Source organism: Marmota monax, unplaced genomic scaffold, assembly GCF_021218885.2.
Source record: "Marmota monax isolate L192 unplaced genomic scaffold, Marmota_monax_Labrador192_F-V1.1 WCK01_AAM20220418_F8-fsc00007, whole genome shotgun sequence".
In the NCBI taxonomy this organism is placed as follows: Eukaryota; Metazoa; Chordata; class Mammalia; order Rodentia; family Sciuridae; genus Marmota; species Marmota monax.
The window spans coordinates 15,832,211-16,408,926 of record NW_026692781.1 but is presented as its reverse complement, the minus strand read 5'-3'; the positions used below and the strand labels follow the sequence as shown (position 1 = coordinate 16,408,926).

General features: G+C 35.9%; 1 protein-coding gene and 1 long non-coding RNA gene across 6 annotated transcripts; one reads left to right on the top strand and one right to left on the bottom strand.

The window, feature by feature from the left end:
• The first annotated feature begins 203,796 nt into the window (after positions 1-203,796).
• Pde1a (phosphodiesterase 1A) lies at positions 203,797-569,989 on the top strand. Of its 5 annotated transcripts, none has more exons than XM_058580302.1 (16): positions 203,797-203,993; positions 204,706-204,816; positions 459,198-459,311; positions 482,085-482,267; positions 487,518-487,584; positions 490,973-491,089; positions 491,950-492,090; positions 500,490-500,590; positions 509,047-509,172; positions 512,335-512,436; positions 512,542-512,662; positions 524,266-524,347; positions 526,360-526,480; positions 526,895-527,079; positions 565,412-565,528; positions 567,430-569,989. In XM_058580302.1, exons 2-15 carry the CDS (start codon positions 204,716-204,718, stop codon positions 565,483-565,485), a joined length of 1,635 nt encoding a protein of 544 aa, XP_058436285.1. In that variant the 5' UTR covers positions 203,797-203,993; positions 204,706-204,715; the 3' UTR covers positions 565,486-565,528; positions 567,430-569,989. The 5 variants fall into 5 exon arrangements, with proteins under 5 accessions (XP_058436285.1, XP_046303351.1, XP_058436284.1 ...); XM_046447395.2 differs by lacking the exon at positions 203,797-203,993 and adding an exon at positions 204,307-204,478; XM_058580301.1 differs by lacking the exon at positions 203,797-203,993 and adding an exon at positions 204,308-204,432.
• On the bottom strand, positions 470,394-475,081 carry LOC124094543 (uncharacterized). The gene is made up of 2 exons (XR_006852270.2): positions 474,873-475,081; positions 470,394-470,629 (listed from the first exon to the last, which is right to left on the bottom strand). It is a non-coding gene; the product is annotated as an uncharacterized LOC124094543 (long non-coding RNA).
• Positions 569,990-576,716: the final 6,727 nt, after the last annotated feature.

Genomic DNA, 576,716 nt, shown 5'->3' with positions numbered 1-576,716 from the left:
AGAATAACTATATAGTTTATGAGTTTTGGCATGAATGTACAGAAATTAGCACTCTCAGACATTGCTGGTGGGAATGTAAAATGATTTAGTTGCTTTGAAAGTCAGCCTAGTAGTTCTTCAAAATGTTAAAAAGAGTTACCATTTGATCCCATAATTTCATTCTTCAATGCAGTCCAAATACAATGAAATATTATTTGGCCATATGAAAGAATGAAGCTCATATGATTATCTCAATAGATGGAGAAAAAGCATTTGACAAAACACAGCACTAAAAAAATTAGGTATAGTAGGAATGTACCTCAATATCGTAAAAACTATATATGCTAACCCAAAGGCCAACATCATTCTAAATGGAGAAAGATTAAAAGCATTCCCTCTAAAAACAGGAACAAGACAAGGATGCCCTCTTTCACCATTTTTACTCAACATTGTCCTTGAAACTCTAGTTGGAAGGCTGGGGTTGTGGATCAGTGGTAGAGCAATCGCCTCGCACGTGCGAGACCTTGGGTTCGATACTCAGAACCACATAAAAATAAATGAGTGAAATAAAGGTATTGTGTCCAACTACAACTAAAAAAAATAATTTTAAAAAAGAGAAACTCTAGTTGGAGATAGAAGAAATAAATTAAAGGGATAGGAATAGGAAAAGAAGAACACAAACTATTCCTGTTTTCTGGTGACATGCTTTTATATTTAGAAGACCTGAAAACTTTCCACAAGAAACTTCTAAAACTCATAAATAAATTCAGCAAAGTAGCAGGACATAAAATTAACACCCATAATCAAATGCATTTCTATGCATCAGTGATGAATCTACTAAAAGAGAAATTATAAAAACTACCACATTCACAATAGCCTCAAAAAAATATACTTGGGAATCAATCTAACAAAAGAGGTGAAAGACCTCTACAATGAAAATTGCAGAACACTAAAGAAAGAAATTGTAGAAGATAGAAAGATCTCCCATGCTCTTGGATAGGCAGAATTAATATTATCAAAATGACCATACTATGCAAAGCATTATGAAGATTTAATGTTATTCCTATTAAAATCCCAATGACAATCATTGTAGAAATAGAAAAAGCAGTCATGAAATTCATTTGGAAAATTAAGAGACCCAGAATAGCCAAAGCAATCCTTAGCAAGAAAAGTGAAACAAGAGGTATCATAATACCAGACCTTCAATTCTACTAAAGAGCTATAGGAATAAAAACAGCATGGTTTTGGCACCAAAACAGACACATAGGTCAATAGTACAAAATAGAAGACACAGAGACAAACCCTCATAAATACAGTTATCTCATACTAGATAAAGGTGCCAAAAACATATGTTGGGGAAAAGATAGCCTCTTCAACAAATGGTGCTGGGAAAACTGGAAATACATGTATAGCAAAATGAAATTAAACCCCTATCTCTCACCCTGCACAAAACTCAACTCAAAGTGGATAAAGTACTTAGGCATTAGAAAAGAGACCTCGTAACTAATAGAAGAAAAAGTAGGTCCAAATTTACATCATATCAGCTTAGGAATTGACTTCTTTAACAAGACTTTTAAAGCACAAGAAGTAAAATCAAGAATTAATGAATGCAATGGAATCAAACTACAAAGCTTCTTCACAGCAAAGGAAACAATCAAGAACATAAAGAGAGAGCTACAGAATGAGACAGCATTAATCTCCAGAATATATGAAGAACTCAAAAAACTTAACACACACACACACACACACACACACAAATCAATAAATGGGCAAAGAAACTGAACAGACACTTCACAGAAGACATACCATTGGACAACAAATATATGAAAAAATATTCAACATCTCTAGCAATTAGAGAAATGCAAATTAAAACTACACTGAAATTTCATCTCTCTCTAGTCAGAATGGCATTATCAAGAATACAAGTAAAATAAATGGTGGCGAGGATGTGGGGAAAAAGATACATTCATACATTGCTGGTAGGACTGCAAATTGGTGCAACCACTTTGGAAAGCAGTATGGAGGTTCCTCAGAAAACTTGGAATGGAACCACCATTTGATCCAGTTATCCCACTCCTCCACATATATAACCAAAGGACATAAAATCAGCATACTATAGTGATACAGCCACACCAATGTTCATAGCAGCACCATTCATGATAGTTAAACTATGGAACAAGCCCAGGTGCCCTTCAACAGATGGAAGGATAAAGAAAATGTGGTCTATATACACAGTGGAATATTTTTCAGCCATAAAGAGAAATGAAATTATGGCATTTGCCAGCAAATGGATGGAACTGGAGAATATCATGCTAAGTGAAATAAGCCAATCCAAAAAAACTAAAGGCCAAGTGTTCTTTCTAATATGTGGATGGATGCTAACTCACAATAAGGGGAGGGAGTAGGAAAGAACAGAAGTATTTTGGATTAGAAAAAGGGGAATGAAGGGAAGGGATAAGGAATGGGAATAGGAAAGATAGTAGAATTAATCAGACATTACTATCCTATGTGCATATGTGTTTATACAACCAATGTAATTCTACATCATGTACAACCAGAAGAATGAGAATTTATACTCCATATATGTATAATATGTCAAAATATGTTCTACTATCATGTGTAATTAATTAGAACAACAACAACAACAATGACAACAACAACAAAAAAACAGAATGAAGCTTTCATGCCTGCTACCACACAGATGAAGTGAAAGTGAAAGAAGCCAGACACAAAAGGCCAAAACACAAGAAAACTTTGCTGGGCCATAGTCCAAAATCAGGTGAAGTGAATTAATGGAATAACATCGCACAAGTTTTATTTCCCCATAGGAAAGGAACTTTGAAAGAGAGCTAAAGCAGGAGTCTTAGATAGGATTGGTAGATAAATACACAGAGATTTACTTTTGATGATATAATATACATATGGAGGCTTGATATAGCACACAAATTCTTTTGTGGGAATGGAAACTGAGGCCTTTTATTTTTTACATTTATCTTTGAAAACCAAAAGGGGAAGAATTTACAGTGAGAGAGGAGATGGATACTCCAAGATGTCAAGGTTTTGACTTCCCTGGCAACCACAGGCTAGGAGAAGGAAAGCCAGTGCCCTTCCTGAAAAATATGTCTCTGACAAACATCAAATACTAGAGCTAGCCCCTGAACTCTTGGAAGCTGTGTCAGGTGCTGTTACATCATTCCACTTAGAGAGTATGGTGGGGTGTGCAACTCTGGGTAGCATGAACTGGGTCTTGAGATTTATATTCTTGTGGATATATAATTGATTGATGGCCACCTCCAAACTGAAATTCAAACTATTTGTGTGAGTGAAAAACCTCATATCTGTGGTCTTTGGGATTCTACATGTCTCTAGTAGAAATACCATAGGAATCTTAGCTGCTGCATGGGATCTATCTGGTCACTGGGAACCTCTGTAGTTACCTTAAATGGTCTTTTTATTGGAAAATTTCAAATGTATTTCATTTGTTTAAAAAAGCACTGGTTTAACCCAATATGTCCCTATTGTTTCCACCTATCCTATCCTCTCCTCCTCCTCCTCCTCCTCCTCCTCCTCCTCCCCCCCCCCCTCCTCCTCCTCCTCCTCTTCCTCCTTCTACCAGGGATTGAACTCAGGGGTATTTGATCACTGAGCCACATCCTCAGCCCAATTTTGTATTTTATTTAGAGATAGGGTCTCACTGAGTTGCTTAGCTTCTCGCTTTTGCTGAGGCTGGCTTTGAACTTGCAATCCTCCTGTTTAAGCCTCTCAAGCAGCTGGGATTACAGGAGTGCACTACTACACCTGGCCTCGCTTCTTTAATGGAAATGTATTTGTAATTTAAATTAATTTTAACTGACACATAAAGATATAAACATTGTACATATTTATGTGGTACCATGTGATGTTTCAATACATATATACATTGTTGAAATCTATCCACCACACTGTTTGCCCTCTTTTCTTGTATTCTGTTCAAGGTGAGTCAAATGTGCAGGCATCTGTTTTTCTTCAGATTTCAGCATAGTTGTTACCCTAAGATATCTGATCTTTGATCGATTCAAGAAAATATTTACTTTCATAGAGTATCCAGATTTTTCTTATTGTTAGTTTAAGAGGGGGAGTTGCTTTCAGTTTTTTTTTTTTTTTAACATTCTGAAGACAGACGATGTATAATATGAAATAATTATTTTGTTAATGATAATAATTGAAAGGATATCAACTATTTCTAAATTCACATTTATACTTAGATATTTTATGTAATTTTCTTATAATGGATTTTAAAGGGTTATTTTGGATTTTAAAAATATACAAATGGAAATAAATGCCTATTTAATACATTATTTTTCTTCAATATTCCATTTATAATTAGTGCTTCATATCCATGGGTTCTGCATCCTCAGATTCAATCTACCACAGATCAAAAAATTTGAAAAAATTGCCTCTGTTCTGAACATGTAGAGACATTTTTCTTGCCCTTATTCCCTACACAATAGAACATTTATATACATTTATGTTGTATTAGACATTATATATAATATAGGCATGATTTTACATATATGGGAGAATTAGCATAGGTTATATTCAAATACTATGTCATTTTATATAAGGGACTTGAGCATACATGGATTTTGGTATCCTCAGGGGTCCTGGAACCAATTCCCTATAGATGCTGAAGGGCAACTGTATGTGGCCTAAATTATCATCTAGGACTTTCAGGAGGTTGTTCAGTATTACAGATAATGATAGTTCTTACTTTTTTGTTGATTTCAATGATAATTAATTTAGCATGTTACTCCTAACTTCATCGAAAAAGAGGCCACCAGATATCACATACCTCTTGATAGAAGAATACAAGTCCAGCTACAGCGTATTATTGCCCAAACTATAAAAGCCAAATTTCATCAACCTCAGATGTAACCATCAATTTACAGTAAACATAAAGGACCGAGGACAATATTAAACTGTAGCCCTGACAAACAATTAACAAATTACAAATAATGGTCATCCCTTTAGGATGATATGCTTTTCTCAATAAAAAATATTTTATGAGGAGGAGGAGATAAAAGTAGTAACCTATTGATTAAAAAGTTTTAAGAATGGGAAGTTATACTTCATGTATAAACTTTACTGTTATGGATATCTAAGAAGAACAAATTTTTAAAAAAGAGTTTAAAAGGCATGTCAACCAATTTTAATCTGTGTGCTTATTGGGACAAAGTGATCTATTTTAAAATGATGACATTTATGAAGAAAATGGAAATTTGAACATTGGATATTTGATATTATTAAGAAATTCTTACCAACTCTTTTCATTGTGATAATAGAATTATGATTATGTTAAGAAGATTTCTTTTTATAGATAAGGAATATAAATATTTATGATGAAATCATATGGCATTTGCGATTTGACAATGTGTGGTGGAGAGCATTGGGTAGAAATTCAGTGAATAAAAGTTACCAAAATGGATAGTTGAAGTTGCACAATAGATACGTAGGAGTTCACTACACTCCTCACTATTTTGTTTATATTTGAAATTTGAAACAAAGTTTTGTAGGCTTTGAGGAAATTGCTCTAAGCCCCAAAATTCTGTCAAAAAATTAGGACAATTAAAATGGAAATGGATTTATAAAAAAGACGAACCAATTAGGCAATCTCTGAATAGGTAAAATACAATCACAGATAATAAAACATAAATTACTTGAAATGACCCAAGAGAAGAGACATGTTTATACATATTTCTATATAAAAAGTATCAGACATTATTCTGGGTACCCATAAAGATCACCAGGTCCAGATTAATTTACCTGGATTCAATCTAACTTTCAAAGAACATGCAATTTCTCTATTATTACTGTTACAGACAAATTAAGGGAGTAGAGGAGGTTGCAAAATGACATAATTAATTTTTCAAAAATAACCTTAATATTGAATACTAGTAAAGATAGTTCAAAAATATATTTATGAATATAGATACAAATAGTATGCATAAAGTATTAGAGTTAGCAATGTATTAAGAGAATAAATAAACTATAAACAAGTAGTGTTGGGGCTGGGGATGTGGCTCAAGCGGTAGCGCGCTTGCCTGGCATGCGTGCGGCCCCGGGTTCCATCCCCAGCACTACATACAAACAGGGATGTTGTGTCCGCCGATAACTAAAAAATGAATATTAAAAAAAATTAAAAGAAAACAAGTAGTATTTGGGCTTTTGGTTTACAGGTTTGAAAGACTAACATTTGAAAATCCATTAAAATAAATCATTACCTTAGTAGATTAAAGAAGAAAAATCATGTAATTATGTTAATAGATATTTCTCCAATTTTGGTATTGTTAGGGGAAATTATATTGGGAAGTTTTGTGGGGGTTATCAGTTAACTCATACATTTACCTATTGCAGAGAGAGGACAGAAAGATAGAAAATATTTTTTCAGTCTCCCTGGAAAAGCAGATTGCTAAGGTCATTCAAATCAAATTCAAAATTGGTTCAAATCAAGCTCATTTATGTGATACAGAATCATTATATGATGATTAAGATTGCTATAATGACTAATGAAATAAATTTTGTTTTATTAAAATGCAAATTATCTTTGTAGAAATTATGCATTCAGCTTCTTTTGTCAATTACCAGAGGAAACTTTGTTGGGGGTGTGGAAAGGAGAGAAAGTTCATTGAATACATAACATGGGGAGAAAGGTAAGTCATCAATGAGACCTAAGGACTCCAGGAGATAAATTTCGCTGATCTAACATTTTGGTTTATGGTGAGCCTTGAATGTCTGCTCTAATCATAGATTAGAAGGGCAGATCAAAAATAAAAGCAGACAGGAGAGGAGTTTAGCATTCAGGAGAGACTTCCATGGTCTCAGCATTTGATAGAAATTTTATAATGGTACTAGGATTGTCCACATTTTATAGATGAAGAAACTGAATTCTTAGAGACATTAAATCATTTGCTTGAAGTGATTCAACTATTACAATACTATGTTAAATTTTAATTCCAAGTTCGTATGACTCCAAGATCAAGGTTTTTTCCACTTAAATAATTAAAGGAAAGAATAATCAGCTATACCTTATTTTTCAATAATGAGAATATGAGATAAGTATTATATCATCATGTTATACATAGTATACAAATATTTCATTGACTGATTTGTTAAAACTTCAGTGAGATTCAAAAGCAGAAAATGACCTTTTTTTATTAAAAACAAGGAAGAAAAGTAACCAGTGGGAATTATTTTATTTCTCTAGTATATATCCGTTTAATGAAGCATTAAAACCAGGCAAGTCATCTGTCTCCCATTTGATACTCAGGGTTTTAGGTATTTACTGTCTGCTAATGTATGTATATCTGTTGGAATAACTTTTAGTCTCAGCTAGCAGTTACTAGCAGCTCGGAAGTGCCTGAAATATCCACCTTCCTTCAGGCCTGACAGGAGCGCCTGCAGGATGGGGTGAAACCACATCCTCAGCACTTGTGGTTAGCATTGCCAAACTGCCCAGCCAGGAAATTGAGAGTCAGGGGCTTCAGGGCATGAAACCCCTGACTCAGTAAGGCCTAAAGACCCTTCCAGATTGCTTTCTGCCACGATAGCAATATTTAGAGTTTCCTCACAGTGCGGTTACATTAGGCAGAAGATGATTGGCTTATGGATATTGTCTTGCTTATGTATGATTGACAGGCACACCCCACTCAAACCCTGTAACAGTTGTGTGCATTCCAAAAATAAACTGAGATACTGGACGACGACCTGAGGTGGGTCTCCAGCCAGTTCTCTCACCAGCTCCTGGAGTCTGTGTGTTGATTCCACGTCTCTACCCCCCACGACAAGGTAGCCGAGTGACCATCGATCATGAATGGGCTAGGAACACATTCATATATCCTTCTTCTCTCTTGCGGGGGGGGGGGGGTCATGTACGAGGGCTGGGATTGTGGCTCAGTGGTAGAGCACTTGCCTAGCACGCATGCATGAGGTACTGGGTTCCATCTTCAGCACCACATAAAAAATAACTAAATAAAGTTATTGTGTCCATCTACAACTTAAAATATTTTTTAAAAGTATAAATAATACAGATATATCCTCTCTAATATCACATTTAAGAAAGCACAATTTTTACACTTATGCATTCAATTAAGTACTACATCTTTTACATCCTTTAAAAAAATTGTGCTAGACACTTTTTCAGGAATATCTTTCTTTAAAGTGGCTACTCATGCAAGATTTGCAGGTTAGATTTTCAGTCTTCAGTTTACAGCAGGGCAAAAAAAAAAAAAAAAGAAAAGAAAAGAAAAGAAAAAAACTAGTATTTTCTTTCCTTCTTTCTTTTTTTTTGGTGAGAACTGATTAACTAAAATATCTATTTTGTAGCTTATTTTTCCTCATATATTTAATTAGCAATATTGGCCAGGAAATGCTTTACAAATACACACTTACACACACACACACACACACACTATATTCAAATACATTTCATTAGTATTTTTGGAGTCAGTTTTGATGTATTAGTATTTTTGGAGCGAGTAGTTTTGATGTGTCATTTATATTCATAATTATTTTTGAGTGTGGACATTGAATCCAGGGCCTTCTAAGTACTAAATATGTACCTGGTCACTGAGCTACATCTCCAACCCCAATATTTATAATTTTTAAAGAAACTGTAGCAATGTGGTCTGATGATCCATTTTGCACCCACAGCCTTACCAACAGATGGTGTAGTCATACTTCTTGATCTTCAGGACTTTACCTAAAAAGTATTTAAGTTCTTTTCCAGTGAAGAATTATAAGCTTTTATCCTTGTTTGCTAATTTTTCATTGACTTTTAATTTTTGTCACAATTTAAAAATATTTGATATAGTCTAATTTGACAATCTTTTATTGCTTCTTGTTGAGTCAGGGTTAGGAAACCTTCTCCACTTTTAGGATATAGAGAAATTCTTCTAGTCTTGTACTGGTCTTCTTCCAGTACTTGAACAGTTCCAGACTTTTACATTTAAATAGGTGATCCATTTGAAGTTTATCTCTGTGGATCTAATGTTATCATTTTCCATATTTAGGAAGTACAATCACTCCTGCTGACATTTTCCAGAGGGACTGAAAAAGATTTCTTTCTTTCTTTCTTTCTTTTCTTTCTCTTTCTTTCCCTTCCTTCCTTCCTTTCTTTCTTTCTTTCTTTCTTTCTTTCTTTCAGAAAGGGGGTACTAGGGATTGAACTCAGGGGCACTCAACCACTGAGCCACACCCCCAGCCCTATTTTGTATTTTATTTAGAGACAGGGTCTCACTGAGTTGCTTAGCATATCGCTGTTGCTGAGGCCGGCTTTGAACTCATGATCCTCCTGTCGCAGCCTCCCAAGCCTCTGGGATTACAAGTGTGTGCCATTGAACCTGGCTGGGTTTGAAAAAGATTTTCTATCTTCCTTTCCTCCCTTTCACATAGGTTGTTCCAATGAAATTGATGTATTAGGGTACAGTTTGAACAAATTTGAGAGAAACACTTGATGGATACAGAAAACTGTACCTACACAGGACTGAGTGACACTGTGTAGGAATACACAACACATACACACACACATACACACAAACACACCCACTTCAAACATCACCTTGCCACCTCAATTCACCACCTCTAATCCTATAAGTTTGTGTTTCCTATTACTCGCACATTTGTAAACTTTCCTGTGTTGAAAAACAACCACTCATTCAACATTGCAAACATGTCTAAGCATCCTGGTTCGAAAATGCGAAGCAGTGTATGTATGTGGAAGAAAAACTAAATATTGCTGGGTGTAGTGGCACACATCGGTAATCCCAGAGACTTGGGAGGCTGACGCAGGAGGATCTGAAATTCAAAGCCAGCCTAAGCAATTTATTGAGACCCTGTCTCAAAACAAAAAATAAGAAACGGGCTGGGGCTGTGGTTCAGTTAAGTACTCCTGGGCTCATTTCCTGGTACTAGAAAAAGGAAAAAAGAAAAAAAAGAAAAACTAAATATAGGGTAAAACCTTGAAATAATAAAAGTTTGGAAAGAAGTGGGAAAGTATGTGTTATCTTTCAAGTAAAGGGCATTGCAGTAGTTCACATTATGGATAAAGACTCTAACAACTGCATTGAGAACAACATATTTTTATGATCATAAATTATAATCTATACACAAAGGCCTTAAACAAACCTTGTCAAATCCCGAAGAGGCAGCTTTCTGTTTATTTATAATTTATGTTTAATGATTTTTAAATGTCACTATAGTTTGGTTTTTTTGAACACCCCTCCAAAAAAATAAATTCTAGCAGAGAAACACATGTTAACTGAAGAAGTGGGCTGTATATTGTATCTACTTGCAGTTTTGATAAAACAGAGATGCATACTTTGAAGGAGCTACGTATTAAAGGCAGACAAATGGTTCCAAGGATGTATGACCATGAAACGTCTCAGACTATAACAATCCTCCTTTTACATACTTCACAGTTAAGTTACAAGCTGCAACGTTTCCACCTTGCACCTCTGTAAGCAAGCTTCAGGTCTTTTCAAGGTTATGTGCTTCTATAAAAATAGTATTTGTGTATTTTTTAACCATTTACCATATACATATAAAACTATGCTACAGTTTTTATAAGTTTCCTATCTATTCCCCTCCTCCATATAGGGAATTGAGCTCTTGTTTACCACTAAGCTACATCGTTAGTCCTTTTTCATTTTGAGACAGATTTTCCCTAAGTTGTTGAGTGTGGTTTCAAATTTGTGATTATCCAGCCTCAGCCTCTTGGGTCTCTGAGATTACAAATGTGAATGCACATCTGGCAGTTTCCTAACTTATTAAAAACGTGTCAGTATGAAGTTTTTGAATGCTGAACACTAGCCCCATTTTCTCCATGAGCCCTGTAGTTTTTATTGTGTGATTTTTGCATAATGGAGTGAATTTTGGCAATGTTTATTTGCTGTTATAGCAGAACTGACACTTCACATTTTCCCTTGACTTGAAATGCTGTTTTTATTTTAAGCTAAATTTCCATGTGTACTCTTTCTATTTCTGGACATTTAATTTTGTTTCATGGTGTGGCTACTCATGTGCCAAAGCCCATGTTATTTTGATTTTGAGGCCTGATAATGGTTTAATATCTTGAGGCCTGGGCTCTTCCTTCTCCTTGCATTTACTGCCTTCTTAACCACAGTTGCTGCATTTTAAGGTTTCCTCTTCTGAATTTGCTCACTAATTTTTCCATATGGTCTTCAGAGTCAATTTCATTAGTTCTAGGAAAAATGATGCTGATGGAAAGGAATCACATTAAAGTCAGAACTTAACAGACAGAACTGACATTTTTATAATATGGAGTCTTCCTCTTCACAAAATGCCTTCAGAAAAGTCCTTCCATTTGCTCAAGTCTACAAGAGTGCTTTTCTGAAGAGTTTTAATTATTTTAGAAGTATTTATAGTTCTTATTAGGTATATTTCTAACATTTTATACAATTTTTTTTGTTGCTATGATATGCCATTATATAATTTAACTGGTTTTTGTTCTAAAATTGTAATTTCTAAATACTAATTTTATATTCTTCTACCTTACTAAAAATTTTGTGGTTGTTTTTCCATTGATTTTCTTATGATGTCCAGGGATACATTATATCATATAATATGATTTTTATGTTATTAATAAGAGAAAGCAATTAAGGCATTTTATAGTTCGTGTGTCTTAAATGCCTTTTTCTTTCTTTCTTTCTTTTTTTTTTTTTTTGTACCAGGGACTTAACCATCTCAGTCTAGAAGGTAGATATTGGTAGATGCTTAACCACTGAGCCATATCCCCAGCTGCATTTTTAATTTTGAGACAGGTCCCATTAAGTTGCCTAAGGCCTTGCTAGGTTACTGAAGCTGGCTTTAATTTATGATCCTACTGCTTCAGCCTCTGGAACCACTGGGATTACAGGCATGCACCACCATGCCTGGACTTTCCTTTTTTTTAAATGGTGCTACAGTTAATACTCCCATGCAATGTGAAATGGTAGTGAAGACAATGATTTCTTTATCTTGTTTTTGCTTTTACAATGAAAACTTCTGATATTCTCCCTGGATTTTGTGCTGAGATATATTAAGGAAGTTTGTATTATTATTTTACTGAGTGTTTTCTCATTAGAAAGAATTCCTGGGTCTTATTAAGCACCGTTTAATAAAATGAGATGCCAAGTATGTACAGAAATGACCTTCTTGACCTATTTGTGAATAGTGGTGAAAATGTTTCTTTGGGTACAAATCCACCACTGAATTTGTTTCCTGCTTCAGTATGATCAGAAATCTTAATTCTGAAAAGATTAAGGACAAATTTGTGTGGAGATCTGGGGTGGGGGAAGATTATATGTTAATGATTGAAACTTTGGGATTAATACAAGTGATTACATTCAGAATGTGTGTCAGTTTTTATTTTGCCTGTAGGCATCCCCAGATTTCATTTGGATAGGGATGATATTGGTTTATTACTTGCCAATTCTACATACATAGCTATAGATTATTATTAACTTAGGGTAAGAGTATCAAACTAAAGAAATAAGAATTTTTAAAAAATATTATTTATTTATTTATTTTTTTAGTTGGATACAATATCTTTATTTTATTTACTTATTTTTATGTGGTGCTGAGGATCGAACCCTGGGTCTCGCACATGCTAGGTGAGTGCTCTGCCACTTAGCCAAACCCCAGCCCAAGAAATAATAATTTAATGGGAATAATTGTGGAAAATTTTTTTTGGAAATTCAGACTCTGTTATGTTTGTCTGTGGTACTTAGTGGAAGGCACTGTGAGCACTTTGCTATACTTGTATAAAGAAAGAGGTGAGTTTTAGGGCAAGTTCAAAAGCAATACAACTTCAGTTGTGTTGCATTGTGATTAAGTGCATAGTGTGGGATAGTATTTTAGTATATAGGTTTTGGTAACAAACTTTTTAAGTTTGATTTCTACATATTCCATTTAATTAAATAATGTGATCATGATCAAATTCTATACACTTTCTGTGCCTTAGCTTTATCATCCATAAAAACAGATGACAATGCCTACCTAATAGATGACTATTAGGATTAAGTTGATTTATACATGAAAGAGCTTAAAATATTGTATACAACATAGTAAGTACTCTGTGAAGATAGGAGTTTTATTAAATGGCAAGTCATTCCTAGTATTATGGTTAGATACTCCTATTTATGATCTTTATAGGATGGCCAACCTAGAAAATACAGGTGATTTATTTTATTTAAGTGAGGAATTAGAATATTTTTATTACAGTTAAGATTTCCTATTATAGTATCTTTGGCTCTTATTATATCAGAACATATGTCCTAGGAATTGGGTTGAATAAGCAACATATTTTAAGACAATTCTATTTAAAGAAATCTGTGAAAGTCATGTATAAAATAGAATATATACAGCAAAATTCAAGTTAAATCTTATATAGAATATTATATTGAAATGCTGTCCCATTGTGTTATTAAGATAAAATAGATAATTCCTAAAGACCAAAAAATACATTATAAGTGACACATTATCTGAAAAAACATTCTTATGATTTTTTATTGCTTAATTTTTCTTTGTACGTTATTGTCTTAATATGGATACATTGAACTAGAAGGCGTATGCTGGTAAAAATAAGTGTGGTCATATTTCTTACCTGCTTGTTTCATGACCTTCTTAAAGAAGTAAAAATTTATATTAGATGACCTTTCATATTCTTTCCAATTTGAAAATCTAATCAATTTATCATGAAGGAAATCTTAATCTATTTTAAAAATAAATGATGAGGAAATTGAATGAAAATTATTGATTTTTTCAAGATGAGTTATATAAGTAAACAATTTGATCATTATAAAATATTATCTTTATAACTAGAGAAGTGTTCTAGTGGATATTAAGTTTAGTTTTATTACTTAGAAACTGCATGCCTTCTGTCTGTTCTATGCTTTGAAAAACTACTATAAAATTACTTTATGGAAAAGACTACTTTCATTGCAATAACATATTTAGTAGCAACTGGTGTAACTCTCATTTTTAGAAAAATGTAGATGATCTATTGTAACCTGTTAGGAATCAGTGTAGCAACTTCAGTGTTTTAGTTCTTTCTATAAGGAATTTTGAAGTGTTTGAAGTTTTTGCCCTATTTGCAGGTTAACAAGTTATTCAAATGATGTCATCACAATATATGAAACTCAAGATCAGAGGTGAAGGACAATTTACTGAAATAGCAGTAGTTGGGGTACAAGCATTTTTGTTTGGTTCCCTCAGCCTCTAGTCCCATAGTATGATGTGACCGGGTCTAGGTACATACTGTGTACATAGTAGACTATGTTACAGAAGAAAAACTCTGAATTAAGGAGAATGGAATCATTTATAATGGATGATAAGTACACATGCCTTTTGCTCTAAAGAAATTTTTTTAACCAAGGTTGTACTATTATTATTCAAAAGACAGTCTAGAATAGATGTAGTCATTGCCTATGCTAGTAAGAGGCACAGTAATATGAGAAAACCATGAAAAATTATCTTCCAACACTCATATGATATAATTTTTAGTAACTCACATGTTGAAGTGAGGACATGTCAAAACTTGAAATTTCAAGTTTAGACTAACACAGTTACAAAGTCTTCAATTTGGGATAATCTGAATTACAGAAGTTACCATATTGAGCTGGATCATGATATTATTGACAATGGCAGATGGCTAATTTATAACGGTATATCTTTACTAGCATTTGGTAGCAGTTACATTGTGAAAATATTATGTAAGTTGTTTTGATTTTTTTCCTGTCTGATTGACATTCTTTTTCACATGAGGTAAAATACTCTGCTGTTTTCTAGAAGTCAATCCTGAATTGATGTGAGTAGCAAAACAAGTCCGCAAGACTGTGGAAAAAAACTGGATGTTCAAACAAGATAAGAATGATAGCTTAGAGTAGGGATTCCCAGCCTGGACATAGCAAGAAGTGATGGGCTTATCACAAATTAGGAAGAAGATCAAGTCTTGCCACGTGAGGCTAACTGAAGTGGAAATGTTACAGGAGAACATTGGTGGCCATCCCAAAGCAGCTTGTTATGAACATTGCTTAGTTTAACAACCAGATTTTTTTCCCGAGAATTCAGAAGTAACCAAAATAATCTTATTAAAGTCTTGTTGATCTTCTCCAGGGCAGGGGCACATACATACTAATCTTTTCAATGACTTCCATCATGTTGGCTTACTCAAACAAAAGTAAAATCCATTTCTCTCAGACAAACTGTTGTTTTTAACTTGATCTTCTCTTTCTTTTATAAATTCTATTTTTATTATTGATTATTGACAACCACTGAATGACTGACTTTTGTGAGTAACATTTTGTGTGAATACTGTTTGAGTTATTTGTTGACAGTACAAATTCACAGTATCTCTTGCACTTCTGTATTACTATATTCATGTTGTTTTGTTAAATAAAATGTAAGCTTATATAAAATTAATACACTTATAATAGTTTGAAATGTATATTTTCTCCATCAATAGCTAATAATGGGGATAATGACCTCACAATGATCATTAATCAATCAGCCAGCAGTTATGAAATATCTACAATTTTCTTAATGTAGTTTCTGAAGACAACTAGTTAGGGATCCAAGAAAAATGCAAAATGTGTAAGTAATTGGTAAGCTTGCTATTAGCCTTGGCAAATGATTAGTGGGGACAATAAATGTTATAGCAATTTATTTATTTACTTTTAAAATTCTAATTTGTTTTCATGACATCAGAGTGCATTACAATTCATATTACACATATAGAGCACACTTTTTCATATCTCTGGTTGTATACAAAGTATATTCACACCAGTTGTGTCTTCATACATGTACTTGAGGTAATAATATCCATCTCATTCCACCATCATTTTTACTCCCATGCCCCCTCCCTTCTTCTCCCATCCCTTTGCCCTATCTAGAGTTTGTCTAAACCGCCCATGCTTCCCCTCCCAACACCATTATGAATCAGCTTCCTTCCTTATATCAGAGAAAACATTCGGCATTTGCTTTTTTGGGATTGGCTCACTTCACTTAGCATTTATTCTCTAACTCAATCCATTTACCTGCAAATGCCATGATTTTATTCTCTTATTGCTGAGTAATATTCCACTGTGTATATATACCTCATTTTCTTTATCCATTCATCTACTAAAGGGCATCTAGGTTGGTTCCACAATTTAGCGATTGTGAATTGTGCTGCTATAAACATTGATGTGGCTGGTCCCTATAGTATGCTATTTTAAATTCCTTTGGGTATAGACCTAGGAGTGGGATATCTGGGTTAAATGGTGCCAAAAATGTACATTCCCAGTTTTCCAAGGAATCTCCATACTGCTTTCCATATTGGTTGCACCAATTTGCAGTCCTACCAGCAATGTATGAGTGAAGCTTTTCCCCCACATCCTTACCAACACTTATTGTTTGTGTTCTTAGTAGCTGCCATTCTGACTGGAATGAGATGAAATTTTAGAGTAGTTTGGATTTGCATTTCTCTAATTGCTAGATGTTGAACATTTTTTTTTCATATGTTTGTTGATTGATTGTATATCATGTTCTGAGAAGTGTTTGTTCAGTTCCTTGGCCCATTTATTGATTGGGCTATTTCATTTTTTTTGGTGTTTAGATTTTTGGGTTCTTTATATATCCTAGAGATTTTTGTTCTATCTGATGTTCGCATGGTAAAAATTGCTCCCATTCTGTTTCTTTTGCTGAGAAGAAGCTTTGTAATTTGAATCCATTCCATTTATTGATTATTGTTTTTTTTTAAATTTTTTATTGTTGGTTGTTCAAACCATTACAAATTTCTTGACATATCATATTCCACACTTTGATTCAAGTGGGTTATGAACTCCCACCTTCACCCCATACACAGATTGCAGAATCACATCAGTTACACATCCATTGATTTACATATTGCCATTGTCTGTTGTGCTCCGCTGCCTTTCCCATCCTCCACCATCCCCCCTCCCCTCCTCTCCCCTCCCCTCCCCTCCTCTCTCTCTACCCCCTCCACTGTATAACCCTGAGGGTCTCCTTCCATTTCCATGCAATTTCCCTTCTCTCTCCCCTTCCCTCCCACCTCTCATCCCTGTTAAATGTTAATCTTCTTCTCATGCTCTTCGTCCCTACTCTGTTCTTAGTTTCTCTCCTTATATCAAAGAAGACATTTGGCATTTGTTTTTTAGGGATTGGCTAGCTTCACTTAGCACAATCTGCTCTAATGCCATCCATTTCCCTGCAAATTCTATGATTTTGTCATTTTTTAATGCAGAGTAATACTCCATTGTGTATAAATGCCACATTTTTTTTTTATCCATTCGTCTATTGAAGGGCATCTAGGTTGGTTCCACAGTCTTGCTATTGTGAATTGTGCTGCTATGAACATTGATGTGGCAGTATCCCTGTAGCATGCTCTTTTTAGGTCTTTAGGGAATAGACCGAGAAGGGGAATAGCTGGGTCAAATGGTGGCTCCATTCCTAGCTTTCCAAGAAATCTCCATACTGCTTTCCAAATTGGCTGCACCAATTTGCAGTCCCACCAGCAATGTACAAGTGTACCTTTTCCCCACATCCTCGCCAGCACTTGTTGTTGTTTGACTTCATAATGGCTGCCAATCTTACTGGAGTGAGATGGTATCTTAGGGTGGTTTTGATTTGCATTTCTCTGACTGCTAGAGATGGTGAGCATTTTTTCATATACTTGTTGATTGACTGTATGTCCTCCTCTGAGAAGTGTCTGTTCAGGTCCTTGGCCCATTTGTTGATTGGGTTGTTTGTTCTCTTATTGTCTAATTTTTTGAGTTCTTTGTATACTCTGGATATTAGGGCTCTATCTGAAGTGTGAGGAGTAAAGATTTGTTCCTAGGGTTTAGGCTCCCTATTTACCTCTCTTATTGTTTCTTTTGCTGAGAAAAAACTTTTTAGTTTGAGTAAGTCCCATTTGTTGATTCTACTTATTAACTTTTGTGCTATGGGTGTCCTATTGAGGAATTTGGAGCCCGACCCCACCGACTGTAGATCGTAGCCAACTTTTTCTTCTATCAGACGGCGTGTCTCTGATTTGATATCAAGCTCCTTGATCCATTTTGAATTAACTTTTGTGCATGGCGAGAGAAAGGGATTCAGTTTCATTTTGTTGCATATGGATTCCCAGTTTTCCCAGGACCATTTGTTGAAGATGCTATCCTTCCTCCATTGCATGCTTTTAGCCCCTTTATCAAATATAAGATAGTTGTAGTTTTGTGGATTGGTTTCTGTGTCCTCTATTCTGTACCATTGGTCCACCCGCCTATTTTGGTACCAGTACCATGCTGTTTTTGTTACTATTTCTCTGTAGTATAGTTTGAAGTCTGGTATCGCTATACCGCCTGATTCACACTTCCTGCTTAGCATTGTTTTTGCTATTCTGGGTCTTTTATTTTTCCATATGAGTTTCATGATTGCTTTCTCTATTTCTACAAGAAATGCCGTTGGGATTTTGATTGGCATTGCATTAAACCTATAGAGAACTTCTGGTAATATCGCCATTTTGATGATGTTAGTTCTGCCTATCCATGAACAGGGTATATTTTTCCATCTTCTAAGATCTTCTTCTATTTCTCTCTTTAGGGTTCTGTAGTTTTCATTGTATAAGTCTTTCACCTCTTTTGTTAGGTTGATTCCCAAGTATTTTATTTTTTTTGAAGATATTGTGAATGGAGTGGTTGTCCTCATTTCCATTTCAGAGGGTTTGTCGCTGATATACAGAAATGCCTTTGATTTATGCGTGTTGATTTTATATCCTGCCACTTTGCTGAATTCATTTATTAGCTCTAATAGTTTCTTTGTAGAGCCTTTTGGGTCTGCTAGGTATAGAATCATGTCACCTGCAAATAGTGATAATTTAAGTTCTTCTTTTCCTATTTTTATGCCTTTAATTTCTTTCGTCTGTCTAATTGCTCTGGCCAGTGTTTCGAGAACTATGTTGAACAGAAGTGGAGAGAGAGGGCATCCCTGTCTTGTTCCAGATTTTAGAGGGAATGCCTTCAGTTTTTCTCCATTCAGAATGATGCTAGCCTGAGGCTTAGCATAGATTGCTTTTACAATATTGAGGTATGTTCCTGTTATCCCTAGTTTTTGTAGAATTTTGAACATTAAGGGATGCTGTACTTTGTCGAATGCTTTTTCCGCATCTATCGAGATGATCATATGGTTCTTATTTTTAAGTCTATTGATGTGGTGAATAACATTTATTGATTTCCGTATATTGAACCAGCCTTGCATCCCAGGGATGAATCCTACTTGATCATGGTGCACAATTTTTTTGATATGTTTTTGTATCCGATTCGCCAGAATTTTATTGAGGATTTTTGCATCTAGGTTCATTAGAGATATTGGTCTGTAGTTTTCTTTCTTTGAAGTGTCTTTGTCTGGTTTAGGTATCAGGGTGATGTTGGCCTCATAGAATGAATTTGGAAGTTCTCCCTCTTTTTCTATTTCCTGAAGTAGCTTGAAAAGTATTGGTATTAGTTCTTCTTTAAAGGTTTTGTAAAACTCTGTTGTATACCCATCCGGTCCTGGGCTTTTCTTAGTTGGTAGTCTTTTGATGGTTTCTTCTATTTCCTCAATTGATATTGGTCTGTTTAGGTTGTCTATATCCTCCTGACTCAATCTGGGCAGATCATATGACTTAAGAAATTTATCTATGCCTTCACTATCTTCTAATTTATTGGAGGATAAGGATTCAAAATAGTTTTTGATTTTCTTCTGTATTTCTGAAGTGTCTGTTGTGATATTGCCTTTTTCATCCTGTATGCTAGTAATTTGAGTTCTCTCTCTTCTTCTCTTCGCTAGCATGGCTAAGGGTCTGTCGATTTTGTTTATTTTTTCAAAGAACCAACTTTTAGTTTTGTCAATTTTTTCAATTGTTTCTTTTGTTTTGATTTCATTAATTTCAGCTCTGATTTTAATTATTTCTTGCCTTCTACTTCTTTTGCTGTTGTTTTGCTCTTCTTTTTCTAGGATTTTGAGATGAAGTATGAGATCATTTATTTGTTGGTTTTTACTTTTTTTTAAGGAATGAACTCCAAGCAATGAATTTTCCTCTTAGAACTGCTTTCAATGTGTCCCATAGATTCCCATATGTTGTGTCTGTGTTTTCATTTATCTCTAAGAATTTTTTAATTTCCTCCTTGATGTCTTCTACAACCCATTGATCATTCAGTAACCTATTGTTCATTCTCCAAGTGATGTATGCTTTTTCCTTCCTTCTTTTATCGTTGATTTTCAGTTTCATTCCATTATGATCAGATAAGATGCATGGTATTATCTCTACTCCTTTATATTGTCTAAGAGTTGCCCTGTGACATAATATATGATCTATTTTTGAGAAGGATCCATGTGCTGCTGAGAAAAAAGTGTAACTGCTTGATGTTGGGTGGTATATTCTATATATGTCAATTAAGTCTAGGTTATTAATTGTGTTATTGAGTTCTATAGTTTCCTTATTCAACTTTTGTTTGGAAGATCTGTCCAGTGGTGAGAGAGGTGTGTTGAAGTCTCCCATGATTATTGTATGGTGGTCTATTAGACTCTTGAACTTGAGCAGAGTTTGTTTGATGAACATAGCTGCACCATTGTTTGGGGCATAAATATTTATGATTGTTATGTCTTGTTGGTGTATGGTTCCCTTAAGCAGTATGTAGTGTCCCTCTTTATCCCTTTTGATTAACTTTGGCTCGAAATCTATTTTATTTGATATGAGTATGGACACTCCTGCTTGTTTCCGAAGTCCATATGAGTGATATGATTTTTCCCAACCTTTCACCTTCAGCCTATGTATGTCTTTTCCTATCAAATGCGTCTCCTGTAGGCAGCATATTGTTGGGTCTTGTTTTGTGATCCATTCTACTAGCCTGTGTCTCTTAATTGGTGAGTTTAAGCCATTAACATTTAGGGTTATTATTGAGTTGTTATTATTGGTTGTTCTTCCAGCCATATTTGTTTATTTCTGTTACTAAACATGGTTTGTTTTCCTCTTTGATTATTTTCCCCCCCTTTACTGTCCTACCTCCCACTGTTGGTTTTCATTATTATTTTCCATTTCCTCTTCCTGTAATGTTTTGGCGAGGATGTTTTGAAGAGATGGTTTTCTAGCTGCGAACTCTTTAAACTTTTGTTTATCGTGGAAGGTTTTAATTTCATCTTCCATCCTGAAGCTTAATTTCGCTGGATACACAATTCTTGGTTGGAACCCATTTTCTTTCAGTGTTTGAAATATGTTATTCCAGGATCTTCTAGCTTTCAGAGTCTGTGTTGAAAGATCAGCTGTTATCCTGATTGGCTTACCCCTAAATATAATCTGCTTCCTTTCTCTTGTAGCTTTTAAAATTCTCTCCTTATTCTGTATGTTGGGCATCTTCATTATAATGTGTCTAGGTGTGGATCTCTTATGATTTTGCACATTCGGCGTCCTGTAGGCTTCTAGGATTTGGGATTCTGTCTCATTCTTCAAGTCTGGGAAGTTTTCTCGTATTATTTCATTGAATAGACTGCTCATTCCTTTGGTTTGGAGCTCTGTACCTTCCTGTATCCCAATGACTCTTAAGTTTGGTCTCTTAATGTTATCCCATATTTCTTGGATGTTCTGCTCATGGTTTCTTAACAGTCTTGCTGAGCTGTCTATGTTCTTTTCCAGTTGAAATACTTTATCTTCATTGTCTGATGTTCTATCTTCTAAGTGTTCTACTCTGCTGGTAGTATTCTCCATTGAGTTTTTAAGTTGGTTTATTGCTTCCTGCATTTCTAGGATTTCTGTTTGTTTGTTTATTATAACCTCTATCTCCCTGTATAGTTGATCCTTTGCTTCCTGGATTTGTTTGCGTAATTCATGGTCGAAGTGATCTTTCATTGTCTGATTTTGCTGTTTAATGTCTTTCTTGATACTCCAGATCATCTGAAGCATGTATATCCTGAATTCTTCATCTGACATTCCATCTGCTGCAGCTGTTACCTCTTCTAAAGTTGCGTTGACCTGCATTGCTTGTGGTCCTTTCTTTCCTTGTCTTTTCATACTGCTTGCGTTTCTTTCCTGCAGGCGCGGGCGGCGGCTCTGCTCTCTCCTTATTCCAATTGGGGTGTCGTGACTACCACGCCGGCAGGTCACTGGGCCTGTTCTGGGTGCTGGTGGCGGCTCTCTTCTGCCCCTACTCCAATTGGGGTGACGAGTGTACCACGCCGGCAGGCCACCGGGCCTGATCCGCCGGTCGGTTGCAGGTTTGCCTACCCTGCAGGCACGGGCGGCGGCTCTGCTCTGCCCCTACTCCAAATGGGGTGACGTGTCTGTCGTACCGGCAGGCCACTGGGCCTGTCCCGCTGGTCGGTCGCAGGTCTGCCCACCTTTCGGGCATGGGTGGTCGCTCTGCTCTGCCCCTACTCCATTTGGGGTGTCGTGACTACCCTGCCGGCAGGTCGCTGGGCCTGTTCCTGGCACGGGCAGCGACTCTGCTCTGCCCCTACTCCAATTAGGGTGATGTGTGTACCACGCCGGCAGGCTCCTGGGCCTGATCCGCCGGTCTGTCGCAGGTCTGCCTACCTTGCAGGCGCGGGCGGCGGCTCTGTCCTGCCCCTCCTACCACGCCTGCGGACTGCTGGGCCTGAACTGCAGGTTGGTCACAGGTCTGCTCACCCTGCGGGCATGGTTGGCGGTTCCTCTCCGCCCCCACTCCAATTGGGGTCACGTGACCACCACACCGGCAGGACCTGATCCGGGCGTGGGCGAAGGATCTGCTCTGCCCCTACTCCAGTTGGGGTGACGTGTGTACCACGCTGGCAGGCCGCTGGGCCTGACCCACCAGTCTGTCACAGGTCTGCTTACCTTGCCAGCGCGGGCGGCGGCTCTGCCCTGCCCCTCCTACCACGCCCGTGTACCACTGGGTCGCGGGTCTGCCCACCTTGCGGGCGCGGGTGGCGGCTCCGCTCCGCCCCCTCTCCAGTTGGGGTCACACGATCACCACGCTGGCGAGCCACTGGGCCTGCTCCGGGCACTGGCGGCAGCCTGGCTCCTCCCCTCTGGCTCGACGACAAATTGAGAGAGACTCGGGTGTCTATGCCTCACCCCCCCTACCAGGAGACCAACTGTTTCTGTCGCCGCTGGTATTGATGAAGTTCTCTCCTCCGCCGCTTTCTGATGACATCAGATCTCTGCCATGTTGGTATCCTATGCGAATGGCAGCATTTCGTTCCCCTTGCCGGGCAACCAAAGCAACGGGTGAGTCCTGACCGGCCCTCAGCAGGACCCGGACCAAGAAGCAGTTTCCGCGGGCTCCTAGCCCTGGGCCAGGGCAGTTCCGGGAGCCGGAACTCGGCCGCTCCGTGCTTGGTGTATGCTCCGATAAGAGCAGGCTCCAAGAAGCAGCCCCCGCGGGCTCAGTTCCAGGAGCCGGAACTGGGTCGCTCCGTGCTCGGTGTATGCTCTGATAAGAGCAGGCTGCAAGAAGCAGTTTCCGCTGGCTCCTTAGCCCAGGGCCAGGGCAGTTCCGAGGGCCGGAACTCGGCTGCTCCGTGCTCGGTGTATGCTCTGATAAGAGCAGGCTCCAAGAAGCAGCCTCTGCAGGCTCCCCAGCCCTGGGCTAGGGCAATTCCGGGAGCCGGAACTCGGCCGCCCCGCGCTCGGTGCTCGCTCCGATAAGAGCAGGCTCTAAGAAGCACCCAGGCACTGAGCCCGAGCAATCTGTCTGCAAGCCGCAGGCGAATGGCAGCCTGAAATTACCTGTTCTATGGCTGAATGAGCTGCGGTCAGTCGAAAACAGGGATGGTGACGTCAGCTCTCCAACATGGTGGCCGCTGGCCTCCTCTGTGGTCTGACTGGTGTGGAGAACCGAGATGGACCGCTTCCTTCTCCCGTCTTGAACCCAGAATTCAGCCCTGAGTACGATGCTTGCACGGCTGGCAGAAACTGCAGCGCTGTATCCCTGCGTCGCTATCTCCTCATTTCCCAGAGCGCGCTGCAGACTCTAGCCGCGGGGCGATTTGCTGAATAAGCAGTGTTACCCTCTGTGCGACAAACCTCTCGCGTTTGAGTCCCCGTAGCCGATCCTCGTGCGATGGAAATCCTTCCTCCAGGTTCCGGAGCACCCCACTATTGCTGGAAATTCCTAACAAGATAGCCTTTAGCCGTCCTGACTTGTCGTACTCCCACACAGTGACGCAGCACACGGGGGCAATGCACTCCCCTCGCCGCCATCTTCCCAATCGAATTATTATTGGTTTTAATACTTGTGCTATATGAGTCTTATTAAGGAAGTCGGGGCCTAATCAGACTTGATGGAGATTTGGGCCTACTTTTTCTTCCATTAGACACAATGTCTCAGGTTTAATTCCTAGGTCCTTGATCCACTTTGAGTTGAGTTTTGTGCATGGTGAGAGATAGGGGTTTAATTTCATTTCATTGCATATGGATTTCCAGTTTTCCTACCACCATTTGTTGAAGAGGCTATCTTTTCTTCAGTGTACATTTTTGGCACTAATATAAGATAACTATCTAATATAACTGTAATTATGTGGGTTAGTGTCTATGTCCTCTATTCTGTACCATTGGTCTACAAGTTTATTTTGTGCCAATATCACACTGTTTTTGTTACTATTGCTCTGTAGTATAGTTTAAGGTCTGATATAGTGATGCCACCTGCTTGACTCTTCTTGCTAAGGTTGCTTTACTATTCTGGGTCTCTTATTTTTTTCCAGATGAATTTCATAACTGCTTTATCTACTGCTATGAGGAATACCATTGGGATTTTGATTTGAATTGCATTAAATTTGTATAGTGCTTTTGTAGTATGGTAATTTTGACAGTATTAATTCTGCCTATCCAAGAAGAAGGGAGATCTTTTCATCTTCTAAGGTCTTCTTTAATTTCTTTCTTTAGTGTTCTGTAGTTTTCATTGTAGAGGTCTTTATCTCTTTCATTATGTTGATTCCCAATTATTTTATTTTATTTTTTTGAGGCTATTGTAAATGGGGTAGTTTTTCTCATTTCTCTTTCAGAAGATTTGTCACTGATATACAGAAATGCCTTTTATTTATGGGTGTTGATTTTGTATCCTGCTACCTTGTTGAATTAATTTACTAGTTCTACAAGTTTTCTGGTAGAATTTTTGGGTCTTCTAGGTATAGAATTATATCATTGACAAATAGTGCTAGTTTGAGTTCTTCTTTTCTTATTCATGTCCCTTTAATTTCTTTTGTCTCTCTAATTGCTCAGGACAGTGTTTCAAGAACTATGTTAAATAGAAGTGGTGAAAGAGGGCATCCCTGTCTTGTTCCAGTTTTTAGAGGGAATGCTTTAAATTTTTCTCCATTTAGAATGATGTAGGCCTGTGGCTTAGCATATTTAGCTTTTATGATGTTGAGATTTGTTCCTGTTATCCCTAGTTTTTCTAGTGTTTTGAACATGAAGGGGTGCTGTATTTTGTTGAATGCTTTCTCTGTGTCTATTGAGATGATCATATGATTCTTATTTTAAGTCTATTGATGTGATGAATTACATTTATTGATTTCTGTATGTTGAACCAACCTTGCATCCCTGGGATAAACCCCACTTGATCATGGTGCTCTATCTTTTTAATATATTTTTTTTTAAATTCAATTTGTTGGAATTTTATTGAAAATTTTTGCATTGGAGATATTAGTCTGAAGATTTCTGTCTTTAGTGTGTATTTGCCTGGTTTTGGAATCAGGTTTATATTGCCTCATAGAATGAGTTTGGACGTGCTCCCAATTTTTCTGTTTCATAAAATAATTTTAAGAGTATAAATATTAGTTCTTCTTTTATAGGTCTTGTAGGACTCAGCTGTGTGTCCATCTGGCATCTTGGTTGGTAGGCTTCTGATGGCATCTTTTATTTTATTGCTTGAAATTGATCTGTTTAAATTGTGTATATCATCCTGATTTAATTTGGGCTAATCGTATGACTCTCGAAATTTGTCAATGCCTTCAATATTCTCTATTTTATTGGAGTACAAGCTTTCAAAATAATTTCTAATTATCTTTTATATTTCTGTAGTGTATGTTTTGATATTTCCTTTTTCATCATGCATGTTAGTAATTTGAGTTTTCTCTCTCCTTCTCTTTGTTAGTATGGCTAAGAGTTTGTCAATTTTATTTATTTTTTGAAGAACCAACTTTTTATTTTGTCAATTTTTAAATTGTTTCTTTTGTTTCAATTTCATTGATTTCAGCTCTGATTTTAATTATTTCCTGTCTTCTATTGCTTTTGGTGTTGATTTGTTCTTCTTTTCTAGGGCTTTTAGATGTAATATAATTCATTTATTTGTTGACTTTTTCTTCTTTTAAGGAATAATCTCCATGCAATGAACTTTCCTCTTAGTAGTGCCTTCATAATGTCCCTGAGATCTGATAGAATGCAGAATAGTGTCTCTACATTTTTTGTATTTGTTTAGAGTTGCTTTGTGTCCTAATATATGGTCTATTTTAGAGAAGAATCCATGTGCTGCTGAGAAGAAAATATATTCACTCATTGAAGGATGAAACATTCTATATATGTCAGTTAATTCTAACTTATTGATTGTATTATTGAGTTCTATAGTTCTTTTTTAGCTGGTTTGGAAGATCTATCCAGTGGTGAAAGGAATATGTTAAAGTCACCCAGAATTATTGTATTGTGGTCAATTTGACTCTTGAACTTGAGAAGAGTTTGTTTGATAAACATAGAGGCTCCATTGTTTGAGGTATATATATTTATAATTATTATGTCTTGTTGGTGTATGGTTCCCTTGAGCAGTATTAAATGTCCTCCTTTGTCCTTTTTGATTAACTTTAGCTTAAAGACTATTTTATCTTATACGAGGATGGAAACCCCTGCTTGCTTCTGCAGTCATATAAGTGGTATAATTTTTCCCAACCTTTCACCTTCAGTCTGTGGATGTCTTTTCCTATGAGATGAGTCTCTTGGAGGCAGTATATTGTTGGGTCTTATTTTTTTTATCCAATCAGATAGCTTATGTCTTTTGATTGGTGAGTTTAGGCCATTAACATTCAGGGTTATTATTGAGACATGATTTGTATTCTCAGCCATTTTTGTTTATTTTTAGTATTTAACTTGACTTGGTTTCTCCTTTGATTAGTTTTTCCTTTAGTGTAATACCTCCCTCTTCTGATTTTCATTATTGTTTTTCATTTTACCAAGAATGTTCTGTAGTGCAGGTTTTGTAGCTGAAAATTCTTTTAACTTTTGTTTATCATGGAAAATTTTTATTTTATTCTCAAATCTAAAGCTTAATTTTGCTGGATACAAGATTCTTGGTTGGCATCCCATTTTCTTTTTAAAGCTTGGTATATGTTGTTCTAGGATCTTCTAGCTTTCAGGATCTGTGTTGAAAAATCTGCAAATAACCTCATTGGTTTTCCCCTATATGTAATCTGATTTCTTTCTCTTGTGGCTTCTAATATTCTCTCCTTATTCTGTATGTTAGGCATTTCCATTATAATGTGCCTTGGTGTGGATCTGTTGTGATTTTGTACATTTGGTGCCCTGTAAGCCTCTTGAATTTGGTTTTCCAATTTGTTCTTCATGTTTGAAAAATGTTCTGATATTATTTCATTGAATAGATTGTTCATTCCTTTGGTTTGGACCTCTATGCCTTCCTCTATCCTAATAACTCTTAAATTTGTTCTTTTTATTTCTTTCCATTTTCACTGTGTGGTCTACATTATTTTCAAGATTATATATTTTGTCTTCATTGTTTTCCAAGTGGTGTAATCTGTTGGTGATGCTTTAAATTGAGCTTTTAAATTGGTTTATTGTTTCTTTCATTTCAAGGATTTCTGGTTTTTTTTTTTTAGAACCTCTATCTCCTATTGAAGTAATCCTTTGCTTCCTGTATTTGTTTATGTAGCTCTTTGTCAAAATGATCTTTTGCTGCCTGTATTTGCTCCCTGATATCATCCTTTAATTCACAGAACATTTTAATTATGTACATCCTGAACTCCTTCTCTGTAATTTCATCTGCTCTGCTGGTTATAGATTCTAATAATGTGGTTTCTTGATTTGTTTGGGGCACTTTCTTCCCTTGTCTTTTCATGTTGTTTGTTTGTTTTTCCTTCTAGCACTGTGGATCTGAGGTGTTACTTTTTTTACCCTATAAGCTTATGGTGCCCCTGTAGGGTTCCAATACCTCTCCTTTGAGGAGTAGGGCAATGTTAACAGACCCCGATATAAACAATATACCGTCTAAAAACAAATAGTTGCTAATAGAAGTTTACAGTTTGGCCACAATTACAGAAATGGTGAATTTAATTATTATCTATAATATAATCAGTAGGTTTGTAAAAGCTTCTGATGGTGGACAAAGAACTGGGGGTAAGGTGTAGGAAGATATGCTGAGGAGGTAGGAGGTGAGGATATAGAGTTATTATGACTTAGGAAGCGTGAAAGAGAAATCTGAAGAAGAAGGTTATTAGCAGGAGAATAGAAAGTAATTTTGGGTGGACAAGTAAGTGAGAGGATAGTAGAGTACATGAAACAAACACATATATTTTTAAGAAAAATAAAAAAATATTAAAATAGTAAAAATTGGGGGGAAAAGAAATATACAAAAAAAAAAAAGAAAAAAGAATTTACAACACAACTGTAATATACTATTCACTTGTCTCAGTCCTCAATATCCTAATCCATGTAAAGTACTTGCTTTCACATATGTTGTGGATGTGAGGGTGGAGAATAGACAGGGAGAAGAAAGAAAAAAAGAAAAAAAATCTTGAAGGAAAAATGAGGGTTGTTTTTGTTGGAGATGAGTATCTTTCCTGCTTCCCCTCTCATCCAATAGGTGGGATTGTCTGTTGTTAACCGGTATCTCTGCCCTCAGGATGGTGAAGGTAACCAGGGAGGGAGGGTTAGTCCTGGGTGGAGGGCATCTGGAAGTAGGATGTGACACCTGTTGTCCCGAAGGGAGACTGCACCCAGGAATCTCTTTTTTTTCCTGTGATGTGAGCATTTGGTATTATCTCTTATTTTGCCTGAAAACCTCCCAGTTCCTGGACTCTGTTAGTCTCTAAACTGTATCACATGCACCCTCTCCCATACTGCTTCCTAATGAGGGACTTTTCTCTCCAGGGCTCTTGTGTATGGTGTTTTGGGCATGCTTCGCACCTGCCCTGCTGAAAGCTGTTTTTTTTTTTTTTTTTTTTTTTTTTTTTTTTAATTGGGCAGTCACTGTGCCAGGGTAGTGGCTGCTGGGGAGAGGGGGAGTTAGAAATTGGGTACCTGGCTGGCTGGAGTTCCAAACTGGGAGTTGCTCCCAGTAAAGATGGTGATGAAGGTGACCCAATGAGTTCAGAGACTGGGTCTGTGGTGTGCAGTGTGTGGCTGTGGCTGTGTTCAGAGCCTGTGTGAAGTTCCCTGGTGCAGGCAGGTTACAGTGCATGGGGGACTATCTCCATTGCTGCAGAGTCCCAAGATTGAGGTGACCAGGGGAGCCCCACATTGGTTGATGGGGGCCCACACAGAAATGGCAGCTGGAGATCCTGCATATGGGTAGCTGCCAGGTGTCTTTCATGGGAGCTGTGTCTTCAATTTCTGCTTGGGTGGATGGCTGAAAGTCTTGAGCTGGTGCTGATGCAAATGGTTCCACTTGGCTACCCAGTAGTACTACATGGGCGAGTAGTTGGGAGACCTACTCTGATGCTGAGGCCCGGAACCCTGCATGGGCACAGAGGCCATGATTCCTGTGCAGAAGCAGGAATATCGTTTGCAGAGAAGCAGTATTCTCACTTCTTGAGTCCCAGGTCACAAAGCGACACAGAATGCTGCCTCCCTCTGGCCCTCCATCTTGGATCTCCCATGTTACAGCAATTTATAGGAGAAATTTAGTAGGCAGAGGTTGTGTGGTGTATGTCACTAAATACAAAGAGAATTCTAGAATGCCACAACAACCAGATCAAATGATGGTAGTAAGGAAGACTGCAAAAATGTAGCTACTTGAAAAAAGGGGTCTGCACAGTTTGAATGCTGGCTAATAGACTAGCAGCATATCCATCTCCTGGGGACTTGTTAGAATCTCAGGTTTCACCACAAATCTACTGAATTAAAACCTGCCTTTCAACAAGATTACTCAGGTGGTTCATATGAACACTAAAAATTGAGAAACAGGGATTGCTAAGTTTGTTTCCAAGTGCTGATTATCAAACCAAGACCATTTTAGCTAAATAAGAATGCCTGGAGAGTTTGCTAAAAATAGAAATTCTCAGCACCCTTCATCAGAGGTTTTAATTCATTAGGTTTCAAGCCCAGGAATATTAGCAGGTTACCCACTTCATTCTCCCCAGGGATTGTGATGCAACATTGCCCTAGGCTTAGGACAATGTATCCCAAATTTGATTTCATCTAGTTCTAGATCAGTGATGCTCAACTTTGGCTGCACATTACAATCCTTAGCGAAATTCTAAAATATGTTGACAGCTGGGCCCCACCTGGAGAGATTCTGGTTTATCTGCACTTATTGTAGAACTCAGGAATCTGTTTTTAAAGCTTTCTAGTTGACTTTAATGGGTGACCAGGATTGAGAAACACTATTTCTTTAAATATTGTTAAAATAGTTCAGCTGAGAAAAATTGAAAAAGACTTTGTGTGTGTAACATGCATGTGTGTGTGTATGTATGTATATTACATATAGAAATATGTTATATATATTACATAGAAGAGTTAAATGTAAGATGGATCTTATAGGATGATTAATTTTATTGTGGTGGAGGAGGTGGATTAAAAGAGACAGGAATGTGGAAACCTTCTGTGATAATGTAGTTGAGAACTGTGGAAACAGAATTTAAAATATAAAGGATTTAAAATACAAAGAATTAAAGGAAGAAAATATGACTGTGGGGGTAGTTCATGCAAAATCCTTGACCAAAGTCAAAAGAGAAACAACATGCTTACTAGGAAAAAATGTAGTCTGGTTATGGTTGTTGTTTTAAGGAAAGTGTTTTCATTGCTGTTTCCAAAAAGGACTGACAAGAGCAATGTAGAGGAGGAAATCTTCATCTGCCACTCATAGTTTCAGAGGTCTCAGTCCATAGATGGCCAACTCCATTTCTGTGGACCTGAGATAAAGCTGAACATTATGGCAGAAGGACATGGTGGAGGAAAGCAGTTCAGGAGATGGCAACAGGGAAGCAGAGAGAACTTCACTCATCAAGGACAAAATAAAACTCAAAGGCATGCCCCTGTGGCCTGATTTCTCCATCCATATCCTGTATACCTACAGTTACCACCCAGTTAATCCATCAGCGGAGTAAGCTATTTATTAGGTTAAGGCCAATCATTTCACCTCTGAAAATTCTTGCATTGTCTCACACATGATTTTTTTGGGGACACCTCATTTCTAACCATAATAGTAAGATCCACACACCAGGTGAAGTCAGCGAAGATATTAAAGATAGAAAACAATTTTTTTTTTGTACAGTAAAATTATAGACCCAAAATTCAAGAACTTCTATTTGGTGATATTTGTCAAAAGGTGGTATGGCTTAAAATAAAACCCAAGACCAGTTTTAGAAAAAAAAGGGCCAAGACAAGCAATATCCTTCTGTTTTGAGAAACAATCTTTTTTTTTTTTTTTGGAGTCCCGTGTGAATAGAGGGTCTGGAGAGGGAGGAAGATCAGGATGCTTAATCTTAATCATTAACCTTTAGTAAAGGTTATTTAGTCTCTTTAGTCTAGAGTGCCTCTTTGGGGGGAAATTATCAATTAATTAAAAGTTCAAACTTTCTGAAAGTCTGACTTTCTCTTCATCAAAGACTTCTACTTTCCTTTGTTCATTTCCAGAGGGTCCAGTTTTGTGTATGTGCCTTACATTTCTCATAGTGCTTCCTTATTCAGCTGGACTTTGCTCTTTTCTGTCTCATACCAGGTCACCACTGAAGCTAAGTCAATTGGTCTGATCTAGACCTGCTGAGGTATGTTTATACTACCTTGACTTTTGACTGATGGGTAAGTCCCTGGCTCCTCCATTTCGTCTCCAGTTATGATGTGCCTGCTACTATCTCCTGTGTTGCCTCAAGGCCTCTAGTTGTTCAGCATTCTTTCAGCACCACTGCAGTCCCCAGATCTCTTGACACTCAGTAACCACAAGTCATTTGTAACAAATAAGGGGTTAACTCCTGTCACTCTTATTTACTGTTATGGTTTGGTTGTGAGGTGCCCCCCAAAAGTTCACATGGGAGACAATGTAAGAAGGTTCAGAGGAGAAATGATTGGGTTGTGAAAGTCTTAACCCAATCAGTGAATTAATCCCCTTTAGGAATTAACAGCAGTAACTGAAGGCTGGTAGGGTGTGGCTGGAGGAGGTGGGCATTGGGGCATGACTTTGGGTATATGTTTTGTATCTGGCAAGTGGAGTCTTTCTCTCTCTGCTTTCTGATCATCATGTGAGCCACTTCCCTCTGCTACATTCTTCTGCCATGATGTTCAGCCTCACCTTGAGCCCAGAGGAATGAAGTCAGCTGTCTATACATTGAGACCTCTGAAACTGTGAGCGCCCAAATAAACTTTTTCTGCACAATAATGTGTTGGTCAGGTCTTTTCACTGCTGTGACTACATCCCCAACTCTTTTCCCTCAGCAGAGTCTAAATTTTACTTTCTCTCTGGTGGGATTTGCTTTGTCTTCTTTATACTATGGCTTCTCATAAAACCCTATTTTGGACACCCAGGCTTTAATTTTTATATGGAAGAAAGATATTTTTTATAAAACTCTTAGTTGGATTATAATATGTAGTCTTTAATAATTAAATATGCAGATTATAATATGCAGTCTTTAATAGTTAAATATTGATATTGTTATCTCTTTTCCAGATATAGCATTTCTAATCCTCCCTATGACAGAATATCCTCAATTCTCTTCCTAATGTATATGAAAAAATTTTAAAATTTGGAGATCCAAAGTCTTGGAGCAGGAATGTCAGGTTAGGTTTGTTATGGAGTCTCTGTGTTGTCAGCCCACAACTCTATTTTCTGAGAAGACCTAAAGGACACTCCTGTAGAAACTACTGATTAAATACTTCAGTGAGGGGGCACACTCACATCCTTGAATGTACTGCAGTGTGTCTGCTCTGTAAGCCATATAGTGATGAGTTCCCTGATCTTAGTAGGGATAATGGAACCTTGGAAGATTTGAGGTCAAGTGGCAACACTTAACTGCCAAAATAAGGTGATACGAAATTTTTGCTATAAAGGGTAGCAGGTTCTGACTATCATAAAGGTAATCAGAATATTTTGACCTGCAGTAATTTATCACTGAGTAAATGACCATGTTCTTACCAAGACTAAAAGGAGAAATATAGGCATTAAATTTTATTCTGCTATTTATGGATTTCCAGTTTTTTCAGCACAATTTGTTGAAGAGGCTATCTTTTCTCTAATGAATGTTTATGGTGACTTTACCTAGTATGAGATAACTGAATTTATGTGGGTTTGTCTCTGTGTGTCAATTCTTTTTAATTGGTCTTCATGCCTGTTTTGGTGCCAATACAATGCTCGTTTTGTCACTATACCTCTGTAGTATACTTAAGGTCTTGTATTGAGATGCCTCCAGATTAACTTTTCTCACTGAGAATTGCTTTGGCTATTATGGGTTTCTTATTTTTCCAAATGAATTTCATGACTGCATTTTCTATTTCTATGAATAATGCCATTGGATTTTAATAGGATTTGCATTAAATCTGTATAACACTTTTGGTAATATGGTCATTTTGACAATATTAATTCTGCCTATCCAAGAACTTGGGAGATCTTTCTATCTTCTAAAGTGTTCTTCAATTTCTTTCTTTTGTGATCTGTGGTTTTCACTGTAGAGATCTTTCACCTCTTTTGTTAGATTGATTTCCAAATGTTTTATTTTATTTTATTTTTTTTGAAGCTATTGGGAACGGGATATTTTCCCCTTATTTCTTCTGCTATGCATTCATCAATCAGTAGAGTATTATTTAATTTCTATGTTAGAGTATCTTCTATTTTTTATTTTATCATTTATTTCTAATTTCATTTCATTATGATCTGATAGAAATCAAGGTATTATCTCTATTTTTTTTTTTTTTTTGTTTGCCAAGAGTTGCTTTGTGGCCTAAGATACAGATTGTTTTAGAAAATGATCTGTGCCCTGCTGAGAAGAAAGTATATTCAGTCATTGATGGTTGTAATAATCTATGTATGTCTGTTAAGTCCAAATTATTAATTGTACTTTTTAGTTCTATAACTTTTTTTATTTAGTTTTTGTATGTAAGATTTATACAGCGATTAGAGGGGCATGTTAGAGTCACCCAGCATGACTGTGTTGTGGTCTATTAGATTCTTGAAATTGAGAAAGGTTTGTTTGATGCACATAGATTTGCCATTGTTTGGGGTATAAATATTTATGATTGTTATTTCTTGTATAATTAATTCCTTTAAGCAATATGAAATTACCTTCTTTGTCTCTTCTGATTAACTTTGGTTTGACATCCACTTTATCTGATATGAGGATGGAAACCCCTGCTTGTCTATGAGATCCATGTGTATGATATGGTTTTTTCTATTCTTTCATCTCCAGATTGTGGATGTCTTTGCCTATGAGGTGAGTCTCCTGGAGACAACATATTGTTAGGTCTTGTTTTTTTAACCCAATCCACCAGTCTGTGTCTTCTGATTGATTTGGGTTTAGGTCATTTACACTCAAAATCTTCTTCTTCTTGTTCTTTTTCTTCTTCTTCTTCTTATTTTTTTTTAATGTTAAAACTAATTTATTCACTTCTTTTTTTTATTGGTTGTTCAAAACATTACAAAGCTCATGACATATCATCTTTCATGCATTTGATTCAAGTGGGTTATGAACTCCCATTTTTACCCCAAATACAAGTTGCAGAATCACATCGGTTACACATCCACATTTTTACATAATGCCATATTAGTGACTGTTGTATTCTGCTACCTTTCCTATCCCCTACTATCCCCCCTCCCCTTCCCTCTCATCTTCCCTCTCTACCCCATCTGCTGTTATTCAATTCTCTCCCTTGTTTTTTTTCCCCTTTCCCCTTACAAACTCTTATATGTAATTTTGTGTAACAATGAGGATCTCCTTCCATTTCCATACAGTTTCCCTTCTCTCTCCCTTTCTCTCCCCCTACTCGTCTCTGTTTAATGTTAATCTTTTCCTCATGCTCTTCCTCCCTGTTCTGTTCTTACTTGATCTCTTTATATCTAAGAAGACATTTGGCATTTGATTTTTAAGGATTGGCTAGCTTCACTTAGCATAATCTGCTCTAATGCCATCCATTTCCCTGCAAATTCCATGATTTTGTCGTTTTTTTAGTGCTGCGTAATAAACAATAAGAGAGGTAAATAGGGAACCTACATCCTGGGAACAAATTTTTACTCCTCACACTTCAGATAGAGCCCTAATATCCAGAATATACAAAGAACTCAAAAAATTAAACAATAAGATAACAAATAACCCTATCAACAAATGGGCCAAGGACCTGAACAGACACTTCTCAGAGGAAGACATACAATCAATCAATAAGTACATGAAAAAATGCTCACCATCTCTAGCAGTCAGAGAAATGCAAATCAAAACCACCCTAAGATACCATTTCACTCCAGTAAGATTGGCAGCCATTATGAAGTCAAACAACAACAAGTGCTGGCGAGGATGTGGGGAAAAGGGTACACTTGTACATTGCTGGTGGGACTGCAAATTGGTGCGGCCAATATGGAAAGCAGTATGGAGATTCCTGGGAAAGCTGGGAATGGAACCACCATTTGACCCAGCTATCGCCCTTCTTGGTCTATTCCCTGAGGACCTTAAAAGAGCATACTATAGGGATACTGCCACATCAATGATCATAGCAGCACAATTCACAATAGCTAGACTCTGGAATCAACCTAGATGCCCTTCAATAGATGAATGGATAAAAAAAATGTGACATTTATACACAATGGAGTATTATGCAACACCAAAATCTTATTATTGAGAAATGATTTTTATGTCCTGTCATTTTGATTTATTTCTGATTTTTAATTTGGTTACTTTCTCCTTTGATTGACTATTCTTCCAGTATACTTCCTCCCTGTGCTGGTTTTCACTTTTATTTTTCATTTCTTCTTTATGAAATATTTTATTGAGAATGTTTTATATTGTAGGCTTTCTTACTGTGAATTCTTTTAACTTTTGTTTATCATGAGTGGGTTTTCTTATCAATTCTGAAGCTTAGTTTTCCTGAGTGTAGTATTCTTGGCTGGCATCCATTGTCTTTCAAAGCTTGGTATATATTATTCCAATAACTCCTAGCTTTGAGGGTCTGGGTGGAGAAATCAGCTGAGAACTGATTTCTCTAAACCAATGTGACCTGTAATTTTTCTCTAGCAGCCTTTAAAAGTCTATTCTTATTCTTTAGGCTGGTCATTTTCATAATAATGTGCTTTCATATAGGTTTGTTGTAATTTTGTATATTTGTAGTCTTGTAAGCCTCCTGTATTTGATTTTCCATTTCGTACTTAGGGTTTGGGAAATTTTATGATATTATTTAATTAAGCAGATTCTGAATTCCTTTGGTTTGTATCTTCAAGCCTTCATCTATCCCAATAAATCTTAAATTTGGCTTTTCATGTTATTTCTTGGAAGTTCTGTTTGTGGTCTCTTAACAACTTTTCTCCATGGTAAACTTTATTTTTAAGATTATATATTTTATTTTCATTGCCGGAAACTCTGTCTTCCAAGTGGTCTAATCTGGTGGTGATGCTTTTCATTGAATTTTTAATTTGGTTTATTGATACCTTCCTTTCAAGGAATTCTGCTTGATTTCTTTTTTTTTCAGAATCTCTAGCTCTTTAGTGAAGTGATATTTCACTTCCTGTATTTTATCTTTAATATTACTCCTCACATTGTCTTTTATGTCACAGATTAGTTTATGTATGAGCTTTCTAAACTCCTTCTCTGACATATCTTCCACTGTGGTGTTGATAGAATCTCTTGTTGAAGTATCTTGGTTTGTTTAGGTGTTTTTTTCCCCCTTTGGTTTTTCACATTGTTTGTGTGTCTACCCATCAAATAGTATGAATCTGAAACAGTAGATTTTCTATCCTGTAGACTTATAATGTCCCTGAAGGTTTCCAGTACCTCGCAGTTTAGAGGTAGGCAAAGATAACAATAACTAATGCAAAAAAATATACAGCATTAAACCAAATAGTTCCTACTTTGACCTCTACAATGTTAATTGTCAAAATAAACAGAAATGATGTGATCAGTTATTGCCTACACTAAAGATAGCAAGTTTGCAAAATGGTTTAACAATCTGAAGGGTGAACAGGAAAAGAGCAAAAGAGATGTAGGATATAATGATTATGAGGGAGAAGAAGAGAAAGTAGAAGTAAAAAATTAAAGGAAGGGTGAAAGAAAGAACATTAACAGTTTGGCTGTTAGCAGAAGGAAAGAGAATCAAGGGAAACAGATAAGTGAGATAAAAATATATATAAGAAAATTTAAAAAAATGAATGCAAGAACAAAACTGAAATATACTGATCAAACATCCTAGCCCTCAAGGCTGAGCCATGAAAATTATCTGCCTTCAAAAAATGATAGAAATGAGAAAGAAGACAAATATGTATATGTGTAAGTGTCCATGAACCATTGAGCTCACAATTAAACATAGAAAAGAAAAAAAGATAAGTTCTTCATGAAAAGTTAAAGAAATGTTTCTGTTGGAGTTCAAAAAGTTCCCTGGCTTCCTTTCTCAGCAATGTTAATTGGGGTGGACTAGAGTGCGATGTCTGCTCCACCTTCAGGGTGGAATCACTAAAGTCTGATAGGAGGTCCTATTGGTAGAGCTCCTGGAGGTGGGGTTTAGGCCTAGGTAGGCTCTAGGTACTTTGTTGAATGGCAATTGATCTGAAGATATTAAATCAGGGCACCTCCAGGACCCAGTAGTTGTTGGTCCACTCTGAGGAATACACTCCAAGAATTTCTGCTGGGATACACTTTTTCAATGGAGGTGCCAATTCTTTGTCCCTTCTGTTATCTGCAGGCCTCATGTTTTTGTTCTTCTGATTCAGTCTCCAGACTCAGTCACTCCATTACTGCTCTGACCCTGTCAAATTCCAGGCTGGACACATTCTCCCCATCTGGTCCTATGAGATGCCAGACTCAAGGGTCTTAGGAAGTTGGGTATGTTTCTAAGACCTCTATTCTCTTCTATAAACCCCTCCTCATGTCTGATTTTCTCCTGGTGACTTAGGCATGCTCTATGTTGTACAATGCGGGTTTGCCAGACCTGTATTTCAAGCTCAGCTCAGGTTTGCCAGGAATCTCACAGCTGCTGGCCCCCACAGCATGGCTGCAAAATCACTCTTTCTTCTGTCCTCCATGGCAGCTGGGAGAGTTGCAGCTTCTTTCTTGCACAAGGATATTGTGCAGCATACCTTTCAGCTTAGTCAGGCAATGTTTGATCTCTTATCTCTCCATACCCACACAAGTCACAGGCCTCCTAAAAATGTGGATTCCTTTAATTCCCTTATCCCTCCACTTATCTCATGGGAGAACTACTCCAGATGGCGCTGGTGGTGATGGCAGTGGGGGATTTCTTTCTTATTTTATTATATCCAATATCCCAAGTCTCCAACTATTTTTGAATGTCTAGTATTAATTCCCAGTGAAGTTTCTTCTTTTTTTCCCCACCCACCTTATTGAGAAGCTGCCTATCTGATTTCTTGATTTCACACCATGGGGCAGCCAGGAAAGTGACTTTCTCGCTTTTGCCATCTTGACTCTTCTTCTTACATGTATATTAATTCCTAAACAATACAGTGGTGTTTTAAAACTTCACATAAATGTTAGTAGACTTCTTCTATTCTTTTTCCACTGTGAGGTTTTTAATATTAATACCTGTGGTTTGATGTTACTTATTTCATAGCCATGTGGCTTTCCAAAGTACAAATAAGCCATAGTTTACATATCTTGTCATTGATGGACATTTAGATTGTATCCAAAATCTTTGCTTCTATAAGAAGTGCTTGTATCTGACTCCTGGGGCATATTTGCAAAAATTTCTGTAGTAGAATTGCTGAGTTAGAAAATCTGTGCTTCTTCAACTTTTTCAGATATTGCCCAATTGCTCTTTCACCAACACAATTACTTGATGTCTTTGTTGAGTTTCCAAATTATTATAATTATTTTTTGAGGTGGAATTCTTGCTATGTTGTTGCTCAGGCTGGGCTTGAACTGTGATCCTCTAGCTTCAACTTCCCAAGTATCTGGGATTGCAGGTGCATGTCCCTGCACCTGCTAATTTCTAAATTTTTATTCATATTCATGTGATGGATATGAAAAAATGTAGCTTTCATTAGTGTTTCCCTCATTACTAGTGAAATCAAGTACTTTTCTCAAATTTTTATTCATTTTCCTGTTGAGCTGTTTATCTTATTAATCTTTCCTTGTATATTTTCAATAATGATCCTTTGCCATTGAAGAGCGCTGAGGATAAGTTTTCTCTGACTGTATTTGGTCTTTTCACTCTTTCAAATGAGGAACTTTAATGCTTAAAAGTTTTAAATTCCAATGAGTTATCTTCTTTATTGTTTATTTTATTTCATGGAGATCTTGTTTGATTGAAAGTTTTATATTTTCTTCAGGTTACCTATATTTTCTAACAAGTTTCAAAATTTTGCTTTTAGTATGCATGCTTTTAATTATTTTGGAATAGATTTTTTTTTCCATATGGATAACCAACATTGTTTTACATACTTTAACCCCAAACATTTCCTTTCTGTGAAATATTATACTTTCCAAAACATGCACATTCCCTGGTTTTCTATTCTATTCTGTTTTATCTACTTCTGAAGTCATTTCCACTATTTAATAAGCCTTGGTATTGGGCCAGTAAGCATCCCCCACCCCACTTAATTTTTTTGTATATATTTTTTTCAAAATGTTTCTGGTTATTTGTGGACTTTTGATTTTTCATATAAAATTTAGAATCAGTTTGTTAAACTCAAAAAATATTCTTTAGATTTTGGGCTGGAATTGCATCAATTTTATAGACAAATTGGGCAAAAAGTGATTTTTGTGTATATGTTTAGTACTTTTTAGTGTATTTTCATAAAGTTTTATAATGTTTCACTAATCCTTTGATAACTTTATTTTTAGGTACCTTATATTTTTTGTTTCCTATTAGTACAAAGAGAATCTCTTAAAGTCCTTGTTCTCTTGCTAGTTGTCTTGGGCAGCACTCTAAGCAATCAGAGACTATCTCTCTCTATAGACAGTTTGCAACATGGCTATTTCCCTCTCTCTCCTAAGCTAACCAGAGAAAACTCTTGCTTTCACCTGATGAGGTCAGGACCACTCATGACTAAAAGTTAATGACTAAAAGTTAACTGGGACCTTGAAAACTCTGAAAAATTATTTTTGCCATGTAATGTACAACCACTGGAGTAAAATATCATATTCACAGGCTGTCACCACAAACAAATGGAATGAATTTATACAAGTTGAGGGTCAACAGGGGCTCAATTTAGTATTTTGGCTACCCAACTACTGTCTATATGTAGAGTATTGATTTTCTTCCTTTCTCGAAGAAGCATTTTCTTTCTTGTATAATAGCATCTTTGTGTGTGTGTGTGTGTGTGTGTGTGTGTGTTTGTGTGACAGATTGAACTCAGGGTCTCATGCATACAAGGTATGCTGTCTACCACTGAACCAATCATTAGTCCTCACAGCATCAATTTTTGAAGGCATTACTTAATCTATTTCTTTTCCAAATATATGAATGCACCTTAAGATGCTATCTGCTTTAAACTGATAGATTGTATTCAGTGCCATTTCTTAGATAAGCGTGGGGGCAGTCTTTTTCATATACTCTTTGAAAGTTGAGAAATTTATGGATTTTAATCCAGAAACCTCTGGGTTTCGGCTATATTCAGAGATGCATGGACACACACACACACACACACACACACACATCCCAGACCTGTGACATATTTGGTAATTTACCTCAAAGATTTGTTACAGTCTTGTTAGAGTAGGTCCTGGTATAACATTCTTTCCCAGTTTTATGAGGGCATTTGAGATCCTAAAGTGACAAGAAAAAACCAGACAAACTTTGATGGTGTTTTGTTTTACCTTTGGGAGATGTTTTCCTTATTGGGAATACCAACACTTCAGTACCTTTTACAGTTCAGAAGGTGTCATACCACATGCATACATCATGAACTTACCAGTGAAGCCATAGGTGAGGAAAGCACATTGAGATTGGTGACCCTCCAAATTATAGCAATTGAATTACACAGAACTGGGATTTAATGCAGGACTTTTGACTTCAAGTATAGAGCTCTTTATCTGCCTCACTACCACACAAGTGGAGTTTATATATACATTTCATACTTGCATTAAAATAATAGAGTTTGAAGCATTGGAAGAGCACAATCTTATTTTGTTCAACTCTGAGGTGGTTCCAAAGGATGAATCTGTCCTTCTTCCATAGATTTATGTTCAATTTTCTTGAATCAACTTTATTTTATGCTATTTCCTATCATTTATAATTTGGCATGTGTTTCTTGTCTGCCTCATGTTTTCCTTTCATTTTTATGAGACTGTGTGTCTTCTTACTTATAAGAACAAATGGCAAGCAACATGTCACTTAGAAGATTTATTCAAGAACTTCATTTTATTCCAACTTACACTATTTCTTAATCACATTTCATCGTCTTGAGGCAAATTTTTTAACAAAACAATGACAATAATGTCCAGAATGGAAATATTTATGAGATTTGGAGATTTATGAAGACATTCTTCTATGTAAGCAGCTTTCTTTAAGTAGATGGACCACAAAAAACAAGTAGCCATACCTTCACAAATATAATGAGGGATAGTAAAACAGTTGACTTTCAACATTCAGTTATTTTGAGTAGGACACATAGTAGATTCAAACAGGTCCAAAGAATGTTAGGTAAGAAGTGAGTTTTTCTCATCCTAAATTCTAGTCAGTATCAGAAGTTTGGTGGCTTATAGTGAGAATTTGGTGAAGTTTAATTTCTTTCCAAAATGGGAAAGTGATATTTTAGCATTTGAAGGTATAAACAAATTTAAGAATGAGTTGGAAATAGCAGTAAAACACATTCATATGCAGAAAATTTCTGGGTGTTCCATTTCAAGAGTCATATCCTTGGACTGACATAATGTTGATTGAGAGAAAATATCACTGTACACATTTGCTGTATTAAGTAAAAGATGGCACCCAATCATCACAAATCAAACTGCTTCTATACAGTTCTGGTTAAGCTTGTTTACAGGGTATCACTTCTCCAGTTACCTTTACTTGGGCTAGTCTCTCAGTTATAGTATGGAAGACACTTATGTCATTAAATAAACAGGAGGTATTGTGGGTTCAATTGTGTCCCCTGCAAAAGATATGGTGAAGTCCAAACCTCTGGAATTTGTGAATGTGATCTTACTTGGAAACAACATCATTGAGGAAATAATCAAATTAAGATGAGGTTGTATTGGATGGGGTAGTGACTAATCTAGTCTAGTGACCAATATCCTTATTATAAACCATGTAAAGACACAGATGCACACAGTGAGAATGCCAGGGGATGGCAGAAACAGAGAGTGGAATCATGCAGGTGCGAGGCAAGGGATGACAAAGATGGCCAGCAACCAGCAGAATTTGGGACAGAAAGATGGGGTAGATTCTCCTTTAGAGCCTCTGGAAGGAACCAACTTTTCTGACACCTTGACTTTGGACCTCTAGTCTCAAAAAATGTGAGACAAAAACTGCTGTTGTTTAAAGCCACACAGATTGTGGTAGTTGGTTATGGCAGCCCCCAAACTAATGCAGGAGGAAAGGCAGAATGAAAACCTTTTTTATTACTGAGGAGCTACTTATTGGCTAGGCACTATGCCATACACACAGGATCTCATTATTGTTCTCACAATAGCATTGCAAGGAAGATTTTGATACCCCTTTTATAGATGCAAAAAGTCATGCTCAGAAAGTCCTAGATAACTATTCCAAAATCACACTTTAGATGGTCTCTATCTAATAGAGAGGGTATCACACCACATTATTACTGATGATCTCCCTTTTATAGAGGAGCTGCTAAATTGAGAAATGGTTTTAGCTATGTGGGGCTAATGTGATTGGTTTCAGCAGGATGAGAAACAAAAATTACATTTCATACCAATGCCTGAAATTTCATTATTTCTATCATTAATATTTATTTTCACAATGTAAATATTCCTAGAACAAATAACATTATATGCTGAAATCACAAATATGTGAGAGTTTTTTCCCCCTGATGTCATAGAGGCTCTGCAGCTTAAGAACATTTGACATAGTGATGGAAATGAGAGTGGAGAGTGAAAAGAGATGGAAAGGAGGAAGAGTAGCAGTGTAAGACACATCCTTCATGCTTCATAATTTTGTTGGGGTCTGGAAAATACATCTTACACGTTCTTGGTCCTTAATCACTTTTATTGATTGAGCTGACACTGTCTTCACTCAAGGTTTATATTTATAATAGTGTTAAATATGAGGACTAAGTTGAAATATTTGGTAGATATAGAACAACATAATGCATGTTTGACACATTATCTGGCTCAAGCAACTGTTTGATATTCTGAATATGGTTACAAAATTTTAATATTTTTTAAGCTTCACAGAATATATTTTCATCATAAAGAACATAGAAAACACAGATAAAAGAAGAAAATGACAACTGATCTTAATCATTCTATCTAATTTGGTATTTTTTTTAGAATATATTGTATAAAAACTTCAAACATCAAATGGGACACTATATTTTTTCTAATATACATTTTTCTATATTGAAAAAAAATATTAAATAAGATGAAATTTTTAATTTAGGAGAGATGAAGAAATATACATTTGGTATGCTTAATACAGTTTAAAGGTTATTCAAATTTGTGCTAATAAGCTTTTCAAATTTTAGGTGCCATTAGGCAGACTAAGAAAAAGAACATTTAAAAGATTCATTTGCATTTTTTTTGCAGAGCTTGCCAAGTGCACAGAGAAGAATCTGATTTACTGTATTTGTTGTCAATTTGTCTGATATAGCTGCATCCAGTAAGAATAAGTAATGATTTTCTTGTGCTTTTCCCAGTTCAATCCCATTAAAATAATTTAAAAGTGAAATTATAGAATGCACATTAGAGGTAAACCACAAGGTGGCTGTTTAATAAAAGTAAGAAACAGTCAAACTGGTTAGATGTTCAGAGATTTTTATTATAATAAAGATTGTTTTCATTACTGTCATTTCTAGTTCTGTACATCATGTATTCAGTTCTTTTAGAAGAATCAATATGTTGATGATAAGGGAATAATGATAACTCCTGGGGTAACATGGTATTACCTTACCTGTGGTAGATTGAATTTGCAACAGTTAGAAGATGAAATACTGGATTGCTCTAGTAACTGACTGATGTGAGGGAAATATGGCTGTTGAAGGAGAACCACAGGCTCAGATTATCCAAACATCAACTGAGGACACTGAGAACCAGATGCTTTCATAGTATTTAAAGTCATCTTATCTCCTGTGGCCAGAGAATGGAACTGGAATTTAATTATGAGGATGGTTAAGGTGCAAAGAAGAGCTGTGAGCACCAACTTGCTTACTCCTAAAATTATAGTGGAAACTATAGAACTGGAAGGAAGACATAAGTTGTACCAGGGAATTTTGCAGCCTTTATTTGCATGTTAACAGAAGTGACTCCCATCAATGAGCTAAAGAAGAGAAGTTTTCTTTGTCTGAAAAGAAAGGCCTTAACATTGGAGAATTAATGATGCACTCCTTTTTTCTTTCAGTGCTTGGAGGCTAAATATGAATCATATCTGAGTGCATGTAAGGGATAAAGCCTGGAGGCAATAGTTTACTTTCCAAAGAATTATAAGCTCTTGGTAAAAAGTACACACAGGAGCTGGGGGGAATATGTGTGGGCAGAGATATTGAGGGCATTGGCCTGAGGCTTGGTGCAAGAATGTAAGGCTGGTAAGTAGAAAGCTATTGACATGGGTTCATAGTTCCATGACACAAGATTTAATGTTCTAGTGAGGACACCTGGATCCCATTGCAATGGCATACTTGCATAGCTCTTTGAAGCTTGGTGGAGAAGCCAGACTTCTTTGATAGAGCATTGAAGATTGGAATTAGAAGCTCTGTGAGTTGGGCATGTTAGAATGAATTTTTTTATGTAAAATTGAAAAACTCCTGCCTGTTCCCTGGGAGAGCCCCAATGACAATTCATCCATTTAAAAAAAAATGGGACTGCACTTTTGAGGAATCTTGGAAAAATTCTGTTAAGGGCTGTTCTCAATAGTCTTCAGCTGACAACTTGAGATTGCCATCTGTGGTTACCTAGAGAAAATGGAAATAATAGGATTTAAAATTTCTGAGGCCGAATAGTGGCACCTTAGAAATAACTAGAGCATTAAGACCAGAGTGGCAACAAGGAGGCCTTGACTGACTGGGATCTGTGGAAAGCTCATCATGGTGCTCACAGGAGAAGAGAGATGGAAAGACCATCAGGGTGTAGCTTGTTAACAAATAAAAAAAGAGTGAGTTATTAACCTAAGATTGATGTCAGATAGGACAAAAGACCATGGAAACTAAATTCCAGATCTGATCTAGTTCATAAATCCAGAGCCCAGTGATTGAAAGAAAGGCTGGTTTCACTTGAGGAGGGACCCACAGAGTGTCCTTCATGTATATACCATAAATATTTCTTCAATCCTCCCTCAAAAGGACTTAAAACCAGGTATCAGACTATGTGTTGGATAAAGATATTTTAAGGGGTCTTAGTAAATGACATATAGGTGGCACTCAAAATTGGGAACCAGAAATATTATCATAAGCCCTGGTTATAGTGAAACTTTGGAAGAGCACATGCTAAAGGGAGTCCTAAGCTAAATATGTCTTACAGTAATTCTAACTTTCCATACCAAGAAAAAAAATCCAAAATGAAATTGCAACCTAGGAAAAATTACAGGGGTTAATGCAGGGTTGTTTCCAACACATATCCTTTCAATTCACCTTTTTGACCCATGGAAAAAACATATGGATTTTGGTACATGATGGTGGATTACCATGAACTTAAACAGTAGGTGGGCCAACTGCAGCCAAACCAGGTATTTTGTCTCTACTAAAATTCATCAATATAGCCTCTGATACTTGGTATTAATCTAACAAATACAACATTTTCAATCCGTATCAATCAAGAGTTATAAAATAGATTCACTTTTATGTTAAATGAATAGCAGTATATATTCACTGTCTTGCTCTAGGGCATTATTAACTCTCCTGTTTTATAAAATTTCAGCCTTCAGGGGCTTTAATCATCTTAATATTTTACAGATCATTATACTGGTTCACTATATGATGCTATTGTGCTAACTAGATCTGATGTGCAGAGAGTAGAAAGCACTCTAATTCCCTCAGTAAGATTCGTATGTAACAAATGGTGGAAGAAAAACACTATGAAGTTTCAGTGAGTTGCTTTATTGTTGACATTTTTAAGGGGTTTAATCACCTTGGATATTTCAAGACATTTTCTTCAGAGGAAAGGATAAGCTATTGCACTTTTTACCCACTACAACTAAGAATTTGTACTCACTACACAGTGCTTACTGGGCCACTTTTGATTTATGAGCTATATATTGCATTTAAAATCACTGCTTAGACCCATTTATGGAGTGACTTGATGGATGCCAGTATCAAATTTTCAGGCTATGGTATAAGCTGCCCTATCTCTCAGGTAGATCCAATCATGCAGCGGGTGGGTAAGGACTTTGGATATCTGTGATCTCAATCCTTATTCCTAGGATTTGGAATAAGGTCATGTCTTTCATAGGAAATACTTAAGAGCAGCAGTTACTGATGCACCAATGAGTGACAATACAGACCAGTTGCCCACCACAATCTAGGAGTTGTTAGATTGCTAAATTGTAAAGTTTTAATGAGCACAAAGACAACTGAACTTGAAACTGAATTGAAAGAGTTCAAGAGCACACACTAAATTATGTCAAGATTTTGTTTCATCTACTTATATTGCACTAACATCTCTCTCTCACTTCACACTTATGAGACTACTTCACAGATTGATCGGCTTCATATGAGAGACCAAATGTGAATTGTGCTCTCAATATAGCCCTACCTAGAAGTGGGAAGCAGGGAATATTCCCCATGAGCAGGGTGTGAGCATTAGGCATGTTGTTTACTTTGTATGAAAGAGAAATGGGCTAATATAAGGATATGCCTCCCAGGAGGGTGGTAGATGACTTGGCTTTGTCAGGCAACTGAAATGGACAACATTAGAAGATTGAGGACCAGAAGATCTGATAAAAAGTCATGGGCTATACTTATGAAAGTGTGTGGCTCTGACGCAGCCAATAGGAGGAATGGATAATCTGGTGGATGTTACCTTCTATCTTAAGTCATTCAGAGCTTGCACAACAGATAAATAGATAAATAGATTAGCAGAGGTAGTAGAGATGGAGACTGTACAAAGGCTCAATAGCATGAATTTCCATTTACCATGGCTGATCTATCTACTGCTGCTGCTAAATACTGGACCTATCAGAAACAAAGATGACTTAGATAAATTTCTTACATGTTATTGTTTTGGGATAGATATGAAGTGTCCTCCCCCCAAAAAGATGCTATTGTGCTAACTAGATCTGATGTGCAGAGAGTAGAAATCACTCTAGTTCCCTCAGTAAGATTCGTATGTATCAAATGGTGGAAGAAAAACACTATGAAGTTTCAGTGAGCTACTTTATTGTTGACATTTTTAAGGGGTTTAATCACCTTGGATATTTCAAGACATTTTCTTCACAGGAAAGGATAAGCTATCCAAAGCTCACCAGTGTGTTAGTCCCTTGATAGGGATTAACTAAGTGGTGACTAAAGGCTGGAAGGGTGTGGCTGATAGAGGTGGGTCATTGGGGGTATGCCTATGGGGTTAATATTTTCTCCTGGTTAAGCAGAGATCCCCCCATCTAACTTTGTTTCTTTCTCTGCCCCTGCTTCCTGGTGCCATGTTCCCAGTTGCTTTCCTCTGCCACACCCTTCTGCCATGGTGTTCTGCCTCACTTCTGACCCAGAGCAGTATATCAACCATCTATGGACTGAGAACTCTGAAACCACGAGTCCCAAAATAAACTCTTACTCATCTAAAATTGTTCCTGTCTTTTGGTCACAGCAGTGAAAAAGCTGACTAAAACAGTTATCTATCAAGGAGATCAATAAGTCACTTGGTGGCAAGCTGATTACATCAATCCCTCCTTTCATCCAGAAGACAGCAGTGATTTTGCCTTACTTGAATTGATATATCCTCCAGATATGAGTTTCCATGAGTTCATCAGTTTCAACATCATCACTTATGCACTTACAGAATGCATGATTTACAAAAGAGATACCATATGACATCTTCTGAGATCAAGGAATTCATTTCATAAAGCCTGTGTGAATGAATGTGGGGTAAGATGTCCACATCACCTGGAACCAACTTGATGATGATTAAGGTTATGAAGTGGCTTAGCCATTGCCCTTCAAGATTGACTCAAATCACCAATGATATACAATGAGATGTCCTCCATGACTAAAATACACAGATCCAGGAACCAATATATGGAAACGGAACTGGTCCATCTCACTGTCACTCTCTGAGGTTCATCTGTGGAATTCACATTTTCCCTTTTTGTCAAGTTAGCTCTACTGTATTGGGGGATATTTTTACTCAGCATTACATAAACTTTGAATCCAAAGTTGCAACTACTTCAAAAGTCAAGATTACTTCTATGTTATTATGGGCTCCTCATGCCAGCAGAGCAGCAACCAAAGAAAGGAATTACTATATTGTAAAGGTGATGAGCCTGATGATTATGAAGATCAACACTGTAAAACTTAGGAGTTGCTCTAGTCTTATCATATCTGGTGAAAGTGATGAAGAAGCAATTAGAGGGACTGTAGCATAGTAAGAGCTGAAAGTCTGAGACACTTCATTAGGCATGCAACCTGGAAATCTGGATCAGCTGAGGAGGGATTGAGCAATGCAGCACAGATAGAAAAGAAAGCAAGAGCAGGAGGGAATGAGGTGGGGGGGGGAGGGGGGAGGGGGGAGGAGAGGAGGGGAGGAGGGAGGGGAAAGTGAGAGGATAAATATGCATTATGGTTTGGGTATCAGATGAGGCATCTGTGGCTTGTGTCTCTAACCCTTGTGTGGTAAGCATTTTGAAGAGGCCATCACCTGGGACACTCAGCAATAGTTTTTATTTAATATAGGGCACAAGTGGATCTAAGTGATATGGGAGGTGGACTGTATCAAGATGAATTTGGTGCTGTCCTCACATCCTCTCAGCCATACCTTCATGGCTGTGGCTGGATGGGGGACAGTTCCAGGTATGTTTTGATTCATTTTGCACTGATTTCTTGCCTCAAATCTGTGTTGTATGCCTATGATTTCAGGCCTAGGGCTCCTCTGATGCTGTGGACAGAGGAGGTGTTAACACAAGTATGGATACAGGTTTTAGGGAGTAGATCTGGGGAGGTAAATTTAAGTGTTTCTAGATTGCAGAGGTGTTGAAGACATGAGAAAGAGATTGCCCTTGGAGAATTTTGAATAAAATTAGATCACAAGGAAGACTCCCAAAGAATATGTAAGACACTTATATTTGAGGAACAAGTGCTAGGAGTAAACCCTGGCAAAGAATTGTCAAGAGCAGTCTTGAGTATGCTTAGTGCTTTTGTTGAAGGAGGTCTCTCTTTGTAACCCTCTTGATTTTACAAGGAAAATTCAAAAAATCTTAAATACATAGTAGTTTGTAACTAATAAATTTGTAAATGTTCACATTTAATATAATAATCATGTAATACTCAGTTATCAATATTATTCCCATTTTAGAGATAAGAAAGTTGGATCCCTGACTTTATTGATAATGAGTACATAGATGGATTTTTTTCACTGTTTGTAAATTAAATTTATTTTTTTTAACATTTTTTGAGAGAGAGAGAGAGAGAGAGAGAGAGAGAGAGAGAGAGAGAGAATTTAATTTATTTTTTAGTTTTCAGTGGACACAACATCTTTGTTTGTATGTGGTGCTGAGGATCGAACCCGGGCCGCACGCATGCCAGGCGAGCGCGCTACCGCTTGAGCCACATCCCCAGCCCAATTAAATTTATTTTTAACTGTGCATAAAAACATAAAAATTATACATATTAATGCATAGCATAGATGAATATTAAAAACATGTCTCTTGTTAAACTGCAGAAAGTAGCTGTTCTTTTTAGTTCCTGATTGCAAGTTTACAGCTTCAGGCTTCATATTTATTTATAAGTCTATTCCTATTATGATGTTCATTACAGCCTGCTGTTGATATGTGTGTCTAAAACAGTACAAAGACTTTTCTAGCTATGCCTTAAATCAGTGTATATTGATTCATCTAGTTGAAGAAGCATTCACTAGTTATCTTTTTGAGTCATCTAAGTGTTGTAGAGAAGCTTTGAATATTAGATTAACATGTTGTTCCCCCTTTTTGGAACTTACAGACTGAAATGAATGTGTAAAACAAATATATGTGTGTATATGATGAAAGTGTCGTATTGATATTGGATTTACTTCAAACAAATTTGTAGGACACAGAAAGTAGAATAAAAATTAACATTTTAAATAAAAATATTTTCTTTGTTGTTCTGACCATATAGATAAGTAACAAAGATGTTTCTCTTGGGGAAAATTATACTAAGTTTTGTAGATATATACATTTTTTTTTGTAATGGCAATAGTCAAATTTGCCACATTTCTAAATTTCAGTGAGCCTAGCCAGAAATGTTCAAAATGAGATTTTGTAGTTTGTCATTAACAATACAAATAAGACTCTAGAGGGCACCCTACTCCCATTGTGTTTTGAGAGTTGGAGGAATTCTTGAATGCAGATAGTTTAAATTCTTTTTTCTGTAATAGTTTTAAGAAGGTTAGAATTCTTATGCTAAGATATAAATAGCAGTGTTTACCAGCAGGAATTTTGTGTTCTATGTTAAATGCATCAGGTGGGATGGTTTAAGTTCTTTAATACCTAGGATACAATTAAATTTTCAAGAGTATACCCTACTTTTACACAGTTGAAATTACAGTGTATATTGGTATAACTGGTTTTCCTAGCTTAGTAACATTTTCTTAATTACCTTGATCATTAATACTAATACTGCTATTACTATTGATCCTAAGTCAGCACTTTGGGATTTTTTGGGGGGAGGGAGCAGTTATCATTTTCAAAATGCTTTTGTTCAAGTAGGCAGGCTCTTCCCCATTTCAGTTCATCTTAAATCCACATGGGCTGCCTCATGAAGTTCCTAGGTAATAGTAGGTGCAAATTGAATGTTCCTTAAGGCTGAATCTGAAGTTCAAAAAATTTAATATTAATGAACATATTACATTTATATCTGTGCCCTCTTTCCTAGGCCATTCAGAGGCTAGGTAGAGGTAACAACTAGGTCAAGTAGGATTTAATTTAGCCCACAGACCAGTTCTGCCTGTTAGGCTTTATAAATCTGAAATTGACTACATTTCAGCTATTGTGTTCTAAATTCCAAACAATGCTCTCATTTCTCCATTGTCTCATACCTAGCTGTTTTATACATTCCCACATCTGCCTGATACTAGAGTTATGTGTATTTAAAAACCTCTGGATAGAACTAGGATCTTCTGTAGGCAGCAGATGTCACTCTTTTATATCATTTTATGATTGGCGAAGTACTTTCTCTTTAGTTTGGTTTACTGGGCCCCTGTCTAAAACCCTGTCAGCTTCTTACATCTCTTCACTCTTTATAGCTTGGATTTTATTCCTGTGTGTGGGTTCAACTTTCCCAGACCTGACCAAAGGGAATAAAGCTCTGAGGAATAGCTCATTACTGCTTTCCCTGTTCTAACTTTGTGTTCAGTGTAATGACTTGTGTTGCACAAAGCTCTCATTATGTGCCCCATCACCAGGAAGTAGATACCAACTATCTTTTTTTCTGAATCTCATCTTGGTAACTCTTAGTTACCCAAATCCTCAAGTAAGGTGAAACCTGTTTCACTCTTTCTAAACATGGAGTCCTGCTGAACTCCAGAACCAGTAGAGGGGGCTATGGTACCTGTTGGCACTTAACATTTTAAAATTCTTCCATTCCATATACTCATTGCAGTGTTTCTCTTCCCATCTATAAAGACACACCTATTGGACTCTTGCCACCAACCCGGGGAATCAAACTCTTTACCTAGTAAATAATATCTTATAATCCCCTAGTACTTAAAAACACATTATTTCATTTACTTCTATTGGCTCTGATATTAACCATCTATAAATTGGATATCATCACTTCTTTTACATAGATGATATAAATGTGACTGAAAAAGTCATATTGTTGATATCAGAGTGCTTTTTTGTTTAAAGCAACTACAATTCATAAGAGGCTTTAACTGCCTTGTTTGGACTTCTTGCTATTTCTGCATCTGCTTAAGCTCTTGCCCCACATTGTGTGGCCCCAATGTTTTTGTTCTGTCCATCTGAATCAGAGCTCCTATTTTGACTCCAACAAATGGGCTACCTTATTAGGAATGAGGCTCACTAATCCCAGAGCTCAGAATGTCAGGAGACATACATAGAGGCGTCTTCTTGGCTAGTAACTTACCACTCTTTTAAAACAATGCATCCCTAATTTATCTGACCAGAATTCCCAGGCCTCTTGTTTTATGCACAGATTGCCAGATTACCAGGTTTCTTTCCTGGACACACTCGTTTTTTTTAATTTTTTTTTTTTTTAATTCTTAGGTCTGAGCAAGGCCTGACAATTTTAAAATAAGGGCTCTAAACAGTTCTACCTTCCAGCAAACTCAGAAATCAACTTCTTAGAGCAGAGTCTTTCAGAAGGATGAGAAATTAACCTGGTCATGCTCACTTGCTTTTCTGTACCATTTTTCTGAGTTAAATGCATTTGGACAGTATTGTAGTTTGGAGCTGGGATGTATCCTAAATGTATGTGTATTGAAGGCTTGGTCCCTAGCTAGTAGAACTATTAGGAGGTGATAAAACATCAAAGGATGTGCCCTTGAATGGTATGTGTTGTCCCCAGCAACCCCTCCAACCAACCCTACTTCCTGGCCACCTTGAGAGGAACAGCTCTGTTTTGCCATGTACTCCCTGCCATGATATTCTGCCTCACCAGAGGTTCAGAGTCAACAGAATAAAATGATCATGGACTGAAACTTCATGAAAGAGTGAAACAAAATAAATCTTTCCTACTGTAAGTTGTTTTTCTCAGGTATTTTGTCATAGAGATAGAAAACTAACAGAGGCATCTTTGTACTTTTTCACCTCCTCTGCCTAGCTCCTTCCTTCAGTAACAATTCCCTATATAATTTGGGTTTGGAAAGCCAATTGATCTACAGAAATTCCTTATTCTAAATTGAATTGGAATAATTAAAATTAAAATTTTTTTCCCACCTAAGATGATTTAAGTTTTAACATAGCATAGTATGTTTAAAAGCCACCCAGTAATGAAAGAGTTTTGGAATCAGATTCTTTTCCAATCTTATAAGGAGATGACATGTCTTTCCCTAAGTGATCTGATTTCATCCCCTGCAGAAGCTACCAAACTATAACTCCTGAGATAAATTCCATGAGGCCCTTGGTATATTGTAAACACAAAGCAGACATATAAATATCACATAGGAAAAAGTTAACAATTGCATAATGGTTATTTGTGTCAAGAAATAAGATGTTCTGAAAGGCCCACCATGCTCTATTAGAAATAGACTAGAAATAGATTCTGATCTTAAGTGTTGCGAATCCCCCTTAAGGATTCTGTTTTGTCATGTGCCCTTGTCTGTGCGAGCATCATCCTAACAGAGCCATGGGAAGGCAAGGCTACATCCTCAGAGAAGAGGCCTCATGGAGTAGAATCATTCTAGCAGATTTGCCATGGCTGAAGGGCTGGCCCTCAGCTAGATAGGCTTAAAATCCTAATTCAGTCAGTTCCAGGGATGGATTAAACTTAAAAACTGCCAACGCTCTGAAAACTATTGTATAAAATCAGAGTGTCAATCTTTTAATCTAACAGTAATCTATGATAAAAACTAGAATCCTCCTAGCAGCTTGACCAGAATCTGTTTTTTCCTGCATGTTGATCTTCTTAGGAACCAATTTTGTTGCCAGAAAGACTGATGGCTAAATTTTCTGTTTTATCTTGACACAATCTGTGTAGGCACTGCCAATTTTTAAAAGAATCTATTATAATTTTTAACTTATCAATTTTCTTTCTGCTTAAGGCACATTTTTTCAGCTATATTTTGAACTTTAATGAGCTATGCTTATTTTTCATGGACTTGGGAATTATTTCCAAGGGAATAATTTTCCATGATAAATCTAACACATATTCTTATCAACTTCACTACATTAAAGAATGACTGAAAGTTTCTTTTTCATTATATTATTTATTTCATTTTTCTTATGTTTCTGCAGAGACTATCAGAAGTTATTTTTGACCAAAATATATTTTATTTTCCAAATCTGGAAGATATGAATCACTAATTCAGCATATTTAGAAAAAGAAAATTTACTTTAGGCAAGTTTTGCAGATGACATTTAACATGAATAATAATTTGCCTTGTTATAGAGAAAAAATATTTAAAACATGAATTTCTTTTAATTATGGAATAAGAAGCTGACATAACCTATGTTTTACCCTTTCATGTTGACAATTTTGATTAGGTTATACTTGAATTTGGCATATTCAATTTGTTTTTTTTTTTTACTAAGAGTTGAACACTTAAATATGGTAATCTGAAAAAAAATTAACTTTTCATTTACTTGAGATCTCAGATTTTATCTATTTTTTCTGAGCATAATGAGTTTTTTTGAGCATAAATATTGTTCCACTATTATTTGACTATCTGACAAGCTCTTTATTAATATTCAAGATAGCACAACAGCTGGCTTCAATTTGACAGGAAAAAAGATAAATGTACCCTGGCCTCCAACATTTTTGATGTGTTTTGAATAAGAAATGCCAACCTGCTTGCATGCTTTTATACAGATGAAGAAAACATTAAAAGAAATCAATTACCAGTGATGATTTTATGATAAGTGATAATTTTTATTTTTAAAAAATCTCAAAGAAATAATATTTCACCAGGCAACAATGCGTATTTACAGTAAAACAAAAATCTACAACAGAAAGCAGTTATAAAAAGATGAAGTCATAGGCGTGCTTGAAGAAGCAGGAATGACTTGTGTTATTTAAAATGACTATACTTTTCCAAATTGAGATAATTTAATACTATTATTTCTCTTTCAAATATGTGTACCTAGAATCCACGTATGTTCAGATATTTTGGTGAGTTTCATTGGTCTTGCAGCAATTTTAAGTAGATTGGGAAGGAGAACCATGTGCCAGCAACTCTGACCTCTTGTACTGCCTCCTTGTCACAGTTAATCATCACCACCATCCTTTGATCGGGTTGTATCCTTCCCACTCAGAGACATGAAAATGAGTCTCAGAGAGATTAAATCATTGCTGAAGGTCACAGCCTTAGTAATTCCAGCAAAATTGATGTTAGAACCTCACTGGTTTAGTAATTCATTCCACACCATGCAATATACTTGGTAAACCATAAATCATGCACTTGGAAGAATTTTAATTATTACCTTATAATAGAGTTCTGATAGAATCTTTTACTGTCATTCCTTACACCAATTAATTTTAGTAGAGTTTGAGCAAAACACAATTCACAAATCAGGCAAGTATTATCTAAAAGTCTGCTTACAATATAATCCCAGAACCAGAACAGATTCTAAAAATTCCAATCAACAATGTGATCTGACAGCATTTATGGGCTACATCCAATAAAATACATATAATACCACTAAATAAAGAAAGGATTTTAAAAATGGGCTTAAACTATCTGTATATTCTTTGTTAGAAAGATAAATACAACTTCGTTGTTTACTGCTTAATTAGTTAATTGTCTACAGTGCCTCCTTGATGCAACCAAAACTCCATTATTTTTAATTTTTTGGTATCAGGGATTGAACCCAAGGGCTTTTAATGACTGAGCCACATACCCAGACTTTTTAAATTTTTATTTTGAGGCAGGGTGTTGCTAGGTTGCTTGAAGCCTTCTTAAATTGCTGAGGCTGGCTTTGAACCTGCGATCCTCCTGCCTCAGCCTTCCAAGTCGCTGGCATTACAAGTGTGCACAACTGCACCCAGTTCAAAACTCAGTTATTTTGATTAAACTCTGTATTGCTTTGATTTGTTGGTACCAGTGCTGGTGAGTCTAATTCTATGGCTTCCCACAAAATTTTATTTAGCAATTCTTCCCTTTGGCTCAAGCTCCTAAGTGAGAGTATAAGTTAAACTTAGGACATCAGCACTACTCTTAGTCATTATCATCCTGGATTTTGTCTTAGTACATCATCGATAGTTTACAATATACTCATAATCATACATTTCTTAAAGTTGTCATTCCAGCCAAAGAGGGACCGTTTAGCATTCAACAGATGGCTGCAAAAAGACAGTTAAGACTTCAAGAACACAATGCAGCAGTGAGATGACTGTTAGGGCTATTAGGAGATAATATTCAGAGTTTGGAGTATGCTTCTTAGCCACAGTCCACATACACCAAGCAAATTGAAACTGAATGATCAAACGAATGAGCCAGATGCAGAATCTGTGTTAGCCAAGTAGCCTATTTGTTAATTTTCTTTTAATGTGAGTCTCTGCAATACCCATTAAATTTATACACATTTAACAAAAAGTGTTAGTAACTGCACAGATTCCTCTCTGTTCAGTTAGTAAGTAATTTAATATTCTATACTGGGTTAAATGAAAATAGACTGAGGACAAGTATTATCTAAAAGTCTGCTTACAATATAATCCCAGCAAGAGAAAGAGATGGGCATACACAAGAATAAATGAGGGGTGAGCATCTTATGATGGGGAGGCTTGATCTTATGTCTTGGGGAAAGCTGCTCACATCTAAGATGCCATACTTCAGAGGAAACTTTTCCATAGTCAGTCTTTCTTTAAAGTCTCTAACAGGTATATAGCTCTAGGAGTAGAGAGGGGCAATTAATGTATAAGACATAAGTAGACTCAAGGTTTGAAATCCTGACACTTTACTGTAGTGTGAATGGTGAGAAGAACTTAGAACAGTTATCATTCTGACATTTATCCATAATTTGTATTATCCTGTTCACTTCATGAGGAGTAGAGTATAGAGCCTTTAGCATTGAAAGCTGTAAAGACTTGGGAAAGACCAGACAGCCAGACCATCTATGAGCCCAAGCTTAATATTGAATTTTTTTTCAAATATCAGTTTTGTTTCTCCAACTGAGCCATATAACATTGTCCATTAAACAGACTACCATAGGCTATTTGATTTGGATCAAACTTAGTAAGTTCATTCAGGTTGTACATCAATAATCTCAGCTCTGGTTTATTCAGCACGAAAAAATCTGCATTTCTCTAATATTCAATAAATTCCTGTTCTGCCTGATGTTGTATTATCAATTTTATGAATAATAGTCTCTCCATTAGAGTTCTAGGAATTTTAGATTATATGATCCACAAAATTATCAAAAACCTGTACTTGACAGAGTCCTTTCCATAAGACTCTTTAAAAATGAAACACTTCAGGCCAGAGTAAACAATTAACCATCTATGACAAGACTTAAAATGGCCATGATTAAAGATCTGATGAGAGTTTGTTACAATTATAATACAACTGAAAAGGAAATTCAGTTATTTCCATTGCACATAACATTTTAAGATAACTATATGACTGGCAACATTATGTCAGATATGTGAATTTCAATTTTTGAAACAAAAGGATAACTCATCTATATAAACACAACTATGTAAACACAACCCAAAGATCCAGTAAGACCTACTATTCAACAATGATGTCATGTAATAAAGAAGTTTAATCAGTTTATGTCTCTTTTGGACATTCCAGGGGCCCTCATGGAATGTCCCAAAGTAAGTTTGAAGTCAAAAGACCCAATCTAGACCTTGAGTTTTCCTATCTGTCAAAGGTTCAAAACTCTTGACAAAATAAGATTACAAATCAGTGCAAAATAATCTTCAAAAGCAAATACAAAAGTCATATAGCAATAGGAAAGACCCAAGCTTTTCAACAGAGAAGATTCGGTTTTCTTGAGTAAAAGATTTAATAAAGCTGTTTTTCATTAATGGCAGATTAATTCTCCTATAGGAATTTGGTTAACATAGAAAACAAATTCTTATTTTTCATAGTTATAATTTTATATTAATGCTCAATTCCTAGAAAAACTTTCAATTTCTTCCTAATTCTAGACAGCTTGATGATATAATATTTTTTTACAAGATTAACCTCTACACATTTTCTAAAACCTTATATCCCTTCAGTTATTTGTCCTGTACTTTTATCATTTTGGAATGAATATTCTCGTTTAGGCCAAAAATGTACTTTTTTTTTTCTTAAAAATTCACATCTTTCATATCTAATAACTTTACCCACTGAAAATGTGTCTTAATTTCCTTCCAAGTGATCAGGAGTAGACACTCAGAAATGAAGACTTTTTCCACAGATATAGATGTCCTCCTGTAAAAATAAGTCTCAGAATAACTAAGAATAACGGAATCCATGATTCCCTGTTGTCTCATTACCTTTCCTTCCTACAGAAAGCAGGATACTTTTTGTCTAATGGAGTTAGAACCCCAAGACTTGTGTACAGAACCCAGTCCTATTTCTTTCCCAACTTCCCCAAACAGTCTGGACCAAAAAGTTAGCTCAAACAGACTCATAAACTCATTGTTCAAAACAGAAACCCACGGAGCTTTAGAGTCTGAGCATGAACTTGCCCTGTTCCCCAGATGCTACAAGGTGGCGGGGTGGGGTGTGGATTGTGGCTCAGCGGTAGTGTGTTCGCCTAGCACATGCGAGGACCTGGGTTTGATCCTCAGCACCACACAAAAATAAATAAGTAAAATAAAGGTACTGTGTCCAACTACAACTAAAATTAAATAAATATTTTTTTTAAAACCCCAAACAAAACCATGACCCCAATCAGCTCCCTGATACCTATGTCTGGTTACCTGATACTCCAGGTGTTGTTGGAGTTCTGTTTTGGATCCTGCTGCCTCCACCAAAATTGTTAAAAGGAAAAATCCTTAGACCATTTGAATTTAGTAGATAGAGTTTGAGCAAAACAAGACATGATTCATGAACCGGACAGCTTCCAGATTCAGAGCAGGTTGTAAGAACTCCAAAGAACAATATGATCTGATAGCACTGACAGAAAAACAGACATGAGGTGGAGAAAACAATTTAATTGACTATAGCTTAATCAACTAGTCAGCTTAACCACTTAGTTGTTTACAGCTTAGTTAATTGTGTGTAGGTCTCTTGCAAACAACTAAAGGCTTAGTTTGTGTTCAAATTTGATATTGATCTGATCTGTTGGGACCAGTGCAGGTGCTCAGTTTAAATCTATGGTCTCTCACGACATTTTTTTTTTTTTTTAAATAGGAGCATAGCATAGCATTTGACTTCAAATCTATTAAATGTTTGGACTTCATTTTTGATCCATTAATTCTAGAAACTATTACCTCAAACTCCATGTGTTATATCTAATAACATTTGAGTTTCATAATAAATGTTTTTTATATGTATACACACACAGGGCTTTATTCCTTCGACCTTGAAATATCAGAAATAAAATCCCACATTTGAGGGGCTGAGGCTGTGTTAGAATGCTCTCCTAGAGTGTGTGAGGCACTGGGTTTGATTCTCAGCACCACATATAAATAAATAAAATAAAAAGTCTATCAATAACTAAGATATATATTTTAAAAAATCCCACATTTGAGTCTGATTTTTGGTGGTTGGTGGGTACTCAGGTGTTAAACTCATTACAGTGTGTGTGTGTGTGTGTACATAATTACTGATTAGAGAAGGTATTTTTGACTTATGAATTAAATGACCATCAGGCTTCTGAGGAGTATCAATTTGCTTGAGGCAAACTATAGCTTCTGAGGGGTTGGATAAAGGGGGAAAATTATAACAGATCAGTCGTCAGCATTTATCATCTGTCATAATCTAAACAGAACTTTTGTTTATAAGTCGATGAGAGTTAGCTGAATTCCCAGCCTGATTTAATAGGCAATCAACATAAGCAGCTTAAGTATATTGCAAATAAGTTACAAAACCCATATCTTGTTTTCTCATACTTTTCCAGTTGTGCCAAAGCCAGTGTCCTCATGTCAACTTTTATTTAATCTTACACAGAGTCTCTCATTCCTTTTCTTGTTATGTTCTCTTGAATGGTAGCCATTGCTTCTAGACTACCGTTTTCATTTTCTCTCTGTGAGAAGGAAGAATATTAATGGTTCTGGTATAAGAGCTCTCTCTTTCTTTATTCCTCTTTTCTGAATTTACATGTGTATTAGTTAGCTTTTCATTCTTGTGCACAAAATGCTTGACAAAGATAAGCTAGAGGAGAAAAACATTATTTTGGCTCATGGTTTTGGAAGTTTAGTCCCTGGCTGACTTCTAGGCAGAAATATCATGGTGGAAGGGCATGACAAGGAAAGTTCCTCAGCTCATGGCAGCAGGGGAGTGAGTGGAGAGAGAGAGAGAGAGGAAGAGAGAGAGAGAGAGAGAGAGAGAGAGAGAGAGAGAGAGAGAGAGAGACACATGTGTCAGGGACAGATACAGTATCCAAGGCCATGCTTCCAGTGTCCTACTTGTAGCCATGCCTATTGTTTATATCCTTTCATTCATTTATATTCATTCATTAATCCACCAATGAAGTCAGAGCATCTCATGATCCATTGTTGTCACCTCTGAATATTGCTGCATTGCCTAACATATGGGCTTTTGGGGGACATTCTAGATCCAAACCATAATAACATGCCTTTAATTACTTCTTGAAAACAAACAAACAAAAGCATACCTCACTGAAAAAAAATAGTATTTTGTTGTACAGTAAAACTATTGGAAATAAAGTTATGCTCTATCTGAGAGTTTAGGGAGGAAACTGAGATGAGAAGGCAAGATTAGACAAGATAAGGTGAGACTGAGAGTAGTACCCAAGTCCAGGGATGAGATGAGTCAGATCCAGAGAGAACCTGGAAGTTGAATTCAGGGAGAAAAGCACAAGACCTTGGCAGAAGGACTGGCTGAATACTTATTTGTATTATTTTGAGTAATTTATTACCCTCTCTGATCTGCAGTTTATAATCTCTCTAAAAAAATTATACCCATATCAACTAGGGATTGAAAGTAAATGAACATGCTTGGTCAATTGTAAGGAGGATCACAAAGTGTCATTGAGATGTAGCTGGAGGCATAGTGGCAAAGAGCTAGGAATTGAGGAGAAGTGGGGATCCTAAGGTCTAATGCCTGGTCGTAGTTGGTCTTGGTTGTAAAGCAAAGGTCAGGACTGTGTGACATGTAGGACTGCTGGTGAAAGGCACATTCTCTAAATGAAGGATTTGGCCTGAGAGAAATGCAGGCATGAGGCCCTCTCATAGCTTTCTGATCTTCCATGTTTGGGTGGGTGCCTTTGTTTGATAATTTAAGAAGGCCAATTTGTGTTGCTTGTCCTCTGCTTATAAAAGTGGAAGGCATTTCTTGTGCCAATTAAAGGGAGAAAATGGGAGTCACTGGGGAATCCAAAATACCACTGGAAGACCCAACTCCCAGGATACTACCTAAAATAACTCAGGGTTCTAAAGTATGATTATCATAAGTCTTCTAAGAAGCCCTTTTAAGAACTTCAAAAATCTCATTCACTAGGCAAGGTATTTTAGCATTAGATGTAAATGAAAAGAAAGACATTGATAAATTTCTGTAGCATCTCTCTTTAGGAGTGCCACCTCTTCCCCTTTATCATAACAATCAGCTAGGTCTGGCTGAGTATTTATGATCCTGATCCTCCATAGTGTGCTCCAGGTCTCAGCAGCACTGTATCCTGGAAACATCAGTGACTATACAGGGGTAGGATAGTGACTCACTGGCTATTCAGTCTCCATCAAGGCTTGTTACTTCTATAGTCCATATGGCATTTGGAATCGTTGCAACCATTTTTATGCCACACTGGTGAATCCTGTCTGATTCAAAGGAAAGAAGAGGCAGGCAGAACCAAAGTCAAAGAAGAGAACACAGTCCTGAAAATATTGTTTAAATTACTGGATTCAGCAAGAAATGCTCTTGCCAGCTGCCTGTGCTGATGAGATGAGCTAGATTCAAAAGAGCTGGCTGCAACATTAAAATAAGAAATCGGCATGGCATTTGCAGGTAAATGGATAAAGTTAGAGAAGATAATACTAAGTGAAGTTAGCCAATCCCCAAAAACCAAATGCAAAATGTTTTCTTTGATATAAGGAGGCTGATTCATAGTGGGATAGGGAGGAATAGACGAAAACTCTAGATAGGGCAGAGGGGTGGGAGGGCAAAGGAGGGGCCATGGGGTAATTAATGATGGTGGAATGTGATGATCATTATTATCCAAAGTACATGTATGAAGACACAAATTGGTGTGAGTATACTATGTATACAACCAGATATATGAAGAACTGAGTTCTATATATGTAATAAGAATTGTAATGCTTTCCACTGTTGTATATAAATTAAAAAGAAAGAAAGAAAGAAAGAAAGAAAGAAAGAAAGAAAGAAAGAAAGAAAGAAAGAAAGAAAGAAAATGGAGAACAAACCACACAACACATGGGCCTGAGTTTCTCAGGTCGAGGGTGGGACTCTTTTGCGACCTCAAGGGTCCTCTTCCATGCTGGAAGGCAAGAGAATGAGTGCACCTGGCACCCCTCTATTTATTAGGGAAAATAAATTTGATAGAATATTATACCCAAATAAGGCAGGGGATAGTACTTCAAAAGGGGGGTTGCCCAACCTCACTGGGTAACGCTTAAGCCCAAAGCTGAGGCGCTTCCTTGTAGAGCAGAGGTAAGGGCCACTTGTTTTGCACAGTGAGGCGCATGATGCCAGTCCAATACCCTCTTTACTCAAAGCTGGAGGTGGAGGTGCTTAGCTCATGCATACGCAGGGTGCCCCGAAAAAGTGCCCTTTTGATTTCTTCGATTTTCCTGTCATTTGATTCTGAATGTGCTTAGTCTCACACAGAATGCACCATGTTCAGCTTCAAATATTTCATGTTATGTTCCATACTTTATAATTTAGTGAAGCAAAAAAAATATTTTTGACTAAAATTAATTTAATTTGTAGGATCCCATACCAAGTGTAGGTTCTGCTGAGGTGTTTGATATTGTTTTTAGAAATAACAGGTAGATCTGCCTCATAAAGCCGATTATGAAAACTTTTCTCATACAGATCTCTGTCTTTGTCTGAGTGGATTAAATGCAATTGTTTAAGAAAAGAAATAGTTCCTATAGCAACTTGAAATAATAGATCTCAGATGACCTTAGGAGGTATGTCATAGTAAATTAGAAAAGGGTGCAGTTATTCTTTCTTAGATATATTTGTTGACAATTAAAGATTGCTTAAAATGTCAACTGTGAAGACATATGTTGTCTCACTTACCTTGAATAGCAGCTTTACTTAAGTGCTAAAATTTACAAATGATCATCATGTCTAAGAACAGTAATAATAAAATTGTTACAGAAACGGCAAAATTGCTTTGTTACCTCAGAAAAACTTTGCAACCTTCTTTTGTCATTATTCAAGGTTGTAAAACTAACACATTATATGAAGATGTGAAAGAAGGCTAATGATTTTCTGAGAACATAGTATTATATTAAATTGCTGATTATAACTTTATCTAATCTTGTTTATCATAATGGTTCATTTTTAAAATATGAGATGAATAAAAGCCCAATGAATTTATCTGAGTTAGTGATTGCTCTGAGTTAAAAAATTTCAATTTATATCTGCTTTCTTGAGGAAAATATTGAGGTGCCCCAAATTTTAAAAAATATCTAAAACTCACTTTTATAGTAGTTATAGAATGTGGGCTGGGCATGGTGGTGCATGCCTATCATCCCAGTGACTGACTAACTAGGGAGGCTAAAGCAGAAGGATTATGAGTTCAAAGCCAGCCTCAGCAACTTAGTGATGCCCTAAGCAATTCACTGAGACTCTCTTTCTAAATAAAATATAAAATAGAGCTGGAGATGTGGCTCAGGAGTTAAAAGTCCCTGGGTTCAATCCCTGGTACCAAAGAAAAAAAAGGGGAGAGGACAGGGAATAGCTTAACTATAATGATAGACTGAAAAGGTCTTGAATATGTGTTTTATATTATATTATTTCATTTTGATTAGGCAATACTAAAATAAAACTAAAAATACAGTGGAAATCCAATCCCATCCATTTACTCCATATACCCAACACACATCCTGCATTATTCCTCCCAACCTTCCTCTCATACAGGCAGCCACCTTTTTATTTTATTTTTAAAGGGAGCTATCTGCTTCTAAAGTTTCTTTTTTACATAATCAAGGGAATTACAGAAAGCAAAATATTAATTTCTCTCATTTGATATTTGAAAACTTACTATATATTCTACTTTCTTTGCTTTGCATGTTTTGTAAATGTTCTGATAATTTAAAAGTTTTCTGTTTTTGCCCCTGGTTGTTGCCTTTATAAGTATAATTGCATATTGTGTCCTTAGTTCTACAGTATTAATTCTACTAAGAGAATGACAGGATTAACATGTTTCATGTTTCTCCAGGCATGCTCTTTTTCATGTATCAGCTGATGATTTAATAAGATAATTTTTCTTGTTTTTACTCTAATATTGTTAAATTTTTTGTGTTTATATTAATTGTTCAGCTTCAAATAATATTTTCAAATGTCCAGATGTCATAGACAATCCAATCAGCATATTATTCATTTTCTACCTTTTTCTTTATACCTTTTTTTAAAATAGATTGTACTGTTGCTACATCTTCAGAGGATTCTGATCATTCACCCTTGTCCCCACTTTTATTTAGAGTTGCTTCTACAAGTAAATATATTTCAGTCCTTGTTTCTGTCTCTTTGCTGACCTTGTCTGGGTGAAGCTTGTACTTCTGTCTTTTCATCGAAAAAACCTATGAGGCCAACCTTCCCTGAGTTCATTTGTTTTCAAAATTGGTTGTACAAAACCTTCCCACTTGAATGAAGCCTTGGCAGAACTTAAACTTCTTAGCTTATGCTAAGATAGACCTTATAAATACTGCTCTGTTGTCTTCTAGTATTATGAGACATTGTGGATATTCATCAATCCAAATCTGATGTTTCTTCCCCCTGAGGAGATATTTAAATTTGTTGTTGAACTTTATAAGTAATTATCTCTCCACTCCTCCTCTTTTTCCCCCCTCTTCTCCTTCTCCTTATTTTCCTTTTTAAAATGCCCTAAAGCTAGATTAGACCATATAGTTGAGCTTTCTGCTTCAATTTTTCCTGCTTATATAAAATATTCTATGAATTATATCTTTAAATACTTGTTTTATTCCAAGTTTATTCTCTCAAGCCTCTAGTTATATGTATGATTTATCTCCTTTGTATTTCTTCTATATATCATATCTTCTTTCTAGTTCTTTAAAAATTTTATTTTCATGTTATTTACTCTTTTGGAGCTGAAAAGTCTCTTATTATATTGTTCATAGAATTGATTCTTAATTTTCAATTTTGTTTTCATTTCTATGATGGACTTGTTTTTATTTTCACTTTCTTTCCTGAGTTCTTCTGAATCATGATTTCTCTTCTGTTCTGTTACTTGCATTGCTTAAGTTTTCTCATCGGGTTTCTGGTTCATATTCACAGATGAGATTGCTTTATTACATCCTTAAAATTCATGGCAAAATGTTTTATCTGTTTGTGATGTATGTCCCTCTTTTGGCAATTTTTTTCTGCTATCTTCTACTATTTCTCATACTGTTTTTTTTTTTTTTTTTTTTTTTTTTGTTGTTGTTTGTTTGTTTTTTTATCAGTGCCATGTCATATCCCTCAAAGTGATGAGTTAGATTTTCCTGCCTCTACTGTTGGACAGAGGTGTCTTCCGGGTGTTTTTGCTGGCATTTTCTGTGCTCTCCCCAGAGGAGTTCTGGGGATCTTTGTTACTTGACTTCATGGAGTGGCTTCTGTTTATTTGGTGCCTACCTTGCTCTCTCCTGATTGGAACTCGTTGTGTATGGAGAGGTGAGAGTTCTGTTGTCTCAGTGTGATCCTATAACCACTGGAGGAAGCATCAGCCTGGCTTGCCATTCCCTTCTGTCCACACTGCTCCTGCTGTCCTCCCACCTGTGTAACTTGGTCATTCTTTATGAATTTTAGCTGCGTTTCATAAATTTCTTTTTGTGAATTATATCTGATCCTTTTCTTGAGGAGGATGCTGAAAATAGTTTCTAGGGTTTCCTTTGTGTAACCTTCAAGGAGAAAGGAGAAAAAAAAATTTTTCCTATGCCTGATTTTTAATTTTAACATCAAATTTCAATTTGATCTATTTTCAGATTTACAGAAAAACTTTTAAAAGCCCTTTTGTATCCTCATCCTGCTTTCTCTAATTTCAGTATCTTGCATACCCATGATATAATTATCAGAATAGGAAATTAATATTAGTGTAATATTATCATAGCATCATATAAACCAAACTCCATTAGAAATTCATTGATTTCTGCATTAATGTTCCTTTTTTCTTTCAGAATTCGCTGCAGGATTTCATGTCGCATTTAGTTTTTATTTCTCCATAGTTTCCTCCATTCTGTGATAGTTTGTTGGTCTTTTCTTGTCTTTCTGACCTTGACATTCAGAATAGTATTGATTAGTTATTTTGCATAAAGTTTATCAGTTCATTTTTTCCCAATATTTACTCATGGCTGGCGTGAGGTTATATATTTTTGACAAAAAAATTCAGATTCCAATACAAAGGTCCTAACCTTTATATTTAGCATTTTTATAAATTAGCCACTCTGACATCTCATATGAGCAGGATTATGTTCTTTTCCTTCTGAAAAATTATCCCAAAGTAGAAGATAAAATTTAAAAAAATTCCCTGATTCCATTTTTGTTGGATATAGAATAGAGTTACTTCAGCAGACAGAAAATTATATTAAAGCTACAAACCTCAGCTGAAGTTGAACAGTAGCTTTATGGAAGAAGTGAGTAAAAATAAGAAAAAGTTCTCTCACTGAGAAAATTGAAAGAATTCAGTGACATCAGATCTCATAAAACATCAACCAAAATTCATTTCTTAAGTTAAAGACAATTTGAAATTTTAAGAAAATTTCATATATAAAAATGGGTGGGAAGGGAGGGCAGAGAGAGGGACAGTGGAGATCTCTAAAACTAAGTGATAAAGAAATGATTACAGGAAAACTACCCCATTTACAATAGCCTCAAAAAAAATAAAATAAAATACTTGGGAATTAACTTAATGAAAAAAGTGAAAAACTTCTACAATGAAAATTACAGAAAGCTAAAAAAAAATTTTAAAAAGACCTTAGAAGATGGAATGATCTCCCTTGTTCTTGGATAGGCAGAAGTAATATTGTCAAAATGACCATATTACCAAAAGCACTATACAGATTTAATGCAATTCCAATCAAAATCCCAATGCTATTCTTCATAGCACTAGAAAAAGCAGTCATGAAATTTATCTGGACACAGCCACATCAATGTTTATAGCAGCACAATTCACAATAGCTAAATTGTGGAACCAACCTAGATGCCCTTCAGTTTCTTTATATATGTTCACAGTTTATATATATATATATATATATATATATATATATATACACACACACACACACACACACACACACACTCATACATACATACACACACACACACACACACACCACATACTGGAATACTATTCAGCATTAAAAGAGAATAAAATCACGGTATTTTCAAGTAAATGGATGGAGTTGGAGAATAATATGCTAAGTGAAGTTAGCCAATCCCAAAAAACAAAATGCTGAATGTTTTCTCTGATATGAAGATTCTGATTCATAATGGGGATGGTGGGCGAGAAGCATGGGAGAAATGGAAGAACTTTGGAAAGGGCAAAGGGGTGGGAGCAGAAGGGAGGGGGCATGGGGGTAGAAAAGACTGTGGAATGAGGTGGATGTCCATTACCCCAAGTACATGTATGAAGACACAAATGGTGTGACTCTACTTTGTGAACAACCAGAGATATGAACGTTTGTGCTCTATATGTGTACCATGGATTGAAATTCATTCTGCAATCATATATAACATAAATTAAAATAAATTAAAAAAGTGAAGAGAAAAAGAAATGATTTAATGAAAGTTTAAAAAACAAATGATGTAGGCATAAACTGAGTTAGTGGTAGAAACTCTCCTAAACCCTGTTTGGTTCAGTTCATCAGAAAGGCCCACAATAGATAAGCCAGACAGAATATATTTGAAGGAAGTAGAGAAGAATAGTGCCTTCAGGTCTTGAAATCCAGAGATCCTGAGTAACTACCCTGGCTCTTCAATCCTCCCTTCATAGGAACTTTGCAAAAATTGCTAATTAAGCAAAATTCAACCCCTTCAATGATAAGAAATTGAAAACAAACTGGCACTACATTAATGTAAAAGACTATGAGATTAAAAGGAGAAAAAAAACCACTAAAACTTATTGGCACACAAACTACTTTGTAGAAAAAGATTAACGCAGAGCAGATGAAAACTGAAATGAAACATTTGGCCATGAATTTTAAATCAAAAGCTTAATAAGGCAATCACTTCTTTAAAGGAAAACCAAAAAGTAGAAATAAAAGAAGTAAGGAAGAAGATGGCAAGCTAAAATGAGTTGTTAAAATTACAATTGGAAAAGCTTAGGAGAAAGTGGATATAAAAACCAAAACCATCACAGAGATGAAAATAAAATGAAAACAAAAGAGAATAGGCACAGAAACTGTAGGTGGGGCAGAGAAAATAGAAATAAGAATCATGAGATAAAAGATCAGAAAAGGAAGGTGAAAATAAAAGATAGGCAAATAAAATGTGATATGCATAATTGGAGGTCTCGGGGTAACTCAAGACACCATTCTTGAAGCAAAAGATTTGAACTGATGAAATGAAAAGAAACAGCATGATCCAGGGAAATCTAAACCAGAATGAGCCATAGTGAAATATTTCCTCATGAAAATATGGGGCTTCATGGATAAAGAATAAATCTTCTGGGTATCTAGACCAAATGGTCAAGGAATACATAAAGAATAAATCTTCTGGGTATCTAGACCAAATGGTCAAGGAATACATAAGGAAGTAATATGTAAGTCAGGTTGATATCAGTTTTCAAGTAAATTCAACTTAAGACAACAAGAGAACAATTCACACAAGGTCCTCAAATTATGTATGACCAAATAATTTTCTAAACAGTCAAACAGTTCTTTAGGAATAAAGGCTAAAATGAACTGTTTTGAATTTGAAAGAATCTAGGGAATATTTTCCTGTTTTTTTCCTTTTAAAGTAACTTTTGAGAACAAACAAAAACCTTATTTGAAGATGATATGATTGTACATTAAAAAAGAATCCCAAAATAAGTAGTTAAAAACTTATTCCAAATAAGAATATTCAGGAAAGTAATTGGACACAGAATATATGGAAATTGATAATATTTAAACATACAGGCAACAACTATAAAAAATTGGAACAATTAACTCCGTAAAATATGTAGAAATAAAGAAATCAAGAAATACCTAGGGCTGGGTATGGTAGTATACACCCGCAATTCCAGTGGCTCAGTAAGCTGAGGCAGGAGGATTGTGGGTTCAAAGCCAGCTTTAGCAAAAGCGAGGCACTAAGCAACTTAGTGAGACCCTGTATCTAAGTAAAATAACAAAATAGGGCTGGAGATGTGGCTCAGTGGTCAAGTGCCCCTGAGTTCAATCCCTGGTACCCCTTCCCCCCCAAAAAAATACATAGAACTCATATGTAGAAAATTTCAGAAGACTCCTGAAGGACACAAAATATTTGAATTAATGAGAAGATAAAACCAGATTTTTATAGATTCAAAGCCATAAAGCAACCAGTTCTAAATAAGGTGACATAAATTTAAAGTGATCCAATAAGAATATCAAATGTTTTCAAACTAGAAAAATTAATTATAGATTTTATGTAGAAAAAAATAAATGAACAAAGATATTGAGAAAATCTCAGGGAAAAATGAGAAATGCTGACAGGAACTTATTTTAATCATTTTTTTCCACCAATGTAATCAAAATAACTGACAAGAACACTTTTAGAGTAGAAAAAGTTTATTTGCCATTCAGTTTCAGAGGTATCAGACAGCAGACAGCCAACTCCATTGCTCTGGGTCAGAGGTGAGGCAGAACACCATGGCGGATGGGCATGGAGGAGGAAAGCAGCTCAGGACATGGCAACCAAGGAAGTGGAGAGCTATATTCATCAGGGACAAAATATAAACCCAATGACATGGCCTCCTCCAGTCCCACCTGCCTACAATTATCACTCAGTTAATTCATATCAGTGGATCAATAAACTGATTAGGTTAAAGCTTTTATAATCCAATCATTTCACCTCTAAACTTTCTTGCATTGTCTTACACTTGAGCTTTTGGGGACACTTCGTATCTAAACCATAGCACTCGGGCCCACAAAAGCTCTGTTTTCAAAAGTTCCTATAGTCTGAATAGTTCCAGCATTTCCCAAAAGTCCAAGTCCAAAATCTTCAAGACTCGAGGCAAATTCTTACTTCTTTTTGCCTGTAAAGATAACAAGTTACATATATCTACTATATGAAGGCACATAAACCTTTCTGTTCCACAAGGGAGAAATAGGGCTATAGAAAGAAGGGATAGGACCAAAGCAAGACCAAAATTCAGCTGGGCAAACATCCGTAGCTCCATGTTCAGCATCTGGGGCACATGGCATGGATATGTTCTCTCCAAAGGCTTTGTGCAGCTCTATTCCTATGGCCTTTCTGGGTACAGCTCAGATGGCCTCTCTCAAGGCTTGCTTCTGCTGGATTCCTGTGGCTTTCCTCAGTAGGTGTCCCATGTTACTGACATTCCTTAATCTCAGTGGTCTCCAGTGCAGCTTTGGCTTCCTTCTCACATATTCAAACATTGCCCTCTCAGAGGTGGCCAACAGGAACTCTGCACTTTGCCTAGACTCCCATGCTTTCCTTTGAAATCTTGTTGGAAGCCTCCACGTCCCCCTAATTCCAGCATCTTGTACTCATGAAGAACCATCAGAATCTGGTTGGTTGCCAAGGTCTGCCACCATCTCCAGCAGTGGCTAAATCTCTGGGGACCATGGCTGCACCAGCCTCTGAGGACCTGGGAGGCTGAGCAAGGTGAAACTTCCTGGGTCCCCCTGAGTGCCTCTATAGTCTCTTCCCCAAAGAACTTTTACTTTTACATCCTTGAGTCTAAGATAGACACGGTCTTACCAATTCTTAAGATGCACTCATGCCATCTTTCCTATTATTTCTGGGTAAATTTTCTTTAGTGTAAAGTCTTTAATAACCACAACTTCCTTAGCTCCAGTTGTATTCACTCACACTTTCCTAACCAGACTGAAAATTTTCAGTTTTTTTCTGCTTGCCTTCTACTCCTGATTATCACAGTGAACTTTGCTAAAAGCTGCTAGAAATACTCATACCACCACCTGAATAGTTCACTGCCTTGAAATTTCTTTTGCCAGATTAATTAGTCCATCACCTTTACATTCAGCCTCACAAAAAGTCTCAGGACATGGACAAAATGTAGACAACTTCTTTGCCAAAACATTATGTTCATGTTATATGAATAGCCTCTAGTCCAACTCCAATAGAGTCCTCGTTCTCCTTTCAAACTCATGAGCCAAGTCTTTACTGTTCACAGTTTTACTACATTCTGGTCTTCTGAGCTCCCACCAGAATTGCCCATTAAGCTTTGCTTACAACATTCTAAAGCTTTTTCAACTTTCATCTCTAAACTTTTCAAAATTCCTCTTTGTACAAACCAGCTCCAAAGTCTTCTGAACCATATGATCAGGTTAATCACAACAATGACCCCACTTATCTGTACCAATTTCTATTTAGTCAGCTTGTTTGCTACTGTGACTGAAAGACCTGACCAAAACAATTTAGAGGAGGAAGTTTACTTGGTACTCATGGTTTCAGAGGCCTTAGACCATAGTTGGCTGACTCTATTGCTCTGGCCAGAGGTGAGGCAGAACATCATGGAAGATGGGCATGGAGAAGGAAAGCAGCTCAGAACATGGCAACCAGGAAGCAGAGACTTTTCTCACCAGGGAGCGAATGTCTCAATATTTATTTCTCAATATTTTAACAAACAAGTGGTAAGTGAATAAATAAATGACTGAAAGTAAATGACACAAAATCTAGCATTTTACAAATTTAAAATTATCCAGTATGAAGTCATCCAGTATTTTACACTTAAAACAAGAGGGTAAAAATAAATTATCAACAAATGGTCCTGGGATGATGGATAGCTCTCTAGAAAAATAAAACTGAGCCCACAATATACATTGTATGTCATGACAAATTCCAAATGCATCAAGGATTTGCATGTAATAATAATAAAGCCATTAAAATTATAGATGAAAATTCATTTTTTAGTGGAGAAGGTTTTTCTAAGTATGAACCAGAAGGCATAATAAAAAAGATCAGTGATTAATGAATTAAGAAATACTAAGATAATTTTTTTATGGAAAAATCTCCACATGGTAAGTTAAATAAAAATCGCAAATTTTGGCAAAAATTTAAACCCGTACCATAGGCAAAAAGTTAATTTCACCATTATACAGAAAGGTCATATAACATACATGAGCTCTGATATAGATATTTGTCAGTTGTTCCTGGGAAGAGGACAGTTGGAACTGGGCAGGTAGAGACAGGCCTGAAAGGACTTTGGAACCTTGTAATTTGGACTGTGTAAAATATCTATTACATACTCAATGAATTTAATTAAAAACAACACTGAGGACTGGGATATAGGTCAATACTAGCACTTACCTATTGTGTGTTTTAGTCAGCTTTTTTTGCTGCTGTGACTAAAGGATCTGATCAGAACAACTGTAAGGAGGAAAAGTTTATTTGAGGGCTCACAGTTTCAGAGGTCATAGTTCAGAGAAGACCAGCTCCGTTCCTTTTGCTTGAGGTGAGGTTGAACATCATGGCAGAAGAGGGTGGCGGAGGGAAGCCATTCACATCATCAAGAAGCAGAGAAAGAGAGTTCACTCTCCAGATACAAATATGTACCCCAAAGCCATGCCTCAATTCTCACCTCCTCCAACCACCCGCTACCCTTTCAGCTACCCATCAGGGATTAATTCACTGATTAGGTTAAGATTCTCACAACCCAATCATTTCTCCTCTGAATCTTTTTGCATTGTCTTACATGTGAGCTTCTGGGGACACCTCACATCCAAACCATAACAGTATGTGAGGCCCCGTGTTCAGTCCCCAACACTGCAAACACAAAGTAAAACAAACAGAAAAACAAACAACCAACAACATCAACAACAACAAAAATTTCTTAAAGAAAAAATAGAGGAACTTAGTATGAACTGAATTAAAAAACCATCTTTAAAAAATCACAATGTAGCTATGTATCCAATTCCTTCCCATGATCAGATATGAGAACAGGTTTTTATTAGGACATTCAATTGACTTGTTGTTCTGCAATTTTGAAACAGATTATACTATTGAGATCCTATAAATCGTAAGGTATTTCATATAATAATTGCAACTGCAGATTATTTTCCCAGGGAATGACATTTTATCCTATCTTTTATTTCGCACCTGTTTTCAATATTTCTGGAACAGGTTCCAATCGTTACACTGAATGTAGTAATTAAGGTTTGACTAAAGATGAATCATCATCCATATATGCTGTGTGAATTTTGATCACTCTAATATCTGCTACTGCTGTTAAAACAATTCATTTGCATTTCATCAAGTATTCTTGTAGACTTTCTTCCTTTAGTCTTTACATTAGAAAGTTGTTTTTCTCTCAGAGTACCACAAAGTGCTACTTACGCGTGAGATGACAGTTTTGCATTTCAAGGCAAGAGTTACATTATTCAGTGAATAATAGTGACACCTGCAATCCTTACTGTCTCAGAAAATGTTAATAGAACCAGCTTCACACTACAAAAATGACAGTTTAAAACCTTTTTCAACAAGTAAGACTCTCCCTGCTATTGCTTGACTTATTTCAAAAACTTGTGCTCTTTTTTCTGCCTTGTTTCTGAAGTTATTTTCATTCTCTCTAATATTTAGTATCTTAATATAATAAACATTTTGAAGATTGTGATAGTATATTTTCCCCTTTTGATTTCTTCTGCAGAGAAATATACATGAGAAGGCTCTCCATATTTTCTGATTTTTCCTGAGTCTGACTCAAGCCCTATTGAGTTATGTTGGTGTATGAGGTCACATTGTACTTAGTAAAGGCTCTTTCAGCCTGTCTCAATTTATCCAACTTGCATTTCCCCAGCAAGACATCTCAATGTTGAGTGAGCTGAGTGTGGTTGGCTAAGGATTGCTTTCTTATGCATTCTACTCCTCCTAGCACATTTACATACTTTGTCTCCACACTTTTTCTTTTGATGGTTTTTGAATTAGAATAGTGTAATTTTAACTGACTATTCCATAAGCTGACATGATTTAAAAGAAAGTGGTGGTGTTTCTATAACTAAACCTTACTCTTTGAAAAGACTCAAAAGAACAGGTTACTTAAAAATCCCGTCAGATTGAGTCTTATTAATAAGACAACAGTAAAATATCACACAATATAAAAGTATCTCTTGTTCAGATTGTTCTGAAGAATATCTCTGTGATATCTCCAACATTAAAAAATGGAAACTAGAATCACTGGGTTACATAATGGGTGTGGTTCACACAAGACTGCATTCAAAACTACTAAGCAGAGCCCCAGTGGTGGACTCATTATCAGAGAGGTTTTGGCTCTGCATAAAAAATCAGACAGTAAATTTACATTTTTGTATTTCAAATCCAGACAAGATGCTTAAAGTAGGTATGCAACACTTTTTAAATGACTGACTTTTTCACAACAACTGCTTTTGATTAATTGACCAGTGAACCATTGCTGATGTGTCAGATAGAATTTCTACAGAACATAAATTTGAATGTCTGGCCTTTCAATCAATCCATTTGAATAAAATTTTTGTGAGGTTTGTCCTTGGAAGAATATAATGTTCTCTTAGGATATAGGCAAATAGAAATATTTGAGAGAAATTTCTGAAATAGGTGCAGGGAAAAGGGAAACAAATGTGAGTGTTGCATGTCCAGAAGTTACATTCTGATTCTTGCTGCAAGAAATTTATGATGTGGGTCACAGTGAATACCTCTCTTCTTTTCCCCATGACTTCCATGAATAAGATACAAGTATTCCATGCCTATATTCAGGATATTCCAAAGGTAAATAATCGGATAGAACACTAGCCATTTCTATTTCAGAGTGGATGAGTTTTCAGGCTAAGTGTAAATGACTGAGACTGATGGGAGTCTTAGAGAATAATGTGGGTAGGGAACAGGAAGAAAAGCACAAAGAGCAAGCTTGGAAGAATGAGACAGGGTATACCTTCTTAATCTCGTATTGGATGAGAAAAATCTATTTAACTACACAGTCAAATATATTTTTGATTTTCAAAATTACCCATGCACTCTTTTTTATATTGAATGTTCTCCCCATTTATGCTGACCTGCTGTCCCCTGACATTTCAGTCTTAACTACATTTGAGTAAACTCTATTTTTATGCATCTTATTTTATTTCATTTACATTGGAATAAAATGAAGCAAACATGAAATTTATCTTTATTTGTAATGTTATAGGATTTGAAAATAAATCTCTATACCTAAATGGATACAGTATAATACGAACAATATCAAATTATAAGGTTTGAGTTTACCATGAAGTTATAAAGTTATTTTTCTATTTTTAAGGCTGAAGATTCCCTGCAAAACTCTTTTTCAAGGCTAGAATCCATAGGTAACTTAAAATTGTATTTTCAATGGTGGCACAGTTAATGAAAGTGTATATATTTTTTGGCTGTAAATCTGATGAAATACTTGATTGAAATAAAAATCAATCCCCCCCCATATTATTATGCATTCTAAAGTCTTTCTTCCTTTTCTACACATCTGTTCAACATTCTCTCATTCTTGATATACATCAGTCTGAAAAAGAATAAAAATTGTTTAAAATTGGCATGAAAATGGCAAGAAGAAAACAATCATATAATGTAGTATCAGCTTTTCTGATTTCACTTATTTGATAAGTAATGCTCTCATTAAATGGGAATTTCTAAAGCAAATGGTGACTGTTTTCATTTTAGCTGGACTCTGAGTTCCTGTTATGTTTTTGAGAATAGCAAAATATTATATAATTTGACAATTCACCAACGTTATACTGGAAAGAAATCAGAATTCCATGTGAAAATCTTGCTAGAGAAAAAAAGAAAAAAGTGAACTGTCATAAAATATTTTCTTTGCCTCTTTAGACAATTAGCTTTTAAAAATGCCTTTATGAGTATATTATAGTTATAAACAATAGTGGGATAAGTGCGTGAAACTTAACTTGCTCCCTTTCAGTCCCCAGTGCCACCTTTCCCTGCCCCTTCTTCTCTTTACCTTCCTCTACTCTACTGGTCTTCCTACCATTTATTAATTTTTTGAATGGATACTTTATAGATATATGTAAAGGTGGAAATCACTGTGGTATATTCATGTATGTACCTAGCATAATTTTTGTCAGACTCACTTCATAGTTACTCCTTTTTCTTTTTCCCTTTCTTCCTTTCCCCTAATTTTCTTCCTCTACTCCATTGATCTTTCCTCTCTTTTTATGACATTTACTCCCCTCACCACATTTTCCCCTTTGGTCTAGCTTTCACATTTGACAGTCAACATTTGACACTCAACTTTCTGGGTCTGGCTTATCTCACTTAGTGGGATGTCCGCCAGTCCCATCCACTTACCAGCAAATGCCATAATTTTATTTTTTTTTATAGTGGAGTAAAATTCCATTGTATATGCACATTGTATTTTCTTAATCCATTCATATGTTGATAGGTACTTGGGCTGGTTCCATAACTTGATTATTGTGAATTGTGTTATTATAAACATTGGTGTGCCTGTGTCATTATAGTATGCTGCTTTTAGTTGTTTTGGATGTTCAATATTTTTTATATATTTGTCATTTGTATTTTTTTTTGGTATATTTGTCATTTGTATTTCTTCTTTTCAGAAATGTTGTTATTGTTTTTTGGTGTTAAATCTTTTTAGTTCTTTTTTTAAAGTGTGGATACTAATCCCCTATTGGAGGAGTAGCTGGCAAAGATTTTCTCCCATTCTGCAGGCCCTCTCTTCACATTCTTAATTATATTCTTTGCTGTGCAGAAACTTTTTAATTTGATGGCATCCTACTTATTGATTCTTGGTCTTATTTCTTGAGCTTTAGGGGTTAGTGTACCTGTACTAATGTGTTGGAGTGTTGACCCTAAGTTTTCTTCTACCAGCCACAAAGTATCTGGTCTAATTCCTAGATCTTAGATTCACTTTTAAAAATACTTTTTAAAATTTCTTTTAATGAGTTGTACATGACAGTAGAATGTACTTTGATACATCATATATAATGGAGTGTAATTTCTCATTCTTCTGGTTGTACTTGATGTAGAATCACACTGGTCATATAGTTACATATGTATATAGGGTAATAATGTCTGATTCATTCTACTATATTCCTCACTCCCATAATCCCTCCCCCTCTCTTCATCCCCCTCGACCTAATCTAAAGTAACTCCATTCTTCCATAGTGCCACCGCCCCCAATTGTGAATTAGCACCCGCATATCAGAGAAAACATTAAGCCTTTGGTTGTTTGGGATTGGCTTATTTCACTTAGCATGATATTCTCCAGCTCCATTTACTGGCAAATGCCATAGGATTTTTTAATTTTTTTGACCTTTGTGCAGGGTGAGAGATAGGGATTATTTCTTTCTTTCACATGTAGATATTGTTTTAGTCAGTTTTTTTTTAAATCACTGAGACATAAAGACCTGACAAGAACAATAAGAGGAGAAAAATTTCATTTGAGGGCTCACAGTTTCAGAGGTCTCAGTCCATACCTGGCCAACTCCATTGCTGTAGGCCCAAGGTGAGGCAGAACATCGTGGCACAGGGTGAATGGAGGAAAGTGGCTTAGAACATGGCAGCAGGAAACAGCTTCAGTCTCTAGGGACAAAATATATATCTCAAAGGCACACCCCCAATGACCCACATCCTCTAGCCACACCCCACATGCCCAGTTACCACTCACTTAATCAAAGGGTTAATGTACTGATTAGGTTAAGGTTCCTGCAACTTAATCATTCCACTTCTAAGCCTTGAGCTTTTGAGGACACCTCATATCTAAACCACAACAGATATACAGTTTTTCCAGCACCATTTGTGTATAAGGTTATCTTTTATTCAACATATATTTTTGGGCACTTTTGTCCAGTATCACATGACTAAGACTATGTGGGTTTTTCTGCATCTTCTTTCTATTCCATTGGTCTTTGTGTCTGTTTTGGTGCCAATAACAGGCTGTTTTGTTACTCTAGCTCTGTATTATAATTTGAGATCAGGTATTATGATGCTTTTAGCATCACTCTTGTTCAGTATTTCTTTTGAGTATTCTGAATTTTTTTATTTTCCAAATAAATTTTAGGACTATCCTTTCTAGTCTGTGAAGAATGCCATTGATATTTTGATAGAGATTGTATTGAATCTGTATAATGCTTTTGGTAGTATGACCATTTTATAATATTATTTCTGTCTATCTGAGAACACAGGAGGTCTTTCCATCTAAGTTCATCTCCAATTTCTTTCTTTAGTGTTCCATAGTTTTCTTCACAGAGATATTTAACCTCATTGGTTACATTCATTCTAGGGATTTATTTTTTTTTGGGGGGGTTATTGTAAATGGGATAGTTTTTCTGATTTTTTTTAACAGATTCACTATTGAAGTATAGGAAAACTACTGATTTATGAATGTTGATCTTGTATTCTACTACTTAGCTGAATTTGTTTATCACCTCTAGAAGTCTTCTGGTGGAGATTTTTTGGTCCATCATGTCATCAGCAAACAGAGATAGTTTGAGCTCCTCCTTTCCTATTTGTGTCCCTTTAATTTCCTTCTCTTGTATGATTGCCCTGGATAGATTTTCAAAAACTACATTGAATAAGATGATGAGAGTGGCATCCTTGTCTTGTTCCTGATTTTAGAGGAAATATTCAGGGTTTATTTTTTGTGCGGGGGGTGGTTACCAGAGATGGAATCTAGGGGTGATCCACAACTGAACTGTATCCCCGGCCCTATTTTATTTAGAGACAGGGTCTCACTGAGTTGTTAGCACCTAACTTTTGCTGAGGCTGGCTTTGAACTCAGCCTCCCAAGCCACTGGGATTACAAGTGTTTGCCACTGCTCCCAGCTTCTTTCAGTTTTTCTCCATTCAGGATGATGTTGGCTTTGCGTTTGTCAGAGATAACCTTTATAATGTTGAGGCAAGTTCCTTTTATTCTTATTTTCTACAGCATTTTTAACGTGCATGGATACTGGCTTTTGTCAAAGACCTATTATACATCTATGAAAGTTATAACATGATTCTCATCCTTAATTCTATTTATATAGTAAACTTCATTTATTGATTTGAGTATGTTGAATTAATCTTGTGTCCCTGGGATGGAACCCACTTGATTATGGTGCACTATCTTTTTGATATGTTTTGGAATGTAGTTTGCTAATATTAAGGATTTTCACATCTATATTCTCAGAGACATTATTCTCTCTATATTTTTTCCTGGATGTGTCTTTTTCTGGTTTTGGTATCAGGGTTATATTGGCTTCTTAGAGTGTATTTGGGAGTGTTCCCACTCTATTTATGGAACAATTTGAAGAAGACTTGTATAAATTCTTCTTTAAAGATCTGGTGGAACTCAGCTAAGAATCCATCTGGTCCTGGACTTTGTTGGTAGGCTTTTAATTGCTGCTTCAACTTCATTGCAGTGCAATTTCATTTCATTGATATTGACCTGCTTATTCCTGGTTCAATATGGACAGAGCATATGTGTCTAGAAATTTTTCAATGTCTTATACATTTTCCAATTTGCTGGGATACAATTTTTCAAAATAGTTTCTAATTATCTGAATTTCAAGAGCTCCTTTTCTATCTCTAATTTTATTGATTGGGTCTTCTTTCTCTTTCTGTTGGTTAGTTTGGCTTAGGGTTTGTCAACATTATTTATCTTATCCAAGAAAAATCTGTTTTTTACATTGATCTTTGTATTATATTTTTATTCTCAATTTCATTAATTTCATCTTTAATTACAATTATTATTTTCTGTATTCTAATAATTTTGGAATTAGTTTGTGCTTCTTTTCTAGGACATTGAGGCATAGCATTAAATTGTTTATTTGGATTTTTTCTTTTTTTTTAATGTAGACACTCAATGGTATACACTTTCCTCTTAGTACTTCATACTGTCCCAGGGAATTTTATATGTTGCATCTATGTTCTCATTTGAATTTCTTGACTTTTTTTTTCTCTTATTTCTTCTGTTTCATTCCTCTTTTAGAAGAGTATTGTTCAATCTTTATGTGTTTTTATGGTTGCTATAATTTATCTTGTTGCTGATTTCTAATTTTATTCCATTATGATCTAATATGATGCACAGAATTATATTAATTTTTTTATTTGCTGAGACTTACATTGTGACATAGAATATGTTCTACTTAAAAAAAAGTTCTATGAAATTGAATTCAGCTGTTTTCAGGTAAAATACTTTGTACATGTCTCTCAGGTCCATTTGATTTCAAGTGTTATTTAGGATGGAAATATCTTTATTGATTTTATGTCTGAATGACTTATATGTTGGTCAAAAGGTATGTTAAAATCACTCAGTATTAATGTATTGGGGTCTACTTATGACTTAAGGTCAGAAGTATTTTATTTTGGAGCTGATGCCATTTTTATTACTGTGGCTCTGTAGTATAGTTTAAGGTCTAGTTTTATTGTGATGCCTCCTGATTTGCTCTTCTTGCTAAGGATTTCTTTGACTATTCTGGGTCTCTTATTTCTCCAAATCAATTTCATGATTACGTTTTCTAGTGCTATAAAGAATGTCATTGGATTTTTTATAGGAATTGCATTAAATCTGTATAATGCTTTTGATAGTATGGCCATTTTGACAACATTAATTCTCCCTATCCAAGAGCATGGGAGATCTTTCCATCTTTCTTTGATTTAAGGGTGTTAGTTTTATATCCTGCTACTTTTCTGAATTTGTTTATTAGTTCTAGAAGTTGTCTTTTAGAATTTTCCCACATGAATAGTTATCTCATACTAGACAACAGCACCAAAAACTTTCATTGGAGAAAAGATAGCCTCTTCTACAAATGGTGCAAAGAAAACTGGAAATCCACATGTAGAAAAATGAAATTAAATACCTACTTCTTACCCTGCATGAAAATCAGCTTAAAGTAGATCAAAGACTTAAGAACTGGAACAGAGACCCTGTGCCTAATTGAAGGAAAAGTAGGCCCAAATCTTCACCATGTTGGCTTAGGAGCTGACTTCCTTAACAAGATTCCTAAAGCACAAGAAGCAAAATCAAGAATCAATAAATGCAATGGATTAAAACTAAAAAGCTTCTTCTTATCAAAGGAAATAATCAATAATGTGAAGAGAGAGCCTATGGAACACACCACATGCACCTTAGAGCATTAATCTCCAGGATATCTAAAGAACTCAAAAACAAAACAAAACAAAAAAAAAACCTCAACACCAAAAAAACAAACAGTCCAATCAATAAATTGGCAAAGGAACCAAACAGACATGTCAGGGAAGAAGAAATATGATTGATCAATAAATATATGAAAAAAATGTTCAATATCTCTAGCAATTAGAGAATTGCAAAATCAAAACTACTCTAAGATTTCATTTCACTCCAGTCAGAATGGCAATGATCAAGAATACAAGTAACAATAAATGTTGGTGAGGATGTGGGGAAAAGGGAACAATCATACATTGCTGGTGGGACTGCACATTGGTGCAACCATTATGGAAAACAGTATGGAGATTCCTCAGAAAATTTGGAATAGATCTACCATTTGACCTAGCTATCCCACTCCTCCGTCTATACCCAAAGGACTTAAAATCAGCATACTATAGTGATGCAGGCACAACAATGTTTATAGCAGCTCAATTCACAATAACCAAACTGTGGAACCAACCTATATGCCCTTCAACATATAAATGGATAAAGAAAATGTGGTATATAAACACAATGAAATATTATTCAGCCTTAAAGAAGAATGAAATGATGGCATTTGTAGGTAAATGGATGGAGCTAGAGAATATAAGTAAAATAAGCCAATTCCCCCCAAACAAAGGCCAAATGTTTTCTCTGATATGTGGATGCTAATTCATAACAAGTGGGTTGGGGCTAGGGAAGAATAGAGGTACTTTGGGTTAGACAGAGGGGAGTGAAGGGAGGGGAGGGATTTGGGTTATGAAGGATAGCAGAATGAATTGGACTGTATTACCCAATGTGTATATATGTTTGCATGACTGGTGTGATTCTACATTGCATATAACTACAAGAATGAGAAGTTGTACTCTATTTATGTATGATGTGTCAAAATGCATTCTACTGTCATGTGTAACTAATTAGAACAAATTTAAAAAAGAAGGATTTTTTTAAAAGTAATTTGTAATTAGATGTACTGATATTTGGGGCATAAATATTTACTATTGTTATATTTTCTTGTTGGACTGTTTCCATTACTAGGACATAGTGGCCTTCTTTGTCTCTTCTGATTCATTTTTACTTGATATCTTTGTCAGATATGAGAATAGCTATTCCTGCCCATTTCCAGCTTAATTTGCATGAAATATATATATTTTTTTATCTTTTTACTTTGAGCCTGTGGGTGTCTGCCTATGAGTCTGTTGCAAATTTCGTATAGTTGGATCTTGTTTATTTATTTTAATTTTTAATTTTTTAAACCCCTTCTGCCAATCTATGTTTTTAAATTGTGGAGTTGAGACCATTTACATTCAGTATTATTATGGATAGATGTTTTTATTTCTTGCCATTATGGTTTACTTGCTATATTTAATTCAGTAATAATTTTCATTTTGTTAGTTGTGCTTCTAGAGAACCTCATCCATTTGGAAGATTTGTTGTTTGTTTTTTAGTTTTTCTGTGTGTAGCAGATCTTTAAGTATTTTTTGAAATGTTGCTTTAATGGTCATGAATTGTCTTGGTTTATCCTTATCATGCAAAGTTTTTATTCCTCATGAATTCTGAAAAAAAAATGGCTTTGTTGGGTATAACAATCTTACCTCGCAATTGTTTTCTTTTAGAGCTTGGATATTTCATTTCCAGCCTTCTTTGATTTTTAAAGTCTGAGATGAGGAGTCAGAAAGTGAGCCTTATTGGTTTACCTCTTATTGGTTTTCCTTTCCAACTTTTTATATTCTTTCCTTATTTTCTGTGTTAGACATTTTGATTACGATATGTCTTTGAGAGTTTCTTTTTTCATATTGTCTATTTGGGGATTCTATATGCTTCCTGTATATGAATTTCCATTTCATTTCTAAGGTTAGGAGAAGTTTTTCTGCTATTATTTTATTTGGAAGTTTCATATTGCCTTTAGTCTTTCTACGTCCTTTTCTATGCCCTATCAGGTTTGGTCTCTTATTGTTGTCCAGAATTTTTGTATATTTTGATGGTGGCCTTTTTTTTTCTTTATTGTATACTGTAGTAGTTAAGTTCATATATCCTGTCTTCAAGGCATAGAGTTCTGTCTTTGAGGCCTGAAGTTTTATTTTCTGAGTAATCTAATCTGTTTGTGATACTTTCAGATGAAATTTAAATTTGATTCATTGTTTCTTTCATTTCCAGGAGTTTTGATTGGTTTCTTTTCAGTGTCTCCATTTCTTTATTGAAATGGTCTTTTACCTCCTGTATTTGTAGTTTTAATTTATCCCTTAGACCTTTTAGATCATTGAACATTTTTATAATCTTTCTGTGGAATTTTATCCCCTTTGATATCTGTTGTTTACTTTATTGTAGGGTTTTCAGTTTTTTTGGGGGGAGACTTGCTTGCCTGTTTTCTCATATTTTCAGAGATCTTGGATTTGCATATCAGTTGAGATGTATTCTTATTCCTCTTTGCTGTTTGTGTCCTTTGGTGCATAGTTATCTTTTTTTGTTGCCCCACTCCTCTGCAGTAGGCTGGTGGCACATCTCTAACTTATTATTTTTTTGTTTTATGTTCAAGCTTCTGACTTTGTGTCTCTATAATTATTTTACTCTTCAATATTGAATTTCAGCGAATTCCTTCAATTACCCACCTTGCTGGCAAGCAATATTCCTGCTGCTTGAATATTAAGATCAACAGTTGGAAAATGCACCCATTCTCTAAATTGTCATTTTTTATCTTGGATTAACTTTTACCTAAGATATCTTCTGTTAAAGTGAGTCCCAAAATTCATAGTACTGCACATGTGCAAGTGTTCTGCAACAGTAGTCACCTGTGACAATTAAATTTGTCAAATTGGCCAGTTCCATGATGCCTAGATAGCTGGCTAAGCTTTATTTTAGGGATTCATATGAAGATATGCATTTGAATTGATTAATTGAGTAAAGTAGATGGGCTTCTTCACTGTGGGCTGGCATCATACTATCCTTTAAGGGCCTGAATAGAACAAAAATGTAGATAGAGAAAGGTTGGATTTACCCTCCTACCCGATGCTTGAGCTGGAACACTGATCTTCTATAACTTTTAGTGCTCCTGGTTTTCTACCTTTCAGATTTGGACTGGAATCTATTACATTGGTTCTATAGCTGTCAAGTCTTCAACTACACCACCAGCTTTTCTGTGTCATCAACTTGTAGAGAATAGATTGTGGGACTTTTTAACTACCATGATTTTGTAAGTCAATACTTTATCTCCACCTTTATCTCTATCCTGTCTGTATTGGTTCTGTTTCTATGTAGAACTCTAAGACAGGACCTGAAGTCTTATTAATAAATATTAATTAGAAATCAGGAGAAGGAGGGGAAAGAAGAAAAGATGTGCTCAGTTCACAGTGTCCATGTTCTAGTGAGTCTCTGTATTGTCTATAATCCCAAGGAAGAAATTGGTGCTGGACTCATCCCTATGTAGAAAACTATCAATCTGCATTGAAAAATATAATGTGAGATATGAATAAAAGATTGGAATAAATTTTTGGCTAAAAAAGAATTAGTAATATTAAAATATGAATCTTCTAAATGATAATATAAAATAAATTCATTTTTAATAATTTCCAATAAGATATTTTTTGATCTGATGAAGTTTAAAAAAAATTTTTTTATGAAGGAATAACTGCCTGAGATAAGGCAAGGCATATTTAAAATAGAGAAGTAGTATCTGCTTTACCAGATAAGAACATGCTGTAATTTACTGTATTTGAATCAATATGGCATTGGTATCAGAACAGATGAGTGGAAAGGAATCCAGAATCTGAAGTACAACCAGCTTTGGCTCCAGGCCACAATAACTGGAAGTTTGGTGAGAAATACAAAGAAGTCAGGTTTAACAACCCTTATCCCTTGATGCATGGATAAAAATTTAACATACAGCTAAGACAGTATTCTAAATCATTGGCAAAATAGTGTTTTTTACAACATATGGTGTTAACCCAATTGGCTGTCCATCAGGAAGTAAATAAAATTGTATCAGTGCCTTATACTATATAGACAAATTTTGGAGGGAAAAATTTAAGTGTAATAATAAACACCTACAAGAAAATCTGGAATACCACATGTATAAATGAGGCAGAAACTAGAATCCTTATTATTTTTTGAAGTGAATAGATAAAACAAGAGATTTTGAAAAGGATTTGTATGCAGAACACAGAAGGATAATATCTACAATTCACAGACAGTTCTTCACAAAATAACAAGAAGATAATCCAATAGAAAAATGAGCAAAGGATAAAACAGGCAAATTTTAGAATCACTAATCCCAAAAGGAGCAAACTCCTTATAGGCAGGCAAATGCAAATTAAACTAACATTTGTAAAACTTTTAGACTGGTGAAAACTGAAAAGAAGGAAAACACCATTTTCTGCTGAGGCATGGATAGGCAAGGGGAGTTTGAAGATGTAACAACAAAAATGTAAATTATTATTGCATCTCTTTTGGAAAGTAATCTGGTAATGTCTAGTAGAAGAAACTAAAATACACTAAGCTCTGATTTAGCAGTCCCACTCTGAGAAATCCAACTAGTAAAAATAATAGCACCAATGAAGATGGTATACATAATCTTGGTTGTTACATTATTCACAGTGGCAAGAGCTAGAAAAAAAGTGAGTATCTATCATAGCACATTTATAATTTTGTAGACATTAAAAAAGACTGTATTAGAACCATACAAAGGAATTGGAGGAATTTCCATGAAGTGGTTGTTGAGTGATAAAAACAGGATATGTTGTATAATATGTTGTTATTTATATTATATATTATATAATACAATATATAATATGTATAACATATATAAAATATACAATACAATATATACATATTATATATTGTTTTATAATATATATATATATATATATATATATATATATATATATATATATATATATATATTCCCAGTTTTAAAATATAAGATTCTTTATAAGACATATCAGGGCACATACAGGATTGCCTGGAGCCCTTAGTTTGGGCAATGAATTAGCAGATAAATCTACACATGACATACATATTTTCTCCACAATAGAAGAAGCTATAAATTTTCATAAAAGGTTCCATGTCAATGCTAATACTTTACAAAAGCGTTTTAAAATAACTAAGGAACAAGCCAGACATATAATAAAACAATGTCAAAATTGTGTGACATTTTTACCACAAGTTAATCTTGGAGTCAATCCTAGAGGATTGATACCTAACTATATTTGGCAGATGGACGTCACACACTTGCCAGAATATGGAAAATTAAAATATTTGCATGTTACATTTGATACTTCTTCTGGATTTTTGATGGGCTCCCTTCATGCCGGAGAAAAAAACTAAAGATATTATAGCTCATTGCTTACAAAATTTTGCCGCTGTGGGCGTTCCAAAAGAGTTAAAAACAGATAATGGTCCTGGTTATATTTCTACCTCTTTTAAACAATTTTGCTCATCATTTGGCATTACTCATATAACAGGAATTCCATACAATCCACAGGGACAAGGCATAGTTGAAAGAGCTCATCAAACTTTTAAAATGTACTTATTAAAGCAAAAAGAGGGAATTGGAAAGGGGTATATATCCCCCAAAGATAAACTTAAAATAACCCTTTTTACTCTAAACTTTTAAAATTTGGATTCATCAGGGCTTAGTGCTGAGGAAAGACATATGTATCCAAAAAATGTACATAAGCCTAAGGTACTTTGGAAGGATATTCTAACAGGACAATGGAAAGGTCCTGACCCAGTGATTGTCTGGAGTCGGGTTTCTGTTTGTGTGTTTCCACAGGGAGAACAACAGACAATTTGGATTCCAGAGAGACTAACCAAAACAATTTCTACAGACCAAAAAGAAGATGATTTGACTCAAATCCATAACACCTGATATCCAGAACTCCAGCTTGGCTATTCTTACATCTGTGACAGCGATTAACCAGGATGCTTTTTTCAATATCTATTTTATTATTGCCTTTTCCCACATCATAAAGTTCTATTTCATTTTTGAGCTCATACAGACCTAGGTTAATGTTTTTCTGATCAGTTTTATTTTTTGACTGTGGAGTTTTTAAACATTGCAATGGAGATTTCACCTATGTAAAGCTACAAGGCCTTTACTATTGTCTTATGTGTTGTATGTTATGTGTGCACACTTCTGTTTTGTGTTGTATGTCTGTATGTGCATATGTCCATATATCATATATGAGGAGCACTCACGAATAAATGGATCCGAATTTTTTTTATTATTCACGTGATTTTAATGGTTTAATTTAAATTGGGTAAACAGCTGTTGAGGATTGTTTTAATATGTGAACAAATAAGGAGGTTAACAGATCTGTTTGTTTACTTTCATCTTTCCTTTTCATTATATTTAATAATTCTGTTCAGGATAATGTAAATTGTTCAGAAAATTGTTTTCTTAGTATCTGTTGGAATGTTACATAATTTTTTTTAGCATCATTGTCAGAATTCCTATCTTCATCCCAGTGCCGGTGAAGACAAAGATAAAACCAAACTACAGCTTCTTCGATAGTTATCACAACAAACTGTATAAACTGATGCGTCAATGAATAATAACTCAACAAGTAATGCTCATTCAAGGAGTCGATTTATTTTGGGAGGAAATGGACATATTGATAGATTCCTCTGCTTTGAACTGCTTGCAGAACTTGCCTGGACTATATATCACTTGTATGCATTGTGATGTATCTGTTGATGCAGCGGATTATGGTAGTGCTGGCGTATCTTTGCTGATGTGTCACCAGTGATGCAATTTTTCCTAAGGAGCCGTCAATTGGCTTGGTGTCCTGGCATTTCTGTATCCTCCTCCCTTCTACTAGTGATGGTCTAAATTTGGGGGCCAACAAAGGTGAGGCAAAGAACCTCACACCCCCCCACACACTGGTGCATAGGCCTATCCACAAGTATGGATATATGCTGGACCGGTAGTCAGTGACGGGTATGATCCAATTGCAGTGGTATCAACCTAAGACATGAGGCTGACGCCTAGAGGTCAGTTCATCCGATGACCGGTAAGAACCATATGTTGAATTGGACAACCTAACAGGCATGGTCCCTAAGCCACATTGCTTGTTGCTTAATTAAACAGAAGGGGGGAGATGCTAAGAGCCATAGCCAAGTAGTATGATGCATGGCATTTTTGTTTGAAAGGTGATGCCAGCAAGCCATTGAGATGATATGATTATGTTAAGATCTGCATTCATATGGATATTAGACCCTGCTGTCCACCTAGGCCTGCTACGGGACTCCTGGAGAGTTCCCATTGGTTGGGGAAGTGCAGTAGGAGGGAATTCCGGAGGAGGGACTTCCTGTTGGGGTCCAGGAGAATGCTGCGTGGGTCGGTCGGCAATCTGGCCGGGAGCGTATGGGGCATTGGCAGCAGTTTCAAAAATAAAGTTTGTTCCTGCTTGAGTGGCTCGTGATTTGTGCCCAGCCAGACTGGGGCAATATGTACATTCAATATTTTCTTCATCCATTAATGTGTTCATAGATACTTTGGTTGTTTCTACTTCTTGGCTACTGCAAATAATGCTTTGGTGAATATGGGTATACAAATATTTCTTTGATATCATGATTTCAATGTTTTTGTTATGCCTCACATCCATTTACTTCCTAAAATGTAAATAAGGAGTACTAATAATCAGATTAGGCCAAACAAACAAAAGTCATTTTAAGAGCAAACTTCTCTGAAGTCACTTCTAGGACACTAGAATTCTACTTCCAGGTCAGCAAAATCAAACTCTCTCTCTCTATATATATTTCCTTTCCTTTTCTTCTTTTTCTTTTCAGCATTCATTCATTCTTGCTTTCTTTTTTTTTTGAGAAAGAAATATTATTAGACTTGAAAATAGTATAACAAAAATTTTGAATTAATTTTTAGCTTTTAGCTGCAGATGTCTGGAAAAAAAATTTAGCTAAGCACAGCAAATAGACATAATATCGCATATGAACAATATTTCCCCTTAGATTAAATGAATGCTACTCAAACACAAAATGCTATCTCAAATGTGCTGAAGAAAACTCAATAATTTGGTTGAAAAAGATTGTTTTAAAAATGGAAATATTTGGTTCCATTAGTCTTTGCTTAAAGGCAAACTATATATTAGAAAACACTTCCCTTATATCTACAGCTTGTTTTAAAATTTTTACATAACTATATAGCATGATTCAGAATGAATGTGATTATCTTTTCTTTTCATTCCAGTATAAGGATTAATATCAAAACTCTAATGTTAGTTTAAAATATTCAACAGGTGTTTTGTTTGAAATAATAATTAGAAATTTCATAAGCAACGGCTTACGCTTCTGCTTTAGAAGTACTGCCTTTTAGAAATTATGGGTAACAATTTTTATGTATCCTTAAGTTTTTTTTAAAATCGGGTATTCTTTGCTTAATGGAATATTGTGTAGGTTTTAAAAATTTCTCTAATCTTCCTCTGAAATTGAATTTGATGCGTGCTGTGCTCATTTTCATCAGTAAAGAACTTTATCTATAACTCTGAGAATCTCTTTACAGTTTTTAAAGTGAACTGAAGGTACAGCTATCTGGTGTTGAAATTTGCTTTGTGTTTTGGAAACCCATGGGACCAATCAGACATGGCTCGGTATTGGAGAGAGTCTGATTTTCAGTCACCTTCCATGGCTCCCATGTGCTGATGCTCTATAAGTGTCAAAGGCGGTGAGGAACAGCAGGTGAGCAGGCAGTCCCTGTCACCTCTTTGTGCTTTTCCAATATCATCTTCAGAGGCGACTTTTCTTTCTCTTTCTCTTTGTTTTTGATCTTAGGCATTTCTTAAATTTTACACTTGTAAATCTTTCTAATTCCTTGTCTTCTCTTTTGTTTTTTGTACCCATAGACAATCTTGGATGCCAGTGCTAGGTGCATGTTGTTGAACCTGAGGAAGGATGGCTTTATGGGTAAACATGAGCCTATAGGTTTCTTTTCATTTGAACTAGAAATATATGTGGCTTGGCCTTTTAGCCCTGTGCTTTTCACAAGTACACACTGGCTTTAGGAAATCACCATACTGACAAGTTAAAAGCAATGTAACCTGAATTCACATTTTCATGTGTTTCTGTTACCAAGTCTGTTCTCACATGAAAGCTGTACGAACATTAGACTCTTTCAGCATGTGTGAGATGACTCATTATCTATCCATATCCTGGCTGAAGTTATTTCCATGAGCTTACATAAATTGGGGATACTTGTATCCTACTCCCCCAAACAGATCTCTTTTTGGTGGCAGAATTCACGTATGTAAGCAAGTGTTCCAAACTTAATCTCACATGTCATAAATTCAGAGAAGGCAACAAATGTTGGGAGGAAGTAATCAAAAAGAGTCAAGCTAACTACCTAATTTCTCAGTCTCTGTACCTGTGTCAAGTCTTAGCACCAGAACATTTTGTACAACTTCTGCTCTTGTTGTTGACGTTCTGTTTCTGGTCATGGTTTTCTTCCTATTTTGGAACTGCTTATATCTTGCTTCATCAGGCTTTCAGAGTTGCTCATTTCTGTGACAAATTTGACTTCTATCAAACTCAGCTCAGCCTTTTGTGACCTCAGCTTAGGTTAACACCTTTGCTTTCTGCTCATATATATATATGAGTGCACACACACACACACACACACACACATATATATGTGTATGTTTACATCATGGAAGATTGACTTGGTAAGAGCTCACTTCAGGTTATTTATCTTATTGATATGAAAAACTATCACTGTATAATTTTCCTTTTATGTTTAGTTGCTCTCTGACCTAATGTGACAGACCAGTAGTGCTTGATACTGGCTACATTTTTTTTTAAAGTTTCACCCCAGATAAAGTCAATGTCTACAGGTGGATCTAAGATACAGACAAAGTTTCTTTCCTGGTGTTTCTCATACATAGTTAGGGCTTAGAACCCCCATGGAGATTAGGGAAAAGTATCAAGACAATCACTTGATTTTTAATATTTGAAGTAGTGGTTCTGTCTCATACTAAATAGCCTCCTTCCTTTCTAATCTATTTTTTTTTTTTTAAACTAAAAGTAGCCAGGCATGGTGGCACATGCCTGTAATCCCAGCAGCTCAGTAAGCTGTGGCAGGAGGCTTGCAAGTTCAAAGTCAGCCTCAGCAACTTAGCAAGGCCCTAAGCAACTCAGCAAAACTCTCTCTAAATAAAATATTTTTAAAAAGGGTTAAGGATGTGGCTCATTGGTTAAGCACCCCTGGGTTTAATCTCCGGTACCAAAACAAAATGCCCCCCGGACCCCCTCCCCCACAAAAAAAACACTCTAAAAGTATTTAAAACATGCTTATACCTCAATTCCAGTCTAAAATGAATAACTTGTATATCTGGAAATGATTTAACCAACTTCTAACATTCTGTAGTTGATTAATGAAACCATTAGTTCGATTTTCAAATCTCATCCTAAAAGTCATAAAAATATGCAATTCTCTCTTGGGCTATTTTCATCAAGTGAATGTATTATAAATTAGCAAAGCCAAAGAATATGCATGAACTATAATTCACATCCTGTACATTTCAGAATAAATCAGAAACCTCATTTTTCTTCAGGATGTATTATTGTCATCCTCTTCTTGCCTACTATCATGAACTTAATTATATAGAACTTAAATAGTTTGAAATTTTTACAAATGTTTGAATAAACAGCCACAATCTAGCTGTATTCACACAAAAAATCCAAAATTTTAAATTTCTGTTGGAGACCAATAAGAATGTTAATGATCAAAGGGAGACAGAACAGTTATATATTATTTGTATAATGATGACCAAAACTAAAAAAAAAATGTTCTAGGTGGTTTAGAAATACTTGATGCCTACAGAATATGATAGGCTATAATTAAAAAAAAAACTTACCTGATATTTTTTCTATTTTGAAGAGTTAAAATGGTTTGGAGTTTCTGGCTTTTGTGTTTCCAAAGGCTCAGTCCTACAGAGGAGATTAGGTCATGTTTTGAAACAAAAATATTTGATAAAAAAAGTGATCCTTCTACTCTCAAAGCAAAGGGTGGGGGGGACTTTCAACTGGAAATAGCAAAATATTCTCCCAGGTTTGAAGGTGTTAGTGGTTTTGGAAAGACAGAGAGAGGGAGGAGCAGTTCTGCTTCTGAAATGTTACTCCAGAGAGAAGGAAAGCTCTGAGAGGTTTGCGGAACCTAAGATGGGAAGGGGTCTGCTGCCAACTTTTGGCTTAGGTCTTGGATATGGCAAAGCTTCAGAGAGGGGATGGCTGCTTGATGCAGAAGAGTCAATCTTGAGGCTGAAGGGGTACCGAGAACCTTGTAGAGATAATTCCTGGATCATTAAGAGTAATAAGCAGAAAGCAGACAGAACTGGGCCTTAAAGGGCCATGCAGACAGGAGTAAGAGTTCTGTCAGCAATGTCTCTTTGGGCTGATGATGGAGTGTTATGATGGGCAGCTTAATGAATATATACAGGACCATATGAATTAATGTGATTAATGTGACTGTATGAATTAGCTAAGATTAAGGTTTGCCGTCTCAGTGATAAGATGTTCAAAAAAGAAACTAAATTTCAGGAAAGTGAAGAAAAGTATATTTTTTTGTGTGTGACTTTGTGAAATTAAATCCATAATACTACATAAGACAATATACAATGGATAAGAAAAATATGAGGTTAATTATCATTCATGTTCTTCTAAGGGTATTATTAATCTTGTAGCTGAAAAAGCATCACTTTTATAGAATTCTAGCCTCCATTCCCTGTTTTAAGAGTTTGTAAAGTGCATTTTCACATTTCAAATCTTAAGTCTTACTACTATTTATTTAGTTCACCGGGACTTAATTTGGTTGGGGGATAACCAATAGGTGATAACTGCTTCTAATAGAAGGTGCCAACTTATATAATATTTTCAATGATTTAATGTGTGTATCTTGATAAATTTATAGATGCTATGATCTGTAAGTTGAAATTTTATATTTTCTATATTAAAACATTACATAAAAAATGCATCTCTATCACATTTAAAAGCAGTGAAAGCAAATTAAATAGCTAGTTGAGAAATTTTAAATTTTAAAAATCAAATAGTTAAATTTTATATTAATATAGAAATATGTTAATTGTCATGTTCCCAGAACCTCAAATAGACTCATTTAATTATAATTTATTAAATAAACATAAACTTTTTGGGTTGATATTAACTTCTTAATTTTATGAGACTACCCTTGGCTTAATTTCCACCATAAATCCCAGGAAATCTTATTTTGTGAAAGCTTAGTAATACGAAACTCTTCTAAATGCATGCATAATAACTCTAATGTATTAGAACATAATTTTGATAAAGGGATATATCTTTAATTACAAGTGATTTATAGTGGTGTAAAATCTTATGTTATCTTAGAATCTCAGTGTTTCACAAACAGTATTTCCCCATATGCAGACCTCTCTGCATAAGGAATGCTTTCATACAGATGCTGACTCTGAGTGGCCCTGCAGCATTTCCCTCTGCCACCTTGGCTTGCTCATGTGACTGCTCTTCCCGGTGAGGCATGAATGTCTTTTCACAGCTTGCTTTTTCCTCATCTTCTGAGGCATCCATAGCATTTCTGGACATTCTCCAATTTTTAAAAAATATTTAAAAATTTATAGATATGAATTGTACATATTTAAGGGGTACAATGTGAGAATTTGATATAGGCATACAACATGTAATGATCAAATTAGGTTAATTAGCATATCTATCACCCCAAATATTTATTATTTCTCTGTATTGGGTCCATTCAAAAGTCTCTGTTTTAAGCTCTTTGGGAATATATAATAAGTTGTAAACTATAGTCAATCTACTGTGTTATAGAACACTGAAACGTATTCCTCCTTTCTAATAATATTTTGGTACCTGCTATTTAACCTCTTCCTACCCTTGCTCCTTTCCTGTCCTTTATTGAACCATTATATTCTCTATTTCTTTGAGATGAACTTTTTTAGCTTCCACATATGATGTTCATACTTTTAAATTTCACACATCAGTAATATTTTCTTCTTTCTTTTTTCAATTATCATAGTGTTGTGAATTTTCTGTTTGGCTGAGTTAGTATATTAATAAAACAAACCAATTACTACTCTTTCTTATCACAATGAATAAATGGACATTTTTACTAAAGATAAATAAAGAAAACATAACCAAAAATATAGAATTAATTTGGCAATATAATACACCTGTTATAGTTCTTTTTTTTCCAGAGAAATCATTGATAATTTCTGACTAACACCGGACCAAGGAATGAAATTCTGGAGTCAGTGCTGTAGATTACGCTCCCTGGTTTTGGCCAGTTTCCATGATGCTCATAATTCTAATATGGTGTCACAATAGAGATTGTCTTCTTTGGGGTTTGTCTTCTATTGGTAGGATGTTCATTTATTTAACAAACATGAGCCAGACTGGTGCTGTGTGCCAGGGACATAGAGATAAAAGTCCCTGCCTTCTGAAACTCGCAATCCATAAACAGATAATTTTTCAGTTCAATCCTGTTGTCACTGGCTCAAGTTACTGGAAAATAACCATGTATATCAAAAACACATGAAAGAGAAAAGCAATGCATGCCATCTTTCACAGCAATAAAGCTGTTGTCAGAATGTGGAAAAACTGAAAATTCTTTCTTTCTGAAAGTCTCATTTATATCTACTCATTCTCTTGTAGGCAGAATCGTCCTTTTTACTGTATTGTTACTCTAGGTTCTTTGGCCTTCATTGATTTTGGATTATCATTGTATAGCCCACCTTGCTTGTTACTCTTTCACTACTTCTACCTTGACTTTGAACGAGTAACATTTTGCAGTCTTTCTTCTCCCTTTGCTTATGTTCTAATTCCTTCTCTTGGTTGCAATTATTTTTGGTTTTGCAGTATTTTCTTGCCAATAATAAAACTCAAACATAACACATGGCATAACAATGTCCACATCATTAGAACACCAAGCAGACAAGATAGCAGAAATGAGAATGAAAAAGAGATGAGCATGAAATATCACTGTTTCTTTGCTGCTGAAATTGGAGCATGGTCAAAGTCTTATCAAGAAAAACAAAAATAACAAGCTTTGCTGTGAGTGCTACACTATGACTCATGGGTGTCAGATATAGTATAAGGTCCTATGAGAACATGAAGGGCTAAGGTGAAATCTAGGAGGGGTGTCGAGGTTTCTAGAAGCAAGTGACACCTGTGACAAGTTATGTTGAATGAGAAGGAAAGATTTGATGATGAAGATGAGTAGACATTCCTAGAGGAGGGAAAAGCTGGTGCAGTCATGCACCATGAGAGAGGGTGCTGCTAGGACTCAGATGGAGAATTCCCCAAGGTGGTAGTTGTTAGGGTCTTCACAGAGGAGACCATCCAAGTTGGATGAACTAAATAGGCCACACGCAAAGTTCAGATGGTCCCTAAAATAATCACGTTTTCCACATGAGCTGCAAGTTCTGCGGTCCCCTAGAACACCCTTATGTTCGATAACTCATTAGAAAGACTCTCAGAACTCACCAAAACTGTTATGTTCATGATTGGTGTTTATGGCAGCAAAGGATATACATTAAAATAAGCTCAAACAAGAAGCTCATAGAGCAGGGTCCAGGACATGAGCTTCAGATATCACCAGTGGATTGGAGCACGAGCTGGAGAACAGCACAAACTTTTCCTAGAATCAAAGTGTGACAACATGCTCAGAGTATTGCCAGCTAAGGAGACTCACCCTGGCTTTGTCGTCTGGAGTATGTATGAGGCTTGATTGAACCCTCACCTGGCTGGCTGTAGTCTCCAGCCCCTCCAGGAGTCAAGCTGATATCATGTATGTGATGGTTAGGCAAACAGAACCACTGTTGTTAAGTGGAATATTCCAAGGGCATAGCAGTTAACTCTCAGGAACTGAGGAAAAAGGCCAAACCTCTCTTTAGGCAACATTAATCCTTCATTGCACACAACAAAATGCTTAAGTTCCAGCCGTATTTCCTTCAAAGGAAGTCCTGCACAAGACATCTCTTACTGAACCAGAAGTCAGCTCTTTGAGTGAAGAGGCGTCCGTTGAGAGCTCAGAGATCTCTACCTTGGCTGCACATTAAGTTCATATAGAGGAAGTGAACATTGCTGATGCTTGAAGCTCTGTGCCCTGTTCCCAGAGATTCTGATTTAATTTTTCCAGAATTGACATGTTTTTGATTTTTAAGCAATTTTGCACAGTGTTAAAAAATTGAATTAAAAAATTTTTTTCCCCATAATTGACATGCTTTCTTGTTGTTTCTAATTACGGTCAAGATTGGAGACCTCTATATGAGTAGGTGGGAGAACTGTGCATAGTGAAGATGCTGTCAGGAGCACAGAATCCTCTTTTGGGGAGTCTGATTAAGACAGAAAATTGCTCTGGCAATGTGTGTAGATAAATCTGCAGGTTTAGGAGAAGCACCATAGGCTCAGTCAAGATATTGGTTTTCTACTGGAATTGCTATGATAATCAGGCAGACATATTAGCTCTCATGAGACATGAGCACTGCCGACTTACTGTCATTTTTTTCCCCCTGTACTTATCTTTATTTTGACAGTGGACATCTACCTGCTGAGGTAAACTCTGTGCTGTGCAACCGGAATGATTTCACCTATTACTCTGGTCTCTGTCCCTCACCTTCTGAGACAGGTTTATTAATCCTTTGAAACTCAGCTACCTCAGTGGTAAAAAGGAGAGAATAGTAGATACTCTACAAATTGTTCTAGGATTAAAGAACTTTGGTATTCAACTTTTATCACAGGCTCCAAAAATGCCAGTAGTATGATTTTCAGTATCTCGATGAATTAGGTATTGGAACCTGGTTATAGACACTGTGCAAAATAGTTTAACACATAAAGTAACACAATTAATTTTTACAACAGTCCTATAAAATAAGTGTCATTATAATTTTCATTTGAAAACTCAGAAACTAAGACTTTAGAAGTTACACAATTTGCTTAATATTGTTCATTAATAATGCTACTAATAAAACTTATGTACTAGGATAATGAGATTTAATCCATTTAATAGAGAATTTGCTTATATATCATCTGATGACATATGGTCTTACATTGCCTCTGAGTTTTTCCAAGTGTTGTAATTTTATTTTCCCTTTAAGAATATAATTGCATCTCCTAATAAGGTATAAGTAACCTGCGCTTATATTTTGTTTGTCTCTCTTACTGCTGGTATAGCAGGACTGATCCTGTCATTTTAGAGGAAATTAAATTGATACCTGGGGAGGTCAAATGATTTGATGCTATTCACTGAAGTGGGATAGAGCTGCAACCTGCTGTTTTGTATTCAGAAGGCTTTCACTGGATCTTACTCCCACAGAAAACAGAATTTATGTGGCAATTTCACACATTCTCAAATCATCTGCCATAGCTATCTAGTTTTAGGATATAGTGAAAATGGCATGATTTTGAATTCATTTACAAACAAACTTTCAGGAAAATAGGGCATTCAAATTAGCCAAATATTCTGGTTAACATGGAGTTTCTACACATGCATCAGGGAAATTATTTATTTTAAAAGTTCCCTCAATTTTTTTAACTATACAGAATATATTGTACCTTAAGTTTGATAATTCATAAAATGTTTTGGTTTTTTGCTATGTTTTGGGATTATAATTATGAGCATCTTTTCAGGTGTGACTGAATAGATAAAATAGATTGTTTTAAATATTATGTAAGAAAGTAGCAATGTACATAAGATAGCAAAGAAAATGTTTCATATAATAATATTGCAAAAATGAAAACTTCAATTATTCAGGAAGAGGAAGAATTAAAATTTATATAATTTCTGAGGTCATTTTGTCAGACACTTTTATAAGTACTCTGATTCTCTTGCAACAGCTCTATGAAACAAGTAGTATATTTATTTTACAGAGAAATAAAATCCATCTCAAGTGGATAAAGCCAGAGATTCCCCAGCTTTCTCTGTTTATGGTGTCCTTAGTATCTTGTGATTTTTAAGACACCACTTGGCCTAAACACATACCTCAAAGTTTCCTTTTTAAGTTGCTATTTCCAAAACCTTCATAAGTGCTAATTCTCAACAACATAGCAATCAATTGAGGGTCAAATATACATTAGTCAAAAGCAAAATGAATATTTACCTCATTCTTAAATAAGCACAATTACCACTAGGATGAACACTCCTCTTGAACACTGCACAACTCTTAAACTTGTCATTGGAGTGAAGACTGATGCTCTTCATTTCTTATTTTCAAGTGATATTTGCTTATTGTCACATGAGTTTCTGAAAGCCCAGCTTTGCAAAGACATGCTATCATTGAAAAGAATGTATCATGATCTAATGTTGATATTATTTGCACTGTACTGAAAAAATCTGGAACATCATTATGTTATGATTGAAAAATTAAAATATCCCATGGTGCTTCTGGGAATATTTTGGTATATAGTTTGAGATGCTCAAGACCTAAGTAATTTCTAAAATTGACATAGTTGATATGTGTTGAAGTTAGAACCTGAACCCATAGTATGTTTATACATTCAGAATATCTTAGTAACCAATGAAGATGATGTTTTATTGACCAAGATTTTATTCATTAAAATCTTATTTTAAAACTAAGTATATTAAAATATTAATGACTTTATTTGAAATAATATATAGAAGAAATGATATAATTTTAAAAACACATGAATATATACAAACATATATGTGATTATCTCTGGCTAATGGATATGAATGTTTAAATCGTTTACACTTCATTTAAACCAGGATTATCCAATTTGCTACAAATTTTAAAAGTTGCATTCTCATGTGAAAATTTTGTAAGCACACAGTTGTACATTTTAAAATAGGTAATGGAACTGCAAAACTGAAAAATTTTGATGGTTTAAGGAGGAGAGTGATTCCTCTTTCCTCTCTTGATGGAGATACATGATTCATCTTGGGTGAAAATTTTATAAAATATTCCAGCTTGTGTCAATTTAACTTTTGTATAAATATTCAGATTGGTTCTGCTTTCTTTTTGTGCAATTTCATAAATATCTTGACAAGTAGGAACAGAAAATACACATGCCTACATTTTTGTTACTTTAATATTTTCAGGGTTATCAATGAAATGAAAAACAGCATATAGTGAAAGTCACATTTATTCTTGCCTTCTAAGAAAACTAATTTCTATACAAACTGCACTGAAAGATGTGAGACTTTTCTTTTTGTTTTTTCATTTTTTTTCCTATTTCCATATTTGGATGTGATATGATTGAAGAAACACAATGTTCTCTTCTCATGGTCTACGGTTCTCCAAACCTAAATAAATTTTTAATGATGCATTTGTGTAATGGGTACTTACATACTGGAAGAACAACTATGTTAGATTTATGAGAGTTCAGTATTAGAGCTTATTCTTTTTTGACTTGAATCTGTTTCTGAACATTAGACTATGGAAAGTTGTTCCAATTCATTAAGTGTTTTCTCTGAGACATTTTCCTATCTTGAATACCTGTAAAATGAAGAACTAAGTGATCTGATTAGCCTTTTAACACATAATTCATAAAGACTGAATTGTCAAATATTAACCATGTTCATTAGTCATATAGAATTCCTATAAATGAGGTTATTGACAAGTTAATTTGTTGATTCTTATAACTACTAAAATATTGTGCACATCCATGTTTGGTAAAATTAGTCCTGGGCTGGAGTTCTTTGTGATGCAAAGTATATTTGAGTTGATTCTTTGTCATGGCATTAGGAACATCTGGAGGAAAAGGCATTGTTGGTCCCATAGAGTTCAGGGTTGGGACAGAGATTATGTCACATGCAGCAGCTGGCCTCGCTTCTATTGTTTTGAGTAAAGTAGTGATTTCTCCAAACATCTTCATTAACTGATATTCAATTTTATTATTTAAAGTCAAACACCCATCTCAAATATTATAATTCTTTATTTGCTTCTCTTTGACTTTGCAATTCTTTGGCTTTCAAGTAGAACTGATTTTTTTTGTTGTTGTTTTTCTTCATTCCTTCCTCAATATGTATTTTCTGGCAATGTAAATTGTTAAATGTTAAAATGGTTACTAAGGAAAGCTGTAAAATCACCATCTTTGAAAATCTCTAACAGTAAGATAGATTTTCTGGAATTATTTTAGGCTATAGGTTATAGCAGAGGGATAAAATTGCAAAAACTTCTGAATCTTCTAACCTTAGCATTCTAAAATTTGCTGACATTTAAACAAAATGATGGTAAATTAAGATTTAAAAATACTGACTCTTGATACTGGTTGAGAATAGTAGATTGGTGAAAAACACAGTGAAAAGGGAATATTGGGCTTTGGGACTATTTTGTTCATAATCAGTCTATTTTTTGGAAGATACAAATTTTGAGGAAGGGAGATGTTTCTTCAAAATCAACTTTTTTCTATTGCTATTCAGTGTGTATCATCTATGAATGCTTATGCGTTTATAGCACCTCTAAATGGCAGCAAAAAGAACTGGCAGTGAGCCAAATCAGTCAAATGCACCATGCAGATTTGGGGGTTGGGAGAAACAGAGAGTCAGGAATACACAGGGGAGACCTGGCCCTGTGGGTATGGCTGTCTCCACAGCTAGTGCTTGAGTGCTGGATGGGCCCAGATGAGGATGAATAAGAGGGTCTGAGCCACAGAGATGACAAAGGTCATGAGGCCAGGGGCCCTGGTTACCTGGGCTTCTGCTTTTCATTTAGTGACTTTCCTTGGAGATCCTTTCAAAGAACTTTGAATTATCAGACAAATAGTCAAAAATGAAGAAATTCTTGATATCTTCTGCACTAAGCATTTTGCTTTCTTTACATTTTATGTACGCAATGCTTTGTAACCACTGTTACATAATTTATTCTTCTAATCTTTACAGCAATAATAATTTGTATTCTTAATTACTGGAGTTTATCTTTGCCTTCCTTTTTCTTGTTTTTAAGATACTTAATTTTACTATTTTTAAACTTATGTTTTTTGTCTTCCCTCTCTTTTATAGAAAAGCATTGTATAACTTTGTTATAATTTGGTTTCATCCAACACTAGTAAACTTTGAGCTGTTGGTTTTGTCTGACATTTAAAAATCTCCTTATTCTTTGTTTTTATTGGACTATCTGTTCCTCCACAAGCCTGGCAGGCTTTTGTTTTGCCCTTGATCTTCCTTCCTCCTGGAAGGCTTCTCCTCTGCTGTCGGCGTGATGCACGCACTCAACTCCTTCAGTGCTGTTTTCTTATTAATATTTTCCCTTCTTACTCTATTTTAAAATGTAAGACACCTCCACTCTGGAAACTTAGATAAAAAATTCTTATTGCCTTGTGGTTTTCATGGTATTTATCATTTGCTAGTATGTCATATGATGACTTATTTAGTTTATTTTCTGTCATCCTTTTCTATATTGTGACCTCCAAAGGGCAATAATTTTTGTCTGTTTTGTTCATCGCTGTATCCTCAGTACTTATAATTATTTGTTGAATGATAGAATGAATAAGAAACTGGGTTTGAGTTTTGATGGTATAAATAACTTCACAGCAATTTCTCTTTTCCAAGACAGTTTTTAAGCCACAACAGGGAAACAATAAAATCATTCTGCTGCTGCAGAGTTGTGGTAACAATCTAAAAAGATAAAACCCATTTTGATTATCACAGAGTTCTAAACAAGTATGTCATACAATGAAAACTAGCCTGGCTCACACCTTTGACCCTGCCTTTAAATAGGTGACTGCTTAGTGATGAAACTGATTGTAGGTGGTAATTTCTAGAAAATGATATTGATTGAAAGTAGCTATGTGGAATTGTGTTTCATACCTATCTTCCATAGAACTGTAATAAAGTCAAATGTCATTAAGTGATGGGCTGTTCCTAGGATGTCGTCACAATGTCCTGCATAGATTAGCCTATAGGGAGAGCCAGAGGAGACAGACCTGGAAAGGATCAAAAGCCTACAAGGGGTAGGGATGGAAGATATGCCATATTTGAGGTGGTAGACCTTCTAGTTATTTTTTATTTTATTTTATTTTGTGTTTAACTAGGGTTTTAATTCTAAATATAATTCCCATCACAAGTACAGTTAACATTTAATTTGAAGCTACTCCTTCCTCTCTTTTTGTTCTACCAATAAGATAGTGGCTCTGATTTTATGAAATACTCAGGGACTCAATTTGACAGTAGGGCTGGGGTGGAATCTAATAGGGAATAATAGAGAGTTATGAATGTGTCAGGCTGGTGGAAACAACCTTCAGTGTCTCGGTGGCTTAAAAGCAGGTTTATTTCTTGTTAACACTTCATCTTCATTGTCTCATATCACAAGTCTACCATCTGGAGACTGTTCCACATTGTTCTTTTTTCAGGACACTGGCTGAGGGACAATTCATCCCATTTCCACAGTTATGAAGGAATTTAAAGGATTAGGGAAACCATACTTCAACTTTAAAAAATATTTATTTATTTTTTAGTTGTAGGAAGACACAATACCTTTATTTTATTTTTTTTATGTGGTGCAAAGGATCGAATCCAGTATCCCATACATGCTAGGTGAGAGATCTACCTCTGAGCCACAACCCCAGCCCCCATACTTCAACTTTTCAAACCTCTCCTAGAATGACCCCGAACACTTGAAATCACATCTCATTTGGGAACAGTAAGTCACAGGGCCACAACAAGTGTGAGGGAGCAGGTAGTGCAGGAAGAGAGAAGCTCCATAAACCCTTGGTTGGCAGCCTGGTGGATGTCACAGATAGGTTGGGTTTGGGGTCACCTTCTGCACTGGAGAAGCTTCTTTCATCTGTAGGCTTGATAGGACCAGGGCAGAGCCCAGGCCAGAGATGGCTTGGAATTAATGGTTAAGGATGAATATTTTCAGTTTTAAATTGAGTGGTTTTAAAATCTTAGTGATCATGGTAAAAGTAGACTGCTGTATTCACTGCCACCCATCACTAAGAGACTAATTCGTTATAATCCAATCGCTATTCTCATTAACTTTTTTATTTTTAATAAACTGTATAGGCCACAGTTTAAGAAATATTAGAAAATCTCTTTGATTCATATTTCTATTCTCTTCATCGGAGTTGAAACACTTGTAGGGAAAATTGCCCACAGAGGACTTTTAATTCGGGTTGTTCCTAGAGGGGCATAATAATCTTCACAGCTGGAACTCAGGTGTTCTACATCTGGGTATGTAGATAAAATGCAATGGCAATAACTCCTAGGGGCCTAAAGTTATTTTCCCTAACAACCTATAGAGTTGGGTGATTGGTGAGAGTTCTGGATTTCAGGTTCTGATCATCTTTCTCTTTTTGTGAGAAGTACAATGAATGCTTTAAACTTCTTACAGCCCTCATATAAGTAATGCTATTGGAAGCTTCTCTCTCCTCTTTCTAATTAGAGGTAGCATATTTCTGAAAGTCAAAGAATGCTGTAGCTCAGATGAGTGTCCTCCAAAGGCCCATGTGTAAGGCCTGGTCCCCAGCTTGGTGCTGTTGGGAGGTGGTAGAACCTTCAAGATATGGGATCTAGTGTGAGGTTTTAGATGATTGGGGTCATGATTTCCAACTGGACGATGGGACCCCAGCATCCCCATTCCCACTCTTTACTTCCCAGCTATGAGGTGAACATATGTTTTCTGTACTTTCTTGCTATGAAGTGTTGCTTTGCCATAGACCCAAAGCAAAGGGGTCACTGAGCCATGAACAGAAACTGCCCAAACTAGGAGCCTAAATAAACCTTTCTTCCTTATAAATTGATCACTTCAGGTATTTGTTACTGTAACAGAAAATTGAGTAACATAAGAACTATTTTCTAGGTCTTTGTGATACAGACATACATTTTCGATAATGGATTCACCACACACCCCACCCTACTAAAACAGCTTTAACATACGATATTAATTGTATATGATCTAAATGTGATGTAAGAATATGTGCAGTTACACTCCTGTGGTTTGCATTATTATAGTTTTCTGCTTTAAGACTGTTTGCAAGCAGCAATATTAGATCGGAGGCATCTTCAATTACTTACTTGTATAAGGAGAGGGGGAGAAAAAACCTCTGTGAGAGTTCCTGACAAATACTAAGCACTTAGTAAATCTTCAAAGAATAAAAAAAGAGAAAATATCATGAAACACTTAAAAATCAATGCAATTTGTTTTCCAAAACTGTTGTGGGATAATGTCTGTCCCATAATCAGGAATTTTTACCAGGAGTAGTTATTTTATCATGCAACATGAATTTTCCTCATTAATTAGCAAGAAATGAAAAAAAAATATTATGCAGGAATAGCTTGCTTAGGAATGATATGGCAAATACTTATAATATGTTTTTTTTTTAAAACTTGATTTTTGAAAACCTATAATTTCTTTATTACTCAGCTTATTGTTGCTGAGACAAAATACCTGAGGTTGGGAGGAAACAAATTAGAGGACGAAAGATTTATTTTGGCTCATGGTTTCAATCCATGGTCAGCCAGATCTATTTTGGGGGGCCTGAAGTGAGCAGAACATCATGAGAAAGGTGTGGTGCAGGAATGCTGCTCACCTTATTGTGGCCAGGAAGCAGGGGAAGAGGGGAAGAAGGGACTAGGGATAAGACATACTTTTCCAGGGCATGCCCCTGTGTTCTATTTTCTCCAAGTAGGCCCTACCTCCTATAGTTTCCACCACCTCTCACTATGCCATTGAATTACTAATCTATCAATAGATTAACCCACTGATGAGGTCAGATTCCTCCTGATCCAATCACTTCCCAAGAGTCCTACCTCTAAACCTTGCTTCCTACATTTGGGACCAAGCCTTCAACCCAAGAGCCTTTGCAGAACATTTTAGATCCAAATCACAACAACTTCTCTCATTGGTTGTCTTTGATTATAAACTTTCTTGTGGTATTCTCTGTGTTCTTGGACTGAACAAATGATTACTTTTGTCATTTGAAATGATTACTTGTAGGAAATGCTTTTATTCTTTTTCTTAAAAATAATTCTGTCATCTGTGATAGTGATAATGATTGACAGCGTATTTAAAATAAAGATTATTCAGTTAGTATTATGAGCAATTTTCAAGAAATAACAATTTTCTCTTATAATGTCCTCAATCTGTATTACTAATTTAGTATTGACTTGAAAAGCAGATAACACTTTGAAATAATTCAATTGATAATGCAAGCACTGATATGTACAAGTGGAATGTTTAATGCAAAGACAACACAAATTAACCAAAATTGTTCCAAATAAAATGTAGGATAAAATTTTAATTACAATTTTCAATGATTATTTTCAATGATGAATATAAAATTCTTATTTTGTCATATTCCTACAAAGTTTTTCATAATTTTTAAGTGATTAATGTATAATTCTGTGCATGTGAACTTTAACAAAAGGGTAGAATAAAATTTTAAATAAAAATGGCATTTCTAGGAATAGTATATGATTTATTTGGTAAAATGTTTACTTTATGAATTTACTTTTAACTCAATAAAGTATTTGTACATTGAGATATTTCAGAGTGAAAGAGGAATCCTGACATTATTATATGAGTTTAAATGGCTGCAGTTTTAAAATTATTTATTAACATACTGGCTGATTATTGGTATAAGTTTTACATTTTTAGATAATGCTTCTTTTTGACCTGAGTTTTATCTTTAGGTATGAATTTAACTTAATATCATATCTTGTTGTGTGAACGAAACCTTCATTGTGAACCTTCAGGGAGTTAACTTTCTTTCTGACTGCTCTCGTGGTACATTTCACTCTAGTCCCTTACTTCACTCTGCAACTGTGAGTGAACTTCAACTCCTGGTTTCTTCCACCCTCTGATGGCAAGCACTGTGGTCATAGCTCATACCATTTTCTGAGTGCTTACCAGCAAATTAGTGATAAATTCCTAAACAACTGCTTACCTATGGGAAAGGCGAGAGAACTTCTGGAAGCAATAAAAGACATAATGTTCTCCACTTACAGTTATGCTCTTCATCATTCTATGGACTTTGTTTATCCTTAGTCCTGGACATGTTTTCTTTCGAATTGATGGGAAAGATGAACAGAGAGACAACCTAAGCATCCATTAGCTAATGAGGGGATAAAGAAAAGGTGGCACATGAAATACCATTAAACTGTAAAAAGAATGAAATCCTGTCATTTGTAACAACGTGGATGAAACTGGCACAGAAAGTACTGCATGATCTCACTCATGTATAGAATCTGAAAAAGCTATTGCATAGAAGTAGAGATAGAATGGTGGTTACCAAAGGCTGGAGAAAGAAGGGGAAGGGGCAGCAGGAAGGGGAAAGGTTGAATAATTAGTGTTAAGTTATGGTTGGGTGGGAGCAGGAAGTTCTGGTGTGCTATTGTACAGTAGAGAGACTATAGATAAATAGCAATGTATTGTACACTTCAAAAATTTGTGGCTCAGTGATAGAGTGCTCACCTAGCATGCAAGAGGCACTGGGTTAAATCCTCAGCACCACATAAAAATGAAATAAAGATATGTGTCCATCTACAACTAAAAAATTTTAAAAAAGCTAGAAAAAAAGGGTTTTGAAAGTTTTCATTATAAAGAAATGATAACTGTTTGAGGAAATATATGAGTTTAACCTGATTTAAACTTTACATAACATATACATACATTGAAACATCATATTATCCCATTTATATGTATAATTTTATGTTTTATGTATCAATTACAGATAAATTTAATTGAAAAAAGCTAAACTGAGGAAAGAATGTATACCAGCTGTCCATCATGCTCGCATGTATGTATTTTAGTACAGCCAAGTGCCAGTGTATTAGATGGTCCCTAAGTCTACTGGGTTAATTTTACATTTTATATTTAATATAATTGGCTAAAACTTTTGTTTCTTTCTTTTTGTTTGTTTGTTTGTTAGTACATGGGATTGAACCCAGGGGCACTTAACTACTGAGTAACACCCCCAGTCCTTTTTTAAATTTTGAGACAGGTTCTCACTAAGTTGCATCTTGCTTAGGGCTTTGTTAATTTTCGAGGCTGTCTTTGAACTCATGATCTGCCTATTCTATCCTCCTTAGTCACTAGGATTACAGTTGTGTACCACTGAGCCCAGCTTAATATAATTGGCTAAAACTTCTAACCTAGTGTCCCTTGTGATATATTCAGTGTCGGAAAAGAAAATACTCAAGGTGGGAGATGTAGGAAGAATTATCTAATCAAGTTGCAAATAATCTAGTAAACATTATTAGCATCTTAATTTATGTGAATATATGTGTGTGTATGTATGTATGTATGTATGTCTCACCCATGTCCCACCCAGGTGACAAAATCCCAGTTCCTCTGATGAGGCAGGCTGGCTGCAGAATAAAAGCTACAAGAAGAAAACGGTGAAAAAACCACAGTACACAGGAAGTAATTTTGAAATGCGAGGGCAGAACAGCTCTTTGATCTTAGGGATTGAGCTTCCACACTGGAAAGATAAAGAGATGGAGTCCATGCTTGCTTTATTTATATGGGGGAACATCAAAGGTTTTTCATGTAATGTTCTTTGCCAAATAAGGTATGAGGTGGGCTGTCCAGTTCCTAATAGGTTACACCCAATTCCAGAGCTACACAAGGTGTCCCACTAGTAAAGCAGGGTTAGAGATCTCACACCTTGGTGGTCTGATACACACAGGAAAGCTGGGATCTTTCCCAAGGGAAGACCTAAGACCCCCATGGCTCTGTATGGAGTAGAGACCCCTCAAGTAGCTTCACCTATGGTTTCCCACATGAATGTATGTATTTTTCTTAATTAGTCATCTTTTCTTATAGGGTATTCATTTCTTATACTACATTGCTGGGTTAATTTTTCTTTCTCTATTTCTTTTTCCACCCCGAGGCAGAAACTCAACTGTGCTCAACATCTACTTTTGTTTATTTACTTTATGCAAAGCACTTTAACTCTTTTAAACTCTTCTCCTATATTATTTAATCTCCCATAACCTAAATTTTGTGAACAAACTGTAGATGAGATTTATTTATGAATAAAGTACTGTTTCCATGATAGAAATTCAGCAGACTACTCAATATTTTTTTCTCAGCTATCTAAATATGAAGATTAAATGTTGTAAATTTCCATAAAATGGTAATAATATTTTTATGTATTTATTGTACAATAAGGCTTGGGGTTGACAAACCTCTTACAATAGTTTTGAGACCTCTTTACAAGTTTTCTGTTGTTGAAAAATTTGCAGTACATTTGGAAAAAAAAAATCTTCAAGAAAATGGTCATTTCAGAACAAACTGGTACACAGAGAGAATGATGAAAAGGTAACCATAAGCATTTTGAAACAGTTACTTTAAAAATTGACTATGAAATTTTATTTTTAAAACCTCAGAGAATTTTGCTACAGAGTTTTTATGTCTAATTACCATTAATAACCACTCTAAAACCTGCAAAAAATGTACTTAATGATAATTTTAATCCTGGAGTGAAGTAGAATTGTACACTTAGTCGGGTCTCCAAGGACTTCCCTGTCATGCTGAGGTAGCAACATAAAGATCTGGGTGCAGAACACTGATTTCACTTTGATATTACCAATAGAGGAAATGAAGTCTCAGGATCTGGTATGTGTGATTATTGAGTAATCTAATTAGATATCACATCTGGATTACTGACAGGCATAAGTGAATCTCTCTAACATCTTTCACACTGGACTCTTTGCTTCAGTAGAGTTGTGTGATAAAGTATGGGCCATCCAGTTAAAACTGAATTTCATAGACAATGGATAATCTTTTATTGTAAGTATGTCGTACTCATCTGAAATTCAAGTTTCATGGGGCATTCTGTATTTTTATTTGCTGTTCTTGGCAACCCTATCAGCTTAGAACAACATGAAGCTTAAAAGTCAGGACATACACATAGAAAGCAAAATCACAAGGAAACAAATTGTGATGGTTTTCAAACAGTATGCACGAATTCTTTGGCAGTCCTTAATTGAGAGGTGGGATATGTGCCCCTTCCCTTCAAACTAATTGGATTTAGTAACTTGCTTATAACCAATAGAATGTGGAGGAAATCCCTAAATATGACTACAAACCTAGACGGTGCAAGGCGATGCAGTTTCTACCTCACTTGTGCAGATCTTGCTTCTGGAGCATTGAGAAACACATTGAGACTAACTATCCTGAGGTCACCATGCTGTAAGCAAGCCCAGGACACATGGAGGGGCTCCATTAGGTGTTTCATTTGACAGCCCCAGCCAATGTCCCACTGAAGTAGCTACTTAAAGCCAGAATCAACCACCAGGTTTGTGAGTAAAGTGACCTCAGATGAATTCAGCCCTAGCCATCAAGTAACTACCAGGTGAAAACAAAGCACTGTGTAATGGAGACAAGCCATTCCTGTTGTGTCCTGGCAGAATCTGGGAGTGCTGCAAAGTGGCTGCTTCAAGCCACAAGTTTTGTGGTCACGTGTTATGCAGTAACAACAACTGTAAAACATTAAGTACACAGTGAATGATTAAAATTATTAGTACTAAAGGAGCTAAGAGGAGGAAGCAATCACCAAAGGCTCCAGTAAGGGGAGGGCTCCCCTGTTCTGCCTGCTTCCACACTTGAAGAAAAGGAAAAGGTGAAAGGAGAATTAATGGCAAAAAGTCTTGTTCCTTTTCCTTTAAAATTCTTTTTATAGAATAATTGCAATTTAAGGTAAATCAGCTTCCAAAGCACTAGGAAAAGATTAAGGGTTGAATGGAAGAAGGAATAAATTAAACTCCCATCGTAATTTCTGGGCTATGCCTCGGAGCATTTAAAGATGAAGCTATTAGGACTATGCATAGGACTTAATGGCCTTTAGGAAGACAGATAAACTGAGAAACAGATTGCAGTAATTTTGCATTTGTGACCCAGCAGGCAGACTTAGTCACTTAAATTTCATATTCCTTTGCAATTCTGAAACAAGGACATTCTAAAATGTTCTTTTAAAAGAACATAAAAATTTCATGGGAGAACAAAGCAATTTGGTGAAAAGAGTATTTTCTTTATGCTATAATGCCTTTGGAGAAGACTCCAAACTGCTGAATGACAGACAATAAAGGCAAAGAAAATACGTAGTGATTGTGGGAGGATTTTTGGTTTCTGTGCACTAAAGTATGCAGAAATTGTGAGAAATATATTGAGGGTTGAGTCGTTTTCCTTGAAGACTTTGCAATGTCATGAGATGTTTATAATATAAAGGATGTTGTGCATTATGTGCATTACTCAAAATAAAGATAAGATCTAGAGATTTCTATTTACATGTGAAAGAGTACAGCTTTTTTTTTAATTTTTTATTGTTGGTTATTCAAAACATTACATAGTTCTTGATATATCATATTTCACACTTTGATTCAAGTGGGTTATGAACTCCCATTTTTACCCCGTATACAGATTGCAGAATCACATCAGTTACACATCCATTGATTTACATATTGCCATACTAGTGTCTGTTGTGTTCTGCTGCCTTTCCTATCCTCTGCTATACCCCTCCCCTCCCCTCCCCTCTCCTCTTCTCTCTCTACCCCTCTACTGTCATTCATTTCTCCCCCTTGAATTATTTTTCCCTTTCCCCTCACTTCCTCTTGTATGTACTTTTGTATAACCCTGATGGTCTCCTTCCATTTCCATGCAATTTCCCTTCTCTCTCCCTTTCCCTCCCACCTCTCATCCCTATTTAATGTTAATCTTCTTCTCCTGCTCTTCGTCCCTACTCTGTTCTTAGTTACTCTCCTGATATCAAAGAAGACATTTGGCATTTGTTTTTTAGGGATTGGCTAGCTTCACTTAGCATAATCTGCTCTAATGCCATCCGTTTCCCTGCAAATTCTATGATTTTGCCATTTTTTTAATGCAGAGTAATACTCCATTGTGTATAAATGCCACATTTTTTTTTTATCCATTCGTCTATTGAAGGGCATCTAGGTTGGTTCCACAGTCTTGCTATTGTGAATTGTGCTGCTATGAACATCGATGTAGCAGTGTCCCTGTAGCATGCTCTTTTTAGGTCTTTAGGGAATAGACCCAGAAGGGAAATAGCTGGGTCAAATGGTGGCTCCATTCCCAGCTTCCCAAGAAATCTTCATACTGCTTTCCAAATTGGCTGCACCAATTTGCAGTCCCACCAGCAATGTACAAGTGTACCCTTTCCCCCACATCCTCGCCAGCACTTGTTGTTGTTTGACTTCATAATGGCTGCCAATCTTACTGGAGTGAGATGGTATCTTAGGGTGGTTTTGATTTGCATTTCTCTGACTGCTAGAGATGGTGAGCATTTTTTCCTGTACTTTTTGATTGACTGTATGTCCTCCTCTGAGAAGTGTCTGTTCAGGTCCTTGGCCCATTTGTTGATTGGGTTGTTTGTTCTCTTATTGTCTAATTTTTTGAGTTCTTTGTATACTCTGGATATTAGGGCTCTATCTGAAGTGTGAGGAGTAAAGATTTGTTCCCAGGATGTAGGCTCCCTATTTACCTCTCTTATTGTTTCTTTTGCTGAGAAAAAACTTTTTAGTTTGAGTAAGTCCCATTTGTTGATTCTAGTTATTAACTTTTGTGCTATGGGTGTCCTATTGAGGAATTTGGAGCCTGACCCCACCATATGTAGATCGTAGCCAACTTTTTCTTCTATCAGACGGCGCGTCTCTGATTTGATATCAAGCTCTTTGATCCATTTTGAGTTAACTTTTGTGCATGGCGAGAGAAAGGGATTCAGTTTCATTTTGTTGCATATGGATTTCCAGTTTTCCCAGCACCATTTGTGGAAAATGCTATCCTTCCTCCATTGCATGCTTTTAGCCCCTTTATCAAATATAAGATAGCTGTAGTTTTGTGGATTGGTTTCTGTGTCCTCTATTCTGTACCATTGGTCCACCCGCCTGTTTTGGTACCAGTACCATGCTGTTTTTGTTACTATTGCTCTGTAGTATAGTTTGAAGTCTGGTATCGCTATACCGCCTGATTCACACTTCCTGCTTAGCATTGTTTTTGCTATTCTGGGTCTTTTATTTTTCCATATGAATTTCATGATTGCTTTCTCTATTTCTACAAGAAATGCCATTGGGATTTTGATTGGCATTGCATTAAACCTATAGAGAACTTTTGGTAGTATCGCCATTTTGATGATGTTAGTTCTGCCTATCCATGAACAGTGTGTATTTTTCCATCTTCTAAGATCTTCTTCTATTTCTCTCTTTAGGGTTCTGTAGTTTTCATTGTATAAGTCTTTCACCTCTTTTGTTAGGTTGATTCCCAAGTATTTTATTTTTTTTTGAAGATATTGTGAATGGAGTGGTTGTCCTCATTTCCATTTCAGAGGGTTTGTGGCTGATATACAGGAATGCCTTTGATTTATGCGTGTTGATTTTATATCCTGCCACTTTGCTGAATTCATTTATTAGCTCTAGTAGTTTCTTTGTAGACCCTATTGGGTCTGCTAGGTATAGAATCATATCATCTGCAAATAGTGATAATTTAAGTTCTTCTTTTCCTATTTTGATGCCTTTAATTTCTTTTGTCTGTCTAATTGCTCTGGCCAGTGTTTCGAGAACTATGTTGAACAGAAGTGGAGAGAGAGGGCATCCCTGTCTTGTTCCACATTTTAGAGGGAATGCCTTCAGTTTTTCTCCATTCAGAATGATGCTAGCCTGAGGCTTAGCATAGATTGCTTTTACAATATTGAGATATGTTCCTGTTATCCCTAGTTTTTCTAGCGTTTTGAACATAAAGGGATGCTGTATTTTGTCGAATGCTTTTTCCGCATCTATCGAGATGATCATATGGTTCTTATTTTTAAGTCTATTGATGTGGTGAATAACATTTATTGATTTCCGTATATTGAACCAGCCTTGCATCCCAGGGATGAATCCTACTTGATCATGGTGCACAATTTTTTTGATATGTTTTTGTATCCGATTCGCCAGAATTTTATTGAGGATTTTTGCATCTAGGTTCATTAGAGATATTGGTCTGTAGTTTTCTTTCTTTGAAGTGTCTTTGTCTGGTTTAGGTATCAGGGTGATGTTGGCCTCCTCGTAGAATGAATTTGGAAGTTCTCCCTCTTTTTCTATTTCCTGAAGTAGCTTGAAAAGTATTGGTATTAGTTCCTCTTTAAAGGTTTTGTAAAACTCTGCTGTATATCCATCCGGTCCTGGGCTTTTCTTAGTTGGTAGTCTTTTGATGGTTTCTTCTATTTCCTCAATTGATATTGGTCTGTTTAGGTTGTCTATATCCTCCTGACTCAATCTGGGCAGATCATATGACTTAAGAAATTTATCTATGCCTTCACTATCTTCTAATTTATTGGAGTATAAGGATTCAAAATAATTTTTGATTGTCTTCTGTATTTCTGAGGTGTCTGTTGTGATATTGCCTTTTTCATCCCGTATGCTAGCAATTTGAGTTCTCTCTCTTCTTCTCTTCGCTAGCATGGCTAAGGGTCTGTCGATTTTGTTTATTTTTTCAAAGAACCAACTTTTAGTTTTGTCAATTTTTTCAATTGTTTCTTTTGTTTCGATTTCATTAATTTCAGCTCTGATTTTCATTATTTCTTGCCTTCTACTTCTTTTGCTGTTGTTTTGCTCTTCTTTTTCTAGGATTTTGAGATGAAGTATGAGATCATTTATTTGTTGGTTTTTTTTCTTTTTTTAAGGAATGAACTCCAAGCAATGAATTTTCCTCTTAGAACTGCTTTCAATGTGTCCCATAGATTCCGATATGTTGTGTCTGTGTTTTCATTCATCTCTAAGAATTTTTTAATTTCCTCCTTGATGTCTTCTATAACCCATTGATCATTCAGTAACCTATTGTTCATTCTCCAAGTGATATATGCTTTTTCCTTCCTTCTTTTATCATTGATTTTCAGTTTCATTCCATTATGATCAGATAAGATGCATGTTATTATCTCTACTCCTTTATATTGTCTAAGAGTTGCCCTGTGACATAATATATGATCAATTTTTGAGAAGGATCCATGTGCTGCTGAGAAAAAAGTGTAACTGCTTGATGTTGGGTGGTATATTCTATATATGTCAATTAAGTCTAGTTTATTAATTTTTTTATTGAGTTCTATAGTTTCCTTATTCAACTTTTGTTTGGAAGATCTGTCCAGTGGCGAGAGAGGTGTGTTGAAGTCTCCCATGATTATTGTATGGTGGTCTATCAGACTCTTGAACTTGAGAAGAGTTTGTTTGATGAACATAGCTGCACCATTGTTTGGGGCATATATATTTATGATTGTTATGTCTTGTTGGTGTATGGTTCCCTTAAGCAGTATGTAGTGTCCCTCTTTATCCCTTTTGATTAACTTTGGCTTGAAATCTATTTTATTTGATATGAGTATGGACACTCCTGCTTGTTTCCGAAGTCCATATGAGTGATATGATTTTTCCCAACCTTTCACCTTCAGCCTATGTATGTCTTTTCCTATCAAATGTGTCTCCTGTAGGCAGCATATTGTTGGGTCTTGTTTTGTGATCCATTCTACTAGCCTGTGTCTCTTGATTGGTGAGTTTAAGCCATTAACATTTAGGGTTATTATTGAGATATGGGTTGTTCTTCCAGCCATATTTGTTTATTTCTGTTACTAAACATGGTTTGTTTTCCTCTTTGATTATTTTTCCCCCCTTTACTGTCCTACCTCCCACTGTTGGTTTTCATTGTTATTTTCCATTTCCTCTTCCTGTAATGTTTTGCCAAGGATGTTTTGAAGAGATGGTTTTCTAGCTGCAAATTCTTTTAACTTTTGTTTATCGTGGAAGGTTTTAATTTCATCTTCCATCCTGAAGCTTAATTTTGCTGGAAACACAATTCTTGGTTGGAACCCATTTTCTTTCAGTGTTTGAAATATGTTATTCCAGGATCTTCTAGCTTTCAGAGTCTGTGTTGAAAGATCAGCTGTTATCCTGATTGGCTTACCCCTAAATGTGATCTGCTTCCTTTCTCTTGTAGCTTTTAAAATTCTCTCCTTATTCTGTATGTTGGGCATCTTCATTATAATGTGTCTAGGTGTGGGTCTCTTATGATTTTGCACATTCGGCGTCCTGTAGGCTTCTAGGATTTGGGATTCTGTCTCATTCTTCAAGTCTGGGAAGTTTTCTCGTATTATTTCATTGAATAGATTGCTCATTCCTTTGGTTTGAAACTCTGTCCCTTCCTGTATCCCAATGACTCTTAAATTTGGTCTCTTGATGTTATCCCATATTTCTTGGATGTTCTGCTCATGGTTTCTTAACAGTCTTGCTGAGCTGTCTATGTTCTTTTCAAGTTGAAATACTTTATCTTCATTGTCTGATGTTCTATCTTCTAAGTGTTCTACTCTGCTGGTAGTATTCTCAATTGAGTTTTTAAGTTGGTTTATTGCTTCCTGCATTTCTAGGATTTCTGTTTGTTTGTTTTTTATAACCTCTATCTCCCTGTATAGTTGATCTTTTGCTTCTTGGATTTGTTTATGTAATTCATTGTTGAAGTGATCTTTCATTGTCTAATTTTGCTGTCTGATGTCTTCCTTGAGACTCCAGATCATCTGAAGCATGTATATCCTGAATTCTTTATCTGACATTCCATCTGCTGCAGCTATTACTTCTTCTAACGTTGAGTTGACCTGCATTGCTTGTGGTCCTTTCTTTCCTTGTCTCTTCATACTGTTCGTGTTCCTTTCTACTTGGTGAAACTGTTGTGCTATTGAATTTTCCCCCTATATATTTATATTGGTCTTGTATAGTTGCAAAGTCTCCCTCGAAGGCGCGGGCGGCAGCTCTGCCCCTCCTCCAATTGGGGCAATGTGCCTACCACGCCGGCAGGCCGCTGGGCCTGCTCTGCCGGTCGGTAGCAGGTCCGCCTACCTTGTAGGCGCGGGCAGCGGCTCTGTCCCTCTGCGGGCCACTAGGCTTGTTCTGTCGGTGGTCGCAGTTCTGCCTACTTTGCAGGCGCAGGCAGCAGCACTGCCCCTCTGCAGGGCTCTGAGGCTGTTCTGCTGGTGCGTACAGGTCAGCCTACCTTGCAGGTGCGGGGGGGGGGGGGGGGGCGGCTCTACCCTTCCTCAGGCCACTGGGCCTGTTCTGTCTGTCGGTTGCAGGTCTGGCCTGTTCTGATGGTGGTCACAGTTCAGTCTACCTTGCAGGCGCGGGGGGAGGGGGCGGCTCTGCCTCTCAGCAGGCCGCTGCTACTCTTCTGCAGGTGGGTCGCAGGCCCGCCTACCTTGCAGAAGAGTACAGCTTTTATTTTAGGAGTGAGTTTGGGTAAAACGATGAGGTAGCTATTGCTGAAAATGCTTTCTCATTCTTCTCCCGGTATACTTCAGTCTCTTCGCTCTCATTTTTCTCACATTTCTCAGGGCTGTCTCAGGACCCTCAGGCTGTGTCCTGGCCTGTGGTCTCCTCCATTCCTCTGCTGCATTCCGCCAGCCCTGACTTCTCTGTTTCCTCTGATTTATACTTTGAACCTGTTGATAGCTCCTCCATAGGCACCATTCAAATGTACCTCTCCTGAGTGAGGCACAGAAACTACAGAGGTCTTCAAGGACAGGTAATACCTATCTTGCAATATTCCAAACTCTCCATAAATTAAAATGTCTTGAAAATCCCAATTTTGACTTCAAACTACATTTCTTATAACTGCTCTTAAATCTGAGGGGGACACCAAATTGTTTTTTAGATCATGTTTTAGAGCATGTTTTTTTTTTTTTTTTTTTTTTTTTTTTTTAAGATCATTCCTTGCATTAATCTTATTCCACATATCTCATTTTGTGTATATTTTTTGGAAAAACAAATCAGTTTTCTGATTATTCTGCATTTCATTGGAGACAGTGACACTTGCCTTACTCTTTGTTCTTGCTCCAAATTCTGGAATTTTTCTCCATCCACCCATGCATCCATCCATCCATCCATCTCTCCATCCATCCATCCATCCATCCATCTACTTTATTTTTCATGTAGATAGTTCACATTACAAGGTAACTTATAGTTACTTGTTCTCAACTTTGATGCCCTTTTTCTTTTTCAGTTTAGTCACCTGACACACAGAATACATATGTTAAAGAAATACAGTTATTTAACATCCAAACCAATTGTTAAAAATTACCACCAGTATTTGAGATAGAGATAGAAGTATACACTAATAGGTCACATTTCACTCCCCTTCCCCTGACCCCCGCCCCCCTCGCACCATGTAGTACTTTTAACTTTTGTAAATTCTCACTTGATAAGTCTTTAGTCTTCTGGGGAGGGGATGTCACAGTACCACAGAATCTGTCAGATGCATTCACTGCATGATGTCTACCCTGGTTTCCCTTTGTCAGCCCACGAGCTTCTAGCTGCCTTTGCCTGAGGGACAGCTTGTTCAGGCTCTACCTGCAGTTTCCTGCTGTGAAAACACCTCAGTCCTGCCAAGTGTTCCCTCTGTTTGACCTTTCACAGCTGCCAAATCCCAAGGTGCCAATGAAAGTACTCTCTGTTCCTCAGTTAGACTTTGTTTTGGAGACACCCCTCATGCCTGTCTTGTCTCAGATGTTCCCCCTCAAGAAACAGATTTTTTTTCTTTTTCTTTTTTTGGTTTTTGACTTCATTTGCTTGTTCTGTAGGTGTATGGGAATGTTTCTCAACCTCAAAGCACTCTTTGAAATCACCCCTTTACAAACGCTGATGCCCAGAGATTTTTGTTTTATCCATCTGGGGTGGGTCCCAGCATCACGTCATTGTAGAAGGGATTCGTGGAGGTTGACAAGGTGGGGTTGACAGGAGGCTGACATTGTTCTTGTCTCCCATCCTCCTTGCCTTTATTCCAGGTGTCTGTCAACATAATAGTCTTCCCCTTCATAAGATCAAAACAAAGGTATGAGAAGGTATGAGCAGGATAGGCAAATACGCAAATATTAACATTTTCTTCTTTGACTTATTAGATTTTCACATCCATAAACAGTTAATGTTACATATAATACTAATTCTGGATTTTAATAGATTTCTCAGTTTTCCAGAGTTAACCATTTATATTGGGCACAGAGAATCTTTTGAAGACTCATCAATTATCAGTTTCCGCTGAGTAAATTACAGAGATGGATTTAGTGATGGTAATGATGTTGAACCTTGAGGGCCTCTGGGAGGGGCTCTAGAAATGTGTTTATATAATCATATGTTTTTGGAAAATTTGTGCAAGAAAGCTGTTTTTTTTTCCTATGGAAAGTTTCCCCTCCCCAAATTGTAGGGGCTTTAGATGTCACCTCACTCACTGATTATGTGTGGAATCCATGAGGATGTTGTAAGGTGAGTTAGTAGCCTTCTTCCTCAAAGTGAAATAACTCTTATTTCCTTTGTCTTTATCTTCTATTTTCTTTTCTATTTTGAAATAAAAAGACTTAACACAGGGCTTATTATATAGTAATATGTGCTACTAATTTAATATTACTTAAAGAACTATAACTCTACCTGTTGATAAATAGTCATTGGCTCAAACCCCTGAATGCCCCCCACTACCATTGCACTCAATCTCTGCAGATCAGCCATACCTCCTGTTGTAGTCAGCTTTTTCACTGCTATGACTAAAAGACCTGACCAGAACAATTTTAGAGGAGAATAACTTTATTTGGGACCTCATAGTTTCAGAAGTCTCATTCCTCTGAATGAGAAGGCTGGCTCCATTCCTTGGGGCTCAAGTTAAGGTAGAACATCATGGCAGAAGAGTATGGTAAAGGAAAGTAGCTCACATGATGACCAGGAAGCACAGAAAGATATCTTCACCTGCTAGATACAAATATATACCCCAAAGACAAGTTCCCAATGCTCAGCTCCTCCAGCCACACCCTACCTGCCTTCAGTTACCACCCAGTTAATCCCATCAAGTAATTCATTCAGAGATTGAGTTAAGGCTGTCATAACCCAGTCACCTCCCTTGGGTCCAATAATTAACATCTTGTACATCAGGGAGAAATGCAGGCCTCTAGACCAGTGCTATGGCCACCAGAATCCATTCCGACAGGTCAATCCCTCTGCTAGATAAGTTATTAAACATCATGCCTACCTAAAACCAACTTTTCAAAAGTTCCCAGTTTTTGTGACTACACATTTAATAAAATGTCTTTATACCAGAAATGATCCTATAAAATAAACTAGCTTTCAAAAATTATTTTTGGGAATAATTTTGTGTTCACTTAATAGTTTATATATGACTAAGAAAAGTCATGTAATGTAGAAACCAGATCTTAGATAAGTCAAAAAGAATTTGAGTAATACCCTAATAGAGCTTTAGTTTGCATCTAGGATGGTTCTTAAAATATATTGAAAGAAAAAGCCAGCTGCTAACACAAAGAAGTACTACTCAATAGTCACTGTGTAGGAGTTGCTTGGGAGGACTAGAAAGGAGATAGTACTGATATACAGAAATTGCTTAAATCTTTAGTGACAAATACATTGTGAGGAGTGTCCAACTTAGACTCTGTCTAGAGATGATCTTCACATTAGATTTAGAGAGTTTATAAGCTCATGGCATTTTGGGCACAATTTGGCTATTCAGGAATGAATTAATCATTTGGGTCGGATTTAACTCCCATGAGTGCTGAAATAAGTGGAAAATGAATTTAGGACTGTCAATTAAAACATATAAGTTCACTTTAGAACAAAGACCATAGCATAACCTTTGGAAAGGGGGAAAAAAAAAGAACGACCTTTGAACAAAATAGCCTCCCCTTAATATTTTATCAAGCATTTCTATTTGTAAACTAAAAAGAATCTGGGCTAACACTATATTTATAGATCCAAAGATCCTTTGATCAGTTTAATTATTACAAACAGATAAGAATAAATAACAAAGGAAACAAGGGAAAGGGTTCTTCCGGATAGAAAAAAAAATGACTCCTGTGTATTTACAAGACAGTTGTATTTGAAGTTTTGCAAATGGCCTGAAATTTGATTACTCAGATTTGCAAATGCCACTATCCTATCTGAATGAACTATTTGCTTATGCACCCAACACTCAAAAAAACCTTTATAGGGTGGTGCTTACATTCTGGGGATTGTCTTCTACAACCAAGATGAATCCATGGGGAGGACACAGTCCCAGTTCCATAAGACACTGTTGGAGACAAGCAGGTAAACAGATAACATATAAGACATCTGCAGAGATGAATTATTCACTGTATATAATTATATATCTTTATAGTATAAGATGCTGCTTGGCAGAGGCTCCAAAAGAATTTTCAAAAGCAACACAGATTCTCTCCCACGAGTCTGACTCATCAGGAGGGATTATTCTGTCCTTATGTTAAGGGAGCTACATCATGCTATCTTGTAGTCTAAATTCCATGAGTACTTAATTTGTACAATAGTGGAGTGATCAAGCTTCCACTTAGTTTCTTCCAATCACCCATTTTTTTCTGGTCCAGCCATAATGCTTTTCTGCTCACATTCCTGCAATAAACAAGATTTGTTCTCTGATTCTTCAGGCATGAAAGAAAACTATAACTGGATTCAAGTGCAGACTTGTCCAGTTTAATCCCTAAGTTTGATCCCAAATTTTATCAGCAGGTGTTAGGTCAGCTCGTAGGAGCTGACCTATTTATGATTGTTTTGAGCTGACTCTACAAGTATAATAATGATTTTGACACTTCTGGGTAAATAACACTTCCATGTTTATAACAACACTTGTAGATATTGTTCTTCTATTTATTCAACTTGTAAAATCTGTGTATTTTTTTTTCTGAATCACATTTTAGTTTCTTAGAATTTTAACCATCAGCACTATAGTTATTACAGAATACATGTGTAACTCTGTGTGTATGTGTGTGTGTGTGCAGGCACACATTAATTTAGCTTACTTTAGATAAACACACACTGTCTTTATACACATCAGGAATACAATTGAAAAATCTGAAAATATAATTCATATATTAACAACTAGGAAGACATCTTTCTTGAACAGTGTGTAGATAATCTATTTTCTTTATTTCATTTCTTATTCTGCAAATTAAAATGAAATGGGACTTACAGGATTGTGCTTCACAGATCCTTCAAGATACTGATTTGCATTTGGTGTCTATCATCCAGCATCTGAGAGGTCTATCAACATCCTGTGTGACATGGAAATGCAGGAACAAACATCACACACCTGTAGCCTTTTTTTTTATTTGCCAGAAATTTTATGCAAGCACCTGCCTAAACAATGATTAAGAGTAAAGGAAAATAAGGTTAACTGGAAGCATAACATCAGTCTAGATTCTACATAGTACATAAGGCCCAGAAGCTTCCATTTTAAACATACTTCATGCCATATATCTCCATGAATTGTTCTAAGAGATATTATTTTTAAAAAGCATTTTTATTTCGGAACTATTTTTAAAGGAAGCATCTGAGTTAATCCCTTTCAGTGTATTTCTTAGCTAAAGAATATTTCTTTTTAACCTTTTTTCTGTTAATAAATATTTTCTTGATTTTGGTCACTACTCTGTTTCAATGAAGTAATGAAAATGGTTATGACTTTGAGTTTGTCAAATGATTCTTGAAAATAAATTGAATCACCAACATAGGAATAAATATCTAGCAAATAAAATTATGAATTCATTTTCAACTAAAAATTTTTCTCATTTAAAAATATAATGTTAGGGAATACAGTTAACTTGCCTTTGACTATTATAAATCATATAGTGGGTACATAGACTATTTGACATTAAGTGTGTGATGTTGACTTGAAATCTGAAATACCACTTCCATTTTGGACTCTGGTGTGCCATCATGCATGCCATTGCTGAAACCACCATTTGGGGAAGACGGAAGTGGCAATGGAAGAACAGTATTTGGCTCTTCCCAAATCCTCACATAAAAATAAACACAGTAACTGGATAGCAAAAATAAGAATATTATGGAAATATTTATAATAAAACTAGGAAGTATGATACTCTCTTGAATGTCAAAAGTAGAATTAGGATAAAACTACCAAGAACTACAGAATCTGCAGGGTATTTGTTGTATGTTGAGGAGAAAACATCAGGAAACAGTGGGGAGTCTGAGAACAAGAGAAACCCAAAATCACCAATAATGACACTGGGAACCATAGTGGGGATCATTTGGGAACAACAGCCAAAACGGAGGGGGTAAGTTGGTGGGGGTGAGGAGGGGATTGCCTGCTACAAAAGTGGTGAGTGCAGGGCTTTTAGGAAGGCCTGGAAAGACCAGAGAAGTCTAGGTCCTCTGAACTCCTGAAGATGACCAGCTAGTAGTTCCTTTCAAGACCTGATCCCATGCTGGAAACTGGAGTGACTAAAAAACTGACTGACCTAGGGTAACACAGAGAAACAAGACACAATATTTAGATAAGACCAGGGAAATGAAAAGAGACAGAAAATTTCAGCAAGTTATTATTTAATACTCTACAAAAACACACAAAATAGGGGGCCCTGAAATCTAAAAATTAAATTTCTAAAAAGTCATTAAAAATCAACTTTACATAAAATCTAACAAACTATTGAGGTTGATTCTTAAAAAAAAAAGAAGAAAACAAAACAACAACAAAAAGTAATTACAAAAATAAAAGACAGGGCTGGGGTTGTGTCTCAGTGGTAGAGTGCTTGCTTAGCATGTGTGAGGCACTGGGTTCAAGCCTCAGTACCACATAAAAATAAACAAATAAAGGCATTCTGTCCACCTACAACTACAAAAAAAAGGAAAAAAATTAAATAAGAGACAATACAAAAAGAACAACATCTTTATTGACAACAAAACCCATTCCAAAGACATATCTATTAAATAGGTAAAAGTTATGACTTACAACATCAAAACAATTTTATAAGCATTAAGAAAATAATATAGGTTATGAAAAATACTATAAATAAAAATTAGAAACTCTCTAAAAGAAAGTAACAAATGCAATAAATAACTAGAAATTATAAAAATTACCTTAGAAATGAAGACTTAACTAATAGTAACAGAAGACTGAATAGATGCAATAAATGATGCTTTCTAAGAAATATACATAGAAAGGGGTAAAATTTTAAAAGTCAAAACAAGTGAAGAAAATATAAAGATTTGAGAGAAAGTGAAGTAGTAAAGACAAAGTAAATCCAATATAGGAATAATAGCATGACTTTTAGATGAAAAAACAAAGCAAGGAAAGAAAATAAATGCCAAAACAGAAAATTTAAAAAGAGTTTTTGAAATTAAAAAATATATATTTGTCATTATATTTTGAAGGAGCATATCATGTACCTGAGAATATTGACCCAAATATCAAACCACTGCTGAGACATTCTCGTGAAATAATTGAAAGAAAAAATCCTTTATATCTGAACTAATTCAGCATTCAATGGAAATTTAGAAATTGTTCAACTCTTCTTTGATTGAACAAGCATGTGCATAATTAAACAGAAATACGTAAAAGCTTGAATGTGTTGGCCAAGATGGCTCAGACCTTAGTGCCTGCTACTTGTGAGGCTGAGACAGGAGGATGACAAGTTCTAGGCCAAACTGTGTGACTTAGTGAGACTTTGTCTCAAAATAAAAATTAAGAAGGGATGTACCTCAGTGTTAGAGTGCCCCTGGGTTCAATCCCAGTACAACACACACACACACACACACACACACACAATGTGAGTATAACAAACTTGTATATCTGAGACTGAATGCCTAAAAGGGTGGTTCATTGATCTATTGCTGCATGACAAACCATCCCAAAACTTAGTGACCCAAAACATCAACTACAGTCATTTTACTTATGACTCTGCCATTTTGGCAGCATTTGACAGCATTTGATAGCTCCTCTGTTCTAATATCAGCTGGGGTGGCTCAGAGGCAGGGGGATAGAACCACTGAAGACATGTCCATTTGCATGTCTGGCAGCTGATATGTCTGTTTGTCTGAACAATTACACATCATCTTTCTGTATGACTTGACTTCTTTCTATTTCAGATGGTTAAGAACAAATATACCTGGGTCTGTCTCTCCTTCCCATTTGCTTACATCCAATATAATCTCAAAGATCTCACCCCTTTTTCCAAGGTCATTCCTTTGCTTTCTTCCTGCCTTCTTTCATCTCCCTTTCATTATCGTGCTCTTGTAAAAGCATAATTTTTATAGTTAATTAAATTTCTTCATTTTTTTGAGCAGATATGATTTCTAGAGACAGAATGTTCCAAGCACAGCTCCTTTTAATTGTGTACATAGCTGCCATATTTTCAAAAATTTTCTCGAGTTATTTATCTGTGTCAACTAAAGAAAGTGGCATATTTCCTATGTGATAAGGTCCCCATAGTCATGGATTATATAAGTGACAAATTATAGCCTATTAGTATTTTGTATGTGTGTATTTATATGCATGTGGGTGTGCTTGTGTGTGTGTGTGTATGTGTGTGTGTATTTATATGTATGTATGATGTCTTCTAGCCTTTTGATAAGCTAAATAGACATAAGAGTATAGTATTTCATTTGAGGATAAAGCTACAATAGCTGTTTAGATGCCTCTGGGTATAAACCCCACTTAACTTTTTCTGAACTGTTCAACTTGGTAACCATCTGCCCTATTCACACCAGAAGTTGGCTTGATCTCCAAATGTTGGCTCAGATTTCATATGCTAGTCCTTGTTCACATAGCTCAAGGTTTTATGTGTTTTATTTTATTGGATATTTGGTCAATATTTAACCTTTCTTTTATCCTTCTGAGTTCAGGATCAATTGAGACAGACATGAGAACTGACAGGTAAAATCAAGGTATCTGTTTCATATAGGCGAAAAACTGGATCAGAGACTACGTACTACCATAATGGGCTTCCTAACACCTCACCCCTGATTCAACCATCTTGGAAGTAATATAGCTGGAAATAGTAGCTTAACACTATAGGTTTCCCCATGGGGTTGAGGGCAGCCTAGAGTAAGATATGGAAAATGACAAACCCCAAAAGAGTGTAGCCTGAGAAGAGGGTGTGAGGAAGAAGGCAACACATTGAATATTGATCCTTTCCCAATACATTCTTTCCCAGGGACAGGATAATTCTGAGAAAGGAAGCAAGCATCATCCATAATAAGACAATCCCTGGGAAGGAGATATCCATCCAACTGAGAATAGCAGTTTCTAAGAGGAAGCCAAAGTATATTAATCCTTCCCCAAATAAATACTTTCCCAGTGACAGTAAAATAGGAACCTAATGGGAAAGAGTTAAGCACTGAACGCTGACCCCACACCCTTCATTCTTCTCCAAGTAAAAATATTGCCCAGTAAAAACAAATTTCAAATTTTTACAAACTTGTTTCCTAAGTGCCCAAACTGACATGCTCTGTCAATAATTAAGACATCTCGCAGTGTAACATATATAAGCACAGACTCCCCATTTGGCCAGTGGCTCATTTTCCATCAGGAAAGTGGGTTCGCCAGAGGGATGACTCCACTGCTGAATAAAGACTGTGCTGATCTGTGAAGTTTATACACACCTTGGTCATTTTGTGCTAACACCTAGAATTTTCCCAGGAAGACCCCAAAGAAAAACCCAAAACATGGTATGTTGGGCAAACTTGTGGGTCAGTCATTCCTCTTCTTCTGATGAGTCAGAGAGACTCATCAGGGAAATGAGAGCAGAGGACTAAGGACCTCCTACCCTGCCCCCCCCCACCTGCTCCACCAACTTATACGTTCATGTTATTTATCTGTGCCAACTGAAGAAAATGGCATATTTCCTATGTGATAAGATTCCCATAGTCATGGGTGAGAAGTCAAATCTTGGAAGCGAAGTTTCTCCATCCCATTCTCCTCTCCTGTAAGTTACTGAATAAAAATAGATGTCAGAACTATGTGGGAGGGACTTTCCTATTCCACATGCCAGAGGTACCACAATTCTTCACTCCCTTGTTATAATCTCCTCTGAGCAGATTTCTTATAGATAATTCTCAGATTTTCATTCTCTCCAAAATATCTTCCCTTTGAAGATATAATGGTGGACAATCTTTGCCTTGGAGTACTCCCCGAGGCATTGCTCTCTCTATATTGTAAATAGTGAGTGGACATTAATGGCAGTAGTGTAAATATATTTAACTATTGGGCAGAATTTGTTCCTGTTTTTAAGAGTTTTTCAGCTGGATTTCCTTCTGGGTAGGCATTATCATGGTATTCATAGCCTCAGGGATAAGGCCTATGGGTCACCTTGATTTTTTTTTTTTTTGCCTTTGATTCCTCACTGGGTAGATTACAAGTTAAAGTACACTGTCCTGCGATGGAGAACAGTGTACATGGAAGAGATGTGTGCCTTGAAAATTGTATGAATTGCCCTCTTTTCCATCCTTTATTCAATTCTTGATTCCCTTTTTCTTTTTCTCCATGAGTCAGACATAAAACCTTTGCTACCCTGTCCAGGGGCATAATTGTATCTGAAACAACTCCATGCGGCTGTGATTATTTCATTGGATTCACTTGATTTGGTCTGTTCTATTTTCGCCTATATTTTGTACACAGGAAAAGCCCCCAGCCCTGGATGGGAGTAGCTGTCTTTCCTCAGTGTAATCATCATCATTGCTCAGCCCTAACATCTAACAAACACTTAAGTTGAAATAATCTAAATACACCTCTCAATTTTGACTTGTGAAAGCTGGAGATGGGAAAGTGGTTATCAGACCTCGTGGGTAAAGGCATCCTATATACAGGTATTCCTCTATTTGGATGTCACTACCTAAATATTTTTCCTATGTACCATGTACTGAAAACCTGCTGCAAATAGGCTTGTGCACCAGCAAAATTGTTTTAGTTGGGTAGGACTCAGGGAGAGAAAATGTACTTCTAGGTGTGCTACATCTCAGCTATTTCCCCAATAGGATTACAGTATGTGAGCTTATGCTGTTTAAAACATTTGCATTATTGCTATCAGCTTTATTTAGCCTTTTAGTGTGCCAGTTGCTTCTATGAGGTGCCTGGGGTCTAAACTAGAGAACAAGTGTTAATTTTATTTGAAGTTAGAAGTATGGTTAGTTAACATCTGAAATACTCTAATCAGGCTTACACCCACCACAAGCAGTTAGCATTTGAAAGAATCTAATCAGGAGTACACTCTTCAGAGGCACCTGCTAAGAGCATGCTTGTATCTTGCTCTCTGATTAGTACTAGTAGGTGTCCTAATTATAGCCTAAGCAGCGCTCGAAATGATTTTTCCTTGGTAAAATGAGTGTACAAGATGTATGGATTGGTAAGAAATGTTGTATAGTCACTACTGACTTACATAGAAAGAGATTATGTCCAGTGAGCCACGCTGCTGAGACCAGTGGTTCTCAACCAGGAATGATTTGCCTAGTCCTTACTACCTATCCCAGAATATTTGGCAATGTCTGGAGACATTTTTAGTTGTCATAATTTGAGGAAAAGGCTGCCACTGTGTTGATGCTAGAGGTGTTATTGAAAATTCTACAATGCACAGAACTCCCCTTCAGCAAAGCATTATCCAGTCCAAAATATCGATAGTGGTAGGGTTGAGTAATCCTAGCACAGACAATTGAGAGTAGTGCTTTAAGTCTAGACCTCTGGTCCCATGTGTAACCATTAACTGAGATTCTGTCACCTGTATGTTTGACTAGAAATGTAGCTGCCAGAATATTGCTGCAATTCCCTGAAGTGAGACTTTCATGGAAGGTGCTAGTTGGAGTTTCTAAAAGGTCAGAGATCTGGGACTTGACTTTTTTTGTGCTTGCTTGCTGTTATGTGTTTGAAGTGTTGCTGCTTTTAGTCTGATACAGATTGTATGTACTAGAAGCTGGAAGATCATTATGTTTTGAGAGCAAAGGTCTATGGTGCTTTCCTTCCTCTCATTATTAGAGACTGTTTATACTTGTCAAAGCAACCAAATGATTGTGAATGAACAGTTTTGCATAAGTTATCTTCCAAAAGACAAGGCATAGCTTTAACGTACTATCAAACTGGCCATTTAGTATCTTAAAGAGCTGTTGACATATTTAAATATCTGGGTAAAATTCAATAGCATTTTCTACATTCCAGGCACCATTATGGATCTTATGGACATGATGGTGAACAAAAAGACACAGTGGATTACCTTAGGAGTAAATCTGAGTTCCAATTGTGAATATAGCTGAGTACTTTTGCTAGTAAGCAAGTCATTTCCAATGCAAGTTAGTGAGAACAAATAAAATGGAGGATGGGAATCACCTTTTATCCTCAATTTTATACAAAAAATAAACTTTACTCTCAGAACTAGATTTTCTGTACATTTTATGAAAATCTTTGCATATAAAATATCTGAGCTGGTCTTTAAAAGTCAGAAAAAAAGTACAAATTCTGTAGTCATTACTGCATGAGACAGAAAATGATGGTTATTTGTTTATTTTAAATTATTGAACTAACCCCTCCTCACCCAGTTGCACACAGAATCAGTTTCTCCCTCCACTTGCTTTGGTTTCACTTGTACAAACCACTGTTTCAGTGTATTTCATCTTACCTCATGTTTATGCACATTTCTGCCTCCCCTGCTGTGCTGCAAGCTGTTCTAGGGTGGGAATGGCACATCTCCACTACTTAGTAAAGAACCTGGCAAACAGAGAGAGTGATGTATATGGAACAGATGAATGAATAACTGATATCATCACTTATTCATACAGGATACATATAGTTTATATTTATGGTTCTACATATTGTTTAATGTTCACAGGAAATGGGTAAGTTTGGGTTATAGTGTTTTGAAATGGTGAGAGCCAATAGTCAGTACCACAATCATGTCAAGAGGAATGATGGGGCATTTATTATCTTGGTAAGTCTACAATTCTAAGTCCTGTATAGTTAGTCTGAGAGTAGATGTGCTAAAGACTGGTGTGATGGACTCTCCTTCACCAGGCTCATGAGATGAGTGTATGGGATAAGAGTATTACCCTACCAGCACTCATGGCTATTGATTGACCAGTAGGCAGATTCATCTGGAATCAGAATCAGAGCAGTGAGATTTAGATAGAGTGCAATCTTCCTGGAAGGGAGAACATTTTTCATGGGATTGTGGTACTCTATGTGAAATGAGCTAAACTACTTTTGTTCCTCTGGAAGATGGAACAAAATATTAATCCTTAAATTTTCATTTTTGAAGATTTCATATCAGAACACCCCTGCTTTTCCATATTCTCCACCAATTTGTGATGGACACACTCTTTCTTTAAGAATGTTATTATACTCATTCAGATTAAATTTTGTCTTTTTCATCAGGGCATCTTTAGATCTCAGTGTATTACTCATTGACTGTGAGACTCAATGGAGGCTATTAAACAGTGACCACTATGAATTACAACATAACTATACCTATCTTTAGCCATCTCTCTCTTTTATTTGCTTCTCTTTCAAAATCAAGCCCAATTTTTCTACATTAAAAAAATCATAACAATACAAGTATGGCAAAAGATCATTGTAATTATGATTAATAATTATTATTAATAATCAATATACTATTATATATTATACTATTATAATAATTAATCATATTGTAATATAATATGCTATTATATAATATATTATATGATATTATTTATAATAATAAATTAATAATTGTTAATAATTAATACTTATAATTACTTAATTTTTGTTGAATACCTTTGAAAATTTAAATACTGTTAGGAAGAATTAAATACCAATGACCACATAGAAAGAATGAGATACTTTTAAACCCACATTTGTAAGGCCCCTGAAGTGATATTAAAATTTATTTCTGATGTGAAACCTTACAAAACAAAAGTAACAGTTTCAGGGGAGGGTTAGATTCTCTGGCACTTAGAAGTCCTTCTAAACATTTAGAATTAAAAATGTAAAAAAGACAATTTATGGGAACTTTAAGAACTATCTGACCTGTGAGAAAATATCAGTGAACAAGAATTTCTTTCCAGTGTGCTAAAGGTCACAGGTGGTGTCCCTGACTACTTCTGCAGAAGAAAAGATGAACCTTTACAGAAATGGAGAGAAAAGTTAATCTCTAGCTTTATTTTCTGCACAACCCTTTCTCCCGCTGTTTTATTCTGTAGTGAACAGATGATAAGGAGGAAATAAATTCAAACTTATTTACTTGCAAATGGACATATTCTACAAAGCTTTGCTTTGAGTGAGGATACTTCATAGCAAAGCAGTGCTACCAAATTTTCATCCTTCAAATTCCAATCTGATTCTATCAAAAACACATTCTGTTAAAACAGTCACTGCTTGGTAAAAAAAAAAAAAAAAATTCTTCCAATATGTCGAGCATTCATTTGACTTTCTTCTTTGTGACTCAGATACTGTTCAAAGTCACATCAAGTTGTTTTCTCTCTCTCTTGCCAAATATCTTCCTTAGTGTGTGATATATTAAACAAGCATCACCTGCATATATACTTTTTTTTCCCTCACACAAAGACCAAATCGAGTCCTTATGTAATGGATGTGTTAGATACTTAATTAAAATCAAACCCTTATGGCTCAGAAATCTCAATTGAATTCTAGACAAATCTGACAAGATATAACATCAAGGCTAGGAAAGGGTAAATCTAGGCTGTACAAAGCTGACAAGCCATCAATTTGCTTTTTTCTTAGTTTTATCTGTAAATGGCTGTCGCGACCCCTTGCCCGCAAGGAAGACGCAACTCGGGAATCTTCTTTCAACAGTTTATTCAGGCCCTTGATATTTCTTCTTCTTCCTCCCGGATGCCCCTCCCAGCCTTAATAAAGCATCCCAAGCCCCAATGCAAAGCTGCCGCGTGGAGCTTTCTCACAGGGTGGTGAAAAATCATGTGCCAACTTTCCCAGATAAGAAGTTGTTTGTCACAGACCACAGCGGAGCCAGCGTCATCTTGTAATGGCGACCATAGTCTGCAGAAACGGCAGAAGCGGCTCACCACAGTTCCCCCTTTTCTGTTTTCTTAAAACAATACAGGCGAGAGTAGAGGTCCTATCCCACTGTGCAGAAGTGGCTGCATAGTATGACTCAGTCCTAAGGAGGCGCCTTCCCCAGATCTGAAGCCATATCAGCCGACGCCTTTTTTCGTGGGGCGGGGCGTGAACGCGTCTAACCCGCATGCAATAGGACATGCTCTCCTTGAGGTCCACGTCAAGGATCACTCAAGTGCAGTGCCTTGCCTCGCATCCTGTATCGTGACGATGGTGGACGAAGGGGGATAGCTGAGGCTGAACTGTGGCTGTTTATAACGACAAACAAGTTGACAGCACCCTGAAAGAAAGGCACGAACTTCAAGGCGATAGAAAAGTACTAGTGTGGAAACCCATCTGCGTGCAATGGCAGTAAGACCGGCAGAGTGCAAGGGCTTTCCAACACTAAGAGAATAACAAGGAAAGTCATGTCGATCCCAGTGCAATGTTATAATAACTTGGGGTGTAACGACCATGACAAAGGTTTACTGCTTAAGATGCGCAAGCCAGACTTGAGGCGAGTTGCCATTTTCTAAAGCTGCAAGAGCTTGTATGATCATAGCCTTTTCTTGTGCATGGCGAGTTTTAAGGCGACAGAGAAGCCACAAACAAAGTACAACACCAACACCGAAGCAACACATTGCACCAAAAATGCCTACTCCTACCCATTCTTTGAAGAAGGAAAAGGCAGAAGATATCCAATCGGTGAATTGACCCAAAGTCACTGGTTCGACACGGGTACTGTTCAAAACGGCAATCTGAGTTAGTTGAGACTGGATCAAGTTTTCTGCTGCCATGGACCAATTTCCGGCCAAATATTCGCCAATGATGCGGGAGGCATTCCTAGAATCATTAAATCTGACAGAGGTTATGCATAAATGTGCACGTTGGTCAACACAACCCAAAAGCACCAAGTCGGCCAATTCTTCTACCTGAGCTTGAAGTAAATCTATTCTTTGGTTGGCAGCTAAAATCCCTGACAAAATATGTTGATTAATTGAATTTTGGGACTCAAGTATGGTGGAAGTTTGTTGAACAACTTGATTAATGGTGGCAGCAGTTTGTACTTGACTGGCCATGGCCACTCCGGCCATAACCGCTGCAGCAGCAGACACTGCCACAGCTGTCACTATAGCTGCCGTAATTCCAAAATCCCTGCGGACTCTAAGTAGCTCAACAATGGGGAATTTACCTGGGTCCGCAGTGACTGGGATTGGGACAAAGGTTGGAATTTTCATAACCACTGCTACAGTCCAAGAACCATTCCAACACTCAGATAAGAGACAGGTAACACTAGAACAATCCAGCATCCCCGACGAGGTGTCATTAGCCAAAAGGAGCAAGAACGGGGATTGGATGCAGACCATCGCAGGGGGCAATGTGGCATTATATAGCAAAGAGTTGAACGAAACAGATGTAAGTCTCTTACCTCGTTCACTCTCCCTAACAGTGCCAGAAACATTAGCCAGCCAGCTTTTGGCTCCCAGCAATTGAGCCAATGCAGAAATATCAGCTGAAGCCCCCTTCTCATTGGAAATCAGCCATTGAAACCAGGACCAACCTACTCCTGTAGAGGAGTTGGCACTATGGTTAAAGTTATAAACATACCTCTTAAGAGAGGGGGAAAAGGAGAAACCCTTAGCAACTTGAAGTTTCTCCCAAGAATGATCCTGACAAGGCGTAAATGTTGGGGGGAAACCAAGATTAGGGGTACAGTAAGGAGAGGCCTTGAAATGAGTGGCATTGTAAGTACTATTAGAAGAAGGAGGCACTGGGATTAGTACCTTGGAGATCATAGCCAAGGTAGTTATGTTTAAAGCAGAGCTATTTACAGGGGTCCCTGAACCTGATTGCTTCCCTGAAACTACTTGGCTCAGTACGGCATTAATAATACTCCCTGAGACCTGATTGGACCGCAATGGGTCCTCCCAGTTAGTCAAATTTTTGATCTTAAGGCTGATGCAATTAGCGTCTCCAAGGCTGAAACAAAAAACTCCTGTGAGATTAACCTGAGATTGATTAAAAATGCTCTCCATGTCCCCTCTAGGAGAGGCACAGGGAGCAGACATCTCACATGAGGTAGAGAAAAGAGTGGGGAGGACACTAGAACTACCATGAACCGGCATCGGCATTGGCCAAGCCCGTGCCACTGCCCACCACTGCATTGGTGTCGTCTGTGCCATCGGCACCAGCACCAGAACCAGAGCACATAGCAGAGTGAAGGTCCTCATCACAGGGTTGCTGTGGTATCTCTTGTTGTTGGTCGGTTGATGTCAAGACTCTTCTTGTCAGGCGTTCAGGGACCCACAACGGCTCCGTGCGATCCTGGGGAAAAACACATACAGATCCTTGTGCCCATGTCAGCACGGGGTCGGGGCCGTTCCATTGGCCCGTAAGAGCATCCTTCCACTTAACATAGCCAATCACAGAGGGCTGAGGGGACACATGTCTATCAGCCACAGAGCGACCATGAATATCCAAATTCAAAAAATTAATGGTAAAGAGAGCTAAGGACAGGCGTTCTTTAGGAGTGTGTTCAGCTCCTATTCCCCCTTTTTGTTTTTGTAAAGTTTCCTTTAAGGTGCGATGAGCACGCTCAACAATGCCTTGTCCTTGAGGATTGTAAGGCAGACCATGAGTAAGTTGCACTCCCATGGTAGAACAAAAGGATGTAAATTGTCTGCCAGTATAAGCAGGTCCATTATCAGTCTTAAGGGATGCAGGAGCACCCCATGCTGCCCATGCTTCTAGGCAATGAGTAATAACATTACGTGCCTTCTCTCCCGACAAAGCAGAGGCATGAATAACTCCAGAGCACGTATCAACAGAAACATGTACATACTTGAGGTTACCAAAGTCAGGTATGTGCGTCACATCCATTTGCCAGACAACCAATGGCTTCAATCCCCGTGGGTTCACTCCATAAGTAGGGGGATGAAGAAATGTGACACAATGGGGACATTGTAATACTATCTGACGAGCATCCGCTCTTGAAATGGAAAAACGCCTGCGCAGCGTTAAAGCATTAACATGGAAATTCTGGTGAAATAATTTAGCCCCCTCTAAGGAGGAAGCCAAGCATATCAACTGGCCTCTAGTGGCTGAGTCCGCACAGGCATTACCCTGTGATAACGGACCAGGAAGAGAGGTGTGAGCCCAGATGTGCATTGGATAAAAAGGAGCAGTGCGGCTACAGATAAGTTGTTGAAGCTGATTAAAGTAAGCAGATACATTATGGGCATTACTAATAGCTCCCACGGCCTCCAGGACTTTGAGTGCTTGTACCACATAAATGGAGTCCGAGATAAGATTAAAAGGAAAAGAACACTGTTTAAAAACCTCAATAACAATTTGCAGTTCAACCCATTGTGGATTACCAGGAGCAAATTGATGCTGAACAGGGGGAGAATCATTAATTACATAAGCTCCCATTCCAGACTTGGAACCATCAGTGAAAATATTAACAGCCCCCGGAATTGGATTGGGTTAAGTTACCTTAGGGAAAATGATGGGATGTTCTTTAACAAAATGGAGTAATGGATGGGAAGGGTAATGATTATCAATATCCCCTTGAAACGAGCAACATAGAATAGCCCAGTTGTCTAGAGTAGCACACAAAACATTAAGTTGAGCCTTAGTATAGGGTATAATAAGAGAAGAAGGTGATTGTCCGAAAAATTGAATGCTTTGGTGGATCCCTTTAAGTGCTAACGCTGCAACAGCATCAGGATAGTATTCTAAAGATTTTCCTGGGGATATATGTGGGTGGATCCATAGTAAAGGCCCATCTTGCCACAGTACTCCAGTAGGCTGCCGCATAGTGGCAAGCACACATAACTGGAAAGGTTTATCACTTTGGAGCCTGCATAGAGTAGCATGTTGTATAGCTTCTTCTACTGTTATAAGGGCCGCCCTAGCCTCTTTGGTGAGGCTACGAGGAGAAGCAAGATCTGGATCACCCTTAAGGGTAGCATACAAAGGCTGGAGCACACCATTAGGAATATGTAAATATCCCCTTATCCAATTAATATCTCCCAGCAGTTTTTGAAAATCATTCAGAGTTTGGAGATCCTGAGTTCTTATGGTGATTTTTTGTGGTTTCAATTTGTCATGCCCAATTATTGCTCCCAAATACTCAATAGAATTTCCCATTTGAAAGACCAATTGCTTGATAAGGGGCATGGCTCTATCAGGATCCCCAAAAATCTTTCCAGCGGCATCCACCATCCTTGCTACAAAATCTGAAAAGGGTTCTGTAGGGCCTTGTAGAATCTTGGTCAAATTACCAGACACCTCTCCTCTATTTGGAAGCGACTTCCATGCCCGAATGCAAATGTTGTTAATTTGATCATATGCCTCAAGAGGAAATCCTGTCTGTTGATTTGCAAATCTACCCTGTCCCAAGAGCATATCCTTGTCCCAATGGGGGTGTCCCGCCGCATGGTTTTGGGCGGCCTGCTCTATTGCGCCCTCTAGCACGAATGCTCTCCAGTCCAAATATTTACCCGGGGAAACACAAGCCCGAACAAGGCTAGCCCAATCAGAGGGAGTCATACAGTATCTAGACAGACTCTCCACCTGAGTCAGCGTGAAGGCGGCATCCACCCCATAAGTGCGTACAGACTCAGCCAGGGTCTTCACAATTTTAAAATCTAAGGGTTCATGGACTCTTCCCCTATTGTCATCCTGAAAAACTGGATAAGCAAGACCCATCTCAGCGTGAACAGCCCTCCATGTTTGGGCATGGAAAGCTCTCCCCGAAACGCCCCCACCATACGGCGGTGGATCCGGGGGATCGCTTTTCTTGAGCCCTTGTTTATCTTTGTTCCCTTCTCCTATAGCTAAACTCCCTAGCTGACGAGACAGCCTCCCGAGCTCTTCCTCCTCATCCTCCTCCTCCTCTGACCCACTTTCACATGGGGGTGTACGCAGCGTACTGAGATCTGGATACAACCGTTTCCTCCCCCGTCTCATGCTCCGCACACTCCCATCCTCCCGAGTCACTTCACTTTCTGCCGTCTCCGATTTTTCCTCATGCAATTGCTCTAAAACCTCCTGTCCTTTAGTAAGTGCTTCCTGACATCTGCCATCTGTAAGGCAACCACGGACCATTTTCCAAAGGGGTATCACCCCACCCTCTAATATGCCCTGCTCAGAAGCAAAGTCAAGATCTTTGCCTAATTTATCCCAACTAGGTACAGTAAGGCTGCCCGAAAATGCAAACCACGGTGCAGCGATATCTATCTTCTGTAAAAATCTCTGTAAAGTACTATGTTTCACTTCCAGACCCTTGGAACATAACAGGCCACCTAGGGCCAGGAGAAGCGGACTTGAAGATGCGGCACCCATGACACAACAACAAAGGAAGCACAAAAAACAAAAGCGAACTGACACAACAAAAAAAACACAGAAAATAAAAGCGAAAGTAGGAGCGAAAGCGCACAGTGCAGCTGCAATAAAATGTAAGGCTCTCTCTTTCATTACAGAGGAGCTGTCCTGCTTTGATCGCGGATCCCACTTACCTGGGACTAACCGGTGCACCACCCCTGACTGCTGAAAGTTCTGGTTCCCGGGTTTCGGCACCACTTGTCGCGACCCCTTGCCCGCAAGGAAGACGCAACTCGGGAATCTTCTTTCAACAGTTTATTCAGGCCCTTGATATTTCTTCTTCTTCCTCCCGGATGCCCCTCCCAGCCTTAATAAAGCATCCCAAGCCCCAATGCAAAGCTGCCGCGTGGAGCTTTCTCACAGGGTGGTGAAAAATCATGTGCCAACTTTCCCAGATAAGAAGTTGTTTGTCACAGACCACAGCGGAGCCAGTATCATCTTGTAATGGCGACCATAGTCTGCAGAAACGGCAGAAGCGGCTCGCCACAAATGGCAAGTTAACTTTTCTTATAATCTTAAGGGCTGCTTTGAGCATTAATTTAATTAGTGCACCAAAAACTTGGACTCTACTTGGTTATGGTCACACAAAATACCATTAGAATTTATACTTATCTAATATTGAAAAACACAGTGGAGTTTTAGTTTTTTGTGTCTTTACTTGCAGCAGTACTCCCTCATTCTTTTATGATGCAAGATTGATGGTATCCATCTTGTTCCTGTTAAAAGAGTGGATAAAGCTTACAAAGAAGGCTTCATTGGTAAAATTTTAGGCTGCCCAAGAACAAGTTCTAGAAGTACCCACGGACTGACATATCAGAAGGACATTTATCTAGAGATCAACGGTCAGGGCAAGAGAGCCTAGGTAGAGTCATTGTCCTGAGGAGCAAAATCATATTTCATTGCTATCCTTAGAATAAAGTCAAAACTCCCTGATGTGAAACGCAAGACACTGTGTGATTTGGTTCCTGCCTACACCTCTCATTGCCAAACAGTGCCTGACTTGATCTTTCATCTATATGCTTTTGCCCACTTTTCCGCCTTGCCTGGAACACTCTTCCATTTTTTATTTTTTCACGGAGATAATTTGCACTCATCTTTTGGGGGTGTGCAGTTAAGTGCCTCTTTCTTTGTAAAAAGCTTTGCCTTCTCCCCACCTCTAATCTGGGTTAGGTCTCCTTTTGTTTTGTTCTAGTAATGCTTTGTTCTCACCTCTGTGGATATATACTAAATTATATTTGGAAGATTACTTATTCATACTTATGATTAAATTTTAGGTTAGTAGAGATCAAGCATTATGTCTTTTTACTGCTGTGGTCAAGCACCTGATTCATAATATTCATCTAATAAACATTTATTGCATGGATCAATACATAAATTAGTAAATGTCAGTGTAAACCCATGATTTTCAACTGGTGATTGATCTTGCTTACCAGGAGACATTTGGCAATGTCTGGTGAAATCTTTGATGGATAAGATTTGGGGTGGGTGGTGTTACTGAATCTAGTGGGTAGAGGTATACCTCCTGTGATGCACAGTTCAGCTCCCACCCCCTTAACAAAGAGCTATCTGGTCTAAAATGTCAGTAGTGCCAGGATCGAGAAGCCCAGGTATAAATAATACCATGCTCAATGTAACATGTAAGAGGTAATAGAAAAGAGTAAAGCAGAAGAAAATAAAATAGGCGGTGAAAGTAAATAAATGTGAGGTTTGTTAGCATTTTAAGATGATGAACAAGAAAAGTGACTCAGAATGAAGGCGATGGAGGGCAAGTTGAGCCAATCTTCCTCTGTTCATGGTGGCATGTGAGGTGGGCTGTGTAGAATAGCTTAACAGTGGCAGATTTGGATGTGCCCTCTAGTTTTATTTGTTGCACTTTTCTTATCCCCACTAGTTAGTTACTGGCTTAGTTATTAGCTTTAACTGTCTCCTGTGCATGAAATATTTGTCACTAAATTTTGAAGTTTTTAAAAATAATACTCTATTAGATGTATACTGGAGAGGAAGACTGAAAATAATATCTCCATAATTTGCAGAAGGAAGCTGTGGAAGATAGAAACTGAAGTGCCTGTCATATGGAGAATAAGACATTCAACCTTTCTGATCTGTCTTTTCAGAAACAAGTATACATTATTTCATATCATCTGTATTATATCATTCTTTGATCATAGTTCACCCATCATCAAGCATGGTAAAATAGTGTTTGCTACGTATATGTCTGAAATGATCTAAATTTAATTAGCCTTCAAAATCATGTTCAGTAGAACGAAAGTGGGACCAATTAGTAAACAAGAAAATGTTTAACAAAGATAATAATTAACTGGCTTTGTAATTTATGGTCTATCATTCTGATTAATAATCAGACTTACTGTATCTATGGAAACGAAGAGAAAAAATTGCTCTGCCTGCAACAAATGTACAAAGATGAGAAATATTTTTCTTCTGTGAATAATCAGCACAGATGTTGACCTCCTTGTTAACCTTGTGTTATTATCTGAATTGCCAGGAGAAAAGCAGAGTCATGTGGGTGGAGAGCAGAAGATGGAAAATTAAGAAAACGTAATGAAGATGCCTGAAAGATGAATACTATCAATTAATTGGAAGTTTTGAATTGCTTTCTGAATTAGGAAATAAAAGTTTTCAAACCTTCATGGTTTCTAAGTCAAGCCTGTGATTCAACTCATGACTTTGGCCACTTTTTGTACAGTCTTATATGTGAATTTTGATGGAAAATCTGTAAGATTGAGAACATAACAAAACCTAATGAAACAGGGAAGCGATTTCCAAAGTGCTTTTCATAAAAATAATATGCTATTAATATTTAAATGAGATGTTCTATGACCCATGTTGATATTATCAGAATCTCTAGCTTGATGAGATTTTTCTGAAAGACATCATTTTTTTAGATGATTTTTTATCAGTATTAAAAACTGAATGGTTTTTGCCTGAGAGGTACAGCTGAAATGCAATGTCTACAACTCCATATCCACTTATCCCTCTACTGAAATTAAAACACTGCCAAATTCCTCTATCAAGTTTAAACATTTTAGAATCTTTTTTTGTACTTTTTCTTAAAATGAAGTTAAGAATCCTATTTGTTTACCTCAGATTTTTTTTTGTTTGATCTTAATTTGCCTGCTTTTGTTTTCTGTAGAAGCAGTTCAAAACCAACATTTTTCTCATATTGCTTTTTGCAAGCATACTGAGTCTACTTGTGCTGTGAGGGATTGGGCAAGAGTGTCCCCCCATGCTTAAGGACACTTGGAGGCACTTGCTCTCCTGGGGAAGAGAGGTTCCCCGATGATAGGCGAGGCCCAGCTGTAAGGCTGAATGGAGCTGGTAGGAGACACCATCACCTTAAGACACAGGAAGATAGAAACTTTCTCAAGTTTCTGACTCTGGCCTGGCACATTCTATAGATGCCATTTTAGATGGTGAGCAATGCACATTTGTCTTGGATACCCATGGCCAGAGAAAGTGGTGGAAACCACCATTTGCCTAATTTACACACATTATCTCACATGACTCATAAAACCCTGGCAAGTGTGCATTATTATCCATCTTCCCCGCAAAACTGAGCCTTTGGGTTAAGTAATTTGTTGAAAATCTCAGAGATAATCAGTGGTAGAGCTATACTTTGAACCAAAGTCTCCATAACACCAACACTGCTGTCTTCTCTCTTTGCAGCTTCTTCTGGCTCTTTGCAAGACCCTGTAGCTGCTTTTCTAATCAATAAAAGGAAGTATCATTGGCCAGCTTTCCAAGTTGGCTCACATAGTACTTCTGTTTTCTAATCAAGAAATCAGAGGTCGAAGGATTTAATCATATTCTAGAACTTCTTAATTGGAATCTTGATTTAATTCTGAAGTCTAAACTTTAAATAATTTCAGTTTCAAATTTTTGTATGCCAAAAAGTAATCACAATGATAAGCTTACCTCATGCAGGTGCTCTATGGAACACTGAAACAGGTAACTTTAAATCCTTGATATGAAGCATTGCATAACGAAGGCAAATGATTGTGAACACTGAAGGTGTTCCTTAACTTATGATAGGGCTAGATTCCAATAAGCCCATCTTAACTTGGAAACATTGTACATAAAAAATGTGTTTATCACTTTTAATCTACCAATCAACTTAGTTTTGCCTTCCTTAAATGTGTTTGGAATACATACATTACCTATAGTTGGGCAAAATCATCTAACATAAAGTCCATTTTATAATAAAATGTTGAAGATCTCACATAATTTATTAAATACAATATTGAAAGTGAAAACCAGAATGCTGGTGTGGGTATGCTTTCATATCATCATAATGGTGAAAAATCCTAAATCAAACCATCCTATGTTGGGAATTCTCTGATCTTTCCATGGGAATAATGTCAAAGAAGTCTTTATTCAAGACTACCTCAATAGGGGAGAGAGATTGAATTCCATGTCAACAAAAGAAAGGGTTGGAGAGTTTTCAAGAGCAGAGGATATGTGGTAGACGGAGAACGATGATAAGTCTCTTGTGTTTGCTGACTGGCCTTATCCTAAGGAAAAATGGACTTTCTGCTTCTGCATGACAGGAGGAGCAAGACCTCCAGGATGGGGGTGATTACATGTCAAAGGAATCATCCCTTGAGAAAGACATATCGCTCTTACATCTGCAGATGAAGAAAGGAAACCCAGATGTTTTCGATAAACAGTCAACCAGATCTCTGCAATATCTTTGTAATAATTCTAAGTAGTCAGTTAGCATACATTATTCTAGTAATTTCCTCAATTACTGAATTTTCTTTGACTATATAGAGATTTTCTGTTTTCCATCAATCCTTATTAAATGTCTAGGAGTTGAATCAAAAAAAGTCAGCTGGTGAAAGAACAATCTTCTTCATTTCAACAAAACCCAGAACTATTTTGCCCCTGGAAGATCACTAGGAAGAGTAGATGAAGGAAATAATGCTTCTTTGTTTTCCTGGTTTTGTCTTTGTCCTGGGGTTCTCTCATTCCAGTTACTTCTATCAAGCATCAAGCCATTCTCTTCAGCAATTTACATTTATATGTAAATTGGAAACTCTCTCACTGTTTTTTTTTTTTTTTTTTTTTTTTGCATTTCTGGGGATTGAACCCAGGGTCTCACACTTGCTAGGCAAGCACTTTACCACCTAGCTACATCCCCAGCCCTCTTTAGCAATTTTCCAAGGTCTGGTTCAAGTACAAGGTATAAGCCCGTCTTTTAGTTCTATTATCATGATTGCAATAAAATTTCAAGTATTAACCAAACACAAAAATCATCACAATAGGGATGCAAGCACAAAAATGACATGTGAAACATAAAAATAATCTGGGGTGACACTAGATTACTAGTTCTTTCTCAAGTCTCAGAAGCTTTGTCCATTAGCCTAGTGGTATTCTTCCTACAAATGGGTCTCTCCCTCTGATCTCATCTCATGCTCTAACTCCCCTGTCCTTTGATACCACCTTCATCCCATCTGGGCTCTTGTTCCCTAAATGTCTGAACTGCATACTTTTGTGCCTATCCCTTGGCCAGGAATGGCTCCCCACCTCTATTTTGTCCACATATACTTATCATTCTTGAGATCCCACTTCTTTATCACTTCTTACTGTTTTAGAATCCCACAGAATTAAATAATTTCCTTTTTCTGTGGTGCTTTTAATATTAATTAAACATTTCACTTGCGTGTTATTTAATGATCCTATGTCCATCTCCTTTATTAGACCTGAGTTTCTTGGAAGCAGAGACCATGACTTAGTGAGCATGTGAATCTAGCATAGTGACAAGCACATCACAGGTACTCAGTGGCTTTTTGTTAAATTACAGTGATCAATGTCTTTATGTCCTTTGGAGAGGACATCCAATTTTCATGCCAACTGAGATAACTTTGAAGATTCCTGCCTATTTCCTTGCTTTGTATTTTCAATTCTGTGGAAGCATCTATTTAAGTGGACATTCTGATCCTTCTCACATTTATATTTAAGACAAAGAAACCTATAAAGTGAAATCCCAAGGTTCAAGTTGTAGGTTAGAGTGGAGGGGGCAGTTAGATTATTTGATTTATTTTAGTATTAGACTAAACCTTTTAGAACCTTACTACATAATATTTCCTTACAGTCATTTTTATTTTTTTCCTGGACAAGTTGAAGATCTTGCTTTGGTATTGTATTTGTAAAATGCATATACTATTTTTCTTAGCATGGCAAATCAGGTAACAGAACTACCATCCTGCTTTCCTGGGTGGTACAAAAGGGGAGGTGACATGGGAAGTTCTGAGGGCTGGGTTTAGGAGATTTGGTTCAGGTTCTGTGTCAGTCTGCCTATCACTGTAGCCACTATTATTTCACCTGCTGTTATGGTTTAGATGTAGTGTTCCCCAAAAGCTCATGTGTGAGACAACGTAAGAAGATTTGGAGGAGAAATAATTGGGTTATAGCCTTCACCTAATCAGTGAATTAATCCCTGGTGGGATTAATTGAGAGGTAACTGAAGGCAGGTGGGGTGTGGCTGGAGGAGGCGCTTCATTGGGGCGTAGCTAAGGGGTACATGTTTTGTATCTGGAGAATGGAGGCGTTCTCTCTGTTTTCTGATCATCATGTGAGCTGCTTCCCTCGGCTACACTCTTATGCCATGATGTTCAGCCTCACCTTGAGCCCCAAGGAATGAAGTCAGCTTTCTAAGGACTAAGACCTCTGAAACCGTGAGCTCTCAAATAAACTTTCCTTTTTCTAAAATTGTTCTGGTTGGGTCACCTAGACAAGGCAGTGAGAAAGCCTCAGCCTCTGTTTCTCCAGTTGGCTCTTTCCAAATAAAGCCATCCAAAATTCTCCCACTACCTGCTTTTCTTCCTGGTGTCCTACACTGAGCTGGTTCCCATTTCTCAATCTGACATTTTTTTTTTTTTTATTTCTAGATGGCAGTGAAGATTGAAAGCTAACTAGTGTGAGATACAGGGAATTATAAGAGAGAAGTAACCAATTGATTTGATTCCTGATATGGTTGCAGGACTACCAGGCATTTCTTTGGGTAAAAAATAGGTTTTCTGGAGGTGTTCACACATAAGGGAATTCTTTGTACAAACGCTTTTTATGGAAGAAGGTGTTTGCTTAGCTGATGCTGTGCATCTTTTGAAATCTGAGCTGAGCCGTTTTTCATGTGGAATGGGTCCACAGCCTCTTTCCTTGGCAAGAATGAGCCTGCATGAGGCCGTCTGAGGCTATTATGCTCTTATCTAAGTTTACTCTTTAAAAATGAAACTTATGAGAACACTTAAATAATTTTAATTTTCCTTTATCAGGGATTTTTTTGGGGGAGAAGAGGATGGTTGTTACTGTTACTGTGAAGAAGTATTTTTAGGGACTAAAATTTACTTTGGTATAATTAAAACCAGCCAACAGGTACAGCTTTACATGATTTATTTTTCTCCAGCCATTTGTTTTATTGTCATCAGACAGACTCTTTTGTGAAAAAATTGTGACTGCATTTGTGGCCAATATGCTTTACTATCTTATTGGATATTATCTAATATTAAGCAATACTGAAAGCAGTAGGAAAGGTGAGAAACTTCAGATGGTATAAGTAAGATTGACAAGGCATAGAAGAGAGGCACATAAATTTTGCAACCGGGAGATCATTTTTTTGCAAGGCGTATCATTTATATGGAACAATAGAAAAACTGAAAATTTAAATATTCTCTGAATAAGTTCAGTGAGTAATCACCCTCCAAAAAGATGAGCAGTGAAGTGACGTTATAGAAGTCAAAGGCTTTTGTTGAGCAGGTGTCAAACAAAGAATGTTTACAAAGGATGTTAAAAAGGAAGAACACCTTTGTCAAATATCACTTGGTGCTTTGTAATATTCTCTTATTAAAAAACCTTACTGTACATTATTATTAAAAAACCTTACTGTACATTATTTTCTGGTAGCCAAAGTGGTAATAAGTACATTGAACAGAGGCTGGTAGAGAGCACATTCTTCCACATAGGCTAAAGTCCTTTCCAAGCTTCTTATGGACTGCTTTGTGCCCATCCTCGTGGTTTGTATATAGTTTGTCTTTCAAAGGTTCTTATGCTGGAAACTTAGTCCCCAGTGTAATGGTGTTAAGACCTTTAAAAGGTGGGGCCTAGTAGGAGGTGATTGGGTCATGACCACCCTTGTGAAAGGATTAGTGCTGGTCTCCAGGGTTGTATTAACTCTCCAAGGAGTGGATTAGCTCCCATGAGAGTGGGTTATTACAAAAGAGTAAGCCTCGCCCTTCCCCAGTCTCTTACTTCCCATCTTGCTATGTGTCTTGCTGTGTGGTTTGTGCTCATTGCCTCTTGCATGTGCTTGTGTTGTGATGTCATCGCCATGTTGCAATGCAGACAGGAGGCCCTCACCTGATGCTGGCTCCATGCTGGCTGGACTTTCCAGTGACCAGAATAATGTCAAATAGACCTCTTTACAAAGTACCCAGGCTCAGAAATTTTGTTACGGCAATATGAAACAGACTTGGACACACCCAAAATCAAATTGAATCCCTAACCCTCAGTACCTCAGAATGTGACTATATTTGGAAATGGGATGTCAAAAGAGATAATTAAATTAAAATGGAGTCATTAAGATAGGCCTTAATTCAACATTATGGTGTCCTTATTAAAAGGGAATTTGGACACAGACAGGCATAGAGAGAAGAGGATGCAAAACACAGAGAGAAGGCTGCTATCCTATTAAGCCCAGGAGAGAGGCCTCAGAAAATTACAGCACTATCAACACCTTGATCTCAGAGTTTCTAACCTTCAGAGCTGTGAGAAAACGAATTCCCATTGTTTAAGCTACCCACTCTAGCAGCCCTAGCAAACTAATAACTAACATTGAGACTGGAACTCAATAGTATTTGAATGGGGAATCTTGTTTACTTCAAGATAGGAAAAGGGGTTTCTTAATATTATTATATCATTTATAAGAAATAAAGATTTTATATCAAGTGTAAAATTGGAGGTTACTAAGCATTTTAAGTACATTGTAATTCACTACAGCTGGCATTTATTCAAAAATGAATATGTGTTATTATTTTCCTAGAATCATAAGGAACAAAACGAGTGGCTTAAAAGAACATAAATTTACTGCCTCACAGTTCTGGAGGCTGGAAGTTTAAAATGAAGACAGGAGAGACATTTTCCCTCTGAAACCTGCAGGGAAATCCTCCCTTGCCTCTTCCTATCGCCTGGTGGTTTGCTGGCAATCTAGCATTCCCTGGCTTGCAGTAGCTTCATAACTTCAAATTTTTGCCTGAGCTATCACAAGTCAGTTGCTCTGTAGCAAATGAGTGGCAGGAGGTTTTGAACCCACGCTGTCTGACTCTAGGGGTGGAGTCAGCTCCAGTCAGCAGCTTGACCTTCCTACATAGTTGGCCAACCAGTATATATTTTAAAAATCCATGATAGGATGTTTATTTCAGGATATATTAGGCTCACTATTTTCCTCTCATACTCAATCAAGGTAGAGTTAGGCATCTGTGAACTTGCAAAACTGTTTTCAGGCTACTTACTTCATTCAAAATGAAAGCCTTTTCCCCCTCTCTGTGTTTGGTAACTAAGGTTAGAAGAAGGAAAAGGCATTCCTTTTCCTTAAAATTTGACTGTAGGGATTGTATTTTTTTGAGGCCTGAAAAGAACTTGAAAATTTGTTTACTATATTAAAAAAAATTTCAAAGCAGTATATTTTTGTTGCAACCAGTTACAGCTTGAGATATGATGATATCCCTTTCAACTCTCCCTACAGTCCTGAGGCAATCATTAGCACCCTGCTATCTATCTTCCATGCTTCTTTCTGGGCTCACATTAGGCAAAAATATGAACATGTCTACAATTTGCTATTTTCATAGAAATATCATCCTTTGAAGTTCATAGATAAAGAACTAATTTACTTTTTAAATAGCAATGTAATTTTCTATTGTATAAATGCACATACTCAATCAGTCCCTACAGATGAGCATGTAGGTGTTCCCAGGCCCCTGTCCTCTTTGCTGTTAATTTATAAACTTATGAAACATGAATCTGTTGGTGGAAAAACATGTATATATTTTTAATCGATGTTACCAGAGTACATAACCCAAAGGTTAGCCAATTTAAGCCTTTATAATGTAGACCTTCCTTTTTGAAATCAGACAATCTTGCCATTTTGGTGTTAGAAGCTTTAGTATCTCTGCTGCCAAGTTTTAACAGTCTTCTATATCCAGAATAAAATTTGTAAGAAACTCATATGATAGGTTTAATAGATACACGAAGTGCAAATAGGACCTAAAACTTGCTTTCTGTTTCCTTTCAAAAGGTACAGAGGTGATTAGAAGAAAAGAGATCCAAGTTCTACTTTGTTGTGGGGGTTCTCTGATTTAGGTTGTCTCACGATGTGGGCTCCTACATCAAAGCCAGTGGTATAGAAAAATAGAAAAAGTTGAAGTTTTCTTTATGGTCTATGCAAAGGCACTTTCAATTATTAAATTGGAGCTAAATTAGTCCTTTCTATGGAGAAAGCTCTATCAACTCTCTTTAGCAATTCTGTAAGCGATTGAGTACAATACTAAAAAATATCTGCACAATGGACTTGCTGTCCCATGCAAGCATACATTTCCTATCATAATATTTGACCTATCCCGCTCTTCTTTTAGTTATTCCCCAGGGTGACAGTTTGCCAGAAGTCTTGTGTGACTGTTTATCTTTCTCAGTTTCTCAGTGCTTCACATGTCAAAGAAGATAATATATAAGACATTTGGCTGTCCAAGCCTTACCATCTGGAGGAAAGAGTTTCTCTTAATCAATTTTAATCAGACTCTATGTTTGTAGAACTGACAAATCTGCACATTCAGGATGGGACAGAAAGTTTATTCTAATTAATTATTCTTAATATGGTAACAATATAAATATTTAAATCAGTACAGCAGCAGAGTGTAGTAGAAATGTGTCAGATGGAACTGAATTGGGAACTCGGCTTCACCTCAGAGTGATTTGTGTAGACTTGGCCAAGTTAGTTACATCCTCTAAACTTTAGTTTTTTTTTAATGTAGAAAAATGGATTAAAATTCTATTCTTTCAGATATATGAAAAGTCTATCAGGAAGCAACAAGAGAAAAAATAGGCAAAATTAAAAACGGTTGTCCATCAAATGATGGAGGGAATCAATATAGGGTAAACTTCTTCCATGGCATGGGGGAGAATATTTACGAGTCATATTTGTGATATGGTTAGTATCCAGAATATATAAAGAACACCTCCAACTCAAGAACTAAAAAAGCAAAGAGGCAATTAGAAATAGGCAAAGAAATGGAATCAACATTTAGTCAGATAAGGTATTCAAATAGTTAATAGAGACATGAAAAGGTATTCATAATCACTGCATTAGAAAAATGTAAATTAAAGTCATAAAAACACTGACATCATACCTTATACCAAACAGACAAACCAGAAACTAACTAGTATTGAGTAGATTCAGAGAAATAAGATTTTTTTATCTCAAAAAAATTAAAATTAGAAGTACCATTTGATCCAACAATTCCACTTCTGGATATATACTCAAAAGTGTTGAAAGCAGGATCTTGAAGAGAATTTGCACATGCATGTTTCATAGCAATGTCAAAAGGTAGAAGCAACCCAAGTATCCGTTGATGGATAAATGGGTAGGGTAGGCAAAAACTGGCGTGTGCGCGCGCGCACATACACACACACAATATTATACAGCCTTAAAAAGAAAGAATTCTGACATATTTTACAACATGGATAATCTTGGGAACAGTTTGTCTAGAGTGATCAAATTCACAGAAACGTAGTAGAACACTAGTATTCAAGTTCTGGGAAAGAGAGAAATGGAGGCTTATTATTTAAAGGTTACAGAGTTTCAATTTTGTGTGATGAAAAGATTTCTGGAGTTGGATGATAGTGATGGTTGCCCTACAATATGACTGTATTTAGGTTCTAAATTGCATACCTAAAATTTGTTAACAAATTTTATGTTCTGTGTATTTTACGACAATTTTAAAAAGAGTGAATTAAGTAATGTATATGTAACACCTACTATGGTTTCTAATATATAATAGGTGTACTAGTCGTATTTCTGTTACTATAATAACAAAATACCTGAAATAATCAACTAATAAAGAAAGTAAGTTTGTTTTGTCTCATAGTTTTGGAGATTTAAAGTCCATGATCAGTTTCCCCCATTGCTTTGGGACTGTGATGAGACAGTACATTGTGTTGGAAGCATGTGGTGGGGCAAAACTACTCCCCTCATGATCAGGGAGCCAAAGAGAGTAAAAGAGAGTAGGATCTCAGAATCCTCTTCAAGAGCATGCTTCCAAGAACTCAAAACTGCTCACTGGGCCCCACCTCTTAAAATTTTCCACAATCTCCCAATATAGGACCAAGTCTTTAAAATATGGGCCTTTGGGAGACATTACAGATCCAAATTATAGTAATAGGTGATCAATAAATAGTTCTTGCCATCAATAGTAATAATGTTCAGTCTCAATGGGCTGTTCCCTTCCTTTGGCTTACTTTAATTTAGGAAAAAACCCTTTAATGATGAAAAAATTTAAACAACAGAAAGGGCAAAATAGTACAATGAACAACTGTATATATTAGTCAAGGTGCCACAGAATTAACATTGTGTGATATTTGATATATACTGAATGTATATATTAATATACATATAATATATATTTTATATATACATTTGTATATATATTTTAAAATATTTATTTTTTTAGTTATAGGTGGACACAATGTTTTTATGGGTGCTCAAGATTGAACCCAGTGCTTCATGCATGCTAGGTGAGCGCTCTACCTCTGAGTTACAACCCCAACCCCTGTATATGTTTTATTTATATATTATTAGAATTTTATAGACAATAAAATTTTTTTGCTGAATTACTTAAAGTAAATTACAGAAATCATCACATTGCCAAGGTATTTTAGCATGTATTTCTTAAGAACACAATTTTACATAATTACAATGCTACAGTAATAACTAAGAAATTAGTAAGTATTCTGTAATGTCATATTTTTCACATTAACATACATATATTTCCAGTTGTCCCCAAAATATCTTTAATAAGTAAATTTTTCAAAGCTGAATCTATTAAAAATTCCTGCATTGCATTTGGTCTTCACGTCTCATTAGATACTATTCAAGTTCAATCACAATCCCTGATGCTTGTTTTTCCTTATGACACTGGTTTTTGGAAGAGACCAAGAAAGCTGTTGTGAGAAGTGTCCCACATTGCATGGTTCCGCTTGTTCTTCTACGTCTTCTATTTCTGTAAATTGAGAAATTTGTTCTAAGTCCCTGATGAAATTCAGATGAGACAGTTTTGACAGGAATACTGCACCAGTGATGTCCTTTTATTAGCTCCCTACAGTCATATAAATGCAGATTGTCCTCTTATGAGTTTGCCAAGACAGATCCCTGGGTTATGTGAAGGTCAGTTATGTATTTACATTGTACAGGGTTTCATATAATTGCCAAACAATACGTAGGATAGTGCCAGATACAGCCTGTTCCTTGTCAGCTTTACCCAGAAGGTCTTTGCATTCTTTGGTCTTTGGTTAAACCATTATTTAATTTGATATTTTAAATGGCAATGAATAAAATTTCTTCCAAAAAGGCAAGACAAATGTTGAATTATTTCTCTTTAATAATCAATGTTCAGAGTAAGGATTGAATACAATTACATCCTTCAATAGTGGCAAATGAGATCTGTTTTTCGCTTTTAAAATACTGTAGGTTATATAAATGTTTAGCAATAGGTTTATGATAAGCTAAAATACTTCTTAGCAAGTTCAGGGCAGATATGGAGCTGCCTAGTAATTCTTCCAATTTTTTTTTCAAACTGGTTTGTAGTGATTATGATTTAAGGTAATGAACTCTGAACTAAGAAAAGTAGTAGATAGGCTGTCTTCCTTACCAGCTTTCCTTCAGAGTCACATAACAAAAGTCTTTTCTTAGTCTTACAGAAGAGAGATTATTATAGAACCTTTCCCTTGCTTTTCCTTAGTGAATGTTCTTTCTTCCCTTTGCTCCTACCTTAACTCTTCATGCAAAAGGGCTTACATGCAAGTAAGACATACTACTTAAGAAGCCATTCTACTGATTTCCATTCTTTTTTTTTTTTTTTTTTAACAGACTGATACTGAACAGTTGCTTGCTCAAGCCTGCGCCCTTTGTCAGCTCCCAGATCTATACAGAGAGAAAATCCACCATCTATGTCTTTGGGGAGCTGATGGCTCATTTTGGAACCATTTTCCTGAGGGAGCCAGCTGACACTTTAGATCTAAGAAAAACTGTGGACTGGACTGTCATGAGGTCATTATAAAGATAATTTTGCCTCATGGTTGGCCTTTCTTAGGAAGTGAAGATGAAAGATGGTCAATTTTGAAAAAGACCTTTACTGAATAATAAGACATTGCTGAGTGGTGGCTGTGTTATAGCTTTAGAATCCTGCAGGCATTGTGGGTCATGGTCCCCTCCCTAAAACGTTGTTGCTATAAACTTGGAGATGTGAATGTTACTTGGACTCTTGTGAACATTCTCAAAAATCGGGTTCACTGGCATTTAAAACATCTTCTATGGTCGACATTATTTTTGTTCATTAAATATACATTTTTTGTGGAATTTAATAGTTAGCATATATTTTGCTTGAACACAAAAGGAAAATACTATTGCATTTTGTCTTTAATCCCATAATAAACAGTTCTTGAATATTACCAAGATTTTTATTTCAACATGACATAGAGAAAAGAGAGGACTATTATAATTGGTGACATTTGCCTTCACACATCCATTCTCATGTTGGATAAAGAAACAGAAATAATAAGAGGCATATGAATCTCCAAAAGCTGTTTGTGGAAAAGCATTTAAGCCATTTTCTCAAAGTACTCTTTGTCCATTTGTGCCATCTCTTCTATCATTTGATTTGCAAAAAATGTTGAGAATATTTGCATTTCTCCTTTCTATTTTTTTTTTTCCTTTGGGTGATAGTTTAATGACCCAGATTTCAAAAGAAAGCACATGAAAAACATGATTCTAAAGTTTTGAATTACAAAGTCAAACTTTGAGTTTTTTTATCTCATGATTTTGCTTGTAATCAAAAAGCATTGAATAAATAAATAAATAAATTGTGGCTATCTATTAAAATAAAAACCCTGGTCAGCTTCTTCAGTTTCCATATATTGAGCATTAAATTGAATCATCAACTTTTTTTTTTTTAAATAGCAGTTTCTATAAGTCAGCTCTTGCTGCAATGATCCTGTGGGCATAATTATTTTATTGCCCAAATCACCTCAGTGAGAAAGGTACTCTTCTCTACATTCTCATTTCATAGATGAAGAAGAGATGGTTAAGTAACTTACCCATCGTTCTTTAGGCAGTAAGTAGCATCTCTGACCTGTGCCAATTTACCGCAAGAGATTTACATGCCAAATATACAGGCATATAAACCTTATGCTCCCAATCACCTACCTTAGCTGGAAGCATGTTATGAAAGTGTTCGTTATTAATGACCTTTTGAAGGCTATGCAATTGTTCCAATTATTTCAGGTTTTATTTTTACTCTATTTCAAATAATAAGAAAATTGTAATATTGAACACTGAGCCTCTGTAGAGTTCAACTATGAACTTTCTACATTTCTTCTCTGATACTGCCTCCATTGTGATATGAATGATTCTGTTATTGAGGTATTTTGTTTTGTTTGGGATGGTTTGTTTCCTTGCTTTTTCATATCCTTTGTGTGCCTATTCATTTATCAGTACGAATCTGAGGTAGCAGCAGTACTTCTACCCTATGAACTTATAGTATCCCTAAGGTTTCTAGTAATTCATGGTTTAGGGAGAGACAAATAATAACAACCACCAATGCAAACAATATATAGCATTAGAGTGAATATTCAGTTCCTATTATGACATCGACAATGTTAATTGGCATGATAAACCAAAATGGTAAACAGTTGCCAACAGTAAAAATAGTAAGTTTGCAAAAGGGCTTGCTATTTGTAAAGGTGAACAGGGAGAATGCAGAAGAGATGTAGGATGTGATAATTATGAGGAAGGAAGAAAGAAATTAGAAATAAAAAAATTAAAGAGTGAAGGAGAGAACAATAGAATTTGGCTATTACCAAAAGAAAAGCGGGAAGGAGAAGCAAGAGAAAGAGACAGTGAAAAATAATACAAAACCAAACAAAACAGACTAATTAAAAACCCTAGACCTCAAAAGGCTGTCATGAAAAATAACTACCTTCAAAAATGCTAGAAATGAGAAAAATTGAGACAAATATGTATATATTTGTTCATAGTTAAACTGATCTGCAAGTTAAAATACAAAGTAAGGAGTAAAATAAGAGAAAACCCAAGAAGTGAAAAATCACTTCAATAAGGAGAAATTCTGAATAATCATTTGGAAATTCTCAAAGTGAAGAAAGCAATAAACCAAATTAAAAGCTCAATGCAAAGCCTCACCAAGAGAGTAGGCGACATGGAAGATAGAGTATCAGGAAATGAAGATAAAATATATAATATTGAAAATAGCAATAATAGTGCTGTACATACACACAATACACACAAATGTTCATAAACCATTAAGCACACAAACAGAAAAAGAGGAGAAATAAGAGAGATAAAAAATGATTTTTATGAAAAATTAAGGAATTTTTTCAATTGCAGTGATCAAAAATTGTCAATGATAATATATATTTGTTGTCTGTTCCCAAGTGTCTTTATTTCCATTTTTTCTTGAGGTAAGTAAGTATTGTGTACAGGAGTAGTAGCCACAGGCTGTCAAGACCTTCCTCTTTTTGTATTGCTCATCAAATTGCTGGCTGGAGTTCAAAAATGGAGGGGAGGTTGGAAAGCGTTGTCTGCTCCACTTTCAGAGTGAGGTAGCTGTAGATTTCTATGAGAGTTTCTGGAAGCAGAGCTCCTGAAGCTAGGTAGTCCTGTGGCACTTTGTTGATAGCAATTGGTTTGAAGATGTTGAATCAGCACATCTTTAAAGCCTGGCAGCTGCCAAACCAGAAAGAGAGTCTGCATCCCAGAGTCTCCCCTGGGATCCACTCATGGGGCAGAGGAGTCAATCCTTCACCTCCTCCACTATCAGAAAGTCTCATCCTGCCTGGCCTCCTAGGCTCAGTCCCCAAGTGCACACTCACTCCCATCTGCCTGATTAAATTCCTGGCTCCAGCTGGTCCTGTGAGCCTTCAGCCTCAAAGGGTGGGAGGGACGGGGAATTTCTCCACTCTGAATGTCCCATATTCCCCTGGGTAAAACACTCTCCACACTTGAATTTCTCCTGGTTTTCTAATCACACTCTGAGTCATGGTGGACCTCTGTCCTATTTGGTTTTTGGACCCAGCACAAATATCACAGGTCAGGGTGCCAGGGTTTGGTTCCACAGCCACTGGCTCTAGTAGCATGGCGGGAAAAATGGTGTCTGCCTCAGCTCAATGTGGACAACTGGGAGACCTTCAGTGTCTTTCCCACATGAAGATATATTATAGCACACCCTTTTGGATCAGTCCAACAGTGTCCTTGATCTTTGATTTCTCTGCATTAAGACACGTCATGGTGCCATTTGAAATGCAGGATTTTTCAGTCCCTGTCTCCATTTGCCCCTGGTGGCTGTGCTCCTGCAGCCAGTGCTGGTGATGGTTTTTCTTCTTTTACTTTATTCAAACTTCTAAGTCCCTAAGCTGTTCTGAGAGTCCAATATTAAATCCCAGTATAATCTGTCTTTCACCCACCTCACTGAGAAGCTGTTTTTCTGCTTTCCTGGTCTTATGCCATGAAGCAGCTTGGAAAGTAACCTCCTCTATTCTGCCATCTACTATACCTGATAGTAAGTAAGTTTTTGATTGTGAAATGTAAGCATAAAGTGTTGTGTTCCACTGTCTGGGACTTCAAAAAGTCTCTTAAAAAAGAAGGCATTTGCTATTCTCTCCTTCTACCATCATGCTACTCCTAAAGCCAAGGGACAGTAGGAGCTCAAGTGGGCATCTATCTTAGACATCAAGGATAAGGGCCACGTATGAAGAATGGTGGTGCAGAGAGTAGGAAGCAGCCATGGCTGAATGCAATGCCTTCTGATCAAAATCCATTTATCTGGAGTATAGAATTTACATACTGCATAATGAAAACTTGAAGGTAGAACTAATAACTAATGTCAAGCAAAAAGAAAAAAAAATAACCAAAGTGGGGGGGCTTATTTTATTACCGTAGGAAATATGTCTGATGGTATCTGATTTTGAAAGCAAGTTTCTAAGCTGTTTTATTCAGTTAATCAAACTCGTATGAACTAATTTTTTAAGTCCAATTACATGTTTTAAACCAACTGAGCACAATTACATTTATGACAAATATGGAAATAAAAGCCTGGTTTGTGTTTACTGTTACTATAGGACACTTAATAAAAGGGCAGATTAATTTAAAACAATTTTGATTGTGTTCAAAATTTTAATATCAGCTAAATAAATAGAAACAATGAGTTCAATAAAGAATTTTTTTTAGTTTATAAACACTAGCCATTTTAACTTATTAAAAAATGTATTAAAAATAGAGTAAATGGGCTGGGGCTGTAGCTCAGTGGTAAAACACTTGCCTCACCTGTGTGAGGCACTGGGTTCGATCCCTATCACCACATAAAAATAAATAAAGATACTGTGTGTTCATCTAAAACTAAAAACATATTTAAAAAAACCCAGTAAACAATTAACAGTACTATTGAATCTTAAAATCCATCTAAATGAAACACTACCAACTTCAGCTAAATGAAAAGTTGTCAACAAAATTATGCAGTATTTATTAATTACATAAGAGATATTGAAAACATTATAAATTGTTGGATTTTATTTTTTACCAAGAATATAATGTCAAGATAAATGTTACTTTTTCAATTTCCAGTTTTGCAAATTGAGATTTGTAATTATCCTCTTAGAACACTCTACTTGGTCTTTGCATGCTCAAATTCTCTGCAAAATAGAAGATCACAGTATTTGCTTTAGAAATCCTATTAAGAAAATTTTATTTATTGCAAAATGCCAGGAACATGAGAAGATCCATAGTTTTGAAATCTCTCAATTTGGCAGTATTTCATGTCTAAATGACTAAAGGCTTTCTCTTTCATTGCTATTTGATCCTTAGTTTGGGAGCCAGGTATATCACATTCCCAGTTTCTTAATCAGGTACTACAAAAGTAAGGAATAATCCTACCATAAAATCATTTTCCTTTCTTGAAAATTACCTTAGAGCATCAGGTTACCATTTGGCAGAGAAATCAAGCACAAGTATGAATCGGCTGCTAAGAAAATGAGGTTTCTTAGTCATCCAATTGGAACCAATCCTTTTGTGACAATCAGGTAATATTTCCTAATTCTTGACTTCTCACATAATGTTGCAGCAAATTGTTATTAAATGGCACCAATGAGAATGATTCAAAATATCACCCAGCTAAATTTGGTTATAGCAAAAACGAATGTTTCTGCCTTTAAAAAAGAATGTTATAACTAATTACTAACGAATTAATTAACCAAGCCAAACTCATCCAAGCATTTAACATTTCAAATTATTCATTCTAAATTATGATTACATAAGATATAAAATTTATACAGTTATCATGGATTATTCTATGTTGCAAAGCAAGAATAAATGGTAAATTAAATCTAGGTGTTTACAAAAAGAAATAAAACAGCTTTTCTTTCCTTTCTTTTTCTTTTTTTCCAGTGCTGGGGATCAAACCCCAGGCCTTGAGTGTGCTAGGTAAATTCTCTACCACTTAGCCATATCTCCAGTCTAAGAAATAAAAAAAAAATTCAATTGAAGTTGTTATGCATAGTTGAGTTTACAAAAAATATTTGCACAGTAGTTTTGCTATTTAGAGAAGATGAAAAGTCAACCCACGACTCGTACATATTCTTAAGACTGTTGTGAAAGGAAGTTTACAAGACTTGGCAAATTCATTATATATCACTGTGATCAGTTTTTTAGTATTATAGAAGTTTCTACTAGGCTATAAACTTCATACCTTTAATGATATTATCAAGATGAATAGGTAATGATGATGCCTTGTCTAGTTCCATGTTAGGATTCATACCTTGAGGAAATAGAAAAAATATTCAAAGTTTAATATTCAAAATTTACTTCATACTTCTTTTTTCAGGTTAAAAAAATTCTATTTACTTTTTAGATTGTGTATCCACAATACCAAAGAAAAAAAATTGAAGGTTTACTTTTATCAACAGGAACTTCCCGAATATTTCCAAGTGTTCTGTCTCTAGAGAATTCACATGTAGAGAAGAAATAAACAATAAAACATTATAGGATAGATATTACTGGAGAAATATGATTTTCTTTTTCAATTTCTAGAAGATAAAAACTTTAAAGTGAAAAAAAATAGAAATGATGAAAAAGTAAGGGCAACTCAGAAAACTGGGAAAGTTTTAAATCCCTCAACCACATATGGAAATTTTCATGGGGGGTGGCTATAGCTTTAACTATTTTTTTTTAATTTTTTATTGTTGGCTGTTCAAAACATTACATAGTTCTTGATATATCATATTTCACAATTTGATTCAAGTGGGTTATGAGCTCCCATTTTTACCCCATATACAGATTGCAGAATCACATCAGTTACACATCCATTGATTTACATATTGCCATACTAGTGTCTGTTGTATTCTGCTGCCTTTCCTATCCTCTACTATCCCCCCTCCCCTCCCCTCCCCTCCCCTCCCCTCCCCTCCCCTCTTCTCTGCTCCCTCTACTGACATTCGTTTGTCCCCCTTATATTATTTTTCCCCTTCCCCTCACTTCCTCTGTATGTACTTTTGTATAACTCTGAGGGTCTCCTTCCATTTCCATGCATTTTCCCTTCTCTCTCCCTTTCCCTCCCACCTCTCATCCCTGTTTAATGTTAATCTTCTTCTCATGCTCTTCGACCCTACTCTGTTCTTAGTTACTCTCCTTATATCAAAGAAGACATTTGGCATTTGTTTTTTAGGGATTGGCTAGCTTCACTTAGCATAATCTGCTCTAATGCCATCCATTTCCCTGTAAATTCTATGATTTTGTCATTTTTTAATGCAGAGTAATACTCCATTGTGTATAAATGCCACATTTTTTTTATCCATTCATCCATTGAAGGGCATCTAGGTTGGTTCCACAGTCTAGCTATTGTGAATTGTGCTGCTATGAACATCGATGTAGCAGTGTCCCTGTAGCATGCTCTTTTTAGGTCTTTAGGGAATAGACCGAGAAGGGGAATAGCTGGGTCAAATGGTGGCTCCATTCCCAGCTTTCCAAGAAATCTCCATACTGCTTTCCAAATTGGCTGCACCAATTTGCAGTCCCACCAGCAATGTACAAGTGTACCCTTTTCCCCACATCCTCGCCAGCACTTGTTGTTGTTTGACTTCATAATGGCTGCCAATCTAACTGGAGTGAGATGGTATCTTAGGGTGGTTTTGATTTGCATTTCTCTGACTGCTAGAGATGGTGAGCATTTTTTCATGTACTTGTTGATTGATTGTATGTCCTCCTCTGAGAAGTGTCTGTTCAGGTCCTTGGCCCATTTGTTGATTGGGTTGTTTGTTCTCTTATTGTCTAATTTTTTGAGTTCTTTGTATACTCTGGATATTAGGGCTCTATCTGAAGTGTGAGGGGTAAAGATTTGTTCCCAGGATGTAGGCTCTCTATTTACCTCTCTTATTGTATCTTTTGCTGAGAAAAAACTTTTTAGTTTGAGTAAGTCCCATTTGTTGATTCTAGTTATTAACTTTTGTGCTATGGGTGTCCTATTGAGGAATTTGGAGCCCGACCCCACAGTATGTAGATCGTAGCCAACTTTTTCTTCTATCAGACGGCGTGTCTCTGATTTGATATCAAGCTCCTTGATCCATTTTGAATTAACTTTTGTGCATGGTGAGAGAAAGAGATTCAGTTTCATTTTGTTGCATATGGATTTCCAGTTTTCCCAGCACCATTTGTTGAAGATGCTATCCTTCCTCCATTGCATGCTTTTAGCCCCTTTATCAAATATAAGGTAGTTGTAGTTTTGTGGATTGGATTCTGTGTCCTCTATTCTGTACCATTGGTCCACCCGCCTGTTTTGGTACCAGTACCATGCTGTTTTTGTTACTATTGCTCTGTAGTATAGTTTGAAGTCTGGTATCGCTATACCGCCTGATTCACACTTCCTGCTTAGCATTGTTTTTGCTATTCTGGGTCTTTTGTTTTTCCATATGAATTTCATGATTGCTTTCTCTATTTCTACAAGAAATGCCATTGGGATTTTGATTGGCATTGCATTAAACCTATAGAGAACTTTTGGTAATATCGCCATTTTGATGATGTTAGTTCTGCCTATCCATGAACAGGGTATATTTTTCCATCTTCTAAGATCTTCTTCTATTTCTCTCTTTAGGGTTCTGTAGTTTTCATTGTATAAGTCTTTCACCTCTTTTGTTAGGTTGATTCCCAAGTATTTTATTTTTTTTGAAGATATTGTGAATGGAGTGGTTGTCCTCATTTCCATTTCAGAGGATTTGTCGCTGATATACAGGAATGCCTTTGATTTATGCGTGTTGATTTTATATCCTGCCACTTTGCTGAATTCATTTATTAGCTCTAATAGTTTCTTTGTAGAGCCTTTTGGGTCTGCTAGGTATAGAATCATGTCATCTGCAAATAGTGATAATTTAAGTTCTTCTTTTCCTATTTTGATGCCTTTAATTTCTTTCGTCTGTCTAATTGCTCTGGCCAGTGTTTCGAGAACTATGTTGAACAGAAGTGGTGAGAGAGGGCATCCCTGTCTTGTTCCAGATTTTAGAGGGAATGCCTTCAATTTTTCTCCATTCAGAATGATGCTAGCCTGAGGCTTAGCATAGATTGCTTTTACAATATTGAGGTATGTTCCTGTTATCCCTAGTTTTTCTAGAGTTTTGAACATAAAGGGATTCTGTACTTTGTCGAATGCTTTTTCCGCATCTATCGAGATGATCATATGGTTCTTATTTTTAAGTCTATTGATGTGGTGAATAACATTTATTGATTTCCGTATATTGAACCAGCCTTGCATCCCAGGGATGAATCCTACTTGATCATGGTGCACAATTTTTTTGATAAGTTTTTGTATCCGAGTGACCAGAATTTTATTGAGGATTTTTGCATCTAGGTTCATTAGAGATATTGGTCTGTAGTTTTCTTTCTTTGAAGTGTCTTTGTCTGGTTTAGGTATCAGGGTGATGTTGGCCTCGTAGAATGAATTTGGAAGTTCTCCCTCTTTTTCTATTTCCCGAAGTAGCTTGAAAAGTATTGGTATTAGTTCCTCTTTAAAGGTTTTGTAAAACTCTGCTGTATACCCATCCGGTCCTGGGCTTTTCTTAGTTGGTAGTCTTTTGATGGTTTCTTCTATTTCCTCAATTGATATTGGTCTGTTTAGGTTTTCTATATCCTCCTGACTCAATCTGGGCAGATCATATGACTTAAGAAATTTATCTATGCCTTCACTATCTTCTAATTTATTGGAGTATAAGGATTCAAAATAATTTTTGATTATCTTCTGTATTTCTGAAGTGTCTGTTGTGATATTGCCTCTTTCATCCCGTATGTTAGCAATTTGAGTTCTCTCTCTTCTTCTATTCGCTAGCATGGCTAAGGGTCTGTCGATTTTGTTTATTTTTTCAAAGAACCAACTTTTAGTTTTGTCAATTTTTTCAATTGTTTCTTTTGTTTCGATTTCATTAATTTCAGCTCTGATTTTCATTATTTCTTGCCTTCTACTTCTTTTGCTGTTGTTTTGCTCTTCTTTTTCTATGATTTTGAGATGAAGTATGAGATCATTTATTTGTTGGTTTTTTCTTTTTTTAAGGAATGAACTCCAAGCAATGAATTTTCCTCTTAGAACTGCTTTCAATGTGTCCCATAGATTCCGATATGTTGTGTCTGTGTTTTCATTAATCTCTAAGAATTTTTTAATTTCTTCCTTGATGTCCTCTATAACCCATTGATCATTCAGTAACCTATTGTTCATTCTCCAAGTGATGTATTCTTTTCCCTTCCTTCTTTTATCATTGATTTTCAGTTCCATTCCATTATGATCAGATAGGATGCATGGTATTATCTCTACTCCTTTATATTGTCTAAGAGTTTCCCTGTGACATAATATATGATCTATTTTTGAGAAGGATCCATGTGCTGCTGAGAAAAAAGTGTAACTGCTTGATGTTGGGTGGTATATTCTATATATGTCAATTAAGTCTAGGTTATTAATTGTGTTATTGAGTTCTATAGTTTCCTTATTCAACTTTTGTTTGGAAGATCTGTCCAGTGGTGATAGAGGTGTGTTGAAGTCTCCCATGATTATTGTATGGTGGTCTATTAGACTCTTGAACTTGAGAAGAGTTTGTTTGATGAACATAGCTGCACCATTGTTTGGGGCATATATATTTATGATTGTTATGTCTTGTTGGTGTATGGTTCCCTTGAGCAGTATGTAGTGTCCCTCTTTATCCCTTTTGATTAACTTTGGCTTGAAATCTATTTTATTTGATATGAGTATGGACACGCCTGCTTGTTTCCGAAGTCCATATGAGTGATATGATTTTTCCCAACCTTTCACCTTCAGCCTATGTATGTCTTTTCCTATCAAATGCGTCTCCTGTAGGCAGCATATTGTTGGGTCTTGTTTTGTGATCCATTCTGCTAGCCTGTGTCTCTTGATTGGTGAGTTTAAGCCATTAACATTTAGGGTTATTATTGAGATATGGGTTGTTCTTCCAGCCATATTTGTTTATTTCTGTTACTAAACATGGTTTGTTTTCCTCTTTGATTATTTTCCCCCCTTTAGTGTCCTACCTCCCACTGTTGGTTTTCATTGTTATTTTCCATTTCCTCTTCCTGTAATGTTTTGCCAAGGATGTTTTGAAGAGATGGTTTTCTAGCTGCAAATTCTTTTAACTTTTGTTTATCGTGGAAGGTTTTAATTTCATCTTCCATCCTGAAGCTTAATTTCGCTGGAAACACAATTCTTGGTTGGAACCCATTTTCTTTCAGTGTTTGAAATATGTTATTCCAGGATCTTCTAGCTTTCAGAGTCTGTGTTGAAAGATCAGCTGTTATCCTGATTGGCTTACCCCTAAATGTGATCTGCTTCCTTTCTCTTGTAGCTTTTAAAATTCTCTCCTTATTCTGTATGTTGGGCATCTTCATTATAATGTGTCTAGGTGTGGGTCTCTTATGATTTTGCACATTCGGCGTCCTGTAGGCTTCTAGGATTTGGGGTTCTGTCTCATTCTTCAAGTCTGGGAAGTTTTCTCGTATTATTTCATTGAATAGATTGCTCATTCCTTTGGTTTGAAACTCTGTCCCTTCCTGTATCCCAATGACTCTTAAATTTGGTCTCTTGATGTTATCCCATATTTCTTGGATGTTCTGCTCATGGTTTCTTAACAGTCTTGCTGAGCTGTCTATGTTCTTTTCAAGTTGAAATACTTTATCTTCATTGTCTGATGTTCTGTCTTCTAAGTGTTCTACTCTGCTGGTAGTATTCTCAATTGAGTTTTTAAGTTGGCTTATTGCTTCCTGCATTTCTAGGATTTCTGTTTGTTTGTTTTTTATAACCTCTATTTCCCTGTATAGTTGATCTTTTGCTTCTTGGATTTGTTTATGTAATTCATTGTTGAAGTGATCTTTCATTGTCTGATTTTGCTGTCTGATGTCTTCCTTGAGACTCCAGATCATCTGAAGCATGTATATCCTGAATTCTTTATCTGACATTCCATCTGCTGCAGCTATTACCTCTTCTAACGTTGAGTTGACCTGCAATGCTTGTGGTCCTTTCTTTCCTTGTCTCTTCATACTGTTCGCGTTCCTTTCTACTTGGTGAAACTGTTGTGCTATTGAATTTTCCCCCTATATATTTATATTGGTCTTGTATAGTTGCAAAGTCGCCCTCGCAGGCGCGGGCGGCGGCTCTGTCCCTCTGCGGGCCGCTAGGCTTGTTCTGTCGGTGGTCACAGTTCTGTCTACTTTGCAGGCACAGGCAGCGGCACTGCCCCTCTGCAGGCCTCTGGGGCTGTACTGCCAGTGGGTCGCAGGTGCGCCTACCTTGCAGGCGCGGGGTGGGGCGGCTCTACCCTTCCTCAGGCCACTGGGCCTGTTCTGTCTCTCGGTTGCAGGTCTGGCCTGTTCTGATGGTGGTCACAGTTCCGTCTACCTTGCAGGCGCTGGGGGGAGGGGGCGGCTCTGCCTCTCAGCAGGCCGCTGCTCCTCTTCTGCCGGTAGGTCACAGGCCTGCCTACCTTGCAGGAGTGATTGGAAGCTCTGTCCCGCCACGGGCCCCTGGGCCTTTTCTGTCTGTGGTCACAGTTCCACCTACCTGGCAGGCGCGGGGGGTGGGGGGCGGCTCTGCCCCTCAGCAGGCCACTGGGCCTGCTCTGTGCGTGGTCACAGTTCCCTCTACTTTGCCGGCGCAGGGGGAGGGGGCGGCTCAGCCTCTCAGCAGGACGCTGCTCCTCTTCTGCCGGTGGGTCACAGGCCCGCCTACCTTGCAGGAGTGATTGGAAGCTCTGTCCCACCGTGGGCCACTGGGCCTTTTCTGTCGGTGGTCACCTGGCAGGCGCGGGGGTTGGGGGGTGGCTCTGCCCCTCAGCAGGCCGCTGGGCCTGCTCTGTGCGTGGTCACAATTCCCTCTACCTTGCCGGTGCAGGGGGAGGGGGCGGCTCTGCCTCTCAGCCGGTCGCTGCTCCTCTTCTGCCGGTGGGTCGCAGGCCCGCCTGCCGGCTAACGGAGCCGAGTCCGGCAAGGGACAGCTGGGTTAAAAATACACAGGACACCAAGGTTCTTCATCCAGGAGGGAGCATGTGCGCGCTTTATTGCCAGATTTGTTCCCTTTATATATCTTTTTAACAGCTGCGGAAAATTACTCAAAAGTGAGGAGGGAAGAGTAATAACTGCGTCCTTGGGTTACCGTCACGTCACCGTCCCCTATCAGGAGGCTCGAACAGGTCAAGATGTTCCCGAGACACATATGTGCGAGGCAGATAAACAGGGAACCGCAAGCCCGCGTCATGGCCTTGTGAGCTGGCCACATTGACATGCATAACAAAGAACTGGGGGTTGAGTCCCCAGGGGCCAGGGCGGGCCTGCTATCAGCAAGTCCCCCTTTTTTGTTTTTTGCATGTCAATGGGAATCAAGTAGCCCCTGTCTTAGGTCGTCCACCGTCCCTGCACTGCTTACCCATCTCTGGGGAGGCCCCATTCCCCTGGCTTAGGTTGCAGTGCAAGCGTGGAAGTTGCCCGTCACTGGGTACTACAAGATCAGCTCTTGTCCTATGTAAACGGACACTTTTCAGTTAGGATGTCATGGCCAGCAGGACACAACTGCGGATCCCAGTCATCATCTTTGCCAGTGGGATAGCTATGACCAGGGAGCTTTCTGAACGTAAGGGTCTGGGATGACGGTACCAAGTCGGCAGGGTAATTAGGGACCTGGGCAAAAGCAGGCATACATAGGAGGGCTCGGGTATTGGCTCCTGTCCAGTTACATCTCATCTCCGGATGGGTCGTAAGTACACCTCGTGGGCGGAGTCATCCATCTCCAGGCGTTGGTAGTGAACCTGTATTGGCTTGGAGGTTAAAATGTTAATCTGGTCCTTAATGAATTGAGTTATCCTATTTGCAACACAAGGTCCCAAGGTTGCAATCAAAAGAACACCCAGTAAGGGCCCCAGGAGGGGAAGAAGTTAGGGCAGGAACCCATTCATCCCAGTCCAAAGAGGGTTCTCGAATAATTCTTTTCTCTAGGTCTTCTTGAAGCTCCTTGATTTTAGTGCGAACTATGCCTGATTTATTGGCATAGAAACAGCACCTTTCTCCTAAGGCTAAACAGATTCCCCCCTGATTGGCAGTCAGTAAGTCTAGGCCTCGCCTATTTTGGAGGACCACTTCTGCCAAAGAGTCAATTTGGTCTTGTAGGTCCCTAATAGTGCCAGATAGGGTCTGCACATCATCTATAAGCTGCTGAGATAGATGGCGATAAGAATGTATAGCCGTACCTAGTCCAGCTGTGCCTGTGCCCACAGCAGCGGTTATTCCAAGGCCAACAAGGAGTGGTAAGGCCTGAACAGCTCTCTTGTGTCTTCTAACTAGGGTGTCTAGGCTAGGAATGGGTAGGGGTTCATCTCCTGAAATAATCATGATATCAGGAAGCAGTAATGCCAGAACGCAACCGCCAGTCCAATTTGCTGGGAGCCTGGGAAAAGCTAAATTTCCACCACACATAAAAACTGTACCATTAGGGGGACAAATGGGCGGAGTAGGTGAAGAATAATTCTTTACTAATGAGCAGTTCCCAAAGGAAGAGACTCCAACATCAACATCATAGGTATTATTTTGCATCATGCCCAGAAGGCAAGACATAAAACCACCTAGAGGCTGCACCTTAAAGGGTAGCCCAGATTGACATGTGTTGTCATCATCAATGGTATAATTAATGGGGACTGCCAATGGCATGACTGCACCTGCCATCATGCAGAGCCAGCAATCACCAGCAAGGGTAGGATTGGAACTGTTAAGTAAAGAAAAGGTAGTTTCTAGGATATCTAATGTATTGGCATCTAAATCAGGAAGCTGGGATTTGGGCAATATCAAGGGGTGGTATGTAGGCTTAGGGATCTCCGGCTTTAAAAGCTTAATCACCTGAAGGTGTTTGATAGCATCAGTGGGTCCCCCTCCATCAGAGACTCCGATGGGGGCCTGCATGGGCCAGCAGGAGGGTTTACCCATGACGCCCTCACATCCTGCCTCCGTTAACCGAGTCGTGATGCCTTCTCCTCCCCGGTCACCAAGAAAAGGAATAAAATTATAAGTAGTCCCCCCTTCTCCACGGGTGTTAGTTAGGATGGCCTCAAAATACTGTTTTCCTTGATTATTAACACAAATTGAGGCTGATGTATAACAGGAGATGTGCATTGCCGGGGTGTAATGACAAGTGGCGGAACAGCTTCCAAGAGTCTCAGTCGAACTGGGGACATTAAGTCCGGGCTTATTGACACATACCCATTTTGGTTGCTCAAATCCTCCGATGTTTTGATTGAGTTCAGCCGCCATGTAGGCTACTTTAGTCCCACAATCAACGCTCTGGGTATAACCAGAGGGGGCCGAGTGCCGGGGCCCTCCCTTACACTCACAAGGGGCTCCAAAAAGATATTCATGAATATTCCCAGGTGGGGGGGTCAAGCCCTCCTTCAACAAACCTGTCCAGAAGGAATGCCACAAGTGGGGTCCAGCTCATGAGGTGTGTCTCGGCACTCATTTGAAGGGGTGGGAACAACAGCGGCAGGATCAGCCATCTTGGGAACTTCATTTTGTCTTGAATTTTCATTCACCGGTCTGGTGCAGCGCTCCGGGATCCAAATGGGTTTTTCCGTCCCTGGAGGGAAGACACATACAGCTCCTCTCACTCTAGCCAAGAGTGGAGCAGGGGGTTGCCACTTCCCTGTAGCCAGATCCTTCCATCTTATCTGTGCTTTTTGTATGGTGGGAGGGGAAAAGTGACGCTGCGCCGCTGTACGGCCTTCGGCGTCAGTGAGCAAAAAATTTAAAGTGAATAGAGTTATGCTTAGGAGTGCTTGTGGTCCCTGACTATTCTGGTATATCTCCCCCTCTTTTGTTTTTTGCAAATAGGTTTTAAGATGTTGATGGGCCCGTTCAACAATGGCCTGTCCTTGGGGGTTATATGGGATTCCTGTTTTGTGTATAATATCCCACTGTGAGCAAAATTTTTGGAAGGTTTGACTAATATAAGCTGGGCCATTATCTATTTTTATACATCGAGGGGTTCCCATAAAGGAAAAGGTTTTAACATAGTGCTGTATCACGTCCTTAGCCTTTTCTCCTGAATGTAAAGTAGCGGAGATAAAACCAGAGAACGTGTCTATACTGACATGCACAAAAGACAGTTTTCCAAAACTAGGAATATGAGTTACATCAGTTTGCCAGATGTCGTTTGGCTGAAGGCCCCTTGGGTTGACTCCCAGAGAAGGGGAATGGATAAAAGGTGCACAAGTAGGACATAGGGAGACAATTTTTAAAGCTTGATCCCGGGAACATCCTGAGCGGAAGCGCAAAGTTTGTGCGTTTAGGAGAAATTTATTATGAAGTTGTAGGGCCTTATCATACTCAGTTATTGTATATATAAAATTAGTGGCATGTGTGACAGCGTCTGCCATGGCGTTGCCCGCTGCCAGAGGACCTGGAAGTCCGGAATGACTTCTAATGTGACCTATGAAGAGGGGGTCTGCCCTAGCCCATATAAGAAGCTGCACTGTTTGTAGTTGATCCATGATAGTGGATTGTTTTCCAATATAAGGTGCCGTCTCAATCGCGGAGGCGAGCCTGGCGATATAGAGACTGTCTGTGAAAACATTAAGGGGCTCCGAGCTATAGGTCTGTAAGGCCAATATTAAGGCTGCAACCTCCGCTTTTTGGGCCGAACAATTGGCCACTTTCTTGCGGATGACTTGGGTCCCATCTGAAACGACAGCAAACCCATTTTTGGCCCCGTCAGTGAAGACGGTTTGTGCCCCTGGGAGAGGATCCTTTTTTAGGATCTTTGGGAAAATTATTGGACATGTCTTTAGACTTTCAAGGAGCCTGCTTTTAGGGTAGTGATTGTCAACCTGTCCCATGAAACTACAGAAGAAAAGACACCAGAGATCATGTTCCTGTCTTAATTTAGAAAGAATGTCTTGATTAGATGGTAATATGAGAACATCAAAGGTTTTCCCAAACAAGGCATCTCCTAGATATTTTGCTTTCCAAACTAATTGTATTACCAGATCATGGAAAGGTATCAAGACCCGGGAGGGGGATGCAGGTAAGTGAACCCAATAAATTGGACCAGTCTGCCAAAAGACTCCAGTCGGGGTGAGTTTTGATGGCAGAACAATGAATAACAAGGACTGGGAGTAGTCCACCTGCATCACCTGCATCTCTTGTAAGGCTGTCTCTATCAATCTAAGCGCCTTCAAGGCTTCTGGAGTAGGTTTTCGCGGGGAGGTGGGTGAGGGGTCTCCTCTCAAAAGGTCATACAGGGGTTTAAGTTCACCAGTAGGGACATGGAGGGAAGGCCGCAGCCATTGGATTTCCCCCAGAAATGTCTGCCATTGGTGCAGGGTTTTGAGCTGGTAAACCTGAAATTGAGGCCTCTGGGGAGTGATCCCTACCTTGTTAATAGTATATCCTAGGTAGTTATAAGGATATTGAATCTGCACCTTCTCTGGGGCTATAATCAGTCCGGCCCCCTTTAACAGGGACTGGAGGACTTCATAAGACCGGAAAAGTGCTTTCCTATCAGGGCCTGCCAACAATATATCATCCATATAATGGACGAGGTAAAAGTTTGGGAATTGTTGCCTAAAGGGTTGCAGAATTTTTGCTATAAAGTACTGACACATAGTAGGGCTATTGGCCATTCCTTGAGGTAAGACAGTCCATTCAAACCGCTGATAGGGTTCCCTAAAATTTATTGAAGGTAAAGAGAAAGCAAAACGTTTACAATCCTGGGGGGCCAGGGGAATAGAAAAGAAGCAATCTTTTAGGTCCAAAATAATAAGATGCCAATCTTTAGGGATAGCCGTGGGGAAGGGTAGTCCTGGCTGTAAAGTTCCCATGGGCTGCATGGTATTATTAATAGCCCGCAGATCTTGGAGAAGCCTCCATTTTCCAGACCCCTTTCTTATGACAAAAATAGGAGTGTTCCAGGGGGAAGTGGAAGGCACTATATGCCCCACCCTAAGCTGTTCCTGAACCAGAAGGGTCGCGGCCTGCAATTTGCCCTTAGTTAGGGGCCACTGTTCTATCCACACAGGGTCATCTGATAACCAAGTAATAGATAGAGGATGTGGCCGCATTTCAGTGGCCCCTAGGATAAATTTCCTAGCCCCCTCCGATCTCCTCCACTTCTGGTAATTTCTTCTGTAGGGTCCACAGGCGTTGCCCTTCCCTCATGTCTTTTCCCCAGTCCTTTTCCGGGAAGCCATCCCATATCTAACATCATGTCATTAACAAATTTATTACTCCCTTTTAGGGTCTGAGTGGTAAGGATAGCTCCCATTTGTTGAAGTAGGTCCCTTCCCCAAAGGTTTGTGGGGAGTCCAGCCACTACATAAGGCTGAAAATAACCACTGTGTCCTTCCTCATCTCTCCATTTTAGAAAGGAGGCACTTTTTTCTGGTCTCGTCTGCCCAATCCCCTGTAATACAGCTGAGGGATCTTGGAGAGGCCAAGCAGATGACCATTGTTTCTTAGAGATAACAGAGACATCAGCTCCTGAATCTAATATCCCCTTGAAGATTTTATCCTGTATTTTAATGGTTAACTGTGGTCGGGAGTCCAAGTGTGCTACCCAAAAGGTTTGAGGGGTGCTGGTGGAACCAAAACTGCCATTACCCCGGGCTGCCTGTAGGGCGTGGCTGGGTAGAGACGCCGCTGACAGCAGCAATAATTGTGCTATGCGTTCTCCGGGAGGAATAATAACTATCCCTTGGGTAGCCTCGGCAACAATTTTTAACTCCCCGTGGTAATCACCATCAACCACACCTGTAAGAATTCTGAGCCCTTTATGCAGAGTGCTGCCTCTTCCCAGTATCAGTCCCACAATTCCCTCCGGCAAAGGGCCAAAGACTCCAGTTGGCAGGGTCTGGGGACCCATCTGCGGAGTCAGTACTGCTCGGGAGGTGGAACTGAGGTCCAATCCTGCACTTCCCGGTGTTCCCCTGGGGAGTTCCCGGATAGAAAGGGGTTGGTCAGCGGGAGGCGGCGGAGACGCCCACTCCCCGCGGCACTGTTTCGTCCCTGCACTGCCCCGTACACTTTGGCTTCCGGGGCCCGGGGCGGGCCCCTGCTCCCGTTTCCCGACGGTATTGGGTTACCCTGGATGTCAAATTTTGACCTGCACTCACTACTCCAATGATTTCCTTTATGACATTGAGGACAAATTCCAAGCATCCCTCTGCCAGCACCCTCGCTCCTTTCCGGGCAGTTTCTCCTTATATGTCCCTCTTTCCCACACTTAAAACACCCCTTAGAGCGGGTTCCCCTGTTATCAGATTTTTGCATTCCAGTCTTAAGGGCAGCAGCCAAAACCTGACCAGTAATATGAGGCCCATCTATATCTTTGCATGCTCGAATCATGTCATCTATACTTTTGGCCCGGGAGGACTTAATAGCATTTTGGCAATAAGTGTTAGCATTTTCATATGCCAGTTGTCTAATAAGTGGCATAGCCTGTTCCAGATTAGGGAATATTTTTCCAGCCGCCTGCATTAGGTGGGCTATAAAGTCCGAATAAGGTTCAGAGGGCCCTTGAGAGATCTTGGAAATTTTTGCTTCAGTCTTAGAAACGGGCAGGGCTTTCCAGGCATGGACCGCAGCTGAGGCTATCTGAGCATAAACCCCCAGGATCATAATTAATTTGCTGATTTATGACAGCATATTGTCCTGAGCCTGTTAACATTTCGAGGTTACGCCGTGGGAAGCCGGCGTCCTGATTGACTCGGGCTAGCTCGTGACACCTCTCTTGATTTTCACTTTTCCACAACAAAACATCCCCTCCGGACAACACAGCCCTGCGAAGCTGTTGCCAAACTAAATCCCAATCATTGTTATTGAGAAAGCCTCCTGTCAGAAACCAAGGACAAGCCTGGGCTATAACTTCAAAGAATTCGGTTGCAGTCTTAGTTTTTATTCCTGTTCCTTGTGTATTTAACAGCTCTTTTAGTTCGTTGGCCAGACGAACCTTCGCTGTTGAGTTACCCATGGTACGTACCCTGTCTCTTTAAATTACCTTTAAACCAATCCTCCCCCTTCTACCTTTAGAAGGTGAGCCCCGTCCGCTTACCCCTACTTTCCGGATCTCGGTGGGAACCTCCAGATGCCGCGTCCGGCTAACGGAGCCGAGTCCGGCGAGGGACGGCTGGGTTAAAAATACACAGGACACCAAGGTTCTTCATCCAGGAGGGAGCATGTGCGCGCTTTATTGCCAGATTTGTTCCCTTTATATATCTTTTTAACAGCTGCGGAAAATTACTCAAAAGTGAGGAGGGAAGAGTAATAACTGCGTCCTTGGGTTACCGTCACGTCACCGTCCCCTATCAGGAGGCTCGAACAGGTCAAGATGTTCCCGAGACACATATGTGCGAGGCAGATAAACAGGGAACCGCAAGCCCGCGTCATGGCCTTGTGAGCTGGCCACATTGACATGCATAACAAAGAACTGGGGGTTGAGTCCCCAGGGGCCAGGGCGGGCCTGCTATCAGCACCCGCCTACCTTGCAGGAGTGATTGGAAGCTCTGTCCCGCCGTGGGCCACTGGGCCTTTTCTGACCGTGGTCACAGTTCCACCTACCTGGCAGGCGCGGGGGGTGGGGGGCGGCTCTGCCCCTCAGCAGGCCGCTGGGCCTGCTCTGTGCGTGGTCACAGTTCCCTCTACTTTGCCGGCGCAGGGGGAGGGGGCGGCTAAGCCTCTCAGCAGGCCGCTGCTCCTCTTCTGCCGGTGGGTCGCAGGCCCGCCTACCTTGCAGGAGTGATTGGAAGCTCTGTCCCACCGCGGGCCACTGGGCCTTTTCTGTCGGTGGTCACCTGGCAGGCGCGGGGGGGGGGGTGGCTCTGCCCCTTAGCAGGCCGCTGGGCCTGCTCTGTGCGTGGTCACAGTTCCCTCTACCTTGCCGGTGCAGGGGGAGGGGGCCTACTTCATACTTCTTGTATCAGCATCTATGTTTCCCCTAAGGGAGCATACATGTACAATAAGGAAATTAATTGATTTAAAATGGGAGAATTTTTTGAAATAAATTTTTAAAATTTAATGTCACAATTAATTATACAAGCATTTAATAACTTCATATATAGAATAAGGTAAAAGGCTACATATTTCAGAATTAATAAGACCAAGTTCTTGTCATCAAGATGCTTATATCTTGCAGAACTTAGGGACAAAATCCATACATAGAGAAATGGATGGGACAGTGTGCTCATGTTTAGTTCCCTTCTTTACAACAGGAGAAATTTAACAGAAGGTTTTGATAAAGATTTTTTTTTTTTTTTTAGAGAGAGAGAGAGAGAGAGAGAGAGAGAGAGAGAGAGAATTGTTTTAATATTTATTTTTCAGTTTTCGGTGGACACAACATCTTTATTTTATGTGCATGCCAGGCGAGTGCATTACTGCTTGAGCCACATCCCCAGCTCTTGATCAACATTTTTTAATGCTTCATTTTAAAAAATGTAGGAGTGGGAAATTAAGAAAAGTTTTTAGATGGGAGAGAATTAATAGCCCACTTGAAAACAAATCAATAAATTAAAAATATTAAGCAGAAGTTCTGAAACCTAAATCAACTGTCATAATCTTTTGCAGCTCACTCATATCACTCAGCTCTGAAGTGCCCTGAACTCACAATCCTACCTTTTTTGTATCATGCATTTCCATGGCTGACCCTACTCCCCATCATCTCCTCTTGTAAGTGATATTTGCAAATGAGAAACTATCACAGGTTGTTGCTGGGTAGGGTAGGGTCTGGGACACACTTTCTATGAAGAATGGACCAGAAGCTGAGAGGCATTTTGTCTGGAGAGACTAATAGAGAAATGTTAATTGTCTTCAAATCTTTGAAGGATTTTACAAGACACTCAAGTTGATTGTTTCATGTTTGTTTCAGAGAAAATAACTTGAACAATAAATCATGTTTTGAGTATAATAAATAATAAGTAGACAAATAAATAATTATATGTATATCACAGATCATCCCTATCACTTCTTCATCCATCCCTCTTTGCCACTAAGCTGTGATCTCAATGCTAATGTGTTTGCCACAGCTCTCTTTTGCATGTTATCATTCCATTGTTGGCCATCCTTTCCAGTTACAAACCATCCCTACACATATCTGTTTGCTAAAGACATATATTAGATCGTCCATTTTTAAAAACCTTTATATAGATTCACTCCACAGTACTCATTTGTATCTAGCTTTTGCTTAATGATACTTGTGATATTCACATTGTTTTGTGTAGTCATAGATTAATTCTAATTGCTATGTAGTGTCTTAGTGTGTGACTATCTAATATTTTATCTGTAGATCTATTGGTAGTTTGGTTAGTTTCTAATTTTGAGGCTATCTGAATAATGCTATATGATTAAAAAACCCTTTTGTTATTGTTTTTAAACACATGCAAGCATTTCTGCTGGAAATCTACCTAAGAGCGAATTTTGAAACTTTAGCAGATATTGTAATAGTTTTCTAAAGTTGTCCTTTTAGTTAGTACTTCTAAAAGCAATATCTGAGAATTCTGATTGCTCCATATCCTTGTTAACATTCATTATTGTCAATATTTGACATTTAAAAATGTTGGTATGTATATTTTAAAAATACATCTTATTGTGTATATTTAAGGTAAACAACATGCTGCTATGGGATACATATAGGTAGTAAAAAGATTACTATAGTGATACAAATTGACATATATATCATTTCCCAATATTTTACTTTTTGTGTGTGCCAAGGTAGTTAACTTCTGTTCATTTAACATGAATCCTAAATACAGTACTTTTATTGACTATATTTTTATGTTGTATTAATCCCTAGACTTATTTAGCTACATGTCTAATAATTTTGTAATTTTAGCTGTGTTAATGTCTGTTTTGCAGTCACAGTATTAAAACCAAAAGATTATTACTCCTCCTTTTTAAAAGTGCCCTCTCCTGCCTTCTAATTTCATCTAGAATAAAATCCAAATATCTTATCAAGATTTATAGTTTTTGCATGATCTAGTCACTGGCATCTCTGGTCCATTTCATATCACAGTCTCCCTGGGGTCTAGAATCAAAGTGAGGACAGTGAGCCTTAAAATAAGTTTTCTTTTCCCTCTGGATTTAGGCTTAGACTTAGACTTTGCTCTTAGCATGATTTATCAGAGAGAAAAATTTCTTCAATAGCTTTTTTAAGTCACTGAGGTTAAAGAAACATTGATATTGACTCAGCCCACTTTCTGATCTGCAGAAATGTGTTTTCCAGAGTTTGGAGGAAGAGTGTATTTTTCTTTGTGGAAGACTTCATGGTTTGATCACTAACAATTTGAATGATTCACATTATGATTTATTGAGAAATATAATGCATATTTATCATTTTTAGGTATTCTCTCTCCAGCATGATTTTTATAAATCATTCTTGTCATGCAGTATGAAAAAATGACTTTGGACTGTTTCACTTTTATTATTTTCTGTGTCAGATGATATAAAATTTTAATTGATTAATTGATTATGTAAATATAATTACATATTATGCTAGCATATTACCCCTTAATGTTATTATATATTATATAATATAATTGATAATATTTTAATTGATGACATTTGTTGAGAGGAAAAGACCTACATAATTTTTTACCTCTCACTTCTTAGAGCTGTCCTGCTTTTTTATTAATTTAAGGCAAGTATAGCTGTAGTATTATTTAGTCTGCTAGAAATGTAATAACTAATGATGTTGATGAAAGCTTCAAGTTTTTGTTGTTTTGTAATGTTTGATAGTTTGTATTAAGAACTGTCAAGGAATCAAATAGGGAAATAGAGTGGCAATTGATCTGAAAACCAAATAAGCATATTAAGCAGATACATTTGCAAAAATCTGTAAATCTGTTTGAAGTTTCAAATGTTAATAAAACTTAAATCATAACATAATAACATATATTAGATTTTACACAATTCAAACCTTTAGATTCATTTGATATATTTGCTTCATTAAATTAAAACAACAATTTTCAAATGATTTAATATTTATTTGAGACTCCTTTACAACTAGTGAGAGTGAATCAAGAAGACACCAATCTTGTATCCTTAAAATATACAAGGAAGAAAACCTTGCAGAATTATATCCACCAATGATCATCAACCCAACTGTTATAAAAAACAGGAAGAAATGTGTTAAGGGAAAAATGGGACACCCCAAACATCTTTTGTACTCACTAATCAAACCTCAAAACGACAAATTTTTAATGGTTTCAGAGAAGCTCTTTAAGTTTTTGGCCATTGTAATTAATACTTTCAACAGAAATCTTGTTTAAATAATTGTTATAGATGCCAACCATTTTCAGTAATTGACGGTGGAGGATTGCTAAGATTTGCCTTAGATGTGGATGTTAATATAAAAGTCTATTTTGGAAATATGTGCTAAAATGTTTTCTGAATTATAGTCTGTGCACAGAAAAGTTTAGTCACATTATTAGGTGGGTCAATTGAAGTAAAAATTCATGTACAGGAACTGTAGAAAAAAAACTCTAGAGATGACAGTGCTGAGAAATTATTATTCCCAAACAATAACACAAAAGTTTAGAAAATAAATGTCTAGAAGTTTTAATAATCTGAAACATATTTTAAATAAAGTTTTTCTTTTTCTTATTAACAAATGCTTTCTTCATGATGGTGATTTTTAGGTTTGGATAAACATTATTTCTAAACATGCAGCTGTTAGTAAAAATATGTATTCACTGCACACCACTGTTTGTCTATTCATGGGTGCTATGCACTTCCTGGGATCCTAGTATCTTAAGTACTAGGCCTATAATGTGAAATGTATTATGAAATATATTATTTTGCGAAGTAAAAAGATAAATGGAAAGGAGAAATGCTAAAAAACAGATGGCATAAAAATATTTTAAGTTGCATCTTGCCAATTACCCTGACCTCCTTGAGTCCGTGACAATCCACAATCATAAAAATCCATGATAATCCCAAATCCATGATAATCTAAAATTAGATAATATTTTAGAAGATTAAATTAGGATAATGCATTCATCACAAATGAAGGTTAATATAAATCTACTTATAGATGATCTTCATAATCTCAAATATTTCAAGTGCTGACTACATTGTCATGGATTTCAATTCCTGATGCAGCTCTTGAAGAGCATTAGGGTGGGCTTCTCCTTTTTTAATAGTTTGTACTTCCTTCATTATTATGCTGTCTTTAATCTGATTTTTAAGACATATGTGTTTTCTGAGAATATGTTTAGTTAACACTATAATAATTTACAAATCAATCCAACTTCTTACAAGTTAACCAGAGTCCCGGTTGCTTGAGGCTCGGCTCCTCTCACCACCTCAACAGCTAGATTGTCTCGCAGACCTCAGTCTCCCCTCTGTGTTCCCTGTGGTTATGATCTTGGGTGGGAATATTTTATCTATCTGAATAGATACTTCTTTTCTAAGGTTTCTCTTGCTCCATATTTATAGCAGGAAATAAATGAAATAAATCACAGAGTCAGCCCTCCATATCTGTAGGTTCTCTATCTGTGAATTTAGCCAACCATGGATTAAAAAAAAGTTTGGAAAAAAATATGTCTGTACTCAGTATGTACAGATTCAGATTTTTATCCATGTCATTATTTTCTAAACAACAGATTTGATTTAAAGTATATAGGAGGATGTGTGTAGGTTATATGCAAATACTATGCCATTTTATATAAGGGGCTTGAGCATCTGCAGACTTGGGTATCTGGGGGAGTCCTGGAACCAATCCTGCACAGAGACTGAGGGATGACTCTAGTCAGTTTGGATTTTCTTTTATTTAAAGGACTGACTGAATTTTATAGTTGGAAAGGATTTTAGAGCTTATTATATCAATCCCCTCATTTTTATTATTAGTTTTCTTTCAGTAAATTAGTATTTATTTTTCCCCATTTATCAATGCCTCTACATTCAAATTATTTACTTGAGACTAGAATGCCTATTCTAAAGGTATTAAGAACATTCTTTTTTAAAAATAATTTTTAACTGATACATAAAAACATAAAATTTTACATATTAGCAAGGTACCATATCAGGTTTTGTGCATATTTTTATAATCTCTAAATCAGGTTATACATATCTGTCTTCTCAAACATTTATCATTTTCTTTATGATGAAAAGCTTCAGAATCCTTTCTTATAGCTTTGGAAAAAATATAGAGCACACAGCTGTTATCAAGAGTCATTTTCCTTTATAGTGGCATATCAGAAGTCCTTATTCCTATATAATCGTAAATTTTCTAAGTAGGCATGTCTCAGAAGACACAAATGACCAATAGGAAAACTTAAAAAAAATGTTCCACATTATTAGTCATCAGGGAAGTACAAATCAAAACCATAATGTAACATGATTCCAGGAAAAATGGCCATGATAAAAGTGGTAAATAATAACAAGCGCTGGTGAGGGTTTGGAGATAAGGGAATGCTTCCACAGGGTTGGTGGAAATGTAAATTAAAACAGCCATCATAAGGAAGTATAAGCAAGTTACCTCCAAAATTAAAAATAGAACTGTCATATGATCCAAAAATTCACTACTGAGTACAGAGCCAAAGGAAATAAAATCAGTATGTCTAAGACTATTTTAAAGAATTAATATTAAAGAATACTATTAATATTCCTATTAATAAGAATATTATGAACATTAAGAATATATTAAAGAATGCTATTTTATAGAATGTTAAAATGATTCTTGATAATTAGTAACGACATTTTAAACACTTCCTGAGAATATATTTTGCAAAATTTCCTCAGTGCAAAGTATATGCATGTCAGTACATGTTCTTAGATGGTGAAGAAAGAGTTATTAATTTTTAAAATAGTTAATATTTTTTACTGCACTATTACATAAAAGAGTGTTAAAAGAAATAATTGAATAATTTGCATAACAAAAGAAGTTAATTTACATATATAAGAATTTACTAGTTATGACAGGTGGTACCACATGTATTAGAAGTAATTTATTTTAGTTTAGTTTTTGGAATCTTCATTCTATTACCTTCTATTTTCAAATGATGCTCTGAATATCTTAACAGAAATACTCACTGACAATGTGAATTGAATGATGGAATGAAATATGGAGAAATTTGCTGTGAATTTTAGAGAAACTTTGTAGAGCCATCTTTGGTTAAGATTCTGTTTATTGTCTATAGAGTGCTTTGTGTCAACTGAAAGCTCTGAAATCAGGAAATGATTACTGTGAGTGCTACTGAAATTAAATTTACCATTTGAGTCATTGCCCAGGAGTTAGGTTAGGTAACAGATTATATTTATTCTTATCTCTTCAGTTTACATGAGTGTTATGAACCAGATAGAATTAAGAAGGCTTTATAGATTTAATACTTCAAATATTTCTCTGCTCACTCTTTTGAAAGGATATCTTGAAATCCTGCCAGGATTTCTTTGAGATCATGCAAAACCTTTGTCAGGAGTCAAATAGTATCAAACAATTTTGAGGGATTACTATATGTTGGGTGTTTTGCTGAACGCTGTGCATGCATTTTCTCATGTATATAATTCTGTGGGTTAAATAACAATAGGATCTTCACATTATGGATGAAGATTTTGAAGCACCGAAAAAGAAGTTTATACCTTGCTGAAATTCACACAAGTGGAAGTGATGGAATAGGAATAAATCTGAGTCCTTTAATTACAGATCCCACGCTCTTCACCACCTCACCAGATACTTCATTCCTGGAGATGATCAAGCCTAGTCCAAAAGATGGCTTGGCACAGAGAGCCTAGAAAGCTTCCAACATCAGAAGGATGGTTACCCAAGAGAATTAAAACTTTCGAGCCCTGAGAATCTGTGATTCTATGTTTATATCAGTAAGAAGGGTATTTTTATGTACCTTTAGATTTCAGAAAGGGAATCGTGACTGGAATTTCATCAAAGATGGATTTAAAATTAGTTTTAATTTAAAACACTAAAAAGGAATATAAAATAGTTTAGAAAATTTGGTTCCAAAAACAAATGATCTCTTCAAATTGTGGGTTAAATTTAGTCAAAGAAAAATGGTGCAACTCCTTTGAGAAAGACCTTGCTTCAAGGTCTTTATCTCATTTAAAAATCACCAACCCTTCTGCACTGATCTTCCTGCCTAGAACTCTGTCCCTTGTCATCTGCTTTCTCTGATGAAGTGGAGTTATTTACTAAAACACGTGTATGGTCACATAAGCCACTTCCCTAAAACAGATGGTTTTTACCTTGGTGTTCAAGGCTAATATATTTTGGCCACAACTATCTACTCTCCTGCACTCTTTAGGTATTCCAGCCACAGGAGAATTATATTCCCTTAAGGTGTTGTACATCTTTTTGCTTCTGCTCTTCTCTATGTTTTTTTTTTTTTAATCTCTGAATGGTTTTATTTCTCTTTTCCAACTAGGAAATGCCTACCCATCCTTTTTGTTCCAGCTTAAATGAAACCTTTCATAGCAGGCTTCCCAACTGCTCCCAGGCAGAGTCAATATATATTTTTTCACTATAATTCCAGAGTTTCTTAAAGTATAATCTTATTTTCATGCACTCCTAACTATGAGTTCCTTGACAAGACAGCATTTTTTTAAGAAAGAAATATGTAAATGATTTTATATGCAATTGCCTAGGCCAGCTCCTAGTATGAAATAGCTGCTCAAAAACCCCTGTCAAATGATTAGGTGAACTCTATGTCAAAGAAGAATCAAAAGTTTAGGGTTTTCTTTTATTGACATGCCATTCTCTTTACAGTCTGTTTTTGTCCCTGTTTTTGAGAGCTCTGGAAAGGTATGCTGTTCGCTTGAAAGTTATTATGTGTAGGACAGTGAGGGGATACTCAGGCCTAATATAATTTTTTGGAGAAGTAATGGGAATACTTGGGTTTATTAAATGAAGCAGTAAAATGAATAGAAAAGTATTTTCATTATATCTTTATAGAAGTTTCAAATTGATTCCTTGTAGCAGTTGGCTGTACGTGACCCTCTGGAATCAAGATGTGGCCATATTCTGAATTAAGACCTCATTTTCCTATGACTTTTACTTCTTCATCCAGAATAATCTGTCTTTTCTAGTTGTAGAAGTGGACACTGAGCATGTGGCATAAACTCAGCCCTCCTTAAAGGGGTCAAGATCAAAACCATTCCCTGGGCTTAAGGCAACCAGTCCCAGGCTCTCTGCCTTCTTTAGCAATGGTCAAGAAAGAATTGCCAACACCCACTCCTTCCTGTCCTGTATGTTCATAGACTTGCTACCACTTCTGCCTTGACTCCAAGACTAATCGCTATATGCCACTTATCCCTGTTCCTGTCAGTCATCACAGAAAGCTACAGATTTCCTGGCTACCAGGTCTTCAACAAAATCCTGATATCCTTGACATTCCTCCCACTAGAATGCTCTGGTAAAATCTGGTCTCTCCCATGAGGGCACACTTTCTGTGCAGCCTTCTCAAGTGGTGATTGATTTTTATTCCTCAGGTCTACATAACTAGACCTGAAGGTGGAGGTAGGCATTCTCTTTGCTATGCACTGTGGATTTCAGATCATTCTTTTCCCCTTCCTCTTGAAAACTTCAAATTCCACATCAGATTGCCACTGATTCTCTTTTTTACTGTTATAATTAACTAACTCATGGGATACACTTAACCCTCATTTCCTTATGATTTTAATTCCTGGCTCACTCTTACTCTCCTCTATATCCAGTATTGGGAATGAGGATACCTCCATTAAATGTCACCTCAATTTTAAATCTTTTCTCCAAGGATCTCTCTTCTACCCTGCTTCAACCACCTACAGTCATGGTCAGAAGACCCTGTTTCCTCTCACTGTGCATTCTACCCAATGCAACTGTGTTATTTTTTTTGCCTTATAATAGATCATGCAATTTATAATTCATAATTTGCTATGTTTATTTTCAACCTTTTGTTTCCTTGATGTTAGAAAATTTTTTTTCTGATTGTAGGTGATATTGGCCTGATGTTCTTCAAATCTCTTTTTCCCCACCTTAGACACACAGAATGATTTCCAGCCTTCCTCGATGTGACGGGTTTATGGCTGGAGGAACATGAGTGGAAGCCATGTGTGCCAGTTTGAATGTATGGCCTACATATACTGTCTGTTTCCTCATCTACAGAGAAGATCCCACAGAGAACTCTCATGCTGTCTGTGGGATATTGCAGCCACAAGACAGGTTCTTGAATCACCTCCTGATGGCTGTCCACCAAGCCCATTCATTGATCTTTCACCTGACACAGAAATAGACCCCTATTGTGTTAAGCTGTGGACGTTATTGGGTTGTCTGCTACAGTAGTTAACATATCCTGAATAACACAATGATACCTTCCAAGCACTAAAAACTGTGACTGCAGCATGGTGCTTGTTCCTTTTTTTTCCCCTTCAATATAATGGAATTAAAGATCAGAAAATCACCAGTAAGTATCTTCTTCCCCAATGCTTTAGAGCTAGTAATAGTTTAGGCTAACAGAGGATCTGGCTTGGCTGGAATTGTCCTGGACTGTGGTAATCTGTGCCAATAAAGAAGGATTTGGAGCACATTTTCCCTGGAGAAAGAAGTCTTGCTCTAGGTATCCCAACAGATAGGAGGATTTGGTAAGTACTGTGTGAATTACCAGATTAAGTTTTCAAATTAATTATTTCATGGTCTTTAACACCTTTGTTTAGAGTTTAAGACATTTTTCCCCCATACTTAGTACACAAATTTAAAACTTGTTGTGAATCTCAAATTCACATTCATTATGCTAAGAGTTCTGTAGTAGGTTCAACAGAATTAAAATCCAGATTCTAATACTGATCTTATGATTATCTTAGATATCTAGGGTTAGGAATTTATTGCTCTCAGATAAAATGTTCCTTTTCTTTCTTCAAAGAGAGGTAAAAGAAAATGATAATATTGAATGAATGAATGCACAAATAAAGTTTTTCTAAGGAAAGATAAGATGTGAAGATAATAAATAAATTAAGAATAATCAGATTTGCACCTGATTTTATGTGTGTATTAACTTACTTTAACCAAATGTTACTATTGCACAGATGGAATTATATAATACAGATAGCGTGAACTATTTTTTTTAACTGTGTATTGAACAAACACACACAGATATGTCAAAAAACACTATATCATTGGAAGAATACTAATGACTCGGGGGAAGGAAAGAAAATAATATGTGCTAACAATAATATTGTTGTTCCTCTCCTCTATCTTATATATCTATTTACATTGGAACAGAGGTCCTAAGCTTTGCTTTTGCTTATAGTGAATGATTTGGAACAAAAACATAATCTACACTGAAAAAATGTGTTTGCTTTTTCTATATAAGTACACAATTTGATCACATTTGGAGACATTTTCCAGATATCTGCAAATTGTATTTGTATTTTCTAATTCATCTTTTTCTGCTGTATACTATAGCTTCTATGAAGAATACAGTACCATGTTGTTGATTATATTGTCACTAATTCCTGATTTATGTGTAATTTGTAACTTTAAATCTCCTGTGCTCTTTTAAAACTGTTTTGTGCTTTTCTACATCTTTAATAATACTTGTAGCTTGAAAGAGGCACAATCTAAATTAATAGACATGTAGTGCTGGTTTACAATTCAAAATAGCAGACTATTTATGAAAAGATCCAATAGAAACTGATTGTATTTGGTGTTTGTTATAATTTTTTCAAGATTTTCTTGAAAAGTTTATTCAAATATATTTCAAACATTTTTTGAAATATCTTCTCTATAAGAATAATTTTTATGGGAATCTGAAATATTGATGATTTAAGGATTCAAAACATAATACAAAGTATATTTGAGTATAGTTTATAAATATTAATTTCTCTTAGGATGCTCATATGCTAGGATACCATTACCTTCACAATATATTATAAACTGTTAAAATCTTAAATACATCTGTGCTTTCTGTTAGTCTTGTAGATACTGATTATAGGAAATACTTATTCAGTTATCCACACGGAACATTCTTTCGAAAGAGGTCTGCAAACATTTAGAGAACACACACTGGTCACTTTTTCCATTGTGGAATTGCTGTTTGACCTTAGGGTGACCTGTCTCAGAGAATGCAGAACCACAAGTAGAATCTGGCTCCAGTGGGGAAATTACCCTAGTGCTGAATGAATAGGGAAGCACTAAGAGCCTAACCTACCCAAGGAAGCTCAGTCACTTCCAGGCAGAAACTCACCCACCAAGGAAGATGGGCATCCACAATTTGGGAAGGTTCTCCAGTACCCTTATTTTTAAAAACAACAGCAACAAAACCAATAAAACAGTCTCTAAAAATCTGAGGGAAGCAGCATCTGCCTCCTTGGTGTGTGTGTTTTTGAATAAATTCCCAAGTGTCCTTTGACCTCAGCACAGTTTATTGAGAGCAGTTGGCAGGCACAGATTTGGGCTCACATCCCCTAATCTGCCTTCCAAATTCCTTCTTGCATTTTTCTTGTTCGGATCCTGTACATTTTGACTTGGCATTTCAGCATTTGTCACTGATCCTATTTTAAAAAACTTGCTGTTGTTTTGGCTCAGGTACTTTAAAAACAGAAATTGAAAAGCAAGGAGCTCTTCAGCACATTTTGAGAACGAGGGCATAATCAACCATTTCCTGTCAATAAGAGTCGAATCTGGAACACAGGCTTCCTCAGGCTCTGGTTTGGTCTCCTCTCCATTCTTTCTCTGTTGGTGTCTGAGCAAATGCTATATCCACTGATTTAAAATGAGAACAAAAGCAAATTCCCTTTCTAAATTTCAGTCCCTTGGGATAAATACAAGGTCATCACAGAAAACATTTATTTATTTATTTATTTTATTTTTAAAAAACCATTGTTATGGTTTAGATGTGAGTTGTCCCCCAGAAGCTCCTGGGTAAGACGATGAAAGACAATGCAAGACATTTAGAGAAAAAATGATTGAGTTATGAGAGCCTTAACCTAATCAATGTATTAATGCACTGATAGGGATTAATTTGGTTGTAACTCTAGGCAGGTAGAGTGTGGCTGGAGGAGGTGGGTCCCTGGTGGGGGCATGTCTTTGGGGTATACATTTTTTGTCTTATTGCATACTTTTATTTATTTTTTACAATTTATATATGACAGTAGAATATATTAAAATTCTTATTACATATATAGAGCACAATTTTTCATATCTCTGGTTGTATACAAAGTATATTCACACCAATTCGTGTCTTTATACCTGTACTTTGGATAATAATGATCATCACATTCCACCATCATTAAAAACCCCATGTCCCTTCCCTTTCCCTCCAACCCCTCTGCCCTATCTAGAGTTTGTCTATTCCTCCCATGCTCCCTCTCCCTATCCTACTATAAATCAGCCTCCTTATATCAAAGAAAATATTCGGCAATTTTTTTTTTTGGTATTCGCTAACTTCACTTAGCATTATCTTCTCTAACTCCATCCATTTACCTGCAAATGCCATGATTTTATTTTCTTTTATTGCTGAGTAATATTCCATTGTGTATATATGCTACATTTTTTTTAATCAATTTATTTATTGAAGGGCATTTAGGTTGGTTCCACAGTTTAGCTATTGTGAATTGAGTGTTACAAACATTGATATGACTGTGTCCCTGTAGTATACTGTTTTTAAGTCTTTTTGGTATAGACTGAGGTGAGGGCTGACTTGGTCAAATGGTTCCATTCCTAGTTTTCCAAGGATTATCCATATTGCTTTCCATATTGGCTGTACCAATTTTCAGTCCCACCAGCAGTGAATGAGTGTACCTTTTCCCCCACATCCTCACCAACATTTATTGTTGTTTGTCTTCATAATAGTTGCCATTCTGACTGGAGTGACATGAAATCTTAGAGTGGTTTTAATTTGCATTTCTTTGATTGCTAGTGATGATGAACATATTTTCATGTATTTGTTGATTGATTGTACATCATCTTCTAAGAAGTGTCTGTTTAGGTCCCTGGCCCATTTGTTGATTGGGTTATTTGTTTTTTTGGTGGTTAGCTTTTTGAGTTCTTTATATACCCTAGAGATTAGTGCTATATCTGATGTGTGAGGGGTAAAGATTTGCTCCCAAGATGTAGGCTCCTATTCACCTCATAGATTGCTTCTTTTGCTGAGAAGAAACTTTTTAGTTTGATTCCCATTTATTGAATCTTGATTGTAATTCTCGCACCACAGGAGTCTTATTAAGGAAGTTGGGGCCTAATCCCACATGATGGAGATTAGGGCCTATTTTTTCTTCTATTAGACATAGGGTCTCCGGTTGTATTCCTAAGTCCTTGATCCATTTTAAATTGAGTTGTGTGCATGGTGAGAGATAAGGGTTTGATTTCACTTTGTTGCATATGAATTCCCAGTTTTCCCAGCACCATTTGTGAAGAGGCTATCTTTTCTCCAATGCATGTTTTTGGCACCTTTGTCTATATAAGATAATTTTAGTTTTGTGAGCTAGTCTCTGTGTCCTCTATTCTATACAATTGGTCTACCAGTCTGTTTTGGTGCCAATACCATGCTGTTTTTACTACTATTGCTCTGTAGTATAGTTTGAGGTCTGGTATAGTGATGCCACCTACTTCCATCTTCCTGCTAAGGATTGCTTTAGCTATTCTGGGTCTCTTATTTTTCCAGATGAATTTCATGACTACCTTTTCTATTTCTATGAGAAATGTCATTGGAATTTTGATTGGAACTGCATTAAATCTGTATAGTGCTTTTGAAAGTATGGTCATTTTGATAATATTAAATCTGCCTATCCAAGAGCAAGGTCGATCTTTCTATCTTCTAAGGTCTTCTTTGATTTCTTTCTTTAGGGTTCTGTAGTTTTCATTGTATATATCTTTCACCCTTTTCATTAAGTTGATTTTCAAGTATCTTTTTTTTTTTTGAGGTTATTGTAAATGGAATAGTTTTCCTGATTTCCTTCTCAGAGGATTTGTCACTGATATACAGAAATGCCTTTGATTTATGAGTGTTAATTTTATATCTTGCTACTTTTCTGAATTTACTAGTTCTAGTTTTTTTACTAGTTCTAGTTAATTTACTGGTGGAACTTTTAGGGTCTTCTAGGTATAGAGCAATTAGACTGAGGAAAGAAATTAAAGGGATATACAAAGAAGACATTTATTTAAAGTTTGTGATAGGAATTAAATTGTATAGAAATCTGGTCCTAGGGAAAATTATAATGTTTGATTTTGGGAAAACAGTTCCCATTTCTGCACCTTTATCTCAGAACCCACTTCTCTTACTCTCAGAGACCACTACAATAAATAGCACTGTTTAATTTCCTTCCTCAAAATCTATTTGCTCTATCTACTCAGCTTTCAGAGAATTGGGAAGCAATTAGTTGCTCAACAAATTCATGTGAAAATGTTGAATAATAATTGAGAAATGTGTTAGCCTCTAATTCATTTTTTTAATTTGTTCTAACTAGTTATAAATGAGAGTAGAATGCATTTTTTACACATCATATATACATGGAGTATAATTCTCATTCTTCTGGTTGTACATGGTATAGCATTACACCAGTCCTGTAAATATGTTTGCACATAGGGTAATAATGTCTGACTCATTCTACTTTCTTTCTACCTCCATGCTTCCTCCCGTTCCTTCACTATAGCCTCTAACTTAAAAAGCTCCATTTAGGTCTCGGGATGTGGCTCAAGTGGTAGCGCGCTCACCTGGCATGCATGGGGCACTGGGTTCAATCCTCGGCACCACATAAAAATAAAATAAAGATGTTGTGTCCACCAAAAACTAAAAAATAAATATTAAAAAAATTCTCTCTCTCTCTCTCTCTCTTAAAAAAGCTCCATTTGATTCTCTTTTTCTAGTCACAGAAATTTCTGTTTCACAGGATTTTTGCTTATGGACACCTCCTATATAATATGAAAAGTATATCAAATGTCTGTTTAGAGGGTGTATTTTAATTAACACTTACTGAGTCCTGTTGGTTAACTGGACCAGATTAATAATAGCAATTTATAGGAAATAAAATTTGATTTTATTTGTGTAGTATTGAGGATTAAGCCAAGGGGTACTTTACCACTGAGCTACACCATAGCCCTTTTTATTTTTTATTTTGAGACAGGGACTTGCTAAATTGCTGAGGATCTTGCTAAATTGCTGAGGCTGGCTTTGAGCTTGTGATCCTCCTGTCTCAGTCTCCCTAATCCTTGGGATTACAGGAATGTGTCACCATCTTGCCTGGAGTCTTTTTATTGAGAAAACATCCTATTCTCATCATCAAAGACAGGGAGGCATAAAATGGAAGTTTAAATCATATCAACCTCAGCTTCTTATGATTTTTATTTTGTCGTCTAGTTTTGAGGGAAGGGGATTCATTTTAGGAGATGATAGTTTTGCTGGATAGATGTGGACAGCAAGAAACACATTGGGAAGGGCAGGCTGAACATTTAGGAAAGGAGTCCTATGATGAGATGGAAATCCAGCACTCAAAATACACAAATGCCTCTTTCTGTGTTTGCAGTGAAATTATTAACTAGCGCTGTCTCTAAAAGCTTTTTGTTAAATCCTGTTTTTAAATCTATTTACTCATAATAATCTCTAATTTACTTTTTGTATTTTAAATCGTAACAAAAAAACTTTATGATCATTTTGGAACCAGTATTTCATTAAAAGAGATATATTTTAAATAAGACTAATGAATAGATTATTGGATTGTTTGGTAGTTCAAGTTTTTCTTTTCTTTTATCGTTGCATTATAATTACATGTAATAGAGGGATTTGTTTTTATATATTTTTCAATGTACATAGCATAATTTGGTCAATTTCATTCGCCCTTAACTCCACTCTCCCTTTCCTACTCTTTCTCACTGGTCCCCTTCCTCTACTTTGTGGGTTTTCATTTTATTTTCATGAGGATCTCCCCACTTTTTCCCCTTTTTTCTCTGTAGCTTCCACATATGAGATAAAAACATTATTCTTGGCTTTCTGAGTCTGGTTTATTTTGCTTAACATAAAGCTCTCAAGTTTCAGCCATTTTTCTGCAAATAATTTAGTTATTCATGGCTAAACTCCATTGTGTATATATGCCACATTTTCTTTGTTTATTAATCTGTTGCTTATAGAACCAAATCTGGTTCAATAATTTGGCAATTGTGAATTGTGTTGCTATAAACATGAGTATGCATGTATCAGTATAATATGCTGACTTCAATTCTTCTGGGTAAATGCCGAGTGGCAGAGCTGGGTCATATGGCAGTTTCAAGCCTAGACCTTTCAGGAACCTCCATACTGATTTCATAGTGTTTGCACTAATTTAAAATCCAACCAACAATGTAAATGTACCCTTTTCCTCTACATCCTCATCAGAATTTATTATTATTTGTAATCTTGATGGCTGCTATACTAATTGGTGTGAGATGAAGTCTCAGTGTAGTTTTGATTTGCACATCTCTGTTGGCTAAGGATGTTGAACATTTTTTAAATAAATTTATTGGTCATTTTTTTTTTCTTTTTGAGGACTGCCTGTTTAGTTCATTTGCCCATGTATTGATTGGGTTGTTTTGTGGTGATAAGTTTTTTGATTTCTTTATATAATATTCTGGATATTAATCCTCTCAGAATAGTAGATGACAAAGAGTTTCTCCCAATCTCTCATTTCCTTTGCTGTGCAGAAGCTTTTAAATTTGATGCCATCCTGTTTATTAATTCTTAGTATTATCTCCTGAGCTTCAGGAGTCCTATTGAAGAAATTGTTGCTTGTGCCTATATGTTGGAGTGATGACCTTTTGTTTTCTTCTAGCAATTGCAAAGTTTCTGGTCTAATTTCTACATTGTTAATCCAGTTTGAGTTGATTTTATGCAGGAGTATAGATAGGGATCTAGACTCATTCTTCTATGTATTAATGTCAGTTTTCCCAGCACTATTTGTTAAAAAGACTATCTTCTCCAATGTATGTTTGATCCTATCAAGGATCAAAGACTGTGTTTCTGTAGATTTGTCTCTGTGTCTTCTCAATTATTATAAAAATAATAAATATTGCTCAAATAGTAAAACCGATAAAATGAAAGATGCCCATTTTATTACTTATTCCTTTTGATCTTCACCACACCTTTTACTGTATTTCCATTTCTTTTTTTTTTTTCATCACAGAAAAAGGAGAAAAAATTAAGAGAGAGAAGAACCAAAGAAAGGAGATGAGGTCAAGGGGAAGACAAGGGAATCATCAGAGAAACAAATGGGGAGAGAATCAAGAAGACACAGGCAGAAGAGCAAGGCTAGTATCTGCAATTTGGGGCTCAAATGTTGAAACAATACCATCTGTGCTGCATTTAAAAGGACATTTTTCCTTATTTAAGTTAGAGGAAGTAGAAAGGTTTGGGAGGCTGAGTGGAAAAGACTATAAAAACAAATCCTACCACACACTATCACTTTCCCTTTGACTGGTCTTGATTTCTTGCCACCAGATCAGGTGCCACAGATGTTTAGTCAATTGAGCTGGTGGTATGTCACCATGCCTGTGCTTTTATAATATTTTATATAAAATTTTTTTCCTTATGGCTTAAAGTCATCAGACTCAAGGGTCTAAGTTAGGACAGCAAGAGGGAGCATACATAGCAATCTTTCTCCAGAAGAGAAAATGCTTAAAATTTGACCAAAAACAGGGGAGAGAAACCAGACAGCTCTATTGTGCTTTAGTTATTTTTGTTTACTACTACCTGTCAGGGCTTGTGCTGCAGCAGCTCTGAGCAAGAGAAGCCATTCTACTTTAATTTCATGATTGTCTGTTCATCACCCAGCCCTGGTCTCCAATTGTGGTTAGGTAATTGTTTTGCCACCTCTTATCCCCATTTGTAACTTGAAACAGGTCACTGATTTTAATAAGGTTAGAGTTATTTTAATTTTATGCCTCTCATTATTAAGAGATATTTATTGAGGAACACAGAGACCATCGTTTAAGTAATTTGTACCAAAGACACCCAATATCATGACAGATTCAGGATATGGTGGGAGACTGGCAGGTGGGGAAGGAGAGACAGAGAGGAATAGTTGGCAGGACCTGTGTGTATCATCTTCTCAGTTTAGAAGCCCATATGGTGCTTCATAATGCTCTGCTCAATTGCCATATAGTTTTAGTCTACATCCCATTAAAAATAAACTCTATTAAGAAGAGTGTTTCAGTTAAATTATGAATCTCATAACTCACAACAATTTTGCAGGAGGAGTATCTCAAGTTTTATATAGACCGACCTTGAAAGATAAATTGGAACATCTATTTTTTAATGAAAAGTATTTCTAAAAACCGTTTCCACTATTTGGTTTGCCAAGGACATACAGATTATATGTCTTTGATTAAAATAACTTTAAAATGCCTTTTAATATTGTAAACAAAATAAGATTAACCAAAATATAACAAATAAACATCCCCAACACTCTATTGCTCATAATTGAGGTATGCCCTCTTCCTTTTGCAGCTTGATGTACAAAGGTCTAAGTCCTAATTTCAAATGTTAGGAATAAAGTACACAGAATAAATCAGTTCCTGACTTAAGAATTTTTTATTATGGATTTTCTGAAGAGAGATACCTACTATAATAAGTGGTAGTAGCCCACAACAATGGTCAGTGATCTATTAAGGTTTAATCTTAGAGTTAGCACAGTATTGTGCTCTATGGTTAACTATGCATACCAATCAGTAAGTTCTATTTAATTTTCAGGGAAATTTTGGTAAAACAAAATAGATATAATTAAAAGGAACTGGACTTTATTTTCTATACTTATTGATATGTTTGTATTTGAGCTATTTGCACTATCAACAGTTATATATGGTTCAGCTTTTATGATTTGAATGGTCCCCAACATTCACACTGGCTATATAAGAGGGCCACCCTCTCCTTTGATGGCTATCCTTCCCACCACCCACTGTTTCCTGGATTTGTAATTTAAGGGAAATAGAGCAGCTGCCTTGAGCAGACTCACTCAGAGCATAATCACAAAAACACAAATTCCTACAAAAGCCAAAGGAAAAAAGAGATACAAAAACAACATGCACCAAGGAGAACTCTCACAAATATACCACTCTCTGATTTCCTTTATCACTTCCCTGTGGGTTCTGGCTATTGGATCTGGAGACACATGCTTATTTTCATTAACATGACCCCCTCCCCCCACTAAAGATAAATATATGACTTTGGCAGAGAAGTCAAAACAAATGTGAAAACTGAGAAACATCCAAGTTATTATCTTGACAATTGGCTTTTATACACCAGTTGGACATCTTCAAGAACCCAAGATTTATCATCCCATTGACGTAAACCCATAATGTAGAAATTCTAAAGATATGCCATCAAACCAAGAGATTTCTATTCCCAAAATAGGTATTGTTATTTTATTGCCTGATACAATAGTACAATATGCTACAAATAATGAAATGAAATTCCCAAGAATCTTAAATATAAAAAAATATAATTCAAGATCTTCAAGTCTTGTAACATATCAGATGTTTACATGTAATACAATTTATTTATCAATTTAAAGAGCAGTATAATTTATGTAGAATGTTATGTATCTTCATGCATTTCCAGTAATTTGTTTTACCCAAATTTATTTGGAAAAATCTACTTGGAAGCAGTTCAAAAAATTTTGGCATTTTCTGTAATGCTAATTTGGGGCCAGGTGTCGTGGCGCATGCCTATAATCCCAGCAGCTTGGGAGGCAAGGCAGGAGGATTGAGAGTTCAAAGCCAGCCTCAGCAATTTAAGAAGGTGCTAAGCAACTCAGTGAGATCCTGTCTTTAATAAAATACAAAATAGGGCTGGGGATGTGGATCAGTGTTGAGTGCCCCCGAGTTCAATTTGTATCCCCCCAAAATAAAAAAAAAAGTAATTTGGCCTTAAAGCACATAAACAGATATATCTGTCAAATAAGTGGGCAAATGAATCTATTTTTTTTTGTTAAATTTAGCATAGTTTTAAAAATATTGCAGAGTATATAATATATTTTGGAATATTTAAAGTTGGATTTTTTACCTTAAATTATTTACTTTCCTGAAAATATGTATGTTTAGCTGTTATAAAATGATAAACTAATTTGAAAATGCAATACCTGATTTAAAAATAATCTAATAAAAATATATTTTAACAATATAATTATAATATATTAAAAACATAATTACATAAAATGATTAAACTAAGTTAGTGAAGGTATTTTCAGCAAACATTTCTAAATTCCAGACACAAAACTTCTAAATTGTTCTTAATTTTGGTGCTTTGGATTTGGAATTGGTAGGCTTATTAGTTGGAAAGGGAGTTAGTTATCCAGTTATAGCCTTGAGTCAGTCATTTCATGCTTAATTTATATAAAACTTCATTTATTATAATTAATCTGAGATTATTAAACTTAATTAATATTTTCCTTTCTAACATGTGCAGGTAATTAAGTCAGGACCATATTTGTCTGTAAGCATTCATGACTAAATAACACAACACATTCATATTTTCTTCTATGTTCAAACCATTATCAGTTAAATTAGTTTAAGTATGAACAATTATAGACCTAATGGCAAGACTGGAATGGTTTTAAAAATAATTTACATTTATAACAATTTTTCACAAACATTATTAAAGGTTGAGCCTCACAAGCACATTCTAAGGTTGGCACGCAACTTTTCTCATTACTTCAGCATCTTACCAATAGCTTCTGTTTGCTGAATATTTCCTTCAACCAAGAACCATGGCAACCAGGTTACAAGTATACCTCTCTGAATCATAATGGCCACTCAGTGTGGTAAATTCTGTGATCAGTATTAAATTTAAGCAGTTTCTCCAAAGTTATTGAGATAGTCAGTGGTGAGACTGGGAATAGAACCAATCTAATCTTCACCTTTTTGCATTTTTTATTTATGGGTGAAAAAACTGAAGCACAGATCCCTAGCGAGAAGTGGAGCCCAAATCTGAACTCAGTTACTCTGAATCCAAATCCAGCACTGATTCTATATAACTACCATAGTGTGCCAAATAATTTTAAAGTCTTCTGGCTCTAATTTTTCCATGTAAATCATGTGAGATTAGCAATGACTTTCAAGAGGTCTAGACTAGAAGTTATTAAATATATTTTGAACTATATATATCCTCTTAGACGTAAGTACATTTTATTAGCAGTAGTTTCCAATATTATAGTCAAGTAATCTCCTTCCTTCTCTTCTCTTTCCCTCGTTTCCTTCTTGCATTCCATCCTTCCTTCCTTCCTTACTCCTTCCTTCCTCTCTCCTTCTCTTTCTCCCTCACTCCCTCCTTTCCTTTCCCTGTCTTTTTTTCCTCCCTCCCTCCCTCCCTCCCTTCCTTCCTTCCTTCCTTCCATCTTCTCTCACTCAATGATAACTGCTGCAGTTATATTTGATGTTTTAGCTAATAGCCAAGGGGAAAGCAGTTGGATTTTCTTGTATGGAATAAAAATGAACATAGAGTTAGGTATTGAGTACTTGGTATTTCAGGGAAATTGGGGTGAGAGGGAGGTCCTGTGGAAATAAATTAACATCTTTAAAGTATTGCACATGTATTGTCATGTATTGTCAATTTAAATTTACAAGAACAAAGTAAATAAGTATATAATATTTATGCACATTGTATTTATTAAAACTTCTTAGATGGATGAAACTTCTTATACCAATCTTTGACAAGCTGTGTATATGTGAAAAAAAACCCTAAAACTTATGAGTCAAGAACACATAAAATTATTTCTAAATATGAAAAGTATGACTTTACTTAAATTGAAAAGAATCATTTTTATTTTAAAAATATAGAGTTTGATTAGCAGACACTATTTATTTTAAGAAGAATACATTGTGGCTAATTTAATAATTTGGCAAGATTGTGAAGTGGGAGAGATTAGTACCTTACAAAATGATCTCCCTTCTCTGTCTCCCTGTCTCCCTCTTTATGTGCCACATCGCTCATGCCCTCTTTGACTCACTGGCTTCTTTCAAAAATTAATTTGATGTCAATAATTTATGCCTTTGTGAAACTTTAGGTAAATTTCTTATTTTTCTAAGAGTTATTTGCATTTTAATATTTTTCGGTGATTCTCTAATAAACAACTTTCTCCTCAACAGAATTTTAGGCATTATCAAGCAAGAGGGGACATATTGAAGAAAGGGAAATGAAATCTTGAGCATAGCTGAGTGACCTTTTACTCCACATTTGCATAACATGAACCATGAGACCAACAAATCATTTGTAGGTATTTTTGCAAGTGCTTATGGGAAAGGGAGGGAGTAGGGGAATAGCAAGGATGGTGGAAGGAGACGGTCATCATTATAAAAAAATACATGTATAAAGATGTGAATTTGATGTCAACATACCTTATATACAAACAGAGATATGACAGATTGTGTTATAAAGGTGTATTAAGAATTGTAATGCAAAAAAGAGAGCTCATGTATAATGGCCTAATTTGGTGTGAACATACTTTATATGCAGAGTTATGAAAAATTGTGCTGTGAATGGATAATTATGAATGTAATGCATTCCACTATTGTCATGTATGTAATAAATAAATAAATTAAATTAAATCCTAAAAAAAAGAATACTTTCACTGTCACTGAATGACCATTGTTAAGAAGCTGTAGTTGGGATATTCATGATAAACTATATGATAGTTCGGCATGGTGTAGTCTACTGTAGTCTACCATGTGTTCAATGGTAACACAACTTTTTTTTTTCCCCTGGCCAAATGAATACTATTAGTATGAACCATGATGTATGTAACAAAAGAAATTATAGATTTTTCTAACAAACAAAGGTCAAATATTCTCACAGGTAACTTGTAAGTTAGGATGGGAATGTTATTTGCTTTTATTTTGTTGCTTTGAAAACGAGAAGAGTTAGATTCAAAAATGTTTCTTTTGGGGTTGAAATTCTCAGAACTTTGGTATGTGACTCCTGTACTGCCTGTGAAAGCTCACTGTTAAATCTGGGGACTCAAAATAAAACAAATGAAAGCCTGCTCTTTGGCCTGGAAGCTTGGTTGGAACACAAAGAAAATCTTGAAATTTCCAAGTATTTGTGATGGCACCAGAGCCTCCTTTGCTTCTGTGTGATTTATATTTTATAGAATTTAAGTTTGATTCAGATAACTTAGGGATTCACTCTAAATAAAACATACTATTTTTGTGAGACTTATCTGTATTTGGTGATCTTGCAAATGAGATCCTTTAAACATGGTTAGGATGCTCTAGCCATTGTTAATACTGTAGATTGATTTTGACATAATTCATGGTGTGAAATTGAGTTCCTGAAGGGTAGAGACATGAATGTTGGGTGTAGCCATAACTCCTTACTGTTATAGGCTCAACTCTTAGCTTATATGGTAATGTTTGATTATGTCGAATAAGTACTTTTGCCACTTACCACCTAGTGTTCCAAAATATGATATTGTTTATATTTGATTCAACTAGTTTTAACAAGTGCTGTTAATAGAGGAGCACTAGTCTTCAAATACTTAAAGAGAATAATTAGGTTTAAAATGTTTGTTCATGTTGTTGAAGCTGGTCTCTTCTCTAGGGTCTACTAAGATAAATTTGATAACTTTTGATATAAAAGCACAACACCTGGAAAAAGCCAAGGAACTGAAGACTTTTTAAAATATTTTTTGAAGTAGATAAAAACATAGGGTCCAATTTTTAAAAAAAGTAAAAATATCAGAGTAAAATAAAATTTCAAATTATCTGAATTAATAGTGCATGCTGATATCTTTTCATATATTATACCTTACTCCTTACAATGATTATGGAAGATAAGGTTGTTAATGCAGTTAATTAAAAAATGTTGGTGGAACACTATTATCCAAACACTGTTCTAGGTGCTGTGAATATATCAGCAAGCAAGACAAATGTAGTTCCTATTTTCTTGGAGCTCACACTTGAGAAGGAGTAACACATCACCATACCAACCACCAGCTATGTAAACACAGGGCAACGTGATTGGAAGGGCTACTTGATGTGGTCTGGTATTTCAGTTTGAATGGACAGACCAAGGATTCTGGTTACAGCATATATTTGAAGATAAAGGAGACAGGTGTTGTGAGAGAAAACAGTAGTTGCCATGGATGTTAAAACAATAGGGGGGAAAAAAAGACCAGTGTGGCTGGAGTAAAATCATTGAGAAGAATAGCAGGGGGAGAAGTTATCCAGAAAGATGTTTTTGAAGTATAAACTATTTCTTGGCTATTATGAATAATTCTGCCATAAAAATGTGTGTGTCTTTATGTAGACATATGTTTTTATTTTTCTTGGATAGATAACTATGAAGTTTTCCGTTTGCAAAACTGGTCTACTCAGGAAAATATTCCAACCATTAAGAACATCTGGAGCATTAAATTAATTTCTTATTTTTGTTTACCTTTTTATAACCATGGCTTTTTTGTTCAGATTAAAAAACAATTCTAATTAAATTACTTATCAATACAAATATAAGCATATTACCTGTATATTCATATCCCATTTAAGAAGTGAATGAAATACTTTCAAAACAGCTGAAGTACCTAATGTGCCTCGCCTCAATAGCTTCCTCTTCCTTTCCAGAGGTTATCCTTATATAGAGTTTGGTGTTGTCATTCCTTAAACTTTTACTAAGTACATATTCGTTTCTTATTTAGTAAATAAGAAATGAATATGTACTTATATAATAAATAATAAATAAACATTACTATAGTATCTAAATACTTAGCAGGGTTTCATTTTTGCTCAATGTTACTTTCTTGAGATTTATTCATGTGTATAATTTTCATTTTTAATGGTAGGTCATATATGTCATTGTCATATAATATCCTCTTTTATGACTATGTCAACATTTATTCATTTTTCAGGTAATGGGAAGTTAAGAAGGGTTTTGTTTCTCCCTTGTGGGAAAAAACACCACTATACGTATTCTGTGTTAAGTTTCATTTTTATATGCAGGAAAATATTTTGGAGTATGTGTATGTGTTTTTAGATTTTGGTAAATTGCTTACTAATGCTCACAACAAGAAGAAATAAAGTTACTTTTGCTCCACCTTTTTACCAGTTCTGTAATTTCTAGTTTTTTTTCCCTCAAAATTATTGGGTATGCAAGACTTTTGAAGAAGAACTAGTACCCAGTACTAATGCTCTTCAAATTCTCATATAAAATAGAAAGGTGAGGGACCCTTCCAAATTCATTCTACAAAGTTGGTATTACCTTGCTACCAAAACCTAATAAGTGTACAATGAAAAGAGAAAACCATAGGCCAGTGTCCTTGATGAACACAGAGACAAAAATCCCTAATGAAATACTTTCTAACCCCACTCAACATATCATTAAAACACTCAGGCACCTTTGGGAAAATGGAAAGCATTTTCTCTAAAACCAGGAACAAATCAAGGACATCAACTCCTACCACTCTTATTTCGTATAGTACTGGAAACTTCATTTAGAGCAATGAAACAAGAGAAATAAAAGGGACATAAATAAGAAAGAAGTAAAATTATCCTATTTGCAGGTAATATGATCCTATCCTTTGAAGACCCTAAAAATTCTAACAGAAGACTTTGAGATCTGATAAACCAATTCAATAAAATAGCAAGTTTCAAAATCATTATATAGAAAATTAGTAGATTTTCCATATATCAACAATGAGCTCAATTGAAAATGAAATCATGGAAGCAATCCCATTTATAAGAACCTCAAACAAACAAACAAAACTTAGGGTAAACCTAACCAAGGAAGCAAACAAACACCCCCCTACCCTCTGCAAAGAATATTACAAGCATGGAAGAAGACCCTAGAAGAAGGAAATATATTTCATGCTCATAGATTGATCAAAATAATATTGTCAAAATGGCCATATTACTGAAAGCAATCTACACATTCAACTCAATCCCACCAAAATATCAATGACATTCTTCACAGGACTAGAAAAAAAAATTCATATGGAAGAAGAAAAAAATCCCAAAGCATAGCAATATTAGTAAAAAGAACAATACTGGAAGCATCACAATTCCTTATTTCAAAATATACTACAGAGTCATTGTAACAAAAAAACAGCATGATATTGGCATATATATATACATGCCAGTGCAACAGTGCAAAGAATAGAGGACCCAGGTATACCACTTGGTATACCACTTGGTATACACCTGAAGAAATAAAAATCAGGATATGATAGAGATACCTTACACATGTCTATTATGGAATTATTCAAAATAGCCAAATCATGGAATCAGCTTAGACATCCATCAATGGATGAATGAATAAAGAAATTGTTGTATATATACACAAAGGAGTATCATTCAGCTATAAAGAACAAAATCATGTCACTTGCAGAAAAATGGGTGAAACTGACCAGATTCAAAAAGACACGTACAACTTTTTTTTTCTTGTGCGGAATTTAGGGGGAAGAAAAAGATGATATGAAAGTAGAAGGAGGACCATTAACAAAGGGAAGAAGAACAGGGGGATGAGGGATAACAGAAGGTAATAGGGAGGTGGGTGAAATTGAAGTACAATGTATGCATATACGAAAATGTCACAAGAAACACATTGTTTTGTACAGTTAATGTGCTAATAGTTATAATTTTTAAAAAAGAGAAGAAAAAAGTTATTTAGTATGGAAGGATATTTTTAGGTATCTGTAGTCACTTAAAAATTTCCCTGAATACTAGTAATCATGAACACCTTCTATTATGCATATTTTTCGTTTTTACTTTTGCCTTAGTGACTTTATTTTTCATATTTTATCTATGTTTTTGCTAAATTGCTTGTGTTTATGTTACATATTTCTAGGAGTTATTTTAAATATGAAACCTTTATAGATTATGTAATATGCATTGCAAATAATTTTCTGAATCCTATAATTGGTGATGTTAGCAACTCCCTGGAGTAAATGATAGACTTGTTTTACTATCTAGTGTAATAAAGATAACATTTCCCTCTGGAGCAAAGATCTGGCATGCTTGCAGCTCATTATACAGATCATGGTTTCCTAAGTTCAAGATTTCTCTCCTAAAGCACATAGCCCATTGTATGTTTGTTATTGACTGTCTTGTCTTGTGGGAATTGGGACTCAAAGACACTGTACAAAAATGTTGATACTTGACTGCTGCTTTGTTGCAAGTAGTAAGTATGGTTCTTTACCTCCCAAAGGTGCCTTCTACTAGTATTCAGGAAAATGCAGAAAGCTAATGGGATAGCTTATAAGAACAGAACAATCTCAGAACCTTCACAGGTCTTTATTACTTATTATATCTATTAATGAGACATTAATTTTATTGATTTTTTGAATCAATTTTTTTATTTCAGTGATTATCTTTAAAAGGATGTGTGTTTTGTTGTTACCAGGCAGAATGTAATATTAATGTCAATTAGTTCAATTCTATTCATAGTGTTGTTCAGATCTTTTATATCCTTACTAGTTTTATCTATACGTGTTCTATAAATTATAAAATGAATACCACCAAATATCTGACTGAACTGTGAATTTGTCTACTTTAGCTTGTAGTTGTATTATTTTTGCTTCATGTATCTTAAAGCTCTATTTTTATATGCATAAAATATTTATGATTTTTATATCCTCTTACTGAATCAAAATTTCTCATAATTAGAACATATTCTTTTTCCTTTGAATATTTTTTGCTTTATAATCTTACATTTTCTGATATTACTATCATGATTTCATTTAATTAGTGTTATTGTGGTATATTTTCCCCAACCCTTTGACTTTAAATCCACTTGTGTCTTTATATTGGATGTACATTTCTTATAGATAACCACGTAGTTGAGTCATGTTTGCTCATCTAAGCTGTCAATCTCTGTCTTTTAATTGATGTGTTTAGATAATTAACATTTAATATAACTACTAATATGTTATGGCATAAGACTATCATGTTAATTTGTGCTTTATATGTTTTCTTTCAGTATTTTGTTTCTTTGTTTTCTTTTTTCTACCTTCCCATGGGTTATTCGAACATTTTTTGAGAATTCCATTTTTAGTGTATATTCTTGAATAGTTTTTTAAGTAGTTGCTTTAGATATCATATTAACTATACATAACTTATCATGATCTGCTGATTTTTCATCATTTTCGTAGTTTGAGTGAAACACAGCAATCTTAGCCTTATTTATATCCCTTTACTCTCTCCTATTTACAATAGTCTTATATATTTCTTTATAGACACTTAGAACCATATTGGACAATATTATAATTTTTTGCTTCATTTTCAAACTCAAGAGGATAAGAAAAGCCATGATATTTATTCATATTTTTGCTTACTGTGCTTTTCCTGAGATTTCAATTTTCCATTATTGCTTACTTTCTGTTTGGAAAATTTCTTCTAGCATTCTTTTAAAGTAGATATTCTGGTGATAAATTCTTGTATTTTTTCTTTTTTATCTTAATTCACCTTTACTCTTTTTGTGGTGGTGGTAGTACTAGATAGAACTCAGGGCTTCCAGCTTGCTCTACCACTGAGACACACCAGCTTCACTCTTGAAGGGTATTTTCACTGAATATAGTTTCCTGGATTGACAGCCTGTCACTTGCCCCTGTCCTCTACCATTTCTGAAGAGAAATCCATTGTTGTTTTTGTTGGTTTCTCCACTGTAGGTAAAATTTTGTTTCTCTTTCATTGATTTTAAGATTGTCTTAAGCTTTCAGAATAGTGGCTACCATAGGTCATCTTTGTTGGCATTTCTTTGTTTACTCTGAGATGAATGTCTCTTGCCACATTTGGGAAGATTTCATTCAGTATTTCTTTGAGCTCTCTCTGCTTTCTATCTGGGTTCCCATTTCCTGCACTCCTGGTCTGGAAACTCTCTCAAAGATAGTAGGGGTAATTATACGGTTTACTTTATTTGTTTCTCATTATTAAAAAAAAAATTTTTAGATGTTGATGAACCTTTATTTTATTCATTTATTTATATGTGGTGCTGAGAATTGAACCCAGTGCCTCACACATGCTAAGCAAGCACTCTACCACTGAGCCACAACCCCAACCCATGTTTCCTATCTTTTAAGGATAATGTCCTTTGTTGTCTGATGTCAAATGGTTTAAAAACAATTAGTTCTGTCTGCTTTTTGGTTATTTCAGGTGATCACTGTTATCGTCCAGGGGCAGTAGTCTAGATTTATTCTTACTAAGAGTTTATAATGTGCTTTGCTTCTTGAAACTGAATTTTCTTCTTTTCCACAAATTCTGGAATATTCTTAATTATTGACAAAGATTAATTTCTCTGGAAATTTTTTCAACTATTTAAATAATATGCTTTTATCAATAACATAATATTTCTAGTCTGTTAAGATTCTTGATGGATTTACTTCACTTTTTCTTGGGCCATCTTTTTGATCCCTTGTGATTTCTTGTTCTAATTTGAACTGATTTCTTCTTAGTTCTTCACTGAAATTTTGTTTTTAATTTCTTCTGGTAGGCCATATTTCTTATTTTAATCACTAATTGCTTTTTCTATTATTAAGATATAATAACTCATGAAAGTATTTTAAGGGTATGTGAGTTGATACGCTTTCTAAATCTGATGCTTTTGAATATGTCCTCATTGATCTTTTTCATTCAGCGATGGTTTATAGGGAATGGAATTATAGGCTTAATATTCTTTATTTCACCATTCATTACATAATGCCATGTAAAGCCTGTACTAGTAAGGCCAGTGTAGCCTTACTCTGAGACCAATGAAGTTAGTATCATAAACACTTAGAACAATCTCACTTACACATAAGGATGCAATTCCTAAACAAACAACAGCAACAACAATAGCATTGCATAAAAAATGATTAAGGTTTATAACATGTTATCTGGGAAATGGTTCATTATCAAAAAATCTATTGAATAAATAATTACATTAAAATGTAAAGGAGAAAAATCATGAAATAATATCACTAATCATTAAAACAATTATAAAGCAACCTGTGCCAGATACTGTTTAATATTCATTATATACATTCACTTATTTACTACAACAACCTGTGAGGAAGATGAGGTTATTATGCTGATTTTATACATAAAGAAACAGACATAGAATAGTAACTTGCTTAATTATTAATAGCAAATTGCTCACCCAATTCTTTCAGTGAAAGAACTGGGATTCAAACACAGGTAGTGTGGTTCCATACTGTATGCTGTTCTCTGTATATCTCAGCATTGGTAGATATTAACATCATTCTACAGATTTTTGTCACCATTTCCAATTAATCATTAGGTAAACAGGAATGAAGGAACCCATTGTAACAGAATATAGAGTTAAAGCAAAGGGATGGAAAACAGCAGAAATAAGAGACATAATTAATTTTTACTATTTATTCAGGATGATTTTCTAAACTTTTCTTTCCTACTCCAGAATGCTTTATTTTGAGACATATATTTTTATTTCTGACAATCCATTCTTGTTTTGTTTATCTTTTTCATGTCAGATTCTTTTGGGGGGATTTAACTTTGTGAATGCAACATCTCACATTTTTTTTTAAAGTTGTACATGATTCCATGAGTTCTATTATTTTTTTTTCAATGTGATTTATTTTATATTTGTTATTATCACATTTTGTAGACATTAATTATAAACTAGAAAAGAAAAAATGCTTTGAATTCTCTACATTTACTGAAGTAACTTTTTGATATCCCGAGGCTGAAGATTGTCTTGGTAAAGGATTTAAATAATAAGCAGTTCTGTTTAGTATTTGTCAGATTTTTGTTTTATGAAACATTTAATGAAGTAATCAAGGCTTTTTTTTTATAGAAAGTGACTCAATTATTATACCCACAGGTCTTGAATATCAATATACAGTAGAAGTGACAGTAAAGAAAGTAAAAACAAAGGGTAAATGAGTTGTAATGGTGGGGTTAGATTTGCCGAACATACTTGAGTAGAGTGGGCCTCATTCTTTACCTTGTAATATTATTGGTAGGCCGGCCTGTGAAAGGGCTTGAAATTTCATGGCATATTTAGAAAATCATTTTGTGGGCTGAAAAGGATTATGGTTTCAAGGACTTTGGTATCTTAGCTATATGATAATATAGAAGGCTTGCTTTTTATGCAGATTTTTGGCTAATGATTTGTCTTAGAGAGTAGAATTCAGATGTTTGTTAACTGTCTCAATAAAGAAAAATCAGGTAAGAGCTTATTAAATGAATGAAGCTAGGATTATAAATGAAGGCACAGTGAAGGTAAAATTGGTAGTTTCAGAGCAAAGATGAAGTTATTTCTGACAATTCTGTTAAATGCTCATAGAAGTGAGGTTTTGCCTGTATAAAGCTGTCTACTAGCTAATGACATTAATTCGGATTGAGTTCTGGAAGCATCTTTTTTGAGAAAAGAAAACTGAAGGTCCCTTGCTTTACTCTCCTCTAATTTTTAAATGAGAAGGCATTTGCTATAATATTTTCAAAGGTATTCTGACTATTAGATGCCATTAATGTCATTTGAATGAACAAAAAATTTTATATTGGAAAACTCCCGATAATAAAATAATATCGCCTACTTTAATGGGCTGGTTTTATATCTGGAGAATGTCTCTGTTTCTCAGTTTCCTCAACTGTTAAATGTGAATATTACTTACCTTAGGCCATTTTTGTAAGAATTAAAAAGGTAATGCATGTTACCTTTTTAATTCTTACAAAATTACTCAGAACAGTATGTGTTATAGAAATACCCAATAAATAATGAATATAATTACGTATCTATGATCTTTGAACGCCTGTACCACAAATCTCAAGTTTACAAGCAAGTTTTCTTGCAGGGAGGAATAAAACTATATTCATTCTCCAACGAACAAGAGGTAGGAGATTTATGTACATTTTTCTCAGCAGCTTACAGATAGCAATAGCTATTGTGAAGCTCATACTCAAGGTCTGTGCTTGTTTCAAAGAAAGCTCGCCATGTGTTGGGAGCTTGGCAGACAACTCAGTTCTGATTCCTTTTATGTCCACTTGCTCTCATTTGTCTTCTAAAATTCACAAGCAGTACAGCATCAATTTCTCTCCTAATCCTCTGTCTTATACACACACACATGCAGGCACTCATATACATGCACATAAACACACCACTCCCTTTTCCTTTAACACACACTCACTCACACACACCCATACACATATCACTCTCTTTTCCTTTAACACACACACACACTAACACACACACATTCACACTCATTTCGTTTTATTTATTTTCTAATTCCCAAAGGATTCACAGAGCAGGCTGTGTGCAGCAGCCGTGTTTTCCCCTGGTTAAATTGGCAGTTACCTACTGTGTGGAGTTGCTAGGAGAAGGTGAATAGCGTGATTACAGCATCAGTTGATGTACATATTCTCTCAATAACAACCTGTGGAGCTCTGTGATCTGCTTTTGTATGGCTCTGTGTGCTATTTTTTCTTTGTTGTCCTTAATATTTGTTGCATTTATTGTTTGAGCATGATATATTTCTAACTGTCGGTTCCAGATCAATTAAAAGACAAAAACCTTGGCATTTAAGCAGGCACTTTTTTCTCAGGGTGGTGCTGCTGGTACTGGTTCCTACCATCTGTTTTCTTATTACATCCTGCCCTCCTTCCGCTGGTAGAGAGGAATTCAGCTTCTTCTGGAGTGCGAAAGTCATTCACGTTTCTTTCGTGCATAATAGAGCTCGTAAACTGTAGGAATTCTGATGTGCTTCAGTGCACAGAACAGGAACAGATGAGCTGCTTGTGGGGAGAGCTTGAGCACTAGTCGGTCAGTAGTACAGTAGCAGCTCACATGTGCGGATTGTTCCTGTGAGGTCAGAGCATCTGTTTATTCTGCTGTCTGCTTGAGGGGGGTGATGTGGTGAGCTGTGGATATGCCTGTCAAAGTCAATAGCAAATCTGGCAGAGGCTTCCCAAAGCTTTGTACCTCCGCACTTTCGTGATACCTAAGAGATGCTACTGTATAACTGCTTGAGATTTGTAGTGGACTGAGGAATGCTTGTTCTAGCTGCTGAAACTGACTGTAACTGTATTGCCCTAGGAGCATCATCATGGGATCTACTGCTACAGAAATTGAAGAATTGGAAAACACCACTTATAAGTATCTCATAGGAGAACAGACTGAAAAAATGTGGCAACGCCTGAAAGGAATGTGAGTAAGCTCTTCGCTTGTTTCTGTATTATTTCCCCCACAACAGATTTGACCATTAATATGACTAATTGTGGGTGCTATCTGCCTTTGTGAATGTAATAGTGATTCCTTTGGAAAGATTTTCTCTTGAATTCTAAACTCGGTGCATCTCAGCTAACAACTTGTTGAGAGCAGGATAGACTTTTGCACCTGCACTAAATTTTGTGTAAAGTAAGGTAACTCCCAGATAAGTCCTTTCACTGTCAAACTACATGGCTTCTTTTATGCTTTTTGCATGTGCTGTTTAAATATGTGGCTTAGGTTTGCAAACTAGTAACTAGGAAAGCTGCTTGCCAGGCACTTGCTAAAATAAAATTTCCTTCAGGTAAGTAGACAGAGAAATAAGACTGGTAATTAGGTTTTGAAAAAACAAGGTCAGGATTAATATGATAAAAATAATTTTACCCGTTGTGCTCATCCTTTATGCCTTAAATAATAATATTTCTATGAGAAAAAAATGTTTATATGGTCAAAATGTTAGCAGTATACCAAACTTATTAGAGTATTGGCTGTAAATTAACCTCTTTGCTTCTTCTGACAGTAAAGAATAGCCCACAGTATATAAAAGCCCTTAATAAAATGGGTTAAGAGTTTTACATTTATGTTAAATATGAAATGTAATGACCTGAGTCAAACTTTAATTGTAGTGCTATCATCTTGGTATTTACATCTTTAAGTTTTTTCAGTTGTGTATGCTAACTCCTGTTTAGTATTTTTGTACAGCATTATGTTTGTATGCTTTTTAAAAATAATGTCACAATTCAAAAATCAGATCTAATACTTGGATAAAAATGTGAAATATGAATATTTAAAGTCTACTGAAACAGCATAATATCTTTGCATATCCCAAAGGAAAATAGATTATTTTCTGTATTAACAGCTAAAGGAATACACACCATGTGAAGATGTCTGTCTTTAAAGATTTGTGTCTTTAATGCTATGTTTACATACTATTTTACAAAATGCATAAATTTGTTGTCACTATTTTCATATATACTTTTTGAAAAACAAAAATTATATCAAACTTTAGAAGAAAACATACTTTCCACTTTTCTCCATTTGAATATTGTTTCTAAATTTAAATAATGCTCTCTGTATTTTCTTGCTACTTCAAGTAATACATGGCATTACAATGCTTGAGTATAAGAGCACACTAATAATGCAAACAACAAAGAATAACTTTTAAAAAAGGAAGCCATCTTCACAGCATTTGAATGAACTAATCTGTTTGTAAGAACTACTGAAGATATAGATGATACAGTTTTTCAGTGTGGTGATTCTCTAGAGAAACAAGAAATCCCATTGAAGCAAATAACAGCTCACAAAATTAATTAGCATAGATGCAAATTAAACATTACCAGTCATCCGATGATTTGTGTTCTAACCTAATGAGTGGATGAACATCTGCACTGAAAAAGCTCTATCTCAGATTAGAACATGTTTTAGATTTTTTTTTTTTCATTATCAGGGCAGGATATTTTGTTTGTATTTGTTCTGCTTTTCTGTAGTTACCTGAAGGGTATGAAGCTGTATGGTGGTAAATTTATGTATAGCCTATAAGAAATTTAAAAAGCGATTTTGTTTTGACCTAACACTTTAGAGCAAAGTTATCTTTCACTTATCAATTGATCTCAAAGGTGAACCTGTCATTTTGTTTCAGAAGAGGCTGACAGAGTCATTCAACAGCAGCCCTTCTGGAATTGATAGTGGAGTACATCAACATATGCATAGGCTAATTTACTTTGGGGCTGTGTCTAGATAGAGCTAGTAAATGACCATTAACTTTTTTTTCTCCAGTCTTTATTATTGAACTAAGTGAAATGACTGCTTTTATATTAAAGAAGGGAGAAATTTGCATTCTGGTACTATTTAACTTGTACTTTGACTTAAGACATTTTCAGTATTTCAGGTTAGGTATGTCAAAACAAGAAGCTCTAAATCTAAAATCTGCATTACTAATGACTACCAAATTGTTTAATTATGGTCTTTTGTGTAATCTGCATTCAAAGCAGTGATGTGAGGGACTCCCTATTCCATTGCTGAAATGCCTTGCCTATTTAAAATGCAATATTGACTTAAACATAATTTTAGCTCATATAAATTGCTAGTCCTAAAATTCTACTTTTAAATATCAACAGTTAAAATCATATTACTCTTGAAAGCTATCAACAATTGTGCAATAATTTTTCTTATTTTTTCTAAAATAGACCCAATGATGGACTTTACACATTTGTTTGGAAAATGAGATTTTTAGTCTTTTACTACATCTTTGTTACATCTTTTACTACATCTATCTTTATAGATACATTCACTTATTTCAGCAAGAGTATTCTGTTTTTAACTGAGCTTACAATATGTGCATTTTGAGACTAAATAAAAATAGAAATGGAAATAAGATTTTTTTTTCAATTATACCTGAAGTATGGAAAACATGACTACTACAGGAAACTCTTTAGAGAAAATCTTTCACAAGGATTGTCATGTAACATTTTAGACTTTCTTTTGAGTCCATGAAAATAATTTTAAAATTTTGTGACATGTAGGAAACATTGTTAAACTAAATTAAATATCAATTCTTCTTTATCATTTAGTTGATTAAATTCCTTCTAAATCTCCTCATACAATATTTGAGCCATTATATAAAATGATGTTCCATTCCTTTGGGGAACAAAGGTGAAAGTTTCCTACTCTCATTCTGATAAAGACTTCTATGCTTTATTCTATTAATTTTCTTTTTATAGGTGCAACTTTTTTTTCTTTTGCTATCTTCAATCCATCTGCTACCACTAATTTGTCACTCAGTATGACAGTTTGGATTCTACACTATGACTCATCATCCATGATGGGGGAAATATTAGCAAATAACTATGACATCAGGTCCTTCACAAAGTATACTTTAAAAAATCATATACTTGACCATAAGTTATCTATGGTATAGGGACTGAAAAATGCTTCCTACATCTCATGCTATCTCAACATTGGATGAAATTTCTTATTCAGAGTTTCTTGGGACTCTGCAACCCTTTTTATATGCTAAGGAAAGTAAACTATTGCTTGTCTTTGCAAAGATTGTTAATTTACTAATTCCCATGTGGAAAGTCAGCTTGAAAATTTTATTCAATTTTTATGGTGGTGAGGGTTGAACTGAGGGCCTTGTGCTCTCTAAACCAGCATTCTACCACTGCACTACCTCCCCTACCCCTATTTGATGATTTTATATTCTTTTATTCATGTGTAGTGTTTTTTTTTTTTAATTTTATGAACGATGCCTTTTTGTGTCATGGTACTGTTTATTTTTTTCTTCTTTCAACATACAAAAGCTTAATAATTGTAGATTTAAAATTTGATCATATTTAATAACACTAGTACTGCTTTTTTTCCAGTCAGTATCACTGTTCTAGGAATTTAATCTGAGACAGTATTTCCAGAAAACTTGATCAAGTAGAAATTTCAGTGAAAATTACTTGAAGTTGTAGGAACAACTAAATCAAAGACATTCAACAGAAGATAGGAAACTTTGAGCTGCTCAAAAGCATAATCTCTATACAAAAATGTAACATTTACTACTTCATAGTACTTGTTGTCAGTTCCTTCAGTTTTTTTTTTAAAGAACTAGAACCTGTTGAAATTTAATTTAGGAATCAACTTACTATCTGATTTTTAATTTTACATGTGTAGATGCATACCACCTTGTCTCTCCTCTCCTGAAGAATGCCCAGATGTTAGCATCTGGAATTGTGAATTCCGCAGTTGAACAGCATTAAGTGGCCTTTCTTTTTCCTTATTCTCTCTTTGATTGGTGGTAAACATGATCATTAATAAAGAAGGATAAAATGTAGCAAAGCAGAAAGTTAAGGAGAAAGAAAGAACAGTATAATAGCTTTTCAATTTCAATATTGTTAAAGAGCACAGTATGCTGTAAAGTTCTCAGATGTAGTTACCTAGACCCTCATTACCAAGAATATGTAAGCACAAACACTTATTTAGAATAAAAATTGGCAAACATGTAAATGACACAAGGTAAAAGCACCGTATTCCCCAACGAACTAGAATCAAATTTTAGGATGAAGCAGCATTATAGATAATAAGCAAACTTTATACTTTTAATTCTTCTGCTTAAAATTCTTAAAGGCTTCTATTGCCCTAACTTCACAGTTTAGCATCCTTTACAAGATCTCTGTACCCGTTCAAGCTTTGGAGTCTCCTCATCTCCTCTCATGCCTTGCTTTTGTGGCCCCCTCCCAACCAGTATCCAGGTTTACCCATAGAAATGCTCTATGCCATCTTTGCTCATTTTATTTACATTTCTTTTCCTCTCTTAGTCAAGGTTACGCCTGCTCCCATGAGGCTTTTGAGTATGTTGTGTGTTGTTGTGACTTTAAGGTGTTTCTGCATTTAGTGGGCAGTAGGGGTAAGGCAGGACAAATGTCCTGGTAAAGGCTCAGGACATGCCTTTATCAGGAAGAGCTGTCCTACTTAAATGTCAACAAGGGACCCTATTAAGAAATGCTCAAAATTTTCTGCTTGAATTTCATATGCAAAGAAAATCTTCCCTGACTCCTCATTTCCTGTATTTGGCTCATAAAATAACCCAAACTTCTCTTTTTTAATAAAATCTACCTTTCCTACTGGACCACAGATTCTGAATGCAAGAGCCAACTTCCCCTCCCTGTGTTTGGTCTTAGATCTTCACCACTGAGCACAGTACTTGGCACATAGCTGATAATGTCACAAATATTTTAAGTCAATCGATCAATACTGCAAATCAATAAAATTTCTGAATCTTATATTGATGCTAACTAGAAAATTAGAAAGTGAACCAGGCTGCCAAATTGGGGCCTAAAGCTCCAATTGGAGAATTGGAGATAGATTCACAACTAGAATAGGGATGAAGAAGATGGAAGAGAGTAATGTTTGCTTATTATCTACCAGTTGTCATCACTATGAAGATATAAAATATTTGTATTCTTATTTAAACCTGTCAATTATCTTAAGACTAAGTATCCTAATTAAGTTACCCAGGTAGCAACTGATGAAACTTGGACTTGAATATAGATCTGTCTAGCTCTAAAGCTCTTACTCATCTTGCTTTCAAAACAAAAAGAGGGCTAGGGTTGTGGCTCTGTGGCAGAGCACTTGCCCTGCACATGTGAGGCACTGGGTTCGATCCTCAGCACCATGTAAAAATTAAAAAAATGAAATAAAGATATTGTGTTCATGTTTAGCTAAAAAAATATTTAAAAATCACAACAAAAAGAGATGACATTTTCAGAATGATTACCCAGAAAGATCACCAGAAAAGAATTTAGAATGGTACTTCTAAAATGGAGTTCATGGGCCCTGTAGAATACGTAGACTAGTTGGCACCCCAGGGATGCCTATATCCTAATGTCCAGGAAAAGAAGGATTATGGTAGGAGATGGGATTACAGTTGCTAATAAACTGACTTTAAAACAGGGAATTATTCTGGATTTCACGTCAACCCAATGTAATTACAAAGGTTCTTAAAGTGGAAGAGGCAGAAGAATGGTGCATGGTGAAAGGGATTTGACTTATCTTTGCTAACACTGAAGATGGGGAAAGTGGACTACTAGCCAAGGGACATGGGTAGCCTCTAGAAGTAACAAAAGGCAAGAAAGGAGAGTCTCCTTCCATGGTGTCCAGAAAGAATGCAGTCCTGCTGATCCTTGATTTTAGCTAAGCAAAACTTGCATCTGATTTCTGATCTACAGAATTGAAGGTAATTTGTGGTTTTCTTCAAGTCACTAAGTTGGTGGTAAATGTGTTATAGCAGCAATAAGAAACAAAAACGTACCTCTTCTGCCAGAGGATAGAAAGACCATTCCTGTCCTCCGGTATCACATACAAACACACACACAGACATGCACACACATTCAGATATGCACACCAATCCTCCAGGTGGAGAACACCGGAGATCACTCTATGACCCATATGATCTTTACCAGCATACCTCCATCTAACCGTGGCTTGAGTACCCAAACCATCAGTTTCCTTACCGAACTCTGACATTGAGGTTATATAGTGGATTTACTTCAAATGTTAGAGAAGAATGCTTATACTATCTTTCTTGGAAATTGTTGATAAATATCAATCTTAATTAAACTTTGAAATCAATCAGATATTTTCTAATGCCACCTGTATTTTTAGCCAATGACCATGGAGAAATTATTAATTTCTCTAAACTATACTCTCCTTATCTGTAAAATCCAATTATTTCATTCATTGTTCTCTTACACATTAATAAATATTCACTGATTCTGTACTCTCAGGTACCAGGTTATACACAGGAGCTTATTTGTTTTTTTCTTTTCCTTCTTTTTAGTGATATTGAGGATTGAATCCAGGGCCTAGCACATACTAGGCAAGTGCTCTATCACTGAGCTATATCACTGGCTCTTTTTATTTTGAGACAGGGTTTTGCAAAGTTTCCTGGTTGATCTTGAACTTGAGAGCTTCCTGCATCAGCCTCTTTTGTGCAGATGAAACCTGCATTGGAAGATAATGCTTTAGTGTGCAGCTAAATAAACTGGGACTCCTCGGAATTCACCTTACTGCACAAACTGTAGACTCTTCAGCAGGGGGCCATATCTTCCTCTTAAATCTACATCAGAGCCTAGAGCAGATGAGACCATACTTTCTACAAGCACAGAATCCCTTCCCTGCCCCTAGAGAAGAAAAACTTGCATAATCAGGCCCAATTCTTTCTCTACACTTCACCAGTCAAATGAGTTGCATGTACTCCAATGAAAGAATGTGAAAACAGCCGAGACAGGCCCAGAAGTCTTCTCCAGTGGAAGGTTCTCCCACTAGAAAGCAGTGGAATCTGTGATTCCATACATTGCCCAGATCAAAATAATAAAAATAAATAAAATAAAGTGTGTCAGAAATACACTGTAGTACCCGGTAGACAATAAGCCTGCAAGCTATGGTAATTATTAATATTCCCATAACTTTACCCATTCTTGGGGATATTCCAACCACACTACTTACTAGCTATATGACCTCCTAGTTGCTTGATTTTTCAATGCCTCACTTATGTTACCTATAAATGGAAATAATGACATTTTCTTTTTCACAGATATTTAGGGGATTAAACAAATTAATGTTTGTAAATTGGTTAACAGGGTGTTTAGAATCCAGTAAATTCTAGATGTTATTATTATTATTAATACTACATGCAGCAGCAGAATCCTGTAGTTTTCTCAGGTGCTTTTCTTATTACAGTCAGTGAGCAGCTGCTAGATGAGGAAAGGATGCTTTCTTAGGGAAGTAGCCTCACAGGGTTCCCAGGTCTCACTTCACCAAAACTGTTAAAACTGAGGAATTAATTTCTCTGGGGCAGGGTTTAAGGCTAGTGGAGGAGAATGGGCTGGCTTTGAGAATTTCCCTGGTAGAACTGTCTTGATGGCCTCTTTACTTCAACTTCCTGTGGCAGTCTCGGTATAGAGTTTGTGTATGACTTAGGACTAGACTGATTTCCTGAGTGACTCTGGCTTAAAAATCATTTCTTAAGTCTGTCGTTACCCAAATCTGAGTCTGATTTACAATGGAGTTGTCTTCTAGGTAATCGCTGTCCTGTGTCATATCCATCCTTCAGCCTATTTTACAAAATGACATATTACCATTATGTTTTTAGATTTTGAGCTTTATTTTATTTCAATCTGCTAACCAAATTTAAGTATTTGAGCAAGCGTCATTGCCATACAGTGAAGGATTGTGCTGTAGGCTTTTTGGATAGGAAAGAAGCTGTTCATTAATATCATTAAACAGATGGTAGTGCTACAGACTCTTGAGAACCACCTATTTCACATATCTGATCTGGGCATGAATTAAGTACAGTTAAAGAATAAAAATGATATAAAAATGGCATAACAATGATAATGGGTCATCAGAGGCAAAGCAATAAAACATTCTATTTTGGTTTCTCCTTTCATTTTTTTATTTTTATTTTTTAGTTGTTGATAGACCTTTACTTAGTTTATTTATATGCAGTGCTGAAAAACTAACCCAGTGCCTCACACATACCAGGCAAGAGTACTACCGCTAAGCCCCTGCCCCAACCCCTAAGCTATACTTTCCTGAAGATACTTAAAGATATATTTTATTTTATATTTTATAAAATGGTAAAAATATAAATTTTTACTAAATAGGATCCCCCAAATGCTCAAGGATGCATATAATTTTTGTTAGCTGAAATTTTGATATTAATAGTTTCTCAAACAAGTTTAAAATAGATCATGAAAAAATTAGCAAAATCTCTAAGCACCCGATTCTTTAGGAAAAGAAAACAGAGGTCAACCTTAACTAAACTCTGCATCAGCACAGTGATAAGGAGTTCTTGTGAAATAGGTCCTAGATAATTTAGAAGAAAATAAAAATAAACTTATTAGAAAAGAAACAATGTGCTGATTTTGGTCCACTCAAAATTGGACTTTCTAAGGGTTGGTTCCAAACTGTATTTGGAGTAAGATTTTAAAAAACTATACAACTTAGGTATTGATTTGTGATTTGTCTAGATCATTTAAAAAATCATCTGATGATTGAATCATGGTAATAATTATACCTCATACTTTATTTTGTGCCTACACTTTCTAGAAGATATTTCTTTTGGTTCATATGTATCAGAACAATTATCCCCAGTTTTCTGATGAGAAAACGGAACCTCCAAGACACTAAATGACTTGGCCAGTGTTTTACTGTTAGTAGGGAAAAGTCCAGATTCTTAGGCTCCTACTTAGTTGTTCCTCTTAACCTTGAGTTAGATAATTCTACTTAACACTCAAGATTCACTATAAAATCTGACATTTCAGGAGGTAAAGACTATTCTCTTGTTTTGATTTTTCCACAGCCCTGCCATCTGTTTGCCTAGCTCTGCATACTCAAAGCTGAATACCAGAGGGAGTTATCACTTGGCATATGCTTTAGATGTTAGACACTCTCCAGTTGTGTTTTGCTCCTTTTCTAGGACATGTACTACCATTACCTCTTCAATTTGTTTACCTGAACAAAGATCCTAGCTAGTGTTGGAAAGAGAGTTTGACTTTTCCTGAAACATTTTGTCCCTCTCAAAGCCTGGACCTTTGCAAAATCATTCCTATTTATCTGTCCTTTGGTACCCCAAATCATAGAGGCAGAAAACCCTGCCCAGTAGTAAAGTCTAAATGTCTATCCCTGAAAATTTTCTTTGCCTATACAAATAAAACCAGGAATTCTAGTGATTCAGATTAGGCATTTTATACTTGTTTATGCTACCATTTATGCTCTTACTATAAAAGATTTTAAGCATACAGGAAGGTTGTTCACTGAAGAAAAGTGAGCAGTGTTTACTCCTTCAGTTTTATTTCAGAAAAATCAACTTAGTGGACTTAATTCTATCATATTATTCCTGAAGAGAATATTGACCACATATGGAAAATGGCTAGTATATGGTTCAGGGCATGCCTTTCTAACTTTAGAACTTACAAAATTTCCAGTACCTCCTACTGGTTCCAGTATGAACAAGTGTCTGTATGTGTGGCCCTCTTTATACTTCATTCTTCAGCAGATCTCTTCTTTAATTTCTCTAGTTTTCCACAGATCAACCAGATAATCTATTACCATACTTGTGAGTGAAGTCAGACTGGACCACCCAATTCCCTCTAAATTGTGAGGAAATAATAGATGTTTATGGTTTTATGAGCCTCTAAGTTGTGGTGTAGATTATTATACAACAAAGTTAACTGATATATACCCATAATCTGCTCTTAGCCTCTAATTTTTTTATATAATTCTTCTTTAGTTTCAACAGTTTCCTCTACCTCTCACTCCTTCTTTTTTTATCATTTAAAATTTCTTTCTTTGATCTAATCAAATATGAATAAATATTTTAGAGATCATAAAAATAAAAATGGAGGCCCTTCTTTTTAGAAAGTCAGTCCAATTAAATTTTTCTTCATATTATTTTCATTAGTTAAAAATATCAATGACATGTCTTTACTTATAGTATTTCTTCCCAAACCTGTTTTTTCAGTGGCTTGTACATTGAAGTTGTATTGCTCATAGATTTTGATAAACGAAAATAATTTCCCATAATATTGAAGTGAAGTATAGAGTAAGGCAGGGAAGCTGCATAGTTGCATAAAGGAAGATGGTTCATATCCTGTTACCCTAGCAACAGGCACTAGAAAGACCAGGGCTCTTCACACATCCTGTTGCCCTGACAACAGGTCACACAGGGCATGGGAATGCCCAGTTCCCAGTCTTCTAAGCCTCTTCTCTGCAATCACAAAGAAAAAGGACAGAGTGGTGGTGTGCATCTTATTCCTCCCCACCTACATATTTCTTCCATTGTTCAAACCACTCCAGTACAAGTTTATTTTTCTAGATGTAGGAGAGGGTAAAAAAACAGTAACCTCAGGTTTTGTATTCAGGAACTCAGAAGCATTTATTGAGTTTCAATTGACCTAAAGAAGTAAATAGCAGGAAGAAAAGAGAGAAGGGATTTATAAAATTGTGGAAATCTGAGAAGTAGAACAGCAACAACTTCACAGCTCAGAGATGATTTAGGGTGTGTATCACTTTACCATATTGGTTAAGCTTGGTTAATTTTTAGAGAGTTAATTGGAAGGAGTCACATCTGTGAGAGTGCAGCTTATTTGGTCAGCTCTATTCTGTGAGCAGTCAATGCATAGCCAACCATCAGTAAATGATGTTATGCTATAAAATATTTTTTAAAAACTTAATCCAGGATTTTTTAAAAAAAATTTCCCATTTTTCAGTCATATCTAGCATTATTTTTCTTTATCATTCATTGTTTCTTATCATATAGATTTGATAAGAAAGCAATCTGATTACAAGTTTTCCTTGCCTCTCTTTGCTCGTTATGCAATTGGTTTGATTGTATAAAAGAATTAGAACTTTTTATTTTTGGTTTTAAATATTGCTTTGTCTTTCTAATTTGTGATTTACATAAAATAGCTGTCTGTTCAAAACTGAACAAATACCATTAATTTTGCTGTTACTAAATTTCCCAACTTTCCTGTGAATTAAAGTAAAATATGAGTTTATACCTCTGGTTTTAAAGTAGAGTAATAATTGTACATTCTCTACTAAACCAGAATTCTTTTTGGTGAAGACAAAAGTGTTGAGGAAGTCTTCTTTTTTAAAAAAAACAGGAAAAAGGGATTTGTGGTAAAAAGACCTTAATTACATATGAAAGAAGTATAGACTGGTGAAGGGGAAGTGTCTGGGAGAATACAATCACACTAAAACTGAATTTCCAAAAGACCAAGTAGAAAAGTTGGGATTTAGTCAGAGTATATCATTGAAATCAGATAAATACTCCTGATTATCTGAAACTAGACTAGGTGACCCTTTTAGGTTCTCTAACTGACTTTTATGTTTTATTGTTATTGTTCATTTAATTTTTCTGCCTCTGATAATCCTTCATCTGTCTTTTGAGGTAACGAGATGGAAGAAGTGGATTTCTTCTGCTCGTTGTATATTCAGTGCCTAGAACAGTATGTGGCTTAAAAATGGTTCAGTATTACAAAGGACAATAATACGGTAATGCCACCATTTTCCAATTGAGTAGGTGTGGCTGATAAATGTTACAATTGTTCAGCATCAACATTAGTTCAGGCTGGATGTCAAGCAAGTTTTATGGAGAATCTTTCAGCTGCTTCTGGAAAAATAAAGAGAATAAAGGATGGGAAAAACCTTTCAGTAGAGATCATTGGGAATATTATTGTATCACAGACCAAACAGCAATAATATAAAGGAAAACAAAACCACTTTGAATGGAACTTAAATAGTCTTAGAAGGATTGTTGTAAGAGATAAAAATAATGTAATCAAGGTGCCCACATTTTGTGTCTGGCACAGAATAAGCATCTACACACAGCAACTGTTATTGTGAACTACTTTTGTGATACAACTATGTACAAAACAATGTGTTTGCTTTTTCCTCATTCCTTTGCCAAATGTAAGATTGAGGTAAAGCTGCCCCTACCTACCTCTATAGTTGGCAGAAATGCAAAGGACATTCATACATTGACTAAGTGACAAAAATTCTTATTCCAAATTCTAACTTCCTGAGTTCTCTATCACTCATATCCCAGGAAAACTCAGATTGCTCTTCTGTGATGTATCTGAATAATTGGGATTATGTTAGGAATATCTTTCTGTGATTAGTGATTAAAAAAATCTGACCTCATGTGGCCTTGAAGCCTGGGGAATTCTTGGTGAGTGCAGACTGCTGTGTTTTCTGCCAAAGTCAATTGCCTGCTGAAGTTTCTAAACTGTGATGAGTCAGACAACAGGAGATGACTTGGAGACCATCAGGCTACATACTTCAGTATCAGTTTTCCAGCTGTAGTTCCCTGTCAACTACTAAGCTGAAGAGTGATTCTCTCCTTGCAAGTTTCTCATCAAAGAGAAACTTATAAAGCAAGGTAATCTGAAAATTTCCAAAGTAATTGAGCACTTTTAACAGTTCTTACATTTCATTTTTACCAGACATATAATATATTCAAGGTATATGACAAAGCTTGAACTAAAATTGCCATCTTCACACTGACATTTAAAATATTTTTGTTCTCTGACTTCATCCTGTCATACAAATCATATTTCAATTACAGATAAATATTTTCAAAGAGTATATAAAAAATGCTTCCCTCTAAAAGATTACCCAAATCTAAACCAAACTGGAATCATGGATGAAGAAGATCATATGTCATGTGTGCTTAATGATTGAGAATGTTTCAAAATGAAAGTTACAGCCAAAATAATAATAAGATTCAGTTTAAGGATGTAATTTCCCTCTATTTTATGCAAGGCAATGCATTTTAAAATTCATTACTGTAAATTGTTTGCTGAATAAAACATGATAAAATAGTGCTAAAATTATGTCTTTATTACTTTTCTTTTTGTATTTCTTTACTGATTTTTTTATTTTATTTTATTTTTTTATGGTACTGGGTATTGAACCCAGGGCAAGACAGGCAACAGATGTCTTAGGCATTTAAGAAATGGCTATTTTAGAAGAGTAGTCAGGGAAGAGTTTTCTGTGATAGCAACTTGTGAAGAGAGACCTTAGAGAAGTGAGAAGGGAGCTATACAAGGACTGACACATTGGTGTCTATGCAGAAGGAAGCAAGGACAGAAACCCTGAGCCAGGCTGCATTTTGATATGTTTGAGGAAAAACAATAAGGCCAGCGCGGCTGGAGCCCAGGCAAGAGAGAATGGTCTTAATAAGTAAAAGACAGGTAGTCAGATGGAAGGGGAAGAAGTGAATATATGTTTTAAAATAATGAATATGTAGATGTGTTTAAAGTTCACAGCACTGGATGAGAGCTCCAGGGAGTTAAAAGTGGTATGAGAAGAGAATCAAGGGCTAAGCTCTAAGACACTCCAACACTTACAGTAAAGCAAACTGAGGAATGGCCAGTTTGACATTGCATTCTGAAAGTCAAAAAGGAGAATCTTTCAAGAAATAAAAATGTCAAATATTGAATGTTGCTGAGAGGTCAGGTAACATGGACAGAGCATTGTCTATTGATTTTTACATTGTGGCTGTCTTTAGCAATCTTGAGGAGAGACTCTCAATGAAATGGTGAAAACAAAAAAATTCACCCAGGACTGTTGGAAGAGGATTGAACGTGAAATAGGAAGAATGTACAGCTGACTTTTGAAAGCATTTTTCTTTAAAGACAATGACACAAATTGGGTGATAACTAGGGGAGAATTGGGAGGTAAAGGAGTTTGTTAACTATGGAAAATAGTAGTAGAGATTTCTGTAGGGAATTCTGATTGCTGGGATTCTGCAGGAAGTGAAAACTCAATGGGGGAGAGAGAGTCAGAAGGAAAGAGAGAGACAGAAAGGATAGAGGTAAGACAGAATGTGAGCATTGGCTAACAGGTATGTGAGGAGTTGGTGATAAGGCCCTCTGATTTCTTTTATATTCTCAGTGAAAAGAAATTGGCTATTTGTAGACCTTGAACAGAAGGGAAGGGGAGTGGCATTTGAGGTGCAAACAGTCCCCTGAGAGATGAGTGTGACCAAGGAAAGGTGGTGAAATGGCAGGCAATGCAACTGTCATGTATTTAGGGTGACCTCAGTCTCCCTGTGTGCCTTCCTCTTGCTGCATTCAGTTCTGTCACTTCCATACAGCATTAGAGCAGATGTGGATGGGTTTATAGAGTCCTATTTTGTTAGAAAACACCAGGGCAATGAAGGAGGAGAGGGGAAAATAGGGTTTGAGGGTCTCTTTCAAGGCATTAAGCCTGGATCGTGTGTGAGATCCAAGTTGGGTATGGAGAGGAATGAGAACTTGGGGGGATGATGGACAGTAAAAGAATGGGTGAGGCCAATGGGTTGGAGGTGGAGAACGTGGGTGAACAGTTTCTGGAATGGGCCACTGTAATCACAGATCTTTTGTTCTTCTCAGAGGCCCATGATTACATAATATACACATATTATGTGTAGACAACCTTACACAAGAAATACAACTTGTGAAATGAATATATATAGGCAATTTCATTTTTTTCCCCTCTGTTGAAAACCTCTTGAGCTCCTTTGCATTTCGTTACTAGGTTTTCACTTCAAAACAGAAGAGGCTGTTGGAAGCATGGCCATTCCTGCAAAGAAAACAAAGCTGGCAGATCTAATTTTAGGATGCTTTTCCTTGACAACAGTCTTTTAAACATTGCCTATGCAACAATAAAAATTGGCTTCAGAAATTAATGAGACCTCATTTGGTCAAGAAAATTAAATCCTCTTTGACACTTGAACTTCTTGCAGTGTCTGTAAACACACAAGGCTCTCACCCACCTTTCTTTAATGACTAAAGTTTCACAGTTTGTAGTTTTGATGGTGGAGGATGGTAATTTTTAATTTATGGATCAGTAGCAACAGTGCACATAGGCAATGAAGGACCCTGTAAAATACCATTGGAACCAGAGATGTGAGGATTGCTTCACTACCCAAGAATTTCTGTTTCTCTCTTTATAGTCATAGTAGCTCCAACTGACCTAAACCAGACTTAAAGTTTCTTCCTGAGAGACAATTTGCTTTGTAAGCCTGCACATACTAAGCAAGCAATTATCTATCCTATTCTCTGATGATTTTATTACCAAGAGGAAAGTTTACCTTGGGCTGAAGTTTTTTTTTAACAAATTACTTGCACACACACATACATACATACACACACAAACACTCACATGAAATATTGAACTAAAACTATGTACCTTGGTGGAAATGCAACTGCCATTCAATAACTATACTTTTGTGTTGATGAACTTGAAGAAAGGTAAAAGTCATTGATTGTTTAAATTTTTTTTTAATCACAATGTCATTATATATGGAATTTAGTGGGCCATGATACCAAAGAATTGTAAGACTTCAATGTAAAGGTCACTTATGGATAGATTTTTGCATCTACTTTTGGTGTTTAGGAAACTGAATCTTCTATTTTATGAACTAGACTAATTTGGGGATAGCAATATATCAACTAAGTTGATATTTTAAAAATTAACCTTTTGGAATTTTTGCCGTTTTTCTTATTTGACATGGCAGGGTTGCTCTTAAAGTTTAGTTCCAGGTTGCTTACCTCCTATAGTAATTATTGTTATTTTTAATTGCAAAGAAATTTGTCTTTGTTTTTTATTTAACAACTTAGGGTTTATGTGGGAACCAGGAAAGCTGGAAATAACCTTAATCTGAATTCTCTCTCTTTTTTTTAATTCACACATTATCATTGCACATATTTATGGAGTGCAGTGTGGTAATTCAATATATGTATATGGTATATGATGATCAAATCAAGATAATATCATTTTCCTCACCTTAGACATCATTTGTGTGTGAGTGTGTTGGGAAGTTTTAATTCACTCTCTTATAGTTCTTTATAAAAATACAATTAAATAAACTATAGTCACCCTACTGTACAATAGAACATTAGAACTTATTCCTCCTGAGTAACTGTATTTTAGAAGTACCCATCATCTAACTCTCTATTCTTGCTTCCTTCTCCTCTCCTAGGCCTCTTGTGCCCACTGTTTACTCTCTACTTATAGGAAATACACTTGTTTAGCTTTTCATGTATGAGTGACAATATGTGGTATTTGTTTTTCTATGCCTGGCTTATTTTACTTAACAATGTTCTCTGGTTTTAATCCATGTGGCAGCAAACGACAGAATTTTATTCTTTTTTTTAATGTCCAAATAATACCCCATTGTATATATTCATTCATCTGTCCATGGACAACAATGTTGACTCCGTATCTTGGCTATTGTGAACAGTGCTACAATAAACATGTAAGTGCAGGCATCTCTTGGGTGTACCAGCGGCTTCCTGGGACTGAGGTGGTTGGGTATGGATACCCAAATGCTTCCTGCAGTCAAGTCACTGAAGGTGTCCAAAATAATTCTTAAAATTCTTGGATCCTTTATGGGAAGTCCCTTTTGGTAATACTGTTCATTTTATGGTTGGCAAATTAAATTTTTTTCCCATTCCCTAAAGTTCCTCTCTCCTGCTTTTCTTCCTGTTGAGGATTGGACTGAATGTTATCTGGGTCTGCATGACTCCTATTTACTCTGCTATGAAAGCTGTGCTTGAATGTTCCAAACTGCCAGTCACACACTTTTTCTAGGTCTTTAAAGAAATATAAATAAATTTTACTTCTTTGAAACCAATCCTTTACATTACGGAGCCTCTCTGCTTTCAAATTTTAATTCTCATTCTTATTAAAGAAATAAAATAGTACTGTAAGATAAAGACAAAGAATTTTCTTTCCCACTCTTTGGTGTTTCCCAGGTTCACTTACTGAGACATCAACTTTTATCTTTTGATTTTTCTTCCTAAATTTACACCCATATTTTAAAATGACAATTATATGTATGTGTCTCTTAGTTTATCTATTTTGAACATTTTTTTTTACTGAATTCAGGTATCTGTGGAAGAAAATTTAGCATTTTAGCCCAAGCTCTGGCCAACCCCCTCTTGTCTCAACTTCTCCTTATCATTTCAATACAGTTCTATTACCATTTTAGTGAATCAATATCTGATCCTTATAATATTATGATTTCATTTCTGAGCCAAGCTGTGATATGTGCATATGTTTTCTATAGAGTGCAGTTCCTTTTTTTTTTCTTGGAATTAATTTAATCGTTAGATTGTTGAATTAATTTAATCATTAGATTGTTAGTCATTTAATCGTTAGGTTGTTGGCCTCAATGACTAAAACCTATCACTCACTCCTTCCAAATTCTCCAGAAGAATTAAAAAATTCCCCTCAGTGTGTTTCCCACCCTTTCATACACATCATGTGCTCTTCCTATCCCACTTCTTTTTTTCGAAATATCATTTTTTGAGTTTTTTTTCCTCCCAGGTCCCTCCAGGACTCTCCAAAGCCTAAGGCGTGGCTGGGACAGCCCTTTGCTCTCCTGAAAAACCCCTTCAAAACCCTCATGAGTCTGGTCTGCTGTTTCCTGGACCCTGTTCTTTCTTGATTTACTCTTATTTAGTCAGAGGGTTTCTCCAATAGCTCCTGAGACAGGAACTTGGAAATTAAATTTTTAATGTAATTTTTACATGAAAAAAATATTTGTTTTATTTAGGTATCACTCATCTGACTTTAAAATAATAAGTTAAAAGTAATTTTCTTTTAGAACTTCATAGATAGTGATCCACTATCTTTTGCTTTCAGTATTGCTACCAAAAAGTCAGATACCATTGATTCTTATCTCTTTATAGGATGTTCTTCCAACTCCCATGATCCAAGAATTTTCATCATTTCTTTTTTTCTTTAATTTCATGATAACTTGGTGTGAAAACTTTTATACTGGGAAATTAGGTGGTTTTTTCAATCTGGAAGCATAGCTTTCCGGTTTGGAAAACTTCTATATGCTTTTAATTTGATAATTTTCTTTCTTCTGTTTTTTTTATTCTTTTTATGGGGGGGTGGGAGAGAAGAGTTTTTATGTTGCGCTTCCAGGATTAAATCCTGAAGTTTCTTGTATTTTTCTCCTATTGTTAATTTTTGTGTAAAGTTTTTTTTTTTCAAAAAACACCCCCCTCAAAAAAATACACCATACTTTTGTATGCATATAACAATTTTTATAGCCATGAAATTAATTTTGATTGTGTATCTTTTATATTAAAGGATTTCCCCTTGTAATCCCAGTGACTCAGGAGGCTGAGGCAGGAGGTTCATAAGATCAAGACCAGCCTGCGCAGCATAATAAGACCTCATCACAAAACAAACAAACAAACAAAAACCCAAAGATTTCCTCAGAGGTCTGATAATTCCTGATTGCCTTGTCACATTTAAGAGAGATATTAGAGACAGTGAAAAGGTGATTGATGTTCATTGTGAATTGATTATATTTGATGAAGCCCTTAGTAGGGCTTGACCAATCAATTGGGTAATCACCAATTGTATCCACAAGCCTTTCTCCATAGCTATTTATTTCTCATGTAGGAAAATAATCGAATCTCCTTAAGGATGCTTCAGTCCTGATACATTCATTATATAAATCAGTTAGGAAAGAAGTTGGGGTCCATACCATCTACTATGTAGTCTTTACTTATTTTTAAAATATAAAATTTATATCTCTCTTACCTCTGTGGTTTAGTTTCACCAAAAAATAAACATCCAGTTTTCCATAATGATGTGGGAGCAGTAGTAGTTGGTCCTAGAGAGGGAGATAGCGCTTACCTCCTCTTTCTATAGTCTTTCAGCCAGACTCTCCTTCCAGTTCCACTCTGACTTGCTGCCTTCTATAACACCTGGTGCTTCTAATTCCTGCATCTTTTAGGGGTTCTTTGGGGTGTGACCTTTGCTTCTAGCTGTTATCCTTAGCTAAGATTTCTACTCTTCCATCTACATTCCAAACTTCCAAAAATTGAATTGTTTCTTTTGAATCTTATTACCTTCTTTTCCTTGTAACCCACATATTACAGCATATTAAAAATGGGATTCTTTCCATTTTGGCTTTGGCTGAGGCACGGAAGTCCAAGACCAATGTAAAAGGTGCCCAAAAGCCAGATCCTACATGCTGAACTGCCCATACAGGAAAACTAAGTGAGTGGAAAATGGATTCTCTGGCATTATAGTCATCCCTTCTTTGGTCTCTGTGAATGGAATATTGAAAGGGAGGATTTCAGAACTTATTTGGAGAGAGAAAAAAGAGAGAAAGAGAGACAGGGTTAGTTGTCAGTGTTTTGGTACCTTCAACATCCTCAAAGAATAATGTAAAGATAAGAGACTATGAATGGAGGCACCTTTGTTTGTCAGCAAGGATAAAGAAGCCATGAGACTTGCCACCAAATCAGGGGCATGTGTTTTCTTGCAGACCAACCTGCACCAATTCAAAAAAGATTCTGCCTAAGATGACTGCCTATAGATGTAGGGCAACCCCACAGAGAGGACCACTTGATGAGGGAGGGAGTCCTTCGCGGCCATTGCCTGCCTATGGACACTGTAGTCAAAGGACTACAGAGGGAAGAGCTCCAAAAGTCCTGCAGGAAGGAAGGACCCCTACCAGAAAAGAAGTGAAGGTCTATCAGGACTCAACCCAGGAAACCAATTCTATCGTTTATAGAAAATGGTGTCATTTCCTTTAAAGAATTGGGGAGGAAAGAAATTCTAACCTGAAACATATCTGAGCTTGGAAATGGGGAGGATAAGTCTGCAAAATACTCAGTTTGAAAGAATATGGAGTTCTGATCATTACACTGAATGCTGGTCATTTTGACTTCTGAGATGGGTCTTCTTCTTTCTTTCTTTCTTCTTCTTTTTTTTTTTTTTTTGGGTACCAGGGATTAAATTCAGAGGCACTTAACCACTGAGCCACATCCTCAGCCCTTTTTATTTTGAGATAGGGCCTCACTAAGTTGCTAAGGCTAACTGAATTTGTGATCCTCCTCCTGCCTTAGCCTCCTGAGCCACTGGGATCATAGGCATGCACCACCATGCCCAGCTAGGCCTGCTTTTATGATTGAAAAAGAACGGAATATCTGTGGGAGTTGGATTTTATCCGCTGATAGAAACAATGAAATTCAGAGGTTAATGTGAAGGCACAATGGGGGAAAGAATAATAATAATAAAAAAAAACCTCCTGTGGCTCTAGAATATTTCTTAAACACTTACACATCTACTACACTTGCAATCTCTGGGATAGGGGATGATGGTTAGGCAAAAGAGGTGAGGGCCAGGTGGACAAAGTATGATCAAAAGTAACAAAAGAGGCAAAGCTTTCTATAGAAATAGTTTATATTCTGTTTGGTCTTTAAAATTTTCCTTTGTAGATTCCAAATAACTTTGTAAGACCCTTACTGTACATTTTGGTGAATGAACAAAATTAATACTTCTAATGCCTTTAGATGTGTAGGTGATGAAGGGTCATGTCAGCTTAGGAGAAAACCTAGTAAAAACCATTTGATTTTCTTCAAATGATAATACATGACTCTACTAATATTTTGTATGTTCCTTTAAAGCTTAATGCAACAGATTTTCTAAATGTACATTTTTCAAGGACTTAACCAAGTCACCAAATTAAGGAGCATTATCATTCTCTAAACTGTGAATGTGCCATAAACTGAAATTTATTCAAATAATATTATAAAATGTATTGCAAAAATCAGACCAGAAAGTCCCTTCATGGATTAAAAATTTGTGTCAGTAAAGGGGGAATTTTTGTTAAGTACATCAAGAAATTTTTTAGTTAGTTGGTCACATTTTTGTTGTGTTTAAATTTCAGTAAGTATTTTGTTGACTGGAACTCTTTTAGGCGGATGCTGCAATGTCCAGGAGGAGGTTATTGGAAAGTAGATGTTTTACACAAGGAGGATGTGGGAAAAGCCTACTGGTTCTCTGTGCTTTGGGGGTCCCCCTGTTAGAGCTTGTGGGCATTGCTCTGTTTGATATTCATTCTAACTGGGAAATTTCATATTTCCATACATAATTCAGTGTGTGAGTAACAGACCATGCCAAAGACATTTTGTCACAGAATTTCTTGGAGAATCAGACTTTAAAACATACTTCACTGATTCAAAAAAATTTGCATTGTTTTGAAAAATATCAATAAATAAAAGTTCATGGTTTGTAAAAGTACACGACTGAAGAATTGATTCTCCCCTAAATAAAATTCATTCCCAAGATATATTGACCTTGATCCATGTCAATATTAAGATCATATAGCCAAAAGTTCTAATTTAATAATAGTTCTATTACCCTAAACATTTATATAAATGAAGCAGTTTAACTCAGAACTTTATAAAGTTTGATAGAATCTTGCTATTATTATAAACTTTATGTGAGGGTTATATTTGGAAATCAAAAAGTTTAAACAAATCTTTGTCCATTTACTCATTCACAAACTCACTCATTGAATAAAATATACTAGATTTCTACATGTAGAGCTTGATACTTGCTTTTACTAGAGGAATAAAAAGATAAATCATTGTAGATTTGGGGGGAACTTTATAATTGCATATTGTTGCAAATAATTATGAGATATGTATGATCTAGTGTGGTGCAAGTAAACCTGAGGCTTTGTACAGTCAACCTTGGAAGTTTTCCTGTTGGACATGTGTAATGGGATTGGGAATGGACAACCATATTGGTATTGATAAGACAAATCACCGCTAGGCAATGAGCAGACTGGACACGAAAACAATCATCATAAGTGAGGCTGAGTACCAGGTCATGGTAATAATGGTAAAGATCAGAAAGCAGATCAGTTATTTCCAGAGAGGCATGGAGTTTAATGGGCTGAATACATGCTAGCTCTTAAGACAGTAGGGATGCTGTCTAACATTTGATTATCTGTGCAGAATGAGGTAAGTGGTAAGTTGTGTCCTCTGCAAGTGCACAGAAAAATGAACAACTTGTAGAAGTAGCATTCATCCTATTTCTTAAAGGATTTTTTAAAGTAGCAGTAAGAAAAATGGTATTCTAATCTTTTCTTCCTGCTCTTCCTCCCTGCTCTGAGGGAGACCCTCATTGTTATACAAAATTACATATAAGAGGTTGTGAGGGGAATGGGAAAATAAACAAGGAGAGATATGAATTACAGTGGACGGGGTAGAGAGAGAAGATGGGAGGGGAGGGAGGGGGTATGGTAGAGGATAGGAAAGGTAGCAGAATACAACAGTTACTAATAGGGCATTATGTAAAAATGTGGATGTGTAACCGATGTGATTCTGCAATCTGTATTTGGGGTAAAATTGGGAGTTCATAACCAACTTGAATCTAATGTATGAAATATGATATGTCAAGAGCTTTATAATGTTTTGAACAACCAATAAAAAAAAATTAAAAAAAAAAAGAAAAATGGTATTCTAGGAGAAACATGAGAATATGTAAGGTGGTGGGAAAATGTAAAGTAATTGGGAAAAATAGCATTCTTTTTCATTAAACCAGAGTATTGACTATTCTGGTGGCAATGGGAGATACAACATTAGAAAGGGAATGGCAATGACCAATATACATGCTAGAGCATAATGCCACATACCTTATGCATATTATTACATATGATAATAATAATAATCTTGGGTGTATGTGTGTGTGATGGTATACATTATTACCTTCATTTCAAAAACAAGGAAATTGAGGCTTATGTAAATAAAAAATCGTGACCATGATAAAGATTTGGGTCTACTATTTTTTTTTTACTTAGGCACAGAGTCTCTGGTCTAATGCCTAAGTCTTTGATCCACTTTGAGTTGATTTTTGTGCAGGCTGAGATATAGAGGTTTAGTTTCATTTTGCTACATATAGGTTTCCAGTTTTCTTAGCACCATTTGTTGAATAGCCTATCTTTTCTCCAATGTGTACTTTTGGCACTTTTGTCTAGTATGAGATAACTGTATTAATGTTAATTTTTCTCTATGTCTTCTATTTTATACCATTGGTCTACATGTCTAATTTGGTGCCAATACCAAGCTATTTTTGTTACTATTGCTTTGTAGTAAGGTGTGGTATTATGATGCCTCCTGCTTCACTCTTCTTGTTAAGGATTGCTTTGGCTATTCTGGGTCTCTTATTTTTTCAAATGAATTTCATGATTGATTTTTCTAGTAGCTCAATTCACAATAGCTAAACTATGGAACCAACCTAGATCCCTTCAACAGATGAATGGATAAAGAAAATGTGGTGTATACACACAATGGAGTATTACTCAGCCTTAAAGAAGAATGAAATTATGGCATTTGCAGGTAAGTGGATGGAGCTGGAAAATATCATGCTAAGCAAAATAAGCCAAACCCAAAAAACCAGAGGCTGAATATTTTCTCTGATAAGAGGCTGAATACATAATGGGGAAGGGGGTAGAGAAGAATGAAGGAAATTTGGATTGGGCAGAGAAAAGTGAGGGAAGGGGAGCAGATGTGGGGGTGGGAAGAATGGTGGAATGAGATGGACATTATTACCCTATATACAAGTATGACTATACTACCTGCTTGACTCTGCACCATGTACAGCCAGAGGAATGAGAATTTGTGCTCTATTTGTGTACAGTGTGTCAAAATGCATTATACTGTCATGTATAACTAACTAGAACACATTAAAAAATAAAATAAAATAAAATAAAATCTTGAGTAAGGGAATGTAGAATAGACTTGCTTCACAACCTGGACTCTTAACCATCACACTAGTTTGCCTCTTAAACATAGATGATCTTGGATGATGTATCTGACTTCATTCTGTAAGAAAGTTCTGTGTTAAAAAAAGTGTTGTACTAGTTTTAGTTAATTGAAATGGGATTAACTCCCCTGTTCACAATACATCCAAATCAAAGTTCATGGAATATGAGTTTTCTCATGTTTCTTTGTATTATTGTCCAGAAGTGATTGTAAATTTTGCATAATTTAAAATTTTTATTTAGCATTATATTGTTAAGATTTTCTTTGTTATCATACCCTTCTAAAAAAGTAAAACATTCTGGGGGCTGGGGTTGTGGCTCAGTGGTAGAGCACTTGCCTAGTATGTATGAGGCACTGGTATTGATTCTCAGCACCACATATAAGTAAATGAATAAAATAAAGGTCCATCAATGTCTACAAAATACTTTTTAAAAAGTAAAACATTCTGGCTCACAACTGGACATTCAGAAAATATAGGTAAAAAAGAAAAAAACATACTAGGCATAGTGGTGCATACCTGTAATCCCAGCAGCTCAGGAGATTGAGGCAGGAAGATAGCTAGTTCAAAGCCAGCCTCAGCAGCTTAGGGAGGCTGTAAGGAATTTAATGAGATATTATTTCAGTAATATCTTTTGACATCTGACAAATTAATAAAACCTGGAATTACATTGCCATTTTCTTTTCTCGTTAGTGAGCTTGACTTTATTTTTGTAGGTTTACTTGTGAGTGATTCTTATGTAAATATTGAGTTTACTGGTTATGGAATAATTTATTCAGTGCATGGTAAAACATTTATTTTATTTTATACTATCAGAAATTTTGATTGTATTCTATTTTTATTGTTGTAAATAGTAGTATAAAATATCCATATCCTCCTTGCCCTCTTTTGATTATTTAAACATATTAGGATTATTTAATTAAAAGGTAGGAATATTTTAGCATTTTTGATAACTGTGCCAGTTGATTTAGAAAATGAAGGACACAATATACACTGTCACCATTAGTCTATACAGCTACCAATTTTACTAGGATTTTAAAAAATGAATACATCTCAAAGTTTCATTTTAGAAGAAATCTTCACATATTTTTGCCTGGCTGGCTTCCTTAGGCTCTGGGGTCTTCATCTGCGCATTTGCCCAGCCTGATGCAGGCATGCGCGCGACCCACACATTGGGCACCCCAGCTTCCTTTAGTGCTCGACTCAGATGTCACCTCTCAGAAAGGCTTAAAATAGCCCCCCAAATATCACCCAATAGCTCTTTACGTTAGTTTTATTTGTAGCACTTCCCACCTTCTGACATCCTACTAATTTGCTTAATTGTCTGACTTCCATTAGATGCAAATGTCATGAAAGCAGGCATTTTATTTTTGTTCTGATCACATTCTGTGCAGGACCTGGATCATGCCTTAAGCCTTAGCTGATGTGTATTTTTGTTGTACAGATGAATGAATAGCCCTTACACATTTGAACTGTGAAACAAATTAATAAGTTGTATATTATATAATTTCTGTGAAGGCTAGTTTCATTGCACGCTGTCAGGCATTACATGGTATTTTAAAATTTTGATGATGTAGAGGGGAAATACAGTTAAATGTTTGTATAGTCTACTTCTCATCTTCATATCTCATGAATTTATAATTTTCAAAAACTGATTTTGCTTGAATATACAGTAGATAGAAATGGAGTTTCATCATTTTTAGTAATTGTGTGATGTCAACCTATGTTTTAAATGAGTTAATCACCTAAGCAGAAACTAGCAGAACAAAGCACTTTTTTTTTTTTGGAATATAAAGTAACAAATCACATTTGCCAGATAAGGTGGATGTCTGGACTTCTACTTGATTATTTTCTTTTTCATTTGTGTCTTAGATATCATTATCTCATTTATTTGTGACCAGCTCTTTGTTTTTCCCTGAGTCAGTATATTCATCAGTGGTGATGAATTCAGAGTGGCCTTTGGTAAGTTCAAAAGGAAAATATTGAAATATATTCCAATATTGTAGTCTTCATAACTGAACCGAACTGGTTCTTCATATTTTAATATTGATAGATTGATAAAGATGAATTATACCCTCATTTGAACTTTCTGATTTAGTGAAGTGGATGAATGTGATGAAACTGATTTTGCAAATTTTTCAGAAAAAATAGGGTTAATAATAACAATGAAGCTACATACATGAAAATACAAAATTATGTGCATTCTATTGAACATACACTTTTTTGTTTAATATTTTAAGTCACTCTGATAAGATGTACTTGTGATAAAAGAAACTACAAATAGTGGTGTACTCAGATCTTGGCACATGAAATGAATAGTTATTTGCTTTATTCTGACATTAATTTAATGAACTCCTTTTGAACATATGCATGAGTCTTTCTGCTGCAGACTGTCTTTCATTATAAACTTTCTTAGGAAACTAGCTCCAAATAAAGCCTTTTGGTTTAAAACTGACAGTTTCAAACAGCTTTATTAAGGTATAATTTACATATCATAAAATCCATTCATCTAAAATATATAATTTGATGATTTTCAGTAAATTTATAGGCTTATGTAATCTGTACCATGAACTAGTTCTAACAAATTTTTATCACCTCCAAAAGTTCCTTTGTGTCACTTGACAATCATGGCCCACTCCATCCCCCTCCCCATGACCGTCCCAAACCCAGACAAATGTTGATCTGCTTCCTGTCTCTATATAGGTTTCCCTTTTTTGTTTTTAATTTCACATAAGTGGAATCACACAACATGCAGTCTTTAATTTTTTTTTTAACGCACGCTGGAAGTTCATTTCTTTTTATTGCTGAAGAGTATTCAATTTTGTGGATACACCACATTTTGATTATTTCATTTCCCAGTTGATGGACAGACTTTGGCTGTTATGAATATTGCTGCTATGAACATCCATGTACAGGACTTCGGTGAGCAAGTTCTCAATTATTCTGAGTAGATTCCTAGGAGTGGAATTGTTAGATCCAAGCTCAAGTCTATATTAATCCTTTTTTATAATAAACTTCTAACCTTCCAAAATGGCTGTCATCTTTACATCCTCGTTGGTAGTGCATGAAGGTCCTAGTTTTGCCTCTTTCTCACAAGCACCCAGCCTGCCAGCTTTCAGAACTGGAATCATTCTGATTCATGTATAATTGTATTACATTGTGGATTTAATTTTTATTTTCCTAGTTACTGATGATGATTAGCAACTTGTTAATGTACTTTTATGTACTTTCAGTTCTTTGTATAGCTTCTGTGACAGCATGTCTCCTCAAATATTTTGTCCATTTTAAAAATGAGTTAACTTCTGGGTCTTGGCTTGTGGCTCAGTGGTAGAGCACTCACCTAGCAGGTGTGAGGCACTGGGTTCAATCCTCAGCACCACATAAAAACAAATAAATAAAGGTATTGTGTCCATTTACAACTAAAAATATATATATTTTAAATGAGTTAGCTTCTTATTTTGAGTCTGTTTGTGTGTGTGTGTATGTGTGTGTGTGTGTGTGTTACTGAAGATCAAATCCAGAGCTTCACATACACTAAGCAAATGCTCTATCACTGAATTCCATTTCCAGGTCAGTTTAAATTTTTAGAGTTCTTTGTATAAATTAGTTATAAATCCTTTATCTAATACATGATTTTACAAATATTTTTCTCCAAGTCTACCACTTGTGTTTTGTTTTAATGACAACTTTGATGAGCAAGTTTTTAATTTTAATGAAGTTCAATTTGACATTTTTTCTCTTATATATTTTCTCTAATAGCTCTTAGTGTTTTAATCTTTGACTAATTCAAGATCAGAAAGATTTTCATCTACTTGCCACTGTACGTTCTTATGGTTTTAGTTGTTACATGTAGGTTTACAATACAGTTGAGTTACCTTTGGTGTATCGGTTGAGGTAAGGATCTAAGTTCCTGTTTTTGCATATGGGCATCCAATTACCCTGGTAACATATGTCAAAAAAAAATCCATTTTCCACTGGTACTTTTCTTAAAAATCAACTGATCAAAGTGTAAGGATTTATTTCTGGCCTTTTAATTCTGTTCTATTTATTTATACATCAATCTACACCAGAACCAATTGTCTTGATTACTGTAGTTTCATAATAAGTTTGAAAATACATAGTGTAAATACTCCAACTTTGTTCTTTAAAAAATTTGTTTTGGCTAATTTATATTCTTTCTAATCTCGTGGCAAATTTAGAATCAGATTTACAAAAGCTTCAAAAAATCCTGGTGGGCTTTTTATAAGGATATCATTTCTATAGATTTCTATAGATTCCATCCAAGGGTTTGCCATGTTAACATTATCTAGTCTTCAGTCATTTCTTTTTTGATGCTAAGTGTTTTGATGCTAAGTATTTTGTTCCTTTTGATGATATTTTGAATGGAATTTGTTTTCATATTATCATTTTTGAATTATTAGTTGTTATAATCCAGAAATATGATGGAATTTTTTATATTGATCATGTATTCTGTAAACTTGTTAAATTTATTAGCTTCTCGTACATTTTTCTTTTATAGATTTTTTTTAATTGTCCACGTAGCAGATCATATAGTCTGGGAATAAAGAGAGATTTATTTCTTCCTGCCCAACTTGTATGTCTCTAGGTGTTCTTATTTGCCTACTAACTGGGTAAATCCTTCAGTATGATGACGAACAGGAATCATGTGGGCAGACACCCTTGCCTTGGTTCTATCTTGGGTAGAGAGCACTCAGTGCTTCTCTTAGATGCCCTTTAAGTTGATTAATTTCCTTTCTAATTCCTTTTATGTTGAATTTTTTAAACCATGAATATGTATTAGATTTTGTCAAATGCTTTTTTCTGCATTTATTGGGATGATAAATTCTTTTGTCCTTTGTTGTATTAATGTGCTATATTATGTTAATTTCTATATTTTAAACCAATCTTTCATTCTGGACATAAATCCCTTGGAGATATATTATATATATTGTTGTATTTGGTTTGTTACTATTTTGTTAAGATTTTGTGTTGTATGCATTCATGAGGAATACTGTTTTGTAGTTTCCTTTTTGTTTGGGTTTGACTTTATAGAATGATTTAGGAAGTATCCCCCCTCTATTTGATGAAAGAGTTTTATGAAATTAGTATCATTTACTTAAAAAAATTCAATTAGAATTCACTAGGGAAGACATCAGGGCCTGAATTTTCCTTTATGGGAAGATTTTTTAAACTACTGTTATAGGTCATACTTGTTATAGATCTACTCAGATTTTCCATTTCTTTGGGTCAGTTATAGTGATTTATATCTTTCTATGAATTGCTCCATTTCATTTAAATTATCTAATTTTTTTACATACGGTTGATCAATATATATCCTTTATGGTCCTTTTAATTTCTGAAGGGCTGGCACTGTTGTCTGTTTTTTCATTCCTGACTTTGGCAGTTTGTTTTTTTTCTCTTGGGTAGCCTTACTAAAGGTAGGATAATTTTGTTGTCCTTTTCAAAGAGACAACTTTTGCTGGATGCAGTGGCACATGCCTGTAATCCCAGCAGCTCTAGAGGCTGAGGCAGGAGGATGATGAGTTCAAAGCCATTCTTGGCAAAAGCAAGGTACTAAGCAACTGAGTGAGATCCTGTCTCTAAATAAAATACAAAATAAGGTTGGGGATGTGGCTTAGTAATCGAGTGCCCCTGAGTTCAATCCCCAGTACAACAAAACAAAACAAAACAAAACAAAACAAAAACAAAAGACAAAAAAACAGACACCTTTCATTTCATTGATTTTTCTCTATTGTTTTATGTTAGATAATATATTTCTGGATATTTATTATTTTCTTCCTTTGCTTACATGAGATTTAGTTTTCTTTTTCTAGGCTCTTAAAGTAGAAACTCATAATGTTTATTTGAAGCCTTTTAAAAATTATTGGCATTGAAACTATACATTTTCTTTTAAAGTACTGCTTTAGAAGCATTGACTATATTGATATGTTATATTATCATTTTTAAGTCCATAATATATTTCAATTTTCATTGTAATTATATTTATTCATGGATTATTTAGAATGTGTTATTTATTTTATTAATTTTTTGTATAGTCCTCCAATTTCTTTGGTTGTTGATTTCAACTTAATGTTGTTGTGACTGGAAACAATTCTAGAATGATTTCAATCATTTTAAATATATTGATACTTAATCTATGTCTTCTCATATTGTCTGTCCTAGAGAATTTTAAGTTTGTACTTGAAGTTTTGTTGGATGGAATGTTCTCCAAATGTCAAGTCTAATTGATTAATCACCCTGTTTATATCTTCTATATCCTTGTCTATTTTCTTTCTAATTTTTCTTTAAATATTGCAAGTGTGGTATTGAAATTTACAAGTATAGTTGCTAGATTGCCTATTTATCCTTTTATTCAGTCAGTTTTTGCTTCGAGTTTTTTTACCCACTGTTGTTAGATATACATCTTTAATTGTTATATCTTCCTGACCTGTTGACTATTTTATCATTATGAATGAGTCTTTTTTATTTAGTTGTATTTCTTGTCACCTAGTTTCTTTTGCATGATACCAATACAGTCACTTCAGCTCCTTTGGGTTTGCATGGCATATAGTTTCCTGCCTTTTTACTTTTAATTTATTTGTATCTTTGTGTATAAAATGTGTCTTTTACAGACAGCAGATGATTGAATCTGATGTTTCCACCCCCCCCTCCAACCCGGCTGAAAAATCTCTGCATTTGACTGCAGCATTTAGATCAATTATATTTAATAGAATTTTCAATGTCTTTGGATTTATATGTGTCATTTTACTATTTATGTTCTCTGTGTTACATGCCTTCTGCATTCCAAGATTTGTTTCAAATCAAGTCAGCCACCCTCAGCAATGAAGTGGCTGATTTTTTTTTCTTTTTTCTTTCTTTCTTTTTTCTTCTTCTTCTTCTTTCCTATCCCCTCCCCCTCAAGTTGAGGATTGAATCCAGGATCTCTCACATTCTAGGCAACTGCTTTACCATTGAGCTAAACCCCTAACCCCAAAGCTGCTGATTTTCAAGATCAGCTCTACTGTTATGGTTTGGATGTGAGGTGTCTCCTCAAAGCTCACGTGTGAGACAATGCAAGAAGGTTCTGAGGAGAAACAATTGAGTTATATTGAGTTATTAATCAGTGGATTGATTCCTGATGAGATTAACTGAGTGGTAAGTGGAGGCAGGTGGGGTGTGACTGGAGAAAGTGATTCACTGGGGCCATGGCTATGAGGTATATGTTTTGTATCTGGAGATTAGAGTCTCTTTCTCTGTTTCTTGATCATCATGTGAGCTTCTTTCCTCTGCCACACTCTTCTATGAAGTCCTGCCTTAACTTGAGCCCCGAGGAATGGAGCCTGCTGTCTATGGATTAAGACCTCTGAAACTGTGAGCCCCCAAATAAACTTTTTCCCCCTCTATAAATAATTGTTCTGGTTGGGTCTTTAAGTCACAGCAGTGAAAAAGCTGACTAAAACACTCTACCATGGTAAAAAAGTCTGTGTTAATGGTGGTCTTATGGAGTGGAAGCGAGTAGTTTTAGTCCAGAATGCCTCAATCTCTCACTGTTTAACCATTTTTCAGCAATATTTGATAAATATGTTTCTCAGTTTGTTGTTTGCCTTTGATTGATTTCTACAGCTCTGATTAAATCTTTTTAAGAATTTTGTCCAGTTGTATAGCTGCTTTTTATGGAGAGTATTTGTGCTCTTTTCAGTCCTGCATAGCCGAAAATCTCTAATATTTTGGATTTGATATAACATTTTGTTAAAACATTTAGGCTTTCTTTTTTTCTGGCAAATGAAAAAAATGGTAACTTCAAAAGCTGCATTCATCCTTTTTTCCCTTTATACTTTGATAAATTGTTTAAGTTGGGGTAAAATTCTTCAGAACTATTATTTTCCTCAATACTGATACATTGTTTGATCTTATTTTGCAGTCTCTGCTGAAAACCTTAAAGTTAAACCTATATATGCATTTTTATAAAATCTTAGGGTTGTTTGGAAATCTGTATATTTAACTTATTATGGTTATTAGAGTGATTTTAATTTTGTTATTTTGCTTAGTTGTCACTTTTGCCAGACTCTTAAGATTTGCCATGCAACTAAAAGTATATAGACTATTGACATGAAAGTGTAGGAACTATTTGTCAATTCTACTTTCTTGTGAACAGGTCATGAAGGCCAGGAAAAGATAGAGAGTATTTCCTAGAATTAGGAGCCTCAGGATACAAAAGTATCCTGTCTCTTCAGTTCTATAGTTCAGACAGAAATGTCTAAATTGATGAATTCTCTTATCCTTTCCAACCCCTGTTTACCTCTCTCTATTCACGGAGAGTTCACTGGCACGGTGGTACAGTACAATCCATATTTTGGATAGCCTTAACATTTGACTTTAAAATTTTACCATTAGTCTCCTACTAATGGTAAGAGGCATCTGGGTGGATGAGGTGATGGATTTTACAGTCAGGTGGACCTGGGTTTGAATCAGCTTTGCCTAATAACAGGTGAATGACCAGAAAATAGTTCATTCCTGGTTTAGTTTTCTCATCTGTATGTGGGGCTAATGATAACAGAAGTTGTTATAAGTAATAAATAAAATAAAATCACCAAATGCTTAAGCCAGTACTTGATATTTGGTAATGTTTGATAAATGGTGGCTCTCATTTATTGATTAAATTAATTCAACACGTATTTACTGAGTATCAGATAGTGCCATAGATGCTGAGAATATAGTAGCAAACAGACAAATTTTAGCTTCATGGAACTTATATTCCAGTGGAAAAGTCTAGAGAGAAAGAGATACATAAGTATAACCATAGAGAGGCAATAATAAATGCTATTACAATTTTAATAAGGGACATATAATTAGCTTCTTAAAACCCAAACATGTAACTTATTTTTTCACAATTGTTTGTGATTATACTATTAAACTTTTCTCTTTCCTAAGAAGTAATGGTCCTGTTGAGTAAACAGAAGCATCATTTCAAAAAAATTTTTATTATTAAATGAATATCTTTTCTTTAAGATTTGGTACTATTTATTATATTCAATTTAAAATTGTTCACTTCCATTCCCAACTCTAAGTGCAACAGTAGAAATGGTGGCCTTCTCTATTCAGGAGAGAATATTCCATCTTGTTCCATCTTCCTTCCAGGTACCTGATCATCTGTTGGACCTGGAGAAAAGATAGGGAAGGCAAAGATTTCCCAAAGAGACTACAAAATATAGATAATGGTTCCAGCAAGGGAGTAGGGCAGGAAATATCCACTCCATGAGTGCAGCCTTCTCTCAAAAGTGACCTCTTTCTTCTTCCCATTTACCATCTTTTTGCATTAGGAAGAGTGTGTGTGTGTGTGTGTGTGTGTGCATACACGTGTGCACATGTGCATATGCATGTACATGCATGCATGTTTCTATGTTCTAGTATTTCCAGTTCTGCGAACTGGTCCTTTTTCGGAAAGCCCCAAAGAGGTGGCTACTACTAACAGTTGGAGCTCATAGAACTTTGAGTATGTTCTTTACACTTGGGGTTTTTGCTCCAGCTGTGGGCCTTATTTACCATTTGTAGCTTCTAGCACCTGACACTATTCTATCTTAGCTGTTAAATAAAATAAGTTACCAGACCATATGCCTGTTGGTAATAGATTTTGTCATTAGGAAGGAATATGATATTAGATTCCCTTTGGTGAAAAAATTACTTTTTTCATAAGCAATGTTGTTATTGTGTTAGCTGTCATGATCAAGTGGGGAACACTTCTCATTTGTTTTGTGGTTACTGTTCTTCAACATGATGGTGCTGAATATTTAGTAGTAGAAATTCCTTGTAGTTGTGAGGAGAAAATAATTTATACTATGATCACTTGAGAAGTTTTGTTTTCTAAATGAAACAGACAAAGGAGAGTTTTCAACAGCTCACTGGTGACAGCAGGACAGAATTTGTATTTAGTCAGTGCTGTTCATTTCCCATAAAAATTTATATTGTCTTTCTTCTCTATGTACATAAAGGAGTCAAATGATTCCTATGGTAGAATCTTTTAAAAAGACCCCTGGTCATAAGTGTGAACAAGAAATTCTGGTACGAGATGCATGACAGATATATGTATACAATACAATAATTACTATTTCTATCACATATGATTTATATTTTATTAGATACTCAATGAATATTTTAAGTGAATGCATTACGTAACTGAAAAACTATGTGTATTTATCTCTGCTTTCAATTTTTTTTACAGTTTTTAGTGTTTTTCCAATCTGTACAAATGTTTTTTAATCCTTTTGAGACCAGAGCTAAACTGGTCATATGTCTAAAACCTACCTGTGTCCACCCATCTCTTCCTTCCCTACTTCCTTCTCTTCCTTCCTTCCTTCTTTTACCTTCTTATGAAGAAGAGGGTAAAATTATATCTGAGAGATTAACACTAATGATTCTGTCAACTAGGGTTTGAATGAGAACTTTTACATTTTGTAAGTTATATAACTTGTAATGTTGAAATTTATGTAAAAATTATTGATTGTCAGCATTGTAAGCCATCAACACATCTAACTTTTGGATGAGTTTTCAAGTGGAAGTAAATGTAATGACAGATACTTTGTTTTCTGTATCCTTAAAATTGCAAAAAGGCTAATTTTTCAAATAGAAGTAAAATTCACTTTTCAAGCCTTGAATTTGCCTAAGAAAATTGTAGATTGTCCTATAAATTTGATCTGAAAGAAGTATCCATTACTTGAACTACTACTGACTATTTTTTGTGTTTGGGGTATCTAAGGTTTTCATCCTTTTTCTTTGTTTCTAACTAAATGACATCAGCAGGAGGGAATATATATGTGTGGTTTCAGTAACTTCAAGTTCAAGGAAACCTCGTCAATCATATCTATTGTATTTTGTAGCAAGATGGCATGTATCTTCCATTATAAAATAATGCAACGGACCAGGAGTGATTTCTCAGAAATTATGACATTATAATTCTAGTGTAGAGAAGGAAATGTTATAATAGTCAAGTAACCTAAGGCCAGTTCAGAAGGGCTAGTAACCTTTTAAAAGTGATAAGCTAAATTCACAACCCCTTTGTTTCTTGCATGATGAAAGATGGGATGTGTTTATAGTGTTAGCCTCCAAAAGAGTGTTGAGTCACTAGAAATTATACAGGAAACAGCCCACTTTCCAAACTAAGAAGAGTTTCTGCTAGCCAAGGGCTTACACAAAAATTTCCAGGCAGCATGACAAATGCACTGTAAATAAGTCCAGAATAATCAGTCCAGATACCAATTTGACTTTTAGTCCTAACTTGGTTTGGACACAGACATTTTGTAAGTGTAAGTGATAAAGGGATATACGAGATATTGAGTGGTACCTCTGAAAAGAGTGTAGTGTACACGTGGTGTGCATATTTAATTGTCCATCCTCTGTCTGTGTCATACATTGTTAATTTATCACACTATGTCCCCACTGAGGGTGGACACAATCCTCCCCTGAGCACTCCAGGAATCTACTGCCAATCTGTCAGAATTAGAAAGTACTTGGTTTTGGGGTAACAGGAATAACCAGCTCAGTGCTTTACTCATAGAAATGCTTAATAGATCTTTTTTTCATAGATGAATGAAATAAGATAGTCCAGAATTTATATTTTTTAAAAGTTTTGAGAATTATAACCATATAGAGAGTTGTTTATTTTCAAAATTGGAGTCAAAATAAAACAAACTCTTATTAAAACAAATGAGATTTAATAGTGGCTCATTTTTATGGTTGAGTTCATGTTGGCTGAGCGGCTTCTTTTTGAGATGTTTCACCCTGCTCACAGGGGCTCTGTCTGCTCTCCGCCATGTTGAAGTGAAGCCGTCCTCAGTCACAGCAAGAATACAAGGCAGGCTTCTGCAGCAAAACCTCACCTTTCTTCCTCTGCACCTGGTACCTAAAGAATTAAGATCCTCCAGTCCCTCACCAAGGAGACATACATCATCTGAATGGTGCTTTTTAAGTAAGCTCATAGCTCCAGTCAAAAGTATGGGAGGACTTTGAATTTTCAAGTCTGAGTTTGTCCAGTTTACAGACTATGCATCTTAGGCTTCTTTGGCCTCAGTTCTCTAATCTATAAAATGGATATCACTCTGATAGTGCTCTCTACTTCTAAGATTTATTTTGTGATATGAAATTAAATATTTGAAAATGCTTATACAATTTCGAGCAAATGTCAGTCAGCTTTCAGCCCTGCATACCATGCATTCAAGAGCATAGCTGTTATCAAAGGTGGAGGCAAGATGACATGGGCCTTGAAAGCACTGTCTTTGAAGCCAAGTACATTAGGATTAACATGTCCATTTCCCCATTTACTGTATGACTCAGAGCACATCTCTTGACCTTTCTGAGTCCACTTCCTTTATCTGTCTAGGCCACAATGGACTGTTATGAGGATTAACTTGTCAAGCATTTAAAGCAACTGACATGGTCACCAGCACCCAGAAAACAGTTTATATGCAGCTATTGTGATCAACAAATACTGGTTGACTTAGTGAAAGTCATAATCTGAGGCATGCTAACCACTGTACATCTTCTATTCCCCTCCACATGAGGAAGGGTGTTAGAAAGCTACATACATGAAGTATTTTTCATTATCCTGTAGTCCAATTACTGCTACAAAGGCTCAACATTCTAAATATTGACTTTTTATTGATGTTCTTTTGAAGGGCTGGAAATACATAAATGTCTCAGAATTATACATTATTATGCTGTTCATTTGTTTCTTTATTCCATTTAGTATGAAATTTAACTCTTAATGACAAACTCCTAACCAAACTTAAGCATTAGAAAAATATTTCCTTTAATCTGATTTACTGATGTATCTCCTTTTAGGAAATAAAAAGAGTTGTATATCAAGCATAGCATTTTTCTCATTATTTTGGCTGGCAGGAAGTACAGAGAAAATTTTTTTTCCACAAAAGCTTTAGCTATATTAAGAATTGAAACTTCCTTACATAGTTATTGCTTCCTGATCAAATCTATTATTGGTCTTGTTAATATATTCCAGTTCTGTATTTTCAGTTTTTTGTAAGTTGGCCCAAGTTCCTTCTTAAATAGATGGTTAAATGAAAATTAGAAAACTAAGAAAAAAAAAGCTATTCAATTCTGATAGGCTTTAATTCTATCTTTGCTGTCCTGCAATGTTCTGAATTAATTTTATTAAATCAGAGTTAAATTTGAGACTCAATTAAATAAAATGTTCTAGTCAGGCAAAGCTGTGTGCTGTATATTAATCAAAATTATGTATGCATTATGAAATCAGACTTTAAAATGGTAACATAAATTTTCAAAAACATAATTTATGCTGTTAACCAACTTATGTATATAGAACATACATAATTATAATCATAATATTTCACCTTTAAAAGAAAATTTGGCACAATGTTAAAGTAGTCCTTTCAACGTTATTATTCTGTTTCTTTTTGAGCTCATGGGGGAAAATTAACTCTTACCGTGTTCTTTTTGGTGGAGGCAAAATAGGAAAATGTGTTCTACTGTATCCTTAATGCATCAAGGTTTTTCCTACATTTTTACTGGTAATTATAATTGGAGGTAATAATAGGATTAATTGTTACATATTAATATATGCACACATTTTTTTAATTAGCACCCTACCTCCTCAAAATTTGTGCTGTTATCTTAAGGGAAAACCAAATTAACAGAAGTATCACTGTATATAGCGTTTTTGTAAGCAAGCAGTTAAGGATTTAAAGAAAGGTTCCACTTCCATTCAGAGTACTCTCTGTTGAGTGTATGGCCTGAGGAAACTGATAAAGCAGTCTTAGTGATTGAAATAAAATGGAGTTGTTCCTTCATTAAAAGCAAGGGAATTGAAAAAAAAGATCTGATGTGTCTGAGAAGTGTTTTGTGTTGCTTGATGATGGAACAAAGTGTATAGAGCCAGCGTTTTTTGTCTAAGACATGTATATTTCAGTCACACAAAAAAATGTAACTCTAGCTTTTCCAGAATATATTAGTATTACAAAATATCAAGATAATAATGAAAATTGAAAACTCTGGTCTTTTAGAGATACTTGGATTATAAATTCCTCTCAGTCTGCACATCTGTTTTCCTCAGCCAGGTCCACTGCATAGGATACCATGCCTGATTCCAATGGGGAGCAATGGGGAGGCTAAGCTCTCTATTCACCTCTCTTCCCTCTCCTCCCTCTGGAGTGCTGCTTATCATTATTGTCACCTGATGGCCTCATCTGTTGCTGCCATCTCTGATAGCAATGATCTTTCTTGTGTCCACTTGGGGACCTACCTTGACATTGCTGATGTGGAAGTCATCCTGCTCTTGCAGCCTATAGTGTCACACTTTTTGAAGTGAGGGACAACACTATCTTCTTGTTTGGCTCCTCAAAGGGTTTAAGCTTTTGGTTTTCTTTCCTGAGAAGGTACAGACAAGTCCTCAAGGCTGGAGGAGTTACCTACAGGGAACCACTAAGTCACATATGTACAAGTGCTGTACCAAGAGGCACCCCAGAACAATAGGCAGCAGCCCTGACTCCTCCCAGAGACTCCCCATTTCCCGAGAGAGAGAGAGAGAGAGAGAGAGAGAGAGAGAGAGATTGATTATGGAGCTATTGGTCCTCCCCCTTGCGACAGTCTTAATTTCTGTATGTCTGAGCCCAGGTTTTCACATTATCTTATATTTTTATGTTGTCTTCATGTAAATAGGACATTACACATCACCTTGGGCAATTGAGAGTTCCTCAGAGAATGATAAATTCTGGAGATGATGTGGGGATAAGGAACACTTTTACACTGTTGGGAAGACTAAATTAGTACAATCCCAGTGGGAATCAGTATGAAGATTCCTCAAAAGAGCCACCATATGACCCAGCTATACCACTCCTTGGGGTTTATGCTAAAGAAATAAAGTCACTGTCCTACAATGACACAGACACACCCATGTTTATAGCAACACAATTTACAATAGCCAAATTATCATCAACGATGAATGGATGAAGAAAATATGGCATATATACACAATGGAGTTTTATTTAGCCATGAAGAAGAAATTGTGTCATCTGCAGGAAAATGGATGTAACTTGAGACCATTATGAAACCAAACTCAGAAAGTCAAGGATCATATGTTTTGTTTTGTTTTTTTTTTCCTCATATGTGAAAGGTAGAGAGGGAAAAAAAAAGAGGAAGGAGGGGAAGGAAAGGGGAACTACTGGGGAATAACATTGGCCAAATTATGCTATAATATTATGTGCATGTACGAAGAGGTAACAATGAATCCCACCATTCTGTGTAGTTATAATATACCAAAAAAATATGGTGTAAAAAAGAGAAAAGTAGGAGGCCCGTGAGTGTGCCTGTAAATAAAACTGTCCTTATATTCTATATTTTCCTTTTTCTGTCTGAGGAAAATCAACAACTCTATAGAACCTCTTAATATCACCAAGAGAACTAATCTAATAAAGCACTTACCGTGTGTTCTTACTAATCTCATTTCATTCTCATAAGATCCCTAAAATTAGGAAAGCACAAATGAAGAAACCAAGGTTCAAAGAGGTGAAGTAGCTTGCTGAAGATCAAATGGCTAGTTAGGAATGAAGTCGAGGTGTAATTCTAGCAGATCAGATTTTGGTTGTCCCAAAGTCCATGCTCTGAGCTTTCCTAGGGCAGCCTTTGTCTTCCTCCAACAAATTTACTCCTCATCCCTTTAGGAACTGAATAGCCTGTCTTGCTGCTGGAATTATGCCTGAGGCATTCACATTAGTCCTTTCTTTTGATAACTGTGTACTTCAAAGATATTTTCCTCACTCAGATCGTTCTTAGCTGAAGTGAAAGTAAAACTTCCATCATCATAAAACAACCTAAACCCAAGTACATATTTACTCACTATGCTTATTATCAGGTAATACAAAATAGGTACATAATATAAACACATTAAACAGATGTTGCTATCAAATTTATTTTTTATGGTTGTGTTTTACTGTTGGGGAAGCTTAGGGGTCTGGATACTAAAGATAGGCTTTTATATTTAAAGAAGTCCTTCTCAGTTCCTAAGTGGATTTTAAAAGAAAGTTTTAGAGGAAGAATGTCTCATGAAACTCTTTTTGCCACCATTGCTGAGCCGTTGACTTTCTTGTTGACATTCACTGAAGAGTTGGAACACTGAATAGTGTGATAATTTCTTTCTTGTTAGAAAAAGTTTTCAACATTTTTTTAAAGAAGCAAATGACAACCTAAAATGTTCTCTTCTTGGGGTGCAGTATAATAACGTAGTGAGTAGTGCTTAGCACCTTAATGTACATAGGGAATTGTGCTGGCATATTTTGGAGAAGAAACACTTAGTACACATTTGCCTTATTTTCCATCTTACATTCTAAAGCTTCTCATTTTAGTAAGGATTTAAGACATCATAATTCAGAATAAAGGGAGCTCTTTGTTTTGCTTTATTAAAATTGGGTTTCCTGTGATAACAGTCCGAGATGGGACCATGCATGAAAATGTCCCCAGAAATTATGACGTTTGTGAGAACAATTCTGTGAAAGGCACAGGGAAAGCTTGTTGTTTGCATTCTTTCCTCTACCTGACATGTATTACCTTTGTGATATGTTAGCTCTTTTGCTAAATAAGTGTTCTCAAAATGCATTTCTTGTTTATCCTTTTTTAAAAATGTTCTAAAGCCATGTGACTAAGGATTGTAGCTGTTGGTTTTGGAGAGTACTTTTGCTCTGGATGTAAATGTATTGGTCAGTAGGGCAAGATGTGTCCCATGTAACCACTTAGAAAACTTAGTTCACTAAATTGTGAAGATTGTCATTTGCCTACCCTCTGTTTTTTAGATAAGTGTATATAATTTTAACCATTTGAAATGTTATTCCACCTACATGCAGCACTCAAGTACAAAAATCACTTAGAATACAGACAAGGTAACTCATGAAAAACAAATTACCGTATCAAAATAGCCTTAGTATCTGTAAAAAATGTGAAGTCAAATGTCATCTCCCACTGGATTGAGACTAATGTGCCATGTGAACAATTGTTTATTCTGAGTGTTGTATCACACAATAGAGAGTCTCTTCATTCTGCAAATAGATCCATTTACATTATCTCCTTGTGGTTCCCTGAGCAGTCATACTGTCTCCTGCCTCTCCCCTCGCTTCACCAGGCCAACTTCTTCTCATCCCTAGGTCTCACTTGATGGAAATCCACTTCTAAAGCTTTCTTGGATTAGAAGACCAGGTTAAGAGCCCTTTCACCATGACTTACAGAGAGCACCCGGTGTTGACCAATAGCACGGCATTTATCATGCTTTCTTTGAAACTTTTTATTCCTCTCTTCAACTAAACTCTAAATTCCTAAAGATCAGGGATTATATTCTTGTTTATGGTAAAAATACATATTCCTGTAATAATGCCTGGTAGAGAGTAGTTCCTCAGTTAACACCTGGAGAATTGAATTAAACTGACCATTTTACAGTGCTAGAAAGCACTGGACCTTACACCATTCAATTTCATGTAAGCTGTACTTTCTTTGAAGGAGCACAATCAGATTAAGTACAGTCCCTTTTAGTTTTAGCTTCCTGAAGGTTTGTTGTTTTTTAAATCAAGAAATGGGGCCCCGTTTTATTAAATTGTTTCACTGAATCTATTGGAATAATTATAGGTTCCTCTCTTTTTTCAGGTGATACCGTGAATTGCATTTAATGACTTTCAGATATGAACTCAGCCTTGCATTCCTGGCATAAATACCTCTTTGGTTATGATATATGATTTTTTTTTATATAATGCTCAATTTGATTTCTATTATTTTTAAAGAATTTTTATGTTTATGCTCATGAATTTTATGTTTATGTTCTAGTCTACAGTTCTCTTGTATTTTTATTTGAATCAGGGTAATTCTGGCTTAATCAAATAAATGGGAAGTTTTCTTCTTTTTTTTTGAAAGAGTTTATGAATTATAGTCATCATTTTTTCTTAAATTTGATAAAATTCACCATTGAAACCATTCTAAAGCTTTCTTTTGGAAAAGATTTTTAATTACAAAATAAAAAAATTTAAATTTACATGAGGTTAGCTTTTTTTTTAATGTCCTTATTGTGATTCTAGGAATTTTTGCATTTCATTTAAGTTGCCAAATTTGTTGGCATGAAGTTATTCATAATATATCCTTATTATAAATCTTTTATTATCCTTTTAACATCCATAGATTCTGTAGTGAGGTAGTTTTTTCTTTCCAGAAATGGCAATGTGCTTTCCTTCCTCCCTTTCATCTTCTTTGTTTCCTTTTCCTGTTTTTTCTTTCTTTTCCTTTCTTTTTCCTTCCACAGATATGAGGTATACATGTACTTTAATTTCTGGTTGCTGTGTTAGTCTTGTGGTCTCATAGCTTAAGGTAACTAACTGTTAGAAGTCTTCTAACTTTAGCAATATGACTATTTTTCCTCTAGGCTTCTGTCCATCAGAACTGTGCCCAGGTCCTTTTGGTGTTTTGGTAATTGGAGTTCCCATGAGCTGAAAGTCTGAACTAGTTGAGAGGAAAAATAGAACTTTGATTTACTTCATAACTCTAAGCAAAAGTTCACCTCTGTGTTACGATCCCACTGTGTGGGCTTTTTTGGATAGTTTGTTCAAGAGCACCTTTTTGAAAACCAAGTGAAGCATATGAATAACATCTCTTCTGAAACCTTCAATGAATTCTACTTATTTATAGAACACAGTATATAGCTGTCAGCTCAGTAGTCTAGGCCCTCTTCTCTCTTGATCTTTCTGCTTTCCAACTTTGTATTTCATTACACTTTTATCCTCCTCTACCCTCCAGGTGAGATGGTTTGCTGACTGTTTGGTTGACATACCCGGTGGATTTCTGCTCCTGTATAGAAACCTGTAGGACTGTCCTACTCTTTAATTTCCCCAAGTTCCGTTGGAGAAGCAAACCCAGAGAGGTGGCACAAATTGATCAATACCAAACACTTTAAAGGACAATAGGAATCAGAACCCGCATCTAGAGTTTTTCTTCCCCAAACTAAAATACTTATTGACTTTGATCTGGTGTGAGGTGGGGTGACCTACAGGTTTGTGGGAAGACGAATCTTGAGAAGAAAATGTGGTTTGAGAAAGATAAACCTGAGATCTTTGAACAGATGGGAGAAGGTGAAACTTGTCACTGGCAAGATGCTTGAGGTATCCCCGAGGATACCGGTCAGGTCAGAGGATGTGGAACAGGCAGAAAGGTATGAACACTGTAAAGAAAACATGTGGCCACACATTCCAGGCATTGTGAAGATCTAGAAGGTTAAAAAAAAAAGTTGGGGCAATTCCTTAAAATTATTTTCATATCAAATTATGTTTGTTATTATAAATGTCTTTTTATTTATGTAAACATTTCTGACTGTTGTTTCGGGGTCTGTTTGACACACTAGAAACATAGGCATAAGCCATTGATTTCATGAATGAACATGATCTCACCACCAAAATGCATAAGCTAAAATTCTGTCAAGGCTTTTAGAACAAAATTGATTCTACATAGTTTTTGTTTGTTTGTTTTTGTTTTTTGTTTTTTTTAGGGGGAAATATTAATCCTGATTTTTAGAATATTTAGAAATGTCTTCAAGTTTATCAGTGGATAACTCCATTCAGCAGGTCTGGAGTCTGAATATTGTATTTATGTCAAATGGATAAAAAATATTATTTCAACCTATATCAAACAGGGTTTAAAACTAAACCCTGTTTAGTTAAATTTAGATAGTAATTTAGATGATGCTATTATATACATTATACTTGTTAATGAATAGAACGAACAAAATGTTTTCTCAACTAAAGATCTACTTTTCCTCCTTAAAAAAAAATGCTTGTATTTCCTGTGATTTGTTAGAAATTATTTAATTTATTTACTGCCTTCTTTCTTACCAGCGATTGAACCCAGGGGCACCTTACCAATGAGCTAACTCCCAGCCCTGTTTACCTTTTATGTTGAAACAGGGGCTCGCTAAGTTTCTCAGGCTAGTCTTGAACTTGAGATCCTCCTGCCTCAGCTTCCTGAGTAGTTGGGATTACAGGTATGTGTCCTGGTGTCCAGCAGGAATCATAAAATTTCTAACGAAAGCATAAATATAATCATTTAAATTTTTTTTTGTTATACTGACTATATTAATTTTTTTTTTTTACCAAAATACACTTAGGGTCTCAAATTCCAATTCATTTATATGTATTGGAAGAAACATAAAAATTCTTAGGTGTAGACATTTAGAGTATTATTGGATAAATGCAAAACTACTCACTATGATTTGGCTAATAAACTTTTGGTTGGATTTGAAATATTTGACAGTTCAATATTTTCTTCTGTTAAATTATTGTTGTTAGAGTCCTTGTGAACCAAGGACATTGTCCCTTTCTCTAGCCACCACCACTTGTTCTTTTTCATTGTCATAGAACTAAGTTAAATAAAGAAACTGAAATAATATCAACTTAACCAAGTAAGACAGAGAAATGTATGTGTTTCTAATATTCTTGTGCAGTAGTCTTTCTCTCTCTTGGATATTTCTTTTCTTCCCTTGACCTATGTGTCAGTCTAGGGCCCAGTCTGAGGTGGACAGAGACAAAGTGGAAGGGCCCATACATGAAGGGTACTCCAATTAGTCTGGCCTGCCTTCAGCAAGAATCCTGTTAGGTCTATTTAGTCAGTGTCCCTCCTTACCCTTGATGTTTCCTCTCAGTAATTTTATATCCACTGATACCTACCCTGGCTCCTGGGCTATGAGCCTGGTTCTACATTGAGATATCTTTTCTCCCTATTGCAATAGTCATAAAAAAAATCTGACTTTTTTTTTTTTTTAGCATTTTTGCTACCATCTAGCTCTTGCTTTTCTTTGACAAAAGGAAATAAACAAGCTATGGAATAGGAAAAAAGAAGCTGGTAAGTAGTCTACTTTAGTTAGGGTTGGTCAGAAAAGAGCTTACTGAGAGACAGTATATGAGCTGAGTATTGAAGAATAATGATTTGATTGGTTCACAAAACTGCATGCAAAGGTTTAGCTTTATAGCTTCCACAAAACAAATCAACCCCTTATAAGAGGGTATGAAATGAAATAGCTTTCCCTACACATCCAGGATGCCATTTCAGTTCTGACACTTCCCCTACATGTTTGACAGACTTGCAAGTGACATTAACAAACTAGAAAAATGATGAAGGGCTTGTTATTTCTGGAGGTAATAATAAGTTTGGTCTTTACATAATTCTCCTCTCTGGTATCATTTTTACGGCTCAAAGCCTGTTATAATTTGGATTTGAAGGATGATTCTGAATGCTATCTTTTTAAAATAACTAAACTTTCTTAATCTTTGTCTTTAAAACAATTGACTACTTTTGCTTCATATCCTACCTAGTTTTTCTGAGCATTGGTGCGTCTGATGTGGTTTAGGAAATACAGCATCCCCAATACAACATCTGAGCACTTCAGAAAGCTGCAGAAGTAGACGGGACTCTCTGACCTTCTCCTACCCCGTTCCTCTGAAGCAGACCATAAAATCTAGGAAACAATTTTCTTGCTGTCCCCAAAAGAAGGTCTTAAAATTCTCATGTAAATGGTATTTACCCTTTATTTAAGGGAAGGAACATCCTTATGTCCAAAGACACAGGGGTTCAGAGAAGGATCTGAACCAACAAAACTTGCTATTTCCCTCTGTTTATTATCATTGATACTTCTACAAAACTGTCCCCACTTCATCCAACCAAAGCATTAAAATCATATGTGTTCCCCTGTTTGTTTGTGAAAACTACATGTCAAGTAGACCAAATTTATATTCAATACATTTATATTCCTTTCTCCTGTTAATCTATCATTTATTACAAGTGCCTCAGTCACAAACCTAGTGATGAGTAAGGAAACATTTCTTTTGAACTGGGTGAAAATTGTTTCTATAACTGACTATGACAGGAAAGAAGTTCTATCACTAGTAGAGCTAAAGTGGCTTCACAATAACGAAAGGATTTGTCACAACCCATCTGCTTCCCAAACTCATTCCCTCCCCTCCCCCTGTTCTCCCCCTCTCCTTTCTCCTCTCCTCTCCAGAAGCTCTTAGGTTCTCTCTGTTCAAAGAAGTGACTCTACGTTTTCCAATAAATGGCAGTCTTCAGTCATAGGTAAAATTGTTCTTAAATTGTTCCCAATAGGTGCTTATCATCTTTTATTTGAAAAAAAAAATAAGATTAAACATTTTAAGTTCTGTGACTGATCACATCTGTCACTAGAGCCTTTCTCTAGAATCCTATATAATACTGGTAGTTTTGTATTGTTTACTAACAAAGATTGTTTGCTTAGCCAAGCAAGTCTCTTGGATATTCTCCTAGATCCATCTATGTACTTACTTGTAAATATAGTTTTAGCCAAGAATCCTACTAAATCAATTTAGTAAGAACTCCCTATGCTCACTGCCTGATCAGATTCCTCACCCAGTCATCCCCCAGTGACGTCTGATCACCCTGGCACATCTTCAGCCTTCAGCAAGAATCTTATTAGGTCCTTTTAGTCAGAACTCTCTTGCCCCTGATGTCCCCCCCTGACAATTTTCCATCAATGGATCCCTACCCTGCTCTTTGACTGTAAGTCCCTCTTGCATTCTTTCACGGGGATTGAGTCCCATCTCTCTACTACAAGACCTAGTTGTAGTAATCCCTTAACCTATCATGATGATCCTGAATAAAGTCTTTCTTATCATGTTTTTTACAAGTATCACTGAATAATTTTTTTTCATTAACACTTTTCAAAATTTTAGAAGGTTCGCTATTCTGTAATTTTCCATGATACTAGTACTCTGAGAAAAACAAAAAACAAAAAACAAAAAACCCAAACACCAGAAGTTCAGGGAATGCTGGATCCTTATTGTTATGTGTTAGAGGTGGGCAGATAAGGGTGGGGAAGAGAGCTTTGGCAGAGGCAGCCTAGCTCTCATTGAGTCTCTGAATTCCTGTTCAGTTATCAGATACATTGAGAGGTTGGGCTGGCAAAGAAGCAGTTCTTTCCCTGTCCCTCCTGGCTTACTCTCCATGGTCTCCTAGAAGTGTTCTTTGGCAGTCCTGAGTGAATCTAGGATGTGATTCCAAACTTAGACTTTTCTATAGCTATGTGTGTCTGTGATTTTGAAAACTGGCCCTGAATTTTTTTTTTAATAAATGGTACATATTTTGTATATTACCCTTAACGCTTTAGGGACTTGAGCATTAATTATCTTCTGTAAGTTTGTTCATCAATATTAACAAAAACATGACATTTTTCGCCATGTGGAATGTTCTTGCTTTTATAAAGCAGTATGTATGAGTGGGAAGAATTTGAATTGTTCCTGATTGCTTTGCCAGAAGAAAATAAAAGTGTGTTTCTATAACTCTGTTCTTATGATAAACAGTGTTACTTGAGGCTATCAGAATGCTGGCAGGTGACTTCTTGTTGAAGTACAATACAGCATCAATATTCTCTTCTTTCATATAAAGCAATTAAATCAGAGCAGCTTTGCCTCCAATATGTAAAGGTTAAAGACCAAGTGTACTCTTTGTGCTGCGAATGCTGTGACATTCATGGGGATGAGAGAGATGTTAGCTTTGTCATGGGTATTTATTTTAAATAATTAATATTTTTAAATACATTGTGACCCTTGGATTTTTGGTCATTTTGTTAATTCCATGTAAAAAATTATATTTAATAGGAAAATATATTTAACAGGAAAATCTGATTTTATGAAACTCATAAATATAAGGCACAATGTATAAAATGTAATCTCTTGAAATATTTACTGTAAGCTTCCAGAAAATGAAAGAAAAATGTTTCAAAGTGTTGACATTTTTATTCTTAATTTTGAAAAAATCGGTGGAGGGAAGTGATCCAAAATTTTTGGGAGGGATGGGATGTGCCCCCTCTCCATTCTAATAGGGCCCCTATGAGCTACCTGCTGCTGCTTCTTTCCCCCTCCTCCACATCCCTGCCCCCTGACAAAGGTACAGATACTGCTAATCTGACTAGTTAGTGTCTATGAAATTTGGTCAGGATCATTACCTGCTGACTTGCAGATCCGTGCCCTGCTCCCTCCTTTCCCCTTCGTCATGCCCAGGTTGACCACGTTACACCTACAGTGAGCACAGTGCCTGGCAGTCTCCCCATCCAAAATCAATACAAAGCTTAATCCAACATTCAATACTAAGGGGTAGAGCAGCCTTTTTGCTGGAAAGAAGCTTCAGGAGGATGATGCTCATTCACAGGGAAAGCACAGCTGGTAAGAGAAAAAAACACTGTGGTGACTTTGAAACTCTAAATCAAACCACAGCTACAGGAAGCACCAACATGGAATGTCCATGTAAGCATCCTGCACATTTCCTGTTTTTCTTTAAAGCAGGTTGAGCTTGGTTTCTGTCACTTGCAGCACACATGACTGGAAGTGTTTTTACAGGAGAGAGTGAGGGGTTTAGACCATGTGTTCCACCAGAGGCTATGAGATGACTAGTGAGGGGGTCTTGGTTACTGGCTCAACTGATAATGATGTCATACTTTCTTTATCATTTGGCTACTATTTTCAGTGCTTATATACTTCAGGTATTTAATATATGGGAGAGAGATGGGAGAGTCAAAGTAAATAGAAGGACAGATTCAGCATTCTTGGTTATAAAACTATAGAAAAAGATCAAAAGCCTGTTCCTCAACCTGAACAGTTTATACAAGGTCTAATTTATTTTTAAAGTTTTTTGATGGGCCGAACTTACTTTATAATATTTAAATACTCAGTTTTCATATTATATCATATAATGAAATCGTAGGTGTCAGGATAAGAGTGATTAATTTTAACCTTTTTTAAATATTCTTTTCAGGCTGTTATAATTCTGTGCCATAAAATAACACTGCCTAAGCAGTAGACCTCAGAACTCCAGGTCCACAAATCACTTAATGCCAAATAAATGTGTGAAATGCAGCATATGAAGTCACCTTCTGATGACTCATAGGGTGCTTTAGTATATTAAAATCTTCAACACATAGTAAAGGAACTTGTCTATCTTTGCTGAGTTTGTCTGACCATAAGCTCTCTTCTGGCTGGGACCCACCTTTTCTTTTCCCTGTAATACCAACTGGAATAGAGCAGATGAGGTAAGAATGACACCATAAGGACAGTGACATTCTCTTCTCATCTGTCATATATTATTCAGCAGATGGCTTTTTTTTTTTCCCACACGAGTGGACACTGGGGACTCTATTTTTTAGTTATTCCTCTTTGTACATACTTAATCCAAATTTCTACTCTTCAATAATTTACTGTTTCATATATTTTTAAAAAGTCATCTTTCTGAACTGGAGCAATGGAAACAAGGCAAGTTCAATATTAAATGTACATATAGACTTCAAAATGCTATGGAAACCAGGACCTTTGCTATTAGAATAGGAGGTAGAAAGGGGATAGGAGGTGGCATTGGGTAAGGAAGGATGAAGTCAACAGATGTGTGTACACTGCTCTCAAGAGGCTTCTGGGGTTGGAGTTAAGACACACTAGGATGCAAAATACTCTCTTGCCTCTGAGGGACACAGCCTCATACAGTAGTCAATAGATAATTACTGATGGACTTTTTAGGAAAACCACTCTGGGGTTAGGTGAGAAGATGGACTGGAACAAGAGGCAAGATGTAAAAGGAAACAGGATCAGTGAATGTGGTCACCAGGTAGGTTGCAGGAGTGAGAAAGAAAGGAACAAAAGATGAGTTAGTATTTGTCAGTGAATGGTGAAGACGCAGACTCCGTGGCCTTACAGAGTTTAGAGTTGAGTAATGTGATGAGACTAAGTATTTATTGAATGATTTGTGCCAAGTATCGTGCTAAGCACAGCGGGGAGGATTACTATTTTCTGCAAATTCAGAGTTTTGAGAAAAATGCATGCTATTGTGGATATTTGATAGGGTTTAAATTTTTACTTTGTAGAATTTCACATTGAGAGTTGGTAATTACAGTTGTACCTCTTGTTATAGAAGCTTAAGTTGGCCAGATAGTCCCTCTTCTTTCTCACTTCCTGGGTTGCTTTATGCACTCAGGCTTAGCCAACTGGATGCTCCTGACCAGACTTGGGATTTGGAATTAGTGGTGCAAAGACATTGGGCAGCTGGAGATCAGCTGTGTCCTTCCAGTAAATTTATTTTCTGAGCATGTTTGAAAGGACAAGTATAAACACAGGTACTAGGATGTACATGATAGAACACAAAACATAACTGAGCAGAACAGGAAAAGGAGAGTCCTTTAATGCATGATCTCAGCACTGAAGGGGACTTCTCAACATGCATTTGGAAGCACCTTCTCAAGAAGGATGATTATAATATTCCTTCCTCTCAGAACGTAGCTTATATAGGTTCCATGATGCTGAAGATGTTAAGGATTTAGTCTTGAAGGACTTCTATTTTGGTGGTGTACTTCAAACTTTCAGCACCTACATAATTTACATAGGACTATCTACCTGTTGAAATTCAATTAATAGGAAATAACACATATGTGTATTGTTCATTTTAGGGATGAATGAAAATGATAAGAAATGAAATATATTAAACTTATAAAAGATTTTATAAATTCAAAGAGTAGATTGCAAATGTGTTTATTGTGTTAATGAGAAGCATTTTTGCTCTATTGTATTAAATTGGACAAGGAAAAAGAGAGAGTATGTTATTAAGTATAAAGAGCAATCTTTATAGATGAAAAGTTGGAACACGAATGAATAGAAGAGTGGATTGGGAAGGAAGATGGCGGCGAGGGGAGTGCATTGCCCCCGTGCGCTGCTTCACTGTGTGGGAGTATGACAAGTCAGGACGGCTAAAGGATATCTTGTTAGGAATTTCCAGCAATAGTGGGGTGCGCCGGAACCTGGAGGAAGGATTTCCATCGCACGAGGATCGGCTACGGGGACTCAAACGCGAGAGGTTTGTCGCACGGAGGGTAACACTGCTTATTCAGCAAATCGCCCCGCGGCTAGAGTCTGCAGCGCGCGCTGGGATAGAGACGCAGGGTTACAGCGCTGCAGTTTCTGCCAGCCGCGCAAGCACCGTACTCAGGGCTGAATTCTGGGTTCGAGACGGGGGAAGGAAGCGGTCCATCTCGGTTCTCCACACCGGTCAGACCACAGAGGAGGCCAGCAGCCACCATGTTGGTAAACTGACGTCACCTTCCCTGTTTTCGACTGACCGCAGCTCATTCAGCCATAGATCAAGTAATTTCAGGCTGCAATTCACCTGCGGCTTGCAGACAGATTGCTAGGGTTCAGCGCCTGGGTGCTTCTTAGAACCTGACCTTATCGGAGCGAACACCGAGCGCGGGGTGGCCGAGTTCCGGCTCCCGGAACTGTCCCGGAACCGCCCTGGCCCAGGGCTGCGGAGCCTGCGGAGGCTGCTTCTTGGACCCTGCTCCTATCAGAGTATACACCAAGCACTAAGCAGCCGAATTCCGGCTCCCGGAACTGAGCCCGCGGGGACTGCTTCTTGGAGCTTACACTTATAGGAGCCTACACTGAGCACGGAGCGGCCGAGTTCCGGCTCCCAGAACTTCCCTGGACAGGGACTAGGAGCCCGCGGAAACTGCTTCTCGGTCCGGGTCCTGCTGAGGGCCGGTCAGGACTCACCCATTGCTTTGGTTGCCCGGCAAGGGGAACGAAATGCTGCCATTCGCATAGGATACCAACATGGCAGAGATCTGATGTCAACAGAAAGCGGCGGAGGAGAGAACTTCATCAATACCAGCGGTGACATAAGCAGTTGGTCTCCTGGTAGGGGGGGTGAGGCACAGTCACCCGAGTCTCCTCAATTTGTCGTCGAGCCAGAGGGGAGGAGCCGGGCCGCCGCCAGCACCCGGAGCAGGCCCAGCGGCTCGCCAGCGTGGTGACCGCGTGACCCCAATTGGAGAGGGGGCGGAGCGGAGCCGCCACTCGCACCGGCAAGGTGGGCAGACCCACGACCCAGTGGTACATGGGCGTGGTAGGAGGGGCAGGGCAGAGCCTCCGTTCGCGCTTGCAAGGTAAACAGACCTGTGACAGCCTGGCGGGTCAGGCCCAGTGGCCTGCCAGTGTGGTACACACATCACCCCAATTGGAGTAGGGGCAGAGCAGATCCTTCTCCCATGCCCGGATCAGGCCCTGCCGGTGTGGTGGTCACGTGACCCCAATTGGAGTGGGGGCGGAGCGGAACCGCCACCCGTGCCCGCAGGGTGAGCAGACCAGTGATCAACCTACAGATCAGGCCCAAGGGTCCGCAGGCGTGGTAGGAGGGGCAGGGCAGATCCGCCGCCCGCTCCTCCAAGGTAGGCAGAACTACAACAGACCGGCGGATCAGGCTCAGGCCCAGGAGCCTGCCGGCGTGGTACAAACACCACCCTAATTGGAGTAGTGGCAGAGCAGAGTCGCCGCCCGTGCCAGGAACAGGCCAAGCGTCCTGCAGGCGGGGTAGTCACGACACCCCAATTGGAGTAGGGGCAGAGCAGAGCCTCCACCCGTGCCCGAAAGGTGGGCATATCTGCGACCGACCAGCGGGACAGGCCCAGTGGCCTGCTGGTACGACAGACACGTCACCCCATTTGGAGTAGGGGCAGAGTAGAACCGCCGCCCGTGCCTGCAGGGTAGGCAAACCTGCAACCGACTGGCGGATCAGGCCCGGTGGCCTGCCGGCGTGGTACACTCGTCACCCCAATTGGAGTAGAGGCAGAACAGAGCCGCCGCCAGCTCCCAGAACAGGCCCAGTGACCTGCCGGCGTGGTAGCCACGACACCCCAATTGGAATAAGGAGAGAGCAGAGCCGCCGCCCGCACCTGCAGGAAAGATACGCAAGCAGTATGAAAAGACAAGGAAAGAAAGGACCACAAGCAATGCAGGTCAACGCAACTTTAGAAGAGGTAACAGCTGGAGCAGATGGAATGTCAGATAAAGAATTCAGGATATACATGCTTCAGATGATCTGGAGTATCAAGAAAGACATTAAACAGCAAAATCAGACAATGAAAGATCACTTCGACAACGAATTACGCAAACAAATCCAGGAAGCAAAGGATCAACTATACAGGGAAATAGAGATAGAGGTTATAAAAAACAAACAATCAGAAATCCTAGAAATGCAGGAAGCAATAAACCAACTTAAAAACTCAATGGAGAATACTACCAGCAGAGTAGAACACTTAGAAGATAGAACATCAGACAATGAAGACAAAGTATTTCAACTGGAAAAGAACATAGACAGCTCAGCAAGACTGTTAAGAAACCATGAGCAGAACATCCAAGAAATATGGGATAACATAAAGAGACCAAACTTAAGAGTCATTGGGATACAGGAAGGTACAGAGCTCCAAACCAAAGGAATGAGCAGTCTATTCAATGAAATAATACAAGAAAACTTCCCAGACTTGAAGAATGAGACAGAATCCCAAATCCTAGAAGCCTACAGGACGCCGAATGTGCAAAATCATAAGAGATCCACACCTAGACACATTATAATGAAGATGCCCAACATACAGAATAAGGAGAGAATTTTAAAAGCTACAAGAGAAAGGAAGCAGATCACATTTAGGGGTAAGCCAATCAGGATAACAGCTGATCTTTCAACACAGACTCTGAAAGCTAGAAGATCCTGGAATAACACATTTCAAACACTGAAAGAAAATGGGTTCCAACCAAGAATTGTGTATCCAGCGAAATTAAGCTTCAGGATGGAAGATGAAATTAAAACCTTCCACGATAAACAAAAGTTTAAAGAATTCGCAGCTAGAAAACCATCTCTTCAAAACATCCTCGCCAAAGCATTACAGGAAGAGGAAATGGAAAATAACAATGAAAACCAACAGTGGGAGGTAGGACAGTAAAGGGGGGGGGAAATCAAAGAGGAAAACAAACCATGTTTAGTAACAGAAATAAACAAATATGGCTGGAAGAAAAACCCATATCTCAATAATAACCCTAAATGTTAATGGCTTAAACTCACCAATTAAGAGACACAGGCTAGTAGAATGGATCACAAAACAAGACCCAACAATATGCTGCCTACAGGAGACGCATTTGATAGGAAAAGACATACATAGGCTGAAGGTGAAAGGTTGGGAAAAATCTTATCACTCATATGGACTTCGGAAACAAGCAGGCGTGTCCATACTCATATCAAATAAAATAGATTTCAAGCCAAAGTTAATCAAAAGAGATAAAGAGGGACACTACATACTGCTTAAGGGAACCATACACCAACAAGACATAACAATCATAAATATTTATGCCCCAAACAATGGTGCAGCTATGTTTGTCAAACAAACTCTTCTCAAGTTCAAGAGTCTAATAGACCACCACACCATAATCATGGGAGACTTCAACACACCTCTCTCGCCACTGGACAGATCTTCCAAACAAAAGTTGAATAAGGAAACTATAGAACTCAATAACACAATTAATAACCTAGACTTAATTGACATATATAGAATATACCACCCAACATCAAGCAGTTACACTTTTTTCTCAGCAGCACATGGATCCTTCTCAAAAATAGATCATATTTTATGTCACAGGGCAACTCTTAGACAATATAAAGGAGTAGAGATAATACCATGCATCTTATCTGATCATAATGGAATGAAACTGAAAATCAATGATAAAAGAAGGAAGGAAAAAGCATATATCACTTGGAGAATGAACAATAGGTTACTGAATGATCAATGGGTTATAGAAGACATCAAGGAAGAAATTAAAAAATTCTTAGAGATGAATGAAAACACAGACACAACATATCGGAATCTATGGGACACATTGAAAGCAGTTCTAAGAGGAAAATTCATTGCTTGGAGTTCATTCCTTAAAAAAAGAAAAAAAACCAACAAATAAATGATCTCATACTTCATCTCAAAATCCTAGAAAAAGAAGAGCAAAACAACAGCAAAAGAAGTAGAAGGCAAGAAATAATTAAAATCAGAGCTGAAATTAATGAAATCGAAACAAAAGAAACAATTGAAAATATTGACAAAACTAAAAGTTGGTTCTTTGAAAAAATAAACAAAATCGACAGACCCTTAGTGATGCTAGCGAAGAGAAGAAGAGAGAGAACTCAAATTACTAGCATAAGGGATGAAAAAGGCAATATCACAACAGACACTTCAGAAATACAGAAGATAATCAAAAACTATTTTGAATCCTTATACTCCAATAAATTAGAAGATAGTGAAGGCATAGATAAATTTCTTAAGTCATATGATCTGCCCAGATTGAGTCAGGAGGATATAGACAACCTAAACAGACCAATATCAATTGAGGAAATAGAAGAAACCATCAAAAGACTACCAACTAAGAAAAGCCCAGGTCCGGATGGGTATACAGCAGAATTTTACAAAACCTTTAAAGAAGAACTAATACCAATACTTTTCAAGCTACTTCGGGAAATAGAAAAAGAGGGAGAACTTCCAAATTCATTCTACGAGGCCAACATCACCCTGATACCTAAACCAGACAAAGACACTTCAAAGAAAGAAAACTACAGACCAATATCTCTAATGAACCTAGATGCAAAAATCCTCAATAAAATTCTGGCGAATCGGATACAAAAACATATCAAAAAAATTGTACACCATGATCAAGTAGGATTCATCCCTGGGATGCAAGGCTGGTTCAATATACGGAAATCAATAAATGTTATTCACCACATCAATAGACTTAAAAATAAGAACCATATGATCATCTCGATAGATGCGGAAAAAGCATTCGACAAAGTACAGCATCCCTTTATGTTCAAAACTCTAGAAAAACTAGGGATAACAGGAACATACCTCAATATTGTAAAAGCAATCTATGCTAAGCCTCAGGCTAGCATCATTCTGAATGGGGAAAAACTGAAGGCATTCCCTCTAAAATCTGGAACAAGACAGGGATGCCCTCTCTCTCCACTTCTGTTCAACATAGTTCTCGAAACACTGGCCAGAGCAATTAGACAGACGAAAGAAATTAAAGGCATAAAAATAGGAAAAGAAGAAGTTAAATTATCACTATTTGCAGATGATACGATTCTATACCTAGCAGACCCAAAAGGCTCTACAAAGAAACTATTAGAGCTAATAAGTGAATTCAGCAATGTGGCAGGATATAAAATCAACACGCATAAATCAAAGGCATTCCTGTATATCAGCGACAAATCCTCTGAAATGGAAATGAGGACAACCACTCCATTCACAATATCTTCAAAAAAAATAAAATACTTGGGAATCAACCTAACAAAAGAGGTGAAAGACTTATACAATGAAAACTACAGAACCCTAAAGAGAGAAATAGAAGAAGATCTTAGAAGATGGAAAAATATACCCTGTTCATGGATAGGCAGAACTAACATCATCAAAATGGCGATATTACCAAAAGTTCTCTATAGGTTTAATGCAATGCCAATCAAAATCCCAATGGCATTTCTTGTAGAAATAGAGAAAGCAATCATGAAATTCATATGGAAAAATAAAAGACCCAGAATAGCAAAAACAATGCTAAGCAGGAAGTGTGAATCAGGCGGTATAGCGATACCAGACTTCAAACTATACTACAGAGCAATAGTAACAAAAACAGCATGGTACTGGTACCAAAACAGGCGGGTGGACCAATGGTACAGAATAGAGGACACAGAAACCAATCCACAAAACTACAACTATCTTATATTTGATAAAGGGGCTAAAAGCATGCAATGGAGGAAGGATAGCATCTTCAACAAATGGTGCTGGGAAAACTGGAAATCCATATGCAACAAAATGAAACTGAACCCCTTTCTCTCGCCATGCACAAAAGTGAATTCAAAATGGATCAAGGAGCTTGATATCAAATCAGAGACGCGCCGTCTGATAGAAGAAAAAGTTGGCTACGATCTACAGTCGGTGGGGTCGGGCTCCAAATTCCTCAATAGGACACCCATAGCACAAAAGTTAATAACTAGAATCAACAAATGGGACTTACTCAAACTAAAAAGTTTTTTCTCAGCAAAAGATACAATAAGAGAGGTAAATAGGGAGCCTACACCCTGGGAACAAATCTTTACTCCTCACACTTCAGATAGAGCCCTAATATCCAGAGTATACAAAGAACTCAAAAAATTAGACAATAAGAGAACAAACAACCCAATCAACAAATGGGCCAAGGACCTGAACAGACACTTCTCAGAGGAGGACATACAGTCAATCAACAAGTACATGAAAAAATGCTCAACATCTCTAGCTGTCAGAGAAATGCAAATCAAAACCACCCTAAGATACCATCTCACTCCAGTAAGATTGGCAGCCATTATGAAGTCAAACAACAACAAGTGCTGGCGAGGATGTGGGGAAAAGGGTACACTTGTACATTGCTGGTGGGACTGCAGATTGGTGCAGCCAATTTGGAAAGCAGTATGGAGATTTCTTGGAAAGCTGGGAATGGAGCCACCATTTGACCCAGCTATTCCCCTTCTTGGTCTATTCCCTAAAGACCTAAAAAGAGCATGCTACAGGGACACTGCTACATCGATGTTCATAGCAGCACAGTTCACAATAGCAAGACTGTGGAACCAACCTAGATGCCCTTCAATAGACGAATGGATAAAAAAAATGTGGCATTTATACACAATGGAGTATTACTCTGCATTAAAAAATGACAAAATCATAGAATTTACAGGGAAATGGATGGCATTAGAGCAGATTATGCTAAGTGAAGCTAGCCAATCCCTAAAAAACAAATGCCAATTGTCTTCTTTGATATAAGGAGAGTAACTAAGAACAGAGTAGGGACGAAGAGCAGGAGAAGAAGATTAACACTTAACAGGGATGAGAGGTGGGAGGGAAAGGGAGAGAGAAGGGAAATTGCATGGTAATGGAAGGAGACCCTCAGGGTTATACAGTGGAGGAGGTAGAGAGAGAGGAGGGGAGGGGAGGGGAGAGGTGGGGAGGGGGGAGGGTGGATGATGGGAAAGGCAGCGGAGCACAACAGACACTAGTATGGCAATATGTAAATCAATGGATGTGTAACTGATGTGATTCTGCAATCTGTGTATGGGGTGAAGGTGGGAGTTCATAACCCACTTGAATCAAAGTGTCGAATATGATATGTCAAGAAATTTGTAATGTTTTGAACAACCCACAATAAAAAATTAAACAAGAAAAAAAAAAGAGTGGATTGGCACAGTTATTTGTAAAATTATGAATACTATTCAACATGATTCTAATTAGTGAGAATTTATGATGGCTTAAATTGATTTTGTTTTTGCTATCTAGCCTTTTTAAAAAGTAGTTGCCTACATATGTTTTTGGTTTCCCCCACATTTTGCTTTGTTAAGAAAAGCTCCTCAAACAAGCATAATTTCTCCAGCTCAGAGGAAGGTCATACAAGAAAACGAGGACAAGTCTGAGTTGGAAATTCTGGGACTCAGTCCTGGATCGACTACTTCCTGTACTCATCACTGAGCTTAAGTTCTTTCATTTTAAGAGAAGACTTAATAAATCCTATTTATTTGCTTCAGAGTATTGCTGTGAATATTAAATTAGCAGCAGCTATACAATGCCACCCCATCACTCTCTGTTTTCCCTACACAGCCTACTTCTTCAGTGCTTTTAGTAACTGATAAATTTATTTACTCCCCTCTTGAGCTGGAAGGGAGGCTCCATGAACACAAGAACTTTATATACTTTGTTCAGTGCTTCACTCTAAATAAAACACAGAGCATTCATTACCTGACACAGAATAAGCACTGAATAAAATTCAATTAATTGAAAAAGCCTTTTTAGGAAGCTTATCTCTGATTGGGGGTTAGGTCCAGAATCTTAGATCTAAGGAAGCCCCGTCATATTTGATTAATTATCATTGTCTGCTTTCCTTTGTACCATCATTATTCTACATTATCTCAAAACAAGATCGATGGTACCCTCTTAAAATTTTCATGCAAGCTGTAAAAGTCACTGTTTCCAATACATGCATCCTGGGTTGTGTACATCTGCCAATATTGATCTCTCATATGCCAATATTCCTTTATCAGTAGAGAGCAGTGTGGATATTTTGGCTTGGGCCTAATTTTTACTTCATCTTCATATATCATAAATAATTTCTATTACTTCTCTTAAGTAGCTTCTATTACATAGTTATTGTTCCATGTTTCCCTCCTTTACTAAAACAAACCTATTATTTTCATAACCATGTTAAAATTCCTCCCATCTCATAGCTATGTATTTATCCAATTGTTTTATGCAAAGAAAAGTTCATCTCCCAACACCAAAAACAATGTGTACAACCAAAGTACCTCCTAGAGCTGCTTCTGTTTAGTACTGCTTGCCTGTGCATGCTTTCATTTACTTAAATAAGAATGAAGGCTGTATTTTAAGTTTGCCCAGTTGTCACACTATTACCACTGTTAACACCCAGCCATTCGTGACCCCTAATCTACTTTGGCATTTTATTATCCATAGAAGCTAAACGGTTCTATCCATAGAACTATAAACTTTCAGAGTTGGAAATCACCTTGAAAAACCTTCTTTTAAAAATATTTATTTATTAGCTGTGTGTGGTGGTGCATGCCTATAATTCCAGTGGCTTGGGAGGCCAAGTCAGGAGGATCAAAAGTTCAAAGCCAATTGAGTGAGGCTATAAACAACCTAGTGAGTCCCTGTCTCAAGATAAAAAATAAGAAGAGGTGGGGATGTGGCTCAGTGGTTAACTGCACTTGGATTCAATCTCTGGTATATATATATATATATATATATATATATATATATATATATATATATAACATTTATATGTGTGTGTGTGTGTGTGTATGTACAGTTTTTAAAGGGTTATGGGTGTAACTCAGTGGTGGTGTACTTATTTGGCATACTTGAGCCCCTGGGTTTGATCTCCTGTACCATAAAAAATAGCAAATATAATAATTATTTTAAACTAATAGATAAAAATATAAAATTGTACATAACAATGGATATCATATAATGTTTAAGTACATATATATAGTATACAAAGTTAAAATCAGGCTAAACATATTTATTTCCTCAAACAATTATCTGTCTCTTATGGTAAAAACTTTCAAAATTCTTTCTCCTAGCTCTTTGAAATGTATGGTACATAATTATGATCTATGGTCTCCTAGACTGGGCCACAACATGAGAATTTCTTGCTCCTGAATGTAACTTAGAACCTACTTACTGCTCAACCTTTCTCCATACTCTGGTAACCACAATTCTTATTCTCAACTTCTGTAAGACCAACTTTGTTTTGATTCTACATATAAGCAAGATAATATGGTACTTGTCTTTCTGTGCCTGGTTCATTCCACTTAATATAGTGATCTTCAGTTCTAGACACATTGCTGTAAATGACTGGATTTCATTCTTTTTTATGGCTGAATAGTATTTCGCTGTGCATCTGTACCATATTTTCTTTGTATATTCATCAACTGATGAATACTTACATTGTTTCCATTTCCTGACTATTGCCAATAATTCTATAATTAACATGTGAGTGCAGATGCATCTTTGACATACTGATTTCAATTCTCGTGGATATAAAACCAGTAGTGTTGAATCATATGGTAGTGGTTGTTTTAACCCTTTGGCAAATCATACTATTTCCCATAATGGCTGTGCTAATTCACCTTCCCACCAAGGGCATTCAAGTGTTCCTTTTTCTCCATATTCTTACCAGCACTTGTTATCGTTAGTCTTTTTGATAGTGGTTTTCTTATTAGGGTGACAAAATATCTCATTGTGGTTTTGATTTTCATTTCCCTGATGATCAGTGTTGTTGAACCCTTTTTATGTATCTGTTGGCCATTTCTGTCTTATTTTGACAAATGTCTATTTAGATCTATTGCCATTTTTAAATTGGATTAATTTGGGGGTGGTCATCGTTGTTTCCTCTTCCTCCTCCTCCTCCTCCTCCTACTTCTCCTTCTTTTTTTGATATTAAGTATTTGAAATTGTTTATCTATTCTGAATATCAGTTCCTATCAGATTTAGAATTTTGCAATATTTTCTCCCATTCTGCAAATTATCTCCATAACTGTGTCAAGACTCTTACTTTAGTATAATCCTATTTTTTTTGTTTTTGTTTTTGGTGCTGGGGATTGAACCCAGGGCCTTCTGCATGCAAGGCAGGCATCTACCAACTGAGCTATACCCCCAGTCCTTCCCATTTGTCTACTTTTGCTTTTTGTTTCCTGTGCTTTACAGAAAAAAAAAAATCTTTCCATATTTCACTGTCCTGAAGCACTTACCCTGTTTATTTCTACAAGTTTTATGTTTCACATTTAAGTCTTTACTGCATTTTGAGGTGATCTGTAACTGGTGAGAGATATAGGTCTAGTTTAATTCTTCTGCATTTGGATATCCAGTGTTACCAACACCTTTATTGAAGAGACTATCTTTTCTCCAATGCCTATTCTTAGCAACTTCAATCAATTGACTGTGGATGCATGGGTTTGCTTCTGGGCTCCCTACTCTATTCCTTTGGTCTATGTGTCTTTTCCTGCCAATACCCTGCTGTTTTGATTAATACAGCATTTTAGTATATTTTGAAGTCAGGCAGTGTAATGCTTCCTGGTTTGTTCTTTGTGCTCGAGATGGCTTTGACTTTTCAGGGGTGTGTGTGTGTGTGTGTGTGTGTGTGTGTGTGTTTCTATATAAATTTTAGAATTGTTTTTCCTAGTTTTTTGAAGAATGCTGTTATTATTTCAATAGGGATTACTCTGAATTTATAAATCACTTTGGGTAATATGGACATTTTAACAATGTGGATCCAGTTCATTAATGTGACATGTCTTTCCACATTTTTGTGTCTTTAAAAATTTCTTTCATTCATGTTCTATAATTTCATTGGGGAGTTCTTTTAACTTTAATTAATTCCTAGGCATTCAATATTTTGTAGCTATTATAAGTGGATTTTAAAATTTCTATTTCAGGTAATTTGCTATTGGAATATAGCAACGTTGTTGATTTTTTTATGTTGATTTATTAGTACTAGTAATGGGTTGGTAGATTTTGGGGTTTCTCTATCTATAAGATCATGTTGTATGTAAACAGTGACAATTTGACTTCCTTTCCCATTTGGGTGTGTTTTATTTCCTTTTAATTGCCTGATTGCTCTGGTTAGGACTTCCATAACTATGTTGAATAAAAGTAGGAAGAGTAGGCATCCTTGTCTTGTTCCAGAGATTAGAGAAAAATTTCTGCCTTCCATCATATAATATAATGGTAGCCTTTGTTATGTTGAGGGACATTCCTTATATACCAATTTGGTTTTTTTTTCCTCCTGATAAATGATTTATTTATTTATTTAATTTTTTATATATGTGTTTTTCCCCTGATATTTATTTATTTATTTATTTATGACAGCAGAATGCATTACAATTCTTTTATTTTTTATTTTTTATTTTTTTAATTTTTTATTGTTGGATGTTCAAAACATTACATAGTTCTTGATATATCATATTTCACAATTTGATTCAAGTGGGTTATGAGCTCCCATTTTTACCCCATATACAAATTGCAGAATCACATCAGTTACACATCCATTGATTTACATATTGCCATACTAGTGTCTGTTGTATTCTGCTGCCTTTCCTATCCTCTACTATCCCCCCTCCCCTCCCCTCCCCTCCCCTCCCCTCTTCTCTCTCTGCTCCCTCTACTGACATTCGTTTGTCCCCCTTATATTATTTTTCCCTTCCCCTCACTTCCTCTTGTATGTACTTTTGTATAACTCTGAGGGTCTCCTTCCATTTCCATGCATTTTCCCTTCTCTCTCCCTTTCCCTCCCACCTCTCATCCCTGTTTAATGTTAATCTTCTTCTCATGCTCTTCGACCCTACTCTGTTCTTAGTTACTCTCCTTATATCAAAGAAGACATTTGGCATTTGTTTTTTAGGGATTGGCTAGCTTCACTTAGCATAATCTGCTCTAATGCCATCCATTTCCCTGTACATTCTATGATTTTGTCATTTTTTAATGCAGAGTAATACTCCATTGTGTATAAATGCCACATTTTTTTTATCCATTCATCCATTGAAGGGCATCTAGGTTGGTTCCACAGTCTAGCTATTGTGAATTGTGCTGCTATGAACATCGATGTAGCAGTGTCCCTGTAGCATGCTCTTTTTAGGTCTTTAGGGAATAGACCGAGAAGGGGAATAGCTGGGTCAAATGGTGGCTCCATTCCCAGCTTTCCAAGAAATCTCCATACTGCTTTCCAAATTGGCTGCACCAATTTGCAGTCCCACCAGCAATGTACAAGTGTACCCTTTTCCCCACATCCTCGCCAGCACTTGTTGTTGTTTGACTTCATAATGGCTGCCAATCTAACTGGAGTGAGATGGTATCTTAGGGTGGTTTTGATTTGCATTTCTCTGACTGCTAGAGATGGTGAGCATTTTTTCATGTACTTGTTGATTGATTGTATGTCCTCCTCTGAGAAGTGTCTGTTCAGGTCCTTGGCCCATTTGTTGATTGGGTTGTTTGTTCTCTTATTGTCTAATTTTTGGAGTTCTTTGTATACTCTGGATATTAGGGCTCTATCTGAAGTGTGAGGAGTAAAGATTTGTTCCCAGGATGTAGGCTCTCTATTTACCTCTCTTATTGTTTCTTTTGCTGAGAAAAAACTTTTTAGTTTGAGTAAGTCCCATTTGTTGATTCTAGTTATTAACTTTTGTGCTATGGGTGTCCTATTGAGGAATTTGGAGCCCGACCCCACAGTATGTAGATCGTAGCCAACTTTTTCTTCTATCAGACGGCGTGTCTCTGATTTGATATCAAGCTCCTTGATCCATTTTGAATTCACTTTTGTGCATGGCGAGAGAAAGGGATTCAGTTTCATTTTGTTGCATATGGATTTCCAGTTTTCCCAGCACCATTTGTTGAAGATGCTATCCTTCCTCCATTGCATGCTTTTAGCCCCTTTATCAAATATAAGATAGTTGTAGTTTTGTGGATTGGTTTCTGTGTCCTCTATTCTGTACCATTGGTCCACCCGCCTGTTTTGGTACCAGTACCATGCTGTTTTTGTTACTATTGCTCTGTAGTATAGTTTGAAGTCTGGTATCGCTATACCGCCTGATTCACACTTCCTGCTTAGCATTGTTTTTGCTATTCTGGGTCTTTTATTTTTCCATATGAATTTCATGATTGCTTTCTCTATTTCTACAAGAAATGCCATTGGGATTTTGATTGGCATTGCATTAAACCTATAGAGAACTTTTGGTAATATCGCCATTTTGATGATGTTAGTTCTGCCTATCCATGAACAGGGTATATTTTTCCATCTTCTAAGATCTTCTTCTATTTCTCTCTTTAGGGTTCTGTAGTTTTCATTGTATAAGTCTTTCACCTCTTTTGTTAGGTTGATTCCCAAGTATTTTATTTTTTTTGAAGATATTGTGAATGGAGTGGTTGTCCTCATTTCCATTTCAGAGGATTTGTCGCTGATATACAGGAATGCCTTTGATTTATGCGTGTTGATTTTATATCCTGCCACTTTGCTGAATTCATTTATTAGCTCTAATAGTTTCTTTGTAGAGCCTTTTGGGTCTGCTAGGTATAGAATCATATCATCTGCAAATAGTGATAATTTAAGTTCTTCTTTTCCTATTTTGATGCCTTTAATTTCTTTCGTCTGTCTAATTGCTCTGGCCAGTGTTTCGAGAACTATGTTGAACAGAAGTGGAGAGAGAGGGCATCCCTGTCTTGTTCCAGATTTTAGAGGGAATGCCTTCAATTTTTCTCCATTCAGAATGATGCTAGCCTGAGGCTTAGCATAGATTGCTTTTACAATATTGAGGTATGTTCCTGTTATCCCTAGTTTTTCTAGAGTTTTGAACATAAAGGGATGCTGTACTTTGTCGAATGCTTTTTCCGCATCTATCGAGATGATCATATGATTCTTATTTTTAAGTCTATTGATGTGGTGAATAACATTTATTGATTTCCGTATATTGAACCAGCCTTGCATCCCAGGGATGAATCCTACTTGATCATGGTGCACAATTTTTTTGATAAGTTTTTGTATCCGAGTGGCCAGAATTTTATTGAGGATTTTTGCATCTAGGTTCATTAGAGATATTGGTCTGTAGTTTTCTTTCTTTGAAGTGTCTTTGTCTGGTTTAGGTATCAGGGTGATGTTGGCCTCCTAGAATGAATTTGGAAGTTCTCCCTCTTTTTCTATTTCCCGAAGTAGCTTGAAAAGTATTGGTATTTGTTCCTCTTTAAAGGTTTTGTAAAACTCTGCTGTATACCCATCCGGTCCTGGGCTTTTCTTAGTTGGTAGTCTTTTGATGGTTTCTTCTATTTCCTCAATTGATATTGGTCTGTTTAGGTTGTCTATATCCTCCTGACTCAATCTGGGCAGATCATATGACTTAAGAAATTTATCTATGCCTTCAATATCTTCTAATTTATTGGAGTATAAGGATTCAAAATAATTTTTGATTATCTTCTGTATTTCTGAAGTGTCTGTTGTGATATTGCCTCTTTCATCCCGTATGTTAGTAATTTGAGTTCTCTCTCTTCTTCTCTTCGCTAGCATGGCTAAGGGTCTGTCGATTTTGTGTATTTTTTCAAAGAACCAACTTTTAGTTTTGTCAATTTTTTCAATTGTTTCTTTTGTTTCGATTTCATTAATTTCAGCTCTGATTTTAATTATTTCTTGCCTTCTACTTCTTTTGCTGTTGTTTTGCTCTTCTTTTTCTAGGATTTTTAGATGAAGTATGAGATCATTTATTTGTTGGTTTTTTCTTTTTTTAAGGAATGAACTCCAAGCAATGAATTTTCCTCTTAGAACTGCTTTCAATGTGTCCCATAGATTCCGATATGTTGTGTCTGTGTTTTCATTAATCTCTAAGAATTTTTTAATTTCTTCCTTGATGTCTTCTATAACCCATTGATCGTTCAGTAACCTATTGTTCATTCTCCAAGTGATGTATTCTTTTCCCTTCCTTCTTTTATCATTGATTTTCAGTTCCATTCCATTATGATCAGATAGGATGCATGGTATTATCTCTACTCCTTTATATTGTCTAAGAGTTTCCCTGTGACATAATATATGATCTATTTTTGAGAAGGATCCATGTGCTGCTGAGAAAAAAGTGTAACTGCTTGATGTTGGGTGGTATATTCTATATATGTCAATTAAGTCTAGGTTATTAATTGTGTTATTGAGTTCTATAGTTTCCTTATTCAACTTTTGTTTGGAAGATCTGTCCAGTGGTGATAGAGGTGTGTTGAAGTCTCCCATGATTATTGTATGGTGGTCTATTAGACTCTTGAACTTGAGAAGAGTTTGTTTGATGAACATAGCTGCACCATTGTTTGGGGCATATATATTTATGATTGTTATGTCTTGTTGGTGTATGGTTCCCTTGAGCAGTATGTAGTGTCCCTCTTTATCCCTTTTGATTAACTTTGGCTTGAAATCTATTTTATTTGATATGAGTATGGATACTCCTGCTTGTTTCCGAAGTCCATATGAGTGATATGATTTTTCCCAACCTTTCACCTTCAGCCTATGTATGTCTTTTCCTATCAAATGCGTCTCCTGTAGGCAGCATATTGTTGGGTCTTGTTTTGTGATCCATTCTACTAGCCTGTGTCTCTTGATTGGTGAGTTTAAGCCATTAACATTTAGGGTTATTATTGAGATATGGGTTGTTCTTCCAGCCATATTTGTTTATTTCTGTTACTAAACATGGTTTGTTTTCCTCTTTGATTATTTTCCCCCCTTTAGTGTCCTACCTCCCACTGTTGGTTTTCATTGTTATTTTCCATTTCCTCTTCCTGTAATGTTTTGCCAAGGATGTTTTGAAGAGATGGTTTTCTAGCTGCAAATTCTTTTAACTTTTGTTTATCGTGGAAGGTTTTAATTTCATCTTCCATCCTGAAGCTTAATTTCGCTGGAAACACAATTCTTGGTTGGAACCCATTTTCTTTCAGTGTTTGAAATATGTTATTCCAGGACCTTCTAGCTTTCAGAGTCTGTGTTGAAAGATCAGCTGTTATCCTGATTGGCTTACCCCTAAATGTGATCTGCTTCCTTTCTCTTGTAGCTTTTAAAATTCTCTCCTTATTCTGTATGTTGGGCATCTTCATTATAATGTGTCTAGGTGTGGGTCTCTTATGATTTTGCACATTCGGCGTCCTGTAGGCTTCTAGGATTTGGGGTTCTGTCTCATTCTTCAAGTCTGGGAAGTTTTCTCGTATTATTTCATTGAATAGATTGCTCATTCCTTTGGTTTGAAACTCTGTCCCTTCCTGTATCCCAATGACTCTTAAATTTGGTCTCTTGATGTTATCCCATATTTCTTGGATGTTCTGCTCATGGTTTCTTAACAGTCTTGCTGAGCTGTCTATGTTCTTTTCAAGTTGAAATACTTTATCTTCATTGTCTGATGTTCTGTCTTCTAAGTGTTCTACTCTGCTGGTAGTATTCTCAATTGAGTTTTTAAGTTGGCTTATTGCTTCCTGCATTTCTAGGATTTCTGTTTGTTTGTTTTTTATAACCTCTATTTCCCTGTATAGTTGATCTTTTGCTTCTTGGATTTGTTTATGTAATTCATTGTTGAAGTGATCTTTCATTGTTTGATTTTGCTGTCTGATGTCTTCCTTGAGACTCCAGATCATCTGAAGCATGTATATCCTGAATTCTTTATCTGACATTCCATCTGCTGCAGCTATTACCTCTTCTAACGTTGAGTTGACCTGCATTGCTTGTGGTCCTTTCTTTCCTTGTCTCTTCATACTGTTCGCGTTCCTTTCTACTTGGTGAAACTGTTGTGCTATTGAATTTTCCCCCTATATATTTATATTGGTCTTGTATAGTTGCAAAGTCTCCCTCGCAGGCGCGGGCGGCGGCTCTGTCCCTCTGCGGGCCGCTAGGCTTGTTCTGTCGGTGGTCACAGTTCTGTCTACTTTGCAGGCGCAGGCAGCGGCACTGCCCCTCTGCAGGCCTCTGGGGTTGTACTGCCAATGGGTCGCAGGTGCGCCTACCTTGCAGGCGCGGGGGGGGGGGCGGCTCTACCCTTCCTCAGGCCACTGGGCCTGTTCTGTCTCTCGGTTGCAGGTCTGGCCTGTTCTGATGGTGGTCACAGTTCCGTCTACCTTGCAGGCGCTGGGGGGAGGGGGCGGCTCTGCCTCTCAGCAGGTCGCTGCTCCTCTTCTGCCGGTGGGTTGCAGGCCCGTCTACCTTGCAGGAGTGATTGGAAGCTCTGTCCCGCCGCGGGCCACTGGGCCTTTTCTGTCCGTGGTCACAGTTCCCCTACCTGGCAGGCGCGGGGGGTGTGGGGCGGCTCTGCCCCTCAGCAGGCCGCTGGGCCTGCTCCGTGCATGGTCACAGTTCCCTCTACTTTGCCGGCACAGGGGGAGGGGGCGGCTCAGCCTCTCAGCAGGCCGCTGCTCCTCTTCTGCCGGTGGGTCACAGGCCCGCCTACCTTGCAGGAGTGATTGGAAGCTCTGTCCCACCGCGGGCCACTGGGCCTTTTCTGTCGGTGGTCACCTGGCAGGCGCGGGGGTTGGGGGATGGCTCTGCCCCTCAGCAGGCCGCTGGGCCTGCTCTGTGCGTGGTCACAATTCCCTCTACCTTGCCGGTGCAGGGGGAGGGGGCGGCTCTGCCTCTCAGCAGGTCGCTGCTCCTCTTCTGCCGGTGGGTCGCAGGCCCGCCTACCTTGCAGGAGTGATTGGAAGCTCTGTCCCACCGCGGGCCACTGGGCCTTTTCTGTCGGTGGTCACCTGGCAGGCGCGGGGGGTAGGGGGTGGCTCTGCCCCTCAGCAGGCCGCTGGGCCTGCTCTCTACAATTCTTATTACACATATAGAACACAGTTTTTCATACCTCTGGTTGTATTCAAAGTATATACACAACAATTTGTGTCTTCATACCTGTACTTTGGATAATAATGATCACACATCCCACCATCATTAATAACCCCCTGCCCCCTCTCTTCCCCTCCAACCCCTCTGCCTTATCTAGAGTTCGTCTATTTCTCCCAAGCTCCCTTTCCCTGTCCCACTATAAATCAGCCTCCTTATTAAAAAAAATATTCAGCATTTGTTTTTTGGGGATTGGCTAACATCATTTAGCATTATCTTCTTTAACCCCATCCATTTATCTGCAAATTAGTTATTACATATCTCATGATTTTTTTTCTCTTTTATTGCTGAGTAATATTCCATTGTGTATATATACCACATTTTTTTATCATGAAGGGATGCTAAATTTTATCAAAGGACTTTTCTGCGTGTACTGAGATGCCCATATATGTGTTTTATCTCTCATTGTGTTTATACAGTACATCATGAATTCAGTGTTCTAGTATTTTGTTGCAGATTTTTGCATCTATATTAATCATGGATACTGGCCTGTAGTGTGTATGTGTGTCTCTGTGTTTCTTTATATGGTTTTGGAATCAGGGTAATGTTGGCCTCAATTTAGATTTTTTTTTTGTACCAGAGATTAAACCCAGGGGCACTTAACCATGGAGTCACACCCCGAGCCCTTTATTATATTTTGTTTAGAGACAGGGTCTTGCTGAATTACTCAGAGCCTTGCTAAGTTGCTGAGGCTTGATTTGAACTCTTGATCCCTCTGCTTCAGCCTCCTGAGCTGCTGGGATTCCAGGCATGCACCACCATGCCTGGTCTTTAGAATGAATTTGGAAGAATGTCATCTTCTATTTTTTAGAATAACTTAGGAAGAATTAGTATTAGTTCTTTAGTTTGGTCAAATTCAGCAATGAAGACATGCCGCAGTCTGGCTGGGCACAAAATCACGAGCCACTCGAGCAGGAACAAACTTTATTTCCAAAACTCCTGTGAACGCCATGCACGTGGCCTTCTCTCAGGACACACCACACCAACCGGAAATCCCTCCTCCGGAAATCCCTCCCCCCATATTTCGCCAACCAATGGGAACTCTCTGGGAATCCCTGCGAGAGCCAGAGCTCCAAAGTAGCAGGCCGAGGCGGACAGCAGGGGGCTAATATCCAATTGAATACACATCTTAACATAACCATTATCATCTCAATGGCTTGCTGGTGTCACCTCTTGCCGCAGCCTGGCTGGCTGGGCAAACTAAGGGGTGGGGGGGTGACTAGGAACTTGTGTAGATTGATACAGCAGGAGTAGGAGCCATTTATTCTAGGACAGGAGGGGTATATATACATTACACACAGCTTATCTTGATTAACATAAACTAGATACAGCAGTCAACCAATAAGGAATCTCCATACTTAATGGCTCGCTGGTGTTACTTCACAAACCACTCCCTCTGGCAAAATGCCAGGCGCCAACTTGACTTGTTTACAGACCCTAACAACCTCTCAACTAAAAATGCCATGCGTCATTCCTACTCGGCTATGGCTCTCAGCATCTCCCCCCTTCTGTTTAATTAAGCACCAAGCATGTGGCTTAGGTACCGTGCCTGTTAGGCTGTCCAATACTACATATGGCCGTTACCTGTCATCGGATGAGCTGACCTCAAGGCTTCAGCCTCTTGTCTTAGGTTGGTACCACTGCAAGTGGATCATACCCGTCACTGACTACCGGTCCAGCATACAGCCATACTTGTGGATAGGCCTATGCACCAGTGGGGGGGTGAGGTTCTTTGCCTCACCTCTGTTGGCCCCCAAATTTGGCCTTGGTGCCAGTGGGGGAGTGAGGTTCTTTGCCTCACCTCTGTTGGCCCCCAAATTTTAGACCATCACTAGCAGAAGGGAAGAGGATACAGAAATGCCACGACACTAAGCCAGTTGACAGCTCCTTTGAAAAATTGTACCACTGGTGACACCATCAGCAAAGATACTCCAGCATTACCACAATTCACTGCACCAACACACAATGCATACAAGTGATACATAGTCCAAGAAAGTTCTGCAAGCAGTTCAAAGCGGAGGAATCTATCAATATGTCCATTTCCTCCCAAAGTAAATTGACTCCTTGATTGAGCATTACTTTTTGAGTTATTATTCATTGATGCATCAGTTTATACAGTTTACAGTGATAGCTATCGAAGAAGCTGTAGTTTGGTTTCATCTTTGTCTTCACCGGCACTGGGATGAAGATAGGAATTCTGGCAATGTTGGCTAAAAAAAAATATGTAACATTCCAACAGGTACTAAGAAAACAATTTTCTGAACAATTTACATTATCCTGAACAGAATTATTAAATATAATGAAAAGGAAAGGTGAAAGTAAACAGATCTGTTAGCCTCCTTATTTGTTCACATATTAAAACAATCCTCAACAGCTGTTTACCCAATTTAAATTAAACCATTTAAATCACATGAAAAATAAAAATATTTGGATCCATTTTTTCATGAGAGCTCCTCATATATGATCTATAGACATATGCACATACAGACATACAGCAAAAAACACAAGTGTGCACACATAACATACAACACATAAGACAATAGTAAAGGCCTTGTAGCTTTACACATGTGAAATCTCCATTGCAATGTTTAAAAACTCCACAATCAAAAAATAAAACTGATCAGAAAAACATTAACCTAGGTCTGAATGAGCTCAAAAAATAAAATAGAACTTTATGATGTGGGCAAAGGCAATAATAAAATAGATGTTGAAAAAGACATCCTGGTTACCACCTGGGTTTGACTCTTTTTTGGATATCCCATCCTTTTTCCTGTAACTTGCATAATGGGTCTGAAGGTATTCCCACAAGCAAGCCCCAAGGTTTTTTTATTTGAAATAGGCTTTAATGGTGTTCATTATTCATTAGCCTCCAGGTGTGGGAGAACCACTGTTGCAGATCAAGAATAGCCAAGCTGGAGCTCTGGATATCAGCTGTTATGGATTTGAGTCAAATCATCTTCTTTTTGGTCTGTAGAAATTGCTTTGGTTAGTCTCTCTGGAATCCAAATCGGCTGCTGTTCTCCCTGTGGAAACACACAAACAGAACGCTGACTCCAGACAATCACTGGGTCAGGACCTTTCCATTGTCCTGTTAGAATATCCTTCCAAAGTACCTTAGGCTTATGTACATTTTTTGGACACATATGCCTTTCTGCAGCACTAAGCCCTGATGAATCCAAATTTAAAAAGTTTAGAGTAAAAAGGGTTATTTTAAGTTTATCTTTGGGGGATATATACCCCTTTCCAATTCCCTCTTTTTGCTTTAATAAGTACATTTTAATAGTTTGATGAGCTCTTTCAACTATGCCATGTCCCTGTGGATTGTATGGGATTCCTGTTATATGAGTAATGCCAAATGATGAGCAAAATTGTTTAAAAGAGGTAGAAATATAACCAGGACCATTATCTGTTTTTAACTGTTTTGGAACGCCTACAGTGGCAAAATTTTGTAAGCAATGAGCTATAATATCTTTAGTTTTTCTCCGGCATGAAGGGAGCCCATCAAAAATACAGAAGAAGTATCAAGTGTAACATGCAAATATTTTAATTTTCCAAATTGTGGCAAGTGTATGATGTCCATCTGCCAAATATTGTTAGGTATCAGTCCTCTAGGATTGACTCCAAGATTAACTTGTGGTAAAAAGGTCACACAATTTTGACATTGTTTTATTATATGTCTGGATTGTTCCTTAGTTATTTTAAAATGCGTTTGTAAAATATTAGCATTGACATGGAACCTTTTATGAAAATTTATAGCTTCTTCTATTGTGGAGAAAATATGTATGTCATGTGTAGATTTATCTGCTAAATCATTGCCCAAACTAAGAGCTCCAGGCAATCCTGTATGTGCCCTGATATGTCCTATAAAGAATGGATCTTTTCTGTCCCAGATTAGACTCTGTATAGTGGAAAACAAAGAGAAAACAGTAGAGGAAGGGGAAATCCTACCAGCATCTTCAAGGGATACTATATCATTAACTATATACTGACTATCAGAAAATAAATTAAATACAGAATCTTTAAACACCACAAAAGCTTGTAATACTGCATTAAGCTCTACCTTTTGAGCTGATTGTTTGGGTACTAAAAATGTAAAAGTTTGATCAGCGGTAACTACTGCTGTTGTTCCATTATTTGACCCATCAGTGAATATATTTGGAGCGTTCATGATAGGTGTTTTTGTTGTAATTTTTGGAAAAACTATAGGATGTGAAGACCAAAAAGACAACAAAGGATTAGATGGTAAGTGATTATCAAATGAAACATTAGATTTACACATGATTATTGCCCAAGTATTTAACTCATTAGCTAACTCATCAATTTGATCCATAGTATATGGAGTAATAATTTTACTGGGAGAAATTCCAAACACTCCCTTTGCTGCTTTTATTCCTTTGAGTATTAATTGTCCTACAGCCTCAGGATACCTAGTAAGAATAGTGTTAGGAGAATAAGATAAATGTATCCACAATAATGGACCTTCTTGCCAAAATACTCCTGTAGGAATATTTTTTGTTGGTATTACAATAAATAATAAAGGCAAACTTATATCAATTCTATCCAAATACATATTTTCCATATATGTTTCAATAATTTTTAATGCCTTTCTTGCTTCAGGCGTTAACATGCGGGGTGAATTTGGATTTGATGGACCTTTTAGGATATCAAATAAAGGTCCCAACTCTCCTGTTGGTATACCTAGATAAGGCCTTATCCAATTTATGTCTCCTAATAACTTTTGAAAGTCGTTAAGTGATTTGAGTTGACCTACTCTTATTTGAATTTTTGGTGGACGGACCATGGTTGAGGATAATAGAACTCCTAAATAATTAATTGGAAAATTTAATTGTACTTTATCTATTGCTATCTCTAGATTATAATTTTTTAATAAGTTTGTAAGTGTGGCATAACATTCTAGCAATGTGTTTTTATCTTTGTGTGCTAATAATACATCATCCATATAGTGAAATATTTGTAGTTCAGGATTTTGATTTCTAAGTGGCTGGATTACTTTGTTAACATAAATTTGACACATAGTTGGGCTGTTAGCCATCCCTTGAGGGAGTACTTTCCATTTCTATCTCTGATCAGGACCTTCATGATTCAGTGCAGGGATAGTAAATGCAAAACGTGGACTATCCTCAGGATGAATTGGAATTGAAAAAAAAAATCTTTAATATCTATAGCTAAAACATACCAGGTTTTTGGCAAAGCAGACAATTTGGGAATCCCTGATTGAGCAGGTCCCATAATAACCATCTCATTATTAATGGCTATTAAATCTTGCAATAATCTCCATTTACCAGATTTCTTTTTTGATGACAAAAATGGGAGTATTATGGGGAGATACAGAAGGTTGTATATGTCCCTCTGCTAATTGTTGTTTGACCAGGTCATGGGCTGCTTGTATCTTTTCTTTAGTCAGGGGCCACTGAGGAACCCATACTGGTCTTTCTGATTTCCAAGTAATTTTTATTGTCTCAGTGGCCCTTTCTGAAAATCCAACCCATGTCTGTCTGTTCCTTGATCTATTTGTATTGGTGCTGCTATACCTTGTTCTTGTTTTTCTAATCTTTTTCCTTTCCTAAAACCTTGTCTAGTCCTAATAGTGGGTGCATTTGGTTGATGTTATTTGTTAATGTCAAACCTAATTAATCTAGGACATCTCGTCCCCATAAATTTATAGGAAGATGATCCAATACATATGGCTGTATAGTTCCTTCACATCCTTCAGGATCCTTCCAATCTAATACCATTGCACTTCTATGGGGATTAGTCGCCACTCCTAGGCCTTGAAGCGTTTGAGTGGCTCGTTGTAATGGCCAATGTTTTGGCCATTCTTGACGAGATATGATGCTAAGGTCTGCACCTGTATCTAATAGCCCATTAAATTCATGTCCTTGAATATTTAGTTTTAGCATTGGGCGAGAATCTAAATTTAAAGACAGCATAGCCCAATCTACACCTGTGGAGCCTAATCCCCTGTAACCTCTTTCTACAGTACGACTGGAAAATTTATCATGCAGGCTGGGTATTATTAATAACTGTGCTATTCTATCTCCTGGTGAAATTACTGATATACCTCTTGGAGAACTAGCTATAATTTTTATTTCACCTTCATAATTGGGATCAATTACCCCAGGACTTATCATAAGTCCTTTTAGTGTAGAAGAACTGCGTCCCAATAATAAGCCTACTGTTCTTTGGGGAAGAGGTCCTTTTACTCCTGTGGGAATGATTTGAACTCCTATCTCTGGAGTTAGTACTGCTCTGGTGGAGGTGCAGATGTCCAACTCTGCGCTCCCTCTGGTTTGTCTGATGAGGGATTTAATGGATAATGTGTCCTGGGCACTACCCTGATGGTGTTGCTGGGTTCCTCCATTACCCCGTATATTTGTGGTTGTGGGCCCTGGAACATTGGGCCCCCCAGTCCGTTTTTTGGCAATGGAGCCCAATGCTTTTCTCCATGATATCGTGGGTAAACACCTGTTCCTTGTCTGTTTTTTGATAATGGAGTACCCTCTATGGTGGTTTGAGAATGGCATTCATTAGCCCAATGTCTCCCTTTACAGCATCGTGGGCAAATACCTGGTATTCTACTCCTTTGATACCTAGCTTTGTTAAACCCTCCTCCTATGGGGCAATTCCTTTTAAAATGTCCTGTTTGTTCACAATTATAGCATGTTTTCGGCCTGGCATCTAAAGCCTGTTGTACTGCAGCTGCCAGGACTTGTCCTTGTTCATTAATGTCTCTACATAATTTGATATATGTGTTTAAATCTCCATGTTTCCATAGTCTAATGGCCTCCTTACACCATCTGTTTGCTTTTTCAAAGGCTAGCTGTTTAATTAATGGCATTGCTTGCTCTGTATCCCCAAAAACTCTGGTAGCTGTTTGAATAAGCCTATCTACAAATTCAGCGTAAGGTTCATTAGCTCCTTGTAGTACCTTAGATAATTGACCTTGTAAATCTCCATGTCCTTGTAAAGTCTTCCATGCCCTAACTGCATCTTCAGCAATATGTGAATATATAGCCGGATCAAATGCAATTTGTTGCAGCTGACCTTCATAAGGTCCTTTTCCTAACAACATATCTAGATTTCTCTGAGGATAACCAGCTGCTGCATTTTGCCTAGCCGTCTCCATGCAAAATTCCTCATTGGCAACCTTCCATAACAGGTATTTTCCTCCATTTAGCACAGCTTTACACACACTAGTCCAATCTGCTGGCGTCATGTTCAAGTTGGTAATGGATTCTGCCAAGCTCATGGTGAAGGGTGCTTGAGGACCATAGGTTGTTACAGCCTCTTTTAGCTGCTTCACTGTTTTGAAATCTAAAACATGGTGAATTCGCTGCCCTCCTGCCTGTTCAAATACAGGGCATGCTAATCTTTGAGGTCCTGTCTCAGGATCCCATCTATCAGCTATGGGGGTTAAGGGTCCCATAGGCAGCGCTGTTGGTTGGACACTTATGCCCTCTGGTGATAGAAAGTTGTTAGTAGCAACCTCCTGTTGTAACTTTTCCCCTGATCGCTTTTTCTGCTCTAAACTTTCTTCCCCTTTCTGACTATCTCGAGAGGCCTCCTCTTTTTCCTGATCTAATATGTCTTCTACCATAATCTGAACTGAAAGGTTTGGACTAGGTAAACAAAATTGTATCATCATCTGCAATGGCAATGTGCCAACTGGCAGAGTTCCTGTCCCTTAAAACTTCACGATGATGGTCCCATTGTGATATATTCAACAACACCTCCTTAAAAAGCCATGGGCTACATTTTTGTATTGTACCAACATATGCCCTGACTCTTTTTGGTTTTACTGGGGTGCCTCCTTCCTCTAACAATTTACTTAACATTTTTTCGGTTTGTTTTTTGCTGATTTCTGACCCCATATTTCTGCTACAAGGATAGCACAACTCAAACAGATAACTCAAAACAAAACTGAAGCAAAATGAAACAAAAATGGAACAAAAAATTGTTGTATCAATTTTCTCTTCCTCAGGGCCGAACAACTTCAAACCTTGAGCCAACCATTTTTCCCAGTTTGCCTGAGAAAGTTCTAGGGATAGGCAGCTTGAAACAAAAACAAAATAAATCAAAACAAGAACACATTATTTTTTGAAATGGTCACCTATTCTCTCACTCTCCCTCAAGGGCGAGCAATTTCACTTACCCCCAAGATTCAGGCGTTCCCCGTACAGGCCACCAAATACCGCAGTCTGGCTGGGCACAAAATCATGAGCCACTCAAGCAGGAACAAACTTTATTTCCTAAACTCCCACGAACACCATGCACGATGCCTTCTCTCGGGACACACCACACCAACCAGAAATCCCTCCTCCGGAAATCCCTCCTCCGGAAATCCCTCCTCCTGCACTTCCCCAACCAATGGGAACTCTCCTGGAATCCCCGCTAGAGCTCCAAAGTAGAAGGCTGAGGTGGACAGCAGGGGTCTAATATCCAATTGAATACACATCTTAACATAACCATTATCATCTCAATGGCTTGCTGGTGTCACCTCTCAACCAAAAATGCCATGCGTCTTTCCTACTTGGCTATGGCTCTCAGCAAAGCCATCTGGTCTTGGGCTTTTCTTTGATGGGAAGATTTTCATTCCTTATTACATATCTCATTACTTGTGATCAATCAGTGCAGGTTTTCTATTTCTCCATGATTCAGTCTTGGTAAGGTGTGTGTATATAGGAATGTATCTATTCTTCTAGGTTATCAAATTTGTTGGCCTATTGTTCATAATAATCTTTAATGGTTTTTTTGTATTTCTGTAATATATATGGTGATATCTCCCTTTTTATCTCTAATATTACTTATTTCAAGGTTCTCTCCTTTTTTTCTGAGTCAGTTTAGCTATAGAATTGTTGATTTAGTTTGTTTTTGAAGAAACAGCTCTTTGTTTCATTGATCTTTTGTATTTTTTGTTTGTTTGTTTTAGTCTCCATCTTATTTACTTATGCACTGACTTTTATCATTTCTTTCCCATTATTCATTTTGGGCTTGACTTGTTCTTGTTTTTCTAGTTCCTCAAGAAGCAGTGATAAGTTGTTTACTTAATTTTTTTTTCTTTTTTAATGTGGACACAGAGTGCTATAAACTTCCTTCTTAGAATCGCTTTTGCTGTATCCCATAGGTTTTGGTATGCCATATTTCCATTTTTATTTTCTTCAAGAAATTTTAAAATTTACTTCTCAATTTTTTTCTTATCCATTGCATTTTCAGGAATAAGTTGTTTATTTCATGTATTTGTAGTTTCCAAAGTTTTAGTTATTGCTGAAAGTAGGATGTTAAAATTTCCTACTATATTGTATTGGAGCCCATTTCTCTTTTAGATTCATTAATATTTGCTTGATATATTTGGGTGCTGATATTGGATGTGCATATCTGTTTGACTGTTATTTCTTTTTACAAAATTGACCTCTTTATTATTACATGATGACCTTCCTTGTCTCTTTACTTCTTTGAATTTAAAGCCTATTTTTTTTTCTGATATTAGTATGACTACTCCTGTTGTATTTTGAATTCCATTTGCATGGATCTTATTCCATCACTTTATCGCTTTATTTTATTTCTGTGTATGTCTTTAGAGGTGAAGTGAATTTCTTGTAAGCAATACATAGTTTTTTGTTTTTGTTTTTTTGTAATCCATTCAGTTACTGATTGGATAAATTAAGTAAGTTTTTACTATAGCCATTATACACATTGTTTTCTAGTTTCCTTCTCCCTTCCACATAGTCTTCTTTTGTGGTTAAGTGATTTTCTCAAGTAGTGTGTTTTGATTCTTTGCTTATTATTTCTGGTTAGTCTATTATGTATTTTGCTTTGTGGTCATCATGAGAATTACAAAAAAATATTTTGATTATAACAATCTATTTTGTAATGATCATAACTTCAAAGGATTATAAAAATAAGAACAAAATCAAACACACAAGTGAAAGAATAAGGGCCTTATGTATATACCCAACTATGTATTGCTTACAAGAAACTCACTTCACCTCTAAGGACACACACAGGAATAAAATAAAGGGGTGGAATAAGATCCATGCAAATGGAATTCAAAGTAAAGCAGGAGAAGTCATACTAATACTTTGAATGTAAATTCATTAAATTCTCTGATAAAAAACTTAGAGTGACTGAATGGTTAAGGAAGAAGAAAGAACTTTACATGCTCTTCATTCTTCCTTACATTTAAAATTTTTTAATATCCATATCCATTAGCATCTCTTAACATATTAGTATAGTTTTTAATTGTTTTGTTTTTAAATCTTTATCCTAAAGAATGATGGCTTATGTATCATGCTTCCAATATTAGAGCATCCAGAATTTGTATAATTACTCTTCCCAGTGAGTTTTATACCTTCCTATATTTTCTTTTCACTCATTAACATGTTTTGTTTTTTCCAGTTGAAGAACTTCCTGTAGCATTTCTTGTAGAACAAGTCTGGTGGGAATATATTCTTTCACCTTCTGTTTGGGCCTGCATGTCTTTCTCTCTCCTTCATTTCTACTGTTTTTTAATTTTTTAATCTCTTTTTTTATTTAAAAGGATAGCTTTGCTGGGTACAGTATTTTCAGTTGACAGTTTTTGTTTGTTTTCTATTAGGACTATGAAAATTTCACAGCACTGTCTACTGGCATGTAAGGTCTCTGCTGAACAAGTCTGCTGTCAGGCAAATTGGGGCACCCTTACAAATAGTTTTCCCCCCTGCCTTGTGCAGTCTCTAGAATCTTTTTATTTTTCACCTTTGAGAGTTTGATTAAAAGATGTCTTGGGTAGACTTATTTGAGTTAAATTGTGCTGGTAAGCTTTGACTTTCCTAAGCCTGGATGGATATTTGTTCCTTCCCTAGGTTTGGGACAATTCCTGTTACTTCATTGAATAAACTTTATGCCATTTTGACCTTCTCAAGTCCATCACAAACCCCAATAACCCCAATTTTTTTATACTGTCTCAAAGTTCCCATGAACTTTCTGTATTCATCTTCATTCCTTTATATTTTTCTCTTTGTATATTTTCAAATAGCTGTCTTTGAGCCCACTGATTCTTTCTGCTGATTGATTTATATTGCTATTGATGCCTTCTATCATGCTTTTCATTTTGCTGAGTGTACTTTCCAGTTCAAGAATTTCTGTTTTATTTTTTCCAAATTGTTTCCTTCTCTTTAAGTTCTTCTATTTGTGTATATGGAAACATTTCTGTATGTTTTCTTCAAATTCATCGAACTTCTTTAAAATAGCTGTGTTAAAGTCTCTCTCTGATAGTTCTCTCTGCTGATTATTATCTGGTCAGTTTCTGGCACCTTGCTTTAACTATTGTGTGAACTCATGTTCTCCTGAAAGCTTTTGATATTTGTTAGCATCTGACCTCATCTGGGCATTGAAGGATGAAGTATTAATTGCTGTCTTCAATATGGCTTTGTTTGTGCCTGCCTTTATAGAAATCCTAAGGAAGCTACTTATATTTTTCTGAACCTGTAGTCACTTCTACTACATTAGCACTGGATGGGGCTCAGGTTCAGACTTGTCAGGAGTCTGCTATTGGAGAGATATTACAGTTTCAGTATTGGAGGGCAATTGAAGACCAGGTTTTTCTTCAAAACATTATTGCTGTGTTCAGAGACAGAGACAACTAGGAGAGTACCTAGAAAGAAAGAGCAGCCTGTCCCCACAAGCCCGTCTCTGGGGATGGTGCAGGCACAGAGACCTCTTTCTCAGTTACTAGTCTAGGGTCAGGCACTGCAAGACCATGACCTGTGACCACCAGTGCTGTTGAGCTGTGTCATACCCTGAGCCCACAGCTTGCCAAATCCAGCACAATATTAGGGTTGAATCAAACTCCATATGGGTATAGACTACCTATTGCTAAAGTGGAGTCATGTGTGGCTCCAAATGGCTAAAACCAACCCCAGGTGATGGTAGGTGGAACAGAAATCCAGTCCACTAGAGGCACATGACTCCCTCTGTCCCTGACATGTACCAGGGACATCTGTCTATATACAGGCCTGGGGATGACAGCCCAGTGTTAGGTTTCACCAGCCCAGCAATAAGTTCCAAGGCAAAATCTTATACAGTATACCTTGTCCTGCCCCAGTGAATAAAGTCTTGCACAATGCTTGCTGCCCAAGTTTGGTGGATGGTAGTATTAATGAAGGCACTCTCTTGGCCACCAAGATTGATGTTAAGCTGAGACACCTGAGTCTCACAGCCATAAGGACCTGCACAGTCTCAGGGGTGCACTGAGGCCTGTGCCACAGTTTGCAGTTATGCAGGCAAAAATATGAATCCATCGCACTAAGGTGCAGGTCTGGTTCCCCATCTATGAGCCCTGGCCTGATGGATGCCTGAGGATGGGCACTGGTGATAGAGATAGTCTCTTGGTCACCAAGGTTAAGGCTTAGGCTAAACTGGGTGTTATCTTATTCTCAGAGGTACAGGGGCCTGCTCCATCTCAGAAGGAGGACAGGTGGGCCCCAGGCCTACTCCCAGGCTAGAAATGGTACAGGTGCCTTCGGTTTCTACCAAGAATGTAGTCTTACCATGGGCAGACCTACCATTGAGCTGCAAGCCAAAGCCCTGAGCTAGTTTTCATTCCCTTCTCCCCAGCTGGTAGTCCTGCTTCCCACTCTACTGTCTTAGATTAGAAAAAGGGTGGTGGAGAATGGTCAGTTCCAGCAGCTCAGTCTGACAGGCGGTGTCAAGAGGCTTTTCCCAGCACTGGAGCTCACTCTGGTGGGACTAGTACTGGGTTTCAAGTCTGAGACCTGGACTTAATTCTTTTTCCCTCCCCCAAGTAATTGGCCTCTTTCTGTATACTGGACTTCTTGTAGTTGAGGGAGAGGTCAGCCAGGTGTCTCCTTCCTTCCTGCCTTCTTCGTATACTAAAAGCAGGCACTGTGGTCTCTCATCTATTTTCCTTACCTCTACTGAATTTAGTTTTGTGCATAAATAGCTGTTGGACTTGGTGCATCTGTGAGGAGAGCTCACTAGATGAACTTACTCAGTTGCCATCTTGCTCTGCCTTACATTATTTTTATTTTTTTTAATACTATGCCCAATTAACATGTACAAATAGTTTTTCCTGAGATATTTAGTCTTTTATATACAAATGTAATCAGATTTAAATTATCTGCATGTTTATGACTGAAGAAAACCTTATTTCATTTTCCACCTGCTTAAGAGTTTAATATAAACATATGCTAATTGAGAACATTGGTTTGCAACATTATCTGTAGGTAGATTACTAGAGACTCCCAGTTAGTATTTAGAAATATTTTAGAGTGTGATTTTTTTTCAAAATATTCAACATGGCAGAAAAATAATATTTATATTGTCTTAATCAATTAATTTCTCTACCTGAGAAAGTGGAATCAGCACTTGATCTTGAGCTCATCTACTCTGGAAGTATGTATCCATATCCTAACAGTACTTACTCAGTAAGTCCAGATTGACTGATTGTCAGTGGTTCTCAAAGGCATTAACAACGACTGTTAGGAAGTGTTTGAAAATACTAGGGGATAATTTTTTTTCTTGCCCCAATGATTAAAGGATGTCATAGGCATTTAGTGTGTGAGGTGCTAGCAGTTCTGCAATATGAAACTGCCACGACACGAGACCAAGTCAGGGTCACTCCAGGTGAATTGAGCTGGCACTGAATAATCACATAGACACAGAAAGTACCTTTTTCTTTGGGTTCAGTGACAACTCCTCAGACCCAGCTCCCACAAGGGAGGCAAGAGAGGCAGGAGAGAGAGAGAGAGAGAGAGAGAGAGAGAGAGAGAGAGAGAGAGAGAGAGAGAGAGAGAGAACATGCCTGAAACCCTATTTATTGGGCGGGGGGGGGGGACACTCTAGAAAGTTCCACCCAAATGAGGCAAGGGATTAGGTTTCAGGAGGGTGTAGCCCAGTCCCATTGGGTGATTATCACTCCCAGAGCTGTAATTCCTTTCCCAGTGAAGGTGAGGTTCCCCTGCTTTTTGCTGTGAGTGGAAGCCAGTTCCACACCGTCATTGCTCAAGGCTAGGGGTATGTGCTCAGCTCCTGTTCATGGCGGTCCCCCAACATAAAACATTGTCTCTGTCCTACAAAAGTTTCAAATTCTTTTTTGTTTATTTGTTTTAAAAGACTTTTTTTTTTTTTGAGTTGTAGATGGTCACATTATTTACATGGTGCTGAGGATAGAACCCAGTGCCTCATGCCTGCGAGACAAGTGCTGTATCACCGAGCCACAACCCCAGCCCAGTTTCAAATTCTTCACCAGGCATTTGTGTAAGAAAAAAAAAAAAAACCTGTTTATATATATCAGAACCTAGAAACACATTCAGTTTTGCATATAAACACACACAGGAATGCACACACTCATGCATGTTTTTTGGCATAGTTGTAGTATATACTAAATTTTCTCAGAATACTATTCCTGTACAGATGGGCAGAAAATTGAAGATTATATCTTTGTTTTGTTTAGAATTTCCAAGAGTGTATGAGGGTTATGTGTCAGATTTGTATTAGTACAAAAGCATATTGTAGATAATTAACTTACAAAGACAAAAGGGTCATTTTGTTGCACAGCTTTGGAGGTTCCAGTCTGTGACCAATTGTCCCTGTTGCTTTGAGCCTGTGACGAGGCAACACATCATTAGGGAGGGACAAAGTGTTAGAGCAAATCCCTTAGATCATGACCAAAGGAGAAAAAAGGGAGGAGGAAGATGGGTCTCACAGTCTCTTCAAGTGCACACCCTCAACAACTTAAGGAGATCCCATAAGACCCTACCTCTCAAAGGTTTCGCCACCTCCTATTAGCACCACACTAAGGACCAAGCACATGTGCCTTTGGGGACATTCAGCATCCAAACTATTGCAAGGATTCTTCATGGTCTACCTCAAGGTGAGGAATTACAGTGAGTCTCCTCTGGCCATTTGCTGTTTCAGACATCCAGATGTCCTCCACCATCTGGCTTCTGAGGTCTTTCTGCACAACTAGAAGGCATTCTTTGGCAGAATCTAAGAAAATCCCAAAGCAGCTCATTCTCTTCCAGGGCTGGCTTTAGTCTATGAGGAACCTGCATAAATCTTTCCCCACTAACAACCCAGGGAGGATAGGCTGACTCTAATGCAGCAATCCCTCCATCCAGGTGACACCTATCACTCCAGGAGAGACCTTTTAATCTTTCCAAATGGTCCCAATAAAGCCCTTTTTTTCTAGATTACAGCAGAAGGAAAATCAAAGCTGCCACAGTCCGGCTGCAGCAAAATAACCGGAGGGTGATGAGCAACTTGTGTAGATTGATACAGCAGGAGTGGGAGCCATTTATTGTAGGACCGGAGGGGTATATATACATTCCACACAGCTTATCTTAATTAACATAAACTAGATACAGCAGTCAACCAATAAGGAATCTCCACACTTAATGGCTTGCTGGCATTACTTCACAAACCACTCCCTCTGGCAAAATGCCAGGCGCTATCCCTTTTCCCTATTGTGCTGAGGTGGATGTGGAGGACTCAATGCTTACCAAATATTTCTTCTAGTTATTTGCATTCCATGTGGCCTCTGGGGTCCTGGTAAGCAGAAGTAGAAGAATGGCTTAAGGTCACACACTGACCTTTAAACTCTTCCTTGGCAGGTTCTTGACAGGCATGCAACTCATTTGCAAACATGAGACAAGTTGTCACTTCTTTTGCTTGAGGTTTCAGCAGAATTTGAGATGGAAAATATCTCATTGTAACATGCTGTTCTAGTAAAATATAATGACTTGGTTCACTCAGCAGAAAGAAAAAGGTTTTATTGTTGATTGTAGAATCAAGTTGCCAGAAGTTAAATTGAAGAATCATAGTTAAACAAAACAAAACAAAACAAAACCCTTCTAGAACATATACAAAAGAGTCAGAGAGTTAAACTTTGTCAGAGCAGAAGAAGATGTCTGTCTTGTTCATTGCTCTTTATCCAGTCTTCAGCAAAATTTTAGCTCACACTTGGCACAAAATGTTGAATGAAAAGGGAAAAAGTGGGGGAGGGGAGGAAAGCAGAGATGCTTGAAGAAAAGCAGCAGAGAGCAGAAGTAGTAAGAAAGGCAAAGCAATAAAGGGGGCGGAAGAGAGTAATAGTTGAGTTGGCAGAGGGGCAGCAGAACTGCACAACACTGAGCAGTTCAGGTGACCCTCTCTTTTGGTGTTCTTAGTGCCATTAAGAGTTTAAGCATTCAGAATGCAGGCTGTGCACTGTGCAAGTGCACACTAACATGTGACCTCAGATTGTGACTTGAGATAAAAGCAAAAATCTCACCAATTAATTATTTCTTATATAAGGTCAGGAGTATGTAATACATTTCAGGAAAATTTTTATTAAAAATGATCAAAATTGTTAAAAACGTCTTAAAAAGTCAAATATCAGTTACTTAAATAAAGTAAATTTCAGTCTTCTCTGATGCTGCCAGTTAATACCAGAAATAAATTTTGAAGAAAGTGTGTGCCTATGCCTTTTCTTTTTTTCTCTCTCTCTCTCACACACACACACACATGCACGGATTATCTATTTCTATGTCTTTTCACATTTTCCTATTATATATAATAGGAAAATTATATATATGGATTTTCTATCTATATACATGCTAATATAGTACCAAATATTTACACATTTATATTTCTATAAAGAGGAAACTATCTTTAGAGCACATAGTTCTATAGCCTTGGCCATTCAAAAGTAATTCAGAACCCAACCTTCATTAACTTCTGTAGAAATTATAGAATTTAGGCTGAAATTATTTGTAAACTAGATTTGTCATAGGAAAAGACTTACCTAGAGTTATTTATATGCCTTTGACATCCTTTATTGTTTTCAGAAACTGGTACACAGATATCTAATTTTTCTTCTTTGTAGTTGTGATACATGAACTTTTGCAAATGTAAACAATTCTTGTTGTGCTTTGTATGTTTTTATACATAGTGAAAACCCAGTATTCATACACTCAAATAATAATATAACATTTCCCCAATGAAAAAATTATAATTTCCATAGCATGGCTCCTTAGAAAATAGAAAAAGCAATAGCATTAAAAGGAATGAGCCTGATTTGATCTTAACCAGTCTTGATTTAATCAAACTGCAGGGGATTTTCATTTCCCTGGTAATGTTGTTTACTTTATTAAAAAAAAACATTTTGAGAACTAGCTTGATGTCATTGGAATATTGTTTCCTGCCGTGAGCCAATAAATTTGCTTTCATGGGCAAATGCTTACGTTTGGGTCCCTAGGCTGACAGAGGTAGGTACATGAAGTGAGGTAAAGTCATAAATTTGCCAGTTACTAAATTCCACTCAGGCAAGATTTTTACAGCTTATTTCTTCAGTTGGAAACTTTCTGACCCAACTGGGCACTTTATGTTCTCATTTTTTTTTTTTTTCTGTTCCTTTCCTATGTCAATTCCCTCATTCGCCCAGGGTTAGTAAAGTTTTGTAAAGATGCTCAGTGTTGCACAATACTGCTGCCCCTCATAGTTTTTTTTTTTTTTTTTTAAATATGACATGTGCTTGAGTATGCTTTTTTGTGTTGGGGGGGAAGGCAGTTGGCAGAGGAGGCATAAAAGATGATGACAATGATAAGGATGCTGATAATTGAAAAGGCAACATTTATTGAGTTCTCACTCTGTGCTAGGTACTGTGCTCAGAATGTTTATTTTAACTTCTTTAATCTTGACAACAACCCTATGAGGTAAGAACAATTTTATCTAACATGTTTTATGTTGTAGTCAGTACTACAAGTTCTAATTTACATGGGTTATCTACATTGGTTTAATTTAGTGTGATATAATAGCTGAGGTCTAAATATTCTTTTTTAAAAATGCCATATACACTGTAGAGTTTCAAAATCTACTCTGGTTTTGTTTAGTTGTTTGGGCAGCCTTAGAAGGAGTTATTAATTTTCAAGCCTGTCTTTCAAATAAGGAAACTGAGATAGAGACATTAAGGAAGAGACATTAATGACTCCTCTGCCAACTCCCTTCTCCCCACCCCCCACAAGAAAGCATCCTTAAGCACATGTCATATTTTCAAAAAACTAGCACCCATAAAACTTTACTAACATGGGCGAATGAGAGAATAGACAGGAGAGGTCACATAACTAGTAAGTAGAAGAACCAATCTTCAAACCCAGGTCTTTTTCACATCTGATTTAAGGAATATTTACATTTTATGCAAATAATAGGAATATAGTCAATAATAAAAATAGAGTTAAAAACACAAATAATGCATGCTTAGAGAATGTGGGAAACAAAACTGAATGGGATAAAAATCAGAAAGACACACTTTCTCCTTTCAGCTAGAAATGTTGTTGATGGTGTTAGAAACTTAAAGACCCTCTGTTGCTAAAAGGGTAGGATAGAGGCAATGAGGTGAGCAAGTTCCTCTCCCCATTCTTCTCACTACTAATGAAAAAAAAAAAAGGATTTTCCACTGAGGTGTTAATTGTTGTTTTCTTTTTGGTAAAGCTCAGTTGATTATCTTTTCAATTTCTTTTCTTTTTTGGTGAGATTTTTCTGGCTCAGCCTATATATACTTAGGGTATATTATATTGTGTTTCATTCATAGACTTATTACAAAGTTAAACAAATCTAGAATCCTGAGAAAAGCCAAAAGCATTTTTTGATATGTGTGTGTTGTACTCCTGTAGATGGTACAATCCTATAAACCTCCAATAATTAATATTTTAAGCTTCCAAACTTATGTTTGAAAATATAGAGAAGAATTAACTTTGGATTTATGGAATAGAAGGAAAAGACACTGCTTTAGTATGTCTTGTAGCCTCTGTTTCCCCAGAGGAAAATACAGGGTCTAAACCAAGTGATCTCTATGGTACCTTTCCATGGCAATATCATAATTAATATTTGTACCTGCCATTTAATAAAGGAATCAGAGTAGATGATGATCACTTTAGGACATATAAGCTTTAGATAAAAAATCATTTTAGTCATTAAATCACACCAAAATAATTCAACTTAGAACTCATCTGAAAAGAACTGTAAGTGAATACATTTGCTGGCAGATGAAAATTGGCTGACATGCACAGTCATTAGCAGTGGGTGATAGTTTTGTTGGATGTGATGTGGAAAGAACAGAGAGCTGCCCTGGAATTCCTTTGAAGTTTTTTCTTTCAGTTCTAAATATCTGAGATTCTTTAAAATTTTCAAAGCAGAATGGTCTGTAATTTTTGCTGGGTCCCAAAATGTCACCTATGCTTTACAATTGGGGAGTGTCAGGGTACGTTAAATCATACTTTAGCCAGGGAGCTCAGAAATTGAAAAGAATAATTTAAAGGTAGCTCTAAAATTGCCTTTCTTTAAAAATCTGCTTTCAACATGAGAAACAAAAGGAATCTAAATAATAATACTAAGCAAATGATGTGAATTTATTTATCTGAAACGAGCTTTGACATGGTTTAAAATAAGGAAGGATGGAAATAAAGTTATTGAGCACACTTAGTGTGCTGAGAATGAAAGTTAGGGTCTTGAAACATTAGGAAAACCAAAGATCAGCATAATTAGAAGAAGGTTCACCAAGCTCATTGTGTGCATTCAATTGCTTATAAATGCAGCTTATGGTTGTGTGTCATGACTAGGGGCTGGGAAAGAGTGGTGACACTTAGGGATGTGGAGCAAGATCATATAGTTACACTTGTGTTCTAGCTCTAAGATGGCAAAGAGTTGTCCAGTGTTTATGCATATCAGCAAACATCCACATAACAGATTATTGATGGAACTCTGAAAAACACGGATGAGCAGTTCTGACACAGTTCCAAGGTTGACATTTGATGATTTTTCATCTACCACTTACCATCTATAATGTACAAAAGTCTAAAGGGAAACGTCATGGACATAAAAAACTATAATATATAGTTGAAAGTAAGAATGTGAGTGCCATAAGAAAGTATAAATAAGATTTATGTTGGGTCAGAGGGAGTAAGTAGGACACATAAGATAAAATATGGTTAAAGAGATTGCCTTTGAGCAAAGTACTAGAGGGTAGATGGGAGTACCTCATAGGAAGGATTTCCTGGTCTCCAGGTCTGCACAACCATCATCCTTACTGGGAAGTGTAGGGAGATATATTTGGTGGTGGTTTCCAGCATGTTTCTTCTATTTTTTTTTTAATGTGTGGCACATGCTGCCATTAGCAAATAGAGCTCTTTATGAACTGAACTGGTGGTGGAGGTGGGCAGGTGGGAGAGATCAGAATTTGGTGGGAATGAGAATAAGTAGGGATCATATGTATGTTTGCAGTCTGAAAACTTTCCCAACTGTTTCTAATATGAACTTATATGGCCAGGCCATTCTCTTCACCCTCTCAAAAATTATTGCTCATAGATGACATGAGAAATTTGGACATCAAAATAAAGTATGACATTATCTAAGGATAATGCAGACCACTAAAATGTCTGAGGGGAAATGTCTCATAATAAAATATAAAGTGTGTGTGTGTGTGTGTGTGTGTGTGTGTAAGTAAATGAAAAAAGTCCTCCAAGTGAACGTATTCCTAATGGTCATCCTTCTGAAAATAACCAAATTTAAGTTTAAGTCTGAAATTTTATGTATAGATTAAGATGGTGGTGGGAGAAGCATTCTGGCCAGACGGACTATGTATCAAGTGTCTGTATACATCATCTACATATAGTATCTTATTTTAAAATCATATCCCATGAGGTCATGATTACTTCTTCTTCTTTGTACACAAGGAAACTGCGAAGCTTAGTTATTTTACTTTCCAAAAATCATGCACCTTGTTAGAGGAGGAATTGGGATTCTAGACCAAAACAGGCCGCTCCAGAGATCACACTTTGTATTCTGTATTAGAGAAAGCTGTTCAATCTTTTAGAAGCAGAGAAAATTAGTAGTTAATAATTTGAACTGAACATTTCACCTCTGTGATATAGTTCAGTTTGTTCAAACAACAAATTAGCTACTTTGTTAGGTTTTTTTCCCCTCCTTACTTTCCCATTAACAAACAAATTGTCAATCTGAATAATTATTATTTGCTTTGAAATAAGTGAATATTTGTAATCAGTTCTTAAATCTGACATTTCAGATGGAGAGTTCTTAGCCTCCAAGTCTCTTATAATAACCACTCCTTACATAAAAAAAGAGACTGGACTTAATTTTAAAAAGATTTAATAGCAGTAAAAATTCTTTCTTTTCTTTGACCTGATTTTACTTATGATAAACAACATGACTTTGCATAATCAATGGGTAAGATAAATTTATGTTCTATGTTAACAGAAACTTATGAGAGTCTTGATTTCACTGGTATGCTGCTCTAACAGACCTGAGTGGTCTACCTTTCAGCACTTACAGACTTGGTAACTGCACTTGTCTGTCATCTACTAAGCATTTTATGATACTTTATAGGGCTGGGGGGTAGAGCTCAGTGGTATCGTGCTGAGATTTAGCATAACTGAAGCCTTGGGTATGATCCCCAGCCCCACAAAAGAAAAAAGAAAACACTATAGCATATTCTTGGGAAATCATTTCTAAACATTTTACTTGTTATTTAATTTATTCTGGTTACATTTAAAATAATAAAACTGATGATGATGGTGTAAACACAATGCCATCACCACAATTTAAGTTTAAATGAATTAAAACATTTTCTTATACTTTTTATCTGACATATAAGAATTTTAAATAGTGATAAATACTGAATATTTATGGCTCAGCATGTTGCCTCATTTCTATCATAATTAATTGACTAATGAGGTTCTGGTAAAATTCTCTTTTGATGCTAAAGGCCCTTGACCATATTGAAAAAAATTTAAAATGTCAAATCTTGATAGAGGGTTAAAGAAAATGCTTTGAGGAGGCATGTGCAGTTTTGTGCCAACACACTAATCTTTAAAACAGTACAAGTATTTTTAAGCTTCAATAATGGAAAAAACAATATTGGTCAGGAATGAAACAGGAAATGTTTAAATTGTTATCGCCTTAGGTAGAAGCTGATTCAACTAATGGTATTAAAGTAATACAATATTTCAACTCTTAACGTTGCCTAAATGCTTGAATTACATTCTTATACTATGGATATTCCTCTTTAGTATAGCTTTCACACTGAAGCTAATATGGTTTTTATTGGCATAAAATATTTTCCTTTAAACTCGCAGATCAGCTCTCTACAATAATATTTATCAGTTTCAACTCTCCTAAAAGGAATCACCAGCATTCATTGGAGCCTAGGAAAAATAATCCTGTTTAGAGGCAAAACAATGTCATTTGATTTTATGTTTGATGGGAAAATGGAATGTTTATTTTGAGGAGATAGCTCAAGGCATAAACTACTTCAAGAAATTTGTTTTAGGTTGTTTTTAAATCCATTCACTGACTTTAGACTATTTAGTCGACCTTGTGAGACCTTAATGTTTACATTTTATAGGAAGTTTCTTTATATTTCCTCATCGTCTTATGGAAGTATTTATATTTCTCTATCTTTGGTGAATGGTACTAAAAAGTTAAAATCCTTTGCTTTTGGTCTATACTAGCCTTAAATGCTGAGAAAAACAGTCAATCACTCTTCAGCGGGCAGAAACTCAATCACATTGAACATTCAACCATCACATTATGCATTTCCAAACATAATTATAGTATGGCTTAACATAGTCTAAAATTCCATTTTCCACAGCCAATAAAAACAGTTTTCTGGCCCAGATCCAAAATATGCCAAGTTTAACTTGTGTATCTCAGGACTGTTTTAGCATACTAAACCTCAAAGGGTTAGCTATCTTTTCCACTCCTTTTCCTTGTTCTAGTCAAAAAGGAGAATAAAAGTCCTAAATTAAGCACTGAAGGTATTTTCTAAGAAAAAATAGTTATATAATTACATATGCAAACATGTACATGTGGATACACTGATAGAAGTTCCTTCTACTTAGATAACAGGATATAGAAACTAAAGCCTTGGTGATTTGAGGAGGCACATGTAGAGAAGATAAATGCTGATTGCTATGAAACTGTCGTTGCTTCTAACCTTCCTTAGTGGATAGAGCAGGAAATACAGGTATATACAGGTATATATATATAGATATATATAAGATTTCTTCGTAGACTCAAAATTCATAGGTAATATCTTGCTAAAGTATGATATAGATATGCATTTATTAATTGCCAGCCTACTTTATTTAAAGCAGTGTTAAAGAAATGTACAGAATACAAAAATGAGTTATTCCCTTATCTCTGCATAAAAATAGAGAGAAATGTTACAGTAAATAGTGAACCAAAAAAATATAAGAGCTATTGCTACTGTACTGTCAATGCCTTGGAAGTGGAAATAAAGATTCACAGCAGCTACAAAGAAGGGACATCCATCTCAGATCTGATTCTCAAAGAAGACTTCTAGAAGCAAAAGACAGCCACAATGAGAGTACACAACAAGCCAAAAGAGGCTGAGAGGAGAACTTTAGGAAGCATGTTCTAAGCATAGAACTTGATAAATTTGTGGAGGGAGAATATAATGATTTAGGTAAACTTAAAGTAGTTCAGTATGGCCAAAGGCTAAAACTTGTGGAGTAAATGGATGGGTGGGGAGATTTTGAGAGATATAATTAGATTCACATCCCCATCTCTTTTTATTTTTTATTTTGAGACAGTATTTTACTAAGTTGCTTAGGGTCTCACTGAATTCCTGAAGCTGGCTTTGAACTTGTGGTCCTTCTGCCTCAGCCTCATGAGCGGCAGGGATTACAGGTGTGCATTCCAGGCCCTGGCTATTTTGACCATCTTGATGGTATCAGGAAATGACTTAGAGATTTTAAGCAAATGGGAATTCTACCTTTAAGAGGTTTTATTTGACTATCAAAGATAATATGTACACACATAATTACTATCCAAGATAGAAGTTTTGCATGTCCCAGGAAAATTAGAGGAAGAATAATATGTAAGTGAAAGTTTGGAAGATCCACTTGAAGAGGTTTGGTAAACCTCAGTAAAGGTGGGACAGTTTGGTTTGGCTCAAAAGGGTCAGATATTACTCTTTTTAAAAATGTACTGATTTGTTAATCACTATGAACATAAGCAATATACAGAAGTTAGTATCTCAAAGTTTTTAAACCTGCTTCTGAAGTATGGTAGTATTATAAAGTGTTGATGTAACAAAATTTATTGTAAGAAACAAAATTTCAAGATAATTCTGAATCATACATTTCCTTTGATTTATTTTTGAACTCTAAGAATTCAATATAATTTAAAATCCTTTTAAAGCCATAATATCCTTATAGATATTTCATTCTTAGGGTCCAATCTAAAATAATATATTGCATTTAGTTGTCACATCTCTTTAGTCTTTAAATCTGGAACAGTTCTTCAACCTTCTTTGTGTTTTTTGACCTTGACATTTTCAGAATACAGGATAATTATTGGTAGACTCTTCTTCACCTTGTTTTTTTCTGGTATTTCTAGACATATAAAATTAAAATTTTTTTCCTACTAAATTGAGTAGGTTTATTTTTATGTTTTGTCAGGAGGCACATAATGTTGGTTGTCCTAATAGTGATGTAATAACAGTAATGTTCCACTTTTTAAAAACTCTGAATTAATTAGAAGTTCAAAGAAAGATACCTCGAGACTACAAATATCCTGTTTCTTCCCCATCAGATTTTCACCCCTGGTTTTAATATTTATGATTTTCTAACTCCGTCATTCCTTTGGTATTTATTAGTTCATGTTTTCCTGTAAGGAAGTGCTTTCTTCCACTGTAATCATTCATTTATTTATATCAGTAATGACTCATGGATTCTCATTTTATTCAGAAGGCAATACATCACTCACCATCCATCTGTATGTCTGTTTATTTATCTATCTATCTATCTATGTATGTATCTATCTATCCATCCTACAGTTCATACTGTTACCCACAAATATATCTGTCCAATGCCATAAGGTATATTCTATTCTTCCTCCTTCCCATATAAGAACTTTCCTAACCCTGATCCCCTTTATCTTTTATACTTCTTTGCTCAAGAAATTTTATATAAAAATTATTATGTATAAATTTATGTATTTATAAATTTATGCATTCTTGAATCCATAGAAAATTTTCTGAGAAAAAGAAGAAAACTAAGGGAAAATTTGTATTAAAGCTATAGTAATTTAACCTCAGCAGTAATAGCACAGAAAATCAAAAGAGAGAGCCAAATAAACATGAAACTTAATGTAGGGTGAAAGTAACATTTTAAACAGGGGAAGAAATTAAGGGTATTTTAAACTATTGGCATGATAGATAAACGATTTAGAAAAATGAAATTGTATCATAATATTAAAGTATGCCTTAAATTTTAGGTGTGGTAATTCATTTTTCAAGATAGAAATATTTTTAATTGGAATATACATATTTTTAAATGATATAGAAAATGTGTATTTATTTTTCATGAATAAGGTCACAAACAAATTTGCTATAATTGAGTGGAAATATATAACACCTGTGTATAGTTAGGAAATATAGACAACTATGTCATATAATATAAAGGGCACCTATGACTAAATAGTGTTCCATCAATCTGCCATAATTACTCACCAGAAGGTTCTTGATAAAAATGTCTGTGAATGGAATAGCAGGTATTTGTTATCTGCAAATATATTGCCAGAATTGATTTCCTTGTCAGGTCAGTTGCCTCACACCACCATTTTTAACTAATGAAACACAGGGCAGTTAAGTTTTTATAGAAATCAGGATGGAAAGAAATTATGTCAAATATTGACTATAGATGTTGCTGCACTTTGGCACTTATCTCCCAGATATCAAAATGGGAACACTAGGATTCATTTTTGGAAAGGAATATGAAGGTTTAGGAGACAATCTCTTTATACTTGAGTTATATGCCCAGGGTCTGCACAGTGTCATTCTTTCCGTACATGGAATAACCACAAAAGAAGTTCATCCAAGTCAATGCCAAGCTGACAAAGACAAAATCAGGACAACTTTGTCATGCTCTTCTCTTGGATTCATCCCTCTGTTGAGTTCCTATACTTGTCCTCACAAAAGGAAACACTGCTCAAAAACTATAAATCAAAACATCAAAGTAGAAACAAAACAAAACTACCTTGAAGCTAAATGTTGTCATGTAAACAGTCATATTTCTTCTTTCTGTCACCTCAAATATTTGTACAGTTAGCCCATATCTTTCTTTTATTTCCTTTGGTGCAATTGACTGCAGTGTTTGTTTGGTAAACCTAGTAAAAATTTCTTCATGTTTTCTCTAAACAAGAACATTCATGTTTATAGTTTCATATGTAGGCAGCCTTCCCCCAACACCACATTTAATCTCCATAGCTGACTTTCCTTTTTCATAACCACTCTCACCCAGCACCACTTCAACTCTCTCCACTTGGACCTTCCTTTGGTACTTACTGCATATTCAATATGCTTCTCCAGAGACCTTTCCATCTTTTTTCTTCTTACTACTAATTAGGGTTGTCCTCCATCATTCTCCATATAATAAGCCAGAAACATCAGTATCATCTAGGAATCCTTTTCTTTCTTAGTACACCTAATTATTCACAAAGCCCTATGCTTTGTCCCTTTTGATTTCTCCTGAATATGTAAATTAATGCCTTTGTGTTACTTCAAACCATAACCATTTCTTACATAGATTACCCTAACACATTTTTTTTATACTGATGTCCCTGCACCCACACTGGTAATCCTCAAATTATAGATCCTATATTTTTACAAGTGAGATCTTTCAAAACTGCAAAGCAGAAGGTGCCATTTCCCTGAGAGCAGCCCACCCGTGTCTCCTCATTTCCTATTGATATAGCCTTAGCTCCACAGTATGGCATATATGCATTGGTCTGTAATTTTCCAGCTTCATCTACTGCCACTCTCCTCCACACTTATCCCCAACTCATACCAAGCAAGATACCTGCCCCTTCCTGAATAATGGTAATTGAAGCTTCTCTCTCTCTCTGTGTGTGTGTGTGTGTGTGTGTGTTTTACCTATTTTTGACAGAACTATCTTTCCACCACTTTGTGTTTCTAATAATCAGTCCTTCCCTGGTGAGTTTCTGATCACTGGCTGAAATTTGCTAAAATAGCATAATTTCCTCTATAAAACTTCTGTTCTTTCTGAGCTTTCTGTATACATTTTATTTATTTTATGAATGCACTTACTGAATTATATTTAAATTCCTTAAAAAGCAGATTATATAATTTTTAAACTTTATCCTTTTGAACACAGGGCACATCATTTATCTCATTGGCAGAGGAGCTCACCATGCTATTTTCCAAGGTAGTAAATAAGACAAAAATTTATCTAAAAAAAATCACAGTTTACCTTTTAATATGCCTTAGATATGGCCCTGTTGGAGACCAAAATATACTCCTCAGTAAGTCTCACACAGCCAGTTTTACTCTATTGTTGGGACAATGTATTGTTTCTTTAGTTTTGGATGTAGAAGTTGATGCAAGATAAGTTTTATCTTTAAATACAAATAGTATTCAGTGAGATGAAATTCTTAAGATTGGAGATCAGGAGAACAGAAGATTCATTTCTTCCACCTCAGAGGCAATTGAGGGTGAGCTGGCCTGAGAAAGCAAGAAGGAATTCTGTAGTTGATGGGAGGGTGAATAACTGGATCTTGGAGGTCCCTTCAGATTCCAGGAATCTATTATTCTATTAATATCAACTCATTATCTCAAGGTCAAAAAGTAGATATCCAAGAGTTCTGATACTGAAACAATACATACTTTCAAAATAGCAGGAGTGTTCTGTATTTGCACAACTGAGAGTGTGTTTGGACTCCCCACAACCTTAAGAAAGATAGAATTGATCATTCTATTCTATTCAATTGAATCTAATCTGTTGACTTGAGCTTATCTTTGGAAAAAGGTCATTAATGAAACAGGAGTAAGAGAAGAGAGTGAGGCTTAAATTACAAACTGATTGCAAGGAATTGAGAAAGGGAATCAAGGTAAAACATGGGAGGCACTAGTTGGAAAAGTTCTGGGTTCAAACCTTCGCTTTGCCAGTCCTAGCTGTGCAATTTCAACTAACTCTAAAATAGAGATGCTAGATACTAATTTATAACCCAAACTGTCTTCAGAAAAATTCAGTATGATTGGGTTTGTGGAGCATTCAGCAGTGTTTGGTAGAGAGTTTATGTTCCATAAATGACAGCGATTCTTTTAGTAGAATGTAGGCTCTACATAATCTCAAGTAATTCTGAGCTCTATAAGTCTATGAATGGGGCCCATATCATTTTAGTGAAGGTGAGATATCTTATGATGTGATTTTGAAAGAAGGTAGGGAATTTTAATCAATCAATTAATTTTTTAATGATTTGAGTTGTTTTTGGACACACTTTTAAGAGAGAGAATTGTCTCACAAACACATGCTCTAGTACTGGAGAGTCATTCCACAACCTCATTTTAAAGCTTATTCTGACCTTATTTTTTTTTTCCTGGAATTTCTCAGTGCTGTTTTCACCAAAAGTTGTGTTTATCCACTTTTGTTTGGTAAAGATCAAACAGAGAGTAAATGATAAGATTTATACTTATAAAGCCTTTAAATATTTAGTCTTCTGCTTTTCTTGGTTCACTGATTCATGTTTGTAAGAGGATTATGTCATGAGAATAACCCAAATCAAACTAACATGTCTTTGAAATCAAGACCGAATTGCCATTAGGGTTCAACCAAATTCAGATTATCCAAGAATCATATTCTTAAAGGTATGGTTAGCTAAGATGCTTTTTTCCTTTAGGACTGCTATTAAAACTAAGAATATGATCAAGGAGAGGCAGTGCAATATGTTAGCAAGAACAAAGCTGTTGGCAGCTGATGGAATTGGATTCAAGTCCTGTTGTGGTAACATACCAACTGCACAGCCTTTGGCAAATTATGGAATTTTCTCAACTCTGTAGTTTCCGTGAGTGTGAAATGAACATTTGTGAATCTACCTTTTAGGTGTATTCTGAGGAACTAACTGAAATAGCACATATATAGTGCCTGGCACACAATAGATGACTGGTGAGCACACGTCAAACTCTCCTGCTTCCACACTTTCCGATGTGTTAGGTGGAGAAAAGATCAGATGAGAGGAGATTGTTATTTTTCAGGAATACATCGAAAAATGAAGTTTCACAATGTTAAAAAAGATGCAGAATTTCTTAAACTTGATTTCTAGTATTCTTTTCTAGTAATGGGCCATGCATCAGATAATGCAAGTAGCCAATGTGTCCAGTGCCAGGCTTGGGGAAAATGTGATTGATCAGTTTTAATCTTGCTTGGAATTTGAATTTAGACTTAATAAAATGAGGGGCTGGAATTGTGGTTCAGCGGTAGAGCGCTCGCCTAGCAGGTGGGAGGCCCTGGGTTTGATCCTCAGCACCACATAAAATAAATAAGTAAAATAAAGATATTGTGTCCAGTTACAACCCAAAACTAAATATTAAAAAGAATTTAAAAAAAGAATTAATAAAATGAATGTAAAAATAAATTATGGTGACAGTTGATCATAGAACAACTGATAGTAATGATAAATTGATATGAAAAATAAGATAATTTTAGAGGAGATTAGCAAGAATAAATCATTACAATAAAGCTGGAGTGTGGAGAACAGTCAGTTGAAGCAAAGAGCAAAGCTAAGCTGGAATGAGTTTTTTGTTGTTGTTTTCGTTTTTTTTTTTTGGTACTGGGGACTGAGCTCAGGGACACTCGACCACTGAGCCACATCCCCAGCCCTATTTTATATTTTATTTAGTGGCAGGGTCTAACTCAGTTGCTTAGCACCTTGCCATTGCTGAGGCTGGCTTTGAATTCACCATTCTCTGGTCTCAGCCTCCCGAGCCACTGGGATTACAGGTGCATGCCACCAAACCTGGTTCTGGAATGAATTTTTTGAGGCATGAATAGATATAAGGGTATAAAAATATATCATCTATACTTATGCTCCCTACTGATAACTCATTTTTGTTTTAGAAAGGCACAGGGATGGTGACCTACTTCTATACATCTGGGTTATTCACACAGATCCTATTATACAAACTACTGAAAGTTTGGCTAATTCAGTGACTACTTCTATTCAAAGTCAGTGTGAGTCATTATTATCTCTATTGCTGTCTAATTCTTAAAGCCTGGAGAAGTCAATAGGTCAGCGTTTAGGAATTTTCCATTTAGTGACATTGATTCAATTCATTTCTTGGTGGTAGTTCTGCACATTTGCTCATAGACGTTACTGGAAGCTCAAGAAAGATTAAAATAAAACACTACTAATTGAATTTAGGGTCAGTTTGAAAACAAAATTCAGAGGAAAGCTGCTAATGATGACTCAGTGCTGAAGCTACGTTGATGAGCTAGCGATGGACTTAGGAGCTGAGCAGGAAACAAACAAACCTCAGTGTGCAGCTACTTTTGAACAACTTTCTGCTAACTGGAGAACTGCAGATAAGAATGTATTCACCATATTGGGAGAGTAAGCAAACCTCTGAATCGTATGCTTTTAAACTGTGGTATCACATGGATTATTTCTCTGATGACAACCTTTCCTCTTAGGTGATGGTGGGTCCATCTTGAACTCTTTAGGGTAATGTGCCTGCTCAGGGCTTTTGAAACTCTGCCTGCCTGTCCTCTTGGTCTGCTTGCTGAATATCTTTAATTCCTTCAAGCCCCTGTGTACCTTCTCCTTCTGATTTTTTTCTGACTCAAAGGGAATTTTATATCAAGGAGGTTTCTTTTTGTAATGTTCCTTTAACTCCCAATATACCACAGTCATTTCCTTTTCCAGTAGATTTGTATATTGCTTGGTTCCACACTGAGTGGTGGGTGTTTGGCTATGAGAATCTGTTTTCCATGATTTCCGCTGTTGTTGTTGTTGATGTGTTCACGGAATGTCACCCTACTCAAAGGAAGTTGTCTGCCTGCCAGCTCTACAGGCTGTCAGAACCTGTAGGAGTGCTAATTGGAGCCAATCAAATGTTAACTGACCTGCTTCCACATTCCACTGACAAAGGAATTTCTACTCTATGAAGTAGAAGGTTCAGTTCTGCTGGATATAAATGGCTGGGAAGTTAGCCAATCAGGGGAACAGCTTTTCCTTGTCACTAGAAGCTATAAATTGGACTTCCTGATTTATTTTAGAAAATAATAAAAAAATGTATTTTGTTATTGAATATGTAGACAACAAACTTTAAAAAGTTGAAAGAATCTAGTTTAAAACTATGCACTGAATAGACTTTGTACTTCCCCTCCCCATCCATTCAAAAAAGACAATGTTTTTGGTGAAATTGGGAACCATTATGAAAGTGATTCTCAGTTGTATCATCAATTTTTAGTATTTCCATTTACTATGTGTATAATTTGTTACCTCCAAAATTCAGGGGTTACCAAGCTGGTAGAAAAAAATCCTCAGTAGGAAGGACTAAAGGCCCTCTAAAGGTGGCTTTGTGCAGTATTGGGTTAGCTTGTTCTTTCTACCTTCTGTCATGAGGGCACACAGCAAGAAGACCCTCAGTACACCAGACACTGGCACCTTGATCTTGGACTTCCCAGCTTCCAGAACTGTGAAAAAATAAAATTCTCTTCTTTATAAATTACTGACTCTCAGGCCTTTTATGACAGCAGCATGAAGTGGACTAAGACACCAATTGTATTTGTTCTCAGATATGTAAAGCTCCTGATCTGAAATAGTGTAATGACTAATATTTCAAGATGAAACACATAAAAGTATTTGGAGCATTGCCAGGGATCAGTAATAGTCTATTTTTAGGTTCTTACAGTCATAAATATGAGGAAAAGTATATTTTAAGTACAACTCGAGTAGGTTTATTTTTACAGTGATCAAGAAGAGTTAAATGTTCTAATCTTTTCCTCCGTGTATTTTGTGGAATGAGTTTATTTATTGAAGTGAAGAATTTGTGAACAAATAATTACATAGATTCTGATACACACAGATTATGAGGGAAACAAAGACATGCAATATCCTATCAACTTCTGACGGTGTTGTCAAATGAGATAACCTGTTTGAAGAGGAAACACTGCCACTGAAATCCAAAGGAGTAGGATTAAGAGAGTTTCAAACAGAGGCAAGAGCATGTACACAGGAGGCAGGAAATATATGGAGTGCTTGAGGGAAAAGAAGCCAATGCACTTGATAGGGAATGGGTCAAAAGATCAGAGTTTTGAGATGTAGTAGAGGGAGGTGAGGGCCAGATCAGGTAGCAGGTTGACAGGACAGTATGGTCAGTATATTCATTGTGTGCCCACTAAAATGAACAAGTAAAAAAACTTTATAATATAATGGGGGACATTGTTTTTCTTTTTTACATTTTGATTGCCATTACCTTTTTTTTTCTGTCATCAGAGGCCTCCATCTGCCTCATGCAGGGGTAGGGAGTGGAAATGATGTTAGCAAAGAAAGATAAGAAATTCAGCTTTGAGGGCTGGGGTTTTGGCTCCGTGGTAGAGTGCTCACCTAGCACGTGTGAGGCACTGGGTTTGACTCTCTGTACCACATATAAATAAATTAATCAAATAAAGGTCCACTGACATCTAAAAAAAAAAAAAAGAAAAGAAAAAGACAAAAAGAAATTCAGCTTTGAATACCTCACCATTTGGGTATTCACTAATGAGTTGTGTAACACAATAGTCCTGCAATCCAGGCTTTGTTCTCACTAAAGTTTACAGACTTGTACAGTAGGTTTATTATATACAATGGACAATGGGTACTTAGGAGACAAATCCAGAGATTTTTCTGCCATAAAGCATAGGAAAGCTCATCTCTTCTGCCCTGGAAATGCACAGAAAAGAGAACTCAAAGAAAAAGTATTTTCTACAAGTGGTCATCTTACATCTTACCTGTAAGATGAAATCTCACCATAGGAACATATTCACTTGACAGTGAAAGCCTGAAGCAGAGAGGATGTTGCTGTGGCTTAGAGTTAGCTATGAATTATAATGTGGCCAATCCCAAACCTTCCTCAGTGCCTGTGTAGAATAGAGATCTAAGGAAACCCTTCCAGTCCTGTAGGGATTCCAGAGTTCAGTTGAGATGGGACAATGTATCTGTCAAGATCTTGCAATGCTCACTGCAAGGGGTCAGAGGATCCTACACAGATGCCAAAGGGTTAATAGTTTCACTTGACATCCAGAGAGGGGATCTGGGTGAGATTTAGAGAAACTGGCAGCATTAGGGAAGACAGAGTGGCTCTGACAGCAGGAAATGACTACTCTTTCCTGAATGAGTCAAATGAATAGAGCAGCCATGGATTTGGGCTGTAGACAGACAAGGGACACTATGAAGACCAGGGTATGCAAGGAGAGAAAGGACCTGCAGATTTAGTCATAAGGCTACCTCATCTTCTTATAAACTCAGTTGTCTCCTTGGAAACAAACAAACAAACAACAAACAACAACAACAACAAAAAAAAAAACAGTGGATAGGAGAAAATACAAAAGACTGAACATTTTACCAGAAATGACTGAATTTTTGAAAAATAATACTTATATAAGAAGATGACAAAATGGCATTATGATTACTTTTTTTAATATGTTAACATATTTAAGAAATAACCACTAAGTGTCTCTTATACACCATGCACACAGAATAAAACAGACCCTAGCTGGGCATGGTGGCATATGCCTGTAATCCTAGCGGCTTGGGAAGCTGAGGCAGGAGTTCTAAGCAACTCAGGGAGACCCTGTCTCTAAATAAAATACAAAATAATAGTTCTTGGGATGTGGCTCAGTAGTTGAGTGCCACTGAGTTCAATCCCTGGTACTCACCCCCCCCCCCAAAAAAAAAAAATAAATAAACAGACCCTGGTCCCTGCCTCTGTGGAGCTTACCTTCTAGTGAAGGTAGTTCAAAGTTGAAGTCATAAAAAAGCAAAGAGTAAAATTAGAAAAAATAAAGATGCTGCAATTTATTTTCATATATGAATAATGTACTATATTTAAAATTATACAACAATGTGGATGAGAAGTATTCTGTTGGTTGGACATTAAATTTAAATGACTTGCATTTTTTCATAGAGTCAGTGAGGGAGTCTCAGAATTTCAGAGCAGGAAAGGACCTTGGAGTTCATCTGGCCCAACTTAGTTTGAGTAGTGAGGAAACTGACATCAGATAGGGAATTGCAGAGAAAATTGATGCTAGAGCTGGTGTTTAAATATATGTTCTTTAATATGAGTCCAGGGTTCTTGATAATAGAATAGATCTTCTCTTGAGATCTTGGTAGAAAATATTCTGCAATTAGCCTATTTCATTCACCTTGATATCAGAAGGCCCAGTTTCTAGAGTTGGTTCTTATGAGCATTGAGAACGTAATGGGCAATTCTATGGTAGTTAAGTAGAGTAGGGGGTTAGGATAATAGACACTCCCTAGAGTGATTAGTTGATTCTCCTCTTTCTCCATGAAATGTGAAACATGGCCCAGAAAGAGCACAGGCAACTTCAGGAGCAGAGTGCCTGCTTACATGACAACATATGTAGTAGGAATATCTAGTTCACCGCTCTACCACGCACAGGTTAACTTCTTAATCAGTTGTGAAAGCTGTAGCAAGAAGTTCATTATAAAAAATGAATAAAATGCTGAAAGCTCTGAATGACTTACGTGGAAAGGATAAATCAGGTTTAAGTTCTCTCTGAAAGGTTGCCACTCTCACTTACTTGCTGCTATAACTTTTTGCAACTGGGGGAAGGCAGAGCTGAGTTGAGTACACCAGGAATGATTCATGCACTGCCGCTCACCTTATGGTTCAGTTGACCAAGTAATGTTCCCCTTTCCTGATACAATATTTATAGTCCAGGCAAATGAGAATTATAGTATTACCTGAATTTAATGTACATGTATTTTAATTACATTGAGGTCTAGGTGCTTTTCTGGGGCAGTATCAAATGTACAGTATCACATGTACACTTATTTCATCCTTCATATGTGATATGTCAAAAAATAAAAAATTGGGAATGACTGAAATGAAGTTCAATGTATATTATATTCTAATCACACTGAAGGCTAGCTTTAACCCTGGTGCAAGAGGAGAGGCAAAAGGGAAAGAAGCAGATTTTTTTTTTCAAAAATGAAAATGATAATATTTATGTATATATTGATAAAACTTAAAATACCATCTTATCCTTTCTTTCTTGCATTTTCTTTACCCTATCCCACTTAATTTAAAATGCCTTTAAATGTGTAACTTGTGACATTGTGTCAAACTATGTTGAAAACAAGAAAAACATACGCTTGGTCTCAGATTTGGCTAAATTTCTATGGTTAAAGAGACGACTTGCTGATATATTAATTTCCTGTCACTTGGGTGCATAATATCAACCGATCTTTCTGCCATTGCATGCTTTGTCACTTGAGTATTACAGAGCCAGAGAACCAGCAGTAAAAAAGAAAAAACTCACCTGATTACCATGATCATTGAGAGACACTTGTAGTATACTTTTGGTTTGGAAGTCATATGAATTGACCCATCTATTTTATCACACAAAATGTGGTAGTTAAGATGGGTATATTGGTTTCAGCTGAGTGTTTAAATATTTGCTGAATTGCCTATTATGACTGTATTTAACAGTGCTGAGAGGATTTGGGATGTATGCCAGCGTGTTATATATGTTTGAGGTATATGTGTGTGTGTATGTGTGAGTGTGAATATGTGTATGTGTGTTTGTGTGTGTGTGTGTGTGTGTGTGTGTGTGTGAGAGAGAGAGAGAGAGAGAGAGAGAGAGAGAGAGAGAGGAGAGAGAGGTGTTAAGACAGTAGGACTGCATTTGTTTTACCATACCAGGAAAAATATAAACACCATTTCTGATGTCTGCCTCCAGAAAACAAAACTTTTCATAATAAATTACACTTAGTCCACTTTATAACAGAGTTAGCCTGATTATTTATGCCATAAATTTTAGCATTTTGCACAGCACAGTTGTGTTAATATAGGAAATTATTTTTGTAACTTAAGCAATAATAGTGAGGTCTTTTCATCTTATTGAATATCATGTGAAAAACTGACTAAGTCAGCAAAGGAAACTTTCCTTCCCAATATCCAATTTAAGTACTCTTTGAGAAAAAGCTAATAAAAACATTTTTAAATAGATATTTTTTTTCTTTGTGCTAAATGGATATTTGTAGGTATTTTTTATTGTTTTTTTTTTTTGGCATTGAGATTGGGGTTTAAAAACGGCTTACTGCATATGTAACTTTAACTTATCTCTCTTAATCACTTAAGAGAAAAATATATATCCATCATAAGGAAGATCTTATGGATTTCCTATGATTAATTTATCAACTTTCAGGTTCTTCAGTTGATAATCAAGTCTTTTAGCTTCATGTTAGCATACTTGGCTTGCTATTCAAATTGCACCTTGGCTAGTTGTTTATAGGTATTTGTTTTGAGTTTCTTCTATCATATTTATGAAAAAACCATCTTACATTTTTTAATTTAAAAGTAGACAAAATTAATTTTTAAAGTTTTTGAGATAATTCTCTTACATTGTCCCTCAGGAGGAATTTTTATGTTAAAATAATAGTAAGATAGGTAAACCATGACCAACGAAATTAAATTCTATTCACAAATGCAAAAAAACTTTCAAGAAAACTGCACAATGTTTTACTTGTGTACCTTCCTATATACCAAAGAAAGCCACAGCAAGTTTGAATGTAGGTGGTCTCCATAATTAACTGCTGCATAGAACATATGTGATAATGGTGGAAACACTGATTTAGATGTCACTATATAAATAAACATCTATATGAATGCATGTAATATAAAATAAATTTATTTAAAAGTCTACAGGTTGTGTGTATAGATTTTTCAGTATCAGACATCAGAACTTCCATGTTAACTTATTTACAAGAAGCAAACTAATGATATTTGTAAATAAAATGATAGTACCATAACAGATAGAAAAGAACCATATAATTTAATTAATATGATAACTTCATTTTATGAACAAGTCAACCAGGGCACAGATAGGTCAAGAAATTTGCCAGTGATCCAGCATGTTCATGATAGAACTAGAACTAGAACCCATTCATTTTGTTATTAGTGCTCTCAGACTGACTACATTTCCTATTCTGAATTAGAACTTCTTGATAAAGACAATGATTTGTTATTCTCCTCTCCTTCCTTGTCTCTCCTCTGGGAAGAAAATCAAAAGATATTCTTGCTCCTCCAGAAGTATTTGGATAGTGCAAAGGACTACAGGTCTTGTCCTTCTTTGTGACACTTGATTCTTGTTTTCATGGATCATTCAGCTAAAGGCATGTGTGTGGCTCATTTTCCTCCTTCATTAAATGTATACTTTAAAAATATTTTAACCATGCTTTGAGATCATTGTTTTATCACATACCAAACCTCTGGCCTGGAACCTTATGACATTATTGATTGAGCAGGAACTTCATTAGCCATCAGGAAAGTCTCCAAAACAGGATTTGTTGAAAAATGAGAATTCACATTATCTGGAACTAGAATAAGAGTTCCTGCAGTGCAAGACTAAGTTTTCTAAATAAAACAGTTTTTAATGTCATTTATTTTCAGCTGTTCACATACCCTTTTATACCTTCTTGTCTTTCCTTTTATTTTTATAAATTCAAATTCCATCATATAATAAAACCTTGGACTCCCAGGCTGTTTGGGGGATTTATGTGTGTGTGTGTGTGTGTGTGTGTGTGTATGCATGCATGTGTTTTCATTTCTTTTCCTGCAGTGCTTCCTCTTAGTTGGAAAGCCTCTTTTGAGTATAGACATCTAGGTACAATGTCACCAACAGAATTGAGCAATTTTTGTTTTTCTAACTTCTGTACCTCTGGCAAGCCTCACATGGGCTTCTATCAGTGTAATGGCATCTTCAACTTGAGCCAAGTGCAGGTTATTAGGTTACAAGTGCCAAAAATGATGAGCCGTCTCCACACTTCATCCAGCATGAATAAAAGCAAGATTGTAAAATAATTATAATCTCTTGAAGCAGAGCCAGCCCTGCAACCCGAGCCCATCTTTCTTCATTAATTTGTATACAGTTCTTATTTTAACAGGACAAACTTTTTTTTCAGAGGGTACTCACATGGGACTGCTGAACCAGCTGTACAACTTTTATTTTGAAGAAAAAAAGTTGAGCCTCAGAACAGGCTGTTTTAAAGACAGGGAGGGACTTATCCTTTCCGAGCTTGACCAGCATGTGGAAAGAGCGCTCTCATGGCTGCTGCAATAACTTAGGGAGCTCCTACCTGGGTGACACTTGGGGTAGGCAGTTTTCTGTTTGTTTTGTTCTGTTTCCGAGGGCCCTGTATGCTCCTCTGGCCCATATCAACGTGACTCTTGGTGGTTTTTGCACACCCTGCTCTGTGGGGGAGTGCCCCAACGTGCCTGTCTTATGTGGCCTCTATGGACACACTGCTCAGCTGGCAGAGAGCAGGGAAGTTTTCTCCCAGCACCCAAAAAGAGAAAGAGGAAACCACTTTTTCCTTCTGGCCTCCTTGCAGCACGATAGATCAGGATAAGCTTCCACATTCCTTCCCTGGATTTTCTGGAGTGGCTTCCAGGAAGAAGTTCAACTTTCACCTTTAAATGGATGACCACGTCACAATCAGGAAGAAACATCTCCAAAGACCCATCTTTAGGTGAGTAATGTTAGTCTCAGGTGACTCAAGCGCTCTCAGGAACAATCCTTCCTCTCCTTCATCCTTAACTTGGGGATTTGCACAGTAAGATACAGCAAAACAATGAAGAATGCCTGAAGTTAACTTTGTGCATGCTGAAGGAGTCCTTTTATTTTCTATTTTCTGAAACTCTGTACTCAAGCTCTTATCAACTCCTCAAAATATATTTTAAAAAATCTTAACTATTCAAGCACATGAGTGACACTGCACTGGAAAAAACTTTTGAAACATTATGCAATCCCTCACTGTTTCTGAGGGCTGTGGCACAATAGGAAATATTGTGCTTGGTTCTTTCAACTGATTACACTCAAGGGCTGTGTTTTAGTGCTGCAAATGCTAGATCTTTCTGAAGTAATGTGTTGTGAGGTAAATTTGAACTTGAGAGCTACTGTTCTAGAGTTCCCATTTTATAGCTCATTCAGGAATATCAGACCAACAGTTCAGGAAATAATGGGGCAATAGGAAAAATTGTACACTGTGGGAAAAATCTGTGGCCAGGCAAAATGTGGGTAAAGATTGAAGTATTGAGCTAAGGTTTTATTCGGGAGGAAAGGACACTCTCTGTGGGAGAAGAAACTTCTCCATTGATTCTTTAACTCCTGATTCCTTAGCTTATGTACTTTTAGTAATTTTAAAGTAGCTAGAAAATGAACACAACAATTGCTTCCTCATAAAACAGATTTCTTTAAAAAGAAAGATTTATATATCAGTTTTAGGCTTTTCCCAAGCAACATTCTAAACATGTAGAGATACTAAACATTATCAATAGAAAGTGTTAAAGTCAAGTTGCAACCACTGGCTGTTGATCTAGAATTAAATACAGAATAATAAAGTATATGGATGGAATTCCTGGCATTTTGTGGTTGTTACATAATAAATAATAGTGGACTTTAAAGACTATAATTATGTTAAGTGTGACCATTTTTTTGTGTATTAAAGATTTCTACAATATTACTAATAAAAACAACATACTTTCATAATGCTTAAGACACAGGGCTACTGCAAATTTGTTTTAAATACTTCTTTGACCCTAAATTATACTTAAGTTCATACATATGCTTTTTATGATTTTTTTATTCGGTACTGGGGATTTAAACCAGGGCATCATCCTAAATTCATACAGTGGATTTAATATCACAATCTGTACCTACTTAAATATGTATTTGCAAATACTATGGAGCAACTGCAGTAAATAATAATAATAATAATAAAAAATCCAGAACGGCTTCCCAAATGTGAATTCACCTGCCAAATATCCTCAAAACTTCTCCTTATCCTAAGTAATTATTCTCTCTACTTTTTCCCAAGTGCACATGTGATTTCAAAAAGGCAAGATAGTTGCACTGATGATTCCAAATTCAACTCCAATAAGATACCACTCAAAAAGACCACCCGTAGTAGTTTGGGAAGGCAAGGTACTGGGAAAAAAAAACAGGTCACCTAGCCATTATTGATGATGTATTATCCCACTGGGGAGTGCTTGGGATTGAGGCAGGTGGTCTCCATGCCAAATCCACACTCAGTCCTGATGAATTGTATACTTAGGTGCTACTTGCAGGTGTATTGCAATCTAACTACACTATATGTGGTGGTTGACTTTGATAGAAAGAACAGATCCTTTGTGAAAATTGATATTCTTTGTCCAGATAACTAGAATGAAATTTAATAGATTAAAATGATGGCTTCTTGATACTGTTAATCTAAAAGAGAAAAGGTAGTTACCAGAAAGGTTATACCAGAAAATTGTTTTAAAACAAAACTAATGAAAGAAGGTCAAGGCTAGATGTGGGAATTGGGAATTTATTGATCAGCTGGCACCTTGACAATTGGCATTGCTTTGATTAGGGTTTGATGGGGATGAGGGAAAGAGAATTGGATTCAAATAATTAGGCACAATTCCTCAGAGAGAATTTTGGCTGATACTCAGTAAAATACAGCCTTGACATCCTGATAGCTAGTTGTACTCTTTGGCAAGCTGGTAAGTGGATTAGGCTTGCCTTTGGCACATTTGCTTTCATCGCATGCCACATTTCATTTTCTTTGTTGGCTTTCTTGGACAGGTATCTTGTCCCCTTGGCTATCCTGAACTGCCTAGTGACTCACATTGAGACATCTTTCTCAGACTTGACTTTTCTGGTCAGAGATCCATTTACCAGACCTTTCCTTCTTATTATGTCCTTGTCTGTGCTGTACTTCCTAAGGGACTTGCACATGGGTTATCATATCCACTTGATTAGCAAATGTTTCACTTGTGCTAGAGAAACCAGTTATAAAATTAAAAAAAAAATTCAAAAAAACAAAACAAAACAAAAACAACAACCACAACTTGGTTGCTTATAAACAATTCATTTAAATGTCAATTATTGATACAGATCAGCTCAGGGATTTTTGTTTGGAAATATCTGAATTTTGACACCATTCCAAATTTCTCTATATAAGCTGCTCCCCCCCACCCCCTGTCATTAAACACTTGCATTTAATTCAATTCATTTGGTATTCTTTGAGGGACTTTGAGCTCCCTAGACATATCATCTAGTACTTACGGTGGTAAAATCAGATGACGTGTCACAAAAGAGACAATAGTGTCCTGGGAAAGCAGATCTGAAGAATAATTAATTTGCATATCTAAATTACCTGAGAGAGAAGAGATCAAGAGGTTTACTTATTTCTTTAAAAAGTAATTAAAAATCAACCAATAGCATAATTTCCCTAAATTTCACAAAGTAGAACTCATCCCTCAAGTGGAAAAAGTAAGATGAGAGTTTTGGAGTAGATGGTGTTCATTTAAATTCCATGGCTGAATGAGATACCAAGAAGTCTGGGAGGAATCTGACATGATTCAGATACAGTATCTAAAAATGTCTAGGCCTCCTACAATAAAGATTCCCAGATCATCTCACATAGTTAGTTACCGATCTATTTTTAAAACATCTTCCTTGGACATTTTAGATTCATATCTTCATATCATGTCTGTAAGGCAAGGAGCAAAGGCATAGTTCCTTTAATCACTAATCAAGGAGCATCTATATCTATCATCTTGCTTTTGTATATCATGCAGAACTTTGGGATCAATGAGACTACTCAGCCCTGAGCATTTAAAATTGGTAACTCTTGAACACATTTTGTAGCTCTTTCTGCAAATGCTCTTATAGCTTAGGCTTGTCTAGATGAGTCTCCTTTTACTCAAGAGAAACACTTAAAGTTTTATCATTTCCTAGGAAGAAAACACATCACAAAAAGTATTTTCATATGTTTCAACCAACAACACTGAGTTCTGACCCTCACCACTTACATAATCAAATTAAATAGATCCTTAAAATCCAAGGTGTAAACCAACACTTAGTATTAAATGTTTTTCACGGACACATGACTTCAGGCTTTTAAAAACTTCCTTTTCTATATTCCTAGAGAAGTTTATCTCTGGCAATTATAATAATTTATCTTTATGCAAACAAGTCATCAGTTTATGTTTTAATATTATATATAGCACATTCAAGTGAAGAACCATAATGTAACTTCAGTAGAACTATAAATGAAAATATTTCAATCTTACTGTAAACTCATATTGTTTAGTAAGTTTTCAATATACACATGCTGTAAATCAACCTTAGATTGTGATATCAAGAAAAATCTATTTCTCCTCAAAAAAATATTACACCTGTATAAAGACTTTTCATCTGAATTTTATTTCCATGAAGAGTTATCTGGGATTTTACTAGAATGATCTCTTCCAATTTGATTTGATATTGCATTTTTTTTTTCAATTCTATTATGTGTACCTTTGCACTTGTTGTTTCAAATTCTTTCTAGAAGTAAAGAGTGGAAAAAAAAGAATTTGAAAAATAAATGGAAATGATTTTTACAGGCTAAACGTTATATAGTGTTCTTTGGAAACAACAACTTTTTGAACCTTTTTTAGTGTTCAAAAGTTATTTTTGTGGTGATTTTTCATTAGAAGTAACACTAAAAAGTCACAAGTAATATCAAACTATGCAAATGGTTCTTCATCAGCCCTAGCATTGAGGACTGGTTTATTAATCTGGGATCTGAGACACTAAAGCGTTATGCTGCCAGAGCCCAAGACTAATGAAAATCACATTGGGATCTTAACATCATTTAGTACATGCCGTTTCTTTTCTTTATGTGTTTTCAAAAGTTTTATTTTTACAAGTATCTGTTAGTGGTGGAATTCTGAGAGTGTTTTTGGCAGACATATTCCTTTCACGCTGAAATGTAGAAAGCAGTAGAATGGAATAAGAAAGACTAGAAAAAGACCTTAATTTTGTTTTGGGGCCTCCTGGGAGTGGTTAGTGGCCTATTGTGGTGTCTGAATTCTAATTTCAAGGTTCAAAATTTATTATTTATATAGGAATAGAATAAGCCATGTTATACATTTATCATAAATATCCATTATATATTTAAAATCATAAACGTTTCAGAGTGGAATCATTTTTGTCTATTCCTTCACTAGCTCAATATAAAAGCTAAGCTGAAATTGCTAACATGAAAAGACAACACCATATTTCAGATTTTTATACATGAATAAGGAGGAACATCGGACTGACTTCCATAGTGCTTTGGAGATAATTTTTAAAACCCTGAACAAATAATATAAAACATAAAATTCACTTCAAAATGTAAAGAAATCATGATACATTTTTGGATTTTTGTTTTGTATTTATGTTTTTATGATTCTCTTTGATTTAAGCCTCTCTCTAACACCTTTCTCTCATCAGAAGTACATGCTTTAGACAGAGAAAAAATGGTACAAAGTCATCCAAGTGAAAAGAAAGTACATAGAAAAATAATTAATAATGTGCTGATGAAGTGGTATAATACATAAATATCCCCTCTTTTTATGCAACAAGTTTTCTCATAGGAAGCTGTGCCAATCAAATCTGAAATAAATGTAATTCTCTCTTTATAAAAATATTTTTACCAGTGTTTGGCTGTAAGATAAAATGGATTGGGAATTTGTTTAGTTAAAGAAAAGAGAGAGAGAAAGAGAGAGAAATAAGGAACATGAATTTACCTGTTAGGGTAACATGGTCATTGGAAATTCAGTTTTAGAGATTAAAAAAAATGTGAATGATGATTTTTATACAAGTGATGATTAATTGACAGAACAAAGCAATTGTATTTGTTATTTTTCCTTGTTATTAGAGTGAAAAAATACACTTATAAAATGAACATAGGGTAATGAATATGAAGTTTATAACACTGTAGGGCATGATACTGATTAATAGAAGAACACATTTATTTTATAGCAGACATGTTTATTAAAAATTAATGTTTTTTGTTGAGCTCAGGGTGTTATAGTGCTGCAAGTTAAAGCTCCTTTATGATTATAGCACAAGAAGCAGACACAAATTGGTCTTTAAAATAAATTACAAAGACCAAAACAAAAACACGTTTGAATGTAAGGCAAGTAATGTTCATCATGAAAAAAATTATCAGACCTTACTATACCTATTTATTTTTCTAGTTGCAAAACTAACTTAAAGTGGTCATCATCAATTGATAAACTAATTTGTTATACATTTTAATGTAATTCAGTAAGTAATTTACTCCCTCTAGTATTATTTCATCCACAGTCAACACACATTTAAAATTTCTCCAATAAACTTGCCATCATTAGCAGCAGCAGCAGCAGGTATTAATATTAATACTAAGAACTACCTTTCATTGAACCCTTATTGTATTTGTAGACAAGTCACATTCATACAATCTTCAAGGAAACTCCAGAAAGAGGTATGAAATTGACAATTCATGGTTTTGGATGTAGGAGGAGCAGGGAGTAGTTTGAAGCATGGGAAAGTCTCTCTTTAGGAGCTATGCAAACCTCATTGTCTAAGTAGAGTAGGGATGTTGTGTTTATCTGGGGGTGCTGGTGTGATTTAGAAATGCCTTTTTATATAAAGATTTGGAATGTCTGAAATGAGGAAAATCAAAATATTCAGGTACAATGATTTAATAGTTTTATATCATCTGGAAATTTTTATATTTTGAGTAATCAGCTTTTTATACAAGGAAGGAAGGAAGGAAGGAAGGAAGGAAGGAAGGAAGGAAGGAAGGAAGGAAGGAAGGAAGGAAGGGTGGGTCAGTCATACTGTGGTACTTACTTGAAAGATGACCTGTAGGTCCAAAGGGAGAGAGTAGCTTTAAAGAAGTCTGCAGCATTTGTAAACTCAGACTCTTCATTTCTGTGACTGGACATACATAGTTTTGACAGTTTGTTCTCATGGGAAAGCTTCAGTTTATTTATGTATTTGATTACAGTCACTTGGACATGAGCTCTAATTGAGGAAAATTCAACATTTCCTGGATCGGAGTTGCTGAAAGTGGATGGGCAAGTTAGTTCATTTGAAGGAAATGATGATAATACTTCATATTTGTTATCTGTGTGGCCTCCATGCCTGCTCTGTTGAAGCCCTGCTTTTTGTTATGAAGAAGACGCATTAGTTCTGAGTCAAAGTGATGTTCACTTTTAGTGTTTTGATGACTCCAGACTGATGTTTTAGGATGTAATTTTTAGAAGAATTTACTAAACAGATATGCAATCATTAATTATATATTTATTAACCAACTGTTTTATAGACATTAAAAATTATGGGCTTTTACTATGGAAATCACTTCAGCTTTGAATATATCAATATTGACTTTTCAGGATCAAAAAGTTCAAAACAAATTGGTTAAAGATCAAAGGTAATGAAAAACAGCAGGGCTATGTCAGCAACACATGAAAGTGACAATCTCAGGATTCCTAATTGAGGAAGGAAAGGAAAATCCCACTAGGCCAAGTCACTTCTAAATTACATCATTTAATCAAAATTTGGGTGAGAGCAGGGATATGGGGCCCACTTGTTAGAGAACTCCAATGAATGTTATGTTGCAAATGCTTAGACCCAAAACAGTAGCTATGTTAGAGCAATGTGAAACCACATTCAAAGAACAAAAGAGACCTGCTCATGTCTAGGCCCACGTATTGTGCTTTTGCTGTCTAGTCTAGTGCCATCCAGTTGTTTCTGACTGTAAGATCCCGTGGCATTTTATCTATATCTTTTTATAGCACAGACCCATTCATTTTATCATAATTTCTTGATAGAAGTAATTATACTCTCTCCAGACAACCTCTAACATTCCTAAGGCTAAATCAATATTTAATTCATCTGTATTTCTCATAACTTTTAGGAGACATGTGTTTCATAAGTAAGTACTAAGCCAAGTCTTTAAACTTAAATACCTAAAGGGTTCAGTTTGGTATTATAAATATGTGAAATAGGATTTGTGAGGAACAGTGGTGATCAGAATTAAAAAGTATTTACTTTATCTTTTTTTTTTAAAAAAAAAAGAAAAACACTGAAAGACTAAACAAAATCCAGCTGCACACTGCTAGCTAGTGACCCTTGACATGAATGAATGATAGGATAAATAATTTATTTTGTTAGATCCACATAGTGGTCATCTCTCTGTTTCTAGGGTGAATGGCAGTTTTAAGTAAAGATTTGCTGGGAATTCTGGCAGCTATGTCCAAGAGGATTACAGAGGGAATGTGTATTTGGTTCTTATTTCTAACATTTATCCATAATGAAAAAGCAAATATTCTCTACCACATACATGTACTGATTACTTATATATAATTTTGTAGCATTAAAGGTAAAGATGATACATAGTTTTTGAATGAATAAATGGATGTGTATTAACCTTGACTTGATTTATTCTAGCATCATGAAAATTAGCTCATTCCACCTTCAAACAACTATGACTTGTTAGAGAATATTTCCTTAAATTGAAATTTGTCTTGCTACCAATACAACTTTTTTCTCCTTAGTAGAACTGGAACAAGGAAGATCCACAGTCTTTCAAAGGACTGCTTTTCAAACAATGAAGACAATTGTATCAGCTTTGCTATTAATAAATATTCCCCAAATATCATGGCTTAAAAGTACCTTAGCAGGTGGGTGGGATGAGTGGTTCTGCTGGTCTGTGAAAAAGGCTTGGGTGATCTCAGTGGGGCTTTCTCATGCACCTGGGCCAGATGTGGGTTTGTTGTGGGCTGGGTGGTAAGGGGGTTCCTTGGTTCCATGACAGCTTTCTTCCACTGTGTCTCTAGATGAGGCTATCCTGTAGGCTAGCCTGGACAGGTCTCATTAGAGTTGTGGGAAGTAGAAACACCTTTTTAAGATTCCAAGTCTGATTAAGTTGCTGCTGTCCCATTGGAAATGTAAAGTCACAGGGCCCAACCCAAAGTGGGAGCAAGAGGACACTGTACAAGATAATATCAGAAGATAGAGACACAGAGAAGCACATACAATTATGGCAGTTAATGCAGTAAATCTTCTCTGGTGGTGTGTGTGCTTTTTCTGATTATTCTTTTCTTTAGTTCATCTATTGTTCATTCAGCCACTGAAGAGACAGCATATAAATTGAAACTTTCTTTCATGTTATAAACTGGTCTGGGTGACTAGTGAGGATAGGAAACAAATATTAACAGAGCAGAAGTTCCAGATGACTGTCACATGGGCTGTGGGTCAAATGTGGTTCAACTGACTTCAGGGTCACAGCATGCTTGAGATTCCTGGTTTAAAAAGTTTTAATAAGTTAAAAGTCTTACTTAATTGCCTAAAAAATGAGCTCTTACCCTGATAATGACTGCCCACATTTCCTGGTTCCTTTTGGATAATTGATTTTCACCAAGTGTCATGCTAACACACTTAAAGAAATTCGTTATTTTAATAGAAGCTGAATGTGATTTATTGCATAATTTTGGGCAATTCAATCCCATTTATAACTAATACTATGACACAGAAAGAAAGCTTCGTAAATAGTAATAATAAAATAAAGCTTCCATGTACATTTGAATTTGATTCGAGTCACATCCATAATGTGTATTCTCTTGAGATTGAGGTTTATTATCTTTTTAAAAAATTATTTATTTTGGGGATAGATGGATGGTAATGTTTTCTGTGACTGAATCCTCCCAAAACCACTATAATACGTAAATATTTTTGTAAAAAGCAACAAATTATATAGCCTCTCTTTTGAATCAATGATTAACAAAATGAATCTGTTTACTATTGACATTAGAATGGCAGCTTACAAAACACCAACAAAATCAAAATAAGCTTCTGCAGTTTTTGCCACAGAGATTCTGACTCACTAGGTCTGAGGTAGAAAGCTTTGGTGTATTTCTACAAAATTTCCATTTTGTGCTGATCCAAACTGAGATTTGGGACCTACTTTCCTTAATGGTATAAATAATATATAGTTAATCTTAGAAATGGAAGAACAGAGTAATCTGGAAAATCTTTTAATAACATCAGCATCATTGTTGGAAATTAAACTTTCTTTCCTTCCTTCTTTCTATTTTCCATTAAAAAACTCTGTTAGGTTCAGGGGATTTGTGAACATAAAGAGGGTTAAATTTTCTCCTTTAAAAAGTATTAAGCACCATTTTTAAATAATATAGGTCAATTAAGAACAGAAGCAAACTCCCATGAACTCCAAAGCAGTGACTCTCAACATTGGCTATGTCTTGTCATCACTGGGGGATTTTTAAAATCCCAATGTTCAGGTGATATTTCTAACCTATTATATTAAAATAGCTGGGTAAGATCCAGGAGTCAGTTTTTCTCAGACTCCCTCATCTTCTAGTACACAGACAAGTTTGACCATTACAGCCTTAAAGAGAAGCACATAGAATATGCAGTCTAGAATACTTGAGGGTGACCTTCAAAGGGGAAATGGGATTTTGAGAGGCAAAGGGAAGAAGGATAAAGGCATCTGGAAGATGGTAGAACATGAATAAAGCTTGGGAATATGGAAGTGCCTGGAGTGTTTGGAAAAATTTTGGGAATAGGGAGACTCCTGACCAGCACAGAACCTTTCATTTCTGAGTGGAGAGATGTGTGACTGAAAGTTTTGTTAAAGATAGACAGTCAAGGGCTATGCTGTATGGATCTTGTAAATATGTACTGTCACCCATGTGGTCTAATGTCAAAAATGATAGATCCAATGAGCTGAACTCCTGAGCTCAGCATTTCTAAAATGCCCTTTTATCATAGAACATCATCCCCCTGAGATATCTGAACAAAAGCATCACATAAGTTTGGTTAATCTGCTTGTCCTGTTCATTCATCTCTTAGGGAATTACAAAGCATATTAGAAGTTTACAAAGCATATTAGAAGTTTTCAGCAAAAGTTGAGTTTATCTACTTTAAAACATCTCAAAACTTTCCAATTATTCATAGTCCTTATTAATATCCCTAGAAAGTAGTATTTCAAAGAAACACTGTTTCCTCCCCTAAATTTTCCCCAAATATACCTCCTTAATTTTTCCAAAATTCATTTCCCTACAGCTCATATTTTTTTATTCCTTTAATAATTTCTTATTTATATTATCTGAAGATAGTCTCCCCCCCCCAAATTTTTCCACAGTTAACATTTTTCATCTCCTCTCAGAGAAGCTAGCCAAACAAAGTTGCCTAGTTGAGAGAGTAATGTTTTATTACATAACTGTAATGGTGTGAGTTTAAAAAAAGGAAGAAGAAATATTTTGAAAAGATTGAGAAACAACGAACAATGTCACATTATTGAAACAGCTGAGGGTAAATTAAGAAATAACAGATGGAAGTTCTGTGTGGATTATCACACCCAGGTGTCATTGCACACAAGCTTGGCAGCGTATTACCTAGTTCTTGAGCCTTTCTCTACATTTCATCCTGAAGAGATTTTTTTTTTCAAAGCTTTACCCTTAAATTTACAATTAGTGAAAAGTGTGCAATTCAAAATCTGCAAGTAATATGTTTTGAATAATGATAGTGTTATTGTATAGAGCCTTAAGAACAAAGGGATTGCCATTACAATTTTATCTTCATAACAGACAATGTTAAGAAACCTTAATGCATATGCCAGACCAGCAGTATAAGTCTCTTTGAGGCCTGGTCCATTAGTTCTAGCCAAGGAAATGATTTAAATTTCCCCAAATATGTTTTTTTATTGCTATTTAGAATTGCTTAATACTTAATATTTTTCTTCTAGAGGTGGAGAAAGGGGAAAAACTGACCCAAAGTAAATTATCACTGTCATATGATTTACTGTGATGAGTACACAAACATTGATTTGTCGCGTCACATATGATGCACATGCTAGGAATTTTAGGACATGAAGTACTGTCTCCAGAAAAAATAAAGAAAGGAGGGAAAAGAAAGATTAAGTTCAGGCTTTTGCTTTGAAAGTGTTTCTAAACAGAAGAGATTTGTTGCTCTCAAAATATAAACAACATTTTCTTATGCAGCAGAAAGACCTTTGAGATAGTGAAGGATGTGGCGTCTAGGTTGTGCAAAACTAGAGCTAGATTTCATTATAATTTCATTAGTAGAAGTGATTAAAATAATAATCCGAGAGTAGCCATCCTATTAATCTATATTTTAGGCATTGCTTTTCATGAATTTTCCAATATCCAAAATGCTTAATATTCACTTATTAAAATTTAGTGTAATTGTGGCCATTCTTGAAGGACATAAAATATTTTACTTCATTGGAATTTTTTTTCTGAACTATTATACTAAGAATTTATTTTCTGAGAAGAAAAATCCTAAGTCTGTTAGGCAAATCATATAATGCTCTAGAAGTTCATTGTTTTCTTTTTAAAGAATCAAATATTTAGAATATTTTATGTGGTGGATAGTTATAGAGACACAATTGGTTTAAAATTTCTCTTCTATACTCATTAGTTCATGATGCTTGCTTTAATAATAACCTTCCCAAAATCAGTGCTAATTGAAAAAATGGAATACTTTCTGACCATATTCTGGGAGCTAAACAGCTATACTAAATTGATCTTTAAGTTAAATATTATATAAAAATTCTTACTGATTCATCTATATCAGCTTTTAGATAAATTGATTGTGGAAGCTGAGCAGCTAAAGTTGAATAATTTTGATCAGTGCATATCACCTAGATAATTTGTTCTGCTTTATCTTTCTTCTATCTAGCAACACATTATTCCCCTCTATGCCAATTTAGCTCAGTGGGCAATTTAGCCTCCCTTCTCCATTCAGTGGAAGCTATGTCAATGCAGAGCTGGTGAAGGGCCTTAACTTATATTTAACTACTTTTCTTCTCCTTTTCCTTCTCCTTCTATTTTTTTCTGATATAAATGTCTAGGTGACAATATGATGCTGCTCCTTTCCATTTCATTCTGTTTTTTTCCCCTTTATCCTTTCCTTTGCCAGACATCAAAATATCTAGTGTTTCTTATGTGAGGTCCATTTGTTATATACTCAAAAAACTCATGGTTATGCCAATTAGTTTGTTGTTCTACCTACATCTGTTAAATATTGGAGCACTTAAACAATGGGTCTAAATCTGAGCAGAGTAGCCTTAGAACTCGCAGGAGGAGTATTGCTTCTGGATTTTTCACTTCAATAATAGGACTCTTAGGGAAGGTCTGGAATTCCACATTGAAGACTCAGCGTACAACACTTAGGTGACGTTTCTGTAACTTCCTGAGTTACTCAGACATGTCCTTTCAAAATAATTTCCCTTAGATTTTTGACTCCAAGTAACAGTTCAATCTCTTTTCTACTCATTAGTCTTTTAAATGTCGATTTTATTTCTTATTAACTTCTCTAGTCCCTTACAGAAATGTCTCTGCTATAATCTCAGCTATCTTCTCTTAAGTGATTCGTAAATTAACATTTGAGGCTCAACTCTATCCCATTTCTTCCCATGTCTTAGACAGGACCAACTGATAACTTCCTGATATATGATACTATTCTATCCAAAGAGATTCATAACTAATACCTACTGTTCTGTAAGAATAAGTTCCAAATCATATGTGTGAATATTCCTGCAAACTTTGTCCCTTGAAATACTAGTGCTCCCTGATACTCAACAGTTCACACCCACAATGACACACTCAAACATAAACACACAAACCTATACATTCCCAGTAAAATGATGGGATTCCCCATAACTGTATGTTATGCTAAATGAAAATATCTGAGAGAAAGATATAATATTTAGTGTTCTCTTAATTATGAGGGAATTTCCTTTACACTAAATCTCTGCTAATATAGCAAATTCTTCAGTAAACTATTGTTTGAGAAATATTGCTTAGAGAAACAGCTTAACATGGCTGTTTTGAGCCTCTTTGTTGATGGCTATTTAAGAAAGCACAAAACATTTTCCTGTACTTTTAATCCCCTGTCATTTAGACTTGAAATCTCAGTTTTGATGCCTCGTCACTTCTTGTCTTCTGTAACAAAACAATTGTCCAGTTCTTTCAATTATGTTCATATACAATTTCTTGTTTCTCTGTTCTTCTCTTTGTGCCTCTTCACATCAAAGCCTTTTACTCTCAAATCTAAAATCTCACATTTTGCAAACTGCGCTTCTAATCCCCAGCCTCCTTTCCACGGTTCCTTGGTTCTGGAATTAGCAAATAAGATACTAATGTTTTGCCATGGTTTCGTCACTTCTGTAATTTGCACTGATCCTTCATTTCTACCAAGTAAAGCTGATTCTTCTGGCATTCCTAACCCTTTATATCTACTCTCCATCTACCTTACCTCTTTTCTCCTTTCACAATTCCTGTGCTAAAGTCATTCTGGATGACTCGCTGTTCCCTAGGACCTGTTTGTGCTTCACCTTGTCTACTTTGCTTTCTCTGCTTCAATGCTGCTCCTCAACTCCTGTCTGAACTATTTTCTATCTTTGTTGTACAAGTCTTAGTTCAAATGCTAATGTTCTGAAATTCTTCCAGCCAGATAAGCTTTTTTTTCCCTCTTTATTTTTGGACTTTAATGGCAATAGTACTTTATGTGTAGCTGTGTATTTCTGAGAATATTTGTCTAAAAAGTTTGTGTTAACTGAATGTGTGCTCTATTTCCCCTTCTTACTATGAACTTATTGATGAATGATAACTTGTCATAATCATACAATAACAGAATAATCAAGTTATAAAGACCTTATTTCTCCTATAACTCTCTTATTTCACAGATAAGTGAAGAGCTCTAAAACATTGATTGCTTATCCAGTTCTCACAGCTTGTTAGCTCTAGATAAAGACTAGAACACAATCCTTTGGTCTTTCTAGCTTAATTTATTTGCATTTTTTGCTCTTCTATCCTGTGGTAGTAATAACCACTGAACATTCAGTATATGCCAGGATTTTACCTACATTACATCTAATTGACAGAGCAATATGAGTGTGGGCAATAGTCTTCCCATATCACAGATGAAGAAACTGAAATGCAGGGAGGTTGAGTAACTTGGCTAGGTAGAGGAGTTTAGAATTAAAGCCAAGTCCACTTGCTTCCAGAATCAAAGACTATGAATAAAAAGGGCTATGCAGCTTACAGTGGGCATTTGGAACAGTCATCTTAGGATCCTGAAGATTTGCATAGCCACCCAAGAACCAAGTCTCAGGATTTTAAATGACTGTATTTAGTTGTCAGGGAATTATAAGTTATAACCACTGTGTAATATGCCTTCTGGAATGGCTAATGCAAAAACTGGATATTTACCTAGCTCTGGTGAGATTTTAGAGCAAAATTTTTTAATCTCAACACCACTAACCTTTTCAAACAGATAATTCTTTTTTGTAGGGAATAACTTGTGAATTGTAGGATGTTAAGCAGCTTTGTTGGTCTCTATTTCTAGAATTCCAGTGGCATCCTGTAGTTGTGCAGAAAAAAAAATGACTCCAGGCATTGTCAAGTGTCCCCTATATATTTACAAAATCATGCTTAATTAAGAACCACTGGTTTGGAGTAATTGAAACTCTAATGCATTGAGCTAAAAATAAACACAACTTTGGAAAACTGTTTTGCATTGTTGGCCACAGTTAAATATATGTATGTCCAGAAATTCTACATCCAACAGAGCATACTATTACCATATAGTCTTCAGAGACCTGTATATAAACATAGGCTTAGAAAGTATTAGTCATTACAACTCAAAACAAACAAACAACAACAACAAAAAGTCCAAACATCAGAAGGGATGCAACTCAAGGAAGGATGAACCGAATACACATGCAGCTGATATCACAATATATGCTAAGATCACAAACATTATACTGAATGCAAGAAGCCAGACACATGACTTACATCCTCTATGGTTCCATTTCTCTAAATTCTACAAAGAGCAATACTTACACAGGACAGTGGATATCCCTGGAACCATATTGGAAGTGACCCTGAGGTTTCTGGGTTTGAAAATATTCTGGGTTTTGTTGTTTTGTTTTTGATCTGGATTCTGATGACCTAAGTATGTTTAATTTAAGAAAACTCACCGAGCTGCCACTTATGGTTCATATATAATTTTCAGAATGACCATTATACTTTAGTAAAAAGTTAGAGGAAAAAAATCTCCCTACAGCAGCTTCAGTTTGAGGGAAGACACAAACATTTCAAAATGACCAACTGCAGATGAAGCTTCAGGGAACACCTGATGGTGATGTTGTGTGCAGGGTGTGGGGGCATGTTGAGGGGGATGCATAGGCATGAAATCAATGTCATGGTTGTTTTCTGTGCCCTGTCACTGAAAACATGTCAAAGGAATAACACATGTGGAAGACAGCTAGAAGTTGATGAGCATGTGTTGAATTTTTAAATCCTCTGTGTTTACCTACATATCCTGACAGTTTTATTATTCTACATTTTTAATAAAAGCGATTATACTATAATAATGAAGTAGAGCTTGAGAAATGGAAATGTTTTGCTTAGAATGACACAGGTCATGGGAGCTAGCCGAATTATTCTATTACACAGTCATCCATTTACTGTACTGAATTTTTATGTGTTCGTTAAAGAGATGCTCCCACATTCATATTTAGATTGCTTAGTTTTATTGGTATAGCTGGGAACAATTCATGAAATATACATGATTCTATTAAAATAAATTATACCCTAGTAAGTATTTATTTATAGTTTCAAATTGTGAGTGCATTTTAAATTGTAAAATTAACTGAATTGCTCCTTATAGAACTTTTTCATAGATTCATTCTTACGGAGTAAAAATTTAGAAACAACTCCCTTAGATATATATTATGAAATAAACTGTTTTGAAATATCTATTCTGAGGATGAAAGAAAGCAGGAAAACATGCCACTTTTTTTTTCACCCTTCATCTACATTGAAAATTATTATCTTTACTATTGATTCTGATTTAGCTATTTGATGATATGATTTAAATGTCTCTATTATGAAGGAAGAAACAACATTTAATTTACACTGATATTTTTACCTGTTGACCATATGGAAAGTATAATTTTAATGTTTCTGACTACCACAGTTTAGTAAGATCAACAAGACCGAAGATAAGTCATTAACATGGACTTAAATTTCTCTTACCCGTGGGGTACACCCAGTGATCCTTCCACCCAATCCATTGCTATGGGCGGGAGAGTAGGCAAAGGGTATCCACAGATCTATCTGACAATGAGAACATGATTATTTCACAGTCTATCATTCAATACTGTGTTTGAATTATTTATCAGAGTTTACAGCTATGCATCTACTTCTTTATTTGTTTAGTATCTGTCTTTCCTCTATAAACTATCTTCTACATCCATGGAATGGTAATGTTTATACACATTCTCTATTATGACTTGCACAGTGTCTCCTATGTAATAGGTACTAGATACGTCCTTATTGAATGAATGGATAACCTCAGTGAGTTTTTTAGAGTCTCAGGGCCTAATTAACTAGTTATCTAATTTGAACACAATAATTGAGGTTAATCATTGAATCCATCAGTCAATTCAGATAGAAATTTGCCAGTATGTTATTCACAAATCTAGGAGTGGAGCTGGAGTCAGATTTAGTGGACACTATGAGACATTTGATAATTTAAGATGGGGGACAAAGATTAAATTTCAAAGACAAGAATAAAAGGAGAAGGGAAGTGGACCATAGAAAGTGTATTTAACTATGAAATGGGGTTTCATAAATCTCTGCCAAACTTATCTTTGAGACTTTTCCCACGTATTTTTATAACTATTGCTTCATGTGAAGAAAACATTTTTCAATTAAAATTAATAAAATGTCTTGAACATCTCTCAGTGAAGACAAAGTGACAAATCTGCCTATACTGTCTTCTGAATGCAAAATTTGAAGATCAATTTTTGACAACATTATTGAAAAATATGCAGAAATTAAGGCTCAAAAATAGAAATTGAAATATTTTAATTGTTATGACAGAACATAGTCCTGATATATGACCACTTTTCTTTTTTAAAAATAAAATACATGAACATATTTAAAAGTCTAACCTATTAGCTATATTTTCTATAACAGCACACTGACATGAGTTAAACTAAAACTATTTTCTCTCTGCATTTTTTTCTTTCTATTATTATTTTCTCATTTCCTGATAATTTCTGACAAATTTTCCTTATATATCAGGGAATGTTAAAAAAATGGTCTGCTCTTATGTTCAACATGCCAACCATGCAATGAACTGAAACTAAGGACTATTTTTAAAAATATTCCTGGATGACTGAAGGAAATAGCCTTCTTGGTGTCCAGACTTTTGAGCAAAGCCATTGATAATACATACTTGTTGAATGAAAGGACAAATGATGAATAATAAACAAATGCTTAAAATATGCCATGTTTGGTCTGCTAGAGTTACTGGAAATCTACACTTTTACTGTCAGCCTAAAAATCTAAAAATAATTTGACTGCTAATCAAAACTGTCCCCTCAGGTTTATGCTAAAGATGAAGCCTACGGAATAAATGCTGTAAATTCAAAATATTTAAGGCTTGATCCCTGAGAAATACTTTGTAAAAGATTTTGGAATTTAGACCAGGTTTGAACTTTAATTTGTTCAACTTTAAAATGAAGAGAATACTAGTATACCATATAGGGCTGAAATGAGAACAAAATGAAATAAACATATACAAAGAACACAATCTCATGTTCAAAATATTCTAGGCACTTAAAAAAGAATAACTATCCCACCAAGCATGGTGGCACTTGCCTGTAATCCCAGTTACCCAGGAGGCTGAGGCAGGAGGATCATGAGTTCAAAGTCAGCCTCAGCAATGGTGAGGTGCTAAGCAACTCAGTGAGACCCTGTCTCTAAATAAAATACAAAATAGGGCTGGGGATGGGCTCATTGGTTGAGTACCCCTGAGTTCAATCCCTGTACCAAAAAAAATAGCTATCACTATAACATAGAAAGTTTAAACATTTTGGTAAAATTATTTTATGTAATAAATGGGTCTATAATTCTTCAACTTGAGAAAAAATATTTGAGTGCAATATTTTGTTGTTTAAAATCTGTAATACTTTTTATATTTTAAAACTTACTTTTTATTATTAATAATGAATTGTAAATGTATATATTAATGGGATACAATGTTATGTTACATTATATAATATGGTAAAATTAAATCAAGCTTATTGCATATCTATCACCTCAAATGCTTTATGTGGAAAGTATATTTGAAACTTTTTTTCAGAAATTTTGAAATGCATTATTATTAACTATAATTATATATTGAACAATAGGTCTCAAAAAACTTATTCTTCCTGTCTAATTAAAATTTGTATCTTTTGACCAACATCTTTCCACCTCTTCTCCAGTATTTTACTCTTCAAATTTTTTTAGGACACGATTTGATGTCATTTTGACAGAATAAATGAAAGCCAGATTAGTGAAAATTAGAAACGAATAAATACCATAGTGGCAGAAAAGAATTAAATTTTCTGTGAAAAGACATATTCAATAAGTTAAGTTTATGTCAGAACTACTTAGCAAAATCCTATCCAGAAGGTAGTCTCATGAAATGCAAGGTTTCACTGACTCTGGGGTATTGTGCTTTTAGGCAGCAATAAGCTTCCTTTCCAGCTCTGTCGTCTTGTTTTCCTCATATAAATGACAGTGGAAAAAGTAGAAGAGTAATATTTACTTGAATCTTTAGTTTCCTGTGTACTCATATTTTCCTGGGGAATTGCTTTTCTACGCAATCATACATGTGTGTCTTCCTAGTCACATTGATGCCATTACTCAACATAGTTGTGTTGTGTGTGACTGCTGCTAAATTGTGCATGAATTTTATGATCCAGTCTGTTGTCATTTGGATATTGTTGACTCATAATAGACCTTTTTTTATTACCTACTTGTTTTAGCAAAAACAATGGTTCCTTCTCAGTTTTTCCTTATGAATCACTACAGAAATAACAAAACAAACTACCAATGTATTTCTATAGCTAATAACATTCCTCATCTATTGTTATAAAATCTAACAAGAATCCTGGGTGAGGGGAGGCAGCATTTTTATTACTCTTACCCATGTTGCAAATGGCTGTGTTGGAGATAGTACAGCATCACAGGTGCCATGGTAAATTACCTTTACATTGCTGTGAACAAAATACCTGACAAGAACAACTTAGAGATAGAAAAGTTTACTTTTGGTTCATGGTTTCAGAAGTTTGTTCAGTCTATGACTGACTGACTATACTGCCCTAGAACCAAGTGAGGTAGAACATCATGGTGGAAGAACATGAAAGGGGAAAGCTCTCAGCTCATGGGAGCCAAGAAGCAGAAGAGTAACACTAGAAGCCAGGAACAAAATTTAGTTCCCAAAGCATGCTCCCAATGATCTACTTCCTCCAGGCATGTCCTACCTGCCTACAATTGCCCTCCAGTAATACATTCAAATTATTAATCCACAAACTGAATTAATCCTCTGTTAGGTTATAGCTCTCATAATCTAATCTTTTCACCTGTATATGTTCTCCATTACCACATGAGATTTTCAGGTGACAGCTCAGATTCAAACCATAACAGTAATCAGTAAGGTTCTGACCTCTGCATTTGTAGTCTGGAACACTTTCTGCTATTTGAGAAAACTTTGTGGCAAAAAAAGCATTATATTGGCTAAAAATCATTATACTGGCTAAAAAGCTTTATGTTGAAAAATTAAAATATACAGTAGATAAAATTTGAGATTTTAAAGTGTTTTATTGTTATTGTGTTTTATTTTGAAACCAAGGCTAGATGATAATATTTATTTTTTGAATTTTCTATGAAACATAAAAAGAAGGAAGAGGTTTTATAGTTATTACAATAGTAATTATGTTTGTTTTCAAGTAAATCTGAAAGAACAATTTTGTGGTGTACAACTTCCATCACTGTGTGTTTCTATAATTTGGGGGGTGGAGGAAAGGTTGCCCATCAGGAAAGCAGTAGTCAGTATTATTTGAGGCCAATCTAGATCTTGACAGCCTGTCTTCTGTTATTTCCCTATATGAAAATGGTGGCACCATTTCATCTAAAAACTGGAACAAGACAGGGATGACTTATTTTACCACTTGTATTCAACATAGTCCTAGAAACTCTAGCCAGAGCAATTAGAAGAAAGAAGTTAAAGGGATATGAATAGGAAAAGAACTCAAATTATTTCTATTTGCTGATGACATGATTCTGTATTTAGAAGATCCATAAAACTCTACCAGAAAACTTCTAGAACTATGAATGAATTCAGCAAAATATCAGGATATAAAATTAATGCCCTTAAATCAATTATATTCCTAATATCAGTGATGAATTAACTGAAAGAGAAATTAGGAAAATTATCCCATTCACAGTAGACTCAAAAATAATTGGAAATAAATCTAACAAAAGAGGTGAAAAAACTCTACAATGAAAACCACAGAACACTAAAGAAAGAAATTGAAGAAGCCCTTGGAAGTTGGAAAGATCTTCATGCTCTTGGATAGGTAGGCAGAGTTAATATTGTCAAAATGGCCATCCTATCAAAGGTGATGTACAGATTTAATGCAGTTCCTATTATGGTTCCAATAATGTTTTTATAGAATAAGAAAAGCAGTCATAAAATTTATTTGGAAAAAATAAGAGACCCAGAATAGCCAAAGCAATCCTCAGTGAGAAAAGTAAAACAGGTGACATCACAATACCAGGCCTTAAATTATACTACAGAGCTATAGTAACAAAAACAGCACGGTATTGGCACCAAAATAGGCATGAAGACTAATGGTGCAGAATAGAATACATAGACACAAACTCACATCAACACAGTTATCTCAAATTAGATCGTAAACATACCATACGTTGGAGGTCATAAACATTCATTGGAGAAAAGATATCTGTCTTCAACAGTTGATACTGGGAAAACTGAAAATCCATATGTAACAAAATGAAATTAGACCCGTATCACCCTGCACAAAACTCAACTCTAAGTGGATCAAGGACCTAGGCATTAGACTAGAGACCCTATGCCTACTGGAAGAAAAAGTAGGCCCAAATCTCTATCATGTTGGTTTAGAATATGAATTTCTTAACAAGACTCCTAAAGTACAAGAAATAAAATCAAGAACCAATAAATGGGATGGACTCAGATAAAAAGCTTTTTCACAGAAAAGGAAGCACTTAAGAACATAAAGAAAGAGCCTACAGAATGGGAGGAAAATCTTTGCCATCTGCAACTCAGATAGAGCATTAATCTCCAGGATATATAAAGAACTCAAAAAACTTAACACACACACACACACACACACACACACACATACACACACATCAATAAATGGGCAAAGGAACAGAATAGACTCTTCAAAGAAGAAATACAATTTTTCAACAAATATATGGAAAAATGTTCAACATCTCTAGCAATTAGAGAAATACAAATCAAAACCATACTGAGATTTCATCTCTCTTTAGATAGAATGGGTATTATCAAGAGTACAAGTAACAATAAATGTTGGTGATGATGTGGGAGAAAAGGTACACTCATATATCGTTGGTAGGACTGCAAATTGGTGCAACCACTTTGAAAAGCAGTATAGAAATTCCTCAAAAAACTAGGAATAGAACCACCATTTGACTTAGTTATCCCACTCCTTCGCATATACCCAAAGGATTTAAAATCAGCATATCATACTGACACAGCCACATTAATGTTCATGCAGCTCAATTCACAATGGCTAAGCTATGGGGCCAACCTAGGTTCCCTTCAACAAATAAATGGATAAAGAGAATGTGTTACATATACAAAATATAATATTACTCAGCCATAAAGAAGAATGAAATTATGGCATTTGCTGAAAAATGGATGAAACTGTAGGCTATCATGCTAAGCAAAATAAGCCAATCCCAAAAAATTAAAGTCCAAACTTCTCTCCGATATGTGGATGCTGACTCTCAGTAGGCGATATGTGGATGCTGACTCTCAGTAGGCGGTGGGGAGGGAGGAATGGAGGTTCATTGTATTGGTCTGTGGTACGGGAATAGCGAGAAGGGAGGGGCAATGGGAAAGAGAAAGAAAATACAAACTATTGTCATGTATAACTAAAAAGTGTTAGAGTCTGTAAACAAATCAGGATGGCCCTGGCATTTTGCCAGAGGGAGTGGTTTGAGAGGTAACAAAAGCGAGCCATTAAGTGTGGAGATTCCTTATTGGTTGACTGCTGTATCTAGTTTATGCTAATTAAGATAAGCTGTGTGGAATGTATATATACCGCTCCTGTCCTACAATAAATGGCTCCCACTCCTGCTGTATCAACTGTACACAAGTTGTTCATCACCGCCCCCCCCTCCAGGGTTATTTTGCTGCAGCCGGACTGCGGCAAAAAAGAACAAATAATTTTTAAAATAAAACATTCATTGAATTAAAAAACTGCAGTTTTAAAAAAAATGATTGTACCAATTAGTTTCCTCTTAAATTGAATCCATCTATGTACACTAGCCTAAATTTCAAATAATTTAAACTTCCTTGATTTATGTGGTAAACAGAAATTCAGACTCCCCCATTTCTTGTCACTTATAGAACTTGGTTAATTTATATAAATAGAGCTAGAAACAGTGGCGTGACAGTAACTTAGCTCTATGAAAGAAAATTGAAAAGCCCCAATTTATTGCATTTACCAGTCTTCATGTTGTAAACATTTCCATCAGGGTTGATTTCAAGCTACAGTGTAGTGTCACCTGTCACTGGAATTGGAGTTGGGAAACAATAACAAGAAAGAACTGGTAGGAGCTGGCTTAGTTGTACCACTGGAAAGGTGACTAATGGTTAGCACCTATTATAGTGTAGATATTAGGCATCACCTAAAAAAACTCATGTGTAAAATATGCAAGAAAGTTTAGAGGTTAAATGATCTGATTATGAGAGTCTTAACATAATCAGTGCATTAATCCCATGATAGTACTTACCAGGGTGGTAACTATAGGCAGGAAGGGTGTGTCGAGAAGTGAGTCCCTGGGGGTGTGCCTTGGAGTGTATATTTTTTCCTTGTTGAAAGAAGGTTACTTTCTTCTTCCTGTTTCATGTCCTAAGCCACTGTCTTCCACCACTCTCTTGTACTCTGATGTTCTATCTTGCCTTAGGCACAGAGCAATGGAGCTGACCATCTGTGGACTGAGACTTTTGAAACCATGATCCCCCAAATAAACTTTTCCTCCTCTAAAGTTGTTCTTGATATTTCTTTTGGTCACAGATGTGAAAACACTGACTAACAAACTACCCAATCAATCACAGGCCTGGAAACTGAGGACAAAGCAAAAGCTAATACTCAGTGGTTCTATTTATCCTCTAGCTATGGGTTAAATAATTTTGCAATTTACTAGAAATTACTTGATGGGAAATTCACCTTCCTAGGACACATGATGTTCAGGGAGAGGCTCTTTTGAGATCAGCCAAAAAAACTTTTTAAACATCATCCGGTTTCATTTTGTCTGGATTTTCTTACTTTCCTTTCAAATTCAATCCTGTAATTTATAATATTCTGTTAATTGTAGTAGTTACTTTTTTGGATTTGAATTGAATACAAGTCATTGATTTTTATCTCCTAAACTTAAATTCTCTAAATTAATTAGATTGACATTTTACATGTCAAGTTTTTGCCTGTGGAGAAACAAACATGAAATGAAAAATGTCTAAAAGTAAAATGAGAAGTTGAGTGACTGAATGGCATTTGAAACTGTCACATATAATCAGATTTATAATCTTAGATTTAGAAAACATAGTAGATATTTAAACATTTGCCCAAATACTATTCAAATCCTTAATTATATTAGTCTTAATTGAGTACTTTTTCATGGGGAAAGGGGACTCAAATAGAATCTAAACAAAGAATTGAAAAAGGCTGATTGAACAAAGCATTATTTTATAATGTATTGTAACATATGGCTGATTGCCAGCTTCAATTTATTATGTATATTGAGTTGATTTGCTATAGCAAAAAATTTGTTGCCTGGATCATTAGTATTAAGAATATTAAACCTAAAATGTTTAATTTTTCTAAAGATGTAGCAGAAGCTAGATTAAGATAAATTAGGTATCTTTAAGACCAAAATGGATGGACACCAAATGTCTCCAATTTCATGTTTCTAGCTACAAATCAATTGCACACAGAGCATAAATAAAATCATTTTTTAAGCTGAAAAAAATTTCTGTATTGACTACGCTTCACATATTAGGCTGTTTGGCTGGAACTGTGCATGATTTCATATTTTGTAATGCACACATGAATTGTGTTCTCAGACATAGATTTATAGACTTCAGAAAGGCTTTAGTTCAATTTTATTTCTTAAATTAATTTAGTAAATGAATTACACAGACTCCTGACATTGGTTGAAAAAAGGACTCTCTAGCTGCATTAATGTGCTATCTCCCCAAATTTGTCTGAAACATACCTGAACAGTGGTACAAGATGGAAGGACAGAAGTCGTCACAAGTGAGCAGTCAGGTCTTTGCTAGGAAGTGATCCTAAAGGAGTACTGTGAATTTATTGAGAGGAAAGGATCAAAGACTCTTGAGTGCAAGTGTGAAGGAAGACTTTGTGAGAAGTAGAAAAAAAAACTGTAGGAGGATGGGAGCTAAATATTGCAAGAGGAAAAATGTAGGTCTTTGCAGGTAGGAAGAACAGGCCAGGTGTATTCTTGGAGGACAGAGTGAGTACATCAGGGATGGCCAGTTGGCTATTGTGACTGCAGTTAAAGGTTAGCTAAATTGGACCATATATAGTATGTCTCAAATTGTCAAGTACATGCATCTCACCTGGAGAGCTTGTTAAAATGCAGATCTTGAATGGGTAAAGTGTAGGGTGGGCTACACGATAGGCATTGCTCTTTGTTCCTACTATTCTGCCTGGACCACGTTTAACTAGCAAGGTATTAGTTTTTAACTCCTCACCTTGCATTTTAGCTTGGAAAAGTTACTTAGAATTTATGCATAGATGAGACATTAGAATTCATCTGTTCTTATTTATAATTACTGGACTATAGTGACTTTTAAGTAGTTCAAACTCTTTTTATAAGTTTCCTAAGCACCATGTTTCCATGGTTTCAAGATGCTTAGGTCCTAGTTTCTGCTTGCTTGCCTCATGCCATCTCTAACATCTATAGGATTTGGCATTGTCATCTCACTCCCCATTTCGTCCTCATCACTTTGTTGGATCACTTCTACAGAGCTAGTCTTTGACTCCTGTGGGATTCTTCTCCTTTTAGTGCTCAAATGCTGTCTTTGTGAAAACCCTCAAGGAGCATCTACTTCTTGTCCATCATTTAGCACCTCACCTTGAACACCTCATCTGTGCCATACTCTTGGTCTCCCCTATGTCCTTGGTCTAAAACTGTTGAATGACAGGCCAAAACTGTAGGGTGGGGTTTAATTGTGGAGAAAATCCATTTTAAGAGATTTTATTTTCACCCTATAAATAAAGGCATTGACTTTTTAAATATAGAATTTAATTAAGATTCTCAAAATACTAGTCATTTCCAGTAAAAAAAAAAAACACAAGAAAATTGATGCATTTTATTTTATATTCAAAATATTTTTATATGCAGGGGGCTTGAAAAATTGGCTATATTGTGTGGTGGGTTTTTTTTTTTTTGTTTGTTTGTTTGCTTTTTAGATGTAGAAGGGTCTTCTGGTAATGTCTTTTGAAAGCCAAAGAATGACTTATCTCTCTTGGAACTTGGCCTATGGAAGCTAAAGAATTTTATATAGTTTCTATCCTGATTGCCTCTCTCTTTCTCTCCTAGAACCTTAGGCAAAGTACACCTAGGAGAGGTTAAGGCAGAGATGCCAGGCTGGGGCTTGGATAAATTTCTAGCCTATTCACAGCATGGAACCTCTTCTTGGCTTATTTCATATTTACCAAGGTCATTTTAAAAGCACTCCCTTTTTGTAGGATGTGACATTTAAAAAAAACATTAGTCCATTAACATTTGATACCTGAAATTAAAATGGCCTTTTATTTTCTTCTGTGGAGAAATGCCTTGAAGGATATTTAGTTTTTTTCACTTATAACAACAAAACAAAACAAAACACCAATGGAATAATAACATCTTGGTACTGAGAGAAGTCATTAATATTTTTCAATAAGACCTGAGGGTCAGAGATGCTCTCTCATTTTGACATTTTGACAAAGGTAGTATTCTCTTCTTAACTTTGTGGGTTAGAACAGGGCAACCAAGACAGTGCTGCCACACTATCCGTTCCAGCAAGCATACTTCCTTTTGTCCTGCTCCTCTTTGCTCTCAAGTTCCTTATATTTTCCCCAACCTGTTCCTCTTTTCATTGTATTAAACCTGAAAGATAAAACTTCAGTTTCTCCTCTTGCCTTAAGAGAGTGATTCTTTTGAATGAACATACTATTATTCTTGATCTTTTAGTTATTGAATTGCAAGACTCCCCTGAGGGTTGATCTTGAGGTTGATTTTGAGTATCTTCCTCTGGAAGGATACTTAGGTTGTAGCATCTACAGGGACATTGCGTCCTTGGGTAAAAATGTATGGAGATGAGATAGAGCAAACACATGTGTGCTGAAAGGTCTTAACCATGTGCAAAGGCCCATAGTTATAGAGGTTTATCCATAAAGGGTTTGTCTTGAAATTGTAACACAGATGCAGCAAATGTTTCTCATTTCATAGACTACTCTAATAGGAAAATGTATTGCCACCATGTCAGAGAGAATTTGAACTTGAGACAGTGCTTGGGAAAAAACTAAGGATAAATTTAATTTGGTTTGTTCATTATCCACTATGTGTTCTGATATCTGCTTTGAAATGCACGTAATCTTAATATGTTCAATGATATGAACAAGGAATTTAAGAAAGAAAAATTAAATGTTCAATAAACATGCGAAAATGTTAATCTTGGATAGTAGTCAGTGGGAAAAAAAACAAAATTCAATTTTTTACTTATTAAACTAAGTAAAGATAAAAAAGACTGATAATATTCATTGTGGGTTGATTAAAGGTTATGGATTTTTACTCTCTTTTGGAGAAATAATGTGATAGTATGTATTTTTAATTTCAACAAATACTATCACACTAAAATTGTTCTAAAACAATCCTGTTTTAGAACTCCTTTATGCAGAATTAAAACACCAGCACATAACACTGTATTTGATTTCTGATTGTTTGTAACTGCCTAACTTTGAAATAAGTTTAATGTCTACCAATATAGGGAACTGGTTTAATAAATGCTATTGTAGTCAAACTATGGAGCAGTAGGCATCTATTACAGAGAGTGAAATGTATTTCTACAGTAATCTAGAAACAATCCCCAAATATGTTAGTATTGATAAAAGTGAACTGTAAAGTTCATAGTAGAATAGTTTCACTTAAAAAAGAATGGGACTCTTTGTACAAGTTTATTAAATTGGTAAAGCTTTTGTAAATTGATTATTAAGAAAACTGTAGAAGGATACAGAACATACTATTAATGTTGATTAATGGATGCAATTGATAAGAGGAATGGGAATATAATAGCTTTTGGTTTTATATTCTAATGTGTATTTTTAACTTTTGATAATCATGTATTAATTTTTTCATTAAAATGTATAAAATAGAGATGATATCAGTTGTGTCTAGAGACTAGGAGTTCAGAGAAGGATTTAGCTTAAATCAGCAGCACAAAAATTTTTTTGGCTGATGGAGCCATATCCTATATCCTCAGTGAAATGATGAATGATGATACATAAGTCGATGCATATGTCAAAGTCATAGAACTTTACACTAAGGAAAAGCATAACTTATCACATGTATGTTTAAAACAAAGTATAAATACTAGTGAAGAAAAAACTGTAGAAAAGCACAGGACTGGATAAATTCACTGCTTACTTACCAGACCTTTAAAGAACTAATGCCAAAACTTCTCAGACTAGTCAATGAAATAAAAAGGAAGAGGATGATTTTGAACTTATTCTATGAAGCATATCACCCTGATGCCAAAACTAGATAAGGTTACCAAAAAAAAAAAAAAGAATATTATAGACTAATATCCTTGGTGAGCTTGGATGCAAAAATCCTCAATAAAATATTTGAAAACCCAATTCAATAGCAGATTAACAAGATATAACATGATCCAATTGGTTTCATTCCAACAATGCAAGGTTGATTCAACATATGCTAATCTATAGACTTAAAACACTGCATAAATGGAATCAAGGTAAAAATCACATGATCATCTCAACAGACACAGGAAAAGCCTTTGACAAAAATTCAGTATCTCTTCATGATATAAGAAACTAGTTATAGAAGGTGCTTACCTCAACCTCACAAAGACTGTATATAAAAAAACCCCAAAGCCTACATCATACTGAATGGGGAAAAGCAGAAAGCATTTCCTCTAAAATCAGGGGTGAGACAATTGTGTTCACTATTACGACTACTTTTTCAATATAATACTTGAAATTTTAGCAAGAGTAATTAGGGAAGAAAAATAAATACAAGAGATAGAAGTAGGAAAGGAAGAAATAAAATTATCTCTATTTGTAGATGATACTTAGAAGACCCTAAAGACTCTTACATCTGATAATCAAATTCAGCAAATTGCAGGATACAAAATCTACCTAGAAAAATCAATAGCTTTCAATGCACTAATACCAAAACAATTGAGGAAAAAATCAGGGGGATAATTACATTTAAAATACCTTCAATAAAAAATAAAATACCTAGGGATAAACATAACCGAAGAGGTGAAAGACTTGTACAATGAAAATTATAAAGCACTGAAAAAAGAAATTGAAGAAGGCATTAGAAGATGGAAAGACCTCTCATGTTCACAGACTGACAGAATTAATGTCTTAAAGTGGTGATATTACCAAAAAACAATGTACAGGTTTAATGCAATTTCCATCAAAATGCCAATAAAATTTACAAAGAACTAGAAAAGAAATCCTAAAATTCAGATAGAAAAAAAAAGATCCCAAATAGCCAAAACAATCCTGGGAAGGGGAAGCAATGATGGAATCATCAGAACACCTGATTTAAAAATATGCTACAGAATCATAGTAACAACAACAAAAAAATATATGGTATTGACATGAAAACAGATGATCCATGGAATAAAATAGAGGAAAATAGACAACTCTACACAGCTACAGCCATCTCATTCTTGACAAAGGTGCCAAAAACGTACGATCGAGAAAAGGCAGCCTCTTGAACTGCCTGGGAAAACTGGAAATCCATATGTAGAAGATTGAAGCTAGATTAAAATCTATCGCCCTGTACAGACAACACAAAATGAATCAAAGGCTTGAACATAAGACCTGAAACTGAATCTGCTAGAAGAAAACAGGGGAAACACTTCGAGACAAAGCCCCATGCAAGTCTTCCTAAATAGGACTCCAAAGTTAAGAAAGTAATAACAAAAAAATCAACAAATGGGATGATATCAAATTAAAAAGTTTGTATACTGCAATGTATACAGTTTATAGAGAGAAGAGACAACTTCCAGAGTGGGAGAAAATTTTTGCCATCTACTTTTCCAAAAGATTTAGTATCAAAAAACTTAACAAAACAAACAATTGAATCAGTAAATGGAAAAATGAATTGAACAAACTCTTCACACAAGAATTAGGAATAGCCAATAAGTATCAGAAAAAAATGTTCAGTAGCGTTAGCCATCAGGAAAATGCAAATCAAAACTACATTGGGATACTATCTCGCCCCAATCAGAATGTATCAAAAATACAAAAAACAGTAAATGCTGGTAAGGATGCAAGGGAAAAGGAACCCTCATACACTGTCAGTGGGAATGTGAATTAGTACAGTCGTTGTGTATAAGCAAAAAAAAAGATGAAAGTCAACATATGATAGATGTTATGGTTTGGATGTGAGGTGTTCCCCAAACGCTCACATGGGAGACAATGCAAGATGGTTCAGAGGATAAATGATTGAATTATAAGAGTCTTAACCCAATCAGTGAATTAATTCCCTGGTAGGGATTAACAGAGTGGTAACTGAATGGGTAGGGTTTAGCTGGAGGTGCTGGGACTTGGGGGCATGGCTAATATTTTGTATCTGGAGAGTAGAAACTCTCTCTCTCTCTGCTTGCTGATCACCATGGGAGCTGCTTCCCTCTGCCACACTCTTCTACCATGATGTTCAGCCTCACCTTGAGCCCTGAGGAATGGAGCCATCCTCCTATGGAGTAAGACCTCTGAAACCACAAGTCCTCAAATAAACTTTTCCTCCTCTACAGTTGTTCTGGTTGGGTCACAACAGTGAAAAAGCTGACTAAACAATAAAGATTCCTGCACACCCATGTTTATCACAGTACAATTCACAGCAGCCAAGTTGTGGAATCAGCCTAAGTGCCCATCAATGGATGAGTGGACAAAGAAACTATGGTGCATATATCATCATGGGGTATTATTCAGCCATAAAGAAGAAAGAAATCATATTAATTGCAGAAAAATGAATGGTACCAGAGATCATGTTAAGCAAAATAACATTAAGAAGAACAAGTATTGTCTATTTCTCCTTATATGTGGAATCTAAGGGAGAAAAGACAACATGGAAGTAACAGGAAGACAGAGAAGAAAGGGTCTCATGATTGGGGAAGATGTGGGGAGGGTAACAAAGGGCAGTGCAGGGGAGGGTATGATCGGAATATGTCATTTCTATGTATGAATATACTACAACCAAACTCGTTATTCTGTAAAATTAAAATGCACTATAAAAGGAACCGAATTTGCAACAAGTACTAAGGAATGAGTAGTATAAAACAGTCTTCTCAACTCTACTAATTATAGACTGAATTAAAAGACATTTTTTTTCCAAGAGAAAACTCTGCCTAATTTTGAATACTTTAGGGATATTTTCCAATTTCAGCTACTTATTCATTGATAGTCTACAGAATAACTCAATCAGAGAGCAGGTTAAGTCAGTACGTATTATTATTCACCTTAGTTTATAGCAAAACTAAACTCTAGGAGAATTTAGTAATTTACTCACAACTAGACATATAAGAGGACTTTGCATTGAAATTCAAACTTTGGGTGAAAAAAGCAAAATATATACAGGATACAAACCATTTGCATGAATTAACTATGATAAGGTGGTAACAACAACAATAACAACAAAACTGGTAAGATTTGAAATACCAATATGTTCCTGTAGAGTAAGGATAATAAAGGTCCTAAATATAACTAGTTTCTTGTGCCTTACACCTATCCAGGAACTCAGTGGACAGAGTGATCCCAAATTATCATAATCATATCAGTGTATAGCTCAATCCAGGATGTTTTGGAAAAAGATAATGTTTTCATTAGGAATCTTAAATAAACTATGCAAAGTACTTGACCTTTTTACTTGTAAAGGAGCTTTTAATGCAATAATAGGGTATAAAGAGTCATGGCAAATGATTTAGCATGGCGACGTCATAGTAGAAAAAAGTATAATGAATTTGACGTCTGTTTGGTAGCACCGTATCCACATCTTCTGAGAATGCTGCACTCTAGGTTTTCATGTCAGCATGAGACCAGAGTCGCATCTTTAATTTTGACAGTATGCACTATAATTCATGCTTATAGCTATTTTTTAGTATGAATATTAAATGTTTGCTTTTTAAGTCATCATAATTCAAAACAACACATTTTAAATATAATTTATAAAAGAGGAGAATAGGAACAGTATAGGAATTTCCAACTTCATTAACCTCCAGCCATTAGTGCGGTCTTCTCCTTTTCATTCTCCTTCTCCTACTCCCCACCCCTCCTTTTTTCTTATCTTTCTTCTTTCTCTTCCTATTTCCTTTCTTCCTCTTCCTCTTCTTATTGTTCCTCTCTTCCTCCTTTTCTGCTCCCCCTCCTCCTTCTTTCTCTTGTTCTTGTTCCTTGTTTTGGTGTCATACGTTGTCTTTCATTTCTGCTGCATCTGTCTAAACCATATCCATCCTTTCTGAACTTAGAATCCAATGTCTTTTAGGTAAATACCTCTGAAATAATGCTTTTAATTTGTTGGAATCTTATTGTACTTTGAATAATGTATGTTCTTAATTCTTAGATGCATTAATTTCATTTCTAATTTAGTTGCCAGTATGTTAAGTGCAGAGATTATATCATGTTCCATTCCCATTCTCCTAGATCCATCCATTTGGTCACAAAGCTGTTGTGCATTTTTTCTCTTCAAGGCCCCATGCCAGCTGGTGAGGGAAACACAGCAATGACATAAAACTGGTCCCTGATCTTAAAGAATTCACCATCCAGTAAGAGAGAGAAATCTTGTCACATATTTGACTCTAAGGAGACATGATGTGGTGTCAGTGATGAAAACAAGAAAATTACACCACAGTGTTGTTGTTAACAAGTAGGGGATGTTTCTTATAAGTGACCTTCAAAACATTCACTGAAACTGTTTTCTTAACCCAAAGACATTTCCTTACATCTGACATAAATACATGTACTTTAAAAAATTGTATAAAGCATTTTCTTCAGGGAAGAGTTAATGGAAAAATAGCAATTGTTATTCTGATTTATACATTTGTTTTTCTCCTGAGGAACAATGTCTCTAAAATCAGGTTGTGTTCAAATAAATGGTGTCTTAAATCACTTTGGGGAATAGGGCAACCATGATATGTTAGGTTCAACATATGGAATTGCCAATATTCAACTATTTTTGACCTATGGAACAGCAATCTCCTATGAGATGGTTGCCCCTTTGTAAATGTTGTCATTTCTGTCTATCTTGTCAACACCTCAGTTGTGTTAGAGGAATTATTATTACTACACATGTTAAGCTCACTTCCCCTCAAAATGTTCTTTAAAATGTGCTAGCTATACCATTGAAATGAAAGATAATTGTGCATGTAGAGGGTGCAGAATTAGAGAATGAGAGCAGATATTGAGGATGGGATAAATGAATTCAATTATCTTATTTTGTTGAATAAGCAAGTACTTGAAGAGACCTCAAAAGAGAAATGCCCAGAAATAGAGCTGAACTGTACCATTCCTGAGATGCATGTACACTCTTTTCACTCCTCAGCCAACACCACTAGATCTAAGAGCAGTTGCAGAATCACCTACAACTGATAAAATAAACGCCCAATTGATCAGATGCTATGTGACCACCAATATCATGCAGGGACATTGGAAAAGCATTTCAATGCCCTTTGATACATGACTTTTTTTTGGTCTTTTTCTTAGTGGTATAAAAGTAACACTCTATCTTCCACTGATATTGTCTTAGTTTCTATCCAATGAAGTGATTTAGATGCTTGTTCTCTTCTTGAAAAAGTTTTAAAGGTCATTCACCTAAATGATGCTATAAAGAAACACAGACTCTTCAGATCATTACAAACTTTTGGAGAATACTTGGTCAGCATCTTTTCTATCTAGTTGGGGTTAATTATCATTTAATTTAATTCTCCTTTACATTTGCATTGTGTTCTATTTAAATTTTACCTTTGAATTTTCTTTCAAGTTTACAAAAATCCAAATAAGCTGTTATATACTAATTATTTCCTATGTGTATGTTATGATATCTGTCATCCAGAAAACTATAATCCATGTCCAGAGATAAGTAAATATTTGAGAACACGGAAACAGGGAACAATAGTCAACAAAGACAACAACAAAGTAACAGCACAGAAAAGAACTATTGAGGATTTAGAAAAAGATGAGATACTGAGGGCAGGAGAAGGTTGAAACAACTTCAGGAAGAACTTTATGTATGTTTTTAATTATGGGTGCACACTAGACAGGAATCGAGGAGGGAAAGTGAGCTCAGGCAGGGAGGAATAAGGCAGCAGCAAGACAGTGAGGGAAACTCCAAGCAATTTTCAGAGTATAAGGCAAGGCTGGAAGAGGATTTTGGAATCAGAATGAGGAAGATCTTTTTTTCTGGATTTTAGCATACTGGATTATGAGGAGTTATTAATCATTGCTTTGGGAAGGTTTAGTAATTTAGTTATGAGAACTGAGTTTATCCAATAACATCCTTCCATTTTAAATATTGTTTCATAAATATTTTGTACATCCTTTCATTGTAAATATTCTTTCATGAATATTTTCTGCAAAATATTAGTATTTTTTAGACTTTTAATCATTGACTTATAAAAAATGCATAAGTTCATAGTTTAGATGATGTCTATTTAGGTCTGCTAGGAATGACTAAATAAGAGTGATAGAACATTTAGAGGTTGAATGAATAGTAATATGTTATTGGAATATTTTGCTGCCAAATAAAATAGTCCCCATGTTTAACTATTTTTGGTCTAAATAGTAAACCAAGAAGTATGTCTCTTGGTTTTAGATGCTATATTAGTTCTCTTTTTTTTAACTAACAAATTACTGCAAAGTGATTTATAGTACCACTCATATATTTGCTCAAAATTCTGCAGAATTTTGAAATCTGAGCACATGAAACTGTTTTATTTGTAGAGTATCACAAAAGTGTTATCAAGGTGTTGACCAGGCTAGATTCTTATCTGGTGGCTCTGAAAAAAAAATTATTCTAAGCTCATTGTTAAAGTCAGTGGAATTCAGTTTCTTGCATGACTGTGACACTGATATCCTGTTACCTTGCTGATTATTGGCGAGGAACACCCTTCAGGTTCTTGGGTTGCTCCTGGTCCTTGCACAGGATCCCCTCATCTTCAAACTGCTCAATGAATCTTCCTCTTGCTTTGAATCTCTCTGATTCTTTTTTGTACCTTTCTCTTATGTTACTGTCCAAGTAAAACTCTTCTGCTTTTAAAGGACTCATGATTAGATTTGGGCTAGTTATTCATGTTATCACCCCCTTTCAAAGACAGTATTACTATAAAACCTAAGATAATCACAACAGAGTGTGTTTTGTTATATCCAAAGGTCCTATTCATACTCAAAAGAGATGGGGTTACAAAAGGACAAAGGCCACTGAGAGTCAGTCTAAAAACTCTGCCTATAAAAGTTGTGTAATTGATTACTATCAAAACTTCATTATGATGAAACTTACATTATTTTCATCATCATGGTCACATTTACATGTATTCACAAGTATTCTGTGCATCTTAATCTTGCACCACATTCAGTTTAGTAAAAAATGATTCAGTAATAAATGATTTTTAGGTAATTCTGACAGTTTTTTTGAAAATTTCATTTAATGGGGGCTGGGGATAGAGCTCAGTAGGTAGAATACTTGCCTTGCATGCACAAGGCCCTGGATTCAATCCCTAGCACCACAAAAAAATTAAAAAAAAATAAAAAGTGAGTGCTTGTTATTTTAAAAAAAAAAATCATATAATGGTCACACTCCACTTTTTTGCAGGAAAAAAAAAAACATGGCATAAAATCTGTGATGATTATGTCGTGAAATACAATGATTTTAATATTATACATAGGACATATAATACAAATCATGTTACAGAAATAGATGCCCAGAGATTAGTGGAAAACCATATTGTCCAGGAATAATGAATATTTGCCAAAAAGAGTAAAATAAAATATCTTAATTTTTATAAGTTAAAAATATATTAATGGTATTTCTTTGGGAGCATAACCTAATTAACACAGCTTTTACAAGCAACTCTTACTTCATGTACATGCATGTCCTTATCCCAGGCTCTTTAATAAGGCAGAGTGTCACCATCCCAGCAACCATATAAAGTGACCCTTCACTGACCTCTCTGGAAATCATTCTAATTACATTTTGGCCCGATCAGAATGTTGTAATAACAACTTCTCTGATGGAGAAAGTAGCCTCTCCTCCAAAATCCTAGATGAAAAACAACTTTTTGTGTCAAAAATCTGTTAGAACTCCTATAGGTTCTCTCTCATATCTCAGAAAAAAAAAATATAACTATACCATCACAATAATATCAAGGTAATTATATAATTTGATTACTTACACTGTTGTCCTGGCTATCTCCAGATCCTAAGTGCTTGGAGCTCATTAGGGCTTCCTGATGAATATCCTTATTTGGACTTGACAATCACCATGACAACTGCTCCAGCCAGTGGCCTCCCGGTGTGGTCAAGAGGCCTTCTGCCAGTCATGTGGCACATGCCCTAGGATACTGGTGACCTGGAATGCTCTGAGCACAATGACTGTTCATGGCTCCCTGATGTGCACTCAGAGTATGGGCATGGCTATAGTCAATGATTTTCAGTTCTGATTACCTGTGAGGTAGATTTTATAAGCTCCCATTAATGACTTTTGAGCATGCCAAATAATTTTTCCAATTAAGAAAGAAAGCATACATGGCTATTGAAAACAAAATTGAGAAGGAAAAAAAAGGGTAAGTTTACTTGAAAAACAAATGTCAAATTCTTCCACAATAACCCTTTTAAAAGAGCCTATTTAAGATAATTTCTAAACATTTTTTATTTATTATAAAATTAGCACATATGCATTCTCAAAATGAACAAAATGCACTGGCATGCATGGGCAGAGGGTGGGGTCCTTTCTGCCTGGACAAGAAAAGAATAAGGCTGGGAAAGATTAAAGAGTTCAGTCTTCGAAAATGAGTTTATGTTGGGGAGAAGTGTACGGAAGAGAATGGATAAAGGTAGAGAGGTATGATAGAGCAAAGAACTGTAACAAAGAGCAAAAAGGATGATTGCAGAAGAAAACAAAGATAAGATTCTGGTGATTCTTGACTGCCATAGTTGCAAGTATGTTTTAATGATGGTAGTGCAGAATTTCCAGCTTTGTGAATTGCTGCAAAGTAAGGCACTCCTTCAAGTCCCTGGGCCATCATGGATGAATAGGACAATAAAAAGATCTTCCTTACAGATTCCATTCCTTCCACTTTAGACCAAGAAAAATGATCCTGACAAAGACCCATTTATGGAAAGAAAATATATTTCATAAATAAATACACAACTGTCTTTGTTCTATGTAATATTGAACTAAGGACAATCCTTAGTTAACACTTTATGGTTCAATCCTTATTTTATATTGCACTATTATGCAGTTTGTTCTGCTTCAGCTTTATGAAATGATGCATTTTATTTCCTCCACTTGCAGGATTATTTAGTCACACACAAGCCCTGCCTGTGAGTACTGCTTTATTCTTGTTTGAGTTCAGCCAGATGGAACTCATCCAAGCCCTTATTTCTATCAGACATTTGAACAGCTGGGATTCTGCAGTTTCTGCGTCTGAAGCAAAAGATCTGCAGAGCTCATGTCAGCAAGGGCCACGAGATCTCATGATCTCTGTCAGTAGCTTTGTATTCACACAGTTTCACTTGGAAAAAACAGCATCTGTAATTTGTGCCAGGATAGAAGAGAGGGTGAGAAGGAATTACAGTATCTGATGGCTTTTAACATTTGAGGACTTTTGAAACCACTTTACTAAATTCATTTTAGAAAATTGTAATTATGTCATTATTCCATCTTATGAAGTCATTTGGCATGAAGCACAGATTAAAGTAGTTCTAGGATGAAACTTTCTTTGGGAGGGAGTTAAGATTCATCATGTTTAATTTAGATTGCTAAATAGAAGATAATTAAGACAAGTTGGTGCTGGTGTAGCATCTGAGTTTTATAGCAAGGATTAAGTTAAGTTTCAAAAGTTCTGAGTCATTTTTTACACTACTGATGAACAAATGAGAGTTGTTATTTTTAATTCTCAATGCAGGTAAAAGTGGCATTTAAACAAAACTTTCTCTTTACTCTCATTTCTCAATGGCTTAAAATAATTTTCATGGAAACCAACTTTAAAAGTTTTGCCAAAATAAAATTCAACTTGAACATGTAGTCCTTGTTGGGCATGTTGAGAGTTTAAGCAAATGCTGTGTTCATATTAAGACTGTCTAATTTTGGTACAGATAAAGTTATGTTAAAATCAGAATGACCTTTAAAAATCCCAAAATATGAAATAATAAAAGTATTTTTAGTAAAAGTTGTAATAACAAAAATGTAGTAATGTTGTTCTGATTGAAGCTGAAGTCAGACGGTTTAAATATTGACAGCCTTCAAATAATACAATGTAAGGTCTCTGAATCATGCATGATAGCATTTTGTTTGGACAGTTCATTAGATGAAAATTGAGACTCATTAAAGAGTTACATAATATTAAAATATAAAACAGTAATGACAGTGTTCCTCCAAGTTATTTTTATTGCAGCAAACAATTGGAAAATTATTGTTCTTGACAAAATTATTAGAAAGAAGGGACTTTTGGAGACCATCCTGGTTCAATTTCAGTTTCTTTGTATTCATTGAGACACACTTTTTTTTTAACATGGTAAAGTGTAGATCATAAGTATTTAGTTTGATAAAAGTATGATATTTGTTGATATAGCCTGTAGCCACAACTCCAATTAGAATATTGAGCATTTTATTCTTTCCAAAAGTTTCCACATAGCCTGGTTGACAATGACAGGTTGACCATCCAGAGGTAATCTTTTGTCTAATTTCTGTGACCTAATCTTAGTTTTGCCTGCTTAAAACATATAAATGCAATCATTCATTATGTACACTTTTGTATATGGCTTGATTAGCTCACTGTGTTTTTCAGATTTATTCATGTTTGTGTATCAGTACTTCATATTGTCAATTTATGGATAGTATTTCATTGTATGAATATACTAAAATTTGCTCATTTAATTTTCTAGTAGTGGATGTATTTTTCACATATTTCCATTCAGAAACTAGTGTGAATAAGAAGCTACTATGAATATTATTATATGACATTTTTTCTTTTTGTAGGTACATGCTTTCATTTCTCTTGGATAAGTCCAAAAAAGTGAAATTTCTGGGTCATAAAGAGCATACGTAATTAATTTGATGAAAAACTATGAAACTAATTTTCAAAGTGTGAATTACATTTTTTTTCACTTCCATCGGTAAAGTGGAATTCTGTTTGCTTCCTTTTGTGTGTCTATGTGCTCCACACTAGAAAATGTGGCATTTTAAAAATGTGGCATTTAAAAAATGTCTTTCATTCATGTGAATTCAAAATGACAGTTCACTATTAAATTAGATTTAATTTGTATTCAACAGGTAAACATATTGACATAGAATGTCTTTTTATGTATTTATTGATGATTCACTTCTTTTGAGAAGTGTTGATCCCAGTGTTTTTTTTTTCTTTTTATTGGATCATTGTATGTTGATTATAGATTTGTGGAATTTCTCTATATATTCTATGTATTATTAGATATATGACTGATCAGTATTTGCTTCTAGACTGTAACTTGCCTAATCATTTCTTTAATAGTATTTTTTTTCATGGTCCCTTTTGAAGAATAGAAGTTTAATTCTAAATAAGTCAACTTCATCAATTTTTCATTTACAGTTAAATGAAAAAATATTTCTTTTGCATAAGATAAGGTTACAGAGATATTTTTCCATGTTTTCTTCTATTAACTTTCTACTTTTGTCATCTATGGGTGTTATGGTTTGGATGTGAGGTGTCCCCCAAAAGCTCATGAGTGAGTCAATGCAAGAAAGTTCAGAGGAGAAATGATTGGGTTGTGAGAGTCTTAACCCAATCAGCGAATTAATCCCCTAATTGGGATTAACTGAGTGGTAACTGAAGTGGTAGGGTAAGGCTTAAGGAGGTGGGACATTGGGGGTATAATTTTGGAGTATATATATTTGTGTCTAGCAAGTGGAGTCTCTCTCTTTGCTTTCTGATCACTATGTGAGCTGCTTCCCTCCACCACACTCTCCCACCATGATGTTCAGCCTCACCTCAAGTCCCAAGGAATGGAGGCGACCTTCTATGGACTAAGACCTCTGAAACCATGAGCCCTTAAATAAACTTTTCCTCCTCTACAATTGTTCTGGTCAGTTCTTTTAGTCACAGCAGCAAAAAAGCTGACTAAAACAATGGGTAGAAATTGGGTAAATCTTTGATTCATCCTGAATTAACTTTTGTGTATGATGTGAGGTAAAAGATAAAGTTGATCTTTTCCATATGGATATCCATGTGTTCATAATGATATTCGTCTCTTAGGATCTACATATTAATTTTGAGAGCAGTCTATTTTGATTTGACATATGAATAAATGTACATAAAATTTTACACATCACTTACTAAATAATAATAAGTATATACTATAATGAATTGTTCACTAATCTTATACATGGATTATATAGATGTATCTACCTAAATTTAAAATATTTTGAAAACCAATACTCTAATATTCCTTTTCTACCATCACCAAATGCTCAGTCAATGCTTACTAATTTTTTATGATACTGGGGGTTTGAACTCAAGGGTGCTCCACCACTGAGCTACATCCCCAACCTCCATTTTTAAAAATTTATATTTTGAGAGTTGGTCTTGCTAAGTTGCCAAGGTGCCTTCAAGCTTGGTATCTTCCTAATTCAATCTTCTGAGTCATTGGAATTACAATCATATGCCATTGCACCCAGCTTAATATTTACTGATCAAATGATTAAGGTGAAGGTCCATTAACATTTATTGTTTTTTGTACTTTTCCATTTACACCTGTCTTTGTAGTCCCTTGACAAAAGTTGCAAGTCATTTGGTAATTCAGTGTAGTTATTAAGTGCAAACCTAATTTCTTTCCTATTAATTATATTTCCTTGTCATATTTCTCCCCCAAATATGTCCTCTTAGATGTATTTTTAAACTATGTATCTTTCTTTTCTTTTCTGCCTTCAAACAAGCTCAAATGTAAAGAAAAATTACCCAGTTTTTAAACTTGCTGCTTATTAAGTCCCATCATCTTTCTTCATTTGTTTAGTTTTGTTTCTCAAATGAGATGCTTTGATATCATTCTAGAAGATAGGTGAATTATCTTTTACTAAAAGATATTTGAGGTTTCACTTTAAGGAAAATCTGAGAAAGAGCTTGTCTGTCTGGTCACCTTAAAACAAAATTCTACCAGTTTTAAATATGCCCTTTGAAGCTGTGTTTACAAGTTCACCATGACCAAAAGGTAAACTAGTGATTAAATTTATTAATTATACTGACTCCGTCATTTCACAATGTACACATTTATTAAAATATCACATCATAAGCCATTAATTAGTATAATGATTATGTGTCATATAAAATAAAACTTGAAAAATTGTTAAGGTTAAAAAACATAAGGAGTGTGGAAGAATAATTTATACTGCTGATTTCTTTGCCTTCTTTCCCCCTCCTTTCCTTACCAATTCCTTTCACCTTGGTTTTGCCTACCATCATTTTGTTAAAAGTGGAAGTTCTTTTCTTGGCAATACCATGTAGAGCTTATACTCAGTCTTAGATCCATCCCAAGAAAGGCAGATTGAGAGTAGTCAGCTTCCTTTCCATTAGTTATAGTGCAATGTTTGATACTAAGCCTCTTTTTGTGTGCCTATATAAATTAGTGGGGCTCCTTTTCCCCCAGAGTCTTCCTTAACAACTACAGGTGAGCACTGGCAATCCATGAGGTCACAAAGCTGTCAAACTTCAACAGTTCCTCCTGGTCACTACCTGGTTCCAGTCCACAGGGGCTAGCTCTGTCTTTGCTCCCTGTCTTTAGTCATGCAGGTTCTGTGTGGACCTGTGTGCTGTTCACTCCCTCAATCCCTGCTCTTTCTATCTTGTTCTTTTCTGTCCTCTGTCAAAGAAATGAAGCCTTGTCTAGTGGCTCAGCATGGTGGTTGAGGCTTTTGCTCCTATGGGAAGGCTTCCTAGGTGATGACCATGGTTGTGTCTTAGTCTTGAGCTTTTAGGCGATTCTTGAATTTCCCTATGTTCTGCATTACCTCTCTGATTGGTTCTCTAGTATAAACAGCTTCCAGATGTGGACCCGAGACTATGGCACAGCACCCTCTTTCACACTGTACCTTGTTACTCACTAGAGCCAAACCATGGGGTAGAGAGTGTTTTCTTGATCCCCAACCTTGCCTGGTACTGAATTGCATAGTAATCCAAAAAGTTGTACATCTTTTGTACCCAAGGAACTGCTATGATGTTGGCACATAATAGTGTTATCTGTTTAATTATTCATTGTCCTTATTTTCACATCCTGGTCTGTGATCTGTTCAAAGTTTTTGTTTAAAATGTTTTAACAAAAAAAAGATGCTTAAATAGAGTCTTTAATAAAGAAAATGATCACTATTATTTCATTCGTCAAATGTTTATTGAATTTATGCTACATGTTTTAATGTTAAGACCTGCAGTGATTTTTCCATGTCTTTTACCAATACTTATTTTCCCTCCATAATACCAAACACAGTGCCTTCCCCATAACAGTCTTGTAATAAATTGTATTATTTTATTTACACAAGAGAGGTGTAAATAAAACACTCAGCTTTACTATATCCTCAAAAGAACGTGTCTTCATAAGCCAGTCAAGATATGCACATTGACAAAAGTGATGAAGTTAACAGTAAGAGAAATGTTTGAAAATCAACTCACGCTGTAGGCTACTTCTGCACTTACAACAAAAGTGATACTATCCATTGATTGTACTAGGACAAGATATACTATTACGCGCCAAGGCTATCTAAGTAAATTGCTATTGCTACTGTCACTTTTGAGAGAGGTCACTCTTTTCCTTATGAGCATCCATGACCTCCTGAATCCCTAGTATACAAAGCCTGCAGGGAAAACTGTGAATGTGTCTATTCCTGAGTTACCTGTTGAGACACTAGAGAGAGTTTGCTCATGCTTTTAAATATTTTTATTCTTTGTCTTCTTGTAGTTCTTTTTCTTTGTCAGCTCCTGCAGTTCTGTTATTAACCTATTATGTCTCATCATCCTGTATGAGATTGAAAACATTGGACTTAAAGGGTTAATAAAGTTGTCTCACAATAAGTTTTTATCTCAGGAGACCTGATAGCCATTTTCTAAAAAATAATATTGCAAATAAAAGATTGCTTGGGGAAGTTTCTTCTAGCTTTTTTCTCTTAACAAAAGAGAACTCGGCAGGACCTTGATCTTAAATAGGAACTGATTCCTGTAGTTATCAAAAGCATAATTTAACATGGAAGAATCTATATTTAAAAACATTTACAACACATACTTTATAACTGCTTTTTCCATGATCTTATTTTGGAACTGTTGTTCTAATGTTTCTCAATGACTTTGGAATCGAGTGACATCAAGTGCTGAGTCCACCCCAGCTGCTGCTTTGAACTGGCAAAGACTTTCTGTCTAGGATGCCTCTGGGAAAACTTCTTTTCTCTGGTATTACTCTGACTTGTTAATCATCCCATTGGAGTCATTGGAAGGTCCCATATTTTTCTCTCTCTCCTGGTGAGCCTTACAAAGCCTCTATTTGAAGGTTTTTTGTTTTGTTTTCCTCTTGCCTCTTCCAGGTCTTTGTTGGAAGGTACCTGAAGTCTCCTAAGAGAATGTAATTTAAATGTCCCCAATGATAATCCATTTAACAAATTTGTAATCGCCTCTAATCCAGTAATGTCTCTATTGCAAGCAGCTGCTGACATGGTCCTGTCTTTGAGAGCTTCAATTTTGGAAGTCCCCTTTCTGCCCACAGTCTTCCTATCCTTCATGGTGCCCACGAGCTGACTGTAATCCCTTCCTTCCAGGTTAGCTCTCCTGAGGTTTTTTCTTCCTGGAACTTGCCAATGACCACTCTCTTGTTATATTCTTCAGGCCCTGCTTGGTCTACCCTCAGCTCAATTATCTGCTTCCTGCCTGCCTGCTCCTGGCCTGACTGATACTCAAAAAATTTTATTTGACATTGTTGCCTGTCATCCTTAAATAACATTCCCAATCACAGTGAGATCTCTTGATTCCTTCCCAGTCTCTAACATTCTCACCAACTGCTCATAATCTTCGTAACTTTCGCTGAATATTCAAACAAGCCCTAACCAAGCTGTCCATTATCACACTTTCAAGAAGCTAGAATCTATCAAGCAAAGTCCCTATTAATTTCATCCTACCTCATATCAAAGTTTATGTAATCAACCAATAACCCTTTCCTCCTCCTTTCTTATCTCAAAGGAAAGCTAAAACCCCTTTCTTCACACTTAGCTTCATTTCAAATAATGAGTCTATTTCTAACCTTTCATTTGCCACCAAACTTTATTTTGATTCATTGTTTCTAATTCTTCATTTCCAGTTTATTGGTTATGCTACTGCAATTTAGCTTTAGTCTTTCCATATCAAAAGAACTGCTTCAAAGCCTTAAAAATATTTATTTCCTGATTCTCCTTTTTTTCATTTTCCTTGACCGCCCGTGCAGGATATATCATTGCTGACAACTTCTCTGCAAATGTGCTGCATCTCTCATTCTAATAATACCCCAGGGACCTGAAATTCACTTTAGTTCATCTTGGTATAGATACCACTAGGATGGGGCTTCCTCCACATTTTGACAGATATTTTGTTGAACATGTTCTTACTACGGTTACCTTTCAGCAATTAAACCATTCTATTTTAAATACACTAGATTCAATGTTATTTGACACCCTCCCAGCTTAAATAGATCATAATTAAGTGTAACAATTACTAAATGTGTGATAAGAAGTTATTGTATATAAACAGTGTATCAAAAAGATTAGATTAATACAGATGTATACTGTATTGATTTGTGAGAGGAGAAAATGGAGTCACTGAGGTAGGAACACATGCTAGGTGCTTTTTGAGGATGTACTGAGGGTAGAAACAGACACAATGCAGAGGTAGAGAGGAATACTAAATATCCTACCAAATAAGGCTTGCTGAGGTGTATCAAATGTAGGACACAAAGATGGGGGAAGAATGTCAAGTGATAATTGGTCTCGCTTCATATGACATTCAAAAAGATTAGTGACTATTTTTAAATATCTTTATTTTTAATTGACAAACAATAATTGTTTATATGACTGGAGCCAATCTGATGTTTTGATCTATGTATACATGAAAGAAAAATTCAGTTAAACTAATTTGTACATCTATTACCTCACCAATTTATCTTTCTTATGGTAAGAATTTATTCCTTCAGTTTGAGACATTTGTACCCTTTGAAGGGATGGAAGAAGATTCAGCAGAAACCAGAAGAGAGAATGAGACAGAGAAGCTATCTTTTTTTAAAATGTATTTTTAGTTGTATATGGACACAGTATCTTTATTTATTTATTTTTATGGGGTGCTGAGGTCAGAACCCAGTGCCTCACACATGTGAGGCTCACACTTTACTGCTGAGCTGCAGCCCCTGTCTGCTATTTTATAGCAGACAAAATACATTGTAAAATAACCAAGGGAAGTCATTAGATGATGATGAAAGTATCAATTCATCAAGAAATTACAACAATTTTAAGTATATATACACCCAATACCAGAGCACTTAAATATATAAAGCAAATAATCTATCTGAAGGGAAAGATAGAATGCAATATGTAGCAGGAATGTCAGCCTCCCCCGCCCCGCTCAACCCTCCACCCCCCACCCTGGCTTCAAACATTGGACATATCATCTAGACAGATAATTGGAGTTGAAGTATACTTTGATAACAATTTAAGTAATTCATCATTCAAGTCCGTCTCCCTATCATTAGGTCAGCTAAATAACCAAACTATTCAGTTATTTTAGATGAACCAGCATATTCTTTTCCCAAGAGACAAATACAACTGCAGTAATATAGAAGCAGCTACCTTTTAATGAGTGTCCATTATGGGCAAAAAGGGGATCTCCTTTACTTCACCTGTTAGTCAGGCCCAACTTTGTAAGGCAGTTCTTATCATCCTCGTTTTTCAGATGTGAAAAATGAATGTCAAAGGCTTAGATAATATTCCAATGGTTAGTCATCTGGAAAATGGAACAGGCTCCCAGCCCGAGTTGTCAAGTTTCAAACATCTTGCTCTTCTCTTTCACCTTATAGTATAAGGCTCTAGATTCAACAGTATTTTGAAAAGCTGAGTTCCAGCCCTGTGATTCTATGATTTAGTTAGGGGACAACAGATGAATCACATAACTTCTCTCAACCTCAATTTAGTGTTTTCTAAAAAAAGAGGTAATGGGAAGGATAAGAAGGAGAAAATCAGCTAATTTTGAAATGTTGGCATCCAGTAGGACAAATGACATACTTCAACAAATAAATGGTACAGGGGGAAAAAAGGAATGGGGAGAGGGAGAGATGTAATAGGTATAACAAAATACAATGTCTGGACTTTTTTGGGGGGAGTGGGGTAATTCTGATTTAAATAACACACTAAAAAATATGTGTGGGACAATATGTGTGGGATAAATCATAAAATTTGTACATGACCTAGGTATTTGATGATACCAAGGAATTACTGGTAATATTGTATTTACCAATTGTGATAATAGTATTTGAAAATGTTATGGGGGGAAAGTGTCATAGGTTAATGAAGCATATTGAAGGGTAAACTGGTGAAGTGATGTTAAGTGAGATTTGTTTTTAAATAAGATTTGTTTTAAAAAATGTTGGCACATTATTGATAATTGTTGAATCAGAGTAGTGGGTACATGGAAGTTCATTATATTAACTTCCCTCCTTTTGTATATGTTTTAAATTTTTCATACTAAAGGTTAATAACAGTGCTGATAGTTTTATAGGTATTCAGTTATCTCCAGATTCAGCAGGTTGTATACATTGAATACATATACCATTTGCGTGTTAATCATACCCCCCTAAAGTGGGGCAGCGTGGAAAGAAAAGACAAAGGAAGACAAAGAGAAAGACATTAAAAATGGTAAGACAGATATTGCCAACCTCATATTCATGTGGAACATAACAAAAAAAATCACATATTATGGCGTTTGTACAATTTACTTTTTAGAAAAGTAAATTTAAAATTTAGATTAAATTTTAAAGTATTAAAGAATAACTGGATTTTTAAAAACTTGCCCTGACTAACCCATAAATCCTACTCATGCAATTTCATAGCAGAATTAGCTTTGTCACATCAATTTGTGAGGATACGTCTATCAAAATGTTAAGTACCCAGGTTGTAGGGAAGTTCTTTAGTTTCACTTCACTGGTTTTGCTAGGAAAAGACTTTAACATTACTAGAATTTAAAAGGTTATCAGTGGATTTTTTCCCCCTAATTCAGGTGTTAAATGCTTAACACTTATTTGAACTTGAAATACAGGACCAGGATTGTAGAAATTGTGGTGAGCAGATTTGCTAATTTTATCATATACTCTTTACACTACAGTTTTGTGAACAAAACTAATTATTTTACTTCTGATTCTACTCTTAAGAGAAAAGTTACAAGGATTAAAACTGAATCAATAAGCAATAGCTTTGGCCTTATGGAGTCTTAATATTTCTCCTCAGCTGGCATATATCCTTTTTAATCTTTGTGAGCTTTCTAAATCAAAGCTCGATTATTTTCTACCTTACAAAGTTAATAAACCATTAAATATTTTTGACCAAAAGAAGCAGACTACATTTTTGTCATAGTGACCAAAGATAATTTAAAGAAAAATGGTCAATGAGTACTTGAAACCTGCTTTTATTGTTGGTAGTGCTTTGTCAGATTGATGACTATCTTGTCATAGTAAAAAAGGCCATGATGATCTAACATGAGCTGTGACAATGATGCTTTACTCTATTTATTTCTGTATCACTCTGATTGCTCAAGGACCTGCTCTCTTCCTTTCGCATTAACCACAGCTGCCAAGTCAACTAGTCAAAACATTTCACAATTGAACATTAATGGACTCAAGAACATTAGCAGGAGCAAATACAAGCAGGCTACCATAGTAACCCAAGAAATCTGAGGAAATGATGTTCTATTCAAGGGGAAGACAATGTCCCCAAACAAAGCTTTGCATAAACAGGTTGGCTTCTCCTGTTTAAAATGTGTGAAGGTGAAATGAGCTTCTGGTTTCTCATTGTTCATATTCCTCACTATAATTAGAGTTAAGTTCTATCAATACTGAAGTCATTAAAATTTTAAAGCAATAGATTATTAAATTAATGGGGGTAAAGAATTAAGATTATTTTACATAGACCTAGTCATTTTAGGATGTTTAAAATTATATGATAAAGTTCATAAAACACAACAGGCAAATTGTAGTTAATGGATCAGTAAGATTCTAGATTTGGCTGTTCCAGAAATGTCACTCACCCACAAAGGTACATGGGAAATACATTCCTCATTGTAACTCTGTTTTTTATGTTATCCCTTAACTTGTATTAGACAATCAACAATCCGCAAAAAAAAAAAAAAAAATTTATTATTATTATAGTGGATTTCAGTCTTTTCCTGTTTGAAGCAAGATCTTCAACACTTGAACTTTTGGAGTCACTTCTAAAGGGATTAACAGAATCAAATAGTACTAAGCACATAAGGAATAATTAAATTTTCAAAAATGCTTTAGTAGAGGAACTTCTCATAGTCTTCCTATAAAATAATCACAACTTTTCACAATTCACGTCATTATCTTCCAACAGGGTATCACTAAATATAACTGTTTATTGCCAGATAGGAGTTCTCTTAGTACTGAGGAGGCAAATTCCTGCACACTGCAGTAACTTTTACATCTTTCAACATTTGGCAGTACATCTAGGAAGGATACAATAAAGAACAGACATGAGAAGCAGTGATTTATTGAATATCCACTGAGTATAGAGCCCTTTAGTAATTTTGTGCATCTTTTTTCATAATTTGATTTCATTTCCATGAAGGTCAATGGAAAATGAGGAAGACGTTTCCAATCAAATTGCGAACAAATAGATACTTTATCATGTATTCAATTAAAATTATTCTGGAATGGGTGAGCACATTTTTAACAATAAGAAGTAAAGGCAAGTCTAAACTCTACTAATAGTATTCTGTAATTGCAGATCCAAGACACTAAGAGAAAGGTGGAAGGATAATGAGAAGAATACAGGCTGAAGAGAAAGGAGGAAAGATAAACTGGCAATTTGCAACCAAGAATTAACCTAGGGATGTGCATTGACACTAGTTTTATAATTTTTGTCCATTTTGTGATTAACAAGCTGACTTAGCTTAATTTGATTCTCCTTTCTTTGTAATACATATTTAACATATTTATACTAAGTTAAGTTACATGTTTAGAGTTCAAAGTAATGCCAGCACTGAGGAATGATCTTAGGAAATAAGTTAATTTCATGAAGATAGGAGAAAACAGCTACAGTATAAATGATCCATTATTTTAAATGTCAGTTTGTAAAAGAGCAATCATTTATATTCATTGTGATCACTATGTAGGATGGCTGTTTCTGTTTATTTGTTTGCCATCATATCAGTTTATACCTGCTGCCCCTCCACAATTGCTGAGAGTGTCCTATTTCATTCTCAAATGTTCTGGTTTGCATGTAAAGAATATAAAAAACCTTAATCATAAACTGAAGCTGTGGGATACAGACTTTTGCTCAAAATTATGAAGAACTTTCCACAAGTTGGATTTTTCTAGTAATGGAAGGTATGTCCTTAAGAGCCAATGGAAACACCAGAAGTCCTCAAGCTGCTGAGGGAATGCTATTATTCAGGGGGCTTTCAGGAGGCCCAATCCAGACAACAGCTAGAACAGCACATCTATGCATTCAAATTCTATGGAAGTGCCAATATTTGGCTTATAGAAGTGTCAGTTTCATATGATTCAACTAATACAATATCTACCAACACTCTGGGAGTCTATAATGTAAAAACATTTTATATCTGAAAAGTAAACTATGATTTTTTTATACTTAAAATTCTTAAAAGTTCTTAAATGAACTTAAAAGTTCTCCATTAAGAAGAATGAAAATTATTTGTTATGACCTTGGTTAAGATAGGAAAGCACATACAACAGAGGGGCAGCACTGAAAGCTAAGAGAAAGTTGGCTGTGTTTTCATGCCAGGCTATCCTAAAATGTCAGAGACTATATACTAGCGCTTTCTGTAAGGAGTAAGACTCCTAAAAAAAGAACTCAGAGACTAAGTTTTTGAAAACAAAAATATCAAAGTGCTCTAATATAGTCTGGCAATGCTCAAAAAGCCATGTTAGATTAAACCATGATTGATAACATTTAAGATCAGTGAAAGGCATACATTATTTATTTGTAAGATTGTGTCATAACAACCTCAGGGGCCCTTGTCATGACACTGACGCATGACACTGAGACAGCGATAGCTTCCAGGCATATTAACCAGTAGAAATTCTTGGGAATCTAGGACAGAAAGATTCACAGACCCCAAATAAAGTATTTAAATCACATGTTTCATTGAACCAAACAGAAACACAGAACAAATAAGCAAAGGTGAAACAATGGGATAGGCTAGGGTACAAGAGGGTAGAAGGACCGCATGACCTGAATCCAGTATTGCACATGTCTGTTTGTCCTTCCTCTCAGCCACATCAGACTTCTCTTGAAGGTGTGGGTATTAGGGCTAGGGCTGTGTTGAAGAAGGGGTCCCAGGGAAGAAGCTTCCTGGAGCCAACATATCCTTGTGCTATTAGAGATATTTCGAGACAGGACCTGGTGAATTACTGTAGCTTTTGTACCTCCTGCCCACTAGCCATACCTTTCTCTGTGCATGTGAGCAGGTCACAAATGGGACCATGACACATATCACAAATTCATTATGTCTGACTTACTAGGTGGCACGCTCTGCATCATGACTTGGTCTTTCCTAGTTTCTGTTTCCATCTGTAAGTGATGTTCCATTCTTTTTAAAATCGTCATATCCCATAGGATGAACATCTGTATTTTGTAAGTAACTAATTTACTTTCTATCTATATTTATCACCTTATGAATTTTACTTGCAAGTCAATTGCTTATGCTATCTAATCTTTTTTTTTTTTCAGTATTGAGAATTGAACCCAGGGATGCTCTACCACTGAGATCTTTTTATTTTTTATTTTATTTTTTTATTTTGAGACAGGGTCTCACTAAATTGCAGAGACTGGCCTCAAATTTGTAATCCTTCTGCCTCAGCCTCCTGAGTGCCTGGAATTACAGGTGGCTCAGTATCTCTTCTTAATATTTCTTCTGAGTTTTGTTCATCTCATTTCTTTTTCTTCCTTTCTATATGACAGCAGTGAATAGTCTTAAAGTAAATGGCAAATACATTGCACCTTCCACAGAAAGAAGGTCAGAGAGAAAACTAAAGGCAAAAGACTGTCTTCCTTTCAGTTTCAACCTGCACAGCTATGACAACTAGTTTCACTGTTTTGTAGATTCTGTATGAGATCTTGTATGACAAAGATCTTCCAGTGGTGGTAATACAAGAATCTGAAAGCCAATGTTTCATAGGTTATTTACTTTAATTTAACATTATTTAACATTCAGGCTTGGCTAAGAATTTCATAATTATAAACAACATTTAAAAATATATAAATGTAACACATAACAATTGATAATTGCTATGGGTATTGTAGGTAATACATTAGTCTATTGTTTCAAACCATGTAACACGGGTGCATGCCTCTGATGAAAATGCTAGTGGTAGAAATTTACTGGAAATCATATTTCCTTTTTACAGTGGATGATAGCAACATAAAAATATCTTCATAGGTCAGAAACCATGGTAAAAGTAAACTGTTGCCCAATTTCAAACTAAATTCATGATCTAACTTTTTAACAAATATTACTCAAATGCTAGATACATTCCAAAAGCTGGTGAAATAAAGTCTTAGTGACACACAAGTCTTAGGGCTCATGCTCAGATAACTTTGCTCCTCTTTCTTACCAGACTAAGTTATCAGTTAAAATGCAGTGTTACTCCTTTAAAAGGGTGGGGTCTAGAGGGGAGAGGAAGAGTAGGTTAGGGAGGTCTTGTGAATAGGTTTGATGGAGATTAAGAAAGAATGGTAATGATACCTGGTCCCTCACATGTTGAAGTATAATATTAGAGAAGCACTCGGAGGCAAGCATATAAAGCAGGGTTTATTTTAAAAGGGGTAACAGACTTCTCCCACAAGGGAGAAGGGGGCCATAGCTGGTATCCTGGTATCCCAAAAAGTGAGGGTGTTTTGTCTTTTTTTTTTTTATATGTCTTAGACTTCCTTTGTTCTCCTGCTTTCTTCCCCTTATCTTTCTCCTTCTTGCATACATGAGTAGGCCCAGGACGTGCCCAGGTGGGATGGTCAAAAGGTGAGAACAGATGGATAGGGGGAAGGACCACATTGAGCAGCCCAGGACACATTAATTAACAACTTTTATAACTCCCTGTAGGGAGGGACAATTCCTGGGACAGGTTTCCTTAGCAACAGGTTGGAGCAGGGGCAGGTTATCTTGATAAGGGTGGGGGAAGGGCTCTGAAGGCATTTCAGTCTCTCTGGGGGCAGCTCCAATTTCCCAGATTCAAATTGGCCTCCCTGATCTGACCTGATTGGATTACCTGTCTATGCTAACTGCCTGTGTAATGCTGGCTTCAGCAACAGTCCAGAACTGTTTGGTTAGGAGAGGAGAACAAGATCCCCAAGCTGTTTAGAGACAGCTTGGTTTAGATCACCTGTTTCAGCTTCTAAATAGTCCAGTGTTTCTTGCTCTTTCTATCACCACTGGCACAAATTACTGGTTAATACAATGCACATCTGCAAATTTTCTTTTGGTTTACCTTTTAATTCTAGGAGGCATGTATTGATATTTTATTCATTTCACTTGTTATAAAGATTTCTGCTAAGCTGAACCCCTGTTATAAAATTTCTGACTGAGGAAATTCACACATATTTGCAAAATGCAACCAGTATGTTTCATTCCTATTACCGAAATTAACAGCTCTGTTTCCTCTTATTGATACAAATTATTAGGTAGTGTAAGATGTTGTTATTCATGTTACACGGGATAGTTCTTTTCCAAAGTAATTTATCTGTATTCACTTCTAAATGTAGTAGATACTCTCTCTCTTCTATCTACAGAGTTCATGAGGTGTGTGTGTGTGTGTGTGTGTGTGTGTGTATGATTAAAAAATTATACACGTTCATCTGAACCCTAGGCTCTGCAGTCCTATCTCTGTAGTGTCTGGAAAAGCATCTTTTTGTAAAACCATTGCCTTGGATTTTCACTCTTCTCAGACACACAAAGCTGCTCTTCACTTGAAGCCTTTGCAAGCATTACTTCTACAGAGAATCTATTTCTCCCATATATCCATGTGGCTTACTCTTTCACCTTTTTGATATCTAAGTTCTAATCTTAACTTCTTAGGAAAGCTTTCCCTGAACATTCTACTTAAAGTTGCTACCCTGGAACTATCCTTCTCTGTAACTATCCTTTTCAGTAACACATGGAATTTTCCAGTGTATTATATACTTCGTCTATTGGTTTGGTTTATCTTCTCTCTCTCACTAGAACACAATGTTTTTGAGGTTGAAATTTTTGTCTTGTTTACTTTTCTGTTTTATATAGGGATAACATATATGCATGTATTCATATAGTTTATTATCAGCAACCACAGTTTCTACAGATAAATTTGAACATAAAAGGGAGATAAAAATGTAAATTGATTTAAAATTTTTTTAAATTTCTTCTCTCATTTTTTTCTACGATCCATTTCTCTTTCAAAAGAGTATTATTTTATTTTTGTGTATTTATGTGGTTTTTATAATATTTCTTGCTGTTGATTTCTAATTTCATTTCATTATGATGTGATGAGAAAGGATATTGATTTTTCTGTATTTGCTAACACTTGCGTTGTGACCTAAAATCAGGTCTATTTTTGAAGAAGTTTTCTTGAGCTGCTGAAAAGAAAGTGAATTCACCTACTTTTGGATGAAATATTCCATATGTGTCTCTTCAACAAATGGAGCTAGGAAAACTGGAAATCCACATGTAGCAGAATGAAATTTAACCCTATCTTTCACTTTTCACAAAACACAACTCAAAGTAGATCAAGGACCTAGACATTAGATCATAAACCCTGCACCTACTAGAAGAAAATGTAGGCCCAACATTCCATCAGGTCAGCTTAGGAACTGTCTTTTTTTAAAAATTATTTAACAATCATTTATTTGACAAAGGACTTCTATCCAGAATTTATAAAGAACTCTGTAAACAATAGGGGAAAAAACACAAATTAAAACTTAAAAATTAATTTTGCCAAGTAAAAAATGGACAAAACACTTGAACAGACACTTCACCAAAAAGGATATTAAACAAGGTAAATAAGTACATGAAAAGATAGTATTTTCTTAATTAGTCATTAAGAAAATACAAATTAAAACTACTACATTAAGATGGCTAGAATAAAAAATATGATACCACCTACAGCAACAGAAATTCTCATAAAATGCTGGGGGGATGCAAAATGGCAGAGCCTCTCCATAAAACTATTCAGCAACTTCTTATCTTTTTTTATTTATTTCTTACATTCATGACAATAGTGGAATGCATTACATTCATAATTATCCATTCACAGCACAATTTTTCATAACTCTCTTTATAAAGTATGTTCACGCCAAATTATGCCATTATACATGAGCTCTCTTATTTTTTTTTTGCATTACAATTCTTAATACACCTTTAAACCACAATTTATCATATCTCTGTTTGTATATTGTAGCTCAGCAGTAGATCACTTACCTTGCATGCGTGAGGCACTGGGTTTGATCCTCAGCACCACATAAGAATAAATAAAGGAACTGTCTTCTTCAACAAGAGTCCTAAAACTCAAGAAGTAAAATTAAAAAATCAATAAATGAGACTGCACCAAACTAAAAAGGTTCTTCACAACAAGGGAAACAATCAACAGTGCAAAAAGAGAGCCTACAGAATGGGGGAAAATCTTTGCCACCTGCACCTCAAGACACAGCATTAATCTCAAGGATATAGAAAACTCAAAAAACTTAACACCAAAAAAACAAATAACGCAATCTATAAATAGGGAACAATAAATGTTAGTAAGGATGTGGAGAAAAGTTAACTCATACATAGCTAGTGGGACTCAAATTGGTGCAACAACTCTGGAAAGCAGTATGGAGATTCCTCAGAAAACTAGGAATGGAATAATCATTTGACCCATTTATCCTATTCCTTGCTACAAATACAAAGAATTTAAAATTAGCTTACTATAATAATGCAGCCACATCCATGTTTATAGCAGCTCAGTTCACAATACCTATTGAACCAACCTAGGTTCCCTTCAATGAATGAATGGAAAAAGAAAATGTGATATATATATACTCAATGGAATATTACTCAGCCATAAAAAATAATGACTTTATGACTTCTACTGAAAGATAAATAGATCTGGAGACTATTATGCCAAGTGAAATAAGCCATTCTCAAAATGCCAAAGACCCAATGTTCTTATATGAGGATGCTAACACACCACAAGTGGGTAGAGGAATAATAGAAGTTCAGTAGATTAGACAAAGGGAAATGAAGGGAAGGGAGTGGGGACAGTAATAGGAAAGAGAAATGAATCTGACTTAACTTCCCTATGTACATATTTAAACACATCACAGTCGATTAAGACATCATGTACAATCACAAGACTGGGATTCTAATTAGAATAAGAGGTATTCCATATAAGGATAATTATGTCAAAATATACCCTAATGACATGTATAACTAAAAACAACAGATAAAAATAAGCATAGTGCTGGCATTAAAATATACATAAAGACAAATGAAATAGAATAGAAAAATCCACATAGATCCAGTCATCCAAACCTTGACAATAGGCCAAAAAAGCATACAGTAAGCAAAGATAGAGTTTTTAACTCACGGTGCTGGGAAAACTGGATATCATATGTAAAAGAATAAAATTAGTTCCCTATCTCTCACCCTGCACAAAAAGCAAGTGTACCAAAGACCTAGGAATTAGACCTGAAGTTTTGTTAGAAGAAATTATAAGGTCAACACTCCAACATATTGCTGCAGGCACCAACTATTTTTTAAAAAGACACACATAGTTCAGGAAATAACACCTAGAATCAATAATTGGGATGGCATCAAAGTTAAAAGTTTCTGCACAGAGAAGGAAGCAAGAGTGTTAAAGAAACCTTGCAGAATAGGAGAAAATCTTTGCTAGCTACTCTTCTGATAAGGGATGAATATCCAGAATATATAAAGAGCTCAAAAAACTAAACACAAAAACCCCAAATAACCCAATCAATAAATGGTTAAAAGAGATAAATGAATTTCTCAAAAGAAATATAAATGGCCAACAAATATATGAAAAAAATATTCAATATCCTTAGCAATCAGGTACATGCAAATCAAAATTACACTGGGATTTTATCTACCTTCAGACAGAATGGCAATCATCAAGAACACAAATAACAATAACTACTGGCAAGAATGTATGGGAAAATTGCTTGGCATTGTGGCACAGGCCTGTAATCCCAGCACCTCTGAAGGCTGAGGCAGGGAGGATTGCAGGTTCAAAGCCAGCCTCAGCAGTTTAGTAAGTCTATATGCAGCCTAGTGAGACTCCGTCTCAAAGTACAAAGAATAAATAAATAAAAGAGGCTGATGATGTTGCTCAGTGGTTAAGCACCATTGGATTCAATCTCTGGTACCCAGAAAAAGTGTGAAATGTGTGAGAAAAATGCATTTATACATTGGTGCAGTTTGGTATATAACCACTTTGGAAAGCAGTATGGAGATTCCTCAAAAAATAGGAGTTGAACCACCATATGATCCAGATATCCCACTCCATGGTGTTTATCCAGAAGAACTAAAATCAGCTAAAATCAGCTTTCTATAGTAATACATGCATACCAATATTTAATAACAGTACAAATCACAATAGCCAAGCTCTGGAACCAGCCTAGATGCCCGTCAACAGACTCACACGCACACACATATATACACATGTGTATATATACACTAACCCATATATTACACACACACACACACACACACACACACACACTGAGTTTAATTCAGTCATATTAAGAATGAAATTTTGTTATTTACTGATAAATGGATGGGACCAGAGAACATCATACTAAGTGAAATAAGCCAGACCCAGAAAGTCAAAGGAAGAATGTTTTCTCTCATGTTTGAAAACTAGAGAGAAAAAATAAAAGGAATTTTTAAAAAAGGATTTCACAAAAACAGAAGGGAAACTAATGTAGAGGAAGGGGACCAAGAGGGAGGGAGGAGGAGGGGCATGAGGAAGCAAAGGGAATGAAATCTACCACATGATGCTATGTTCATGAACAAATATGCCATGACGAATCCTGATTTTTTAATATACATGTACATTTATATAATATAAAATACACTAGTATATATATAATGCACTAATTAACAATGATAGAATGAAGAGCTATAGAGTCCCATGTCATTGCTTAATATTTTTTCACCTCTTCCTGTCTTGGTGCAAGATGGCCACTTTATATTTTCTTCTTTTCCCCTAAACTGCGGCAGACACCACTATCATTTTCAATAATTCTTAATAACATTGCAAATGTTTACCTGAGTCAAGGATGGGAAGGGGGTTTCCTCCATTAACTGATAAGTCTCTAAACTGAGTCCTTTCTTTGGTTTTCTGGCTCGATTTAAAGAATGAATACATCATCTTCTCACTTATGTTTCTCATATTATTACAAGGAAGTCCTAGACTAGCAAACAGAAGTGGACTCTACTGCCAGTTCTGCATGGATCTACCCAAATCACATCACCAGACTGACCATTGTTTTTGTTGTTTATTGTTGTTGTTTTAATTAAATGAGAACAGAAATTAAACCAAGCCCTTTTCAACCAGTTACATTCTAGAATTTCTTCTGGCTTGCAGTTGAAATTGTTCCTTTTGCTTGTGTGATGGCTTAACAACTATTCTGTCCTCACAGAACTTGGCACCAGGGTCAGGAGGCTTCCTGCACCACAAGAGGTTGGAAGAACTCTGGTTCCTTCTTTCCTGTGTGAAGACTATTCTTGCCCTTTTTTAAACTAATATTTCCACGTGATGAAAAGGGTCATGTACCTTTTAAACATTTTCCTGCTAAAGTGGCTGTGTTCCCGGCTCAATTAATTTGTTTTTAAAGGAATCCAACTATCTTTTGAACAATTGAAATTTAATTTGAATTAAATAATTTACTAGCAATTTATTTACAATACATACATATATCTGACAAAAATAATATATAGATATGAGGCTCAATTGTGTGTGTGAGTGTGTGTGTGTATAAATTAAAGAAAACTTGACAGCTTGCAATTTTTTCTTATTCTCAAAATATTTATATTTATGTTACCTTTTCATGAATTCGGTTAAAACCTGAGAGAGAGATAACTTTATCTAAATGTGCTCTTATATTTGGGTCAAAAAATTCTTTGGATACAGCGTTATCAAAAGCACAAATTTGCAATTAAATATTTTATACTTAAATGATTATTTGATGTTTAGAACTCATTTCCTTTATGTATTGATCCTTACAGTGACAATTAGTAAAAGAACATGTGTCCAAATCAGATTGAATTCAAATTTTAGCCCTATATATAATTGGGGGAATCAGATCCTCAGCTTAGGGAGGTGATTGTAACAACTGACAATGATAACATCTTTCCAAGTCATTGTAGAAGTAACTGAAATAATACCCATAATGTACCTAGGACAGTGTCAGACAAATAAGCTGTTATTATTATTATTATTATTATCATTATTATTATTATTTTTCAGATAATCCTCCATGGCCCTCAGTTTTTTTAAGTGATTTTTCAATTGACAAAATTCATAACTTGAGGACCTATGATATTTTTACAAAGCCAAGTGTCTTTCTCTAAAAGAACCACATTGATATTTTGAACATTACTTTTTCTGAGAACCACAGTAATATTCTGAATATTGTTTATCAAGAATCTATGCAGCAGATGAATTTAATTCAGTGCTGCATAGTGACTTTTTTTTTGAGTCATGAGCATGTTTGTTTTCATAGACCAGTCTGCTATAGGAAAACAATTAGAAAGAATCCAGGTGAAATTCACCATAATATATGCATTACTACTTACTTTGTCTTCGTAGTTTAAACAAAATTAAAATTAAAACATTTTCATAGGTTTCTAAATGTGTTGCAGGCCATAGGCACCATGAGCACTGTGCCTAATGGTTAAATCAATCTTAAGTAAAAAAACAAACAAACAAACAAAGAACTGCTTCATATGGTCACAGACTTAATAAAACTAAGGAATTGTTCCATCCTTATGTTTGGTCTTGCAATTCAGAGAGTTTTCTGGTGAGATCTTACAATGCCTCCCAAAGCGTACTATAGTTAGCTTCCAAACCAAGTTAGATAAAACTGGGACAACTGCCAAATCCTATTGCCTCACTCTGGGTGAGTGATGGATGGGATTATACAAATTTAAATATCCATGATTTTTTAAAAAAAGTGCATTTTAAAACACATAAAACCCTGCAATTCTTCTACATCAGATAATAAAATCTAAGATTAATCACAAACAAATGTGTACTAGGAAATGTTGTAGTAATTTGTCTTATCTTTTCCAGAAGCAGTATCTATGTTAAGTGTTCCCAAACAGTGTCAAAGTCAGTGTCTGGAATTGGTGTAATCAGAAAGGAAAAACAGTCCAGAGTCACGCACTTGAAATGTATAGACGTCATGTTGTAATCCTGGTGAGAAACAGAAGCACTCTAGTGAAACTTCTGTAGCACTTCCCTTGTGGAATTTGGGCTCCATTTTGAGGGAAACATAGAATGTAGGAATTCAGGGCTTCAACTGCATGAAATCACAAAATCATTGGACCATCTTCAAGAAACAAAGCTAAATAAACATGCCATGGCTTGGCAATCTCAGGATCAGCCTGCCCCGTTCTGCTGGGTAATGTTTGGTGTGGTGTGAACAACCATCTGAGTCTCCACAGACAGGAAGGTTTATGAATGCAGGGAATAGAAGCTCATGGGAAAATGCCTTCTGTAACCTTTTCCCCGTTACTTTTCTTGACTGCTGGGAGCTTTATTCTCAGCAGCATAAAGTGTGTCTGTGGTGTACAATCTCCTGCAGAGTTTAACTTCTCAATGACTATACTAACATGGACATAAAAAAATAATAAAACTACTTCCTTAAGATGACATGGATAATCTTTTTTGATGCATGAAAAGGATGTTTCAAACTGAGAGAAATGTTTTAGTACAGATAGAAACTTAGACATCTTAATCCTTAGACCCAGAAAACAATTTGAAACTGAAGTCATTTACATTAATCATTGATGTGTCAACTGAAAGCTTGTAAATTTGTCATCTCTAAAAGCAGTTTTACATTATAAAGTCACTCAATAAAACTCTTCAAGTATGGGACAGAGAAGTTTATTGCCATTATTTATTACAAGTTCCAACATGGTCATTTTGTGTTTATTTTTTAAAAAAAATCAATTTAAATGAGTAGTGAGTTCCAAAAGGGTATACTTAAATTTTTCTTCAACTGGATTATGGTTATCAAACTAAGAAAACAAAACTGTTTATGTTCTGTTCAACTTAGATATATTAAACTTTTAAGAGTTTTCTTGGGAAGAAATAGTGCCTACCTTTTCCAAAGATCAACTCCTGTGTGTTCAAAAAAATTAATTAGTTAGTTCAAGAAACATGTTCAGATACATGTTGGGAAGTATAATAGGTACTAAAATCAGGAGAAAGTACGGAGGAAGGAAGAGAGAGGGAAGAAGGGAAGAAGGGGAAAAGAAGAGAGAAATAAAAGAACAAGTTAGTATAGCCAATTGGTTAAGAACAATAGTTATGGAGTCAGATGGCCTGAGTTTGAATGTCATCTCTTAATAACAAGAAATAGAGCTGGGTGTGGTGGCACACACCTGTAATCCTAGGTACTCAGGAGGAGCCAAAGTTCAAGGATAAGCAGTACAACTTATCAAGACTCTTTCTAAGAAGAAGGAGGAGGAGGAGGAGGGAAAGAAAGAAAGAAAGAAAAGAGAGAGAAAGAAAGAGAAAGAAAGAGAGAAAGAAAGGAAACATTATTGAGGTTATAATTTTACTTTTCTTTCTCTCAGTTTCAGTTTTCTCATCTTCAGCATCATAGTAATGATTGTCTGATAGTCAAACTTCCCAGGGTTATTATGAGCATCAGATGGGTTTATGCATGTAAACTGCTTAGAATTATGCCTGGCACTTAGTGAAGCCCTCAGTAAGTCTAAGCTAGTATCTAAATATCATTGTTGCCAAGACAATCATAGTGTAATAGGAGAATAGCAAAATACCTATGCAAGTATGAAACAATGCAGTCAATACAATGATGTAAACCTGAATAACGTTGAGGAGGAGGCACATAGACAATACCAAAGAGGAAAAATAGAGTGGCTATTAGGAAAAGGAGATGGCAGGTAACATCGAACATGCTGGCAGAGTAGCACAAAAGGAAGAGAGAGATGAATTCTGATCAGGTGGGTCAGACAAAACTCTAAGAAGAGGTTACCTGGGAGCATATAAAGATTTTAAAAGCATGTAGTCAAAAAGGCATCAACAAAATGGTGACATGAAAACACAAGGTAAGTTTAAGAAATCGTAACTGGTTGGAAGATGCTTCAGACAAAATGTCTGAGTTGAGAAAGATGAGTCTGGAAGAAGAGGTTAGAAAAGGATTTTATGTAGCTTCCCATGAATGCTAGCATATGTGCAGTAGGAGGCCACTAAAAGACTGGAATGAAAAGGTGATATCATTGGATTTGTCAAGAAAGATAACTCTAAGAGTCGAAGCGTGCAGTCTGATACACCTGAAAAAAGCCCAGGAGATTCAAGCAATTGTGAAGCAAAGGGAAGGTAGCTGAGAGATGGTCAAGAGGCAGTCAACAAATGCCCATGCTCTTGAGGCAGGAAGTAACACACTGCTCATCAAGAGGAAAAGGTGCCCACTACTCAAACCACCCCCACCCCATCTCCCTTCATCTAGAATTCTGGAGCCCAGGTTTCAGAGGAGACATGTGCTGCCTTGGGACAACTTGCTTGGAAATCTAGCTCACATATTTCATGATGTACCGATAATAGCATATTTATTTGAGGCATGTGCCTTACTGTGAAGCTATCTTTGAAATGTATATCTGAGACACTTAAATTAAAATCAAATTTGAAACCCAACATTACTCAGAATACAACAAATGGGCACAGTGGTGCATGCCTGTAATCCCAGCGGCTTGAGGGCTGAGACAGGAGGATCATAAGTTCAAAGCCAGCCATAGCAACTTAGCCAGGCCCTAAGCAACTTGGTGAGAACTTGTCTCAAAATAGAAAAATAATAACTAAAAAAGGGGGGCTGAGATGTGGCTCGGTGGTTAGGAACCCCTGGGTTCAATCTCTGGTACCAATAAAACAGAACAAGACAAAACAAAACAAACAAACAAACAAAAAACTGATTTCTTCCAGATTCCCAATGTGTATTGCTTGGATTTTGAGTAAAGTATCACTCTGGGGCTTTGTGGAATACAGTAATCTTTGTGTTCTAAGTATTATTTATCATCTCTTCAAATGCCAATTGTTTAAAAAATATCATAGATCTACAGCAATATGTTAAAGACTTCTTCAGCCTTTGTTGTTGTTGTTTAGAATTTTCTCCAATAGTCATTGGGTGTTTAATAGAAATTTAAATGTATTTTTCCATTTTGATATTACTTTGTACCTTTCTTCTTTAGATTTGAATTATTGTGAGTTTAGAAAACACTCAGAGATGTTTCACAGGAATGTTTGAATTTCTCATAAGTATTTTCAACAGGGCATTATTAATGTTAATTATTCCTGCTGGGATTTGATATATATGAAGTAGTGATACTCTTATTTATATCCTAATGGTTCTTTATAGCCAAAGAAATACACACTTTTTGCAATTCTCAGAAAAACTGTAGGCAGCCTAACAATTCAGTGAAGCTTAGTCTTTTAATACTGTAGCTTGAATTTCTGTTTGAAAGAGGCCAGTGAATTTGTGCTGATCAACATATCTTTCTTCAAGCTTTTTCCTATAAACATTAAGATAATTTAAAGCAATTTTGAATTGATTTCAGGGACTGAAAATATTGAAATCGTGTGAGCATTTAGACCACTGGTTCTCCACTCTCTCCTTTTTGGTCTTCCTTTACTCGTTTTTTCTTCTGTTTTTCCTCTCTCCCTGTCTCTTCCTGCCTCCTTCCCATTGAACCATCAATTTCTAAGAACCATTTATCATAAAATTATATCACAAGAAGTCAAAGAGATCTCATTTTAGTGTTAATAATTTATTACTATTATTAAAAATCCTTAATATATTAGATGCAAAATAGTATATAACATAGTATATATCCCTAAATCCATGTTATCTGTTTTTTTTTTCCCTATTATACCCTCAAAATATTCCCAAGTTACTATTCAAGTTTTAGCTTTCATTTTTGTATGGTTCAATTGTTTCTTAATACCAACACTCAGCAGGGTAGTTTAAAAGCTTTTATAATGAAGCTGATCTTTAGCTCTCCATAAATTGGGTGATTCTTTTATTTTAGATATTATCCAAATAGAACTTTCCTATCCTGGAATGAGATGAAGTTTTAGAAAATTGTTGGCAAACTAAAGTCAGTCAGTCACTTTCCAAGTCTCTATAACTCAGTGCAACTTGAAAATATTTCAAGTAATCATTGCAAGGGGGAAACTCATTTGAAATCAAAAGACTCTGATTTGTTAAATGTGTTCTCAGTTACCATTGTTAACTTTGAATATTATATTGAAAGAACTACACTGAAATCATGTTACTATAGAAACGGCATTGCTGCCAAAACTCTACCTTAATTAAAAACATTTTCAAAAATTTTCCATGAAATTATTTGTAGGGAAAAGATGCTTTAGAGAATTTTAATTTGATAGCAATAATTTTTGTTTTAGTGTATAGTGTAAAAGTCAGACGTGTGATGAGCCAGGTCAAGATCTACCTGTACTAACAGTGGTACAAAATGCAAGGAGATGAAATCCAATGATTCATAAATAAAATTGAAATATCTCTTTGAATGTTACTTAATTTTACAATTTTATTTTCAAAGATTTATTTTGTAATAATAGTAACAATAAAAGTAAAAATTACCTTTTAAAACTGACAATCATTTTGGCCTAAAATTTCACAAATATTTATCATTTGAATACACACATATACACTCACACACACATATATATTTCCAGTTACTATCTTCCCTATACTGTAAGAAGGAAGATGAATTCAGAAATTAATTTGCTTTAACCATTGAGAGATGTTTTTCTCTTAAAGCTCAGAATATATATATTTGTTTTAGTATAATACAGTAATTGATAAAACTACCACTAGTAAATTCCCTTATGCACATTTAATTTTTTATTTAGTTATATCTCTTATGTATATAAGAAGGATTCATTAATGTTAAAAATTAATGTGAGTTAAAACAGAAGTCCTCAATTTATCCCCCCTATTTTTCCCAATTTTATTTGAGTATTTATTTTATTTAAAAAATTAGGAAATAAATAATCCATGAAGTGAAGTACATCAGCACTTAATGTGTGTTGGCTATGTTTGTTGTTATTAAGTATAGGTTAAAATTCTCTGAGGACCTTATTAACAACACATAATCCACCATGATTTACTTTTGTAGGATGGAAATGAGATCTAAGAATCTTTATTATTCAGAAGTACACTTACCCTAAGTCACAATGACACAGTAATCTACAAACCTATGATTAGGAAACTCTGGTCTAAGATTTCAGTTTTTATTTAGAAATGGTCTTCAAGGTAATGTTAGATATTAATATTGAGTGTTTCCTAAAATATATTTCTTAAATTTTCTCTTCTATCCAGACATGATAGCACATGCTTATAATCCCAGAAACTCTGCAGGCTGAGACAGGAGGATCCCAAATTTGAGGTCAGCTTTAGCAACATAGCAAGACCCTGTTTCAAAATAAAAAATAAAAAGGACTGGAAATATAGCTCAGTGGTAAAGAGCCCCTGATTTCAACCCTCAGTACCAAAATAATAGTAATGATTATTATAATAATAATAATTTTCTCCTTTAAATTTTTTGTTTCAAAGCTACATTAACTTCCTTAATCTATCATAAATCTCAATATATTGTTGATCCATAAATATGTGTTCTTTTCTTAAGGACCAGTTACCATAGATGTTTTTTACTTTGGATTTTCTCTTAAAATGGAAATAGTAGCCTTAGTTCTCAATCTGTCATGATATCTACTTTGAAAATGCATGAATATCTATAATAAACTTTTGATGACTGATTTGTATAATCCAGATGATTGCAACTAAATTCTGCCTTGAAATGCAATCTCTAGGTAGAAAACATAATTTTTCTGTGAATACACTAGGCATCTTTTCCTTCTAAATGGAGGAGAAATACATGCTTGATAGGACATAACTTGTTCTTGTTTTCAAATATTTTAAATGGATAGATTCTACAGTTGTGATATGTCTACTAGTAGTCACAGGATGACAATGTGTATAGTATAAAATTGTTGAGCATTTGTTTCTACTGGGAAATTGCAGTAGTTAGGATAGGACAGATTATGCTGCAGTGACAAATAACCCCCAAATCTTAGTAGACCAAAAAGATTTTTTTTTCTTGTTTACAATGTGTTTCAATTATCAATTAAGGATCAGCAAGGAATTCTGCTCTGGGTCTTCTTCACTCAGGGATACAAGTTGACTGAGGGCCCACTATCTGAGCTGTCACAGGTCACTACAACAGGAAGAAGGGATTATTGCAGCATGTCCTACTGGCTATTAAATGCAACCCCACAGAAATGAAACATACCACTTTCATTCATTTTTCATTGACCAAAGAAAGTTACATGATTACACATACGTTAAAGGGCAAGGAAATTCTCTGTGCCAGGAAAGAATAAAACTAGGAAATTGCTAAACTTTCCTCAAAACAACCAGAGAAGACATATGGTCTCTAAATACTTGGTAAGTTTTATTTTTTCTCCTGAATATTTATTCTGTTTAGTTCAAATAACCTGAGACAATGTTAACTTTGTGTTTGTGGTAGCTCTTTCATAAAAATATGTTTTGATAATTTGATAATTAGACTAAAATCTTATGGTTGCAAAGTGATTTATTTGAAAAAGTTTGTGGTGCATAGATCAACTAATGTAATCATAATCACCTAAGAATAGTTCTTAATGTTAAGTTCTTACTATTCTTCTTGGAATTGTCACATAATTATATTCATTAAAAACAAAACTCTTATTTAAATCAGAGAATTTAGGTACTCAGAAATTCTAATCCATCCATGCTGATTAACTAACATCTTAGTAGTGAATATCTGTATTCTATTCAATCTCCCAGAAATGAAAAAGATGATTTTGTATCTGGTAAGTATGTAAGTGCAGTTTAGCTCCAATTATAATTAAATGAAAACAATTCATTATTCCCCTACAGTATGCACTCAATAAGTGTCTTATTATGGGTTTTAAAACAAGAGGGGAACTTGGCCTTTTGTAGATAAGGCTATAAAAATATATTAAAATATATTAAATATATTAAAATATATTGACATAGCAAGTAAAGAAAAATCCCTAGCCAGTTAGCAAACTGTATTACTTATTTATAAGTCAGTTAGGAAAAGCAAGATTTAGAACCTGTGTACTCTGATGAGCAATTAGTAAGTGAGCCTGCATTTGCATTCCATAACTGTATTTGATTTTCATAATAAGCATTTTACACCAAATAATTCTGGATTTAGCACATGTAATTACACTGCCAGCACCAATAAATGCTGGTAATCTAAATAATTAATTAACTGAATAATTTTTAGAAACAGGTAAAATAGAAGCACAATTGAACTCACTGTGGCTGTCTGCTAGGGCCATGAGCAAGTGTCTGATTTTTAGTTTTAAAAAGTAAAATATGCAGGTGACTTTTCCATATGTGGTTGTAATGGTAGTTGACAAGATACATTTTTACTTTTTCAGATGTTTATATTTAATGAGTACTACTTTAGCTATCTCATTGAAACTCTGAGGCCCATCCCAAATGAAATGTGCTGCACAAGGACTATCTTTTTATTTGTGTCTCACATAGTTGAGATATACTTGGTTTAATCACTGATATTTAAGAAAAGATTTTTAAGTTCTCACTTTGGAAGCAGAATTGGCTAATGGTTTCCATGACTCAAGATGAAATGTATTCACTGCTTAACTGAATGTAGCAGCTGTGTTTTGTTTACAATATCTTTTCTAAAATAAATGCTTTCTGCCACATATCAAGTCAACTCCTGTAGGCAACTACTTTAGTCCAGCTGGCAGTTGGGCAGGACACCCACACAATAAAGAAGAAATTTTTTTTTTTTTAACAAAAACTGAGTGTTATTTTCCAGTAATTTGACTGTCTTTTTCATAATATTTGTAAAATTGTTTCTTTCTCTCTGAGTTTATTTCCTTTTTCTTTCATTTTTTCCTCTTTTCCTTGGAAATGAAATGTAAAATTAAACTATTTCGATATCGTACCTTTATCTGTATCAGTATTTACGTTTCAGCACTTTCATTTCAGAATAGATTTAACCCTACTTACAAGACCATAAATTACTTCATTACTGCTTCTTGGACACTGGCAGAAGACATGAGACTCCTAGGTCAGAAACAAAAATCTTTCTTATACCCAGGACTGCACCCAGCATGAGAATCAACATGTATATTGGTCCCTCTTACCCCCTCTTGTCCCACAGGGGCAATACAGTACGTGGACTCAGGTGTACCCTGCCCATGCAATGGCTTTACATCACAGTTAAGCAGTACTAAGCTTAGGGAACCCACTTTTTCTTAGTAAATAACAGTCTGCTATTTATCGCAAAGGGGGATATTACCTCATCCTCAAGGTTGCTTGCAGTAAACACAACCTGTGAAATGGCTTGGGTAAAAAGGTCATTGTTCCACAGGCTTGGCACAGACAACAATATCCTCCAGAAACCCATGGAGAACGACTTCACAATACCCTAACGTGTGGAAATTGTAAATGTTTTGAGATGCATTGCCAACTATTAGGTGGGTGTATGTGCATATTATACTTGGCATATGACTAACTGAATATGTATATGATAACTCAAGTAGTAACCTGTTCATATTCTTTTTTATTTTTTATTTTTTGGGGTTGTAGATGGACACAATATCTTTATTTTATTTGTTTACTTATATGTGGTTCTGAGGATCCAACCCAGGGGCTCAGAGTACAAGGGAAGTGCTCTGCCACCAAGCCACAACCCCGGTTCCTTTATTTCATTTATATGTGGTGCTGAAGATCAAATCCAGTGCCTACATGTGCTAGGCAAGTGCTCTACCACTGAGCCACAACCCCAGCCCTGTTCATATTCTTAATCCAGATTATTTCTTAAAATATTAGCATCAAGTGTATTATTAATATCAACTAATTATAGTTCAGATGAATTGCCTTAAAAATAACTTTATATGGTTCAATGAAGTCTTATTTGTATGACTCAACAGAGGCTATAGTCTTGGCTGCAATTTTACATTCAGAAGTAGAACAAATTGCTATGATTGATCACAAAATGCCAATGTAAGGAAACAAGGCTGGGACTTAAAACAGCTCAAATGAAATGATTCATTTGTGACATGCATGGGAAAGAGTTCCACATTTGTAATGCGGCATTACTTATTCTTTTATATCACCCTGGCGGAATATTTTCACCTCCTATTCAATATCTTTAGAATTTATACCCTAAACTAGTACTTATATCTTCCTCACTGCTAGTTTAATAGCCATGTCCTCAAAGATACCTACAGAGTGTGGCCATTCCAAGTCATTCTCTAAGAAATTGGATTTCATCCGTTTGAGACATTTGAATTTTTAAGAAAAAGCATATAGAAACAACCCTTATTGTGCTCATTGTTAATACATTAGAAAACTGAAGTGCTTATTTGCCTTTACTGCTATTAAAGATGGCAATTTTGGTGGCTACTGTGGAAAACAGCTGTTAAACTGTAGAAGCAGTAAACTCAGAGGCCAAAATCACCTGTAGTCCTCAAGCGCTGCTAGGAGATGTCAGAGTTTAATGAAATCATTTCCTGAGTTCCTAGGAGATGACATTTGCCTATTTTGTGTGCATCTTTCTCTTCGAATTCTCTCAGAAGAATATGTCCTATTGCTCACTGTGCCTTTTGGTAACACTGCTGAGACAAGAAGGGGCCATGTTTCAACACAAACCAACCTTGAGTTTATCATAGCTCATAAAAATAAAAAGAAGCTATACCAATTGCAGAATTGTAGCAATCAGAGCCATTTCTTGGGATAAAGAAAATCAGGGATCTGAATATTATGAAAAAGAAAGTGAAGACTAGTGAGGACCATATTGGTAGTGGCAAGGCTGGTGGCCGGTGTTGTCCTTGTGGCTGGTACTGGGAGCCTCCATCCTGGTCACTGCTCTAGCCCCCTCTGTCCTTGCCCCACCTAACAGATTGAAGAGTCCATGGAGACGACTGGAAATGCCCTCTGAAAGCCTTTACACTACACACCTCATAGTCTCTTCTCGACTATGAGAAAACCTGAGCCCAAGAATTCAATGCCCAAGTGAATTACAGTCTGTTTCTAGGTCCTGCATGAGCTTCCTCCCCAGGTCTGTCTCCGCGAGGGTAGACTGGTCCCATGATGGCAATTCTACCATTTACTTCCTGGTCTGTGATCTTCACATATACTTTACTTTAGCTGATATCCAGGTGATCTCAGAACTTCTCATGAAAAGCAGGTTTCACTTAAATGTTTTAGAGCTCTGTAGCAGTAGTTAATATCTGTGGGTCTAACTTCATCTATCTATAATCACCCATATAGTCACTAAGCAGCATGAAGTACCAGATTGCAAGTGGCCTCTTTCCTCAGCTCAGAACTCACCATACTTGCTTTTGGATATGGTCTTGTTGAATCTCTGACTTAAGGAGCATCAGTTCACAAACAGATGTTACATATTTTCTAAGGACATGCTTGACTTCCAAGAGGTCTGGAAGTTTCCTGCTATCTTATCTGAGCTTCCTGAACTTGATTCCTCTCTTGCTTTTGCTATTTTTCAGCTCTCTCCTTTTCAGTAAGGTTCCTGAACTGTTCTCTTTCTGGTCAAGCCATGGTACTTCTCTCCCCTGCAGGTATCATTCAATTCTGTCTGCATACTGTCTTTTATAATACATTTCTCTTTCCTTTTCATCTTAAGGATGCTTTTGTTTTTCACTTTGGTATTTCAAATATGATTACAAATGTTGATGAAAGGTATCAAAATGTATAGTAATCTACCATAAGCATTTTTTTTTTTTGCAGGGGTCTCCTATTATCAATGGCCCAATTCATATGTGCTTAGGGCTGACCTCATGGATGTGCAACCTGTATAGTCACACAGAGCCCCTCCCCACTCTGTTGATTTGAAACCATTCTGTGCTATCTTGACATTGGTATAAAATGTATCCTTGAACACCTATAAGCAAAGCTCAGCAGGACAATGACACATGTACCAGGACATTAGTGCCTGGGGTCACCATTCCTCTGTTTTTAGGGGTCCAAATCCTAACCAGACTTCTCCTCTCCTCTCTCTGCCATGGCCAGTGACAAGTGTCACCTTCTGGGAGGTGGGAAAGACAAGCCCTTTTTTTTCCATGGGGGAAAGGACAGGGGTGCCTGTGTTCACTGATTGCCTCCCACACTGACAGAGGGGTAAGGAGGACTGGGATGTGGCGCAGGGATCTTGTGGTGAGATATAGTGGCGACTGTCCTGCTGATGGGCTGATAGCAACACAGCCCATTTAGAAATACACTTAATGGTTGCCTGTTTGTCATAGGTTGAGGCTTGTGGAAAGGGAAGACTGTCTTCCCAGCAGGGACTAGCTTGTTGCTCCAGGTGCTGGTGGGAGGAGGAACCCTGGAGCCATCAGACCTGAGCTTGCTCCCGAGCTAGCCATGAAGTAGGCCTCGGGCTGACCATCAGTTTTGCACTCAACTGGGCCACAGTGAGTGTTTCCCTGGCCAGCGCTGTGCCTCAGGCCCCCTCTTCCTTCTAACTTCCATGGTTCTGGTTTCTGTTAGTTTGGCCAACTCAAGGCATCCTCTAAAATAGGAATTATGCAATTTATCATTCCACATATGAATAAAGTACTCTCACTTATTTTCATTTATAATGGACATTGTACCACATAAGCATAAACTATAACATTCATATAACAACTGAAAGTCTTTACTTTTTCTTTACTTAAAATATAATTCTATAGCAAATAAAAATCACCATGACAGGTCAAGAGAAAGATCATGGAAGAAAAGGAAAAGCACACCTTAAAGTACCTTTTTCTTGCTTTTTAGAAAGGGAGCCTGGCATTTTTATCTTGCACTGAACCTTACAAATTATGTGGCTGGCCCTAAATGGAGCCATTCTTTGGGAGAAACCACTTCTGTTCATTGTGAAACAAAAATAACTAGCAAAGTAAAGCTGAACAAAAGTGTGCTCTATAACTCAACAGTTCCACTTCTATGGAGAAGTCTAACAAAAAGGTGTACATATTTTCATCTAAAAATGTGCTGGAACCATCATAGTAACACTCCCAGGGTCCTAAGGAGAGAACTATTAAAATGCCTAATAAATGGTGGGGTCAAATCACATGTATAAGAAACAATAAATTAATCTCACAAAGATAATGCTGACTGAAATAAAGCAAACACAAAAGAATAAACACACAGAATAATTTCTTTTATAAAACTGATCTATGATGTTGTTTGCTATAGTGTTAGAAGTCAGGATAATGCTTCTTATTGTAGGAGGGGGCAGAGAATAAAGTTGGCATAAATATAACTTTTGGCATCCTGATAATACTGTTATTTTTAAACTTCAGAGTCAGTGACAATAAAATGTTCATTTGTGAAAATCCATCAAATCGTAATTGGAGATTTGTGTGTCTTCCACATTTATATTACATTCCAATTTAAAAGTTTAATATCATAAAAAAATCTCGTTTTTTTATTCACAGCTACTATAAATAAGACCTGCTTTTGTTAATGTGAATTTCAGTGGATGAAATGATAGAGGAAAATAAATTTATTTTCCTTTATGTTACCATTGTAGACTATGCAAAGAAGGAAAAGAAACCATTGTTTTTGATAAAAAATTTGTAAAAGTAGAAAGAGTATCAGGAGGCAAAATATATGTACTAGTTCATTTTCTGTTACTATAATGAGATATCTGAGACCGGATAACTTTACTAAGGGAAAAAAAAAAAAAAAACTTGATTTAGCTCACAGTTTTAGAGGTTGAAATTCTATAATTGGGCAGCCCCTCTGGTTCAGTCTTTGGTGAGGAGGGATGAGAGCATGGTGAGAGTATGTGTGATGCAGGAGATCACATTGCAAGACAGGAAGCCAGAGAGCAATTCAGTGGTCAGGTTTAGGCTTTTATAGCAACACACTCCCGTGAGAACTCATTCCTGTAGATCAGAATTCCCTTCCAAAGGCAGGGTCTCCAGTGACCTAAAGGACTCCCATTAGCCCCCACTTGTTAAAGGTTTCATTACCTTCAGCTTTGCTACCCTGGGGACCAAGTTGTAACAGATGAGCCCTTGGTGGGGGGCAATCACATCCAAGGCATCTGTTACTATTATAAATGTCCCCCAGACAGTAGTTGGTGGTCACTTGGATGAGGTGACCCTTTAAGAGATGTTCCATGGAATTGAGGTCAGGAATTAAAACCATCCTCAAGAAGGCTAAAGCAATGAGTTTTTGTAATTAAACTTGTATAGAATGTGCAAGAGAAATAGACTTCTATTGCGTTAGTCCAATTATTATTTTCCACGTATCTTTTAGTTGTCAACATTGAATCATGAGCAATCAATCAAGATAGTTTTGAAATATTTAGTTTCAAAATATTTTTATAGGTTCTTTCTAGTTATGACAGTAGAAACCATTATTATGTAATTATACAAGTGTGGAATAAGTCTTAATTCTAATTAGGACCCCATTCTTCTTCATTATTCTGGGTGAACCTGATGGGATTTTCTTAGATATTTTCATATATGTATATAGGAAAATTATGTTGGGTTCACTCTACTCTCTTTATTCTTTTTGTTTGTTTATTTGGTTTGTTTGTTCTAATTAGTTATAAATGACAGTAGAATGCACTTTGACATGTCATACATAAATGGAGCATAGTTTCTCATTCTTCTGTTTGTACATGATGTAGAATCCACCTGTCATGTGGTCATATATGTACGTAGGGTAATAATGTCTAATTAAGTCTACTATCTATTCAACCCCTTTACCCCCTCCCCCCTTTAACTCCCCTCTACCTAATCTAAAATAACTATTTTTCCCTAGCTGCTCCCCCTTATTGTAAATTAGCATCTACTTATTAGAGAAAACATTTAGCCTTTGTTCTTTGGAATTGGCTTATTTTGCATAGCATGATATTCTCCAGCTCCATTCATTTACCATCAGATGTCATAATTTCATTCTTCTTTAAGGCTGAATAATATTCTATTGTCTATATATATCACATTTTCTTTATACATTCATCTGTTGAAGGTCATCTAGGTTGGTTCCATAGTTTAGCTATTGTGAATTGAGCTGCTGTAAACATTGATGTGGCTGTATTACTGTAGTAGATGATTTTAAGTCCTTTGGTTACTGTCTTCATTCTTAAACAGTTTTCTTCCTAGGAGCAGTGAAAACTTTGTATAACCTTTGATAAACTGGAGAGGGCTATCTAAATGCAATTTCTTACAAAATCCAATAATTATAAAATAGTTTCAATAACTGATATTTTCTACATTCTCATTATCTGTTAAATAATTTCAAATCCATGAAGGATGATAAGTAATAAAAAATGTCCAATGATAGAATACTTAATTTATTATTTTCTGTCCCTACCCTGTCAATAGCTTCCCATTTGGTTTCTCTGACAATAACTTCTTACACAAAATCAATTTCCTTTTAATCATAGTAGTAGTAATTCTTGAAAACCAAATCTGAGCAACTCAGTGAGACCCTAAGCACCTCAGTGAGACCCTGTCTCAAAATTTAAAAATGGAAAGAACTAGGGATATGGCTCAGTGGTAAAGTATCCCTGGGTTTAATCTCTAGTACTGAAAAAAGAAGAAAGAAAGAAAAGAAAAGAAAAATAAATCAGATAGTATGAATTATCTAGCAATTGAACCCCTCTCTGATCACAGAACAAGATCTGTTTTACTTACTTTGGTTTATAGTGCCCTTCACAATCTGATCCTAACCTGGACCCATGTGATCCTTTCACCCTGTCTGCAGCAGTTTCTCTCTATCTTTCCTGAAGGCTAACCAGCATGGTGTCAGGCTTATGTCATGACCTCTCATGTGCCTATTTCTTTTTTCTTTCTTTTCTTCTTTTTTTTTGCCTAGAATGCCATTATTTCTCTGTCTTCCATCCCCAGTCAGGGTTAATAATGCCCCTTGGTCATCTTGTGAAATTTTGTTCAGACTTCTGTAATATCTCTTGACTCAAAAGACTGTTGTATTTTTTACTGCATGTCACTAAACTGTGAGAAGCAAAGTAAATTTATCCCCATATCAGAAGGGATTAGGTCACTGCCTGGCTCATACAATTGGTGCCCAACTCTGACACCAGATAGAATCTGATGAATTTTTACTGTACCTTGCTTTAAAAAGAAATCAGTATGATAAACAAAAATTATATTGTAGCTAACTCTAAATATTAGTTTGAGCATTTCCTCAGCATTTTGGATAGTTGAGGCAGTGCTGGGATGGAGCAATTATCTGTTTGAAATCCCAAACTGGTTTTGTTCTATAATCAGGACATAATAAAATATTCCCCTACTGCTACCCTTGAGAGAATTTAAATACCTTTCCTTTTACATCTTTTGTATGTACGTGTGTGTGTGTAAGTGTGGTATAAATTTTCAGACAAGTACCACATCTTTAAGTCTGTGACTTTGGAAAAGAATGCAGTTTGACAAATCTTTATCTTCTTAATCAGAAGATTGATGGTTTACAGAAATTTCAAGTGCCTTTCAATGTCACAAACACTACTAAAAATTCCACCAACCTGGTCTCAGCCCAAGAACAACAAAAAACATGACAGAAAATCTAAACATAAATGCCTGTCACTGAAAGCTTTTCCATTCAATTTGTTTTTGCAGTTAAGTTACCAAGGACTCGATAGCCATATTATGTTTCTGACCTGTACTGCTTCAGTTGGAGGTCAGTGTGTGATTTTGGCAAAGAGAAATGGAAAGTGTCTCTTTTTCAGACAGATTCTTTGTTTATCCTATTTATTTATGATATTTTAAAAAATAAATTGTTCACCCACAGAGGCTTTCCTTCTCCTCAGTGAACTCACTTTATAATCGTCAGAATGTTGAAATACCCCTCCTGGCATCCACAGCAAAGAGCTTTTTGACTAAACAAACTCAGCAGTCAAAGGTCTGGTCTGTACACTCACTTGGGTTATTTTCAATTCTCCTGAGACTGAAATCACCATAGCAATGACATTTTATTCTACCTAGATTCTTATTGGAGATGACTATTAATATAACATTTATCAGAACAGATTAGTTTATTTTGGTGCTACAATAACACTTTTTACAAAATTCAAACTCTTCCACCTCCTTTGCACAGTCTTTTCTGTCTTAATTTCTTCCCTTCATCCACAGACGAAACTGTTTAGTTCAATCTGCTTTCAGTAGAGAAAAGTACAGAACAATTTGAACTCAAAATTTAAAACAAGATTCAGTCAATCTTTCAGGCATACAGTAGTGCAAAGTTCGGGTGCAAGGTAAGATTTTTGAGATCCAGAGATACAACCAAGAGGGTAGCTAGACTCAGAGCATGGGCAAACTAAGAATTGCTTTCTGAACTAGAGAAGTGAAATGGAGCAGACAGGTCAGGGTAGAACTTGAAGAGTCAGTTGGATAGCTGTATCTACACACCTTAGTAAGAGGTGCTAAAGAGAACACAGAGCCAGGTGAAATTCCCTGAACCATGAAACACACGAGACTTTTCTAAGGAATGTATGGCCCTCCTGTCAGAAGGTGTGAGTCAATTCACAAAGCAATTAACATATACCTGAAAAGTCAGAGACCACAGAATACTGAGGTGTTCATGTTCATTGCCACATTCACCTTCCTTGTCTACTCTTCTCCTTTTGAGTCTGGTCACTTTCTGTTACCAGAAGAGTCTGTGAATCTCCTTGAGTTCCTGAAGAATCCTAGCAACATACACAGAATGGAGAATTTTTTTTTAACCACTTTTTGCACTTTCCTTAGACTATACCAATTTCTTCAAGGCTATTTAACAGGAAGTGAGTCTTTAACATAACACCTACATTATTTCTCTTAAAGATTTGGAATTATAGCAAGTAGATGATCCCAAATAAATGTTGAACATACTAGTTGATTTTACATTGGTGTAGCACCAGTGCATTTGAGATCCATAATGTCCTCAAATCTGCAGGAATAGTAATCAGCTTAAATGTACCAATTCTTTGCAATTTTGTTTCCATAAGAAGCATTTGCTACTTCCATAAAAGATAACTAGGTCTCACTATTACTCGCTACCTTTTTATTATACTTTTGCCTCAAATAGCATAACTGTCTTTTAATTTGGGGGCTTTGTGCCCTTCCTTCATGAAGTTATTTTTGATCCTCTGCTAAATCAATATTTTCTCCTTTGTGTTTTCACAGTGCTTTGTTTATATCTGTCCTATGGCTTTGCAGGGTAATTATTTATGTGCATTCTTGTCTTTTCCACCAGATGATAATTTCTTTGAAAAAGAAGAATATGCTCTATTCATTCTGTTGGATAGTACTTACTTCACATGATGCCTGTCTTAAATGAGGCACTTGATATATACTAGAGAAAAAACTTCACTACATGGATAAAAAAGCAATTTTCCAAGGGCCAAATTCTGTTAACAAAGATTTCAATCCATGATTGTACCACAGACAAAGAAAGGAATGTTATTAATGGAGATCATGAGTGGAGCACAATTTCAACAAAATGAAATGGATGCCCAATTGCATTAATAGTGAAACTGAATATATGAGTTATGCTGAAACAGCACAGATTAGCTATTAGACTGCAGACTCCAAACATTTCTGACTTCACAACTTTAAAGTGGATTTGTAGTTGAAGTCAGGCAAATGGCTTTCTTTGCAGCAGTGTTTGTGTCTGCTCCTTTCCCTTAGGTTACCATTGGAGATATGATAGGTCCCAGTGTTACCAAGGGACCCCAAGAGGTATAAACAAATTAGTCTTTTAAAAATCCTAATCACAATTTACATCAAGCATTTGCTCACTAAATGGCTTTTATATTTAGGCTGGAGGGAAAAGCAAAACTCAGGTTCTTGATATCTTCTTTTCCTTCTCCATAAAGATGGAGACTCAGCCATTAGGCATCAGGCCTGCTATTATAAACCTTCATCTCAGATTTTGTTTCAAAATAATTCCTTTGAAAATAAGACAGGGTCTTAATAGTCTGTTTCTTAACTAGCTGCGAAATAAAGAAAACAAGTGAATTTTTTCAGAGATCTTTGGTGAAATTCTTGAGATTTTTTTTTCTTTTGTGTGGGCTTTAGCTTCAGGCAGAATGAGCTCAAGTCATAGCTCTGCCATTTATTCTTTGAGAAATCGTGAAGTTGTCATTTCAACTTTCTGAATTGAATTCCTCATTTTTGAAGCAGGAATCAACTGTAGTTTGTGCACAGATGTGTCATAAGTAAATATGCATTCCTCTGTATGTATACTGATCATCTCTAGACGGTTATAGATCTTCCCTTCATGAAGTTGTGATCTTCCCTTCATGAAGAAGATGCCTCCCAGGTGTCAGGGATGGGGGAGAGTTATGGTCATGGTGTACTGTTTTATACATGTAGAACATTGTATCATCATATTTATTACCTTCCCAAAGTAAATTGCTTGATTAATGAAAAACAGTCAAACATGAACTAGTGCTATTCCTGACATAGTTCCTAATAGGTATTGTTGTCTGTATTGTGCTTTATAGTTAACCCTCTCTGATTTGGTCTCCATAGGCAAACATGCCGACCCTTTTATAGAAATTTTGGTTCAACTGTATTTTATCTTAGCTCATCCTCATGTTTTGTTAAAGGAAGTTTGGGGTTGTGCTTTTGCAATAGTTCGTGACCATGGAATAAGTTAAAATTTAATGTCAATTTTTAAGTTTCAGGGTTTTTAAAAAAAATTATTTGTTTTTGTACTTCTTATTGATAGATCTAATATGTTTTAGAGAATTAAATGTTTTCAGTTACTAAGAATTAAAGTGGATAAACACTAATGATATTGATGACTTCAGAAAGTACAAACATTAATGACTCAGCTTGTCATACTTTTAATAAAACATATAGATTAAAAGTATAATGATATACATTTCTTCCTATAAGTCTAGACATTATTCTATACTCTTGGCTTACTTTATTTGAACAAGGCAGACAAATTTCCTTTTCTTTGAAAGAGGTTGCATTGTAGTTGAGAGACAATACACAACAAACACAATGAATATGCAAATTATTTAGTATGTTAGTGGTGAGATATCCTATGAAAATAAGAGAGAGAATGAGGATAAGGGAAATGAAAGTGTCAGGTGTTGGCATGGTTGGTGGCTTTAAGGTAGTCACTGTGGCTACATTGAGAAAAAAACTTGAGCAAAGACTTGAAGTAGATGAGGGAACAACCACACAGGGAAGTGGTTCCAGGAAAGGGGAAAACCTTTGCAAATATCACCAGGGATCGTCCAAGATCTGTCCATGGTGACAGGTCCTTGACATGCATGACAGAAAAGCATTTTAGCACATGTCAGATATTAAGGCACAGAGATTTATTTATAAAAGCAAGGAGTATACTGTCAGTAGAGAATGTGGGCCATCTCAAGAATGAGAAACATTTTTGTGGTCTCAGATCTTCTTTTAAAGGAAACTTGGTGCTGGGTGGGCATGGGAAGGTATGTGGGTATGATATGTTTGGTGATCACAAGGCAGTTTGTGATGGTCTGGCAGTTCTTGGAATCCTGGGGTTGACTTCTTTTCCATTATCTGGTCAATAGAGAACATTGATAAGAACCCTATATATAATAGGCTTTGTATCACCTTTTGTTCAATCTATTTTAAAATTACATATATTAGTGGTTAATCAATAGTGTACAAGGAAATTTTCAGAAGTGGGTGAGAGTCCAGTAACTTTAAGATTGTGAATGGAGACTTGCAATTTCCCACAAATTTGGTAATGACAGGTCTGGTAGGAGCATTAGCTTTGGAATTGAAGGAATGAAGAACATTAGCACAAGGCTCATCAAGTTGCATTTCCTGTTCTTCCCATTGTCTGCTTCCAACCCAGTCTTATCTCTTTTCTATCTTACCTCATAAAGACTCAACACAGAAGCATCCTGTGTATTCAAGTAACAGCCAGGGAGTGAGTCTGGCTGAGGTTAACGTGAGAAGAGGAGGTGTGGTAGGAGAGAGGTAGCAATAACTGGGGTAAGTTCAGGCAGAGTGTCAAAAGCCATATGAAAGCCATCAGCTTTTATTTTGAGTGAGATAGGGAAACATGGATGATTTTGTTATAGGAACAACAAGCTCTGGATTTTTTAAAGGGATCCTTATGACCACTCTATTTAGAATAGGGGCAAGAGACGAAGCAAGCGTACACACACACACACACACACACACACACAAATCATTGTAGTACAGGCAAGAAATATTGTGTTCAGAGCAGTACCATTGTTGGTTTGGTATCTGGAATGTGAAAGAAAGACAAAGCAAGAGCTACTTCAGGGTGTGTGGATTAGCATGTGTCACCATTAAATGAGATGAGGACAACTACCAGAGGATCACAAATGGAGGGGGAAGTACTGGCAGCTCATTTTTGGAATATTAAGTGTGAGATGCCTATTAGTTATCTAAGTGAGGATAGTAGTGGGACAGTGAGATCCAGGGTAAAGATACAAATGTGGAAGTCATTTATAAATAAAACCTAAATAAATAACCAAATAAACTTCAATAAAGACTTTGAAAATAATCACCTCCTTTTAACCTAAAACTCAATCCAGGAAATACTGGCTGATCCTGAGAGCAGAGAATACAGACCTAGAAGAAGACCAGCGGGGAAAGCAATGGTCAATGAGTTGAGATGTGGAGGTGGTAGTTGTTTCTGAGGTCACCTTAGTATGAGATTCTGAAGATTCCAAGTTCTGTGCTTGAGACAAGCTGTTTTCTGCAGAGGCTTCTGTCAGGGAGTGCAAATAATTGGCACTTTGAACCTGAATTCTGGATGAAATGCCTTCCTAAGATCTTTGAAATATTTTCAGGCTTGTGTGAGTGCGTGCGTGCATGTGTGTGTGTGTGTGTGTGTATGTGTGTGTCAGGGAAGATGTGAGAAACACAGCAAAGAAAGCTAACATGCACAAACACTATAAAGATGCAAGATGTTTTCTGCCTCTTGAAAGATTCGAATGAACCTTTAGTGCTACTATTATTTGTCCAGAAAACACACACACACAAACACACACACACACATGAGTGGTGACATAATTTTGAATAGAGACCATGACCAAAAATTGGAGCATTTATGAAGCAAAGGCAGAAAGGAGCTAAATGCTCTGAATAATTTTATATAAAATGGTGTATATTTGAGGATATTTTTATCATTATCCATATAGACTGTTTCCTTTATGAAATAGACAATTAAAAGTTGCGGACTCTGCCATTAATTTGTTTCACCTAATTTTTTTTTTTTTTTTTAACCAAAGAATGATTTAAAAGTAAGGCCTGAAATAGTTGTGTTGTGGAATTATAAGGAAAAGTTTGATATCCATATCTTGGCCTTTAAGCCCACCAAATGAGCAGAACCAGGTGCCCAGCTGAATATCAGGATTCAGAACAACAGCAAGTGAATTGCAGTGAACAGCCTGATCAAAGCAATAGAGTAGGATTCAGAGAACTGAGAAAGTAATGTATTTAGAGCTTGGTCTTCCAGATGCCCTAAGGATGGAGAAAATGACAAAAGGAGATATTGCACTCCTCAATATGAGGCCAAAGATAGTAGAATCTTGCATACCTCTGACTGTATTTTCATTCATACACCCAGAGCAGTAAAGTTTGGAGCCAAATTTTGTTATACTTAATCTAAAAGAGCTAGGAAGATAAAAGCCAATATGCAATCATTGGTACAAACAGTAAAAGTCTGCATAACTAAATGTTTTGCCATTTAATCTCTACTCCTTTTTTCTTTGTAGAATTATTGATATCTTATTACATTATTTACAGCTTCTTCATACTCCTATTTTATAGCTCAATGTAAAACATAAGTAATGTTTTCAATTAAATTTCAGTAATGACATCAAAAACATTGATAAAGTGACTACTAGGTCTTACATGTGGCAATAAAATTCAAGAGTGCTAAATATGGTCTTTGGATATTCTTGCCAAAGATAATATATTTGATATTTTAATTGCTAAAAATAAGAAATTGTAAGTAGTAATATATTAATTCTGGCACTCTGATATCCAATTTAATCACGATGGTTTTTATAAGTGTATTACAAAGACTTAGAGCTGTATAAAATGTCAACCTTGTCATTTAAGATGCAAAATTTTATTAAGAACAAGAATTTTTAAAGGTTGCAGCAATTTTAATGACAATTTTTTTTTCTTAAAAGACACATGTTACACTAGTTTCTGTAAGAATAAACTTCATATAGTTAGTTTTGCTGATTGTGGCACTCATATATATACTATGAGATGGTTCATTATCATAGTGTTACATATTTATTAAATTAAAATTACTGAATGAATAACATGTGTTTACATAATAGATATGCAGATGTTTATTAAATTTAATTTATAAATCTCTCTGTATTTCCTGATTTTGTTTCTGATGTTACTGTCATATAAGGATATTTACTGTATTAAATTTTTCACTTTGAATACATAGGCCATCTTTTAAAAAGCAATAATTTACTGTTTTTTAAATAGTTTCTTAAAATGAATACTTAGCTCTTTAATTGTTACCCTTTCTTAATCCCTATTAAATACACTTAAGTACACTCTATACGCCAAATACACGTTTTCCTGTTTTGTCTTATCTGCATCTAATATTTTCATACATTGTACCTCATCATTCAGTTGAAAATATCTCATATGTCCTCTTTGATTCATGAATTAATCACAAGGCATTACCTAATTTCTAAGCATATGGGGAATTTTCTTTAATAGTTGCATTGTCAATGGGGAACATACTCTGTTTTCAAATGTTTGAAATGTTTTGAGATTTCCTTCATGATCCAGTATTTTGGCCATTTCATAACTGATTCCCATGAACTTGGAAAGAATGTGTTCTGTACTTGTTAGTGTCAGATGAACTTGGGTACCATATCTATGTTAATTACGTCAAGTTTGTTCCTGGATTTGTTTAGGTCTTCAGTGTACTGAAGAATTCTCCGAGAGCAGAGAATACTGACCTAGGAGAAGACCAAAGGGAAAAGGCTTGGTCTTTCCTTTTCTTAATTACTAAGAGAGGTTTGCAAAAGTATTTCACTATGACTTTGGATTTGTTGATTTCTCCTTATAGCCCTGTCATATTGTTTTATATATAATTAGGTTAGGCTATTAAGTACACACATTTTAAACAAAATTCTGAGCTGAATTTTCTATGTTTATCAATGATTCTCCTGATCTCTATCATTTTTGGTTTAAAATAGATTTTATCTGATATTAATAAAGTGATTCAGTTTTCTTTCCTTTGTTTTATTTTTAATCATTCTATGTTCTTACATTTTATATGTGTCTTTTTTAAAGAGCATTTGAAGTTTAGTCTACCTAATCTGTGTAATTCAATGTAATTATTAATATATTTTGTTTAAAAAAGTATCCTACAATTTACTTGCTTTTATGTTGTGTGTTATGTTTCTGTTTTTATTTTCTTCTTCTAAAGCGATGGAGTTTTTTTTATTTAATTTTTTATACCTGCATTATTTTAAAATATATGCAATCATTTTGCAATGATTTTGGTGACTGGAAATTATAACATTTATATCTTTCCTAGAAATTATAACATGCATGCTTAACTTACCAAAATCAAATGGTCATATTTTTATCTTCTCAATAAATGCAAGACATTAAATTTATTGAACTCCATTTATTCTCTATTTTATTATTCTGTATATATTTTAAACCATAAGAGAAGTTATTATTACTGTTTTATACTGTCAATTTCCACATAGGTCTATCCATATATTTTCCACTGTGTGATCATCAATTCTCTAACTCACAGACATAGTCTTCTCATAAATTGTTCTTACTTCCATTCTCTATTTTTCTTCTGGGACTCTAAACATCATATGTTAGATATTTACCCTGTTTTTCTCTATATCTCTATTTCATTTCGGAAGGTCTTTTGACTTAACTTCCAGTTTATTCATTTATCATTAGTAGCATCCAATCTACATTTTTTCAGTTCTGTCACATTTTACAGTTTCATTTCTTTCTTTTTCACATGAATTTCCATAGTATTTTAATTTTTATTTTTAAAATTATAATTAATATGATATATGTACATATGTATGGGGTAAAATATAGTTTGATAAAGTTTAAAATATGTAATGATCAAATTCATATAATTAGCATTTTTACTTCTTCAAATATTCATCATTTCTTTGTAAGTCTCCTATTTCTGGATGTTATTTTCAATTTGATATTATTTCCCTTTGTGCTTTGTCATATGTATTCACTAATTTCAGTATCTGGAGTCTCTGTGACTCTGTGACTCTGTTCTGTGATATAATGTGCTAGTTTTAATTCATGAGGGTTTTGTGTATTCATTGAACTTTGAATTTCAAAATTTATTTTTAGAAATAATTTGAGACTTAGGGTTACTCTTTCTTCCTCTAAAAGGGAATTTTTGATATTTATAAATCTCAAACAATTACCCCAACCCAAGATTATAATTTGGGATTTTGTAGGCCCCATTGACTCAAAGCTGGTACAATTCATTTAGTACTTCTAGAATGAAGCCTTTCAGAAACCCAGCATAAATCTGGTGGAAACAGTTATGGTGATCAACCAGATCCATGACCCTAGCAGACCCTAAATATAAGCTCTGTTTCCATATCCATATGAAGTTCAACCTCTCAGCTACTTTTTTTATATCAGCAAATACCTTTGGAGTAAAAACTATATTTTATAAAAATGAGTCCACCTCTCTGAATTCTCATCTTTTCCTGGATCTTGTTCATTTATCTTTTACTATCTTGCTGTATCGTGCTAATTTTACGAAGGTTTTAGAATGTTTTTCCAACTTTTATGAAGTTTTCCAAAATTGTCTTCAGAAGCAGTATTAATCTGGACTACCTGGTCCTCATGCACAGAAAGTAGATGTGATGAACAGAAGTTGCTATATTCACAGCTATGACTTCATTTGCTGCTATACTAAAGAGGAAATTTTAAGAACATAAAGAAACTTCTTCTCTATTGTAATGCTAACATTTAATCTATTTATAGCAAAATGCTAGGTCATAGAGAGCATCCTGTGTTTCTCTCTCTGTTCTCCTCATGCCTCTACCATCCCATATTATAATTTCTTCACCCGCCATCTTGCATTCATTAGACATAACTATTCACTCAGAAGTAAACCATGTGTCTTTAATGTGAACCACATTCTAATAAGTGTTGTGGTAAACAGACACTCAAATGTTTCAGTTTTTGTCCTTGAGTTTTAAAATCTACTTGATAATTCAAAATATATTGTGTACTTTTATTTAAAGCTAAGAGTAATATCATATGCACCAATTGTTTAGTAGCTCCATAGAAGTTCAATGCCACTTTGAGCACCAAAGGAGAGAACAGTGTTGCTGATTTGCTGATATTGAGTGAGTTTTATTGGATGCAAAGCTGAAAATTAAGATTGAGAGGGATCATGATTTAAATAAATTGCTTATATCAGTCAGGGTGGGAAGTTAGCCAGGTAGGATAACAATTAACTCTAATTTATTGTGAATAGTTAGGAGTTAGTACCGCCTGTTTAATGTTCAATATCCACCAAAATGCCAAAACAAAATAACCTTGAGCTGTGATTGCACCTGAATTCACTGTGTCCTTGCAAGCAGTGACATTATAATTCAGAAAGACGTTTCAGGTGATAAACCAGTGAGTTTTATGGGCCTGTTTATATGTAAAATCAATCCCATAGTATAGTTATAAAAAATAAACATGATTGCATTTATTCTTTACATGTAATTAGAAAGTATACATGCACACAAACATATATTTATATGTACATACATTATAAAACAATTCCCTTTATCCTCTGCAGGATTTGTTTGTTTGTTTTATGGTTCCGACAATTAAACACAGGGGCACTTAACCAGTAAGCCACTTCCCCGGGGCTTTGTTTATGCTTTATTTCAAGACAGGGTCTTCCTAAGTTGCTTAGGGCCTTACTAAGTTGCTGAGTCTGGCTTTGAACATGGGATCCTCCTACCCCCAGCCTCCCTAGCCATTGGAATTATAGGCATGTGCCATTGTGCCTGGTGACCTCCTGATTCTAAGGGACAAGATTCTGTTATTTTTCTGGAGCTCTCAGTCCCTCCTTAATGCAACACAAAAAAAATCTCTAGTTAGAGGTACAAAAACATCTATTGATTTTATATTTTTTCAAAAGAAAAATTTTTCATAAGTACATGTGAAATTGTATAATTTAATTAATACAATATAATTATATCTCAATGGCTATTGTTTAAACACTTTATAGAAAACTCAGTTCAATGTAAGTTAACAGTGTTAAGTGATAAACTTTACTTCTGCATCTTTGAAAATATTTCCTCATTTAGCTACTAAGTCTGGTCCAGGCATAATATAAAGACATGAAATATACTCAGACAAATTATAGAAGAAGACCATTTGATAGCCAGAAAGTAGACATTAAACACAGTTCCCAGCTGCAAGTAGAGGCAAATTTGGCTAATGTGATAGAAGACATCTAAAAATTACCGAACTTGCCAAAACAAAATAACCTTGAGCTGTGATTGCACCTGAATTCACTGTGTCCTGTCCTATATGAACACAATAAAATACTACAATACAAATAGCTTTCTTTGTATTAGTTGTTACTTCAATGATGTTACAAAGAAAAATTCACAAGCAAAGTTTATGCTATTTTAGTGATGGTTAAGACAAAACTGCATTTCATACCTATATATTGAATTATCTGAACAGGCCAGATAATTAAAGTTTCTGGGGCCGCTGAATCTTTAGAAAGAGGAGTTAGAAGGTAGATTGCAGAATTCTCAAATGAGTGCATCCTAGGAGTGAACAGTAATGATCGAAAATTGGGACATCTACAAAGATGTCATTAAAAGACACATTAAGAGTTACAAATATTGCTATTCTGCATAATTAGGAACTTAGAAAAACAATCTGTACACACAAGCATGACTTTATGAAATGACTTTATTAACAGGATGAACTGAATGAAGTATCAGAAAACGTGAGTTCTTGAGCCTTATTGGCTACTTCCTGGCTTTGCAATTTAGGTAGAACCCGAATCCCCTTGAAGTTTGGTTCTCAATTTAGTGAAATAGAGAAAATTATTCTTGCCCATGTTTCCCTCTATAGGTTTGAAAAACTGGAGGCTGAATGTGATGGTGTTTGTAAAAGTGTTTTGGGGGTATAAAATACTACTGAAAGCATAAGTTTAATTATTAATGGGAATCAAGTGTCTCCATTCTCAACACGAATGCCAGAGGTGCCAGAGAAACATAAGATACAGTCAATGACGTAAAATATTTATACTCTGAAAGCTTCTAGGAGGAATTAGTGCTTTAAGTAAGAATCCAAAGAACCAGAAGAAAGCATAGAAACTAATTATATACCCAAACTCTATATTTTACAAATGAGTATTATGAGACCCATAAGACCCATTTGATTTCTCCTTGGTTCCACAAATAGCAACCCTGGCATAACCAGGCTTCATGATTCTGATTGAAACTACCACCATTAACTTGGTTAGGAAGCAGAAAATACTCCATTTATAATTGATACATCTATTTCTTTTGTGACATGTCTAAATATTCATGTTCAAGTTGAATTAACCAAAATTGGCTAATACATATGTATTAACCAAAATTCATAATAAAATTCTTGCTTAGAATTTGAAATATATGATGTAAAACTGAGTCTGGGTCCATTATATAATGTTTATGTTTATATTTCCAATGGCAATATGTAAATCAATGGATGTGTAATTGATGTGATTCTGCAATCTGTATATGGGCTAAAAATGGGAGTTCATAACCCACTTGAAGCAAAGTGTGAAAGATGATATATCAAGAACTATGTAATGTTTTGAACAACCAACAATAAAAGAAAAGAAAGAAAGAAAGAAAGAAAGAAAAAAAAATTAATATTTTATATGACAGATGCTATGGAATAAGCCTGCTATTGTTGAAAACAGAGGTACCAAGCATACTTTGGAAGTCTGGTAACCTTTTGCATACCCTCTACCAACTTAACAGTATTTTAGGATATCAATAAGAAAAAAATAATCTCCCCAAAATTTCATTTTTCAACATCATTTTCCCTTGTGCTTTGTACAAAAATGCCTGGAGCACATGAATATGCTTCTGCCCTTTCCTTAAGGGAAGTTCATTGTCAGCATGTGCTATGCTTGCTTCAAGGAAACAAAATTTATATGCTATTCTAAAAGATTTCAAAGTAGAAGTAAAAAAAAAAAAAACTCTACAATTAACCCATTTGACATGTCAAAATATTCATCATCATTAAATTATTTTCAACAACCAGATTTCATTTAATTTCCTTCTATTTTAATCCCAGGGCTCTAGAAAAACTACCTATTGTACCTCACATTTTAGCTATTTTAATTATATGCAACATAATCATACAATTTCAGGGAAAACTCTTCCTTAATCACATTTCCTCCTACTTGAAAATCTGAAGATGATAGATCTAGTTAAAGGCTATTTTTAATATTCTGTTTCTAATGTCAAATTTTTACTTTCTGCTATTTTATAAGAGATATTTTATGAAGTGACAAGGTGCCTTTGGACTAGTTGATGACCAGAAGTGGAAGGAAGAGGGGGACCAGTACAGCCTTTAGAAGTTTTATTCTTCAGTATTCAGCGGCTCTCTGAAAGTTTGACAGCAAGCTAGTCTTCAATGGTGAGAGCAGGTATTTACCATGCAGGTATGATTGCAGTGAGTTTTATTAGACAAGCTTTCTGAAGGACAGCATTTAAATTAAATGTAATTTATCTGAAAGAAAATATATATACATAAGACATATTTTGCAAATGGCCTTAAAACAGCCACTTGCTTATCTGGAACCCCCTCTTAAATTGTTCCTCAATAAAAGTTGCAATTTCCAGTATGATCTTGTGATCTATGACCAAACCACACAATAGGAGCTTGCTTTCTTGGGATCACATTTTGATGATTTTTCCAGATTACATGTTATTAAAGAAAACAACCTTTTCAAATTAAATAAACTCAATTTTTATTGAATTTAGCTCTTTTAAAAAGTGATTTTCAAGGACTAGATTTTACTTGCCATACTTTTTTTTTAAATGGAAATTGATAGGTAAGCATATAGTTTATACTAAACAGGTAGTATGAAATGAGGCAGGGTAAGATAAATGCATTTTTGAAATAAGTTTAACTGAAAGATTTTATAATCTATTAAGCAAGTGAAAAACATTGTGTTTATTATGTCCCTTTTAGTTCTACCAAAGAAGTCTCTTCATATACCTAGCAAAACTTTATTTTGTGCAATTGTATAAAGAAAACTCTATGCCTCTGAGGTTAGAACAAGATTATCCCTTCATAAACATATAAGAAAAAATAACATTTTTAGCACAAATCCATAAGAAAGACCTTTATTAAAAATTATGTTCATCAGAGAGGCACTAATAATCATCAAGTAAAAACAAGGTCAAGGGTTTTAAGCAGCTCATTAAATGCAGTCTAGCTATTAAAATATTGTTTACTGTCACTGATATAGTTATACTAGAAAAAAACAAATGACTTTATTGCCTGTCATCTCAGATCTTTCCCTTCCGGTTACCAAAAAAAAAGCCAGAAAACTTTTTTTTAGAAACTCATAGAAGAAAATGTGCTTATAGGGGTGGAATTGGTGGCAGAGAATGCTGTGACAGGTAAAGTGGTTTTGATAGCATTGGTGCTTACACAAGGTAACATTCCAAATACTAAGCCACCATAAAAGGAACTCCCATGTCAAGTGAATTAACATTTACTAAAGGCATTTTACATATGCATTCCATGAATTCCTTGTCTAGTGGTACTATATCTATTTTACAAATGCTCGGGCCCAGAGATGGCCCAAGCAACCTCATATCAAAGAGTTAGTGGGTGGTGGAATCAAGGTTCAAGTGTGGGTGGTATTGGCTCCAGCATCTTCATTTCTCCATTTAACCCCTTTCAAGGAAGAAAGGGAATGAACTCAATGGATCCAAAATGGCACACAAAGAAGCACAACTATCTCTTCACTTGCAGCCTTGCCCCTAAAATAATGATATTGTAGTACATGAGTATTGCTAAAGGACGTATTAAAATGGAGGCTGTAGTAGGTATATAACCAAAGTCAGAGATGACATGCACCTAAAGGCTCTAGAGGATACGATGACAGGAAGCTTACTGAGGAAAAAATGGAAAGAAAGGCCATGGGTAGTATCCAATATTTTGACAGATATCACTTTATTTTCTATTAGGGAAAAAATCCTGTATTTCTCTTTAGTGAACTGGAAAGGATCATCCAACCTTTTGTCCAAAAGGCAGCAATACATATTTAGTCCAGTTTGACAAAATTTTATTCTATAATAATTATTAAAATAGCTAATCCTTTTAGATGAGTAAATGAAGCCATGTATGAGGAAAGGAAATCCCGCAGTTCTTTTGATGAGCTTCTGTCTGCTCCTAATTGTGCTAAAAACTAAAAATATGAGACTAGTTCATTCTTGAATAAATGTGAAAACAGTGGTTGAAAAGCTAATTTCTGGACTCCAGTGGATATTTTATTATAGCTGAGGAGATAAAATGATTTGTTATTTATCCAAAGTTTTAGGTAATTAATTTTATTTTTAACTTTGGAAATGACAGAATTATTAATTGTTCTGTCAAAGATTCCACACATATCCTCCCATTTTTAGATGGTAAGTTGAATGTAACTCAGTATTATGATGTGAACTAAATTTGTTTCACATACTGTTAAAGTGAAATTAACTGTGAAACTCTAACCCATAGAAGATTTTCTTTCCGTTTAGTTTCCAACTGCTCTCTCACACATTCCTTGCATGTGAAAGTATAATCTTTTTGACTTTTCTTGCTAAAATCTCCTCCCTGCATTCAAGGTCTTGCCCTAGACATCATAATTCAAAGATGTATTGTAATGGTATAAAGGTATATTAAAACTCAGGTAAGGGAAATAAAATCTAACATGTATTTACCATTTGCAGTGCATTGAGTATTTACCACTTCTTAATGTTCTCTTCAAAGAACTTTAAATGTGTATTTCATTTTAATTTTCACAGCCAACTTGTGACTAAGGCACAGAAAAGTTAAATCACTTACTCAGTGCCAATATTCACATCCTGAGCTATGATGCTTCTAATGAACTCCACCCTGTGCCAACTCAGTTAAGTTACTAAACTGTTCTATACCTATGTCTTCTCATCTGTAAAGGAAGACACTGAGGGTGCACAATAAATAGATAAGCTTCAAAGAATTCACCTTCTTCCTGGTGGAGAATGAGCAGGTAAAATCCTGGGTGTGGAATTCAAGGGGCAAGGTGGAGCACAGAGTTGGGAAACCAGCCATTCTTGCAGCTCCCAGTGGAAGCCCTGAGAATGAATGAGGAAAGTGAGATTACCCCAAGGGCAGGGGGAGTGGGGAGTCTACTATGGTACTGAGGGATGAAAAGGAAAGTGTGGGAGAGAGTTTGAAAGTGCTGGAGCAGAACCAAGAGAGTGATGTGAGAGAGAAGCCAAGAAGCTAGCCAGCAAGGCCAAGCACAGCTTTTTATATTTTGAGGACTAAAACCACATCACTATGTTTGGCAATGAGGTAATCACTGACCTTTTGAGAGACCCTTTCTAGAACTGCAGCCATGGAAGTGGGATAGTAGTGGGTACAGAGGTGAGGAGGACAGGAGGTGGAGGAAGAACAGAGTAACTGTCAAGTGGCCTGACACAGAGTGAGGGCTGCAGTCAGGGTAAAGAGAACTGTAAGAGGGCTCTCAACTAGGGACACTTAAGTGCATTTAACATTTAAGGGTCAAAGAACAAGGAAATTGAGAATGGGGAGAAACAGAATAAGATAGAGGAGAAAGAAGTATGTTCCTAGCCCTTCTGAAAACATTTGCATTTTGATAAATTTGTCAGTGCTATTACCCAAAAAATAACTGATGACAATTTGAGATTCAATAAGCAACTAATGTTTTTTAAGCAGGCACTATATATCAGACTCAATTTTAAGTACCATGAAAGCAAAGCAGAAAAAAAAAAAAAAAACAGAAAAGAAAAAAAATAGAGAAAGAAAAGGAAATAGCAAAATTCCTCCTTTTATAGAAATTTCAGTGCAAGGTCTAGTAATTCTAAAAAAAAAAAAAAAATGTTAAGCAGGCAAATGAATGGAAAGACAAGATGCCCTGTGGGGATGAGTAGAATGAAGAAAAGTGACCTGGAGTGAGGGGGTGGGGGCCCTGAAGGAGTAGAATTGCTAATACACTTAGGAAGTACTAAGTCCTGTTTGATAAGGAACTTTTTCAACAGAAAGCTGAAGACATTGAGAGACTGGATAGAGGGTCAGAAAAATTTTCAGACAAAAGAACAGTAAATGCATTGGTCTTCAAGAATCCAGATCCAATTAAAAAAAAAAAAAAGAATCAAGATTTAGGCAGATTGAAACTATGGCTAAGAAACCACTATGGCTGGAATGAGAGGGGAAAAGGGAAAGTGACAGCCCTAGAAATGGACTACATTTGAATTACTGTTTTAGTAAATATTGTTTTAGTTTTACTATGCATAGTTTTTTTGTTTTGTTTTGTTTTAGTGGTAAAGTTTATGACCATTTTAGACCATTTTGAGAATCTGATGAAAGCTGTGGATTCATTCCCCAGGATAAAAGCCCTTATTTACACAAAGAAAAGAAGTTGCTTACAATTTTAATAGTTCTTGAGACTTCAGAAGTCTTTCCTAGATCCCAGGGTACCAGTTGGTGCTATGGATTATGAGCCGCAACCCAACTCAGTTATTCAGTGTTACTATGATTCTGAAGGATTCAGTGATCCTTATGCACTTCTCTCTGCCTCTCTTTCTTTGTTCCACATTCTTCTTTATTGTTTATGGCAAAATCCCAATGTGTTCTCTGCACATGTTTTCTCTATTTACTCTTCTCATACCCACTGGAATCAGACTTTGCCCCCACATTTGCACTAAGCAGCTATTATCAGTCTTCTGTAGCCTCATGCTGAGGTCATACCTCAGTCTGCATATGGGAACCTTTTGCAGCATTTAGGGGGTGACTACTACTCCTTTCTTGAAATAATTTCTTCACTTGGCTCTATCCTCCTCTCATTGGCTACTCCATTTCAATGAACTTTCCTGATTCTTCCTCATCTCTTTACTTTCAAAATTTGGAGTATTTAAAGAACAGACAAACAAACAAACTTCTGCTCCAGCCATACTGACCTCCAAATCTTGGAGGAAATCCTAGCAACAATGTCCGTGACCCTGAGGAAGTCATTGAGCATTCTGAGCTGCAGGAGGGTTAGTACCTACCTCAGAGTTTGTTGTAATAACCTCTGTGAAAGCAACTGGCACATAATAAACATTTAAATATTTACTGAACCTGTTGCCCAAGACTGAACCACTGATTTACTTTCTTTCTTTTTTACTTTTTCCTGAATGACTAATCTCAACTGACTTTGTCTTATGTTGAAGGCTGTCAACTGTACACCAGGTAGAGGATGGATAGGGCAAAGTACTCCTCATGACCAAGTACCAAGAGATGTCACAAAGGAGTATGGATGTGGGGTGAGCATCTTGCTCCAACAGGCCTCCATAAAATAGTGATTCTGGTTTTTATTTTTTTAATTTGGGGCAAAATGTAAACTTAAAATGAGAAGCAATGACAGTAACAAATTAGACTTCTAAAATATAATATTCTTGGCCTTAGGTAGAAAGTATGAAATGGTTGGCATTGGATCAAAAGTCTAAATTTTTAAGATTACATGGGAGGTCTCTGATTTCCATCTGTTTTTAGTTTTCTCATATACAGGTAATTATGACAAGTAAGTTACTATATTTTGGAATCCTTAAATTTCACCGTGAAAATCATCTTATGCATTTCATTTTCATATTTAACATAATTAGAATTTTAAAATAAGCCTAAAGTTATATATATTGATTAACTTACATGTGTGATCCCAAAGCGGAAGCTTTAGTGGATTAATGTGATAGAGTCAAGATCCTGGTGTGGGAATTATGGTTGGAGAGATTCTACTCGCTGTTCCCTAACTTCTGAGTCATAGAACCTTTAATGTTAGTTCCTAAATTCAATAAAACTGAAATGATATTTTTGTCCTATCTTCCTTACAATAATATATTCAGGATCAAATGAAATAAAGCATATAAAATTAATGAGTATTTTTTTCCCATCAGCAGCCTAGGAAATAGTAAAAATTAATAGCACCACTGATGTTTATGGGTCTGTCTTCCGCTGTTCCACGGTGTCTTAAGAGCAATGTCTAACATAGCAGTTGTGCTCAGTCTCTGATTGATTCCCGAGCCCACATTTGAAAATCTATGCTATAAATGAAAAACCTGCTCCCTGCTCCAGAAACCTGTGCAATTATCACTGAACTGCTTGGTTGGTAGCTATGCCCAGGAGGGTGCTGCTGCACAAAGACAGTTGAATTGCTCTGCCAGGTTGGAGGACTCCTGGGGGAAGCCCCTGGCAGTTGGCACAGCTTCACACTAATGGCAGAAGTTGGCACTGCAGAGGCCCACTCAGAGCTCCTGAGATGCTACACTTGCAATCCTCCTTGTGGTCCACAAGGGATTCCTGCCCCTGTTCACTGCTGACAGTAGGACTCATCTTTCCAAAGACCCTGCAAGCAGTGTTCATGCTAGAGATGGGTTTTTCCAGTGCTGCTCTGACAGGTCCTTAAGTCTTTCAAAGAATTCTCTCATCCTTTCCCTGAGTGGAAAGAAATCTTTGTATCTAGCTGCTAGACATTAAGGCAGGGGGTAGTGACGTTATAGTCCACCTGTACAACTTTTATTTTGGCCTGGCTCTATCCTTAATAATATTAGTATTAGTAATTAGTATTAGTAATAATAGTATCTTATCTTTTCTCATAGAAAAAAATGTTCATTATTTTAATTACTAAATTCTCTCTTAAAAGATGTCACTTTCCAACTTTTCTGAATGAATCTGTCTTTCTTACTGAGAGAAATAGCTAACCTCCAACTTGGGGAGGAAAAATGTGAATTTATTGGCTTTGTTTTTTGCTTCCATAAAATCTTAAGATATATTAACTAGCACTGAAAAAAAGTGAGTATTTGAAATTAGGCACAAATAAGAGAGAAATCATGTGTATTTGCTGCCTTTTAATATAAATTAAATCTCATATATCCTTGAAATGTGATCATTTTCCACTGCTTTAACTTGTTTATAAGTCTGAAGGCTTTTATATAGCCATATGTTTTAGATTTATTTGTTAAAACTCATAAGGTTAAATAACATTTATTGTATTCTATAATAATCAGAAAAGATAACTTCCCATGAGTCTTAAAAAATATAGACTATATCACATAACTGCATATTCCACTTGGGATATTGTGGGTTATTAAACTTCAGCAAAAACTCTTTTTGAAGAAGGTAAATGTAATTTAAAAGTCTACTGAATTATATAGTTATGATATTATTTCCATAGAACAAAGTTTCTGATTTTATTTCTAAGACTATAGCCCAGTAAATTAATGATTTCTGAGAAGGCATTTAGTGTATCTCTTTTTTATTTCTGTTGTAAAATAAAGAAAATCTATTGTTTCACTTGTGCACTAGTCTATTCCACAAATAATACACTGTACTTTGTAAAGTCTTCTGAGTATCTGAACTAAAAGGTCCATCAGGATAAAAAATTAGACCTGTTGGTGAATTGTATAATGTTGTATTTGGGTAACACATGCTCTTCCTGAGGAGAAATTAATTCAACTACTAATATTCAGGAACTGGAGAAGTCTGATATTGATTCCATGACTTCCTATGTGCCTAGCACCATACTAAGAAATTTGTATATAATTTTGAATTAAAAACTTGTAATTAGGATTCAGTTTTGTTTTCTTTAATTAAAAAAGAGAAGCCTGAGTTTTAAGAAGAAAAGCTAATTTTCCCAAGTAACAAAGCAGGAACTTAAAAGTACAATGTGACTTTGGAGCTTCATTCCAAAAATTAATGACAGCACTTTGGAGCTCCTATTCCAAAAATTAGTGACAGAAACCCAGACTTCTCTAAAGATAATTACCTTAAAATTACAAAGCCAGGGTAAACATGATATTCTTCAATCCTTGAATGGTGAAGCTGGAAGAGAACTTAAAATAATATCTAGCTTAGTCAAGGTTTATAATCAGTTCTTAGCTGTGAAACTCTCTTTAAATAAAATCTTACCTGGAAGCTAGAAGAAATAAACTATATAAGTTTGGAGAAATCTATTGAAGATAGAAGGGACAATGTTAGGCTTATAGGATTCCTAGTTTCAGGTGCTTTCTAAGGGCAAATCAAAGAATCCTTCCATAATCAATTCCTAGAGGAATAATTTGAAAATCCATTATTAAGTATAACATCTCATTTTATAATTTTTTAAAAAATAGATTTCCTATCAAGAGTTAAAATTTCTAAAAATCATTTTACTTTTTATTGAAATAATAGAGTCTTCTTTCTTTTTGGTTTCTTTCTCTCTTCTTACATCCATATAGTAGGGTATTGGCCACATTTTTCTTTTTGTTTCATTAATTATTAAAACTCATTTTTTCAGTGCTGGGAATTGAATCAAGGGCTTCACACATGCTGGGCAAATGCTCTACCAATGAGCTACATCCCCAGCCCTGAAACCCATTATTAATACAGCACTTATAAAGAACTAAGTACTGTGTATAAATTAATTAAAGCATAACATATAAGTTAGCTTTCTTAGAGAGATTATGTATATGTGTGCATGAAAGAGAGAGAGAATACTTGGGAAAAATAATTTTTATAGCTACATGTTGATTTGTAACTAAAATCTTCAGGCATGCTCTAACATATTGCCTTGGGGAGAGCTTGTGAACCATTAAATGTGGGACACCATGTCCCTTCACAGAGAAATAAGCAAGAAGTGGAGAAGTATGCCAATTGGAACCAGAGGAAAGCTCAGAAATCCTGGCTGTGATTTCATGAACTGGAATTCAGTCAGAGGGCACTAGAAAATGTTCTTTCTGGGAAATGCCATTACTTCTGTTTTTAATGATTATCTTAGTTTTATATCTCATTCAAAAGGCAGAACATCTACCTGCCATAAATAAATGGTCATGCTCAAGTCATTAGCAGTCATTTGGCCTAAACACATTTTTTTTTGCTTTTAATTAAAATTAGATTTATTTTCCTTAAGCACTTTATTAAAACCTCTTGCAAAAGATTAAATGTGGAAATATTAAGATAAATTGACAAATAACTTAATTAATGATTACAGATTGTATGCCTACTAGTGAAAGAGGGCAAAAATAGATTTGGAATAGTTAACATGTGGGATATTTTTGGAAAAGGGTATGCCTTGAAGATTAGATCTCCTAGAGATAAGAGTTATAGTCAGAAATAGCAAATTTGCTATTAAAAACTATGAAGATCTGCTGTCAAACAATATTTGACCTATAAAATGGGTCTTGAGTGAAATCACTGAGTATAGGCGATCCGAGAGCAACCAGCAGGTAAGTCTGCTGAGAAAAACACAGACCACAGGCAGTTTATATGGTATTCTCAATAAGAAAGAAAGTTGAAAGCAGAATACTGCCCAGAATCCTGTAAAGACTGAATAAATACTCAGGATTTTATTGTTTAACATTAGAAAACAATCCCACTAGATGATAAACAATGTGCATCATTTTTATATGCTTTTTCAGGCCAATTTTTGGAGGTGCACCTTTCTGTGCTCCCTGGTAAGTTACTGTGCTTGCCAGCAGGAGCTAAAGTCATTCTGGCAGCTTCTAAAGAACAGCTGTACAGATAAAGATGACTCAGCTAAGAGGAAAAAAAAAAGGAGGTTCCAACATACTTCTCATCCTGCTGTCCCTTTGAGAATAAATTTGTTTGTGAAAATTATCCCAAAGGTTGTCATGGGAGTAAATGAAGTTTATACAATGGTATCACATGTTTAGTGCATATTGTACTAATTATTTAAGCAAAGTAAGAATATAGGAATAAATAAAGATAAAATTATTGTTAAATATGTATAGATTCAAGATATAAAATTAAGGGCTGGGCCATAGTGGAAATTTTAATTTTGCTGCTTAACTTCATTCCAGAAAAAGAAAAGAAAAAAAAAAAAAGGATTTTGGCTTAATGCATTTTAGAATTTTTTAAAAAAAATCTCTCTTGATCACTAGACCATTCATCATCAATGTCATAGTTAATAATGCTTATTTAATAATACCAATAAAGATCTGACAGAATATATTTAGGTTATTTAAAGCTTAGGTATTATCAGTTTTTATTATAACTTCATATAATTCTGTTGCAATTTTGAGATCTAAGGGAACCGAAAAGAAACATTTTTGTCTTGATGTAATAAACATATCACATGATTTCACAAAACAAAAATCATCAAAATAGGAAAATCAATATGTGATGAGAAAAAACCTTGCACTTTCAGGCCACAAAGGCATAAAGGGTAAAATAAGAGAGGGGGCAATGGAATGAAAAGAAAATATCCATTTTCAAAGGCAACTCTCAACACACTAATGTAAACATAGGAAGAATGACTAAGAAAATAAGTAATGAGTAATTCATGCTGAGAATTCTAAGACATATTGAAATAATGTGGGCTGAGTAGAATCTTCTTAAAGGTGATTTAAAAAAATAGGGGAATATGGAAGATCTTGTATATTAAAGAATAGAGTCGAGGCTGCTCTGGAGAAACCCAAGGACCACTAATGTCCTCCGCAATTTTAGAAACCGCAGAGCATCATTAAGTTGTACAAAGATTGTTTTCTCCCTGAGTCTCTCAGGTAGTGAGGCCTGGAGGCAGCCTGAGTCTGTGAGTGAATTTCTTTCATTCCACGGTTGTCACATGGACACCAAGGTGAAGTGCTGCAGGCAGAGTGTGAATCCAGCCGTTACCATTGCAGCGTTTCATTCCAAGGCAGGTTACTAACAGAATTTCCTGCCAGGGCTTTCTGTGAAAACTGCTTCTTGATTATAAGGATTGATGGACATAACATCAGTCTTTTGAAACAGCAGACACAGAAAATGGCAAATGGCAGGGATCTTTTCTCCACATGAAACAGTATTAGGACAGACGTAGGCCAGAGAATAAAATGGTGGTTTTTCAGTAGGGGACAAGACGGGCGCCTTGGAGTATGAGGAGTTTAAATAACATCAGTGGGTATTGTAATTTTATATTTGGAAATAAAAACTATGATGTGATTTATAAGAAAACATTACAAAGTTTGGAACTCTTGGCTAGACAGAATACACAGATTATAGTGACCCATTCTGAAGGGATATGTTAGATCTGTTGGAACAGAGGAAGTGTGATTTTAATATTTGTGAAAGGCAGTAAAATGTATTAAGAATGTGAAAAACTGGTATGATTTTTTAAAAAAAATGAGTGTGATAGCCAAAAACTATGGATCCCCCTGGGTCTGGTGGTGCATACTTGTAATTTCAGCAGCTGGGGAGGCTGAGGCAGGAGGATCGTGAGTTCAAAGCCAGCTTCAGCAAAAGTGAGGTGCTGAGCAATTTAGGGAGACCCTGTCTCTAAATAAAATACAAAATAGGGCTGGTGATGAGGTTAATCATATTTTTACATTAAAATAGAACAAAATAAATATGATAGTATTTAAAGTGCCAGGCATATATACTTGCCAAATAGTAACTCATTTTCTCCCCCATTTCTGTCTCTCTCTTCTTATCTTTCTGTCTCCCCATCTCTGTTTTTTTTCCTACCTTGAATCATATAAACATACTCAAAATAAATTTAAAACTAAAAGAAACCCACCCCCAGTGTTCTTAGGGCCCCATCTATTTCCCACACTGGCCCTCTTAAAAGTAAGACTTCTCATCCGCATTCCCTCCACTTCCCATGGCCCACTCAAACCTCCGCCTTCTGCAACTGGTTTTGATTCCCATCTGTCCCACCAAATTCTTCTCATCAAGGTCCCCAGTCCCCTTGATTGTCACATTTAATCAGTTTTCCAAGATGTTCTTGCTGGACCTAATCTTCAGGAGTGCTGGTGTTCCAATGTGTCCTTGTTTGATGGTTTGTCCCTCAGCTTCCTTCTGCCCATTCCTTTTCAGATTCCCTCCTTACAAAGTTCATCTCCTCTTTGCCTGTGATGTCAGTATTGTCACTTTAATGGTTCCCTCTTTAGTTCCCCATCCTTGTCTCAATATAGAATCTCCTGGAGACATTTATTTACATCCACAGTTTCAACTACTCTTCATTAGTTTATGTGTGATTTGTGAACCTGCTTTGGAATCACTTATGAACAGTCAGCAGGAGTGCAGATGTGGGCTTGATCCCAGACCTCATCTATTCTATCTTCTGATGAATGCCAAGTCTCTGTCTCCATCTCAGGTCTCTTTCTTGAGTGACAGAACAAAGTGCCCTACTTTCTACTGGGCAATTTGCCTAGATGCTTTATAGGTGCCACAATTTGGGGGTTCAGAGAATTGAACCTGCTATTTATTTCAGCTCAATCTGCCCCTCCCTTTCTCATAGCTGCTCTCTTCCAAGCCCAGGCACTTCCCTCTTTTCCTACCACAGTATCAGTCATTAAGTCCACACTCACTGCTTTCTCATGTTCCTCACTTGAATAACAAAATAAGCCTCAAAGCTTCTCTGTCTTAGTGCCTCATCTCTTTTGGGTTTTCCTGCCACCATATTGTATGTTATGGTTTGGACTTAAAGTTTCCTCTCAAAAGTTCCTGTTAATACAGAAATATTCAGAGCTAAAATGATTAGATTATGAATGTTGTAACCTAGTCAGTCCATCCTAGTTTGAATAGACTTCATGTTAATTGTGGGCAGGTGGGGCATGGCTAGAGATGGTGGGTCACTTGGGGTATGCCCTGGAAGAATACATCTTGCCCATGGCCCCTTCTGCCTCCTCACCCATCACCCTGCTTACTGACACCACCATGAGCTAAGAAACTTTTCTATCACTGGGCATTTCCCCCATGATTTGCTCCCTCACCTTAGGTCCAGAGCAAGAGCTAGCCATCTATAGACTGAGACCTCCAAAACTGAGCCCACATAAACTTTTCTTCTTTTCAGTTGTTTTTTGGGGGGAGTTTTTATCATATCAATGCAAAACAGACTAAAACACTCCAATAGTTCAGGAGTAGCATTCCATGATTTAAACCAGTTGCTGGCTCCCTAACAGTCCTCTGAATAAATTCCAAACTTCTCGATAGTGCATATGGCCTCTGCTTGCTTTCTATCATCATCAACTGCTACATCTTCCACAGGGGGGCATAAGAACTGTTTTCTTGTAATGATTTGCAGTTTACTGAAGACTTCTTTCTCTTGCATGCCTCCAGGCCTTTGGACAAGCTCTGGATGCCTGCCTTTCCATTCCTCATTTGACTAACTCCTATGTAGCTTTAGTTCTTATTTTAAGAATAACTCCCAAAGACACCCTCAGGAAACTCACCACCTCATTTAGGTGGATAGATCCATACTATTTTTCTTTGTTTTTCCAAAGCAATCTGTGCTTTCCTTTGTTATCCCATATGGTGATTGTCAGAGCACTGGTCTGTGTGTGTACAGTCTGTGAGAATGAGAACCTTGAGAACCGTACCTTTTATTTTACAATCAGCCACAACAGGCACAGAACTTGGTGCCTAGTAAACATTTAATATGTGTTTATTCAGGTAATGGCTTATGAATTAATAGTGTTTAAGGTGCATAATGGTGGCATTGTGAGGGGAAAGAAAGAAACTTTTCACAAGGTCTTATAGTTCAGTGAATGTGGTTTTATCAAACAATACTCTTACTGTACCAAAAAAAAAAAAAAAAAAACTTGTGAGAAATGTTCAAAGAACATCTGCTTTTTAAAAAATTTAGCATAAATATTTAAAACAACCCTGGAGCCACATATTACTATGAGTGTCATAAGGTATAAATGCATGAGAGTACGAACATCTGGTTAGAATGGAAATATGTTGAATTGTGAGTATTAAGATGCATTGCATAACTAAACTTGTCTAAATTCCAAACCAGAAATTTATTATTTGGAAGCAAGAAGAAACCAAAACATGAACCTTTCAAACCTAAACACAGGCTTGTCAAAGGAAGAACAATGAAAACATGTCCATCCTTAAAGTCTTGTAAAAGGATATCAGCAATTTTTCACTATTTTTGATGAGTGTTGAATTCTAACAGCATTTTGTCAGATTTTTTAAACATAATTCTAAGCCAGCATATGTCAGAAATGAGATAAATATCCCTGGTTTTGTCTTTGATTTTCAATAATTAATAGTATCCATTTAAGATCATTTTAAAATGTTTTACTATATTCTGAGTGTGTGGTCCATACAATACCCATTAGAAATAAAATTATAAAATAACAATAGGTTGTAATACAACTTAGAAAAATGAATAAAAAATTTGAATGGACTCTTTCCTCATTCTCTGAATATCTTTTCTTCAATTCTAAAATTGAAGACTTCACCAGTCTTTTTACAAATATTGTTAACTATTAATATAATAGGCTTAAAAATTGATTCTTAATGTGATGGACTTAGTAGGATGGAAAGACCTGAAGTTTAGAAATCAAAGCACCTAGACTTATCTGGGTGACGTACTAAACATGTGGTCTTAACAAAATCACTCATCCCCTTTGAATCTCAGTCCTTCCTCTGTAAAATGGAAATAATATGTCCTGTTTGCTTATATAATATTTACTTAATGAAATGATAAAAATACATGATACTTCTTTGTAATACTTTATAAATTCATCAGTATGAATAATGCTCTATAATTTTATAATATATTATACTGTTTCAGTATTTAACCACATATTACCTCATTTTTATGTGATAGTTTTCTGTTATCCTATTGGGCATGTAGATGAATTAAGATAATTCAATGGCTGTTCATATTTGAGAACCTGTGAATAAAGTCCTGTACTCTTAGATGCACCTGCCTAGCATAGGTTCTCCACCTACACCCAGAGATGCACTAAGTTACTGCTGGAAAACACCCAGATTTCTTTGAGCTCAAAACTTTCAGATTCTTCATCTCTAAGTGCTTGAGCCAATTGTTACTGCTTTGAAGTTATTTGTGTGCACAGCTTTGCCAGGCTCCCCTTGCCAACATCCCCAGTGGGAATAATGATGTGTTTGCCAGGAAGTATTCTTTCGTGCTCCCAAGGCTGCCAACCCATGAAGTGTAAAATGTACACCAAACTTCCCAGATCTCTCCTTGAACCACATAGCAGTTCTTGAAACTTCTGTTGAAAATTCCTCTCCACTACCTTGCCATACTTAACACCTGAGCACTAAATCTTCCTGGTTGTGCCTTAGGGTCCCATAATGTCCCTCATGAAAATAGATATCCCAGCTATGTGATCCTTCTCTCTAATACAATTAGTGACTAAAACTGGGCATGAGGACTCTAACCTGAGCCAGATGCAAGCTGCCCCCCTTATTATAAAATCTCCATTCCCCCACATCCTGCTCCCAAGAAATCCATAGAGGCTCCCCCTTTTTAACCAAAACATGTTAGAAAATAAACTTTTGGTGTGGATTCTTGGAATGCATAATCAGACATTGCTTCTTTTCTCTTTTGCTATAGAATTTAACTAATATGCATTTTACTTTTAATTTACTGACTAATGTTTTTCTCTTAGTTTTCAAGAGGTAAATTCCAAGAAATAAGGTCTGTGTAGATCTTGCTACTATTGTAGCTCTAGTACTTGTCACAAAGTAGGGGATAAAAAAACTTCCTGAAGAATGAATACTGAAAAACATATTCATAGTAATAGTATTCTCAACATTATTAACAAAAATCTTTGACAGACCGCATGCATATAAAGGCCTTTTAATTTTGGCCTTTGTAAACTTTTGGTGTTAATGTTTTAAAGGATACAATGCAATAGTGTCCATCAGTAAGAATCTCATACATGCAATGATATAAGAATTAAATATATATGTCTTAAATGACATAAGTGATAAAATGATATAAATGCATTTGACTTGGGGCTAGGGATATAGCTCAGTTGGTAGAGTGTCTGCCTCGCATGCACAAGACCCTGGGTTCAATTCCCAGCACCACACACACACACACACACACACACACACACACACACAAATGCATATGATTTAAATGATATGTATTAAATGCTCAGTGAAATAAGTCAGTCACAAAAGACTATAGATGATATGTTTCCATTTGCATGACATTTTATAAAAATAAAACTACAAGGACAGAAAACACTTCATACAACAGAAGTAGGGAGGGAGCTGATGGAAAAGGACAATAATGCAACTTTAAGGGGTAATGGAAATATTCTGTATTATTGTAGTGATGGTTTTGTGTCTTTGTCAAAACTTACTGATCTCTACATTTAAGAGTGAATATTTTTGCTATGTACATTATATAACAATAAACCTAACTTTTAAAGAATAGATTTGCACCCACTAAACAGGAAACAAACTGATAAATAATAGAGGAATCAATGCTAAAGAGGTCACAGATGTTTTCTTGGAACAGGTTCACTTGAACTTGGTCAGAAAATAGAATTATTTTGTACCTCTGTGAAGAGAAGAGTGAAAGTAAAACTTGGGGTTATGGGACAGCATTAAAATTTCCCTAAGTCTTCGTGACTTACTGTAGTAATGGTGTATTTCTTGCTCACATGGAAGTCTACTTCAATATTTAAGAGGTAATTTTTCCAGAGATAATAAGGATCCCAGGTCCCAAAGGCTGTTCTCCTCAGGATCCTCCACTGTCTCATCTGTATGTGATCTAGAATAAAGAGGAAGAAAGAAAAGGAAGCAGTGCACTTGCAAGGAGATTTGGGAGGCCAGGTACAGAAATTGTGTGTATCATTTCCACCTGCACCTTGGCTGTAACATGGTCACATGCCCTCACTTACCTGTAAAACCACCTGAACACATAACTTAAAGCTAAGTTCTCAGTTTAAAAAAAAATGAGTTTGTGAGCACATAACAATGTCTCTGCCATAGGTGTAGAGGTATAAAGTGATAGGTGCATCCATGGAGTAGTGAGCAATCTAGTTTGGCTATAGGAAGCTGATACAATTTGCCAGAGAATGTAAAAGAAAGTAAAGGCAGACATTGAATGCCAAGATTAAGGAGTTTATATTATCTTTCTAGGGCAAAATTGGTCTTAACAAGGTCTGAAAGAGAGGATTACTTGCTACTCAAAGGTATTCTGAGGATAGAACAGGATAATTTATTAAAGCTGTCTTTCAAGGTTTATAAGATGAATATATGATGAATATATGATACCTTTTTTAATAATTTGAAAATAATTTGAAAATTTTTTAATAATTTAAATTTTTTCTATAATTGCAAAGCATTTTTTTTTCCTTTTTGCTGACTTACCCTATAAAACTCATTTTTTTCATACCTCTTGAATGTTGCTGTCCCTCTATACCTTCTAAAAAGGTTTCTTCCCCCTTGAAGGAGAAGTATGAATAAGTTATTAACTATAAAGAAAGGAAACGGCAGGATTTCTTAGAGAAATTCTCTGCAATTCTGTTTTGTTATAGCTAAGAATATGGAGTTACCATTTGTGCTAATAAAAATAATAATAATGTGTACAAATAATATTGAAGTATAGAATGATAGACTATTATTTCAAAAAAATAAAATTAAGTCATGATTTGTTTCTCATTTCTGCAGATTTCATTTTTGCCTTATCCATATTTCCCTCTTATTAGTGTGTTGAATGTAGCCTGCCTCAGTTACTCAACTCTACCTCTTACCTTAGGGCTGTGTGTCATTCCCAAACCCAATTTTCTGTTCTTCATTACATTGGCATTCTTTCCCTCTGTTTTTAAATTACCTTCTCAGTGCCTTTGAATCCAATTTTAACTATTTTATTGAGTTCCAGGGAAACTTTTCCACCATTGTTGAGTTATTCACATCAATCACAAGCACTTATTTCACTTCTCCATATCTTTATGTCAGAAACACTCTTAAAATTGTTGTTTTGATATACTCCTCCAATTGTATTTTTGTGCATATTTTTACATATGCCTGCAAAATGAGTTTTTCTTCATCAATTTACCCTCTTCTTTCTTCAAAGACCTGCTCATTTTTCCAGTGAGATTTTTGACTGAAATGACTTATTTGATATTCAAATTGAATAGACTTGTTCTTTCTCATCTTGGATATTTTCTGACTAGAGTCCATGCAACATAGATACAGTAAATGCTTCGTAGTCTTAGAAGATAACTGATTTAATCACGGAGAAACCTGGCCCTCTAACTTTTTCCTAGTAGCTGGGGTATATACTTGTTTTAGAATTTTGTTGTTGTTGTTGTTTGTTTGTTTTTTATCATTTTTCCAGAGCCCATATTTAATTACTAGAAATGGAGATGTTTTAAAGTTTTGGTTAGATAAAAGAGCAATAAATTATCTTTCATTGTGATTACTCTTTATTTTGTAATTAGAGTACTGGTATGTTCAATGTTATTCTCTATTCTAGGGCAAACAAAGCTCAATATAAACATAGTGGACTGATTTTTCTATACTTAATTTTTTAACATTTGAAGTGAAATACATGATTATGTACAATAAGGGTAGTTAATAGAGGTCTCTCTCCTTTCAGAATTAACAGCAATTGCATCTCTTAAACATAGAAACTCACCTCACTTTTTAAATGAAAAGAGAACTTGGAGTTCTTGAAGCTTTTATTAGGTTGATTGCAAACCCTCTGTTTTTGTCCTATGTGAACCACATTGTCACTAGTTTTTCTAAAAGCAAAGCTAGTGACTACTTTATAAATTTACAAATAATTATTTAGCTAGAAAATATGATAAATTATAAAAATAAGAAACAAAAATATAGGAAATACTATTTCAGTTTAAAAAGAAAAAACAAACACATGGAAGCTTTCCTAGCATGTATACATAGTTTGTGGATAAGTTGTACCACTAATCTGAATTTTAATCAATGTTAGTAGAATTTTATGGATACACAGTGCATTTTACAACTATGGGAAAAAACATACATTTTGCTTCCAATAAGTATAAGAAATTATTTATGTTGTTTCACACACCTTTAATACTTTATGATGTAAATGCTGCTGTGTTTGTAAAAAAACAAAACCCACACATCGGATAAAAGTGCACATTTTGGAGGGTTGGGACAATAATTCCAAATACCATGTTTTCCCACCTTCTCACCAGCAGTTAACCACATTTACATCATTATTATTATTTACAAGTTTTGAACAAATCTCACTTTGTATTATAATTTATTCATTTATTCTATAGCCATTTCTGTTAATTTCTAGATTTTTTTCTGTTTATTTTAACCCTTTAAAGAATCTGCCTATCTCAGAAAGGGGAGAAAAGATGATCCACATAGGGATGGGTTAATTTGCAGCTGCATTTAATGAAGAGATACATGTTTAAAATTTCTCAATGACTTGAAATTACATTAAAATCTCCTTATTAGAGATTTATATCAATGTATTTTATTTGGCACTTCAATATTTAGTATACTTTCAGCAATTTAAAAGCGATGATTTGCATAAACTACATCCATCTTTAATAAAGTAAAAGTAATTTCTCTTACATTGCTTACATAATTGACTTAATTTTAACAGTAGGCTTCAAAGAACAACCTTTTCATTCTTCTGAGTACTGTATATGTTACATGTGATATTTCCTCCTGAGTGCTCTAAGCTGGATGTAATTTTGTTCTCATTCAGTGTATAATTACTAAACTTGTACAGAATAGTATTGCCAACAAGGCCTGCCATGTGAAAAGAAGAATAAGTTCCCAACTGCAAATTATGTTTCAAATTGCATTTTCAATACAATTGTCAATGCCTTAATAGCAAATGTTCAAAATAATTCAGTTCAGTTTTTTGAGGAATCTCTATACTGTTTTTCACAATGGCTATGCTAATTCCCATTCCCACCAACAGTACACATGTGTTTCCTTTTCTCCTTACCCTCATCAGTATTTGTTATCTTTTGTTCTTTCCACAGTAGCCATTCTAACGCATGTGAAGTGTTATCTTATTGTTTTAATTTGAATTTCTCTAATGATTAGGATTTTTTTTAACTTTGTTCCCATTTATCTATTGTTATTTTTAGGTCTTTTCTAAAAAAAAAAATGTTCATTCAGGTTATTTACCTACTTTTAAATTAGGTTATTTGTTTTCTTGCTTGAAGTGTTTTGATTTCCCTACGTATTTTGGATATTAACCATTTATCAGATGTATGGCTTGCAAATATTTTCTCTTTGCTCTCTAATATTCTTTGCTATATAGAACCTCTTTTAGTTTGATCAAGTCTCATTTGTCTATTTTTATTTTTATTGTCTGAGCTTTTAGAGTCATATTCAAAAAAATCATTGCCTGAGTCAATGTTGTATAGTTTTCCCCTATATCTTTAGAGTGGATTAAGAGTTTCAGGTCTTGTGTTTAACTCTGAAATCCCTTTCATATTGATTTTTCACATGGTATAATATAAGGGCCAAGTTTCATTCATGTGGATATACATTTGTCCCAGCACCATTTATTGAAAATACTGCCTTTTCCTACTATGTGTTCTTAGCACTTTTGTCAAACATCAATTGACCATAAATGTATAGGTCATTTCTTAGCTCTTCATTCTTTCCCATTATCAATATGTTCATTGCTATTCTAGTATCATCCTGTTTATTTACTGTATCTTCATAATATATAGTTTGAAATCAGGTAGGATGACGCTTCCAGCTTTGTTTTTTTGTTTGGTTACCTTGATTACTTGGGGACTTTTGTGATTCTATATAATGAAATGGGTTTCTTTCTCTATTTCTTTAAAAAAATGGCATTGGAATTATGGAAAACTGACTCAGGGAGAGTGGACTCTATGTATCCCAGGGTAAAGAGATTTGCTTGCTGGATGTTGGAAATGGGGACGATATGGACTAAAATGGTAACGTCTGAATAGACAGAGGCAAGGCATTGTTAGCATCTTTTGTAAGTGACTTGCCTAGCATCACACAATCTGTATGTGGGAGAATGTACATAAGAGCACAGGTTTTCTGGCTCTTGTTGTAGTGGTGCTATACTAGACTCTTATTTTCACATTTTTCCTTAAAGAATGTTAGTTTTTACTTAAAAGTGGTGTGCACAAAGTTTTTCATCACTGTGACCAAAATATCAGAAAAGAACAACTTAGTGGAGAAAAGATTTATTTTGGCTTATATTTCAGAGAATTCAGTCCATGGTCAGCAGCTCCATTGCTCTGTGTCCTAGAAAGACAAACATAATACTGAAGGGTGTTGGGAGGAAAGCTGCTCAGCTTGTGGCAACCAGTATGTGTGTGTGTGTGTGTACCCATGCATGCATCCATGCACACACGTGTGCACTATCTGCAAAGAAGATAAACCTTCTCAGGGCATATCTCCAGAGGCCTACTTTCTCCAACTATGTCCCACATCCCAGTAGTCCATCCAACTATCAATTGGTTAATTCATCCAATAGATTAATCCACTGATGATGTTCGAGCCCTCATGATACAAAAATTGCTGAGAAGCCTCACCTCTGAACCATGATGAATTGGGGGAAATACTTTCAACACAAGAGCCTTTTGGAGGATATTCCAGATCCAAACCATAACAAGCATCATATTTTAAAAAAATGAATCCTAATCTAATTTAATGATTAAAATCTCTCTTTGTTGCTTGCCCAAAGATAAAGATATTTTTAAAATAGATTTTATCTTTTCTCTGTTGAGCTCAGGAAATAGAGTTTAATAAGAAAAGATGATGGTCTCATGGATGGGAGGAAGGGAAAATAAGGAGAGTGAGTAAGATCGTTTTTTCCACTAATGCAAAAAAATCAAAACAAAGGAAAGACAGTAGAAGCTTTGTGCAATAAGTAATAGATTTCATAACCCTCGGGACTGTAAAAAGTTACCTTGTTGTTAACCAATGCAGTAGGAAAATACAAATCATAACATACTGTATTAGGGTTCTCTGAATAAACAGAACCAATAGGATATACATTTATAGATGAATATTTATTATGAGGAATTGGCTCAAATGATTAAGAAGGCTGAGAAGTCCCCAAATCTTCTGCCTGTAAAATGGAGACTCACAAAAGCCAGAGGTGTGATTCGAGTCCTCAGAGCTGGTGGATTTGGTGTAAATTCCAGGCCAAGAGCCAGTGAAGACTGGTGTCCAACTCAAGCATAAGGCAGGAAACAAATTTCTGTTTCCTCTGCTTTTTTGTTCTACTCAGGCCCTTCATTAATCCATGAATCCACACATTGTGGCAGGCAATCTACTTTAATGAGTTCACAGATTCAAATGCTTTTCTCATCCAGAAACACCTTCACAGAAATACCCAGAAATAATGGTTAATATGGGTACCCATATCAAGTTGACACACAAAAGTAACCATCATACACACCCACTGACTGTGAGGTTAGGCTTTAGATCTTCCAAAGACAGTTTTTTCCTGCTGTTCCTTACTTGAAGATCAGTGTCCTCATCATCAATTGGTCTAATTTCTCTTGGGCAAGAGGTCATGGACCATTCACTGCTATATCTGCAGGGAAAAGAGATCCATATCTACATCCATATATAATTCATCTACCTACATCTAGGGTTTCTGCAGAAAACACACACACACACACACACACAGATTGAGAGAGAGAGAGAGAGAGAGAGAGAGAGAGAGAGAGACTTAGACATCCAAATATTTGCAAAACTAAAATATCTTTCTTTCTTCATTGAACCCTAATTGATAAGTGAGAACATATATGCCTTGATATTGCCCTCAATGCCCTATATGACCTTGCGGGGGTTTATGTTAGTGCTCTCCAAAAAACAGGACCATCCAATCATTTCCTAAAAACCTACCTCTGAACTCCACCTCTGAATATGAAATTATAAGAGGGTAATGTACTTATTAGATTGACTCACACCATCAGAGAGACTGAAAAGTTCTACAGAGGCTGTCTTCGGGATAGAAAAACAGGAGAGCCAGTAGATGATCAGTCCCAGAAACCAGAAGCCTAAGAAGCAGACATCAATGTTGCAGCATCAGAATGATGGCCAAAGGCATAATACTCCCCTACTGATCCACTGATACAAGTTTGCATCTAAAGGTTGAAGAACCTTAAGTGTGAGATCCAAAGACAACAGCAAGAACTGAAGATTTAATTTCCCTTTTCTCTGACTTTTTTCTAATGCATTGCCCTCAGTCTGTCAGATGATGCCGCTCACATTCAGAGAGGGTCTTCCCTACTTATTTCACTGACATCCACATAAATTTCTCTAGAAACACCCTCACAAATGCAACCAGAAGTATGCTTCATTAACTCTCTAGGCATCTCTCAATCCAGTCAACCAAACACCCCAAATTAGCCCTTACAGAGATGTATCGAGACTAAATGGAAGACAATAGAACTCCATATCATGGAACTGGTGCAGAGTAGCCTAAAGGGTCTAAGCGTAAGCTTAAAAACAACATCAAAGCTCAAATCAAGGCAATATACTTTTACTTAATGTTTTATTTATTTATTTATTGTTGGTATCATTTGGTTTCCAAAACAAACAAACAAAAAATAAAACACAAAACAGACTGCAATTTACCTGCTGTTACCTGAAGGAAACTGGGATTGCTATAGGTACTACCTTCTCTCTCATGGGCTAACAGTCTTCTTTGATTTGTCATGATTCTTATGACCATAATACTTCATGGCTCTTCTCTCAAAAGACCTGCTACTACTAATTTCTTGCTTCTTGCTATTTCTCAATTTAAATGTGTTTAGGAGACAGAATCCATTGGTCTCAGGTGAACTTTTTGTGTCAGGTTATATCCTATAGTGCTTGATACTCTGTAAACCACCTGCCCCTTGGATCAGTGCTTGCTTTTTGCCCAGTTAGTTGGTACTAAAGGAACAGGGTCATGTGATAATAAGTATGACTTCCTAAAGAACATCCTATAGACAGGATTTTAGACTTTCCTGTGAAACAGAATTTTTGAGCAGCATTGTAAATATCCATCTAGCACACATATTCCTCAAGGGTATTTTCATACTTAATTGAGATAATACGTATGAAAGTACTTTTTGAATTACGAAATTCTATTCACATGACTTGTTAATGCTATTATGTTTAAAAGCATAAGCATTTTATGAAAACATTAGTGTTGCATTCTGATGAAAAGCTAAAATTAAATTAGAAACATTCTTTCTGTCAGCTGAAGTTATTTTGAAAAATTATTAATGCGCTCAGAAGAATAGCTCTCTAATTTTTGCTTATCTACCACATGTTTATTCATGTTGTACAATTCATACACTCATCATTTGTATACCACATTTATAGTATTATTCAGTAATACATATTCATCAGTGAGACTAGGCTCTGTATATACAATAAGAATGTACTTTAAATATTGAATATTCTTGCTATTGTGGAATATATGTTTCAAAAAGAAATCTTGTGATGCAGATAACCTAAGCAGAAATGAAGTTTAAAAATGTTTAAATGTTAGTTTTATTAAAAATTTGGGGCTAGAAATGTAACTCAGTGATAGAGTGTTTGCCTAGCATATAGTAAGTAGGCCCTGGATTCAATCCTCAGAACCACAAAAAATAAGTAATAAAATATAAGACAGGAAAAAGTAGTAGAACAATTCTTTGTAAATATCACAAAGATTATTGGATCTATAGACACTAAGATCTCAGATGATTAAATTTTGACCATTTAAGCATGAAATATCAATCAACACAAATAACCAAAGAAAAATCTCCCCCCAATATATACAATTTTATTTGATGGTAAGATTATTAAAGAAAGAGCTTCTAGTCTTTCAGAAGTTTAAAAGGATAACACTTGTGAAACTACTTATATACTTAAAGCACAGCCAATAATTTGAGCATTTCAAAACAAACAAACAAAAAAATCTTTTACCTTCACTGTGAATGCATTTGTTTCTAAATTAGTGATACATTGTCACAGATCATATGTACTACTCATCTTATTTTTTTAAAAAATCAAGAAATATGTCATTTCAGAAGCCATAAGGAGTAGTCGTATTTCCCGAGCATCTGGTTCATCCAGCAGTGACTCCAAAAAATATTCAGGGGAAGGAGAACTCAATAGATAAATTTGTACTTCAGATTGCTTTTAAAAATGTAATTGAAATTTTAAGAAAAATCTTTTGAATGTCAGAATTCAAATGCTATGAGGAGGTAAGTAATAGTTTTCTTGAAAACTCAGCAGTATCTTTCTGCAGATCCCATCACTGTGTTTATAGGTCTCTGTCCTTCTGTGCTTATACTATTGCAACCCACTTTCTGGTAACCATTTTAAAGCCATTGCAATTTTTGCTCTGAATGGTTGTTGAATTATATTCCAAATTAAACAAATTCTATTATTACTCCGTGTTCCCAGAGGGAATTGGTATGTTTTGTTCTGTTTTTCTGCTGAAATCTTAAGACTGCTAACCACAGAGATAAATAGCTACAACCCGAGTCCTCAAAGAGCTCAAAAGGCCTGTACTCATGTAGACACAGGATTGCAGCAAGTGTGATAAATACAAGAACAAAGATACACAGCACATTCAATACCTGTAAGAGGAGGTGATTAACCATGCATCAGTAAGTCAGGAAGAAAGAACACAAAAGAGAAAATTCTTGAAGACTGATGTATTACCTAGATTCACTCACCACCTCCAGCCACACCCTACCACTTCAGTTTTCACACACAGGGATTCATTCACTGATTGGGTTAAGACTATCACAACCCAATCATTTCTCTTCTAAACCTTCTTGCATTTCCTCACATGTGAGCTTTTAGGGGCACCTCACATTTGAACTATAATATTCCATCCCTAGACCCCAAAAGCTCACAACCATCTCACAATAAAAAAAATACATTTTGCCCATTTCCAAGAGTCCCCATAATCTCAACAGTTCTGAGATTGCTCAAGGTTCAAGTCCAAAGTCTTCTATGAGGCTCAAGTCAATATCACAATGTGAGCTCCTGTAAAATTAAAAGCAATTTACAAGTATCCCATATATATAAAGGTACAGAGTAAACATTTCCATTCACAAAAATAGGGGAATAGAAAAAAAGGATGGGACCAAAGCAAGACCAAAATCTAGCTGGGCAAACAAGTTCTATAATTCTGTGTTCGGCAACTGGCATGATGTCCTCTCCAAAGTGTTTGTGTAGCTCAGCCCCTGTGGCCTAGTTGGTTGCAGCCCAAGTGGCCTTTCTGTTGGCTTGAATCTGCTCAATCCCTGCAGCTTTCCTACGATGATATCCCACTTTACTGGCATTTTTTAATCTCCAGATCTGCACTGCAGTTTCATCTTTCTTTTCAAATCCCCACAACTTCTCAGAGAGGGCCCACAGGAACTCTGACCCTGTTACAGTTTCCCTGGCCTCTAAGGCCTTCCCTTGAAATCTTGGTAGAAGCTTCCAAGACTCCTTAGCTACAGCATCCTGCATTTCTGCAGAACAGCACCACATGGTTGACACCAACCATGACACATGCTGCCTTCTCTAGCAGTAGCCAAACCTCCAGGGATCCAGCTACAGAAGCCTCTGAGTGTCTAGGTGTCTAAGCACATTTAAAAAATAAAAATAAAAACTTCCTAGGCCCCCTTGTACAAGACCGGTGCCCCACTGGTCTCTTCTCAAGAGAATTTTTACTCTCTTGAACCTGAGGTGGGTATGGTTTTAGCAGCTCCTGAGATGCCCTCAAACCGTCTTTCTCAATGTCACTAAACAAAGTTTTTAGCATTTCTTTAGTGGTGGTAATGTCTTTAACAACTGCAACTTACTTAGCCCCAGTTTTATTCCCACCTTTCAAGTCCAAGTTTTTCAGATCTTTCTGCCCTGCTTTCTGCTCCTGATTATCACAATACATTTGGCTAAAAGCTGCCAGCATTATTCATGCCATCTCCTGAATACTCTGCTGCCTAGACACTTATTTCACCAGATTAAGAAGTTAGGCTGGGAATGTAGCTGAGTTGGTAGAGTGCTTGCCATGCATGCAAAAGGCTCTGGGTTCAATCTGCAGCCCCACATACACACAACAAAAAATGTACATTTCTTTTAAAATCAGCTTCACAGAAAGTCTCAGGACATGTGTACAATACAGACAACTTCTCAGCCAGAACATAACAGAAATGGCCTCTAGTCCAAATTTCAATAGAGTCCTCCTCTGAACCCTCTTGAGCTTTCTTCATCCATGGTCCTATTGCCATTCTGATCTTAGCTGTTTTCAGAATCGGCCATTAAGTTCCACTCAAACAGTTCCAGCTGGCACTGCTAAGCATCTCAAAAGTCCTCCCACCAAATCCAAAAAGCTCAAAAAGCTTCTGAATTACATGGTCAGGTTAGTCACAGCAACAACTCTACTTCACAGTACCAATTTCTGTATTAGCTCTTTTCCCTCACCTCCTCAAGCCATACTCTACCACTTCAGTTACCACTCAGTTAATCCCTATCACTATTAATTCACTAACTGGGTTAAGACTCTGAACCTTCTTGCATTGCTTCACCCATGAGCTTTTGGGGGATACCTCATATCCAAACCATAACAACTGACCAGTAGTTTTCTATAGTCCTCAAGTATAGGTATGCTTGGAGATTTTCTTGTATAATTTCAGAAAGCAATGGATAGCCTGAAGAGTACCTGGGTTAAATATGTGATTTATTAAGATCACTTCAGTGGTAATGTTAATGTAGGATTACCTAGGCAGCACAAGAGAGTGGGAGGATTTGCAACAGAGAATATAGTTGGTAAATGGAATTAATTATCCAAGCAAGAGATGATCAGCATGAGGGCTAAAGTTGTGGCTATAGGATAGAAGAGGAAATGTTAGACATGTAAGATGAGAATCAGTGGCACTTAATGACTGAGATAAGAAATAATAAACACACTTCTAGCTTGTAATGCTGAGTAGCTGGTGGTGCCATTACATACAATATAGTGTAAAAAGGAAAGAGCAGATTTAGGGGAAAGTTAGTGAGCTCTGTTTGGAGTGATAAAGGTTGAGGTCACTGGGTCACTGGCTGATGTTCTGGAGAGGTTAGGTAGAAAGAGTTAAACACAGCTTGGAACCTCAGGGGTAAGGGCAGGAAATACAGATTCATGTCATCAGCATATAGATGGCAATATATTTGGGGGAAACACATAGGTTAAAATGAAAAGCAAGGATAGAACCTTAGGAAAGACTAACATTTCAGCAGCAGGATGAGAAAGAAAATAACAAGAAGGGACCATGCTGGAGTGTCATAGAGGCTTGGGATATAGTTTCAAAGAGCAGAATGTGGAACATGGTGAGGCTCCTCAAGGCAGACAGAGGTGTTCTGGATTCTTTATATTCAGAATAGAGATTCATCTGTCATAGTTTGTTCATGTTTTAAGATTAACCAAAGTTACCACTAACCCTATCCTTGTTTCTTCCCTTTTATTCCTGGATAGTGTTAGTAAACAACAGGCTTACATTTTGGAAAAATTAGTGAATACTTCAACATTTTTCAGTCTTTCCACCAAAGGATTTTGAGATGATTCAACATTGTATTTTATTATTTTGAATGTTGAAAATGCTGAATACTCACTTTTTAAAAAAAACTTGCCTATGAAATACACATATTAAGTTTGGGTATTAATAAATTTTATAATTCTTGACCTTTAGTGGATATAAAGATTAGAGAAAATACAAAATTTTCTTCAGAGCTAATTTATTTATGGCCCTAATTACTAAACATATTGCTTTAGAGTAAAAGAATCTTTAATTTGTTATTTAATGGCACACATGAATTATTTAATTTTTATATTATAATAGTGTGTAATTTTTTTCTAACAAAATTGGAAGAAAAATGTAATCAGGATAACTAAATACAAATTCTAACAAATTTGTTTGGAAAAAAATATATAAAAATATATAAAACTGAACAAAATATTTGTGTCAGTATGAGCTATGCCTAGTTCATAGCATGCATAAATGAGTCCAAGTCATATCATATTTCTAGATATTGTTCTTTGTTTCTATAACTATTAAAGATAATCACTAATTGTGTTTACATTGATTTAACACATCAAAAGTTAATTTGTGGATTAAAGGTAAGGATTGAATCAAAATAGAAAATGAAAATTTTAGGACAAAATACATACATTTGCTGTTATTAGACAAAAGCCAATAATAAAAACCTGGAGTCCAGTAAAGAAGTTGAGCAAACTGCTATATTTGAAAAAGAATAACTATATAAAATGCTTTCTTCTGTTAAATGTAAATTGGCCCCTCATGAAACCTGCTTTTTCTTCAAACCAGAAGGGAAAGCTAAACAAAGAAGTGTTTGTGATTAAAGAGGAGGTACGATATTAAAACACAGGGAGTGATGTCTGTTCCTCGTTTAAATATTTATACACATGTTATTCCACTTGCTCTAGTTGTTATGTTATCACTGCTTCTCTTCCTCTGTGTCTTATGTGACACTGGCTCTATCTCCCAAGCAATCTGAGGACTCTGAGAAATACCTGCCCCAAATAACTTGCTTGAAATTATATTGCCCCAAACCCCACTCATTAAAGGCTTGGAAGGCATGTTTTTAAATAAACAAAACTTTTGCTAAGAGAAGGGAGAAAAAGAGGTCAGACTGTAGCTTCCATTAAGAAAACTATTATGATTTATTTGTGAAATTTTCTAATGTCTAAGCAAACAGAGAGTACTGAGAATTAGAGTAATCAGACAGGTAAATATTGGCTTTGTAATGGGGTGGGAATACTTGGATTTGGATTATTTGTATTTTGGGGAGGGATTACTTGGATTCTAAAGATGCACCAAATCCTAAGGAGTCTGGGACAACCAGAAGAAGTAAGGTGAGGAAGTGAACTATTGCAAATGAGCCCAAATCCAGGGTCAGGAGGCTAGAGTTCTAGTCCTGACTGCCCCTCTTGGCAGGCCTCTTTGAACTGATATGAGTCCTAGGCTGAAAGAAAGATCTTAAACTAAATTACTTTTAAAACAAAACTTCAAATCTGAAATTCTGAAAGCCATTGATTTTAGAACCATGAAGGCAGCATCTATCTATTGCACTTGAGTAGGAATAGATGGCAGGGGCAGACATAAAGTCAGAGAAGGAAGCAAGCACAGTGATCCATGGAAAACAAATTTAGAAGCTTCTTAAGCATCATAGGTCTAGCAGTAGTACTAGATCAGTGCTGTTTTAGAGTTCAAGTTTCCTGCAAGCTAGTTTTACTGTCTTTTCTGTGTTTCCCACATGTTGAAACTAAGAATATGGATAGTTTTGGGGACATGTATTGATTCGTTGGCCATCAAGGTGATCCTGTTTAGATTTGCCAGAATCTACTATGATTTCACACCATTCAGGATTACTATATAACAAACATAGAAGCATGCCTTCCTAAAATAATAGCATTCAATCTTAAGAGAATAACTGTTAATAGATAAAGCATATTGGTTACATCGTTTTTAAACCAACTTTCCAGGGCATAGTTATTAAATGTGATTTGTGAACTGCATTTGCATTGTGTATGTGGTTACCCTTGATAGCTCTCTGATTTTGGAATTCAGCTTGACCTCTTTAGGCCCCTGCTTCCTAAGCTACTATGGTCCTTATAAAGCCTGCATGCATAGTGACTGACACAATGAAAGTTGTCAGCAACTACTAATGCTGATTTTGTTACAACAAAAATTGTATTTGAAAGGAACAAAATAAAAGCTTTAGTTCCATATTTGCAGATGAATCAAACAAAAATTATATTTTAAAATAATTATTAAATATTAAGAAATTATTTGTTTTAGATATCAAAAATTAAGCTTTCCTTCTAATATTGGGGTTTTTAAACTTTGTTCTTTTAAATACCATGTAACAAATTTATTCTATCTTTATAATAAAAATTTTCAATATAAATAAGAAGCATAATTCAATTCAAAAATTAAAAAAGATATTTTGTTCCTATCTGAAAATTTCAGTCTTTTCATTGTATGTAAATATAAAATTTCCTTGGCTTGGGGGAATCCAAGTTTCTGATTAAGTAGAGGGAAAAATAGTGTATTCTCTATCCCCAGACATTGCATTTAGATTTTCAGGCTTAGTAGAAATTGAAGAGGTTACCATTAAATTGGTCATCTATATAGTTCTTTAGGCATAATATGGTCAATATTTTTAGTAAATCTGACTTTCAGCCACAATTAGCTCTGGTAATGTTAATGTAAAAGGCAAACATGTTTGTCTTTTTTAACTCAGTAGAGTTGATGATGAAAGTGTGTTCAGCTTTGTGTATAGAAAGGTCAACAAATGTTATTAATGAACCATACCTCACTGAACACCAGCCGTATGCCAAACAGTGCTAGTATTTTTAGTAATAAAGCCTTAATGCAAGGTTCTTTCTCTGCTTGTGGAAGAATAAATAGAAGGATAGATAGATAGATAGATAATAATAGAAATGTATCAAATTTTCTTAAGTTTCACTAAACACTAAAATAGATAGATGTGGTAGAAAAATCACTGCATGACTATTTTAGACTGGGTTGTCAAAGAAAGATTTGCAGGAGAAGTTCCATTTAAACTGAGGTCTCAGTGGGAGGAAGCTACCAGCCACATATATTGTGGAATAGTGTCCTAGGAAGACAGAAACGCTGATAGAGAGGCCCTAGAGGAGTAATTTGTTCTAGATGGTCAAGGAACAGTAAGAAAGTCACTGTGAGTAGACCACATGCATGATAAAGAAAACTGAATGAGACAAGTTCAGAAAGATAAAGCAGGGGTAAGACCATCAAGTCAAGATGAGAGATTTGAGTTTAAGTCAATATTCTACTAGAAGACATTGGAGGATTTAAACAGGAGAGAAATGATGCAGTGTGTGATTAGAACACACATGTACACATGCACACAAACCTCTGCCTCCTGCCAAGAATTAGATTATAGGACAAGACTGAATGCATGGAGGCTAGTAAGGGAACTGGGGCAATATACAGCCTGTTGTTCATCATACCTACTACTTCCAGTAGGATTGCTGTTCACAACCCCCATGAAAGTTCCAAGTGACCATTTGACTGATTTCTCTTCAATGGAATATAAGTGGAAGTTATGAGCACCACTTCCAACTCCCAACCCTAAAGCCTTCCAACTATAACCTTCCACACTTGTTCCCACTCCATGGGCTTAATGTGAGTAAACATGGTGGTCATGGAAGCTGTGTACCAAAAATAGCACTGTATGACAGAAGGAGCACAGGTCCTGAATCAGTCACTAACCAAAAACTCAAACTTGGACTTCACAGGACTGAGAACTTAGTTAACCCATGTGTTAAGTTACTGAATTGGGGGTCTTATCTCATAGCAGCTGGCATTACTTCATCAACATAGGGAGTCATGAAGAAAACTAAGCAAATGAAGCTGTTAGTGCTAAGGACAGATGAATGGTGGTGGGTGACATATTTTGGAGATAAAATTGAAAATAAAAACATGATTGCAGTTGGTCACAGGGTGTAAGGAAGAAGTCAAAGAAGAGCCTTAATTTCCTCTTTTGTGAGCTGTGTGGAATAAGTTGTCATTTGCAATACTAGGTGCCATAGAAGGAGAAAATCTGATAACCTCGCTTAGAGGTGTTGATTTTGAAATCTCTAAGTGCCCTCCCAAAGCAGCTTTCTAGTAGCATACTTAAAATTAGAGATAAGGAAAATATCAATAAAAAGTGATAAATGGGTTTATACTATGTCATTGTGCTAAGCACTTAGTATGAACTGTTTAATTTTCTAATAGCCCAGTAGAGAAGATGATATTACTTTTCCAACGTTAAAAATGAAAATCCTAAGGCAATGTAGGGCACTTGCCGAAATCTGTCTACTAATAGGTGGTGGTACTGAACTTGTAAGCTCCCAGTGCTTCACAACAGTGAATACTTGATGTTTTCTCATGATCTACAAGTTTGCTGTTTCTTTGCTGAACTCAGCTAAGATCAGCTGGGTATGTCTCTAAGCTGAAATTTAGATCCAAGACTGTTCCAAATGTATCTTCATGGTCCTCATCCAGCTACTACTTGGGGTATGTTTTTATCATCTTGGGTCATAGGAGCTCAAGAGGCCAAGTCAAACTATGTAAATGCATTTTGTGATGCTATTTATTTCAAGGTGCTAACTTTCCATTGGCCAACCCAACTCACATGGTCTTGGCTAACACTGAAGTAGGAAATGGTTAGGAATAGAGGATTATATTCCACTAACCCTATTACACTACAAAGACATTTAACAGAGGGAAAGAAGGGGGAAAAACCACAGCAAAGATAAGAGGATGCCAGAGAAAACAAGAAAGGAGAATATTTTGAAGAGTGTTCAGAAGTTGAATATGCTATAGAGCTTTGAGAAACATGAGGACCAAGGAAGACACTTAGACGTCATGCTAGCACAGGCAAGCCTAGCTACAGGGGATGGAGGGCACACCCTGGGAAAAATGAGATATGGATGTTTCCAGGGAAGCTGCTGTGAATAGAAAGCAAAGAAGTTCAAAATTGATAGTTAAGAGAGTCAGAATAGTTTGGTAACTAGTACAGTAGTTAATACTGCATGGCTACCAATCTAAGAAAACACTAGTTTTGTGACCTTGGAGAAGTTTACCGAACCTTATGGAGTCAGATTCCTCATCAAACAACAAAGATGAAAATTACCATATAAGATCAATATAAGATTAAAGAAGTTACTATAGAGCATATGTAGAATTTCTCACACTCTGTGAATGTGTAGTGAATATTAGCTCTTATTATTAGCTCTTTTATTTCCAGGATGGGAAAATATTCAATACATTTATATATTGATGACAAATGTTTTCTATAAAGAAAAGATTAAGAATCTAGGAAAAAGGGAATTTCTCTATTTTAACAAAATCACCACACACCTATACTTTCTTTTGACTTAGGTAGATGGGAAAAATCTATTTCTTCTGCATCATTTTATCCAACATGTCCCCTTTAGGGAGCATCAATTTCTTATATATCTGTTCATTAATAGCATTGTAATGAATTTCAGTTTATTTCCTTCCAAAATATATTTTATATGCTTTGTAGCAAAGATAGTTAAAATATCGAATCAGCCAAGGCTTCTCAAAGTTTGTGCTTGCCAATTTTGCACTTTAATTATCAGCTATTTAATTAAACTCTTTGTGATGCATCAGTCCGTAAAATCCATGAATGCAGCTGTTTACTTATAACTCTAAACATTACCTTGTATTTAAGATTCTCTCTAGCTAAGAATTAAGCCAAGTCAATTTACCCAAAACTATTTTAATCATGGCTATTTCCTAAAATCTTTCATGTATGATTAAGGCCCTGATTTCTCCAACTAGAATTTAAATCACAATGAGGCCTCAACCCTTCTTGCCAGCATTTTCTTTTGTTCTTCAGTATAAACCCTTTCCTTACCTTGCTGCCTCTTGTTCTCCCAAATTCATTCCTGAAATAGGCCAGGGTAGGGCTATTAGGACACTGGCTGCTTAAAACTTGACACCAAATTCACTTGAACCAAAGAAAAGCAGGATATGTTATGGTTTGGATGTGAAGCATCCCTCCAAAGCTCCTGTGTTAATGCAGGGATGTTCAGAAGTGAAATGATTGTTAGAAGAGCTGTAACCTAATCATTTCATTCTAATTAGAATGAACTGACAGGGAGGTACCTGTAGACAGGTGAGCAAGGCTGGAGAAGGTTCATCTTCCCTGCAGCCATTTTCTCATTTTCTTTCTTCCTCTGCCTCTCCCTCTCTCTCTCCCTCTCCCTCTCCCACTCCCACTCCCTGCTTCATGACTACTGTGAATGGAGCAGTGATCCTCAACAATGCTCTCACCATAATGTTCAGCCTCAACTTGGGCCCAGAGCAGTGGACTTTGTCTTCTATGGACTAGGACCTCTGAAACCATGAACCTAAGTAAACTTTTCCTCCTCTAAGTTGTTCTTGTCAGATATTTTGTTCACAGAAATGAAAAGCTAATACCGTACTTAATCGTAGTAACTGTTACTGTCAGACATTCATCTCTTTGAAATTCTAATGCCCCAATAATCCTAGTGGCACTAGGTCTCAGGTGTCACTGAAGATTTGTACCACCCTTAGAACAAGATATTAAAATGGAGTTTGATAAAGTACAATCTTTTAAGAGCCATGATGCTTTTCACAAATGTAGGTTTGTTGCTATGGCATCCTAGCTAACCACTAATTTAATCAAAGGCACTTTCCCTTGCCTGTGCTTTCACTTTATAATCTTTATATTTTTGTCAAAAAATGTCAAGTTATAGCAATGTTTCTTTGTATCTTTTGATTGGGGTCAAGACCCAAGTTCCTAAGAATGATTTATTTCCTTCTAAATGAATATATCTTCTTTCCTTCCAGAAAACCTTTAGATTATGTCTTTCCCTGTTAAATTAATGATCATTCATTATTTTTTTTCTGAGTTTAGTTGAAAAGATTTAAAACATGTGCATGCACAAACACACACACACATACACACACACACACACACACACACTTTAGAAATAATAATAGAAGCCCAAGCATAGCCTCTAAGTGTTTTTCACTTTCAAATCTAAGAGTTTGTATCATATGGCATTTAATGGAGGCCACCACAGTTACAACACATGTGTGTGTTGTGTGTGTGTGTGTGTGTGTGTGTTGGCGTGTGTGTGAGAAACCCAAGTATCCTTCATATTACAACCATGTGCTCATATGGATAAAGTAGACTCCTCAAAGGGATAACAGTGCAAAAAGTTTGTTGCTATTCTTGGAAATACTTGATGGTTGAAAAAAAAATCCATTAGAATTACTATAATCATACTATATAGGTGACCATTTACCAGTTAAGGGTAGAACTTACCTGGCTGTACATATGTGGACACTTGACAGTTTTTCAGTGTGTTATTTTTTTAAAAAAATTTTGATATTAGATTTCCCAGTCTTTACAAATGATTTTGTCATACCTAAGTTTAAACTTCAAGGATTTGGGAAAGAATTTTTTTTCCTGTGGTGCTGAGGACTGAACCCAGTCTTTGCATATACTTTACCAGAGAGGTATACCCCCAACCTAGAAATATTTCTTCCCTATTACTTATTGACATTGATCAATATTTATAATGATCTTACTCTTATTTCCATCTTGATATAAAAGGAAAGAGCATGGAATTTTGAGAAATACAGAATTGCATCAAATATGCCTTTTCTGTGATTCAAGTGTGTGGATATAGACAGATTAGTGAACACTATAAGCCTAAATGTCCATATTTCAAAATTGGTAATATTTATTTGAGTTTTGTGACTATTAAATAAGCTTTAATAGTTTGTTGAATGAGCTACACTACCAATGATGTTTAGGACTAAAAGATTTCTTCTTCCACAAACATGCACAGACTAAATGTTCATATATTGGGTCAACTGTCTATAAACATCAAAAAGCTCAAATTAGACTTAAAGAATTACATGATGATCTCAAAAGATGCAAAAAAAAAAAAAGCATTTGCCAAAATACAGCTTCCTTTCATGTTCAAAACAGTAGAAAAACTATTGATAATGGGAACGTATCTCAACACTATAAAAGCTATCTATGTTAAGCCTAATGCCAACATCATTCTCTATGGAGAAACATTGAAAGCGTTCCCTCTAAAAACTGGAACACAGGGATGCTTCTCTCTCACCACTTCTATTCAACATAGTCCTGGAAACTCTAGCCAGAGCAATAGACAGATGAAAGAAATTAAAGGGATACACATAGGAAAAGAACTCAAATGCTGATGACATGATTCTATACCTAGAAGACCCTAAAAGTTCCAACAGAAAACTTCTAGAACTAGTAAATGAATTCAGCAAAGTAGCAGGATATAAAATCAATACCCATAAATCAAATGCATTTTTGTACATCAATGATGAATCTTCTGAAAAAGAAATTAGGAAATCTACTCCATTTACAATAGCCAAAAACAAAAAACAAACAAACAAAACAAAACAAAAACAAACAAACAAAAAAATTTTGGATTCAACCTAACAAAAGAGGCAAAAAAAAAAAAAAACATACAAAGAAAAACTACAGAATACTAGAGAAAGAAATTAAAGAAGACTGACTTTACAAAATGGAAAGATCTCTCTTGCTCTTGGATAGGCAAAATTAATATTGTCAAAATGGCCATACTACCAAAAGATATAGATCTAATGCAATTAAAAAAGAATCCCAATGGCATTCCTCATAGAAATTTATTTGGAAAAATAAGAGACCCAGAATAGCCAAAACAATCCTTAGCAAGAAGAGTGAAGCAGGAGGCATCACAATACCAGACCTTAAACTATACTACAGAGCTATTGTAACAAAATCAGTATAGCACTGGCACCAAAATAGACATGTAGACCAACGGTACAGAATAGAGGAGACAGAGACAAACCCACATAAATACAGTTATCTCATATTAGACAAAGATGCCAAAAATGTACATTGGAGAAAGTATAACCTCTTCAACAAATGGTGCTGGGAAAACTGGGAATTCATATGCAGCAAAATAAAATTAAACCTCTATATTTTATTGTACACAAAATTCAACTCAAAGTGGATTGAGGACTTAGAAATTAGGCCAGAGGTGTAGCACCTAATAGAAAAAAAAGCAGGCCCAAATCTTCATCATGTCACCTTAGGACCTGACATCCTTAACAAGATTGCTAAAACACAACAAGTAAAATCAATAATCAATAACGGGATGGACTCAAACTAAAAAGCTTCTTCTCACCAAAAGAAACAATTAATGAAGAGAGAGCCTATAGAATGGGAGAAAAATTTTACCACATTCACATCAGATAGAGCACTAATCTCCAGGATATTTAAAGAACTCAAATAATTTAACACCAAAACAAACAAACAAACAAACAAACAAAACCCAAATAATTCAATCAGTAAATGGGCTAAGGAAATGAGCAGACACTTCATAGAAGAATATATACAAGTGGTCAACACATTTATGAAAAAAAAATTAACATTTCTAGCAATTAGAGAAATGCAAATCAAAACCACTCTAAGATTTCATCTCACTACAGTCAGAATGGCAATTAACAAAAAATCAAGCAACAATAAGTTTTGGCGAGGGTGTGGGAAAAAGGTACACTGATTCATTGCTGGTGGGATTGCAAAATGGTACAACCACTTTGGAAAACAGTATGGAGAAACCTTGGAATGGAAACACCATTTGACCCAGCTATCCCACTCCAAGATCTATACCCAAAGGACTTAAAAGCCACACAGCCACTTCAATGATTGTAGCATCTCAATTCAAAATAGCTAAACTGTGGAAACAGCCTAGATGCTGTTTAATAGATGAATGGATAAAGAAACTGTGATACACACACACACACACACACACACACAATAGGATATTACTCAGGCTTAAAGAAAAATGAAATCATGGCATTTACGGGTAAATGGACAGAGAATATCATGCTAAGTGAAGTAAGCCAATCCCAGAAAAACCAAACACTGAATAGTTTCTCTGATGAATGGATGTTGATCCATAAGTGGGGAGGGCAAGGGAAGAATGGAGAAACTTTAAGATGATAAAAAATTTACTCTGATTGGATCATTACACATTGTATGCATGTATTGAATTATCACACTATAACCCATAAATATGCACAATATATGTGTCAACTTAAAAGAATAAAAAAAGTCAGTATTTTGGTTTCTTTTCTTTAGTATTTTAATCTTCATTTTTTGTCTAAAATTTCATATTAAGCTCAAAACTTATGGCTGTAGTATTAAAAGCTGAATTGACCATTTGTTCATGGTATTAAAAAATATATTTTTCCCTTTCAATTTCCCAGTATTCAATTGTTAAATCAGACTGCATGTACAATGGTATTAGCAGACACTGAGAGAGATAGTTATAAAAAATAATAACATTTTCACAACCTTATTTCTTTAGACAACTGATATTTGTCACACAACTGATTTCTTTAGTTCTCTCTGGCTCTAGAAACACATGGTGAGTATAATGGACAATGAGTATGCATAGTTATTTTTCTCTTTCTTAGCAGCAGGAGCAGCAGCATCTGTTCAACATCTGGTTCTTTCAGGGAGCAGCTGATTATTAGCATTCAAACTGAGTCTTCTAGTCCATGTGTTTAACTTCAGATAGGCTTCTTGAGATTACTTGGTTATTTTATTGGTATCATTTAAAGTTGTATGACCATTTGTTCCACAAGCTTGTTTTAAGTAGTTTTCTTTTCTTTTTTAAAGCAATGCTCTTTTAAACACCACTAAGATAAAGCAGTGTGATTCTTTTACATGGGACATTTAAAAACAAATTACAGGAGAAAAATCAATATCTGTGTTATAGAACTTGAGAGAATTTCACACCTTTGAATAAACATGGTAAAGTAAATGATTGAAACAGAAAATTAATGCTAATATTAACAAATAAAAATGACTCAAGAATTTTAGAGTTCACGGACTCCCTTAGAATATATCTCCAAGTCTTTATAGTTATAGAGCCTTGGAGGTGAATGAAAGTACTGAAGTCAAAAATGATAGAATTATATACAAATAAACTCAGAGTTTCTAGATCAAATGTAATTCTACCTACATAGACTTTCAGTTATGCTGTATAGTTCTTTATTTCTTATTTCTTTTATCATTCTCTCTACCACAGAAAAAACAAAGAGATTATCTTCTAATTGTGAAAAACACAATATTTTTAATACTAAATGGGTAATATCCACTGTGCCAGCCTACTAAATTTCCTGTTTCATAATTGCTGTTTTGTTTAGTTACTTAGGTATGTTATTAAAAAGAAGTCTCACCTTTTTGATACCCTATTATCATCATTTTGTTCATTTAGTTGGGCAGTGAGAAATAAAAGCTTTTTTCTTTTGAAAAAAGCAGTGGATTATCTTATATTCCTATTTTTTTTCAACTTGAAACCTCTATAATTACAGTAGAAGAACAAGAATTTATAAACCAAAAAAAAAAATCAAAGACAAAAAAGGTAATTCAATGGAGAATAGATTACTATAATAAAATTTAGAAATATGGTATGTAAAAGGAAGAACAGTGGTAACTCTAAGAGCAGAGGAACCAAGTGTAGGGTCATCCGTAATAAAAGAAATGAAGCAAAGCTTTTAAAGTTTGAGAGAAAATGCTTCTCAATTTAAAAAAAAATATCTTTCAAAATTATTAATCAACTGGGAAGAAAAAAACCAAAGATTTTTAGCATTCAGAAACTTCAAGAATTATGTCACATGAACACTTTCTTAGAAACTACTGGAGAATTTGCTCTTTCCAGCAAGACAGGGAAGAATTCAGAAAGGAGGAAGTCAAAGGATCTAGAAACAGGGGATTCATAAAATTTGTTCAAGAGAGGCCTTGGGATGGCTACTGTGTAGCACATCTGGAGAGCAATCCAACCAGAGTTGAGCCAGAAGATATAGAGTTCCAAGACAGAGCTCTCCAGAATGAAAGAGAAATTACTGATTGGTATTTGGTGGGTGTAAATGGGATAGGGGGGTAGATTTCAATAGACACGGAAAAGATAATGCCACAAAAAAGGAGGTAATTAATAACTTTGGCTAACAACCACCACTAACTTCAGAAATAGGATTGTAGTCTTCATATACTATTCGTCTATTTAATGAACATTCTATATGTAACCATAAAAATGTAAAACTTGATTATTGGTAAATTCAGAGTATTACAGAACAGAATTGAGAATTGGAATATAATGGGACAGACATATAAAACACCAAAATCCTTATCCACCAGAAGCTTTTGGTGGGTCAAAGAAAATGTAGAATCACCAGATCCCAGGAGCTTTGGGAGTTTCTACAAAGAGACACCAGTGGGCCCATCCAGGGGCATCTGAAACCGGAGAGGAAACAAAGCTTCCATGTAGTGATTTCTGTGAGGAGTCCTCACTGTGTTCCTGGTTGTCTTATCATCCCATGATACAAGTCATCAATTTCAATAATTAAATTCTTAGTTTTACATATTCAGAGTTGTTTAGTTTTCCTAGTTAGTGTCTTATTTATTTTTGTTTCCTAGTGTTAAGTTATACCAAGCTTATGACTCAGTAGTTTATATCTATGCAGTTGCCATTCTAAAAACTGCTTCCATCAATGTAAAAAAAAGGAGGGGGGGGACTTCTATAAAATGCAACCCAAGTTTTTTGTCATTCAATTTTAGTAGTTTCTTAAACATACATGTGTGTGATATGTGGTGGAGGGATCATCTAAATCAGAAGGTTAAAATACTTCTCTTAATATAAAAAACAGCCTTCCCAATAAATACTATGTTCTCAGTCAATTCATTTGAACTCAGTTTGACTGCTTATTATGCCACAAATTGCATCCCCACAGCAGGACTGAGCATTCAAGACTCTCTTCTTTAATCAACTCAATTTTCCTCTCAATGAGTATCAAGAGTATCTGAAAAACTTCTCTGCTCTCTGATAGTATCGGTGGGGGAGATATTTCTCTTTATTACTTTTTTTTAATGTTGTGTAATCTATTTTAATTGGAAAAATTCCATGTTGACTTTTCTTTCCATAGTTTTATTTTTTTGTATGCGTAATTCTCTGAAAATCTATTTTTATATGATTTTCCATTTCTGCTAGTGTATTTTTGAAGCCCATTGGTACATGGTTCTGCATTAACTAAATGTCCCAAACCACTTGCTATGTTTGTCTCCCACTAAGATTTGGATGCTGAAATCCTAACTCCTTTCCCGCACCAGGGGATAGTATCTAAAGGTGGGGCCTTTGGGGTGTGAGTAGTTCTGAAATAAAAGGCCTGCTGAAGCTCATTTGCTCCTTCTGTCACAGGAGTTGACAGTGAGAAAATGAGGAAGTCGGCTCTTGCTGGTGCTGAATCTGCCAACACATTGATCAAGATTTTCCCAGTCTCTGAAACTTCAGAGCTGTGAGAAAGAAATTTCTTGTTTTTTATAAGCTACCTAGTAGATGGGATTTTGTTATAGCAGCTTGAATGGACAAAAGGCACCACTGTTAAACACCCCTTTTCATTTTGGTGGAACCAATGCTAAGATCTTCGTGCTCAGCCCTAACAGCAATAGACTGCAGTTTATCAGCCCCTCATTATTTCAGGAGTTCCTATCTGCCTACCCAACCTCCTGTTCACTCACTTTCAGTCGTTCTAGATCATATTCATATTTGACTTTCCTAAAAGAACTCAAAATGCTATACTTTCCCTTTTTAAAAAAATTTTGCAAAAGAAAATGTGGTGATTTCAGCCATGGTAATTCATGCCACTCTCATACTGTATAGGGTTTCCACCTATTTCCCTTTCTCTTTTTCACTTAAGATAGGTTTGCATTTTATGACTAACTCAAACTTCAAACATGTGCATGTTTTCAGTCAATTCAGTACATGAGCCTGGCATATATAATGAACAGGTTTGTATTTAATTATGTTAAATCTAATTTTCTTTTCTTGACTTCATTCACCATGTGTCTAAAATACCCCTAGAACAGCTAGAGTTTAATGTTACCATTAACTCAAGATTGGAATGCTTTGAACCCTTTAGAAAATTTCTGTTCACTTCCAATTCAATATGTATTTTGAGGCCCTGTTATTTTTTAATCACTTAAATTTGTCATGGATAATGATTCCAAAACTACCAGTTAAAGAACCTGACTTCTAAATTAAGTCACTTTTCTTGTGAGCAACATATGGGTATTTTAACTTAATAGAGAACTATGTCATTTGAAATACTTTTATTTTTATCAAAAAATGCAGTCAGTTCTCTAGGAGTAAATAATCTTGATAGTTTAGTTCTTTTAGTTCCTTCTTTGAAAGAGAGAACTCTATTTCCAAATAATCTGCTTTTAGTGTATCTTGATTTATCAACTTCAGACTTTATTTACAAACACTCAAAAATGATAATAGAACAAATAATTTGCCTATTAACTTCATCAACATTCTTACCTGAATCTTCTCAAGAGTTATATTGCACCTATATTTTGTTGTTGTCATTAATGTTTATAATAGTACCACTTCATTAACATTAATTAATTGACAAATATTGTGCTTTAACTGTTTCCTATCTTGTACAACAATTTTTTTTCTTCTGAAATTTTGCAGTGGTGCTGAGGTTTGAACCCAGGGCCTCACACATGCTAGGTGAGTGCTCTACGGCTGAGCCACAACTCCAGCCCTGTATTTTAAAAATATGTATATAAAACAAGTTTATGAATGTTCTAGTGATCTGTCCAAAGAAGAAATCCCAAACATTCTATTAGTTCCATTGTTCATAGATTCCATTCTTTCCCTTGTAGGATCCATCCACTTCCTTTCTTCTGTACTCCTGTGTCAATCTGGACTAACTAATTCCTAATGGGCACACATCTATTTTTCTGGGACTTCCTTTTCCCATTTGTTTGCATTATATTTTCTCTTATGTCTCTGTTATATGTAAACGTATTTCCCTGTGGCCTAAAAAATAAGAATAAATTTTCCTCAAACTTGCTTGATAGTTTGAGAACAGAATGTGAGGCAGGCCCTGGGACTCTCTACATAATAATCAGGGCCCAGTGAACTCAATGCAAAATTAAAATATTCAATGTCTTTTTATCAAAATTATTAAGTTCAAGATGGAGACAGCAAAGCACTAAACTAAGTGTGAGACCCTTATAAGTGCAAGACCCTGTGTAACTAACAAGGCACATGCTTATGAAGTAGGCCTTGACTGACTTTTCCTTTGTTAACATTCTCTATCTCTACTCCTTATTCCCTATATGTAGAACTCTAGTGAACTGGATATTAGATCCCCCAAATTGATTATCTACTAATCTTATCTTTATTATCCTCGTATCCATTCTGCTATCTTATTATTTACCTCCTGGCATGGTAACTAGACATTTTCCTCTACCACTTTGATTGATATTTTCGTGTAAATTATTAGGGTTAATTTTAAAGAGCTGTTTTATCACCATTTGTTCCATTAACAATAACAAAAGTGGCCTATGTTCCTGCTTCATGGATGCAGCTCTTCTCTTTTCTCAGAGTTCTTTTGTTTCTCTCTTAATGTTTCTCTTTGGGCTCCATGTTGTTTCCATTCCATCCAAGTGTTTTTGTTTTTTTTGAATGAATTTGTTTGTATTTGTCTGTGACTTTCATGTTGGAGGTTACCATCAATGCCTATTGACCACTGACAGGCCATTGAAGAGCAAAGCCAAGGCACAGTGCCGGACACATATAATCCCAGCTATTCAAGATGTTGAGGCAGGAAGATGCTGAATTTGAAACCAGCCTGGGAAACTTACCAAGATCATGATTGATTGCCCCTGGGTTCAGTTTCCAGTAGTACCAAAAAAAAACCCAAAAAAACAAAAAACCCAAACTATATCTACTTCCTATCTATCTACCTACCTACACACACACACACACACATAGATATACATACATGTATATACATATATGTATATGTATGTACACACATATATTTGTGTATATGTATGTGTGTAATATATATATGTACATGGAAAGTCAATATTTGAGAATGCCTTTATATTTTCATATGTTCACATATATATACACATATGTACATGTGCACAGATATAAGTAAAAATATATATAAAATATATATCATATATTTATTTATTTATTTATTTATTTTAATTTATTTTTTTGAAGAGTGAGGCTTTGAAAAGTTCTTAGAATCTCTGGGTATGTGAGAGCTGCTTGTCCCCTGAGGGGTGCACTGAAGGATGAGCAGGCAGTGCATCATGACATTCTAGAATTTCACTTGTCTCAATCTCTCCAATCTTCAGCATTCTCCACTCTTTGAATAGCTAACCTGACTTACTGTCACTCAACATGCTGACTTTCACAGAATCTGTTTTCAACTGGCTGTCTCACTTCTGGTTTCCTATAGGTTTGGTAGGGTAATTTCTCCAGGGTAAGGAAAGAAATCCAAAATATCTAAAAGATCTCTACCCAATCCTTCTGATTGATGTCTGACTACTCTTTTTGCATTGTAAGATCACTGGACTCCCTACCTCCTGAGCTGTTCTAGGTTCAGGAGTCATTAATTGTCTTGCTTCTCTCTATAATCACCCTTTGAAAGCACATGGATTTCTTCTCTTTTATACCTTCTAAGACTGTTACCTCATCTCACTATATAGTTTTTCCAAAAATATGCTACAAACTTCTCTGTTGTTTTCATCTTTCCTGTTCTGTTTTTCCATACAGCTGTTTTACCTTTTCAACCTCTTTATGTCATTAATTTTCAGTAGTGAGCAATAATAAAGACATTTTTTTAATCTGCCAAGTTTAAATGCAAACCATAAATCTCATTTCACCTACTTCTTTTTTTGTCAAACTGTAAAAATATACCACAAACTTTCTGGTTCAGTTCACATTAGCATCCCTCAACAAACAGCCCCTTCAAGAGTCAGGCTTCTCCAGTGTGAAAGTATGAATTTGGACTCATGGATTTCCAGAATTTCCTATGTAGTAATGATAATGAAAACTTGGTCCTTTTTCTTAATGCTGATCCAATAACAAGAACAAAATTTTGAGGAAAAGAAATTTTATTACTTTGCTAGCACAGGAGAAAGGCAATAGACTCATGCCCAGAGGCTGCCATTCTAACTATCAGGGGGAACAGAAGGCTGTAAAAAAGGAAATACCAGGGCTGTTTTCAAAGTATCATCACCAACGGATCTAATTAATGCTTAGCTAATATCCTTGGAAGAACTGTTGTTCCGGTTTCTAGGTTCAGTGTTTCTTTATTGGGTGGACAGTGAGCAGAGGTGCAGAAAACTCAGCCTACAACAGAAAGAATGTTGATCTTGCTTTCCCCATAGATGAGGAGGGGAAGAGGGAAAAGAAGGGAAAAAATCATATCAGTTTTAAAATAAGCTGCCAGTGGTTGAGAAGCTAGTTTTATATTCAAAGCATGAAAGAGACTCCTGTTCCATGAAAGGGAACCTGTTACAGTAGGTGATCCATAGCATTTTATGCAGCTTCCTATCCCCTTTGGCCATTGGCCAGATGCTGTTCACTACAGGAAACTCTGGGAAGCAGCTCTCTAGGTGTTAAATTGCTCGTCTCTATGAATACCAGAAAGAAAAAGAAACAAAAAATGGTGAATGTGAGTCAGGCAAGCCTTCAACAACTTTAAAGCCCTGCCTTTACTGTCTTTTTAACACATTCATAGATTTGCCTTTAAGATCTCCATAAAAGGAAATGCCATTATGGGATGGATGATAGAAGTTCGGCAAGAAAAATGATAGAGTCAAAACAGGTACTTTGAGAAGCCATGAGACAACCGTCTTCGCATCATGAGATTATCTGCAGTTGTACATGCAATTACAGAATTACATGACTCCTCTGAGCTAGTGACATAGGACTCCAGGAATGCATAATCAATAGACCTGTATCATCAAGGCATGGCAGAGAGAAAGAGGGAGTAACGGAGACAGAAGGAGTGATATGGAGAGAAAGAAAAACAAAGATTGAAAGGGAATTCTGTAGATGGCTGCCAGATAAATAGCCTTTTAAGGAGGAAGAGGAAGAGGAGGAGGAGGAGGACGAGGAGGAGGAGGAGGAGGAGGAGGAGGAGGAGGAGGAGGAACAGAAGGAGAAGGAGGAGGAACAGGAGGAGGAGGAGGAACAGGAGGAGGAGGAACAAGAGGAGGAGAAATTGCCTCCAGGGAGAGCAGAAAAATTTGTGTATTTCACTTTTCTCCTTTCCCTTGTTTCCTCTGATTCTCCACATTTGTGAAATCCAACTGGACACCTGCTGTGGACCCTATAGGCCAGTCTCAGAACAAGAAGCAGAGTAAAGAACAGTAAAGCAAACCTGGACAAATGAAAGATATTTAGCATAGAGTGTCTACCTGAGCTGAGTGCTATATGAGTTTTGCAAGCTCCAAGAGAGTAACATAAGATAGTAAAATGTTCTTAAGTGGATCTACTGTGTGTGCACTCTATTCCTAATCTGTCTTCTCTGCTTTAAATAACTAACTAGTAGGTAAAATTCACTAATTTTTCTTCATTAGAATAGGCATTTTTAAGTAAATGCATTATATTTTAATATATATTTATTTAAACATCTAATATTTTACAGAAAATCACTGAGTCTACAAAGACCATGGAATTTCAGAGGGGTAACTGTGACCAGGTACAAATGATTGGTTCCCTCTTAGAGTGAAGATGGTATTATGGTGTTGTTTTGTTTTGTTTTTTTCCAAGGAGGAAGAAATGGGTCTTGAGAGCATTTCTAACTCTGAATGTTTGTAAATCTGTACTTAAAAGGCATTTTTCAACATGCTGGAAATTATATAATGTTCATTTCTGTAAGAAAAAAAGTTAATACCTCTTGAAGAGATAATGATTTCTTGGAAAGAAGGAGTATAATTTTGGATTTCTTTTTGCTTAAAAAAAAACTTTTCATCAAACACAGTTGGATATCTATGTCTGTGGATTTCACATCCATGGATTTAACTAACTGGATTGAAAATATTCATTAAAAAAACAAAATCACATCTGTACTGAACATGTACAATCTTTTTTTCTTATCATTATTCCCTAAATAATACAGTATAACAACTTTTTACATACCATTTATTTTGTATTAGGTATTGTAAGTAATCTAGAGATGGTTAAAGTATAGCAGTAAATGTGCATATTAAATACTACACAATTACATGTAAATACTACATGTAAATACCACACAATTTTATGTAAAGGACTTTAGAATTCAGGGATTTTGGTGTCTGCAGGGGTCCTAGTGCCAAAATCCCATAGATACTAAGGGATGGTTATATTCTCTGTCTCAACAAGATTGCTTCACTCCTTTAAGTGTAAACTATAGGCATGTGCAAACATGCTTCTATTTAAGGCTAATAATATTAGCCATACTATTTTTATTGTATATATTTAAGGTATTTTGGTATACATATACATAGTGAAATGATTATTGCAGTCAAGCAAATTAATATATCCATCATCTCACAGTTACATTTGATTGTGAAAGTGCCTAAAATTATGTTAGCAAATTTTCAGTATAAAACATGACAGTATTCTGATTCTTAGTGAAGGTTTGTTTTTGTTTTTGTTGTTTTACATTACTGAGAGTCAAACCCAGGGCCTCACACATGCTATGCAAGTGTTTTAACAGTAAGTTATACTCCCAGCATTCTTAGTAAATTTTTTTAACTAGAAATTCAATTTATCTTTCTTCTTGAGATTTGGTAGTTTGCGTCATTTAAGGAATTTTTCATTTTATCTGAGTTGTTAAATTTCTTGAACGAATGATATTCATTTTAATAATAATTAACATCCTTGTTTACCAATTCTATTTGTCATATTTGGGTCAATTTCAACTGATTGATTTCTATCACCATTATGGGTCCATTTTCCTATTTCTTTGCTTGTCTGGTAATTTTTTATTTGATCAGAGACTAATGCAGGGGGAATCACAGATAAAAAATTGAAATTATAATGAAAGTTAAGAAAGTTTCAGTGTGGAGTAATGAAGTATGATTTAGTTTATAACTAGAGACACCACAATAAATGGTAATCTTCAAAGGACTAATGAGATGGATAACATACTAGATATGCCTAGTAACTACAGCATTGTTCAGATAGTTAAAGATATGGAGGAACAGGGTTTCAGTAAGAAAGAAGAGCTTATATATATGCATGGATGTGTGTATATATACTTATGTATTCAATCCTCATATGTATCCTTATATATATATTCATATGCATGCATATACACGGGTATGCATTCCGTAATAAATATTTGTTGCATGCAAGCAAAGGAGACAACAGGAGTTCTAATAACCCTGAAAATATATATTCCTTTTCAATCTTTTTTGGGTTGTCTGTGTGAGTTGTGAGTTTGCTTTTAAACCACACTGAGAAGTCTCTGTGAGGGGCATGTTCATTGTGCAACAAGCACAGCCTCTTATTCATTGTTGTGGTTGCTGATGGGCCATTCCCTTGTGAACAGCTGTTGGCTGTAGGACTTAGTGGTGCACCTACAGATAGTCTCTGAGAGGGGAGCACCTCTTAGTTTACATAAAGTTTCTTTCTGCCATTCTTGAGTTCTTTTGGATTTATGTTTTTATTCTTTTCATTTATCAGTTAGAATTGGGTTCAGTCACATAAAAAAATTCAAAATAGCAATGGCTATACCACAATCCTTTTCATATGAAACAAGTCCAGAGGTGGGTAGTGTCTCTCAGGTGATTAACAGCTTGATATCCTGGCCACTTGCCGCAGTCTGGCTGGGCACAAATGCCGCAGTCTGGCTGGGCACACAATCACGAGCCACCACACAGCTTGTAGATTCAAACAGCAACTCTTTATTCCCGAACTCACACCAGCCGTCTACAATCACGTTCTGGGGAAATCCACGTTCTCTGCCCAAATCCACCTCCACTGGGCTTCTATCTCCAAAATATATTGTCTGAATCCCGTGAGAACTCAAGGGGAACTCAGGCAGCAGGATACGCCCTATTCCCAGCAGGAATAATCTTAAACCTTAAACCTGGAACCTAAACTGGGAACACCCTAAACACGATTATCTTAAAACCGGGAACACCCTAATCTGCCTTGGTCCTTGAGCAAGGTCACGTACATTCAATGTCACTGCAACATGGGGTACGCTGGCAAGGAAATTGTCATACCTACTTGGCTAATGGCTCCCAGCATCTCCCCCCTTCTGATTAATTAAACAACAAGCAATGTGGCTTAAGGACCGTGCCTGGTAGGTTGTCCAATTCAACATATGGTTCTTACCCGTCATGGGAAAAACTGACCTTTAGGCGTCAGCCTCCTGTCTTAGGTTGATACCACTGCAATTGAATCATACCCGTCACTGACTACCGGTCCAGCATACAGCCATACTTGTGGATAGGTCTATGCACCAGTGGGGGGGTGAGGTTCTTTGCCTCACCTCTGTTGGCCCCCAAATTTGGCCTTGGTGCCAGTGGGGGAGTGAGGTTAATGTGGCTTATGGACCGTGCCTGGTAGGTTGTCCAATTCAACATATGGTTCTTACCCGTCATCGGAAAACTGACCTTTAGGTGTCAGCCTCCTGTCTTAGGTTGATACCACTGCAATTGGATCATACCCGTCACTGACTACCGGTCCAGCATAAGCCATTGGCCCCCAAATTTTAGACCATCACTAGCAGAAGGGAGGAGGATACAGAAATGCCACGACACCAAGCCAATTGACGGCTCCTTGGGAAAAATTGCATCCTGGTGACACCATCAGCAAAGATATGTCAGCACTACCACAATTAACATGGGGTGCGCTGGCAAGGAAATAAAAATTGCATCACTAGTGACACCATCAGCAAAGATATGCCAGCATTACCACAATTCGCTGCACCAAACGATAGTTACATAGTCCAGGCAAGTTCTGCAAGCAGTTCAAAGCAGAGGAATCTATCAATATGTCCATTTCCTCCCAAAATCCGTTTCCTCCCAAAGTAAGTTGACTCTTTGATTGAGCATTACTTGTTGAGTTCTTCACCAGCACTGGGATGGAGATAGGAATTCTGGCAATGATGCTAAAGAGACATTATCCTGAAAAGAATTATTAAATATAATGAAAAGGAAAGGTGAAAGTAAACAAACAGATCTGTTAACCTACTTTAAAAACAATCCTTAACAGCCTTTTACCTAATTTAAACTAGTAAACAAACAGATCTGTTAACCACCTTTAAAAACAATCCTTAACAGCTGTTTACCTAATTTAAATTAAACCCTTTAAATCACGTGAATAAAAAAAATAATAATTCGGATCCATTTTTTCATGAGCGCTCCTCATATAAGAAATATGGACATACGCACATACAGACATACAACACAAAACACAAGAGTGTACACAAACGTACAACACATAAGAAAATAGTAAAGGCCTTGTAGCTTTACCTGGGTGAAATCTCCATTGCAATGTTTAAAAACTCCACAGTCAAAAAATAAAACTGATCAGAAAAACATTAACCTAGGTTTGTATGAGCTCAAAAAATAAAAATAGAACCTTATGATGTGGAAAAATGCAATAATAAAATAGCTATTGAAAAAAGCATCCTGGTTAATCACTGTCACAGATGTAAGAATGGCCAAGCTGGAGTTCTGGATATCAGCTGTTATGGATTTGAGTCAAATCATCTTCTTTTCGATCTGTAGAAACTGTTTTAGTTAATCTCTCTGGAATCCAAATGGGCTGCTGTTCTCCCTGTGGAAAAACACAAACAGACCCCCGACTCCAGACAATCACTGGGTCAGGACCTTTCCATTGTCCTGTTAGAATATCTTTCCAAAGTACTTTAGGCTTATGTACATTTTTTGGATACATATGCCTTTCCGCAGCACTAAGTCCTGATGAATCCAAATTTTAAAAGTTTAGAGTAAAAAGGGTTATTTTAAGTTTATCTTTGGGGGATATATACCCCCTTCCAATTCCCTCATTTTGCTTTAATAAGTATGTTTTAATAGTTTGATGAGCTCTTTCAACTATGCCTTGTCCCTGTGGATTGTATGGGATTCCTGTTATATGAGTAATACCAAATGATGAGCAAAATTGTTTAAAAGAGGTAGAGGTATAGCCAGGACCATTATCAGTTTTTAACTGTTTAGGAACGCCCACAGTGGCAAAATTTTGTAAGCAATGAGCTATAACATCTTTAGTTTTTTCTCCGGCATGAAGGGAGCCCATCAAAAATCCAGAAGAAGTATCGACTGTAACGTGTAAATATTTTAATTTTCCAAATTCTGGCAAGTGTGTGACGTCCATCTGCCAAATATGGTTAGGTATCAGTCCTCTAGGATTGACTCCAAGATTAACTTGTGGTAAAAATGTCACACAATTTTGACATTGTTTTATTATATGTCTGGCTTGTTCCTTAGTTATTTTAAAACGCTTTTGTAAAGTATTAGCATTAACATGAAACCTTTTATGAAAATTTGTAGCTTCTTCAAATGTAGAGAAAATATGTATGTCATGTGTAGTTTTATCTGCTAAATCATTGCCTAAACTAAGGGCTCCAGGCAATCCTGTATGTGCCCTAATATGTCCTATAAAGAATGGATCTTTTCTGTCCCAGATTAGACTTTGTATAGTGGAAAACAAAGAGAAAACAGTAGAAGAAGGGGAAATCCTACCAGCATCTTCAAGAGATACTATAACATTAACTACATACTGACTATCAGAAAATAAATTAAATACAGAATCTTTAAACATCAAAAAAGCTTGTAAAACTGCATTAAGCTCTACCTTTTGAGCTGATTGTTTGGGTACTAAAAATGTAAAAGTTTGATCAGGGGTAACTACTGCTGCTGTACCATTATTTGACCCATCAGTGAATATATTTGGAGCATTCATGATAGGTGTTTTTCTTGTCATTTTAGGAAAAACTACAGGATGCTTAGACCAAAAAGACAACAAAGGATTAGATGGTAAATGATTATCAAATGAAACATTAGATTTACACATGATTATTGCCCAAGTATTTAACTCATTAGCTAACTCATCAATTTGATCCATAGTATATGGAGTAATAATTTTATTGGGAGAAATTCCAAACACTCCCTTCGCTGCTTTTATTCCTTTGAGTATTAATTGTCCTACAGCCTCAGGATACCTAGTAAGAATAGTGTTAGGAGAATAAGATAAATGTATCCACAATAATGGACCTTCTTGCCAAAATACTCCTGTAGGAATATTTTTTGTTGGTAGTACAATAAATAATAAAGGCATACTTATATCAATTCTATCCAAATGTATGTTTTCCATATATGTTTCAATAATTTTTAATGCCTTTCTTGCTTTAGGAGTTAACATGCGGGGTGAATTTGGATCTGATGGACCTTTTAGAATATCAAATAAAGGTCCCAATTCTCCTGTTGGTATACCTAGATAAGGCCTTATCCAATTTATGTCTCCTAATAACTTTTGAAAGTCATTAAGTGATTTGAGTTGATCTACTCGTATTTGAATTTTTGGTGGACGGACCATGGTTGAGGATAATAGAACTCCTAAATAATTAATTGGAAAATTTAATTGTACTTTATCTATTGCTATCTCTAGATTATAATTTTTTAATAAGTTTGTAAGTGTGGCATAACATTCCAGCAATATGTTTTTATCTTTATGTGCCAATAATACATCATCCATATAGTGAAATATTTGTAGTTCAGGATTTTGATTTCTAAGTGGCTGGATTGCTTTGTTAACATATATTTGACACATAGTTGGACTGTTAGCCATCCCTTGAGGGAGTACTTTCCATTCATATCTCTGATCAGGACCTTCATGATTTAATGCAGGGATAGTAAATGCAAAACGTGGACTATCCTCGGGATGAATTGGAATTGAAAAAAAACAATCTTTAATATCTATAGCTAAAACATGCCAGGTTTTTGGCAAAGCAGACAATTGAGGAATCCCTGATTGAGCAGGTCCCATAATAACCATCTCATTATTAATGGCTCTTAAATCTTGCAACAATCTCCATTTACCAGATTTCTTTTTGATGACAAAAATGGGAGTATTATGGGGAGATATGGAAGGTTGTATATGTCCTTCCGCTAATTGTTGTTTGACCAGATCATGGGCTACTTGTGTCTTTTCTTTAGTCAGGGGCCACTGAGGAACCCACACTGGTCTTTCTGATTTCCAAGTAATTTTGATTGTCTCAGTGGCCCTTTCTGAAAATCCAACCCATGTCTGTCTGTTCCTTGATCTATTTGTACTGGTGCTGCTATACCTTGCCCTAGTTTTCCTAATCTTTTTTCTTTCCTAAAGCCTTGTCTAGCCCTAGTAGTGGGCGCATTAGGATTGATGTTATTTGTTAACGTCAAACCTAATTGATCTAGGACATCTCGTCCCCATAAATTTATAGGAAGATGATCCAATACATATGGCTGTATAGTTCCTTCACATCCTTCAGGATCCTTCCAATCTAATACCATTGCACTTCTATGGGGATTAGTCGCCACTCCTAGGCCTCGAAGCGTTTGAGTGGCTTGTTGTAATGGCCAATGTTTTGGCCATTCTTGACGAGATATGATGCTAAGGTCAGCTCCTGTGTCCAGTAGCCCATTAAACTCATGACCTTGAATATTTAGTTTTAGCATTGGGCGAGAATCTAAATTTAAAGACAACATAGCCCAATCTACACCTGTGGAGCCTAATCCCCTGGAACCTCTTTCTACACTATGACTAGGAAATTTATTATGTAGGCTGGGTATTATTAACAACTGTGCTATTCTATCTCCAGGTGAAATTACTGATATACCTCTTGGAGAACTAGCTATAATTTTTATTTCACCTACATAATCGGGATCAATTACCCCAGGACTTATCATAAGTCCTTTTAATGTAGATGAACTACGTCCCAATAATAAGCCTACTGTTCCTTGGGGAAGAGGTCCTTTTACTCCTGTGGGAATGATTTGAACTCCCATCTCTGGAGTTAATACTGCTCTGGCAGAGGCACAGATGTCCAACCCTGCGCTCCCTCTGGTTTGTCTGATGAGGGATTTAATGGACAATGTGTCCTGGGCACTACCCTGATGGTGTTGCTGGGATCCTCCACTGCCCCGTATATTTGTGGTTGTGGGCCCCGGAGCATTGGGCCCCCCTGTCCGTTTTTTGGCAATGGAGCCTGATGCCTTTCTCCACGATATCGTGGGTAAATACCTGGTCTTTGTCCGTTTTTTGATAAAGGAGTACCCTCAATGGTGGTTTGAGAACGGCATTCATTAGCCCAATGTCTCCCTCTACGGCATCGTGGGCAAATACCCGGTATTCTATTCCTTTGATACCTACTTTTGTTAAACCCTCCTCCTATGGGGCAATTCCTTTTAAAATGTCCTGTTTGTTCACAATCATAGCATGTTTTTGGCCTGGCATCTAAAGCCTGTTGTACTGCAGCTGCCAAGACTTGCCCTTGTTCATTAATATCTCTACATAATTTAATATATGTGTTTAAATCTTCATGTCTCCATGGTCTAATAACCTCTCTGCAGCAACGATTTGCTTGGTCATAAGCCAGTTGTTTTATTAATGGCATTGCTTGTTCTGTATCCCCAAAAATTTTGGCAGCCGTTTGAATTAGCCTATCTACAAAGTCAGCGTAAGGTTCATTAGCTCTCTGTATTACCTTAGATAGCTGACCTTGTAAATCTCCATGTCCTTGTAAAGTCTTCCATGCCCTAACTGCGTCTGCAGCAATTTGTGCATATATAGCAGGATCATATTCAATTTGTTGCCGTTGACCCTCATAAGGTCCTTTTCCTAACAACATATCTAGATTTCTTTGAGGGTAACTGGCTGCTGCATTTCGCCTAGCTGTCTCCACGCAAAATTCCTCATTGGCAACCTTCCATAACAAATATTGTCCTCCATTTAGTACAGATTTACACATGCTAGCCCAATCTGCTGGCGTCATGTCCAAGTTAGTAATGGACTCGACCATGCTTACCGTGAAGGGAACTTGGGGACCATAGGTTGTTACAGCCTCCTTTAACTGCTTCACTGTTTTAAAATCTAAAGCACGGTGAATTCGCTGCCCTCCTGCCTGTTCAAGTACAGGGCATGCTAATCTTTGAGGTCCTGTCTCAGGATCCCATTTATCAACTACGGGGTTTGAGGGCCACTCAGCTGTCTCCATCGGTGGGGCTGTTGGTTGAATTATGCCCTCTTGTGATAAAATGGAGTTAGTAACAGCCTCCTATTGTGGCCTTTTTCCTAACAACCCCTTTTCCTTTAAATTTTCTTCCTCTGTCTGACTAGCTCGAGAGACCTTCTCTTTTGTTTGATCTAAAATGTCTTTCTCCATGGTCTGAACCTCTAACAATTTACTTAACATCTTTTCGGTTTGTTTTTTACTAATTTCTAATCTACTATAAAGATAACGCAACCCAATAAGATAGCACAAAACAAAGCCGAAACTGAATGAAACAAAAACGGAATAAAAAATCGTTGTATCAATTTTCTCTTCCTCAGGGCCGACAAACTTCAAACCTTTAGTCAACCATTTTTTCCAGTTTGCCTGAGAAATTTCTAGGGATAGGCAGCTTGAAACAAAAACAAGATAAATCAAAACAATAACACATTGTTTTTTGAGTTGGTCACCCATTCTTTTGCTCTTCCTCAGGGGCGAGCAATTTCACTTACCTCCGAGCTTCAGAAGTCCCCCGTACAGGCCACCAAATGCCGCAGTCTGGCTGGGCACAAATGCCGCAGTCTGGCTGGGCACACAATCACGAGCCACCACACAGCTTGTAGATTCAAACAGCAACTCTTTATTCCCGAACTCACACCAGCCGTCTACAATCACGTTCTGGGGAAATCCACGTTCTCTGCCCAAATCCACCTCCACTGGGCTTCTATCTCCAAAATATATTGTCTGAATCCCGTGAGAACTCAAGGGGAACTCAGGCAGCAGGATACGCCCTATTCCCAGCAGGAATAATCTTAAACCTTAAACCTGGAACCTAAACTGGGAACGCCCTAAACACGATTATCTTAAAACCGGGAACACCCTAATCTGCCTTGGTCCTTGAGCAAGGTCACGTACATTCAATGTCACTGCAACATGGGGTACGCTGGCAAGGAAATTGTCATACCTACTTGGCTAATGGCTCCCAGCAGCCACTTCCATCTTTCATCTCAGCATTGTTCCTTGGGTACCTTCCTTTGTAATCCTGGATGGCATCTGGACATTTGGATAGCTCCCCCTCATTCTAGACCTTAAGACATGGGCAAGGGATATGAGAGGACTCCTTTTAGCTGAGTACACCCTCTTCAAAATAATTGTTCAGAAAGTTTTACACAAAAACCTCCATTCACATATCACTGGCCAGAATTTAATCACTTGGCCATACCTATCTCCAAGAGCCTGGTCAGTGTTGTTTTTGTTTTTCTTTAAGTGGGAAAAAACTGCTAATTCAAATTAAAATAGACTGCAGCTACTCAGAAATAAAAGCAGGTAATAACCTGAAGTTTCTATTTTTTTCATTTTTTTATTTAAATAATTTGAACTGATATATAAAACCATAAAAATATATATTTATGGTGTATCATGTGATATTTTGATGGACATACATTGTATAATATTAAAATCATAGCTATTTCCTCAAATATTCATCATATATTTCCAGTGAAACACTCAAAATACTTTATTCTTACTTTTTAAAATATACAGTACATTATTATTATTTATTGTCATCCTTTATTATTTACTATAAGTAGCACACCAGAACTTCTTACTCCTACCTAACTGTAATTAACTACCCACTTATGGACAGTTCTTCTCTTCTTCTCGTCCCCTCTACTCTAGGAACCGTCTACTCTCAACTGCTATGAGATCAAATTCCTCTATTTCCCTTAGGAGCAAGATCATACAGTACTTGTCTTTCTGTGCTGGCATAACACTGGCTTAGCACTGGTATAAAGACAGATACATACACTAAGGGACCAGAACAGAGAGCCCAGAATTAAACTGATGCATCTACTGATGTTTGATTTTCAACAAAGGTGATAAAAACATACATTGGAGAAATGAGTCTTTCAATAAATATTGCTGGAAAATTATATGTCCACATGCAGAAGAATGGAACCAGACCTCTGTTTCTAACTGGTTATAAAAATAAACTTCAAATTTATTAAAGATATAGACATAAGACCTTAAACTATGAAACTGCTAGAAGGAAACCAGTGAATCAGGACATTGGAAAAGAGCAAGGATTTTTTGGATAGATCCTAAAAGCACAGGAAACTAAGCAAAAATTGACAAATGGGATTCATAAAACTAAAAGTCTTCTGCACAGCACAGAAATAATCTCAGAGTGAAGAAATAACCTATAGAATTGGACAAAATATTTGTAAACTATATGTCTGACAGGGGATAATATGTGGAATAGGTTTGGAATTCCCAAAACCCAGTTGTTTTAAAATGGGCAATATACCTAAATAAACAATTCTCAAAAGAAGACATACAGATAACCACACACACAAGTATATGAAAAAATTGATCAACATCACTAATCATCAGGGAAATGAAAATTAAAACCTCGCTCTATTAAGAATGGCTATTGTCAGCTGGGCATGGTGACATATTCCTATAATCCCAGAAACTCAGGAAGCTGTGGTAGAAGGATAGCAAATTTGAAGACAGCCTGGATAGTTTAGCAAGACACTGCCTCTAAATAAATATGTCTGTGTGTGTGTGTGAGTGTGTGCACGCGTGCAAGCACGTGCACAAATAAATAAATAAAAGAATAAGTAAAAGGAATTGGATGTAACTTAGTGATAGAGCAACAAAATAAATAAATAAATAAAGTACTGGTGAGAACAAGGAAAAGAGGAAAAGGGAACCTTTGCACACTGTTGGTAGGAATTTAAATTAATACAACAACCATGAAAATATTATGAAGTTTCCTCAAAGAATTAAAAATAGAATCACCACACTCCCACTACTGGGTATATATCCAAAGGAAATGAAATTAGCATGTGAAAGAGACATCTGTGTTCTATGTTTTTTGTAGCACTATTTACAATAACCAAGAAATGAACATAACCTAAGCATCCATCAACTGATAAATGGAGAAAGAACATGTGGCACATAAACACAATGGAACACTAGTCAGCCATTAAAAGGATGGGTATATTAAGTACTTACTGTTTTTAAAGCATATCATACAACCAAGTACAACCAAATGGTACTATTTCCTGGATAAGAAGTTTTAATCTGGCTGTGGCTTTTTCTCTTGGAGAAATGAAGTGTCTTTTATAGGTGGAGGAATGTCAAATACCTGCTGAAATTCCTAACTTGTCTTCATACCCTAGGCCTCGACATTGGAAATCATCCAAAGCATATTGTCAGAAAATCTGTTAAGTTATCTCTAAGCTAGTGCCTAAAAGTAGATATACTCTATTCTCTCTTTTGAAATACCTTAGAACAAGAGTGGAATTAAGTTCCATCTGGCAGTTCAAGAAAGGAGATCAATCAGTTTCACATTGCTTATCAATGTCATATAGACAGTAAGGAATACTTACTTGTGCTTGGTGTAATGCAGTATTTTTGATTAACAATTTATTGCATAGAAGTTTTTCGCACAGTATTTTTGATTAACAATTTACTGCACAGAAGTTTCCAAAACATTATTCAAGTATTCTGTATTACCTCTCTATATTAGGTATCAATGGCTGCATAACAATATCTCAAAACTCAATGGCTGAAAATAATAAACTTGATTATCTCACTGCCGGTCTCTGTAAATCAGGATTCTAGACATGAATTTGCTGAGTTCTGTGCTCTCAAACTCCTCTGAGAATTGGGGCACATCATTGCATCTGCAAAAATGAGAGAAAATGTTTTTTTTTTTTTTTTTTTTTTTAGGTTTGCCTTAGGTTAAAAAAAATCACAGTAAAATCACTGCATATACATATGTATTTTTTGCTTGATTATATTTTCTGAACTTTTGCCTTTCATCTTTGTTTTCATTGCTGTATACAGTGAACAACAGTAACTGTGGCAGCCAGAAAAGCACTCTAAATAGTCCCTTAGGGCCAACTCCGAAGAAGCAGAGACTCCATACTCTAAAGTCTAGTGATAGGAATATAATTTCATGAGTGTGTTGAATATGTCATCTTGAATTTTCAACTAGCTACCTAATATTATTTTACAAAAGAAGAAAAAAACTTAAAAATATGTCTATTGTATGACTTAGAAATAGTTGTGTGGAAAGTTTTACTTAATTTGTGTTTAATATTATGCTATTTTCCATAGTTATAGTACATCGCTCTAATTCTTTCTCTTTGGCTACTTTTTTTTGGAATAGACTAAGATGCCTAGTGAAGCAGCTGGAGAAAGGTGACGTGAACGTGGTGGACTTGAAGAAGAACATTGAATATGCAGCATCTGTGCTGGAAGCAGTTTATATCGATGAAACAAGGTGAGTCCGGTGTCACCTCCTCTCTCTTTTGTCCTCATTCTTCTCTCCCTTCTTCATTTCTTGGTCTTGACCCTCCTTCACTCAAACAGCAATTGAACATATCTTAATATAAAACCAAAATCAAAATCTTATTAAAAATTTAAAGGTTCCTTTTGATTTAGTTAATTAACTGGACTATGATTCTTTTTTTTAAACATGTACTTTAATCCAAATGCTTTAAGACAACAAAAATATCAAACAATAAATTTATAAAATGAAAGATAATTTATTCTCTTCTTATGCACCCTCACCTTCAGTGTCCTTAGGTCTAGTCTTTAAATGTCAGAGACATGTGTAGCCTTATCTTGGTTTTCATTCAGGTAAGAAATTTTCCTCTAATATCAGAGTTTCTTCTGAGAAATGGCTATGACATGCCCACATGCTCACACTCATGATTTCCTGGAGGGCTTTGTAAAGCTCCAAATATGTCACCACCTAAACCCAGCCTCATCGTTAGCAGACTGGTAAGGAGATTAGGAGATGGAGATTCATTGGAAGAGGGTTGTTATCCCAGTGCTGTGGCTCTCAGCCAGGCCACTTACCCTCCAGGGGATGTTTGGCAGGCCCAAGAGATTTGCCCAGTGTTTCTTGGTGTTTACAGAGTGCTAAGACAAGGTCCTGACTCTCAGAAAAGATAAAGGTGACAGTCAACTGATGAGAGCCTCCCATGAATTCAGAGCTAAGAGGGAACCTGCAGCAGGAGAGAGATAATCTTCTAGAGTTTGACTCAGATTAGGTACTCAGACTTTTCAAAGCCATGATGAAAATGGAATAGAGGTCTTTTGAAGTAATAAAGAGTACCGGCATCAAATGATGAAAGAGAAGGATTCTAGGGTGTTTTTGGTAAAAGAATCAGGGTGTAAACTGAAAATTTCAGCCAAAATTTCACAGAACATATAATGTTCAAGGTGCCATGAACATGTTCAGGTGTTCAAGAGTACTGAGTTACCTCTGAAGGACCCACAAAAGGTCTCTAGGAGAGAAAAGTAGCCTACATTTGGGCATTTGTTACATAGAAGACAGCAAAAGTGTCAGTCTAGTAAGACCTCTGCCCTATTATCCCCTGTCTGTCCCACCACCTTGTTGAACAGTAGAAGCAGTAGAGTAGGGGCAGGGAATGGAGAGTGAGCGACCCTCTAGGTCCCCTCCCTTCTGAAGGTATCATGTCTGAGCTTGGGGAAGGTAAGAAATGTTAAACTAGAGGTGAGATTGAAGTTCTTATTTATCTTTGTGTACTGGACTTCACATAAACAATAGGTAATATTGTTTAATGGGCAATAAAGACCCGATTCAAAAATCAAAATGATACAAAAGGCTTCATCAGTCTTGCCTCAACCTTAGTCCCCAGCTAATCTCTTATTATGCGATATATGACAAAATTTTATTTTGATATTTTCCCTCCTTCTTTCATGGAAGCTAGCATAGAACATATATGATCTTTCATTTTGCTTTGTTTTTTTCCCCACTAACTAAGGCAGCAGGAGGATCTTCCTGCATCATTTTTTGATCTTTTTTATACTCAACCATGAAGATTTTCACTAATAATGACAGAGACGGCCACAGCAAAGGCTGTGCTGCACAAGTGGTTCTGCTTTGGTGCCCAGAATGGAGTTCCTCTGCCAGAGCATGGTTTAGAGTTACAAATTAAGGGGGGAAATCAAAGGAACACTTTTAGATTATAAATTCTATCCATAATTGTTTTCACTGTTGAATTTCACTGAATGAACACACACACACACACACACACACACACACACACACACACATATATATATATGTTTATTCTAAGCAAACAGATATTCAGAATGTGAATTTAAAATATCTGATATTGTTCCTTTAATTTCTTTGTTCCTTTATTTTCCTGTGTGGCCTTTATTGTCCACCAGTTGATTGGACTTAACAGGCTTGACTTCTCTTTATTCTGTCCTTGGCTAGACATTTCATTTTATATTTATTTATAAAATTAAAGAATTTCTGGACTGAGGGTAAAACTCAGAGGTTGAGCACAAGGCCCTGTGTTCCAACCCCAGCACTGCAAAGCAATAACTAGCCCTCCAGCTCCCCAAAAAAGACTTTTACCTTCAAGAATTATATATATATATATATATATATATATATATATATATATATATTAATAAAATTACATACATATATAATAAAATTCATCTTATAATGGCAATGTTAACTATCTGGTTTTACCTAAGAATCATGTATTTCTTTTGACAGATTATTGCATGCTATATTTATTCATTTTATGTTATATTTCCTTTCTCTGAAAATTATGACTACATGAATATTTTGTTAATGTAATTTACCATGAACCCTAACTCATTTAAATATGAATTATGTTTAAAGTATAGTTCTTTTTCATTTGAAAATTTCTCTTTTATAGGAAAAAAAAGGTTAAGCACAATGTTTAACTGCTTCATGGTAGAAATTTAATTTGGAGGGGAAGATTGCTTCTTACCACAAAACATCCCGGTTCCTAATGCCAACCACATCATTCCCAATTTCTACTTAAATGACAAGAAACGTTTTACCCTTTCATTTTAATACTTCCATGACATCATTATTTTTAAACTGGATTAATAATAACAGCCCACATTTATGCCATCTTCAAAAGGTTCTTGTTTCATTACTTCACATAGTTTCACCCCAATCCTCAATATTATTTTCTACATGTCACTAATGAGAAAACTAAAGATCATTTAAACATCACAACAGTCCTAGGAGATAGAAATTCTGTTATTACCATTTTGTATATAAGGAAACTAAATCACATAAAAGTTTAATAGCTTACTCAAGAGAATGAATTGAAGAGTGGGATTAGGACCAGGGCAATCCAACTCCAGAGCCTAGGCTACTAAGTACAATTCTCATCCCCATCCCTTTTGCAACATTCAACCAAAAGTGACTGACTGGAAGTTTGATGGACACTCATGTGCTCTTAAGATCCTGAGACCTGGTGGGTGCAGATAAAGTTGTATCTTATCTGTTCCCAATTTTGTCTTCAGTGATGACATACTGGTAGCTTGAAATTGGCTTTGGTGGGATATTAACACCATGGAAAATGTCAAACGCAACATTTACCATCATGCCATTGGCTAGACCTAAGATCTCCCCTTAAGAGTCTTCTAAGAGCCCAGGTTTTATTGTCAAATATCAGTTTAGAAATTCTTAGAACACACATAGTTTGATTTCCTATACCTATAGTAAGACACATAACATTAAACTGAAGATGTTTCTATTGAGATATGCATAGAATTATTTTAGTGTCATTTGCCTTAGGAATATTACTAAAATAAGGATCGTTTAAAAGGAGTATGGCTTGAGAAGCATTTAGTTGATTTTTATTTATATTTTTATATTCTATATGGCTTCCAAAACTTATTTAAAATTAATTCAGTGAATATTCCAGAAGTGTTGCTTGAAAGTTGATTGTATTGAAAAATAAAAGACAAAAAAAAAATAAATAAAGGTCAGCATATAATAATACTGGGTAGAACATAAATTATTAGTTGGTTTAAAACATTCTTATTTATTTATTTATTTCTCTTCTTACTAAATATTAGTGACTACAGTTTTCAGTTAAGAAAACAAAACAAAAATTTCTTTTTAAAGATGATTTTGGTGAGAAAAATAAAAACAGTTTCTGACAAAAATCAAACTGACCTTTGCAGAGATTATAGCACAATTCCCTAGTGAATGTGAACATTTGTTGGTTTTTTAAAAAGACATTTTCATATGCAAATGCCAATATTTTATGAGTCTTCCTTTCAGATATGTCCCTAGAGGCTATTATTTTCAAAGTCGCACAGTTGTAATCCAGAAACATGTGGCCTAAAAAGAAAAAAAAAATCTATTCGTCCTTATTTGGATTGGGCCACTGCCAAGCAAAGTAGCATCCTTGGCCTCCCAGGCAGCTGACTGGGAGATGTACTTCCAGAGATGGATACTGTGCTTACTGATGTCTGACAAAAATAATATATAACTTCATTTTGTTTAATGTGAACCAATCTGTTTTAGGATTACATGGTTAAGAGAGTATAGACTCTGGATTGAGAAAGAATAGGTTGTTCAACAGCTGGATCCTCCCATCAATACTCTCCTTCTTGAAGGCAGTTAGTTACTTGAAGTCTATAATATCACACTTTATCATCTGTAAAATAAGGACAATGCCCACCTCCAGGGTTGGCATGAGAATGAATGTAGTACAGTGCCTGACAAAATAAAAGTTAGATTATAGCCATTATGTTTGTTGTACTACTAAAATGCAAATACACTTTGCATTTTGGGGATATATAACATCTTAAGGTATTAATTTATACCTCCTATTAAAGATATCAATTAATTTCCTGATAATAGTTTTTTTAACTTGCTTATTTATTCTAATTTGTTATACATGACAGAAAAAATGCATTTTAATTCATAGTACACATACGCAGCACAATTTTTCATTTCTCTGGTTGTACACAAAGTAGAGTCACACCACTCGTGTCTTCATAAGAGTAATGATGTCCATCTCTTTCTACCATCTTTTTTACCCCCATGCCCCCTCCTTTTCCCTCCCTCTCCTTTGCCCTATCCAAAGTTCCTCCATTCCTTCCATGCTCCTGCCTACCCCCATTATGCATCAGCATCCACATATCATCCACATGTGGCCTTTGTTTTGGGGGGATTGGCTTATTTCACTTAGTATTATATTCTCCAACTCCATCCATTTACCTTCAAATGCCATGATTTTATTCTCTTTTATGCTGAATAATATTCCATTGTGTAGAAATACCATAGTTTCTTTATCCTTTCATCTACTGAAGGGCATCTAGGTTGGTTCCACAGTTTAACTATTGTGAACTGTGCTGCTATAAACATTGATGTGGCTGTGTCACTGTAGTATGTTGTTTTTAAGTCTTCTGGGTATAAACCGAGGAGTAGGATAGTTTTTTGATCTTGGGAAAATGAATTCAGTTGGGCTCTAGTTGCCAGGGAGTGAAAGCAAAGCATAAAATAATGGAAAAGAACTTTAATGCAGAGATACACATTCTTATAAAACACCCTCAATCAACTAGTGTGTCTTAGTAAATCTAAGGGTCCTTAATCTGGGGATAGATTATCTCAAATGAGAATGAGTTGATGTTAATCACTACTGCAAAAGTTATTAAGTGAGCTTCAGGGCATCTTGGAGGCTAAGAATATTGGAATCATTGAGTTTAGGGACTTACCCAGGAACCTCCACTCATTCACCAAATATTTATTGAGTACCTGTGGCATAAGGGCCAATTATGTCAAAAAACAACAAGGTTGAGAGAGAGAGAGAGAGAGAGAGAGAGAGAAACAGACAGAAGCACATTGACAAATTTTACATGAAAACACCCAGCAGAACAGAGGGAGTAACATGGAATAAGGATTTGGAGTCATGACTTCACTTGCAGGTATTTCTTAGTGTGAATGAATTTGCTGTCTGGCAAAGCTCTCCCTATCCATTATTAAATATATGGCTTCTGACAAGAGGACTTTAGATGAAAAATGTCTGGAACATGCTAGATACATGGGGACTGAAGCTCAGAAACAGAATGCCAATGAGAGATATAAATTGGGAATTATAACCTAGGATTCTCACTTTTTTTTAGGACCTTGTACATGCTAGGCAAGTGCTCTGCCACTGAGCTAAATCCCCAACCCCTCAGATTTTTTTTAATGTCTTTACTTTGTTACTAATCTTTAATATTTGCAGTTCCTTTGCAATTCAGATATGTTGACATCATATCATATCTCAAAATCCTAAAAATTTTGAGAATGTCTAGTGAAGCTTTACTTATTTCACCAATCTGTCTCGTCACTTTCCTCTGCTGCCAGCTCTTGCTCCAGCTACTGAACTGTACCTGTGCAGGTCCCTTCTTTCCTTCCAAATTCCATCTATCTATACACAGCTCCTAAAAATTAGCTGAAGCCTTTCCTCCAGTTTCCCAAATTGAAGCTAAAAACAGTTGCAAGTTCTGTAACACCTACTGTAGAGGTACAGAACTCAAACCCTTGCACATAGATTTTCTATCACCCATCCCTCAGCATTCCCTAAAGTCTGATGCACCTCTCACCTCTCACAGAAACCAGTACTATTTCCTGTGGAAGTCCTTTCAACATGTTTTCCTATTCTAAGTTCAGCTTCTCAAGGTCCAAGTCCCAGATAAAGAAAGGGAACAATCAAAATTAATGTCGAGTTGGACATTCATCTCCCAGGACCAATAGTTGTGCTAATGGAATATGCAATTTAAATTCATATTTAGAAAAACAATGACAGTTTTCTAAAGGATACAGAATCTTCAGTGATCAACTGTGTTCACAGTATAGATGAGCTTGCATATTACTGTTCAAGGATGTTTAGTTTTTGGAATTTTATTTTCTATTATATATGCCAGAGCAAAACCTTTACTTTATCATAAAAACAAGAGCAGTCTGCACAAAGGTAAAATATATCTCTGTAGAGTATGATAATTTTTTGACTTTTCAAATGTCATATTTTCTCTCTTATAACCATTGAGATTTTTAAAAATTCTTGGAGTTCCTTATGGAAAGGAGTTAGTGTTACTTTAGCAACTGAAGTCCAGGGTGAGATGCGGAGTGGGAGGGAAGTCAAGGACAGGCAGAGGGTTCAGGAGGAGACAAGTACATAAGGGCAGGCATGGAGCTATCAAAAGTGAGACTTAGAATGGATACAGAAGCAGGTGGCATATCTAAAGAATGCAGAGTGCCAAGTTAGCAGAGAGCTGGGACACTAAAAAGGGTAAATCAAATGCCACAATGAGGACCAATGTATGTATGAGGAAATTACTGATGCCTGTAAAGTGTAGTTTCAGTAAAGAGAAAAAAGCTACTTGCCATATTATGGTAGTTTAAGAAATAAGTGGGGAATATCTTTGTGAAGTAATTAGTATTGATGAGTTTTCAAGAATTTACTAGTAGACAAAAGAGCAGAAATAGAGCAATCTATTAATAGGGACAGATGCTCAAAGAAGTCTTTTCTTATTGTGCTTCATGTTGGTTGTAGAATGAAAGGCTGCAATCTGCAGCCTAGAAACAAAGTTTAAAAAAATCTAGAATAAAAAGGGGAAAAAAGTTCATAGATTAGATAAAAGTATCCTTGGGAAGCTATTTAGGAAAATGAAAAATGGTCATAGGTAGGAAATACAGATGAAGATGGTGCTAACTAGTGCTCAGCCAAGGGTCTTTAAATAACAAACACAGGTAGCACCCAAAATAGGAAAGGTCAGTTAGTGTTTCACTTCTCAGCATGTAAAAGTGCTACTGTAATTATGGCCCATGTATGAGCAATGGGTTGCAAAACTCAGAGATCCATGTGAAATGGAGAATGAACTCATTGTATGTAGTCACTACAACCTGCCCATCATGATGGCATTAACTCAGGCATGCTCCTTTGACATTTAGAGTCAGAGTATGAAAGAGAAAATGGAGAAGAACTGCATTAATGAACAGTATTTAGGAATATTTCAATTTTAAATGATTGGAAACTGAACCAAGCCAGCTTCAACTGAATGATTAATTTAGTGGTTCTTACTGCTGCCTATAGACATTGGTTGATTCAGGGCACAGATGATGTCAACAGATCAACCTTTCTGTTTTGCTTGCTCTGGACGGTTCTCCTCTGATGCTTTGAATTATAGGAAGGTGGTGGCAATATTTCCAAGCTTCATACCCTCAACCTGTCAAATCCAGCAGGAATAGAAAGGTTTTCTTTCCCACAGGATCCAACAGACATATTCTTAGGTTTCATTGCCTCTAGTTAGGTAATATGCTTATCCTTCAAACAATCATTGTGTCCTGGAGAACTGGATACACGAGTTCAGGAGTCAAGCATCCCATGAGACACATAGGAGGTCAGTTCTATTTAAATCACTTGCCTACACATTGAGAATGGAGGAGAGAGCTTTCCTCAAAAACAACAACTATGTCCTTTTTACTGTGAAAATCAAATGTTTATGTCAGTACAAACAAGGAGGCCTGGATCAGGGTTTGTGGGGCATGTTGAGAAAAGCCCTTGATTGGCAGGTCAGCAGCTCCTGCCTGGCTTCATTCCTGATCCTAATTAGCTTCTAGGCAAAAGATTTTTCTTTTCTCTCTAGTCATTGCTTTTCTAACATGGAAGATGAAATCTCAAGCCCTTTCTGTTCTGCAGTCCTATAGTCTTTCCTGTGGTTGAAAGTCCCTTGCTCAGACTGAACTATCCTGGCCACCAGGAGGTTGGCAAGGGAAAGCTGCTTATTATTTGCTCATTGGAGGAGCATTTAAAATATGGGCTCTTATATTTTTTAGATTGTTTTTACTTGGAGAAGCCCCTAAGAAAATCAGTTTGAGAGAAATGTGCTAAGACATTGCTGGAACTCTGTGAATCCTTAAAAAAGCAAATTATAAATTTTACAAATTCTATGCTTGTGGTGTTAGTTGTGGGGAGGGACTGCTGTTTGGAGTGCTGTGTGTATAGGCTCTTCTCACCCTGTAGATGGAGTAGGAAACCAGGCTTAGGAAAAGTCACATTACTTTTGATTGGGTTTATATGTTCTGTATCATATAGATGTGGTATGTTATTTCCTACAAAATTTCAGAAAAATATCATTAAGGACAAAAAAATCCATATATTAATCTCACTACTGTGGTATTTTTGAGTCAGTAAAATATAAATGAATGTTTTCTGGATTTGAAAAATGTTATTTTAAATACTATTCTTTTCTATGGTGACATTAACAATGAAAATTGTTTGATAGTTATATCTAAGGCAACATATTATGCAATTTGCCAATATTACTGCATGTAATTCTCAAAAAAAGTCTATGAATGAGATATTCATAACTGTAAAGTTAATAAATGCAAGGCATAAAGAAAGAAAGTAACTTGCTTAGGATCATGTAATTATTAAATGTCCAAGACAAGTTCAAATTCAAATGCAATATGCCCAACATTCATTTTTGTTTTCTTCATTGTCAACAAAACCTACTCTTTAAAAAAATGAAAAAAAAAATCTATCTTCTTTTGAGAGTCCAACCTCAGCACCAGACCCAGGATGGGTGAATACTAATTGATTTAAACCAGTTACCAGTCTCGAGTTTCCCAGCCAGTGAGTTTAGACATTCACATGTGATACAATTTGGACAATTAGAATTGTCTCCAGGAAAGACTGATAGGGTTATTGCCAGAAGGTTTCTTCTCCATAGAAAAGGATGTTGTTTGTGAGAGTATGATGCTTGAAATTGATATAGCCATCTTGCTAAAAGCATAAAGCCAAACCTAATATTAAGCTTGATGATGCAGAAAGATGAAGGAAACCTGAGTCCTTGAAAATGTTGTTGGACTGCTGATTTTAAAATTCCCTTACTGAAGTCAATCTACCTTTAGGTTTTTTTCTTAAGGAAAATAACAGAATTTCTCTGTTAAGCCACTTTGACTTAGGTTTAGTGTCATTTGTCATTGAGAGCATTCTTCTGGCCATGTAGGTCTGCCTTATTCCAAACCCTTTAAACCCATGTTCTTAATTTCTAATTGCTCCAGGAAGTCAGTTTATCCTAATAATAAATCAGTACACAAATGTTTGGTTTCTAGAATAGCCACTTAAAATTCATAATTTATTTTTTCATAAAACAAGGTAAGAAGTTGATTAGATTTCCAAGGTAGCCCACAAACCACATTGACCCCATGGCACAGCCAAATAACACCAATGGTACTTGAGCAAGTATCAAGTACTGGAAATCAGATACCTAAGGTTTGTTTCTCATTAGGTGAAAGAGAATTTCCTCATTCTTTTCCACATTCCATCAGCAAGCCTAGTTCCAAGATATGTGCTGCCTCTGTCAGCCCTCCATCTTTTCTCTCATCTCCCCATTAGTCTCATCTGAGTCAGCCCTATGTGTGAGGCTGTCTCCGGCCTCTGTCTAGACCACCAGTCAGTTTTTCACTGGCATCCTGCTGTCCTACAGGTCCACCTAGGAGTGGGATAGGGCTCTCAGCTCCCTTCCTGGAAATTTATCTGGATGTGTTATTGCCCTCCTCATGGTTTTCTTGGTTTGGAGGTCAGACAGGATTCAGTGTCCCTTCCTCGATTTCTCCTGCTTCCCTTTCTGACCTCTTTTCATTAACCTAGGGAATCTCTGGATGATCACTAGGTTGGAAACTTTGCTTTGACTGATTCATAGTCTGATGTTTTCTTTGCCTGGGCCTTTCCTCTTTTAATTAGACCTAGATTTTGAAACTCAAAAGCAAGAGTAGGGCTCTTCTTATCCTTCAGGTAATGGTGTGTCATATATAGTCATATATAACTTGAATTGGTGAATGAAATCATGCTCAATATATAGACATAGGGGCATAGGGTAACAGGAATATTTTTAAAAATTATTTTTTGATATCATCTTTTCAGAATGAAGCAGAACCTGATGGAAAATGTTAACATATGTAACAGTTGCATCAAAAGAAACAAACAAAAGTGGCATTATTCCTCATCTGGAATAAATACCTAGCTACTAATTTAATACCTAACCCTGCAAATATCTTAATATTTTGAAAATATATAAGACTGGAGATTCTGCCTATTTTATACTTTTATACATTTATTCAATAAATATTTATGAAATATTCTTCATATACACTGATACTTATTTTACTATTCTCTTTAGCTACTGTTAACTCCTTGCCATTATCATCTCTACTAGTTTGGCCTCATGGGCCTAAAAAGAAAGATATTCCTTATCTTCCCTCATGTTTCTGCCTTTGGAAGATATTTCATGGCTTTCTGGCACTCATTTTTCACACCTGCACAGTGAGAAATTGACTTTTGTATTTTGAAATCAAGTGTCATATAGATAATTCCTATTTGTCAACATCAATATAAAGGATTCTACAATGAAGATGCTTTCACAGGTATTCTTCCACGTGTCTATTCCCATGTCATTCACCAAAACTGTCCTCACTCACAGTAAAATAATGGACACATGAAATAAGTAGTGCCGCTATGTTAACATCATAGAAGAGAATTAAATCATATTTTCTGAGCAGAGAGATTTTTATTAATTGTCAAGCTGTGAATGGAGAAACAGGGCTGTTCTCAAATGATAGTGTTCATCAGAATCACCTAGAAGGCTTGATAAAACAGTGTGCTGGGCTCCACTCTCAGAATTTCTGATTCAGTATATCTTCATTGATGCCCTTGAATTTCCATTTCTAACAAGGTCCCAGGGACACACTTGGAGAATACTCTTCTAGAAGATGTCACAATGAGGCTACAAAGGAGAGATACAGAGAGAACATTAGAACTTTGATGGTTACAAATTTAATGCGTTATCATGAGTGTGGCTCAGTATTTCCCCAAGTGGTGTAAAAGATGATATTGGGCTGAAATGTCTTCCCTACCCTTCAGAAAATTCTTTCATGAACAGGGATATTGAGCAAGGGCTACTATATTGGAGATTAGCTGTGCCTCACAGCAAGTTTTGGGGACAGGGGAGGCTGGTCCTGTCCTTTGTTCTGCGGTACAGTCACCTCTTACAGGTCTGTGTGCAGTCTCCACAGTCTCTCTTATGCAAGTAATCCACATTAAAAAAAAAACAAAACAAAACCAGAGAAAACATTGATCAGATTTATCAAATTGACAGAAAAAGGAAAGAAACTTCTTTAAAAAATAAAGTTATTAAAATAAATTTGTAAGTCTGCCATCTTAAACCGTTTTTGAAACAAGAAAGGGAATAAATGATAAATAAACATGCTTTGGTGGTGGCCTGGTAGAATATATTTTAATGTGCTTCACATTCAGGAAGTACATTACTGATAACAGATATGGCATTTCAAATGTATTCTCTCTTTTATACATTAAATTTATTGTACTTCAAAGTACCCTGAAATTTTGCCAGCAGATATATTTCTCTGTGAGAATATGATTGAAATATCAGCTTTGGAAATAAATCTAAACTTCCCTCTTCCAAAATTCCCTGTTGAACAAAACTCCACTATGATTTTTTTATACATTTATTTTATTTGTTTATTTTTATGTGGTGCTGGGGTTTGAACCCAGTGTCTCATGCATGCTAGGCAAGAGCTCTACCACTGAGCCACAACCCCAGTCCCTCCACTGTGATTTTTAAAAATTAATTATTTATAAGTCTGAATTTCCAGGGAGAAATGAGACAGAGAATAATAATTGTTGGTATCATTATCGACTGAACATGAAGGTAGCCTGGATAATTTGTAGAAAAAACATGCATTTGAGGTGCAAAACCCCTCAGTTACAGTTCCAGACTCCAAAATCAGACAGACATCAGCTCAAAAATCCAATATGGCTTCTCCTGTGAGCAAATCATTTAAGTGGCTGAACCTCGAATTACTTATCAGTAAAATAGATGTAATGATAATTAATATTTACATCTTCCTCATGGTGCTCATGACATTAAATGAGTGAAAGTTTGCCTCCTTTCCTGCTTCATGGTATAAGTAATAAAGTTAGCTGGGGTCATTATCCGTATATGTCCTCAGATCATTTGAAGCCTGGTTGAAGTGCTGGTATTATCGTAGGGTGTTTTTTTCTCTTTTGGGGTACAGCTCAGAACACAGATACGTTAATAAAAGAAATAACAATGGATTCCCCTGTGAGGGAACCACTTTTGCAAAAAATCTTTCATCGTTCATACTGCAGACAGACAAACCTTTCAATTCCCCCAGCTATGTTGGAGAGGCTCCACAAGGAGGCTGCTTGCAGTATATAAGTTCAGTTTCAGCCTTAACCCTGGGTCAGTAGTGATGCTTCCCTGAACTGCACAACCCTACTCAGGATGCCCAACAATGGCCCTGTTTTGGTGCATTCCTCCCAGAGGTAGATAGGGCTCCAAAATCAGCAACCTAAAACTGATGTCCTTCTCCCCTTCTAGTTAACAGGATCTTGAAATTTCCTGCCCTGTTCAAGGTGCTCCTCTACCATATTTTGTACACTGGGTACCTGGAATTGCCTATTTAAAGGTCTTTAAGCCAGGCTCCTAAGTCTAAGTGAGCTTCCTTCTTAGGTCTTTCTTTGAAGAGGTCCTGGGTACTACTGTTTGCATTTCAGCATCCCAAAGAGCAGTCAGAATGCAGCTACTTGGAAGACTAGGCAGATTGATGGAAAATGCACGTGGAGGCTGTGGTGGCCACCTGCTTCTGTGTGAGTGCTATAAAGTGAGGGCCTGAGATGTAGACAGGTGCAGTAGGATAACCAAAACCAGCTGGCCTAACCCTATCATCCAAGGAGTTGAGAACTTCTAATTCAAACCCAATGTATTAGCCTTTTATGAAACTTATTTAAAGGTAGGATAGGGTATGTAGTAGCTTATTCACCCGATAACAACTTTAAAATATTAATTGTGAAGTATTTGGAAGAAATATGCTCTACCCTGGGTCCATCAAATGGAACTGAATTAGCTTATTTAAATGTATCCTTTATATGAATAATATGACCGAAAAAGAAAATTTTGAACTAGAGAAGTCAGTTTCTCCTAACCATATCTAGCACTTGAAACTTGATAATAAGTAAAATTGTGGACACTAATTGCCTGGAATAACTGTGTGGCTGCTTGGGTGTAACTATTTTCCAAGAGTCCACTGTAGACAGAAATATTTTCACTGACACCAAATTGTAAGAGTCAAAATCCCATGACCTCTCCTTCCATGGCCGCCTCCTCCTTTACTTCCCTTTCCCTGCAAGCTTTCTAGTTCAAAATATAAGCCCTTTGGGAGATATGTCATCTGATTTCAAGAAAAATTTTGGAATATAAATAGCTCCTAAGGATCAGTTGATCACTGATCAGATGTGGAGCCAGTTTTCACAGTGCTCTGGTCCCCCTTCAACACACAGCCTGCTCTAGGAACCTCTCAATTATGCTTTATTGACTCCATTGGGATTGAGAAAAATAGAGAAAGCATTTTTTTTCAGAGATCAACAGTGATACATTTTATGTATATACTTTTTATCATTTCTTTCTACATCATGCACTGTAAGAATTCCTAGGAAAATCCATCAATGATTCTGTTTTCATGTTTTCTTAAACACAGTCTCCATTTCCTAGGGGTAAAGAATTATGCTCACTCTGCCTTCTAACAGTAGAATGAAGAGCAATCAAACTGTTGGATATTTGAAAAGCAAAATTAATTATAACATTTGAGGTCCCATTTTATCAACTTACTTACATAAATCCCAGAGATAAAATTAAGACAAAATAGTCTTAGATATTTCAGTGGCATCATCTTATGTAAATATCCCAATATTTCAACTCATCTTAAACAATTGTACAGGAAAAATTGCAGATGATAATTCTGTCTATAAAATGTCCACATTACATTCTAGTTCTCTTTCCTGCCCTGTGCAGCTTGATCAAAGGATACTTGAAGGGCCCATGTGATGCTAAGAAATAGGAAGACAGAGTACAAAGCAGGTGCCAGAGAGAGAGAACACAAAATAAGAGAAAGATGGAGGGGAGAAAGGTGTGCCATTAAGTGTATCAATTTAGTTTTTAAAAATTGTTTCAATTTAGATGTTATCCATCTTTCAACCTTTTTTTTAAATCTCCAAACTGGAATAATGATCTTGAGTCTGCTACCACTTATTAATATGTTCATTAGGCATTTCTTAGCATACTCTATTTGATAAATGAGCATAAAAGTATTTGACAGAAATACTGGATTCCTTGGCTAGCAGCACAAAAATAATGCAATTATTTTAAAATTCCTTAATGAAAAATATTGTAAAACAAATTCTTTTCCACATAAAATGTATGGGAAGCAAATAAGCTTTCAGTAGACTCTATGCTTCTAATCTTGAATTTTGATCTTCTCCTTGGCTAATGATGTGCAGTACATGAAGCCTGGGCAGCAGCAATAAGCTGCAGCTCCCAGTCAGTCATATACTCACAAGAGTGAAAAACTGATACTCTGGCTAAGTTAGAATATTTGGTAGATTAAATGCATTTCCAACTTAGGATATTTTCAACTTACAACAAGTTGATGTTTACTCTACCGTAAATCAATGAGCATCTACCTATATGTATCTCCCTCTACAACTTGTTTTTTAAAAAAGATTATACAGTTACTATTCAAGGAGAAATTAACCTAGCAGCACTGAGAAAGGTGACAACATAAATTTCTCCCTTAACTGCTTCTTGTAAATCAAATGACACAAGACTCCAGACTAAAACTTCTACCATTTCCATTCTCACGCCACTCCCCAAGGGGTAATCACCTATCATAGTTGAGGATAAATATTTCTAGATATTTTCTAGTTATTTGATGGGAATATAACCATTGTGTGCTCTGTGCCTTGCACTATTTTGAATGTGGACAATATAACAGTGCACAAAAACAGACCAGCTCTCTGCTCCCAAGGTCTTTATAGTCTAGTCCACAGACTGTGATCACTAAATGAATAAACAAACCAGGACACATGGTATGACATCAAGTAGTGAAAGTGCTGACAGCAGGACAAAGAGATGGAATTAAGGTACTTACCATGGTGGTTTGATAGATGACCAGGGAAGCCCTCTCCACCCAAATCCAGTGAGGAAATGACTCATACCAGAATCTTGAGCAGAAAGAAAAGAGAGTGCAAAGACCCAGAAACAGAAGCAAACTTGGCAGCTTTGCCTACACCAAGGAGGTCAGAGTTGATGGAAAAAAAATGACCAACAGGGAACTTGTTATGAGATGAAATTGGAGACTTTACTTGAGATGACATATGTAGGACTTTATGAAGTAGACATTGACATGATCTATCTTAAACCTTTAGTGTGATGGCACACACCTGTAATTTCAGCAACTCGGGAAGCTGAGGCAAGAGAAGCTCAAGGTCAAATCCAGCCTTAGCAATTTAGTAAGACCTCAATCAACTTAGCAAGACCCCGTCTCAAAATAAAAATGAAAAGGGCTGGGTATGTGGCTCAGTGGTTAGGTGCCCTTGGATTAAATCCCCAGTACCCCAAAAAAGGAAAAAAAAATCCTTCTGGCTAAGGAGGGAACATGAGACTGAACTATGTCAGAAGAAAGAGCTAGGAGGCCAGTTAGGAGACACTGCAGCAGGCCAGGCAAGAGATGCAGTTGGCTTCACCACTGATTCTTGTTGCTGGTGGGGATGCGAGATGGTACAGCCTCTTTGGAAGACAGATTTGGCAGAATTTTATAAAACTAAGCAAAGCTATTGTGTTCCTTTGTATTTACTCAAATGAAGTGAAAAATCTGCTGTGAATGTTTGTAGTTTTATTCACAATTGCCGAAACTTGGAAGCCAGTAAGATGACCTTCAATACTAGAAAACATTTTTTAAAATGTAGTTTATCCATATTATAAAAACTAGTTCTTGTGCAGCAATAAAAAGAAATGAATTATCAAGCCATAAAAAAGACATGGAAAAAACTTGAATGCATATTCCTAAGTGATAAGCCAATTGACAAAGGTGTAGTTTTTTACCATATGATGATTCCAGGTATAAGACAAACTGAGAAAAGAAAAACTATGTAGACAGTAAAGAGATCAGTGGTTTCCAGGGACATGGAAAAAGGGGCTAGAAGGAGTAAGGAATACAGGGAACAGAGGGCATTTTTTAGGGTAGTGAAATTATCCTGTTTGATATTATAATGGTAGATACTTCATTATACATTTGTCGAAACCCACAGAATGTACAACACAGTGAGCCTTAATGGAAAGTATTGATTTTAATTGACAATCATATATAAATATTGGCTAATCAATTAAAACAAATGCACCACCAAAACACAATAGGCCCCAAATAGAGAAAATTGTGGAGGTGGGGGTGGACCTGAGATAGATGAGAACTCTGAATTTTCAATTCATTATTTTTTTGTGAACCCGAATCTGCTCTAAAAAAAAAAAAAAAAAAAAAAAAAAAAACTATGAATTTTTTTAAATAAAGAAAGTGCCCAAGATTGTGGTTCTCAGGAAGAGCAGAACACAGAGTTCTTTAGAGAATAACACTCATTCTGAAAGAAAAACAAAAACAAAAACAAAATAAGAAACTCCTTGTCCAGAATAAAAAGGTCACAGTTGGCTGGCTATAAAGACTTGCCCAATTTCACATACCAGAGTAGCAGAGATGGGTGCATAAATGGTTGGAGATACTTAGAGGCCATTTTGCAACTGTGCTATAGAACAGAGAAGGATCTTTGAGGAGCACACTTGTGGCTACCCATTTTTTGCCAGCCGAAGAGAAAGAAAAAGACTTCTAGTACACCATGACCCACATCCTGACACACCCAGGTTTCCTTCTTGTCTGCTGTATGTGTTTTCCCAGTCCTTCCCTTCAGACTTTTGATTCAGTAAAATATATTCAGTAAAAAATATTGCTTACCCTAAGATAAGCAATAATAAATTTTAAAAATAAATTGAAAATGTACCAACACAGAATCCATACAAAAATTCTATAAAATCAAAGTGAAAAAGAATCGGAAAACCATGAACAAAGAACCATGGCAGAAGAATAAAGGTATTTCCAAATGCTCACTGTAAATTTAAGAACAATGAAATGACCATTTCTGTACCAAAAAAAAAAATAACAAAATTAATACCAAGAAATAAATAATGTAATACAAGGAGGAAAAATAAAAAAAGGTGGGTATGCATAGCCCAGTAAGCAAGGGAAAAGTAAGACTCTTCAGCAGAGAAAGAAAGCCACTCTTTAAGCTACAAATTTAGGAAAGTAAAGTGCTTTACAAATGAAACACTTTAAATGTAAATGAGTATAAATTTTCAAAATAGTTCCTAATTGTCTTCTGTATTTCAATAGTGTCTGTCATGATATTTTCTTTTTCATCATGAATTTTAGTAATTTGAGTTTTCTTTCTCCTTCTTTTCCTTAGGGTGGTTAAGGGTTTGTCAATTTTATTTATTTTTTCATAAAACTAGCTTTTTGTTTTGTCAATTTTTTGGATTGTTTCTTTTGTTTCAATTTCATTGATTTCTGCCCTGATTTTAATTATTTTCTGTCTTCTACTACCTTCAGTGTTGATTTGTTCTTCTTTTTCTAGGGCTTTTTAGATGTAATGTCAGGTCGTTTACTGACTTTTTCTTCGTTTAATGAATGAGCTTAATGCAGTGAACTTTCCTCTTAGCACTGCTTCCTAGTGTCCCAGAGATTTTTGATAAGTTGTATCTGAGTCCTGATTTACCTCTCAGAATTTTTTTTTAACTTCTCCCTGATGTCTTCTGTTATCTATGCATCATTCAATAGCTTATTATTTAGTTTCCAGGTGTTGGAGTAGCTTCTATTTTTTATTTTATTATTGATTTCTAATTTCATTCCATTATGGACAGATAGAATGTAGGGTATTATCTCTATTTTTTTTTTTTTTGTATTTGCTAAGACTTGCTTTGTGACATAACATATGGTCTATTTTGAAGAAGGGTCCATGTGCTGCTGAGATGGAATATTCTATATATGTCTATTAAGTCTAAATAATTGATTGTTTTATTGAGTTTCATGGTTTCTTTGTTTAGTTTTTGTTTGTAAGATCTATCCAGTAGGAAGAGAGGTAAAAAACAGGACAAGAGGAAAGACAATATTACTCTAAAAAACAAACAAACAAAAAGGTATAGTGGGAAAATAATAGATATGGAAACTAGATGAAAGAGACCCCTGATAGACATAACCTATTTCCCTGAAGAAGAGAAACAAACAAATAGAACAGGAAAAAAAATGCAACAACAGTAATAAAATACCATTAGGACTTTGACTCATGGTGAAAAGGCATAATGAGTATAGGAAAAATGATGCCTAATATTCACTACCAATTAAGGCCTAGAAAGGTAATGAACTTAGCAAATGAAAGAGCACTTATGTATTGTGCTCAGTTAACTGTAACTCTTCGTGAGCTCAAAACATCATTCTTACAAGTCATTCTATTTTCCCCACAGCATCCACAACGGCCTCTTAGAAACATAAATCACATCACAGCCTGTTTAAGGCGTTACAGACATTCCCTTGCAAATCTGACAAAAATTCTTCAAGGGCTTGATTTTAGCTGATTTTATCTATGTTTGACCCCTGCCATGATCTCCTTTCTTCTGGCTTAGTATTCTCCAGTCACCTTTGGCCTCCTTTCTGTTCCTTAAGCAGCTCAGTACTGATTCTGACTGGGGCCTTTGCATTTTCCTTCTCCTGGAATGTCCTTCTCTCAGACTATCTAACATAGAATTCTTTCTCATTCCTCAGATCTTAACACCTTCTCTGACCATTTATCTAAAGTAGTGTTTCCTCTCATAATTATTTCACCCTGTTCTTTTCTTTTTAATCTTTTTTCTTTAAAATAAACATATGAAGGGGGCCATTCTAAGTTTTCAATTTTTAATCAATGCACAGGTTGACAATAATTTGTCAACCTGATAATTTAGATAATTTAGATAACGGTGTTTGGATTCATAATGACTAAAAAGGCATTGTAGTTTATTGCAAATAAGATTTTTATTGCATTTTAAAAATGGAAATAGGGCTGGGTGTGCCTATTACATGCCTATTATCCCACAGGCTCAGAAGGTTGAGGCAGGAGGATTGCAAGTTCAAAGCCAGCCTCAGCAACTTAGCAAGGCCTAAGCAACTTAGTGAGACCCTGTCTCAAAATAAAAACTATAAAAAATGTCTGAGGATATAATCCCTGGTACCAAAAAAAGAAAAGAAAAATGGAAATAGGGTTTATATGCTCTCTTAAACAGATAGTAATGGAGATAAGCAATTGGTGTCTGATTTATAATTGACACTGGTAGTTACTACACACTGTTCATGAGTGATGGAGAAAGAGAGATTGACTTGAGGAATTGGCTCATGTGATTATTGGGGCTTGAAATTTGCAAGATATCTCAGCAAGCTAGAAATTTCAGCAGGAGTTAATGTTGCAGTATTGAATCCAAAGGCAGTCTTGGAGGCAGAATTCCCTCCTATTCCAGGTACCTCTTTTTTCTTAAGGCCGTCAACTATAGATGAAGTTCACCCACATTTCGAGGGTAATTAATCTGCTTTACTCAGTCCTGATTTAAATATTAATCACATCTTAAAAATATCTTCACAGTAACATCTAGATGAGAATTTGACCAAAGAACTAGATATCATAACCTACCCATGTTGACACATCAACTTAACCATCACAGAAGTGCCTATTAGTCTTCAATATTTGCTTTTTAGTTATACAATAGCATATTCTATGCTTCTCTCTTTGCACACTAACTGCTTTTATTTCCATGCCCACTACTTAATCCATACCACTTTCTTCTCCTGCAATCTCATATATGCTCTTCTTCTCTAAATAAATAACCCGATGCGCTAGGACTGAGAGTTGCCAGACTTTTGAGTAACATACACTGTGAGGACTATTGTTCTCACACACTAATTTTCTCATGTTTGATGATCTGCCTTAGATAATTATGAGTTTTAGGGCATATATTTTTAAGGTCACTAACATCAAATTTGCTGTAGAGGAATTGGCAACAATTTCCTCATGTCTATCATTCTACTCAGATGAGCTGACAAGACAAGGCAGGAGTAGAATGCCTAGAGCATGGTGACATCACAGGGCTACAGCACAATGGTTCCTGTCCCACCTGCCCTGCTCTGTGCTTTATTTGATCACCACATAAGAGACAATAGAAATGCAATGAACTTTAAAGTAATGAATATTTTAAGTCACACAGTAGAGTATCTTCCTGAAATGGGCTGATGAATCTAGTTTCAAATGGGCAAAAAGGCAGAAAAAATAATTTACTTTGGATTACAATGTCGGCTTTTTAAGGGTAAATTAAAAACATTAAAACATAAGAACAGACAGAAAATTAAACATAATATAAAGTGAGTATTAATCAGTTTTAATACCAGTTATATCTCTTTTATCCCCCTATGTGTACATGTAGTTTTGTAACTCCATCACTTAAGTTGTGCTTATTCTCTCATAAGGTATTTCATAAATACATTCATGCTACTTAATGCCACAAAAATAAATGTTGGCAGATGACTGTCTTTCATATGTGTATAGGGGACAGTGGCACATGGTCATTCAAAGGAACATAAAGATTTACTCTTTTGTATTATCTTCTGATCCTCTCTTTGGTCCATACTTGGCTGTGTTGGGTGGGCCTTGTCACTGTTGCCCTTTGTTTTGTCCCTGCCCTGTTGGTGTGTGATGTGTCCTTGAGGCTTTGGCACATGCTGCCATCTCTGGCTTCCTTCCCTCTATTAACTCATAACCCTTAGCCCTTATTCTGTTGCAAAGAGATTCACCAAAGCAAATGGAACCCAAAGGTCAAAGCTAAAGTGTGCAAAAAAGAGCTCTAAGTTATTAAATTGTACACTGACAAGAAAACAATCAGGTCAGATGACAGGCAGAGCTAGCCTGTGTTCTTCCTGGAGGCAAAGCTCTACTGCTCTGTAATGCCATTTTTGTGTTTTATGGAGAGTCCACATTCTTGCCAATTCAGATCTTTAGGAAGTTCTTGACTATTGAAGATGACAAGCCTTAAAATAAGGATGATTCCTTAGTTCTTTCTTCCATGACAGCTCTTACTACCCAGGCCAGGCAGCTTTATATAACTGGAGTTCATATGTGAGAGGGGTAGTGGTTTCAGCTACTGCTCACAGCCTCATGAACATAGTTCCCCATCAGATCTTTACTCAGTGTTGGCTCTTAACTGGAGATGCTTCTTCTACCTTGACTGGCTCAATCTCCTAAAATGAGCTTTCAAACTACAGTCAGTCCTCTGTTACTGTGAGTTCCACGTCTGAGGATTTTACCAACCATGCATCCAAAATACTCGGAAAAAAAAATTTTTGTCCATACTGAACATGTATAGACTTTTTTTTTCTTGTCATCACTTCTTAAGCAACAAAGGAAAATATAACTATTTAAATGGCATTTACATTGCATTTGGTATTGTAAGTAACGTAGAGATGATTTAAAGTATCCAGGAGGCTATACTTAGGTTATTTGAAAATACTTTGCCATTTTATATAAGGGACTTAAGGATAAGCAGATCAGGGTATATTGAGGGAGAAGGTGTTATCTTGGAACCAGTTCCCCAAGAATACTGAGGGATAACCATAATCCATTGATTTTCTTTAGTTAACATTTTTTGAACTTTTAAAAAATCTGTGGTGTTGATATCAGAAATAACATTTTAGAATACCTGAGTTTAACATTTTCCTAAAAATTTGAAGAACTTACTGATGAAATGGCATCTACACCTGTGAATGAATTTTGGAAACATCAAAGCCTTATTTAAATAGCACATACTCTCTATACTATGTATATAAGATTGTTAATTATAAGACAACTTTTATTGTTTTGACCCCCCTCTTTTCTTTCCACCCAGTTGCTTCTTTTAATAGCAGACATCTGTTTATGAATTTTCTTCCCTATCTTTTCTTAGTTTTATTCATTATTGGAATGATATATTAACAGTCTAAGCCTTTTAATGGGTATCATTATACATCACTGTAAGGAGAGCTGCAATTGCTCACACCGATTAGTTCTTGCCTTTAGAAGGTGATGAATTTGAGAAATTAAGAGCTTCCCCAATGTTAACCCACATTTTTTTTCTTTTTTAACATAGTTCATAATAAGGACTAATGATGATAATTTGCTATTACTAAGTCTAATTGCAATGCTTGTTTTCTTGTTATTAGCTTTTCTTCATTTTTTTCCTAACATTTACTGTGCATACATTTTTGCAGAAGACTGCTGGATACAGAAGATGAGCTCAGTGACATTCAGTCAGACTCAGTCCCATCGGAAGTTCGGGATTGGTTGGCTTCTACTTTTACAAGGAAAATGGGGATGATGAAAAAGAAACATGAGGAAAAACCAAGATTTCGAAGCATTGTGCATGCTGTTCAAGCTGGAATTTTTGTGGAAAGGTAAGCAAAACTATTAGTATCTCAAGAAAATAAAATCTAAAAGGCAGTGAATATGTTCACTGTATCAAAGTTATGAGAGACCTATATTGTATTCATTGAGAAAAACGGTAACCATGACTTGAATGAACAGGTTAGGAATTTTGTGATGAAGTTGCCTGTAACTAGATATTTTTGCCTTGGATGTATTATTCTTATTTATACTAAATTGACATGAAGACTGAAAGGAAAGCCCTTTGAATGACCATTCTGAAATGATTTTTTGTGCTTAACTGTTAAAAACTAGTCTAACACATAGCACATTATACAATTGATTTTGTCTGAATAAAATGTAATAGCTCATTTAAAAAATTCTGTATTGGGTAACAACCTACTTACCTAAGTCAAGCAGGCCTTTTTCTGCCATAAAAAGAAAGGAACTTCCTCTTCCCCTCTTTCCATCATGAGAAGAAAGTTCTCTCATTTTCACTTTTGAGAAGTTTTTCAACACTCATGTCACTGAAACAGGGTATTCAGTGGCCCCTACACCATGGAGTCAAATCACCAAAGTTTTCATGTGAAACACAGCATCATGTGACTCAGTTTTACATGCTTTTAACTTTTAAGAGCAAAATTTATTTATTTTTTCTAGGAAACAAGATGTTTCAGAAATAAAACTACAAATAGACCCAAAATAAAAATGCCCAACAAAATTGAAAAGTAGTTATCAAAAATCCCTTAGACTAACACATAAATAAATTATACATACAAAAAGATAATTTAATAGTTGAGAAACTAATGAAGTTGAAGAACAAAGATTTTTTTGTCAATGTACTGTAAGGGAGAACAAAACATTTTTCTTTTGTTCCTTCTAGATCTCACCTCCAATAAACATTCTAAACTTTAACTTTTCTGTGTTAAAGGAACAATGGGAATGACATTTGAATTTTAAAAATATAAATAAGGGTACATACAAGGAGAATACAGTGCAACTTAACCATGTATCATAACCACAGCTCTGAAGCTTCTAATATCTCAGAATGTGAATGTCACTCAAAATAGCATCCACTGAGTGATTATTCATTATTTTGCAAATTTTTTAACCATACCTAATTAGCTCAGGTAAAGGATCCCTAAAAATATTCTGAATAGTTTGGTGATATAACAACACCCTCTTTGGTGCATAAACTTATTTCAGTTCTCCCAGGCTGGACCAGAAGTATGAGGCAAATAGGCAGGGATGAGGAAAAAGAGTGTCCATAACCATATTCCTGTTTTTTCAAAACAACTTACGCATACATGTGACGGTTATTGATTTCCCAGAGCACCGAATTTAAAATATCTAAATAGAATTTCAGGAAGTTAATAAGAGTGTCACAGATAAAAGAATATGTTTAATTTACTAAAGAAATATATTTTGTCTTCTTTGGTTAAGAAAAAATTGCAGAAGTTGGCAAACTGTAAATAAATGCCAACTGTGGATGAAAACCAACTGAATTTGCATTTCTATTCATGACAAGATTAAGAAAAATTCAGTAAAATATATTGACATGCTGAATTTCCATTGTGTGTGCTACTTAAAACAAATTTTATTTTATAGCATATAGAAATATCAAAATGTATATATAAGCTCACTAAATCAATAAGCAGCTTGGAAACTAATGAGGAGAGCATTTAGAAATGATATCTTTTAATCACTGCTGAATCCCCATTAGTAACATGTTTATCTTGAATTTTCAAAAATATTTCTCTTTAATCCTAAAAAATTAGCCTCCTTCTTGAAGTTTTGTTGCTTTCTCCTCTAAGGCTTCCCTGCCAATATTTAATACCTCAGCAAGTCCTGGTAATTAGTAACCTAAATGTGTCCTGATTTCACTACTCACTTCCTCATCTCTACTCTGGCGTCTCCAATCCACGCCTCCATAACCTACCATCAGAAACAGGAAGTAGCTTTCTAACTGGGCTTCCCTCTTCCTCTCTTGGGCTCTCCAAACAACTCACCTCACAGTGATGTTATAAAATAAAAATTATCTCTGTCACTCTTAAGGTACAAACCTTTGGATGATTTCCTATTTCACTTGGTAATGGGACCTCACTTGACCAGACACCTCTTTCTAGCCTCATCTGTTGCTGCCCTCATCCTTGTCCAAACATCTCTACCAGCCTTGATTTCAATTCCAAGCACATTCCTAAACTCTTTCCTTCCTTGGAATTCTGCTAAAAATGATCCTCCCTGCTATCCTATGGGGCCCATTCTGTCTTTCCAGATCATTCTCTGATCCCTCTGGATTCTGGTCCTCCAGCACTACTCCAACCAGGAATTCACCTCATGGCACCTATTACTGTTTCTAATCATATATTGCTTCTTATTTTTTTGTCTTTCTTCACCACTTATATAAACCTCACAAAAGCAACAAGAATGTTTCCCTTATTTTTCCACTAAATTTTCCACTGTTTAACACGGTGTTTGGCATAAGATAGGGTGTTTTTTTTTAAGGTTTTGAATTATATTTTATAATTATAGTAAAAACTTCCAAAATCAATGCATCATATTTTCAATCGGACTTCACCACCTGGAGGATCCCAGGAAATTCATTATTCTTTTTCAGAAACTTGTGATCCCAGGAAATTCATTATCCTTTTTTTCAGAAACTTGTGATATATCACCTATCTACCAAAGCACAAGGAAACCAGATTAAGGTTCTTCCCACGCTCATTCTGATTCCAGGGAAAGTCATCTTAATTTCCATCTGATTTTCTATTTCTAATTTTCTATCATAGAATTCTATTCCTGATTATAGAATTAGAAATGTATGATAAAGAGGAAGTTTGTCTCTTTAGAAGGACAATCTTTCTTTACATTCCATGTGGTGATAAAGTACATCCATAAGTCTTTCTTTATAGTTCACGTGGTGATAAAGTATACTGATACTCATTTCTCATCCTCCTCCCAGTCTGAGAAACTCACTGGCACCAGAGTTTCCAGTGATCCCAGGGAGCTCTGAGTGATATAAGGGTTGGAACCAGAGGGACTGGCAGCAGATTGATGAGAACAGCTATAGTAATAGTAATACAGGCTTTCTTGTATGGAGTCTTTATTAGATTATGAAAGGCATTTATACCCTTTAGCCCACACACAAATCCTTTTGCAAATAAATGACATTAAATAGCATTCCAAAAGTCTTACCACCAGTCAGCAGCTAACTCCTGATTCAAAGCACATGTTCTCTTTGCAGGGATACTCCTTTCCCTGACATGATTTCACATCACTTAATGTCTTAAAATTTCTTATTCCTGATTGGTTTTTCCACTGAACCTTTCCCTGTTGACCACCTTTTCTTTTCTCCAGCACCTGTTTTTTTTTTTTAGAAATACTGACTAGAAAAATAGATAGAAAAGACTGTTTCTCACAAAAACAAACAAAACACCCACAACCAGGAATCCTTATTAGCAGTAATTATTTTCTAGATCTTTTGTGGTATGGTTTGTACCTTCCTTGCTCTGGAGGATTTAGAATAATTATAGCTATCTCAATGGAGTAATTAATATAAGTATTTTTATTTTTAAACTGCTCTTAAATCTTCCAATAGAGAGAATGAATGGGTAAGACTAATTATTATACCTACACCCAAAATAGTTTACAGTTTTTTAAAATAAACATAAAATTGAAACACAAAAACAAAATAACGAGGTGTCTGGAATAAAGTGAGAAGATATTTTTATAAGAAAAAAATCTAGGTTAAAGAGACAATTAAACAAAAATATTTTCATTCTGAGTTTCCAAGAAGTCAAGATTTAAAAGAAAAAGATGATAAATTACTTGGATTTTTTCACCTTTAAAAAAAGATGATTTATATATAGAAACTGAGTAACATGTCTTCCAGATTTTTAATATAAAGTTCATTGATTAAAAAGGTTAGTATCTTCCACAGTGGTTTTACAAAAAAAAAAAAAAAAAAAATGTATGATGTTTTCCTCAACAACTGTTTCTTAAATTGAGTGTTTATGTCATTATATTTAATTGAATTATGGTGGTTGTTCAGGCATTTTTTGGGGAGTGGGGATTTGTAGAGAGCCATGTATCTTTCATGGTCCCAAATGAAAGTCAATCGCTATTTTGACACATTAGGGTATCTTCTTTTTTTGGTGCTGGTAATCGAACCCAGGACCTTGCACACATACATGATAGGCAAATGCTCTGCCACTGAACTATATACTCCCAGCTCTGGTTTATGTCATTTTGTTTGCTTATCAGAAAAGGAAATCTCAAACCAATTACTGGTTAATAAAAACATTATTGTTATTGATAATATTATGGAAATGGAAAGAATTGGGTTGTCTTTCTGAATCATCTTTCTTTAATATTGGATAAAAATTTGAACAAACTTAAGTAATTTTTGTCAATATAATCTCCTCCAGTGTATCCTTAACAACAACTACAAAAATAATCCCTGTGTAAATTTTGATGATGAGACCAGGGCAAAGGACAGGTAGCTGATTATCAAAGAAAAGGAAATGGGTAGATAGCACTCCTCATCACCTGGTTGCTAACCACCTTGCTGGGAGAGAAAGGATCACATTTTCCAACATAAGTAACTGTCCCCTGGATGGCTCTCTTCTTGCCCTTTTGATCACCACATAGGCATAGGTGGGATGGGAGGAGGAAGCCTGAGCAAAAAGGAAACCTAAAATCTATAAAAGGGGCAGGACACCCCCACTCCCTTGGGCACCAGCTCTGGACTCCTTTCTCTCCAGATAAGTTCCCACCCCCACTCATCTATCCTTTAGAAACAACTTGTTTTCTTGCCTCAGTGTTTCTTGGGTATTTAATCTTCTACACCAGGGGATCCGGGACCCAATCCTAATTTCAAGACTAGTTTCAATGATAGATATTCCCCCCCTTGCAATTTCTATTTTGTAAGAAAATAAAAGCAAGAATATATAAAGGAAATATTTTCATGACATTCAGCTTCCATTCATGCAAAGAGTTCATCTTTTAATTACATGAAATTCAAGGGAAGCTATCTTTACATGAAAACTAAAATCACATTAACTTTTATAGGGTAGTTGTGAGTAGAGAAAATGCTGTTGACTTCTATTACACTGTAGACAGATAAATGGTGCCTATAGTTAACACTGTTGCCACAAAAGGAATCTGTAACTAATGATAAAAGGTAAGCAAATTAGGAGTAATCATTTCCATTATATTTAAGGAAGAGATGAAAACTTGAAGCAAGTAAATTTTATACATACATTTATTTTTGTCTTTTTTAGGATGTACAGAAAATCCTATCACATGGTTGGTTTGGCATATCCAGCGGCTGTCATAGTAACATTAAAGGTGAAATAATTTCAATCATTTTCATTTATAAAATATTCATTTTTAAAGAGTCTTATTAAAATGGCTGAGAGAAAAATGAGAGTAGGCCTTTGTTGCAACCTGCATGTTGGAATGTAGAAATTATTTTAACCATTTACAAAAGGTAATGTGTTCCAGATCATGACTCTTTGTAGACTTACATGAGGATTGATTTGCATTAATGAACTGTATCAATGCACATATATGCATGCGTATGTGCATGTGTGTGTGGTTTTCTTTTCTTCATGTTTTATTTAATTGGATCTTGAATTCCATTTTGAGATGGCACTAGTATTTGTCAGAATATACATATTTTTTTGTTACATATATATTATGGAAGCCTTAAATACATTACAAAAAAAAAAAAAACCCAAAAGATGTTTTAGTCAGCTGTGTTTAAAAGATACAGAAGAAAAGTATTTAAAATCTTGGGCCTGAGAAAATGCAAAGTATAAGAGAAAAATTGAGAAAAAAAAAAAGAAATTCTTTTTTCTTGTATCTGGCTTCTCCTGAGAATACCCTGTTCAGAGGTGTAATTGCGGTATTGTATGTGTTAGAAATAACTAGAGATGACACTCTGAAAGGAGAAGCTGGCGGCTCACTTGTCTGCATTTCCTGTGTGTGGGCATGCGTGTGCACATTTGTCACAGATGTTATTTCTACAGAGGCATTTTGTAGGATCCTCTGCTGAATTCTTAATTTCTTTCTGTCTCTTAATTTGGTTGGAGAAAGTAACTTTGTCTTCTAAAACTACTCCATGGTACTGTTAACCAAGAATTTATAGCATAATGGCAGCCAGTAAGACCTTGGACTGTTTCATTTCTCACCTATTATATTCCTTTCCTATTTTAAATTTGTATTGCTTATATTTGTGTTTTAATTTCCTTGTAAGCATCCTCTTTGTGTTTTCTTCTCTGCTGCATATTAGATTCAAATCTTATTAATTAAAAAGGTATTCACTTTCCTTGGATGTTTTAAAATAGAATTATGTTCCTGAAACTATAATACAAGTATATAACTAAAATGCCACAGTAGAGTATACTAATTATTCCTGTGTTCTGAAGAGATCTTGCTTTCCTGTTATTTCTTCTACTGTGTTCAAAGAAATTCCTTATTTTTATTTTATTTCTTTTTAAAAATTTTTGTCTAAAAACCAACTGAAAGTATGTTGGCATAGGAGAAGGTATCAGTTTTTCTGAAATGGGAATTTTGTAAAAACATATGCACTAAGAGGTTGAGGGAAGAACTGTCACCAAGTAAAGAATCTTTTAGTTAAATAATTTATTATCGTAGAAACCTCCTTGTCTTATTTGTTCTCAATGTGACAGTGCAGGAGGGAAGCATCTGCAATAGTTTACAAATGCAAATCATCATTGTTTATGAAACTCCCCAAGAAACAGAGCTAACTCTTTATGCAGCAGGAATCCCTGGTTGGAACTCTAATAGCTGCCTTGAAAGAGTCTGAGCTAACTCTTCCTTGTTAGCTTTGGAATTTGATAAAAGATTTCTTGGCTTCCTTTGAGCTTTATTGATGGTAAAAATCCTTCTAACAGAAACTTTAGAGATTTTTAATTTACAAAGAGATAAAGCAAGTGTTTGGGGATCAAACTAGAGCCAAATGGAAGATAAATAACAATGGCAGACAAGAAAACCAAAAGGTATTTCATGGATGTTTGGTTCCAAGGGATTGAAAGTACCATTTGAGGCTGTTACTGTTATGTTTTCAAAGGAAACCTTTTTTTAAAAAAAAGACTGGTGAAATACTTTTTATCAGATTTTCAGTTTACTTTAAGCATGTTACAGCCCCTACAGTTGGCTTCCTTAAGAATGTTAAAATGTTAAATGAATGAAATTCTAAAAAGTGCCTGCTCAAATGCAAAAATTAATGCATAGGTTAAAGGTTGCCCATTTATTGTTCAGTACCAAATCTATTGCGTGTGTGCATATAAACACTGTCCTTTGCTAATAGGACAGTGAATCATCTTTTGAACTGAATTTTGTGCTTTAGTTTTTGTTTGTGTGTTTGTTTTTAGAAAAATATGAGGTAGCTAAAGTGGTTGATTCCTCCCCCGCCCCCCACTGTCACTGTATTTTCCCAGCACACCTGCTTCCCTACAAGCTTGCCTGTTTCCCTACAAATTGCAAGAAATAACACCAATTACTATTCTCCTCCTCAATTAGAAGGCCCACTTTTTTTTCTAACCAACAGTCCCTGGAGAAAAGTATAACTGGGTCAGCTTAAGTCAGAAGGAGTAATAACAAGGTAGTATGCTCTCTTCCTCCTGTGGTATTTGTATCCTGCAAGAGGAGAGAAGGTATCAAAACTTCTAGCCTAATTACTGTTACCGCGTGGTAGCCTTCCATGAAACTGAGGCAGCACAAATTACCCTCTTTAAACTCCATTTCTTGTGATCAAGTCAGAAAGATTTCAGACATATTGCTCAGAGTAACAGGCATGAGTTTATTAGAAGGGATGGGAAAAGTAGGAAGGGGACATTCTCATGGGAGAGAGTGGGTCCTCTCCCAGATAAGAGTAACTGTGTGCCTATCCTGCACTCTAGTTTTATTGGGGATCCCAGAGAAGTTTCCAGAGAGTCATGCCCAGGTTCACCTCTTGAAATTTGACTGACCACAGGATGACATCAGACCTTTAAGTCCCCACCGCTATAAAAACTCTAGGTCACTTTGGCCCATGCTGACCAGATTCTAATTGGCTTCTTAAGCACAAAATCTTCCAGATTTTATGGCTAACAGGAATTATCTTAATCTCTCTGAATTCTAGGATCTGGTCTGTGAAAAGGTCACAAAAGTAAGGGTAACTTAAATTCTTGTTATCAACATTATTTTATTACTTCAGGACTGCATTTCTTCTGTAGGTAACAGGTAGTTTGCTGAGGAATGTGACATATCTTTTCCTCTTAAGCCAGGTAGAGATGTAGATAAATTGCTTCTTGGAAAAGAAAGCATGTGGGGTGAGCACAGTGGACCCATCTTATAGAATTATTCCCTTAACCATTCACATCTGTCTGTCCCCTATCATTACTTACTATAATGCTGAAATTCCAAGCAAAGCAGCAGGTGGGTGGGAAGGGGGAAAAATTGGGTCTATATTCCCTATATTCTTCAATTGATATCACCCGTATCACTAGCAATTCTACTTCAGGACAGGACCCAATCTGGGAAGATGTTTTATGGCAGGCATTTTGGCCTCACACTTTGTGAGCCTGGTGATATCATACTCTGGTAAAATCCAGTTCGACATGCTGAATTGAAATATGACCTGCTGCCTAATCTCTCAAATAATTTTCCATACAAAACCACAGAACTATATGATATTGTCACCTAACATATTTACTCTATTTTTTTATAGGATGTCGATAAATGGTCTTTTGATGTCTTTGCCCTAAATGAAGCAAGCGGAGAGCATAGCCTGAAGTTTATGATCTATGAACTGTTTACCAGATACGATCTTCTCAACCGCTTCAAGGTCAGAAGTGTGGAAGGAAAGTGAAATACCTTTAGAATCAGCTATTTGAATAATAATGAAAATATAGAACACTGATTAATTAATTCACTTTAGAATGTTTCTAGTTAGCAGGTACAGATCTAAGGTTGAATTCACCACATGATGAAACTATTCTCTGGCTCACCAACATATCTATATATATATCTGGGGACCATGAGGCCAGGACTGCCTCTTTCCAATAAGATTCCTTGCTCCACTGATCACTTACAGAACACTCATATGGGGATTGGAAGTTACATCTTAAAGAACTAAGACAGATCTTCAGTGTTCCTAAAACATAGTAATCCTCTATTATTAGCTTTTCTTACACTGAAATGATGGGCCTTCTAATCCACTTCATTTGGAACCATCTAAGCAACAGATTAGAGTTAAGACTTCTGAGCAGTCTGCTGCTGCTGTTAACTTTCCTGTAGAAGCATGGCATTGTTGGAGATAGAAAGTGCTGGGAAATTGTCTATTTTAATGCCTTTTTATTATAGATTGGAAAACTAGGCCTTACAGATTATAATTGAAAATATTTTCCCTTTTAAAAACAAATTGTTTTCCTTGACTCAGGAAGATATAAAAATGTAAACATTATATAGTGTGGGTTAGACCATTTTTTCATCCATCTGCTTTAAGTACTTGGGGGTTACAATACTTCTCAGGATTGAAAACTAACATGTTAACGACATGTGGTTTTTTTCTATAACAATCCAGATTCAACTTAAAGAAATTACTGCCCACATCTGACTCATTGTGTTTATCCCAAACCCTGTGCTCAAGTTGATATAGTGCCACTCTTGAGGCCAAAATATAACCATATTTATCACTTTTCACAGATTCCTGTTTCTTGCTTAATTGCTTTTGCAGAAGCTTTAGAAGTTGGTTACAGCAAATACAAAAATCCTTATCACAATTTGGTACATGCAGCTGATGTCACTCAAACTGTGCATTACATAATGCTTCATACAGGTATCATGGTAAGAATGCTTTTATAATAACTTTGTTAGTTTGGAGACAGTATATTCCACTACTGAGAATTTCTCTTGTTTCTTTAATGCCATAGAAGTTTTATTAAAAGTAATAATCTTTTAGAATTTTGAGGTTGAGTTATTTTTCAAAAAATATTTTAACTCAATGAAAACAAGACATCTAGAGGTAAATAAAAATATAATGACTTTCCAAAATTTAGACTAGAGAACATTTTTGTGAGAACATCTTCAGAGTAAAAGAGAACTTTTCCCACATTGTCTCATTTTCTCAGAAACTAACATTTGGAGTTTTTTGTTTTTTTTTTTTTTTTTTCTGTTACATTGCTAATCACAGTCAAATATTCAGAAGAATTTGGGGAAATTATTCATGTAAATTTTTCCAAATGCCCTTTCTTCTTTGCATTTTAATGAATCAATGGATAAGTGAAGAAATGATTCAGCAATGTAAATCCTAGGATATCAATGAGTATAAGACAGAAAGTCTGGTACTGCTTAGAGTTTCTGTAATGTCTTAGAGTTGAAGATGACTCTCAGAGAGTGAAAAGTGAGAAATAGGACTTCTGAAGGTGCCAAATTGAGATGAATTCAACAGGATGTGGGTCATGTGAGTATAATGGGGATTTAGAGATGCTGCTTTTGCTAAAAACTCTGACTCTTCATTTGAGCCTGCTGATGCCCAGTGGGTCACTAAAAGCAGGATAAAACTTGGCATCTCTGCCTTTGTTATTACCTTAAATCTTGGCTCATATCCCTGCTGATTCTACACATAGGCTTGTTAATCATTTAAGGAATACAATACAGGGTTTATTATCCCTAAACTTACCTAATGTACCTTATCCCCCTTCAAGACTGAAGACATCAAAATAAGATAACTTGGATAGTTTCAAGATTTTCAAGGACATTCAACTGCTTGGAGTGCTTCCTAGAAGTCTTTAGTCATTGCCCTAAATCTGCAGTCTCTTGGACTCTAGAAACAGCAACACATCACACACAGATCACCCCATGATCAGATTGCCCCACTAAGTGGGATCAATTGTCCTATTATAGGAATTGAGGCTATCCCACTAAAGTAGGAACAATTATCTCATGGAAACCAGATTGCCCCTTAAAAGAATAAAGCCTTCTCCACAGCAACCGCACAGAACTAATCTTGAGATAATGATCAATCAGACCATGGCCTGAGCAGGATGATATACTCTGTCAGTTTTACAAAGCCTCAGCCATACAAGCCCCCATTCCTTAGCTTTGTTCCCCTTCTCTATGAACTTCAAAGTTTCTGTCAGACCCTGGAACAAATATTTGATCTGTTCTTCCCGTTGTGGCATCCTGATTAAAATTTTTTCCTGTCCTTTACCACTGCTCATCTGATCGGCATATTAGGATGAGTGATTGAGCTTAGTCTCATATTGGTATTAACAGAGCTTGGGCCTTCCCCCAAGGACTTTGTTAACATGAGGACACCGAATCAATGCCTTCTTGATTTCTCTGTATTCTAGCCTATACAGGCTAAAATGGTACCATAAAATTCCCACAAATGGATTATTTTACCAAATCCCATAATATGCATTACCCGTCTGTTTAGAAATAAGAAGCTAAAATATTTATATTATCAGCAACAGTAATTGGTATTTGGTTCTATGAGACTTGGGCTTTTGGGGGCCCAGAGAACCTCAATAACCTCATCACTCTGTATCATAGACTATATCCTAACTTGATCTCAAGCAAATCCTCTGGGGCTTTAGCAGAGACTCCTAAAGAGCTTGAAAACTTACAACTTGTGCAGGATTCTCTAAGCTTTAGCATATGCAGAAAATTTACATCATTATGGCTTCCCCCGTCCCAAGAAACCAGCTATGATGTTTACTACACATAACAATCCATTTACTAGGATTCCTCCAACAGTGGTAATCAAAGAAATTGTTCCTCATTTTCTTTGCCTCTTAAATTGTGTAGATCCTTTAATGTCTTGGGCTGAGATCCCACTCCTGCCCCATGTTCCAATATATCTACTGCTAAAAACAAGCAAAAAACCACCAATAACAGAAAAACCACTCCAAATCATAATGATTTTAAAAATAATTTGTTATTGTCTCTTAAGGCTCTGTGGTTAAAAGATTTCCAACTAGGAGACTCTCACTGGGTGTCCTTCATGTGATTATGGCCAGCTAGCAACTGTGGCTAGAGACATCTGAAATCAACACTGGGCATGGCATTCAGGATGGCTCAGTTACAGGACGGGTAGTTTGTATGGCTATTGGCTGGGAGCTCAGCTGGGAATTAAAGGAATTTTTTTGGAATTTTACCACAATTTCATTCAAATATATATTCTGTGACAAATTTATCTTTTTAAAAGTAGTATATTTGAATTACTTTATGTTTCTCTTTCTAGTGTGCATGCATGTGCATGCTAGAAATTCTTTTAAAACTTTTTGGCTTTGAAAAAGTTAACTGAAAAACGACACATTAAATGTCACTCAAAAATGTAAAATGAACTGATTAGATTTCCTCAGAACAAGATGGACTGAGAAAACGATGCCTACATCAGTAAATAAACTGTACGCTTAATTATAAAGTGAAATTAGAAAACACGTGCCATTTAGGGCTGGGAGGTAACTAGAATTTCATCATCTTAAAATATGTTTCTTCCCAAGAACATTTTGTTTTGTTTTGCTTGCCACAAGTGTGAAGGGAGCTAAATGAAAGTCTAATTTAACTTTAGAATCTCTGGTCTGAAGGTGACATTGGAAAGACAGGAGGAAGAGATGTCATATTAATGCATAAATAGAGAAATTTAAGTCCACAATGTAACTTCACCCTCAGATTTACAAGGAAGATTTGCTGCAGGACATAATAAGCCATTCCATCTTCTCTGGAAGGCTGAGGCATCCGGCCCAGTCCTGGCATCACGCCGAGAATGCTGCAGTCATTAGTATAGATCACATAGTCTCTTTCTGAGAAGGCCTCGGCTTATCAAACAGAAATGTAACTTCCCCTGCTTTATCAGGATTGGCATAGAAACCTGTTCCTAATTTTATTCATCCTTTAGCAAAAATGTATCAGTGGGCTTTTTACTTGCCCATTAGTCTGCCCATTGCAGAAATAGTCTGGTGGTAGACTTTTAGTGTTTCCCAGGATCAGGAAAGTGCGTTTAAACTACAAAGAATGATGAGAAATTTCACAATAGGTAGTGAAAGGGAAGGCAGAATGAATTCACAAATGTGTTGACTATTTTGTCAAAACCAGGTTTCACTGCCAGCTTGACAGTTTTGGGAAAGTTATTCTAGTAAGCTTTTCTCTAGATGAAAAGATGGTAGGTAGTCAGTGAATATTAATTTTCTTACATGTGAACATGTTCGTTATTTGAAATGACAAAGCATTTCAGAAATATTCTTTTAACTAAAACTCTTCAGTCGTTTCTCACCACCTGGATTTGGTGAGGAGAAGACTGGGTCACTCTAGTGTTTTAGATGATGTCCTGCTATTTCAGGGCGGCCCAATCAGTGTGGCATGTATGGAGCACTTCAGTGACAGCCTGACACTGTCAGGTGACTAATGCATATTGTCATCTGCAAGGTATTCCAAGGACTGCAGAATGGTGCCTGGGAAGGATTATGAGGAAGCCATTGTCTTCCTGGTTTGTTAAAAGCATAAAGACACCCTGGAGCCTAAGAGCTGACAGTATAGGGGAGGCTTGACATTAGTACAACCACTTGCCTCCTTTTCTCTCCTTTTGTCATATGAATAACTTGTAGCCCTGAGCCACAGTGACAGTGATGTGCAAAAACTCAATCCATTTGCTAAAGAGCTAATGGTTTATGGAGTGCTGCCAAGCTACCTCTAGCTGTCTCTTTAAATATGAAATCATCCAAGGACCTTGACCAGGGAACACTTGCATTTGAAGGCTCTTGGCACTTTGCTCTAATACTCAGAAGAGAGAGATGACTTGAAATCTATTTCTTTTTGAACATGTACTCCATTGATATGCCCCAAAGCAGTCTCCCATACTTTGGAATGACTCAATTTTACTCTGATCAGTCTACAGAAAATGTGGTGCTATGTCCCTACTGTGCAAAGTATGTAGAAATTCTCTCCTTCTACGTGGCTTCCCATCCAACAGTTTGGTAGAGTGGAAAGGGTGTGGGCTTGGGAGGCAGCCAGACAGATTTGAAAGCATGCTCTGCCACTTCCTAACCAGCTAGCTCTCTACTTGGTTCCCTTATCACTTAAATGTAGTTTAAGATACTGATCACCATACAAGAAGAGTCATTACATCTTATTTGTAAAGCACTTAACCTAGAGTCAGAAACAGATAGCTATCAACACATACCCTTATATTATTTTAATATACTAGTTTGCTGGTAAATGACAATTAACTACCTTAGGCTAGTCAAAGGGATAGGAAAAAAGGTGTCTATCCCCATAACTTCAGGCCAAAATAATTGCTATTTTTTCTTTTAAGACGTAGTAGAAACTAGGAAATCAATGTGATCCTCTGACCTGAAATTCTCCCCACCCTGTATAAACACAGGGATACTGTTCTATCACATACACATACAAAGTAATTCAGATAGGAAAATTATAAGTCTTAAAGCCTAATTAGCTTTTGCCCATTTATGTATTGTTAAATTAGTTAAAAATTCTGCTTTTGAAACCTCAAAAACATGTGTTCAGTATGCTGCCTCCTTCAGGAGTGCATGCTATTGTGATTGACAGAAGGAGCAGAAATGCTGGAGTCAATGTTAGTTTGAACTTCTGCTCTTTCACTAAATGTCTATGTGACCTTTGGCTGCATGGATATCGATCCAGTTCCTTAGGATTCAGTTTTGTGGAATGCCATGTAAGGATAAAAATATTTACCTAGCAAATGGTAAATAGGAGGTTTACAAGAATTAAATTATACCATCTTAAGTATCTGTTAAGTTGGTTCCCACCTTTTCTGTCATCATTACTTACACACCTAGTGACAGTCAGTTCCTCTTTGTGATATAATTTGAGGATGTAGGATTAGTCTGAGCATTTCTCCCGCAAAATGCAACCTTGACATTGTAATAGGACAATGTCTCTATTACTCAAGGCTCATCATTTTGACCCCTTGTTTCTGTCCACTAGGAACCAAAAGAACCTGGGTTTTATAGGGACCACTGTTCTAGATGGGAAGAGTGGTATGATTCACGCTTTCTAGATTGTGAATTATTTACAAAAATCTATGAATCTAACCATCCATTTTTTGAGTTACAATGTCATCAGACATCAGCATAAAATAAATGAACAGCTAAGGAGTTAATAATCAGTACAAAATTCTACTTTTACTGAAACCTAAAAGATGTGATTCTCAATTAAGTGTGAAAGTTCAATGTTTATCTTCTTCCAAATTATTTTACACTATAAACTTAATTATCAAGGTCACAGTATATCAGTAAATAAATGGATTCAGGGAGGATGTTCTATTTTTGGAAGGCAGCAATTAATTAGAAAAAAACAGGAAATACATTTATAATCAATTTTGACAGCTAGAAAGATAATAATTTTAAATACTTATGAGATAATCTATAATTAAATTCCATCTCTGATTATCTAATTTCTTTACTTTTGCAACTTCACATTCAATATTATCTTAGTGAATAGTGGATGTTGCTTTCTTTTAAACCACAGTTTAATCTATAAATTCATAAATGTAACTAGTAAGACATACTTTAAGAAAATAGGTATGTTTTTTTTTTCCAGGAAACAATTTTCTTTAATAAAACAATAGGTTTCTGGGGTATAAAATCTGGTTTAATTCAATTTCTATTCATTTCATGGTGTTTAGTTCCACAGTCTCAATAGGAATATTGGAGGCTCAATCCCAGTTCAGCCTATAACACAGGCCATTAATAAGGTCACTTTCTTCCTCTTAATGACACAATTAAATGCATCTATAAACACAGAACAGTTAGTTATAAAAACTCCCTTTGGTTAAGAAAATCATTTCTGCTTCAGTCATCCAACTGTGAGGCATTTATACTTGAATTGCAATCAGTTAAGATATGTTAGCTGTTATTTTCTAGATTTAATGCCTTAAACAATTTACTTAAAGTAGCAAGTTTTGTAAAATGTCATCTATTCTGTGTTTTACTACATGGCAAGGCTCATGATAGGCACACTGCATACATTAACTCTAAACTTTCCTCAAAAACCTCACAAAAAAATGATCACTAATCCCATTTTAATGGGAACTGTAGCTGAGAGGGTAAATAACTTATTTTCCTGAAGATCAACAGAAATTTGAAACCAGAATTGTCTGAATGCATAGTTTTTTTCTGCTACTCTTAACTACCTTCTTCTTATGCAAAACTAGTGACATTCTGTTTGACAAGCTGATATTGAGTTCCTGTTATGTACCAAATGCCATGAGAGGTCGTGTGAAGGAAACAAAGATTAGTAAGACCATGCCTTTGCCAACTCTGAAATTCAACAGTTGTCACTTGGTTCATTTTTGACTCATGACCTTCAACATCTGCCTCTTGCCTTTTATACAAAATCCAAATCCATCAGTTCTAATCGAGGAGGCCATCCATTTTTTTCATAATTTCAATCCTCTTTTCCACCTCACTTTTTAATTGATTCTTAAGCACAATTGTACCATCGGTAATTGTACTTTAATACAGGGCTCTAAAGTATCATTCTATATTTGTGCTTTCCACGTAAAATCCTCATTCCCCCAACCCTGCACTTAACTACCAACCTTTGTCCATCTTCTTCCCAAATCCTCCATTCCTGCCATCAAGTACCATCTACTTGCAGCACTAATACAACTTTCTGTGAAGGTGGAAATACTTTGTACCTATGGTGTTCTTTTTGAAGGCAACCAACTGTCACATATGAGCAGTGAGCATGTGAAATGTACCTACTACAACTAGGAGAATGAATTTAATTTTACTGTCTTTCATTTATTTGTAATTAAATTGTCACATGTGATTACCATGTTGGAGAGTAGAGTAAAAGTACTATGCAGAATGGGAGTGACGAATAAACTAATTGTTGCTAATAAACTTTAATAGTACAGAAACTTTATTTGGCTTTTCAGTCTGTAACAGAAAGATCAATCCTGGATTTTAAGTGAGAGCAGTTTTCTTTCCTTTATTGCTATTAAGTTTTATTACACAGTCATATATGTGTTATGTATAGAAAATTTGGTAAATTCTTATAAACTCTTCTAAATCTTTAAATATAAAAATGAAGTTCAGTTTCTCTCATGAGCAAAGTAAATATCTTCAGCTTTTAGATGGACCTTTTTGTTATAATGGAGTCTTTTAAAATAAACTTTAATTATGTATAAACTATATGGTAAAAATCACTAGTCTGATGGTGGTCTCTGAGGGCTCTTTTATAAACATACTAATTCTAATCATGAGGGCTTTATTCTTATGACTAAATTAGCTCGTAAAATTCCTACTGCTTAATAACATCCCACTGGGAGTTAGAATTTCAACATATGATATTGGGATCAGTACACAAACATTTAGGGCATAATGTAGAGTTAAGAAAGAAATACAATATTTCTTTTATCCTGGTCTTTATACTTTCTTTCCTAACCAGATGTCCTTTAATCTTGTTAACTAGCTGCCTGATTCCCTGAATATCACTTGAACTTTGTTATCTGCTGTTTAGATCTTGCTGGAGCAAAGCTTGCTAGTTGTTGGCTTCATGTGTAAGTCTAGAAACGTTGCTTCATGCTCCTCTAGTTTTGACTGTATTCACACCTCCATTGTTCTTACGTGGTGGCCATTCCAGTTTAATTAGTGGCCATAACCTTGGGTAGCAATATTTGAAATATGGCATCTCAGATGCCAGATGGTGTCTACTCAGGATCCTGTTTATGCTTGTCAGCTCTATGAAGACTTTTGTTATAGAAGTTGATGCTTGTACATGTACCTTTGTGGGCATTTTCTCTAGTGGTAGACAACGAAAAATCTGTTCCTCATATTTTTGTTTTATTTGTTTATTTGTTTGTTTTTAGTTAATGATCCCCAACTGGAATTAAAGGTATATTTGAAAAAAAAAAAATCACTAGTCTGTAATTTATTTCATAAATACCCAAACTGGTAAAGCTGTGAAATCAAAGTCCAGTCAGTCTTTTAAATCAAAGAATTCTTTTTCCAGTTAGCAAACACAATTATATTTTGAATTTTAAGTTTTGAACTTATAAGCCATGAAATAATCATTGATCTCATGAAGGGTTCATTATACACAGTAAAAGGAGGAAAAATGGAAGAACAATTCATTTAAAAGAAATGTAATATAATTTTATATGATTCATGTACTGTATGCACTGAAAATCTTTTTCACACAAAGAAAAGATGGCTTCTTCTTTATAAATATGATGAAACTTTTCTTTAATTTACTAGCACTGGCTCACTGAACTGGAAATTTTAGCAATGGTTTTTGCTGCTGCCATTCATGATTACGAGCATACAGGGACCACAAACAACTTTCATATTCAGACAAGGTAAGTTCAATAAAGTATTAACTTTTATAAGTTAAAATTTAAAATTCACTTTCTGCATATTATTGATTTTTAAAAGAATTTGTCAAAAATAAAGATTCTAAAAAGAATAGGTATAATGGAGTTTTACCAAAATTTCTTAAGCTATGGCCATTAAAATAAAACAACTACTATTGTTCAAGAATCTCATGTATATTTTATGACCTATTTAGCAACTTAAAATATGTAAGAAAATTTCTCTCTTCCCAAAACTCATACTGTAAACTGTTATACGTCTATTCACTGAGACAAATCTGTGACATATTGTTTAAGGTATTGGTTTGGTGTAATTATGTACTTGAAAGTAGTAATTTGCACTTCTGAAAAACATTCAGAGATCAAAGAAATTCTTTTTCCAGGCCAGTGTTAAGTCTAAATATAAAATAATTGAAAAATTAAATTATTTGATAATAGCTATAATGGATGTTATTTGAATCAAAATACTAGAGATGAGTATTAGTCTGCTAGAGTTGCCATGACAAAATATGATAGACTGGATGGTTTAAACAATGTGGGTTTATTTCCTCACAGTTTTAGAGGCTGGGAGTCCAAGGACAAATGTCAACAGGTTTGGTTTCTTCTGAGTCCTATCTTTCAAAGGAAACAGAGGTCTTGCAGACAGCTACCTTCTTGCTGTGTCCTCATCTGATCTTTTTTTAATTAAAAGTATTCCTTGGTATCTCTTTCTTTTCTCATAAGGATATTAGTCATATTTGATTTTGTTAGCACCTTTATATTACCTCCCCCTTTTAACTTGAATTACATCCTTGAAGGCTCAATCTCCAAATATAGTCCCATCCAGGTTTAGGACTTTAACATTCAAATGTGGGGGAAGACACAATTCAGTCTGTAAGAAGAGGTACCCTAAGCTCTTTTAAGTTAGGCACCTTAGTACCTACGAGTTAGAAAGTAGTCCAGGACCCATCAGGACCAATTCACTTTATATATGTGGTATTCTGATTCTTCCAAAATCTTCCACTAGTCAAAGATGCCTAAAAAGGAAGTGTAAGCTAAGAAACTGATAAGCCTCTAGAGCCATCATAGAACTATGTTCTCATCAAGGGAAAACTAAATTTGGTTACTTTTGGTTTATTTGTTTCATTTTAATGACTTTGTATCTTAGAGAAATTATGGGTTTATAGAAAAATTGAGCAGAAAGCAGAGTTCACATATAATCCCCTCAGCTTCCCCCTGTTAGTAACATAGGGCATCAGTGTGGTACATTTGTTACAATTGATGAACTGATATTGATACATTAGTACTACCTAAAGTCCATAGTTTGATTGGGGTTCTGATTTCCTTTTTATAGATTCTATGAGTTTTGAGAAATATGTAATGCCATGTAGCTACCATTGTAGTATCCTACTGGTTTCACTGTCCTAAAAGTCCCCTGTGCTTCAGTATTCATTCCTCCTTTGCTCACCTTTTGTCTCTGGAAGCCACTTATCTTTATAATGTTGTATTAGTTTTCTAGATAGTTTTCTGTATAGTATGTCTTTTTCCAACGTGTCAGGTAGTTGAGCTTTCTTTCATTTAACAGTATATGTTGAAGGTTCCTTCGTGTTGTCCAATGGCTTCATGACCCATTGTTTTCATCATTGAGTAATATTCCGTTGTATGGATGTATCACAGTTTATCTATTCATCCATTGAGATAAATCTTGGTTACTTCCAAATTCTGAAACTTAGAATAAAGCTGCTTTAAGCATACATGTGCAAGTTTTTATGTGGTTGGTTCATTTGGGTTTTTAACAGAAATATTTTTAGCAACTGATTTTCTGGATATGAAGTGTTATTGTTTTGATGTGGAGAATATATATAGAAATAGCTCATTAAGATATTAGACATTTTAGAATTTAAAAGTACCTAAGGCGATTGAGATTCATGTTTTAGATCACCTAGTCTAAGCCTCACAATATAAGAAGAAAAGTCAAAGATTTCTAGTGGTACAGTATCCTATCCAAATGCACCCAGTTAGGGGACAACAGTGCCAGGATATGAAGCTGAGAAGAGTGACACACTCTCAATCCAGTTACAGACACAATCTTCTCGCACAGCCAGAGAAAGATACATGGTAGATCTAATCTTTTATAGCCTGTAATGAGAGGTGTTTATATTTCATGGCCTTTGGATGGAGACAGATAAAGGACTGAAATTCAAACAGGGACGTGTTGGGGAAGGCATTCTGTCCCACTCCTGGAATAAAGAAAATCCAAATTCCCCAGAATGACATAGAATGAAAGGAAAAGGAAAACCTTGGAATCTGGTTGTACAGTAGGAAAGTTACTGATCTACGTGTATTTGCAAAGTATAGAGTTAAGCATCAAAGAGAGAGAAGATATTGTTTTTGCTTATCCAAGTCTCTACATTCATGGAATCCTTAACAAGGAGAATTTAAGTAGATAGACCATTACTGAGCTTAGCTCTATATAGGACAATCGTTTTTAGGGTCTGGAGAAAGGATCAAGTGATTGTTACCAATGAGTACTTCTTGTCTTCTGTTTTGAAAAGTGAAGTCAATGGACTGGCTTTTCGTACCCACAGTGCTAGGTCACCCCAACTGGATGAAAAGTCCTAATTATCTCCTGCTTTGGACTGTGGAGGAAAAGAAAGGGGAGGAAAAGGAGGATGGAGGAAGATGAAGACAAGGAGGGGCAAGAGGGGGAAGGGAAGAAGAACAATCAATCTTCTCCAATTTTATATTAAGAAACTGCATAAAATGGGGAGAGCCTTATATTTTACTTATTTTTTAAATAAATTGTCTAACAGGGCCAATTATTTAATAGATTAATTCTATATGTACTTGAAATTTTCATGAGCAAAAAATGTTGTAATGAACAAAATGCAGCAATATAATGTGCTTTTTCACTATGCTATTGCCTTCACACTTTGTCAAAGCATGTATAAGGTCATATGTCACTCTTAGCAATAATTCTATTGTATTTTGTATTATTCATTTTGCTTGGATTTAGAATGTTGTCCTAATATTGAAGTTCATTTACCATATAAGACAAGATAACTGAAAAGTAATTTAAAACATCAAGCCAGGTGAGATTTGAGTTCAATACAGATAGTATAATGCATGAAATCCTTGAAAGTGTAAATAGATGGAAATAATTTTCTCTTCGTGAACACAAAATGTGGAGCTACATGTTACCATGGATACTGAATGTTGCTTATAGTCTTGTTCTTTTCTTAGCAGCTAAAGACCATCTCAAATATTAAGACCATGTTGTATTCTCAGCATTCTTGTTGAATTTATGAGACAAAATCTTGCACACTTTTTACAATTAAATCTGGTTCAAAAACAGTATCTTTCCTTATTTCTGAATGGGAGAGACATGTGATGCTTTGAGCCATATTAAACCATAACCCTGACAAGGCTGCTATAGCTGCATTTGGGTCCATGAGACACAAATGAAATCACTGGAAAATCATTTTTTCCTATGATCTCAGGCAATACTCATGGTATTTTACTGGAAATGCCCATGGTATTTTACTCAGTCGAGATCTACTTAATGACCTCTTCAACCAGGTTACATGTATGCTTTCCTAGTCGCTTGCTCTTTATTGTTATGATTATCAGTAAGGGATTTTTCAGCCTTAACTAGGATTACTAAAAGAAGTCTATGTTGAAGATATGTGCTATTAGCTCAATATATATGCGGCATCACCTTTATTATAGTGTTAGAAACAGAAAGAGAAATCATTCTATTGCCTGAGAGGACGCTTCTTTTATGTGGGATTGGTAATGAAGCTTTGTTTATATGGAAGACTGTTAGACACAGATCTTGAATAGATTGTTAGCAGCACATACTGAATTTGTGTAGTTCTTTATTCTTTAAAAAATAAATATTATTGTGTATATATAAGATATACAGCAATATTTATGTAATACATATGGATAGTGAAACAGTCACTATTATGAAGTAACTTAACATACATATCACCTTGCATAGCAACCCACCTTTTTGTTTTATTTTGGTGGTAATTTTAGATATTTTTAATTTTGTCTTTTTAGGACAGTGGCAGGGGAAATGTTAGACTATAACTAGGATTCCACCCACCAAAATGCCAGAAATGGTTTGTCTTGAGTAAGGCATTTTTCACCAGACAACAAGTGTTTCTAGCAGAAAGGAGATGCATGCAAGGGACTGGGTGTTAGGGGAAATGGAAGCAAAGTTGCTATAGGGCTTAATTTGACTTTCCTCCAATATTTTTGCTGTCTACTTCCACTGTGTCAACTTAAATGAATGAGTTATCATTTTAAAATACTGAACATAGTGGTTCTGTGTGCATTGCATACCTGTAGGTGATATGGCAATCTAGGAGGGCAGAGGATGGAGAACCAAAGGCTACATTATATAGAACCGAGAATGCTTGGAATATTTTATGCTTTATGCTAGAACAACCAATTTGTTAGTGTAACTTAAAGTAGTTTATTTGATGATCAAGTTACATGGAAATATAGGCAGGCAAAAAAATTAAAAACTTTCCTTGATGAATTCATCATTTTGAAAATAATACGTCTATTATGAATTGGTGGAGAAATACACACTTCAAGTTTTGATGAAAAATGATTTTTCTTCTTAATTCAAAGTAAAAAAACCATAATATTCAGATTTAATCACAACATAGTAAGGGAGAAAAAACTAGATTCACAAATAGACCAAATGATTTTCACACAGATCACCACTACGTACCCAAAATACTTTTAGTTCAAAGAAATGAGGATGATAATCATTAAGATACAAAGGACATAGCAACCACTCTCTGAGAACGTGAGGTAATTTTTTTCTTGTGGCAGATTTAGATTATCTCATAGGTAATTGGATTATAAATTTAAAGGTAAAAGGTATAAATTTATTTAAACTATGGTAATTAAAAAGAAAATAAGAAACATGACCAAATAGGAATTAATCCAAGGTACTTAAGCCTCTCAACATTGAAAATTCAATTAATGTTTTCATTATATCAAGAACCAAAAAAGAAAAATCACATGATCACTTCAATAGATTCAGGAAAAGTATTTTTTACAAAATCCAACACTCATTTATGATTAAAACTCAGTAAACTAGGAATAGAGGGAAATTTCCTCAACTTGATAAAGAGTATTTCCTAAAGTGGTTACCAAGGGATGAGTTGACCAGTTACGTAGATGTTGGTAAAAAGATACAAAATTTAGTCAGAGAGGAAGAATATGCTCAAATGGTCTATTTTACATATTTACTTATTTATTAACTTATTTACTTAGTTATTGTGGTGCTAGAAATTGAACCCAAGGCCTGTGCATGATAAGCAAGTGCTTTACCACGGAGCTACATCACCAGCCCCTCCAGAGATCTACTGCATAATGTATAACATTACGGTTATAGTTTATAACAATGTACTGTATTCTTGAAAATTTCTAAGAGAGTAGATTTAGATTTTAAATATTTTCACCACAAAATTATATTTAAGGTAGTGTAGAATGGCAATTAATTCAATCCACCCATTCCATAATGTATACTGACTTCAAAACATCATGTTCTAAATTATAAACATATACAATTTTTACTGGTCAACTTAAACTGTAAACAAATAAATTAGGAAAAAAGTCCACCTGTGAAAAACCTGCAGCTAACATCAGCTATTCTTAATGATAAGAAACTTGAAACTATCCTACTAAGATCAGCATCAAAACAGACTGGATCCTTTTCATCACTGACTTTTAACATCATCCTGCAAGTCCTGACTAAATCAATAAGACAAGAAAAGGGGAAAAGGAGATACTGATTGGAAAGAAAGAAATAACTATCTCTGTTTGCTGATGATATGATTGGCTATGTAGAAAATCTGAAAGAACCACAATAACAAAATGACAACAACAAAAAACAACTCTGGAATTAAAAGTGATTATAGTGGGGTTTCAGGACACAATGTTAATAGATTGTGATCCATTCTGAGTCAGTTGTTTACTTGTATGCCAGCAATGAACAAGTGGAATTTGAAATTGAAAAGCACAATAGCGTCTGTATTAGCACCCCCAAATTGAAGTAGCAGTTTTAAATCTCTCAGAGTACATAGAAGTTCTACATAAAGAAAACTCTAAAATTCTGATGAAAAAAAAAAATGGAGAGAGAATCAATGTTCATGGATGGAGAGACTTAAAGATATGCTTTCTTCCCAATTTGATCTATAGATTCAATGCAATCCCAATTAAAATCTCAGGAAGTTATTGTGTGGATATTTTCAAAGTGATACTGAAGTTTGTAATGTAGAAGAAAAAGATCCAGAATAGCCAACATAATAATAAAGGGGAACAAAGTTGGAGGATTGACACAACCGGATGTCAAGACTTTCTACAAAGCTGCAGTGATCAAGACAGTATGGTATTAGTGATAGAATAGACAAATAGACAAATGGAATAGAATATAAAACCCCAGAATGCACCCATGAAAATTTAATAAGGACAGTACAATGGAGCAAAGATAACCTTTTCAATAAATGGTGCTAGGGAAACTAGACATTTGTGTGCAAATATATAGATTCAGATACAGATATATATGTAGACATAGCCATAGGCAGACACTGACTGTTATAGTCTAAATGTGTCCCTTAGAATTCATGTGTTGGAAACTTAATCCTCAGTGCAACCATCTGGGAATGTGAAGCCTAATGGGAAATATTAGGTCATAAGGTTTTTTATCTTCATGAGTAGATTAATGCCATTATAAAAGGTTCTTGGGAGTAGGTTTGCTGTCTGGGCTGTCTGGTATTCCACCATGTGATGCCTTCCACCATGTGATAATGCAGCAAGAACATATTCACCAGGTAACAACACCTTCATCTTGAACTTCCTGGCTATGAAAAATAAATTTCTTTAATAATTACTCATTCTCAAGCATTCTCTTATTGTAGCACAAAATGTACGAAGACACAGACTTTCTACCCTTTACAAAGGTTAACTTAGAAAGGATCATAGTCCTAAATGTAAACATAGAACAATAAAATTCCTGCAAGATAACATAGCAGCAAATCTAGATGAACTTGGGTTTAGTAATGACCTTAAATACAACACCAAAGGCACAATTCATGGGAGAACTGATATGTTGGACTTCATTAAAAGTAAAAACTCATGGTCTGTCAGATACTGTTAAGAGAATAAAAAAGACAAGCCAGAGGCTGGGAGAAAATATTTGCAAAAGATATATTTAATGAAGGACTATTATGCAAAATATACAAATATGTAAAACTCAACAATAAGAATATAAATAACTTGATTAAAACATGAGCCAAAGATTTTATCAGACATCTTGGAGAAGATCAACAACAAATAAGCATTTAAAAGATGCTCCCCATAATATACCTTCAAGAAATGCAAATTGAAACAACAATGAGATACCACTATACACCTATTAGACTGAAGCAAATCCAGAACACTGAAAACACCAAATGTTGGTGAAGTGGTGGAACCACAGGAACTTTTACTCATTGCTGGTGGGACACAAAATGGTGCAGCCATTTTGGAAGACAGTTTGACAGTTTCTTACAAAACTGAACCCACACTTGCCAAATGATCCAGGAGTTAACACTCCTTGGAATTTACCTAAAAAGTTAAAAACTGAATTCCACATCAAACCTTGAACACAGATGTTTATAGCAGTTTTATTCAAATTGTCAAATCTTGGACACAACCAAGGTTTCCCTCAGTAGGTGATTAGCTAAATAAATGTGGTATCTCAGGAAAATGAACATGATTTGAAGCTTAAAAGAGAAGAGCTATCACCCTCTAAAAAGAAATGGAGGAAACATATATACATATTAGTAGTGAAAGGAGCTAATCTAACCAGACAATGTACTATATGATTCAAACTTTATAACATTTTGGAAAAGGCAAACCTACAGAGATAATAAATAGATGAGTGTTTTCCAGGGGTTGGGAGCAGAGAAGGATGAATAGGTGAAATACAGATAGATGGGTTTTAGGGCAATGAAACAACTCTATATGATACTAAAATGGTAGATATGCGTCATCATACCTTTCTTTAAACCAAAAAAATTTAGGAAATTAGGAGTGAATCACACACAAGATAAACTGTGATGATACTGATGATGTGTCAGTGCAAGTTCCTCAATTGGGTGATATTGATAATGGAGAAGGTCATATATGTGTGAAGGCAGAAGGTATGTGAGAAATCTTTGTAACTTCTGCAATTTTCCATGAACTTAAATCTGCTTTAAAAAATAAATATATAATTCATTTTTATATATAATTTTTAAACAATACAGTTTTAAAAAATGGAAACAATATTTCTATAATTTTATGTGTTCAATTATGAGATGTTTATTGGTGAGATGACTTGAAACTTGAGTATTTTTTACTAGACATCCATGAAGTATAAAGAAATCCTTTCCTGGGCATTTTCTTTTAATCCTTAGGTCAGATGTTGCCATTTTATATAATGATCGGTCTGTCCTCGAGAATCACCATGTGAGTGCTGCTTATCGACTTATGCAAGAGGAGGAAATGAATATCTTGATAAACTTATCTAAAGATGACTGGAGGTGAGTTTCAAAGGAAACCTAAAGGGAATTTAATGTCAGGAAAAGGATAAATTATGTGGTTTAAAGTGAAAAAAACCTCTGAAAATCAATGCCTTCCTCATATTGCAAACTCAGTTACTGTTGACTGGATGACTCTGAAAAGGATTTGTACCCGGAGGACTTTGTTCAGGAGTCAGGCTCTGTTTGATGGATCTGAAATATTTCCAGATCAATTCTTTACCTATACACATATGTAAGACCACACATCACACAATAAAGATGCATAATTGTGCACTTCAATGGAGCTCTGCTCAATTTGTGCTAATAAGTGGTCTTACATAAATTAAACATGTTAGCATCATATTTATTCTTTCTGTATACATGATATAGTGACACTAGATTCCACGCAGGGAAAAATAATAAATCCAACCCTACTACTCCACATCACCTTTCTATCTTTTTATCCTTTGGTTGTTATCTTCCCTTTGTTTGATTATAGGATTGTCAGATTTAGCCAATGAATTTTTAAAAGTTAAACAGAAATTTCAGATCAACATAAATCTTTTACTGTATGTTCCTCATATTATGTTTATATATTTTTAAAAGCCCACATTTATCCATAATAGAGATCTTATTAAAAGTTAGTAAATGGATGGCAGAAGGCTCCCACTCAAATGTAAGTATCAAAGGGTTTTGGTTTTTATTTTTGCTCTTACAACAAATTAAAGAGAAATGTAAAAAAATAAAAGATGTCGTGCCTGCCATTAAGAAAGGACTTTAAAACAAAAGCAAAGCAGAAAAGTTAAATTTAAGGTTTCAAATGAGCCCTAGCCTCCTATGGCTACATTTTCAAATTTCCAAAGCTTTTTGTATTTTCTAGGTCAATTCCAGAAACATGGGCTCCATTTGCAGTTGTAGCAAATTCCATAAGGTGGGAAAGGAGAAAGAGTGTTTGGGCATCCCATTCAGGCTTTTCATTCTATTCTGTAAAAAATTAGCCCAAGAGGACTCCAGCCTAAGAAGGCCAGGATTTAACTGTACAAGAATTTTAAAGTGACTACTGCTGGGCTATGTGGATAACAGCTGGGCAAAGAGAAGCAGGCAAACCAGTTTCCTAAGATCCGAGAGAGAGAGAGATTAATTACAGCTCATGTGTTAGGTTTTCCTCAGTGGTTTTCATTCTCAAAGTTAATATTGATATTAATTTTCATTCTTATTACCCCTTTGAGTTAATCTTCTTTCCGTCAAAGTTGACTCTTTTGCTCTTTCATTGTGATTTTATTTTCTATATTTTGCTCTTTACCATCTTCAATAATTGATAACTGATAATTTATTGTGATGATATCTGGTAAATTTGTCAACAACTTCCCAGACTCATGCTAATTAAATGTTTTACAAGATTATTGTTAACAAATAGTATGTATATCATATGGACTATTGAATTTAATAGATTAAATACTTTCCAAAAACCCCCAAAGATTGATTTTTCTACCATAACCTTGATAACATTTCCCTGAGAATTAAAATATGGATATCTTCTTAAAGACCTATAGATTTTTGCTCTAAATGTCTATTTATTTCTTAAGGTAATTTTAGTAAGGTATAATCACATTAATTTAAATTTTGGGCAAAAATTCATAAATTAAGAAATATTTCCCTGGTGTGTTCTTTTGCCTGGTTTATTGACATAATACCAGGCATTTACTGATCACTTATCTGCAAAGCACAATACATTATTAGGCTCTATACATTTCACAGAATTTTAGTCTTATTTTTCTTAGTGAATATAAATGTTTTGTTCAGTTGCTATTCTAATATGATCTTGTCACAAAATCAGAGAAAAAAATGTAATTGAGAATAGTTTTAGAAACTACCTTCAATGGCTTATTTTCCGTTTGTATTTCAGTAAAGTATTCTAAGCAAGCTGTTCAATATTATAAATAATAGCAGAATATTGATTTCTACCTCTGAAAATCTGATTGAATGGAGTACCCACAATTTATAACAACAAATCCAATATGTGGTTGCTTTTGAAAATACATCATTCAACAATACCATCTTTAGTTAAAATATCTCTGATGCAAGATCATAATTCAGATTTACTCCATACCTTGATTTAGCCTATTCTGATGGCCACACCAAAGAGTGAAAACAAAATATGGTTTTCTATATAAGTGACTTTTAACCTAACTCTACAGAGCAAACAAAGAATTGTGGATCATGCAAGACTTTGCGGGAGTGGCTCATTCCTCACTTACTGTGAGAATGAGTTTTTCATGAACAGGCTTTGTGATATTGTCACTGTATTGGTCACCTTCTTGGCTGAACATTTCAACAGTGCCAACTGCTCTACATTATTGAAAATCAGGTCCCAAAATCTTAAACAGAATTTTGACCTACTTTCACATCTTGACCTCTTTGGAGTTCTTCTGATGGGAAGTTGGCACAGTAGTCAGGAAGTGGTCCAGGTGCCAGCTTTGGGAGTGAGAACCAGGTTGCATCCTTTATCAGCCATCTACTAAACAAATGGCTCAAGCTCTTCCAATGGAAAATACTGATACTCCCTCAAAGGTATGAGGATTAAATGTCTTAATGTACCTACAAAGCAACTGCAACATGGCTTTATGTCAATGCCTGGACTGAATTAATATGGATAAGTAATATTGCTTTTATTAATAGTAGTAATTTTAAAAAGATGCAAAACAAGGAAGCAACAGAGAGTGTCTTGAGAATCCATGCCCCTCTCTCCCGTCTCTTCCCTAACACATTGAAACTATCAGTTGGATTTAGAATGGTCTCAAGCCCCACTGAGCTACGTGTTTTACTTCTAAAGCATTCAAAAATTATATTTAAATCAGTGTCTCGTTAAAATAGCCAAAGATTCTTTTGGATAGAAAAATAAGACTTTAGAAATTATAAGTTGTGAAGAAGGCTGTGAGGTGAGAAGGAGAGGCATATCACACTATTATTCATACATCATTCTGCTACTAACTTCTTAAATCCCTGAGAATCAATAGGCAAAAATAATGTTGAACCTTTGTGAGCACTTTTATATTTAAAGAGCAGCAACTTTTGTGCTCATATCCACTAGGCAAATATATGATCAGTAATACTTATGGAAAGGTTCTATACCAGACCAATAAATGGCCAATTGAAACTATTATTCTTTTGATGCCTCTGCAGGGATCTTCGGAACTTAGTGATCGAAATGGTTTTATCCACCGATATGTCAGGTCACTTCCAGCAAATTAAAAATATAAGAAGCAGTTTGCAGCAGCCCGAAGGGTAGGTTATTTTCTTTTGTCACATTAAAGTACCATGAACTTGGACTCAGAAAAGATTAACTGGTTGCTTTGTTCTGATAATTTGAGCATGTCCTTTCTTTGACAGAATTGACAGAGCCAAAACCATGTCCCTGATTCTCCATGCAGCAGACATCAGTCACCCAGCCAAATCCTGGAAGCTGCACTACAAGTGGACCATGGCCCTAATGGAGGAATTTTTCCTGCAGGTGCCTTTTTTCATACTCTTTGCAAATAATTTTGGAAATAGTGACTGTGCATTTTTAACATACACCTTCTCTACAGAATCCAGAGCTTGTGACTAAGTATCATCAATTGGCATAACACTTTCTTGTGGATTTTCAAAAATTTTATTAATCTTTTAGATAAGTATGTTAAATAATCCTGTGTAGTATAATACATCTTTTAAAGAGAGTCAAGTCTTAGATCTCAGGTGCCAGGCTTGGGAAGGAAAGAAACAAACAGATTATAATTGGTATCTGCTGTTAAGAGAGAAGTGCCAGGACAGAGAGCAAACAGCTTTCTAAGTGGAAGGGCAAAGGGAGGATTTATACCACTTCTTTATATATCTTGTTGGCTAGAATTTAGTCATATGTGCCTAGCTGCAGCAGAGGCAGAGAAATACAGTTTTTAGCTGTGTGGACAAATGCCTATCTAAAACAAACAAACAAACAAACAAACAAAACAAAACAACAACAACAACAACAACAAAAAAAAAATATATATATATATATATAGTGAGAAGGCTGGAGATAGAGGATGGCTGGTATTCTCTGCTACAAGTATTTACATTTTACATTTACATGTCTCTTTTCTGTCCATCATTCCTGTATGCCCCCTTTAGCACATAAAATACAATGTGATGCTAACCACTCAAAGTCAACCTCAAATCCTACAAGTTAAAGGCTCAGTCTTTTACAAGACTGGTCTACTTCAGATGCTAGCCACAAGTGGGGCTATAGGACACCAGCTCTTCTGACCAGCCAGTTCTAAGTTCAGTGTCTCTTGCAACCCATTTTATACTTGATAATTCGTTAGAATAGCTCATGGACTGAAGAAAAGATCTAATCTTAAAATTACAGGATACAACTCAATAATAGTCAAATAAAGTAGTGTTTAGGGAAAGGTCTAGGAGTGTCCCAGTCATGGAGCATACATGTAGTCGACAGATGGATTAAACTGTGCCATCCCCTTATCAGTGTGTTCACTAATCAGGAAGCTCCACTGAGTTTCAGTATCAAGAATACTTATCAGGGTTTCATTATATAGCATGATTGATTGAATCATTGTCCATGTGCCCCTTCCCCCATCAGAAGATCACAATGACTCAAAGTTCCAACTCCTTAATCATTTGGTTGCTCTTTTTGGTGACCAGCCCTCATCCTGAAGCTAATGACAGGGTGCATCATGAGTTGTCTTCATGAACATAACAAAGAGTCACCTGTCATTCAGTAAACTCCATAGGTTTTTGAAGCTCTGTTCCAGAAACCAGAAATGAAGACCAGTTGTTATATTCTTTATGATACCATAGCTCTGTTTAGAAAAGCTCTTTTATTTCTGTATTTTCAAATTATTTTATTCTCAGCATAGTTCTTTACTTAGAATGTTTATTCATCGATTGAATATTTATTCTGAAGATATAAATACTGAATTATTGCTATACTTGAATGACTGTTTTCTGTTTCCCATTGTTGATAGCTATGTTTTATTTGAAATAGCACTGAATAGTCCTAGATAAAATTACTGAGTGACCACACCAAATTCAAATATTTTTATATTAAAAACAACTTGAGAAAAATATTTTAATATTTTATCCACATAAAAAATAGAATAAATGTTAAAATACACCACATCCTAAAAGGCTGCTATGGTCAATAAAAAATTATAATTTTTGTATACTCAACCAATCATTAATCATAAAATGATAAATCTAAAGAGACCTTAGAGAGCTTAAAACTATCTTTCTAATAAGAGATGAAAACATGAAGAGATAAAATTATTTTGGTCAGGTTAATAAGAAAATTTTAAATATTTAAAATCAAATAGTCATGAAAACAAAAAGGGAAAAGTTGTTGAATGAAACTAAAACAGTGCATAGAGGAAATTTTAAACCATTAAATGCTTTCCATATTAGAAAAAAGATACTTTGTGAAGCTAGAAAAACTTAAGAAAATTGGACCAAAATAAATTGATGGAAGGAGATAATAAATATAAAAGCAAACATCAATAAAATAGACCAAAGAAAAATAATAATAAAAAGAATCATAAAGATAAGTGTTGATTTTTCTGAAAAAGTAATAAAATTGCTTGTAGGTTCAAAAAGAGAAAAAAATTATAAAGGAAGAGGAAATATTACTATATATCTTACATATGTCAAAAAGATAAGAAATATTATGCACAATCTATGCCAATAAAATTGACAACATAGATAAAATTGTCAAATTCTTTGAAAGATATAAATTACTAAAACAGACATAAGAAAAATTATAATCTGAATATTCATTTATCTATTTTTAAAAATTGAATTTATAATGTAACTCTTCCCATGAATAAAACCCCAGGCTCAGATGACTTTCATTCTTAATTCTGATTTCCATTAGCAGTACTCAATTTAGGTAAAAGATGGTAAATTATCAAACATTTCAGGGAGAAATAAGGCCTGTCTTACACAATTTTTTTCATGACAGAGAAAAAAGGGAAAATTGGCAGCATAACCCCTAAGAAAACCTGAAAAAGACTTCAAATAAAGAAAATTACACCCCCAATCATGTCATGAAACTAGATAGAAAAGTCCTTAAAATATTAACAAATACAATTCAGCAATGTAGTAAATGAGCACATATCATGACTTGAGTAAGTTGAATATTCAAAAATCAGTTAAAATGATTCACCATCTTAAAAGAAAAAAGGAAAAACAATTATATCATTCTTAAAGGCACAGGATACCTTTGACAAAATTCAACAAACATTAATTATAAAAACTCTCAGCAAACAAGAAATAGGAAACCTTGATGTAACACTTCCTGGTGAGATATTGAACATTTTTATACTAAGATCAAGATATCTACTCTAAACACTTCTATTCAATATTGCATTTGAAGTTCTAGCTAGTGCAATAAGGTGCTAAAAGAAAATAAATAGATTGGATTAAAATAAGCAAAATTTGCAGAAACATGAGCATGTGCATGAAACACTTTTAGAAATTTACAAAAGCTACTGGAATTAACAAATGAGTTTATCAGAATCATAGAATCAGTTGTAGTAAATGAGAGTAGCAAGTTGAAAATGAAATTTAAAAAGTGATATTATGAGAGCATAAGATAATAAAATACTTGAGAATACATTTAATTAAATGCATGTAAAACCCCTATGAAGAAAACCACAAAATATTGTTGAGAGAAAAACTTTAAAGACCTATATAAATGGAGAGAGTTTCCACATTAATGGATTGAAAGTCTCAATATTGCTAAGATGTCAGTTCTTCCAGAATTGATTAATATATTTAGTATAATCCTTATAAAAAATTGAAACAGGCTTCTTGGTAGAAACTGAAAAGTTGACCCTAAAATCTAAATGGAAATAACCAAAACAATTTTGAAAGAGACTAAGAAAGTTGGGGAACTCGTGCTTCCTTATTACATAACTTAGTAAACAGCTACAGTGATCAAAACAGTGTATTATTGGCATAGGGATAGGGAAATATGTCAATCAAATAGAAAAGTGATTCCAGAAGTAGAACCATACATATGTGATTTTCTACAACGGCAGCAAAACAACTAAATGAGGAAAGGAAGTCTTTTTACAAATGGAAATGAACCAACAGTTATAAAAGTGTGGGAGAGAAGGAAACTTGTCTTCTACCTACACCTACACAAATAATAAATCAAGATGGACCATGCGTAAACACAGAACAGAACCCAGAACTATAAACACTTGGAGAAAAATGCAGAAGAATATCTCTCTAATCTAGGGGGAAGGCCAATATTTTTTAGAAAAGCCACACAAAGTATTATCCAAAGAGAAAAATGGTCAAGCAGACAAAAGCAGAACTTAATATTTCTGCTCTTCCAAAAATACCATTATGAAAAGATAGACCATAGAGAAAATATTTGAGCTCTAAGCATCTTTCCAGGAACTTGTTTTGAGTCTACATAAAAATTGTAACAAATCAATAATAAAAAGGAAAATCATGGCAATTTGAACAGATATTTCATAAAAGAAAATATACTTGTGGATAAAATGTACAGACAAGTATGCTTATTGTCTTTATTTATTGGGGAATTGCAAATGAAAACCACAATGAGATATTACATCTACACCAGAACAACTGGAGTTTTATTTTATGTTATCAATAATGTGGTAAAAATGGAAGTGTCACATATCACTGGTGGGAGTATAAATCATTCCAGTCACCACGGAAAAATATTGATTTGTAACATCTACTAAAGTTAGACTTAATATTGCTTATGTCCCAACATTGCCACCCCTTTTGTGTATAATCCAGATGAATTAGCATCCTTGTTCACCAAATGTCTTACAGAGGAATAATAAAAGCAGTTGTATTTATAAAAGCTCGATGCTAGAAACAATCCAAATGTCCATCAGAAATACAAATGAATTAAATAAATTATAGTATAGCCATACAATGGATTATCATGCAACAATAAAAAAGACTAATGATAACAAACAGTAATAAACCTTAATATCATTTATGTGAAGTTCAAAAATGGCAGTTAACCTATGGTTATACAAATCAGAATAGTGGGTACCTACATGGGGTAGGATTCCCTGGGAGAGGATAAGGGAACTTTCTGGGGGTAATGGAAATGCTCTGTATCTTGACTGAGTGTTACACAGGGTGTTTATACAATTATACAATTCAGATTTGCACATAGAATATTTTTTCAATTTAAAAAAGTTTATCATAATAAAAGTTCCTCATCAATTACTTAATTTTTTTAAAGTCCTAAAAAAATTTCCAATAATATCATGACTGCATCATCCTTTGTTTTACTGATTGCCAAACTAAGAATACCTGACAGAGTAATGAGAGTAATGAATTCAGTGAAATTGAGTTGAGATGTTTTTTAAGTTCACCACCCTGTTCTTGAATGTTACAGAAGGGTAACTAATAGCAATAACGAAGATTTCAGTCAGCAGTGATTATTGACATCTGAATTTAGGGGTAGAGAGAATTGTTCCATAGGGCTACTCAGCTCCTATGTGCGTGGTACCCTGTAACTCAGATGTCTATTAGAGATTAAATCACACGCAACATAAAGGTGAAATCTTGGAATAGGTAGAGCACCGTGACACTCGGGATGCTATTTGTGATCTGCATTTTTCACATGGTGTTACTAGAGTAAGGAGGTGTCGATTTTTTTGCGGCTTGTGTTTTTAACAGGACATTGGTGGGCGATGACAGGCATTCATGAATCCCCAAAATGTTCAGAAATGGGTAGTCCTTGCCTGAATGACCTTAACACTTAAGGTAAAACACATAACTCAACGCAGAGTAACACATTCATGTTAATATGGACAATTATAGCATCAAACTATCTCTATTAACATAGCCTTATCTCTTCCAAAATGAAAATCAACCAATTCATCATAACTGATTTAGGACTTGATCGTTAAAAAATGGAGTCCCCCCACCCCATCTTCTTTTCTTCTTTATTGGGGATTCAACCCAGAGGCACTCTACCACCAAGTTACCCAAGGCTTTTTTATTTTTGATTTTGATACAGGATCTCACTAAATTGCCTAGGCTTGTCTTGAACTTGCCATCCTCTTGTCTCAGCCTTCCAAGAAGCTAGGATGACAAGCATGTGCTACTGCATCCAGCTGGATACTGGAATCTTTTATTGAAATATCACTTCTCACTTTCTGCATTTTTGAAATTGAATGACTTTCAAATCCCCTTCAGAAATACATGGAGCAAAATAGGAAAATGTGGAGTTAAAGGTCAACATGAATTTGTAGTGTTAACAAATATGTTTTTCAAGCAAAACCAGTTTATCTCTAAGAGACTTACATTACCATATGATAATAACTCCAACAGGTAAAAAGTTTTCTTGCATTCAACCAAATAAATCTCATAGTGCCCTTACTTATTCTTAGCCATACTATGTACTTTAGCCCTTTGGAGTTGAGTATAGATAGATATGGTTCCACTTCCTTGGCATTTGCATTTCTCTGAATGTATTTGACTTACACTATTAAGCTGAATTTGTGTTTCTATACTGATGGGCAGGACTGCAATGATTCTGGCATGTATTTTCTTTTTGCTCATCCTCACATAACCATCTGTGAAGCGACCACTTTGTCAAATCCACAGCATTGATAGACACCTTCTTGCTATGTATCTAGTCAAGGTAACTAGGGTTTTTCATTTTGAACAGTGAAAAAAGCATTTTAATAATGTAACCTTAAATGGTATTCCTTCATTCTTTCAGAATACACTAAGAATTTAAATACCATGTCTTCTGAGGCACTGGCTGTGCTAGAGTTTTGAGACCCATCAAAGGATGTCTGTCCAGAAATCATCACAACCCTTAGCTGCAGATTATAATATTTTATATTTCTTGCTTTTTGCTTTGTTTTCATGGTGCTGGAGATTGAACCCAGAGCTTCAAGCATTCTAGGCCAGCACAGTACCATTGAACTATATCTCCAGCCCCTTGTTAAAGAAAATATTTTACATATTTTTTTTGTGTGTGTATTAGTCAAACATGATAAAACCAATAATGCAAAATAGAGAGATAATTGTAGAAAAGCTCAAGTGTAAGCTCTAGCTTTCCCTCTTTGCAGCAGTGATGTGGAGGGATCATCACCTTTTTACCTATGTGTATCTTCTTACCTAAACCCATTCTGCCTCCAACTCAGGATGACTGTAAAAAGCACAGTGATAGAAGGCATCTAAGTGAGCGTCATACACTATAAACCACAACATGGATATGAAGAATTGGTAGTATTTGTTATTCTCTAACTCAGTTTTAAGTTTTACATTTTCCCAAAGTAAAGTTACTAGAAAACATCAATTATGAAGTATCTTGTTATTGATAGTTACTTAAAGTTGAACTTTTAGGTATCCTTTGCCCAAATCCCTTAAAGCTCAGCTTTAGGTAACTATCAACTAACAGAATTTTGATTCACAGCATAATCACAAGACTTAAAAAGTAGCTAATAAGCTATTCTCTTTCCTTCTGCAGAATAAAGCATTAGACTTGGAATTCCTTCAGTAGATTTTGAACAAAATTAAACGTGATCATGATGATCTACCCAGCTCATTTTTCTAAATTGGACTTCCGTAGACACGAAGAACTTTTAAAACCGTGTGTTTCTGAAGGACAAGTCAGCGTAGACCAAGCTATTTACATCATCTCTATAAATCCCATCAATATTACCCCTATCTTTGGTGTAACTTCTTCAGATTTTCCCTCTAAAGTCAATGGAAGTTAGCTAGAGGAAATCAGGATTGTTTTCAGAATTACAGAGCTGAGAAACACTTATTTCTGATTCTTGATTAAGCAACTGGTAGTAAGGAAAAGAGGTCCTCATTGCCAAAGCATGTTCACAACAAGCCTGTGACATTCATAAATACAGAGCACCCCCTCTGAGTGTTCAACAGATCCACACAGTTGCCTCTGCCCTCTGGCTATAATGGTGCATTTGAACTAAGACCAACAAGACGAAGGGAGGTGCCAAAGAATAACCCCCAGTACAGGCAGATGGTTTTTGATCCTTTTTCTCTTTTTGAGTACACATCTAGATTGACATAATAAAAACACATTAAAAAAATAGTAACTTCCATGGAAATTTGTTTGTATTTTATACTTAGTTCCACATAACTAAATGAAGTATCCCATTCTTCAACTAGTTATTTTGTGACACATGAGGGGAAATCTATATTAGTGCAAAATATAATTTATGAATAAATGCTACCTTGTCAAGGAGAAAAATGATGTGAAAATTACATTATTTGGAAGGAAAGGTCAAGATTGTGATTCACCCTAAATTATATACAGTTAAGCCCCTTAATTTTGTTCAATGTTGCTAGAATATGTAGTGTGTTATTTCAAAATAAATTGTATTTCCTAGTAATAAAAAAATAATCAGTCTATTCTTGGCCAATGATCTGATCTTGTATAGATACAATCCTCAGTATTGCATAAGTGCAAAGAACTGTAGCTGTGAGCCAGGATAATAACTTAAAATGTAAAAATCAAATATGCTAGTTTCAAGAAGCATGAAAGTGCTATAAACATCAGTTATACAGGGAGTTATAATGTTCTATAAATATTTATAATACTCACAAAAATGCAGTTATTCCAAATCATAAATTTTACTGAAAGTGAGTATGTTTGTTGCTATAATCATTAAACATTTTAACAGTTTTGGTGGCTTTCTGAGAACTTAGAAGGATCCATTTTTAGAAGGAGTGAGGGAAGGTAATTAGGTAAGCTCTTCAAAGAGGGCGAAATTAGAGCATCATCTTCCCATAGCGACCAATTAAATTTGCTTGAACTAGTGTTCTCTCAGATTCTACCCTTCTCAAAGCCTGTGGTAGGGGCTTCTTGAATATTTGTTGTTGATATCGTTTTTATCACTAAAACTTAGATTGCAGTGCATGAAGTTTCTCAAGATTTCTGTATTTCACCCTCAATTATCTTCTTCATTTATTTAAAACTATAGAAATTGTTTTGGCTTCGGATAAATGCATGGGGGGATGTGCTCTTCATTCACTGGATTTGACACTTTGTTCAGCTGTCAGAGCCTTTTACACTGTTAAGAAAGCATAAAAACAATTTAGCTCTTTGTCATCGCCTTTCATAGAAAAAACCCCCACAAATCTCCAGGGAAATTGCGGAGACAGGTATAAGCACTAGACTATGCACGTCAGTGTTCCTAGTTTGATGGGGCCACCTTGCCACCTCCTCACCTGCAGGTTTATCGCCCAGAACACAGTGCTGGACCCAGGGGCAGCACTGAGTGCACCAGTTCATTAGTTGAGTTTAGTGCTTCTGCAACCATGTGCACACCAGAAACATGTTAAGATATTAAAACATGTATTTTTGGCTTTATGGAGGCATTACCCTTAAATGAAAACATAAACTCCAAGTAAAATATAAATTGTTGTTTGGTTTAATACCTATTGCTTTGACCCCCTGATTTTATCCTGATGAAAAGTATATATTCTTTATCAAGGGATGGAATAAAGAAAACTATAAAGTTGATCAAATATATACAAAGAATATAACTTTTCCTTTAAATATTTTTCACTTTACCCTTGGAAGTACCCACTTGTCCTATTGGGTTTCTAGTTCCTTCATAGTCTGGCTATAGGACCCCCTACTAACTTTGTATTCATGGCCTTTATTCATCCCAAAGAATAAATAACACTTTGAAATATTTATAAATAAATTGAATAATTAATGTACTTCAGCATTTAATGAGCTTTAGCAGTGGAAATTTGATATTCTAAATTAGCTGTAGGGTACTAGAAGAAAATAGGACACTAAATCTTCACTCCAGCTATCAGAATGTCCACCTGTATATATCTGTAAATGCCTAAGTCATATATGTAAATGTTGTCACCCAATAATCTATAAAATTAGCTCATGAATTTGGGGACTACCAAAGAACCATGTAGTATTAAAATAAATCTATTAAATTTGTATTCTTAAAATACCAGATAGTAGCATTTTGACCAATAAAAACCAGTTAAATGAAACAACTGCATTTAATAAATAAAACCATATAATTAATCAATCAATAAAAGGCAATTAGATCTACATATGCCAAATAAATATCTTTAATACTAAGTTTCCTATGAAGTCTGTCAGTAGTCTTATTTACATTTAACATTATTATTATTATTTATATTTTAATATAAAGTATTAATTGTATTGTTATTCAACGATAAACTGTTTTTCTTATACCTTATTATTATCATGTTAAAAATAATTGTGTATTAGTTTTCAAATCTATACCTTATCCAGATTCTCTGGTTTCCTGTAGCAACACCAACAGATTCATTTTCATTCAGATTGGTGGACCAAGAGCCATCCTCTAATCATCCCAGGTCACCCCTCACACTGCTGACAAATTATTGTTTCAAAAGTTGAATTCTTTGTCATGTCAATTTCATGCTGGAAAAAGGGGGGGGGAGCCAATCCCTCTGCATTACATGCTAAATTCAGTACAATGGGTCCCCCCCTGTTTTAAAACAATCTAGGATATGCATTAGACTTCATGGACCTCTTTAATTAACATAGCTGCACATTGTTGCTATTATGAATTATGATTCTTTGCTAAATTTAATGACTATTCACTAAATGTTAGGCACTACCTTTGGGCTTCAAATAAATTATCTTAGATAATCCTACTAGGCAGATCCTATGATCATTATATCTTAAAATGAGTAGAACAAGATGACAAAGTTAAGTCAGAGGTAAGAGTTTGTTCAGCACACGCTGGGACCTGTTTGTAGTGTCAGAGCCCCTTGCACAGCAGTGCTTCAGTGACCTCTCCTGACTCCAAGGGCAATGGCATTAATAATTCTCTTCTATGTATTCAGAAGATGGGTATAAATATTAATTCTAAATAAAATTGATGCCATAAATTGAGGGAGTTGCTGACAGAGATCACAGAATCCCTTATTTCATCTTCTCTAAGTCATGACTTAGTAAAATCTTCCCTTTTGTAGTTACTTTGCTACAAACCATATTTTGATTTTCCCAAATAATTCTGATTTCAAACTTCCTGCCAGTAATCAGAGTCATGGTGTAAAGGGAATGCACAGAAAACATTCTTAAAAACCTTCAAAGATATATACTGATATGGTATAAAGATCAGGATACACAAATGTAAGAGGAAATCACAGGCTGAAAGGAAACCATGGAGTCCTGAGCCAGGCATTACTTCCAAAGTTGTGGATTGATGCGAGACAGGTGCCAGCATTTTAGGAAGAAACCAAATCTCAGAGTACTCCTTCAAATGGTGAGATATTTGAAATGAACAGGAACAAGGAAGCATCCTCTCATAAACAGATCCTCTTGAATGCAAAGGAAAACAGCAATGTGTGATAAACCTTATGAGAATAAATATTTGCACAGAGCAGCTACCTGGATTTTAGGAGTTGAAAACCCATGTTGTTAAACCCAAACATAAATGTTTAATTCTTTCACACATGTATGCAGTTAATCTAGTTTTGATAAAAGCAAATAGCAAAGAATCACTGAGATTTTGATTTTCTCGAAGAAGAATACATTAAAATTATGTCTGAAGAATGTAAGAATGTTGAAGGTATACCTCATTACTTCTTGTGGGAAATTTAATAAAGCTTAGTAAACAGAAAGGTATTTCCAAATGTTCATACACATTTAAGTTGAAAAAGCTGTCCAATAACAAAACCTTGATTCTGAAGTTTTGCTGGTGTGTTTGACATTAAATAAAAAAGGAACAAAAAAGTCCATGAGTTGAATTGTTACTTAAATTCTAAATAATATGCTGAGATGATTAATTTATACCAACTTCTGAAAATTGCAAAAATCTCTTTATAATCAAGGGATTGTAACACTAAGACAAAGTGTTAAAATGTTTCTGATTTTCCCCTGAAGAAGCTTCTCCCAAAGAAATCGTCTAATAAAAGTTTTAGATACTTGATCTTGTAGTTATATTTATATATAAGTAGAAAAGTAGTGCTGGATTAAGAAATGAAAGACTCAGCTTTTCATTTGTGTTACCTAGGCTGCTCACTATCTTAGTTTGCCCCACCTAAGTCTTCACTCCTCTGTTTTTCTTTCCTCAGGGAGACAAAGAAGCGGAACTAGGGCTTCCATTTTCTCCACTTTGTGATAGGAATTCAACGATGGTGGCCCAATCCCAAATAGGTAATCTGAAGGATGGTAATTGGGCAAAGTGGATGTGTGTTTTCTGTTTTCACATGCGTACACCATTCTGTTCAAAGTCCTCTAGGAAAAACTCACTCTATATTCATGACAAAGTTTGCCTTTAGGCTGATCTAGATGATGCTCAGTGATAAAAATTATTGAAATAATTTACAAAATGAATTCAATAAAGGAGAATTGGTAAACGTCATTGTTATTCTAGCTATAATCTTTTATACAAAATAAAGTGCTTTCTTCTTGGGAAGGGACTGTAATTTTCATTTGTTGTTGACTATTGTGTTCTATAATTTAATCTCTTAGGTATAAGGCAATTTGATGAAAATATTAGCATTCCTATTCTGTTAATGCTAAGTATCCATAGTATGCTTGATATGCAATCTCATATTAGTTTGGGGGAAAAAGTTCCTGTGATATGACTAAATAAGCCAACTGCAAGAAACTTGCAAAATCATATTGCTTCCAACCTCATTCATTGTCATCTGTATTTTTGTTGGGAAATTCAACTCCAGTCCATTATTAAAACAGGATTGCTATGCTGCATGGTTTGAATATTTGTAATAGTTCTTCCCTTAGCTAGCATATTTCTCACTGAATTACACAATCGATGAAAATGAAAATAGCCATCTTACCTCTGTATTTTGGCAGCTGTACCCCGAAGCAGCAGGGTGGTCAGAAAGCTGCTTACTCTGGCCTTCCTCCTTCCTAACCAAGTTCAACAGCTGTTTATCTAGAGATTATGAGGAAGGTGCTTATCCTCAATGTTGTGCAGTCTGAGGATTTCCTAGCAAGCTGGGAAGGAGTGATGTTCTTGAGGCTCATTGCTGTCATATAAATTGCTACCATATTACCTCATTGGACAGTCTACCTATACTGGTCATTTAAACCCATTCATGGAACTCAAAATCACACTCTGGGTAGGCAATTAACATTACTTTGATTTAAGATGTCAATTAAAATGTACATTTATAGGAATTTTTAAAGTTATATACATGCCTCAATATGTGCTATAAATAATATAGTTACTTGAAATGTTAATTACTTTATCATATGTGGATATTCCCAGGGCATTCTCACTTAAAGACCCTCCTTCCCATTATTCTTTTATATTTAGGTAATAGTTTATTGCTCCCAGATGGGTTTAAGGACACAAGCCCTTGATTTCAAGCACCAAATATTTCCTGGGATCTTAGGGATGTTGTCCTCTCCTCTACTTAAATACCGGGTAGTCAGTGTCCCCAGAGGACAATGCCCTTTTCTCTGTGTGTCATTTTCTATCTTGATGAGTACTTTAAATGTGAAAGTCTTCATTCAATACTGACATCTAAAAAGCAGTAGGTTTAGTGCTGTCTCCCGGAGATGTTACTGTTCCTGGGCTGATTTGACAGCGCACGCCTACATGCTGCGAACTAACACTTTACATCCAGGGAATAATAAACAGCAATTTGAAATTCGAACAAGTTGGCAGAAAGCTCTGACTGACATAGTAAAAAAAAACATGTAAAAGGTGGTTGCCTTCCCATAGCCCGAGGGAAAAATGTCAATTATTTAATTCCTTTGGCGTTCAGATATTATTTCTTTCTGGTCAGTAATAAAATTCACAACAAAATGAAGACCTTTCCCAAAGAGTAATGATCCTTCTCATTGGGACAGAAAAAAACATATTCCCACTCATTTGATCTGCATCTATTGTTAGCAATAACATGTAAAGCTGAACATTAAATAGGAAAGCCAATATACTTAAGTTAGCAAGCCTAAATTGTAGCACTTATACTGCTTGGGAGATTATTCTGTAGAACAGTTAAGCTATTTTAAAGATTGTGCTATTGGATTAAAATAGTATCAAAGGGCAAGAAAACTGATATTATAGTTGATATTTGCTATCCCAGGAGTGTGCCAAAGAGAGGCTCTTCATTTTACTGATTTTAGAATTCTGGAAGTTGTAACACTTTGATTTATCTTTTTTAAATTTTTTTCTTTTTCTTTTTCTTTTTTAGGTTTCATTGATTTCATAGTAGAGCCAACATTTTCTCTTCTGACAGACTCAACAGAGAAAATTGTTATTCCTCTTATAGAGGAAGCCTCCAAAACTGAAACTTCTAACTGTGGGGCAGGCAGGTATGATGTTTTTCTTTTATATCATTTTCATATCTGTGGTTTTTAATAACCTTTTATTATTTAATGATTATCCTTATTTCTTAAAACTAGGCAGGGAGTTCTTGGATTAATTATTAGGTAGTATTGCCACCTAGTGTCATGATGTTGTACTGCATCTTCCTTCAATATTGAGAACTGAGGTCCACAGTTCAAGAAAAATCCAAGTCCTCTAAGTACAGGAAGAGGAGTCCCTGGCTCTCTTAGTGGGAAAGGGAGGCAAACAGCTGCCACATGCTCACAACTGGACCTGTCTATCTGCTGTTCTACTTCAATAGTCGTTTTCATAAACTTTTTCAGGCTTTGTTCCCTCATCCCATATCCTGACTGACCCTCTTCTCTTTTGTATCTTTTGGTTTCTTTGGTTATTACTGTTAGTTCAACCATTGTGGGGTTACATGTTGCTGAGGTGCTGAGACGATCAAATTCGAAAGGCTTGGTGAATGACGGGAGCTATTCTCCAGACTATTCCCTTACAGCAGTGGACCTGAAGAGCTTCAAGAACAACCTGGTGGACATCATTCAGCAGAACAAGGAGAGGTGGAAAGAGTTGGCTGCACAAGGTAGGGTTGTTTACGTCATCTCCCTGCCCCATCTCCTTTAATAGTTTGGATTTTTCTTCCCTTCATCTTTTTCTTTTATAAAATATGAAAGCTTTGGTATTTGGAATTTGGCTGCCATTTGATTATTCATGAACAATTGGCTTCTTTGTTAAATGAAAAGGAATTCTGCCCTGGATATCCCATGTGGGCTGTGGATATGTGTCAGTGGTAGGCAACCTGGAAGTGGCACAACAAAATGGTGACAAAACATTGTGGCACAATCACCCCTATGCTTTTGTAGATGAGCTTTCTAACCTGTTTTAGCTCCGGGCTATTTGAATGTTAAGCAATAAATCTTCTCAAATTGTTGTGTTTCTCTCGATGGATTTCCAGTGTCATAGAATAGTTGATCCTGTTAATGCTGTTCAGTTTTATATTTGTTTTCTATGGAGAAGAAAAAATTGACCTCTTTCACATCACCAAAACAGAAAGTCCTTTCCCTCAACATTTTGAGAGAAATAAAGAAGATTATTTATATCATCTGCTTTAGAAGTAGCTAGAGAATTAAGCACTGTATGGGTTGACTATTATTATTATAGCTTTTTTTGGTTGTACTTCTTTGATGTATTCTAGGAATCAGAGATATAATTTAAAAAAAAACACAAGAGGCAAAAATTCCTATGCTCATGAAGGAATGAGAGAGAATCAGGAACAAGATTGAAATTTTAAACAAGTGGTCAGAAAAGGCTTCAAGCAGTGATAATTTAAATAAATACACGGAGGATGTTAGAATGAGAGTCATGAGGAAGTCTAGGGTAGTGGGAAAGAAATTTTTTTACACAGGAAGTGGCCACCACATCATCTGGGAGGTAGAGCTTGCCTGACGTACAAAGAAGCCAGTGAAGTAGGGAGAAACTGGGCAAGTAGGAATGATGTAGGCAATGAGATAAAAGGTGTAAAGTGGTGCCAGATCATTGGTTTGCATCCAAGAGAGATGGGAAAGCCAACTGTAGGGCTTTCAGAAAAAAATTGAGAAATAAAAACTGAGGCTTTAAAAAGGAAAATATTCTTTTGTGTGGGAGGCAAAAAATGTAAACTAGGAGACCAGAAAGAAGGTGATTGGTCATAATCCAGGAGAAAGATGGGAGCTTAAAGCAAATAGTAATGGTGGAGAGTGTGTCAGAATTTTGGATACATAAAGATGGTACCTGAAACTGTATGCATGCAAGAGTGATAAGCAAAAAGAGATTGGATTCTGGATATATTTTGAAATAAGGTGTTACCAGATTGGATGTAGAGTGATTATGAAATAGTCAAGAATGGTGTCAGGCTTTTTGGTTTCCTTACTCATTTTATCTATGTAAATTTATATGATTATTTCACCAAACACTTTCTCATTCTAGCAAAGGTGAAGATGCACATGACGTATTCCCCAGTAATTCCACTTCCATATTTTTACTATATAGGTAATTTTGCTCTTGTACATAAAAAGACATGTCCAAAATTTTTATAGCACAATCATTCATGAAGGCAAAACAAAGCAAAAAAAGAAAAAAAAGAAAGAAAGAAAGGATTCATATATTGTACTTTGTATTATGTAATAGTATAAAAATATTAAAATAAACTTGAGATATAAACATGAATAGGAATGAATGACACAAACAGCATTGAGCAAAACACATGATCTGCTGAAATATTTTAAGATGCCATTTATAAAAAGTTAAAAAACAAAACAAAACTAAACACCAAGCAATAGGTTTTAGAACCAGGTGAACTGATACATACATCCCTATAATTCCAGCAACTCAGGAAGCTGAGGCAGGAGAACTGCAGGTTTGAGGTCAGCTTCACAATGAAAAAAATAAAAGAGACTAGGGATGTCTTTAGTGCCCCTGGGTTCAATCCTTAGTACCAAAAGAAGAAAATATAGGTTTTAGGGTACATATATGAAAAAAAATGAAGAATTATAGGGACAAATATTCAGAATTATTCTAGAAGGTAGAATGGATTATTTAGAAATTAGTAATATTTTATTTCTTAGATTGGGTACTACATAAATGTTCATATAATGATTATATATAAGATATATCCTTCATATGCACATAGAAACTCATTTGCATGAATAGACTCTTTCATAATAAAAATGAAAAAAATGTGATCAGCTATAAAAATACAGCTTCTAAAATAGTCAGTTTTGAAGTTGATGTGTATCAATCAGATTTTATCATTTTAATTTCCTATTATCATTTTCAGTGTGTGTAAGATACACTGTTTATTATAACTTTATTACAATTATACCAAGATGAAAACGAACAGTTTGCATGATGCTTAGAGCTGCAGAGAATCAGTTAAACATCAAGGTTCTGAAGAAACTCACAGGTGCTTGGTCATCATCACGTTAGCTCTGGAACTATAGTTCATAGATGTCTCAAAAACATACAGTGAAAGGTTGCACATCCTTAGACTCCAAGGCATGAAGCTTCTGGGTCATCAATAATATAAAAAATCATTTTAAATAGTAATTTGCATTCAGTAAGCCTTCTATTAAGGAACTGGACACATCTAAGTATGTTGTATTTGAAAAACAAGTGCTTTCCTTCATTTCCTCATGTTCATTTATGGTTAAATTTTATCATTTAGACCTTATGATGGGTTCAGCTCCTTAGCACGTTTTGTCTTTGCCAATCCTCCACCCTCATCTCCAACAGGAGATTTTAAGAGGGTTCATGGTGATTCTTCCAGAAGAGGGTGGGAGAAATAGTGGGAGGAGTTGCTCTTCCTTTCTTGTATCACACAGCCTTTCTTAGCCTCAACATATGTGGTCATTGATATAACAGTGTCTGCCTGATCAAAGCTCACTCCTCGAGACAGCCCCCAGTGTCATAAATCTGTGACTGTCTCCAGCTGTGCGTAAGACCTATGAATCAACTTTGTAAACAAGGCTTCTAAGGGAGTGATGGAAGAAAAGATCACGTGTGCCTGTACTGGAGACCAGTGAGATGATACGTGCCTCTTGTAAACAAGGAAAATCATATACTTGAACATTAAAGAGCCCTACAGATGTAGCTCATTTCCATCAGTGGCATTTGATCTTGTGCCAGGTGCAATGTCTGGGTCTGGAGCTGAGGTGGAGCCAATGAGGTTCCTTTGGGGAACTGTTAGAGAAGCACTCCTCATTAAAGCTGTGCTTGAATGGCAAGTACTAATGGTAGTTCTCCTTCACCACAAAACAATGACTTTCATAAGCCACCTGGAAGTTTGTTCCATCTTAGACACACAGATTCCAAATTGAACCAGGTCTACTGAAGCCACCTTGATCAGAACAAAGGCCGGGAATCAGTCTCAGATTGGCATTCTGTCCCCCTTCCCAAGGAGAATGTGTATTTGAGAAAATAAGTTATGCCCCAGAAGTCCCATACCCTTGAGGTCAATCCTGAATGAAATGGAATGCATTTCTTTCTGTACTGGGATTAGTAGTAGTAGGGGTGAAGAGATCAGGACACATTTCCTATGACATGGGCTTTCTCGAGGTTCCGACATTCCCCTTTGAAGGTTTGCACTACATCTCCACCCAGGGAGAAACAGTGTCATCTGAGATATCATGATGAGAGTGTTGCAAATGGTGGGAAGTAGGGATCCTGGCATAGGTTGATAGCCACTAATGAAGTCATCACCAAAATAGTCACAGAGGCTTCCTATGTTCTAGTACAAAACACATGCCTGTCTATATTTTTGAGAGCAGAGTTCAGGGTCTGTTCATCTTGGATCTCTGGCAATTCCTGCTCATGCCCAGGTAAGAGTTCAGTAACTATTGATTAGAGGAGAGTTGACTGTACTCTCTGGAAGTCTGATTTTAATGGTGAGTCCATCAAAATGAAATGATATCACTCACAATCTTTGTACAGCTTTCTTTGTTAGCTAAAAAATGGAAATTCCACTGATAAATGGCGAAAGAGAAAACTAAATACAGGGGACATTGTACAGAACTTCCTCTTCTCATTTGATATCTGCACTTGCTTTGTGTTTTCTAATACCCAAAACTTGGTCAGTTGCTTTAATTTTACTTTTCAATATGAGTAATGACTGCAAGAGTTCACAGGAGTTTTGTGACCTCAGAAAACCATTAGGTAAGAGAAGTGACCAAGGAAATTTGGGGTGTAGATAGGGTAGAGGGTGGGAGGAAAAGAGTGGGATCAGATGCTGTACTGTTTAACAGGTGATGGGGGGTGGGTAGAGGTAGTGGGTAGGAACAGTTCTGAGGTAGTTGTCTCATTGATGTGCCCCTCATGTAGCTGGAGTTCAATGTAACCAAAGTTTGACAGGGTTACTTCACACTGCCCATAGAGAAGCCAGGTTCAAGACTTTGTTATATATCCTCAATAATTAACCAGTTCCAAGTACATTTGTTGGTTTCTTATCTTTTTTTTTTTGTTTGACATGCAACAAAGAATATATATTTAAAGTCTAAAATTGTATGTATACACTTGTGAAGCCATCCCCAAAATCAATATAATGAACCCATTCATTTCCCCCCAAAATACTGTAACATTCTTGAATATGTACTACTACTGTCAAAAGTCACAGCTCTGTTAAGAAGTATTTTTAAAGTGTCTATTTAAAGTTTTTTTAGTTGCAAGGACCATTTCTATTTCTTTTGTGTTTGTTATGATATATTGAGGCCTGTGTATAATTCTAATTTTCCAAGAATATAACCCAGTGGTTTGAAGTTCAATAAGTTTATGCATTTGAATGATGGTAGTTGTTGTAATTTATTAAAAGATACAATATTTTCAAATGTTGATGATTTACTATGGCTTAAATTCTTTATAACAGAATTGAAATAATTACCTAATTTCCATGTCTTACGGTAATTTTGTTCCTTTCTTCACTTTATTTTTTTGCATTACAATTCTTTTTTTTTATTGGTTGTTCAAAACATTACACAGATCATGACATATCATCTTCCATACATTTGATTCAAGTGGGTTATGAACTCCCATTTTTTACCCCAAATACAAGTTGCAGAATCACATCGGTTACACATCCACATTTTTACATAATACCATATTAGTGACTGTTGTATTCTGCTACCTTTCCTATCCCCTACTATCCCCCCTCCCCTTCCCTGTCATCTTCCCTCTCTACCCCATCTGCTGTTGTTTTAATTCTCTCCCTTGTTTTTTTTTTCCCCTTTCCCCTCACAAACTCTTATATGTAATTTTGTGTAACAATGAGGGTCTCCTTCCACTTCCATAGTTTCCCTTCTCTCTCCCTTTCTCTCCCCCCACTCGTCTCTGTTTAATGTTAATCTTTTCCTCATGCTCTTCTTCCCTGTTCTGATCTTAGTTGCTCTCTTTATATCAAAGAAGACATTTGGCATTTGTTTTTTAAGGATTGGCTAGTTTCACTTAGCATAATCTGCTCTAATGCCATCCATTTCCCTGCAAAATCCATGATTTTGTCATTTTTTAGTGCTGCGTAATACTCCATTGTGTATAAATGCCACAGTTTTTTAATCCATTCATCTATTGAAGGGCATCTGGGTTGATTCCAAAGTCTAGCTATTGTGAATTGTGCTGCCATGATCATTGATGTAGCAGTATCCCTATAGTATGCTCTTTTAAGGTCCTCAGGGAATAGACCGAGAAGGGCGATAGCTGGGTCAAATGGTGGTTCCATTCCCAGCTTTCCTAGGAATCTCCATACTGCTTTCCATATTGGCCGCACCAGTTTGCAGTTCCACCAGCAATGTACAAGTGTACCCTTTTCCCCACATCCTCGCCAGCACTTATTGTTGCTTGACTTCATAATGGCTGCCAATCTTACTGGAGTGAGATGGTATCTTAGGGTGGTTTTGATTTGCATTTCTCTGACTGCTAGAGATGGTGAGCATTTTTTCATGTACTTATTGATAGATTGTATGTCCTCCTCTGAGAAGTGTCTGTTCAGGTCCTTCGCCCATTTGTTGATAGGGTTGTTTGTTATCTTGTTGTTTAATTTTTTGAGTTCTTTGTATATTCTGGATATTAGGGCTCTATCTGAAGTGTGAGGAGTAAAGATTTGTTCCCAGGATGTAGGTTCCCTATTTACCTCTCTTATTGTTTCTCTTGCTGAGAAAAAACTTTTTAGTTTGAGTAAGTCCCATTTGTTGATTCTAGTTATTAACTTTTGTGCTATGGGTGTCCTATTAAGGAATTTGGAGCCCGATCCCACAATGTGTAGATTGAAGCCAACTTTTTCTTCTATCAGGTGCAGAGTCTCTGATTTAATATCTAGGTCCTTGATCCATTTTGAATTTACTTTTGTGCATGGCGAGAGAAAGGGGTTCAGCTTCATTTTGTTGCATATGGATTTCCAGTTTTCCCAGCACCATTTGTTGAAGATGCTATCCTTTCTCCATTGCATGCTTTTAGCGCCTTTATCAAATATAAGAAAGTTGTAATTTTGTGGATTGGTCTCTGTGTCCTCTATTCTGTACCATTGATCCACCTGCCTGTTTTGGTACCAGTACCATGCTGTTTTTGTTACTATTGCTCTGTAGTACAGTTTGAAATCTGGTATCGCTATACCTCCCGATTCACACTTCCTGCTTAGAATTGCTTTTGCTATTCTGGGTCTTTTATTTTTCCATATGAATTTCATGATAGCTTTATCTATTTCTACCAGAAATGCCGTTGGGATTTTGATTGGCATTGCGTTGAACCTGTAGAGAACTTTGGGTAATATCGCCATTTTGATGATGTTGGTTCTGCCTATCCATGAACAGGGTACATTTTTCCATCTTCTAAGATCTTCTTCTATCTCTCTCTTTAGGGTTCTGTAGTTTTCATTGTATAAATCTTTCACCTCTTTTGTTAGGTTGATTCCCAAGTATTTTATTTTTTTTGAGGATATTGTGAATGGGGTGGTTTTCCTCATTTCCATTTCAGAAGTTTTGTTACTGATATACAGGAATGCCTTTGATTTATGCGTGTTGATTTTATATCCTGCCACTTTGCTGAATTCATTTATCAGTTCTAGTAGTTTCTTTGTAGACCCTTTTGGGTCTTCTAAGTATAGGATCATATCGTCCGCAAATAGTGATATTTTAAGTTCTTCTTTTCCTATTTTTATGCCTTTAATTTCTTTTGTCTGTCTAATTGCTCTGGCTAGTATTTCAAGGACTAAATTAAATAGAAGTGGTGAGAGAGGGCATCCCGGTCTTGTTCCAGATTTTAGCGGGAATGCCTTCAGTTTTTCTCCATTTAGAATGATGCTAGCCTGAGGCTTAGCATGTATAGCTTTTACAATGTTGAGGTAAGTTCCTGTTATCCCCAGTTTTTCTAGTGTTTTGAACATAAAAGGATGCTGTACTTTGTCGAATACTTTTTCTGCATCTATCGAGACGATCATATGGTTCTTATCTTTAAGTCTATTGATGTGGTGAATAATATTTATTGATTTCCGTATATTGAACCAACCTTGCATCCCAGGGATGAATCCTACTTGATCATGGTGCACAATTTTTTTGATATGCTTTTGTATTCGATTCGCCAGGATTTTATTGAGGATTTTTGCATCTATGTTCATTAGAGATATTGGTCTGTAGTTTTCTTTCTTTGAAGTGTCTTTGTCTGGTTTCGGGATCAGGGTGATGTTGGCCTCATAGAATGAATTTGGAAGAGCTCCTTCTTTTTCTATTTCTTGAAATAGCTTGAAAAGTATTGGTATTAATTCTTCTTTGAAGGTTTTGTAAAACTCCGCTGTATACCCATCTGGTCCAGGGCTTTTTTTGGTTGGTAGTCTTTTGATGGCTTCTTCTATTTCTTCCTTTGTTATTGGTCTGTTTAAATTGTGTGTGTCTTCCTGACTCAATCTGGGCATCTCATATGACTTAAGAAATTTATCGATGTCTTCACTGTCTTCTATTTTATTAGAATATAGGGTTTCAAAATACTTTCTAATTATCTTCTGTATTTCTGTAGTGTCTGTTGTGATATTGCCTTTTTCATCCCGTATGTTAGTGATTTGAGTTTTCTCTCTTCTTCTCTTCGTTAGCATGGCTAAGGGTCTGTCGATCTTATTTATTTTTTCAAAGAACCAACTTTTAGTTTTATCAATTTTTTCAATGGTTTTTTTTGTTTCAATTTCGTTGATTTCCGCTCTGATTTTAATTATTTCTTGTCTTCTGCTATATTTGCTGTTGTTTTGCTCTTCCTTTTCTAGGGTTTTGAGATGTAGTGTGAGTTCGTTTATTTGTTGGTTTTTTCTTTTTTTGAGGAATGAACTCCAGGAAATGAATTTCCCTCTTAAAAATGCTTTCATTGTGTCCCATAGATTCCGGTATGTTGTGTCTGAATTGTCGTTTATCTCTAAGAATTTTTTGATTTCCTCCTTTATGTCTTCTGTAACCCATTGATCATTCAGTAACATATTGTTTATTTTCCATGTGATGCAGGATTTTTCCTTCCTTCTTTTTTCATTGATTTCCAGTTTCATTGCATTATGATCAGATATGGTGCATGGTATTATCTCCACTCCTTTATATTTACTAAGAGTTGCCCTATGGCATAATATATGATCTATCTTTGAGTACGATCCATGTGCTGCTGAGAAGAACGTGTATCCACTTGATGATGGTTGATATATTCTATATATGTCGGTTAAGTCTAGGTTATTGATTGTGTCATTGAGTTCTATAGTTTCTTTATTCAGCTTTTGTCTGGAGGATCTGTCTAATGGCGAGAGCGGTGTGTTGAAGTCACCCATAATTATTGTGTTGTGGTCAATTTGACTTTTGAACTTGAGGAGAGTTTGTTTTATGAACGTTGCTGCACCATTATTTGGTGCATATAAATTGATAATTGTTATGTCTTGTTGGTGAATAGTTCCTTTTAACAGGATATAGTGTCCTTCTTTATCCCTTTTGATTAACTTAGGTTTGAAGTTGATTTTATTCGATATGAGTATGGCCACTCCTGCTTGCTTCCGAGGGCCATGTGAGTGGTATGATTTTTCCCAACCTTTCACCTTCAGCCTGTGTATGTCTTTTCCTATCATATGAGTCTCCTGAAGGCAGCATATTGTTGGATTTGTTTTTTTGATCCAGGTTACCAGCCTGTGTCTCTTGATTGGTGAGTTTAGTCCATTAACATTTAAGGTTACAATTGAAATATGATTTGTACTTCCAGTCATGTTTATTTATTTATTTATTTTAGTTTGGCTAGTTTTTACTTTTTGGTTGTTTTCCTCCCCCTTTACTGAGTTACCTCCCGCTGTTGGTTTTGGGCACTGTTTCTCCATTCTTCTTCTTGTAGAATTTTGCCCAAAATGCTTTGCAGTGCTGGTTTTCTGGCTGCGAAATCTTTTAGCTTTTGTTTATCGTGAAAGATTTTAATTTCATTGTCAAATCTGAAGCTTAATTTTGCTGGATACAGTATTCTTGGTTGGAATCTATTATTTTTCAGCGTTTGAAATACATTGTTCCAGGATCTTCTCGATTTCAAAGTCTGTGATGAAAAATCAGCCGTTAACCTAATTGGTTTACCCCTGAATGTAATCTGCCTCCTTTCCCTTGTAGCTTTTAATATTCTCTCCTTGTTCTGTATGTTGGCTATCTTCATAATTATATGTCTTGGAGTTGGCCTATTACAGTTTTGGATGTTTGGGGTCCTGTAGGCTTCCAGGATTTGGCAATCCATTCCATCTTTCATCTCTGGGAAGTTTTCTAGGATTATTTCATTCAATAGGTTGTCCATTCCTTTGGCTTGAATCTCTGTGCCTTCTTCTATCCCAATGACTCTCAAATTTGGTTTTTTGATGAAATCCCATGTCTCTTGGATAGACTGCTCTTGAGATTTAAGCATCTTTTCAGTATTGACTATATTCTTTTCAAGTTGATAAACTTTGTCTTCATTATCTGATGTTCTGACTTCTGCTTGATCTAGTCTATTTGTAATATTCTCGTTAGCATTTTTAATCTAGTTTATGGTTTCTTGCATTTCTAAAATCACTGTTTGGTTTTTTTTTAAGATCTCTATCTCCTGGTAGAGCTCATTCTTTGCAGTTTGAATTTGTTTGTTTAGTTGGTTTTCAAAATATACTTTCAATTCTTGGATTTGCTGTCTCATGTCTTCTCTAAAATTCCGTTCCATCTGAGTTAGGTATGCCTTGATTTCTTTCCCTGTCCATGTTTCTGATGCTTCTAGGTCCTCCTGTAGATTTAAGTTGTCCTGCATTATCTGTACTCCTTTTTTCCCTGGTTTTTTCATGTCGTTCATGTTACTTTCCAGCTCTATTTGACTGCTTTGTAACTGCTTTCTCCTATACATTTGTTTTGGCTTTGTTTATATCTGTTGTTTCTCCTTTGTGGTGGGAGATTATGCCTATAAATGTTGGGCTTTATTGTACTTTAGAGCTGATTCATTCAATTTATAAAGGGCTTCCGGATTTTGTATGCATATAGTGATTTGTTTTTTGTTCTTAGGACTTTATGTTGGGTGCTATGAAGGTATACGGGTTAGTATGTCTTGGCTACTTTAGAAGATTGCTCTACTGAAGGGGGATGCTAACCGTCAATTGGATCAGGGTGTTGGTAGTAGCTAGGTATTTAGGAGCACTATAGACGGCCTCGAAACATTCACCTGTTTGCATTTAGACAGTTACACGAAATGGAGGACGTAATGCTTGGGATGAAAGTTGGGGGGAGGGAAAGGAAGGTGCTCTTGAAAAGTAAGAAGGAGGGGGAGTTAGATAGCATAGAGGAGAATGGAAAGAACAATAAAACTTGGAAGGGGAGAGAAAGAGGGAAAAAGGGATAGAAAAGATAAAATAAAATAAGAAATAAAATTAGGTCTTAGAGATCCATTTTCTTCTCTTCCCGTAGGCAAAGCTGTGCCCTCCGGGCTGAGATTTGCCCTCAATGTGTCAACAGCAATCCCTGTAAGGCGGCTCCTGGGAGTCTCTCAATCCTGTTGGTCCAGAGCCGTTTCACTTCTACAGCCCCTCCTCCCCTTCCTCCTGCCAGCCAGCCAGGTCCTGTGCACCGGAGGAGGTTCTCCAAGGATTTGGTTACACTTTCAGCCCCTCTGGGTGCTCTATTTCCCTAATGACTGAGCACTCTCTCTGTCATTCATCTAAGCCCCAGTGCTGTGGAGCTGTGTTCTGGGAGTCAATAGTTTAATTTTTCCTGACCCCTTTGGTGGACACACCTTCGGAGTCTGGCGGCTAAGACTATTGGTGTCGCCACTGGTGGTAATGGGAGTTGGGGGTCGAGGATCCCATCTGCTTCCCTCAGCCCCTACAATCACGACCACTCCGCTGGCAGTAGGAGGAGTTGGGGGTCTGGAGTGTCCTCTGTTTCCCTCTGCCCCTACTGTCATGCCCTCTCAGTTGGCGGTTGGGGGAGTTGTGGGTGGGGAGTCTTCTCTGCTTCCCTCCGCCCTACAGTCACACCCACGTCACTGGCAGTATTGGGAGTTGGGGGTCGAGAGTCCTTTGGCCCTTACAGTCACGCCCACGGAGAGATTTTGAAGTTTCCCGGTTGTTTGTATCTGATGCGGGTGGGAGTCACACACCTGCTAAAGTAGATTCCGCTGGGAAGGAATCTCTTTGGCCAAACTTTGGTGACTTCCCCTCTCTGCAATGGCGGGCCCCTGCCTCCTTGCTGGAGTGTCCGAAGGGAGGGGTGGAACTGGCTTGTCTCTGGTCTGACCCAATCTCTGGTTTTAGTTCCCAGTTCGCTATTTCATAAAGGCTTGGTTAGATTTCCTTCACGTCGTCTCAGGGGAGGGAGCCGTTTGCCGGGTGGGCGGGGCCGTTCGCAGTGGGGGCGGGGCCGTTAGCAGAGCTGGGAGGGCACAGGCCGTCTGCCGGGCCAGGCGGGGATCCTTCTCGCTGCACGGGCCGCCGGGGGCCGCCCGCAGAGCTGGGAGGGCGGGGGGGGGGGCCGTTTGCCGGGTGGGCGGAGCCGTTAGCAGAGCCAGGAGGGCGCAGGCCTTTTGCCAGGCCAGGCGGGGACCCTTTTCGCCACGCTGGCCGCCGAGGGCCGCTTGTAGAACCCGGTAGGCAGTGGCCTCCTCGTGGCTAAGAGCCGGGCGGGCAGGGTGGCCGATCACCGAGCGAGCGGGGCCGCCAGGAGCCAGGATGGCGGGAGCCGTCTGCCGGGCCAGGCGGGGACCCTTCTCGCTGCGCGGGCAGCCGGGGCCGCCTGCAGAGCCGAGCCTGCGCTGGCCGGGGGCGGGGCCGCCAACAGAGCAGGGAGGGCGGGTGCGGGGGGGCCGTTTGCCGGGTGGGCGGGGCCGTTAGCAGAGCCAGGAGGGCACAGGCCTTTTGCCAGGCCAGGCGGGGACCCTTCTCGCCGCGCCGGCCGCCGGGGGCCGCTTGTAGAACCCGGTAGGCAGTGGCCTCCTCGTGGCTAAGAGCCGGGCGGGCGGGGTGGCCGATCACCGAGCGAGCGGGGCCGCCAGGAGAGCCAGGATGGCGGGAGCCGTCTGTCGGGCCAGGCGGGGACCCTTCTCGCTGCCCCGGGCCGCCGGGGGCCGCTTGCAGAGCCGGTTGGGCGGTGGCTGCGAGATTGGACCTCTGCGCCCGCGTGGCCGGCCAAGATTCACTTGTCTGGGGCCAACTGTCACCTCTAATATAACTTACTACTTCCTGGCAGGTCTCCTTTCAGCGGAATTTTGCTAGAAGTTCCTCAGTAGGTAGAATGTAGCTGTTTTAATGGGTGTTTCTGATCCGGTTAATGTGGAGATACTGAAAGTGCTGCTTCCTTGCCGGCCGCCATGTTGGATCTACCCCCCCCCCCCCCCCCCGGTTTCTTATCTTAACACCTCAGAAAAGACTCTAAATATCTTCAGTTGTACCCACACATCTCTGTTCTCTCTTCAAAACCTTTAGGCTTACATTCCTCTTGATTCTAGATCTCTTTTTCTCTCCCACTTGGAGTATAATATCCCCTCAATTGCTCAGAGCAATTTAGTTCTGACCTCAGACAATCCATTCAACAAAACAAAAACCTTATTCTTGACTTAAAATGCCATTATAGTTCTTCAAGCATGCCTTGAGATTGTCAGGGTTGATCATAGTTTTGTTATTATTTTCAACATCATTGGAATTCTCATAAAAGTTTAATTTACTCATTACCCTCAGGACATTTATCAAAAACCTTTATGACTATACCTATGACTTACCTCAGTACTCAGACAATCATCATAGAACTATCAATTCAGTAAGCTAGGTATTTTCTTATTTTTTGACATTTTACTATTCATTTGATGTATTAAACATATAATTTTAAATAAACAAGTTTAAGATTATGCATATTGTTAGAAAAGCTAATAAATTTTTTTAATGAAACGAAAGATTCTAAAGAATTCATTTTATCATTGCCTGAAAAATTAAAAAAACAAGACTAGAAATCTCTCAAGAGAAGCATTTAAAAATTGATGGAAGAACATTAATATTTTCAAAAGATGAAATTTACATTATAGTTAGTATGATATGTTAAAAGAGATTTTGATAGGTGACTAATTAAACCTTAGGCATTGTTACTTACACAGTGCTCCTCCTTATTCACAGGAAGTTTGTTTTAAGACTCTTAGTGGATCCCTGAAAACACTCATAGAATCCAATCCTATAAATACTATGCTTTTTCTTATAGATTCATACCTATGACAAATTTTAGTTAATAAATCAGCAGTGTATGCTTTTTCTTATAGATTCATACCTATGACAAATTTTAGTTAATAAATCAGGCACTGTAAGAGATAAACAACCATCATCAATAATAAAAAAGAATGATCATAATAATATACTGTCATAAAAGTTATGTAAATGTGGTATCTCCCCTCTCAAAATATTTATTATACTATACTCACCATTCTTCTTGTGATGTGAGGTAATTCTTAAAGGAAACATTTTTTTCTGCTTCTCTTTGGTATATCTGAATTGCCAGCATCACTATAGTCTTGCATTTGGGAAACTTTATCAAGTAAAATAAAGGTTACTCAAACACAAACACTGAGATGCAGCAACAGGCCAATAACTGAGACGCTACTAAGTAACTAACAAACAGGTAGCATATACAGAGTGGCTACACCAGACAAAAGGATGATTCATGTTGCACATGAGAGGAAGTCAGACTATGTGAGATTTCATTCCTTTCTCAGGAAAGCACACAATTTAAAACTTAGGTTTATTTCTTTTACATTAAAATTGTTTGGATGATGGTTGACCTCTGGTAACTGAAACCTGGAAAAGTGAAGTCATGAATAAGGAAGAACTACTATATGTGGAATATCTTAAATTTTAATATTGTTTATTATATATGGTAAGTGACTTTTGCATTTATGTAAATTCATATTCTGCTAAGCATGTATTTATGTGCTCAACAATATATTGCTTCTATCACAGTCATTATACTGTTAATCAAACAGCACTGTGATTTAGGTATTATTCATTTAATAAGGAGAAACTGAAGTTTAAGGGAGCCAAGTAGGTCATATGCCACCACAGATTTGTATGTATATTACAAGTGATATACATATAATATAATACATATAAATACTAATTTTCTCATTCCTTTTCACAGTTTTCATGCAATACACAGGTAGGAGTAATCACAGAAAAAGGAAACAGTTTCTTGTGAAACCTTACCCCAGAGACTAGCATGATTGCTTCAAGAAATCTTCTTCTGTCTAATCTTAGTACAGCAAATCCAACAAGCTTTCAATGTACTCATCAAGTCAGCTATGTCCCAGGGGCATTTTTATGTTAAAATATTAAAAATGTATTAATTTGGAAGTGAGATTTTATACCATATATTGATTTATTCACTCATTCATTGGTCATTTCTATAAAAATTTATTGTGATCATTCTATAAGGAAAGAATCGTAATATGACAAAAATGAAACTCAGAGATCTCAAGTTACTATCTAAATAATTGGTCTTCATAAAGTCTAGGCTCTGCATCCAGTTTGCTTAAGTTCAAAGTTACCTTCTAGATCATATCACAGAAGCAAATTGTGGAAGATGATTGGTAGAGGTTCATTTTCTAAGTTTTTCTCTAGAGCAAGAGTGCCATGCTGTTTGCTGGAGGAGGATCTGTGACAACAGCAATACTGAAGGGTGCTTCAAGTATACTGTGTGTGTGTCCTGCACACCTTTATTTGCCTGAGCAGTAAAAGTAGGAAGGGAGGTAGAGGGAGTGGATGTGTATCTCTTCCTGATTACTGGTTGACTTCATGATGATAAAATCCCGCCCCCTCCAAGGTTTATAAGATAAGGGATGAAAAAGTTATGAAAAGGGATCTGGGCTGGTAGAAGGTGGACTGTTGGAAGAGGTGCTTTGGAAGAGGAGCAACTTTAAGGTTTTATTGATAGTAGGAGGCTGTCAGGATATAAGAAACTGTTTCCATGAGAGTCTACCCATCCTCGCCATCTCCACACATGGTACAAGCTTTGTTATTTCATTTAGTCAGAGAGAACCCTAACACGTGGTCCTTATTGACTATGATAGATGATTTTTTAACTTTCTCTGAGAACCTTCATTATTATGATTAACAACTTCAGCTAATGCTGCTGATTTAATTTGATCATTCAGAACTGATGACAAAGACTATGTTCATATACAAAATTTGTTCACAAATGAATAAATATAAGTATTTTCTATAACTTTTTATGTATTAGTATATTTCTCAGAGTATAATATTCTTTTCTTAAAACATATTTCTGTAACTATCCCAAACTAGAATTGGAGTCAATATAAAGTCTTGAAAATAGGAAAGAAATCTAATCTTCGATATATTCAGAATTGTTCTAAAACCCAAATTCAGCCAGATTTGTCATTTTATAGTTTATCATAATGCTTATGTAGCTACCAATTTATTATTAAAAATGCTTGTAATATTATTTATATTAAATGACAAAGAATGATATTGTCAGTCATGATTATAACTTGTAAGACAATAGCAATGTCTTAATGATTTTCTAGATGCTTTCTCAGGAGATTAAAGACTAGCATACCTGAAAGTCATGTTGTAGTCTATATAAGCACATTCACTCATCTAGCTCTGTACTTCTATAAGGAATGTGGTTGAAGTTAGATTATATAAGATCGATAGAAAAAAGTCATTTTCTGGTGATAAAAAGGGTATATGATCTTATTTTTTATGTTAAAAAAGAAATCAGACTGCTATCTCCTTATAGAGTATAATTCTACATCCAGAAATCTGTATACTATTTGTAAGTAGACAATACTAATATCTTTCAAGATTATCTTTTATTAGGATACTGAGCATCTCTATGCTAGTTGAGCTCCCTAGGAATCCAGGCAACAATTCAAGTGAAGAGAAAAATTAATTGAATTATATATATTTTTTTAAAAAAAGAATCATGTCAAGATCACTACTGATGAGTGCAAAGATAACAAAAGATTTCGGTAGGAAAAGTTTCAAATTATATTTAAAATTAGAAAAATACATAATTTATATTTATAATTTTATCATAGTAACCCCACAAACATAGCTGATTATAAAAGCTAATTAAAACATTTTTCCACAACTTCCTGACAACATTTTCTCTAGATTGTTAAGATAAGTACTTTTTTCTTTTTTTTCAGAAAAAAAATTCAATTCATGGAAGTGTAAGTTTTGCTATCCGTAAACACCTTTAAGTAAAATCTCGTGCATGATGGCAGCTCTGTTCTGACCAAAAGACTTGGCACTTTCAATACTCTTGCTGGAAATCTACCTGGCTGTGTGTGAGAAAGGGAACACATTTTTGCAAATTGCTCAGTTAACATCATGAACCACCAAAACATCAGCTGCAAATTCCTCATTTGACCTGGCTCAACTGGTGTGGAACTGATTCATCTGATGTTTACATCAGCATCTTTATACTATTCAATATCAGTTTAAATAGTATTTTGTGGCATTTCTCTTTGCTGAGATGATATGGTGAGTGACAGTACCTTTTTGTTGAGCAGCCAATCAATAATTTGTTATTTCTGCAATAAAGCCACCCACGTATTTTCACGCTGCCAGTCCCTTTTCTAAAATGTCTAAAACATAGTGTGAATTTCATAACATTCACTTATCTTTTTTATTAATTCTACTTTTTTTTCTTCTGAAAAATGCTTTAATGGTTCTCTACCGTTAAAAATATTCATGGGGCTGGGGTAGTGGCTCAGTGGTGGAGCACTTACCTAGCATGTATGAGGCACTAGGTTCAATCCTCAGCACCACATGAAAATAAATAAACAAAATGAAGGTATTGTGTCCATCTACAACTAAAAATATATATTTAAAAAATTATTCATAAAACCTTTAAGGGGCAGATATCTAACAAGTAATGCAGAAGCTGGGGTTGTGGATCAATGGTAGAGCACTCCCCTAGCATATGTAAGGCATTGGTTTTAAGCACCACATTAAAATAAATAAATAAAATGTGTTTTTTTAAACAAGTAATGTATATGTTATAGTGGGAGTGAATGGCAGGGATAAAGTGTTTTAATGTACTGTTTTCATTAGATTTGAAAATTTGTCCACTATATAATTCAATTTAAGATTAGTCACATTATTTTCCTCCAGAAAAATCCTTTGAAATATTTTTAAGAAGTGTTTTTTAATTCTTTTCCTTGGATTCCCTCAAAGCTGATTTAATGATTAGTTGTACTGGAGTAGGAGGAATGCTCCAAGAATTAATGAGCTAAGTAAGAATGGCTATGTCTAATATTGAAGAGTATATTTTCACAAAGAATTACATTTATTCCCACTCTATGACTCTGGTCCCCTCAGGAAAAAAAATGGTTTTAATATATCATCAAATTTAATTTCAAAAAAACATATGCTCAGGAAAGACAAAAATCTAATAGGAATTAAATTACAACCCGGGAGGCAGCATAGTATGGAGTGAAGACATGGAACACTAGAACAATATTATCTTTTTAAATTCTGTATCATTGTTTATTAGTTATATATTTTTGAACAATTAATTTAATCTCTTTGTGTTTCAGTTTGCTCAGTTGTAAAGTGAGGAGCATAAAAAATAGGATACAAGAGTGTTATGAAGATGAAATAGTCAATGTATGTCAAGTGTTTAGAACTTGGTACTTTCTACAGTAATCCTCCTAAGTTCACATTTGTCTTTAGACTATGTGGAGAGCTTAAAGAAGTGAACTACAAGAAAATATTCTTGCTCATAACAATTTTGATATGAAATTATGTTTAACTCATGACAAAATACATTTACAGGGGCAATTCCATGAGTCAATTGAGGGAATTGCTTTATGGTCACTAGATCTTACTACAAGAGTGATTTCTATCACTTCCCTTTCTTAATCAATCAAGATTGCCTTTTGAGGATGTCTCCCCAAAATCTCTAAACTCCAGCCAAGTGTCTGCATAAGAAAAGAAGAGATGGAATTGACTTGTTGTGGATGGTTGAGGCAGCTGCATACTTTGAAAAGCTGTAATTGAACTACATTATTCTAAACATATTCTGTGCCAAGGATTCTGCCACTTAAGACACTAGCTGTTAATTGTGGTTCAGCACAAATACTCAGGGAAAGAAAATAATTCTGAAATAAGAGTGTTCTATAGACCTCGAACATTTAGCTAACCCAGCAGATTTGGTTTATGACAATCCAGTTCTTCTCTGAAAGAAAATATTGCCATTTTAGTTGTAATCCTTTCAGGTATGCTTAGTTTTAGACTTTATATTTACAGCTAAAACTCTTCAGCTTTCTGAACTTTGCTTTTTCTATGACTAAATATTGTTCAAATCTGGCTAATGTAATGCTTCCTCATTAACTATAGGAATCTAGACAATTCCCAGAAATCATGCAAACCTTTAGATGAAGGCTGGTATTTTTCTCATATATATTTAATTTCCATATTTTGTTCTTTCTTTAAAATAAAGATTACAAACACTGGAGGGTAAAGGAAAAACGATGATGAAAGGCTTCAATGATCTAATGCTGAAACTTTATTACAAGGTCATCTTTGAAACATAAGCTGGGCCCATCCTTTAACAAGACAGCAGCTAATAAGTGATTTTGGAAACCTTGCACTAATATTTATTCATACCCAGAAAACTTTGTGGAGGTAATGAGAGAAACACAATCTGAGGATCACTTAATGATACTAGCTTATCCCTCTGGTCATGGGGTTCATTCAGAAGGGCCCTGTGTTCCACATCACCCTCTATCTTAGGTTAGGTTGCTATAAAATATAATGAGTAAATTCACCAATAAGGAAAGCCTATGGACACCAACGGGAAATAGAAGTCTCATAAAATCAATGCAGCACAACAACATTAAGATATAGCTATGATGTTAGTTTGATACAGAGACAATAGAGTTCCCACAGCATATCCTCAACAACTTATGAGAGGTATCCCATTATACAAGCCTTCATAGATTACAAGTTCCACCACTCCCCATAATCCTGCCCCAAAGTTATAAAGTAAACTGTATCTGATTGCTGAAAGTGCTCTTATTTTAAAGCATAAATTTACAAGTATATTTCAACGGGAACAACTTACATATACATCCAAGATAAGCACTGTTATCAAAAACTATAAGATGCTTTACACATCCCTTCAGATAACCCCTCCTCATGCCAGCAAAGCCAGATAAGTACATGTTCATAGAAGAGAAATAAAAGACACATAGGAATCTTGCAAAAACATATTCTTTCTCATCGTGGATGAAAGAATGGTTAGGTATGTGAGATTGATTCCTATCTTGTTTGCTTTACATGGGTGCTAACCCTCTAAACCCTCTAAAATTTGTTGACGTGAAGTTGAGAATAATTGTTATAAAAATGAATACAACATTTTTCGCAATTGGTAACTCTAATTCACTGTAGAACACAAATTTTTATGGAATATTAACAGAATATCATTAGGAATATGTACAGACTTATAGAATTTTGAATTATACTTAAGTCTAGCAGTTGCTAGATCTTTCATCTATCAAAGATACTGGGTGAGAGTTACATATTCAGCTTTGTGAAGATTATAAATGGTTTTAGTTTCCACAAAAAAAAAAAAAAAAAAGGAGGAGAAAGAGAAGGCAAAGGAAAAGAAGAAGAAATAAGGAACAAAATTATAAAAGACAGACATGCTTTCCTGGCTTTCTTTTATCTTCCCTTGCAGAAAACACATGCAAAAAAAAATGCTCTCTTGCCTGAAAAATTTGTTGAATATTAAAAAAAATGAGTCTACAAAGAATCCAAAAAATTTGAGGTTTGAAGTATCTTTATTAGAAACCACTCATTGTTCTTGCTATGAGAAAGTTTTCAAGGATACTGTATGATTTGAGATCCCTAAGAGTTACACTGGATGGTGGTGACAGTGTTTGCCTCACATCTTTAAATAAAAAAATCTAGGACAGAGACTTAGTCATGTATTTGTAGATTGTAATTTAATAATTTATTACACCTGGAGTTACAAGTCTCTATTATTTCTCCTTCTTGGCATTAGCAGCCCTTTACTTTGAAATCCTCAAAGGTATATGAATGCGTGGACCTTGATATTGAGTCCTTCTAAGCTTATCTTCTACCACGGGCTTTGTAGCAGAGAGTAATGATAAAATGATTTATTTCTTACAAAATGCGACCTCCACTTCTTATTATCAAACTGTTTAACCATACAAAATAATTAAGTTTTAAATCCTAGTAGCTTCTCAGAGCACGAAGATGAAAAAAATGTCATCTTCATGCCACATCTCCTGACTCAAAATGGTTGTGTATTTTCATATAACTAGGAATGCTCTTGCTCTTATAGATCAATAGAAAGAAAACTTCCCTTTTGGGTCAGGGCATTAGCCCTGTGTAACCAAATTCTTTCTCTTAGGGTTACAGTACACGACTCTGGGGTTGAAAGCCAGCTTAGCCCTTCACATGGTATGTGACGTTGGACAAAATGATTATTTAGAAGAATAAATGATAACATATTTATTGAAATGATAATGTATATTGAAGCACTAAGCACAGTGTTTGAAACGTACTAAACATTCTCTGAATATTTATTATTTCTACAGTTATTGCTACTATATTAGAAACTTAACTCACTCATTAATTTGTTTTTATACTTTTTCTTACATACATCACACTTATGATTTATAAGTAAAGATATACTAATAGATTTGTGTTAAAGTACAAATAAATTTTAACAAGAATTTAAAATATATAGGTGGTTTAAAAACAAAACCTTTAAAAGTTTTTGTATCAAGGCCCAGAATTTAAAATTTGACCACATGATCATTATATTCATCTTTGGGCCTCTTTTTGAAAATACAATGTCTCAGGACTTTATGGAAAATAATAGGCCGGAGATTGCAGATACGTGGTAAAATTTCCTAATGTGAGTACATCATTGGTTTTTCTTTCTGAGATTCTTTAAGTAGAGCAATTTGAGAAATGATTTCTGATAGTGACAGTATTATGTTACAAACTCCTTTTTGAAAGTAAAACATTCAATTAGTTTTATAACTTTTAAATTTAGTAGAAATAACAATAAACCAGAAAATTTAAGAATTGATTTTTAAATGATTCTGTAGTGTCATTTATGATAAAATTGAATGATTCATATTTAATCTGCATATTTTAGTCTATTCTGCATGTATAAGAGAGAGTAAACTGATGGTTTATGTTGAAAATATTTTGTATTATTTTAGGATTGTCCATTATCAAAACAAGTTCAATTATATTCAGTCTTCATTCAGGCACAAAGTGGATTTATGCACAAACATACTTAAACATTTTACTGAAAGCAATTAAAAGTGTACATGTGTGTGTGTGTGTGTGTGTGTGTGTGTTTCTTCCAAATCCAACTTTATATAGCAAATCCAATTTACCAGAATATTCAGAATATTTAAAGCAAATCCAAAATGTTTCCATCATTAGACAAATTATTTTTTCCAAGTTTCAACTTTTTAAGCTGGTTTAGATGAATATACCTAAAATCAGTATTCTATATGTAATTTTTTTCTACTTAGAAAAGATTTAAAAATAAATTTTAGTATATCTATCAAATTCAATTTTTATCCCATCCTTCCACCCTGCTTGAAAAATTAGAGAAGTCCCATAGTATCAAATTGCTTCCACAAACCCAGTCTTACAATATCCATAACCAATTCCTGCCACTCTTCATAGGGCAAGAGAGGGGTTTCAATGATCTTCATCACGCCAAACTGTCCCTTCTGATCACTCTCTCCACTTCTCTGCCTTCAAAGACGATCAGTGTCTTACATGCTTACCATGTTCCCACAGCAGAGCCTCTTTTCTTTAAACAAAAAATAAATTTGTGATTTAAGTGGATAAATCTTCTCTAGGAATAATATTAAAACCATATTTCATAAGGTGTTAGAGACTTCCTCTGGAAAAATGACCACTCTGAAGAAGAAACTGTTGCTTCAACAACTAGTGGGGTTCATCTGCAAAATTTTCTCAAGAGAGCTACACTTTTTCTTTCCAAATTCCTGCCTTTATTCAGACTCTCCTTCCCCTTTACCTCCTTACCCTTCTGATAAAGAAAATATTCCTATGTACCACCAAAACAAATGCATCCTGTGGATCCAGTTTTAAGCCAAACTCTTTCAAGGAGCCAGCTCAACTACTGCCAACATTGTTTAAATGCTTTTAGTTCCAGGGAAGTTAAACATTAAGATTTCTGGCTGTTTGACATATTACCTCCCCAACTTGAGTACAATTTTGCTGATTAACAGAAGAATATATGTAGAAATATTTCATTTTCCATAGATGACCTGTATTGGACTCTCTGTGTACTTAGAGTCTAACACATGTGCATTGGGTATATGGATTTATTCTAGTTTACTAATGTAGATTGATATGTATTCTTCAAAATTAGACATTTTTATCTTGGTTTTGGGAACCACAGAATAATTTAGCCAGTTCTTCATTTGAATCTTATGTAACTCTTAATGGCATAAGGTGTCACTTCCTGCAGCAAACAGGCCAAAGTTAACATATTTGGGAAGCAGGAGTTTTGTTTTAGCAGTTTGCTACTTTCTCCTTCTGCCTGGTGGTTGAAGTTATCTTTTGCACATTACAAACCAAAACCAAAAACAAACAAACAAAACACAGAATTGTTACTTCTCCAATTGCACTTAAATTAAGAGCAAATGAAGGGAAGAGTATTTTTCCTAGTGTTAAAAGAGTTCCTATTCCTCATATACAAGGCAAATTGTATCATGTGGATGTCAAAACACCAATGTGAATCCAAAGCTCTGATTTACCCTATGTTACATTTCCCCAGTGTCTTTGATAATCAACTCATTCTAGTTATACTCAACAGAAGCTATATAATGGACCCCAAATAAAATGGAAGGAACTTACTAATGTTCTAACTTGAGAAAATACTATTATACAAAGCAAAAGTAATATTTTTACCATGAAGAAATAAGAATGTAGTGTAATCTAATGTATGAAATATGATATGTGAAGAGCTTTATAATGTTTTGAACAACCAATAAAAAAAAAATTAAAAAAAAAAAAAGAGGACACAAAAACAAGTAAAAAAAAAAAAAAAAAAGAATGTAGTGTAACTCAGAACTTGTGCTTTCGTCAAAGACTGCACAAACTAATTTTCTGCCAAGTGTTTTTAAAGCACTAATTGCTGTTGTCATTAAATATGGACAATTAATGGGAGTGTTTTTCTGAGGGATAATTTGGGGTCTGTCTCCCCAGCTCTCCTAGGCAATGATGGAGTAGTCAGCTATCCCTCAGCTCACATGTTCCTTATGTCTAAAACACAAATCAGACAATTTTTCTACTTATATTCAGGGACTGTTGGGTTAGACAAGTCAAAAATAGTGCAATATAAATCAATTATTGTTTTTTTTATAGTAGTGGAAGAAGTGACCTTTTAATTATGAATTCTGTGTATTTTAAAAATACAAAAATCATATCAATTTTACTTTGGGGGGTGACAAAATCACTACTTAGGACAAAACCAATGTTTTAAAAGGTAGTAGATTTAAGGTCAATTTAGAAAATACTAAGTGAGAAGAGAACAGGTGACAGGTGGATATGCAGATATGGTGAAGATATGTGTTGAGTGTAGCTTGGCAAATGGAACAGGAGGTCAAAATTCTGGGTGACTTTTTCAGAGGCATCTAGACATGTGTTATCTTTGAGATAATGGGCAGATGGCTCTACATGTCAGTTTCCACAGCTGTTAAATCCCACCTCACAGGTTTGCTTGAGGGAGGTAAGTAGTGAAGCCCTTAGCATAGTGCCTGCTATCTTGCAAGTGTTCACAAGGTATTGATTCTTGTTGATATATTATCAATTGTATAATAATTTATTCTAAGATTATTTTTCAAATAATTAGTCAATGATATCATGATTGCAGAACTGGAGTCTCCAATCTCTCTTGATAGTATGCCCTGATTTATTCCCCGCAAGTATTATTTATGCCACCTACAAATAACACCATGATTCTGAGATCACAAAAGTGAGCTAAGATTGCAATCTCAGAGCTTGATTAGCTAACGCTAGGGGATTTCTGTTGGTTTTGGTAGGTCTGTCTCTCCACCATCGTCTCACTACACCTGCTGAATTTAGGCTATTTATAAAGCAAAGCTAAAGTATTTCCATCATTTTATAAATTGTTTTTTTAAGTTCAAACTTTTTAAACCGGTTTAGATAAACACCTAAAAGTCTTTGAGATGAACCAAACCAATGGAGCATTTTTACTTCACCACCGTTTTTCTGTCTGACAAACAAGCTTCTCTGCACTTGCTTTGAACAGTTCCCATGAATTCATTCCCAAGGAGTAACTTCCGATGTATCTGAGCTTGTAAATCCCTTTGGTAAAATGAAATTCCATTGTTGTGTTACTGGTCTTGTTGACTTGAAGGCCAAATGCTTTCACTTCAGGTTATCTATTTGTGGTCTATACTGAAAGAAATCACTTGATTGTTCTGAGTGTATTTCTTTCCTATAATCAAGTGAGACTAGAACAAAGTTTTAGCCTAGGTTTATGTAGATGGGGTATATCATGTACTATCATGAAAAAAAATGTTTTAGTATTATATGCCAAAATACATCCTACTATCATGTATATATAAAAAGAACAAATAAAAATTTTTTAAAATGATTTTTTAAAATTAGTCTTTAACAGAAATTTAGTGCATCCATAATTTGTACACACCAGTACACATTAACATTTGTAGTACATTATTGTCATAAGTAGGAATCATAGATATTTTCATAATATATTTAGTGGAGAAATCTTGAAGTATCTCTTGAAATCATACTATTTCAAAATAGTATATATAATAGACCTGAAGTTAGACTTTGTTATTTAAAGCATCAACAAAGAAACTCATTTATTACCAAAGCATATTACTAGGTTCACTAAAATATGTCAATAGTAATATTTTAATGTAAATAGAAACCTCTGTAATCATATGTATATCAGTCGTAAATACTATTTTTGAGCAGACTTAAAGAGGGAGCCATGATTCAAAAATGATTAAAACTTTGGACTATATACATGTTTCCCAAGGTTATTACATAGACAAGCTCTGGGCTATGAAGGTCATCTAAAATGGTCTTTAATGGACTGAAATAGGCAATTAATTTCTTATTTTTAAGAAGATTGATATTTCAAAAGGATGTGACTGATTTCTATGAAAGGCTAAGAATAACTTACAAGTCACATTACCCAAGTTATTATAAAGGCTTCTATGATTAAAAATTAATTTAAAGTAATGTAACATCTTTATATTAGAACATTATAGTTAAACACAGAAGTTGGATTCATTGTGATAAAATCATACATGCATGGAATTTGATTTACACCATTTCAGTCCCAGTTCTCCCTACTTTTCCTCCCGCCTCCCTCCCCTGTTCTCCTTCCTCTATTGATCTTCCTTTTGCTCGCTTACTTATTCATTTTGATTGGTGCTTTCTACATATCATATACATAAAGATGAAATTTCCTATGGTATATTTACATATGCACATGACATGATTTTGTTAAATTGTTTCCACATTTCCTCCCTTCCCATTTCTTCTCCCTCCCTCTTGATTTGCTTCTATTCCACTGATTTTTCTTTATCTTTATGATATTCCCCACCCCACCTTCTTTCCCTTATTTTGCACTAGCTTCCACATTGACAGAAAACATTTAGCCAATGATTTTCTTTGCCGCAGTCTGGCTGGGCACAAAATCACGAGCCACTCAAGCAGGAACAAACTTTATTTCTGAAACTCCTGCCAATGCCACACAGGCTCCGGGGAAAATTGCCGAACCACACACATGGCGTTCTCCCGGACCACACTACACCAAACAGGAAATCCCTCCTCCGGAATTCCCTCCTACCGCACTTTCCCCAACCAATGGGAACTCTCCGGGAGTCCTGCTAGAGCTCCAAAGTAGCAGGCCTAGGCGGACAGCAGGGGTCTAATATCCAATTGAATGCAGATCTTAACATAATCATATCATCTCAACGGCTTGCTGGTGTCACCTTTCAACCAAAAATGCCATGCATCATTCCTACTTGGCTATGGCTCTCAGCATTTCTTAGTCTGACTTATTTCACTTAGCATTATGTTTGCCATTTCCATCTATTTGCCAGCAAATGCTGTATGTTCATTCTTCTTTATGGCTGAGTAAAACTCCATTGTGTATATATACTGCATTTTCTTGACTATTCATCTATTGACAGGCATCTGGGTTAATTCTATAATTTGGCTATTGTGAATTGTGCTTCTATAAACATTAAAGGGTCTGTATCACTAAAATATGCTGATTTTAGTTCTTTTGGATAAATACCAAGGAGTGGGATAGCCAGATCATATGGTGGTTCCATTCCTAATTTTTTGAGAAATCTTCATATTGCTTTCCAGAGTGGTTGCACTGATTTGCAGTCCCGCCAACTATGTATAGAGTGCACATTTTCCTCATATCTTCAGCAGAATTTGTTATTATTTGTATTCTTTTTTATATTTTTTTTCTTTTTTTGGTGCCAGAGATTGAACCCAGGAGTGCTTAACCACTGAGCAATATCCCTCACCCTTTTTATTTTTTAAATTTTGAGATAGGGTCTTTCTAAATTGGTTAGGGCCTCACTAAATTCTTGAGGTTGGCTTTGAACTTGCAATCCTCTTACCTCAGCCTCCTGAACCACTGGGATTATAGGCAATCATCACCTTGCCTGGATATTATTTGTATTCTTGATAATTATCATTCTCATTGGAATGAGAATGATAATTCTCATTAGTTTTGATTTGCATTTCCCTTATTGCTAGAGATGTTGAAGTTGTATATATGTGTGTGTGTGTGTGTATTTATATATACATATATATGCATATATGACCATTTGTGTTTCTTCTTTTGAGAATTCTTTTTAGTTCTTATGCCCATATATATTTTTTTCTTTTGGTGTTAAGTTTTTTGAGTTCTTTATATATTCTGAATATTAGTCTCCTGTCAGAGGAGCCTGGGAAAAGATTTTCTACCATTCTGTAGCTTTCTTCACATTTGTACTCATTTCCTTTGCTGTGGAGTAGCTTTTTAATTTGATGGCATCCCACATATTGATTCTTGGTTTAATTTTTTTCTTTAATTTTTAAATTTTTTGTTTGTTCTTTTTAGTTATGAATGACAGTAGAATATATTCTGACATATCATACATACATGGAATAACTTCCAATGCTTGTGGTTATACATGATGTGGAGTCAGACTGGTTGTGTATTCATATATGAACATAGGAAAGTTATGTCCAATTCATTCTACTGTCTTTCCCATGCCCAACCCCCATCCCTTCCCCACATTCCCTGCTGTGGCACCTGGTGAACTGCCACTCCTCACTCCCCTTACTACACCAAGAGTCAGCATTCATATTGTCAGAAAGAACATTTGGCCTTTGGCTTCTTGGGATTGGAGTTCCATTCATTTACCATCAAATGCCATAATTTCATTCTTCTTTATGGCTGAGAAATATTCCATTGTGTATATGTACCACATTTTCTTTATCCATTCATCTATTTAAGGGCACCTAGGTTGGTCCCATAGCTTAGCTATTGTGAATTGAGCTGCTTTGACATTAATGTGGCCGTGTAAATATGGTATGCTGATTTTAAGTTCTTTGGGTATATGTGGAGGAGTGGGATAGCTGAGTCAAATGGTGGTTCCATTCTAAATTTTCTGAGGAATCTCTGTAGTGCTTTCCAGAGTAGTTACACCAATTTGCAGACCCACTAACAATGTAAGAGTGTTCCTTTTCCCCCACATTCTCGCCATCATTTATTGTTGCTTGTGTTTTTGATAATTGCCATTTTTACTGGAGTGAGATGAAATCTTACTTTTGATTCACATTTCTATAATTGTTAGAGATGGTGAACATTTTTTCATATATTTGTTGACCATTCATATTTCTTCTTCTGTAAAGTGTCTGTTCAGTTATTTTGCCCATTTATTGATTGGGTTATTTGTTTACTTGGTGTTAAATTTTTTGAGTTCTGTATATATCCTGAGATTGACGTTCTATCTAAGGTGCAGCTGGCAAACATTTTCTCCCATTCTGAAGACTCTCTCTTTATGTTCTTGGTTGTTTTCTTTGCTGTGAAGAAACTTTTTAGTTTGATAACATTTATTGATTTTTTATTTTACTTCTTGCACTTTGGAATCTTGTTGATCCATAAAACATAACTGGCCTCAAAAATGCTAAAAATGAGAAAAAAAGAAATATGAGTATTATAAATGTCCATATACCATTAAGGTCACAATTAAACAGAGGAAATGGCAGGGGCGGGGGTGGAAAAAAAAGAAGAGGAAATAAATTCTTGATGCAAAGTTAAAGCATTCTTTCTATTGGAGTTCAGAAGATTCTCAGCTTCTATTCTCAGAACTTTTAGGTGGGGTCATCTGGATTGTGATGTTCCCCCCGCTGGATTGCTGGAATGAGAGAGGTAATCTGGTAGGCAGAGTTCCTGGAGACAGGGTATAGGTTTAAGTGGGCTCCAGGCTCTTTGCTGAATACCAATTGGTCTGGAAATTTTAAAATAGCACACCTCCAAGACCAAGACACCTCTCCCAGCTGGTCCTCCAAGCAGCCAGATTGGTGGAGCTAGGTGGATTTCCATAACCAGTTGTCCCTTGTATAAAGCTCTCTCCGTGTTTAATTTTCTCCTAGTCACCTAAGCACACTCTTGTCGTGCAATGTGTGTTTTCTGGGTCTGTATTTCAGGCCAAACTCAAGATTTGTGGCTCCCTCAGCTGCCAGCCCCCAGCACCATGGCTTCAATATGGTTCCTTCCTCTGTCCTCCATAAGACACCTGGAGAGATGGCAGCTTCTTTCCTGGACAAGGATATTGTGCAGTGTCCTTTTCAGTTTAGTCAGGCAATGTTCTTGACCCCTGGATGTTCCACTCCCAGACAGGCCTCAGGTCTCCTAAAAGTATGGGTCCCTTAAATTCCCTTATCCCTCTACTTTGCTAGAGGAGGGACCCTTCTGGCTGCTGCTTAGGGCCCAGCCATGGCAACAGCTGTGCCGCTGGGGATTTCTTTCTTATTATATCCAACCTCCTGAGTGCCTGATCTGCTTTAAATATCCAGTTTTAAATTCCAGCTAAGTTCTATCTTTTCTTTGTTCAGCCATCTTGCTGGGAAGCTGCCTGTCTGCTTTCTTGGCTCACACCATGGAGCAGCCAGGGAAGAGACTTCCTCTATTCTACCATCTTGGGGAAAAAAAGAAAAAGAAAAACTGTTTTATTTCCTGAGCTTTAGGGATATTGTTAAGGAAGTCAGTGCTTACACGAATTTGATGGAGGGTTAACCCTATGCTTTTTTCTAGGACTTGCAAGATTTCTACCCTAATTTCTAAGTTTGAGGTCCATATTTATTTGGCTTTTGTGCAGGGTGAGCGATGGTGATCTAGTTTCATTCTTCCACATATGGATATCCAGTTTTCTCAGCATCGTTTGTTAAAAAGGCTATTTTCTCCAACATACATGTTTGACACCATTGTTAATATCAGATGGCTATAATTTTGTGGGTTCATCCCTGAGTCTTATATTCTGTTCCATTGGTCTTCATGTCTATTTTGATGCCAATATCATGATGTTTTTGTTGCTATAGCACTGTAGTATAATTTCAGATCAGGTTTTGTGATGCCCCTTTATAATGTTGTGGCAAGTTCCTTCCACCCCTAGTTTCCCTAGCATTTTTACCACAAACAGATACTGAATTCCATCAAAGGTCTTTTCTGCATCTATTGAGATGATCGTGACACATGTCTTTTTGGTGAATTACATTTATTGATTTGCATAGGCTGAACCAACCTTGTATCCTGGGATGAAACTCACTTGATCATAGTGTATTCTTGATTAGTTTTTGAATGTAGTTTGTTAATATTTTATTAAGGATTTTTACATCTATGTTCATCAAGGATATTGGTCTGTGGTTATATTTCCTTGATATGTCTTTGGTTTTGGTATCAGTGTTGTACTGGCTTCATAGAATGTATTTGGGTGTGTTCCCTCCATTTCAATTTCATGAAATAATTTGAGAAAAACTGGTATTAATTATTCTGTAAAGGTCTGTTAGTGTTTTATTTTTTGTTAGATTGTTCATATTACCAGGACATAGTGACCTTCTTTATCTCTTCTGATTAATTTCTTGAAATCTGCTTTATCAGATATAAGAATAGCCATTCCTGCTATTTCTTGGATTCTATTTGCATGGCATATTTTTCCATCTTTTTACTTTCTGCCTGTGGGTATCCTTGCCTATGAGGTGAGTCTCTTGCAAAGAGCATATAGTTGGATCTTGGTTTTTGGTCCACTCTGCTAATCTGTGTCTTTTAATTGGAGTGTTGAGATTTATATTCAGTGTTATTATGGACATGTTTTTGTAGTTCTCTGCCATTTGAGTTTGCTTATATTTAATTCAGTATTAATTTTTATTTAGTTGGTTGATCTTTTAATGATCTTCATCTATTTGAGAGTTCGGGGGTTTATTTTGGGGTACCTCTATGTGCAGTTTAATTTGAGTACTATTTGTATTGATGGTTTAGTGGTAATGAATGCTTTTAGTTTATATTTGTTGTGAAAGGTTTTTTGTATCCCCACTGATTTTCAAAGAGAGCTTTGTTTGAAATAGCACTCTTCATTGGCAATTTTTTTTTAATTTTAGATGGATATCTAAAATAGAGCTTGTAATATCTCATTCTGGGCCCTCCTTGATTTTAGGGTCTGAGCTGAGAAGTCACAAGTGAGCCTCATTTATTTGCCACTAAATTTGTCCTCACAGTTTTCTTTCATAGATTTAGTATTCTTTCCTTGTTTTCTCTGTTAGGCATTTTGATTATGATGTGTATTTGAGAGTTCTATTCTAATCTTGTCTATGTGAGGTCTTTATATTCCCCCTGTATGTGGACATCTATCTTATTTCTGATATGGGGATTTTTTTTTCAGTTACCATCTCATTGAAGATATTCTTAGTACCTTTAGTCTGTATCTCTGTGTTTTCTTCTATCACAGTGTCTCTCAGGTTTGTTCTTTTGGTGCTGTGCCAGAGTTCTGTGTATTCTGATCTCCATCTTTCATTTTGTTTCTTTATTGCATGCTGAGTATTCAAGTTTATATACACTGTCTTCAAGGCCTGAAGTTATACTTTCTGCATTATCTAATCTGTTGGTGATGCTTTCAAATAAATTTTTAATTTGATTCATTTTTTTTCTTTCATTTCCAGTTCTGATTGGTTTCTTTTCAGTATCTCTATTTTCTTTATTATACTTTATAACTTTCATCTCCTCTATTTGCTCTCTTAATTCATTCCTTAGATGATATTTTAGTTTGTTGAGTACTTTAACAATCAGCTTTTTGTAATCTTTTTTTTTTTTCTGGAATTTCATCCGTTTCCATATCTGTGAGATCATTTGTTGAGGATTGTAAATTTTGTGGGGAGACCTATTTGCCTCTTTCCTCATGTTTTCAGAGATCTTGAACTTATACATCAATTGAGATGGATTCCCCTTTCCTTCTTATAAATGAGTTCTTTTACAAGTAGTTTTCTTTTGTGGTTGTTGTTGTTGTTGTTGTTAGGCTTCTCTTATTTTGATGTCTGAGAAGATATCCAGGACTGGGTGTTAAGGTCCCTTTATGATTGTTCCTCCTTGGAGAGCCTAGTTGTTGGTTTGAGGTTTTTGTTCCTCAAAGTAATGTTGAAAGCTTATCTTGGGTTACATTACGTGTGGTATGAGATTTGGTACTACTTAGCTGAGTTGTGGTATTGCTTGGTAACAGGCAGTACTTTCTCTACTATCTGAAAATAACTTTCCAGCTCCTTTTTGAGGAAGGGGGATCCAGGAATAGTGCTAGTTTTAGCATCAGAAGTAGCCTTAAGATAAATACTGATTGTCTTTTTTTACATCTATAACACTAATTGCCACCATTATAGGAATGGTGGGGTCATCAGTATTTAACATTAGTCCCAACAATTAAAAAACAAAACTGTGAAATACATGTCTATTATGTTGTCTACTATATTAATAATCACAATATGAATGGGGGAATTATATAAACTATGGCTATTAAATAGTAGCATTGTAATTTCTTAAGTGAAGACCAAATAAGGTAGAAAAATTTGAAATATTAAAAAAGTTGAACAGAGGAGAGTCAAGATGTACGTAGCAGATGCTGGCTGTGAGTAAGGGGGAATAAAACTAAACTAAAAATAAATTTTAAAAGAAAGAAAAGGGATATTGGGGTTGTGGATTAGTGGTAGAACGTTTGCCTTGCATGTGTGCGGTACCGGGTTTGATCCTCAGCACCATATATAAATAAATAAAGGTATTGTGACCATCTACAACTAAAAAAAAAAAATTAAAAAAAGAAAGGAAGAAGGAACAGGACAGTTTGGCTAATAGTGTGAGAAGAGAGTGAAGAGGACCAATAAGAGGGACAAACACCAAGATACAAACACCTAAGCAAATGTAAAATCAAAACAACCCAAACCCATGTATATTTATACCCTACCGAATTCAAATAAAGGTTAAAGAATAAACAGATGAATAAGAAACAATGTAAAAGTAAAATTATATGAATGTATACATATTTTTTTAATCTATGTAGTAAGAACACACATAAACACATACACACACAAACACAAAACAAAATTTTGCAGAATGAAAAAAAGTAAAAAGTAATAAAATACATTGAAATGATATTTGAAAAAGAAATTAAAAAGTTAATTTTAGAAACAAATAAAAATACATGGAGGGCATATGGAGGAAAAAATGAAAAAAGAGTTGAGAAATTTTTAAAATTTTAATGAGAAATAAAGTGCTTATTTACAAAAAGGGGATCAAAACTGTTCGCAGGGATGGATTTTCATTCTTTGTGTTTATTTTTGGCTCTATAACCCTTGGGCCAAGGGCTGTGTGTTGTTAAATCTAGTGTCTTTGTGTTCCTCACCTATCTGCCATCCCTCTTGGCTCGTAGAGGCTCTCACCTTCCAGTCTCCCAGTATAGGGTGGGGTAGACTGGAGAGGGCTGAAAAATTGTGTATTCTTATAGCAGGGGTGGTGCAGAGTTCTACATTGGAAGTTGCAGTAATTTGGGTTAGTTTTGGTTGACCTTTGGGATTCTTTTGGTGGGTATTTGAGATTTGATCCATGCCCTTGGTTTAAACCAAGGGATGCTGTTCTCTGTTGGACATGTGGATCTGTAAAGCCTCTGATAAAATTCACTTTTAGGGGTAGGGACTAAACCTCTTCAGGTTTCACTTTCACCACTATGAATATGAATTACCAGGTATTTGCCCTGGAGTTCAGAAGCTCCTGTGTGTCAGCTGAAGTCTTCTTCCCAATAGGCATTTTGGGATATCAGTACCAAAGGGAGCTCTCTTTCCTTAATAATGGGAGCTTGTGTGCTTCAGGCATAATTTTCTTTATGCCTATTTTAGTCACTCTGGGGTCATAATAGAAGACTTCTGGCAACTTCCTTCACAAGATCCTGATCTGTCTCTACTTGCTAAGGCACAGTGCTTATAGATGGTTCCTGTGCTGGCAACTGGCTTCATGCTGGCAGTTCCCTGATTCCTGCTGTTATTTGCCTGTGGACCAAGCAATTTTCGGTGGAATTTCACAAAATCACTGTCCACAGACTCTGGTTCCCTTAAGATCAGCCTCCCCCTCTATTCCACAGTTTCCCCCAAGCCAGTTAAAATACACACACACACACACACACACACACACACATACATATTATCTGCCATGCTGTCCTTTCTTACTGGCTGCACTTTCTACTCCCTGCTCCCCTCAACAATCACCCTGTCATGGCCACTGCCTGCCCAGCTGGAGCATATCCTACATTAATTCTTATATTATGTTCAAAGTTTCTGACTTCTCTGTGTCTCTGTGGATTCTTTTACAGTCCAGTAAGTTCCCTTAGTTACCAACCTCAATGAGTAGTGGTCTTCCTGCTTTGGAAGTCTCGTGCTGAGGAACTGCTGGGAAGTGTGTCCTTCCTCTAATCTGTCATCTTCCAATTGGACTTGGTTTTACAGACGGAGAACACTAATTCAATATTTTCCAGAGTAATCTGATGTCGTGAAATTGCTTGTCGATATTTTGTGTCTTTGAAAACAACTGGAATTTTTCAGTTTTAAAGAGAGATATGTTTTCAGTGCTCCAAAACTCTTATATTGAGTTGGTCATAATATTTAATTATTGGTCTTTCTAGTGTATGTGCAAAATTACTCTTGGATGTGATTTCGTGAATCATTTGGTGATTTTTGTGTGTGTGAGTGCTACATTGTTGCCATTTTATTATTTTTTCCCTTTTATACTTGTTTCATACTGGTGAGTTCTTTACCCACTAGAAATAGAGTTTTGGGGTGGTAGGTAGACCTTAGTGTCCTTTACCAATGTAAAAAAAAATTAAATTTTTGAGAATCAGTAAAACAAATAGTTAAAGTTCCTTTCTTTGTCTATGTTTATCACTTTTGCCTGTTCTGTTCTATTCCAGCTTATTTTGTTCTGTTTTAATGCAGTCTTAAGTAACAGGGAATTAAATCAGAAGTTTAAATCAAGACTCCAAGATGACAAATGTCAGAAAGCAAATTAAATTGTAAGATAAGAATTTCAAAGAAGATTCAAAAGCCCATAATAGAAGATTTAAAACCCTCACTCAATTCAAACAATGGGAGGTTAAGTTGCTGAAAGCTGAAAAAGAATTTCTGAGAAGGATTTTGGTAAAGAGGTCCCTGCTATTGGGGAAGGTATAGAAATGCTTCCTTCCTCACCCCAAGTAAGGAGAAGAGCATGTCACCAAGACTATTGAAGGGATTAAAGCATGCACCTCAGATATAGCATCAATCTATGGGATATATAAAGAACTCAAAACTTAACACCAAGAAAACAAATAACTCAATCAATAAATGGGCTAAGAAACCAAACAGACACTTCTTAAAAGAAGAAATATGAATGGTCAACAAATATATGAAAAATTTTCCAACTTCTCTAGCAATTACAGAAATGCAAATAAAAACTACTCTAAGATTTCATCTCACTCCAGTCAGAATGGTAATTATCAAAAACACAAGCAACAATTAATGTTGGTGAGGATATGGGGGACAGGGTACAGTTATATATTGCTGGTGGGACTACAAACTGGTGCAACCAATATGGAAAGCAGTATAGAGTTTCCTCAGAAAACTGGGAATGGAACCACCATTTGACCCAGCTATCCCACTCTTTGGTTTATACCCCCAAAGACTTAAAATCAGCATATTACAGTGACACAGTCATATCAATATTCAGAGCAGCTCAACTCACAATAGTTAAATTATGGAACCAACCTAGATGCCCTTCAATAGATGAATGGAAAAAGAAAATGTGGTATATATACACAATGGAATATTAATCAGCCTTAAGGAAGAATGAAATTATGGCATTTGCTGGTAAATGGATAGAGAATATCATGCTAAGCAAAATCATCCAATCCCCAAGAAACAAAGGCTGAATGTTTTTTCTAATAGGTGGGTGCTAATTCACAATAAGTGGGAGAGGAATAGGGAAGAATAGAGGTACTTTGGATTTGGCAGATGGGAGTAAAGGGAGGGAAAGGGAGTACAGGGATAGAAAGGATAGTAGAAGGAATACAGCATTATTACCCTATGTTCTTATATGACTACATGACCGCTGTGATTCTACATCATGGACAAGCAGAAGAATGAGAGGGTATAATCCATTTATGTGTGATGTGTCAAAATACATTCTACTGTCATGTATAACTAATTAGAACAAATTTAAAAAGGAAAAAAAAAAAACAGAAGAAATTGTTGTCTTAGGAATTACCATGAAACCATGGAAATAAATAGTCCCAAATAATTAGCCCTTTTGAGTCATTATATTTAATGTATCTGCTTTTCCTCTCTCATTAAAAAAGTTTTTCTTATCAAATCAACCACTTAAAAAATACAGCAATTAAAAAAATAATAAAAAGACAACATTGGTAATAGAATCTGGTTCTTATCTAAGAGAACTGAAGAGTTCGATAGGCGACAGATGAGCACATGGAGAAGAGGCTGTGTAGGTTTCAGCCTTTCCTTAAGCAGTTCATGTGAATACATGCCTCCAGACAGTCTCATGTGAGCCAAATGTACCCCATGGTGTTTGTAAGTGTGATGCAGCTTCAGTAGACAGAAACTGGAAGTGTACAGGCAAATTTCCAAGGGCGATGGACATTACAAAGAAACCAGGAATTTCTGTGCTCTCAGGAAGCTGGGAAAAATTTCTAGCCATGGACCTTGGCAAGATTTCTGAAGAAGAAATCATGAATGTTGTCAAAGGAAAAAAGTCAGCTCCATGTACCTGCCAGTTCACACCTGCCAGATCTAAGGAGTGATGCTGATCAAATGGAACTTGACTCTTCCTTTTGACACAGGAGTCCAAGGTCATCAGCTGGAAGAGAAGATACAAGATGTGAAAGAATCAAACTCTACCTGCTCCCAGCATGCACAGTTTCTAGGTTCTGCAATAAACTCCAGTTGTAATTTGACTATTACAATGTATATATTTGACCAAACCTTCTAATGTCCAAGTTGAGACTTTGAAAACATAATGTGATCACAGGATGGTTTTTATTATCTAAGAACAATCAGAAAAGTTATGAGACCACCTGACATTTTGATCCTGAAACAGAAGATAATTTCCTCTACTGAGTATATTTGACATAAATCCACTAATAACCAGTGTCTTTTACCACACATTGATCACTTGCTATACATTGGAAGTACATAAGAATAAGAGACTGGCATAGTCAATATAATCTGAAGAAACAAATTAATGAAATTCATGCTCTTAGAATCAGTCAGCTTCTATATAAACCTTGAGGAAAAATAAATCATTAGTGTGGAAAACATCCCCAAACTTTTGGAAAAGTTATAGAGAATTTATCAGAAATAGAATTATAAAGCAAAATGTGCAGATAAAAGAGTACATACATTTGCTTTGTGATTTATTCCATCATATTACATACTCTCTTCTTGTCTAACCTCAAGCAAACCCTGAGGCAGATGAGTCAACTTCTTACAATAAATGTTGGAAGAATCATTTCAAAATTAATTCATGCAAAGTTAATTATTTAGACTACCTTCATTCAAATTTTAGAAAAAGAATTCTGTCATACATTAAAATTTTCTGAAATATCAAGATATTTTGAGTAATTGACTTAACATTTTAATTTCTTTTTTGTTTATTTTGTATTCTGCATAATCAGATTTTTCATATATACATTTTTTTACATTTTCCTTTGTAACTCTGTTTCTGATTAATGCTCCACAAATTTTCCAGAATCTCTTGAAATATTTTCTATGCTAATGATTTTTTCCTCAAGTGTATACAGAAGCTGAATGAATCCAAGAATATAATTTCTATTAGTTTGTTTTTGAAGATTATTTTATATTAAATATGGCTTATCTCTTATTCTCATTTGTTTTAAATTCATAGCAACTAATCATTATGTGGTAAAAAGAATACTGGTAATTAGAGGGTATATTTAAAAGAATTCATTTTGATTAAAAATATTCAGGAAAAACATATGTAGTTGATACACATGATTTAATAGGTATTTAAACATGTCTCCTCTGTTTCACTTCTGTATCCCCAGATTAGCTTCAAAAATTACATAATCACCAGAAGATGATTTGTTATGCTCTGTAGATCCACAGGCTGAAAAGAACACGTTTGATATCTTTGGAGGAATGTACTACCAAATCCATTGTAAAATTCGCTCTCAGCATTTTATAAATCTCTTCCATCTTCTGACCTTATTAAGTTTTTCCAAAGGCCAATTTTTGTTTTGTTTGTTTGTTTACTTATTTTTTTTAGGTGAACCTGATCTTCTTAAGAACTCAGAAGACTTAATAAAGGCTGAAGAAAAACATGCTGATGCACACCCATAGGTCTGAAGGACCTGAAAGGCTTCTGTCACTTTAAACATGAGAGGTAACTTCACTTTTTAGTAGTAAACCTAATTTCTAAAATGAATAGGTTGTAGAATACCTTTAGAGACAAAGGTGTCTTGTATAAATGCTCCTCTTAGATTCATTTTTAAAACTCCTCGTTTCAGTCTTCAGTGTGAAAACTCCCCATTTCCAGTCTATCTTAACTTTTAAATTTTAAACTTCATAAATAAAAGGTATATATATATAGAGAGAAAGAGACTCAACTTTTAGATTTCTGAAAACAATAAGCTATAGTCTATAGGAATATTAATTTCTTTTCTAATTCATCTCAGAAATATAAATTTTTGTACTGATTTCTATTTTTATTTCAGATAGGAAATGTGAATGTTGATACCTGCTGATAAACACAAAGCTAAGACATGTTGTGAAATAAATATCATGTTCACTAAACTCAGAGGACACATGCATTAGTGGTTTTCTTATAAAAAATTCATTTCCTAGGACCTGCCTTCAGTCTACCAAATTATTAACTTGGGGAGTGTGATGCCTTGGAAATCTGAATTTTTAATAAGTCCATCTGTTGATATTTCTGTCCACTAAAATGAGAATCCCTGTCTTGGGCCTTAGAAAAGAAAGGTTTATGCACAGTGGCCATGTCTGAATGTCTTGTAAACAACGGTAATGAACAAAACCCGGGTTCTGCCATGAAGCTTGCTACTGGGTGGTGAGGGCAAGAGAAAAATCCAAGGGCACCATACTAAGCCTCTGGGAGATTATTATTAGCTCCTCATATATTTTGGACATAAAATAGTTAAAATGTGATTTGCTTTTCAGAGAATTCCTTCCTTATTCTTGAGTTACAAAGACATTAAGACTGTCACTGAGATGAACATCTTACATATATTATCTCAATTAGCCCTTTCAACAGTTCCACAGTTAGTGAATGTTATTTTATATATGCAGCTTGAAAAGAAATCAAGACACAAAGTGGCTCAGCAACTAAAACCAATCTCCATAATTAACAATTACAATATATTATCACATATTAGCTACAACATTCCTTTCTCATATCCTCCATCCAGATTATGCATTTATTACCTTTCAAGTCCATGGTCATTTCAGAAGAGTCCTTGGGTCCTGATATATATATGAGACAGAGTCTACTTCAGGGAAAACTAATGCAGTGGAGTACTACAGGTGTTTCAAACAACAGAGTTTTGTTGTGAAATGATTATCATTAGAAAACTGAGTGAAACAATATTAAACAAGATTCTTTCCCATAGGAAATATCCAAGTCAGTGTACATTAATTATGTAGCTTAAAAATAAAAAAAAAGGACTTTAGGATCAGCATCCCTAAGCGTTATGATATGTATGGAATATTTGTGAACAATTTTCCAGAAATTGTATGTGAGGAATACAGGTTACCCACACATTTGTACAGATAGCCATTCATTGTATGAAAAAAAATTACAGAGAGAAGAGAATAAAACCAGAAAGAATTCCAAAATAATTATCTATCATATGCTGATAAATCCCATATTTTTGACCAAATAAACAAAGTACAATGTAAAATTACTACATGGTAATTGATCATGACTGAATCATGATCTCTACTTTTTATTTACTTTTCATCAATGAATAAAAATTGTGCACATTTATCACATACAAGGTGTTGTTTTAAAATAATTCAAATGAATTAACATATGTATAGCCTCATTTTCTTATTTTTTGTGGCATGAAGACTTAAAATCTATTAGCAATTTTCAAGAATATGGTACACTATTGTTATTCATGTTGTTGTAACCATGTTATATAATATATCTCTTGAATTTACTTATCAGGTCTAACTGAAATTTTGTATCCTCTGATTAACATCTACCCAAATGCCTACCCCAGCCCCTTCTCTTCTGATCTTAATTTTCATTTGATTTTATTTCAGGATAATGAAATCAGCACTAAAACCATCCTAATCCTCAACTTTCCACAAAGCTATATTCTCTTCTTTCAACATGCAATTAAATCAGGCCATTTTAATTCCTATAAAAGGAAAAAGAACATAAATTTCAAAGCTAGTAACTAGCCAAATAAATACCCTCAAGTTGCTATCGAAGTTTTTGGCCTGTGTTTCAGCCATTGTTTTTCCTCTGCATTTTGGCCTTCTTCCATCAAGCCAGAGAAAATTTAATTCAAGAATTGGACAGTTTTAAATGCTCATCACTTCTAGCCCAGACATAGTGACTGTGCAATATTCCAGCAGAAGACAAAGCATTAAAAAATGTTTGTTGCACTGTCTTATGCAGAATGCTATAACTAGAGATGCTTTCAAGATCTTAAGTTAAAGAAAAGAAAAAAATAAACAAAGCTATGGAAGAAAATTCTTTTGCAGTGTTGGGGAAACAGGCTCTTTAGATTGTCCTGCATATTTTAACTGCTTGAGAATCAAGTGAGAGTTGGAGAGTTGGAGAGTTGGGAAACTAGTGGAAGCCCTAAGGAAACAGTGGAACATCTAAGCTGAGTTTGGTGGCCTGATGAGGAACACCTCACTGTAAATCTTTAGCTGGGAAATAGCAGTGCAGCCTTCCCCTGAAACCAGCGGACTAGCCTGCATCCATTGCTTGTGGTTTCCAAGTACCAATGCATCATCTACATGGGTGTGGTCACATTGCAAGCCACATATTACCAACAGTCCCTGATAACAAGGAGCATCAGCCATTGTTTCCAACAGACACTTAAAGGGAGAATGGAGTTTGCCTGCTGTGGTGTTAATCCCATAAGGATGTAAAAAAAATATTACTATTACAGGTCAAGGGATAAGAGATAAGAAGTGTGCGTGTTTGTGTGTGTGTGTATGTGTGTGTGTGTGTTTAAAAATGTCTATGGAAATGGAAGTCCACACTTTTCTGTACAGATAATTATTTGATGTGACTTTTTAATTATACTAAACAAAAACAAACTGCCACCCTTAGAAGTTCTGCTTCCTTGTCATGTTTTGCCTGAGCATGTGCAAAGCCTTTTGAGAATTACCTTTATTTGTTATTAGCTGACAAAAAAGGTCAAGCACAATTAGGTGATGTAACTTTTCACTGTACAAACATTTCAACGATTGTAAAGTCTAAGTGAATTTACTCTTGTGAAAGGTGGAGACTGGATGGAAAGAATCAAGAAGAGTCATCAATTAAATGGCACAAAGGAGGGTCCATCCATTCCATGAGTTGCCTCTTGCACCTGCTTCCTTCCTGGATTCCACAATGCTAAGCAATACTTTAGAAATTGGTACAATCAGAAGCTTTTACAACTAAGTAGTGAGATTTTATAACTCACAACTTATATCTCTTTTAATGTGTAAGCCATACTCTATATGCATATTTAGTATGCATCATTGTAATTTAAGATATTTTTGTGTCTAAACTGTATAAAATGCTTTTAAATGTTCTGTGAATAGGTCTTTTAGTTTCAACTGAATCTTGTGCAGAGACACAGCTAAATAATGGAATTGTATCATAGGCATTACAATGCAATTGATATTTTAAATGTAAGTCAGTAAAGATTGATCTATAATAATGTGTTGGGGAAAATTTATGGAAATGTACATCATGGTGACTTTTTGTCCATTAAAAATGGACTTTTTATTTCTATTTATGGAGAAATTGTAACTACTGCTTTTAATGTCTTTTTTAAAAACAAGCTACTTACTGTCTAGAAAATATTCTGCATTTAAAATAGAATCTGGTTGGTTGGGAAGTGTAATTACTAATTATCCCTATTTGAGCCAGTTGTCTTTCAGTGAAGCTATAGAGTATCTTGAGGGAAACGTAAATTGAAACCCTGCTTCTCCAATGGCATAGGAAATATAGCCACTCTGTTCCTATTAATATTTTAAGATCTCTATATGTTGTTATTGTGAAAGAGAGGAATATAAAGGATTCATCAATGTCTCTGTATGGGCACTAGCTTCATTCCAGGTTATGTGGCCCGCCGACACTGTGACTGAGCTTGCAGAGGCAATGGGGCAAGACCCTCCACTTCAGAAGTGTCACAGTGCTCAATGAACTTTCTTTTCATAATTTCCTCTCTATCTCCCACATTCCCTACTCCTCTCCCCTACTTTGCCATTTTATCTTCTGTGTTTCTTCCTTTCTTCTCTCTCTCTTTCTCTGTAAAACAGCTAATTTGGCACACTAATCAGCAGGAAGTCAGATTGGAGGACACCTGTGCCCATCCTTCTGCAGGCACCAGTGTTGAGTTCATGCTATAAGCGACAGACTAATGGGTTAGGCTGCTGCACCTTGAATGTCCTGCTTTGCATTCTTATTCTCAGCTTCCCAACATATATATCTTGTAAGCCCATATGCCTTTTTATTTAACTAGGACTTTTTAATTTAATTTTCAACATGACAACCTAAAATTCTTGTGTTTTTAGTATGCTGTAATTAATTCCCTGCATTCCCTATTATGTATGATTGCCAAATAAATCATGTTTGATGGAAAATGTCATGACACATTTGGTGCTTGGTGTATTTCAACTTGGTGGGGCATTGAAAAGCTGGAGAATCTGGGAAATCAGAGATAGACAAATAAAAAATTGATGTATGAGTTTTATTTCAGACAGTGATTGCATCCTATTAAATAAATATTTATTAAATGTTTAGTATTATACCATTTTTTTGCAAACTCCTATCTAGAAACATGGTTCATATATAAATATGGAAACTTGAATTTTTCCTTCAGAAATTTCAAATCTTACAGAAGAGACGCTCTATTCAAAAATTGGTATTAGTTTTGTCAGGAAGTGAATTCGCTCTCTAATGAAATATTTATTAAATACATTTTGGGAAGGGGGTGTACTCGGGACTGAACCAAGAGGTACTTAACCACTGAGCTACATCTCCAGCCCTTTTTATTTTGAGATAGAGTCTCACTAATTTGCTTAGGGCCTCCCTAAGTTGCTGAGGCTGGCCTCGAACTTTTGATCCTCCTGGCTCAGCCTCAGGGAACCACTGGGTTTATAGGCATGTGCCAGCACACCACGGGGCTTAAACACTTACTATTTGCAAACTCTTGTCTAGAAATATGGTGCATATACAAATATTAAAAGTTGAATTTTCCCCCTAAAATTTCAAGGCTTTTAGGGAAGATAGTCTATTCAGGCTGTAATTTATACATCATAACTAAAATGCCACATATAAAAATAACCAGGTACAAATAAAATATGTCTTTGGATATTAGAAGAGGTAAACTGTTCCTATCATGAGGGCTTCCAAAATGTTTAGACTAGGTGGTATACATGAATCAACAAATAATAAGCAACAAAAAAATCATGTAATCATTTTCTATTTTCCATGTAAATACTTCTGAAATATTTTCTCTAATTTTCATAGTGATCCAACAAAGTGATATTGATACTCACAAAGGAAACCAAGTCCCAGAGAAAGACTCTTGTCTAAGAATACATAGTGGCAGAATCTACCCTGGATTTGATTCTAGGTGTCTCATGCATCAGAATCTTTTTTTCTTTCTACTACACTTTTGTGGGACAGGGCAGAAACACAGAGGAAAGGAAAGCTCTGCGAAAAAGAGCACTTGGGAATTTATGAAGAAGCAAAGGGTGTTGAGTCAAGGTGCAGGCCCGGTGAGTTTCAATTAAATGAATACAGAGTAAATGGTGTGATGTGTGTCACCAGAGGCTGTCTCTCCATGATATTAGATGAAAACATAAAAACTTACCTAGTCATCAGATACAGGACACTTAATTGACTTTTTTATTTTAAATGTGATTTTGTGATAAATTTCCAGATAATGACAAAAAGCCTTTAAATTCTACTTTGATGTGGAAATACATCTTAGATATAAAATACTTATTTCCTAAATTAAGCCTTCCAGTTTTTAATTGCTTTTCTAAATACTACATAGCTTGTTCATCATTTAATATAAACCTTAGACAAAGAAAATGTATGTTAGAGTAAAAAATTGAGCACCTACTAGTGTTTGGCATTAAATTATTATCATTTCTTTAAAGGAGATTCTTAATATTTAATATTAGAATCCTGGGGCAGAGTTATGGCTCAGTGGTAAAGCACTTGCCTTCCATGCATGGGGCACTGAGTTTGATCCTTAGCACCACATAAATAAATAAAATAAAAGTATTGTGTCCATCTAAAAATTAAAAAAAAATCCTGTGTATGGGTAGATGTGTATATTTAAAATGCTATTTGGGGGCTTTTTATCCCTTATTAACTTTAGAAATTTCTGGTGTTTGCTTAATATAGTGAAGGTTGGAGAACTTCCTTTTCATCTCAAACAGATACATGTTTATTTCAGATGAAGATTATAATTGTTTAGTTTTTCTAGTTCATTATAATGGCACTATGGCATGACATTGTTTTCTTAGATTTTTCTCTTTTACTCTCTTTAACTATTTCTTTAGGCATTACCATTCCCCTCTATGAATGAGGACAGTCAGCAAAGAAAGCGGAACAATCTGTGTAAGTTCATACAAGCAGTAAGTGGAAGAGTTCAGGTTTGAAGTCTAACCATTAGGCAACACTGCCCCTGTCCCCAGAAAAGATCTGTCATGTCTTCTCTCTGCACACTTTGTCCATCACCTCCCTTTTCTACTCTTTATTCCATTTTGCAGGGACTTCTAAAAACTTCCACTCTGACAAGACAGAATTTCTAGTGACAGACTGGTGTGGCGTGCACTTTGGTGATCAATTAAATCATGTGTTACTGTACATGAGGTACCTCTGATTTTCATAGGAGGAATATTTAGTATGTCACCATAAATGTGCCTTTTCAATAATTGTTGGTGCTCCAAAGACCCTTGATACTCAAACAACAGTCCACATCTGGAAACTCTTCAGAAATAAAGAACCTCAGGCCTCATCCATACCTACAAACCAGAATTTGCATTTTAAGTCAATAACTGGATGATTTTTATATACAAGGCTGTTCTAAATGGTCATTAAATATTACACAGTAATTCTAACCCCCTAATAAAGGTTGGGGGTGTATGTAGTTCAATGTTAGATTGCTTGCCTTGCATGAGTAAGGCCTTGGGGTGGGGATCAATTGCCAGCACTCAAAAAAAAAAAAAACCTAGAAGATGGCGGTGAAGGGAGTACATTACCCCCGTGTACCGCATCACTGTGTGGGAGAATGACGAGTTAGAAAGGCTAAAAGCTATCTTGTTAGGAATTTCCAGCAAAATTGGGGTGCTCCAAAACCTAGAGGAAGGATTTCCATCGCACGAGGATCAGCTACGGGGGCTCAAACACGAGAGATTTGTCCGCACGGAGGGTTATGCTGCTTATTCAGCAAATCGCCCTGCGGCTAGAGTCTGCAGCACGCGCTGGGAAACGAGGGGATAGCAACGCAAAGATACAGCGCTGCAGTTTCCACGGGCTTCTGCCAGCTGTGCAATCACCATACTAAGTGCTCAATTCTGGGTTTGAGATGGGGGAAGGAAGTGGTCCAATTTGGTTCTCCACACTGGTCAGACTACAGAGGAAGCCAGCGGCCACCATCTTGGAGAGCTGACGTCACCATCCCTGTTTTCGACTGATCTCAGCTCATTCAGCCATAGAACAGGTAATTTCAGGCTGCCATTCGCCTGCGGCTCGCAGACAACTTACTCAGGCTCAGTGCTAATTAACCCGCGGAAACTGCTTCTTGGAGCCTGCTCCTATCAGAACATACACCGAGCATGGAGCGGCCGAATTCCGGCTCCCGGAACTGCTCTGGCCCAGGGCTAAAGAATCCGCGGAAACTGCTTCTTGGTCCAGGTCCTGCTGAATACTGTGGAGGTAAATACCAACCGAGCCTTCATAGGCAGTGGCAACAGGACTGAGACGGGGCTTGTGAGGGCCAGTCAGGACTCACCCGTTACTTTGGTCACCCAGCAAAGGGAACGAAATGCTGCCATTCGCATGGGATACCAACATGGCAGAGATCTGATGTCATCAGAAAGCGGCGGAGGAGAGAACTTCATCGATAACAGCAGCGACAGAAACAGTTGGTCTCCTGGTAAAGAAAGTGAGTCACAAACACCCGAGTCTCTCTCACTTTATCATCAAGCCAGAGGGGCAGAGCAGAGCCGCCGACCGCGCCCGGAACAGGCCCAGCGGCCCGCTGGCTTGACCCCAATTGGAGTAGGGGCAAAGCAGAGCCGCCACCCGCACCCGCGAGGTAGGCAGACCTGCGACCGACCGGCAGAACAGGCCCAGCGGTCCGCGGGCATGGTAGGAGGGGCAGGGCAGAGCCGCTGCCCGCGCCTGCAAGGTAGACCTGCGACAGACCAGCGGATCAGGCCCAGCGGCCTGCCCGCGTGGTACACAGGACACCACAATTGGAGCAGGGGCAGAGCAGAGCCACCACCCGCGCCTGAAAGGCAGGCAGATCTGCGACCGACCAGCGGAACAGGCCCAGTGGCCTACTGGCGCGACAGACATGTCACCCCATTTGGAGTAGGGGCAGAGCAGAGCCGCTGCCCGTTCCCGCAAGGTAGGCAGACCTGCGACCGACCAGCAGAACAGGCCCAGCGGCTGGCCGGGGTGGTAGGCACGTCACCCCAATTGGAGTAGGAGCAGAGCAGAGCCTTCGCCTTCGCCCGCGCCCGGAACAGGCCCAGCGGTCGGCGGGTGTGGTAGATAAGTCACACCAATTGGAGGAGGGGCAGAGCAGAGCTGCTGCCCGTGCCTGCAAGGTAGGCAGACCTGCAACCGACCGGTGGATCAGGCCCAGTGGCCTGCCAGCATGGTACACACGTCACCCCAATTGGAGTAGGGGCAGAGCAGAGCTTTCTCCCGTGCCCAGGACAGGCCCAGCGGCCCGCCGGCGCGGTAGATACATCACCCCAATTGGAGTAGGGGCAGAGCAGAGCCGCCGCCCGCGCCTGCAAGGTAGGCAGACCGCCGCCCAACCCTGCAAGGGAGACTTTTCAACTATACAAGAGCAATATAAATATACAGGGGGAAAAATTTTCAAAAACACAACAGTTTCACCAAGCAGAAAGAAACGCAAGCAATATGAAAAGACAAGGAAAGAAAGGACCACAAGCAATGCAGGTCAACTCAACTTTAGAAGAGGTAACAGCTGCAGCAGATGGAATGTCAGATAAAGAATTCAGGATATACATGCTTCAGATGATCTGGAGTCTCAAGGAAGACATTAGACAGCAAAATCAGACAATGAAAGATAACTTTGACAATGAATTACACAAACAAATCCAGGCAGCAAAAGATCAACTATACAGGGAGATAGAGGTTATAAAAAACAAACAAACAGAAATCCTAGAAATGCAGGAAGCAATAAGCCAACTTAAAAACTCAATTGAGAATACTACCATCAGAGTAGAACACTTAGAAGATAGAACATCAGACAATGAAGACAAAGTATTTCAACTTGAAAAGAACATAGACAGCTCAGCAAGACTGTTAAGAAACCATGAGCAGAACATCCAAGAAATATGGGATAACATAAAGAGACCAAACTTAAGAGTTATTGGGATACAGGAAGGTATAGAGCTCCAAACCAAAGGAATGAGCAATCTATTCAATGAAATAATACAAGAAAACTTCCCAGACTTGAAGAATGAGACAGAATCCCAAATCCTAGAAGCCTACAGGACACCGAATGTGCAAAATCATAAGAGATCCACACCTAGACACATTATAATGAAGATGCTCAACATACAGAATAAGGAGAGAATTTTAAAAGCTACAAGAGAAAGGAAGCAGATTACATTTAGGGGTAAGCCAATCAGGATAACAGCTGATCTTTCAACACAGACTCTGAAAGCTAGAAGATCCTGGAATCACATATTACAAACACTGAAAGAAAATGGGTTCCAACCAAGAATTGTGTATCCAGTGAAATTAAGCTTCAGGATGGAAGATGAAATTAAAACCTTCCACGATAAACAAAAGTTAAAAGTATTTGCAGCTAGAAAACCATCTCTTCAAAACATCCTTGGCAAAACATTACAGGAAGAGGAAATGGAAAATAACAATGAAAACCAACAGTGGGAGGTAGGACAGTAAAGGGGGGAAAATAATCAAAGAGTAAAACAAACCATGTTTAGTAACAGAAATAAACAAATATGGCTGAACAACCCATATCTCAATAATAACCCTAAATGTTAATGGCTTAAACTCATCAATTAAGAGACACAGGCTAGTAGAATGGATCACAAAACAAGACCCAACAATATGCTGCCTACAGGAGACACATTTGATAGGAAAAGTCATACATAGACTGAAGGTGAAAGGTTGGGAAAAATCATATCACTCATATGGACTTCAGAAACAAGCAGGAGTGTCCATACTCATATCAAATAAAATAGATTTCAAGCCAAAGTTAATCAAAAGAGATAAAGAGGGACACTACATACTGCTTAAGGGAACCATACACCAACAAGACATAACAATCATAAATATTTATGCCCCAAACAATGGTGCAGCTATGTTCGTCAAACAAACTCTTCTCAAGTTCAAGAGTCTAACAGACCACCATACCATAATCATGGGAGACTTCAATACACCTCTCTCGCCACTGGACAGATCTTCCAAACAAAAGTTGAATAAGGAAACTATAGAACTCAATAACACAATTAATAACCTAGACTTAATTGACATATATAGAATATACCACCCAACATTAAGCAGTTACACTTTTTTTCTCAGCAGCACATGGATCCTTCTCAAAAATAGATCATATATTATGTCACAGGGAAACTCTTAGACAATACAAAGGAGTAGAGATAATACCATGCATCCTATCTGATCATAATGGAATGGAACTGTAAATCAACGATAAAAGAAGGAAGGAAAAAGAATACATCACTTGGAGAATGAACAATAGGTTACTGAATGATCAATGGGTTATAGAAGACATCAAGGAGGAAATTAAAAAATTCTTAGAGATTAATGAAAACACTGACACAACATATCGGAATCTATGGGACACATTGAAAGCAGTTCTAAGAGGAAAATTCATTGCTTGGAGTTCATTCCTTAAAAAAAGAAAAAAACAACAAATAAATGATCTCATACTTCATCTCAAAATCCTAGAAAAAGAAGAGCAAAACAACAGCAAAAGAAGTAGAAGGCAAGAAATAATTAAAATCAGCTGAAATTAATGAAATCAAAACAAAAGAAACAATTGAAAAAATTGACAAAACTAAAAGTTGGTTCTTTGAAAAAATAAATAAAATTGACAGGCCCTTATCCA

Coding starts and splice junctions, on each gene's coding strand:
- Pde1a (XM_058580302.1), top strand. CDS start 204,716: ATGGGATCTACTGCTACAGAAATTGAAGAATTGGAAAACACCACTTAT. Junction 512,663..524,265: donor TGGAGGAATTTTTCCTGCAG/GTGCCTTTTTTC, acceptor TTCTTTCCTCAG/GGAGACAAAGAAGCGGAACT. Junction 527,080..565,411: donor GAAAGAGTTGGCTGCACAAG/GTAGGGTTGTTT, acceptor TATTTTTTTTAG/GTGAACCTGATCTTCTTAAG.